The following is a 442200-nucleotide window of genomic DNA, read 5'->3' on the forward strand; positions in this document are numbered from 1 at the left end:
ACCTCGTCTGTGGCGTGGTCTAATACCGCAGCTGGATCGTGGCATAGGTAAATATTTCCACACGGAACGGGATCGTTGCGATCGCACACTTAAAATGGCTACCGGTCTCTTCCCTGTCTGCTATGTCAAATTTAATATCCTATGGCGAAAGCCAAAAGCACCCTGCCCCCTCTGCTGGCATCTAAAAAACCGTACACTTTCATCATCAGCTCATAGATGGCGGAAGTATCTGCGCATGGTTGCAGTGGAATGCGTGCTTGAGGCGCTGTTGCCGTAGTACCTGCTCGCGCGAGCGGTGTTTGCAAGATTAACTGATGGCCCTGCACGTGCGTACTTATATCATTCTTAACAATTCATCTTGGTACACCGATCCTCGGAGCGAAATGGCAATAATAAACGAAGGAAACAGATGAACAGTGGCAGGTCAAGTCATCTTTATGCATTGTATTTATTATTCATACAACTAATCACATTTATTACACCACAATACACAACGGTACACTTAATAATTTAATCGAATCTAAATCGTAATCGTGGTACAACAGTAATCGATTAATAATGTGGAGGTATAAATAGCACACTTACTGTGACATCGTGTTTACACTACGATATACATACAACTGGTCAAGGATTTCGTAAAATCTTACGACCTGGTAATGGTACATATTCTTTCGTCTACAATGCTGTTGTCGCGCGATAAATTTCCAAAGAAAACAGTACAGTTTCGATTTCTCGATACGCACAAAGGAGACTGAAAAATGCACCTAGGATCGCTTCATCTTTATATCGTACCCATTTCATATCCTTTACGTAATATCAAACAATTATAAATTTTCGCCCGTTGATCTCTTGCAATCGCGTAACATATTATTATGCGGGGTGCATTAATTCCACACATGTTACCGCGGACCACTAAATAGCTACGAGACAAACCATGAACTTTCGATGTCGTGCTTTCGCGCGAACAAAATCAGTAAGTTGATATACACAGACCCGTTATCGTAAAACGATACGCGAGCGAGTAATATTGAAACGACGAGTCCAGATTGCAGAAGATCAAGGCGTCGTTTCGCTTTAATTCCTAAAGCTCCTTTACAAAAAGGCTGGAAGATGTGTACTAGCTGAAATCATTCCGAAACGATACAAGGGAGTCGAACGACGCGTCACCGTGACGCTATAAAATTCTGTCGTCGCACGACATTAACGACTTCATCGGAATAACAAGCCGCGCGTATCGATCGACCAATCCTCCTCTATAATCCGTCGTATTCCGTACGTGTTCCGTTTCTAACATTCGAATATATGTACTAATTTTGCGAATAGCTGATATATCCTTTACTTATACTAAAGCTATTTTACGTTGGTACATTTTATACACGTAATTATAGCGTAGGCGACGGAGACAATGAACGATTTCTCTTCTTTTTAGAGGGGGTGGGGGGATGATATTTCGCGAACAATGATAGACAGTGATAATACGAAGCACGATTCTTTTACAAAAATTCCCTCGCCATTGATGTCGAACAGTGAACAGTGTTTTCAGTGGTTTGGTTACCTTAATCGCTGTTTACGTGACCGCTTGGTAAATGTCCACCCGCAGAGAAACTTTAATTGTCCTCGCACGTGCCTGTCTCGGACTCGATTAAAAGAATAATCACGCGGATAAGAACGAGCAGAGGGAGCCAATTGAATTCGTGTGTTTCCGTCATTTTTATTAATGATATCTGTCTGTCGTTTTATCAACGATAGTTTCTGACCACTCTAGAGGGCTTTTAAGAACTGTCCGTGGCAGCGTCGACGGGTCACAAAAGGGCCACGTAAACCGAGACTCAAGGTACACCGGTCTATGCCAGTTTTCTTTTTAACGTACGATTATGAGATTCGCTCACACGAACGCCTTGCCGCGTTCGATACTCGTTAGCATTGTAAGTACATAGATACATCGTTGATTACGGTGCGTGTAATTGTGTTTAATCACTATTCTTCTTACTGCCAAGCAGAATATCAAATGTGAATTTCGTCGATCTTTCGTGAAGTGGAGGGGACATTTATAACGAGCTGAAACTTTTTTCTCTATGTATACGATGCGGCGAACTCTTTGCTTTAAACATATTGTACAATTGCCGACAAAGAAATAGAGCATTCCAGAGATTTATTTGCTTATGCAAGATGAGGAGTTTCGTTTTCTCTTTTCACTCAGAAGATTTTGCTTCTCACAAGACAGACGAATTTGCGCTGCTGCCATGGATGCAACGCAACTCGAAATATTTTACATTTACAACACAATTCGAATACATGAGATACGTCGACATCTCGGAGCATAATCTAACAAACTTTTTATTTTCTGGTTGAACACTTAAGGGGGTATACCCGTTTGAACCCTCGGAAAATGTATACATTTTGTGGATTTTTTTACAAGTCAACGGTTTGATGCAGATTTCCCGTTTTTTAACTATGTTTACATAGTATTATGAACTACTTATAAAAAAAGTTTCAGTTAAAAAACTATTGTTTTTCGGAAGTTACGGATACATGTCCGAAAGTCTCTCGATTTTAGACGGCTAAACGGTGGCCCTAAAAACTCGCGCTACGTTCAACCAATTCACTTCAAATTTTGCATGCAGAATCATAATAAGATTCCGCATCGTCCAACGAAGGCTTTTTTTATTTCGATTCCCCGTTTATTATTTATAAAGGAAAAAGGTGGATTTTTCTCTTAGAAAAATTTAACTTTACCTTTGATCTCTCACCATTTCTTTATTTTTCAAAATTTTCAAAATCGCCTTCGTTGGACGATGTGGAATCTTATTATGATTCTGCATGCAAAATTTGAAGTAAATTGGTTGAACGTAGCGCGAGTTTTTAGGGCCACCGTTTAGCCGTCTAAAATCGAGAGACTTTCGGACATGTATCCGTAACTTCCGAAAAACAATAGTTTTTTAACTGAAACTTTTTTTATAAGTAGTTCATAATACTACGTACAGATAGCTAAAAAACGGGAAATCATCGTGAAGCCGTTGACTTGTAAAAAAATCCACAAAATGTATACATTTTCCGAGGGTTCAAACGGGTATACCCCCTTAACGGGTGTAGTAGCTGAAAATTAGTAGAAGCCGGTGTATACGGGGTATCTCGAAAACAATATGACGTACAGAGTAAAGTTGAAAACACAGTAGAGTAGCATACTGCTTTCACTACATATTTAAAAATTTTGTTAACGGTACTTGCTATCACATAATATACACTGGTTAGCATTACTCAATGCAAATGTACAGTAATGCATGATAAAACCAAAAACCACATCACGAGAAAAATTAATTCACTGAACAATCATTAATCACTCGTATTAAAAATCGTTTAATATTATTACGAAACACCCTGTATATAAATACAAATTTTCCAAGCTTACAATGTACCATGAACATTTGCCCATTATTTATTTCCTAAACATTGAACGATTTGAGAACGTTAGAAAGCTTTCAGGTTCCGTTTATTATTTAGAATAATTTAGCGACAGAATCAGTTGTTGAATTTCCCGTTTCGAGCGCCACCCGACGCAAGTAGCTCGAACAGAACTCAGAGAAAGGGGAGGAGCTACGCGACACTAGTGCCCGTGTCACGATTAGGAACTTACTCCTCAAGTACAAGTATCGTCGATTATTTATGTAATTTGCCATAATGTTATACGCGAGTCTCGGTACGGGTAGGGTTTTGCTTGTAAAATTACCACGATCGGGGCATTTTTATTGTCGAAGCATACACAGATGGTACGTGAGAAAAACAATCCCTAAGTATCGGAAGACCGATTTATTCTACATTAAGTGGCGTGCGATTGCGAAAGAAAGATTCTCGTTCCCGTCACAGATACTTTCTTCTATGGGACATATCCCGACAATGCTCGAGGGATGCGCGCCAAGCGAATGCACGCCGTTTCCCTTTCTCTTGCCTCTCATAGAATAATCGCGACGTCGGTAATGGAAACGATAATTATCGCAGTGACGATATCAAATACGACAATCCCTCTTGCAGTAAGTAAGTAGTAACCGTACGATTTCGATAATGGATATTTCGTCGCATTTCGGGGGCTTAGCCTCTATTTTCCTTTGAATAACCGCTACTGCTATCGCTAATACTACCGCTACCAATAATAATACTACTGCTAATAATACCAACTAGAAAGAAATCTTAATAATTTATATAGAAAATGTACAAGAAAATCTACATTCAATGCGTATATCTTTATAAATGTGATCGATTCGCGATAATCGAATGGGAGGAGAATAAATAAATAGAAGAAGGGTTTGTGTGTGTGTGTGTGTGTTTGTGTGTGCATGCGTTTGAGAAAGACGGGAAGCCCGAGGGCGGAGAAAAGACCGTACCGTTTACAAACATCGCGGGACCTTGTTCTAACCAATGGTACAGTTGCAATAAGAGAGATATGGAATATTAGAAATATTCAGGAATAATTTGCAGAACTAAAACCCTTTGATTCGATCGACGATGTAACGGAATTAGTAGATTCGTAGACAAATCTGTGTTTGTAGTATTATGAATAGTAAAAAATTAATATATAATATCGTATTCCTCCATTCGCTTCGTAACGTATCGTGAATTAAAAACTAGTAAAGATTTTATAATAAAAAGTTCGTTTGGCCGATTCGCTGGCTTACAAATTAGTGAAATACTCTGTGCGAAAATGCATTCATTTATGCCTGAAATAACAGGCAGTTATTTATACAAAATTTACCTCGCAATTACATTCAATCAACAATACTGACATCGTGCATATTAATTTGTGCTATTATTTCGACAAATTTTGTGTGCATTATGTTCGTTATTATTCAACCGTATGCAGCTTGTGATTAAATTAGAAGTGTGGTAATAACTCGTCTCACAATGCAAAAGTTTCTGCGTCATTTTGAGAATCGGGCAAACAAGTTTTTATCGCGTGTTGACAGTCTCTCTCGAGTGTAATAATATTTGTAATTTTATTTGCCATACCATGATTTTGATGTGTGTAAAAACGGGGTTCGCTGCTTCTTTTCTTTTTTTTTTTTAGTTTATATTTACGAATACTTCTTCAGTTAAAGCTTCAGTTTCGATTAAAAAAAAAGCATAAGAAGACTATGATTTTGCCAACGAATCCATTATACATATTGCGATATTACACCCTCGTTTTAAGGCGCAAGTATTGAATCCTCCTCAATTTCGCAACATACAAACTGTAATAAACTATAAAAAAAATCACATATTTGTACGAAACGGTCGTTAAAAGTTACAACTGATATGCAATTACAACTAATTCTAATTCACTATCGAATACTGCACATTCGATGTATACTAGCACATTTAGTGGAATACATTCTTATCAATTTGTTTCTTATATTTTGAGCAAATGGAGACTAAAAATGTTAAATTTTTAGAAGTTAACACGAACTGTTTCTGTTCGGTTTCGGAACATAGCTTGGTCGTGTATAAAAATCAACGTTCGAGTTACATCTTTATAAAACGTACATTATTCTCTCTTTACGCGATTAAACGGGATCGCGATTTCTTTTGATTCGGATTACAGTTTGATTGAGAGAAGTATATATAAATTATAAATTTGTATATCCATGTAAATACTAAGTCTAATTTAGTACAAGATATTGCATTTTTCGTTTTTGGTTTGATGAAATGCACGTGGGAAATCTGTTAGTCGATTAAATACGACTCCTCCGTAACTTTGCGGTACACGTATGTCGTATACAAAATTTAGATAAAAGTATACTTTTGTATACTAACGCGAAGCATAATATGGTAGACACTGTTTAATTGTATAAATATTGTACAGTAAGATTCGTTCACTTATTTTACACATTTAATTACATGAATCGTTAAAAAGTCATTGGAAATACAATGTGGCGTGTTAGACTAATTTTTTATTCAAATAATAAATATACAATGTGTCTCTGGTTAAGTGTATGAAATAATTGCTGAACAGTAAGAGGTGGGGCGGAACGTAAGGTTTATTTTCAAATTTTTTTTATATAGAATCCGATAGTATCTAAAAAATTTTTCTTAGTTTCACAGGGTCAGCTGAAGGTCTCTTTGCAATTTTCCACTGAAATGCTACAAGGAACGCTACACTTTCTGCCGTCACCTACTTAATTAACAAAAGGACTGCGATACTTTTGCGAGCCAGAAACGCACATTTTGAATCTTGGATTGTTTCCACATGAATTTAAATAAGTTATTTTGAACGAGTAAGTTGAAAGAATGCCTCTTTCTAGTATCATACTGCGTAAACAGAAATGTAACAATTCACCTGGAAAGAGACTTCTTCGTTGATAGTTGATACTATGAAATTCCGCGTGAAACATGACGGAGGGATGGCTTCTCACGTTCCTTCGTACCCCCTACTGTTGAGCCAATGTTTCACCAGCATTTATCTACAGATTCGTACGTAAGATATTTTTTTAAATAAATATCACACAGCGTGCCACGAAATTATCTAAAACGTCTACGATATTAATAAACTTAAGATAGTAGAAACTTACAGCGGTAAGATAAGAAAAACGAAGCTGTTGTTCAATATATATAGATGCTTTCGTTTACGCACGTAAAGTAAGTCGCTATGCACACCATTAATTCAGTCCGCGTTGGATTTATATGCCTTCGAGTTCTCACTTGCATTTCACTTCGCATGCGTTTCGATACTTATCGTTAATCTTAGGACGTCGTCGAGTATTTCGTGCGAAAAGTAGGTATGCGAGAGGTACATACATACATACATACATACAGCTATTGGCAGTTTAAAAATGAACGTGCACCTCTTTCTACGAATTACGAGTAAAGGTTTAACTTCTATTTCTCTATCTCTCTCTCTCTCTTTATCTCTCTTCTGTCCAACACCTTCTTCTCCCTCCTTCTCCCTTTCCTCACTCTCTACCTTCCCCTCTTTCTCCGTCTATTATCCTTGGTGTGACGCGAATTAGTTCAATGGCACGATCTCGCCCTCCGCTGGAAGCGTCGCATTCGGCGATGCCACTCGTCGCGCCACTCGATGACGATCGACCTCTGTGTCACTGTCAATCCACCTTGACCTCCGCCATCGCTTTCCTGGCCAAGAATCAAGTACGACCTGCAAGATGCAACAAACTCGTTAGATTTTTCCCACCGTCGTTGGATCGTGATTTTGAATCTTCCCAGCAGTAGATAATGGTATACAAGATAATCAAGAAATCTTGAGTTAAGGGGGGAGCCTGGTGTAGGGGGTCGAAGAAATCGATTTTTTTTTTGCATAAATCAATAGTTAAACATCACGACAATATGCTCCCAAAGCCGCAAAACGAAATTCGAAAAATTAAAGCGGATATAGCCGGTTTTGCTACGGAGCGCCAGGCTACCACAAAACTTTAAATGCGTTTTTCTCGAAACGACAGTTTCACACTTTGCGGGCAATGTAACTCAAAAAATATTCAACCAATCGACTTGGCCTTGTGCACGGATATTTGTGAACATTTTCTTCATAGCACTAAGTTATTAGTATAATGATATTGTTTAAATAAATAACTTTTTTTTAGACATTTAAGGCAAAATTTCGTTGGAAACAGTGAACTTTTTATTCAAGAGGCCGCCATTTGTTCATTTTGCATCTTTTAAGTTTCAAATTACTTCATTCTGTGCGTACACTCATAAACTAAAAGAAAATTGTTCGATTTTTGGTTTCAGATGAAACCAAAAGACGCTACGTTGCCCGCAGTGCAATAATTGCGTCGCCAACGGACTGGGCATAACTTTGTTATTTGCCGCTCTTTTTTAATAATTTTTTTTTGTTATATACCTTAACCTGTTAATACAATGTCCTGAAAGTTTCAGAAAGATCTATCAAATACTTTCTTTAAAAAAAATTCCCGAAAAATGCCTCGATTTTCATTTAGTTACACCAGGCTCCCCCCTTAAACAGCAGAACTGAACATGTCGACCGAAAATGTTTCGCGCAAGCCTCGTGCTTGGTACTCTTGTTAATTGTACAATCTTGCTTCAACCCTTAACTGGTATCCTGGGGTCGCTCGTGACCCCAAGCACCCAAAGTTCGATGTACAACTTTCGGCTGTGTAAGTTGGTAAACTGAATTTCTAATTAATTTTATAATAATAGTTTAACTTTCTAAGCTTCTATTATTTTCTACATCACCTAAGAAGAAAATATTCATAGTGGTTGCTCTAGTGTCGACTTTACAAATTTCTGTGCCCCTTTTTATTTGGGCCCTGCCACGATCCCAGTATACCAGTCACGTTTGCCAAAAACAGTATACCAGTTAAGGGTTAAGAAAGTCTTGGGAGCTTTCAAAAGTTTCGGTAGGCATGGAATTTTTAAGTTTCGGATGCTAGTGTTTTGTTTCTCTTTTGTCTTTATATTGCCTTTTGTCTTCAATATTATAAGGGTACTAACAAACAGGGCTGTTAAGTCTGAATATTCGCAAGGTTTTCGATACTTTCAAGTTTATTTCAGAACCAAAACGTTATTGAGTTCTTTAAAACATTTACAAGAGTCCCATCACTACTTTCAAGTTTTACTGTTCCTTCTAAACCGCCAACCTCCGCTATCGACGTTATCAGAATTTTCAAACTAAGTAGATTATCTCGATGAGTTGTCTACGAGAAAATTTTATTCCTCTGTTTTTACTTATTTTTATACGAAGCATGACTTTTCAGTTTGTATCACGAAATACGTTTCTGCCCCTCAGCCTCTTGTCTACACACGTGTACAGGGTGGCCTAGTTATCATAATACAACCGAGAAGGAGCCGATTCTTCTCGCAAAAAACAAATCGAAAATATGGAACAAATTTTTATTGTATATTTTCAATTTGTTTTTTCATAAAGAATTAGCACATGGGATTACTTCGGCAGCCTGTATTAGGGAAAGAGGAATTTACAAGTTAGCCACTACCCTTCACGCCACGAAAGACAAAGTTTCGATAAAGCTATTTGACACTAAACATGATTTCACGAACGGATTTAGAAATGCATCTGATTATTTGCACCAAAATCTTTCACACGTTTATTTTTCAAGTCAACATAATTTTCGCAATAAATTCATTTAGATTCCCTTTTTTCTATCAGCGAAGGTTGCAAGTTGTTTCTTACATGGGCATAAAAGAATTTGTAGACGTAAACCAGATTTGTCCACGCGCGTTAACACTGTAACAGGATTTTATTTGTCCGAATAAAGGCAGTCTGATAAAATAATTTATGTAACCCCATTTCAAGGATTCAGACTAATAACTTTTAGACGTTAATTACAATTTGCATCACTCGTACAATGTCAAACTTCTATAAACCTGTATTTTCTTTTCTACAGCGCTGCACTTGATGTTTGTGGTATGACCGCTACTGCAACTCGAAGCTAGAACGTACGCTTTTTGATACGAAAACTTCGGCGAAACTGGATCAGCATTGCGACCAAACAGAAACTACACTCTACGCAATAAATAATTCATGTAATATGCGACTTACTTATTCGGTTTGATTTTCGGGCACCTGCAGGCTAAGTCGGCAGAGTGCACGTAAAGGAACACGTCACCTCGTCGAATCCTCGAGTTCGGTGCTTTCTTGTAAATGAAGTCAACGTTTAAGGTGAAACGCGTCCAAACCGTGCTGGATACGCTTGTCCCAGCTGGAGATCCGTCGTTCTTTTTGTGTCTGTCTGTTATTCTACCCAGAATAGCTGAAGAGAAACGAAGAGTCTTTTAATTCCTCTTCCACCACTTGGAATATTGATTCTTATAGGGAGCAAGTAGGATTTATGCCTTAGGAATGAGTTTCCACTGAAGTTAATAACTTCTGACTAAATTGTAAATAAAAAACGCATTTTAACACTTGAATTTTCTAGCTTTTGAATCAAAGACTCAAATTTGGGTTTCATGTGTTATGATACTGTTTTATCAAAACGACGAGCAGGAAACGAAGTTTCAGAAATTTTTGCCTAGTTTGAACGTAGGCATGCGTCAAAAAAAAATTTTCCGGTAAATCCAATCGAAGAGCTCTTATAGAGCAAACATTTCTCTTTAATTTCGCTTTTTTTGGTTTTGTTGTATGATTTTTATTGACCGAGTTATTCCCGGCCAAAGCAAAAAAGGTACTTTTCACTTTGAACACCTATAACTTGCGAACTCATGATCGCAGACAATTTTTCACGAGTGTTTTGGAAAGCTAAGAAAATTTCCTTTCGGAACCTTCAGTTGCCAATTTAAGATTTTTTTTTAAATCGTATTAAATACATTTTAAAATGATCCGCAAAATTGACGAAAATGTTTTGAGTATAATAATTTGGCCACGCAAATCTGTAATGCGTTGCTTATAATGACCAAGTACGATTATAAAAATTTACGATGTGTAACAAAATTTGATATCCCCTTCTTATAATGCTATAGCTACTGGTAGCCTATCGGATTACTGATTAGGCCACGTCTCTTTTTTTACTAATAATGAATTATCCAGGTTCGTGGATATATTGATGAAGGATCATATTTCGTAAATTATAATGCCTATAAAAGCAAGTTTAACGTTTTCCTATCTCTGTTTCAGTAACTCCCATGAAAGTTATGCACAAGCTTTAGTGAAAGTGCCTCGCACAAACCGTATCTCTTCGAGACTTAAAAAAATGTAAGTACATAGTAAGCATTGGATTAAAACTTATGTCGCGATAAGAATACAGTATTCGCAAACTCTAGATTCTAACTTCTAGATTACCTAGAGCTATTCATCTTAATATATATTCAGAAGAGTGTGTAGGTATATGTTGGTGTGTTTGTCTGTCGCCTAAAAACTTTAGAACGGTAAACTCCTGGATCACGAAGTGTGCCTCAGCTCATTATGCCTAGCTAATCCAGATGATTGTGACTATTTCCATAAAAATACTAAAAAAAAAATTTTTTTAGGAAATCAGAATTTAAATTCCGGGCTAAGCCGAGTAGTAAAGCTATATAAAGTAATAATAAAACGAAGGTGAAGAGCGTTTTGTTTTACGCGTGGATATTGCCAGGAAACACTTTGTTCGGGAAATAATTGATTATATGGGAAACAACTTCGAAAGAGGCAATGATTTGAGGAATTATTATTACTTTTGAATTATACATTATTAGTGGATTCTTTTTTTTTTCATTTTTCATTACTTTTAATTACTTCATTGCTTCACTATACGTGTTATTGTGGAATTTGTGCAACAATAAATAAATACCTAAGTGAGAAAAATGAATAGGGGTAGTAAGTAGATACCAATACAACATTCGGAAACAAAACTGGATATTTAAGAGATCTAAAAATTGGGTAATATTTATTTCCTCTACTATATAGTACCTATCATAAAAAAAAGTTTATGAAAATAATAGGGCCAAAGCTAGTATTTCGTACTTACCGTAATCTCTTTTGCAGTATTTGTTCAGGTTTAATCGCTTTGTGCTGGCACGACATTTCCCGCATTGATCTATAACAAACACGGTATGAAATTAAAAACATTATTTTCAGAGTTAATAAGTTAAATTGCAGACACTAATATTGTACACGAGAAATGCCTTGTAGTATTCAACGTGTTCTTTACTTAAGTCTAGGAGAAATATTATAAATCTCATTTATTTTCGTAAATGAATGTATTAGTAGTTAATCGCGAACGTATAAACACATCTAAAATTTATAATACGTCTTATTAATAACATCAGAAAATCGCAGTACAGAAGATTCGATATTATTAACTGCTGAAGGTGCTCTTAAATTCTTATTTAGCAATTTAGAAAAATTGTATACTGAATTAAGCACCTAATGATTTTCTTGTGCCTATTAAAGAAGAAATATAGAAAAGAGGAGATAAGAAAATATAACAGTAACAGATTTTGCCACAAAAAAGAAATTGATTCGCTGACGCTACATTAGACGCATTGTGCTATTTAAAAATAATTTTTAAAACCAAAAAACAATGTTTCGCTTTGTACGAATTTTGTATTAACTAAATAAATTTACCAATTATATTTAATATCTATTTTTTTTATTTACGCAAGTCCTGGTATAAATTAGACAGGAATAATCGTTTAGTTAAAGTTTTCTTGTGTTTTTCATAAATATTATCAACATTACTCCAAAAACATAATTTTTGCAATATTTTTTTCAATTTCTCGAGAATTCTCAAGAAATATGATCTGATTTCTCGAGAAACAAAAAATATGGAGAAATCAGGAACACTAGTGTTAACGGATCTGCGAGAGGTTGTAAAATTCGTTTGTTAGTCTACTTTGTTATAATCTATCGATTTCTCGTATAACTGTTCACACAAATGTATAATCTGCCTTCTAGTTACGGTGTGAAATTAGATCAAGACGATACTTTTATAACTTACCAGGATTTACTGAAAATAAAAGAAGGTAAAAGCCAAAATCTATTGTCGCCTTAGCAGTTACGCTAAATTGAACGGAATTAGTGCAAAATGCAAATGGTAACGGCATCTGTGCATTATTTAAAAAATTATTGAGAGGTGGCATATTACCCTCGGTGGCATATTACCCCGAGTTACCCCAGAAATGATCAGCCGAACTGTTCCACTTCTAAAACTCACTAATACTATTTCCAACATACAATATTTCTCAATCTAAAAATTATGCATAAGTACTCAAAGCCGTAATTACTTCCTGGCTTGACAAAACTCGACTAAAGGGTGTAATTGTGCCACAGATTACACGACTGTTACAAGTCGAATCCACTTTCATTACGCATCTGTTATGCCAGTGTTTAGCAATAGTCTCTTCTTTATGTCTACAAATAGAAGTAAACGTTTTTATTGGCTCGATCTCTTCTCATTTAATAAATTAAAACGCAGGGGAGCATTGTATGGGATCATTCTGATTTTCTACTTGACTGGCACACATTGCACGATGTTTAACCCCTCGATGACGAAGGCTCGCGGCTCACTGCTCTGTTCTCATGGACCAAGGAGGGTCATGTTTTCCAATAAATTTCTATTAGCAAACTAATAACGGACGTGTGTATGTATGTATGTATGTATATCTTTAATGAGTTCCCCTTAGCGTGTAAATAATTCAATAATTCTCTAATAATTGTACGTTCATAATATACTTGAAAAATAGTTAGGGTAAACGCACCAATAAATGAACACTTAAGGCTAATGAATGAACACTTTTATAAAATTATGTTTGCAGCGCGATTGATTCCGCGTGCTGTAAAAATCGTTTGGATACGAAGCAAGGAATTAAAAGAAGTCTCTAATTAATTAGTTGCTTATTTTAATAACTTATTTTACTCGTTTTAATACAAAATGTCCATTCACTGGTACCTGTTCATCTACTGGTACATCCACCCTATCTATCGTGAGCATCGTTTATGTTGAAAAACGAGAGTCTACAAGCCAGATAAGGATTGTGCGACAGAGGTCGTCACCAAAGGGTTAAATGCTGTCAGTTATTAATCATATCATGTATGACACTTTCTGTCTTCCCACGTGGAAGGTTAAATGTTTGAATATTTTCGAACACGTGCATAAGTCTATGTTATTCTTTGCATTAACTCGGCGGGAGGCGCTACTGGGTAAAATTTACCATAGACGCGCTAGTTGCAAAAATATAAAGACTGTTTGAGCTTTTGTTACAATTTTTTAAAGAACTTTAATAAAGATTTTAGGATATTTCATCAATTTTGTTTGATTCTTCAAACACTGTACTTGAACATAAAAATTACAAAGTTAAAAAAAATATTCTGAAACCGTGGTTTTTTACATTTCAATTTTGGGAACTTTTTTTGACCCGGTAGCGACAACCTGTATTACAATATGGGGTGCGCCTCCGGCCGGGTTAATCGAGTAGAATTTTTTTTATCGAAAATGGCAGGAATGCGAGTCAAAAAAACGTATAAATAATGCAGACAACGTTGCTTTTTTTATTTCTAAGGTTGCATCCGTCGAAATGGGTCATTAATGACTATGTTGATTTACTATCAGTAGGCTCAAGTGATTCAACTAACTGCAATAAATTTAAGCGTATGAGGCACTGATGTCAGTGATTACTACATATTTTGAAAATCCATTTTTTTCTTACATTCCCATGCAAAACGTAAGATATACCTAATAAATAAAAAACACCCACTGACATATGACTCACTCAATATTAACTAACCAATTTTGAGTAGGTGATTCTAATGATAACTCTAAATTGGTTTAAAATACGTAACACCAGGCGAAGCAAATAATATTTCAAACAATATAAAAAAAATGACAGATTCAGCTTAATTAATACAAGTACCTACCAGCACGGAAGGTGTTAGAAAACCATTAAAATACCTTAATTGTTTTCACATTGAGTCAACTTTAAAAATTCAATCAGGTAGCCAAATGTACGCCCTATCAACTATACAAACCGGCTTAATGATATTTCGTCCACATAATTTATTAAAAATCAAAAACTGAAAAACTGGCCTACCAGCCCCGGGCTCGCCTGTACAACAAAGTATGAAACAGTTTCGTAGCCTGACAGAGTGTAACAAACCATTGAATTTTCATTCGAAGCAATATTTTTTATACTGCTTAAAATGTTTCAGATATTACATAAAAGGAAACAGAAAAAGGGTGGCCATTCTTAAAGACGCCGTTTTTTTTCTGAGCCGCTAAAACTGGAGCAAGCGGTATGTCTGACAATGAGATATACATAGATATCAGTAGACTTCCCATATTCTATAAATACCGAACAAAGTTGAGAAAACGAAAAGCCAGAATTTTCGAATAACAAAAGTTCCATGGTAAATGGAAGCTGCCTTTGTCCGTCCTTCTTCTCTGCCACTTAATATAGTCCATTATCGGTGACAGCTGTGGGTGCATCTATCCATTTATTATGCAGCCAACGGTATCCATCTATTATCTCAAACGGCGTGGTCAGCGCATAACGCGTCCTCGTCTCGAAGTCGCGCAATTAATTTTCTGTGGGATACGTTTCAGTCCAGTGGTTCTTAACCTGGGCGTAACTAATAACCTTCATGAAGGGTGCGTGCGATATAATATTTCACCGGACGGTGCGCCAGTTGGTGGAACTTGAGACTTAGTAAATTACAAAAAAGTATAAATTATCGTTTAATTTTCCTACATTTTCCCGGCCTGTGGAATAATTCTACAGTCCCCAAGATGCAAGTCTCTAAATTAACTGATTACGTGTTACATCATTTAAAAGTGGTAGTGTAATTTCAATTATATTTTCTCCTTCCATCTCACTACTATCGCCGCACTTTTTTTTAAGGTTTTGAGTCATTGCAAGACACAGTAGGGGGCAGAAGAGAGTTTAAACTGTGAACGGTGACAGAAATAAGATAGTTCCATTATAAAGAATCGTATCTTGAAATTGATATCCCATAGATTGGGGAGTTGCCAGTGTAGGCTAGTGATTTCAACATAATTAAGTTGGCCATGTTTTCCTTTAATTAATTCCTAAAGATCACCTATTTTTATGGGCTCTAGGCTGGAACAACCCCTTAAGTAGGTATCGGTTCATTTCGCTTGCAGTTTTATTCTCACCGGTCCATGCGTAATCGTTCAAGATTATGGGCACATTGTCCCATCTGTTCGCCATTAGGTATAGACAAAATGTACATATTTGCTTTATCGCGGCTCATTCTTAAATTGGCCGAGCGTGAGGTCGTAATGTCGGGCGTAAACTAATCTGCCGTGTCGCGACAGTGTTTTCTTTGGCGTGAGCTGCGTGGCGAAGAACGAATTTCGTAAATTTCCACGAACCTGTGGCAGTTTTTTAGTCGCCAAAGAAAACAGTGACCCTGTAATATGGATGTTACGCGTACATCTGCCCACGTTTTATCATAAATTATACGTTACATCGCGGCTTCGCGTTTGAGCTTCTTATATTTTACGCTACGCCACGCGGACACGTGGTTTCGCTTCCTTCGGCTCGCCAAGTACTAGCAAGCTGGAGACGATGTTCTTGAACTAAATTCAGAATCACGATGGGCGACATATGAAATCGTTCTTTCCAACAGAAAAGCTTGAAGAAAGGGATGGTTAAAGTCAACTGTGACAGAATATTCAGAGGGGTTTTGTTGCTTGTGCACCAGAAATGTTTGAGCTACTTATAACAGTAATAGTAGTAGTAGTAACACTAGTAGTAGCAAAGGTTTTTTTTTTCTTAGGTCTTACAATTAGACGGGGGATGTACATATAAAATTGAAAGCAATACGTAGTATAGTATTTATTTTATCTCGTCTCTTCCTTTCCTCACATCCATGATTTTCTGTAATATACTCCTTGTTCATTATCTTTTATGAATTCTCTGATTTTCATATTTTCTATCTGCGCCCTTACATTTTTTATAGTAACTGCTCTTAGTGCTTCCAATATATTAATACATACCCTGCATTTATCTTTTTCCTGTATTTAATTTCCAGTACCTGTTACTGTTTTCTTGCGTTTATACATCTGAATTTTACTATTATCACCTCCTTCCTTCCACTGAAATCTGTTAATAAATATGCTGGCTTCGTGTTCTCTTTAATCTGTTACTGTACATGAAATCCTCGTTACTAGCCCGTTTCTACACTGCGTTAGGAGCTCGGCGACTATCCCCCACCATTTCTTGAAATCCCTCGACGAGAGTGAGAGAACCCAATGAGTGAGCGAGAGGAAACGAAAGAGTGGACGGCAACTTCGTGTCAACTGTTTCGTCTCCTCTCGCTCGCTCATTGGGTTTTCTCACTCGCGCCATTGGCCGCGCGGTATTCCGCGTCCACAACACGTTAGGCCGGGTACAGACTTCACTCGTGAACTTCACGAACGTTCAACACTTGCATGCTCATTCTGCCTCGGCTTGCCTCGTTCGCGTTCGTGCCTCAAGTCTGTACCGGGCCTTAGGAGCCCAACGCCAGCACCGTTCGTCGAGCTGGTAAAGAGGATTTACTGCATTTTCAATTCTTTATTCGATCGTTTCGTTCTTGTAAAGAGCAAATTAAAAATTGGTCTGCTTCAATCCCCTGGTTATCAGTCCAGGCGTACCTGTATGAAATGTGTATTCGAAAATGATTAAAACCGAATTAGTTCATTTCGATTAGAGCAAATGCTAACCCCGACTTAATAATGTATTTTCTCCTTTCGTAAATGTGTAAATATTGTTTTCGTGAAAGAGAAAATAAATGTGAAAAAAATAACGGATGTTTCCCACAGATCCACTATTACAATTAATATAATTTTGATCTTGGAGTAAATTGCGAAATATGTTACTATACTAAAAAAAAAAATAAATAAACGAAAATTTTTAATTCTAGGAATTTCGGTTCGCTTTCAAAGTATTTCAACATTAATACCTTGATGCAAACCTGTACATAAATATTGGCAAAATTTCCGTGCTTAGTTATTTTCCTACAACTTTTCAAAGTGTGGGTAAATCTATAACAACGCGATAGCTATTTACCTCTTGATTATAAACATCATTCAGTATGACACGCATTATAATATATCTTCGTAAATAAATGCATTTCCAATTTTCTACCCAACATTACATTTTTCCATAAAAGTCCGCAATACTAGAACTTTCGATTTGATTAATTTTTCATTTGCGACGTTAGTTAACAAAACTCAGCACAACAAAATCCGTTTGTGCGATCACTTCAACGAGTAGCAATCAAATTACGTGATGGGATCCGGTTGAATTTGCTTTACAGCGAACACAGCCTCGATGGCCTGTTTGTAACATAACGCAGTCGGAGTACGGCTCGACATAAGAGTACAAGGTACTAAAACAAAGCCAGTTGGTGGAAACAATTTTAACCATTGTGTACGCTCGCACAATTGAGAAGACGAATCGTCCCGTTGCACGTCAAATTAATATTATGGTGGCTATTTCAGGTTGATAAGTATTAAGGATGCCGTGTCACTAGGCCTTGAGGTGTATGCGTACGCTCACACAAGCTAGGAAAAGTGTGTACGTATACGAGATGTAGTAAAAAAAAACCGTATTTTTCAACTTTCGGCCTGGAATCAGCACGAGGGAAGCTTTTGCGGGTATAGTTGCCTCCAGTAGACATTCGCGAAGTAGACATTCGTTAAGAAGCACCGTACGTTGAAATAATAATGAATTTATGACTCGGAAAGTGACAGAATGTGGCTTCAAGGATTCTTAGTTAGCGGTGCTGATGGTATATTCGAGCCACGTAGCACCAGCACCGGTTAAAATCCAAGCTAGCCGATAAATGTATTGATATACGTATGTATTGATAACGTATTCAATGGGCCACTGATCTATTGGCGATTTGGTACTGAACATTAGAAAAAGGGCCCATGCGGCAAATGCAAGCCCAACCGGTCCTGAAATAAAAGTTATGAGGCTCATTTGCCGCCCCATCCTGCCAGAGCAGGAGTGTCGAACTTCCCCACTCCGAGAGCCGCACGAGTCGGGCCCCGGGTCAGCCGGTTCCCCCACTTCTTTTTCTCCAGGCGTTGCACGAGACCCGGCAGGGAGAGAGTGCGGCACCCGGAGGAGAAATTCATCAGAGTGGAGTGGGTGTGGAGGGGGCCGCTCTCCTACGGCTCTACGGAGCAGGCGAAGAGGAGAAGGAGCCACTGCGGCTCGGGAGCCGCTAGTTCGACACCCCTGTGCTAGAGTAGCGCTTACATCTCTCGAGTCTTTCCTCAGGTGCCTACGCGAGGTCCCTCGGGCCGGATGGGATTTTACTACCGGCTTCTTTTCCGAAAACAGCAAAATCTCGAAATTTGGGGGGCATTTTTCGAGATGGTCCCATCTGATTTCGAAGTTAAAAATGCTATCGGTCGATTCGTCTTGGCGAGATCTTTCCAATTTCCTTTGGGGATATGTAGAGGTTAATATAGGTATGTATTGCGCAATTTTTTTGTTTGCTGCCCAAATTCACTCTGAGGGGGTGAAATTGACCCCTGAAAATCCGTTTTTTTTTCGATTTTGTGTTATAACTCGCGAACCGTAAGAACTGTAAGAACTATAACTTAACAAATGATAGTCCTAATTAAAAGAAGTAACTTTTTCCTGAACACTTTTTTTATATCTCCTACAGTTCGCGAGTAATAATACAAAATAAAAAAAAAATCAGGGGTCCATTGTACCCTCTTGGAGTGAATTTGGGCAGCAAACGAAATTGCGTTGTACTCAGGAGGACTTCCCCTACATATTTACAGAGTTTCATAAATTTTTGAATTTCAAGGTTCGGGATCTTCCCTTGTCAAATGTATGGGGGTTGAAATTTGGTAAGCCGACATACATGAAAATGGTTACTCCTACGAAAAAACTCACAGGACCTTTTTTGTAGACAATTTCCCAGGCTATAAATTGTATAATAACTATTTCTGTCGAAAAACTGCTAGATAACGAGGTATTCGCGAAAAACAGTTGTTTTTTTCAACCTTCTGTAAAATTTTTAGCGGCGATCGGATCGATGGGGACTTCTGACATATTATTTAAAACGACGAAATAAAGGCCCGTACCAAAATTTAGCTTGGTGGAAATTATTCCATAGATTGGGCAGATTTCCGTCTAATGTCACTGCACTAGAACGACAATCACACACGAAGTGGGGCCGGAGAAAGTGTATATAAAAGAAACACAAGCAGCATTATTTGCAAGTTTTATACCGTTTAAATGAACCGTGGCTGCAGGTCGATAATAGAAACCGTACAACGCACCGAATCCCCCGAACTACGAATCCAAACTGCACGCAACCAGTGCACACACGCTGCGCTCCACTTCGCTTTTGCTCGTTCGTTGGCTAACCAAATTAAACGTAATTTGAATTTCGTTTGAAATTCAATCGATGCCACGTTGGACCCCCGAGCGCGTGTATCCAATAAAAAATAATAAAAATTCCGCGCCCGTACTGGGGGAAGGAGGGGGAGGGGTGGCGATGGGGTCGTCTATCGGGGAAGCTGCCCCTTGAAATTTAAAAAAAAAACTCAAATACTTCGGAGAGCACGACAGTAGAAGTGGACTGATTTTGTACTTCAATACTTTTCGACCACAGCTATAACATATTTTTTATGGTCATCGACTTTCTACTGGCATTGGATGTATTCGAATAATTCGTGCTCGAATGCTATGAATATTCTCCTAATATTCCAGTAGTCGATCACTACTTTAGAACTAATTTTAAACCTGCATAAGTTTTGTTTGAAACGATCCTCGATAGATTAGGATTAATTAGAGAAAGGCTATTCACAATTCGAAAGGCTGCAAAATTTTATGCTGGCTTGAGTGGAAGAAAATCGCACCCTTATACATATTTGCGCAGTTAAGAGTCAAATGTAATATCGGAACATTTCACGACTCAGGTCACATTTAATGATTCGAGTATTCATATATTTAAATGTAATCCCAATTCGAAGATAGCATTCGAATCAAGAGCGTCCGTAGACTTTTTTCCAGGAGGGGGTTTTCGAGGTGACGGTGAATAAAAATATAGTAATGAAAAAACCAGTACCCCGCTTGCATTTTTTAACTCATTTTGCAATGCCAATTTAATTAAACAAATAAACCCGAAATTTAGAAATATTCACTTTTTTTAGTATAACCTTAATAAAGATGAATTTTTTAAAAATAAGCGATCTTCTCTCAGAAACCTGGGGGGGGGGGCTGCCCCTTTTGCACGCCCCTCTCCGGCGCCCATGATTCGAATACTACAATAGTTGAATGTTATTCAACTTACATTGAAATACTTGTATTGTTCGATTATTCAAATGAAGACAAATCCGACAAATATTCCCGTCCTATTTCTGAGGTCTTTACTGACCTCCCTTACATATTTCAATGTTACCAACATTTTCTTCAATTATATCTACCTCGACAGTTAAACTTGGTATCTTATGTGAACAATGATAAAAACAACAAATGAATTTTACCGCCTTTGGGTAGTCTCGCAGAAATTGCACGCACTTTATCGATGCAACATTGATCAGATAAAGTAACAGGCCACTTTTATTGAGTGGTCATTCGATCGTCATAGTCCTCACTCAGTGTCTCATGTACAATTATGTAAAAGAAACGTCGGTAGATTCTGTAAAGCGCATTTTCCTCGAATTTCATTCGCTGCACATTCGAGTACTCGGGCTGCTGGGGTATCCGAATAGAAAGAAATTCGATGAACAGCCACAGCCCTACTTTCTACCGGCAACCACTCCGTACTTGTACGACTTGCGCTGTAAAATCCCATCAAGGGAATATCACGCTTCCGCCTAACGAACGTTCATTACCGTTCCTCTGTTCTCACGAATCGATACAGAAGCCGATGATTCAATTTGCTGTTTCGTTTTACGTATTGTTATCGCGTGCATGTCCGCTCCGGGAAGGAGGGAACGCGAAAGCAAACAGTTACTTAATCGTGATTCTGCGGCCGGTGGAAAAAAATCCCGTAGGCAGTTCGTCAAGCATGCCATCGGTTGGGGGGGCCAATTAACCGAATTACGAAATAGGAAATACGAGTCGAAAGCGAGCCAGAGAGATGTCGGCTAGCTGGCATGAATCGATCGTGATGGCAGAGACCTCAGACCATAATCCGTTTAATTCCCGGCTAACGAGACGTCCTTTGTGTCGATTAACCCATGCCAGTCCGCATCAACCGAATGGCCAATAGCTTTGCCATCGGACGTATCCAAACCGTAAGGTTCCCTTTCCGATCGAGCGATCTGATCGATCGAATAGATGCGACTCGAAACTGGTTCCCGTCCCTCCCTTCGCCGCAACGCAACGGGTCCACCGGTGTATCGCAATCGCCTTGCGAAACCACCTAAATCCAATGTTAAAAGCCGAAAGCTAGCTGTCCGTGTCGGTGTGCCTGTCAGTTGGAGGACTTTTGCGAATGCCTTCGCAAAATATTCCTCACTGCAACCGTAACGAGATCTGGTGAGAATAGTGAGTTCTATTATTGTTCGAGTAAATTAACAAGTGGCAGACATACTGTTTTTAAAATTTAACCCTTAACTGGTGTACTGTTTTTGGCAAACGTGACTGGTATACTGGGGTCGTGGCAGACCCCAAATAAAAAAGGACACAGAAATTTGTAAAGTCGACACTAGAGCAACCACTATGAATATTTTCTTCTTAGGTGATGTAGAAAATAATAGAAGCGTAGAAAGTTAAACTGTTGTTTTAAAATTAATTAGAAATTCAGTTTACCAACTTAGACAACCGAAAATTGTACGTCGAACTTTGGGTGCTTGGGGTCACGAGCGACCCCAGGATACCAGTTAAGGGTTAAAACCGTTCAACGTGGTGTTTATATGATCTTTTAATATTCCTTGGAATGTTAGCTAAATATGGCAAATTACGAATTGTAAACGATTTCATTGCAGTTTTATAGGGCATAAAAAGCAGCTCAAGTATTAATCTGATAAATTTTGTATATCCAGTGTAGTTTTCGAGGTAAGCAAATAGAAAAATATATTAACCTTTAAAGAGTGTTTCTCACCCCGAAGGACCAGAAAGTAGTACAAAACAAATTGTCCGATACTTCTATTGAAATTTATAAACCTAGGTCTATAAACCTGTAAAGTTGAGAAAAATGGGATTTTTGTAGGGTGCAACTAGGGGTTGCTCTAGTGGAACCGCCCGTTTTTCAACGCCATCTACGGGAATTTATTTAACAAAAACGCAAGTATAAATTTATACTGTCTAGCGTTTTTTTCTAGCATATTTTTCATTGATATAAAGAATAATATGAAAAATTTATCTAATGAACAAAGTTACATTTTCTTTCAAATGTTATAAATGTTTCAATTTTTTTTTCTTTAAATTTGATCGGTCCCAGCATAAACTATCTAACTTTAAGCAACTTTTCTTCTTTTCGCAATCAGATGACTATGATAGGTGCTACAAGTCCCACCAACAGGAGTTACATCGTCGAAGAGGTGGACAGGACTCCACAATAATTACTAAATAATAGGAAGGATCAACATAAAAAAAATATATGCTGCAAGTTTAAAGACGCCTCCTTATACCACAAAAGAGTCTAATCGAATATGACGAACAGTTTTGTCAAAAATAATTCTTAAATATCAGTTACATTTGGAGCTGTCACACGAGACTCCCTCCCTTAAAGCAGAAATGATAGCAAGACAGTCTTCTAAAAAATTCATTATTCTCACGACAATTTGTTACGGAAATCGGAAATTCTATCTAAGAAAGAACAAAAAGTCTGTAATCATACTGTTGGATCTTATATGATTCAACTTGATACACCTCACTGACGACTTTCATTCCCTGTGACGATTGCAGATAAGCTGAACTTCAACAATTTGTCTTTCTTGCGCGTCACAGAGCTCGAAGATAAACTTACAAACCAGACTCAATCTCTACGTATTTACCCATGAGCAGGGCTGTGCCCGTGAGATGTTTTGCAAAATATATTAAACTCGGCGATGAAATTTAAGAGTAGGTATGTATTACGGAAGTTGAGGGAAAGATGAGGAAATGGGACAGGTATCCAAACAAGGGGGCTGGACGACACTAGGTTTTTATTAAACGTACACAGAGATCCCGTGGATGTTATCCCAGCAACGTGACTTTATCCCTTTTAACGTGGACCCGTTCCACGTTTTTCCTAGGTATTTCAGCCTCTTTTAGCGCCTGCATAGAGGATGCACACGAGATGTACTCACCGCCGTAAAGTAACGTCTTAATTATAAAAGGCCCTCGGTGGTGCGGTGCATGCCTTACGAGGCACCCTAAGTATCTTACAGCGGCCGAGTGGGACTTTAATGGACGCGTGGGTGCTTGCCAGCCGTGACAGCGTGGAGAATCTACGGTTTTTCGTGCGACTGCCTTTTCAGACGCGACCCCCACCCTACGAGAATAAACGGTGCTCTTAATGTAAAGCACTTTTCCAAAGAAATTAAAGGATTACGATCATAGTCTATCGTTTAACGGATATTTACGTGGCCATCCACCTGCCACTGTGCACCCTTCACGACCTACCGTGACAAATCGGACGAAACATTGGCGCTTTAAATTTTTTCAAGCACGTGCATACCCAGTATGCTCAATGCGTATCAATGGAGGCATAATTAGGAGGGAAATCTTTGTTGGAAATCAAAATTAGTGAAATCTATCGTCTACATTCGTTTTCTACAGATGAGTACGGTCTCTTAATGGACAGTGGACGTTGTAATTAAAAAAACAGTGAATATGACTGGTATTCATAGTCGCTACTTATTCTTAAGCAAATGCTTAAGCACGCGGCATCCTCTACTAACCTGGTAGTTAGTAAAGGATGTCGCATGCTTAAGGGGTTACGCCACCCTGAGGCGCTCGAAACAGCACTAAACTAGACGAATTTTTTTTTACCGATACTATGAGGTTGAAAATTATTTATTTTCTTCTTATGGGTAGAGCATGCATTAGTGCATATATTGTATAAATACTGTACAAAAATATTAAAAAATGACCGAGTTATTTGTTCTCCCGCGAAGCTCGTTCGCCGTTACACGCGTGACTAACCTGACAAATTATAACGAACATGTTCGTCTGAAATCAAAAGCCCGATGATTTTCGTGTTCCTTAATGAAATACCTACGATGTAGCATAGGGATTTGAGAGAAAAAAATTTATTGCATAAATGAGAGCAAAGTGAAAAAATTATACGTTTTTCACGTGAAAAAACGAATTTAAACCATTAATTATATACGAATGGGGTATAGGATGGAAAAACTGATATGCTACATCGTAGATAATACCATTAAGAATATGCGTGCCAAGTTTGAACTCAATCGGACAAATAGTTTTGGAGCCACATTTGGCCCGCCAGCCGCAGACCCGTGGCCCACCTGAACATCGCCATATCTGTTTTTCATGAACGAGCTTGACAATATTACGCGATTATAATATGTAAGTATATATTAATGTGTATGTATTGCTAGTAAACAGTACATCAAAGTTAAAAAAAACAACGTTTTATTGTAAATCAATGTCAGAAATAACAAATTCAGCCCATAAATTAAAATTGTTTCTAAAAAAAAATATACAGTCGTTTCGCGTGGGAACAAGAGAAGTATAACATAATACGATAAATGCATAAATGATAAAATGATATATACAGATGTGTTACGTTCAACATACTAAAAGAATGCAGAAAAGAGAAAGGAAAAATAGTATTTTATTAACAAACATTTATTTGACACATAAATCGATCAAAAAATAAATCTTTTGATGCGAGTACTTTTTCCCCGATACCAAGTACGTATCGCAGCCGTAGGTATCGGTACAAAAATTACTCGGTATCGAAACAAAAGTATCGAGCATTTACTCGTATTTACTTGGATCGGTTCATCCCTAAGTGCAACATTGGAGCAACATTTTGGCTTCCCAAATAGACAATTTCTCTACCTTCGTTGTTATATTCGTTCATCCTGCGTGATTTATGTAATAAGATTGCTTTCATCGAAGCTCGTATCGCAATTTACGCTGAAATTGGCTGGCTAGGAAAATACTCGGGGTGGTCTGACGTTAATTGTTCTCATTATAATATGCCTACGGATTTGTGACGGCGCGTGGATGTAACGAGACAAGTTTAGGGAAAGTTTCGTGATACCAGAAGCTGAGGCGCGACTTGGAGGAGTAATGGAAGCAGGATCACAGTGGGGTTGGGGGGGGAGGTCAATTAGTCTTGATTTAAATTAGCTTCGGCGGCTGGTAATTAACTTTGGTTTAGGGCCCAACCGGTAAGCCAGTGCCTGTAATAATGAAGATAATAAGGCGGTGACGAGAGCCAGAGGAAACTGGAGGAATGATCACGACACAATTTAATGTTTACCCTAATAGTTTATTTAACAAAAGGTAGGTAAAGGTTTATTAAATTTAACATAGGGTAGAAATAGGCAAGAGAGGGACAGAAGACTGTGGAGGGACGCTGGCAAGGTTTGATAGCGAAAGATGTGGATCGCAAAAGCAAAGCCGGGGAGATTCCCTATTTTTCCCTGCAATGACATCATACACCGGGTATTCTTTAGCTCGTGTATTTTTTTTTTAGAGATTCTAGGCTAGTATTTCGGGAAAGTGTGTATTTTTAAAAGTACAGATTTTCAGAAAATTTGATAAAAAAGAATTGTTTTTGGGTCCGATCGAGTGGGAATACCCCTTAAATTTGAAAACTCAGCACTGCAAATTTATGAAAAAGTACCTTTTATAGTTAAAGGAACGCCGTTGAAAATTCCAGCTTGCAAATCAAAGCTGATTCATTACAATCCAATAATATTCACTTTACCACTAAAGCTAAACAGAAATGTACAAGAAAAGATTTACCTGCTTACAAATTTGCTCAAATAATAAATTTTCCCGTCGATAGAAAATTATTGGTGCTGCATGAAACGTCGACTTCGACTAGAATCAATCAAATCAATCTTCATTGAAACGTCGATTTCAATAAAAATTCAACGAAGGCCACAGAAATGTAATTACTTAATAGTTGATGAAGTTATCAAATTGATGTTCGTGGTTACTGTTCAGAAACCCACTGCTTTGAATTTCGTAACGAATGAGGGGAGTTTTGAATGTTACAACACCAAGAAAGGCATCTTCGAGTTAATGGAGTTTAGATTGCAGCATTAATGAAGACTTTTTGATCCTCAAGCGTGGAGGAATCTTGATACGGATGTGTTCATATTACGAATCAATTTAATGCACGTGAACAGCCGGGCACGCTGGCAAGCGTGAAAGAAGAATCATTTGTAGCGACAGATAAGTTTTCTTTAAAAGCGTAAGCTCTGAAATGCCATTAAATTACAGTGTTTCTAAATTTTTTTTTTACGGCGATGGTGTTTTAATGTACATTAGCCCTGTGAAAAATAACGACGCAGAGCCAGTAGTAGAGCATTACACGAGCCAGATCGTGAAAAAAGGTAATGATGTGTTTTTCATTTCATCAAGCGTCCCCTTTGGCGAAACGTGCCTTCGGCTTTAATAGTCCACGAAAAACAGATCGATTGCTCATCGTGAGTACGTCGCACCGACGAAGCGAAAGGTCATTTCCTTCGAAACTTTCTTCCTTTCACGTGGAAACAGCCTAGTATAAAAATCTTTGCGCAAAATGTTTATGTAACGAACACTGCCTCGTCTTCTTAAGATGTAAACGACGCTCGATGGATTTTTTTTTATTAAAACGTTTTAATTACTCTAATTGCAAGTAAAAGGGAAGAAAATAGATGAAACGTAGATAGATCTAATTAGTTAAGACGGCGAAGTGCAGTAAGAACGCTGTGTTCGAACCTTAAAGATAATGCAATGACTAATAATAAGAATTCCATTAACGTGAGAGTAAAATTGAGACTGAAGTTGAAACTAAAACTTGATAGTAGCGACCGTACTGTGCAATGCATTTAAATATTAAACAGCAAGCATGAAAGTTAATTGGAGAAATTGCCATTGAATAAACGAGACTTCGATCGACAATTTCTGATCCTTCGTTACACATTCATTTCCAATGTGCATGAAATTTGAAAGTGTTGAAATTTTGTTTGTTTAATAATATTGGTATTCTTCAGTTGTCTGCTACAATTTGGAACTTCGAAGTTTCGATGCGTCTAAATTAATATTAATAACACTAGCTTTTCGTCCCTGGCACATTTATTAATAATTTGTTTTTACCACAATAATTTCAAAGTCATGAACCAATTGTATTTATTAATAAATGCCCCGCGTTGCAAAGATACTGGAGCTGCTCGAAATTTCAGTAGCTTAAATTCTCGCATTCCCCGATATTGATTTTCGAATAGGTATCCACGATAAAATGTGCAGGTGTATTGATTTTAAACAAATGGAAAACATAACGCCGTGTATTTTGGAATTAAATATACAATTCCGAAATTACTATCTGTTGGCTACGAACCACATTTTTGAATTACATTCTATCTCTACTTTCTTAATGTTCTGACAAAGTGCTTGATGAAACGCGACTTTTAATCGGCCATTAATTATGTACACGCTATGGGTAGGTACCTACTTCGTTAAGCGGCTTGAACAAAGTTTGACGTGAAAAATTAAACAAGCCTGCTTTACTAGCTTTTATCTATTCGAACAATCTTTCTCAATTACCTTGATCCTTCAACAAAGAGCAAAGAAAGTGGTATTTGTTTGTTGCCACGTTACTCATCGTTTCGCCAGCGGTGTATCATTAGCAAGATTATTTTAACACACACATACATATTTCATATTTTCAGTTTCAGTAATTATCAGCAGACCAGAGATGAAAAACTTACTCGCTCGAGCGCGTCTCTTTTGTCGATAATGCTAAATACAAGTGAATAGTAATTAGTACCTACAAGATATACGAGATGCATTATTTTTCATTAAATTTGTTTAAGCCTGTTCATCGTCGTTGGTTATCCGTGGGTACACGAAACATCTAATCGTAAGATGATACGATTATGTTTATTTGTAGCCCAAGTTCTCGCTAATTAAATAATATAGAGGGTGCTTCAGAAATATGGACAGACAATTTTTCAGACATTTAGCTTTTTAAATGTTCAATTTGTAACACATTAATCTACCAATATATTGTCACGATTTGCACAAGATTGACACTGAGACTAGTGAAAAACCAAGGGAAATCACTGTAAGGGAAAGAATACAAAGAAACAAGTTACGATTGTTCAAAGAATTTGTAACTAATCACAGTATCAATTGCTAGAAAGTGTAATATATTCATTTCGATGCCACCAGTTGATAATAAGTTGATAACGGAAATTTCTCGAAATATCTAATATTCTGCAGTGTAAGTAATTCTACAAATATTGTTGACATAGGTAAGGGAGAGTGGGGTAGTTTCCAACACCTAAGCAAAAAAGCAAACAAATTGAAAGCTATGTGAGAAATGAATTTGTTTATTATTTACAAGCATACTTAAACTATTCGTCCATAAGGTACTGTCACAAATTTTGGAAAAAATATAATAAAAATCAACATTACAGTGAAAAAGCAAAACCCTTGGTGTTAGCGATTACTCGACTGCCGTGGGGTAACCACGAACAGAGTGGTAAATATCGCAGAAGTCGCACAGAAAGCGCGACTTCAATGGTCAACCCTTAAAAAAATGTTGCTACAACCTGTACCTAATGTATTTTTCAAATTCCTCTTCTTGCGCGTTAGAAAAAAATTGCAAATGTTCGGAATAGCGAAAAAAATATTTTTTATAATATTTAATATTATAATATTTAAATTTTTTTCTTAGCCTGTAATGAAAATTCAAAAATCCCTTTTGTAGATTTAAGTAAGTTTTATACATGCAGAGAATTTCATGAAAATCGTTTAACGTGGCTAATCTCGAAGGTTCGAGATTACCCCATCCGATTTGTTCGTCAATACCCCACGACATGAAAAAATAAAAGAGAATTTATTTCAGAGGTTGGAACCATGATTCAAGCAACGCTTTGGTCACAAAATGTTGGTAAAGAAGTGTTTTTTTGCAGCTTAAAAAAAAAAAATAATTGTATCATTAATTCAACAGCAATTACATGCAATTGAAAATGGACAAAATATTACTTGAAAATAATAAATTGTGCGTTATCCTGAATAACATGAGCGTTCTGTATTTATTACTTTCTGCCCGGCGTTGGATACGACCTAAACTATTAGCTAGTGGAGAGGGAGCATCGTTTTTATTTATTAAAACGCCGTAACCATCGCGTTCGCGATTACCCCGCGTTCGTGTTCACCCCACTCTCCCTTACAACATAAGAGACTAAATATCTCAAACGCGATTACTTTGATGACGTTTGATATCTTCATAAGTTTTATTAACCACGGAAATCCATACCTACAATTAATACAAAAAGGCACCCTCCGACTGTAACCAGTATTCGTCTGCGAATTATTACATACATTATCCTGTTTTACAAAATTTCTGGCACAAAAAATCTGAAGATAACTCTTCGAAGGTGAAGGATAAATATGGAACGAAACTTATTCATTGTCAAACTAACTCACAACTGTCGAGACTCTCGATGGTAAACGAAATCGAGAATTCACTTTGCGTTAATTTTCATTTTCTTGGGTTACCACTTTGGTGCGCGGCGAGGGGAAACTGTGCTAGCTGCTTTAAAATGCATCCATGATTGCGGAAAAGGAAGAAAACGGGAAAGAGAACGAATCGATGTGGTGTGCAAACAGTACCAGGGGTATGTTTCCTGAAATGGAAGGACCCTTAGTGGGCGTTTATCCGAGCGCATACGCACAAGCAATAAGTTCACGCATCGGTACAGCAAAACGAACCGCCGATTAACTCGCCTTGTAAGCCAGACAACACGTTTATTTCTGCTTCTTTCATACTAATACACTTCCCCGCCGCGTTTAAACCGATTATCACACCTACAATCTCATCGACTCACTCATGTCTGATTATTCTTGTGTATTACTACTACCCCCTACCACTGATAATAGTAAATAACCACATTATAAGTAACAATAATTTTAACCCTGTTATACGAAATGAAAGGTTGCGTAATTAAGAGGTTGCAGTTGTTTAGAAATGTGTAACATATCCAAAGAAGTTTCCCTTCTTGCCCAGTACAGGATCCTGTTCTTTTTTCTTGCCAAGGAATTACATAATTAGTAGCACAGTGGGTTAAGATCGCACCCTAGTAGCACAAAATATTGAATACACATACATCCAATATTAAAAAGAGGTTCAATAGCTTTCTAATGTTTAAATATACATACAATATTTATTCTAGATTAAGAAGCAAATATTTTTTCCAAATATACTGGAAATATTCATTTTATATTAGAAAACAATATTTTTGTCCAAATATAAATAAAGTATTTATTTAATATTAGAAACAAAATATTTTTTCCGAATGTTCGGGAAATATTCATTTTATATTATGAAAAATACATATATTTCAAATATAAAGTAAATATTTACTTTACATTTTTTAAATATTAATTTAATATTTCATGAATATTTATTTCACATTTTCTGAGTATTTACTTTACATTTTTAAATATATATTTTACATTTCCTGAATATTTATATCGGAACTCTGAATATTATTTTCACATTTCCAGAATATTTGCTTTATGCTTTCTGAATATTTCTTTTATATTCCACGAATATTTAGTTCATGCAAAAATTTCGCGAAAAAATCAGGATTTCAACTTTAAATAGCTGCCATGTTGTTTTAACTTAATATTTCGGAAAATTCTCTCCGTCAACCTGAGGATACATTAATATACTAACGAAATCTTTTTTGTTTTTTGATTTTAGATAATCTGGTTACGAATGGCAATGCTCACCGCAAAACCAAATTTTTAAAAATGCTTCTTGGATGTCGCATGTTATTTTATTATAAACGTAAATATTTTTCTACGAAAAAATTACCAAATGTTCTTCAAATGTTGCTCTTTCAAGCGCAAAAAGTTCTGTAAAAATATACGCTTTCGCTTCTTCAAAAAAAATTCACAAATATTCGCCTCTTTTCGACCGTCTGACTAGGCATAACCCCTTAAGTAGTATTAGCAATTCTCAGCTATGTAGATTTTTGTCGTCCACGGTTCGAATACCACTTTCACGAGATACATTCTCGAACTCTTCCGGTACTTTTTCTGAGGTTCGAAACCGGCTTCTATAACCTAAGTACTTTTCAACTATATAGAATGAAACACCAGCTCTTATGAGTAGTATTCGAATCCCACGAAGTGAGACTTTCGTATTGGAATTGACTCGGATTCATGAGTGCATATTGAACTTGATCCCATCCCTAGTAGCTAGGTATAACCGTTAGGTTCCTCTGTTGCTTGTTTGCCATACTGGCATCTGCTTCGTCAACTGTTTGCGATCGTGATAGCAGCTTTTACTGTTCACAGAAATGAAAACTTTTCGCAAGGTAAGTTTAAAAATGATTTAACTATCTTTATTGCGAAATGTACAGCATTGCTCACGCGTAACTTCGATGCGACCCGAATGAAGTTTTCGAGCCAACTCACAGAGAACTGAAATTAAAATCTCGGAAAAATAGCATGTATTTAATGAAAATCGGATATAAAAATGTCAAATACTTCGTACGACGAAATGGTTGAAATAATAATTTATTCCATAAATGTAGTAAAATAGACAAAATGCATGCAATTATTTATTTATATCTAGGTTTCCATTTTTCAAAAAGCATGTATTCCACTTTTGGTAACTCAAACATATTGTACATACATAATAAAAAGATATTCGCTACTAAATCGCCTTTCACTTTTAATGGATTTTCTGAAGTTACACTAAAACTGGGTGAACGTAACTCACAGCCTACCTTTGCACTCTTTGCACTGATTTTACTCGGATGCTGTAGACGGTCAGGCATACTAGCGATCCTGTGGGGGATATTTGTACAAGAGGTATCAAACTTTTCCCCCAAAGCCCTAACTCGTTAGCGTAACCCAGTGTGACCTTTAAGGATTAAAGACTAATAATATAATCTATACTTATAAAATCGCTGTGTCCGTAGAAACATGAAATTCGGGGGGTATCTAAGGTGAATGCCCCAATTTCTGCTCATTTAAGAGGAATAAAGGTGTAAAAAATTTGTTTGTGATGAAAATTACAAACTATTCATAGAAATAAAAAGAAACAAGCAAAGCTTACATAATATGAAGAATTAAAATTTTCAGTCATTTTTACAAGAATAATTGACTCCACCCATAAATTATTGCATAAAGTAATACATTTCTATGGAAGATAAGGAACAGGTACGACGTTATCTGTACCTATTGTGTTACAAGAGCGACAATCTTCAAACGACATCGTGTACTGAATTGTAATTCAGAGTTGAAGCATTTCGTAGTCCCGGGTTTCACGTTACAGATGTAAAATTTCATGGTGCCCGACGTCATCGCTCATAAGCTTCTTCTGGCTCATAATTACGCTCGTAAAGGGGAATGCGCAGAAGTACGGACCGCACTGCATTTTTTGCGTGTAACCTAAATTAACAGCGCGCGTTAGTATAGTATGTCAGAAGTACTTTACAGTGGACTATAGTTTAAACTGTAATTCCTGTGTCTAAATTATCTAATCTCAAGACAACTGGCGATGAATTCGAAGTATGCAGCAGGAATTAATTTTGCCTGCCAATTATTCTTTAGAGTTGAAGTCTCTGAATGTGTTAATTAATTATAATTGCAGATTAACAATGAATGCAGCTCGAATGTTACAAATTTATTGTGCAATTTAGATTAGTATTGTACAGGGTGGTGCACCATTCTTTTTAGTTGGTGCTCACAAATGTTAAACACAAACTACTTAGTTTCATATTTACTTGTTAGAAATTTGATAATACTATGGCACGTTGCATGTTTATTAAAGTAGGTAAACAAGAAACAGAGAATGCATAATATGTATTACAGAACACATTTTGCAAATATGCTGATTTTGAATTAGTGATTGCTAGAAGTTACTTTATATGGACTGAAAATTAATATCACACTATAAACACAAATATAGTTTATTATATAGTCGGCACACAGTGTATCCAAGTATCAGTGTAATTTGGTAAAATATAAAGGTATACAAGAGAAGAAATTAACTTAGACTGACTACGGTCGTCACTTTACGTTCGAGCCAAGACCCTTTGCCTCCCTTTTTCAGAATAGAGGAAACGCAGCCTTAACCATAAAATTTTTCGGTATTCGAATATTCGAATACTTCAGTTACTCAATTACTTGGCGAATATAATTCGAGTATCTAAGTATTCGAATCCTATTCGAATATATAAGTATTCGAATCCTATTCGAATATTTAAGTATTCGAATAGTATTTGAATATTGAAGTATTCGAATAGTATTCGAATAGTATTTGAATATTTAAGTATTCGAATAGTATTCGAATAGTATTTGAATATTTAAGTATTCGAATAGTATTCGAATAGTATTTGAATATTTAAGTATTCCAATAGTATTCGAATAGTATTTGAATATTTAAGTATTCCAATAGTATTCGAATAGTATTTGAATATTTAAATATTCGAATAGTATTCGAATACTTGGATACTCGAATAGTATTCGAATACTTGGATACTCGAATTATATTCGCCAAGTAATTGAGTAACAGAAGTATTCGAATATTCGAATACCGAAAAAATTTTATTCGAATATTCGAATACCGAAAAAATTTTATTCGAATATTCGAATACCGAAACAAATTTATTCGAATATTTAAGTATTCGAATACTATGGTGTGAATTATAAATCAAGTTCTTTAGCTTCATTTGTCAGGGTGAAGTCTTATAAGCTAATTTTGACCCACTTCACATCATACTATTCGAATACATCAGTATTGTGAATTTTACATCAGTATTCGAATAGTATTCGCAGTTTATTCGTAGCATTCGAATACTTGTAAAATATTCGAATAGTCCCAACCCTAGTAGGTACACCTGCACAATACAAAAAATATAACTTATTTTTTAATTATAATTGAATTATAACCACCTCTGCCACCTGTTCGCTTAATTTCTCATACTATTCACTAATTGTAAGCGTAACCGCAAACTTGTCGAGATTGATTGTCCACCCCACAAAATTCACCTTCGCCAATGTACCAAACGTACGAAAAAGCGTGAAACGTTAGTGCTGTATCCTCTCCCCGTTTCGGCATCGATTTCACAATTTCACCCCGAGTTTTTCGCGAATTCACGGGTCGTAAACGTAACTCACCGGCCAGCTGCCTCGATACGACGTGTACTAACATGTTATTACGCTTAGTACCGCGCGAGGGGGGCAGAAAGCATCGATAGCCGCGGGCATCCCCTTTTTTAGCATCAGCGCGCACATTGTTCATAAGCGTTGCAAACTAGTAGCTGGAGGATACTTCTCGCTGCTTCCCGCCATCCCCATTCTTGCGAGGAATAAGAGCATCCTCGTGTGTGTATCGCGCATGCGGCCCGTCGCGCATACATCGCGGGGAGTATGCATTTCGCGTCACGAATCGCATCTATATGTTAATGCCGCGCGCAACCGCGCGCGTAATTCTCATTGCACGCACCCACGCACCGGACAAATGCTTCGCGGCCGATGCATATGAACGCGATTGCGGAAACTCGGCGATCTGTTGTCCGGCGATGATTGGCTTCGTTTGGCCCACGACAAATTGATACCAACGCTCCCCATTTCGTGGCAATCCTGATACGCGCGCTATTATAGACATCAACCCGCTGGGATTCGTGCAATTTAATCGCGCGTCAGGTTTTAACAAACCTTTTGTTAAACGACTGATATTTTAGTCTTAACAAATTTAAACGACTGATATTTTAGTCTTGGGAAGTCTGGTAACTCGTAAGTTCTGATACTTTTGAAACTTTGCAGGCTTGTAGGAAACCTTAATAAAAAAAAAATTGGGCAATTATTTATTCTACTGCTTTTTAATTCTTCGGGGTGAAAACAGCCCTCGGAGGTTAATGTTTGCCTTCCTATTTTCCTATATACAATTTTCAAAACTGTAGTACCTATATATAAACAAAATTATTGCAATGAAAATCCCATGGTTTTTATGGTCTATAAAACTGTGCAGTGAAATTGTTTAGAATTTGGAGTTTAAATGAAGAAGCATCCCTTACCACAAACAATTAAACAGTTTCATTGCTCAGTTTTGTAAAGCATAAACAGTTAAATTTGCACCCCAACACTTTTTTTTATATTTACTATAGTTTTCAAGATGGACAAGAAAATAGGAAAGCAAAGATTAATCTTTCAAAGGTGTTTGCACCCTGCAGAATCAATAACACTGTCCAACAGAATTGAACTTTTTTACTGTTCCGTAACATTCAATAGTCGTTTCTTATAGATTTTTGTGCTCGGAAAACGAATCTGTAAACCGTTTATCGCCATCACCCTTAGTTTTCGAGAAATTAGATTTTGAAAAAGAAATGCAAATTTTCAACTTTGAACATCTTTTGTGTCCAAACAATAATAGTTATTCGGTTGCATGGTCTATCAAATTATTCGATGAACCCTCGCGAACACAACGATATAAGTTATGATTGAATTATAAGCATTTAAATATGTTTGAACAATGATCAAAAAATATAAAAATACGATTAGTTATTTTGTATTCTCGTGTGAAAAGACGTCGAAATAAATATTTCAAAATTAATATATTTGTGACACTAATAGAATAAAGATCAGTTATTATTTTTGTTGTTATTGTCATTTTAGTGCTTTTCATCGCGATGCGTTTCGAGATAGAATTTATGCTTTACTACGACCACCCACTTTCACAAACAAAAATGAGTTTATAATGAAAAATTTTAATTATTGAATAACTGTGGAAGTCGTTTCTAGAAGTTCTGTTATTTTATTGGATCTAATGTTTCGGCTACAGTATTGGAAATATTTCTTTCACCCTCGAAACAATGCTAGTCCGTGATATTGAATTTATTTTGGCCAAGATATCGACTGCTGAGTAATTACTCAACAATTACGCAATAATATTTTATCGATACTAATATTACGTCAGGTATAAGTGATAAGGTGTTAAATATTCGGGTGGCGCAGTAAACATTTGCAATAGTACCTACCTACGCTTGGAATAGACAGGGGAGAGAGTTAATTGGTATGCAATTTTCTGTGATTTAAATTGTAAAATGATGTGACTCTTTTAGAAATGGATTATTTCATTACATATTTAGGTGTTAATGGTGTTAAAATTTATCAGAAGTTTTCAGAGAAAATCAATTTACCTACTTACTATGAACATCTAAATAATAAACCTAAATCTAAATGTGAAACTAAATAATAATAATAATAAGATCGCTCGAAAATTTTCGATTTAACGATTTGTGTTTTGACAATGAGCAATATTTCAAATGTTGAATATTAGAAGACAATTTCAGTTCGCTATTTAATACCATTACTATAAATCTTATAATACATTATACAATAATTTTGATTATATACTATCATTACTCGAAAGCATAATAATCTGTATAGGTATTCAAAACAGAAGATCAAAGAGTTCAATGAATGAATTTTTAGATTCATTTTTACTTTTTCTATGTACTAATTCGTTATTTTAAAATTCATCAAGCAGATAAAAACATGTGTAAATTAAATCTACCAGAATCAACGAAACAGTAATTCTTACATTCTCAGCTGTGTTAATTTTTCATTTTAAAACTCGTCGGGACGATAGAAACGTTTTTAAATTAAGCTTGCTAGGATGTACGAAACAGAGACAAGTTAAAAGAATCATAAAATGTAAGCGAGAAATATTCCACTTTTAGTTGCCCATTTCATGACCATTCAGCCGCACAATAACCATAGTAACCACATATAAAAAATTCAGCACTCGTTGAAGACAGATAATCGAAGACCTGCTTTGGATTCACTTCTGCATAGTTCGTCCGACAGAGCTACATAGGCCACGCGACGTTCCGTTGGTTTCGTTACATAGGATCGCATTAACTCGATTACAGCCTTTACAATTCCCTGCAAACCGTATCCCCTTGTCTGTCGCTGTCGACGTGTATGCAAGCAGCCTATCCCGTGCTTCTTAACCCTAGGATAATTCCTGGGCTTATTTAAAACAGCCCTCGATGGGCTCAGATTTTATTAGTTGTGGATTAAACGAATTTACGGTATGTATAAGCTAACCGGAGGAAAAAAATCATGCTGTATTATACAAAATATTGATATTTTTTTTGTTCATTATACATGGCATACTAAATGAGAACTGTAATGATCGAATGACCGCGCAAGTAAAATTCTTCGGCTACTTTACGTAAATAATGTTGCATCAATGAAGCGGAAACTACTTCTGTAAGAAAATCCAAAGGTAATTAAATTAATTTGATAACGTGGGTGTATTATGTTGTGATATTACAGAATAGCGTTCATTGCAATGGGCACATCCCCGAATATATTGATTTGCATGTATTTCTATTGTTTATCACATGAGATAGTAATTTTAGTTTTCGAGGCAGTTGGTAATTGTGAAAATTAAGTTATAAGTACCTAATATGTAAATGCACGGGATTAAGAGGCCTCAGAAGTAAGTAGGTCTGGAAATATTTGTCGAAATTTTCTTTATTCAAATGTTGGATCAGTTGAGAATAAAATATGACTATTGTAGGTAGTTACACTCAATATTACATTCAAATTAGGCCTGTACTCGAATATTTCAATACTCAAATTATCAAGTATGATCTGAACCGTTACATGGTTCAGCGTTACATTAGACTAAGTATCTAGTCATAGACCTAGGTGGGTACTAACAGGGGAATTTTCCTAGAGTGAACTTTTGTTTTGCAGAGTATAAAAAAATATTAGAAAAAGATTCTTTGAGTTTCTTCAAAGATTTCTGGCTGAATTAGCCTTCCTCTGATTAATCCCAAACTATTTTATGGATAAAAAATGTTTCACGCAGCAATTTTATTATTCAAAAGCGATGTTTGGCAATTCGAAAAATCAGGAAATTCGAAAAATTAAATTTGCAGAAAGGTAGTCTAAGCGATGCTAATAACGTCACCAGTTTTTGTTTCGCAACGAAACGGTCCTAGGGGTGAGAACAACCCCCCAAAGAAATTGTGAGTTTTCATATTATCACCGGGCCGCCACATGGATATCTGCGAAACCCTAAAAGATTTTGAAAAAATGTTGACTTAAAAGCTTTATGGTTTTAGGTATCCTAAAACGTGATGACAAAGAATTTTCGAAAAATGTTGGTGGGAATAAATTTGGGAAAAATTAATTAATTTATTAACCCTTCGTTGCATAACTTCTTCAATTTAGGGAAAAGATACTTTTTTGAACTCATACAAGCGATAATAATAAGAGAAAAATAATAAAACAAAAATTGTGTATTTTTTATTTTTCCACTTTTTCCGCCATTACGATTATGATTATTTAAAAACCGTGGAATTATAACGTTCAGCGCGATGAGTGTAACTGTTTAAAAACTAGGATATGTATCTTTCATGAAAAATTAGTCACATCACACTACAGGCTAGTTAAAACAAAAAAATTAAAAAGGCAGTATATGTTGCATCTTTGCAACAATATACAACGAAGGGTTAATAATATGAAAAATTACATTTTCTTTGAGGGTGTATATTCAGGATCACTTGGACTACATTTCTGCAAAGTTTCAAATTATTTTTCTTAATTTTCGAGTTGCCGCACATCCCTTATCAGCTTCGCGCGTAGAATTCGATCAGAAGCGAAAAATTTCATTATTCGAATCTCCGAATACATACGGTCGTGATTCGAGTGTAACATTCGTGGGATATTCGCAACACTCGAGTACCTACTTAGGCAACACTCGAGCAGTGGATTATTTGAATAGTCCCAACCCTACTCAGACACCGTCCCATGGTTCAGGGTACTCGGGTGTTATCGATTATCGACGGGACTCTTGAAATCGATTGTAGCAGCCATGAGCCGAAAATCCCGCTCTACGGATGGTGACCGTAGCTCGCCACCTTGTCATTCCGTAGAATGCAATTCCACTTAAGTATGAGAGCTGGCTCGATGACGGTTTCGGGTGCCTCGCAGGGCATTCAGCTGCCCCGTCGAGTTTTCCTTTGCTCGTTCCTCGAGCCAGGAGGGCCAAATAATTTGCGAATGGGCCCCGCGCTCGCGCTGGTGTTGTACATCGGGGCAGTGAAGGCGCGTGGAAGTAAACGTCGGTCCATTAAAGGGAGCCCATACGAATGTATATCTGCGGCTAAATAATAATAACTCGCCAGCGAACCCTCGCCCTCCCTTTCGTCAATGCAGAAAGAGATGGTGGCACGCGGCAGGGCGGGGGAGGACAAGGAGGGAGAAACGGTGGAAAGAGAGTTAGCAAGTAGAAAAGGAAACGGAGAAAAAGGGAAAGTGAAAGGGATGCAGGGAGGGCTGGTGGCGGTGGGGGAGGGTGGAACAAATGGAAGAGGGCGAGGACGGGGAGAACATTAATTTTTAAAAGAGGGGACGGTAAGAAACGGAGAGGTTGTGCTAAAATACAATCAAAAATTGTACTTCAAACGACGCACTTATCGTTGGAGGTACCTATTTCTCGTACAGGTCTTTTTTTTAAGGAGAAATCGTACGTTATGTGCAATTTATAGATTAAATGAGTTATATTTATTTATTTTTATTTATTTTTATTTATTTTTATTTATTTTTATTTATTTTTATTTATTTTTATTTATTTTTATTTATTTTTATTTATTTTTATTTATTTTTATTTATTTTTATTTATTTTTATTTATTTTTATTTATTTTTATTTATTTTTATTTATTTTTATTTATTTTTATTTATTTTTATTTATTTTTATTTATTTTTATTTATTTTTATTTATTTTTATTTATTTTTATTTATTTTTATTTATTTTTATTTATTTTTATTTATTTTTATTTATTTTTATTTATTTTTATTTATTTTTATTTATTTTTATTTATTTTTATTTATTTTTATTTATTTTTATTTATTTTTATTTATTTTTATTTATTTTTATTTATTTTTATTTATTTTTATTTATTTTTATTTATTTTTATTTATTTTTATTTATTTTTATTTATTTTTATTTATTTTTATTTATTTTTATTTATTTATTTATTTTTATTTATTTTTATTTATTTATTTATTTTTTTTATTCATTCATTCATTCATTCATTCATTCATTCATTTATTTATTTATTAATTAATTTAACGGGACGTACCCTTTAGATACAAAGAAGCATATCGTCGATGATAGTGCAAAACCGCGTATGAGCAATCTGTAAATACAGCGGTTCTGCATTTCAGCCATTTTAACCCTTAACTGGTATCTTGGGGTCGCTCATGACCCCAGGCACGCAAAGTTCGCTGCAAAATTTTTGGTTGTCTAAGCTTGTAAACTGTTTTTCTAATTAATTTTATAATAATAGTTTAACTTTCTAGGTTTCTATTATTTTATACAATACCTAAGAACAAAATATTCATAGAGGTTGATTCAGGGTCGACTTTACAAATTTCTGTGTCCTTTTTTATTTGGGTTCTGCCACGACCCCAGTATACCAGCCACGTTTGCCAAAAACAGTATACCAGTTAAGGGTTAAGGGGGTTTTCTTTGACTGAACTTTTTTGGGACAGTTTTAGCACTCCTTGCAATAAATACTAACATCAATTCGTCATAAAAATGCTTAATTTCTGTGTAAAGTCAGTTTCACGCACCAAACGTGCCGTCACTTCACCTGATTTCTCAGTAAATGCGCGAATTGAATTGGTTGATTTATTATTAAAGAATCAATCAATTACTCTGCAAAATTTGATCATAAACAAATCTTGCACACCTTCTTTACGTCGAGTTATCTCTTAAATGAGCAGAAATTGGAACATTCACCTTATCGAATAAATTTCACAATTTTTATAAATTCAAAGGATCAAGGGATAAAAACTAACGAATACGGACGAAGAGCTGATTAATTACTGATACAAAATATATAAAACGAATGACTTATTACGGGTAAAATAATTGGTGTTTTCAACACACGTTTAATACTTTTATGTTTATTTCGATATTTATTTTTGTGAGTCTTGAACAAGTGGAAAGTTTGTGTTAGGAATTTGTGAGCACCCTATAGGTGTAGGGCTACATCTATAAGGATATTTCTCTGTTCCATTGTCTTTAATTAATAGGTAATAACATTATTCATAGATATTGTACTGTATCTTTTTCCAAGGAAGTGCACCATACCATACGTTAGCGACAATGTCTGTATCCGCTTTTATAAAGTCTAACTGGTATCCTATCTGCAAATTATTCCGTCGAGATAGCCATACGTAATAGTAGGGGTAACTGGAACCTCTCGGCAATGATACGATACTTGATCCAACTATTGGACATGTTACGGACAGAATAATGCTTCGTTATTTATAGTTGTTACGCTTTACCACGTTGCTCTTGATAACGATGAGCGTATGTAGTTCACAATAATTCATGTTATGATAGGGTAGATGCACCATTTGTGGCCACTTTAAGGGGTTCTGCCTAGTCAGACGGTCGAAAAGAGGCGAATATTTGTGAATTTTTTTTGAAGAAGCGAAAGCGTATATTTTTACAGAACTTTTTGCGCTTAAAAGAGCAAAGTTTAAAGAACATTTAGTAATTTTTTCGTAGAAAAATATTTAAGTTTATAATAAAATAACAAGCGACATCCAAGAAGCATTTTTAAAAATTTACTTTCGCGGTGAGCACTGCCATTCGGAACCAGATTATTTAAAATCAAAAAACAAAAAAGGTTTCGTTAGTATATTAATGTATCCTCAGGTTGACGGAGAGAATTTTCCGAAATATTAAGTTAAAACAAAATGGCGGCTATTTAAAGTTGAAATCCTGATTTCTTCCTGCAAAAATTACGCGAAAAAATACCTATTTTTTCCCATAATAGGTATATATGGGAAAAATACCCATACCATTACGGTTTACTGTTGCCGTGATACCAATTCCACTTAGTACTCATTTTAGCTCCTACTGGTATCAAATGTCGATACCAAGTACTTACGATTTCGAGACGTATCGAATCTTCTAAACGAGTATTTTGGTTATCGAACTACTTAAAACTCATGAGAAAGACTGGCAGAACTGGCCGCGGGGATTCCGATCGTCCGTTTTCTGAAGGACAGACCCCGTACAGTTTATGCAGCACTACTGTATTCGTACTTTTCATAATGCAAACGGACATAAAACGTGGGATGATCGAGTGGCCGTCAACGCGTTAATAATGTTTACATAACAATTATAATGCAACGGGAATATTTTAGCAAAAACAGGAGCAAAAGGGATAAACAGCTAACGCAAGCAATAATTTGTAAGAGGGATGAGGGCTGGTTGGGTGTCAGGATTTATGGCTGTGTACAAGCGTGTAAATAAAAAAAAAACCGTAAACTTTATGCTCATACGGTTGTACAAGTAGGCCGTTGGAAACTCCAAGCACATGGGCAAGCCGCAAGTGACGGTAGTTTTAATTAAGCCATTAGGGGTGGCTGAGAGGCTGCGACCAAGCGGCTAGACATTCCAACCCTCTATTCCGTCCTTCTTTCTCCCTTCCCCGCCCTGTCTTTCTCACTCTCCGCCTGCCAAATTAATATTGTGCTTACATACCACACTGCCACGTGGCAAGGGAGTTTGTATCCGAATAAACTTCCTACCCTCCCCGCATTTCCCCATCCCATGCGTGTGCTGTAAGCGTCTCTCTGCTTGTGGAAATATTATAAGGGAAATTACGAATAAGCGAGATTCCTTCCCAGTTATGAGAAAAGCTTCCCCCATCTACCGCCTATCATTGCGTACGTTGATTATCGGTTTCGTCTCGTACAGTCCATGTTTGCTAACTGTCAGGAGCTCCTAAATAAAAGATTAATTTAGAATGGAAGTGATAATTATTATGTGAAGCATTTAAGATTACTTGTAACTCACAACTTCGCTATTTAATGTAAGACTATATTTTGTTCATTAAATTTTAATGTTTTATTTACCAATACAGAACAATTTTACTTTTTTCTTAGGTAATATTAGTCATTCTGATGATTTTATTGTTTGAAAAGCTGTGTCAAGCAGAATTTTATTTTGTTATTTATGTTTACTACCTATTCAAACAAAATAAGCATTTTATTTATTTTTAGTTAACCTTCGTATTAACTCTTAACGTATTAATTATATTGTAATACAGTTTGCAGCAATAAAAGCAAAATCATTTTTTGAACTTTACTTTTCATATAAATTACCAATGTTTGCAGTTTTCATTTCCATTACAGTTGTACCTATATAAAATTCCCCTGGCGTTAAGTACAAAATTAAAAAAATGTTGATACTTAAATTATTATTGAATATCATAAAAGAGTTACTCTGATCATGTTTTTTACCCTCTTTTGCTACATAAATGTACCATTTGTATCATTCCAGTGATGTATAGAAATGGCTGCACCCGCTCAGATCAGTAATCACCTAACAGATTAGCATTGTCCTTTGTCTTTGAACCTCCACTAATTTCATTAATCTCCCGCAAAACCAATCTAACAGCCAGTACACGTTGACAGCCCTGAAATCCTTAAAAACCCAGAAATAAATTCAGCACGCTTTTTGGACACTGCTATACCATTAGGCAAGTCCCTAGAGTGTAGGAATGTGGCCAAATAAACGCAAACCTCTAGTAGTTACTGGGGCCTATATAATAGTTTACGAAAAACACATTTAGTGGTTTGTACCCTGAAGGATATCGCTTTACACACCACTTGAGTGGACACCAACCAAGTTACATAGTCGCTATGTTTCTGCGAGGCACAGTATATACAGTGACTCGCATTAATATGCGGACACTTTTTAAAATTGCATAACTTTTTTAGAATTGGTCTAAACGACTTGAGTTTTTTTGAGAAGCTAGAAGGATTAGTTTGCTAAATGACGTATTTGGTTGTTTTGAAAAAAAATGTATTTAGTCGGAATAGCGAAAAAAATAGTAAAGGTCGATTTTTAAACTTTTTTTGTGAGCTTGTAATCGCTATTCCAACCAGATACATTTTTTTTCAAAACGACGAAACGCGTCAGTTAGCAAACTAACCCTTCTAGCTTCTCAAAAAAGCTCAAGTTGTTTGGACCAATTCTAAAAAAGTTATGCGATTTTGAAAAGTGTCCGAATATTAATGCGAGTCACTGTACCTTCTGAATGCACCTCTGCAAGACACGTCGCTACGGTTTTACTTGACATTTACTCACCAGCTCGTCCATCGTAACCACGCTCGTCGTCGTCGTCCTCGCGCTCCCCGCTCTCCTCGCCAGCTGTGCCCTGGGTCTGCACAACCCTCGGTATTTCTACGGAAAGGGAAATAAATGCATGATTACTCGACGAGGAATACGTGGCCGCGTTAAATACGACTCGTATCTCTTCCAAAGGACTACACACCGTTTCCTTTTTCGTGTTTGCAAATTTTGCCTAATTGGACGCGCGATCGGGCGATAACAGGGTCGGCCGGTCGCGTGTTCCCCCCAATTGATCGATCGATCACTTCTAAATGCAGGACGGTTAAGATCCGAAACCTTCGTGCCGGTTTATCCTTTTTTCCTCTCTCCTTAATCCTCCGCCACGCAGGCTGTTAATGGGACGTTCAAAGAGTTGCCGTGCGTTTTATAACGTATCGTGTATTTTGGGGATCGAGGCTTTTAATTGCAGATTGCGCGGTTCTTCGTAGAATTTTATGCCGATGATTGCGCCAGTAATTAGAAAAGTAGCCTGGCTTGAAAATCTGGAGAAATTGCATGTGCCGCTTTCGTCTTTCAGATTTTTTGATACACCTATACAAACGCGGTAAAAAAAAACATTACTTCGACCGCTTTGATAATCTATAATATTTTCCGGAAATCTTTTTATCATTAGCTTTTCATTGTTGAAGGAAAATGAAATATATTTCGAGGAAGCAAACTCATGTTTCCTTCATTGAAACTTAAAGTACATATTTCACTTGTTATTTTCTGTGTCTTAGTACACGTTTTCTCAGGCATGTTTTTCCTGAACTTTCAAGAAAGTTCTATGTAGGTATTCTTTCTCCTTTCTTGCCCTTTACGTACACTTCGCTTACATAAGTACTTCGTAACCGCTAACTTCGCATCACGGTAAAGAATCTCGAAAGGAAGCTTATTGCCGTAATTTGCAATCTATTGCCTATATCGTATCTTCGATCATACAACCGAGCCTAACTTTGTATTTAGACGTATTAAAATACAGTACTATGTATAAAGTTTTTATGCAGAATGATTCTAGGACTGGAACGACCTGTAGCTTTCTCTTAACTGATTGTGAGAAGAACATTCCCAACTCGAAAATTCCGATTTTAATGAAACTTAGTGTGATTGCAGAATATATTGTAGTATGCAAGGGGCAAGTTTTCTCTGAGGAAATTCACTCTGAAGAGGTGAAATCAGCCTTTAAAGTTATTTCGTTTTTTTTTTCGTGTTTTTATTATACATAATTTAATAATGACGCGAGGCAGAACAGAACTTTAAATATAAAAATTGGTCAGTTTTGTATATTCTATCGCACTACGAAAAGAAAAATAAAGTCATACTAAATTAAAGAACGAAAATACGCGATAACTCTAAGGGTTGATTTCACCTTTTCAGAGTGAATTTCCGTAGGAAAAAATCGCCCCCTGCATACCTCAATAGGGTTTAAGGGGGTATACCCGTTTGAACCATCGGAAAGTGTGTACATTTTGTGGATTTTTTACAAGTCAATGGCTTTAATTTCAGCTAAATACGCGTGCCTTTTAGACGCCTGAGGGGCACGCGGAGGTAAGGGAAACGCGTCCAGATATCCATAGAACAGATTGTGAAGGGGGGAGGGTCCCTGTTAGGGCTACTTGTGTGTGTAGTTAAAAAAATAATTTGTAAAAAAAATTACCTATCATATTTTATTAATATTTTGGAAACTGATAAATACTCGAAGCTACAATTTTAGATTTAGAGTCCACACTCCTTCCTCACCCCTCTCCTCAAACCTCGCGTCGATCTGCCACTGGGGCCATTCGGGAGAACATCCAGAAATATAATAAGAAATTCTCTTAATTGTCAAATTAGTAAACCGCGCTTATTTATATAGTGAATATTTAAAATTGGAATGTATAGTTTAAATTTTAAATACAATTAGTGATTCAAATATAGTTTAAAATTTGATTATAATTAACAATTTTAATATAGCTATAGTATTTTTAGTCGGCCGCGATCGTCCGATGGATATTTTAATCGATACGCCACTGGGGACCACGTGAAAAGTTCGGAACACAGACGCATAAAAGCACGCGAAAAGCGTGGCGTCATTCGTGTGCTCACGTTCCTTAGGTCGCCATTTACGTTTACGTTAATTACGTCTCAATTTACCAACGCTCGCCATTAGTACCGTATCTACCTGTATCTACTATTCACCTATATATAACCAATAAACTATTTGTTTCTACTATATAGTTCTGAAATTAAAATATAATTAAAACTAAAGTACACAGTTAAGACGAACGTCTATACTGAATATTTAACAAAATCTTACACGTATTATGTTATCGAAAAATGACAAATTCAGCTTATCAGTTTGGACTTTTTTTTTAACAATTTTTACTTTAAAGTTCCACAATGTTTATATTAATTTCTCTGCTCTGCTATACATTTTAAGAGAGCGACGTTTTCGTGAATTTTTCATAAAATTTGAATATTTTTTCAACACCCATTGTATTGACGAAAGCTTCAGGTTTGACATAGGTATTATCTCAGTGTGTAAGTCAAGTCGGAGTACACAGGAAACGGCGTAGTGTGATATGCTGGAAATAATTAAGTCGGCTATGCACGCTGTCAACTGTGGTCGTCAGCATGGTGGGAACGTGATAATCGGTTCTTCTGCAAGACCTGAACAGGACTTCGAGTATAAATCCACTGTTCATTTACTGAATACGAAGAATTATTATAAATACAAAAGCAGATCAAGGAAATTGTAGTTTAATATTGCGAACGGTGATTTGAAGATACAACTGCAACGTTAAAGTTAAACTATAGTAGAGAAATGCGTTGTCAAAAACAGTTGCGGGAATTAATTTCACAACATGATTTAGCAGCCCCTATTTAGTAGCGTTATTAACATGCAAAATCCAACTCCATTCCAAACATATTAATACTTACCGATGCTTTCGTATTTTAAAAAAGTTTGGCATCATAACTGTTTAATGAATTGCCAATTGATAATTAACCCTTCGTTGGCACACCTCTTTTTTTTATCAACTTTGACATACCTGGGTGGCTCACACCCAGAACAATTTTTGAACGACTGCCATTCTTATCTGAAGAATCCAATCGTCATGAAAAAAATCATGGGTCAATTTCAAGGCCTGTAGAATGTATTCCAATAGTTTTTTTCATTGAAATTTCATCACAGTTTTTGTAAAAAAATCTAGAGTTCCATGTGTCGAGGAAACACGAAGAAAATCTTCGAAACATTTTAACTTTTACAAATTTCAATATTAGAAGCTAAAAATCTACAGAGTTATTGTTCAGATATCATATTTTCAGAGTAAAAATAGTTTGTAAGTCGGCTTTGGAAAAACGGTATTTATTTTGCACATAGAAGCTGCAGAGCGTCAAAATCAGCTTATGGGTGGCTCACACCCAGAGTGTCAACGAAGGGTTAACGTGGCGAGTTATTTTTATCACAGCTTATACTTATGAATATTCAGAATTTATACATAATAAAGTGCAGTGGCGGATAAAATCATATCTCGACTATAAATATGTACATCAAATGTTAACAAACAAAGGGGAACATTGTAGGACGTCACGAAAAGAAATGTAAGAAAAATATACTAAATGGGGCATGTATTGGAAATGTGATTTTCTTGATCAATTCTTGGTATAATTCATTTCCATTTCCAATAAAGTGCGAAATCATCTTTTATCATTAGAATCTTGGAATTCAAATTCATTCGTCTAGAATTTTTAATTACATTCGCAATAATTAATCCTATTCTTTTCATTGCTTTAGCTTGAGAACATAAATGCGCGTCCATAGTAGGATTATGTTCTCTGAAGTTGTTACTTTTACAAACGTTCGTAACCACGATAACTGTAATTTGAATAAGATTCAGGGTACAGTAATCGCCCGCTATGAGTCCGTCGAACGGGGCTGGCGGCGAACTCACTTTGCGAGGTTAAACCTGTTAATATTATTGTTACCTACTGAAATTTTTCATTATTAATTGAATCGTTCATAATAGTTTACAGAGTTTTTATTTGCATAAGTTCAGGGGAATATAAAAAATTGATAGTAGTTTTTCTATCGCTTCTCCAGATTTGAGTTGCAGACATTAATTTCAAATTATATTCAATTTCCTTTTAATTAAACACAGTGTTTTAAAGCTTTACCAAGAAGAAGAAATACGAATTTTGACATATTTTGTGCACAGGGGATTCCCCTTAATGGATTTCAGGAACTTATTCGCCTTTTAATCAGTGTTTACTATACTGTGAAAGGATGGTAATTTTAATCGTATTCAGTTTACAAAGCCAGTAAACAGTAACTCTGGGCCATAACTATTCTCATCCAAGCAACCACATAGGTGCCCTGCATTTAATTTTTGGAGTGATAAAAAAAGGTGTGTATACGTGTACTTACTGATGCACGGTGCAATGTGAGATCTACTCTGCTGGTAACCTCTGGCACATCTGTTACATGTGGTACCGGTTACACCGTCTTTACACGGGCATTGGCCGGTACTTTGGTTACAAGTTTTCCCGGACGCCCCAATCGGGTGACAGTCACACGCTGCAACACACAACATGCGAAATTAGGGGGTGGTTAGTCAAAAGAAAATAAAGTCTATCAGTATAGCATATTACATATTATTTATATCAGTAGCCCTCGCTTGGCGGGTACAGGGTCTAGTGGGACCCATGCTAAATATCAAATATCAAACTGCGTGTGTTACTTATTATTAGTATTATTTTTTTAAAGACACAAGGATTTTGGATCATAACAAGATCAGATTTTAATATGAAACTTTATTCTAAGATATTGGTGAATGAAATAATGAGTGAAAATATGGGTAACAATCTGCATAGTACCTATCTCGATGGATTAATAAAATCCTTATAAGGTGCCTTACGCGTAGCGACAGAATGCTCGTCATCTAAATTTTACTAATCCCTCAGTACCTTAGTTGTAACTTATAAATTGTACTTTTTTTAGTCCTTCAATCAAATAGTATAGGAGAAATAAATATTCTTGCTTGACGATTATATTTGATTCGTAATAATTGGTCTGTACTGTAATAGGTATGTGGTACTTTGATAATTTATAATATTTAATATATTTCTAACGATCTGCAAAAATTACGCGAAAAATCAGGATTTCAACTTTAAATAGCTGCCATGTTGTTTTAACTTAATATTTCGGAAAATTCTCTCCGCCAACCTGAGGATACATTAATATACTAACGAAATCTTTTTTGTTTTTTGATTTTAAATAATCTGGTTCCGAATGGCAATGCTCACCGCAAAAGCAAATTTTTAAAAATGCTTCTTGGATGTCGCTTGTTATTTTATTATAAACGTAAATATTTTTCTACGACAAAATTACCAAATGTTCTTTAAATGTTGCTCTTTTAAACGCAAAAAGTTTTGTAAAATTATACGCTTCCGCTTCTTCAAAAAAAAATCACCAATATTCCCCTCTTTTCGGCCGCCTGACTAGGCATAACGCCTTAATGTGCAGGCAAAACGCCTGATAGTATAAACTTATAGCTTTTGTTAATTAAATTCCCGAAAATGGCGTTGAAAAACGGGCCGTTACACTAGAGTACCGCATTAAATCTCTAAAAATCTCCACCTTACATTCACAACGTTGCAAAATACCGCTAGCAATATAAACAATATCTACTCAGTAATTCATTAGTTTATTCCGTTCGTCCTGCGCCATTTCTGTCGCTCAATTCATTCGTATCCATAAATCGGATATCAGAGTGACTACGCGGAAGTGAATATTTCCAATGTCATCAGCTGCTGGTCTATCGATCAGTGTTTTTCCACCTTTTTATTTCCGCCAGCGCGCCCGGGATTAAGGAGGTGATGTCAGATGGAAAGAGGGTAAAAGCGGAATCGAGGGGGAAACGTTCGCTCGGGAAGCCAGCTTGACACATTCCTTTTGCCCACTTACTTATGCAAGCTCGTATTTTTCATGCGAGAGAGACACTGAAAAGCGGTTAATTACGATTGCACTTCGAGCCGAGTGCATCCCCGCGAAAATCTAGGAGGAGACCCTCGAAAGCTCTGTCGGTCGTTGCTCGTCTGCTTTCCCGCCTCCCCTCACCCCGCTGGCGTTTCTTTTTTCTTCTACATGCTTCCACTTATCTTCGGCATTACTATTTCACGGGTAAAACCGTCCTTGTATTTTTATGCGAAGCTACCACTTCAGCAGCTTGTTGCACATCCGTGAACAGTCCGCGATCACCCTCCCCCCCGCCATTAACGTGTCACGCGAATTTAATGCTAAAAGTGCTGATATTTTATTTCAGCTACCTACATTCGTTCTTGCACGCGGAACGAATTATTCCTCATTCTCATAGTTTTTAAAGTATCCTAACTGAGGAACAACCACTATAGGACTTGGTCGACTTAAATGTATGCACACTAATTTGTTACTTACATCGTAAGAGTCTATTTTATACTATTCGTTTGTGGGAAATACTACTTTTTGTTACGAGAAACTTGCATTCTTTAGAGACGTGTTTAATTGCATATTTATATTACAGTTCGATTTATTGAAATGTGTATTATATGGGCCAATTATATGGGCTACACTTCCGAATGGCCCCCGTGGCCGAGCGACATGAGCTTTGAGGGGAAGGGTGTGGAGGGTGTGTGGACCCTAAATCTAAAATTATTGCTTCGGGAATTTATTAGCTTCCGAGATATTAATAAAAAAAAATTTAGTATGTCTGTTAACTTAATCCGACATAACGCATTCCACTTTTCAATTTGTTCCGAGTATTAGTATTGGTTGGGGCTAGATTAGTGCGGGGGCGGAGGGCGCGTCCGCTTGCGGGTGTGTGACGCAGGGTAGCGAATCGATGTGAGTTTGGGAATTTGAACCAGAAACTTGCGGATGCGATCCCTCCTATTATACAGGGCGGATACCTATTACTCCAATAGATCAATATAGTCGATACTCCACGGGGGTGATTCTACGGGCCAAAATAAGACGAAAATATAAAATACAATCTTTTAACATCGCGCTTCGTTTTCGAGAAAATTGGCTTTGAATTTCAGCTAAATACGCGTGCCTCTTAGGCGCCTGAACGCGGCCAACTGTCTGTAGAATAAATTGGGGGGGGGGCAGGATGGATCCCCATTAGGGGTACGTGTACGCAGTTAAAAAATAATAATTTGTAAAAAAAAATTAACAATAATTTTTTATTAATATTTCAGAAACTAATATATACCCGAAGCTACAATTTTAGATTTAGGGTCCACAACCCCTCCCCACCCTGCCCCTCAAACCTCGTGTCAATCGGCCACTGGGGCTATTCGGAATTATATCCATTACACGTGTGCATGCATTAGATCAGGGTTGACGGTGGCTCGCAAGCCACCGGGGCTTCCCCGCTTTGCTGCCACGCTGAACGGCCCCCCTCCAAAACCTACCAGACTCTGACGATCGCAGTCGATACCTCCTTCTTTCCTTCTCTTTTTGACTGCGATCTTCAGAATCTGGAAGGTATGGATGGGGCCGTTCAACGTGGCAGCAAAGCGGAGGTGCCCCCGGTGGCTCGCGAGCCACCAGTAAAGGTCGGTTTATACAACCACCGAGCCGGGCCGTCCGTGCCGTGCCGAGCCTCTATGCCAGGGGTGTCGAACTAGAGGCTCGCGAGCCGCAGTGGCTCCTTCTCCTCTTCTCCTGCTCCGTAGAGCTGTAGGAGAACGGCCCCCTCCACTTTGATGAATTTCTCCTCCGGGTGTCGCACTATCTCTCTGCTGGGTCTCGTGCAACGCCTGGAGAAAAATAAGTGGGGGAACCGGCTGACCCGGGGCCCGAATCGTGCGGCTCTCGGAGTGGGGAAGTTCGACACTCCTGCTCTATTCTAAGCTTATGGACAGCGAGTAGCCGCCCAACTCGGTGGAAACTCGGCGGCTCCTCGTTGCCAGTCCGGCCCGTGGGTCCTCTCAACGAGCGGCCACCGGGCCCGGACCCAACGGGCAACGAGGAGCCGCCGAGTTTCCACGGAGCTAGAGGCTCGGCACGGCACGGACGGCCCGGCTCGGTGGCTGTATAAAGGTCTAAACACACTTGTTAGTTCACTTGTACAGTCCAAATAATATATGATGAGTAATGTTCGGGTTTGCGCATGCTCTTATGCGATCCTCGTTTCCGTAAAGGCCGGCGCGCGCAGGTCTCGGGGTCTAGCGTGATGGCCGTGCTACGCTACGGACCTTAGACCATATATACTTATAGACACGGCTTCAGATAACTGCCTTGACGCAAAGATTAAATCATCTACGTGACGTGACATGTGGGCAAAGTAATGATGGAAGTTACAGCGACGTATAAATACTTCCGAAAATGCGATTTAATCAATGTCTTTGCAATTCTTTATACAACATGTTTGCACCTTTATTAATAATTATTCAAAACTTATTCACAGAAAAAGATATATCCTCACTTGTATATATGGTACGAGGTACTATCCACCATTTTGAATTATCTTTTGCCCACAAGTGACGTCACTTTTGCCCGTTATCTTTGCTTCACTATGACTCGTCGCTTCGTATAGAGCAGGCCGTGTCTATAGGTATACATGGTCTAAGCTACGGACCGTTTTGTTCTGGCTCCCCACATTTCAAACTTACATTACTTTCCTTGTAACAATATATACATTCTAAGATAACCACGCGTGTCAGTGTATTCTCCCGGAACCTCTCTCCTAACCACTGGGACCCAATAAGTAACATTCATGTCTTTTTTTGCAGCCCTCCCATAAGTCACAGTGAATCTATGTGGCCCTTGATCTTAATAAGCCTGTGCATCCATGGAATGCGTGAATCCGGATACACGTATGGTCGTGTGAAAGAGCTCTTACGGTAGTGTAGATAAGTGTCGATCGCTAAGAGTTCCATTGTTTTGAACGTCGTCTTTCAAAAGAGTCGCATTACTTATGTCCTATGGGATGACCTACTCTAAAGTCGACGAAGAGGAGGGGAAGTTAGAGAGGAATTAGCGTTCACAATGGTTTCACATTTCACTTTTTTTTTGTCCAGTACATTTACGAGCAAGCGCGAAGGGGAACAGATATAGAATAATCCGCAAAAAATAAGTGTGAGGCGACAATGACTTACGATGGTCAGGGGAGATAAGCATACAACCACGACAACAGGAATACGAGGTGACCATTTGCACTTCCGCGAAATGGATTAATCTTGAGGAGAATGCCGAAGGGACGAACAACCGGTTCACGCTCCTCCAACGTTCGTAGCACGAGCACGAAGGAGAATTTTAACCGCGATCAAGCGGAAGAGGATTCGGGAGAACCTGCCAATGAGGTTTTTAAATTAATTTCTTCGAGAAAAGACGGGTACGTTGTTTCTTTCAACGAACTTCTAAAATTGATCCCCTTAAAAAAAAGGAAATGAAACATTTTTTTTCATGCTTCCAAGTTATCGACATCCTTATTCCGAAATAAAATTAGATATTTTCGCTGTATTATTTCGCTAGATCCACTTATTGTTAGATCGAAGAAACCACAAACTCATTGACGTATTATGATCAATTAAGGTAAACGGCCTAATAATTGAGCATCTAAAAGTATAATAGTTTAGGGACAAGTGCTTTTTATCCATAATTAAAAAGATAATGTGGCGTGAGAACTGATCACAACAGTGGCACTCTTAGTTTAGAATTCAAATCGACTACTCAAGTGACCGAGCAACAGAAATTATGCTCCATAAATCCTACCAGTGATAACGATTGAAGCTGAATAGGGGAGAACAGAAAGCAAAATATAATTTTTCAATGACTTTGAATAACTTGAAACTTCCAACGCGATTTTCCAAGAAAACTCTGTCTAATGCACCCTAAGCGTTAGCAGAACCGCACGCATTGTACGCTAACTACATATACCTATGCAAAATTTTAACCAAGTCGGTGACTTTAACCCTTCGTTGACACACCTCTTTTTTCGATCAACTTTGACATAGGTACATGGGTGGTTCACAGGCAGAGCAATTTTTCAACGACTGCCATTCTCATCTAAAGAATTCAATCGTTATGAAAAAATTCAAGGGTCATTTTCAAGGTGCCTAGAATGTATTCCAACAGATGCTTTACACAAATTTTATCACAGTTTTTGTGGAAAAATTCTAGATTACCATAAGCAAAAAAAAAACCAAAGATATTCATCAAAAAATTGTAACTTTCACAAACTTCAATATTAGAAGCTGAAAATCTACAGAGTTGTTGTTCAGACATATTTTAAGAAAAAAAAAATAGTTTACAAGTCGGCTTTGGAGAAGAGATATTTATTTTACATACAGAAGGTACAGAGCGTCAAAATCAGCTTATGCGTGGCTCACACCCGGAGTGTCAGCGAAGGGTTAAGCTTGCGTGCACACCCCCTGTTAATTCTCACGTCGTTCGAAGCTTGCGCTTTTCCACCCCCGCGCGGGTCTCACGCGCCGTTAGAAAACGTGGCGCGCGAAACGTGCCCCTTCCGCGATATCGATGCGCCCAGGGAAGCGGGCCCGCGCGCTCGTGTCGAATATTTTTCACGGTCGACTCTCTCAATTATCGGCTGGCCGTTTAATGTACGTGTTCTACGGATCGGCTAGTAACAAGGCGTAACGCGAGTAAAATGTAAAACGGCCCTGATTTACGGCCCGTGTGTATACTTTCTTTATCCATGTGGGTGTCTCGGAGTCATGTTTATATTAGCTAGCAATAAGTGACACGCCGGCATGCCTGCTCATTTTACAGGCGTAAACGTGAGTTACGGTGCTCCGTTGTGCTTCCTGAGCACGCTATTCGACTGATCGTTTCCCCGTGACCCTTGGCGAAACGCGCCCAGACAGTTTGTATCGTGTGGCATGCATCGAGCATCGGGCAGCCGAGAAATCTGCGCGCGCACGATGTTCTCCACCACCTCCCCTACCCGCCCGCCCCTACCCCTCCCCCTCCCCCTCCCCCTACCCCTCGACCCCCGCATACTCGCGTCAGGAAATTGCTCGAATAATCCGGGATTTGAAAGCCGGCCACTCGAGCAATTTGCGCGTACACGCGCGCTTGTCTGCTCGTTTTTCTGCTGTTTTTTTTTTTTTTTCGTCTTTGCCGCTGCACGAGAAACAAGGAAATTTATTTTATTCGCGGACTGTCCGATGGTGTTGCTCTAGCGTAACGTTCGATTAAAGCCGTTTGTTGGCTCGGACGCGTGTACACCTCTGACTTTAATCGCAACAACCTTTTATCACGCAGGAAATCAAATCGACGTGTATTCGAACTGGACCACCGTGCTCGACGCGCTGCTTGTTTCGAAGAGTTTCTTCTGTGATGTAACGAGAACTTTCGTTGGACAGAGTAAAGGTTACTGCATAAAGGAATAGGGAATGAAATATTGTTTCGCCCGGCTTTTAAATGAGAATTTCTGCTCGATTAAGTCGCCCGATAAGCGCTGAGGGTTTCTTTGGTATATGTTCGAATGTATTCCTTTGTTTTGTGCAATATTTTCATATTTGGGCTTAAAAACTCGGCTGTCCGAGTTTTAAAAAATTTCGTGCTTTGGGTTAAGGGGGAGTCTCGTTTAACAGCCCCAAAAGTAACTGGTATTTAAGAATTTTTTTTGACAAAACTTTTCGTCATATTGGATTAGACTCTTTTGGGATGTAAGGAGGCACCTTTAAACTTGTAGAAAATATTTTTTTTTTATGTCGATCCTTCTTAATATTTATTAATTATTGTGGAATCTTGCCCACCTCTTCGACGATGTAACTTCTGTTGGAAGGACGTGTAGCACCTATCACAGTCATCTGATTGCAAAAAATCAGAAGTTTCTTAAAGTTAAATAGTCTAAGCTGGGATTGGTCTACATTAAAGAAAAAAAAATTAAAAATTGAAAAAGTTATTAAAGCGTTTGAAAAAAAAAGTTTTTTCCTTAGACAAATTTTCCATATTATTCTTTATATCGACGAACAAAGTATTATAAATAAAAACTAAAATTAAAATTCTAGGTCCAGTCCCAGGGCAAATTATTTAACTTTAAGAAAATTTGCTTCTTTTTGCAATCAGATGGCTGTGACAGGTGCTGCACCTGACGCCATCATCGTCGAAGAGGTTCAGACGATTCCACAATAATTAATAAATAATAAGAAGGATCGATGTAAATAAAATATTTCCTGCAAGTTTAAAGATTGATGAATTTTTCAATGGGACTTTTTCCAAATAATTTTTAAAGATCCAAACTATCATTTGATGGAAAAAACATTTTTCGAGTTTTTCACACCGTCAGACCCCCTTGAGGGGTTGGAAGGGGTTACACCACCTTGACCGTTTCAAAAATCGGAAAATAAAATTCCGTGAAATGATAGTTTGGACTTTTCAAAATAATGTGAAAGCCTGTTTATGGAAATAGCCCACGAATCGAAGGCCCGCACGAAGAGCGTAAATGTGTCTCGCGAGCTTTAAGGTCTAAACTCTAAACACTTATCAGTTCCGTGACAGATCAGTGCCAGAGTGCCACCGGTAAGAAGAAAAGGGGCGTCGAGGATCTCTTCTTCTTACCACTGGCACGCCCCGCCGGCACGGGTCTGTCACGGAACTGATAAGTGTATTTAGCCCTTTCGTTTTTCTCAAAACCACAGTTTTTGACTTGGTTGACAGCATAACTCGACAGCAGACTGTCGCAGGAACTTCTAACTTTGCATGGTCATGTAAAAATGTCTTTTTTTTAATTCAAGTAGATTGGTTTCTATACACAAAAAACTGTCAAATTTTTTTTAACTTTTTCATCCAAACTCGAAATCGCAATATCTTTCAAATTTTCTGCGTCACACCATAGCGACAAGAATCTTGTTTGAATATATGCTTCGTGTTTTTAGTTCAGATAAGTAATAATAGAGAAATCCTGTAAACCAGGTACTCGGACGGTTTATTTTCAGCACCACGTCCTCACTGAAATGAAATTTTGCAATGATTATTTTTTTGCAAGTACTTTCAAAAACATATATTATAAAATATCAAATAGAAATGCCATTGCAACGTATATGGTTTCCGTAAAAAAATCGCACAGTTAGGCTCGTTTTATCGGGTCTCTAAAGTGGTGCAACCCCTTAATTATTACACTCTCTATGACATGTGTTGCCTTCATTGTTTTTCCTTGAAATAATTTTGAAGATTTTGCAAGAGGTGAAAATTTCGCGAGGCAGTGTTTCATTATTTTCGCTACAAACGTTTAAAGATCGCAGAATAAGTTCGAGAATCGCTGATTTCGGGAATTTTCGCGATTCTCGACCTTATTCTGCGATCTTTAAACGTTTGTAGCTCGGAGCAACGTTAACCGATTCTGATGAAATTTTAGACACGTATACAACTTACTGCAATCTACAAACGAGTTTTTTTTTTTTTGAATTTTCATTACAAGCTCACAAAAGAAGTTTAAAAATCGACCTTTACTATTCTTTTCGCTATTCCATCCAAATACATTTTTTTTCAAAACGACGAAACGCGTCAGTTAGCAAACTAATCCTTCTAGCTTCTCAAAAAAGCTCAAGTTGTTTGGACCAATTCTAAAAAAGTTATGCGATTTTAAAAAGTGTCCGAATATTAATGCGAGTCACTGTATATACTCTGAGAATGTAACTATTTAAAATCCCACTCCCCTCTATAACATGGGCTGTAAATGCGTAGAGGTGAAAATCTAATTGTGATCGTAGAAGGTGTGGATTCAGCGTTCGGCGCGATTACAGTCGTTTAACGCGTCAGGGAGGCAAAGTAGAAGGCGGTGGTGCTGCTTTGAAGGGACTTTCATAAATTCAACTTACCAGGCCAGTTTTACAAAAGTATGCACATATTTATATCCGTACATCTACATGAAATTGTTAAGGCGCTTTAAGCCGATTACCAGGGAGGGTCAAGTTGACCTTGCTAGGTTTCTTCCTCGTCGTCCCCTCGGTGTCCAACGTTTTTTTAGCCGTTAAAAACGTTATGGTTCATTAACGAGTTGAGTGCGTCAACAAACTTATAAAAGGGCTTTAAAGGATTAAGCAATACCGAGTCAGTTTAAGCGCAGCGAAGTTTTTCAGGGGAAAGTGCAATAAAGAGCGACTTTTCATTCTCGATTATTCTTTCGTGTTCATCTGAGAATCTAAGGGTAAGGGGTTATATCTATCTAGAGACCCGAAGAAGAGAAGCGAATACAGGAATTCATTTGGGAAAACTTATAGGTGAGAATCATACCAAATTTTTTTATGCTAAAAGATATATTTATTAATTAGTTGCTCTCAAAGTTTGGTTGAAAAATAATAACTAATGGATTATCGCCGTCGATAGGAGACGTGCGGTCTTTGCAGCGTTGCCTGCTGGATATTTTCCAGCACAAACGGTATATTCGAAGACAAAAATTTGAATAGCTTTTAAAAGTACCTACTTAGATTAAAAGTGGAGGCCCTCCACGTTCTCACTTTTTTAAATTTCAATCGTAATTTTTTGACAACTTCATTAAAGGACAATTTCTTCGACAGAAATTTCATGTTTATTTTTCATATAATTGCCAGCTTGAAAGAAAATGCAATATTAAAATTCGAATTTTCGTCTTCGATACCTCGCAGAAACACGCGCCTAACACGTGTTTAATTACTATTATTTTTTACTGAAAAATTTCCTGTGATGGGAAATGAATTTGGTATGATTTTCATCTATTGAGTAGATTGGGGTCGAAAGTAACAAGTCAAATATTTTAAAATGTGTCATAGCGATTAATGAAAGTGTTGGTTATATAATGGAAAATTACAATTGAAATGTAGGTGCATTAAAGATAAATACGTTTTAAAAAAAACTGTATACGAAGGAAATTACTACAGCAGTAAAATCAAGTGAAATATCTTCGAAGGCAGTTTAACTATGTACACGTTGTTACCTACAAGACTATATCAAATAAGGAAATTTCAGACAGAAATTTCGGATAATGTTCAGGATAAAATATAAATAATTTTATCGCAAGTAGTAATTTATTGTGCGAGAAAGTAATGAGAAGTGGTACTCGATATGTACTTCGTTGTTCGGGAATAGCGTAAAATCGTCACGTGTTTTCTCGATTCTGCTGGGAGGGAAGACGGGATAAATCTGGCAACGAATTTGCATACTGAGATCGCCCACTTGTTTTTGCTCGCAGCAGGTAGCACGTGGGTCGTTTGATGGTTACTCTCTACCTACGTCCTTCTTCAGCCTCGTAAGATCACAGCATCCTCCGTTTCGACAAACTGCCGTGTATCAACAACATCCGGTCCCAGATTTGGTTTCCCTCGCGCTGCCTTCGGCACATGAAAGGTAACGAAAATACTCTTCAACGAAGGAATCCATCGTAATAATCCTTTCCCCCTGTTTTTTCCCTAACCGCTTTACCTTCGTTGATTATTAGATGCAGCTCATACAGGGTGTTACATATTAATTGGTAGGTATACTTAAAAGAAACGATAGTAATTCCGGAACAAAAAACATAAATAGGATGTGTAGAATAAAATTTGCTGCTACTTGCAAGATGCGGCGAAAATTGAATAATGGATATGTCAGTTGTGGAATATGCCTTGGAATAAGTTTGCAGTTAGTTAATACGCGATGTGCATAATAGAGGAAGTGCAGTATATTTGGAATACCAGTTGGTTTAAGACGAATAAAAAATTACAGCAGAAGATGGGAACAAATAAAACTGCATAATATCATAGGGGAACTAATAAACTTTTATATTTTAAACTCTCAGTAGTAATAATAAACAAAAAGTAATTGAAACTTTTATATAAATGAAAAATGACAGGAAGTATCGATTTTGTTAAGGTGCAGGTAATTTTGAATATCGCTGTTCCAATTTAACTTCACTTTATAAACATAAAAAAAACATGTAGATAATAAAATTATTTTCTTTTTATGATCTAATCAGGCTGAAAAATCACAATATAGGGACAATCTTAGGTAAATAAAATACATAAAAAGTAATATTTAAGTTAAACGATTTTATTTAAAATTCAGTAAAAACTAAAAAATTTAGTGTATTTTAAATAAAATCGTTTAAATTGAATTTTTTTATACATTTTTTTTACTACTTACTTTATAGTGTCTAAGTTTAATTTGTGGTTACAAATTAGATAGCGTTAGCAGTCTATTAGACACTTCGGTATTCCAAATATGCTGCGCTTCCTCCAATGTGTCAAACACACAGGGCGCACTAGGAAGTTTTAAAGAACATGGAGTTCAAAATGTTGCGTTTCCATATACGCGTACACAGTGCCGGGCAAAATTATTGGGACCCATTTAAAGCAGAATAATTTTCTTAAAATTCGTCCGAACGAGTTCAGTTTTTTTTTTGAGAAGCTAAAAGAAAATCGTCAGAATTTATGAGTAAGCATGGCACAACTACGAGTGAAATGAATCTTTGCGCAGGCATAAGTAGAAATTGTGAAATAACATCTTTTCAAATGAAACTTTGCTTTCAAGAAACTCGAGGTTGAAGATCCACCCAGTGCGTGGGCACTTGACTAAAAATCGGATCCACTTTTACAACGATTTCCTTCGAGACAAGTTTTTAATCGAAGAGTTAGTTCTTCCCTGCGCCCAACTGAATAATTCTATTGTCGCTATTAGATCTGTAATAATACTAATTCGTAAAGAAATATTCGGGCTCGGATCCCGCAGGCGACCCTCCGAATTCTAAACTCCGAAAAGCAGAAGCAAAGCGGCTTCGCCCCTTACGGCGCGCGCAGATACGGATCTCCGTAAACTGTAAAGTAAATCGAGGGCTCGTGGAAAAAAAAAAGAAAGAAAAGATCGACGATAGTATCCTGGGAGAATATATTTCGAGATTTTTTCTGAGCGAGCCTTGCTGCGACAGGCTGCGATATTGTGGCAATAAAAAGGCGGCGCTCGTAAATTTCACGCGCCCGCGAGATTAAAGCACTTGAACGAACGGAGCACACGACACTGAGAGTAATAAATGGATCGCGGAGAAAGATAGTCAATTAAATCGAGAACAACGATCGGTACACGCGGCGCGTGGATGCCAGCCAATTTATTAATCGGATTATCAGGCTGATTTCCCTCGAGTAAACCTGGGTGCGGGTTGCTCGATAATGTCGATCCATCGAAGCCCGAACAGTTCCCCCTCTGTCGTTCTCATCCCCACCGAACCACCCTCTCAAGGAAATTCTCGTCGCCTCTTGCTGCGAGGATTCCTCTCTTCCCTCTTCCGGCCCTAGTCGAAGAAGAGGGAATGCGAGAGTCCGTGTATTTTGGCTGCTGCTTGATCGAACAACGGTTTTTCTTTTTACACTGTCAGGCCCAAGCATGGCTCAAGGAGGCTTTTGTTTAGTCTCACAATCGAGATCAAAGCCTGAGACTGCTTCCCCTCTAATTGATGAAAGAATTTTGGCTGCGGGAATTGACAGCAGGGTGGAAAAGCTTCCCGAGCGTCAGGAAGGAGTCTCTTCTGTTTTGCTTAGGTACGAATCCACTTATGAACGATAAATAGTCGGTCGAATGAAATTTCAGTTCAAAGGAGAGTAAGTTCGAGAGGAATTATGCGTAACCGAACACACTTCACTCTCCTCCTGACATGCCACAACGAATTGTCACTGTCGCTAGCGAATTTCCGGGCTCCAACATCGTTGCCCTTCGGTGTGACAGATAAAATTATTATATTACTCTTATTTTTATGAAAGAACCAGGGGAATGCGGTGTGTTGGGCTGTAAGTGGTCTTTACAACCTACGTTTCAACTGTGCGCGTGTAATTTCTTTCAGAGAAAACATTCTAACGCAATAGTCTCTGTTAACAGTTGCTGACGTTTAGAGTTCGGGGACTAACCTTTAGAGAAACCGTGGGGGCCATCTACTCAGTCGATTGCACGTTAAAATCGACATTTGCTAAATGTAAGTTAGATGCACAAATTTCCTAATCAGTTTTCCACTTTGTCATAAGTATAATTCATCCATACAAATGTACTGTAAATCTGCTTGTTATTGTGCGTATAACGTCCTAAGCCAATAAAAGTGTTATCGAAAAAATAGAGTTGGAACTGTTCGCTGTATTTGAATACTTTATACAAGTAATCGCATGTTGCGAGTATTCCTCTAATATTTGAATAGTGAAATTTTTCTTCTTCTGACACAATTTTACGTTTAAAATTGACTAGTTACTTTAAAAAAATTTTAGATTAATTTATTAAAGAAAGGGTATTTCGGACGGTGAACTTTGAAGAAATACTTCTCCCCTTTAAACTGTGCATGTATCAGCAGGACCACAAAGACTATGTTTCTAATTTCTTTAATATCCGACATATTTATGCCAGCTTATTGTTAGTGAGGAGCAATTTCAGTCTGGATATGTTCCCTTGGAAGTACACAATTAATTAGTGAATTGTAATATTGGAATATTGAAAGATCTGTAGCAAATTCGATATTTTCAGTACAAATACTATTTGATGTATCTACAATGGCGTGCAAAAGTATTCGGTCACCCTTTAAAACAGAATAACTTGTTTAAAATCACACGTTTCGGCAGTTTTCGGCCGAAAACTGTGACTTTCACGAACTTTAAGGGGGTAGGTTACCCTCAAATTTTTCGAAAATTGGTTTTTAGGATGTTTCTATATTCCGCTGACTACATCTTTTCTACGTATTTTAAGCGCAACCGGGCCCCGAAATTTAAAAAATCGAAGGAATTACAGTAAAAAAATGTACGAGCCTGCAGATGAGATCGGATAACGATGTCCAACTTTAAACGCGATTTCCCAGAATCTACGTTTTCCAAAACGGTGAACAAAAAATCTCGAAAACTGCTCCAACGATTTGAATTAAAATTTACAGGGAGCTACAGGAAACTATTCCCCTTCATGTATTGGGAACACATTTTCAATATAAATTCTTTAAAAAAAGATAAAAATATTTTTCCTACAAAAAAAGGATAAAATCAGAAACATCAACATAAAAATTGTATGAATTTGTTTATCAAAATTCTGCTTGCTGCACACGATGGAGACTGTCGTACAGATTATAAAAATGCTTTTACTTTGTATTTTAGGTAATTCACCTGTCCGGAATCGTGTTCACCATCAAACAGTGCAACGCGTACACGCTCCCACATTTATATTTGTAACTTTTTTTCCTATAAATATATTTAAAATTTTCTTGTTGCGCATTAAAGCCAACGAAATGACGCTTAAAAATTAAAACGAAATTTATCTCTATATTCATTTATTACTTCAGAATGTGCGTTTGAAGAACGGCCTGATTTTGGGCTATTGAGGGTAACCCACCCCCTTAACTGTTTGTAGCTCATAGCTGCGTTAACTGATTTTGATGAAATTTTCAGCACGTATACAACTTTCTTAAATTTACAAAAGGCATTTTTTAAATTTTCATTACACCACGGCAAAAAAAGTTGAAAAACACGATATTTACTATTTTTCTCGCTATTCCGACCAATTGCATTTTTTTTCAAAACGACGAATCACGTCTGTGGCGAGCGAAACGCGTTATAGCAGTTTCGTGGAAACAGCGCGGACCACAACAAACGGTCGCGGAGCGCGACCTCTCCTCATCCTTAAGGTACGTGTCCACTTGAGAGTAAAACTCACGCGAGAAGCTCTCGAGAGTATTTCTCGCAAGTGAACACTACGTCCGAGAGTGACTGTCGGAGAGCGACGTTCAACTCTCAGACAGCGGACGCGTTGCAACTTGCTCTCGAGTGGATACATAATAATATTATATTACTATCCGAAGTTGCTTCCGAAATACGAAGCAGGTTCGTATTCTGCGAGTGCTGTCGCGAGAGTAGGTCTTCTGGGTTATGCAGTAGGCTCGCGTCGCGGCAGACACGGCGTTGCCAGATAAGTGTTGCGAGGCATGACGTTGCCAGAGAAGTGTCGTTAGGCAGTTAGCCGGGAGAACTACGCGGCCGAGCCAGTCTGCGTCGAGCCGAGTGGCCAGACACGTTTTATGTACGCCACTTATTGTAACCAACTCAAAATATATAACTATTTCATCTCATCCACTCAGCAATTTCTCTTTCTACGTTGCTTCTTTCTCTTCTTTAAAATATAAGCAATAATCAAAGCACTAAGTTTTTGCATATCCATAACCTCACTTCGTTCGTAGCTTAAAAGAAACTGAGAGAAACTGCAGAGAGTAGGCGCGGACCAATTTCCAGTGGACACGGTCCTGAGTGTTCTATCGGCTAGTAAGCTCTCGGCGAGTTTTCTATCGCCTACCTGAGAGTAAAAATTTTCGAAATCGCTCTCAAGTGGACACACAATATGAGAGTAACTATCCAGAGCTTCTTGCGTGAGTTTTACTCTCAAGTGGACACGTACCTTTAGGAGAGCTGTTGGAATTGCGACGTGGTGGGGGCAAGCGTGGCCCAGGCAGTTCGACGGGAGCTAACAACGGCGAGCGACAGCGAGCGACTAACGAAATAAATAAACGTATATACAGTATTTTACCTAAGAGCACAGTGTTACTATTAATTCCGTACAGCACCCCTATAACGTCACTTAGCAAACCAATCCTTCTAACTCCTCAAAAAAGCTCAAGTCATTCGGACCAATTTTAAACAAGTTATTCTATTTTAAAGGGTGGCCAAAAATTTTTGCACGCCACTGTATGTATGACCGAATATCCGAGCTGCTCGAATACCGAAATAGAGAAAAGTTTGGTAAACATTCCCAACCCTAGGAGCGTCGAGGAACAGTGCACAGAAAATCTTTCGACCCTCTTCGTTGGCGGCAAAAATTTTTAAAACGAGAAGTCATCGTGGCTGTATGTACGTCGATTCCTGTTACCGTTGAAAGCCAATTTCGAGGCAGGAATCCCGCTGAGAATGCGCTTTAGTGACGTTCGATCCACCCTCTGTACACGAAGGGATAACAATTTGCTGACTCGTACACGCCGACTGGAGGGGAGAGCGGCGGCACACGGGGGTGGGAGAAAACTATCCTGAATTATGAATCGGAATTTCCACGGCGCGGGGCTTATTAGGAGAGTCGGGGGCGCAAGACGAACCGAATCCAAAGTAGACGGCCGCTTTCGTCGTGACGCGAATACATCAACCGCTCCGCGAGCGTGTTTCGAATTGGATTTAAAGGTTTTCCACGTCCGCGCCATGAGAAAGCTCGACTTAAACCGAACGAGGAGGAACAACTTGGTCCCGTTAGGAACGACGAATGCGAAACATGTTCCCTTTCCAGACGAGCATTCTCCCCCGCTATTTGTACGTCTTCGAGTCCCTGTGTATTCTCGTCGCATTGTCAGACTAGCGAACAAAATTTGTCACAATAGAATCATTTGTATTTTATTCGCACTGGTACAAATATAGCGTCGAATAAGTATTGTATAATTTCAAGCCGAGTCTGATGTTGGCGCTAGAATTGGACGTATATCGTCACTGATAATGGAAACACCTTTAACGTGATGTTTCCATTTTTGATTGAAGCAACGAAGAATATTCGTGGAAAATTTATTACTCTCAACACTTATTTTTCATTTATACATCTTGTAGGGATCGGGGCTGTTTGTGTTCTTTCGGTTCAGCTATCGAAAACAATTAATGGGAGGTTCTAATGAACATACCTAATTACGACGACTGTGATATCAATTACGTTTATCAAATGGTATAGGTAGGTACTGAAGAAGAAGGAAATGTAGCGCACCCCGTGCTCGTGTAGTCCCGTAACTCTCGTACTACACTAGTTTCACCCCCCGTAATTATCGTTCTCCTCGATACGAGGAAAATGCATCAGTCGATAGGAAATTATTATTCCATCATCTTGACGAAACAGCGGGGCTACCAATGGCACCGTTCGATCACTCGTCGATGACGGGCCTGGGGAATAATGAAGCAATTTCGGAGGATGTTATAGTGATTGCTTTATTCAATATTCCATATATTAATGGGCGAATAATGTGGACGGCACTCGGATCGCGTGGAATTCTCGGAAAATTCGGCTGCCAAATGAGCCGTGAGTTCTGGAGGGCTGGCTTCATCGATCGACAAAAGGAATACACGATTGATGATGACATTAGCTCGAGTTCGAAGCGACGATTCGAGTTTTTATCGAACACGTTCAAGTGGGGAAGCGTTCATAATAGAAGCTACAGATTTCATTGTATAATTCTACTGTACTGTAGTCTGCGCAATGGGCGAACTCCACTTACGCCGAAATCGCCCGTGACTTTCATTAAGCTAGGCTCTCCTGCACGCGACTGGACGCAACGCCAAGAACTTCGAAGTCGATTTTCTTGAAAATTAAGCTCGATATGAAAACAAATTACTCTTTTTAATAGATTCATAAATAATATTTATTAAAATTGTCATTACATCTTAAAAAAGGTTAAAAAGGTCTTTGATTCTCAATAAATATGGTGCTCACCTTTGATACTTTACGATCCCTATTAATTTCTATTCAAGGATATAAAGGGTGTTTAAGGGGGAATATTATTTTTCGGGCTAAAAACATAGCAAAATTTCGGAATTGTTTTTAAGAAACTACAATTCGATTCATCTGACATTTGGATCGTGTTTTTATGCATCCTTGAAGAAGTTGCAGTTTTTTTTTTATTCGTTTTTAATAATAAATATATAAGTTATGCATCACGCCGCGCAAAACTCGTCCGCTGGTGCGCATGATATTTACCTTCCAAGTAATCTGAAACAGAAAAATGAAACGGTCTTTTACTTTATACATATGTAGCTTCAATGTGATGAACCAGAATACCGATTAGTTCTATACTTCTTTTGTTACATAAGAAAATTGCTGCAAAATTGTAGTTCAGACCTTCCGGTTCGAAAACTCGCCACACACCTCAATAAATTTATTTATTTTTTGCTGTTTCATCAATTTGAATCTACATATGTATAAATTAAAACGCCGTTTCATTTTTCTGTTTCAGATGGTAGATAAACATCGTGCACACCAGCGGACGACGAATTTTGCCCGGCGTGAAGGTCCATCATGCATAGCTCCTATGTTCATTATTGAAAATTAGTAAAAAGAAACTGCAGCTTCTTTAAAACATGTCCCAAATTTCAGACGAATCGAATTGCTAGTTTCTTAAAAAAAATCTCAAATTTTGCCATGTTTTTAGGCCAAAAATAGGATTCCCCTTAAAAAAAAGTTGTGCTAGACTTTACGGACATAGATCTCATTTAAAAATATAATGTAATATCTTATAAAAAAAAATTAAATGTTTAAATAATAAGCACAGATCCAAAAATCATTTCTTTCCAAGCTGTATGAGGTTTCATTTAGCTGGCTGTTACATTCCCTTATATTTAACAAATGTTCGAAAGGCTGCCATTCATTTCATAGGTACCTCTACATATGTCTACATTGTACAGTTGAGCACATTTCCCCACAGACTGTCGTACGACGTATACGTTCGAAAATCCCAGGCATATCTCTTATTTCTTCACAACAGTTTCCTATTCGTTGTTTTAATTTGTACGTGACATGAACTGGTACACTGCACACCACACTCTTTAAATGGCCCCATAAATAAAAACCCAACGGATTTAAATCTGGTGCCCGGGGTTCCATTCGAAGTTCTTATTCAGGTGTTCTCTAATAACCCTGAGACAATGAGCAGGGAGCATTGTGCATAAAACGCAGTCAATCACTTATTGTTAGATAAGATTGGCAATGGTCACGTGTAAGCATACGAATGAGGGAACTGATACAGCATTTTCAAGAAAATCATCACCGATCGTCGATTTTCGAAATCAACATCGAGATGGCTTTTAAGTAGTTACAGATAGATAAATAAATAATGCTTCATAATTCTGAAGCACATGATTTCTGAAGCCATGTTCATTAAAAATTCATTCAACCTGATGCCTTTTTCCAACACCCTGTATACATCCAAAATCAAACTTTGTGTAACTGAAACACAAAACTGTAGTAGGTATATACTAGGGCGGAGCGGAAAATTTAAATTTGAATTTTCAGCTGGCTTGGGTGCGGGATAGTTGTCTTCTGATTAAACAAACACAACTGTAAAAATTTTTTAGAAAAATATTCATGTCTGCAGGTTCCTTTTTCTTATAAAAATGATTATATGATTATGTGATTATTTAGAAGAAAAAGGAACCTGCAGATATGAATATTTTTCCAATTTTTTTTTACAGTTGTGTTTGGTTAATCAAAAGACAACTATCCCGCACCCAGGCCAACTGAAAATTCAACTCTAAATTTTCTCCCATATAGTATCCCTCCGCCCTTGTATCTACTCTAAACGACAAGTTCAACATTTCCTAATTTTATTAACGATGCTTGAATAGCTTTAATAGCGATAGTGTACACTCTCCGCTGTTTACAAAACTATGTGCCACGCGAGTCCTGAACTGCACCCAAAGCTGCGAAGCACCTAACATTTACTCCCCCAGTGAACGCGTTAATTCCCGAAAACCCTCAAAGCTGCATCTTGTAAACAGGATCCAAATTCTCAAAGGAACAGTTTCATCGGTAACGAGCGCGTAACGACATTAAATTCCTAAGCACTCGCGGCATGATAAATGAAAATCACGCAAGTAAATCACGCATAAGTGAGAGCGGCAGGCAAAGTGGCAAACGGCGTACCGCCGCCATGTCGAATTAACATTCGCCGAAAGAAAACGTTTCGCCCAATAAATATCCTTCCACTTGTGGATTCACCGCTCTAGATTCGATCTAGATCCCCCAAGTGCTTAGCGTACGCTTTGCGCTCGGCTCCCTCGTTAATCGCCCGAGACATGCAGTCCAGTTGAAAATTTGCATGTAAAAGCACACCCTGAAAGGGGGGAGGGGTGCACTTCGTATCCATCGCTACTTAGGTCCCATTTTGTGCGTAATCTATAGGTGTGCAGGACGGTGCAAGCGTACATTCGCCCGCGTCTGTGTGAGGCTACCCACCTGTGGCGGGAGTATGCAATAACGACGGGCCTGGCCCATCTTATGTAAACACGCTCGCGTGAGGAGAGCCTCTTAGCTGCCGTGGAGACCTGCGGAGAACTGTGGAGACCTGCGGAGAACTGTGTAGACCCACGGCACCGACGCATTATGCACTCGATTCCCTGCGCAAACTTACATCTCCGTGCGCTGGTCGTTATATCGTCGGAATGCCCCCGTCTTTCCTTCCCGCGGAGATCGTCCAGCTGCGATTTTTCCGAGAATGTGAAAACAATGCTCGCAACTGGGAACGCGCCGCTACCTTAGTAGCATATTTTCGCCTCAGCAAAATTCCAACGATCTTTGCCTCCACCCCGTCCTCCTTTTTTCTTCGTTCTACGTGCACGGTTTACTTATTGGTGCTAGGCGAAACTATATGCAGGTTTCGAATGAAAAATACTGACTAGTGAAACGTCTAAGTTGGACGAAAGATTTGGATGTATTGTTCGGCTTATAATGGGATGAGACAGTGCCGTCTTAACGCTGAGGCGGAAGACGCAGCCGCCCCGGGGCACTTGAAGAATTGGAAGATTTAAAAAAAATAGGGTTGTAAAAGCTAGAAAAAAATGGAAATAGGCCCTCCAACTGTGAAGGAAAGAAAATAACGTATAGGAATACCAAAATTTTGATTTTAAAATGGGGCCATTTTCTCGTGGAATGCACCCCACGTTTAATCTTATTTATTTAATTGTTTTAATACTTATTCACTTCGCGTGTTAGCGCGGTATTTTTGATTTTGCTTAATTTAGAAAACCCAGAAAACGATAAGATGGCACTGGGACGAGGGTGTGTTATTGGGATTGTAGTCGAAAAATACGGAGATAAAATGGCATATATAAATATTGGTTGTAGAATATGTTTTGAAAGATAGTTTAACAAGGGGAGTGGACGAGGTTCGTGTCAGTAATTTGGTTTAAATGGCGCATATGGTTAATGCGCAATGTGTATAATAGTGTGTTAAACGCTCACAGCATACCTAAGTGTTATTTGAGGGTTTTGGAGAAAATCGAAATCGAAGTGTTGCCCCTTTCAGATACCTACTCTTGAGCTCATTTTAGAAGGAACCCATTTCGCGTATGTAGAATGAGCTCTTCGACTGTCGCGAGGTCTCTGTTCCCCACTTTACCACCCAGGCTTCCCTGTCTCCTTGCGCAAGAAGACAAAGAATTGGTGCACGTGTAAATACTCCAAACGGTGAAGTTCATCCAAAAGTTAGTACTATGTATGTATATTTTTTGCTCCCCGTAGGGTTTACAAGAAATTCCGGTCCGTTTTGCCTTTCCTACCTGTTTCCCCCTTTTACATTTACCATCTCTATTTACATTTTTACATTCTTACATTCTTACATTCTTACATTCTTACATTCTTACAGTCTTACATTCCTATTACATTTCTTACATTCCTATTACATTTCTTACATTTTCAGTTATTACATACATTACATAAATTAGTACAAAAGTTAGTACTAAATACAGAAGTTTCTGTTTCCATCAAAACCCAAATAGCTCACGCAAACGCAACAAAAGTTTGCGTTTTAATCCATCTTCGTTTTCATATTATTACCTATATCATATACGTCAGAAGATACGTTCTTGACATGTTAACACGTGCGTAAACTTCGTCGGTGTTCGTTCACCTTCACACACGGAAGAGCGTTATTAAACGAGATTGATGCGGACTCCTTTAGCGCTCTGTCATTTAACATTATCAGCTCGGAATTATTGTATGACACGCATCAACGATTACTGTCAATGTTTGACAGAGCCGACTACTACTTAAGCCGGCATAATAATGTCTCTCTAGGATATTCTGTACGACATAAAAAGTTCCGTTATCGATCTCAACAGATCGTGCATAACATTTCGAGGCATTCCAACGGATGTTGATGCACGCACCTATAGGCAAACAATTAGTGTTTTAAATACAAGAAGCAGGGATTACGATCAATATTCTTTTATTATACCTTACACAGAAGAGTTTACGACGGGCAAGAAAATTATTATTTTTAAATATTATATTATTGTACTGTTAAAATGTTATATCTTTGTAAAAAAGAGGTGAGATCCTCATAAAAAAAACTTCAAAAATGTAAAAACATTAGGCCAAGTACATGAAATCAAATAAATCACAAAAAATAGAAGATAATAATAAGTACAAAATAAAAAAAAATATGTGAAATCAAAATGAGCTGCAAGTACATAAAGGTGCTTTCAGTCAAATACTTGGCCTGGCGAGGTAATGTCAAGGTGCGGATAAATAAGAATTATTTAAAAACGCAAAATAATGAAAGTGTACCCATTAGGGCGGAGCGGAAAAATTTAAATTTGAATTTTCAGCTGGCCTGGGTGTGGGATAGTTGTCTTTTGATTAACCAAACACAACTGTAAAAAAAAATTTGGAAAAATAATCATGTCTGCAGGTTCCTCTTTCTCCTAAAAATGATCATATAATCATATAATCATATAATCATATAATCATATAATCATATAATCATATAATCATATAATCATATAATCATATAATCATATAATCATATAATCATATAATCATATAATCATATAATCATATAATCATATAATCATATAATCATATAATCATATAATCATATAATCATATAATCATATAATCATATAATCATATAATCATATAATCATATAATCATATAATCATATAATCATATAATCATATACTTTGTACTTATTATTATCTTCTATTTTTCTTAAAATAATTTATTTGATTTCATGTACTTGGCGTAATTTATATTTTTTTTAAGCTTTTTTTGGGGATATCTTACACAGAAGAGTTTAAGACGGATTGTGCCTAGCCTGAAAATTTTCATTTACAGTAGTCAGAACTCTAATCAGTTGCGCCTAATCGAGCAAATTAAATGCACAGCGATATGCTAATATTCCGTAAGGGGTTACGTTATTCAGAGTGAACTCGGAAACCTGTCGCGTAACTCGTCACGGAGCTGTTGGCTTTACGCTGTTTGACTTCAGCACGCCGCAGTTTAGAAAAAGATAAGATACGCAAAATAAGCGAATAACTACATAATTTCCTCCTGGAGAACTTGATTACATCAATCACTGCGCTCAGGGAAAATCAGTTTTATTTTCGTACCACTTAATATTCAATTTTTACTACACGGAAATTTCCGAGCAGAATCGTGAGATATTAGCTCGACGTGTTTCAAGTACTAGTACACAATGTTTCTGTTATAGAAAATTCCTTCGATCAGTTTCGCGATTATTTTTAGACCCTGATACGAGCCTCGGAAGCTAAACTGATCAATTCCATTTACTTAAAAAAAAATTTCAGTTCAATACCCCGCATAGTAGGTACACCATACCATTTAGTAGCGCTTAGCTCACCAACGTCCCCCAATTTTTCTTCCAGGGGGTTGAAGAATTTGGTTTCCGAGAGGCTCGTATATCGTTTGCTCTATAATTACAGGTAGGGTAACTCGGTATAATATGCCACAAACTAATATTTTTATTTTTTTAGTTTTTTTTTCGTATTAGAACCATGCTTAAGAGGTATGCACGAACTTCAAACCGTGTTATTTGGCCAGACGAAAGTTTAAAGGAAGCCATTCGAATGGTGAAGGAGGCTCGTACTACAATATAGAACAAATTTTGAGAATGTAGATATTTTTTATGACAATCCGACTGATGCAGAAAATGTGCAACTACTGTGCAATATGTGAACTATATTATTACGATAAAAAGAGGACCTAAATGTGACTGGGTAAAAACTACTTGTTGCAAAAAGTGGGTCCATTTAGTTTGTTAGAAATAGCTTTTTTCAAATATATTTTACGTTTCATTGAGTTCAAATATTTGTTATTAGTTACTAATAGCTTAAAGTATTGTTGATTCTCAAGAATTTTAGTGATTAGTTCGCACTTCATAGCTTGTGGCATATTACCTCAGACCTTGCGGCAATTTACCCACCATTTGGGTAATATGCCAGTTTCGAGGACTTTTGTATTTGTACGTTTCTCATTGAACCATAAAAGTTACGTATCTTTACTTATTACTCAATATACAGAATTAGTTGCTCTTTCATATGGTTTCATCTATTTCCCTGTATCTACTTACACTTGTGAGATATCGCGTTTCAAAGTGAACTGTGGCATATTACCCCGAGTTACCCTATATATCTCGCGGAAGATATCTGTTTGACGAAACTTGTTCTCCGATCGCTTGCCATTTTTTATTTTCGTCGACCGGCTTCTTTGAACCGGAGACGAACGGCGGAGAGAATGGAACGATACCAGAGAACGATAGAACAGATTGCCTAAGGCTGCGTTTACGTTTGACATTTATCGGAAACGACATTTGCGTTTCAGATTTTTTTCTTTTTCGCATCGAAGAGGTTAAGCTCCCCGTTACTCAAGAAATAAGCCGCGTACAAATTGGAGATCCGAGAGTAATGGAACGTCACGTGGAAAATGATGGGAGACGTCTGCAGCGACGGTGAAAGTGCAACGAACGATACGCTTCGTATTTAAATTCTGATTTATATCAATGTCACTGTATTTCAATCGTACGAGGAAACCATTGGAAAGGGTTTAAACGTCGCTAATAATATTGAACGGTATGTAATATCAAAGAACTATCGTCCACAGTGAATAATTTGTACCTACACTACCGCTCAAAGTCGGTACACTCCGGTCATACATGCGTTTTGCATTCAAATGAAAAAGGAGAGTCTAACATCTGACCGTACTGTAATTCCTACAAACTTGTCGAATGATTTCTGTACAATAAGTACATTTTATGACGTTAGGTATAGTTATTTATGTCCTTTCTTACTATATTAATTTGGAATTTATCTTTTCATTAAGAGCATAAACAAATGTTCCACAAAATAGTAGTAGTACAAATATCAAAACTATATAAAATGGTGTTAAAAAAAAGGTGGACACTTTGATGGAATTTATTTCGTAATAAACACTTGTCTTAAATAAAACTTGTGTAATATGTAATATTATCACATTTTCTGTTATCCAGATTTATTAATCGAAGAATAATATTCAAAGTGAAAGTGTAGAAAATTAGTAAAAATCACAAGATTTGAGAATGCTTTTTTCAGTAATTGGGTTATCCAAACTTTCGAGCGGTAAATATCACAACTTTTCTCGAACATATAACGATTTTCTAGTTGGAATCTTGTAAAATAAAATTTATAATATTTGACGTATTTTATAATTAATAACTTTTATAGTAAAACGTTTCATTGCAAATAAATAACGTTTCATCGATATAAAATATAATCGACAGCGATTGCCAATCGATATCTTCTGGAGAAAGACAAACGGGTTTAAAATAAATCGATCTTTGTCAAGGGCTGTAATTTATATGCACGCGGGGTCAATCAATGCTGCCAATCATATTTTCTGGCAATCTTGAATAATGATACGCGATCAACTCTGCACGGTTGACGCGAAGGAATGAAGAAAGGGCCAACTTGTGCAAACAGTACAAAGCCTGCAGATATTTTACAAATTCGTTTAGAAAAGAAACGACTTCATTTCTAGATGCTTGATACCCACAGATTATCAAACAAGTAAAGATCACAGGTTTCTCAAATTTTATAAACCTACTCGCCTACATCGGTGAAGATTCCTTTTTCAAACATGCGTGTGTCACGAAATTCATATCAGTCATTACAGAAGATTTGAAGTGCAAATGTTGAAAGTTTCAATTCGAAGTAAAATATTTTTTAAAAATTTTATAAAAACCTATCCTTGTTAATCTAAAGGTTTGTTTTTAAAGAGATGTTCCCTGACTGCCTCCATCGTTCGATTTCTGTGTTGTACAAATACTGCACCTTTCTAACCAAGTAATGTAAAAGGGAGAGTGGGGGAGTTGCGAACGCGGGGTAAACACGAACACCGCGATATTCGCTGGTTCCGCTTGTCCTGTTCTCCCACGATATTGTTACATGATGTAATTAGCTACGTTTAGTACTAAGGGGACAGCCATGGCGGGAGGCTGCGCGCAGCCACGAAGATAAGGGTCGTGAAATGTTTTCGTAACTTTTCTTATAAATTTTACGCTCGAGTATTTTGAGTCTACAGTGCATTAAGACTATACTACCCAACCAACTATAATTTTTTCGTAGCTCGGTTAGTTAATTCTAAATAAAATCATCCGATCACTTTGCATTTCCTTTACTTTAGCGATGCGAAGTTCAGTTGAAGACGTTGATGGCCGACCAGAGCGAGGCAAATCTTCCACCACATCTCGACCGCCTTTAAATGCACTGTACCGCTCATACCCACGTGTTTTTGATACAGTCGATTCACCGTAAGCCTTATGTAAAATTTTCAGCGCTTCGGCACACGAAATTCCATTCGCAATGGAACATTTCAGACAGATTCTTCGATATTTTTATCCATTGTAAAAATCGCAAAACACACTTGAGACGAACTGACGCAATGGCGCACTGTAAACAAACTAAATGACAAGTGACGCCCAAACTCCGCGCGAGTATAGAGGACAGTTGTGTCAACTTAGCGACAAAAAGAATTTCAACAATCCCTTTAAGCGAGCTTTTTAAATGATCGATTCCCGGTACTTTTTTGACAGAATGTATACTGTAGTTTATTTAATCGTTATTTCAAGTAAAATAGCTTAAGGTGACAGTAGTTGGTTAGGTATCAGTAATCTGGTCCTTTACCCTGCACACTAATCTTGAAAACCGTGATCAGATTGTTAAACGCGCGGGGCGATAGAAATTGAGTGCAGGATTGCGCAACGCGGGTACCTTGAGTCCAGATGGTCACATACGCGCGCAACCGCGTTCAATCGTCAACAGCACGAGGAATTAATGATGGCCAATGAGTGGACGCGAACAGACTGGTGTTGTCCTATTTTTCGTCGAAAGATCGACTGGTCGTGTCAAAGTCGTTTGTCAGGCCTTCTCGGCTATCGGGTGCTGATCGAAAATCTCTGCGGCAGAAATTAAGGCGCCAGGGCGCGCAAGGGTTACGTCTGGCTATTAGCGTAATAATATTTGCCCGTCCCGCGGACACAAATGGCATACGAGAAAGTGAGTCACCATAAACGGCCGTCGAATTAAGGCCAGTGCACGCACAAGCACGCGCCAGGACAATCGAACAATTGCAAGCACGATACCCCGCCACTGGTCAATGCCCTTAAAAGTCCAGCCCCGTTGTGCACAATGACCTTTGTTCCGTCTTCGTTGCCTAGGTCATCGTTTCCTATAAACGACAATGCCACTGGGTCGATTTAGGGCCACAGAGGAAAATACAAATTGGCACAGCACATGCACCTGTGCAATCTAGCGAGTCACATTAGCGTCGTTGTTTAATTGAAATGTGCTGGGAAAGCCCTTGTGACTGTGGGTCTGCTCGCCGACGTTGCAGCGGCATGTGGGCCCCCGAACAGCCACGCTTTCTCTGCTGTTTAGTGACATACTCGTAGGAAACGTAAAATTGTTACGGAATACCTGTGCATCGTTAAACATGACATTAATTAACAATATTTACCGTAAACCGGAAAAAAATATATAAAATTATTTTCAAGTTAATCGGCTTTAAAATGCACTAAGAACTAAAACAATTATTCTTTTCTTGTACTACAATTAACACAGTGATGTGGCACTTTAAAGAAAACCGTGGGGCAGGATATTTCATCGCTCATTTTGAAGCTTCATTCTGTATTAAGGTCCCACGATTTCCTTTAAAGTGACATATCAATATCGTAATTGTAGTAGGTACCTACGAGAAAAGAATTATATTTTAGTTTTCAGTGCATTTTAAAGTTGTTTAAGTTAAATTTGCCTTTTTATATTTCTTTATTTTCCAGTTCTTAGTGTTTGTGGATTTTTTTTATACATTTTTTCACAATTTTGTATTGTCATCGAAACTACGCACGCCTGCACAGTTTCAAGTCTATTGGATAGTTGGAGGTGAGTTAAAATTGAGATTCCAGGTTTGAACCAAACATGATACAAAGACACAAACAAACAAACGGAGAATCAAAGCTAAGTAAAATCGTTTAAAATTGAAAGTAATGTTATAATAATCAGATATATATATATCTCAAGACGTATAGTGTGTTTCCAAAAACGTGGTACAACTGGAAGCGAAGCGAGTGAACAGAGAACATGGTACAATCGCGCGGCATCAGTGGCGGATTCAGAAGCCCTTCTTGGAGGGGGCGAAATATGTGAAAGTACATAAGTACATTTTTCAATCTTATTTTACAAGATTTAAAATGTGCTTGTAATTTATATTTTAATATCTCTATCTGAAACTGTAACCTAAATAATTACATTCACATTAATTATTTATACAGAATAGTACACAAGTGTGATAACATTTTTCTATTTTATTACTCTTGGGGGGGCGATCGCCCCTATCGCCCCCCTCTGAATCCGCCCTTGCGCGGCATTTGTGTCGACCACCGCCATAGCTAGCAAAGTGTATCGTAACTCATTGTGGGTCTCCCTGTATTAGTAAAGATAAATTCTAAAAAATTTACAACTTCCTACATATGCCATATTAAATTTGTGTACCTTCTACAGTCAAAGATATAATTGCAGGCAATGTCACTCAAAAGTAACGCTAAAATAAGTCAACAGTATTAAATAGGATAAAAATGTCGAGTCAAGAGCAGCGCTCCTGAAAAAATTCAATTCCATCAATATGTTTCGTACGTCCTCGGTTAGATCAGGCCAATTTATTCATGGTCGCACGAAAGGTGCATGTGGAATTCGTGAATTCGATTGGCAGCAGGTAAATCTGTGCATAATTTTCTACCCGTTATAAACGTGGAAAAGTTGGAATTCAAGCGATGGCTGGGGGGGGAATCACGTAGAAAGAAGACAGGACGGTAGGAATCGGGAACGATTGGAAATCCTGCTGCGTGGAGGTAACTGTTGGTCGGAAGTGCTCGTTACACTTTTCCTTCGGGAAAGTTACCTTCGAGGCGCACCGTTCTTGCTCCTTTTTCACGAATCTCGAGGCTTGTCGACTGACTACGTAATCTCGAATTAGGGACAGAGATTAAGCCCTTAATCGGAACGAACGAAGTTACTTTACTAAGTTTCAAGCGTCGACGAAAGAATATTTCGCTTCGATCAACTTTTTCGTCATGTCTTTAACAGGTGCTGCCGTAATGTCGCGATAAGGTGATAACACACTTACCGAATAAATCCGACAAGGGGACCACGTGAACCCTTCTCCACCCATTTTAACGTAACCTTGTACATGCATGGATAGAAAAACGAAAAACATTTAACCTCTGCTAGGTTTGTTGCGCAGGCACTTAATACTTTAAGAGATATTTCTCACGAGAACTATCGGAGTAGCCAAAATGACTGGTTCCTAATTTTTTATTTTATAATAATATTCAATTTTTTAATGATGCATTTCTTGAGATTTTCCGTGATTTTTATAGCTATATGTGAATGGCAGTTCTTCTTACTTGAATCGCGCATTTTTTCAAACACCTGTCACTTTGACAGTTCTGTTGGAAATAGGTGTGCTAATTCTTGGTAGCTCTAGTATTGAGGATGAAGAATTGCCAATCGCTTATGTCTTCCTGTGAACGTAAGACGACAGCTTATTAGATAAAATCGAAGCATTTTATAATCTAGTTGGTTTTAACACACCACTACTTTTTCCTTTTTTCAATATGCAGAAAGGATAGTACATTTTATAATTATTATAAATTAATAAAAATTTCATAGTGGCCGTGGAGTTTTAGTGGGTAGAAATCCCACACTACCCTGGCGCCCACGGGAGATTCCCTTCTGGAGGCGTCGGAGTCCATTTGAAGATGTCTCCACGTTAAAAAAAAAGTTTATAAATTTTTCTTATAAAATTACTTTTCTTATAGCCCCCTTATTGCATCCGAGCCCTCAATTCCATTCACCTGGTCGATCTACCCTATAACTTCTTCCCTCAAGATCCATCATTTATCAAAGAAACAAGGCCAACTTCACAACGAGGTTCGAAATTTTAGGTTTAAAAGAATTATCATAAAAACAGTCGACTGTTTGCAGCTAGCATTCCACGATTTGTTTATAGTCATCAACTCCTACATTTTTATTTCGGTTCCGTCCAAATTATCCGCTTTCCTGGCAAGAAACCTTACCTACTGAGCCGCAAAGGTTAAACCTCAAAGATGAAGATCGAAAATCAAACCTCCACTTTGTACCCGTCTTTCCATAATGGCAACGCATCGAGCAATCACGAAGGATGGTTCGTGAGATGCGCGGTATCCGTGAAATAAAGGGGAAAAAATCATCAGCTAATCCGATGGCGGACTTGCTTTCGCAGGGTTTTTCATAGGTATCCATGACATCGATCATTTACAGCTGTTCTGTCAAGGGGCAAGGAGCCATACTTCGCCTCGAAGCGAAGCAGTCGATTAATATCTGGTTTTAAGGAATGTTTTTGCTGTCACAGGTAACGCGCGAACGTTGAACGGACCACTGGTCACGTGAGTTCTCGCATCGTGATCGCAAGGCATTAAGATACAGCCGGGTTTATTAAACGGCTTAATTCGGCTCGCCCCTCGATCAATGGTCAATACTAAATCTATTAAAAGAATAAAAGAAGAACTGAAAGTATTCCCCTGGAACGTTAATTAACCCATTCCTCAGCATTCGCAACACTTTACCTCGGTTCTCATTACGCGATGATCGATCGACTGCCGGGTCTCTAGACAAATTGAACGACCTGAACATCCTTCGCAGCAGTTCTCCAGTTTTGCAAATCGTCTTGCTCGCGATTAACCTTTTCAAGGTCAAGTTTTTAAGTCCAAGTGAAAATGATTTTTTTATGCGCTTGGTGCGATACACGAAGTAATTAAATCCCTAGCACATCGCATTTCAATTTACTAAGGATTTGTAACGCTGGTCCACGGTGCGTATGCACAAATTTGTAATAATTGGGGTCAGTTGGTTGTTCGATTTAGTTGGGAGGAATGAAATGAAAGACGTTTTGGGTGTTGCGATTTTCAGAATATTCATACGCCACGTTTCAATGCGGTGATATTTCTATAATATTTTTGAGAAATCGTATTGATTTCTACTACAGGCACATGTGACGGGGCCTCATACTTAATCCCACGGTTTAAACTTAAATATATAAATATTTAGTAAGCGCTTATTATCATTGGCAGCGTTATTTTGAATGTCAGTAATTGAAAGCTTTGTTTCCAAAGGGAGTCAAATAATAATGAGTTTCCTTAATTACCTCAAAGATATAGTCATACTCTAACTATGCTGTTGTCATGGAAAATAAGGGGTTATGCCTACCTGCAAGGTCTGAAAACGCAAGTATATACGGGATTTTTTTTCTTCAATTTGAAGACTTTTCTTTAAATAAATCTTAGATCGCTAATATTTTTTTTTATTTATGTACATTTTCCATCGCAAAATTACCACAAGTAGTTTAACATGTACACTTTCGAATACATAAAGGTTTATTTAAAAAAAGTCTTCGATTGTTTTAAAAAAAATCCCGAAAATACTTGTGTTTTTAGACCTCGCAGGTAGGCACAATCCCTTAATCACATAAATTTCAGATACCTACGTAAAAAGGACGCAATGAAATAACTGGATACCTATATATTCTATGAGATGTTTCGTTCATTACAATAAAAGGCTCGCTGAAAATAAATTATGGAATAGGTATTACATTAAAATTACTACAGTCTAATTATTCACTTTTTGTTTCAATTTTTAATGTTCGTTCAATATTAGAAACAAATATTCATACCCAGAAATGCTGTGGAAAGTTCAGTCACCTACAATTTCCGCCCTTCAAAAATTACAAGGTAACAGGGTCTGTAGATAACCCTCTGGATTCACCTTCGTCCGCTTGAGGAGAAGGAGCGCTTAAAGGCGGATTCGCACATGTCAGTTCTGTGGCGGTTCAGTGCCGTCAGTGCCCTCTGTATTAGTGTCAGCAACCGACACGGACAAGTGTGAACTGCTACACTACAAAAACAGGGAAACGGTATTTTCTGCCACTGACACTGACGGCACTGAACCGCCACGGAATTGATATGTGTGAGCCCGCCTTAATACGTTCGAGTATATACCCGGATCAGTTGTAATTTCACGGCGCGCTGGGCAAAACACCCTATCAATAACCGAACTTATTGGGCAATGTCAATTAATCTACGGCATTAGCCTGCCATTTGTTCGCGTTTACGAGTAACTCGGCTCGCGCGTTCCTAGGTTTATGAATGATCGCCCAGCAGGTGGGATATCCCGGATATCCCTCGACGTTGGAAATCGCAGCCGCGTTCGCAGAAAGTAGGTACTATTTGCTATATATGCTAGCAAAATACCCCCGCGCTCCGCTTCGGGCCTAAGAGACGTTAATTAAACGATTGTATTCAGCTTTGATCCTCTGTTTGCTTCTTGTATGTTTGCTTCATATCTGAAAACTCAAATTTAAACCAATTCCACCAATCCAATTGTCTTGTAAGAACGTACTTTAAGCGAGAGTCATTGATAGTATTGAATCTGGAATGCAAAAGAAATAAAAAATAAAAAAACCGAAAAATGTAACAACTAGCCCCGGTCTCCCCTACACAAATGGTCCAATCTAGGAGCCGGTCCAATAAAGGCAACTCTCCCCTACTTCATAATGACATGGATATCTTCGTTTACGTTGAAGAAGACCCTTCGTTCGAGAAATACCAATTTTCGAACTTTCAGGCACTGTATTTCTTCTTAAAAATGAAAATTGAAGTTGAGCCAAAATAAGGAAATACGTGCCTTTCAGATTCCTGTGCTTAACAACGTGTTTCGAGGAGAAAAAGATCGGCGCCGGGCACCTATTTAGCGCAACAGAGACGTTAATAAATTAATAATTATACCGCGTCGAGCGTAATGCCACGAAAACGGGCGCGGACGTAGAACGTTCCACGGCCCCGCCCGCGTCCTTGTGGCGAAGTTACGATCTGGAGCGAGTCTGGACATCGTCACGGGCCCCCTTTGACGAACGGGGCCGTAAACGTCCGCCAGTGAAACATGCCGGACGATTCGGGAATACATACACGCATCACCATAGGAATCCTGTCCGGAGGTAGACAAAGCACAGAATACTTAAAAGACTCGTGTCAGTTAACACTTTACACGCCATCTTTACACCCTTGAGCGGTGAACGCCAGCGCTGCGGGCGTCGAGTTACATACGTCTACGCTTTCAAAAACGTTCCTCGTTTTTTTTTATCTGGAAGAGTCTCCAGCCACCGTGATCGACGTCTTTCGTCGCAAATTCTGAGAGATTGCCGTAGCACACCGTGCAGGCTTGCACAGATTTCTTCCAATATTCGAACCCACGCACAGTGGTTCGAGTATACTACATGCTAGCTGGACAAAATTATTTTTTCGCGGTATTGGGTTTATATGGGGTTCAAATTGTTAGAAACAAACCTGATTCGTACCACAGTTTATTATTTCACTAAAAATATCAATAACATAAAAATATGACTAATTCAATCAAGGAATAAGAACAAACTGACAGTATTGTACTTTAACTATAATTATCAGTTGCAACTTTATGTTTATTCCTGTAATTTCTGAGTTTTCTGTGGAGTTTTAAAAAAATTTCGAGTACAGTTGACTCACCTAACAGAAAATGGCTATTAAAACAGTGTTTTACTGTATGTTCCACGTCGTTCCACGCAGCAAGGGTTAAATGTACGGAAACTAGAGACTTTCTAGTTTTTTTTAATGACTTGATCGATCTGCAAAAATTTGCAAAACTATATTTTGTGAATTTTTTTCGAGTGCGACGCTCGACAGGAGAGATAGCACTGTTGTTATATTTTAGACTCTATAATGTAATGTAATTAACAAGAAATTAATAGTTATGCGGCCCACTTATAGTTATAGTTAATCTATAGTACGTGTAGAGTCTGAAATATAACAACTGTGCTGTTTCTCCTGCCGAGCGTCGCACTCGAAAACAATTCACAAAATATAGTTTTGCAAATTTTTGCAGATCGATCACGTCATTAAAAAAAACTAGAAAGTCTCTAGTTTCCGTACATTCAACCCTTGTTGCGTGGAACTGCGTGGAACATATAGTAAAACACTGTTTTAATAGCCATTTTATGTTAGGTGAGTCAACTGTGGTTCGAAATTTTTTTAAAATTCCATAGAAAACTTAGAAATTACAGGAATAAACATAATGATATAACTGATAATTATAGTTAAAGCACAATATCTACTGTCGTTTTGTTCTTTTTCCTTTATTGAATTAGTCATATATTCATTTTATTGATATTTTTAGTGAAATAGGAAGCTGTGATACGAATCAGGTTTGTTTCTAACAATTTCAACCCCATATAAACCCAATACCGCCAAAAAATAATTTTGTCCAGCTAGCATGTAGTATGCTCGAATCACTGTGCCTTGTAAATAGAATAGTGTCTTCTTCTTTTTTAGTTATTAGGCTCAAGTGTTATAAGACGGGTTACCTTTAAATCACCGGCAATCATTTCACCGACAATGAGACTAATACGAAGACTAATACGAAGACTAATACTAAGACCAAATAATAAGACTTGCACCAGTAGAAGTCGGTATCAATGTCGATGAACTGATTGCCGGTGACTTCAACCTGTCGGTAAATAAACATTGTCAGGGAACTCAGTGTCGGTGAAATCGTGTCGATGAAAAACATTGCCGGTGAAATGATTGCCGACGATTTAAAGGTAACCCTGTATGACTTATAAGAGATTGAAATTGTGAGAACATGTACCTACGCGTAAGAGCGGCAGCTAGTGTTACGGATTATCTGCGTCGCGGCTGTTGTACAGTTTCATAGTGGCATTGGCCAGAAGAACAATTGTTCAAGGAAAAGCCATGAGTACTCATTATAGGAAGGCAGTAGCGAGGAACACATTTAGCAGTTTGCTCTTCAAGAGTATCGTTTACGTACCACTTTAGTGTGTCTCAAGTACCGCGCTAAAGTCCTTCCCACTTACTGCTACACGCGACTTTTCAACCGTTTCTTTTGTCGGTAAGTATTAAAAGTTATGAATATTAATTTACTCTTCAGGATGTTCATATCTGACTTTCAAGACAAAGATGGTACAATTGAATTTCTCTCGACGGGCGCTCCCACAATCCGTACAGCAACACTTTCTTGTCGAATCTTGTGCATTTGTACTATGTACCTGCACACCTACTCCTTCATGTTTTTGGACTATATATATTTCTTCTCCATTTTCCATGTAGGTACATTCTCCACATCTTCATTTTCGAAGCACTATTCCGCGATAGTCTTAGATTTCTTGAGTCACGGCGATTACAAATTAATCATGTTCATTTCGTGTATCAAGAGATATAGAACGTTTCTAATGGCAAAGCCATTACTTCGTAGATACATATATCGCATAGTGAGTTGCAGAGATACATATGTAGGTATAGCGATGTCGTAAGAGCAGCTTGGACAAAATTGGTATGCGCCCTTGAGCGTCCTTTCTCAACTCAAGACGCCAGAGACGTATTCGGAATATGTAGGTACTGTTTGGATATTGGCACTTTAAAGATCTGGGCACACTTACTAGTTCCGTGACGACGCAGTACCGGCGTGCCAATGGTAAGAAGAAGAGGGGCATAGAGGATCTCTTCTTCTTACTTCTGGCATGTACTGTGCAGTTACGGAACTGATAAGTGTGTTTCAGCCTTTAGGCTCTGAGGATACAGTAGGAATCTAAACAAATAAGTGTAACCTTGTAATAGGTGGCGAAGAACATATTTAGTGGCCTGTACCCTCAAGGATATTAATTTACATTACTTTGAATGAGTTCTAGATATCATTATACCTTTACGAGGCAGAGTGTAGTGCATTACAGAGTAGGGCGGAGTGGAAAATTTAAATTTGAGTTTTCAGTTGGCCTGGGTGCGGGATAGTTGTCTTTTGATTAACCAAACACAACTGTAAAGAAAATTTGGAAAAATATTCATGTCCACAGGTTCCTTTTTTCCCTAAAAATGATTATATTAAAATCATATAGGCGAAAATTTAAATTCGAGTTTTCAGTTGGCCTGGGTGCGGGATAGTTGTCTTTTGATTAACCAAACACAACTGTAAAATTTTTTTGGAAAAATATTCATGTCCGCAGGTTCCTTTTTCCCCTAAAAATGATTATATGATCACTTTTAGGAGAAAAGGAACCCGACGACATGAATATTTTTCCAAATTCTTTTTATAGTTTGGTTAATCAAAAGACCACTATCTCGCACCGAGGCCAACTGAAAATTCAAATTTAAATATTCCTTTGTATACGTAAAACTACACGTACGAACTAAATAATACATAGGTATTAGGTACATATTTAAACAAATACATAAATTCAAGATTGAAAGCCTTGGAAATATACATATGTATAGTGATAACATAATGTCTATAATCATAATTTCTTATTCCCACTCTGCTTATTCTTAATAATAAATGCTGTCGTATACATTATTTTTTAATGTGCAGCGAACAAATATCGATACCTTCGTGAAGTATCCAACTGGTTTTATTCACTAAAGCACTATTGTTTCGGTATGGACTGAAGAAGATCCGACCAAATTCATACCAAGTGCCTAAAATTTCGATACATTTCAATATTTCCTATAGAGTACTTTGGTATTGAATTGTTTGAATATTATCAATAGCATCGGTATCGATCCAATCACTAAATGCAGCAGGGTTTAAAACACAGGCATGTATTCAACACACTTTTGGAACATTATTAATTTTACGTCCCAAGAATTTAACCAAATGAGTGCAGGCCCTTAATAGGCAACTAAGAACACATTTAGCGTTCTGCATCCTCAGGGATATTAATTAACACCACTCAAGTGTGCCCTAGAACATTAGCCACTATATTTCTGCAAAGCACAATACAAGCTGGTCCGTCGCTGGAGGCTTCTATAAAAATCTCGCGTTGCAATATCACAACGATTTCGCTGGTAACGGTGCAAGTTTGCCGGAACGCAATTCTCCCTGCCTCTAACGGAGGGGGATACCTGCATAGAAGACAAAAAGTCCGAGAAACCGATAAAACATGCGAGCCGGCGCATGTACCGCGCGTTGTACCGACGTGCAACGAAACACGGGTCGAAACACACCGGCCGTAAATCACCGCTGAATCTAAACACAATGCCGCAACGATCCCCGTGGATCGTTTCAAATCTCCTTAGCGCGCCGCGCGTTGCCAGCTACGGAACGCGGGCGACACGCGTTGGATCGAGTGCAAGCCCGTGTTCTCGCGGAAACGGCCACGTGGAAAAGTGCGCGCGCTCTTGCGTACAAACAAATAACGGTCCAGCAGGCCGTGAGTTGGCGAAAATATTTATAGTAGGCATGCTTGCTTTAGTCCGTCCACTCGGGCCTCGCCCTCCCGCCGCTCGTTGATTTCTGCACAGTATTCCCGCGAATAATTCCCGTCGAATCGGGTGCACACAGTCTGCGCTGTTTCAACGCGACGCTGAAGAGTCTCATCATCGATCATATTTAATTGAAACCCAACACCTGGCCGGATATCCCACCATAAATCTAGTTTCACTCTCGGTCAGGTATTTTCGTGGTCGCCTGTTGTGTGTCCTCTGTTGTTTTTTTTTTTTTTTGATAATATTCATAGTTAAATTATAGACATTGATCCAATTATTTGTTAGAACGTTCTTAAATAATGTCTTTATAAGTTCCTGTATTTGATTTCAATAAGTCTTGTGTAGTTTGTACGTTATAACAGTTCTATGCTGAAAAACATGGCTGGGGACAAAAATAACATGTTTCTATAAGTTTAAAGATGCCTCCCTATATCCCAAAAGAGTTGACTCCAATATTAACAATAGTTTTTGAAAAAAAAATCGTAAATATTAGTTACTTTTGGGGCCGTTACACGAGATTCCATATTAAATCAAGTACACAGTATCAAAGAAATGTTTGAAGCTGGTTATGCTTTTTTATCATTAAGTACCTACTTAAAATATGTTTATTTAAATGTTTGTTTCTATCCTTTCTGATAATAAAAAGTCCTATTTTGCTTTGGAAGAAGTGTTTTTACTTAATTCTCCTGAAAATAATTAGTGTTACTTTCGTCCTACCCCTGCAGGACAAAAGTAACAATGACAGTCACTGCGGAAAATTGTCGTAACTCTTTTGGCTACTTATCATGGAATTTGTGGTCAAATGATAGACCACGAAACACACTTAAGGCATAATTTTCGTTTTTATATCTGTGAGAGGTAATTGGCAGCGAGGCCAAATGTAAAAAGTGTTACGTTTTTTTCCCGCTCTCCCCTGCAATTATCGCTGGAAAATTAAAAGATTGAAAAATACGAAAATGGTAACTCAAAAAAATGACCCTGGGGTACAGGGAACCCAGCGTGACCAATTTGTGATTTTAAGAAGGTGTGGCCACGAAGGGTTAATAATATTTTATTCAATGAACATAGAATACAACATAGAAAAGGAAATTAGTCCACGTCCACCTGAAGCTCGTTTTTACAGTAAATATATGAAATATAAAATTTGCGACCGCGGGCGCGCCCACCGAAGGGTTAAGGGGGTGAAAACTAACCTCGAAGTCAAATTGGCTCTTCCACTTTTTCGCGTACAACTCTCAAAGCACAATAGACAGAAAAAAATGTTTCGAACAAAAGTTTAATGGTACAATAAACGCGAGAAACTTGCGTTAACAAATTTTTCAAAAGAGTTAAAAAAATATATATATATAACTAACGGAAAGAACTCTTTTCAAAATTTTGTTAACGCAAGTTTCTAGCGTTTATTGCACCATTAAACTATTGTTCGAAACATTTTTTTCAAACAAATAAACAAATAATTTCCATTAGATTGTTTCAATAAAAAATTAGAATGCTCGACTGATAAAAGGAATTTATATTTTCTGCGGTTGCACACCAGCTGTTAACCTTAAGAATATCTTATCTCGTGTAATTGAAATACGCAAGACCAATTCTTGTAGGTACACATTTATAAACGTTCGCGAACAGTACCGCATTTGTATTTGCTCGTTGTCTTGATGAATGAAACGTTTGTCCTCCGAGCAACGTTTTCAGTCTTCGACTTCGTACGTTTGTTAACGAAGAGTCTGTTGCAATGTTGACACATCAATTATCCTTATAATTTTCGCCCTGTTCACTCCACCTTACACGTGTTCAAACTCGGAAAGAAATTAGGAAACCGGTGACTCGAACTTCCAAAATAAGCATCAAAGCAATGTATATTTTATCCCGCCTAGAGGTTTGTTTTTAAAAATTTTGATTCCATTTATTATTCCCAACGTTCCAACAATCTTTTGGCTTAAATACTGAAGGCTCTCTTCCGTTTTTAAAGTAGGTACACTCGGGAGATTCTTGCCTTCAATATGGCCGAATAAGTAAGAATCAAATTTATTTTATTTTTTCACCATTTCCACCTTAGCATTGATATTCTTCAGTAAGCCTCCCACTTTTCTCCTAAAATGCTCCAGAACACAGAGCCTTATCGATATCTTGAAAAATGAATATGGGTAACTCGAAAGCCAAGCTTAGAACAAAACACAATTTATTCCAACATTTATTTTATTTATACACAGGGAGTCAATCTTCTCTCACAAGGGGAGGACACCATGTGGTGGACACCGATTTGTATGCCTTGGCACGATGGATCTGTGTCGAAAATAAGTAAATAGATGTCCAAGCGTTTCGGCCTTAATAATAGAGATATTTACATGTAAATTATTAAAAATTTCATAGTGGCGGTGGGGTTTTAGTGGGTAAAAATCCCACACTACCCTGGCGCCCGCGGGAGATTCCCTTCTGGAGGCGTCGGGGTGCCTTTTCAAGATGTCTCCACGTTGAAAAACTATAATTTTTTTTTATAAATTATTCTTTTTATAAATTATTTTTTTTAACTTGGGGAAAACTTCAAAAGGCACCCCGACTCAGTCACAGGGAAATCCCCGGGGGCGCCAGGGTAGTGTGGGACTTTTACCCACTAAAACCTCACGGCCACTATGAAATTTTTAATAACTTCCATGTAAATATATCTATTATTAAGGCCCATAGATCCAGCGTGCCAAGGTTCATCAAAATCGTTGTCTACCACATGGTGTCCTCCCCTTGTCGGTTGTATTACCATCTACCAATTCCCTCCATTGCCTGTAGACGCAAGTGTGACGACAAATTGGGCGAATAAAAAATTGATTAGAGGTAGGGCTGGTGACCGTGATTCGGTAAGTGGGCTAACTTATTCGCCGTTATTTTCAAGTTTTCGGCTCGCAGCCTTTATGACAGTTTGCCACGCGACGTCATAGACACCGTGGCAGGTTCCTCCAGCGTAGCTATCGAGTTTCACCCCATTACACCTCCCCATGCATTTATTACGGGGGCCCCCTCTGTCCTTGTTCGGCATACCGTGCCAGTGACCGTAGTCAGAGGAGACAGGGAGGACCTCGATCCCTTCTCACTCGTCAACGTCTCGTATTCCAGTCATTCTACGCTCGTCCAATCGAAACTATGCGAGCGATGACGTCTTCATTCATAAGAGGCCCGAGAGATCCGAATCCCCCCTCTTTTTACCTTTCTTTTTGCCTCGTGCTAATTGATCCAAAGTGGCTCTCTGAGCCTTCCCTCCCCTTTGATACCGACACTTTTTAAAAGGAAATAAAGATCCAGTGGCACCGACTCAGAGCAGCTGCCGATAACTGCTTGAAAAATAGAATAGCAAATACTGCTCCAATATGCTCTGCTTATTGTTAGTCACGAACAAAAAGGAGCAGAGTGAAAATCTGGTTTGTACGTTAATTAATGAAAAAAGTTTTGCCAATATTTTAGCTGCTTTTAATATATTTTTGGATGCTGAATTAAAGAAACAACACCTCCACATTTATACCACATTTCATGTTTCACTATTAATTTCAGTCAATCACGTGTTAGCACACAAACACGTCGAAGCAAGCTGTGAAAATCTGTACGCGATGGAGTAAATCCGAGGCTATTTTCGCATTTAGCAGTTCAAATTCCTGTAAAACCAGCATGTATTTTTATAAAAAATTTTACGACCCTGAATTTTGCAACTCCGTGTTATTGAGAATCGGCGAGCGTTGAAGTCAAGGCTGCAAGGTAATGAAAGGGAAATAGACTTATTTGGCAGATCATCTGTGTCTAAGTAAAATGAATCTCGTTTCATCAGACTGTGTTAAAAAAATACTTACCTACTAAATTTTCTACTTTTGCGCGGTGGAAGGTTAATTTTGGAATGAAAGGGTAAACGTTCCGCCTAGTTTTTCCTTATTCTCATCAGTGAGTCTAATAAGTTTACAAAAAAAATATAGAAAATTATATTTGTACCTAATTTTTGTGACGAATAATTACAATATAAATTTAAAATTTTTCAGTGGTCGTATTCATTTTTGCGGACGAATAATTATATAATAGTATACGTTGTCAAAATGTTCTGTACAAACATTTAAACAATCCGCCCCAGTATTTGGCTAAGAAACCAAATATCGATTGACTTATCGTAACGCCTGCGAGTTGCTCGAAAGTTTCGTATCCGTGACTTCCACGAGGAGTTAAATTCGTTGTTGCCTCGTTTAAAGGGGGTAACACACTTCAGCGCAGTACATACATACATCAAGTCTTTAGAGGCTAAATGCGCTTAAACTGGGAGTAACGTGGGCTATTAAGAGGTTAACCCCAGCTGGTACATATTTGCATGCAGTATCGTTCCCTTAATTACTCTTGAATTACAGCGACGTGTCACGTGCAATAGTTTTGTAACAGGAACATTTAATCGGCGGCACGTCGCGATTCTCAGATCCCGCGTCGTGGGGAGCTCGAATTGCTTGTCGCAAAGCAGTCCCCGTAGAGAAGCTTTATAACACATACTTAACTACTTGTTCTGAATTTGTTTTCATTGAGAAATTAAATACTGTTTTTTTTTTCTAAATGTACATCAATGTGAAAAGTCTTGGTCTTCGTGCACAAAGTTGTTTTATTTATTATCAGTCCGTTCTTGTGGAATCACAGATATATCTTGTGGAATCTTAGAAACACCATAACGTAGAGAATTATTTTTTGTTTAACTCGGCGGGAGGCGCTACTCGGTAAAATTTACCACAGAGGTGCTAGTTGCGAAAATATGAAGACTGAGTTTTTGTTACAATTTTTTTAAAGAACTTTAATAAAGATTTTAAGATATTTCGTAAATTTTGTTTGCTTCTTAAAACACTGTACTTTAAAATAAAAATTACGAAGTAAAAAAAAAATATTCCGAAACCGTGGTTTTTTGCGTTTCAATTTTGGGTATTTTTAAATCGATGGTCTTGTTAAAGGCAAATGAGTAAATTCAGTATTGTAGATTGGAGTATTCCTTGAAAAAAGCGCCATCTCTAGTGGAGAAAATATTTTTAAGCGTGGATTTCAGGCAGATTAATATGATTTTTATAGCCGTTGCAATGCTAACCAATTTCCTCTTACAATTTCAAGAACATTCAGTTGCTTAACACAGAACTGCTATTAGACTTATAATAAAAATAAAGTTTCTGGAATTTGCTCGTTTTCGTTGGACTTAAATAATTGTGGTACAGTTCAATTTTTACTGAATTACACGCTCGTAATTGGCCATCAAAATTTCTTAATGGATAATACCTTTAGAATATTTAAACAACGAGTGCATTCATTTTCTCCTAATTTATATGTTGACGTACTGTCAAAACATGCTATTACCCAAAAATGATAATCAAATTAAACAATTTAATGCTTATACTCTGCTGTGTTCCATAAAATGGAGTAAAGTTTCAGTCTTAGTTTTCCACAATTCAAATTCACTCGTTTCTTTCAAATCTTGTCATTTATCAAAACTGCCAACAAAACGTGTTTCCGAAATTATGAGGTCTTTTACAAACATGTAACAAATTATATCATGTGCTGACAACGCAACGCTGAGTGGTAGGAAACGGTGAACACATCGTTCAGGGGGGATTCTCGTCTAACAGCCCCAAAAGTAACAGGTATTTAAGAATTTAAAAAAAAAAAACTGTTCGTCATATTGGATTAAACTCTTTTGGGATATAAGGAGGCAACTTTAAACTTGCAGAAAATATTTTTTGCACATCGATCCTTCTCATTATTTATGCGATAGTTTTTAAAAGAAAAAAATCAGAATTTTAGGGGTTGTTACACGAGATTCCCCCCTAAATGTCGCCATGGAAGACAATGCCACTCAGCGCTAATCCCCTCCATCCACCCAGTAACACCATTTTCTCTCAATTGCATGCAAAACGGACGGGCTAGAGTCAGTACGAGCTCGCTTCTTAAACACGGCCAACAAGATCCACCGACGATCATCTGATCGTTCCGTGGAGAAATTCGACGAAGCCAACGGCGGTTGTCGTTAACGTTTCGAAGGAAGAATTTTGTCCATCGTGGGGAGCAAACGGGCATCGAATGGAACCACGGGAACGAGCGGCGTCAGTTGCTCGCGTGGTGGCGAGCTATCAATTTAATCGTTTCCCGATGAATGGACGGATCGGTTTTCTTAAAGTGCCGGTTTCTCCCGGAGAGCCGCATTTCTTGACCCCCAACAGCCTCCCCGCCCCCCGCGGCACCCTTCGCCCCACCTTCAGCTGGACGTACGGTGTATTCTCGGTTTGTACACCGCTCACCGAGGGTCATATATTCGAGTCGCGGCGCGCCCTTAAATTATGCGCGCAATTACGCGTACCTGCATCGCGTAAGTGCATCTTCGTACACTGTTGCGTACACTCGAGCAACCGTCTAGAGAGGCGGAGGAGAGGAGAGAGAGAGGAAGTAACAGGCGAGAGAGAAGAGCGACTAAGGGGGATGGGGCCAGGGGCGGCGGCGGCGGCGAGGGGAGGGAAAACACGTAAACGCACCCGAGATTGCCAGTTTCTCTCTGCACTGTTCCCGACGATCCACCATTTTTTTTTTTCGTTCTTTGTTTTCCTTTTGCGAGGTGTTAATGACTAGTCGAAGTGCCTGTATCAGTCGGCCAAGTGCTCTCGAGTTAGCGAGATACGTATGCCCCTGCCACCAACGGATGGGCGTGTGGATGAAGCGCGCCGCGAGACAAATTTCTGATACGAGAGACGCGTCCTGTTAACCTACCTATGCGTGGAACGCGCTCTGAAACATCGATCCCGATACGTGCGATATGTACATACGTACCTCGGCGTTGCGCTCGGCGCAGCTAAATCGCAGCTCGGAATGAGTTAACTACTTTGCTACGCGTCGTACTAGGCATTAGAAATGTACACCTATACTTGGGAGGACCGTGGAAGGTTCTTACGTAAGCTTATTCGTTTTAATACCTACGAGAGAAGTGCGCGAACTTTAGATCTCTCATTTGGATTAAATTTTACATGTATAGTTAGTGTAGGATGTGTAGAACAGAATAGCAAAATACATCCGCGCTTCGCTTCGGGCCTAAAGGTACGTCTACACGACCACGCTTTTGTGTGTTGATCAAGTGTGATGATTTTCGTGGCAAACCGAAACGGGCTACTTTTCGTAAGAAAATTGAAACGTGCTACTTGTTCGTAACGCGCGTGAACTTGACAGTGAGTGGTGTTCCTGATTTCTCCATATTTTTTGTTTCTCGAGAAATCAGAAATCAGATCATATTTTTCGAGAATTCTCGAGAAATTGAAAGAAATATTGAAAAAATTATATTTTTGGAATAATGTTGATAATATTTATCAGAAACACAAGAAAACTTTAATATAAACGATTATTCTTGTCTAATTTATATAAAACTTGCGTAAATGAAAGAGTAGATATTAAATATAATTGGTAAATTTATTTAGTTAATACAAAATTTGCACTAAGCGAAACATTGTTTTTTGGTTTTAAAAATTATTTTTAAATAGCACAATGCATCTAATGTAGCGTCAGCGGATCTATTTCTTTTTTGTGGGAAAATCTGTTACTGTTATATTTCCACGTTTTATGTGTATCTATCTTGGCTGTTAAATGAAAAATGTTATACGGGATACGATAGTCTTATCTCCTCTTTTCTAAATTTCTTCTTTAATAGGCACAAGAAAATCATTAAGTACTTAATTCAGTATACAATTTTTCTAAATTGCTAAATAAGAATTTAAGAGCACCTTGAGCAGTTGATAATATCGAATCTTCTGCACTGCGATTTTCTAATGTTATTAATAAGATGTATTATAAATTTTAGATGTGCTTATACGTTCGCGATTAACTACTAATACATTCATTTACTAAAATAAATGAGATTTATAATATTTCTCCTAGACTTAAGTTCCCCGAGAAATTATAGTATTTCTCGAGAAATAAGAAATACGCAATTATAGTCTTTCTCGAGAAATAAGAAATACGCAATTATAGTATTTCTCGAGAAATAAGAAATACGCAATTATAAAATTTCTCGAAAAATTCTCGAGAAAGCATTCTTAAGAGAGAACACTAACAGTGAGTGAACGAATTTTTGCACCGACCCAATAGAATATGTCACATCATATTACCCTACCAGCATTCAAAAGAGCCGCTACATACAAACACGAACAGGAACCAGAGAAATGAGTATCCTCGAAAACAAAGTCCGGAATGAAGCAAAGATGATTAATCATTAAGTCATCGAGCGAAAGAAAGGGGCAATCAAAGTGGCCGATCAATGAACGTCGACGTGGCAGCCGCTGCCCGACCGACCAGTGGCTGAATATGTTTGTCCTGGCTGTCTTAGCCTTTAAGATTTTCTTTTCAGAACGAAAATAGCCGGCGATACTTAGCCGGCCGGTCGAGAGGCGCTTTTCAGATAGAGAAGTATGTATCCCTGACACCGGGTGTGCACCGTGCGTATAAATTTCAACATGCACATGCGCGCGCGCGCGCACACATAAATCCCGCGTAACCCTCGGGGTACGCGTGCGCGCGCGGCACCGGCTCGCGGGGAACGTGGAAGCATGCAGCCAGTTAGGGAGAAACGAAGGAACCTCGGGAAGGTGGAGAAAGAGAGAAGGAACTGGGGGCTGAGAAAGGGGGGAGAAGGAGCGAAAGGGAGGTAGAGGGAAGGTGGAAAAGAAAGAAACGAGAGTCCTGCGTGTTCAAACAAAGGTGAGTCTGCAAGTTGCACCTCGGCTGCAGGTACTGTACTCCTTGCTCCTCTTGTATCTCACTGCCTTCCTCTTCTTTTTCTCCACCCCTCGCGCGTCCGCTCCTATGATTTTATCTTCGTTTTGCCGATGTTACACACCGCGAAGGTTACATCCGGCCGAATGTCTTGTTGCCAGGTGTATAAACGAGCCTCCCTCCCCGGTTGCCCCGTCCCCGTCGTTTCGTGCAGCTTCCTCCCCCCACCCCCTGCCACTGCCCCCTTCTGTCCTTCTTGTTGCATTGCGCAATCGGGCGATCATTGCGTTAGGAGAGGAATCAAGGTGAAAGGTGTATACGTACGGTCAGATTTAAAAGGTACGAGCCTGACCTCCTCAGCTTGATAGATAGGGGTTACATTACGGTGATTAAGTAGAATGTTATCGCGCGCCCGTCGCCTTTGTATTAAATCCTCCATACGCGCAACGAGCCGCGGTTCATTTCGGTCAATCTATTCCATAACTTCTCACTGTCGATTTTATCTCCGATCTTCCTGGCCGCTCCGCGGCTAAAATTAATAATCCCCGTCGAAGGAACCTGGATGCGCGGCGGCTGAAAACCGTTGTCGATCGGTATTTATACTCCTTGGCCGGAAATCGGAGACTCTTGCTCCTTTCTCGCGGCAATCTGCTGCTCCAATTCACTGCGCTAACCAATTTAATATTCTATTTTCGTATTACAATTATTTATATTAACATTGAATTTTTTAAAATATATATATACATGATGTTAAAAAATTATTATTATGATTCCTGTAGTATCATACTATTTTGTATTTATCGTTTACTACTCAACTCTAATTTGAAATATAATTTAATTATAAAATATAAAATATAATTTAAATATTATATTTTACATAGAATTGTATCGATTTTGTTTCTCTGCTGTCATCAAGATTTCTTCAACCCTCAGATGTTAGAAATAAACGATGTTTACAAACATGGCAAATTTATTAGTAAACGTAAACAAAGAGGTATATGTAAAGTAGTTAGTGTAATAGTGTGAGTCAATATTTTACTTTATATTACAATAATTTTTAAACTAGTAATTTTCAGATATAAATACTATCTCAGTATTTTCTTTTATAGAAATTAAAGAGCTGTATCAATTTTTGCGTTGAAAAGTATGGACTTCCGATTGAAAAGAAAATAAAATTGCATTTTGCATGTGCGGAGATTCACATAAGCTGTAAATACTCAACAATGCTATAGAAACACAAAAAATCGAAAACCACAATTTTGCCTAGTGATATTTTCTGTTTTTCCTAAATGTTTTAAAGACCTAGTCTAATCTGCTTGCATAGGACACCCTATATATTGGGTTAATTTTATTCAATAATCAATGGACTAATAAAAACAAACAAGCCAATTGGAGAATTTGCTGTATAAAAATGAAGCAATTTGTAATATTCTACTATTGCGAAGTGTGGCATTCTTGCTGAAACGTTATCGAAATTCCATGGGGGGGTACCTAGCAGGAATTTAATGTTCGTCGGTGGCACGTGAAAGCGTTTCTCGAAATTATTCGAAAGGCATCTCGCCTCGAAGCTGGTTCTAAGCTCCTTATTCAAATTCTATTTGGCTCGATAGTTTCTTCTCAGGCCTGTGATTATGCGAGATCTTATATTCCGCGAACGTATTTCGGTTCAGGGTCCCCTGTCGGGGCTAGATAATTGGTTCAATCTGATTAACGAAATCCCTTACAGGCAGGCCCCATCCCAGCTTTGAAAATGTTATTTTGGCATAATTCGTGCAAATATTTACCAGGAACGGATTTACTTAATGACTTCTTTTTATATATATTTTGGAATCGATGCACCATCCTCCCTTAACAGTCGATACAGATTCAACGCCATTAAATAACACAAAATAACGGAAATCCGATTAATTATTGTATATATTACTGCATTGTAATTTTATCCTTTTTTATATCACATATTTTAGTACAGTTCATCATTAAAAACTCATGGATTATAAATAAAAGGTACGTACAGGCACATTTCATTATTGTAAGCACGTCTATGCGAATGTTACAACATTTCAATTTGCATCAGTGAAAAAACTGTGTAAGCAGGAAAAATTTAAAGAACTCGAGTTTGTTTGCAAGAATTTATAATTTTTTTTATCTTTCGCAGGTGTGCTTGATAAACCTAATGAATAGGCGTAATGAGTTTTGTTCTTCCTTCTTTTGGAATGCAAAATGTAATTCATACAACAATCACATAGCTTTTTAATAAAGCTATTTTTGTTTTAGGGCTTCTTGCAAATAGATGATCAGACGATAATGTAAAATATTCATTCAGAAACGTATGTAAATATGTAGAACTAACCCAAAGTTACATTAAAAATTACAAGTAAATTGTGCGCGTAAATCTTGATACATGCGATAATCGAATTGAAAATGCTAATTTCTCGGATTTAAATTAACAGTGACACTTGCTTATATAGGAAAATAGATATTTTTACGTATTTCATTCATATACATGTGCGACGTGCGAGGGATCGATCGCACGCAATACATTTCAAACGGATCTTAACGCAGAATGGAACTTGAAATCACAGAATGACAACAAAAACCATTTCGACACTTACAGAGTGGCTTTCAATTCCACGTTTTGAACGGTTTGGATACATTCACGATTTGAGTGGGATCGAGCATGTATCCAGCTCAATATTTTAAACAGGAAGAAATACAAACAACGAACAAAAAGTTATCAGTATAGTGTTATGAAAAAGTTGCAAGTTTTCAGCTGTCCACAATATAGCATTGAAAATTTAAAGAGAGATGCAGAATACCATTCCCTACGATCTGTCGGAAGTAGATTTTCGAGGGGAAAAAAATAACAATTTTTATGTTGAAAAATACGATTTTATCAATTTCTTGTATGAAAAATATTTATCTTTTTTTTTTAAAGAATTTATCTCGATAATCTGCTCCCGACACATCGTAGGGAATGGTTTTCTGCATCTCTGATTAAATTTTCATCCAAATGGTTGGAGCGGTTTCAGAGTTGGGCATTATTCGACTAAATTGTTCTTCGACTAACCTTCGAATACAAATTTCGAATACAGTGAAGTTATTCGAGAATAACGAATAAATTTTTAGTCGACTAAATTTGTATTCGCTTAAATTTTTTATTTTTATTTTATTTTTTATTCGTTCCTCGTTATTCGTTATTCGAAGGACCGCTGTGGCGCGACTAAGCGTCACGAATAAGCCGCTTCGGCTCGAGCAGGTACACTCGAAAAGTGTTCCCCTTGCCTCATGATACCCGGCCGGAGGCCTAGGGCAGGGGTGTCGAACTAGCGGCTCGCGAGCCGCAGTGGCTCCTTCCCCTCTTCGCCTGCTCCGTAGAGCCGTAGGAGAGCGGCCCCCTCCACACCTACTTACTTCATTCTGATGAATTTCTCCTCCGGGTGCCGCACTCTCTCCCTGCTGGGTCTAGTGCAACGCCTGGAGAAAAATAAGTGGGGGAACCGGCTGACCGGGGGCCCGACTCGTGCGGCTCTCGGAGTGGGGAAGTTCGATACTCCTGGCCTAGCCTATATACCAGCAAAGTTTCACTGCTCATGTCATAATTAGCCCAATATACGTTCTGTTAAGGGGTTATGCCTACCTGTAAGGCCTGCAAACACAAGTATTTTCGGGATTTTTTTTTTAAAAAACTTGAAGGCATTTTTAATTAAACAGTTGTTTATTCGAAAGTGTATATTTTAAAGTTCTTGTAGTTTTTTTTTGCAATGCAATGTCTATATAAATAACGAAATCACAGGCGATCTCTCGGCAGCGTTTTTTTATTTAAGCACTTTACGGCGACCACTGTAGCTTTGACCTGGATCATCAGAAATAAAAAATTCGACCACATTTAGTTAGTAGATTATCTAGTCCTTAATCGTGGATTTTTCATCTCCGTTGCGTAATTTTATTTTACAGATGAAAAATGATGAAAAAAGAGAGCAATTTTGTGGCGAAAATCGATACTTTTGCTACGAGCAACTGCCATTTTGTAGCGAATTAGTTTTTCGGGATAATGAGCGATTAAGAACCAGATAATCTAATATACTAACTAAATTCCCTCGATTTTTTTTATTTCGGATGAACCAGGTGAAAATTAGACCGATCACCGCAAATTAATGAGAAAAAAAAATCGCTGCCGAGGGATAGCTGACGTTTCTTTTATTTATTTATATTTTAAACCGCAAAAATTACTACAAAGTAGTTTAACATGTACACTTTCGAATACATAAATGTTTGATTAAAAAAGCCTTCAAGTTTTTCCCCAAAAAATTCCCGAATATACATGTTAACCCCTTAAACGAGCTTTTGTAAGCCATCTATTTATTGTACCGATTACAAAGTATTTTAGGGAAGGATGAAATTCTTCTGAGATTAATGTGTTGTATAAACAGAATTCGTTTCAATTCCATTCTCCATCGGGAGGAAACGTTGTGATATTCTGCTCCAAAGGAAAGCGAAGCGTTTTAACCGAGCGCGCGTAATTACATGCGTACCGTGTATTTATCTGAACAAAGGGTAACGAGGGCTGGCGAATTCGAGTGCACTTGATTTCTTTGTCTCGTTTCATGCCGTCTAGACGATCGATCATGCCTACTGCACGCTTCGCCCGCCTCTGCAGGAAGAAACAAGTTAGCAGATGCGCGAAAGGAAACTAATCGTCGAATTTCGTGCAAGAAACTTGCCATTAAACCAGTCGTACGACAGATTCCTGATGCACTGATTGGTCTCGAGCAAAAGGCAATATTTCGTACACATTTGTCGTAAATTATCGAACGTTCGCGTATATATTCGGTAAAAAGTTATTCCTTAAAAATAAGGGACGTTATTGGAAATAAGGAATGTTAGCGTAAAAATAAGAAATATGGTATATTTTAAGTAGTTCAATCCTCTTTCTTTTTGTTACAGCGAATGCAGTCATATTCCAGTTGTGTTTCTAAATATGTTCAGAATCTGTTTATTGTAATCATCGAGGTGAAAGAATTTTTATCTATTTACAAAAGGAAATAAAAAATTCGATCGAGCTTTGCACGCAGCAACCTATTTCAATGAAAAGTTTCCACTGAATTTCAATTTGCGAAATATTTAAGCACGTTTAAGGTCCCTCGTTCTAAAACAACCTGGCGTGGAAATTCTGCAAGCTGTATTAATTAAATCGAAGTACACATTTCCCATTTCCGTAAAGCTCGCTTTAAAAGTATTTTATAAAATTTCCGTCTGTTTATGAAAATTTCAAAATCTGCGAGCTTGTAATTTGAAAATGACGTAATACAGTAGGTAAACATAAAGGGGACGGCATAATCGCTCTACAATTCTACACAGCGGTCTGAAATTGTTTCCCGAATTACGCGCAATCACTTCTGAAACACTTTTACTTATTATTATTAGCCGTCATTTCAACTAAATACGACGAATCTGCGTTTCACGAGGGAGGTTTTCTCAGATCAGGCAGGTTGCCAGTTTTTAGTGCTTTTTAATACAAATTCTTCAATTATTAAGCATAACATTTTTCTGAAAAATGATCGTAGCGTAGTGCTTTATCATCAGTGAGGGTTAAGACCAAAGTAAACATCCATAATTAAGACGCGGCCGTAGAGCGCCGCAACATTGATCAGCAAAAAGGCTAGAACAGCTCGATAAAGAGACGGAAGAGACAGAACCGATTCTCTTCAGAGGATCATATCGTATTTTATCGTTTTATCATGACTCGGGCGAAATCCTTCGAGAGCCAATAAGAAGACTGGACACGTCGAAGTATACACACAGGCAACCACGGTAAATTACAGCTCGCGAGAGGGAAAAGAAAGAAGAAAAAAAAACATTAAAGGGACGTCAGGCGACCAGAGTCGAGGGAAACAAGAAGTTAAACGAGTGCGCCCGAAAAAAGGGTGAGCGGGGTCGGGAAGAAAGGGAAGCGCGCCAGCAAGGAGAGGAAATAACCGCGAAGGAACACCAGAGGCGAATAAGAAAACAGATGAAAGAACGCGAAGGTGAGGAAACACAGACCAAGCTCAAACCAAGTGAGCAAAGTATCAGTTGAAAGGACGGGGGCGGCGGGGGAGAGGGGTGGCTTGTAGAAAGAGGTAGATGGTAGGAGGCGGCGGACGGGTTGGGGGTGGAGGAGGAATGGGGTGTCAGGGAAGTAGGGAGGGTATGGGGAAGAGGAAATGATAGCAAAAGGCGGTGAAGGACAGAGGGAAAAAGAAAGATATAAAGGGAGTGAATGTAGAAGAGGAAGAGGGGGCGTGAGAGACTAATAGTGCTGATCCCACCGCAAGCACCGCTGGTTTAAGGCCCGACTAAGTGGCGGATAATGAATATGCTAACGTGTGCCGAGTACGCGAGGAAAGCTTTGCACTTGGTATCGGGTTCAAGCACCTTCCGACTGCTGTACGTGTGCGACTCTATACCTTTTCGTCTGTGTACCCGTTGGTTTTCACAAGCTTCGAGCTATACGAGACTATGAGCCGCGACGAGCCGCCCGTGGCAAGCCGGGGAAGGTACGACACCGGCACCGCGCGGGATTCAATCCCGCACTGACACTCGATTAGTACCGAATAATAGGATCAGTGGCTCGGCATAACAATACGCGCGCTTTTCCTACAATTGACCCGAAAAAAAAACGACGAGAGCCGTCGTCCCCGGGATCTCCCGTTCAGATATACGTAGGTACGATCGACGCGTCAAGCCACGCCTGAAATCACAGTGCCCTGGTGTTCGAGAACAGGTTTAATCGACGAGGGAGTTATTGCTCTTCGCGACGAACGGTCGTCGCGATACCGATGACAATTGAGCGATGAAAACTTAATAAATCCTGCGCGTCCGCTCGGTGTGTTCCTAATTGAAGGGTCAACGGCTAATCACCAAATCACTGGCGACTGGGAGTCCGAATGAGTTTGGTGTACACCGGGCGTTTTATAGCATCCGAGCTACGTAGAAGTAACGAAAAGATTTCGTAGAGCACCTGGAGAAGGTGTTGAATGTTAAACGTGACCAGTTTTAGCTTCGATGTCAGCCAAATTAGTTATATACTAATTAATTGGTGGTTAGGACGAGCGTTTGCACTTCTATTCATCACTTCTGGGTGCCTTAATCACCTCAGAAGTTACACCCGCATACTGTACGAAACAACGTGAATTTTTTGTTCTTTTTATATTTTTAACGTAACATTCAACCCAAAGATAATCATTTGTTATTATACATGCATCAAGGTCTGATGGTTTCGGGAACCTTTTTTTGAATTATGCTAAGCTGGGGCAAACATAGTTGGGAATGGAACAGTGACATTTCTTTGCCCATCTGTTTTAACTCAATGCTGCGACGACCGAATAAATATGACCAAAGGATCAGCCTCGAACCCTTGAAGTGTCTGGCGAAAGAAGAACCTGAGAGATATTTTTCGATGAGCAGGGAACGCTCTAAAAAATCTCGATACCAACCGACTGTCACAGCCTTGACAAAGTGGAAGGACGAGTAAGATTGCTCGAAGGGGGACCACGAATGTCTCGGTGACCGATTCTGTTTGAGTGGCAACCCTTGCCGGAGGGTGTCATTGGGGTTAAAGTAAACACTGGGCGAAGCTTTCGGGAAAGGATACAGTTGAAACGTATCGTTCCGGTATGACCACGCGTGCTATACAAACAGGGGAAGCTTCTAATATTACCAGCCACTGTGTGCACATATGTACAGGCTGCTTCACGGGGAGCATAACAATTTGGCAGCGGACGATATCGAAATTTAAGAACAAATACCGAGAAAGTTAAAAAATGGTGTATCCACTGTTTGAAGCTGGTGGATGGCAGGTAGGTAAATGCACGCGATTCAGCAAAAGTTTGATACCACTTGCTGAGTTTCATTAAAATCATACCGTGTGCCAAATGCATTTAAATAGTTTCAGTGAAGATTGCAATGTTCTTTCCTCCCACAAATTCTGATCCGAAATCCTTTTACTGGACTCAGAGAGTGATTCGAAAGTTTTGGGCAGCAGTGTACCTATGTAGGTACGGCCATACATGTATTCCCATTGGGTTGAATTACTCCACGCTTTTCACGTAGTGCGTTGAAATTTATGGGTTTACGTATCAGTTACTACAATATTTCATCAAATATACTGTAATAATTTAAAGGAAATATTACGATATTTGTAAACTACAAACGAAATATATGTGCTGACTTGAAATTGATGCTTCTTCTGGAAATATTTCAGGGGTTGTTACGAATGAGATAAATCTCTTTATGCTTCCGTGACGATTAGTGTATAAAAAATATTTCACAGGGTACACAATTCTGGAATAGGAAATAATACAGCACAGTAGTTGCGAAAATAGTAATTCATTTAGTTTTACGGAATTACGATTTCTTCTAGTTTTAGAAAGTGGAATAAAATCAGCAACTAATTGCTACTCAAACTTTGATATACGTACTTGGGAGATATACTGCTCAGACTGTAAGGGGCTAATATCAAATCATATCAAATACACTCTCCTTTTCTAATTAAACCTTCTTATTCGCCGGGTAATAGCTATAGATATAACTATAAATAAGATATTCTACGCGTAATGACATACTGTAATACGTTATTTAAGACAATTCTATGGCCACACCAAGAACAAGTATATCAAAATCACAGTTTATAAACAATATACATTCCGATTTTTTTAAGCTGTGCAGATTTGTAGAAGACCTCAATAGAAGTATCAGTGAAGACAACCCGTAAAAGTTAATGTGTGACTTCCTACTTTCTTCTATATCTTGAAAACTACAGATATAAAGAAATTATTAGAACGAAAACTTGGCGACTTTTTATGACCTATAAAACTGTGTAATCAAATTGTTTAAAATTTGTAAATTAAACACTAAAATGTTCTCCATACCGGGTCCTCCATAAACCTGTACAGTTTCAAAAAAATCGAGACGTTCGGGTTTACCGAACTTCCCTTGTAAGCTTTTTACCTAAACCTAATGGTAACTTGCTTCAACTCGCTCGCATCCTACCCGATCATAGCAAAACACGATGTCCAAAATTCTCCGCTATTTCTGAAACCGCGCCAGTCGACCAGCGCGTCATTTGCTAGGATGATGGTACTTCTACGCTCACCACCTTCAAAAATATCTTCTGGGAAATAAACGAAATCAAGAAAATAATAACAACGTTGCTCCATGTTGAACTGCTTCCTCAACCTGTTGCCTAGGTCACTTTTCAAGCAGAATCACCTCCAATGCATTTAGAATTATATATTTCCTCCCGATTACAGACGAATTAACTCGATTTCGGCCGTAGTAAGCGCGACCGTGTGAGACGAGAGGTAGAGGTACCTGCGGAGGAAAATTTTGAAATTTTCGTAACCGAATCAACTCGCCCCATTGAACGCGAAGGGATCCTCCAATGTCCAATTAACCCGCCTCGCCCAGCGAGCAGGCTAAGTCCTTCAAACATCCCGCTGCCAAAGAAATGGCGACAACACGATCCTCCCTGGTGGTACATTTCGAATCGCTTATGATGTCAGAATAAATTATCGCGCGTTCGCGCGACCTGGCCGGGCGTCCACGGGTCAGCTCACAACGACATTAGATACGGCTGTTGGCTCGTTGACGAGGCAACAAATTTCCCGGGCAATTCACCGCGGGGCGGCGGCGGGTAGGGCGGAAAGAGGTGAGGCGAACAACGCGGACGGAAGGGAGCGAGGGTGATAAAGGGAAAGAGAGAAAGCGGGCGCTAGGCTCATCGTTCGTCGCGGTGGAAATCTCGAAACGCGCAGCAGTGGGCTGCTTGACCTGACAGCACGCTAGCAGACGACGTAGGGCCGTATTTTCCGTACCTATGCTGGAACCTCCAGGCACAAAATTGAGAGGGCTCGCCGAGGGAGCCATTCGGAGTTCACTAACCGTGGAAATGGCACGGGCACTCGATGCAACGTTGCGACGCGACGCCACGGAGCGCGCGGGAAAAAAAAGGGGCGAATGCCTTTCGCAGATGCATCCCCTCTTGGCGGCACTCCATTTTTCCCTCTTTTAAAACACGGCCTCTCTTGCTCTCTGTGTCGCCGGCAACCACCGTGCACCCGTTTAGCGTCTCTAATCGTAAGTGTCAGCGATCTTTCGTTGCTCGCTGTTTACTCGCCTCTTCCCGGACGCCCAACTTTTACTAATCCCCGCAGTCTGGCTGAGATCGCGTCTTAAGCTGGGTTTACATTAGTCCAGTCCAGCACTGGATTGGAGCTGGGATAATGTAAACAGTGCGTTCGTGCCAGTACAGTGCTGTCGTTCCAGCAGGTTTCGACTGGATCGAAAGTCTACGTTTACCACCCTCCATCGAGATCACAACACTCCAGCGTTACTGGAATCGTCTAGACGGCTCAGAAGACTGGAGACATCGACGAATTTCCAGTCAAACCATTCACTGGACCCAGCGACTGGACTAATGTAAACCCAGCTTTAGTCCAGTCGCTGGATCCAGTGAATGGTTTGACTGGAAATTGACTCGATGTCTATATTATTCCAGTCTTTTTTGCACCGTTGGAAGTGGGAGACTGTTAGTGGTGTTTTGTAAACACATGTACACCGTGTACTATGCTGCAGCCAGCACTGGATGGAGCCCTATAGACGATTCCAGTGACGCTGGAATGTCGTGGTTTCAACGGTGGGGGTGAATATTGGGTTAGAAAATAGATTTTCGATCCAGGCGAAACTTGCTGGAATGAGAACACTGTGCTGGAATGAAACACTGTTTATATTATTCCAATTCCAATCCAGCGTTGGACTGGATCACTGGACTGGACTAATGTAAACCCAGCTTTAAGGGGTTATACCTAGTCAGGAGGCCGAAAAGAGGCAAATGTTTGTGTTCTTTTTTTAAAAAAATGAACTTTTTGCACTTAAAAAGCAACATTTAAAGAACATTTGGTAATTTTTGTGGAAAAATATTTACGTTTATTATAAAAATGCGACATCCAAGAAGCCATTTTAACAACGGTGAGTAAGATATCTCAAAAACTACTGCAGCAGTCTTTCTGAAATTTTGTGGGCTTATTTTTTATATAAAAATGTACTGAATGACGGAGTGATTTTTTTCATTGTATAGTTTCGATTATATCAACGAAAAATGGCTTATATCATTGAAAAAAATCACTCCGTCATTCAGTACAATTTTATATAAAAAATAAGCTCACAAAATTTCAAAAAGATTGGTGCAGTAGTTTTTGAGATATCTTGCTCACCGTTGTTAAAATGACTTCTTGGATGTCGTATTTTTATTATAAACGTAAATATTTTCTACAAAAAACAACCAAATGTTCTTTAAATGTTGCTCTTTTAAGTGCAAAAACTTCTGTAAAAATATATGCTTCTGCTTTTAAAAAAAATTCACAAACATTCGCCTCTTTTCAAGTATAAGTAAAGCGGATGGAGTAAGTTTTGTAAGAATTATGCCTCATTGTGGTTTATACAAGGCGTTCTATATAAATTCTGATTTTTTTCGAGAAAATACATCGAAAATGTGAAATGAGTTTTTTTTATCTAGGGCTTTGTTTTCGAAATAAATAACAGTGAATGTGCTTTAAGGGGGTGCTCTAGTGAAACTGCCCGTTTTTCCACGCCATCCCCGGGAATTTATTTAACAAAAATTATAAGTTTATACCGTCTGGCGTTTTGCCTGCATATTAAGGTATGTTTGAAGTAATACTCAGAACTATTTGAGCTTTTTTATCGAATGTATTCATAGATATCGTTAGATGTATGATTCACAGATGTCGGTGGCGCAAGCTTCCTCAAAAAAATTCTTCCCCACCAGACGATGCTGTGGGGACCGTTACAGTCATCCAAAATGGGAAAGCTAAGGTTCATTTTCTTTATTATGGTTGCCGTCATGGTTGAAACCACGGACGAGTTCCTATCTGGTAACTAATTAATTTTACAGAACGTAAACAACTAAATGTTTAGCAAAAATCGAACTTTTTCTTTCGAAGTTCTTTTGAATTTTTTATTTCAGATGATCGACTTTCGAGCAGCAGTGGTCACCGCAGAAGCCTTTTTTTTAGAGAACCTTCTAGTGAGATGGACTATAACTTAGTTATTAATAAATATTTTTAAATAAAAAAATTACGATGCACGGTACTAGATGCAATCCTTAAAAGGAAAAAAGATTTTTTGATAAATATGTCATAGCTTTTGAGTAAAAAATTTCCAAAGACCACCCTTTTTTCGGCCTCCTGACTGAGCATGACCGCTTAAACGTGCGTGTACTTGATCAAGAACCGGCAGATCGCGGTGACGAATGTTCTGAACTGCGAATTAAATGAATTCTTGTGCAAAACCGACTCGAAATTGTGAAATAACTTTTTTTCGCACGGGATTTGGTTTATGAGAAAAACGGCGTCGAAAGTGGAACCAGTAAATACCTACTTGTAAATCGTACAACCAATCAAGTCGTTTATTATGTTACAGCTGAATACAAAGTAACGAATTGATCAGTGGCCTGGGAAAAGCCAGTGAATGCTGAGTGCGTCGAGCAGCTACAGCTGGGAAAAATGAAAAGAAAACGTGACTCCTTCCCACGGTTAATACAAATTTGCCACGGCACGACGACGCGGAGACGCGCGCGTTTTGATCGACACCATTAGGGCAGAAATGGAGCCTACGAGCAGAGGAAGGTTTCTGAATTGGCCGCTCGTATTTCACAAAGATTAGAGGGGGGCGAAAAGGCGCGTCGAGGGTAGGCAGAGCGTAATTAAACGCGTTCTGAGCTAACAACTCATGGCCTCAGATATGGTGCAATCGTGGCTTCTTCGTGCTCAGTTGGCAGTGTCTCTGGCTCGCATATAAAACACAAGTGTCGTGGCGAGGGGCTTGCGCGTGCTCTTGCCGCGAAGATAACGAACAGTCTGTATTCTCGTTAGCAGCCATGGCAGCCGTTAAGATAACAACGAGACACGACACTCACCGCGAGCCCCTCGGCACGAAAAGAAGATTTAAAGTCATCTTAGGATAGTAGAACTTTCATAAATTAGTACCTAGAGCGAAGAAGCCACCATCGACGCGGATTGCGTGGGACGCAACGACGGTCGCGGCCGTCGTTCCGTTTCTCTCTCCCCCTATGAAACGTAACCTCGGGCTTTCGCCACGAATTAAATTCACCGACGAGCGGCCAGAACCAACGCCTTTGAGAAGGTAATTAACGTGCCAGTAACTCGTTTAACGTTCGTTCAATTTTATAATGCCGGCGGAATGCGATGTCCAACGCGAGCAACGCGATACGTTGGCTCTTTAGAAATTGTAATTTGTAATCACGATAAGCCGACGCTGTTCCTTGGAAAATTCTCGAGTTAATGCTTGGGCACTTTACTATATTAATTCGAGAAATATCCTGCCTTCGGGATTTTGTAATCCATAAAATAAGAGATTACTTTCATTACTGTACACGAACGCGTACAGGGTCAGCGTTTTATCCTGCAACCCGCGCTCGCGCGAACTTGGAAAATGGCAACAGCGCCTCACAGACGCATTCCACTGCAACCATGCACCGGCCCAGCGGAGAGCTGCCAGCAGCCGGAGCTCCGAAAATTTTAGGATGGTCTCTTTCCAATTAACGTCGCAAAGAGCTATTGGGAATTTCCCGGCCCAGGTTTACCACTCGCACCCCAGATTACTGTAACGAGGTTTGAAAATAATGTCGACTGATCTCGTACCCGTCTGAATTTAAAATTTTTTAGCTACGACAGGGTTGACCGCGGCGCTATAATTGAATACAAATATAATTTCTCAATTTCTCAAAGTAATGATACAGAAACAACTAGCTATTGTTTATCAACACCACGAATTTTAAAAACAGCATTAAATACAGTGTCAAATAAACAGTTTGCAAAAGCTTTTTACAGCAATTATGGTTAAAAAATTGATAGGAAAAAATTAAGTAAATGTAAAATATGTTAAATTATCCATCATTAAGGGGGAAGAATTTTTTCTCATTTTTCGGCGCAAATCGCATTCCAATATCTTTTATAGTTCAAAAGTTATACGAAAAAGGCCCCAAATTTCTCAACCCGGGCCGGGAAATTCTGAATAGCTCTTTGCGACGTTAGTTTGAAAGAGACCATCCCGAAATTCTCGAAGCTCGGGCATCACTGCTGTCCAGCGGTCGCTGGCAGCTCTCCGAACGCCGGGAGGGTGCGTGGTTGTAGTGGAATGCGTCCGTGAGGCGCTGTTGCCATTCTACCTGTTGGCGCGAGCGCGGATTGCAGGATAAAACGCTGACCCTGTATTCTGCCTAACCTGCTCCCAGTGTTATGAGTTCAATATTATCAAATTCGCCGCGGGTGATTTTCAGTGGAACAAGAATTGTGAGAAGCAATGGCAACGAAACGTTTGCTTTCGTTATATTTGGGGCGTTTAAACTCTGTATTTATTTGTAATTATTCTACTGGTGTATGTAAGTATGTGTTAGTTGCTGGAAGTTTATGTTTCTATTTTCTCTAAGGTAATTCCTCGATTTCATACATTTTTATTAATCTGGGGGTTAAAGGGTTGATCAAAGTACACTTTTAAGTTGCTGAACCTCGCCCATTGTACACTCTTATTCTGTGTAAACTGTTTCTTTAACATTTCGTATTTTAATTTTGTATTCTTTTTGTGATGTTGGTGTGTAATAAAGACGATTTATTATTATCAATATTATTATTATTAATATTATGTCTCTGTGAGCAATCCTGTGTTCTCTTAGAATTATTCTGTATGGTCAGTACACTAGTGTTCGACATGGATGTAAGGTGTTCCCGTAATAGGCAAGAATAACTCTAGTAAGTATGTACCTACTTACAAGGAGAGTATGTTAGGTGTCCATGGAAGTAGCAAAAATCGTGCAAAACATATTCGCCAGAATTTAATACTTAATTCAAACGAACGTAATTACAATAAGTTAATATCTCATATTCCTAGGATTTTACTATAAGCTTCAATTTATCATGCATAGATTCAACTAAATTTCTGTAAAATTCAGGCTTGTCTTGTTCCATTCTTCTAGTAAAATCTTTAAGCATTTTTTTGATAGATGGTACGCAATAACTAAGAATATATTAATCATGTAATTCTGGTAATTCTGAATTTAACATTACTTAAATAATTAAAATATGTTATACGTATGATGTGGGCGGATACTTTTGTGAGCACAGTAACTGTATATAATAAGAACTATGTGTTTGAACTAGGAAAAAAAAAACAAAAAATGTAGCAAATCATTCCTTTACCCCGATTGCACACGGGGACACAAGTATGCGATACACGCATGATGGATACCGATTTTCATTGTTTTTCGAGAATCGTCGTGTGAACGGTACCATATTGATCAATGTAACATCGGTATCCTATCCATCATACAGCTATCGCGACGCATGTATCGCCGTGAGAAACTGCGCTAACCCTCGCCTGACGGATGCAGGATCCATTATTCCATGAAAATACTTACGCAAATGTCTCGTCACTTCTTTAAGTAAATAAAAATTTCACACCATACCAGGATCAAAGTCTAAAAAATAGACTCCACATAGCCCACTAACAACCTATTCGCCGTCAAACGGTTAAAAGATAACACATTACACTTTCCACAATTCAGATCTTCACAGAACCCTACCAGCGGAAAATAGTTCACCTTGACTTGAACAACAAAACCAGATTCCGCTAAAAACCGGGACGCCAATGAAAGAAGACATACAGTGGCGGATTTAACAGGGTGGCTGATGAGCAGTTGCCGCCTGGGCCCCTGTACAGAAGGCCCCCGCAGGGCCCCATGACAAAACAAAAATTATAATTAGGTATAAAAATCCAAACTACTACACTTGGCCTGTTTTTAGTAAACTACCTATTCATTTTCCCGAAAAATGGGCCCGTGCCCAGAAGGCCCCACTGGGGCCTTATCTTAAAAAAAAATGATTTTAACTAAACACTATATTTTTTCCTATACTACTACACTTAGCCCGCTTTTAGTAAACTTCCTCTTCACAACCCCCGCCCCTCCGAAAATGGGCCCCTCAGAACGTTTGCCACCTGGGCCTTTTTGCCTAAATCCGCCACTGTAGACAGAAGACTCGTAGGACGGTTTAACGCAACCGAAGGTTTAATAAGAAAATGGCGACTGAGGAGGGCACGACGCGGGAGAATGACTATCTGTTCGCGAATGTCTCTGAGCGTGAACAGACCCCTGTCTAGGTCCACGGATCGAATCGGGCGCACGGTCACTCGTAGTTGACTGCTAATTTAGTAGGTGCGGGGGAGCTTCGCACCCACGGAGGAATAGACAACAAATCCACTGTGTTACAATCACACGAATGGAATGTATGTAGTACGGGAACGTGTACACGTGGATGTAGGATGGTGCGCGGTGTAGCAGCGCGCGCGAGCATGGATACTTGCCAGCGTGCTTTCTCGCGCCGGGAGATCGTTATCCCCGCGGTGGTTCCTGGCCCTAGACAAACCGACATAAATCGAATGTCTCGGGATTGAAGGGGCGAGAAACTCTGCTCGGTTGGTAGCCACTTTGTAACAGTACCGGGAAACGGATGAAATTAATAGTAATAACGGGGTAATAACTGCACCCCATTCGTGGGGTAACCGTGAAGGAATAGAATTGTCTTGCTGACCTGGAATTTTATTATTGACACAGCGATCAGAAAAGAGATGATCAAATGAAAGTGTATGTTAAGAAGCTAAATGGCATACATAATGGAATTTGTATAATACAGACCAATTAAAATATAAGTTAATTTTAAGAAAAAATTTACGATAAATTTAGCTCATCCAAATAGAAATTTTAACGTGATCAACTAAAATTGAACTACATTTCAACTGATTTTCCGAAAAATTTCGCTCCTACAGATAGAAATTTTAACGTAATTAATTAAAATAGAAGTTAATTTCACCAAAATTTACGAAAAATTTAGCTCCTCCAACTAGAAATTTTAACGTAATCAATTTGAGATTCGTGGTAAGATTTCGAAGATTGATAAAAAATTGAATTGCAATACCCCTTTTTACCCCGCTTCATTTCAACATCCAATCCAAGAATATGCATCTTCCATTGATGATTTGTTAGAATAGGTATCCTGAGGTTACCTTATTACAACAGCATTTCAACTGCACCTCGCCTTTCACACCGTTGTATTGTACCAGTTTTGGTCAGTTCGCAAAAAATATAATATTTTTCCGTGCAAGCAATAAATGTAACCTTATATTTCTGGCGGTATACTAAACAAAATATTTATGATGTGAAATTCTACCCTACTGTCACTTTTTTATACACATCTGTACATCACAGCATGTGCCGTGCATAAAATTTCACTTGAAAATTTTATGAATATTAACTCCACCAATTGGAAACCCCCAGAATATGGTAGCGAAAGATGAATGATCCTGCAACGAGCCGGCAAGTGCCTAACTCGAAGGGATAATGTCTGATTAATAGATCACTGGGAACAGCCTATTCCAAATTAGTAGTGATTAACGTCTGTCGGAGAGTACTTACGTTTGCAAGCCTTACGATGCGTGATCGGTCTCGCCGGATCCCTGTAGTAACCTTCTCGACAATAATGACAGTGTCTTCCTGCCGTAAAATGCCGGCACTGCAGACAAACGCCTCCGCTGACACGACCCGACAGCTTGTACAGTTCCATGTTGAATCTGCACTTTCTCGCGTGAAGATTGCAGTTGCACACTGAAACAGATACATGACGGTTTAATCGACCACGTAACCAGCTCCTCCACCAGCTTTCTGTTAAAACGATCTCCAAACAGTTTAAAATAATTCTACACAACCGAGGATGGGATCCAAACGGAACTACTTGCGACTACGGTTACGTTTGGGATTCATAAGATGAACGAAAGGATTCCACAACTACGTTTTCTATTGAAATTTATTCACAACTTCTAGTTACGGTTGTAATTAGAATGATTATAATTTTTATGTTTATGTGGCGCTCAACGTGATTTCTGCAATTGGTCCCGCATCCATGCAGATTCAAATTGTGTAAACTGAAACTTTAATTTAAGTAGCCTAATAAGGCTTTGTTCATTCTGGTTTCGGTAATATTTTAAAACACACTGTAATGCAAATTAAATCTCGAAAATAAATATTAGAGTGTTGGAGAACAGTTACTGTTTCGTGATATCATTTTAAGTACTTTAAGGGGACTAGGCAGTCAGAAACTCGGTTTTCTTTTGTATTTTTTGAAAGTACCACCCTTCCCGAGTAAAATGCCGTTTGGTCTATGTTAAAATTAGCAAAATTAAGGATTTTACCGCTGAAAAGGTCGAGCGCATCATAAACCGTTTCTGCGCGCACGCAGGTAGACTAATTCCTCTTTCGAAAAAACGGAGGTGCAAGTCGATTTGAAAAAAAATCAGCATATGCGAAACATGTCTAGTTACGACCTGAACCTAAGCATAAGTCTGTGAAAACTCCTAATTTGACAAAAAAAAAATAAAATTACTCTTCTCTCTGGCGAAAAATCACATTTCTTTAAAGTTTGCCGTTTTACAACCGCTATACTTATAATTTTGTTCCTTTTTCTTTTTTAATAGGTTCAGGGCAGAATGGGGGCCAGGGCAAAGTATCAATTTCAGAGGATATTTCACAATTCAATTTCTTGCGGCCAGAATCACTGCAAAATTACAGCGACTCTAGAAAAAAACACCTATATATCAGGCAACTATAGCGCTGTCATACATATGTATATATTATTCAAATAATTATTTTTTTACTGTTTATAGTATTATCAAACATTACCCAAAAGTACTGGTCACAATTTGTATGCATCTCCTTGTAATTAATTCGCAAAAAAATACTTGACTTTTGAGTGATCTGACTGCCTAGTCACCTCGAGTCCTTTAAGGCACATTGCTGATTTGAATTTAGGGATAATTCTTGGATTATTCTACAATAGGTTGGTGTATTCGGAGGCGTTAATATCACATTAATAATATGGAAGTTTAATGGAAGAATAGCAACTGAAATTGAGAAAAAGCCTGGTGTTAATAAAACGTTCGTAGGTATTATAGAATTTGCCCGTGTAATGTGTTGCACGTGACAAAAACGTTAGTTTTTCCTCGCAGTCGATTTCATAGAGCGTCATGTGCCAACAATGCATGGTATATTATCTAGGCTAGGTACAAGGTATAGTCACCTTACAAATGAAATCGATACGTTAGACGCATTTTGCATTGCGAAGTGCAAAACGTGTGCTACTCGCGTAGCATAGACATCTGCAATAAAAACGACGAACGCAGTGAACGGAGCTCGCGAATTTGTGGAAAGCATAAACAATTTTAATTCGTTTAGACCATTAGGTTGAGAATAACGTGACTCCAGAGATAAATTTCTACAGAACGTTAACTATAGTGTCGTTCATTTTTTATAACTACCATTCAGACGTCGACAATAAAATTCTGCCTATTGTTCAATTGCAAAGTTTCGTTTTTCACCTGTAACAAGTTATATTGTGAGAGATAGAGAAAGAGAGAGAGAGAGAGAGAGAGAGAGAGAGATAATTAACAAAACTGTTTAATTTAGATTTGATATGCCTTTTAACAAAGCATATGCAATATGCAAAATAATATTTGCATATCAATATATGCATTTCCATAAACATCCGCAGTCTATATATATATATATCAGGTAATAAAGTTAGGTGAAGCACCCTGTAGAATTCTTGTACGTATGCACTTAGTGACGAGAGGTATTCGTGTTTCAAAGGAGTGTATAATGAAGGGTACCAGTGTATTTGCGTTCGTTTTTTTCGTTATTTTCATTTCTCCATAAAAAACTTGAGAAAAGTAAAGAAATTACGCCAAGTACATGAAATCAAATAAATCACAAAAAATAGAAAATAATAATAATTATAAAATAAAAAAAGATGTGAAATCAAAATGAGCTGCACGTACATAAAGGTAATGATAAATACAAATAAATATTTTAATACGAATAAACATTTTATTTAAAATACTTGGCGTATATATATAGTTTTTGAAGTAATTATAAAGGAAAAACGAACACAAACACACCAGTCCCGTGCATTTTAATACACTCCTTAGAATCGCAATCACCTCTTGTCAATCTCGCGAAACACGTTCCGAATGTTCCTTTCGTTAATACCTATCGCCGCTTTTCTTTTGCGGGAATTAACGACGTGTGAGGGATCTCCACTCGCGTTTGTCATAGGTAATGAGTTACGAGTGCATTCATCGGACGAGAGGGTAGAAGACGATGGCGCGTCTTCTCTCACAAAGGAGGACACAGTTTTCCCGGGGCCTTCTTGCTTCCGCTTTGTTCCCCCGGCCGGTCCCGCCGTTTCCTTCTTTCCACGGAAAAGTTATACGCGGAGTCGTATAGAGCCCATCCATTGAATTCTCGAGAACCGAAGGAGAAGTATCTCGAGAAGCGTCGTGCCGTAACTTGCTCTACTCGAGCACGCTGCTCCGACGTTCTTCTTCGTGACTTCTTGAAAATGACGGAATAATTGAAAGGCAGGAGGCGAACAGAAGGGGACGATAACGGAGGAGGAAAATCAGTAGGGTGGTTTGCAATTTTAACGACCCTTTCCGGTCTACTCGTACACACAATCACTCGACCCAATAAACCGTGTGTCAAAACGAGTCGAGCGTGCCTTATTTTCCGTTTTCAGTCGAGACACAACTGTAACTATCCCGCACCCAGGCCAACTGCAAATTGAAATTTAAATTTTCGCCTATATAGTATGATTATATAATCATTTTTAGGAGAAAAAGGAACCTACAGACATAAATAGTTTTCCAAACTTTTTTTTACAGATGTCTTAAGTTAATTAAAAGACAACTATCCCGCACCTAGGCCAACTGCAAATTGAAATTTAAATTTTCGCCTATATAGTATGATTATATAATCATTTTTAGGAGAAAAAGGAACCTACAGACATAAATATTTTTCCAAACTTTTTTTTACAGTTGTCTTAAGTTAATTAAAAGACAACTATCCCGCACCTAGGCCAACTGAAAAATCAAATTTAAATTTTCGCCCATATAATATCGCTCCGCCCTACTACCTAAGTATGTACACGCAGTGCAAGCAGTTCTCGGACGCCAATCGCACTCACACAGTGAAAGAATCAACCGATGTTCACAAAGATACGAAATTTATTAATCATCAATTATAATAAACTGTATTTTTTAAATTGTACTTCTGCATTGTGCTCTAAGAAATGCAATGCACGATTTAATACAATTTACCCACGGTAATCTATTCGTTATCTACCTACGTCTAAAACAATCAATCACTTAAATGAGCACAACGAGTTCTACAAGTGTGGAACTTGTATAAAATACTTATATAGCGTCTTCCACCTACACACAAATACGAACTGCTACAAAATAGTATTTCCAAAATCTGAATGTACAAATACGGTGATGTTCCTGGTCCAGTTTGCACAAGGAAGCATTTCGTTCTCAGTAGATACTATTTCTGGCACAGCCTACGTTATATTGCCCGAAATATAGTCTGCTGAACGTCAGAAGGGTGAGAGTTCTATGAAAAAAATCCTTCAGCCACCCCGTCGTGTGTCTCCATTAGTTCAGATAATGGAGGCTCTACGTTGCAAATGAAAGGTGTGACGGTCGCAGCGTTAATTGCGTCGCGGCGAAAAGGGAGTGGAAGGTCGTGGAAAACGGTACATTCCCGAATAAAGGGTAAAAATTCAAGTCCACCGTTCGATACACAAGATCCCATTACTTACAGGACTCGGGATTTGGCGCAGCGGATAAGGCTGTGGTCGTTAAACACGGGCGGAATATAGCGTGTCAGAACGATCGAATAACCTCTCGATAGTTAATAACCTTGTTCAGCCACCGTCTGAAATTTCTTGATCGATTCCTGTTATTAAGCTGTGGCTGGCCACGCTCAGGCCTCGGGTTGTTTTCGTAGAGGCAATCGCTGTAATTAGTGATTAACCGTCCTATAATCGATGTTCTGCGTCTTCTGGGTTTTCCTTCGCTCCTCGAAACAAGCCTTTACGCTTTCAGTCTCGTTTAGATTTATCGTGCACCCCGATGGAGAAGATTTACGAGCTCGCATGTCGAGTAGGGTTGGGTACTAATTCAAATAATTCAAAATTTCAGGTATTCGTAAGTATACTCCTTGAACTAGGGCTGCATTCAAATGTTTAAACACTGACATATTTTTTATAATTCTGCATTCAAAACTGAGCAAGCTTCTACCTAAGACACTTTTGGAATCGATAAATGATTCGGAATTACGTAACATTCCACGCGAAATCGGACAATTTTTGGAGTAACATTTCGGATGTGGCTGAAATTTGAATATGTTTTAGTCGTTAGGGATATATAAACATATCTAGATGGATTTTTGACAATTTTGAAAAATGTCGATTTTACAGCTGTTTGAAGGTAAGTGCTAACTTTTTTTCAATAAATTATAACTATGGAAGTAGTGAACGGATGGAGATGAGGTTTACGGCGATTTGTAGGAAAGACATTGAAGTTTTAAGAAAAAATTATTTCAGTTTCAGAAACAAATTTTTTTAAACCATTTTTGTGCAATTATTTTAAACAAATGCAGTTTTTTAACAACGGGGGCGATTTTAAAAATTTGAAAAAAGCAGAATATAGTTCTATCCTTCCCCTTCATGGTCTAATTGATAAAATCTCGGCTCGGCTCGGAAACCGGGTTTCAGCTTGGTTCGGATTTCAAGCTACCCGAATATTCAAGTACTTGAACAGCTACTCGTTTATATTCCTTAGTCTTTACTAGCCATCTTTACTTATCGAGGTTATGGTGCAAACTGACAAACATTTAAGATGGAAACATGATATGGCATCTCGTGTCAATGATAGGAATTCAAACATTTTACGAGTACCGATTATTGACCCCCATAATTATTATGAATTTAATAAAAAGAATCAATGCAATTTTTTTAAATAGTAAATTACAATTATTTTTTAACTTATTCGAATATAAATTTCTTACATTAATTTACTTATGTAAGAAATACTTAATACCTAAAATTTGGCGGGTCTTAAGTTCGGTAACAAGAAACTACTTTTTCACGGTTTTGTAGCTGACACACGTGAAAACATTTATTAATTACTTAGTTATATGCTATGACATACATTAGCAAAACATCACCAAGATACTTTGAATATTCACGAATCGAATTCAGTACTTTTGACGCCTGTTTCGAACCGAAAAAAATTCATATTTAAATATAAAGGATAATGTGTCAATAATTGGGACTAGGTCACTAATTGGGACATTTACCTTATTGTGACAGAGTAAATTCCATGTTTTGTTTAAACGTTATTATTTACCGTCAAATAAAATTTGTATTTGGGCAGAGAGGATTGCATCTGAACGTGTATTTTCACAAAACATCGGATTTAATTTGACCGACTGCCTTCTCGATTATTTTTCCTATGCAATAACTGCGGAAAATCGGACGGAATGAATTTGTACACTGCATTTTCGCGCTGTAGTTGGGGAGAATAATTCAAACGTACGTTCCTTTCAAAATAAAAAATATCAATTAATTATGCGTTTATATTTGCCGCGCACGTTCATATTCCATATTCAGCATTTCATCGCAGAATTTGCTGAATGTGTTTCTGCGTAGCTGAAGTTCAAAAACATATCCAGGGGTTTTTTGTTTTCTTTCTCCTTTATCCTCGAGCAGATAATTTCATGACTACCGAAAAGCAGGGGTTATAATAATAAAACTCCATATTACTGCTCTGAATTTTTATAAATTGCAGAAAGGTAGCAATTTAACTTGAAATAAACAAAATACTTAAGCCAGTCTTTTACTCCCCATACCATTTAGCATTTCAATAAACCCTGTTATAATTTGTTTAATACTCCGCAAGCAATAATATCACTGAGGAGCAGACTTATTCCACAATTTGTTCCACAGGTTCTGCTGCGTTAAACAAAATCTTCAAACATTGTACTTTACTTGAAACTTTCTTCTGCCGATTATTCCAAATTCATTCGTTCACTGTTCAATACTAATGATTATTTTTAACTTGGAACTATTTGCATGGGAATCTATTAACACTCATTTTACAATAAACATTTAAACAGCTCATACTAAATGCATTTTTATAACAATTTTCCGTCGCAGGAAGTAAAAACGGAAGGCAAATCGTTCAAAACATACGATCAGGTGATACGTATTTCGAGAGGTTTCGGGGTGCCAGTGGTTCCACGTGATTTAATGGTTAACAACGACGAATTCAGAGGAGCCATCGAGCCTTCTTGATTTACGTTGCAGATATTCGGCGCAACTTCGTAAATACTTGACTACCCAGCTTGTTGCAGTCCACTAACTACCCACAAGTGACCCCCACCCCTCCCCACCCCCACCCTTTGGTTACAATCTTCGTCGTGCCCTGTTTAATCAGGCGGATCGGCTTTACCAGATGCGAGATAATTATCGTATCGAGACGATAATTTCATTACGAAATTACAGCGTGATAATATGTAGGAGGGAGTCAGGCGAGCTGCTCGCCCTCCGCCACAAGACGAAACAGATGCACGCGCTGACTTTAATCACGGCGAAATTATAAAACGTGTTGCCGTTAATTAGCACATCTCACAAGTCAACATTCATTTATAGGGAATAGAGTTTCACGATTTAGAATATATATTTTTAAAGTACTCATAGTAACTAACAAATCCTGAAAATTATATTTCAATATAGCCTGAAGGCGTATTGCGAAAAACGGCAAAATCCTCTTATTTAAGAATAATTGGCTAAAACCTGGCATCTGTATGTTTGCTGTGCTGCTGAATCCGAATATGATGTTATTGTTTGTGAAAATAAATCCTAAGGTAGTTCTCTTAATGAAAAATCGCTTTTTTGGAGATAATTCAAAAAGGAAAGGCCGGAGAATTTTTTAAATATTTTTTTCGGATTACTCGTACCAATTTACTTCAAAATCCATTTTAACCTGTTTTAACTCCCAGGGGCTACATCTGGGCCCATAGGGCAAGGTACCAATTCATAACCAGTTTAGGCTAGGTTTAAGAACAGTCTATGACTGAACCTCGCCTTTGTTTCTCTGTTTTCTTTCTTTCTTTTATTGCTTATATACTTGTGTCATGCAATAAAGACGCTTAATAATAATAATAATTATTTATAAAATTTAACAAAAAAAATATTTAAAAAATTCTCCGGCCTTTTCTTTTGGAAGTATCCCGAAAAGAACGATTTTTTTATTAAGAGAACTACCTTAGGATTTTTTTTCACCCGAACAATAACGTCATATTTGGATTCAGCAGCACAAAAAATATACAGATGCCAGGTTTTAACCAATTATTCTTAAATAAGAGGATTTTGCCGTTCTTCGCATATGCCTTGAGGCTTTATTGAATGTTATTTATAACATGAGTAAAATAGGTACATTGCAGATATAATTTTCAGGATTCCTTAGTTACTATGAGTGCTTTAAAAATATATATTCCAAATCGGGAAACTCTATTCCCTATAACTGAACGTTTACTTGTCAGACTCGTTAAATTGCCTACTCGCGTCTAAATAGTGGCTTTCTTTCTGAATGTATTCGCTGATATTATAATCTACGTTTATAGAGTGACGTGTTAAATTGGAATGTCGTATGTTCCAGATATGTCTAACAGGAGCGCGACCGGCATATTTCCAAAACTACTTGTTACATTACAATGAAACGAATTATACATATTCTACTCACTTGGTACCAGTACGCTTTAGTGTTAAGGGGTCATGCTCAGTCAGGAGGCCGAAAAAAGGGTGGTCTTTGGAAATTTTTTACTCAAAAGCTGTAACACATTTCTCAAAAAATCTTTTTTCCTTTTAAGGATTGCATCTAGTACCGTGCATCGTAATTTTTTTATTTAAAAATATTTATCAATAACTAAGTTATAGTCTATACTTCTGCGGTGACAACTGCCGCTCGAAAGTCGATCGTCTAAAATAAAAAATTCAAAAGAATTTACTTATTATATTATATTATCTAGTATTTGAACGAAGGATGAATCATTTGAAAGATCCGTGCCAATAGTTAGTGCTTTAAATGTTGTATATTGAAATATCATATGTGGCTGCTGGAGGAGCTGAAAATAGATTACGTCGAAATCGTTTTATATATTTAATATTCCTATTCTAATTATCTCTTTAAATTTTGAAACCTAGGTAATTATTGAGAGTCTTCCAATTTGACTATTTATAGAAAACAATTATTTTACTATCTGCCTCAATTAATTTCTTTCGTCATAGTTCTACACTTTACAAGCTCAGAAGGAAGTTGTTTAATTTAAAAACGAAATTGATGATGATCTTCGGATCTCGATAAACAGAAAGTATATTATAAAACGCTCTAGTTCAATTATTAAAATAATGAGATGTGAAGCTCTTGATTTGTAGGTAATGCGTTGAGGTTTGAAGTAAATAAGGGAAACGGCAGTTTCGTCGCGACGCTGAGAAATCGTAGACAAATTGGTCCATTTGGAGGGAGCGCTTAATTTTCCTCGTTTTCTTCGCGATCTAGGAGATTACTCTGAAATGTCGTAAAGGTCTGACCCCGAAGGCACGACCTCTCCCTACGGGGATGGGAACGTCTCCTTTGGTGGTCCGGGTGAAAAAAAAACTTCGCCTGGTTAGATTTCATATAATTCACAGCACTCCACTGTAGTAGAATTTCCAACTTTTGAGGACAGGAGTGATAGGAATTGTAGATGAGATCCTGTTTGAAGAATACACGTTTAAAAGTTTTAACAATAATTCTACCAGAAGCAATTCAGTTTCTTCGTAAAATTCATTTAAGGAGGTTCGATACCGCACTTGCGGGGCAGACGGCGAGAGGGGTAGGCCTGTGCTTATACATGGAAGCTCTGCAGTGATACCAATCTTAAGATGCTTATAGTAGTTCCAAGCAGTAGTTGTCCCAGTCCTGCCGGTTTGAGTCAGTGCCCCGTTACGAAGTTTCAACCCTTAAGCCCGGATATTTTTGTAACGTGAAAAAGTGACTGTGATTTCATTAAATGTTCAATGTTATATAAGTGTATTAAGAAAAATGAATAATTTCCCTTATTTGTAAAGTACAATAAATACTCCATCGAAAGATACGACAGACCGAGCAAACAGGGTTCAGTATAGCACAGTTAAAAAGCAGAAAAATACACAGAGAAATCGAACCACTGCATTCACCCTCTAGGCGAGTGCTTAATTTTACTTAACTGTAATCAAAATATAGATAACGTTAACAAAGTGGCTATCCAAACACTCTGATTTTGAAAGTGGAGTAAGTCCATTTCGAATCAGTAATCTTATTACCGTCAAGGACCCAGTTCCTGGTCACATAAGAGTAACTACCGCGGGTTTTTAAACGTGTAAACGGAAAGCTTAACTAAACCTAAAAGATTTTTTGTTATTTCAGTAAATCTATGTTTTATCTTGAATTTGGTATTTAAAAAAGTGCACACATAATAATTATTTTATAATTTAACTTTGAAAGTGAAAAATGCAAAGGGAGCAGTTTCTGATCACCTTCACACGCTTTATGAGCTATCAAATTTTGCGTATAAGTTTCAAAATACTACATAATTAATTAGTAATTTGTTAGAATAAATTTGTATCATATTAAGCTTATTATTTGGTTTATTTTCCTAAACTGGGTCCTTCTGTCGGTTAATGTTGTGCAAAAGTGTATGCCCGATAAAGTAAACTATTTATTATTAACAAGAAAATGCGAGAGAAAAAAGAAACAGAATCAGCGCTTAACAATAATTTTGAAAACATTGAAATGCAAAGCTTTTAATCTTTCGAAACAAGAGAACGTGGACTGACACTAGTTTCAAAATAAACGGCTCATATACATAGAATATATCGTGTATAGTTTCGACTATACCCATTCAATTTTGACGTTTTTATAAATTTGGTTGTACTGGTTGAAGTGTTTTGCGCAGTATAGAACAATAAGTTTATTAACAAAGTATGTTTTCAATACTAAAGAATAAAAAATATACACGTATTTTGCAGGTAAAAATTGCAAAGATTTACACGAGTTTCTAAGAAGAAACACCTGCAGTGAGGTTGCGAGTTAATTCACGTCTCGCAGGTATGCGTCTTTCGTAATCGTTGCTCGACCAACTTCCGGGGTGAAAGGGTACGAAATCCCTGAAAATTGTTCAACTCTCCACCGCGATTCTGACTCTGCTTTTTGTTTTACGAGCGCAAAACAAAAGCAAGTTCATTGTAAATCTGACTACAGAATATTACAAAATATTAAATAAACATGTTGGCGTTATACAAAATGTTAAATACATTCCGTAAAGTGTTCGGAGAGACACGATACATTTTGTCAGGATTGATTTCTACATATAAAAGTATTCAAATTAATTAAGAATAACCGAGAACCACAGCCCAAGAATTTAACTTAATTTAAAATTCAGCTATTTAGGCGGCAACTCTAAATAATAACTTTTATTCGGTAACGGATAAAAGAAATGGCAGGTATTATGATAATACAGATGGAAGCGCGGAAGCGCAGTCAAAACGCTATTGTTAAATTTCGCCTCAAAACTAATTACTTAACTAATTATGGAAAAAAAAGTATGCAGGAAAATTATGAAAAACGATGAAGAACAAGGGACTTGGTAGCGGGTCTGAATATTGGATGAGAGAGCACGTCTCCTATTAATACTCGTACACTCTAATACGTACCTACTAACATTTTGTCGTCCCTATGCAATATCAAACTGTATTGAAAGAATATATTCATTCTCTCCTGGAATTTATTCATTCCAGCCCATGAAAACATTCAACATATTTTCCAATTGAAATATTTTATTTTAAAATGCTATGTAAGAAACATAGAAAGTAATGTTTATGATTATGTTAGAGAAGTATTACAGAAAAGCATTTGAAAATGGTAGTTAACCAGAAAGACTGTTCTGTAAATGTCGTAGTTTTGAAGAAAGTGATATTCATTAATATTTTTAAAATATTCCAATGTCTGTGTAATCCGAAGATGGTGTTATTGTGTTTGGAAGTGGTTTTCAAGTAAAATAGTACCTACCTACCTACCATTAAAGGAAGATTGTGGACAGTTTTATGAATTATTATGAATAAGCCAACGTATAATACATATAAATGGATTAATGAGTTGCTTCGACACCTTACTAACATACATAAGAAATCATAAATATGCAAGTGCAGTGTGTACATACATATATTTAATAGTTATCTTAGTATCTGTATGTCATATAAAGGACTTATACTATATTGGTTATTGAAAGTATTTATGAACGTCTTGAACGTTATTTCAAATTCAAATTTTGAGTGCTCTGACAGGGAACACTATTCAATTGATGATGGAATGGCGCAGATTTTTTTATATAGATCGAAATTATATGTCACAGAGGTCACAAAAATGTAAACTAAAGGAGTTCCCAAAAGCTGGTCTGACCTTGAAAAATCGACAAAGGTGGAACCGAGGAAAGAAGAGAAATAAGGGAAAGAGAATGGCAAATCCGTGGGTTCAAATTTAATTATCTCTATTATATGAAAATACATTATAGTAAATGACTGGTAATAGATTAATGGTAGATAGTAATTAGAAAAAATAAATGATAATAAATGATAATACTAATGAAATCACAACAGTGGGTAATATTAACCATATTCCATTTATGATAATCTCGTCGATAAGAAGGTTTAAAAAGAGTGATTGAAGCAATAATAAATTTCACAATGACTGCAACGAGCGAACATTGTTTCTTTCATTGTACTGTTCAGTGTACAGAAATGTCTTTTTTTCCACTACAAGTACTTGTGCTTTTGCCAGAAAAAATGTCTCATATATTTTTACATTTAATAAACACTCGGCTGATTTTAAGAAAGTTAAGCATCTTACTAAATAATTTTCATTGACCACGAAATACAGATCGCGATAAGTGCGCGGCAGATCCTCAAAGCGAAAGGTATTATTCCTTGACGGTTGAGGATGCAGCGTTAAATTAGGTCAGACGGCGCATTGTTTCGCACTTATGTACATCAAACGACTACGACCCGATGATTGCTTTTAGACGATGATAGAGCAGTAAATGCAGCCATTCTCAACATGTCTCCCTTAAGGGAGAGCTCCCATTGTCGTAGGAGACGTCGAGGACTGCACGGTTCTGTGAAATTTCAATACGAGCTAGTTGCCTGCACTTAGTGACCTTAACCGAATTACAACCTCTACACACCTAGCTTTTGTCAAAATGAAGAAGAGACGGCGCGCAAATTGCCTAATGCAATCCAGTCTTTCAGATACGCTGCAAGCACTACCCAAGGAACATCCAACGTTTAAAACTTGAATCGTCGAGGGAATGCAGCAAGTACATACATACTGTGTAAATCACTCTGATCACTCGGTCTTCCAAAGCAACGGTGTGAATGTTACCTAATATTTTTCACTAACAGGGGAAGATCTCGAACCCGGAAATTCAAAAAAAATCTGAAACTCTGTGAATATGTAAGAGTTTTTCCTTCTGATTACAACGCAATTTTTATTTGCTGCTCAAATTCACTCGAAGGGGGTGAAATTAAACCCGGAAAATTCGGCTATTTTCCATTTTGTGTTACATCTAACTCCCGAACTGTAAGAGATAGAAAAGAAGTTTCACCACAAAAGTTGCTTCTTTTAATTGGATCTATCATTTGGTAACAAAATTATTTTACAGTTCACGAGTTGATACACAAAATCGGAAAATAACCGGATTTTCAGTGGTCAATTATACCCCCTTAGAGTGAATTTGGGCAGCAAACAAAAATTGCGTTGTAATCAGAAGAAAATTCCCTACATATTCACAAAGTTTCAGAAATTTTTTAATGACCGGAGCAAAGTGAACCTCGGGGTAAAATGAGCTTTCTTAATTTATTCTTTAAGAATAGAATATATTTACAAATTTTGGTGACGTAATAAATGTGTGTAATACCACAATGATAATTATGCACATTCAGCTATCGAAAAATGGAAATTTGATTAAAAAATTAAAATTTAAGTTTTAGAGACTTACAATTGTTTTTTTTTCAATTTAGCTTTTCGGATAAATCAGTTTTAAATGTGTTATTTTAAATCCATTTTTTTTCTGCGTGTTTATAACAAGCTTATAAACATACATGTACACGCGTTGGAGAAAACATTAATCCTAACATTATTAAATAATTAATTTTACACTGAGTACACATTCGGGGCAAAGTGACGGGGCTAAACTGAGCTGCAAAGAAAAGATGCGCGAGTGATGTGCGTGATGGAACAGAATCTAACCCCAAAAACATGAAAAATCTGCCACAGTTTTTGATAACCACGGTTCAAAAAAAAAAACAGAAACTGACGTGCTACACACGTCATCCCAGCGCAAAGGGTTAATAATTACCTATATCCTGAATTAAAACTCGTATTTTATTTCAGCTCACTTTACCTTCGATAGTATCTCACTTTACCCCATATACGGGGTAAAGTGGTCGTTTTGGCATTTTCTTTTCAAGTTTATTTTAAGTATTGCTATTCGTCATTTATCAATAGTAATATTCAAATTATATTATAAATCTATTTCCACACATTTTTATTGAAAGGGGAAATTTTTATTCGACTTCAAACTTTTTTCGCGTCATCTTGCTCCGGTCTCCCCTTCCTACGCATTGTACATATGTATACAGTGGAACCACGGTCAACCGAATTATTCGGGAGACATGAATGCGCGAGTAAGCGAATTTTCGGGTAATAGGTAGAACCCTTACTTTCTAATGCTGATGTATTTATATATTTAAAAAAAAAACGGATAGGAGAGGCGGGGTAAATTGTAACATATGTAAAATCTCTTGAACGACAAATCTGATAACACACAGCATCCGAGAGCTGCTTGACGATATCAACACCGTCGGTTTTAGTGACACAAACGAGCGTGTACGTATTCAATTTGTGGTTATAGCCCAGAATTTTAGTATTTAGAGTGATCTACTCTATTTTCCTTCCAACCGTTTAGTATCTTGCCAATATTAGGTATAAACACTTAAAATAAGATAGTAGTACTTTCAATGTAGTTAAGAAATATAATAATAAAAAATGACTAACTACATATACAAGAAATTTATTACTGGAGACAAACATCTTATCTGTCCATCAAATACCTCGAGGCATCCAAACAATTATCCTCTCCTTCCTATTTCTAATTCTTTTCCCTCTCTTTCTACGTGCACACACTAGCGCACAGAATATGTACTCACACACGTGCCCGTGCAAACGGCCAGAAGAAGCTAATTAATCGAATTACATCGTCTCGTTTGATGAAATAACGATACCCTAATGAACTGGGATAGGAAGTTCGTCCTAATAAGAGGCGGCGCACGATTCGATTTTACTCGTTCGAAGCTTTTTCAAAATGACTTCTCCTCCCCCCTTGCAGAAGAAAGCAAGGGGCTACGTACCTACCGTTCACATTAAACGAATGAAATGCCAGTGCCGCTGATTGAGGACGGTCACAAGTTGGGGTATTTGGAAAGCAACCTTCCTTGATCAATGCAGGATCAAACCGTTTAAGATAACATTATGTTGCCTCTTGAAGAAATTGTACACTGACTGTTTGAGGCTTTCAAAATTATACTTATCAACGACATCGTTTGGTCTATTTTGTTTTTCTTGATAGAAGCATAATTTATTACACATGACATGTAATGTACATTCGTGCGCCGATTACGTGTCAAAATTAAATTTTAATTTAATGTATTTCAATATTCTTAACATTTTTGACAATATGTAAGAAGGTAAATTAGAAAGTGTTATATATATTATAATCCCTAAATATCAATATGTATACGCTCAATTTTCTGTCAGTAAAATATCTGTATTTTTACGTTTTCAATTAAATATACAAGAGTACTTAATGTTTTTTTAAAAAAAAAATATATTAATCCTTCGCTAAACAATACAAATAAATATATATTGCGTTCTTTACACTCAAATATGCTCGTTTTTATTCATTCCCCCGCCAATTTTCGCTACCAACATAAGTGTACACTCAATTCTGTGAGTAACTGTAGGTCACTATTTGGGACGAAGAGAGAAGTGAAGGTCAAAAATAGGTGCACGTGCACCGTATAATATATTGAATATTAATAATTATATTCGAACAATTTCATCATGAAAAGCGCCTTTTCATACTGGAAAAGAACCAGCCATATGATAGGCTATTAATGAGTAACTGCGATAAATACTTTTAATATGTAAATATGTTAGAACGTGCGCGTAGATCTTACATGGTCGCTAATTGGGACATCTACCTTAACTCCATTTTCGAAATTATCGATTGGAATAGAGTGCAAAGTATTTTTTCGTTCCTCTTTTATTTCAAACCTCTTTATCAATCCTCTGCTCGTCCCAATGCTTCCACGACTCACCGCGCGACCCGTTTCGCTATGTATTCTCCTTTCCACTTGGCAAGCTTAATGTTCTCTTGAAAAGGGGGTTATATGGTTAAAATAAAACAACGTAACGGTTCAGCTACGAAAGTTAGCATGGAACGGATCCGCAGAACCTTGACTACCGGCAGTGGATCCCGCAAAGTATCACGGTGCACAGCCGAGGATGGTTCGTGACCTTTCGCAGCCTTTGAAAAGTCGAGTGTCTGTATCAGATCTTATCGATACAGCCAGCAATCAACGTTGAACTTCCCTGAAGCCGATGATACCTGGCTTCGGGTCGGCGGCCCTCCTTTGAAAGCCAGGAGGATAGGGCCACTCTTTCCCTGACGTTTCAGTGTTTAGTAGCCGTTCTGTGAAACACATGATACGTCATGTTGTCCGGCTCCACTAACGAGCTTGAATTTAATGGGAAACCGTTTCAGTCGCCGCTGTAAAAATCCCGACCAAAACCCCCTCCGATCGAATTTCCAGCCTTTCAAATAAACGGCTTGATCCGCCGAATTAGGCTACCTGTGGGAGCTTAGTGAAATTTTCTATTAGGAAGCTAGCGAGGCATTCCCTTCTATCTAGTTCTCCAATTTAACATCTCGACGGCCGCTGTCATGTACACGTGATTTTCGTGTCTGCATTCTTCATATCATCGTATTCTCAAATTATCTCACGTTCGTTCAAGTTCAGATTTCATCAGGAATGTTGGCTATTATATTTGCGTTCATATTTCTTCATTATGTTAGTCTATTTCGTAAAAATCAGCTAGTTTAGAAAAGTCTTTTAAGGAGTTACGCTACCCTGAAAGTTTAAAAAAAACAATTTTTTTCTTTGCATTTTCTTATTGCGCGAAGTTTTAAGAATAATTTAAGCCATGGTACGCGCAAAAACTCCCCCAAATAGCCGAGTTATAGACGTTAAACGAGTAGGTAGTGACCAGTCTACTTTTCTTCTTTTGCGTTTTTCTCGAAACTGCATTTTCGAAGGTGAGATATCAAATATCTCCAAAACTATTTGTCCGATTGAGTTCAAACTTGGTACACATATTCTTAATGGTATTATCTATAATGTAGCATAACATTTTTTTCATGCGACAACCCATTCGGGTATAATAAATGTTTTAAGTTCGTTTTGTCAGGTGAAAAACGAATAATTTTCTTCACCTTGCTCTCATTTGTGCAATAATTTCTTTCTCTCAAATCCGTACGCTATATTGTAGGTATTTTATTAAGGAACACGAAAATCATCATGTTTTTCATTTTTGACGAGCCTGGGCGTCATAATTTGTTATATCAGTCACGCGTGTCGAGCTCCGCGGGACAACAAATAACTCGGTCATTTTTTAATATTTTTGTACAGTATTTATATAATATATGCACCAATACATGTTCTACATATAAGAAGAAAAGAAATGATTTTCAACCACATAGTATCAGTATGAAAAATTCGTCTAGTTTAGGGCTGTTTCGAGCGCCTCAGGGTGGCGTAACCCCTTAAGGTGCTGGTCTTTTAAGAATAATTTCTAGTTAATAGTATGAATATCAATTCATGTAACTTCGGTGGAATTTTTAACTTGTAGCAAGTAATTCGATTGTTTATTTTGGGGACATCAAGTGGTTGTGTTCAAATATTTTGAAATATATCATACTTTCCCAAAATGGAATTGACCTATTTAAAAGTGATTAAGTATAAATTGTTTAATGCTTCTATCCGCGTGAATTTTTTTAATTTTCGCCACGAATCAACTCGTCCTATCCAGCCCCAATGAATATTTCAACGACGAAGTAACTATTTCACCAGTTAGCAGGTTAAATAAATATTACTAGTAAACATACATAATGACGATACATGATTTTACGTTTGCAAAGTGTTAAATTTAAAAACTTGAAGCCATGGAGCAATTTAGAAGTCTTTATAATGAAAAAATTTATTAGAAAGCACAATCAAGGAAAATTATTTTAGTTTAAAGTTTTACTGTAAATTTCCAGTCTTCTTTCACAGGAATACAATATAACGTATTGCCACATATTTAAACGTAGAAGAGCTTTGCTGCATTTATTTAATTTTATAGAGCCTGTAACGAGTGTTTTAAATAAAACTTCAGATCCTCAAAGTATTTTGGTACATTGTCCTCCACAAACGAAAATCGTAAGATAAAAAATAATATCATTATTTACTGTATCATTTATATATAAAAAAATGTAAAACGATGCCTGATAGTAGTCTGCTGTTATATGCTTTGAATAAAGAGAAAATAGGTAGCTGTTTTCGAAACAGCGATAATTAAACGAAACGTAATTATTCTAGTAGAGTTGTTTCAGCGTTTTTTACATTACTGTGACATGTTACAATTAGAAATAATTGTAAATTGTAAAATCAATGAGAATGATTATTAATAATAGCGTTAAATATCATTCATTCTTGCCAACCATAAATCACTAAATTAAGAAAAATTGAATTTCTCAACACCACCTTTCTAGGTCTCTGATAAAACATTCAATCTTTCAGTAAGGTGTCACATCTCAAATTACTATCACTATTATTCTACTTATAATTATTGCTTCTTATCAAGTTTACTGCTCACCCACATACGCCTCCACTAAATAATAATGTGCTGCAGCTGTAAATGCGATAGGATGCTGGTACTTAATTTTTTAGATATCCCTGAACGAGAAGGCCGAGTTAACTCTGCTGTGCGTAACATGTTGAAAATGTATCCTTATCGTAAAATGATGACTGCAGTTTTCTCTGCAAGCTGCAGAGATACGAGGATTAAACATTCGTTAGCCTTAGTAAAGGTGCGATAAGAAGAGTGTTAAGCACTCTCCAGGATAGTACTTTTGTTCGTACGAACAAAACGACTCGGTCCTCGCTGAAGGCGACAGCGGTAGCGGTCTGATTTTAATTCCCGTAATCCCATAAGCCCTATAACGTGATTTCACGCTTTCAGATTTCACGTGATCTTCGTCTCGGGACACGCGTCCTACTATCCAGTTAATAACTTCTTCGACGTCAGTGCATTAAGAAAGAAATAATTCTTTGAATCAGCCACAGATTCGCGTGGCAAAGTACCAAGGCGGACGCTCCTTTCAAAACGTACGAAGAAAGGACATTTTATTAAATAGAAAAATTTTTCCAACGAAGTCTGGCAAGGCATAACATATACAGGGTGTCATTAAACCATTGGCAGAATCTGAAAGAATGCATTGACTGTTATTAGCAGGGCTGTGGAGTCGGAGTCGGAGTCGGAGAAATATATGCCGACTCCAACAACACCGACTCCATATTAGTAAATATTATAAAAATCCGAGTCTGTTGAGCTCTACGTGTTTATACACGCTCGCGATATATTTTTGTTTAACACTCGTACGACGAATACTGGGTCATTTTGGCCCAACTTTGACAAATTCAGACTCCGACTCAATTCTCAGATTACAATCGCGGCGATTGCTTTAGCTTTTTATACTGTAGATATATAATATATACAAACATACTACATATTAAATATTAGTAATTTAGTTATATATACACACACATGTACTGAGTATATTAACAATCTATTATAAATGCAAGAGTCGCAGTCGGAGTCGGTGGTAAAAGAAAAGAGGAGTCGGGGTCGGAGTCGGGAGTTTTGACTGCCGACTCCGCAGCCCTGGTTATTAGCGTAAAAGTGAATCGAAAATGTGGAGTACAGTTTTTTCACACGAGGTTTAATTTTTTAGAAAATCATAGAATTACAGTAGTATCTTCAATGAATAGTCTATACATAGTTCAGTTGTATTATTATACTGTTATTATACTAAAGTTGTTTTATTATATCTACCCCTAGTAATTCAACCGCACAAATTCCACTTATGTAATAATTACATTTCGAAAAGTAGTTTTGATAAGATTTCGACACTTCCTACATGCCGTCGTTTGCCACTGAAATTGTTTTCAACGCCTGAATGGCGTGGAACGGAGCAGGAAACTAGTGGCGTGAAGTGTGATTGAATTTTTTTCGGTATGAAAAAACTTTCTTATTCGATGTGTATAAGAGTACAAATGTCCTTTTCAGAGGTGCCTTTTTTGCGAAACACGTCTTTGAAATCGTGAGCCTGACACATGCGAGTAACGGAGATCAAAGGAAATAAAGTTGAGCAAAAACAACTATGAACTTCCTTTCTCCCCTAATGCGTAGGTACATAATGAGTTAATTTCATTTCTTTACTCGAATCTTTTCGCCGCTGAAACGTCAGCCTCGTAATTTATCATGCTCCAAGTTCTCGCGCAAAAAATTCAATTCTTCTTCATCTTAACAGATTATTCACACTTCTTTTTTTCTTCTACCGAAGCATTTCTATCTTTTGCTGTTTTCGAAAGCCTACGTTTTTGTTATATTCATTACGTAACAATCTGTTATATGAACTATATAAAGGAGTCGGTCAGTCATTGGTGGTACCACAAAGTTTATAACTCAAATGACTGAACTGTTGTTAACTGCTTATATTCCAGAATTTTCGTAACTTGATTCTTTAAAGCAGAGCCCATACACCTTCTTACCCTTTCCCAATATAATTTAGGGGGCTACGTAAACCCAGCAGAGGACAAAAAATTTGCTGGTTCGAAAAATTTGCTGGTTCGAAAAATTTGCTGGTTCACGTAGCGCAGTAAAGTCATATTAAAGTGATATCACTAATCATCTTATTACTGAAAACCTTAACACCGCCATCTCCTAAATAAGATAAACGCTTTTATTGGCAATAAATACGAAATGAGATTGAATTCTTGAAATGAAAAATCGAAATATTAAACTCGCGGGCACGTGGCGACGGCAGATCAAGTGTTATTTATCTGTTGTTACGTCGTACAACACGTTGACTGCCACGATTCTTCCAAACAGAATATATACAATTTCTACTGTTAGTTCCAGGATGGAGTCACAAGATTTCCCATTTCTTTCGCCAACGCAAGGGTGCCCGTGACGCCTCTGTCTAACGCTCAGCAAACAAATTGGCCGCGTATGCTGCGTCGTTGTCTATCATCGGAAAGATTAGCCACGAACGGATATAGTGCGTCAACGTCGGGTGAACACGTGGCCGTATCACGTATATTCGGGAAAGCGTAAATTTACGAGCCAATAAATTATCATGGCACGCCTATCGTGACATCGCTCGCGAAACGCTAACAAGCCGTTAACGGTGTCGCGCGTCTCCCGACGTTAATGAAGAACGGCACGCGTAAAAACGGGGCCCCATGAAATGTCGACGATCTCGTGTGTGGCGGTGGACAAATGGGCTTGATTAAAGTTTCGATGCATCCTAAGCTTCGAAATTCCAATGTACTGATCCCCATTCGCCTATATTTCTGATCACTATTATAATTCCTTTTCTCCAGATATTCGAGGGCTAAATTTCTTTCCATCATGTTTATGCTTTTATTTTGCTTATTTGTCATAAATTGTTTTTCTTTCTTTTCTCCTTTCTTCCCTAGCTTTAGTTTTAGTTTTAATTATTTAGTTACGGTTAGGCTCTTAACAGTATTGCACTGCAGCCTCGCCTTTTACATCAGTATGCCCTATGTATTACTGTTCTTTGTATATTTACCAAGTAATAAAGATGAATAATAATAATAATAATAATAATAATAATGATAATGATAATGATAATGATAATGATAGTGATAGTGATAGTGATAGTGATAGTGATAGTGATAGTGATAGTGATAGTGATAGTGATAGTGATAGTGATAGTGATAGTGATAGTGATAGTGATAGTGATAGTGATAGTGATAGTGATAGTGATAGTGATAGTGATAGTGATAGTGATAGTGATAGTGATAGTGATAGTGATAGTGATAGTGATAGTGATAGTGATAGTGATAATAAAATGATACTTAATAATACACTGTACACTAAAAGCAGCGAGTGTAATTTCAATGATGTTGAACCCTCGGTTGTCACACTGGGTCAAGAAGACCCACAATTTGACATTCAGGTAAAATATCTTTGAAGCATCATTGAAAATGGTGCTAGTGTTTAAACATGATGAAACCTTGAAATGTTAATTTCCAACGCTGAACATACATACCTATATTCTACAATGTTCAAACTTTATATCAGATTTTTTCCGACTTAATTTAAGAAAACAAATTTAAACAACAGCTAATTGAAAATTGGCGTGGGTCGAATCAAACCAGTGTGACAACTGCGTTTAAAAAAATAAGTGTGACAACCCAGGGTTAATACAATACACCACCATTTATAATTTATACGATCGGCTAATAGGAGCTCAATGACGTTCCACCTACGCCAATGACGCCTCGTTCGAATAACAGCAGCTCACGTTCAGATAAATAAATTGGACCATACACATGTATATTCTATACTATTATTTTAAAGCGCGTAAATTGATGAGTGAACGGGCAATATCAGCTTTTGGTCAATTTGGAACAACAGAAAAATATTTGCAGAATAAGTACGTATGTATCTATATATTCTAAGTTAATCGAAATATGATGGGAAAGTTATAATAAATCTTTTCAAATGCAGGTATCTGTTCGTCACTGTTGCACCGATATTCGGATCCAGTAACAGCCACAATAAAATTGAGTACTTTTCAGTGCGAAAGGTGCAGGCTCCAAATGAATTAGGTTTTGAAAAACTGACAAAAACAGTGTTAACAAAATATTTTTAGACACACATTCAAAGTATTTTATACAACAAAGTATTCAAATCTACATATTAACACAGAATTTAGCACTACATATTATTAAGTAAGCAAAAATATATTTTCCCTCCGGATGGGTGAATTTTCCAAATTTGTAATAAAAGCTCATAAACCACTCCCCTAAAACCTCGTGTCGATCGGCCACTGGGGCCATTCGGAAGAATATCCCATTTTTCTTTTCCTCCGTGGCCCTAAATTGGCCAGAAAGTGACATTGAAAGTGACTTTTGCGTGTCTCTATGTCTATTCAAACATATGCAAATTTACCAATTACATAGTATAATCACCATTACGTCTACGTAATAATTATATACTTATCTTCATGTAATTAAATATTTATTAATTACCATACTGCTATACACACCTTGTTGTACAAGCTTTGTGTAAGACAATAGATTATTGTCAAAACAATAAAAAATATCAAAACAGTTTAACCCGAATGCTGAATATTATGTTGTTATGTGTAACACGTTGCCCTCGAAATCATGTAATAAAGTTCAATTTGAGTTCACGTTGCGCATATGCAAGAATTTATGCTAAGAAAATTTTTTACGTAATTTTAAAAAGTGTTGTCGTTTGTACTTCCATCGCTTAGGTATTTCTCTCGTTTGTCGGGATTTCTGTGTAGGAATGTTTTTGTGGAATATGGCGGCTTAACTAGAGAAATACGTTGCCAGATTCCTATAAACATGTCAAAGTAACGACGAAACTTCTGAAAACGCTGGGGCACGGTTCGCGAAAATTAAGTAACTTTTGAAAGTAACTTATAATCAAAGCTGTACTTGATAAATGGTCTTGAAATATTTAGTGTTCCTCCAATGAGTTAGGAAACTTTCCCTTTTAATTCAGGAAAGCTAGGTTATACGCAGCGCTTAATTAAAAAAATTTAATCAAATGTTGCACTGAAAAGAAGTACACATTTAACTTATTCTACATGTTTTACGAAGAAATAAAACAAAATGATTGAGATAAAATTGGTTTTGGAACTCAGAAGTAAAAAGAGAATTTATTCGTAAAATTACTCTTTTTGCACAATGAATCTTTTTTTAATAAAAATGAATTTTTTTGTTCAAAGCTTAATTAAAAATAAACATTTCTTAATGAATCATTTCTAGCTCATTATACAAAGCTCCCACACAAAGTTATAAATAGGTTGGTCCAAAATGATGCACTATCCCAATACCTATGTACCTACGTGCAAATTTTTCATACCAGGAGAAATAAAAAAGTCCTCTTACATTTTGCAATTTACGGCTTCCTTCTTAGTAATTCCATATTTCACGGCCCCGCTTCCGACGCGCGCTACTTAAATGTGGGGCAGTCGAGCATGCAAATATGTACACCTATTTAGGTATGCACGTTTGTCTTTTTAAAGGGTTCGCCAACACTTTGTCCAAAGCAGAAAAAAAAAAATTTTTATACGATTTTCTTTCATGTTTTGCTACAACATTTTCGCCTTATATTACAGTAATAGAAATTGTAAAGATAAACCGTTTTAATGGGCAGCACGTAGGTACACTCTACAAGTCACTTCTCTATTCATAAAGAAAAATTTATTCTGCGATCACGATTTCGTTTAATGAAAGCAGGGTTTTCACAAAAACCGACATCTGAAAAAAAACCGGGTTTCGAATTCCACTAATCCCCCCAAAAAACGATTACACCCGTTTTCGAATTTTCACAAAAAAAAATATAATTAAAATAGAAAATAAATATTTGTACTTATTTTAAAAAATTTAAGCTTTTTTAATATTTAAAGAATTACAAAAATATAACACAATAAAATAGCTACTGCATACAAAAGCAAATAAAAAAAATTAAAATAACTAAACTCCGTACGAAATATAATTTATAAATCTTTATTTCATTTAGTATTCTTCTTTCGAAAATATGAAATCAGGGAGAATAGTTTTACAGTAAACTGTGTCGAAGGCGATTTCAAGTAAAAGAGTTATCGTTTTTAATTATATAATTAATTCATTTCTACATATTAATTCCAGCACATAAACCGTTTTTTTATTTTTAAAAACCGGTATTCGAATTTCACAAATTTATTAAAAAAAAAACGATTTTTAAACCAGGTTTATAAAAACCGACAAACCCTAAATGAAAGGAATTAAGTTTGCCTCTAGTGACACAATCATTTTCAACCTACACTATCGATCTCTCAATAATTGCAACCCCTTCTAACCGAAAAGAAAAAAAATCAGCAGAAAACGATGCGACAATTCAAAGTCACATAATGTTTCAGTAAGGATTGACTTCAGCACTTGCCAAAGCAGCATTGTCATCATTACACCCGTTACGTTTTACACGCGAATTCATCCACCACCCAAGCATCTTTCTCGAAATATCCCCAAGAAATGAGCGTCCGCCTTTTTTAAAAGCAATTCTCTAACCAATCACAAAGACACTAACGCCTTGTTCAATTGCAAGACACTAATTCCCTGCTGAACGACTAGTGGCGCGGCATAAGGTTGTACATACATACATAAGGAATTGCCATTGGTCCGTGAAGGCGAGCAAGAAGTTTGGCTCGATGAGGAACGAAACGAAAGACACGACAAGGACGGAGCGGGAAATATACGATTGCGCGAATAATGGATCGCGGTCTGAAGTACGCGTCTGGAAATGGGGATGAAAGAAACGGGCGGGTTGCAGCGAGCTCTTTCGTAGGTGATTCGATAATGGGGCGCTACGAGCAACGCTATAAACGACGCGGTGCAACGTCGGTGCCGGTTGTTCGCCATTCTCATTACAAATGGTCTCATCTCGGGACACGTGTTTGTTTATGTCGTCGTCAGTCGCGCACCGTCGTTGCTACTATATAGCTCCAAGCACTTACTGTAAATGTATTCCACGCGAGAGGTATGCGAGGTGGAACGACTTTACTATCCTCCCGCCATTATGGCTCCTCTCCGTGGACTTATATTACGTCAAGAAGTTGTTTATTCGACAGGGGCATACACTTCGTACGCGGCGAAATATCGCCCTCGACTCTGCCCGCGTCCTGCTCAATGAAACGCCGGGACACTTTTCACGTTCGACCCGTTACGGACCAAATAATCCTTTTCTTCTATCGCCAGAAGACAAATGGTAGCTCCATTTGCCCCGGACGCGTTCCAACTTGATTTGTTTTAATAATTCAGGGGGTTAAATCCATGGCCGTCTGCAGCACTGGCCGGAACGTAGTGAATTTGGCAACGCTGTCATACATGCGCAGGAAACGATGTTACAGAAATTTTTGCCTAGTTGGAACCTATCCACGGGTCAAAGAAAATTTTCCGGTAAATCTAACGAAGAGTTCTTACAGAGCAAACATTTTTTTTTTAATTTCGTTTTTTTTTTTGGTTTCGTGAATTTGGCAACGCTGTCATCAGTCCTATTTGAATATTTCTGAATGCTTTCGCTCGTTACGTCACGGCCGGCTCTGGTACCGGTCGGAATATAGTCATCGGACTGATGGTTGCTCGAAATGCGGTGTTGCAACATCGTAGTGTCCGGCCTGTACTACAGATGGCCATGGTTAATCTCGTGTATGGAGTCAGAAGAATCAATTTTCTGTATTTTTTCTCAGGGATTAAGGTAACTAGATTATGTTTCCAGAGTGTTATGATGAAATTTAAAGATTTGGCCAAGACGCGCGCATTACTAGTAGAATTCTACATTTCTTAAATTTGTGACCGTGATATCTGAGAAACTAATTAACCGATCGATTTGAAGTGTTTGGGTATATGGAACGTTGAAGTTAGGTGTGACAGCAGCGCACTTTTAGGTCGCTGAACCTCGCATTTTACACGCTGCTATTGCATATAAATATTACATAATGAATTTGTAATTTTGTATTTTATTTCTTCCTTCTGTCTAACAGGATCTATTGTTATTGCGAAGTAAAATGTTACTGTTTTTCTGTACCAGAATTGATGGAATCAGTTAAAATTTTTTGTTACAATAGGTAGGAGAGAGCAGGGACAAACGTAACGGCGTCGTGAAAGTAACACGCCTTCCACAAACATTTTCAAAACGTTTGCTGATAGTGTCTCTTTTATTGTACTAAGTGAGGCTGAGCAATAACACGAATCGTATACCCTGGGCAAGCTAAACTTGTTATTTAGATCATTCAGGTAAGTTTCTCCTATTTTTTTTTTTTTTGCTAATATTCATAGTTAAACTATAGATATTAAACCAATTATTAGCTAGAGCGTTCTTAGATAATGCCTTCATAAGTTCCTGTATTTGATTTTAACAAGTTTTGTATAGTTTGTATGTTATAACAGTTCTATTCTGGAAAACATGGCTGGGGGCAAAAGTAACATGCTACTTGGGCGAGCAAAATAGCATACAGGATAGGAATTCTTCAGATAATAATGATTGTCTATGTCTGGTTTGATTGGACCCTTTCAGTGAAAGCTATTCCAGAGAGAATCATCCCAAATGTCTAGATTTTAAGGGTTAGACCCACGAGCATTGCAGCATGGGTCTTCACTACATATGTCATAATTTTAATTCGGATTAAGTGAAGTTTAATACCTATCATTTAACTAAATACACATTATCAAATAAATATTCGAAGCTGGCTATGCTTTCCACCTTTCCTTATTTAAAATTCATTTGTTTTTATCGTCACTTAAAATATATTTATTTAAATTTTTTTCTTTCTATCCTTTTGTCTTATAATAAAAAATCCTCTTTTGCTTTGAAGATAGTTTTTACTTAATTTACCTCAAAATAATTAGTATTACTTTCGTCCCCATGGTATGTTACTTTCGTCCTACCCCTGCAGGACAAAAGTAACAATGACAGTCACTGCGGAAAACTGCCATAACTTTTTAACTACATATCGCTTAAGGCTGAATTTGGGCTCAAATGATAAACCAAGAAACGTAGTATCTTAAGGCATGATTTTCATTTTTATATCTATAAAACATAATTGTAGGCTAGGCCGAATGTAAAAAGTGTTACTTTCGTCCCCGCTCTCCCCTACGTAAGTAGTAAGTACCTATCCATTTCTTTCTTCCCTTATCACATCGTACTCCATTTTTTTTTCTAATAAACATCGCAACTGCAGAAAGAAGAAAAATTAACCGATCTCTTATCTGAATTTCTCCCAAACTCATACTCTATAAATTAATCCCTGCAAACTTTCGATAAATGTTTCCCTCCTATACCTAATATTAAAAAATCACTGTGATAGCACGTTAATAAAGAGAATTTTGTAAAGTCGCAGTTTCCTAAACTTTCTACATTCTATAACAAACACTTTCAGGGCACTGCTGAATAATAAATATCGTACACTATAAACGAACAATTAAATATGAATTTCATTTGACAAACATTTCCATACTGAAATAAGGCCATGTATAATAATTCCTACGTTACAGCAGTTGCAACGTAACACACAATTACAATACAAAACGCATGACGTTACAAAGGGTTAAGTTGCGACTAGTTTTCATATTGCGTTAACAACAACCACTGTACGCATATTACCCCATGCACTATTTTTATTCCCGGACCAAGTGAATTTCTTGTTTGAGGATATCCTGGATGGCAGCTTAACGTGGAAACGTTTTAATGTATAACGTAGCGTTTAATTTAACCCGGCTGCCGCTGATTCTTAAACATTTTATTCAAGATTGGAAAAGCTCCCCACAATCAAAACGTCAGTGGCTTATCTGACTCGGGATCGTAAATCCGTTACTTTATTTCTTCCCTTATCTCTGAAGACGGTGCAAAACTGGCGGGCCAGTAGTAAACCCCAAGGTACGTAGTAAAAAATAACAAGGTCATTCCACGGTACGTTGGCACAAGGCGAGGGTGAACCGGCGTACACTTTATCCTACCATTCTATGGCTCAGCCTTCGCCGTATGATCCCGAAAAATCAGTCGGTTAAATGGCCTGGAATCTGAAATTGGCCAATGTTCTTCGCCGAATAAACGTAATCTGCCTCGATCGAATCCCCGAAATCTCCAATATTTTTCTCGAGTATATAAAGCAACCATCGCGCGACCACGTGGCCCACGCTCGAACAGAAACTGGCAGCATTAATATCAGGGCACAGGTATATTTACGAAGCATACTTGCTGGTAATTCGCAAAACAGTCCTCCAATTCCGACGGCGCAAGTGGAGCGGCATTTCTACCGCAATAGGTGCATGGGAACTTAAACCGTAAACGGTGAAAAATTACGTATGTAGAAAATTATGTAATTTAATATTGAAGAATTGCAGCTTTCTTGTCACGTCTCTGCGTCCTTTCCTAGTCGGAAGGTAAAATTTCTTCTGTAGATAAAAATTTAAAGTACAAATTTTGGGCTACAGAAGTAGGGGTGACCGGGGCGCAAAGTGAACCTCGGGGTAAAATGAGCTTTCTTAATTTATACTTTAACAATAGAATATATTTACAAATTTCGGTGACGTAATGAATGTGTGTAATGCCACAACGATAATTATGCGCATTCAGATATCGAAAAATGGATATTCAGTTAAAAAATTAAAAATTAAGTTTTAGAGACTTACAATTTTTTTTTAATTTAGCTTTTTGGATAAATCAGTCTTAAATGTGTTATTTTAACTCCAATTTTTTTCTGCGTGTTTATAACAAGCTTATAAACATACATGTACACGCGATTGGGAAAACATTAATCCTAACATTATTAAATAATTAATTTTCCACTGAGTACACATTCGGGGCAAAGTGACCGGGCTAAACTAAGCTGCAAAGAAAATATGTGTGGAATAACCTAACCTGTCAGCTAGCTGGGAAACCACGTGGCGTGATGGAACAGAACGTAACTTCGAGAAAATGAAAAACCTGCCACAGTTTTTGACAACCACGGTTAAAAAAAACAGAAACTGACGTGCTACACACGTCATCCCAGCGCAAAGGGTTAATAATTACCTATATCCTTAATTAAAACTCGTATTTTATTTCAGCTTACTTTACCCCAGATAGTAGCTCACTCTACCCCCATATATGGGGTCGTTTTGGCATTTTCTTTTCAAGTTTAATTGTAATATACTTCAAATTTATTTTAAGTATTGCTATTCGTCATTTATCAATAGTAACGTTCAAATTATATTATAAACCTATTTCCACACATTTCTATTGAAAGGGAACAATTTTATTCGACTTCAAACATTTTTCGCGTCACTTTGCCCAGGTCTCCCCTTTGGTTTCGAATGGACAAAACGAATTTTGTCCAATTGAAGTTTGTGCTTTATTCCGAGTATATTGCAGAAACAGTAGGTATCTAAGTTTAATTTATTCGTAAATTGCATAAAGCTAATAATGATTATTTACTATTACAGGGCAAATGCACAGTCCGAAGTCCGTGGCTTATAAAAGATATTGAAAAATACGAAGGTGTATGTTTTACTAATAGCAAGTGCTTGCTATATGTGTAGATGTCCAAGTGGCATTTTTCACAATTTATTTATAAATTACTTCTTTTCGAAAATTATCGTTGCGTTTTCCGAAAAGAGAAACGGCATGTAACAGAATTAATGGAATACTGTAGGTACATAATAATATTGAAACTATTCGCTTTAATAAAGAAATATAAACGATTAAAGTATACCTACATATAAATCGTTTTTATCCAGTGGGTGGCCTAATTATTATACTCAAACAAACAGCTTTGAGACTTTGCAAGTTTAGCGATAGAATGACTGTATCTCTGCGAAAAATGATCGCAAAAAATATTGAAAAAAAATTCTTTTTAACGTTTGAAGTTTCTAGTTTTTGAATCAAGGACTCAATTTTTTTTCATGCATTATGATACTGTTTTATCACGATGAAGCGCAGGAAACGAAGTTACAGAAATTTTTGCCTAGTTTGAACGTATCCACGGGTTAAAAAAAATTTCTGGTAAATCTAACGAAGAGTTCTTATAGAGCAAACATTTCTCTTCAATTTCGTTTTTTTTTTTGGTTTTGTTTTATGATTTTTATTGACCGAGTTATTCGCGATCAAAGCAAGAAAGGTACTTTTCACTTTGAACACCTCTAACTTGTGAACTCATGATCGTAGACAAGTTTTGGAAAGCAAAGAAAGTCCCCTTTCAGAACCTTTAATTACCAATTTAAGATTTTTTTTTAATCGTATTAAATCCATTTTAAAATAATCCCAAAAATTGAAGAAAATGCTCTGAGTATAATAATTTGGCCACCCTCTGTAACAAAATTCAAACCATACACAAACACCAGTTGTTACCATCAGATACGAATTCGCACACAAACAATTTAAAAAACACTACTATACCTAACACAAAGCATCCATAAATATATATTACTATTAGGTACTTATATGCACCACTGTCTTCCATTAGTCTTCCTGTCTTATAATAGAATAATAATCTACATATTTAATATAAATTCAACACACTTATAAGCCTCTGTAAGCATAAATTTTTTGGACTCTTGGCCGTTATCTGTACATGTAAAAGCGTTTCACTAGAAATAAATAATTCCTCATAAATACAACCTCATCACTCATACGATTATAATGCATCAGGTTAGCTGGAACTGATTTTAATATACAATAAATGCCCGCCAGCATTTTCCGCGGCCATTTCCATAAGTTCAGACGCGTGTAACGCGGAAGCGAGTTTTACGGTAATTTCGATAGAATATTTTGTGACTTTTAACAAACTTAAGTGCCGGCCTGAATTACCCGTTTCGCGGTGTAGGGTGAAAGCACACGGTGATATTACCATGTAAATGGTTAGAATTACAATATTATGTAAAATGTTATTTTACCAGACTTGTAAAACTACACCCAAACAGGAACGTGCGTTGTATTCGTTGTGGTGTACCCCTACAACTTGTACTTTCCACGAACGTTTAGTGTCAAGCATGATGGTGGTCGAAGGAAATTTTAAAATGCATATTTTTATATTATGCGTACAAATAACTGATAATAGACTTTACTTGTCACGTTGGTGTCAATGGCGTATTCGGGGTGAATTTCTTTGCTTTGTGCGACGCGAGGTAAAGCACATGTAACGAGTCATAGAATTAATACGGGAAAAAATGAAGTAGGGGAGGCCGGGGCTAAAAGTTCCGATTTCGATAAAACATAAAAAATAACTGGAAAATAATGTAGTTATTCTCTTCACTATTGACTAATTTCTTGTTAAATTTATTATATCTTCTGATTTTAAGCTTGTGTTTAATATATTGTAATAGGTTTCCCATAGAAAGTAATTTATTTGTGGCTGATCGAAGCGGAACTTCTTACCCCTATATGGGGCAAGTTGTTATCGCATTGGGGTAAGTTGTTACTATGATATAAGAGTTGCCTTTTAATGAAATATTTCATTTTCTAATGAAATAAAGCCAAATTTTATTAATAATGGTTATTTATGAAGGTTCGGACCAACAAAAATGTATTATCTTAAAAAGAAAACCAAAAGCGACAGTTTTTATTTATCTTTACGCATAACTTCGTTCGAAGTCGTGTCCCTTCCCGCCTTTCATTCATATGTTCGCATCTTAAAGCACAGCGGAAACAATTTATACATTTGCGGCAGGTCTGTGAAGATAGCACCCCCAAATTCGAATTTTTGGAAAAACTCAACGGCATTCGTTTGTCCATCGTTTGCCCACGTTTGCCCAAAAAAATTTTTTTTTGCCCACCCTCCAGAAAAAAGTTATGAACAAAATAAAAAATTTGTCTTCATCACCCACCTTGAATGCATTTTAATTTTTTAAAAGAAGGATACGAATGTACCAGACCTGGCCACGTTTGCCCACTCTCAGATTTCATTTGCCCACCCTCCAGAATTTAAATAAAAAATAAAAACCTCGAAAAGAAGGGTACAGGTGAAGCGATCGCGTTGAAGTTCGATTTTTCTAGAAAATATTATCAAAATGTTCTTTCAACGATGCAGTCCGTTAGTTTAGATGTAAAAGAGATTTGCCCATGCATTAATTTCGTATGCCCACCCTCCAGCATCGAATTATTAATAAAGATAGCCAAGAAGTGCGGTATCCGTTGAACCGAATACCTTTCTGTTCGTTTTTTTCCGAATGAATTATCAAAATCGATTGTTCTTACCGTAAAGGTTAAAGGTGTTTGGTGACACGTTATCCAAAAAATGTTGCACACACTTCTTTCTCAGTTTATTCGAACGACACTTCAAAAATTATTCACAGAAAAAGATACAACCTCACTTGTATATAAGGTATGAGGTACTATCCGCCATTTTGAATTATCTTTTGCCCACAAGTGACGTCACTTTTGACCGTTATTTTTGCTTCACTATGACTCGTGGCTTATATATGGTCTAAGTGCAGAATAGCACCAGAGTGGTTTTCTAGTCATTTTTCACTAATTACCGCAATGATATCGCGCAACGGAAAATAATATAATCTCACAGTTACTTCACAAACCGTAAATGAATGCACGATTTTGCAAGAGTTGTGTCCGAACTCTGTAGACCGACTGACTTTCGTGCGTCGTTGGAAGGCATTCGAGACTATCGCAGATATCTGTTTACGTTTCGACAGTGGCACTCGGCGCTGCGTGTCGTGATCGAACACGCCACTGTCGAAACGTAAACAGATGTCTGCGATACTCTCGATTCTTTCCAACGACGCACGAATGTCAGTCGGTCTACAGAGTTCGGACGCAACTCTTGCAAGATCGTGCATTCATTTACGGTTTGTGAAGTAACTGTGAGATTATATTATTTTCCGTTGTGCGATATCATTGCGGTAATTAGTGAAAAATGACTAGAAAACCACTCTGGTGTTATTCTGCACTTAGACCATGTATACCTATAGACACGGCCTGCTCTATGTGAAGCCACGAGTCATAGTGAAGCAAAAATAACGGGCAAAAGATAATTCAAAATGGTGGATAGTACCTCATACCATATATACAAGTGAGGTTATATCTTTTTCTGTGAATAATTTTTGAAGTGTCGTTCGAATAAAGTGAGAAAGAAGTGTGTGCAACATTTTTTGGATAACGTGTCACCAAACACCTTTAACCTTTACGGTAAGTACAATCGATTTTGATAATTCATTCGGAAAAAAACGAACAGAAAGGTATTCGGTTCAACGGGCACCGCACGACTTGGCTATCTTTATTAATAATTCGATTCTGGAGGGTGGGCATACGAAATTAATGCATGGGCAAATCTCTTCTACATCTAAACTAACGGACTGCATCGTTGAAAGAATGATTTTGATAATATTTTCTAGAAAAATCGAACTTTAACGCGATCGCTTCACCTGTACCCTTCTTTTCGAGGTTTTTATTTTTTATTTAAATTCTGGAGGGTGGGCAAATGAAATCTGAGAGTGGGCAAACGTATCCAGGTCGGGTACATTCGTATCCTTCTTTTAAAAAATTGAAATGCATTCATGGTGGGTGATGAAGACAAATTTTTTATTTTGTTCATAACTTTTTTTTGGAGGATGGGCAAAAAAAATGTTTTATGGGCAAACGTGGGCAAACGATGGACAATCATTTCCCACCGACAAATCATTAAAATGTTTTCATGGAAATCAGCAACATTTGTGCGTATAATGATAATTAGTAGAGGAAGTGCAGAGTATTTGGAATACCAGTTTGTTTAAGATGAATAAAAAATTTCCTATTGGTAAAACGGCACATTGTGTTTGGGAAATGAAAAGACGACGCTTCGATATCATGCAAAGTATTATAAAAGAGTGTTCTATATAAGAACCTTCGGAAAGATTTTCGCAATAGGAAAAGTTACTAACCGAACAAGAAGACAATTTTGAAAATCTTACAATTCTTTATTTAAATAGCTAACTGCAGATATAATTAAAAATTACTAACAAATTTACGCGCATTCCTGAAATTACTAATTTAAAAATGTACTTCGCATAATGTACTTACGATTACATATTATAACGAGGCTCAGGAAAAAGCACAACTTTCAACTGGATGTTCTCGAAAAATGTTAAGTAGGCGATGTGCCCTGCATGTTTAGCAGATTATAATTCGCGTTGTGTACTGTATAACCATACGCAAAAATTTAGAACAATTCGGTGACCCAGCCTCACGCAGTCCCCTCGTGACTTGTCAGTAACTACCTACATCTGCTTCTTCCGTATCAAATTATTGTATTTCCATGATCGTTCACACCTGCGGCTTCCTATCTACTAGGCACATTGCATCCGAAAACGTCTCAACTACCGTACGATTACGGTTAACCGATGTGAATGTTGACGATCGAGCGATCTCTCGTGGCTGGAGGTTTTGTTCAGCCATTGAAAATCGAAGTCCTCTCTGTGCGCTCGCCCACGTGCATCTCTTCAGGACCTTTGTTTTCTCTGTCAGCTCTCTAGGAATAGTCAAACACGCTTCTCTACTTCACGAACCCTAAGCACACACAGTGAAGTGACGTTTTACAACGGCAATACGCGGTGCCTCGCGTTCATACGCCCTTCGAGATTGTAGAGTCCCGCGGAGCTATCGCGGTGTAACACAATCCGCGTGTTATAATTCGAGGGTAACGTGCTCGCCTAGGAATCTTGCCATCGTACAAGTGCTTTCCCTGCGTTCCTGCGTTCGCGGAGCTTGTTACGGGTACACACGTGATCGTGAACCAGCGCTTCCTTCGGGGTAATATTCACCTGATTGGAAAATACCCAGTGCTTCCTTTCGAACGTGATTACCGCTACGCGACGCGCGTTGCGAGATATATTATCATTTCTAATATATTCTATTCGTAGTGAATATTAACATTAATCTCGTAATTAAAGCAGCTAAAATCATCAATTTTATTGCGGTTTAATCGCAAATATTGAAACAATTGCGGGAACTTTGTTTAGGTAATGTAGGTATTGACAGTAGGGCTGGGACTATTCGAATAATTTAATATTTGAATATTTTACAAGTATTCGAATAATTTAATATTCGAATATTTTACAAGTATTCGAATAATTTAATATTTGAATATTTTACAAGTACTCGAATAATTTAATATTTGAATATTTTACAAGTACTCGAATAATTTAATATTTGAATATTTTACAAGTATTCGAATAATTTAATATTCGAATATTATTATTCGAATATTATTATTCGAATATTATTATTCGAATATTATTATTCGAATATTATTATTCGAATATTTAAGTATTCGAATACTATTCGAATATTATTATTCGAATATTTAAGTATTCGAATACTATTCGAATATTTCAGTAATCGAATACTAATGTATTCGAATATTTCAGTAATCGAATACTGATGTATTCGAATATTTCAGTAATCGAATACTGATGTATTCTAATATTTCAGTAATCGAATACTGATGTATTCTAATATTTCAGTAATCGAATACTGATGTATTCGAATATTTCAGTAATCGAATACTGATGTATTCGAATAGTATGGTGTGAATTACTGTGTTTCAGGTAATTCACCTGTCTGAAATCGTGTTTACCATCAATTGGTGCATCGCGTACACGCTCGCACATGTATATTTATAACTTTTTTCCCTATAAACATATTAAAAAATTTCTTTTTGCGCATTAAATTCAACGAAATCACGCTTAAAAATTAAAACAAAACTTATCTCTACATTCATTTATTACTTCAGAATATGCGTTTGAAGAGCAGTTTGATCGGCTGCTGAGGGTAACCTACCCCCTTAATTTACGTAACCGTTTCGTATTTTATTATTCAGATTTCGAAAAAATCAGCTGTCAACTGCATGAAACGCTACGAAAATCAAACCATCTTTTCCTATTCTAATATTGAAATTTCTAAAGCAACTTCGCGAATACCAAACGCCGCAAAACATTACAGTAAATCTAATAATCCCTCTGCGTGTATTTTCTTACGGTACTGTACCAGCGAGGATCCATCGAGAACGATAGAAATCATAAGCCGTATCGTTTCGCGAATCGTACGTGGGAGCCTCGAAAATATCGGTGGATACCGTAGGCGAAATCTCGCAGAGCCGTATATGGACTGTATACGGGTAGCTATTCGTTGATGCGGATAAGCGGGGAATCGAAACGATCAATCGAGAATTCTTGGCATCCGTCCATTTATCCTTCGGGATTGAATCAAGCAGTGGAGAAAAAAAAATGGGTAGAGGGGGGGGGAGAAAGGAATCGATAGCAGTGATGCTTGAAGGGGAGCAGAAGAAAGGGTGGTGCGTTGTGTTGTAGGTATGCTTACAAGTTTCTCTGCTGCAAAGTAGACTCAAGGGAGCTTTAATTAAGCAACTAATTTCCGAGGGCACACTTTGCGCCCCGTGGGTTGCCACCTGCTGGCAGACATACGATCCTCGCGCGAACGTGGTGGAAATTTATCGGGGGTAGCAGTGTTAAATCGAGCAGTCAAGGCGTACCCAACGCTTGTCGCGTTTCACCGGAGGCTAAATAATGGTAAATATTACTTCCCGTGTGATTTTAATGAAGTTCGACTCCTATCACTACTTAATTTCGCACGATACATCTGACAAGGGAACACCGCGAACCTGGACTCACCGATTGGAACGCAACTTTGTAGGTTCTTTCGAGTGACCCAATACTAGAACAATGGTGTCTTTCATTTGGGTCCTATCGCCCATTAAAGGGGAAGCCCTATTTAGGACGCTAGGAATAAGGTGAGTCTTGGGAATTTTTTTCTGAGAAACTGTTAAGCGGATCTTTTCCAAACTTTCAGGGTATTTTAGTTCACATTCAAACAATAAAGATTAATTTTGTCGTTACAAAGTGTTCGGTAGAAACGGAGATATAGGAACACGTTTGTTAGGACTCGCACGCCGGAGTTGCAAATTTGCGATTGTAATGGTGGCCCAAATTCTTCCCTGAAATAAAAGAACCAAGGTTTTTCTTATTTCTAGTATAATTACATTGTCGATGGACCTATTACTTTGATAAATAAATTGAATTGAACAAGTCTTTTTTCATAAATAGTACGAAATATCTTGGAGGAGAATCGTAACTTTTTCTTTCAAGTCCCACCAATTTGCCAACTTTTAACTTTTTTCCCGTTTGCTGGGTTCATCCATAATGTAATTGCACTAGAAATAAGAAAATCCTTAGTTTTTTCAGGGAAGAATTGGGGCTACCATTACAATCGCAAATTTGCAACTCCGGCGTGCGAGTCCTAACGAACGTGTTCATATATCTCCATTTCTACCGAACACTTTGTAACGAGAAAATTAATTTTTATTGTTGGAATGTGAACTAAAATACCCTGAAAGTTTGAAACAGATCCGCTCAACAGTTTCTCAGAAAAAAATTCCCAAGAATCACCTTATTCCTAGCGTCCTAAATAGGGCTCCCCCATCAAGGGGGTGAAAACTAACCTCAAAATCAAATTGGCAGTTCCACTTTTTCGCGTACAACTCTCCAAGTACAGCAGATAGAAAAAAAAATTTCAAACAAAAGTTGAATGGTGCATTAAGCGCTATAAACTTGCGATAAAAAATTTCGAAAAGAGTTTTTTTCGTCAGTTATATATATACATTTTTTAACTCTTTTCAAAATTTTGTTGACGCAAGTTTGTAGCGCTTATTGCACCAGTAAACTTTTGTTTGAAACATTTTTTTCTGTCTGTTGTACTTTGAGAGTTACACGCGAAAAAGTGGAAGCGCCAATTTGACTTTGAGGTTAGTTTTCACCCCCTTAAAAGGCGATAGGGCTCAAATGAAAGACACCGTTGTTCTTGTTTTGAGTCACTCTACAAAACCCGCAAAGTTGCGTTCCAATCGGTGAGTCCGGGTTCGCGGTGTTCCCTTGCGAGAGGCGGGAGGTATTAAAAACGTGTCGTTCAAGTCTGCCGACAAATGCCGTGAAAAACACGCGGTCGGATGAATACGTCGCGCCGTCAATTACTCGGACGGCTATGTTTTATAGGACCAATGTTTTGTTTCTTTTTTTTTTTTATTTTATTGATCTGCACAACGGGAATATTGCCTCGATATTGATACCTGCCATTCGATGAAAAATAAATCGCGATAGGGCCTCCTGTCTGCGGGGCGCAATGTTTGCAGCTGCGTTTACGCAAATATGTTTCCGCACTAATTGATTTATGGTCTAAACAGACGCGTTCCGTGGACTGAAACTTTCTTAAAGTTCAGCTCAGCCTCGAAGGATAAAATATGCTGCGCATAAATATAGGCTAAAACTTCGCCGAAGATACTTCTACAAAATGTTATAAGCTGATAAATGGGAAAGATAAGAACGTACGTGGAGTGAAATTTGTTCGTAGGAGGTTTGCTTTTTGAGAAAATCGATTTTCAAAACTCGTTTGATAGGAGGGCGCCTAACAAGGCCTGTAAAACTGAGCAGTAGATATGGTAAAACTGAGAATAATGTGAATCCTTGTGCAAAAATAAGCGGAAATTGGGGGATAACTTTTTTCGAGAAAGTTGATTTTGAAAATCCGTCTAGTAGGCGTGCGGTTGGTAATAATGAGAATTGGTTTTATCTTTAAATCGATTTTAATCGAGGCAAAGTTGTTTTACAATAACAACTTATTTTTCTAAAAGGGTTTCTTTTATGCAACTGTGCCATATTTATTGATAAATTCTCGGCATCGAAGCCTTAAGTGAAGAAATTTTATTCCACACTTGCTACTTATTACGACACACCCTGTATATCAAACGTGTATGGAAAGCAAGAACTAGTGACAGAAGCATCTCATTAATGTAAATGTATTTAATTACGCGAAAGCGATACATTCGAACCAATTTAGATTGGCTTGTGACTTTACCACCTCATACTTCACACTAATTAGTCAGTTACTCACGCGTATGCAGCCTCTCTAATTGCTTCACTTAGGTCATGTAAGCCTTGCTATTTCTTTCCGTGCACGAGTGTATAAAGTTATCAGACGATTCCCTGAAACCCAAGAACTCTGCTTTCTCTTTTGCGATACATATATTAAATTATTTCTTAAGTAATATTGTTGCTTGTGTCACATCACGGATGAACAAAAATTTGTATTTGCATATTTTGCTTTTGCAATGAAAAGGTCCTATTAAAATTACACAGAAACACCTCTCTTAGATCAAAAAACTGTTTCGAACAGTTTAAAGTTCAAAGACATAACCTAACCGCGGGAACGTTATTAAAAAAAGGGCACGGGAATAGGGACAACGCATTTTTCAGGGCACGGTAATTGGGACACAAACATGTATTTTTATTTCAATTAAAAAAAATATGAAAAATCAACATTTTCAATCCAAAACAACGCCTTAATAAAGAGAAAAGTTCAAAACACCGATATAAATTTTCACCAAGCAAAATTAAAGTAAGAGAAGTCAGTAATTAATTCCTTCGCGAGCAAGTCGGCGTCAAGGCACGGTAATTGGGACATCTGCCCTATTCCTCTTTTAATTTAAATACCAAATTTGAAATGTTTGTGATCACCACTTTTTGTTTGAAGATAAAGGAGAAAACACAGCCTAACTCGAGCATTGTATGTATACCTACTTAATAAGTTTCAGAAGGATAATACATTGATGTTTTACATTTCATTTTTTATTTATTACATTTTAATTTCATATTTTTACGTATCAAAGCGCAAACGGGGGGGTTTCTAACATTTCGAATGATAGTTAAAGCACTTCTAGAGTAAGCTTTAATTGTAGAAGAAATAGTGGGATGACTGGACTTCATCAATAACACTGGCGCGGAAACATATTGAAGACTAAAAAGATATCGTAATCGACAATATACTAATTGAGGCATTGAGAACGAAAACGGACTGACGCAATTTTTTTGGAAATTGAGTTAGTAGCAGTAATGTGTTCCAATAGACTGTACTAATCATAGGTATAGAATAGGAAAGATTGCATTTTTTCAATGTAGGCGTTGTCCGTTTTTGTTCTCAGTGCCTAAATTGTAAGTCAATTGCATCTAAAATTCTTTCACCTTTTACTCCGTGTTCAAGATTTCTGCATGTATAGATAATTTCTCCTTGCTCTATATGAAAACATATCATTGGATAAGGAAGATTATTCTCTAAATTTTCTGAGATGCAATAGGTTTAAATTGCTCGAGTCTCTCAGCTGCGAAAACCTGAACCCTCCATTCTTATCGATTACATGCGGCTTTAATGCAAACTGATTATCGCTAATAAATCGCGAAGTAATTTCTTTCGATCATCATGCTCGCATGCATAATTAAAGCATCATTAAAAGTAAATAAAACAACATAATTGAGAGCCGATACCGTGTCCACCGATTATGATGTACTGCAATCATTACAAATTTGTTTACGAATTAAAGTATTCAACGATACCACTGGTTTAAAATTAGCACTCAATGAATTCTTCTATTTGAAGCAATAACGAATTTTTACAGCAAGTATAAAAAAATTATCTGATACGTGGAACATGGTCGTGAAAATTAACAGACATCGCAATAGTTAAAAGTAATCTTTTTATATTCGAAAATAACTTAAAACGTGGCAACTGGTGGGGCGTGCTAATAATTAACCGGTACATTAAAATTTGCAGTATATTGATCAAACAGATGAATGTTACCTGAAGGAATAAAGTAACCCCAAGCTTCGACCGATTTTTCACCCAGAATTTTCACGATCCCCTTGATCAGCAGTCGAGTATCTTACCCTGCTTATCGAAATCCAGGATCTGCTACGCATATTCTTCCAGTCCGTTTCGAACAAGGACCCTTGGCAAGGAGATTGCAGGGGAACAGCGAAAACTCGGGGTGAATTTAAATTCGAATTTAAAGTATCACTGTAACGCCAGACACGAAGCAATATGTTTTTGACACGGATGACAGTATTCGTGGTAACAAGAGTTTTTAACAAATATACGCGTCGACGCTGCAGAAAGCATGTTGTAGAAGTATACGTTTACAATTAGGATAACAAAATAATAAACTGCAGCAGACAGTATGAATAATAGAATAATCCCGATGTAGGTACAACAGTGTCAGTTCTGTCAGCAATGTTTCTTTAAACACAAGATGCAACAATAAAAAAGAAAATTCAACCAATAAATGAACACTTAAGGCTAATGAATGAACACTGTTATAAAATTATCTTTGCACCGCGATTGATTCCACGTGCTGGAGAAATTGTTTGGGCGCGAAGCAAGAACTTAAAAGAAGCCCCTAATTAATTAGTTGCTTATTTTTATTAAAAAGGAGCCCCTAATTAATTAGTTGCATATTTTTATTAAAAAGGAGCCCCTAATTAATTAGTTGCTTATTTTTATTAAAAAGGAGCCCCTAATTAGCTGCTTATTTTTATTAAAAAGGAGCCCCTAATTAATTAGTTGTTTATTTTTATTTAAAAAAGAAGCCCCTAATTAATTAGTTGGTTTTTTTATTAAAATAAGCAACTAATTAATTAGGGGCTTCTTTTAAGTTCTTTCTTCACGCCCAAACAATCTTTCCAGCACGTGGAATCAATCGCGGTGCAAAGATAATTTTATAACAGTGTTCATTCATTAGCCTTATGTGTTCACTTATTGATTGCATTTTCTTTTTTCTCATAATTTATATGAGAAAAAATAAAATTCCAGTAAATGAACACGTACCATTGAATGGGCATTTTTTTATTAAAATGAGTAAAATAAGTTATTACTTATTAAAGTTATTACTTATTTTACTCATTTTAATAAAAAAAAAAATGTCCATTCAATGGTACGTGTTCATTTACTGGTACACCCACTCTGTCACTTATGGAAGCGAAAAAGAAACATGCATTATAAAAATTGAAAATCGCTTCTAATTTCAACGTTAATTGCGCATATTTTACTGCGTTCAGTGAGTATTAACCGGAGGTTGAAAACAGTTACAATATCGGTGCCGGTTCTCGAAATACTTACACCTAAGGCCCGGTGCAGACGAGCGGTTTGCGGCAGTTTGCCGCCGCGTTCATTCGCGGCGAAGCAATACCTGCGTTTGTCAAAACGAACGCAAGCATACCGCTTAGTAGCCGCGAAACTTTGCGTCCCGTGTGAGCTGCCTCATGTAAATTTATGTTCCGCTAAAACACGCGCGGCAAACTGCCGCAAACCGCTCGTCTGCACCGGGCCTAAGAACCGAAATCATCCTGAAGCAGTTACGAGTTTAAAACGTTCTGGCCTATTCGGGTGCAGGTAATATCGGTTCTGCAGAACCGTAACTGAAATCGATACAGTCAGAAATGTCGGTTCCTTATAACAGTTATTCGGAATATCGGTTCTTCATAACTGTTTCATTCAGAACAATTAATTAACGACATATAACATCGTCATCGTCATTATATAATACTATTATATAACAGCTTAAAACAGTTCTTCTTGGAACAGTTCCAACCCCTGGTATCATCTATCCCGTAAGTATCGAACCCTGTTTGGAGTATCCTGTGCCTACAACAGGTAGGCATCCACATACCTACCCCCAAACCTTGAATGCAACTCGCATATCTCGTTCATTACCATCCTCGGTCGCAAATATTCCACCACTCATCGATTCCCAGCCTAGATTTCGATGGCCCGTCGGTCATAACGCGCGCATCGAATCGGCGCATCAGCTGCCGCCAGCAGCGGCTGAGGATCGCTTTCAGCTAAGCGGCGAGCGGGATAAAAAAGCGAAAATCTCTCGTCGGCTCCTGATGGTAGCTCTTCCTATCCCCCGAGGGAGTCCTTCGGGACGGTGAAGGGGGAGGAACGAAGGGCTAAAGGAAACGAGAAGAGGAGGAGAAAGAAAGGAGAGGAAAAAAACGAAGAGGGGAGAGAGAAGTGAACCGGCCGGGCGGTTATTTTAATGAGAGTTAAAGACCTTGAGTAAACGTCGAATAAATCATTTCGCCGGGGCGCTAAGTGCACGGACAGAGGGGAAGTGCATCGTTGGACACCTCTCTTTATCCGCGTGGATCGCGAGGCAGGCGCAGCCGCCACGGCACACGTTACCGTCCAACGCCTACGTGCACTCCCTGCGGCTCATACCGGCCCGCGGCCGATCCCGTGCGTACGTGCACACGTCCGCCTACTACACGCGTCCGTCCTCGCAATAAAATGTCGAACAACGGCCTACGAATATAAACGAAGCAATGCCCACCCGCGATACGGCCTACGAATACGCCGAAACGGCCGTTACACTCGCGTACGTGCACCTATCAGTTTTATCGGCGTCCTAATTAATATGCGTCCTCCGGTACACCATTCATAATGTTCCCGCCGTGTCGCTGCCCGGGAGGGCGGGGGAGAAAAAGACGCGTCGATGAAATTCTCGCTGCATCCTTGTAAAATATATTTCGAACGTTCCGTGGCGATCGTAGTTTACGGCAGGGGCAAGTGTTTCGATGACGGGGGCACGGTGGGTTTGCCCGGGACCACGTGTAAGACGCTTGGCTCGTCTTCGTTCCCCAAGATTTTTCGCCCTTTCGGGAGAAATGAATGGGTATTTTTGCTTTGGTTTTTTTTTCTTTTTTTTTTTAACCCTCGGGTGGACGCGCCAGCGAGAGTTACACGACCAGGCGCGTGGTGAACTCGGTTCACCGGTTGAAAATAATCATTTTAGTCCCCTTATATATAAAGGGTACACTTCAGAAACGGTTTTTCTGTCGATATTAGTTACTTTTGATTAAATGTGATGGGAAAATAATAGCAGTTTACCCGAGAATGTTTATCTTTCTGAGACGTAAACAAAGAAATACGCGGATTGGTGAACTGAGCTCACCGGCGCGCCCGCTCGTGGGTTGAGGATTTGAGTCGCATTAAGGGGTTAGCTACCGTCAGGAGGTAGGAAAAGAATCGATTCTTTGGGAATTTATTTCAGAAATTACATGCATATATTTATGCAGTGGTTTTTGTATTCAGATGAGGGACACTTTAACTGGTTATTATATATTATGTTTTGGTATAAACATATTTACTTATTGCAAAATTACAGCTGATTTACTGGAAGCTGCTTTTACACCGGTGACCACGATTTCCCCAAAATCGCTTCACCAATCTTTCTGAAATTTTTTAGGTTTCTTCTAGACATTCAAATCTAGTCTTTAATCGAAGCGTTTGTTTTTCCAATGCATAGTTTTTATTTTATGGATGAAAACACTTATTTTTAGCTAGAAATAATCATTTTTTATCCATAAAATAAAAACTATGCATTGGAAAAACAAATGCTTTGATTAAAGACTGGATTTGAATGTCTAGAAGAAACCTAAAAATTTTCAGAAAGGTTGGATTCGCAGTTTCCGGGCAAACCTATAGAAGTAAAAATTGAACCAAAATTATGCGATTGGTGGCTGAAAAAATGGCGATTTTTTGCGAGAAAAATTGGTTGTTGTTTGTGCGCTGCTAAAATCCGGTGACTTTGTAATTTTTTAATGAAAATCTCGAATTTTTACGGACCATATCAGAGGTTTGCCCAGAAATGGCACAGGTTTTACACATCCTGTCATTTTTTCCAAGTCGATGTGAACCTCTATTCGTTCGCGATCAGTAAAAAATAAAGAGAAAAAAATATTCGAGAAAAACGCGTTTAAAGTTTCTGGGCAAAGGCGACGCTATAGGTTGCCGCTTTATGTTTTTAGCTGCCAAATCTACAATTTTGCGAATTTTACTATAAACCAAGCGGCATTTTATTCAGAAAAGATAGTACTTTCCAAAATGCAATACAAAAAATCGATTTATCAACTGCCTAGTCCCCTTAAACTGGGAATCCACCAGGAAGGTATGCTAAGACATGCGATGCTACGTTTTAAAAAAATTAGCTTCAACACATCCTTATGGAACCGTTTCCACCAAAAGCTAAGCTAAAACATAGCATAACATAGCTTAACTTAGCTTTCCGGTGGATTCCCGGCTGGAGTGTCGCCCAGAGCGGAGACCATCGACTGTAGCCGGGGGGTTAGCAGACACAAGTGATCATGGTAAATATCCTTGGATATAGAAAACACGCATTAATTACATGGATAAGCAACATCTACTCAAGCGAGAACATAAACACACCTACACCCTCTATTCTTCCCGTACATGTACAACAAACGGATCTGCAACGCCACGTCATTCATAGATGCTCCGCGCGAACGTTCTGCCAGAAACAGATTAGCAGAAGTATAGTAAAAGTCGATGTATGGCAGGAATAGCCACACCTGCGGCTATTACAAAATGCAGATTTCTATTCCTGTAACATCGATTGAAGAAAGCAACGCGTGAATGCCAGCGCGAAGGAGACGATCGAGTCTGAATAGGGAGGACGGATTTCGAGGTGGAACTCGTCTAAACCGCAGCCGGGGTCTAATACGTTCTACCTACACAAGACGGTCCACCCTAGTTCTTATGTGTCTAGATACAGTCCCAGGTAGACGCGTGGCTACATACGCGGTGAAGCGCGCATTCAGGGTAATAAATATCCTTCGTCCGAGTCAGCATCGGCTCGCCTTGATCTTTCATAGCCGCTCGTAAAGACCGCTGGGGTGGGCCGTAAAATTTGTCAGGGTATCTGAAATGTCTCGCGGCCCCACCCGAAAACTGCTCGCCAAATCTTCGCGTTATTTCCCACTAAAAACGTACAGCCCGTGACAGTTCGCGGAGCGCTCGTGCGCGCCGTGTAGGGCAACGCTCGCCACGCGAGAAGAATAGATTTTGGGTAATCGATTGGGAGTGACTTCTCCATTCGGTTGTACCGAGACGTTCAATTGCTCGAGGGGTGAAACCGTCACGATGGACCGGTAAAGCTCGACGAGTCTTTAACAAATGGCGAGTAGAACGCGGGCTCCCGGGGACAAGGAGACACCGGCGGCGCAGCTTATTATAGAATTTAGTTCAAGTTGCCCGATGTCATCTCCGAGAACCCTGAAAAGATTTCCCAGGGCAACGGGGCGAAGAAGTTTTTCCAGTAACGAGGGAGAAGTTCGTCCTGACGGTATCACCTCGAGGATCAGACGACTCTTTCTTCGGGCCCGTCTAACGAAACGTTGCCGCGAGGTTAAGTGGGTGACACTGGCTGCTGCCCAGGGTTCGGTTGCCCAGGAAATTAGCGAAATCGCGTCCCTGCCAGTCGCGAGGGGACGGAGGTCTCTCAATGAGAGTGCAGATTCACCCCAGGGTCTACTTACGCGGCATTCTCCCGCGAGGAAGATCCGTGGAATTTGAACTCTAGCTTCGTGCGAAGAGTTACTCCGCCCCGCTTCCACCCTTCCAGCAACACCCGAATTATTTAAAATTGTGGATATCGTAATAAGTAAGGTTTTCTTTCTAGGTTAATTACAATCCACCGAATTTCAAGATTTATGATAATGTTAAGTATCTATGTTCGACGTTACTCGTTAATTTTGTATTTATTATTGGCATTGGTTTGGGGAAAAACTTTGTTCTTTATGTCAGAAAATTGACTTTGGCTCCATTAAGGGGTTACTCGCACAGTCAGGAGGTGGAAGAAGAACGACTCTTTCGGAATTTAATTTAGAAAGTGTACATGCTTATTTTTATGCAATGGTTTTCGTATTCAGCTGAGGGACACTTGAACAGGTTATTATGTTATGTTTTGGTGTAAAAGTATTCATTTATTGCCAAATTACAACTGATTCCCCGGAAGTCCTGAGTTGAAGTCTTGATTTTTTCCCGTGATTTTTGCAGGAAAAATCAGGATTTCGACTTTAAATAGCCGCAATTTTGTTTTAACCCTTTTGACACACCTCCTTTTTTGATCAACTTTGACATACACGGGTGGCTCACACTATGAACAATTTTTGAACGACTGCCATTCTCATCTATAGAATCCAATTATTATGAAAAAAATATGGGTCAATATCAAGGTCTCTAGAATGTATTCCAGTAGTTTTTTTTATTAAAATTTTATCACAGTTTTTTGTTAAAAAAATCTGGATTACCACATGTCGAGAAGGAACGCAGAAAATCTTCAAAAAATTGTAACTTTTACAAATTTCAATATTACAAGCTAAAAATCTACAGAGTTATTCCTCGGATATAATATGTTGAGAGGAAAAATAGTTTATAAATCGGCTTTGGAAAAAAAGGTAGTTATTTTGTATATAGAAGGTGCAGAGCGTCAGTATCAGCTTAAGGGTGGCTCACACCCAGAGTGTCAGCGAAGGGTTGAATTAATATTTCGGAAATTCCCTCCGTTAATCGGAGGATACATTAATATAATAACGAAATCTTTTTTGTTTTTTTATTTTAGATAATCTGGTTCTGAATGGCCGTGCTCACCACAAAGCCAAATTTTTAAAAAGGCTTCTTGATATCGGTTGTTACTTTATTAAACTTAAATATTTTTCTACGAAACAATTACCAAATGTTCTTTAAATGTTGCTCTTTTAAGTACAAAAAGTTCTATAAAAATATATGCTTCCACTTTTTTTAAAAAAATTCACAAACATTCGTCTCTTTTCGGCCGCCTGACTAGGTATAACCCCTTAAAAGCATGGCAAATCTCAAATAACGTGCAGTGTACGAGCCTGCTATTGCCCTTTTATTATTACAATTTGTCACTGTTTCAAGATCATGTTTAATGAATAAATAGGAATACAGCTCGGAATGGAAAATTTGGCAAGTGTGAGTGGATCGAATTTAACAAGCAGAAAAATAGAAGATACCAAAAGATATAAGAATTTTTCAACAATGATCGCTGTATTCTTCTTCAGATTATGAGGCCCTCTTAAGAGGGCTCAATTCTTCGCGAACGACGCAACGTAAAGAAGGTAGTAGTGGCATTTCGAATTAAAGGAAAATACCCTGAACTTTTCACAACACTATTTTGTTTACATTTTTAGTAACACTGTTTTGTTTACTTTTTTTTGGCATAATAATGTGATAATATTATAAATACTGTAGGCACGTGTGTAAAAGAATTGTGCGAATTTGTATACACCCCGCAAATTTTCGTGATACGATTTGAATATTCGCTTGTAAAATCTCATTATCCTAAGAATGCCAATAATCTGATGCTAAAACATTTTTCAATCATTCCCAGTAAGGTTAGCTGAGTGTTAAACACTTATTTGCAACCTAATAGTATTCACAAGTGCACTTAAATACCACGTTTCATTTAAACATTCAAATTTTAAATACATGCTAAATAAAACGTGTTCACTTGCAGGTTTCATCAGTAAAAAATATAGAAGTATACTTGGACACAATCGTGAAAGGAAAATTTTAATAACGGAACACGGTGGAAGCAAGCAATATTTCTAATTTAAACATTAGTGCTTTACATTCTCTGCACGCGGTGAATACGGGCAAATAAATTTTCGTTTCTGTTGCTCCTCCTCCATTGAGTTTACTTGAAATGCTAATCTGGCAGAACGAACGTAAACCATATCGAAAACATGCTAATTAACGATAAGCACCATTCACACTGTTTCAACAGGATCACGGAGGATCTCGGATCTCAGGCAACGTTGAGCGGCAAGAGAAAATTTTGTTCAACTACTTTTGCATCCCCGTAATGGTCATTAAAACCAGTCAGCAGCATACCAAGATTTCGATCGCTAATGCTTTTTAATGGTGTAAAACGACATAAACGCGTCGAAGCCTGACCACGCGTATCAGCGACATTTTAATTGCAATGTTAATTTAACGTGTTCCGCTTTTTTGCGACTGCAGATCGTCTTGATTAAAATCCCAGTGGACGATTAGAAAGAATGCGAAGCGTATTCCCGTTTCATAATATCTTTCCCCGCAAGATTCATTCCAGCGGTAGACGTCCATTATAATTTTAATAAAAATGTAGGGGAGACCGGGGCTAGTTGATACGTTTTTCAGTTTTCAATGTTTTTCATTTTTGTTTGAATTAATTACTTGATAACAAATATGCCAAAATATACTTTGGTCCTTCCTCTTTAATATATAGTGAGCGAAAATTTGAGAAAATATACACAAAATGAATGAAAAAATGTTATTTGGATGAAGGTAAAATGTATCAATTTACCCCACTGCGGGGCTAGTTAATACGCTATTCTGTTCTCAACTTTTTTTCATTTTTTATTTGAATCAATTACTTAATAAAAATTAACCAATATTAATAATAATAAACCAATTCCACCAATCCAATTGTCTTGAAGGTATGCAGGCGTGCGTAGTTTGGATGACAGTACAATATATTTAAAAAAAAAACCCGAGAGGATGAAAAAATTATCCAGTCATCAATTAATAATATAATAATAATTTATAATATTGAAAATTATCTGAAGTCATTCACTATGCAAATTACCTTTGTAAAAAGAAGTGAGATCTCCATAAAAAAACTTCGGAAAAGTAAATAAATTACGCCAAGTACATGAAATCAAATAAATCACAAAAAATAGAAGATAATAATAATTATAAAATAAAAAAAGATGTGAAATGAAAATGAGCTGCGCGTACATAAAGGTAATGATAAATACAATTAAATATTTTAATACGAATAAACATTTTATTCAAAATACTTGGCGCTGCGAAACAGAAAAACTGTTAATTGTCCTCGTATTAATAATTTACAATAACTCAATATTAGAAATGCAGTCAGATTTATTCTACATATATTTAATTCTAATGTCATACGTAGCATATACGCACGCACACATACACACATTCATGAACGCACACACAAGAAAGAAAGAAAAAGATTAATTAATGCAATTTATACATATTTATTGAGTTTAGCGGCACCAATTCGGGACGCAGCGCCAAGTATTTTGAATAAAATGTTTATTCGTATTTATCATTACCTTTATGTACGTGCAGCTCATTTTGATATCACATCTTTTTTATTTTATAATTATTATTATCTTCTATTTTTTGTGATTTATTTGATTTCATGTACTTGGCGTAATTTTGTTACTTTTCTCAAGTTTCTTATGGAGATCACCTTATACTCTCCTGCCGCCAATTCTCAACTGAAAGGAAAAACTGCGAAATTGACACCTGCTTACAGAAAAATCTTACCGACCACAAGAATATAAAACAGCCGCTGAGATTCCTTCAAAATACCGATCTTCTTAAAAAGTTGTGAATATCGGTTCTATGATCTGTGTCGCTAATAACCAAACTTAGAGGTCGACGCGACTTAAAATAACTAATTATCACAATCGAACTTAATATCTTATTCAAACCAGTATTTCCAAAAGCTATAAATTATTCTGTCAAGCTACGTTTCAAAAATATTCAATCTGTTTTAGAAATTACATAACAAAACTCGCAAGGTGGTTCCCAAGGAATGGAAGCGGTTTGCACAAATATCATAAATTTCCTGCCGCTTTTCCGAGCGTCACCTTGTTAAGCGGGGATGACGAGTTTACTCGTCACGCGAAGAGCTCGCACAGATTACATGCGACGAGTTCACTCGTCATGTGAAAGCTGACACCGGTTGCGTATAACTTTACTCGTGCGAAAGAAACGTACAAGTTTCATCAGACGAGTTGTGTAGGACGAGTTCTCTCGTCACAAGAAATTGAATCCTCAGCGACGAGCAATAAGTCTAATAAACCTCCTTACATACATTCTTTTTTCCTAAAATTGCGACAGTTTTGCTGGGACTCATTCAGTTAGCTATCACGGGGCAACTAAACACACAGGCGTGTCTTTAAACGCGCATTCTGAGCGCGCAGCTCGCAGATAAATTCCTGGCTTAAAGAGAGGGTCCAAAAGTAAAGAAAACGCGTTATCTGCGACGGCGATCGTTTCGGTGGTCGGTAGTCCTAATTGCGACAAATCTGTCGCCTGTTCGAGGGTCTTCGGTAACCAGCGACGGATTATTATCTGATTTCTCTAGATCTGCTACCTCATTATAAGCGGAAATAAATCAGTTCGAAGCGTTCCTCGGTAAAGTTAGGTGTCGTCGAACGTTTACCTGGTTTTTCCAATTTCACAGGTCGCCGGAGATTCCGGCCGTGATTCCGACCCCCTCCCTACCCTAATCTCTCCCAAAGAAACGAACGCTTTCTTCATTTGAAGACAAACTACCGTCCTGGGATTTATGGGCGGCCGTATGTATGCCATCTTTTCACCGGGCCCGAGGTAAACGCGACAAGGAAGGTGGCTACTATTGAACGAACCTCGGGACGCTTCGGAATACGTGTCGTCTTATTTTGCTCTCGCTGCAGGGACCCATTAATCTTCAGCGAATAATAGCACGGCATATTCTTGTAATTAACTCTGGAAACTACTTTTTTCTTCACCTCATAATTGGACGGCCAGAGATGATATCAGGCGGTTTTGATTATGTTGGCAGTATTTCGTGACGTGGTATGTGTTTTTATTTGTTGCGCAACGGAGGTGAATTTTTTTTTATTAATTTTCTACTTGCTATCTTCGTGCTACTATACTGCGATACAGCTTCGGGGAGAAATTCAGATCATCCTCTGCTCCTAGCGCCGAACCATGTGTTTCAGCTGGAATGCCTACAGTTTTTTAGACTGTTTTGATCGTGGAACACGTTTTATCCTGGCAAATATTTACGATTCACGTGTGCTCTTATGAAATAAATATAGGAGCTGTAAAGAACCATGGAACGTGATATTTCGTACCTGTTCGTTAAAATTGCTAAAATTCGGAAGGAATCGTAACTTGGAATATAACGAAGTACTGCTCAGTGCAGAATAGGTGCTTACTTTATTTCGAGAAGTAAATTCTAAACAGTAATAGAAAAATAGATTAAGATTTTATTTGAAAAGGAAACAACATTTTTGTTAGTCTTGAAATTTTGTGATTCCTAAAGTCTCAAAGCAGTGAGCTATTTAAGCTTTTTTTCGTAGCATAAATAACGCTGTCCGACAAGGTTTTTGGAAGTTAATGAAATATATCGTTCCCGATAAATGTTTGCTCGCTGAAACGAATTTGGCTGGTGAAATGGCGCAGCGCGTCAGGATTTTGGGAAAATTGGTTAAAATAAATTATCATGTTATAAATACATTATAATTTATGTTTAAGTTGAATTTTTTTTCTGTTTATTATTAAGAAATGAACGAAAGATAATTAATATTTTATAATGAAACAACGCTTGTGACATTGCGTTAGTTTGTTACAATTGAGATAAGTTGCTAATAACATTTTCTTAACTGATTGTACCTACAGTCAACCTACCCCATACTGCAAGTCTACCAACCCCGATCACGGGGTTGGTTGACCAGCATGGAAGGTGTTAGAGAAATATTAAAATACCTTAATTGTTGTCACATTCAGTCAACTGTAATAATTTAATCATACAGCCAAATGTATGCCCTATCAAATATACTAACCGGTTTAATGATATTTCCTCCACATAATTTATTAAAAATCAAACACTGAAAAACTGGCCTGCCAGCCCCGGTCTCCCTACATATGTACGGTCCTTTAAAATACAAATATATTTGTCTTTTGAAACACGAGACGAGTTTTAATGACCGGATTAGTCGTGTTATAAGCGATGTCATGTGACAGAATTCGCACGCCTGTAGATCCGTTCGAAATATATATATGTACGCGCAAGATTCCACGCGTACATTTTAATTTCTCTTTAAACGGCAATAAATGAGTATCGTAAATCGAATTGACACGCAGCTATTTTTACCATCGACGCGCTATAAATTTTTGCGGGAACCACCCCGTTAGTTCCGAAAATATTTTTTACAGGACTCTTACATGACACGCATTCCTGCAGCAGACACATGGTCCACATTTGATCGGCCGATAGGGTGGTATCGTCTATTTGTAAGCACGGACAAGAAGAGCTCAGGAATCTCGTAAATTCAACGGCACGTTTGCGATGTAAATTTACACGGCAAACGCGTCTTCCCTGTCGCTATCACCCCTTCAATCTCCAAGAAGAACGCACATTCACACCTCTAATCATCACGATTATTGGTCCTCTTTGAGGATTCGCTTACAATAAGCGTCCACCTCAGGGGTGGGATTAGGTATTCGTCGAATTTTTAAAGTTCATTATCTTTTCGAAAATTTAAACAAGCCCGAATAGTCAATTAACTTTCGAATAAAATTCAAATTACAGCTATTCTGCTCGCCTTAGTTAAAACGTCCTATCTAGCTTCTTTCAATTTTTCAAGATATGTTGAAATATTTGAAGTTCCGCATGTCTTTTACCTCTTAGGCAAAGTTAGAAAACCCTACGTGCTTCGTAGAGACCTAGAAACAGTCTAATTTAGTCATCCTAACTGCTTTTCAGATCGTTTTACTAGTTTATAATGTCCTATGTGTTATCTACTAAATTAGATTGTCCTAAGTTTAGGGGGGGCCTGTCCAAAACCGTATACTTAAAGTTCTAGGTACATGACTTTTTACATTATGAAACAAATTGGGTCATGAGAACGGTATTTATTAAATGCTTTCACAGACAATACAAAATAACAAAAATATAATTGCAAAGTCCAAACAGGCTACTTAATTTAACAATAAAATAAAACCTGTTCTTTTTTCGATTTTGCCCCCCATAGGGTGGGCAAAACCGTACGCACTATTGTTAACAAACAGTTTAAGCGCTTGGAAACCTCCTTCGAAGTTTATCGGTCGAAATAGCCTTTCTCTAATTAATCCAGAATTATTTGTCGAATCGAAATTTGTTTTAAAACTACAATTGCTCAGTTTTAAATGCAGAGATATATCAGGAAGGAAAAAATTAAAAATTCCAATTTACAAATAAGTCCCATTTCGAATATAGTATTCAAATACTGTAGAGAATATTGGAGGAATATTCGTAACATTCCAGTACTTTAAAAAAACACCTGGATATCCAATTATTCGAATAGTCTCAATTTTAATCAATATTGAATATCCAAACGATACCAGTGGAAAATTTCGTTCATCATGAATCACTCGCCGTGATGTTCGTTCTGTTCATGTGGCACGATGCTTTTTAATCAGAAACTTTCAACCATCTTTCGAAGGACGAGCAATCGTGAAACTCGTCGATTTCGAGATGGAAAAGCGAAAGACGGATTGAGCGAGAAAATAATTCATTCTCTGGCCTTCACGGGAATTGTGTGCCCCAGAGATTCGCGAAGCTCGACCCTCTGGTAGATTAATTCCAGCTATTTCGAACGCTGAAAATATTAATTGAAATCGCAGCGAATCCGTTCGCACCGAATATTGGCGTGTATCGAACGTCTAAACATAGCGAATGCCGGAAAGAGCCACCCTACCGTGCGTGGCGATTCAATGAAGAAAATAAAGATTTTTGCGTAGCCTATTTTCCCTTTTTTTTTTAATTTTTCTGTAAATACACTTGTGACTTTCGTTATTAACAGGTCATCCAATTTGGGTTTATTTCAGATAATTTGACATAAATATAAATGGACCTATGAGTAATATTCAGTGATGGTCAAATTTTTTATTTAAAAATATCGAAGCTGATGTTGAAATAAAAAAATTAACTTTCTTCGTGGGATAAAAAAAAATAACTTTATTTTTCGAATAATCTGAAATTAAAGTAACTTTTATTTCATCCTTATTTAAATAATTTTTTATTTACTTAATGCCCAACTCTGGTTATATTGTATTTTGTAGAATTTTTTTTCAAATGTTTCGAAAATTCCTTTTTTACATACAATTTTAAAGTGGTTTTTCCTTTAAGACTAATTTAACAAACGTAATAATAAAAAGGTATAACCCCTTAAGGTGGAATCATACGGCGCGTGAATCGGCGAGCTTGCTCGGCTCGCCCAGGTTCGGCAAGTCGGCGATCCATAACCGATCAGACGGCACGTGAATCGGCGATTCGCGCGCAAAAATCGCCGATTCACGCGCCGTCTGATTCCGCCTTTAGGCACCTAAGTACTTTTACCCTACGTGGCAGGTGCTGAGTAACGATGGAATCAAGGACTGTGCAAGCAGCATTGAAACTTGATGGGATATGCTCGAATTCTACACGAATATGTCGAAAAACGGACGTAGTTCTTGTAACTCGTTTTTTTCGAAACAGTGCTCTCAAAATCGGTGGAAGCTGTATCTCCAAAAGTTATTATCCGATTCGACTGAAACTTCTTTTATTTTAAAGAATATACTTATGCCTCATCGTTAGATCAGTAAAATTTAACAAAAATTGAAAATCTATAATTTTTAAAGGCGTTGAAATGGCGAAAAATATAGGGAAAAAGTGATTTCAAGCTTCAAGTGTCGTTATTTTCTCAAAAAATGTAATTTTTGTAATTTTTTCTGGTCTAGTCCACGAGCCAGTTTCATGCCCTTTAATAACCCAGCATAGCTTTTTATCTCAGACCAATCGTTTAGGTGCCACAGGTTCCACCGATTTGGATGAATTTGTTTTGACGCCTCGACTTTAACGACTCCCCAATGCCGTCTGCGATGATTAATCATAAAACAAAAAATATATCTCTGTAGCTTAAAACATTCTTAACACAATGCAAAAAGTCCCGCTAAATTATATGTATTAGTTTTCCTTAAATTAATTCCTAAATATCACCTATTTTTATGGGCTCTAGACCGTAACATCCCCTTAATATACCTTCATCCAAACATCTTAAAGCATACATTTTCCGATCTCATTACCTCAACACCCTTATGCGCAGAGTGTCCAGATAATCGATTGATATAACAAAGGTATGCTACCCCTAAAAAAAAAGTGCAGACGCATATTGCATATGCATTGTTTAACGCAACTATTTCCGATATCACTTCTTTCGAATTGCAACCAAACAAAGGACATGGGCTTGTCCTTGTTGCGTGACTCACTCTGTGTACCCACAGCTCAGCATATAATAAAACAAACTGTTAAACGTCAAACAAATGCTCCAACAAAACCGTTCGTACGCTAAATGTTTAACTGGTTCCACTTCTAACTTTGCCATCGATAATTAAACGAAAAACACTGAGACAATACCTACTTGACGTTCTGTTACTTCCACGAGACATTACACACAGATCGCCGGGGGTTCGAGGGCTCGACAGTCGAAGGCACCTTCGCGCCCCCGAAGTCGTCGCGTCTCTTGATTATCACTTCTGATTGGCAGGAATTACATTACTTGAAACCAGTGCCCGTCTAGCGTTCTCCGGTTCCTGCGAGACGCATTAATCAGGCTCGAGAACGTTTAAGCGGCGCCGCGCAAGGTCCCCGGACGATCCCCGATGCGTTATGTCATCGTCGTTTCGGAGCGGTTAAAAACAATCAGGAAGAGTTAAGAATTATACGGATCAGGGCGGTTACGAGAGGCAAGACAGCTCGTTACGGTACCCGTTGCGCGCTCGCGTTTCACGCGGCAGTGTGTTCGCCGCGCTTGCACAGTAAATATATCAATGAATTTATGATCCTGGCTGATCCCTAATGGCCTCACAAACAGATCTTCGTCGGGGAATGTGCGGCCCGTGCTTTCGCTGCCGTCGGAAGGTGCATTAAAGCTGGGGCGAAGAGAAAATGGAGAGGAGAGCCGCGAATAAACCTCTACAACGGAACACGCTCCTTTTTTCTCTCTCTCCCCCTCCCCTTCCTCCCCCACCCCGCACCTGCGCTCTCTCTCTCACCCTGTGGCCGCGCGTCTTTCACTCCTGGAGCTTCGTTCTACCTGCTAGAAACCCTTAAAATCCTTTTTACTTATAGTACAGAGCGCTGCAATTACGTAACTTGACGAGGTGAAAGATAATCGTGCAAACGGCACGAACGTAATTGCTATTGTTTACGGGGGAGGGGGGGGAGGTGTTTCGTTGAACGGTATCTATTGTGGCGTGCTGAAAATGAAATGTAATTCCTATCGCGGGGGCCAAAGCTTGCTTTGAAAGAATATTGAATTAGAATGGAGTGATTTTGCTTTAGGCACGATTCGCAGTGATACGCAGTTTTTTTATTAACCCTTGCAGGGTCCATTTTGGCTAAAAAATTTCGTTGCTGCAGACTTCGGGAGAAACTTCTAGATTCAATTCTGATCTTACCTATTATCATCTTTGTATTCTTCAAGAAGTACCTAGTACTAATAATAGGAAACATATGTTTGCTATTTAGGTTAGGTTGAAATGGACCCTCCATCCGCCAGGCGAGGGTTGAAAGGGAAATTCTTGGATGGAGATGTTTCTTATGGTTACTTGCACTTTTTAATCGACTTCGAGAAGGGGGAGGTTATAGATTCGACCCGTGTGTATTTTTTTTTTACTCCTCAGCGTATGGACCGATTTTGATGATCTTTTTTTCTATTCGAAAGAGGCCGATGCCCTGGCGGACCGATTCCGTACTGTATCAGTATTAGCTCAATATTTTGCCAGTTCTGGTTTATAATAAAGCCTATTGTCACCTAATTATTAGTGTTTTATGTACGTACGTGCATATCTCCACAACATGTTGTGGTAATGATTAATTTTTTTTTTAAAAAATTAAAAGCGACTACAACACAATAAAAATGCAGTAAAAAGTAAAAAATAAATTTTTCCATTATTTTATCTACGACTCTCATTTTTTTTAAGCCGGCGTCAGATTTACACAGTGCAAATGAAGCGTCGACATAAAAAAAATTGAGAGTCGTAGATTAAATAAGGGAAAAAATATTTTTTTACTTTTTAGTGCATTTTTATTGTGTTGTAGTCGGTTTTAACTATTTTTAAATTTTTTTTAATCATTACAAGCGTACATTTTCGGGTGTTACGGATCGAGTTTGATGAAACTCAGCAGACAGAGTTGGGCATTATTGGAATAACTGCTTCGTAACGAACATACGAAAGATTTATTCGAATTCATTTTTCTTTAAATGCATTTTCTTCGAGCTTACGACTAAGATGAATCTCACTTATGAATAACGTAGGAATTTATTCAGAGTTTGTTCAAATATTATCTAACAAGTAGTAGGATGGTAACAAACCAAGTCTAGCAACCGGTATTATAAGTAGAAATTGACGTTCTTTTTGGTATTACTGACTTATAATAAACACCTGGCTTTGTTCATAACGAACGTGAACATTTAATAGTGTACAAACACGTCGATGAATAAAACATGTGAAAGTGAAACAAATATTAATGCTATAGGGTAGACGCACCATTTGTGGCCACTTTAAGGTATTTTACAAAGTAGTTTCGACCACTTCTTAAGAAACATAATATTTTTCCGTGTAAGCAATAAATGTAACCTTATATTTCTGGCGGTATATTTAACAAAATATTTATCATGTGAATTTCTCCACATAATAATGATCTGCAAGCAATTTAAAAATGAGATAATTATGCACATGGCCAAAAACAGTGCAATAACCACAAAGGGTGCATCTACCATATGTTAAAATAAGTTGTGAAATTGTTTTAATGAAAATTAAAGCTCTCTGTTCAAACAGCTACAATAATGTATAACTGCTTGTCCAAATAATGCTCGATTACTAAATCATTAGACATGTTTCGATTTCCTGGCTGCCAGCAAAGTTTCCTTTAAACCAGTACAAAATACTTCACATATTTCGAATTTCAGAATCTCTTTTTAACTGCAATTATTGTTTAAAGAAACGCAGCATACTGTGGATGACCAATAAATTTCTCCGACATCAGTTAATTAAGTGTTTAGTATCCCTTCAGTAATCTATATATTTCACGGCACTACTGATAGCAATGCCAGCTTCGCGATAACGAGAAACAGAGCCAGCGAGTGAATATCCAAAGTCGCTGCGACAACTTTTCGACAGCCGCTGCGTTTATAAAGAACACAAATTTCTTCATAAACCCGCGTTTTTATCATTAAAACGGTCCGCCGTTTGGTGCGTGCAATCCAAAATTATTCGAAATTGTTTCCGGCCCGTGGACCATGAAGCGCTATTTTATATCGCGAAGTTTGTTCAGATGAGAACTCTGTTTGCGGATGAGCTCCGCGTGGAGGAAGCGAAAATGGGTGAAAAAGGGAAAAGAAGCGGGTGCAAAACCGGTGCTGACGACCATTAGCTTTTAGCACGGCACCACGAGGATGAAAAAGGAGCGAAAAAACGGCAAGAGAAGGCGAAAAATCATTTGAAAATTACCATCTTTGGGCCATTAGGTAGCCTGTGTCCTGAATTCCTTTATCAACGACGCTGCAGCTTGCTACAGCTCGGTCCATTCGCGAAATCTTTTATGTCAGACGCAAAAACGCTTCAGCACACATCCCTTTGAAGTCGTTCCTTTTTTCTTTGCCATCAGCAGCCACTTTATTAAATCATTAATGAATGAAGCTCGTTTCGACAAATCATAAAAGGGGAGGAGGTGGTAATATGGAACATATTGGTATTTTCGAAACTACGCACAGTGGGGAAATTTCGCGATTTTATGGCCAAAACCACAGAAATAAATTTTTGAATTTGACAAAATAAATGCAAGTGTCAATTTAAGAACTCATATGACTAACAAATGCCACCAATTTTACTGTTAAATGTTTTAATACAAAGCTCGTATATAGACTCGCAAATGTTTATGTTCATCTGAGCTTAGACCGATCGCAAAGAATTAATCCAGATTTTTAAGTTGCTTCAAATACTTCTATCGTGTTATCCAAAGATCTGAAAATAATTTCAAGGCATGGGTTCAATTCCTGGTGGTGCGTAAGATATCTTTTTGTCCTCAAAATAATTGTGTTTCGATTTTTAATACGTACTTTATACAATTTTTTAAGTAGTGTTTTTAGAAATAACCATTTCATATAAGAATCAATTTTCAATACATAAAATAGTTATCAATCCCATAATATCGTGCAATGATTTTCATTCCTACTTTACGTTGGGCTATTTTCATTCTATAAATGCAATTATTAATTGCTAATAGTTGCTAATTTTGTAATTATATGCATTTTTTAAAAACGATCCAGGTGTCTTGTCTAACATACGACAGTACTGTGACCGAGACTGGTTCACATGTTATATATTACAAACCTTTTTATTCTTTTTTAAACGATTTTATTCAGCTTCGATCCTCTGTTTGATTGTTTGTATTATGTACGTTTGTTTGTCGTCAGAAGCGATAACCCTTCTGCTATGCCCGGCTGCACTGTAGCAGAGGCAGGCTTGAACAGAGAAAAAAGTGTATAAATGTAAATAATATAAAAATCTTTATCGTTCGTAATTTTTGTAAGTGCTGTTTCTCGGATAAATTATTTTCTCATATATTAGAACGTAAAAGTGCCGAATTTTACATATTAAAATTAAGTTCCGAGGTTTTGACCACGAAAATGGATATAGTTCTTCAATTCACATTTGTATTAAATTTGTGAAATTCAAAAATTTCGTTTCTGCAGTTTTGGCCATAAAATCGCAAAATTTCCCCACTGTGCTGCGATTAATATCTATCCGCAACAGTAGATAGTAGCTATAACCATTATGTTACTCTGTTGCTCATTTATCATTCTGGCATCTGCATCGCAAACTGTTTGAAGTCGTGAAAGCAGATTTTACTTTTCATAAGGTGGGCTTAAAGAAATCATTTAACTATCTTTATTGCTAAATGTAAAACAGTATCTATGGGTGTTGGATGGTAATGAGATTAGAATTCAAAATAGCAGGATTAGTTTTGTGAAAATGTTTATCCTTAGTTGTGGAGTGTTTGATCATTTTGAAAAGGGCGTTTTCGAAAATCGAACTTTGAGCAAACATTTTAAGCAACATACTAAGCACTTTATTTGCGACTTCTGTTCACAAAGAAGATGAAGAGAAGTACAATTCAGTTGTTCCTCTTCACTCATAAAGTGTATCTTGAATTTTTATTTCTAAAGTAATTTTCTTCTTTTACACTTAAAGAACAAGGATTATTTAATTAATAAGAAGCTTATAGTAACGAAGAATACAATTTTGATGTCTGCTTCATATTCCCCCGTTTTCGAAAACCCACATTTTTCACTCTTCCAACGGTTTTTATTTTGTATCCTAAAGACTAATAATAAATGATTAGAGATACGTTGGCTAACATGATTGATAATTGTTGATGCAACAGGTACATCTAAAATGAATTCTTTTCTCTGAAACAAAAAAGTGGTCCATATTACCACCTCGTTCCCTATACTATATATACTTAATCAAATGAAATGAATTTTTGGGTATTAATAATTAATTATAATATGAAGTGCACTTTTAATGGGCATGAAGTACCTACCACATTATTCATAATTGATTAAAAGCCTCTTTCCATTTATTTTAAATGCAGAAAGGAGTTGTTTGTTTTAAAAGCCTGTTCACATTCCCAATACTTGATATGTTAAATAAAAAAAAATTATTGGTACGAGTAATGCGGTAATAAAACATCAAGAATTTGTATGTATAAGTAGTAGGATGTATCAATTTTGTGGGTAAATTTAAAATTTTTGAAAATTTTAAGGTGACTAGTGACAAAGTAATGCTGTGTTTAATCCTGAATCTGAAACTATCTTCAGAAATTGAATTGAGTGAGATTCAGCTACTTCAAATCACAGTTGAAAAAAGTGATAATTAAGTACAAATTACATATTCATATACTGCTTAAAGTGTTGCTTACATAAAAGCATGAAAATGAAAATAAAAATATGTGGAAATTAGTGTTTATTACATTCACATGAAAATGTATGGAAATGTGTATTTATTATAAAATGAAAATTTATGTAACTTTAACAACAGATCTAGCCATATGCCTATGTAGTAAATTTAATGTTATTTAACAAAGTCTACCAAAGAAGATATCTTGTTTGCTTCTGTTGCGGTTCATAAGCTCAATTATTAAAAGAAATTTTAATAATTTTTAGTAAACTTTGTATTTTTCTATAATTTCAAATGAAACTCCAATTAGGTAAATAATGTATTACACAAAATTTAAAGGGAACGGTTAATTTTAAATCTGAAATTGTACCGTCCTTCCATTACTTAGTCGCTTTTGAAATCAAAACACTGAATAAACTCACACACCCAAATAAGTAGCGTCACTTTTCAAGAACAATATAATTACCGACAGTTTATTACAACTGATATTGGTTTGACGATAGTAAAATTGACTATGACGCGAGTGATCAATATGTGCCTGCTTTGCGTCCAACAAATTTCCATCGCGACGAAAAGCTCCCGCTGCAGAGGTGATTAGTTTCAACAGACAAAATTTGGAAATGCAGACGTAGAAGTGCTTTCACACCCGCGGCACGTTGCTCGAAACGCATCAGGTAAAATATTAAAATTTAGGAGAGACACCGTGTAAACAATGGGTCTGCAATCTTGCGCGTGTCAGGGGATGCGTAAACTACAATTATCGCGGCGCTAGCTATTAGCATCAGCCGAAATATGTTGTGAAATTGCTTTCGGTTAATATATTGCGATAACAAGGGCCGCGAATGCAGCATTCGCGTAATCTGTCGTAATTATTGTTTCCATGCGCGCGATACAATAAACGCGTTTCGCCAAACGATATCGGCTTTTCCGTAAATCTACCGCTGGATTATACTGAATCATTCAGACGAGCAAAGGCTAGTTGAAGTGAACGCTGCACAATTCGACAACACTGTGGACGTAGTAGGTACGTCTGAAAATCTCTGCGTTCGAAAACGGCGCCGTGCTTTACAACCCACTTGTAAAAATTTGCACGATTCGTGCAACTTATACCTCACTGCTTAAGAAGAGTAAGTAGGCAGTCGTTTTCCGTAAAAGAGCCACTTCCTTTTTAATGTATTTGCGAAAGAAAAAAAAATGAAAGCAAATCCAGATGTATCCTTTTAACCATGTTTATTATTATCATAGAGATTGGAAGAAAGTTGGCATGATATATACATGGCGGTGCTGACTGGTAAACACTTTAACGTTCCTCTGTAGTTTTGCCGGGGTATTGATGTTAAAAAAATGACGTAATCCAATTTCAAGGTGTTAATCTTGTTTGCCAGCGGTAGTGGCCGCGATGGAAACACCGGTTCCTGTTCTAAGTCAGACGTACAGGTTTATAAACAGAACCTGCATTTTTAGAACGTAGGTTTTTTTATAGTATTTTCCTTAATAGGGATCGAAGTTAATCTTAAGATATCGTACCTGATAGAAAATAAGTGACCGCAAGCTGAATACTCTTAGTAGGATATTATATTATACAATATAATACACCGTAGGGAAAAAGATTAGGCATAATAGTAGGTAAGCTGGGGGAACATTGGCAGTACGGGGTAACATTGGCATCTACTTAACATCTATTAAAAAGGAAAAGGAAACAAATTTTATACATTTTCACACTTGTATTACCATCACAAACGATGCACTGTTGTGATAGGATACCTAAAACAAATTTAAAAATATTAATTAAAACAATTAAAAAATAAGAAAAATAAAAAATAAAGTGCATTGAACATAAAAAGAAACAAATTTAAGTGTTAATGTAAGTTCAGATGTAGTAAAACTTTAACTTTTTAGTGCTATTTATATATGACGTGCCAATGTTACCCGGTTACGGGGTAACATCGGCAGGTATTTAACATGTATTAAAGAAGGATAAGGACACAAGTTTCATGCATTTTGACACTTGTAGTGCATTCACAAAAGATGCAATGTTATGATAGGATACTTAAAGCAAATATAAAAATGTTAATTTTTATATAATGTAGCAAAATGTTCCAAAAACATGCCAATGTTCCCCCAGTTTACGGTACTACTGAAGACTGCAGGCAAAAGTATTAAATATTTTTACGTATTATATGTTTATACATTTTTTGTGTATAATTGTTAAGTAAATGAAAACTTTAAGAAGAAGAAGCTTCTCGTTCGATCACCGAAGTTAAACATCGTGGGGCGCGTACCGGGGAAAGATGGGTGACCGTTTCGCTCCTGGTGCGCGTCGCTTGCTGCTGGCAACCCTACGGGGTAGGTTTCCCCGGTTGCGAACGTATATAATTCGTGACCGTTTACGGCCTGCCCAATAGCAAAAATTCCTTGCGGATGATGATCCCCCGTCGAGTCAAGAAAAAACGTGGTCTTTCAGACTGACTCTGCTTTCCGTCCACCCTGTGGCCTTGCACGGGGTGGTCTCCTAGAAAGAGATTAAATGCTCACTTACTCTCCATCTCGCTTGGTTTCAATGCTGCTATTAGAGCAGGGATGTCGAACTAGCGGCTCGCGAGCCGCAGTGCCTCGCTCCTTCTCCTCTTCGCCTGCTCCGTAGAGCCGTAGGAGAACGGCCCCCTCCACTTTGATGAATTTCTCCTCCGGGTGCCGCACTCTCACCCTGCCGGGTCTCGTGCAACGCCTGAAGAAAAATAAGTGGGGGAACCGGCTGACCCGGGGCCCGACTCGTGCGGCTCTCGGAGTGGGGAAGTTCGACACTCCTGCTATAGAGGAAACTCTGAGGCGCAGCGCGTCAGTTGGACCTTGAATAAACCGACACTATATCTGTTCATCTTGTTTATTAGTTTCTTCGATTCTTCACAGCAAGCTGTCTCTTACGAATCAATGTATGTTCCCTTTCCTAAATTAGCTTCTTCCCTTGCAGATTCGCGATACTTGCCTCACTTTCCATATTTCCACGCTTACACAACACATTCTCTAGGTATGGAACAAAAGTACTTATTGCACGACAGCGCACGGTAGCGCGACCACTCAGCGACTATGCAGCTGCGTGTCGATCAGGCTACGTAACAAAACAGCATCCAGCTAATCTAAACGCGAGAGAAGCAATTTCCTTGGTATATTATATATATGTAACATATACCTGAGTCGATTTAAACGATCCACGGAAAAAGGGCACATAGGCTTATATCAAATGCCGCAATTGTTCTATGATGCTACGTAAATCAATCTCCTTGGTTTATTTATTCAGAAACTGGTCCGTTTCTTTGGATATCAATTGACTTAAGGTGCGAGTTATTTTATATAACTTACTGTCTTTTGGGTAGGCCCGAAAATGTTTTTGGTGCCATTGTTGACAGTTTCTGATTGAAAATTTGTTATTTTCATTTTCGTTGATTTCATATTTTCGCTGTAGGTGCTATAAGATATATTGCAAAACTCAACATTTTACGCAATATAGTTATAAATTTTGAATTAATTTTATACGTTTCAGTTACATTTTCTTTTAATAATAATAATATGTGTTGTAATAAGTTTCTTTTTTTCTTAAAGTGCCTGAAATAATATTTTTAACGAAACAAGTTTTGCTGGGTTATATGTATTTCTTTGTCACTGAAATCCCAATATTTTATTCCACGCATTACATGCCAACCCAAAAATACCCGATATTCACGTATGCGGAGATTTATACTGCCAAAAATGTTACTTACGCGCGGAGTACTGAAAACACAGAAAAACTTAATTTTATCATAGATATAAATACGTAAGTACATTAATTCGTTACAATTCGAAGGCGACAAGTGAGACTAAAAGCCGAAGTTACTTCAAAACTTTTTAGACTTTTAAATACTACTAGAAAAACGAGAGCAATCTTAATACACATATAAAAATACAGAAATAGTAAACTACGTAAGTAAAATACATTGATGACCTCAGTGGAGGTACACTGCACAGTTTACGCTACGGCTTAAATAGTGTAGAATTCTGGGATTAATTGAATGAAAGCGTTTAATTCTATTCGTCCATACATGAAACGTTCGGGGGAAAAATAGTAATGAGAATTAGTGTCACCGCTAATAAGGGTGGTAACGTATTTAATATTGCGGAAATGTCGTTAAACATGATTACAGTTATGGCAGGTCAAAGGTAGCACGTGTCCCCTTTCACGTTCGCACCAGGCAGTTGCGCTAACTGCTCGTAACAAACCCTCTGCCCACTACGTACCCCTCGCTTATTGAACAGTGATTTTTTTTTTACATAACACTGATGGGAGCGCGGTGCCGCATTATCGATCCCTTGCGCGCACTCCATGAAAAATCGAAATTAACAGCACTGCGTTGGAATACGCGGCAAACACGTAAATACATTAAGGGGTCACGCTCAGACAGGAGGCCGAAAAAAGAGTGGTCTTTGGAAATTTTTTACTCAAAAGCTATAACACATTTCTCAGAAAATCTTTTCTCCTTTTAAGGATTGCATCTAGTACCGTGCATCGTATTTTTTTTATTTAAAAATATTTACCAATAACTAAGTTATTATTGTCCATCACTCGAAGGTTCTCTAAAAAAAGGCTTCTGCGGTGACAACCGCTGCTCGAAAGTCGATCATCTAAAATAAAAAATTCAAAAGAATTTACTTATTATATTATATTATCTAGTATCTGAACGAAGAATTTTTTTGTCCGATGCTTAGTTCTCTTTTAATTCACGAAAATCAGGCACGATTTATGATGAAATTTGAAACTTTTACCTTAAACATCAGCCATTTTTCCCAAATCAATATTTCGAAAAATCCTTCGTGCAAATAATAGATAATATAATATAATAAGTAAATTCTTTTGAATTTTTTATTTTAGGTGATCGACTTTCGAGCAGCAGTGGTCATCGCAGAAGCCTTTTTTTAAAGAGAACCATCGAGTGATGGACAATAACTTAGTTATTGATAAATATTTTTAAATAAAAAAATTACGATGCACGGTACTAGCTGCAATCCTTAAAAGGGGAAAAGATTTTCTGAGAAATGTGTTGTAGCTTTTGAGTAAAAAATTTCCAAAGACCACCCTCTTTTCGGCCTCCTGACTGAGCATAAGGGGTTACGCCACCCTGAGGCGTTCGAAACAGCACTAAACTAGACGAATTTTTTTTACTGATACTATGAGGTTGAAAATTATTTATTTTCTTCTTATGGGTAAAGCATGTATTAGTGCATATATTGTATAAATACTGTACAAAAATATTAAAAAATGACCGAGTTATTTGTTCTTCCGCGAAGCTCGTCCGCCGTTACACGCGTGACTAACCTAACAAATTATAACGAACATGTTCGTCTGAAATCAAAAACCCGATGATTTTCGCGTTCCTTAATAAAATACCTACGATGTAGCATAGGGATTTGAGAGAAAAAAATTTATTGCACAAATGAGAGCAAGGTGAAGAAAATTATACGTTTTTCACATGAAAAAACGAATTTAAACCATTAATTATATACGAATGGGGTATAGGATGGAAAAACTGATATGCTACATCGTAGATAACACCATTAAGAATATGCGTGCCAAGTTTGAACTCAATCGGACAAATAGTTTTGGAGATATTTGATAGGTCATCTTTGAAAATGTAGTTTCGAGAAAAACGCAAAAGAAGAAAAATAGAACGGTCGCTACCTGCTGCGGAATATCGACATCGGCGCCTCGTTGAAAGCCTATAACTTGGCTATTTTACGGAATTTTTGCGTCTACAATGACTTAAATTATCCTTAAAACCTCACGTAATAAGAAAATGCAGAGAAAAAAAATCGTGTTTTCAAAACTTTCAGGGTGGCGTAACCCCTTAAGGGAGATAGTCGAGTTTCCGATAGGGCGAAGTGACGAGGGAAAGAGTTCCTACGCAATAATTCAAACAAAGAAGGGAATGAACATCTCCAGATAAAATGGAGTTTACGAGGGACCTGAAACTGTTGCGAGAAGGATCTATAAATTCACTGAAATTTTATGAAAACTTTATAGAGGTGTGAATCGCGATAACCTATCGTTGAATGGCTGGAAGACGAGAATTGATCCCATTTGGAGAGCAACAAAACCAACGGAACGGGTGCAACTTCCTATCTAACGGAGATAGAGAGGGGAAAATAAAGCGGTGCTTACAAGATACGAGAAACAGAATAACGACGGTAAGCTTATGAAATAATGGGAACTTGGAAACACTTGAGCGCTGTAATCGCGATCGTAAATTTGTACATCCGCGCCTTTAAGTGCCCTTCTTCAAACCCCACGATTGAGAAATTTTGCTGGACCGTCAGAAGAGCCCTTATCGATCAGCGAAGTCTTCAACTTTCTTTTTTCCACAACGCCCGTGCGCGCTAGATCTCAGGATTATGAGGCATGATACCCGGGCTCGTGACAAATGACTCTCCCTTCCGAGTCGTTGGTTTTTCATGGGACGTATTCGAGAAAACGGCTCGGGCAGCGATCGGTTCGTTCGTTTTAGCCGCCCGGATTGCACTTTACTTCGACTTATTGATTCACGGGCTGCCCAAAAATGCTCGCCTTAATAGGCGGAACTGATGCATTACGCATCGTTTCATCTCAAAATGTCTGAGCTTTCGAAACGCAGCGATTATTAAGCATCATTAAAAGTATTTGATTGCTCGACACTCCTTTAACCTTGCCAACATTAGAAAAAAGGAATTACAATAGTTGGCGATAAAATAGCTTACTTTTGCAGTTATGCACTTGTACATAAGAATAGTCAAGTGGATGATGGAAAAGATGGGGATTAAAATCTCCATCAAACCTATAACGCACCGAACTAACAGAAACATACTAAATTTTTTAAAAGTAACCTCGATAAAAGTATTCCTCTTTAAGCTTAACGTAATAGTAATACAGAAGAAATTCATCAGAAAAATCAAAGGTCTCTTGAGCAACGCAACTTGGTGTAAAAGCTGGGTACAAATCTTCCATAGCGCCCAGCATTTTTTCGCTGACGAAAGGAGCTCAGCCAAAGGAAACAGACGAGGATCGTACAAGTAACGAGAGCCAAATGTATACGTTGGTAGCCAGGAATCCCAATATTACCTGACATCCATCTGCAGGCTCTGTTTTGCCCTTCTTGGGCCGCGTATCAAGCCATTGTTGCCCGACAATAACAGGCTTAATCTCCCCACAATTTGCCGGATCGTCCCTATGGCCTCTCCATCCCCATCCCCCGCCCTTTCGTCCCCTTTTCCATCTTTCTTTCTCTTTCTCGACATGTGCTCCGCGTCCCTTTCCCCCCTTTTTTTTCTTCGCTGTGCCGTGCGCACGCGGGTGTCTGAAATTACGAGAGCAGACGCGAGTGCGCTCGTCTAGAAAATTGCACCTTATTTTCGGCCGATCGTCGAGGCTGAGCCGTGTGTTCTTTCATTCGTACGTTTCGACACGGCGTCGCAGCCTTGACGAATCACTAAACTCCTCTCTTGACAGAACGTATCCAGAGGAATATTGCGTTCGGTTTCGTCCACATAGAACACAGCGACCCCTGACGGGTTCGTTAATGTCTTTTCATTCATTTTAATCGCAGCAGAACAACCTCGATTATTTACGCGAATTGATCGGGGGACGTGAATCTGCGACTGACCGAATTTTCGGATAACCGAAGTGTCACTTTCTGATATTGATCTTCATATATTTTGAAGAAAATAAGTACAAATATTAACGATGGAAATAGGGGATCAAGATGTATGGAATGCAGATCCTTTCAGAGGCTAAATGCCACAAGTTTCTCAGCAAATTCGATTCAGTTAAATTGCATTCGTTTTGTGTCTAGCCTCATTTCAGCCCTTTCTTCTAAAGCGTTGAACGCTTCGAAGCGAGTACGGTATCGTGTAAATCTTATCGACAATTATTAAATAAGTTTTATCGGGATGAAACTATTCTTTTGCGTTAACCTCGCTGCAATTACTACATCCTGGCATCCTAAACGGTGCAACAACAGTTTCTTCTACAATTGTCGTTTCGGCGACTTTCATGACGTCGCACAGTAGTTCGAGTATACTACATGCTAGCTGGACAAAATTATTTTTTCGCGGTTTATATGAGGGTCAAGTTGTTAGAAAACAAACCTGATGCATATTGTAGTTTATTATGTCACTAAAAATATTAATGGAATAAAAATATAACTAATTCAATAAAGGAGAAGAAACGAAAAGGACAGTGTTATAGTTTAACTATAAATATAAGTGTGCGTTATAACTATAAATTTCTTGTTAATTACAATACACGCTACTCTTATTCACTAAAAATATTAATAGAATACAAATATAACTAATTCAATAAAGGAAAAGAAACGAAAACGACGGTATTATAGTTTAACTATAAATGTAAGTGTGCGTTATAACTATAAATTTCTTGTTAATTACAATACACGCTACTTGAATGATCCGAAGAACATGTTTTTTTGTTTCATATTAGAAGCATGCCTAAGAAGTATGTACGAACTTCAAACCGTGCTACTCGGTCAGACGAAAGTTTAAAGCAAGCCATTCGAATGGTGAAGGAGGCTCGTACTACAATATAGAACAGATTTTGAGAATGTAGATATTTTTTATGACAATTCGACTGATGCAGAAATGTGCAACTACTGTGCAATATGTGAACTATATTATTACGATAAAAAAGGAGCTAAATGTGACTGGGTAAAAACTACTTGTTGCAGAAAGGGGGTCCATGAAGACTGCGCAGAGATTGGGGACTGTTTAGTTTGTCAGAAATAGCTATTTTTTCAAATATATTTTACGCTTCATTGAGTTAAAATATTTGTTATTAGTTACTAATAGCTGAAAATATTGTTGATTCTGAAAAAATTGAGTGATTAGTTCGCACTTCATAGCTTGTGGCATATTACCTCAGACCTTGCGGCATATTTACCCACCATTTGGGTAATATGCCAGTTTCGAGGACTTTTGTATTTGTACGTTTCCCATTGAACTATAAAAGTTACGTATCTTTACTCATTAGTCGATATACAGAATTAGTTACACTTTCATATGGTTTTATCTATTTCCCTGTATCTACTCACACTTGTGAGATATCGCGTTTCAAAGTTAACTGTGGCATATTACCCCGAGTTACCCTATAATAAGCAGTTTAAATGGCAAACGCCTTCAAAGTTCGCCTTTACTGAACAGCGTTTCTTTGATTAATAAAATTCCAAACTATTAGTCGAATGGATAAATGCTTCGGACAAAAGTTACTCAGTTTTAAACATAGAATTTAATCAGCAAAGAAGGAATTAGGTATTCAGAAATAGTTCGAACTTGAATATAACATTCGAATACCGTCGAGGAATACTCGAGGAATATTCATCACATTCGAGTACTTACGAACTATTCGAATAAACCCAACCCTGTTCTAATTTTATCTATTGCCATTTTGAAAACTAAATGATTCGTAATCGCCCATAAATATCGGTAGTTAGTTTATGTTGCGTGCTGGCAGTGGAGCAGCAACAAATTGTTCTGGAAATTATGATATACCCTACATGTGTTATCCGCGATCACCTATCGAAGTTAATGAATCGTGCGTTCCGGTATTTACAATTAGATGCGGCAGCGTGCACAACCACTGTCACGATAGAAGCGGAGGTGCGGCATCGTCCAAGGCGGTACTAATTTGCTTTCTCTTTGGCCCTGTTTCTCGAGCGTTTCCTCTCCACGCTTGACAGGCAGAAAAATTCGCATGCCATATGCGATCATCTGAAATAGTGCTATATTCTTTTCCCGATGGTTTGCAGCCTGCTCGAGATAATTGAAGAAAAATAATGTTTGCCCACGAAGAGGGGACGCGAAATCCCAGGGATTCGCCGCGCGCCCCCTTGCTCAATGTTATGTTTCCATTTATTCGATCAGCCAACTGAAACGACCCGGCGCGGCGCACAGCAACGTTATGTATTATTGGCATAGTATACAGATGCATGAATTTTAAAAACCTTTAGCTTCGATTTGAGGTATAAAGTGTCGAAATTTATTTGCATGCATTTAATAATCGAGTTCTCTATTTTTATCAACAATTCACTTTTATTTGTATTGGTATCTCAATTTTCCAATAAATCTCGAACATAGTCCGCTCGAAATTAATTTCTTTTATTTTTCGTGCTGTTAAGCTTTTGGATTCTTGTTGGGGAAGGATCCGCGAGGTATGCAGATACATGCCATGCTATATAACAGCTGCACATGTTTTTACAAGCATGATAAATAAATAACTGACGACTGGTTAGCTCCAACTCACATTTACACCCACGCTTGAAGGGTAAGGGGAAAAGCAGGGAATAAGTAAAGAAACAAAATTCAATGAATTTAATTTTCTTATACAATTTTCCTCTGAAATAATTTCTTGATTCACCTTGACGACAGAAGCTTATGCTTAAGCCTTAGGCAAAGAGTGGGGACATTCTTTATTTTGTTCCAGTGCAGAGTGGACATTTCCTGTTTTTAACCAGTATACCAAATCTTTAACGTTATTTTACGTTAGTATTTGAACTTTGTAGCCCTTTGTGATTCGACAGTTCCTTAGTCCCAGTTGCCAGCAACAAAATATGCTATAAATCGCAAAAATCACGAAAAATGGACATTCACGGTTTTCCCCCTACCCTTCGCTTACTTTAAAGGGCTACACGGGCATTTCGAGGTGAAAAAATCTAATTTTTGTTCGATTGTTTATGCTAGCCACAAGTCTTAGAAGTATTTTAAGAAATATTGCATTGAAAAATTCGAAAAATTGCGAGAGTTACAGCGTAAAAAGTACGGACGAGCCAATACAGGACAACGCACCGCGGCGGGCTTTGAAGCCGTTTTTCTTAAAACTGTGTTTCTCGTAACTCGAAAACGGATTGATATTTTTGGTTGCAATTTTGAACTGAACCTACAAAATGCTTTTCTCCACGATGTGGAACTCGCTCACTAAGATCGCATAACTTTAACAACATTTAAGGTAACATTTATCACAGAATTACTTCAGTAAAATCCTTCAAAGTTGATGTTTCTTGTACAACTCCGTGAATTTTTATTAAAAATTTTCCACCGAGTTCCACATTGTAGGTTTTGAGTTAAAGAATACTCATATACAGCAATTTTGCTTTCAGACGAGTCGGTCAATCGGAATCGTGTTCACCACGTGGAGGCGCGTATTACGCAAGCACTCAGTTTGACGTCTTGTATATTAAATAATTTTTAACATTTTGTAAACATTTTAACCATGATTGGAACGATCGAATACGCGCTGAAAAAGTTTTACAGATTCACGTTTTCTTCCTCTGCAGATTAAGTCGAGAATGTAAAAATGACGGTTCATCCACAAATGTCATTAGCGAACAGATCATTAGCCCCTATAATCTACGGTGATACAAATTACATAGCGTTAGTAGTTTATTAGATACTTCGGTATTCCAAGTTACCAACAGTATTCCAAATATGCTACACTTCCTCTATGTATTTTCTCAACTTTTCATTTACAATATATTAAAGAGGAAGGACCAAAGTATATTTTAACAAATTTGTTATTAAGTAATTAATTCAAGCAAAAATGAAAAAAAAATTGAAAACTGAAAAACGTATCAACTTGCTCTGGTCTCCCCTAGTGATGGAAACTGCACAGTTTAGCGGACAGAACTTATGCAGCAACCTGTATAATATAAAACAACGTTTATGTTGACATATAGCAACGACGAGACACAGTATAAACACATCGAAATTCTTCGCGACAGATCAAACATCTCACTTCTGTTGCGACCAGCATTTAGTAGAAAATAAAATATGAAATCGTTAACGAGTAACCGCTAAACACTTCTCCCCCAAGAAAAATTTCAGAACGCATATACGCGACGTATGCAGCGGAAAATATAACGATACCGTGAAGTGGCGAATATCTTAAGAATTTTATGTTACGGACATAAATGAAATTTGCGAGCCAGCTGGCTGTGCCATTTTTCCCAGTTATTATTATCATATCTACTTCTGGTTTACGCATGGAAACGCGAGCCGGATGTGCGTAGACGCGCGCCCGAATACCTATGTGTGGCCCATCTCGAGAAGAACGGAGGAAGAGGGATCGTAATTCCTTCCACGACAATTCGACGCCTCTGTTCCTTCTGACGCCCACGCGGTGTCGCACCGCACATGCACTTTCATACAGGCCAGATTATACAGGCTGTTTTATGAAGAGCGCGCGGTGGACGGTCTTGATTAAAGGCAGCGCTGATTCTTCCTGAACAGCAAGCTTCGCGGCCCCCGTGCAAAAGCTGTGGCGATTTGCAGGAAATAATGCCATCTAATATGACCCCCGCGTGGCCAGTGGCCAGCTGATCAGCTGACAGCTCGGCCTACAAGCAACTAGAGCTGTGGATACCCGGGTACCTGTGAGATCCCCGGGAAGAGAAAAATTCCCGGGTAGGCGCTACCCGGGTAAACTGCCCGAGACTCCCGAGATATCCGAGAACTTACAGAGTACAGGGTGATTCTGGAGCGACGCCTGCCAGAGAGATGCCGCCTGGCACACCGTGGCGAGATCAACCCCCCGTGGTGCCTCACAGAATTTTATAACTTTCGACCCTAGAAGGGGCTGGAATACCATTAAGAAGTAAGAAATGTCCAGGATTTCCGTAATTCTCTTCAGATCTTTGCGAAAACGACGCCGATCGATTCCTCGGTTTCTCCGATGAAACTAACACCAAGAACGACGTAATTCGGACCATAACGAAGGAAATTTCTTTTCTTTCATTCACTATTGTAATTTCCTCTACGTGCCTAACAGTAACTTTCTTGGATTATCAGTTGGAGCGCTCCGACTGCACATCTGCATGGCTTCATATATCCCCATCCGTAACCTCCAAGAATTTATAACTCTATAAAATCATAAACCCATATAATCATAAACGACCTTCAGGTCATTCCTGTTCGCGACTTTTCCGGCTTTCGCTCTTTTTTCTAACCACTTCTTTTTACTCGATTCTTTAACCCCTCTAACATGCCCATACAATTTTATGTTTATTTAATCCTTTCCCTGCGCACTAAATTAAGAGAGTGTGGTAAAAAAATGTCTACTCTTCTTATGATTTGTACTGCTGGTGTAAAAGTATTCCGATTTACATGACATTTGGTATGATTTTAATCGGGAGAACGCCAGGAATCCACTGGCGTTACTTTCGTATCGATACGATGAACAATAAAGAACTTCTTAATATACTGTAATGAATATTTCACCCTAGACTGCGGGGCGCCGACCTCGATTCGCTGCGGTCAGCCGGGGATTTATACCTGTTTCAGAAAAACTGCATTCTTTATTCTTTATCCTATCGATTCGGAAGTGACACCGATGGATTCCTTATGTTTTTCCGATGAAAATCATACTAAATTTCATGTAATTCGGACTATTTTTAACGAAGTTAGCTTTAAATTATATAAATCAATTTTTCATGTGATTTCCTTCATTATTGTCCGAATTACGTCGTTCTTGGTGTTAGTTTCATCGGAGAAACATAAGGAATCGTTTAGCGTCGTTTTTGCAAAGATCTGACGAGAAATGCGGAACTGGAGATTTCTCACTTCTTAATGTGTATTCCTGTCTTCCCGGGGGTCGAACCCTTCGATCCGAAGGACATGACGCTCAGTGAGGCATCGACTATGGAAAGGTACTCTGTGACATCTCGGATGTCTCGAGTATCTCGGGTAGTTTACCCGGATAGCGCTTACCCGTTACATTCTTTTCTATCCGGGAAATTTTTCTCCCCCCGGATATCTCACGGGTACTGGAGTACCCGTCTCCCGGGAATCAACAGCTCTGCAAGCAACCGAAACGTAGCTGTAGCACGTGTTCTTCGTGTTGCCTCGGTGTCGCCAGCAATTCTACTCGAGGAACTTTGATTTGCATGAATAGAACTCTCGAATTTGTACACAATACGTATTTGCATAGAGAGAAATGGTAATTCACCGCGTAATTGGGATAAGAATGTCACTGAACCGCCATTTTTACACGCTTCCAACCGAGATCTCGGCAGCTTAGATGGCACGCTACGTTCTAGCCAGAGGTATACTCCAGGCGACATGCAAAGAACCAGCATCGGTGAAAGCTGGACAACCGCGAATTATTGTTAAAACCGATGCATCGGACTTAATTAACTCCGACAGGACCCCTTGGGTCTTGATTGATCGCGCGAATTTCTAGAGTACCTAAGTTGGAAACCACACTGCTTCGCTTAATTCTTAACTGACCTGTCTGCGTGTGAATTGTGTTGCGTTAAAAATTAGGAAAACAGGAGGTATAAATATTAACATTTACTACCTAACGAACGGGTAACAGCATAATTTCTGAACTGATCTTGTTGCGTTTGGGACGACTTTCAGAGAAGCCTTCTATTTCCTTATGCAGAATTAATTAATTAAAATAGTCAATTACATTTATTGCGCTGCTATTCCTGTGTTACATCAACTCACTACTAATCATAACCCTTAAAAGTACCTATTTCTTTCTCCATTCAGAGACTCATTTCTCCCCATACATGCTATCAAATTACCGAATTCAATCCTGACAAAATTTACGCTTGGAAGTGATACCCAATGCCCCCAGGAATGAAACTCGGCTGAAGTCATCGTGGGGCTAACTGATCGCAACTATATCGTGCCCTTTCGCTACAACTCTTGATTTCCCGACGAGAATTCCGTTCCTTACGATCGACCGCCCAACGAAGAGTTCAGATCGCCGAAATAAATCCAGGACGAGATTTCGGGAGCAGCGTCGTTCGCCGAAATACTTGGAAGTGTAAACAGTGCATTACCGGGAACGGAAGCAAGGTTGGCGAAAGATGAGAAGACGCGGAAAGAGGAGGCGAGGTGGGGCAGTAGCCAGGGTGAGCGCAGCGTACAGAGCAGAAAGCGTACACGTGTCGAATACAAAGAGCATTTGGAGGACGAGCAAGAATCACCCCTGCAATGCCAGCAGCGCTAATCTAGTTTCGGCCCCCAGGGGAAAAATGTGCCACTGACGTACACATTGGGTCATCGCCGTTAGACGAGTGTATCCGTACCCTCCGTTTGCCGAGGGTGCTCCTCTAGTGCACGGTTTGCTGCCTGCTACGCGAACAGCCGAGGACCGGGTGAGCCACCCCCCGTGAACGCCACCCCCTTGGCCGACGAACCTCGGGCAACGTCAATCCGGACCAATCTCTCTCTACCTGTTATATCTTCAGAGCGATGCTGCTCGCCGAGCCACTGTGCTCCAAAGGGAACTGAAACCTTGCGAATGACAGGAAATAACGTTTCCCTTCAAAGACTTAATTCGTGACACAGCCGGACTACCAGTTCACCTAGATTAAGCGGATAGGTTACCCTAAAAATTTTCGAGAATTGGTTTTTAGGACGTTTGCAAATTCCGCTAGCTACATCTTTCCTACGTATTTTAAGCGCAACCGGGCCCTGAAATTCGAGAAAAATGAAGGAATTACAGTAAGACATATTCGTACGAGCCTGCACATGAGATCGCATAACGATGTCCAGCTTTAAACGCGATTTCCCAGAAACTGCGTTTTCCAAAAGGGTGAATATAAAATCTCGAAAACCGCTCGAACGATTTGAATGAAAATTTACAGGGAGTTGCAGGAAACTATTCCCCTCCATGTATTGGGAGCAGATTTTCAATATAATTTCTTTAAACAAAGATAAAAAATATTTTTCCTACAAAAGAAGGAAAAATCAGAAACATCAACATAAAAATTGTATTAATTTGTTTAACAAAACTTTGCTGCCTGCACAAGGTGGATACTGTCTTACAGATTATAAAAATGCCTTTATTTTGTGTTTTCGGTAATCAACCTGGCCGGAATCGTGTTCACCATCAAACGGTGCATCGCGTACACGCTCTCACATTTATATTTATAACTTTTTTTCCTATGAATATATTTAAAATTCTCTTTTTGCGCATTAAAGTCAACGAAATAACGCTTAAAAGTTAAAACAAAATTTATCTCTATATTCATTTATTACTTCAGAATGTGCGTTTGAAGAAGGGCCTGATTTCGGGCTGTTGAGGGTAACCTACCCCCTTAAGGTCTACACAGTACTACCTACTATTGTCTTGACTGTTAATCTTCTTACTGTGTGACTTATTCTTGAGCAAGCATTTTATTAGGTGAGGAATGCTGTGAAAAGTGCAAGGAGTATTTTTAAAATGCTACTTTCCACTTTCGTTTACATGCAGTACGGAATGATTGCATGGGAAATGAGCTGCTGCAAATGAAAATTAAATGAATGATAACCGTATAATTGTACCTTAAAATTTAATATTTTAGTATTTAGGATTATGTGTGAGGCTCACCATGTTAAAAGTGAAACACTGTACAGATTCGAATACGCAATTTATCAATTCATATTGTACATATGTTTAGAATTTTAAAGCGAAACGGAGCCATCAAAGTTAACCCAAATGCTAGTTACCCCAAAGGTTTATAAAACGTACAATTCTTTTGCTCTTGGCAAAGCCATAAAATAAAAAGTAGGGGAAGATGGGCCAAGAACATAGAAAAAGGGGCATGTTGTTACAGAGGGAAAGGGACATGTTGTTACGTTGTATTTAGTAATTAATTTATTAATTTAACCCTTTCAACTGTTAAAAGAAAAAACGAAAGGTAAAAAATCAAAACCTAAAAAGATTTTATTAAAAAGTTTTAAAAAGGAAACTGATGACATAAAAATAAAAAAAAACATACAGTAAAGAAAAAGCAGATGAGAAATAAAACCACCACAAATAATAGACACGAGTCCCCGTATGAAACGGACGACGATAATTAGTGCAACTGATTTCAGTAGTTCTTTTCTTATTTTTAAAATAGATTTGTGATTGTACATTTATTGTAATAGATTCTTACTATTAATAAATTTACTTTTGTCCAAGAAAATATAATTATACTACTCACAATAAGCCTCGTTTCGTAAAATTTAATCCTGTAACAATTTGCCCCGTATTGTGTGACAACTAGCCCCTACTCGGGGCACGTTGATACAACATGTCTCGACCTTCAAACTGGCTTGTTTCAAAGTCATGGTGTTCGTTTAATTACACGCGATAGCGGTCATCGGTAGAGGAAAGAACGTACTTTAAGTGAGAGTCATTCATAGTATTGAATATGGAATGCAAAACAAAATAAAAAATAAAAAACTGAAAAATGTAACCACTAGCCCCGGCCTCCCCTACCTACGTACTCCCACACAGATTTCGTTTTGCATGTGAGAAGATGGACAAAAAAACAGTGAATTGAAAGAAGCGTGTATCGTCGAGCGAATCGAAAGGGCGATTGATTTCTGATAAGTCTGGCGTAAGAGAGTCATCAATCATCCTCTTGCCAGAGGGTAAAAAGCAAGATCACGAGGCGATCTACGGTTCCGCGATCGGCGACGTCAACTTTCGCGTCTCTTTAAGCTGAAGATAACTACTGGTGTCTCGCGAAGGAAACGATCGTCGTCATTTCGGTGAAATCCAGCCGGCGAGAAAGCAAATAAAGGCGGCCACGCGGATTTACGGAAACCGCGCCTGCTCAGCTTCAAAAGTCACATTATATCTCCGTTTGTGTTCTTTGCGAACAGCTATAATTCAGGCTTTTCGTACCACTGATTCAAGCCCCTGTGTAATCAGTTCTTTAAACAGATTACTGCTCTTAAGCTTTAAGGTACCGTAGTAACGGTGGCAATGAAATTGCTCCTGGTCTTATAAACCTTAAATTTAATGAAACGGTGAGTCGTAGAATATTTTCTATGACTTTTACGACAGGTATGTCCTGCTACAGTTTCATTGGGAGCGACGCGACGTCTTGAAAATAGAATTTGTTGTTTTGCACATAGGATGACGATTAGGGATTGCAAAATCACCGACATTTTTAATCACCGGTAATTCGGTAAAATTTTAAATCAAAACCGGTTTACCGGTATTTTTTTTAAGGTATTGAAAATATAATTTCTTAAACATTACAAAAAAAAACTTTTATCGAACTCTAATCGAGCATATAAAAAATATATGGAAATAAAAACTATTCTGAACATAAAATATAAAATGATATAACACAAAATAGATGTATTTGTATAACTATTGGCAATACTTATTAATATGGATCGTCACCAGGAAAACAATGAAAAGAATCTTAACTTACATACATAATTAAATATTTCTTTATTTAATAATTCTTTTTAACAAATAAGCACACAAGAAACATAATTCGTCTAAACTTTGGCCTCCTGATCGCGACCTAATTTTTGTACAAAATAATCCAGCCACGGATAAAGCGCTCTCAGATTCTACACTTGTTGGCCGGGTAGGCATTAAGAAATGGCATGCCATTTGTATGGCATATATTTTCTCCTTAATTTTTCTACTTGAAAATACGTTCATTTTTTTTTTTTTTGATGACTTGATTCAGATTTTTAGTTTTCTTTTGGATCAGAGTTGGTTCTTCATGAGATACTTCGGTTTTCGTCTTTATTAGTAATTGAAGTGTTTTTTCACTTCATATATATGGTTGTCGAAACCTTAATAACTTTAATGGACAGATAATTTTTATTTATGCGTATACCTTCTGAAATCAAATCTTCATTTCTGTGCTAAAAAAATAATGCGAAATGTGGCGATCTGTTACTTACGATAATAACAACAGGAAATGAATTTTTGTAGTTCGTCCTTACCTGCAACAAAAACGAACACTTTGTTATTATAAAATAAGACACTAGTGAATAATTATGATGTGATTACTACTACGAAGTTATATTTCTTATATGTTAAAATGTTGCCTTATATTAAGGGGGTCAGTCCACCGTGAAGTCCTGAAAAATTGTCATTTTTTAGGATTTATTTTTTAGTAAACGTCTTTTTAAGTAAATGTCCAACGTAAATAATGTTCTGTCTATTTATTAATACACTTATTGACAGTATACAAAAAAATCAATTTTAAATTTTTAACAGTTTTTTTAAAATATATATCGCACTGATACAAGCGCCTTGAAAAAGCGATGCAGTGCTGGCGCAGGTGATTCCCGGAGAATGACGCATTTGAAACAAAAGATTCAAAGTGTGTTGTAATCATTATGAGTGTGGTTATCGCCGGAACCAGGATTATTTTCACTGATAAAAAATTAACAAAGTGCCGGAGGTTTGAAGTTTCAGCGTCGAAATACGGTGAATTTTTCAATCATTTTTCCTTGTAAAAAGTAAGAAATGGTTAATCCAAAAAGGTTTCCGTGGTCCTAGCCATAGCCACTGATGTTCTGAACAACGTGTAAAAATTTCAGATTGATTGGTGTAATAGTTTTTTTTTGCAATCACCTGCACCACTTGAAAAAATGTTGTTTTGAGATAATTGCGTCTTATGTTTTAAAAAATTAAAAAAAAAATCTTTTAATTTTTTTTGTATAATATAATAGTAGCTTAATAAATACCAAAAAGATTTATTGCATTATATGTTGTATCTACGGAGAAAAAATCTTTAAAAATAGCTTAACTTTTCAAACCGTCACAGTGGACTGACCACCCTTAACTGAATCAATGATGTTTTGGCATATTCTTACATCTCAATTTTTACTCATTACAGTGTTCGCATTCATTCTTCCCCGCGAATAACAACTCTTTCAATGTTCAAACAGCGATATTTATTCCCATTAACATACAAATTGGAATGCGAAAAGCTGCATAATAATTGCAATTTTTAATCGATCTCCCGCGAATATTTCCGCCGCATATGATGGCAATTCAATTTGAAATGCCAATATATATATATCCCCGTACTTCTCCATGCAAAACGGCATTTTAATTAAAACTGCATTAGGACGATATATTTATTCGCAGCACAATTTCATTTCGATTCGAGGCCGCGTCGAATATAGCTGCCGCGAGGCAACATTTCCCCGAGATGAAAGTCACTTTTCAAAATTACCAGCGGACCTTGCTCAGAATCCAATCGCAGCGCCTGGTGTATTTCTTTGGCGCTTCATATGTTCACGCTTCTCCCCCGCTCGCAATTCTCCGTTCAAAAACATACAGCCCGCTGCTGTCCATGAAGATGCATGCTTGTATACGCGGCCGTGTTACAGTAAATTGCACCGTGTAGTGAATTTTTAACTGAAAGTTCGTACGAGCGGAACAATGGTCGATATCCATAACTTTTTTTTTCCCCTACATTTTTTCGCGAGGAATTTAATTTTGCGCGCGGAAAGCGGCGGGGGTAAATGAACAAGAGACAGAGAAACGGCGGGAGAAGCAAGGGGGAGGAGAGAGAGTGAGGCTGAGCATGACAGGTGGATGAAATCGGCTGCGAATAAACATTGGCAGAAGGTGGCCCCGTTATCTCCACGGAAAACAGGACTTCACCGTCGCGCGTCACCGCGTCGCTTCTGTTAACTTTTTCGTGACTAAGCTAAGTAATTTTCGAGACACGACAGAGTTGGTTTTTTATTATTTTCATAACTAGCACGACTTGGCACGTCTTCTTCATAATTCCACGATTTTTTTTCAGACGCGCGTGATTTTGTGTAAAATATAGGGATTCCCCTGTAACAGTCCCCGAAATTTCTGATTTTTTTTAAAACTATTGTTAACATTGCATTAAACTCTTTTGGGATATAGGGAGGCGTCTTTAAACTTGTAGAATTTTTTTCTATGTCGATTCTTCTTATTATTTATTAATTATTGTGGAATCATATTTGTAATTCTCTTTTACGTATGTAGTTGGCATCTCTTTCTGGCACTAAGTTTTTATATACACCGACTTGTATAACCGCAAAATTCTCAATCGCGTTTCCCCCGTACCTTAAGGGGTAACGCCACCCTAAGGCGCTCGAAACAGCACTAAACTAGACCATTTTTTTTACCGATACTATGAGGTTGAAAATTATTTATTTTCTTCTTATGGGTAGAGCATGTATTAGTGCATATATTGTATAAATACTGTACAAAAATATTAAAAAATGACGAAATTATAACGAACATGTTCGTCTGAAATCAAAACCCCGATGATTTTCGTGTTCCTTAATAAAATACCTACGATGTAGTATAGGGATTTGAGAGAAAAAAATTTATTGCACAAATCAGAGCAAAGTGAAAAAAATTATACGTTTTTCACATGAAAAAACGAATTTAAACCATTAATTATATACGAATGGGGTATAGGATGGAAAAACTGATATGCTACATCGTAGATAATACCATTAAGAATATGCGTGCCAAGTTTGAACTCAATCGGACAAATAGTTTTGGAGATATTTGATAGGTCATCTTTGAAAATGTAGTTCCGAGAAAAACGCAAAAGAAGATAAAAAAATTTTTAAAAAACCCGACTGCTTAAAAAAACATTAAAAAAATTATTTTTTAATTTAATTTTATTAATTTAATTTTTTTAATGTTTTTTTAAGCAGTCGGGTTTTTTAATTTTTTAAATTTTTATTTAATTTTTTTTTAATGTTTTTTTATTTTTTTTATATCCTATAACATTCGGAACGTCAAGACAATTCTAAAGACACCTCATTTGTCCAAATCGGTGTATCCGTACAGACTCTAGAGCGTAACATGGACATACATACATAGCCTGATAAACACAATACCCTCCTTTGCGTGCCGCAGTCGGGTAAAAAGTAGAATGGTCGCTACCTGCTGCGGAATATCGACATCCGCGCCTCGTTGAAAGCCTATAACTCGGCTATTTTGGGGAATTTTTGCGTCTACGATGACATAAATTATTCTCAAAACTTCACGTAATAAGAAAATGCAAAGAAAAAAAATCGTGTTTTCAAAACTTTCAGGGTGGCGTAACCCCTTAAATGTCCAGATATTGGGACATTTACCTCAACGCGCTAGTTTTCGCCGCGACAGTGCGAAATGTGCTATCCTTCATGGCGAAGCGGTCAAATGTGTTAGCCTTCGCGGCGGAAGACGAAACATGCTAATATTCGTCAGAAACGATAGAACGTGCTTCTTTTCGTGGCAAACTGAAACGCGCTGTCTTTCGTAAGAAAAATGAAACGTAACAATCAGTGTTATTCGCAGCAGTGTCCAGGTACTGGGATGTTTACCTTATTCGAATTCACTCCTAATTCGAATGTAATACTCCGCGTACTTAGGCTGCTGAAATATTCGAATAGAGAAACTTTCAACAAATAAACCCAGCCCTAGTTTGCACGCATTTCTCGTAAGAGTTTTCAGCCTGTACGAAAAGTAGCCCGTCAGATTCATCACGAGACGGACGTTCCCCCCGAGTTCGTTCGTCTACCTGCATCCTTTCTTGGTCCTTATTTTATTATTTCTCGAGAAGGCCTACCTAGCCCGATACGGTCCGTATTCGTTCGACGAGGCCGTTGACTTTCATCTTTCCGATTCTTGTCCGACATTTTTACGCCCGTAGCGCTTTGAATTACAGAGAGGGCCGGATAATAATTTCAGGTTCAATTACCTCTCGCGGGTCGATACGCGTTATTTAAAATCCTGCACGCCTCCCCCACCCCTCCCCCTGCCCCTTAACGGTGCCCCGTACCTGTGTAAATTCAACCTGTTTGCACGCGTCAAATTAAAAACTTCTACAACTCCATGCCGCGCACCGTGGATGATATTTGCATTTCGCGAACCCATCGATCTCGCAAATTTCCTTTCCGCAGGAACGGCCGCGCCAACAGGCACCCCTCCTCCCCCACCACCGCCACCGCCCTCCTCTGCACTTCCAAAAAAATTCAAAGTCCCTTTGAAATCGTATGGAAAATATTCAGACAGCGCGCCACTATTGGATAAACGTTAACGGACTGCCGTGTAAACGCTGATCAAATATTGACGCTTGGTATTCCAGTAATAGCCGCCGAAACAACGATTCTTGGCGACAGCCATCATTGAGCTCGCGGGTATTTAAATATGGTGGGATTTAAAAAGTTTGCGAAGCAAGTGACTTGCATATGCCATCTCGATTTATATTACATAACAGTATATCTTTGGCTTGTTCGCGAAGAAGAGTGAATCGAAGAGGAAGCGTGGGTTAACCCTTTCGCTACTACGGGCGACTATAGTCGCCCTCCACAAAACGCGATGGACTTACATATACCGGGCGACTATAGTCGCTCTCGAGAAAAGTCTATTATTTTCTCGATCTCTAAAACACTCAATGACGTTCCGCGATCCATAGTAATACAAACAGAGTATTAACAAACATTACCCAAAAGTACTAGTCACAATTTGTATTCATCTCCTCGTAATTAATTCGCAAAAAATACTTGATTTTCGAGCGATCTGACTGCCTAGTCCCCTTAAACGGAGATTTTTTGGATGGAGCATTTCGGAAATTTGATTCTTTGGCAAAGTGATCTTTTTTTTTAAACTTTACTCTTATCAGTGTAAAGCAATGGCATCAAAGATATGTGAGTAGTACTGAATTTCTAATATGGTACGTAACGATGTCGATTAAAGCTGTACGAAAAATGACAATCGACTTTTGAGCATGCGAAATAATTACTGTTCTTTTCCTTGCTACCGTTGGATACATATGCAACAAGTTTAACGGCTCCCGGTTAATTAAATTGTGCAGATAGCTGCATCAGTTGACGAGTAATTACGACTAATGTTTATTGATAAGGGAAGTGCTCCCTAATGAAGTCATACGTAACAGTACAAACAGAATTCTTCCGCAGATATCTGCGTTATTAATTATGCATGAATGAAACCTTAAGGGCACTGGCGTAGAAACTGGGAAAACAGTGGTGAATAATTCGAAATTCGATCTATGTTTGACCTGTTCGAGGTTGGAGCGTTTACCGTAACTTGTTTGCGACTGTTGCACTACTTATAATCGAAAGATTTCATGATTTGTGGCACTAAAACTAAATTAAAATGCACCAAAAACTAAAGAATAATTCTTTTCTTGTACTTCAATTTTGATGGTGTTAATATCACTTTAAATAAAATCGCGGGGCACAATATTTCATAACAGGATATGAATCACTACTTAAACTTCTGATTGCACATGATGCCCCACGATTTTATTTAAAGTGATATTAACACCATCAAAATTGAAGTACAAGAAAATAATTATTTTTTAGTCTTTACTGCATTTTAATTTAACATATATAAATATATATATATATATATTAAAAATGTAGTAGAAACTACAAGAAAATAATTATTTTTTAGTCTTTAGTGCATTTTAATTTAGTTTTTACTACATTTTTAATATATATATATGTATATTTATTATTATATATAAAATTGTTATGTTAAATGATTTTATTAAAAATGTAGTATAATATATATATATATTTTGGTAACATTAATTCGTTCCTGCAATGTAGTGTAATTCTACCACCACCTAATATAATAGCATGTACGTTTCAATGAACAGAATCATATTAAATTTTCTTCACGCTGAGAAGAAACAAATCCGTAGTGGAAAGACGGCCCATGCCACTCGGCACCTTGGGAATACGCGATAGATTTTACATTGTTTTCAAGATGGTGATAACAAATATGTAGAGAAATTAATCATTTATACGAGGCAAACACAGAAATAACTGGTAAAAAAACGTTCTCGTAATGAGAATAAATGAAAAGATAACGAAATAAAAATATTAAGATATAGTAGTAAACAATATATACTGTGAAATAAAAAAAATTAATCAATTTTTCAGCTAAAATTTGATAATCGTTGTCATTTGCTGATAATAGTTCATTCACGTACCGCTAAAATAATTACAATTTCGTACCGCGCGTTGCCTATGAAAATAATTTTTCCCTCAACCTGCTTTCCTCTAAAATCATAAAACGATGGCACGTGCTTGTTTTCCACTGGTTCCAATTTTCGCAGCATGCTTAGCTCAAGAATGCACTTCAAACTAGATTTCTGTCAAATCGAAACGTCAGATTGGCATGTTTCTTAGGCTAATATGTGCGGTGTGGCAATACTTTTAAGGCTGGCAACTGAGAATTCTGAGAAAAAAATTATAGGCGCCCAGCTCCTCGATTAAACAGGTGCCCGCCTTAAGGCAGACGTATGCACTAGAGGGTTAAACAAAAAAAAAATAATTGTTTCATACTTTCTTTCAATATCATAAAAACTAATTTAAACAAAAAAAATCGTACATCATACGATACATATAGACAGATGTCATGGAGGAAAAAGCAAATTCCATTAAAACTGGTTGAACGTTTTTTGAGTTATTACTGACACTAAGGTCGCAAAGTGTATTCTCCAGAAAAACGCGTTTAAAGTTCCTCAGGCACATGTACGCCGCCCGTGCAGGCTTTCGGTCTATGGACCATATCTTGACATTACAGCGAATTTTTTCTACGGTACACTTTGCGCATTATTCTTAAAGACCCAAACTGCCATTTCATGCAATTTTTTTTCCAATTTTTTGAAACCGTCGAGTTGGTGTAAGTCCTTAAGCGTTTAAAGCTGTACTTCGGTGGTTCGCTGCACGCGTCGCGGTCAGCTAAAATTCCAAATGAATTTCCTCGAAAGTGAAGCGCGATATGCGAATACTCTATTCTATACTTTCGACTCGTTCTTTCGCGCAGAATCCCTGTCCTTTCGCCTAGCACCATCGATTACGAGACACCCCGTATAACGCGGTCCCGTGGACAACACCGATCCCTAACCTCCATATCGCGGAGAGGAGCGATCGGGACAGTGTCCGCACTGTCCACGCGGTTTCTCGTCTCGTAACAAGTCAATGTAATGCCTCTTACGTAACACGCTTGCAAACGTCCCGCCCGATAAAATCTCTTTGTAGTTTATGCTAATTCGTTGGGACGCGGCGATCCAGGGGGAGAGACGCGGGCGCTATTAATCGCGAGGTAAGATCGACCGTCTTCGGTCCATTGGAATTAAGCAGGAGAGAGGTCTACCAGTCGTAAACGACGGAAACGAATCTTTAAATCCCGCAGCCTTCTTACACACTATCGCCCCATTAGTATTCACGATCGCATTTATTTCACGCGGACGGCTATCGAGCGGCTCGTTTATTTTCGCTAATTAATTCCAATTTATCGGCGCCGATATAGCAGCGGCAATAGCACCACCAGCAGCATCCCCGCTCGCACTGGAATCCCCGGGGATTTCCTACCGATTACCACCTCGCCCGTCCTAGATTTCTTTCCCACGATACCCCCAAGCTTTTCCCCTCCATTTAGCCCCCTCCCCTCTCCCGCCCCTCGCCCAGCACCCTCTCCAGTTTTCCTCTGCCCGTCGAAATCTCTCACTCTATTTATCCTGTCTCGTTTGTATTCTTAAATACGGACCGAGTCCCATTGATTCGAGTATTTAAATTGAAAACTGTATTTTCATGGAGATCGAGGACCAGGGGATTTTAGAATGTCACGCGGAGGAACGGCGCCCTCGGACCCGGGGCGAAGGGGGCACCGGGCGCTTCTATAAATTTCTGGCGTTCTAGGGACTCGCGTTTTAAGAGACGCTCGTCGTCAGTCGAACGTATCGAGGAATTCAATGGCATTGTCTACCTTCTTCTCTCGCCCGTTTTCTTTTTTATTCAACCGAGTCGGTGTTTTCATTCGGTCCGAGGCTGAGTAATCTATGATTGGTCGAGGCTTACGATAATAGTAGACCCACTGGGCTGCGAGGGGTCTGAAATTTCAATTTTGCGTGTCATGCTGGGGGCGGGAATAATGAACAATGCGGGATAGCGTTGTAATATGACTAATATAAGTGAAAGTTATTGGAAATTGTAATGAAGATTCCCAATGTAAATTAAATGAAATGATTCAGCGGGAATATCGAGAGGTGGACTTTATAAGAAGTTAATTTCCACGGAGGGGATCGGAACTTCTGCAGAGTAAGTAAAATATCGTAAAAGTAGGGATACAAATTGTTATTAAAAATGTTTCTTCTTTAGAGATTAATAAGATAAATAAGTACATTTGCAAACTAGAACTCATTCCCTGCAATAAGCCACAAAGAGTGAATTCTTTTTAATACGCTTACGAAATGTAATAGATACTGTCGAATACAGTAAACAAAACGTTTATTAGAACTTTTACTTTGTATCCTTTCAATTATTTGAGGAACAAAATAGAGTTGCGCATAATTACGATTGAATTACTCCATGAATTATAATTACAAAATAATTCAATTACATTGTATTCAATTACATTGTAATTCAATTGCACGGACAATTACAGTAATTGGGAATTAAATTAATTAAAAAGTTTGAATTATGTAATTGAGTTACAACGTAATTGAATTACTATGTAATTGAAATACAATGTAATTCAATTACAGTGTAATTCAATTAGCACAACTGTGGAACAAATGCTCACATTGAGTTCTTTAGTATTTAATTTACTTGTACCAATTTGTAATCGTGTACATAGGAGAGACCGGGGCAAAGTGAACCCCGGGGTAAAATGAGCTTCCTTAATTTATTCTTTAACAATAGAATATATTTACAAATTTTGGTGACGTAATAAATGTATGTAATACGACAATGATGATTATGCACATTCAGGTATCGAAAAATAGAAATTCATTTAAAAAATTAAAAATGAAGTTTTAGAGACTTCCAATTGGTTTTCTTTTCGATTTAGGTTTTTCGATAAATGTGTTATTTTAACTCCAGTTTTTCTCTGCGTGTTTATAACAAGCTTATAAACATACATGTACACGCGTTTGAGAAAACATTAATCCTAGCATTATTAAATAATTAATTTTTCACTGAGTACATTTTCAGGGCAATGTGACCGGGGTAAACTGAGCTGCAAAGAAAAGATGCGCGAGTGATGTGCGCAAGAACCTAACTTGTCAGCTACCTGGAAAACGACGCGACGTGATGGTGCCAGCGTTCTCGCAAATAATTATTTTCAATATATAAGGTAATATAAATTCATTTCATTGATTACGTTAATAAATGAATTCATTTTTTTCATTACGTCAATAAATGAATTCATTTTTTGCATTACGTCAATAAATGAATTAATATGTCAGACTGTTCATGTAAACAAAGTTCCTTTAAAAACACATTTTCAGAAGAAAATAAGTTTAGGTTAGTAACACAAAGTACAAAGTTACAAAGTACGTATTATTAACATTAAGCTTGTATTGATGAAATATATTTAAAAAAAATAGTTTAAATAGTTTAAAACTTCTAATAAAGTTGATTTTATAATTATATCCTTTATTAAAACACGTATTTTATTTCTGCTCACTTTACCCCATATATGGGGTAAAGTGGTCGATTTTGCATTTTCTTTTCAAATTGAATTTTAATATACTTTAACTTTATTTTAAGTATTGATATTCGTCAGTTATCAATAGTAATGTTCAAATTATATTATAAATCTATTTTCACACATTTTTATTGAAAGGGAAAAATTTTATTCGACTTCAAACATTTTTCGCCCCACTTTGCCCCGGTCTCCCCTACATACATGAAATCGAAAAATCAATGGGTATGCCGATAATTCGTGATATCGTTGCACTTGCGAGAGAGAATTCATTTTACTTCTTGTTCCTCGATATTTTCCAGCGAGCTGTAAATTTAGCTGCATTAGGAGCTCGACGATTCTGATGTTAATACATCGTGTGTCGTTCACGAGAGTACTTGCGATTAAATATTCATGAGATGCTTACATTTAGTGGGTGCGTAGTGCGATTTATTGAACGGCAGGAATAATGTATCGGTTCGTTCTGGAAAGTCTATGGAAAAGCTTATTGGCTAAGTAGTTGGCACATTCTATTTAGAAGTAGCTTGTTGCCCATCGCAACTGACAGAAGTTAATAGTTATTCTATCAGGAAAACCAATTTCTAATCGTTCTTTAAACAAACGTAACTTGTCAGGATTTTTTACAAATGTGTATGTATATGCATTAAGTCGGTGCAAAAGTTCGGTCGCTTTATTCAAACAAAATCTTTACTATGAATAAATATGTATCAGGTGGTTGCTTAAGGGATTATGCCTAGTCAGGCGGTTGAAAAGAGGCGAATATTTGTGATTTTTTTTGAAGAAGCGGAAGCGAATAATTTTACAAAACTTTTTGCGTTTAAAAGAGCAACATTTAAAGAACATTTGGTAATTTTTTCGTAGAAAAATATTTAAGTTTATAATAAAGTAACAAGCGACATCCAAGAAGCATTTTTAAAAATTTGCTTTCGCGGTGAGCACTGTCATTCGGAACTAGATTATCTAAAATCAAAAAACAAAAAAAGATTTCGTTAGTATATTAATGTATCCTCAGGTTGACGGAGAGAATTTTCCGAAATATTAAGTTAAAACAAAATGGCGACTATTTAAAGTTGAAATCCTGATTTTTTCGCGGGATTTTTGCACGGAAAAATCAGTATTTCAACTTTAAATAGTCGCCATTTTATTTTTACTTAATATTTCGGAAAATCCTCTCCAACAAATTCTCATTTGTAATTAGATTACATTTTGCCCAACTCTGCTCGCAACTTGCATCGACTTTTTCAGATATACATTTCACAAAAAAGGAATTCAAGAGTAGAGTCATACCTTTCGTTACAACGTGCTCTACTGCTCTCATTTCCTGTGGCAAAATATGGATTTACGAATCCCCTACTTTTTACAGGAGCGACAAGCTGTATATTATTACAAATATGTAAATATTTATTTATATACATTTACAAGAAAATGCAACTAATCGGAATCGTATAACGAGTTACATTCGATGATACCCTGGAAAATTATTACCGCTTCCAGGCACAGACGCCGTAACGATTGAAGACATAAATATGCATCGACATTCAATTCTCGCCATTCACTATTGATAGGGGATTTAAACACTGCACAAAAAGTGACAAGCAATTAGTCCCATTGATGTCAACGCGAAATGGGATATTATTTTAGAGTCAATCGCGAAGCTCGTAAAGTATGGAATCGTAAATAACACCTTTTGTTAACAAACGTGCGACCTTAGCGGCTATTGCGTGCGAAGAAAATTACCCGAAGACAGGTAGGACACCTTTATACTTAACAGTATGCACAGTTGCGTACAGACAGATTTACGTTTGAAACGGAGAGCACTGACGCTTTTGTTGCCTCGTAACCTACTTAGTCTCGAACGCCACTTGCGCAGATCCAACTATATGACCACGATTACTTTTCGAAACTGTGTTAAAACGCATGAACATCTAACTGCATAAACATATGCTTTCTTCGTATTTTCTCGATCTCCTAAGAATTGATACATAGCAATAGTAAGTATATGAGTAAAATTATTCTTATACACTCTATTTATCAGCTTGTAGCTATCGATATTTTTACAGCCTGGAGAAAGTATTGGGTAATAAAATATTGAATCCTACTATATATAATATAATAAATGCGAAAGTGTGTGTTGGATGTTTGTTGCTGAATCGCGTCGTAACTACGCAGCGGATCTTTCTGAAATTTTGTATACACGTAACTTATTGTTAGAGCATATACTACTGGAGGTCTTATAAAAAAAATGAAAAAATCCAAGTGGGTATTCTTGATCCGATAGTTGACATAATATAAAACTGCTACTTTTTCTTCGACTAAACTATAAAATTCAAATTCAGTCTATTTGTACAGGCATATAGTTAAGAAATAAAGGGGCATATACACACAGTTGTAGAAGGATTATAGTGAAATATACTCCTTCCTTTCAGCAAACCCAGCTAGGGTGCCAGTCCTAGCATCCTTATACCTAAGTAGCTTGGGACTGAATTATCGGATCTGCCTCTTTCTTGGCCCGATGCATTCAAAATTTTCTTTCAATTCCACCTATAACCCAATTTTAGCGAATTATGGAGCTGCCTCCTTTTTGCAGCAAAGTCTTCAATTCTTCTATACAAACGTCGATTCATCATCCCACCTTCCACGTACTACCATCCCCAGCATCGACGAACGTTGCTATAGAAAAACTAATACGCGTTCGATCGTATATCGTCGTACGACGATCTGGCACGGTCCTGGCGCACGTATCCTGATCGTTGGCGATGGGACGGATAGATCCTTGTCCGCACCTGTTTATTTCCAGAAACCCGGCGTCCAGCAGCGGCCGTGACGATTTGTTTAAACAGTGTCAGAGATATATCCTTGAAAAGAAATAGAGTTCACTGTCGTTCAGGACCGTTGGTGCCTCGTCTCCCACGCGTGCACGTGTGTGTGCCGGCACGGATGAAGGCCGATGGTGTTTCTGAGGGTGGACAAGGGGACAATGGATTGGGTAGGGTGCCTTCGCACCTCCAAGCGGGCTCCTAGTCGATTCCACGGTTCGTCCTCTCCCTGGAATTCCCTTAAACGTTTCTTTGCATCCGAGGACGAGTATTTCCACTGTCGACCGCGTCTAGGCGATCCCTGAATCTGAAATACAGCCCCCTACCTCCCCTCGGCACCCGTAACTATACCAGCGAACGGATTTTTCGTCTCAGATGCAAGGACACCCCCAGATCCCGTGAACGCCAAACGGAAACACACCTGCGCTTCCAACCTCCTCGACAAAGTTTCTCTTCTATTATTCTGACCTAAGACCGCCCACCCCATTCATTTATCCTGGCCATCAACTTATCGGACGCAGTTCTGCCGCCTTCGACACGTTCCAGGTGAGACGGAGTAGCTACGCGGGCGTTAATGTAACTTCTAAAATCCTGCGGCTGCTTACGATCCCCTCGATTCTAATTGTAACACGAAAGGAAAAGACGCCAATGCACTGACAAGATTCCCCGCCAGTTTACGAGGCGACTCTGCTGCGCGCTCAGTTTAAGATTCCTATTAACCTTTGTAACGCGATAATAGCACTTTTCGCGCAATAAACTTGTACGAGGAGCGTGAACACGGGGGACACCTGTGTTTTAATTACCTAAAAGTTTGATGAATAAATTGAATTGAACAACTCTTTTTCCATATGTACCTAGTACTTTTGTATCTATCCAGATCAAGGATCACAGACACTATATTCGCCAAAAAAATCTGCAGAATTTCAAATCAACCCTAGATTTTCCACCCTCATTTCAGTTGTACCGCTATTCGAGAAAATGTAATTCCAGCTTCTCAAGTTGCAACCCACGTTGAAGTAGAATAAGACACCGTTCGTTTGCAAGAAAATATTGTAGCGCAAAGGCGGATTCAGGAGCCTTTCTTGGAGGGGGCGAAATATGTAAAAGTACATAAGTAAAATTTCCTTGTAACTTATATTTTAATATCTCTATCTGACGCTATAGCCTAAATAATTAAATTCATATTAATTATTTATACAGAATAATACACAATGTCATAATATTTTTCTATTTTATTACTCTTTGGGGGGAGGGGCGATCATGCCACACACGTCATCCCAGCGCAAGGGGTTTGCTGATTACCTATATCCTTTACCCTTAACTGGTATCTTGGGGTCGCTCAAGACCCCAGGCACGCAAAGTTCGCTGCAAAATTTTTGATTGTCTAAGCTTGTGAACTGTTTTTCTAATTAATTTTATAATAATAGTTTAACTTTCTAGGTTTCTATTATTTTACACATTACCTAAGAACAAAATATTCATAGAGGTTGATTCAGGGTCGACTTTACAAATTTCTGTGTCCTTTTTTATTTGGGGTCTGCCACGACCCCAGTATACCAGCCACGTTTGCCAAAAACAGTATACCAGTTAAGGGTTAATTAAAACTCGTATTTTATTTCAGCTCACTTTACCCCATATATGGTCGTTTTGGCATTTTCTTTTTAAGTTGAAAATTAATATACTTTAAGTTTATTTTAAGTATTGCTATTCGTCATTTATCAATAGTAATGTTCAGATTATATTATAAATCTATCTCCACGCATTTTTATTGAAACGTAAAAATTTTATACGACTTCAAACTTTTTTCGCGTCACTTTGCCCCGTTCATCCCCACATGGGAATACTGTAGGGGAGACCGGGGTAGGTTGTGACACGGGGCAAATTATAACATAAGTAAAATCTTTCGAACGACAAATCTGGTAACCCACAGCATGCGAGAGCTGCTTGACGATATTATCACCGTCAGTTTTAGTGACACAAACGAGCGTTACGTATTCAATCTGTGTTTATAACCCAGAATTTCAGTATGCAGAGCACGTAATTAAATTTTGTCTCAGCACTGTTATTTCAATTAACCGCCACTAGAAACCGTTTGTATTATTAGTTCGTTGTAATGTGTACGAATTTTAGTAGTTCGATGTCTAGCTTCTCGCCTGCTGAGATCAAACGCAAAAGTTCAAGCTCGGGGTGAATTGTAACGTGTTAATAGATCGGTAAATAAACTTATGGGATGAATATTTCCGTTCATTTTTACAGCGGTGCACATAAGCGTTTCAGTTGTACGCTTCGGGTCTTGCCACGATACTTGTTCTGGCGTCGGTGAAACGCAATTACGCACGGCGTCTCCGAGTAAACCTGAAAGCGACGAAGAAAAGAACACGCGTTGTCGAAAATTCAATCGCGAAGACCACCGAGATCGTGCGGTGGACAGTTGCAGGACAAGCATTTGTCACGGAGATCTTACTTTCTAGCGTCGAAGCAAAGAAAAAGGAGGACGAGACGCACTAAGGAACGAGCTGGAAACGGGGCCCTCCGCCATTGATAACAGCCGCGAGCCAGCTCCTCGAGAGACTGCCACTCTCGTGGAGATTGCTAGATTATTCTTGAAACGTGCATCGAGCTCTCGCGTACTTCTCTCTGTCGATAAATCATGTTCGAAAGCCAGTGCAAAATATAACGCACTGCTTCCACTCTGAGGTCGTTTAATTAGAACAGTAGAGTGCTAGGAAGAATGGTTTCGTTCGGCTCCTTGAGCGGGCTGAAAATTCTCTGATTGCACAGTACAACAGCCATCTGGACTTGTAACATTCAATAGTCGGTTTTTATAGGTTTTCGGGCCCTGAAAACGAATCCGCAACCCATTTGTCGCCATCACCCTCAGTTTTTAAGAAAATCGATTTTGAAAACAAAATGCAAATTTTCAACTTTGAGCATCTTTTGTGTCGAAACGGTAATAGTTATTCGATTGTTCGTTGCGTCAAATTATTCTATGAACCCTCCCGAATACAACGATATAAGTTATTATTGCATTATGAACATTTAAATATGTTTAAACCACGGTCAAAGGGAAAAGGACACCCGAAATGCACCAATTTTTGCAGATATCTTTCAATTTATTTCCAAAACTAAGGGTCTGGGACAAAATCTGACCATTCCACGCGATGCAGCAGACATTTTTCCTTCGGAAAGCGTCAACAGAAGTGGTAAGTCTCGTTTTGTTTTCAATACAGAAGCGAAATAGTTTGCCAAAACGTGCGGCGTCGACAGTGGTTGTCACGCGCGTTAAGCGGTTGTGTTTTTTCCATCATTAAGAGGGAATCATTTTTCCTCATTTTTCGGTACAAATTGCACTCCAATGTCTTTTATAATTCAAAAGTTATACGAGAAAGGCCCCAAATTCTTCAACCCGGGCCGGGAAAATTCAAATAGCTCTTTGCGACATTAATTTCAAAGAGACCATCCTAAAATTTCCCTCCGAACGCCGGACCGGTGAATGGTTGCAGTGAAGTGCGTGCGTGAGGCGGTGTTGCCATTTTCGTCTGTTCGCGCGCGCGTAGGTTGCAGTTTTAACGGATCACCCTGTACATGTAGTATCGCTGCAACCTTTGTACACGAGACACTTTTGTGTTTCACGATTGGTGTACCACTCATATTCACCCATTTTTAATCCGTTTCTGTATTTTTTCAGTCGGCACTGTATCTGGAATACCGGCCAAAAGCCACAGAAGAAGTGTCCCGTGTAAACAGGCCCTGACACATAAATGAAGTGGTATTCATGGTGTTAAGTGTTTTGGGCGTTGCTCTTAACAACTTCTGATTTGCGCTCCGTGGCTCAGGGGCGCGTATACAAAATCAACGAGGAGTAAATAAATACAACGGAATTAGGAAGGATTCAGATGCACCGCGTAAAGGCGGGTATGTAAGAGTGTGCGACCATCAGGTTTGTCCTCGCGTAGGCGTCTTCGCTTGGACCACCCGCATCCATATCGAACAATTCAACCGAGAAGCTATTCGATTCCTGAATATTGCCATAATAAAAGTTTAAGTTCTGTTTCGTGATATTCGTTTAATCGTTGTTCATACTTAAATAACCGCAGGGATAAAATCAAGTGGATGCTGGTGTGGTTCCAGGGTGTCTCACTTAAGGAGCGCCTGAGCAGCTCCTTTAATAAACATATTTATTTAAAACTGGCTTCGCTGCTCGGCTTCGCCCGAAATTTAGATTCTGATTTTTAAAAAAAAAATTTCTTTGAAAATAGTCTAATTCATCAGCACTAGCTAGCCATAATGAACTAGGGCACATTTCGACACCCCAGAGTTTACCGTTCGAAAGTTTTTAGGCGACAGACAAACACAAACACTTTCTGCTTTATATATTTTAAAATATCTCATGAAACTATAAATCTTTCGACTACCTTACCTTAATAATTTTTTGCACAGAATGACGAGGGGAGTAGATCTATGTAAAAACAAGTACACGTTACCATTAAAATCCCTTGCACTTACGATAAAGATTTGTCATAGGATGATATAGTCTTCTTTGAACCATTACACATTTTTTTTCTAATTGTAGCCAGAAAAGTGATATGATTTGGTTTTGTTGGGTTGACCTCCCTGTATACCAATTGTGCGCTACTCCCTAACATCCCTGCGTTTAAGGGGGTAGGTTACCCTCGATAGCTCTAAAAAAGGGCCTTTTTTCAAACGCAAATTGTAAAATGACAAATAACAGTAGAGAGAATATTTTTTTCTAGTTTTAATCGTTATTCTATGAGCTTTAACACAAAAAAAGAAAAGTCTAGCTATCTCTATGTACATAAAAGTTGTGAGTAAAAACGTAAAGGCGTGTACGCGGTGCACCGTTTGATGGTGAACATAAAATCTCGAAAACCGCTCCAACGATTTGGATGAAAATTTAATGAGAGAAATACTTTTTTATAACAAATTCGGCCGCGTAAACAGATTCGTAATACGTTAATTTGTTTAAACAATATACTAAAAAAATATCGTTTTTTACTGAATCTGATTGCGTGGCTCAATTTGTTATAAAAAATTCATCATTTTCGTGTAAAGATTTCTCTCTATAGTGCATAATTTCCGAGACATTGGGGCAAACGTGTTTTTCACCCCCAGCTTTGAGAGCTGATTGCACTTCACCCCCTAAATATGGACGTTCGCCGATAAACAAAAATACGTGTTAAATATTTTCTCTGAAACTATAATCGACGTAGACCTCGTCAAAATCGGCGTGTAATAGTTGGGTGATGTCCCTTATTAAAACAATTGCTAAACAAAATAATAAATCATACAATTACATTAAATTCCCACGTGAAATGTAAATAAAACATTGAATTAAAAAAATAACGCCAAACCTTTCTGACTTTTCTTTCCTTGACAATAGTTTTCGGGGAAGCAACAACCGCATGATTTGATAGTAACTTCATCTACGACCACTGGGAGGAGTTCAGAGCATTCTGTCTGGAGAACGTAGAATCTACTTTTGCTTTCCTCTGTTCTTTTGGCGACTCGATCACGAAATGTATACGCCTTTCTGCCAAATCGGTGTGGCTCGCAAATCTCGCAGGATTGGAATGCAGTGAGCCAAAACTGTCTGCCCACAAATGATAAAAATAGTATACGCGCCGATGGTGCGCACTTTAACGTTCGCAGGAAGAGGTGCCCCTCCGTGGGCAAAATTATTCACCTTTCTCGGTCCTATATGGCCCATGAAATTCCGTTCCTCGAACATTCTTCTTCTACGTGGCGTTTCGATCCCTCGGGAAATGGTGCTCGTTTTAAAGAGCGATGTACACTACCAGCCAGAAGCTTCGAATCAAATGGTGATTATCATTCAAATCGCAACGTATAACGAATATTCTGTTCGTTCAAACTTAATAGTATTTATTTATTGCTTTAAATCAGTTGTGGTTTGTACAGTAAATACAGTATTTTGTAAAGCATACAATTTACAAATTACCAGCTACCAGTTTACATAATAACATTTACACTGTTCAGTATTTAATAATTATATGCTACTTGACAGTAGTTAAATTCTTACGTTACATTTCTTAAGAAAATTAAAGATAAGTGTGAGACCTTCGATTTCAGGTTCGCAGAGGAAATAACTAACTCGAAGTGGTGGATAATACTTGCGACTGATGAGCAGTTTTCACAAAATTATACATTCGTCGTCATGCTCTGGGCACTGCCAGATGACATGGATTAAGAGGGGTTGCGCCTCGTTGGGCCGAAAAATAGGTAATTCTTTGTGAATTTTTTCTACAAAAACGGTTCGATAAATTAATTTGAGGTTTGGCAGACTGTTTTATTGTATCTTCAAATATTGTTCTGAATTTTTGTGTGACAGTGAAAAAAAAAACGTGGCAGATACAAAAAGAGCGTTGAAAAGTAATCGGGTGGTCCTCGCGTTGACGAAAAGTACTGTAAGGTTTATACCCCGTAAAAACTTTTTAAAAAGTATAAAATTTACGCCAAGTGCATGAAATCAAATAAATCACAAAAAATAGAGGATAATAATAATGACAAAATAAAAAGAGGATGCGAAATCAAAATGAGCTGCAAGTACATAAAGGTGCTTACAGTCAAATACTTGGCGTGGCCTAGGCCAACTAGTTAACTGTAATGCATTTTGCGACTTTGAAACAAGTCAAGCTCAAAGCAAAAAGATCTGTTTAATAAAGTACATGATCTATTTTATTAATCCTGTGTAAGACTTCACGTAAATGTGTATGCTGGAGTCGTTTCACTCATAATGTTTAGGGTAATGAATTTAATGAACCATTTACCTGCTGAAGTATCTATACATATATTTAGTAGGAGAAAGTAGTCTAATTGCATACCCTTCGCCCTTCAGTTGCTAGTTTAATGTTGTGTTGGTAGCTGCAAGGTATACCTTGACTACAATAGTTCACAGCTCTCATTTGAAAATTGGCAAGCACCTAAGATTAGATTTTCGTAGTGAATATAATAGACATGGAAAGTACAAGTTCCTTTCTTTAAGTAGCTATGTCTGATGTACGAAGTTCATCAGAGAACTAAATAAAGTAATACCACTATGCTGTATCAGTGAAACGTGTTTCTGCCAAACATAAAAATGTTGCTTCGTTATTGAAATCCCAGAAACTCGTTTGGCATATCACACACGATATAAAGGATATCCCAGTATCGGTAATCCCATCTTGTAAAGCAGCTTGTCTACTTCACGCGTCATCCTTTGCTTCATTGAAAACATTAATCACAGCCTAAGTATTCAGGAAAGCAGAATATCCAATTTCACCACGACTATCGACAGATAATGAAAATAAAATAATATTCACTTTCGCTTTAAACATCTTTTTCACTTACAAACAATGAACAAAATTTGTCCAATTTTCCAAAAGACATAAGCAAATCGTAACGATATTTAACTCTGAATTAAGCTATTCACTGGCCTCTTTAAGGGAGTAGATTAGAGAGATAAAATGAAGAAAAAAATGTTTCACAAGCATGGTGTCATAAACCGATACTTACAAGGAGAGGTTCACAGGTGTCCGCCTCCGATTGCTTTGAATTTTGGATATGTTTTAGAGGACCGAAAAATAAGATATACGTGTTCTTTTTTATAGCAGCCCGTTTTCATATTTAGGAGGTGAAACCAACCCCCAAAGTTCGTAAGAATAGTTGCTGCCCGCCTCCGATTGCTTTGGTTATTGGATATGTTTTAGAGGACCGAAAAATAAGATATACCTGTCTTTCTATTTTGGCCTGCTTAAATGTTTAGGGGGTGCAACCACCCCCCAAAGTTCATATGGGGTACAAAATTGTGTCGAGTAAAATTTCACACGAAAAAACATATCCAAAAACCAAAGCAATCGGAGGTGAACACCTGAAAATTTTAGAACTTTGGGGGTTGGTTTCGCCCCCTAAATATGAAAACGGGCCGCTATACAAAAAAACACGTTTATCTTATATTTCGGTCCTCTAAAACATATACAAAATTCAAAGCAATCGGAGGCGGACACCTAGGAACCTCTCCTTGTTAGTGGGATATAAATCTTCAAAGTAACCTAACCAGGGATGTGAACGCGTAGCGCAATCTGAACTGATAGATGCTCCAACAAAATCGCCACCTACATCACCAGATATGTTACCAGTAGATTTCCATTTTTGGGGTGCAATAAAGCAATCGGTTTACTCCCATAAGTTTGAAAATCGTGACGAATTTTATTGTGGAATGCAACATTACCTGCAAGAGAAAGTATCGAAAGATTTTCAACTTCTACTATAATTTTGCGACGTAAGTGTAGGCTCTCACTACGCCTCACCTCGTCTCGGTTCATTTTATTCTTCCCACGCTTTTCTTGTGTATTTTGACAATTTGACTCGCACTGCGCCTCACCTCGCCTCAGCGCGACTCCGAGCCGCGGATTCTTCCACGAGAATATTTTGAGGAAGAGAAGCGAGGCGTAGTGGAAGCCTACCTTAAGTCGCAAATAGATAAGTAATGCTAATAGGGAATTCAATCCCGGGATCCCAGCTGTTTTTGGATTCCACTTTTATATTTTTCAGTTGTTCATAAAGTAATTTACGTTTTTAAAAATTCTCGAAATCCTCGGGTTCTCAAGTTACAACTTGATATATCAAATCCCGGGAGTTGTAGAATCCAAAAAACAGCCGGGATCCCGGTATTGAATTCCCTAAGTGCTAACCATTGAAAACATGGGTATATTTCATTATGCGAACCTCGTTTTTAACACCATGTTTATACAACACTTTTTTCCCTCATTCTACCTCCCTAATTCCCCGTTTAAGGAGGTCAGCGAATAACCGGCCACCCTGCACAACGATAATACGCATTAGCATAGATTTCCTGGAGGATTCAACTTCGCTTTTTCGTCGAGATGCTTTGGTCGGTGATCCCGCAATATGAATTGAATTTGCTGCCGTTGTGTGCCGTACGCTGGCGGTCGTAATGATGTAACACTATCATTTCCAGCGACTGAAAGCGCAGGGAGTAACCCGAGCACAGCAGGTAAATATCCTGTAAGGACGGTAGCGGAGCCAATTTGGCGAGATAGGACGTCCAGGAAATTTGATAGATGACGAGACACGGCTGACAGAACTTACGTTCGCTTTCGCGGGGGTGGTCGGCCTTTATCATTATTATTCTGCCATAAATGCTAGGTCTCGGTTAGACCTACCCTTTCCGCCAGCCACACTCCACGCATCGGCTTGTTTGAGAATCTCAAATATACAGAAACTCGAGTCAACAATGTCTGCCACCGCAACTATTTAAGATCCTCAAGATTATTTACTTTAGTACGGACACGTCGGGATGATCCTGCCACGGCGAGACAGAAACTGCAACAGCGCGTTGCTGCGAAGGCAAGCTTACTTGCTGCGCAAACTTTCCAAGCATAACAAATAAGAGGCTAACCCAGACCTTACCGATTATGGTAAATATAAGATTTAAAGCAACCTCGACGTTCGTTACGTTTATTATACCACGCGAGTCTGAAAGCAAACAAAATACTCGTTCTCTGGCATGAAACGCAATACAGAATGCAGCAAATGGTGGAATAACTAATCTCAAATTGTTATAAAGCAGATTGTGAGATTAAAATTCAGGAGTTTATTTATTCAGGTATCGATCCGAAAATAAGCAAGCCTTCCCAACAAAAAAAAGTATCCAATGAAGTCACTAGGAGCCCAGGTATTTCTTGATTATTTATCTCCGATCGAGACGTGTCGCGCCATTTACTTTTCATCTTAATGGTCCCGTTCGCACTGTCGATACAGATTTATCTTATTAAACCGAAAGACGTTCAATTAAGCACGCCTATCAGTTGGTGCAATCTTGGACGTTTCTCTTCTCCTTCCCCCGCCCCGAAATAACGAGCTCGATATAATTGCAAGTGCTAAAGGAAAGGGAAGGAAGCAGAAACGTGACCACCGTGCTACGTTCACTCTAATCGAGATTACGGCGACGACACTTGAAATTTCAGGCCCAACCGATTAACGCGTTAAACGATCGAGAGGCGATTCGATTATTAATGACCGATAGACCGTGGAATGCTGTGCAGTTCGATAATATCGTGCTTCGTAACCTGCCACCTACGCCGCGCGAGTTTCTCTTATCGTGCTGTGTCACCGTCTGCCTGCAGGTAGGAACGAACGAACCAGACAGTTTTGTACCTGCGCCCTGCCAATCAGACACGCGGGATCGACAGCACCGCGACATATCGAATCAGCCGCGCAAACTGAATATATTTTTCCATTACGTCCATCGCGCTAGTTTCATCTCGCGACAGCGTCTATCGCAACTATCTCCGCTTTCGGACACGGCGCAGGGAGTCTGGCATGAATGTTTCAGCCTTGAAGAACACTGGCTTTCAGGCCTTGGAACGGGTCCGAGGCCAGTCGACGCCGATGCACTGATTCTTGGTAACCTGTAATTGTAATTTAATAAAAGTGTACCGCAAGTAGGGGGAGTCCGGGAGACTTGACCATGCGGGGGAGATGAGCCGCTTCAAGTATCTGTTTTAAATTTCCGTTGTCAAGCCATAGCATGAGAATTCTTTACCGTTAGGGTAGATGCACCGTTTGTGGACACTGGAAGGTTTTTAGTGACTTTCATCGTAATTATCTTTGAAATTGTACTTGGAATAGGGAAACTGTGAGCTTTACTAAATTTTACGCTAGCTTTACTGTTAATGGCTAAGTTACCATTAACTAGAGCAATCGTTAAAGAATTAGTACAGTTAAAAAATATGAGAAATCCATTTTTCACCGTTTCTGGCCGCTTGCACAGTAGTTTTTTTCATAACAATTAGATTATTCAGATGAGAATGGCAGTCGTTGAAAAATTGCTCTGAGTGTACGCCACCCAGGTAGGATGTCAAAGTTGATCGAAAAAAGAGACGTGCGAAAGAAGGGTTAACGTAATAACGCATAATACCTACTCTACACTTAAGGGTGGAAGCCACTATGACGATAAAATATAATGGCTACTTTCAAAGCATTCTTTTACAATGAAATGTAACTTTCTAAGAAAAATTTAACAAATATTCTATCCTCGTAGATTGAACAAATTTTGAATAGCTTTGCAAAAAAGATTTACAAAACGGGCGGTCGAGTAACTTTCCAACGTGTGCTCTGAATTGAAAAATTCGAATGTTTTCTTAAAGTATATTACGATAGCTTCAGTTATTCCTACAGAATTAAACAAATATTAATTTTTGAAGAAGTGGCGGACTTCGAAAGCTAAGGTATAAAAATTCAACATGTTTTTAAATGATTTTATTTCAATGTTACGATTAAATGAATTATTCAATCAAAACACCTGAACGCTTAACTGAAGATAATTTTATTACGAATATTCCCCGAAATTTTTTTTGGGCTCTAGACCAGAACCTCCCCTTAATCCGCACAGTTCGAAAAATGCCCTTTCGAGATAATCGCGTTTAAAATTCTGACAGAAATTATTTTCTACAATTCATAAGCTCTTATTACATAAATTTGGATTCTTGGACACCAACTTTTCGGGCGATTGACACCAAGTTACCTATTTGTATGCGTACAAAACCTTCGGTAGCTCGCAGAATTTTTCGATATCCACTTTGAAACTGTGCAGGTATATTTTTGAGACCCCAGGTATTATGAAAATGCACAAAAAGAAAAATCGGAAAAAAAATCACAGTGGCCTCCTCCCTTAATCTGCCGATACCACTAATTCAATTTTTTTTGTATTTTATATTTACAAACGCATTAACTGTTCACGTAGACATTACGAGCAACGAATCTATCATCTTCAGAGTAACTGTGTTGTATTGTTTACCCGTACAAACTGAAGAAAATTATAGGTGCCATCTGAATCTTTGAAATTTTTTTTAACTCGAGCTTGACCCTGTAACGTGTTCAGCCAATTTTATTTCGTATTTAACGCTGGTAAAGTCGTGCAATTAAAAGATCTATATTCCATTTACAAGATACAGTTGTGAAAATTTTCAAGAATCAAGGAATAGTTGAAGAATTTGAGTAACGTCCACAGACGAGCGCAGGTTTGCTCCAGAATGTGCGCCACTTGAAGTGTTAAAAAACTGTGTTACACAGTAAAGTGCTTCTGACTCATTCCCTGAAGAATTCGAGCGTTCATGGGCAAAATAACAGGAAAATTTCTGGAAATATTTTTCATCGCAATAGAAAAAGTGTTTACCGAGAGAAAAAAAGCGAGATAGCGTTGGTGGTCAGGGCCAACCGCACTCAAGCGCGCCCGAGGTGAGAAAATAAACAGTGAACGCAGCCGTTTCGAGGGCTACGTGACTCTGTTTATTTTTTTCTCCTCTGTATGCTCTCTTGGGAACCCTCCACGTCCTAGAGGAAGTAACGAAAGACGAGGACTGTTTACCCATTCGGCAGCTGGACTACATATATCGGTTTATTCGCCAATCCGAAATATGCTGCCGAATTCTCTACATCTCGTGCATTCCAAATTTATGTCCTCGCTGCTATTCCGTCCTTATCAAAATGTGATTGCAGTCGAGGTACAAATTCCACCCATTAATATCCCCACAGCGCAGAACTTCTACAATCATCACGTCGTACATTTATAAATTATTGAAACAGTAGATTAGTGGACTTGTACATTCACTGTTTATTCTACTTCGTAAAATTATACACAACGTTTGCCCCATTTGGAATATTTTATTAGAGGCAGCATTTAAATAAAGACACACGTCATTTTTTTTATAAGAAATATACAGCATGGGGCATTACCCTTGTCCACCTGGAATATCTCCGTTATTTTTAAACATACGAAAAAAACTTTATTTACCGAAGTTCGAACGGAGCTGAGAGGGCCATAACATGCCAGTCATAATTTCTTTGTGGGTGGATGGTTTTCGGGGATTACAGGGTCAACTCTGTTTTTTCAAATAGCATGCTATACTTTTTTATCCCTAGCAGAATAGCGGATGTTTAGATGATTTGAATGACCTATACTGCAAGGTCATTCGACATTCAATAATAGAGTAAAAGTGCCGTAAAATACCGGTCAGCATTTAATGTTGTTGCTCTTATTGAGCTTTGCTGAGTTCCGTCATAAACGAGGAGCACGTCTACTTGCAGGCTGATAAATGAGAGCATCATTTTCACACGAACTTCTCACCAAAATTACAGGAATACTAAACTCAGTGAACTGATCACCGTCTGATAGACCTGTTGACATTAATGGAAGGAAGTCTCAGATTTCTTAGCAATGCCAATTCCCCGAATTTACTATTTACATTCCTCACCGTTCCCATGGTTTGCTTTGTGTTACAAATACCTACGTACAACATAGCGATTAATACAGGGGTATTGTGTACTAGGAAGAGCCGATAACGTCAGAAGATATGAAGCAAGGAATCATTACAGCATGTGCTACAATCAATCCGGAAGTGATAAGAAGTGTACTGGCTTCAGCAATACGACACGACGATTGCAATGTCGCGTCGATGCGAAACGGACACCATTTCGAGCACCTCCAGCGACGCAAAGGTCGTCCATTTACGTCATTATTTACGTCCTTGGAATCGTCTAAGCGTTCGCTATTCTCCTAGGGATAAAAAAGTATAACATGCCACTAAAAAAAAGTAGAGGTGATCTGGAAATCTCCGGAAACCCTCCACCCACAAAAAAATAATTACCTACAGCATGTTCTCGCTCTCTCGGTGCTGTGTAACTTTTGTAATGAAAAAGTTCTCTCGTATCTCTAAAAATAATGGAGATATTTCAGGTGGACAAAGTTATTCCCCCACCCTGTATATGAACTGATTTTATTAGAATGTATTTTATATTTTTGCTATACTGGAAACGTCTTTCCACTGTACTAATCGCTTCTTTCGAGTGTTCTGTAAAACCTCTGTGGCAGGAAAATTAGGCTCCGCTGTGCTTGAAATGTATTTTAAAATGAAATACTTCAATGGAGTACAAGTTTGTGAGCTGTCTTTTTTTTTAACTAACAAGGGAAGATCCCGAGCCCGAAAATACAAAATATTCTGAAACTAAATATCTCCTGATTACAATGCAATTTTTGTTTGCTGCCGAAAGTCACTCGAAGGGGGTGAAATTACCCCCTGAAAATTTAGCTATTTTCCGATTTTATGTTATAACTCGCGAACTGTAAGAGATAGAAAAAAAGTTTCAAGACAAAAGTTACTTCTTTTAATTGTATCTATCAAATGGTAAAAAAAATATTTTACAGTTCACGAGTTATAACACAAAATCGGAAACCATCCGGATTTTCGGGGGTCAATTACACCCCCGTGAATTACACCCCCTGAGAGTGAATTTGGGCAGCAAATAAAAATTGCGTTATAATCAGGAGGAAGTTCCCTACGTATTTACAAAGTTTCAGAATTTTTGAATCCTTGTAAAATAAATAATTTAATCCTGACTGACTGACTAACTCATCAACGCCCAGTGCAATCCGTTTAACCTAGGAATGTGAAATTTGGAATGTACATTGTTTTCATGGCGTAGGCGCCCACTTAGGAAGGATTTCTGGAAATTCCGTCCCCAAGGGGGTGAAACGGCGTAAAATGTGTTTTCATGGAGTCCTTAAAATCTCTTAGGCCCGAAGCGAAGCGCGGGGTATGTTTCTAGCGTACATATCATATGTAGTTGGTTAGCTTTATAATTCCATTTGCAATGAGATAGGTACTTCAATTTTTCCGAGACGTGGCTCATCATTTACAGCAAATTTGTAAACTCAGAGAAGCTGTTTAATTCCTAAAATTTGAAATGAAACCGAAATAAATAAATATGTAGGTATGTATGTATCATTTAAATTGATAATAACATATCTGAATCAGAAGAAACTCGATTCTGTGCATTTGAGTAATAACTCCCATTAATAATATTAATATACCTTTAGTGACAAGTAAAGTTTTTGCAATTATTTGTAACGTGCACATAAAACGTCTACCTTGATTTCAATAAATATTGCTTGAATATCTATTGTGGCAATAAAATTTGAAATGATCGCGGAGCAATTGAATAGGTGCGAGTGGGATGTGATAGGTGTCAGGGTGAGTGCGGAGAATGAGTGATGAACGAGCAGTGGCAGCGAGCATAAATTATTAGTAAGGTAAAAAATAAAATGTGCATCTGATGCTGTTGAAAGGAAATGGCAGCGAGTCTAACAGATAGACTGAGAACTAGAACTCAGAGAACGGAAAATAATGAAAATATCCACTTCATACGCGTATCTCCAGGGATGAATTTAGCGTACAAAATTAACGAGAAACGTTTAGATTTAGATTTTAGATGAACTGGCCTTGCAATCAGATTACAGGCTGTCTTATAATTTTAATAATTCTTATTACAAACGGAACTAAGTAGTGCAATGGCTTCGTGAAAACTCACCCTTAAAGATTAGATAGAAGAGTTTAGACTTCAATATGTCTCCAAATTTTTAGATGCGAAGTTTTGGTATGCCTTTTAAAGTTCTGGATATTGCTTTCGTTTGCTGACGACATGGTTTAATGTGGTAGTGGAGCATGCTAACGTTATAACCTTGTACACTCTGAAAGTCTAAATCATACATTTTGGGCGTCCCCGTATACAAAAATACAGGCAATTTAAATTTGGGGGTCGAGATGGTCACTTAATTAGGTCTACAACCAATCCACTTTGTAGAGAATTATGCATTTAAAAATTGTCTCGCCAAAACACTGCGAGGCATCGTCGTACATAAACTGCATACGACAGACAAATTTTAAACACTGGGAAATGATGTAATAATCCATTAAATCAAGGGTGCACAGGGAGCCGTTTTTAGCGCCTAGCTGCGAGCAACCGGCCTGTCCCGTTGCTAAGGTTAGAATCGGTGAGGAGAACTGCAGTAGTGTACGTGCATGCTCGTAGGCTCGTAGCGTAAGTGTATATAGCTGGGTTCAAGTCATACCAAATGCACGTACACTACTGCAGTTCGCCTCACCGATTATTCCTTAGCAACGGGACAGGCGGGTTGCTCGCAGCTAGGCGCTACAAACGGCTCCCTGTGCACCCCTGCATTAAATGTATCCTTCAAGAGATTGATATAATACCTACAAACAAGCTGTAAAAAAACAAGTAACACAAATTAAAAATATTCTTTTTATTAATTTTTTAAATAATATAAGAGTAGCTTAATAAATGCCAAAAAGATTTGTTTCATTATATGGTGTATTTACTGAGAAAAAAATCTTTAAAAATAGCATAAATTTTCGACCGTTCAAAGTGGAATTGTATAATGTCACCCAATATTAATTCGGCGGGTGGTAGATCGTCCGGCTACACGCGTACCTCCAGGTGAATCGGGCCTTACAACCTCGAAAGAAAAATTCCGATATTTTTCACGCGTGTGTCGTGCGAACAGTTAACCTAGTGAAAAGTACTTCTCTTGACACCCATTAAAGGATAGAGATCTCTATATATATATATAGGTATATTTACCATAATCCATAAAATACTAGATGACATTAGGTAGTTTGCCAAAGTAGCTGCATTATTCATTTTAATCAGAAGTGAAATAAAATTCCATTTCATCGTCTCCACCGTCTCCACTACATGACTCGTCAACGGTCGTTCATATATTTATACATACGTGCATTCTTCAATAAAGTCACCCCTGGCAAATCGAGTCGTAAATAATACGCGAATTAATCCAGGCGGGAATTTTTTCACGAAACGAGAATTTAATAAAGCCACGAGCTTCGTCGGAACAAGTGCTCGTAAGAAAAGATGATTTAGCTTGTATTGTCCAGTTAAAAGGTTAAAATGATACTTTACACTGCCTGGGTTAGTTAGCTGCCCACATGAGAATTATACATCACCAATGATTTGTATATACACTTGGGAGATCAACGATCAACAAGAATATACATGATGGAACATTGGTTATTCCTGAGGCTATTATTTCTCCTGGTCTCTCAATGGCTCGCCCTAAGAGAATAAATCCTCTTCAAGAATGGATCCTCTCCGACGGTGAAAGACGCACGCGCCTTTGATCGCGACTGCAGAAGAAAGTTCAGACGCTGTTGAACCGCGCGGGGCAATTAATTCTTGATTTTCCCACTCGCTCCTTTTATTTCTTCCTTGCTGTGTGTTCTTTTCTTTATTACGTACGACCAGCCAAATATATCAATGCAATTTGTTACTGAAGTCGTACAAAAGCCCACGAAAAAGGGGATGCGTAAGAAGCACGCCCGTCGTCTTGCTTCTTTGGTTTGTCGTACTGAATAGAAGGGTTGCATGTATTGGGAATAAGGTTTTCAAGTATTCAGTACTCCAAGAAGATTCCAATATGCGACGTCGAAGAAGGGCTGAAACATTGTCTTGTTGTATTTAAACTGTGAAGGGTACTGAATTTTGTACAATCTTGCCTTCATTCTTATGTTACTTTCGATGTGAAACAATACAATACGATTTCTTGCTAATTAAGATAATTTTATTCTCCTTTGTGCCACGTAAGTATAAGTGTCTTTCCACGTGTGGCATTTCGGCATCGCGATTAATATATCAGACAAATTCACTCATTTCGTCTTTATCTCTTTCTAGTTTCTTACTTAAACTACTTACAAGGGGAGGACAGGGTGTGGTAGACATCGATTTCGATGAGCCTTGGCGCGAAGGATCTATGTCGAAAATAAGTAGGGTGAACCATACAATGGTTGGCACCCTAAGCAGAAATCCGTATTGGAATGTTTATTTCTTTTGTCAAGTTTTTATATGGTCTTCATTTTCAGTTATTATCAATGATTGTGGATTTCTCATTAAAATAAAACATCTTGAGTACCCATTAAGTCTTATATTTTAAAAATATTCAATGAAAAATAAAAATAGGCATAAAAGTACAATCATTGACACCCTAAAATTTGAGGATATATATTGGAAAACATATGTAGTTAAAAACGAAGTTTGAAGTGTTTAAACAGACTATTTCATTCGCTATTAAATACCTACGACACTTACAAGGAGAGTATTTTAGGTGTCCGCCTCCGATCATTTTGATTTTTGGATATGTTATAGAGGACCGAAAAATAAGAAATACGTGTTTTTTTCCCCCCGTTTTCATATTTGGGGCGGTGTAAACTGCGTTCAAAGTTAGGGTTAAAAAATCATTTTTGTGGATTTTTGAAGATCTGGTGAGTCAGTCATATTTTGCATTCAAAGACACAAAATTCGTCCATTGACACTATTCCCCTATCTCTAATAGTTCTCGAGATATTCCACAAAAATGATTTTTCAACCCTAACTTTGAACGCAGTTTTCACCCCCCCCCCCCCCCAAATATGAAAACGGGGAACAATAAAAAAACACGTATTTTTTATTTTTCGGTCCTCTATAACATATCCAAAAATCAAAATGATCGGAGGCGGACACCTAAAATACTCTCCTTGTTAGTAAATCTGTATTTCAATCCATTGCTTAGTTATAAAGCGACAAAATATACTTATCTACCCTTTCTCAAAATTTTAAGAAAACATGTAAAACTCAGCACTTTGTCCCACTTTGTGGTGTTGCCAGATGTGAAATATGTAGTTCAACTACTGGACTTGGCAGTGTTGCAGTGAAAGGAAAATAAGAAATTGTAAAAATACCGCGTATATCGCGAGAAATACAGAATTTATCGAATTACCGGTAAAAATTTGGCGAATTACCGGTAAAAAATTGTATGTATAGCAATGTAGCGCATACATGTAGCGCGTAATTCCGTCGATATCTACTTCGTTATCCATGAAAAAAAGCTTCAAACCGATTTACCGATTTACCGGTTTGCAATCCCTAGTGGAATCTCGATACTTGCAGGTGAACGTCGTCTATTGCGGCCCGTCAAGCTATAGAATGCGTATGTAGTAACATATAAATTGAAAGTTATGAAATTTGATTAGCCACAAAACGAACAATACCGGAATGTAAAAAAAAAGAAATAAAAGCAAAAACCACTCCCTCTGCAGGAGTCGAACCCTAGCCCCTAGCCCCGTAATTCAAGATACTCCCACCTGGACTACTGTGCGCATTGAAAACTATTTCTTTACTAACAATTACGGTATCATATTTATCATACTACGATGAAAACTGTTCCCTGCTAAATTATTAATCCTCCAGCAACGACGCATCAAGCTTTTGCATTGCTTTCATAAAGCTCTGCAATCTAGAAGAAGAACGAAGTCAATCGACGACAATCAAAATGTTAATATTTAAAAACACTTTTCACAAAAATTCGCCCCAACTGTGCCTTCCTCTTTGTTAGTAATTAGTGATGAAAATAAACGCAGCACGAAGTAGGTAATAAGTACAAGAGGTAGGGCAGATTTTAATCCAACGTGCCTGATTAGCTACCTCGATAATTGCTCGAGCCTTCAGTCCCGTTTCTCTGCAACGATCCAGTTGCAGAAGACCATTCATCAGCCCCAGGAACGTTTCACACGAGAAACGCCTTAAATTTGCTTAGAAACGAAAACGTATCGCAATGTTTCTAAGTAGCCTGACTTACTATAATTTACCCCATTCGTTCTCACAATTATCACTGATCAAAACGATTCTGACGATTAAAAGCCACGAATGCCCGAGCGTATTTAGGTATTAGCTGTCTCCAGTTCCGACCGTACTTCATGCCCGAAGAGGGCTACGTATAAAGGTGCGCGGGTTTACGCAGCAGCTACCATTGTCGATTCCTCTTCTCCAATCGTGGCCATGTGATTAAGCGCTCAATCTACGCGAGACAATGCCACGTCCCACCCGGTCAATTTATCGAACACCCACGAGGATACTTCCACGTGGACGTGACTCGTGTAAAGATAAGAAATAACCGAAGGTCGCCCAGGTCGCCGAAAGAAACCTCCTACCTCCCTGTGTAGCCCTTCTCAAATTAGCTGCCTTCGTGGATCGCCCCAAATTTGGTTAACTTTAATCATACCCGATGCGATGCAGCCGTTACGCCTCGTTAGAGCTCCCAACATCGCTGCCCCTCCCCACCGACACTGTACCCTTTGCTCGCGATATCCAATTGACAGCACTGCACCCTTTGCGTCCCGTATCATATTGTGCCATTGTATACGCCTGAATATCTTTGTTGCGATTCAACTAAGGGGAAATTTGGCTGCTCAGTTCGAAGGGAAATTGCGACGAGGGGAGATCAGTTTTCTCGAGCTAATGGTATGCGAATCTTTAAGGTCATTAGCGCCTTCTTTAAGGGGTTGTATTTACAAAGGGAGGACACCATGTGGTAGACACCGATTTTGATGAAAATAAGTAAATAGTGCCCGTGGAGTTTTAGTGTGTAAAAATCACATACTACCCTGGCGCCCTCGGGGGATTCCCCTCTGAAGGAGTCGGGGTGCCTTTTGAAGATTTCCCCAAGTTAAAAGAAAATTATAAAAAAAGTGTATATAGTTTTTTTTTAACGTGGAGACATCTTGAAAAGGCACCCCGACGCCTCCAGAAGGGAATTTCCCGCGGGCGCCAGGTTAGTGTGGGATTTTTACCCACTGAAACCCCACGGCCACTATGAAATTTTTAATAATTTAAATATCTCTATTATTAAGGCCCATTGGCAGAAACGCTCGGACACCTATTTACTTATTTTCGACATAGATTCGCAGTGCCAAGGCTCATAAAAATCGACGTCTACCACACGATGGTGTCCTCCCCTTGTTAGTTCCAAAGATTTAGGACTAATTTTACTAGGGTAATATAGAAAATGAGCCATACCCTTAACCATTTCTATTTACTTTCCTAAAGTCGCGTTGCCTATTAATTGATATTTATTATTAATATTTACATAGCGCAACTTTGAACGATCTACTAGACATTGATAATGAAATGATTTTATTTTAGTGATTGAGTGCTATCCGATAGCTGTTTGGTAACTTGACGTTCGACGCTGCCTTAATAACTTCTTACATATTAACGTCACGTCAAAGAAAAACGTACAGACGTACGCAATTCATAAAGTAAAGAAATGCCTGGACTAGCCGTTGAATACTAATGAAAATGTCGCTTTAGGTGTCACATTGAATGGACCAACAATATGAATAACGGAAGTTCATTTGCGCCTGTAGAATGATTTAGAAGCATATAGCAGTTTGCACAACTACTAGATAAGGTAACTGTGTAATACGAATCAACTGATGAACAAATATACCCACTGGTTAAAGGTTCACTTGCGAAATGAAACTTGGGTCCATCTGATAGCGTATTAGATGAAAGGAAACCTTTCTTGATATTTAGTTCAACAATACTGGGCGGAACCACGTTTTCCCTTCATTCTGCTCCACCCTCTATTATTCTTTTCCCTTAAAAATCGACAATCGCCCTGGGGCTCTCGCAGTAACGCATCACAAGTTCCATACCGAGAAAACCAAACCCGTCATTACGATTTCGATTGATATAAAACGGACGTTTAAGAACTTGCAGCGGTAGTATCACAGAATAGGCTCGCAAAGTAGTAAAATAACGCTAACGGATGACTTTCCAGTGGTATAATAATTGGGAATAATTGCACCACCATAAATTCATTTGAAGATGCCAATCAGTAATTTACGTCATAAACAAAATTATTGTATATGCAAAGTTTACTTCGCCACTAGTTTGCATTTTATCTTCAATTAAAGTCAACTTTACAATTTATTTCTGAGCTCGCCAATGCTTTTGTTATTACAATTTATTATTGGATCAATAATACGTTGTTCAAAAAGTAATATGAAATAAAACTAATTACAGAATAATCAGTTCAGGAGAAGTTATTTGTCGTTGAAGTTGATCCGTAATAAAATAAATTGCCTCGTGGACGACAATACGTATTTCACCGAACCTAATGAACGAATTAACTTTCAATATTGACAATATATTTCAAGATATACCACCTGTCGTTAAAGCGTGGCGTTTTGCAAAACAATAGGGTGGATGCACCATTTTTGGCCACTTTAAGATATTGTACCAGTTTTGGCCACTTCTTAAAAAATATAATATTTTTCCGCGTAAGATATAAATGTAACTTTATATTTCTGGCGGTATACTAAACAAAATATTTATCATGTGCAATTCTCCACATAATAATGATCCGCAAGCACATGGTCAAAAACAGTGCAATAGTCACAAACGGCACATCTACCCTAATCTCTGTTAAGAAAGCATAAAATTTAAATTACATACTAATGTAATACATTAGTATAAAAAAATGCCTGCAGTTTAAATTTTTTGCTGTCTTAACAGAGACTGAGAAAAAATTAGAAAATGGAAAATATGCACGAGCACGGTATAAATCTTAGGCTGTACACAGTGTACACAGTAAAAATTTCAAGTGAATTCATTCATTGGATTCGAGATATCTCGTCAACCACAGAACAACTTATTGTCGTGCACCTCAACACCTCGAAAAATATCTTGGCATGAAATTTTATTATTTTAAATATTTCATAATGCTTCTTGTTTCGTTTTACTCTTCGATGAATACATTTTTACCACGCCAACAAATTGCAAGAGATGATACCTATCACTGAACATAGGCATAGAAAATAAAACTTAAAAGAACTTTACTTTTCGAACTGGCAGGGTAGTTGTCCCCTTGAAACTCGGCGAGAAATTTCGAGGGTATCCAGATCAGTCGTTAAAAGTCAACGTTCACATCTCCCCGTTAACTTAGACAGTAGTTTCCAAGCGGGGAACTCCCGTGGGAAGGGTTCTAAAAAAGAGGGAAACTGGTGGCCAGTGGAATCGTGAAGAATTCGCTCACAGCAGTTTTATTTCTTTTCGGAGTGCATCCTTTTTCTCGGAACGTTATTACATACGTGTTGGGACTTATTTTTCGGTGGTCAGAGAGCGTAGGGTCCCCAGCCATAGGTAAAAATCCCCTGAACCGTGCAGTTTACAAAGTTTTCTAGTTACCAGCTTCGCCTTCTTACCCTCTGTATTTTATTTTATTCGGCCAACCCCCTGCCATTGCTCCCTTTCCCAGCATCGTTCTCCTCGACAAAATAAAAGAGCTTTCTCGACGCGACCTATATTTTCACTCGATTTATATTATTCGATAAAGGCGAGATAAAGGTTTTACGCTGGGAAACGTCCTTTTATTATTGATCTCGGCGGCGCACCGTTATAAAAATTACTGGCAGATCACTTTTAGGGATACGCGAAGGTGAAGACGTACAGAAACGTCGTTTTCGCAAAGTGAAAGTTGACTACGTTGACTTAAGGGGAAGTTCCGCTCTAAAAATCGATTTTTTTTATTTTCGAATCTTCAACCTTTTAGGAATACGTGTTCGAAAGGATTTTTTGAAATATGTGAAATTCCCGAAGTTATAGACATTTGAGTAGCGGCAAATGCATGAGTAACACCTGGCCACTCAGCACTCACGTAAAACTTTAAATGCGTTTTTCTCGAAACAGTGTTCTTAAAATCGGTGGAACCTATATGTCGAGAAGTTATTGTCCGATTCGACTGAAATTTTTTTTATTTTCAAGAATATACTTCTGGCTCGTGGTTAGACCAGTAAAATTAAAAAAAATTGAAAATTTATAATTTTCAAAGGCGTTGAAATGGCGAAAAATATAGGGAAAAAGTGATTGCAAACTTCAAGTGTCGTTATTTTTTCAAAAAATATCATTTTTGTCATTTTTCCTGGTCAGTCTACGAGCGAGTTTTATGTCCTTTAATAGTCTTGCATTGTTTTTTACTTCAGACCAATGGGTTAGGTGCTATACGTTCCACCAATTTGGATGAATTCTTTGACGCCTCGACTTTAACGACTCCCCAGTGCAGTCCGCAATGATTAATTATAAAACAAAAAATATATCTCTATAGTTTATGACATCCTTAATACAATGCAGTAAGTTCCACTAAATTATATGTAGTAGTTTTCCTTAAATTAATTCCTAAAGATCACCTATTTTTTGTGGGCTCTAGACCGGAACAGCTGCTTAATTTATGTAATTTCTGTGAAAAAATCGTTAAAAACGTTGGAACGTTGAGTTAAAACTCTTTGCATCTGTCTATCAGTCTAACCCTTGAAAGTGTACCTGCTCCCGGAGGAATTACATAAACTGAAAGCAAATCGCGAAGGATGAAAGTATAACGTACTATTTTTCTTTGAATAAAAATATAAGAAATATATAAATAGTGGCATATCAAATAAAACATACGTAGTTAATATCCAGACACCCTGGCCACAGGATTCCGAGTAAAAAAAATTATATCAATGTATGCTGAATAAAATAATTACTGACAATGAGATAGGTACACCTTTCAAGATTTCAACGAAATTACGTGCAAGTATTGTAGAAATTACCAATTCTTTAATATAAAACACAATGATTAACAAATGCAATGTAGCTTAGGCCTTAGGATATCCTTGGAGTGATCAAATTTTGCTTTGATGCGTGTTGCAATACGACGCACATTGCATACGTATATAGTAGGTACTGCGCATATGTATGTCTAAATAGCTGCTCTCTCGAATCGGGTCTATGCATCTGGTAAACGTAGCTCTTTAAGTAACTCCAGATGAAGAAATCTAATGGACGTAAGTCATGGCAACGATGTGCCCACACTACAGAAACGCTTCTCCCAATTCGCCATCCTTGGCACGTTCGCTACACCACCGTGCATTTGGAAAGCCGCCTACCACAGACCACTTTGCATGTACAATAGTCCCACTGAATACAGTCCACAGTTTTAATTGGGCACACGAAAAATCTAATAGAGAAGTGAAGTTGCACCCTATAAATACCCTGGGCCATTCACCCATTTGGTTACATTTCAAAATTAAAAACTACCAAAAATTATTAAGTACGTCGCGATATAAATTCTAAACAAAACTGCTTAAGGGGTTATGCCTAGTCAGGCGGTCGAAAAGAGGCGAATATTTGTGAATTTTTTTTGAAGAAGCGGAAGCGTATAATCTTACAAAACTTTTTGCGTTTAAAAGAGCAACATTTAAAGAACATTTGGTAATTTTTTCGTAGAAAAATATTTACGTTTATAATAAAATAGCAAGCGACATCCAAGAAGCATTTTTAAAAATTTGCTTTCGCGGTGAGCACTGCCATTCGGAACCAGATTATCTAAAATCAAAAAACAAGAAAGATTTCGTTAGTATATTAATGTATCCTCAGGTTGACGGAGAGAAGTTTCCGAAATATTAAGTTAAAACAAAATGGCGACTATTTAAAGTTGAAATCCTGATTTTTTCGCGGGATTTTTGCACGGAAAAATCAGGATTTCAACTTTAAATAGCCGCCATTTTGTTCTAAATTAATATTTCGGAAAATTCTCTCCGTCAATCGGAAGATATATTAATATACTAACGAAATCTTTTTTGTTTTTTGTTTTTACATTTAAAATGAGATTGTTAAAAAAAAAAGTTAGTGTTCGAAACGTCGTCTAGTTCACCTGATTTCAACATTTCAAAAGAAGTAGACCTCATCTGTTCCATCGACGTCGAATTCAAAACTGTCGATGTCTCGAATTTATCCACGATAGCTTGTCACGTTCGTTTCGCCGCTTATGCGTATAACTTGAGACATATACCTATGTCCCGTTTTAAAATCACCTACGCATCAGAAAGCGAAAACAAGGTAACAGCTTTCGTAATTATTCATCCTTCTGAATTTATACAGGATGTTAAAAGAAAAGGGGGTCCAAGATTTTAGGGACTTATAGCACTCACTGAGAGGAGTAAAAAATGCTTAATCCCGTCGTTGATTAAACATTTCTTACTCCTCTCGGTGAGTACATAGGCGCTATAAGCTCCTGAGGTCTTGCGTCCTCTTTTGTTTTAACACCCTGTGTAAACAACCCTTTAAGTCACTGTGTGAGACTCAAATAGCGAAGCTGCTAATAGTTTTCATGATAAATCGAGATTACTGTACCCCGTTTGAATCTTCCTCGCGAAGCTACGAACGATAAAACGTTTCGCGAGTAAGCCCGTTCACCGCGCCCCTAGCCCCGCTAGACACATCGCGTGGAACGGACAAAGGAGGCAGTTCCGTTCAATCGGTTCGCGCGATCGAATAATGTAGTTAGCCAGCGTGGCTCGAAGGTTTTGCGCCTCTTTAGTTTGTGCCGCCAGCCACTTGATTAAAAATTGCTGCCCGCGAAGGGAGCCCCTCGACGTAGAGTTACTGAAACGGCAACTCGACCTATTCAGCCCACTAATAGCCCGAAACTGAATGGAGCAGGAGCGCAGCGGCGTGCTCGCCGACCGAACGAACGAAAGTCGAACCGCGTCACGTATATACGCGATCGCGAATCGGCCTCACGTACCATCGCGCCACGGAGCTCTCGCCGAAGAAGCGCGAGCAACGAAGTTCTATTGGCGGTGGGGTAGGTGCGGGAAGATCCCCTTTGCGACGGCGACCGGGGACTAAACTTGATCCGCCGCAAGAAGCGAACGAACGCTTCGCACCGAAAATTCCACTTCCTCTTTTACCACGTCCATCCCTCCGCGCAACTTGTACCTTCCTTCTCCCATTCTCGTGCCAAGTGATTGGCGATGTGGTTCAGGCTTTAATTATTCGAATAGACCACCTCGAGTCCTGAGGATTTCCTTTGTAGGAGGTGTTTTAGATGGGGAAGGTTTTGGGTAGTTGCGTGGTGGGATTCCATTGCTTTTATGATGTTTTATATCTGGGTAACATATGAGGGTGTGATGTTGTAGGGATTGCGTTAAACATAAATTCTTTGGAGTTACAAAGGCAATTTAGGTTTGTCTTCGTTGGTGAGAGAAGTGTTTTCTTGTGCCGGTAAGTAATTCCTTGCACCGGTCATATGCGATCGGCACTAATGATATTATATTCAGTCAACGTCTGTAATGCCTAGTTCTGTTACACAATTGAGCGCATAGTGTGTGTTTGTACACCATTGTAATTCGTAGCCAAAACGTCTTTTGAAGAATTAAATGAAATTAATTTTCCAAAGTAATTAAGTGTTTTTAGATAAAGAACAGCTAGGGTGTTGCAAATATGGTCGCCCTATACATAGTAGAGGACTAAAGAGGTGAGTATACGCATCCGCCATATTGGGTCCTCTAGAGAGAGAAGACTATTGAGTACCCGCCTTTTTGGGTATTGTCAGATTCACTTTATAAACAAAATATGCGTTGCTGATATTGGTGCATAGTACCACGACACATTATTAGAGTATTTTAGTACATTTAAGTTTATATTTGGGTTATAAAGCGAATTTGACAATACTCAAAAAGGCGGGTACTCAATAATCTTTTTTCTCCAGAGGACCCAAACCAGCGGCCATGGCCGTGATGAAAACACCGGTTCCCGTAAGATCACCGAAGTTAAACATCACGGGGCGGCGTACTGGGGAAAGATGGGTGACCATCACCTGTCTCCCGGTGCGTCGCTGCTGCTGGGACCCGAAGGAGAGAGGAGGGAAAAAGGAAAAATGACTATCTATCGTTCGTTGGGCATTATAAGCAAAATGCTTGAAACGCCATCCTGTGTGTTAGAAACACAGAGGAAAAAAAAATACAAATACAAATACTCCAGAGGACCCAGTATGGCGGATGCGCATACGCACCTCTTTAGTGCTCTATATATAGGTATACCGGGAACGGGCAAGGTGCGACGTTGTCGATGCCGAGCGTTGCGCTCGCCTTTGTTGCAGGATTTCGATGGCAACGTTCCTCGGCGACAGTCGTAGCGACACGCAGTCTGTAGCTGCCTTCCAGAGGTCACGGCTCACGAGTGTTCGATGTATCCACTTATCGTTAGTATTGGCAAAGGAATCTACCACCGCGGGAACGGTGGCGCTAGTGTATAATAACAAATATGGACGGCGCAAGTATACCTTTTACTAGATATATGTTTATATGGATCCAGTCGTATAAAAGTGTATTTCAAAGTTATTTCTTACAGTAAAAATGTCGACAATACATTTAGGCCCAATTGAAGGGTCGGTGCAATAAGGGGACTAACACCCGAAAATGGGAAAAATTATTGTCCAAATGCTAAGAAAGATTGGAAAATTAGAAGTTGTTAAACTGAATTTTAAAAAATATAGCGTTGTAAAACTCGTCACGACACACATTTTTTCTATTTGCAGTTTGTGGATCCAATCATTACTATTCGAGCTAAAAATTATAAACAAAAAAAATTTCATCGTCCAAAATCATTATTTATTTTCTTTAAACATAAATTGCGATAACTCGAGTAAATATTAACGGGTCGTTATGAGACTTAAAACATAACTTCAGAAAACTCTAGCGAAGTCAGAAAATGTATGCACAAAACACTTATGTTAATAAATGTAATAATAATTAATTAAAAAGTAATACTGGATATAACCCATGTTTTTCAACGTTCGCCGTTAAAAAGTATCGAGGCAATTTTGAGATACATATAACTTGCAGCGACAAAGTTTTTCCTTAATATACAAGGAAGATTTTCACCAATTTTCACACTGATAAATAAATAATTGTGGAAGATATGACGATATATATAAATCTCGCGCGCCACCAACAGTCAACGTGAGTGCTAAGTCTGCCGAGCAGCGCATTATGCGTGGCCGCTGACTGTTGGTGACGCGCGAAATTTATATATATCGTCATATCTTCTACAATTATTTATTAATCAGTGTGAAAATTGGTGAAAATCTTCCTTGTATATTAAGGAAAAACTTTGTCGCTGCGAGTTATATGTACCTCAAAATTGCCTCGATACTTTTTAACGGCAATGATTACTCCGTGATCAGCAGGTTATCCTGCATGTAAGTATTTATATAGTCGCTTAGTGCGCCTGGCAATATGCATATATCAGAAATGAAGATAGGTTGGAAGAACGACGAGCACACGAGTAGCGTAATTACCATGTAAAATGATTATGATATAAGACGTAACATCATATCCTATCTAATAATTAGACGTACGTTTGGTAACTCTAGATAGATCTCGTTATATTACGTTTTTCTACGTAAATGCGAAATTACGAAATGCATCCGCACAAAGTAGTTCAGTAATTATGCACGCTGCATGGAATATTAGACAGTAAGGAGTAAGACGATACTCATCTCACCTTCTAACTGCCTAACCAGACCAAATTTAGATTCCTTCAACATATCGTACTTCCACAAAGTTGCTCTACATACTCGACAACGCCGGTTGTTCTAAGAAGTATCATTAACACTCCAGTTGCCTCTACTCGGGGAAAAGAAACTGACGCGATACTTACACTTTCATTTCACCACACGATGGATAATCACAACGAATAATACCGTTACAGTGCATAGGATCGACAGAGAAATAAAATTGTTCTGGCCATTTAGATCATCATCGATCGATAAATATTCCGGTGAGTACGGAAGTGACTTAACCAGGCAGCTCAGCGAGTTTAAGAAGATTCAACTTTTGCTACTTTGCTGAAATGTAATTCAGGCGACCTACGTAACATACTATTTTTTATTCCACCGGTGAAACGAGTCTAGGGCAGGAGAGGCGAACCCTTTTTATCTGCGCGGGCCAAAAATTTATAAATAATATTTATCAAATTGCTGACGTGCAACGGGCAGTTTTTAATAGGGGAAACATAGATGTTCGTAAGAATGAACCAGAGTTGGGCATTCATTAAATAAGAAATTATTTAACTGACGGATCAAATTGAAGTTACTTAACCTTTAGATTAGTTGACGAATAATTTTTTTTATTCGACGAATAAAGTTAACCCTGGGCAATTTTATTTGACACATGACGAATAATTGTTTGCCCGTCTCTGGAATTAACCCATAACTTCACGTACACATTGTCGTATAGTAAAAGCTGATCAAAAATATTTTCCTAGGTGTATCTAACCATGTAATAATTATTTTAGATTAATATACAGATGTTAATGATAGCACCTGTAAACCATTGACGCGCCAACAACATTTTCGTACGTGCAACCTCTGAGACGCGTGCCATAGGCTCGCCACACCTGGACTGGGGGTAGAAACAGGCTCCCAAAGAAATTGTAAGTATTTATATTATAGTGTATTCCAGGAAAACCATGTAAAATATAAACAAAAAAGTTAAACGTAACATTTTATCATTCATAATGATTTACATGGCAAAGAATCTCCAAAAAAACATTATTTCTCAAGTTCCCTCCCCCCACTCAAAATATTTCTCACCCTTTTTTTAACCACCGTGTTGTAGGTCATTGAAAACTACAAAGTTTTCTATTTAATTTTTTTTCTATATCTTTCATGGTTTTGCAGCTATGCGCGATACTATCGAAATATAGAAACGCCATTTTCATGAGGGATAGCTTTCACCCCCAGACCTATTCCACTGACGGAACAAAAAATTGTATCAGATTTTTCAATTTTCGAGTTGCCGACCTTCCTTTGTAAATGACTTTAAGGGGGCGAAATTCGCCCCTTAAAGTCCAGCTGTTATTCGATCTTCTGCTGTAACTCGCGAACTGTAAGATCTGGAAGTTACCAAATGATAGTCCTAATTAAAAGAAGTAACTTTTGCCTTGAAACTTTTTTCTATTTCTTACAGATTACGAGTTGCAAAATAAGATCGGAAAATAGCCGAATTTTCAGGGGTTAACTTCACCCCCTTAGAGTGAATTTGGGCAGCAAGCAAAAATTGCATTGTAACCAGGAGCGTTGAGTCGGATTATTTTTTGTAACCTTCAGATTCAGGATCTTCCCTTGTCAGTGAATAATACTACAAGCCCCAAAAGTCGCAGACCCTTCTTTTTTTAACACCCTGTGTACAAACTAACTCGTACAGTCTTCTCACAAGGGGAAGCGTGGTAGTAGCCCTCAAAATATTAGGAACCTTTATGGGCGTCAGTAGAAAAAGAACTAGGGTAGGTGTACCGTTTGTGGCCATTGCACTGTCTTTGGCCATCTGCTGAATTATCTTATTTTTAAACTGCTCGCAGATCATTATTATGTGGAGAATTTCACATGATAAATATCTTGTTTAGTATACCGCCAGATATATAAGGTTATATTTATTGCTTACGCGAAAAAATATTATATTTTTTAAGAAGTGGCCAAAACTGGTACGATACCTCAAAGTGGCCACAAATGGTGCATCCACCCTGCGCGAACATTTGCAGATATCCTCCAGTTCGTTTTACTACAGCAACCTCTCTATTCCTTCGCCTAGAATTTACTATGAGACCCGTCAAATCCAATTCTCGGGCGTATAGATAGCGAATAAAAAGCCGCACGCGTAGGTGGTTGTCGACAGTCAGGAATGGCATGCAAGTTGGAATCATAGATCGTAAATAGCGATTTATTCATACGAGAGGAGCAAACAAATTCGATGACACTCCTACGGCCGTGAGATCGTGCAGCTTTCTAAGCTGCGGAGCTTTATCTAAATCGGCAGGGCGATATCGGGTGGCCCGTTGTCTTTCGATCGATTCACCTCGAACGCAGCTAGCGATTTCGATACTTTCTACCACTCAGATGTACCTACCTACTATGTGCTATCTTCCCCAAGCGTAATCTCGACTCGCCACGCTATAACGATCCTCTACTACACGGATGATAAGTGCACGATAAGGCCAGTTTCTTTTTTTTTTTTCTTGAATAATAAAATGCCAAAGGACTTTTTGAGATTTCAGAGCGATACCAGCGCGAATACTGTTCGTGCATTGTGCAAAGAGATTAAGAAAGGCCTTAGTCTCGCGTGCAAGCGACCGGCAGGCACCATGGCGCGTTTCTACTTGTTAGTTACATACATCTGCTTCTTCGAATTGGATTTTTTTAATTGAAATTTGACAAAGAAATATCTATAACGACGATGATTTAAACGATAAAAAGAAACGTTTGCGTAAAAGACCAGAAGTAAAAGAATGAAGAAATATTAAAGAAATATGGAAGAAATGTAAAAGAGAAAGAAATATTGTACGTTCATCTCTGAATATTAACAAATATTTTTATACTTTTCATTGCAACTTTTGGGGGTTCGATATACTTAAGTATATCTATAGATTATCTATATAATACACACACAAATATATATATATATATATATATATATAGGTATATAAATAATTTATATATTTATATATTTATATATTTATTATAAATAATTTAAATATTTATATAAATATATAAATTATATATAATATTTATATAAATATATAAATTATTTATATACCTATATATATATATATATATATATTTATTCCAGGAGGGGGCAACTTTGGGGTGACGGTGAAGAGAAATATAGTAATGAAAAAACGAGTAGCCCGCTTGCTTTTTTTAACCTGATTTCGTAATGCCAATTTAATTAAGAATTTAAAACCGAAATTTAGAAATATTCACTTTTTTAGTATAAACTTAATAAAGATCAGTTTTTAGAAATTAGCGATTTTTTTCTCAAAAGCCAGAGGTGGCTACTGCCCCTTTTGCACCCCCTCCGGACCAGTTAAGTTTGAAAACAAAGTGTGCCAGTTAAGTATGAAAAAAAAACAGTACAGCAGTTATGGGTTAAATATCTAATGCCCCTTTTTTGAAATCTACACGAGTCTCAAATTATCCTGTCAGAGAAAGCAAACGTTACCAAGATACCTTATTTAATGTATTCGATTTCTGCACATACGATAGTTACGTAGGATGTTACAAATTTATAACTGTAAACTTGCAAGTACTTTGTGCCAAAACGAAAGAAAATGAAAAGAGAGCTCTTTAATTTGAATCTTCGTTTCAAGACAAATAATTCAGACTTGATGGTGTACAACTTCCTTGCACGTACAATGTTCAAACAGAACAGAAATCGAAACTTGAATTTTTAATTAATTATATTTCGAAAATAAAACCTGAAATTTCAAAATCCCTGAGGATCGATCAATGTTATTTAACAAGAATCATTTGTGTCCATCGACATGTCCTACAACTTTGAGACACCCTATATTTTCACCGAAGCAAAGAACTGTTCGAAGAGTCATCGAACACCTTTTCTTGCCTGGCGCAACAGTACTTGCAGTGAAACCCTCCTAATTCTCGATTTAATTGGCACTCAGAAAAATGGTATCTCTATCGATTCGAGAAATTACAGGCGTAACAAGCGTTAAGAGGAATTGATTAAAAGCTAATGGGACTGTATCTAAAGGAAGCATTAGTATCTGAGCTTTAATGAATTACTTGGAGAGATTCAGATATCAAGAATTCCAGACGTGTTTCGTGGCAATGTTTAGAGCGCCATTCATCGAATCAATCTACTTCAATGGAAACGATGGCCATAAAACGGCCATTGAGTCAATTTCATTCAGTGGCCACATGAGACGAGGAAGTTATCTATCTTGAAAAGAATCCCAGACTGGAATGCGATCTTTATAAAACTTGAGCTTGGAAACAATTTTGCGCCTTTTACCATTTAATTCTAAACAAATTTTTCGAAATACGTGACGATTTAATGAATATACAAGAACAACGCGATTCTTATAAAATGGAAAATTACCATAACTTGGAAAGGTATAAACAATAAAAGCATTTTCGAATAAATGAGTTTGCAGAGTAGTTGGAATTTCTATGCAATCACTGGAGCCTTGTGACTCTAATAAATAAAATAAAAATTCCCATTGTTTCGGGGATTGTTTACCTCAAGAAAGCATTTACGCGACAAGTTTATTTTTTACACAAAATTTCTAACAATCTTACTGCATTGTAATATGAAGCTTTAACATCAAAATTATTACAATGCTGTATTAATGAATGGGAAGAAAGATTACTTTGTCCAAGACATTCTGTCGACCAAGATAAATTCTGAATTTCTTCAGAGATTTGTAACAGGCAAAATTCTAGTTGAAAGTACCATTGAACGGAGCTCCATTAAATGAAAAAGAAATATAGCCAGATACGTTTAACGATAAGCTGAGTACCTACTAACGACTGCTGTTTGGTGGAGAATTAATGATACGTTAAAGCTAGCACAAGATAACCATCGTATACATTCTTCGGCTGCTAAAAATTTCACCTAATCACAGGTGCGTCGAACTTCATATTCGCGCGGTGCTATTACGGCCACGAGTGTGAGAAAATAATTGCAACGCGGAAAAAAAAGGGGAAAGACGGAAAATTGTACGTACGGTACCACTCACAAATATTTTCCCGCTCGTACAATCATAATTTTTCATTTCCCAGCTAATCAAAATTACAACGTAACGAGTTGCAAATTTATTTGCAAATAGCTTTAAATAATCAAAATCTCTGTTCTATTTGAAATTTATTATCGTCTACATTAATATCTCTGTTTTTAATCACGGAGAAGTATTGCGGTTTCGATTTGAATTTTTTCTTGGCGCTGCCTTTAATCAATCTTCTGGAAAAGGAATTCCCAAGTCAGTGTAAGAATTCGAGGTAATAACTAAACACTTTTCAAAACAGACACAGTAAATAAAAGTCTCGCACTTGCTTCGGCAGTACCTATAACTAAAATTGTTTCTCTAAGTAAGTCTCAGAGAATGTTTCCCTTAAATGGAACGCACACTGACACTACCTACCATAGTTCTAAGCAATCAACTAGTAGTCGTCCAACTCCAAAACAGTTTGCCACATTAATCACTCCAACTTTTTCTTCTCTTTAGGATTTCCTGAAGCAGGAAACTTGTATTTTACTTATCTGCTAGTCCTTACTGTAGCATATTAGGTTAGGCTAGTATCAGGTTAATAGATGACTTGATTTTTTTATATAATTTTGACACATCAGCGTGTTTCGTGCCGCGGTGGAAATTCAGATTTTTTATACACCTGTAAAAAGTGATGAGAAGAGTAAATTGCAATCCCCATAAAAAACTTAAAAAAAGTAAAAAAAATTACGCCAAGTACATGGAATCAAATAAATCGCAAAAAATAGAAGATAATAATAAGTACAAAATAAGAAATAGATGTGAAATCAAAATGAGCTGCAAGTACATAAAGCTGCTTTCCTTTAAAAAACACCGGTTCTCGTTAGAGCACCGAAGTTAAGCATCGCGGGGCGGTGTACTAGGAAAACTTTTTCACGTATCTACTTGGCGTATTTTTTTTACTTTTTTGAAGTTTTTATGAGGATCTTATTTCTTTTTACAAAGATAATTTGCACAGGGAATGACTTCAGATAATTTTTAATATTATAACTTACTAATTATCACGGGGCAGAATTAAAGATAAATTCAGTTACAGCATCATTTTACGCTTCGATTATTTTTATCAGTTTTATGATATTCAAACATGTCGCAATTCAAATTTTGGCAACTTACTTCGTGTTTGAGGCTGCATTTTGGTTGCAACTCAAAGGTACAACTACATATTTGTAAAAGCACGTTTATAACTTGGTTATAACTTGACGGTAAGCTGTGAAAATTTGGAGTGCATTGCATAGTGAAGATAGCGATTGACGAACGAAACATGTGTTAGTTTCGTTTTGGCTGAAGGTGTGCGTGTAATACTTAAAAAAAAATTTTTTTGAAGAAGGACAAGAAGAAGAAAATCAGAAAATCTTACCGTTTCTAACAAATCCATGAGACGATATTACGATATCTCCGTGATGCGTGGACCGATTTTATTGAAATTGGTCTTACAAGGGAGGATCCCGAACCCGAAAATTCAAAAAATCTGAAACTCAGTAAATACGTAGGGCATTTCCTCCTGATTACAACGCATTTTTTTGCTGCTCAAATTCACACTAATGGGGTGAAACTAACCCTTAAAAACTCGGTTATTTTTCAATTTTATTTTGTAACTCACAATCTGTAAGAGATAGAAAAAATCTTTCAAGACAAAAGTTGCTTCTTTTAATTAGGACTATCATTTGGTAACTTACAGTCCTTAAGTTTCGCGAGTTATAACCCAAAATCGGAAAATAGCCGGAATTTAAGTGGTCAGCTTTCACCCCCTTAGAGTGAATTTGAGCAGCAAACAAAAATTGCGTTGTAATCAGGAGGAGATCCCCTACCTATTCACAGAGTTTCAGAATTTTTTGAATTCCCGAGCTCGAGATCATCCCTTGTTAGTACCGTTTGTGTCACTAAAGAATACGAACCTTTTCGAACTGTGTAGTGCAACCGAAACTATTAAATATTAAGACCCAACAAAAAATTCTCATACCTTTGGGAACAGAGAAAACATACTGGTGGGCACCTAGACACTTATGAGCGCCAGTGTATATCCGTAATAACCGTGTCGAGAATTCTAGAGCAATCCCGTTGAACAGGGCGGGGGTTAGCGTTTCCTTGAACGTGCTATCTTCGTCGCTGAACGATGAACATCGCCGATAATAATGTGCCAACATTCGGTTTTCTCTGTAATTTCACCGGCCCACTGCGGACCACCTGGCTCGACAGTTAACTCTGACATTTCGGTTCTCACCGAACGCAGACATCCGAGACCGGAAACAACTGTACGTAGGTACCTTTTCGTTCTAACCGATAAGAAACACTATCGCTAGAAAAGTCTGCGGCATCTGCGAGTTTCTAACGGACGAGTATCGTAGCTTCGAGGGAACGAAATTGAATTTGGACGTGAATGGAGAAATTTCTATTCGATTTAAAACTTGCGGTCGGAAAATCATCGATCAACCAGCACACCTGTGCACGGTGTAAGAATGATCAGAAAATGTAAGGCAGTGTTTCCCAACCTTTTTTTTTGAGTCGCGACCTCGTTTTATAATATTCAAATAACCTGCAACCCCACCCATACAAGGTAAGGTAAAGTTGTTAACCCTCGTACAACGAATGCAGGGTTATTTTGATTCAATTCTGACAAAGTCGATCACGATGATTACTTTTATGACCGCAGTGGCAAAATATAGTACAAGATGCCTAAATTGCAGTAACATTATTTGTAAAAATCATACAGGAGATACAGCTATTTATGTACCCAGCAAATGTACGAGAATATTTTGTTTGTTACCTATTTATGTGGAATTAATTCATTTTATATTCAATTTTTTTGTGAAACCCGTTTACCATAGAAATGTTGCGCCGTTCATCTTCCGGGGGTTAAAGGAGGAGGCCTAGGGTAGATGTACCGTTTGTGGCTATTGCACTGTCTTTGGTCATGTGCATAATTATCTTATTTTTAAATTGCTTGCAGATCATTATTATGTGGAGAATTTCACATGATAAATATCTTGTTTAGTATACCGTCAGATATATAAGGTTACATTTATTGCTTACGCGGGAAAATATTATATTTTTTAAGAAGTGGCCAAAACTGGTACAATACCTTAAAGTGGCCAGAAACGGTGCATCTACCCTACTCAGAAATTTTCGATTTTTATATTTTCTTCAAGTAGGTACAACATCTTGAAAATATTCCGTGAAAGTAGGTAGGTGTTCCTCGGTGTAGCGCTCAGACCCAAAACTTTAAACGCGTTTTCCTCAAAATCATGTTTCCAAAGTCGGTGACACACATAACTAAAAAATTAATGAACCGATTTACTTGGGGCTTTGCGGGCTTACTTTAGGGTTAAAAACCTAAGCGCTATCGGGAGTTTTTCCAGTTTTTTTTTGCCTAGATTTTTTTACACTCGAAAAACGAGCGGTTTTTACCCAAATATTAATGCTTCAATTTTGCACAGCCGTCATTTTGTCAATGAAAATTAAAAAAAAACCGTTTGTAGATTGCGGTAAGTTGTATGCGTGCCTAAAATTTCATCAAAATCGGTTAACGTTGCTCCGAGCTACAAACGTTTAAAGATCGCAGAATAAGGTCGAAAATCGCTGATTTCGGGAATTTTATTTACTGTGTTTTACGCAAAAATGAGTAAGATTACCTATTTGTCTTTATTATCGTTTACATTTCCATTTACACTAGAGGTGCTCGTTATGGATTCGCTCCATTTCAATGGATCATGCTAAATCATTATTTATTGCCTTTATTGGAGACGAATACATTGGAACATCTACTTTATTATTACAATATATGTGCACCTGATTCCTTTATTTGCATTAGGTATGCCATACCCAGCAGCGAATCACTTACGTACCCTTATAAGAACTAAAAATCACATTTTTCTTGCGAAAGAAAAGTGGATTTTTAGATCCCCATGCTGAACAAGAATTATTCACTTTTCTGAGTGCTCATTGTACCACCTTACCCAGTCTCCTGAACCTTTTCTTTCGCACGGTTACATTATTATCAAAAAGAATAGTACCCCTTCTACGGCTTATTCCCATAAATGGATCTTAAATCTTCCATTGTCACTATATCTCGGCAATGTTCTCCTACATCTCAAGCATAAATATCAACGATTCTCCAAGCGAGAAATTCCATCGAGGAATACCCGTGGAAATCAATGCCGCGTCAGCATTTAATGAAACGTCCATAATGTAACGTAAACAGAGAGCGGCATTAAACCACAGACGGTAACGTAAGATGGCAGCAGGGGGGGGGAGTACAAACGCGACACGCAATTTCGCGATTGCGAAACACCTCACGCCTTCGGTAAGTGTTAAGCGGCGGATAATGAAATTCCCGTGGAAACAAAGGTCGTTAGATGGGAAAGAGGAGACAGCGCGGATGAAGAGATGGGAGAAAGGCCAGCAACGGGGTAGGAAGAAAAATGCGCGCACAGGGAGCGGGGCGCGGAGGCGGGAGTGGAAGCGACAGGAAAGTCGAGGCGCGGTGACGAGACAAGTTCCATCGAACGGTTTCTAAAAGGCGATGCCAACCGGAGGCCATTTAAGGGAATCCTGGCCAAAGGTACCGGTGACCTCGTTGATCCTCCGACTGGTTCCAAACGTATCCGCGGAGGGATCTTTTGTCGTTTTTCGCTTTGCAAATCGCTGCGACGACAAAGGGGTAACGAAGGAAGGAAGGAACACTGAACGCGAGCCCGGCCCGGCTCGGCTCGTCTTCCCCGATAAGAGGGACGGCGGGAGACAGTTTAAGGTGCGCAAAAATAAAGAACAGAAACGGAACGCGAAGCCGAGCGGCGAGAGACAAGGAGAGAAGAGAAAGGGTAAATCGGTGGATGGCGAATGCGCGCATGCGTGCGCGCGGGTATGCGGTCGCCGTTTATTTCGGGATCAGCGCGAACGCTCGTTCCTCCCCAAACCACCGCAACACCGTCTCGTTATTGTTGTTATTGTCGTTGACTCGGCGCCGTCCTGCCTCGCTGTTGCGCCCGACTCCGCCAGGCTAGCCTTCGCTCTCTTATCAACTTTCCGTCCTTCTCCCCCTTTTCCACCTTGCCGAAGAGGTCGTTCTCGTTAAGGAACTGTCTCGCAAGCGATAACTGCCGCACGATCACAGCTCCTTCGAGCTGCCAGTCGAGTATCCTCTTTATCGAGGCTTGGCTACTAGAACTTTGGTATCTTCGATAGAATTTTTGCGAAATAAATAATCCTTCCCTTGATCAATCGGAACGATCGTTTGTAGGAATGTTTTTTGTTGTTGTTGTAAAATTATATTTACAATTGTTTGCGGGAAGAATTGGTGTTCTTTAGAGGAACCCTTTGGGAGGATGAATTATGCAAGTATGAAGGAACCTTTAGGTTAGAAACGAATGTTTACAAATGATCTTCATTCGCGTATTCCATAGTCCCTGCTTTTTATAATTTTGCTGGTCGATAAACAATTCTTTTCTAACTATAATTATTATCTTAAACCTATTGCTATATGTAGTTTACTTTCAATAAAAACTTTTAACCTTACTTTACGTAGGTACAACAGAAAACAGAACTCGATATCGAAAACAGTTTAATATTGGAAACTCTAGTTTTAATAATTTGTTTCCCTAAAAATATCACGTTATTATTATACGAGATGCGTCTGAGTTCCAAAGATTGACGAAAAGGTAGTAGCTTTTACAGTAATTTAGAAAGCAGTGTATCTTTTTCAGAAAGATAAATTGAAAACGATATGCAAAGAAATGAAATGGTAGTAAAACAACGAAGGAATCTGTAAACTTGATCATTAAGGGGTTATACCTAGTCAGGCGATCGAAAAGAGGCGAATGTTTAAGATTTTTTATGTTAAAAAACGCGGAAGCGTATGTTTCTACAGAACTCGTGCAAAAATCACGCGAAAAAATCAGGATTTCAACTTAAAATAGCCGCCATTTTGTTTTAAATTAATATTTCGATAATTCCCTCCGTTAATCAGAGGATTAGATAACCCGGTTTCGAGTGGCAGTGCTCACCGCAAAGCCAAATTTTTAAAACGGCTTAAATGTCGTTTGTTACTAAACATAAATATTTTGCAACGAAAAAATTCCCAAACGTTCGTTAAATGTTGCTCTGTAAGTGCGAAAACATCTGTAAAAATATATGCCTCCTAAAAAATAAACTCACAAACATCGCCTCGTTTCGGCCACGTGACTATATAACATAACCTCTTAACCGAAACTCGTTGATTCGCACCAAGCATGCACCAAAAAAGCCGAATTCCCTATGAGATCGCTCAATACACTAGTATTATTGAAACAACTGGTTTGGAGATCTTATGGAACATGTTTCTCCCACCGAACGCGACATTGGTCGTAGACTCGTTTTATCTATTTATCGCGGATTTTCACACGCCTGTTCAGTGCCCGTTCCACAGATCTATAAAACAGGCCAAGGAGCACCGCCATCCAAAATACAGTGCTTGTTGAATGAACGTAAATAATTCGCGAACGTAGATCACGCGATGCATAAATCATCCGTTACGCGATCTTGCCATTTGCGAGTAACATTTTGATGCACGATTACGTGTTTGTTACAAGCTGTACGCACTGCTCCGTCGCAGTGCGCGTAATGGACGACGGATAACGTCGCTTCTCCATTATGCAACGTCGCGCACGACTGTGAAACCAGAACAGAAAAGAAAGGAGGAGCAAAAAAGAAAACGCTGGAAAGCGAGAGTAGAGGAGATTCGGCGCAGCCATAAAACCCCAGCGCCCTTTCGTAGCCAACGGAGAGGCAGGCCGGCCCCCGAGCACGAGCAATAAATACCCGTAAATCGAGCTTAATTCGCCGAGGAAGTTCCGCGGCGCAGAGAAACCGCGATTAAGAGCGACGGAGAATCCACGAACGAGAATACCCGCAAATCGCGGAAGCACCTGTGCACCAAAGAAAACGTGTCCACCGAGACGCGGAACGAGATCGTGAAACGCGTACGCGCATGCGTGTGAGTGCGTGCGTGCGTCTGCGAGCGTGTGTAGGCGCGCCGGTGCCCTCGTGCGTGCGCGCAGACGGGAGGGAGAGTGCGTGGTGCACTCTCGAGACACCGTGTTTCACGGCAGACCGCGTGGCAGCTCCTGGATTTATTTATACGTCTCGCGTACCTAGCTACATACGAACGAGCCAGTGTACGGCTGGTTCGCGCTCGGATAAACACCCCGCGCGCCGCGCCGACTATCGCGCGCCTGTATTTATGGACGTCCGAGCAACCTTTCGATTCGGACAAAACTAATGCGAATTGAAATTTATGCCCCCGCACGAGCGACGCTAAGTCCGCGAGATTGCCCGAAAGGTTCACGGGTCGTCCGCCCTGCCATTTTCAGTTCCGCCACGGCTTTCGGCGGTACGCGGAACGGCTTGTTAACGGAGTTGAAACGTTAGCTCTTTGCGGTCCATGTTCGTACATACGAATTTACAGGGAACTTGACACTTGCGCGGCGGCTACATTCGTGGCTGAGTGTAATCACGATTTCGATCTACGGCTCTTCGCAAAAAAGACGGTACGTATACTTTCGCTTGTAAGCAGGCCTGTGCTCGTCGAATTTCGTCTGTATTTCAAGCAGCCCGAGTATTCGAATATGCATCGAATAAAATTCGAGCTAGGGCTCCCCTTGAATATTTGAGTACTGTAGCCTGTTAGGATAGGAATCAGGATCAATTCTGGACAGACAAGGTTTATTCGAATTAGGTAGGAAATACATGGTCTGGTTGACAGGACGGGGCTACGAATTTCGGAAGACAGACGTTGCGTCTCGCTGTGTTTATACAATTTTACAAGATTCCACTCTTGCCGACGGCACTTGACTTTATTATAACGAGGCGGCCAGGAGTTACTCTGTACTCTCCGGTTCGGCTGGCGTCCAGGTATTAGCGCCGAACTCTCCATACCGAACGGGCGTCCAGGAATATTCTCCCGCACTCTCCTCTCTCAACGATCGGGTATTTAACACTATTCCTACCACGACCGGTCACCAATCACTGTTTTTAAAATTTCGATTTGAACTTCTTATATACAACGTAATTGAATCGTCTCTAAACTTCGCGACTTTTCCTCAAATATACGTATGTACGTGATATACTTCTGAATAATAGAAACTATATTTTTACCCGACTGCGGCACGCAAAGGAGGGTATTGTGTTTATCAGGCTATGTATGTATGTCCATGTTACGCTCTAGAGTCTGTACGGATACACCGATTTGGACAAATGAGGTGTCTTTAGAATTGTCTTGACGTTCCGAATGTTATAGGATATACAAAAATAAAAAAACATTAAAAAAAAATTAAATAAAAATTTAAAAAATTAAAAAAACCCGACTGCTTAAAAGACATTAAAAAAATTAAATTAATAAGAAAAGAAAATTAAAAATTAATTTTTTTAATGTTTTTTTAAGCAGTCGGGTTTTTTAATTTTTGTAATTTTTCTTGTTATACTGTCAAATTGGCTATTATCTTGATTCTATATTAAAAAATATAAGTTGTGCTAAAGATCGGTGATGCAACTCCTGGAGAAAGATAAGTGGGGCAATCAGCTGACCGGGGGCCCGACTGGTGCGGCTCTCGGAGTGGCGAAGTTCGACACCCCTGCTCTAAGCTATCCGAGAGCGGCCGTTGGTCTTACCGCGTCCTCTCTCTCTCGGAACAGCAAAGAAGGAAATGCCTTTGCGGAAATCAACAGACGCGTCTCGTCAATTGCGGGCCTCGCGAGCTTAGAGGTCTCATTGGCTTATGTCTCCTGTTCTTGAAATTGTCGCCAACATCACGCGAGAGAGAAAGACATGTGCGAGCTGGTGTGAGCGAGAGGTGTACACCGGCGCATGCGCATTGCGAGCGATTGGGAGTCCCTCGCTCTACCTCTCTCGCTCGCACCATCGAGAAAGTATCTCCTTCTCTCTCGCACGATGTTGGCGACAGTTTCGGACTGAGACCAAGAGCAAATATACTAACCAGTTTAATGATATTTCGTCCACATAATTTATTAAAAATCAAACACTGAAAAATTGGCCAGCCCCGGTCTCCCCTACTTATCTAAAAAAAAAAAAACTGTTTTAGAGTGATCAGTAAGATCACCTCATTCAGAGTTCGGCATTAAGTAAATAAAAAATTATTTAAATAACGGCTCAAATAAATGTTACTTTAATTTTTGATTATTTGACGAATGAAGTTAATGTTTTTATTGACGTAAAGATGCCATATGACGAATAATTTTTTTCAACTTTTATTCGTTCCTCGAAATTTTATTTAAATAAAAAATTTTGCATGATATAGAATTTCTAGCGGGATTTACAAGCTTAATATACAGGAGTGGAAGGCAATTTCAAAACCTAGGAAACTTGAAAATTGTATTCTACGAGAAGGCCTTTATATGAATCTTTATGAAAAAGAGTGATAGTATAGGCATTAACATCTTGCTTTATTTCTAATTACCGTTCTGCTTTTTTAATTAAAAAAAGGGCAAATTCCTCTACTCACTTATGAAAGCGTGGTTTCCAAATCACTGCCTCTGTACAGCCGGAAATAACGATATCGAGACAGTAATCTCATAGATCCATCTCGCCCCATAATTTTTTTACGACGTGTTCTCAGAATCCACGAAAGCCCTAGCATAATCGCAGTCTCTTATATGTATAACTGTTGTGCAACGACGTACTTACATGTAAGACACGAAGAATTTGGAATGCTCAAGAGGTTCATGTTGCTGTGATCTCGCGACTGTCTGCTCCAGAACAGGCCGCGTACCTTCACCTGAATTTCCTTCCGACATGAGGGAGAAATTCTTTCCCCATCTGTTAATTTCAAAGTACCTACCTAGCAACTAAATTCTACGTACAAGAAATTATGCGAGCTACCGAAATCGCCTTGCACTTGTCAATAGTTTCGGTCAAACAAATCATGTTACAGACACAGTGAAAAAAACCCACGCAGATATTATCGAACAATAAAATAAAATTGACTAAAATAAAACTAAGAAGGCAAACTTCGATCGAAATACAATTCTAACAAGGAAAGATCCCGAAGCCGGAAATTCAATAAAATTCTGAAACTTTGCGAATATGTAAGCGATTTCCTCCTGATTATAGCGAAATTTTTGTTTGCTACCCAAATTCACTCGAAGGGGGTGAAATTAACCCCTGGAAATTCGGCTATTCTCCGATTTTGCGTTATAATTCGCGAACTGTAAGAGATAGAAAAAAAGTTTCAAGACAAAAGTTACTTCTTTTAATTGTATCTATCAAATGGTAAAAAAAAATATTTTACAGTTCACGAGTTATAACACAAAATCGGAAAATAGCCGATTTTTCAGTGGTTAATTCCACCCCGTTCGAGTGAATTTGGGCAGCAAACAAAAATTTCGCTGTAATCAGGAGGAAATCGTCTACATATTCACAAAGTTTCAGAATTTTTTGAATTTTCGGCTTCGGGATCTTCCCTTTTAAGTGGACATTAATTCTCCCGACGACGTTCATAATTAAATACGCTTCCCCTCGATATCGAAGCGTCACGTTTTTATTCCTAAGCTGTTCGCGCGTCGTTTGGCGGCACGTTGGTAGAGGGTCACTCTCTTTGTCAGCGGTGGTCTTGAAATCGGAGCCACTCGAGTGTCGGAGGAGGCAGCAGGGCTTGCGGAGTGTAGGAAATCGGAATCGGGATGACGCGTGTTGGCCCCGTTGAAGAGGCGAGAACTCGAGTCCTGCGAGTACGAAATTCACCGGAGGTCCACCACGCATTCCCAGCGAGGCGGCTTCCCCGGCCTCGGCTGGAGTAAATCTTATGCGGTGCACATGCATGCGTAGGTATGCGCGGCTCGGTTGCACCGTTCGCGAACCCGAACGTGAAAATCGAGCTGGTGGAAAGGTCTCCGGCGCGGTTGATATATATATTTCCTTTTCTCTTGGCCGCGGCTACGTACAGCCACAGGCACGCGCGGGCACATCGCGCGTTGCGAGACCCTCTGGCGGATGGGACCAAACTAAAATCGCTAAAAGTGTTTTGCGGTTCTATATCGACGAGCAACGATCCTACTGCGCCTCATAGCGTTGAGTTGCTGGTAAAACTGACCAAGACCTTCCTTTTTAAAAATGAGACAATGGTCTTTAGCAATTGCCGAGTGCGCTACCTTTCGGCGAAGATCGAAATCTCATTTTTTAAAAAAGGTGGACTTAGTTTTACCAACGAGCCGAAGATGGCGATGTAAAAGCAGCAGGTGTGAAAGTCAGTGGCACCCTTGAATGTTGTGCCTCGAGTCGAGAACATTAGTACCAAAGTCTGGAGACTTTTTTCCAGGGGGAAGCAACTTTGGGGTGGTGGTAAAGAAAAATTATACCCCTCTTGTTTTTTAACCGGTTTTATAGTCCCGATTTAATTAAAAATTTAAAACCGAAATTTAAAAACATTTCATTCTTTAGCGTAAGCTTAGTAAAGATCAGCTTTGAAAGATGAGCGATTTTTTTCTCAAAAGCCAGGGGGCAACTGCCCCTATTGCACCCCCACCCCCCCTCCGGATGCCTATGATTAGTACTTTTGAGACAAAATAATTCTAAATGAGACTAAAATATTCGAAACATTCGTATTGCCCGAAACGTGCAAGCTTCAAGCTACTCGACACAGTCGGTTTGCTCGAAAATTTCGATCTGCTCCAAGTATATTCGAGCAGCTGGAAAAAAATCGAGCTACTCGGTTTTATCGAGCCGATCGGTTCTTCCGAGCTACTCGGGTTTTACGGGTACTCGGCTCGGCTCGGGAACCCGGAACGGTCCGAACTTCAAGCAACTCGAATACTCGAGTACTCGAACAGCCCTAATGGGTAACACCCAGCCACTCGGCGCTCACGTAAAATTTTAAACGCGTTTTTCTGGAAACAGTGTTCTGAAAATCGGTGGAACCTGTATCTCGAAAAGTTATTATCCGATCCGACTGAAACTTCTTTTATTTTGAAGAATACACTTCTGGCTCGCGGAGAAACCAGTGAAATTAAACGAAAAATGAAAATTTGTCATTTTTAAAGGCGTCGAAACGACGAAAGATATAGGAGAAAGGCGATTTCGAACTTCAACTGTCGTTATTTTCCAAAAAAGTGTCATTCTTTGTCGTTTTTATTGCTAAGTCTACCAGCGAGTTTCATGCGCTTTAATAATCTAGCATCGTTCTTTTTATTACAGAGTAATGGTTTAGGTGCTACAGGCTCCGCCGTTTTGAATGAATTTGTTGATGCCTCGACTTTAACGACTGCCCAGTGCCGTCTGCAATGATTAATTATAAAACAAAAAATATATATCTATAGTTTAAGACATCCTTAATACAATGCAAAAATTCCCACTAAATTATACGCAGTAACTTTCCTTTAATTAATTCCCAAAGACCACCTATTTTTATGGACTCTAAACCGGAGCATCCCCTTAACACTGTTTCTATTAGTTTTCCCAAAGAATATTCTATTAGTTTCCAGTCGGAGCTGCCTCCTTTCTGCTGCAAAGTCTTCAATTGCCATTAACATTGGCCACGAAACACTTCCGTTTCAGCGAGAAAAATACAGTAGATACTTTCCAAACGAACTCGTGCCTACCCAGCATAGCAGAGGAGGTAGAAAAGAAGGGGGGGCGGAGGACAAGGGGAGGGGGGAGGGACCATTCATCTCATTGTCAGAGGTCGCGACGAGTCCCATTCATGCAAAGCGCGTCGGCTTCGCATCACCAGGAAGAATAATCGCTGTACGAGCGTCGGCGGAAGACTACGGGGAGAGAATAACATTCGTGGCGGCCCCGAAACGTGTCAGGGCAAGGAAAAAAAAAATGAAAAAGAGGCATCGAGGAATGAAAGCGATCCGTCATGCGGATCCCGTTTCGATTTCGTCGAACGAGACTTTTTATCCCGGCATATTTACGAGTGAACGGGGCGAGCCTCGTCGAGCTAAATGAACGCCTTACGGTGGGAGAGGTAAAGGGAGGAACGGAAATAGTAAACCTGCCCAAGAACACGGCTCGGAACTTTATTCCCGGTGTTAGGTCGCGAACTGTGCTCGCGACGGTGCAGCGAACAACAATATCGGTCGTGCAAATATCGCGCGTGGCTCTCTGTTTAAAGACAGATAGGTACAAAGGTACTCGTAGAGCTGAATTAAAAGTAAACACTCGGGCAAAAACGAAGGACGCTCGAATGGTTTCAATGTTTCTTTAAATAGAACTAACGCAATGTTTGGACGCGAATGGCTCCGTGCGAATCGTTGTTAACGCTTTATCTGCTCGCACTAAATCCGTGATTTCAAGAATTCAATTTATCATATTATTGAATGGTCTCAGTTTTATTTACAAGATACAGTTGGCGACAGTTTTCGAGGATCGATTGATAATTGCGAAAGAGTGACCCAAAAAACAGCCTCTTTTTGGTCGCAAGATTTTGGAAATGAATTTTATGCGAAACGACACCTTGCGATGAGGCATCAATCGCACGAAATTTTCAAGTTCAGGTGACAATTAGTTTCTGAGATGTGGCAGGTCAAAGTTGAAACGTATGCACAGGGAAAAAAAATTTTTCTGGGAAATTAAACGAAGAGCTCTTATAGAGCAAACATTTATCTTTAATTTCGTTTTTTTTTTGTTTTGTTTTGTGATTTTTATTGACCGAGTTATTCGCTATCGAAGCAAAAAAGGTACTTTTCACTTTGAGCACCTATAACTTGCGAACTCATGATCGTAAACAATTTTTCACGAGTGCTTTAGAAAGCTAAGAAAGTTTCTTTTCAGAACCTTTAGTTGGCAATTTAAGATTTTTTTTAATCGTATTAAATCCATTTGAAAATGATCCCCAAGATTGACGAAAATGTTTTGAGTATAATAATTTAGCCACCCTCTGTACACACACCCCTATTCAACATGGATTAGAGAACACCAGTTTTATGATCCTTTCAATCAGATCTGTGGCAACACGAGCATATTCAGTACTTTCAAGGTGAAAATACTCGCAACCCCCATATTGATAATTAATTACAAATCATCATAAATGAAGTGTGCAACTTAAATAAAAACTCCGATCAAAATAAGAAAGTAAGAAGAATTCTTAATACACCTGTCATCGGAGAGATCGAAGAAATTAGGGAAAGTGCCACAAGCAAAATGGCAAAATAAAGGCAGTTCACATGAAACGCAGCAAATTCCACGGAATTCGAGGGATGCTAACAGCTCGCTGCTTCCTGTTATATGTAGCAGAGGGAAGATCGGTGAAATTGTTCGCGGGGAAATTAAAATGCGAATTTAAAAGGAGGCTCCTGGAAAAAGCTCGCCACTCGAGAGGAATAATTGCAGGGTAGCGAGGGTGTGCTCGACTTGTTTTTAGGCCGAATGAGCGCGCGCGCGCGCGTCCCGGCGCGTGTGTTTAAGTTTTTGAAAATTCCCGGCGAAGCAGGGTGGATACGCGAGGCTTTTTGCCGAAACGACAACAGCCTCGCCAGGCGATGCCAGTCACCGACGAGACCCTCGGAATCGCGGCAAGAAGTGTCCAATTTAAAATGTAAATTGGCGCCGGATATTTGGCATATCGCAGTGCGCGCTGCGAAATGGCCGCGAAATTAAAATGTAATTTAATTCGAGCTCTCCTCCTTCGCCCAGCCGCCCCCTCCATCCACTCCTCATCCCGTTCTCCGCCTTCCTTTTTCTCCCCCGCCCCGTCTGTCCCGTGTTGCCCGCGTTAAAATTGAGCGAAAGGCGTTTACCCACCGTACGACCTCCTTCATCGATTCTTTCTCGCCTTTCGAAAGGCATTTCGTCTCCTCTTCATAAGTGAATTTCCAAACGCGAATGGTCCCGGGCCGCGGCACGAAACTACCTTACCGACGGGAACGCCATAATCCCTGGCAACCTCTCCGTGACATAGAAAGGAAGTGGCTTTCAGAGAAGAAACCTCGCCGTTTCCGCCCCCATTATCGTTAACGTTTCACGATCCTTGGATAGCAGCGCAAAGTCACGCGATTCTTCTACCTCAACCCTTAGAACCACGATTTTTTTTTGTTGTTTTACCCAGAAAAATTCTTATCGGGTCCATTCTTGCCCACACTTCGTCGTAAAAAGTAAGCGAAAAATTCCTAATGTAAAATTTTTTTGTATAAGTGAAAAAATATGGATATAACACCAGGGTTGAATCATGCATAAAGATACTTATGTATTATAATTTTTAGCCAATACTCAGTTTTGCAGAATGTTAGACTAGCGTTGCATGCATTATTATGTTCGACATGAAATTTATTCGCAAAGGAAATCCGAAATAGTCGAGAGAAAAATTAGCATTTACGTGGTATTTTGAGTAGGCCTGGCGAAGTTAAGGGTTGTAATCAATAATATTAGACAGTGTGTCACAGTAGAATTTCTACGGGTGTATTTCTGGCCTAAGAACACTTGTTACATATGGTAATAGTAAAGTAACGCTTTAAAGTTAGTGAAAAAGTACCCAAATGGCGTGTATAATTTTTTCCATTCGTGCAACACGGGTGTTACACTATGGTACTAAGGGTTAAGGGGTTGTACACACCTGTAGGGTTGAGCAAGAGGGCCTTTTAACCCTTTCGCTGCGTATTCAAATTTTCCGACGGTTTTTGAAAAGTGTCGGTTTTACATCAACAAAAAGCTTTTAATTTTCAACTTTTTTTAAAATACAAAAAAAAGTTTCTTTTTCATGAGAATACATTTTTTTTAATGCGTGGGTTACAGACGAAATCCGCAGCGAACGGGAATGTAGCGGTGTTCGACTTTGGAAAGGGTTGAGAAATTCTTTTTTTTTGTAAATTATTGATTCTTGTTGATCCAATTTGCGATCATTCAAAAACACGTGTACTGAAGTAGCTATAGGTTACAGTCTACACTGCGTTCCACATTAGAGCATACTCGTTTCGCGCAGGGATACACTGTCGATTGGTAGCAATCCGGCAGGGAAGGTGCTGCGACCAATCGCGCGAGTCAGATCCGTGGGAGCTGCGCAGATCGGTCGCAAATCGGTGGGGGCGTTGGTACGCTCTTATATGGAACGCAGTGTAGCAGGGAAATTTAAAAAAAAAAACAGCAATCAGTGTTTCGTGGCCAACAAGATATTTATTGACCAAATGAAGCAAGAAACCCGAAAGAACTTTTCCAGTATGACGAAGAGAACTGCAGTTTTTTAATTAAAATAAAACGACTACTTTCAATAATAATAACTCTGCGGCTAATAGTAGATAATAAAGCTAATAGTAGCTAATAACGAAGACTGTAGGAGCTAACTCTGGATAGTGTCCGAATATTTCTTAAAAATTTAAGTATATTAATCAAATATTTCTGCAAGTGTCACAACTAGAGAAATAAAAAGCACGGTTTCGAAAGAACCGCGATTATAAATTCAGTTGAACATATTTCTGAAGCAAAAGATTTATTCCTGTTTCATCTAAATTACCGCCTGCCACCCTACGCCTTTCAAGGAAGAGTACAAACCGCATACAGCAAGCGACTATCCACAGAACAATAAAATTCGAAACCCTGCCGGGACTATTGACCATTAAGGGCCGTGTTGCGCGCTCATGCGCCTCGGGTGTTGATCCGCTTAAAATTCAATAATTTCGTTAATTGTGCAGATAACGCCGTAATATTTTAGCAATAACACCTCAACGCTTCGTGCTTCAAATAAGTGTAATAAAGAAACAAAATCGATCCTTTCCAAACCGTTTAGGGGTGCGTAACTCCTTGAAGCAAATTTCCAGGCAATGCTTTAATAATCCCTTACCAACTTTAGACATCCCGTCATATCTCGCTGATCAAATTTAATCTGGACTATTCCGCGCGTCGATGTATAAAAATTGACTTTCGGAATAAGAAGACGTGTGCAGGAAATTTATGGGTAGTAAAAGACAGTTTTATTACCAAACTGTTTGAAATTTACATCAAGTTTAAATATTATCACCTTTGGTTATGGTAATCCTGCTCGGCATGACACCTCGGTAGGGACACATTATAGTTTTAGAAAATTTGCATGACCATCGGTGTGGGGACTCGTGATACGAAAGGGTTGAAACGCTCCGAGCAGCGGATATACAGGGTGTTTCAAAATTACGGTTACGAATTTCACTGAATAACAGAACCTGTAAAACCACCCACAGAAGCTTTAATAAAGATACGTGATAAACATAACAAGCTAATCTGTCGCTAAGTATTCGCGTTTTCCATGAGATATTTTTTAAAGTCCACGCGTACAGTGAATATTTCGTTATATTCGTATTTAAAAAACAAAAGGCAATGATTCCAAGTGCGATAAAAAGTGGGTTTGAATATAATTAGCACACCCTCGATTATTCGAGGTAGCTACTAAAAACATAAAAAATAAAATCTAAATGGTAATGTAACACGCTAAGCTTCTCAAAATATCACTCATTCTATGGGATACGTAATCGCACAAAGAATTTATTAATTTACAACGCTGTAAACCGAGCATCTTAGAAAGAACTTAGAATAATTTATGTTCTGCTAAAACTTTCCTCTTCTTTCCGATGAATTTTATTAATCGATCAAAGATGCGTTTATGACTCTAAAACACTGTGCATATCATAACAACAACATTATCGAAACCGTTGTCCAGAGTCCGGCCAAATTCAAATGTTCCAGATAGAACTCTAAGATAATTCCCAGCATTTTTCGAACAGCAAACGCGTTTCTGTATTCAATTACGGAATTAATACATTCGCATAATGGGTACATACAGTGGCAAATTTAAAATAAAAAAAGCTACAGCCAAAAATGCTGACTCAAAGGAATGAAGAAAAGTGGGAACGTGGGGGCTGGATAAGTAAACAGTGGTTGGAAAGAAATATTTTATAAAATAATGTAACAGAATTACGCTGACATTAAATCGAGAGCAATGCAAAAATTCGTTAAGTTCGCAATTTATCCAGGCACGTTGCCCCGATTGTTAAATGCTTTCCGGGGAAAGCTGTGGCCAAGGAGAGAAGGGATATAAGCGAATCCATGTCCCTAAGGACACCATAAGCACTCGTAAGCATCGCCATAGCAACCGTTTAATTGGAAAAGGATCCCCGTAATAAAATCGTCGAGTGTTTCTGTTCTACGATGCGGAGCGAAACCAACCGCCGCGCTGTTCGCGTAATTGTTCGGAGAAGGGTGCGACGAATTCCGAGCTAAGCCTCTTCGTCGTTTTCTTCTTTGACTTTAATTTTTGTTAGAAGAGCGACGAATTTCAAGCCGATCCTTCTCTCGCAACCCCCACCCCCGCTATCATCTGTAATTCAATTTTTGTTCGACGGAAAGAGCAAATGTACTTGGCAGCTGTGCAACTCTCGCAGAAACGCCAAGTACGGGTCAAAAATTATATTCGCTTAACCCGGGAGTAGGCGCATGTCGGTCTTTTCGACCGACGATTTCATATGTTTCGAATCATGATCCATAGCGTTCGACTGTTTCTAGAGACGCGGTAGCGTCTCGACGCCACGTACAGGAAAGACACCCTTTACTCGTCGCGGAGCCATTCCAACCTAACCTGAAACTTATTTCCTTAATATCTCATCACGCCTGCAATATTTTCGAAATTTAAGGGCATTTTTCTTATGTAAACCGCATATAAGCTTTCGAATAAGACCAATTTCGATAAAATCGGTCCGCGCATAACCGAGATATAAAAAAAAAAAAATAGATTCGCTGACGCTACATTAGACGCATTGTGCTATTTAAAACTAAATTTTACAACCAAAAAATAATGTTTCGCTTTGTACAAATTTTGTATTAAATAAACAAACTTACCAATTATATTTAATATCTATTTTTTCATTTACACAAGTTTCGTATAAATTAGACAGGAATAATCATTTAGTTAAAGTTTTCTTGTGCTTTTGATAAATATTATCAACATTATTCCAAAAATATAATTTTTCCAATATTTCTTTCAATTTCTCGAGAATTCTCGAGAATTCTCAAGAAATATGATCTCATTTCTGATTTCTCGGGAAACAACCTGATATCGAGAAATCAGGAACACTAAGTGACACACTACTTAACACACAGATCGGATTCTATCAGCACAATTCTCGTGGCATCACTCTTCCCAGATAATCTTCCGAAAGTGGACGAATTAATTTTTCGCCAGAGTAAATACAACGCCATCTTCTTAAGGCCATTAATTTATTTATTTTCTTCGCCATTTCTATAAATTTAATTTTTATCACAGATTCCTTTATTTTTCTTTTTGGACACCATGATCCCTGATTGCTCCTTTTTATATACGTACTAACCATCTGTATATAAACAACTATCACATTTATTATCGTAAAAATACTCAAATGAAAATAAAGAGTGATCCGATTCACCCCAAACAACTAACGTGATCCGATTAGCCCCATACATAAGTATTTCAAAGGGTGTAGATTACATAAACATATTACGATATAATAGTCTAAAATACATGAAATACTAAACTAGGACACCGTGCAAACTAATAACAATAAACGCATTCGAATTTTCAAGCTTACTTCTTATTTTAAATACGAAATTGCAGATTACGCAGGTTAGATTTCGACCAAAATTTTAACGTTCGCGCGTGTCCATGTCACTGAAAACGTACGCCAGCTGTAAACAATGACTTAAAACAATTAACGAGCTTTGCGGTAAGTGCGAGCGATAGAGACGAGGTACTACGAACGATCGGAATGTTCATTTCTATCGCATAAGAAATATGTACTGAATTCTTCTGTTCATCCGATTCGACCCGGTCCACCCTACGACATAAATGACCTCGGTGTCGAATTAACATCACGCTTCAAGTAGCGTAAAGTCCTAAACTAAAGAAACCTATTAAATCGACACATTGTTCGTTGTCCGCGCAAGTTCTGAAGGTTCCTACGAAAACTACGGAAGAAGCTGTTCGAAAGGTATTGAAAAATGGCACACGGACGCTACAGTTAGATTGAATAAGAGAACGTAAGGGAAATTCCAAGGTGAACTGGAAAATCAAGAAGCGCGAAGGAAGCGGCAATGAAAAGGAAAGGATCCAAGGGGTGGAAAGGTAGACAGCGAGGGTGGGGCGAGGGAAAGAGGAACAGGAGGAAAGCACAGAGCAAGAATCACGGTTTACGCTCGCGTCTAACTACGTGTCGTATAAACGGACCTTTGAGAACATAATTCATCGCAGTAAACAGCCGGTACGCGTGCCGTGTCACATTAACGGCGAGCCGCAACAACGGGACCCGCCCCGGTTGGCCTCACCAAGTCTGTTCGCCGGCACCTAAACCCTTCGAGTTCCACTTTCCCAGCTTTTTTCCTTCCCCCCCCCTGAGAGCTTGGACACTAAATTTATAGCAGTCTATAAGAAGCTCGCCTCGACACTGTACGGATCCGAAGACGCATCGAGCGGGATGATTTCTCGAGTTGATGACCCGCGACGGGTAAATCCGTGCTCGCGGGGTGCAACGATTCGCCGAGGAGGCAAGAAGGAATAGCAGAGTACACTGGCTACGCGTAGTTCGATAAGTCAATAAACATTTGGAGCTGATTGGGCGATCAAGCTGCTTCGACTTCAGCTACGCAGTTGCCGAGTGAATAAAAATGCGACAGAAGTAAACGGGGCGTGTGCGCAGCGGGAATTCCTGTCTTAAAGCGATCATAAAGTTGCCGTAATATTTGGGGCCCAGCAGGATTTATGAGGCAACCATCCCGACCAGGAAGCCTCTCAGCTTGGAAATCCCTCATTTCCGCGATGCACGTCGTAAATTGCATGTGTCGCCAGTATCACTCCATACGCAGAGCCTTGGCGTGTGTTGCTAGACCGCTTAAACAGTGCTGGCTTACGTTGAAAGAACAAAACGGGACATAGTTGAGGAATATTGAAAGGGACTGGAAACGTGTATGCACTTTGTGTTGCAGACTCACCCGAAAGGGCGCAGACGGCATACATCATTCTGGAATTGATACAGGCCTCGCTCAAGTGGCAAGTGACACTGCTCCTTTTTTTTTTTTTTGTTCCTGGGATTCGTGTATACAGTGACTCGCATTAATATTCGGACACTTTTTAAAATCGCGTAACTTTTTTAGAATTGGTCCAAACGACTTGAGTTTTTTTGAGAAGCTAGATGGATTAGTTTGCTAAATGACGTATTTGGGCGTTTTGAAAAAAATGTATTTGGTTGGAATAGCGAAAAGAATAGTAAAGGTCGATTTTTAAACTTTTTTTTTGTGAGCTTGTAATGAAAATTAACAAAAAAAAAAACGTTTGTAGATTGCAGTAAGTTGTATACGTGCCTAAAATTTCATCGGTTAACGTTGCTCCGAGCTACAAACGTTTAAAGATCGCAGAATAAGGTCGAGAATCGCGAAAATTCCCGAACTCAGCGATTTTCTCAGTTGTTATTCAGATATAATATTTTCAGAAGAAAAATAGTTTATATGTCGGTTGGAGAGAAACGGTATTAATTTGGCATGTAGAAGGTACAGAACGTCAAAATCAGCTTATGGGTGGCTCCCACCCACAGTGTCAACGAGGGGTTAATTCAGGTTAAACAACACACTTGATGAAATTCTGAAAAATGTTTGATTTATCAAATATCCTATATTACCCAATACATACTTCCGGACTATAGATCAATAGACGCGGTAAATTATTCTAGTTTTAGCAATGAAGATTATTAAAGTGATTGCTATTCACTTGGGAGAGATAGTATTATCTTAAAAGATATAGCAGAAAATAAATATCTACGTAATATATATATATATATATGTCCCGATTTTCAACCCTTGTTCCGGTCGTCCCGATCGATTTACAAATACCTACGTCCCGGTTTTCTTATTTCTTCATTTTTCGCGGAATCTACGAAGAAATTAGGAACGATGAAACAGAAAATTATGACTTGGCTGCCAAATGGATTGTTTCCGTACTTGTAATTACTATTGTGTTCTTCATTGTACCTTTTCTTTTACCTGTCCCGGTTTGCTGGTGATGAAATATGGTAGCCCTAAATATACGTACAGTAATGTCTCGTTAGCTGGCGGGATTTCTGCCCTGTTACCTGACCGAGGGCTATCCCCAGTAGATCTTGGAACCAGCTCCAAGGAGCTAGCTTGTCCCAACAACCAAGCAGATTTGTTTCAACAACCTACCGACTTCAAACCTTGGTGCTGGGTATCGATATCTCACTCGCACTGAATGTTTCTTAATCGTTCGCTCGAATTCTTGGAACTTCCAGGATAGATGGCCAGATATGATCCCGAATCCCAGCCAGCTAACGGGGCGCTACTGTATATTAAACTAGCAAAATACTCCCGCGCTTCCCTTCGGGCCTAAAGCCGCGTATTCACCTGTGCATTCGCCCCGAATGTGCATTCGGCGCGCACCGATTTTGTTGCTCGTTCGGAGCTCAGCGCGCGTTCGGCGCGCGTCCGGGGTTGAGTGAAATTTGCGGCGTCCATTTCATGGTATTGTTCGTGTGGGGACGGGAATAGTAATCGCACAACACTTTAACATTAAGAATTAGGATTTAATATACTTTTAAGATACAAAGTACTGAACTCCCCAGCACGTGTTGCCTCTTCTATATCCTGAACATAGACTACGTATAACACTCCATGCATACTCTCTCCAACTACTCTTACTTCCCACTTTCACCCATAGGTGTCTCGCGCATACGTGACTCTGCAGGCCCATTCACAATAAAACAATCATGCATACATTCACAGTTCGGACCCGAATGCGCGCTTTGATGAACCGCCAGCAAGCGGCTCGGCCGAAACGCGCGCCGAACACCGAACGAGCAAAAAATCGGTGCGCGCCGAATGCACATTCGGGCGAATGCACAGGTGAGTACGCGGCTTAAGAGATATTAAGGACTCCATGGAAACATATTTCACCCCGTTTCACTCCCTTAGGGGTTGATTAGGGCAAAATCCTGGGATCTACTTCCGAATGGCCCTAGTGACCGATCGACGCGAGGTTTGATGGGAGGGGTGGCGAGGGGGTGTGAACCCTAAATTTAAAGTTGTAGCTCCGGGTGTTTATTAGTTTCCGAAATATTAATAATAATTTATTGTTAATTTTTTTTACAAACTATTTTTTATTTGGAGGGTAAGCGGATTCCTAGACTTTCTAAAATTTAGTTTATTCCCTAAAGTGGGGGTGGTCGAATTTAGTAATTTAATTGATGTGGTTTAATTTCTTTGATCCGAAGCGTTGGCTAGAACTGAAAATTTGAAAATCTGGAATCCGATTTCTGGAGGGTAAGTGGATTCCTAGACTTTCTAAAATTTAGTTTATTCCCTAAAGTGGGGGTAGTCAAATATTTTTTCCTAACGGGGATCCATCCTGCCCCCACCCCAATTTATCCTACGGACAGTTGTCCGCGTGCCCCTCAGGCGCCTAAAAGGCACGCGTATTTAGCTGAAATTCAAAGCCAATTTTCTCGAAAACGAAGGGCGATATTAAAAAATTGTATTCTATATTTTCGTCTTATTTTGGCCCATAGAACCACCCCCGTCGAGTATTAGCTATCAATAGAGCAATAGGTATCCACCCTGTATAATAAGATGGATCGCATCCGCAAGTTTCTGCTTGAAATTTCCAAACTCACATCGATTCGCTATCATGCGTCCCACGCCCGCGAGCGGACGCGCGCCCTCGCGCGCTAATCTAGCCCCAACCAATACCAACACCCGGAACAAGTTGAAAAGTGGAATGCGTTATGTCGGATTAAGTTAACAGACATACTAATTTTTTTTTATTAATATCTCGGAAACTAATAAATTGCCGAAGCAACAATTTTAGATTTACACAGTTTTCAAAAATGTATTTCTCCTATATTTCCGCACTAATTAATAAAAACTTTAATATTACTCCTCTGCTATGTTTAACCTCCCTCAGATGCCTGAGCACAGCAAATTTATCAAAAAGAACCGCGATATTCTATGGAACTGATATTAATTTTCACATTTTTAACACGAGAACAGCAAGTTTGCCAACTTTCTTTCATAAATATTCCGTCAACTGTCTCCATCGAAAGAATATCCAAGGACGGTTCCGCGATTAATTAGGATTACGCCTTTTTTTTACCGCGATACATCCCTCTTGCCGATGAGGATCAGGGTTGTCACGCGAAAAGGGTGTCCTTTATCGATTCGAAACGATTTTAGAGGGTGGTTTGTTCCCCCCGCTCCACCCCCCCCTCCCGCCCCCGACGTTTTTGATTTGAGCATACATCCTCGATATACGAGTCTCGAGGCAACGCTTCGCCGCTTCGAATTAAGGGGTGAGCCGAAAGGAGTGCCTCTGTCCTACCCCTGGGGTCGTTCCACGGGCAAAACAGAGAGCAGGGATAAGAGATGGGAGCCGCGAAGAGCAAAACGGTGCACGGAGAATCGAGAACGGCGGATGAAGGATCGAGGAATCAGCAGGCACAGAAACGCAACGCGGAACGAGCCCAACGCGGTGTTTATTTTCCATCGCTTCCAGCGTATGGTGCACGACAAGCTGACAACCATTTCTGTCCGCTAGAAGGAGGCTAGTATAATCCTAATGTGTAACCTCCGTAATTGACTTTCTGTAGAGTCAGGCTCCCTCTTGCGTTTCGTGGATACCGACTGCAAACGGCAGCGCGTTACTTCTCTTCGAACATGTGGTTAACTCAATCAAATTGATCGAAACGTTTTCACTCCACTCTTAATTAAATACGTAATTAAATACTTTTGGCGAAGGCGACTGGAATGGGCGAAAACTAATAACAATTGGCTTTTGGGAACTATTGTACCTACATAGTGGTGTGTCGCATTACTAGATATTATATAAAAAAAAAATAAATTAGAAAATGGCAGAAGAGAGAATTAAATGATATTAGATGCTGCATATATGCCCAGGTTACTTTTCTACGCTCTTGTGCATCGGTGCAGATAACCAGTGCAATTGCTTTTTCTTTTAAATGGGACCCTAGTCCTTTGGGCACACTAACCCATTCACGTGAAATCATTTTATACAAAGTAGATAGCCATTACTCACGTGTCAGGGTTGTTCTGTTCAGAGATGTATTGATAGTGAGTTTGTGGAATTGTTTTAGGCGGACTGTCTCAGGTGTACTATTCTATCTTGGTCAGGTTGGTGAGTATGAATATCAGTTTTGGCATTGAATGCGATAGACACATTGCTGCGCTAGAATTCGTAGAGTACATTCTGCGGGAATTAATCGAACTAGGGGAGACTTAATTGAAGGTAAAGAGAAGACTTGTACAAACATGGCACAAGGATGTGTTCAGATTGAAAAAGTAATTGAAATCTTCAGATATGAGAAATCTAAGGAGTAGTGAATGGGAACTGGATGATAGCTGGGGAGGGAAAGGTATCATTGACAGATGAATAATTTCCCAATTATTATATTGATATATATATATATATATATATATATATTTATTTATATATATATATTTATTTATTTATATATATATATTTATTTATTTATTTATATATATATATTTATTTATTTATATATATATATATTTATTTATGTATTTAAACGCAAAGCATGATTTCCCAAATCTAGAGACGCGGTAGCGTCTCGACACCAAGTACATGCTCCGACACCCTGTATATGTCGACTGCACGGCTATTCCACCCTAACCTGAAACTTATTTCATTAATATCTCATCACGCCTGCAATATTTTCGAAATTTAAAGGCATTTTTCTTATGCAACACGCACATAAGCTTTCGAATAAGACCAAATTCAATAAAATCGGCCCACCCATGACAGAGTTATCGTAATATCGTAATATCGTCTCATGGATCAGTCGGAAACGGTAGGATTTTTCTTCTGAACTTCCTCAACCAAATTTTTCGGCAGTACAATACGTATGCGCGTTACACGCACACCTTCAGTCAAAAGAAACTAACACATGTTTCGTTCATCAATCGCTATCTTCACTATACAATCTAATTTTGACAGCTTACCGTCATGTTATAACGTGGCAAGTGTCAAATAAGATAAGTTGTCAAAATTTCAGATGCCACGTGCTTTTTCCACCTGATTCTTCAATTCTTTTATGGTATATATATATAGTAAAATATATATATATATATATTTTTTTTACTTTTTTGAAGTTTTACCATATATATCACACCTACGCTAAATATATATATGGTATATATATATATTTTATACTTTTTTTGAAGTTTTACCATATATATCACATATATATATATATGGTAAAATACGCAATTTTTTTTTACTTTTTTGAAGTTTTACCATATATATCACACCTACGCTATATAATACAATAAAGTCTTTTCATAACGATCTGAGATTCTTTTGGCGAAAATGTAATTGGTGATTTAAGGGAAATTGTAGGAATTCTTCGAAAAGGAGAGCATTTCAATGTTTTGCAACATCATGGTATCCCACAGCCAAATCTTTATGCGCTTATGACTTAATTTCGAGTTCATGTAAAACAATAATCCCAACTATAGTTTGAATATCCATCAAAACTCTTAAGACCGATTATGAGATACTAGTGAGATCAACATCACGCGATGGTCTCCACAGTTACCAAATCAAAGTTCGATCGAAAAGTTTGCAGGATGAATTAAACAGAACATTAAGAAGTAAATCTCGAAAGTCGCGGAAAGGATTCTCGAAGTCTACGTTGCAAATGGCGCGGAAATAAATTTAGGAAGTCATCTTAAGGGGGAATTGCGCCTTGTTGGGCCGAAAAATAGGTAATTCTTTGTTTATTTTACAGATGAAAAATGATTAAACATGAGCGCGATTCTGTAGTGAAAATCGATACTTTTGCTGAGAAGCCGCTATTTTGTAGCAAATTAATATTTTGGGATAACGAACGATCCAGGACAAGATAATCCAATATACTAACTAAATTCCTGCGAATTTTTTATTTCAGATGAACCAGATCGTAATTAGAATGTTCACCGCAAACTACTGAAAAAAAAATCGCTGCCGGGAGATCGCTAATATTTTTTTTATTCATTTATATTTTCCATCGAAAAAATTACCACAAGTAGTTTCACATGTACACTTTCGAATACATACAAGTTTATTTAAAAAAAACTCTTCAAGTTTGTTAAAAAAAATCCCGAAGATACTTGTGTTTTCAGACCTTGCAGGTAGACCCTTAAGGGGGTATACCCGTTTGAACCCTCGGAAAATGTATACATTTTGTGGATTTTTTTACAAGTCAACGGTTTGATGCAGATTTCCCGTTTTTTAACTATGTTTACATAGTATTATGAACTACTTATAAAAAAAGTTTCAGTTAAAAAACTATTGTTTTTCGGAAGTTACGGATACATGTCCGAAAGTCTCTCGATTTTAGACGGCTAAACGGTGGCCCTAAAAACTCGCGCTACGTTCAACCAATTTACTTCAAATTTTGCATGCAGAATCATAATAAGATTCCACATCGTCCAACGAAGGCGATTTTGAAAATTTTGAAAAATAAAGAAATGCTGAGAGATCAAAGGTAAAGTTAAATTTTTCTAAGAGAAAAATCCACCTTTTTCCTTTATAAATAATAAACGGGGAATCGAAATAAAAAAAGCCTTCGTTGGACGATGCGGAATCTTATTAAGATTCTGCATGCAAAATTGGAAGTGAATTGGTTGAACGTAGCGCGAGTTTTTAGGGCCACCGTTTAGCCGTCTAAAATCGAGAGACTTTCGGACATGTATCCGTAACTTCCGAAAAACAATAGTTTTTTAACTGAAACTTTTTTTATAAGTAGTTCATAATACTATGTAAACATAGTTAAAAAACGGGAAATCTGCATCAAACCGTTGACTTGTAAAAAAATCCACAAAATGTATACATTTTCCGAGGGTTCAAACGGGTATACCCCCTTAAGCTAGTACATGATAAACGCGAGTCGCGGGCCACCAAAAGTGTCTGCTGTGAAAACAACCCCAAAGGTTCGCGCATCTGTCGAATGCGCCGGCCGCGTTCCACGAAAATAGGGGCTCGTTGCAAGTAATCGAGTAAGTTCGAAATTCGCTTGCGGCGCGACTGGCCGTATCGAGAGCCGGAGGGAGCGCGGAAAGAAGGAAGCCGAGGGACTAACCTTTGCATTCGTTGGCATCTCTGGCAGTGGCTCGTGCCCAGGGTCGATCGAAGTGGAACGGCCGGCACCTCTCGCAGTCCCTGCCGGCGGTGTTGTGCCTGCACTCGCAGGCCAGCTCGCCGTCCTTGCCCGGGATGCACCTTGCCGCGTGGCCGTTGCACTTACACCTGCCGCCGACGGCGAAGTCCGAGACCGCGTAGTGATGGGCGAGGGTGCCCGTGCCGAGGTTGCTGGCGAGGGTGCTGGTGGTCGGGGTGGACACGGTCACCGCGGCGAAGCTGATCTCGCCGATGTCCACCGCGTCGTTGGACTGCATCTCTTGGGGGGCGATCACCTGGTGCACCGAGGGCAACACGGTCGCCAGCGGATCGGCCGCGCCGCGTAGCAAGCCCTTCTGGCTCTTGATCCTCTCCTCCCGCTCCCTCTCGCGCTTGGCCAGCTCCTCGAGGCCGAGGCCGTGGTCGCGGTCGTCGCCTGGGCCCAGCGGCGAGACCTGTTGTTGCTCCTGGGAGGGCTGCTGGGGCATGTGGAGGCGATTGAACACGACGCGGACGTCGGTGGCGGTAACCCAGTCCTGGAGTACCGGCGAGTTGTCGAAGTCCGAGGCCGATGGACGGCCCTCGAGGGTGCTGAAGGCGATCCTGCCGACGGGCCCGAGGCCGTCGCCGCCTGTGTACCGGTGGCTGTCTGTGCACCGCGCCTCTTGCTCGTTCGCCTTGGTGATGGTCGCTCGGTTCGGCCGGCCGTAGACGCGCCGGCACTGCGAGGAGTAGAACTGGAACGGCTGCCACGTTTTCCCGTAGTCCATCGACTTGTAGATCGCGATCGAGTCCGGCTTGGCCGCCTTCGGGCAGAACTGCAGGCTGACGTAGGTCAGCTCGTACTTCTTTCCCAGGGAGAGGGTCAAGGTCACGTTGTCCGGCGGCGCGGAGAAGCTCTGCGACGTGAAGAGCGGCTCGCTCCGCCAGCAGGTCACGTTGTTCGAGTTGTTCAGGTCCGTGAGGTAGCTGGCTGGGAACCGACGCCTGGGCGTGCTGTCGTCGCAGATATGGCACTGGCCTATGCCGGTGCTACCACCGGGCTGCTCCGTCACGTCACAGTACCTCGTCGGCCCGCCGCTGCCGCAGGTCGACGAGGCCTCCACAGCCGCGCCGAACGCGGCGTTCACGAAGTCCGGTATGCAACGCCGAGGCCTGTCCTCGTCGTAGCACGGGTCCGACGGATGCTGCTGGCTGGAGAACATCTTCGCGTACATCTCGCTGCCCGCCAACGTGTCCCCGCAACGAAACAGGATCGCCCCGCAGAGTAGGCCCAGCAGCCACGTCGCCGTGCTCTTCATCCTTGCCGGTCTCTTCGTGATCCGACGCGACGCTCTATTCCTCCCTCGCCTCTTCTTTCCACCTCCCTTCAGCCCCTCGCCCTTTCACCCCTTCGCCGCCAACCCTTGTCGTGTCACCTACGCGCAAACTGTCCTTCCTTCCTTCCTACGCCACGAATTCCCCTTTCTCTATTCCTCTACCGCGCGGGATGGCGCGGCGAACAAGAGGGTGGTAGCGATCTTACCACGCGATCCGCTCCAATTCTATCGAGCTTCCACCTCGACTTTACGCTCCGTTCCTACTCTTCGCGTCGATCGACCGGCTAGTCCCTCCCGACATTGCCTCCGATTCGCATTATCGTTGGCCACAGCAAGAGGAAACAGAACGGTGGCGCGCAGCCTGTGCTCCGTTCGGCAACCGATCGGGATCCACGGGATATTTCTCTCCCCGGCCGGAATCAATCTGCGAACGTTCAACGGGCTTTCGGAGCGGCCAGCTTCGGTGCGTCTCATCGAGTCCTTCGAACCTGCTCGATCTTCGAACGGGGTGTCCGTGCGAATCTCATCCCCGAACGAGCCTGGCGATTCAAACCAGTCGATTTCGCGCGCGCGCGAGGCAAAACCTTCCGACGCGGAATTCGAAAAGACGGAAACGCCAGTGGCGGCCCGGCGGCACGCGCTGTCCTCCAACCGACACGGAAAACCGACACAAACGACGACGCTCTCCCGACGGCGGCTCGCCGCTAACTGAATCACCGTCCTTGCACGGTGTGCATCCGAACTGTTCCGAGTCCCTCTCTGGTTAGCCGTCCACCCCACCCCGACCCGTCTCTCGGCACCCCTAGTCTACCTCTCTCTTCCCTTTGACCGTCGGCTCTAACCCTCTCATCCAAGACCAATTCCTCTTCGGCCAATCCGACAGCGCCACTACTCGCCTCGACCCCACTACTCGCGTTCCGCCACACTGGATCGAGGATCCAGCAGCCACGCTGCGCCGCGCCACCGGAAACCCACCGACCGCTGGACCAGCGCACCATGTACTCGTCTATTCTACGCGAGCAGCGTCTCCCCAGAAGAATCCTTGCGATGCTGCGAGAAATCTCGTCGGGAATTCACCTTAACCCGGATTAAGTATCCAGTTTACCACCGTTCCCATCTCAATGCACCAGTGCAATGAGCAGAACTTTCGGGTCTAGTGCTTCGAGGCGCGCGTCAATCGATGCGTGGATGATTGATAATTTCGCTCTGGCTGTATAAATTTCACTAATTGTCACTGTGCTCGCGCAGTGTGGCCGTTTATTTAGACACTCGCTAAGGTCAGGTTGAATTTATCTTCGTGAAAGAGGATGGATATTTAGCCCCGGGTTAACGAGGGAAGATCCACAACGCGGAGATTCGAAGAATTATGAAACTCTGGGGATGTGTAGAGGATGTAGGTATCTATAAGTATGGATTGCGCGAATTTTTTTGCTGGACAAATTCAATCTAATGGGGTGATACCCACCCCTGAAAATCTGACTATTTTCAGATTTTCTGTTATTACTAGCGAACCGTGAGGAATAGAGAAACAGTTTTTAGACAAAAGTTACTTAATTGGGACATTTGATAACTTACGGTTCTTACAGTTCGCGGAAATCGGAAAGTATCCGCATTTTCAGGAAACAATTTCACCCCCTTACCCAGTGAATTTGGGTAGCAAAAAATTGTGTAATACACGAGGACTATATCATACTAAGGTTTCATCAAAATCGGCGACTGACACTTCGGAACTGTTGCTTGTAAGTTTGAATTATTCTAGTGAAAGGCAAAACATGGAGCAACTCTTAGGTATTGTAAGATAACGGCTTCCAAGTATTGACAGCATAAATCGAAAATTCTGTAAATTAATTGTTCTATCAATGGTCGCATCATACGTTGCAAAGCTCAACAACAATTTTGTAACTTTATAAGATTTCGGTTGAACTAATGTGCCAGGAACAGTACATAAACTTCGCCTGCTGTTCTTATACTTCAACATCTTTCTTAGTTTGAGTGCAGTATTTTTAAAAATACTGTCTCGAAACATCATTTCAAATTGGAAAGTAGGATATAGATCCAAATTGAGTATCTATTGATTAGATACCTGTGAGATAATTGTTTCGCGGTGAACAAACTTTCTGGGATACCTAAATGAGAGAGAATGAAATGGTTTTAAAAAATGTTGCCTTTGAAATATTTCGAAATCATCGATCCAACAAGGAGAGTATTTTAGGTGGCCGCCTCCGATCATTTTGATTTTTGGATATGTTATAGAGGACCGAAAAATAAGAAATACGTGTTTTTTTATTTTTCTCTGTTTTCATATTTGCGGGATGAAAGCTGCGTTCAAAGTTAGGGTTGAAAAATCATTTTTGTGGAATATCTCGAGAACTATTAGAGATAGGGGAATAGTGTCAATGGACGAATTTTGTGTCTTTGGATGCGAAATATGACTGACTCGCCAGATTTTCAAAAATCCACAAAAATGATTTTTCAACCCTAACTTTGAATGCAGTTTTCACCCCCCAAATATGAAAACGGGGAAAATAAAAAAACACGTATTTCTTATTTTTCGGTCCTCTATAACATATCCAAAAATCAAAATGATCGGAGGCGGACACCTAAAATACCCTAGTAGCATTTATGGTTGGCATTTTGATGGCCAACTAATTCCCAACTTGGGGATACTGTGGGCCAACCAGAAATGCTGCTAGGGTACTCTCCTTGCAAGTATTAAATGAATAACAAGATTTCAGCACAGTAACGTTCCATATCAAATTTATAAATATTTCTATATGAGAAGAACAATTAGACTCTCATTTTAACCATCATCAGTTGAATAGTGTTCCCTTTAAAGGGCTAGCAATTGATACTAACAAGGGGAGGACAGCATGTGGTAGACAGCGATTTCGATGAGCCTTGGCACCATAGATCTACGTCGAAAACAAGTAAATAGGTGTCCGAGCGTTTCTGCGAATGGGCCTTAATAATAGAGATATTTACAGAAATATTAAAAATTATTATAATTTCACAGTGGCCCTGGGGTTTCAATGGGTAAAAATCCCACACTACCCTGGCGCCCTCGGGGGATTCCCCTCCGAAGGAGTCGGTGTGCCTTTTGAAAATTTCCCCAAGTTAAAAAACAATTTATAAAAAAAAAATTATAAAAAAACGTATAAAGTTTTTTTCAACGTGGGGACATCTTCAAGAGGCACCCCGACGCCTCCAGAAGGTAATCTCCCGCGGGCGCCAGGGAAGTGTGGAATGTTTACCCACTAAAACCCTAAATTTTTAATAATTTCCATGTAAATATCTCTATTATTAAGGCCCATCGGCTGAAACGCTCGGACACCTATTTGCTTATTTTCGACATAGATCCATCGTGCCAAGGCTCGTCAAAATCGACGCCTACCACACGATGGTGTCCTCCCCTTGTTAGTTCCAAAGATTTAGGACTAATATTACTAGGGTAATATAGAAAATGAGCCATACCCTTAACCATTTCTATTTACTTTCCTAAAGTCGCGTTACCTATTAATTGATATTTATTATTAATATTTACATAGAGGACACGATGTCCTCCCCTACTAAGACTTAATTCGTTGAATCATCGCAGGGGGTGAAAGCAGTCGTTACTGCGTACAATAAAATTATTCAATACAATAATATAATAACACAAAGCACTCAGCTGCCGTCTGATTATTCTGAACAAACGCGCGCATAGTAAAGACAAAAATTACTTAATTCTAATCGAAGATAACGCAGGACATTGGCTCACCCCGAACAACAGCTATGATGCAGGTATACGGGACGAGCGAAGTGTAAAATATCCGAAGCCTATACTTTTCACATTATCAATCCGTCTTCTTGTAAAGGAGACATGCCCGTCGCAAAGCACGCGCTGTAATGGGAAGAATGAAATTATAGTTTAGATAGCCTGGAATTAAGGAAAGAATTCGAGGAATTTAGCGCGCAGGAGGTTTCGCAATGGTCGTGCCAGAAAGCGGACTAGGGCCCCTTTTCCGGCGATTCGACGAGAAGACAAGTCCTGATGCATGCATGGATTATGGAGCGGGTTCTCTGAGGGTCTATCGGTCGAATTGGCGAGCGGGGGAAAAAAAGCAGAACGGGAATGCAGGAGATACGACGTTGAAAACCAACAGCGACGAGCTAGAAGGAGAGGAGAGGCGGAGGCTTCTGTGGACACCGTCACGCGATCCTTGCCCGTAGCTGAAGAAAGCCTCTCGTTAGTTTGTCGAACCGCTGTAAATTAAACAGCCTCTAATTTTTTAATACGAGTTCGTGCCATTTCAACGTCACGGAACATGCGAATTCGACGAAAGCAACGGGCTTTTTTTTTTCCTTTCGATTTTCTCCCCTGTTTCTTCTTCTGAAATCTTGCGTCCGCTACAGCCACTTCGTTCCTTTCGACTCCATCACTGGTGCGATATTACATATTTACGTACGATTGCTCAGTAAATTAACAAATTTGTTACTATTTGAGATTTCGTGCCCACTGTTGCCAAACGTTGCTTCGCTTTTTTTAAAAGGCACGCCATGGGAAATAGCCAGTAGGAAGCCGCCTTTTTACCAACGGAACCGGCAGGTTCAAGGATACCGTGAATCTGTCTCTCTCAGCAAGTTGGCGACAAAACCGCGCATTTGCAGGGAAATCAGGTGAAGTGACTGTGAAGGGGTGAGTGAAAGTGACTTTACACAGAAATCAAGCATTTTTATGATGAATTGATGTTAGTGTTTATTACAAGGAGTGCTGAAACTGGCCCAAAACAGTTCAGTCAAAGAACACCCCCTTAAAATGGCTGAAACAAGGAAACATATCGAACCCGAAAATTCTGATTGTAATGAAACTCCGAAAGATTGTAGAGCATGTCGGAGTATGTAAGAAACGATTTTTTTTTCTGCGGAAAAACACTCTGAGGGGGTGAAATCAGCCCCCAAATTTTCAGCGATTTTTCGTTTCTCGAGTATAACTTTGTAACGGTGCGAGGTAGAAGAAAACCGTAAATGGACAAAATGTTCAGTGTTTGATGCCGTATAAGGCGCTGCGAAAGAAATGTTTGTACGTCCGGATCTACAACTGTTGTTTGACATATTTTTTTATTTAATCAATAATTTGGAGGATATTATGTAAAATCGACTTCGCGAGCTGTTACGTAATGATTTAAATGTTTAAGGCCCAGGGGCACCCTTTCCCGTTATCCGATCGAGCTCAAACTTTACACGGATTTTTTTTTAATTATTTTGAACTATTCTGGAGGGTATCGCGAAGAAAATTCAAAAGTCGAAAATAAGAGCCACCCTTAGTGTGCGTCGACTGGATACGAGTGTCTCAGGCGATACTGTTGCGTCAGGGCAAGCTAAACACAGATGTAGTTCGCTAACTTTAAGGGAAACCCATAAATAAATTTTGTAAAAGATCGCTAATTTTCTGAATAGCAGGTATAGTAAACTCAGTTCATCGATTTCAATATAAGTATTATAATAGATGCTTTTTTTCTAATTGTGAGTAAAAATGCAAATTACTAATGGCAAATGCTACATCGTTTAGTAAATTCTATTTATTTATGTACATATTTGAAATCATTATTTTCTTCGCGGGATTTTTGCACGAAAAAAAACGGATTTCAACTTTAAATAGTCGCCATTTTGTTTTAAATTAATATTTCGGAAATTCCCTCGGTTAATCAGAAGATACATTAATATGCTAGCGAAATCTTTTTTATTTTTTTATTTTAGATAATCTGATTCTGAATGGCAGTGTTCGCCGCAAAACCAAATTTTTAAAAATGCTTCTTGTATGTCGCTTGTTATTTTATTATAAACGTAAATATTTTTGTACGAAAAAATTACCAAATTTTCTTTAAACGTTGCTCTTTTAAGCGCAAAAAGTTTTGTAAAAATATACGCTTCCGCTTTTTCAAAAAAAATTCACAAATATTCGCCCCGTTTCGAGCCGCCTGACTATTTAGGTATAACCCCTTAAATCTGTCGAACGTTCGTCGGATTTGTCGATTTTAATAAATTATTGTGGAAAAAAAAACTGGGAAGACCGAACGAATCATTTTGGAGGTCATTTGAAATACCGTTTAAAGGTATCCCACCGGGCGATTTAACACTTCCCTGTGAAGCTTTGCCGAATACTCCAAAGAACTATTCTTCAAAGCGTAAAATTCCTGCCGAAAGCTGTCGGAAACATAATTATTATTATGGTATTGGGCCCCGTCCCTCAAGAATGCCATTCAGTAGCAACCTTCCACCTTCCTCCCAGTTTCTATTCTAACGACATCCTCTATCCGCTTTTAGAAAACGCATTCGAACGATTTATTACTCTCGAAGCGTTTTTGCGCGAGACACGTCTCTGCGGATTCGGAAAAACTTTCAGCCAAACGAATGCGAACAAAAGCAACAGCTTGCTGCTTCGAAAAACGCTAGATAAAAATTGTATTGCGTTTAAGGGGAGGTTCCGGTCTAAAAGTCGATTTTTTTTTATTTCATTTTTCGAATGTTCAACCTTTTACGAATGCGCGTTTAAAAGGATTTGCTGAAGTTTGTAAAATTCCCGAAGTTAGGCCACTCGGCACTCACGTAAAACTTTAAACGCGTTTTTCTCGAAACAGCGTTCTCAAAATCGGTGGGACCTGTATCTCCAAAAGTTACTATCCGATTCGACTGAAACTTTTTTTACTTTGAAGAATATACTTCTGGCTAGGAGGGAAACCAGAAAAAAATACAACAATTGAAAATTTATAATTTTCAAAGCCGTTGAAAGGGAGAAACATATAGGGGGAATGTGATTTTAAACTTCAAGTGTCATTGTTTTCTAAAAAAATGTTATTTTTGTAATTTGTCTGGTTTTCCCCCTAGCTAGAAGTATATTCTTCAAAGTAAAAAAAGTTTCAGTCGAATCGGATAATAACTTTTGGGGATACAGGTCCCACCGATTTGGATCACTTTTTTGACGCCTTGACTTTAACGACTTCTCAGTGCCGTCTGCAATAATTAATTATAAAACAAAAAATATATTTCCATAATCTAAGACATCCTTAATACAATGCAAAAAGTCCCATTAAATTATATATAGTAGTTTTCCTTTAATTAATTCCTAAAGATCACCTATTTTTATGGGCTCTAGACCGGAACCTCCCCTTAAAAAAGATATTACAAGTAACATTCTAGCGTCATTAAAAATATGTATATAGGTACAATTAGCTTTGGAGTTTATTTCCAAATTTGAGAGTTGTTGCATGATTTGGAAAAAGATTTCATAGCACAGATAAGACAGGACAGTTTTGACGCAGAACTACGTCTTTCCCCGCACTATATAAGTATGCAACGGCTATTCAGTTTCTCTATAGGCATCTACTCTATAGTCTATATCTATAGGCTGGTCAGTTCATATTAAATAGAGATAATCGCGCTGCGCGTATGCATAAATTTTAGTATCTTCACGGGAGGGTGGAAACAAGAATCATTAGGTTAAGTCATGCAACAGCTTATTACCTGTTCGCATCAGAATATTATGTTAACGCGCCTTGCGATACACTTTACGATACGCGTTAAATGTTATACGTTAACACGCCTCATAACAGTCACGGCGCCGTTTCGCTAGAGATTCTCAGCAGCATCAACTATGTAAGACTACGGCAGGACTTCCAACCTGTAATAGCAATAATAATTGGAGAGTCCTTGTCGAAAGCACTGTAAGCGCCAAAATTAAATTGTCTTTCTCAATATGGGCCAGTTGAAGCACTAGGTCATAGCGGGTGCTTCGCTCCATCGGCGAAGGTGTAAAAGTACGACTGAGGAAGAAAAGGAGCTGTGGGAAACAGATAATGGCTTGCATTTGTTTGGTTAACATGCTGTGTTGCAGAACGTCTTAAGGGGACAAGGCAGTCGAAAAATCGATGTTTTATTGCATTTTCCGAAAGTACTATCTTTTCTCAATAAAATGCCGCTTGGTTTATAGTAAAATTCGCAAAATTGCAGATTTGGCAGCTAAAAATGTCAAGCGGCAACCTATAGCGTCGCCTTCGCCCAGAAACTATAAATGCGTTTTTCTCGAATATTTTTTTCTCTTCATTTTTTCCTGATTGCCAGCGAATTGAGGTTCGAATCGACTTGGAAAAAGTTACAGGATGTGTAGAACGTGTGTCATTTCGGCGCAAGCCTCTGATATGGTTTGTACAAATTAAGAAGTCACTGGATTTTGGTAGCACACAAACAATGATGGTGTGCTACCAAAATCCGGTGACTTCCTAATTTTTTTATGAAAGTCTCGAATTTTTACGGACCGTATATTAAAGAGAAAGGACCAAAGTACATTTTGGCATATTTGTTATTAACTAATTAATGCAAACAAAAATTAAAAAAATTGAAAACTGAAGAACGTATCAACTAGCCCCGGTCTCCCCTACTGGTATTTTAAATATAGAATTTGAAACAAACGTTACTTTTTTCCCCTTATTTCACCTGAGTATAATAAAGTAAGCATATTGAACAAACAGATTCAAGTGCGGGATCATAAAAATCTTCATCAGCTGTGGCAAAAATCCTGAAATGAATGTGGTAGCCCATATTTAGGCCTCCTCCTCTACATCAGCAAATGTTTGTCAGTGGTACTTTCAAGTTTGGTTCGTTTCCTAATCCTGTTAGCTAAATTGTGATGAGAAGATAATGGAAAACGAAAAGCGAACGTTTAACGCTGCAACGAAAGCTTTCAGAAGCATAGTAAAATTCCATTCAATCAGAGATTTTTGCCGCTCGGCAAAACTTCAGGGTAAATGTCGAGATGACAATCGGCGGGAACATTCTTCTGGTAACGCCGTGGCGTGAACGATAAACGGCATTCGTTAATCGAATTAATGTAATCTGAAGGAACAGCTAGACGAGCACGAGCGAGCGTGATGACGTCCTGGGCTTTAGGCTTTTCGGCTTAGGCCTCTTGCTCCGGATTAAAACTTTAGAACGGCCAGCAAATGACCAATCCGAGCCTTCGGAATGCCTTTTGTTTAGCCTTCTTTTTTTCCTCTTCCCGGACGCCTTTCAGTGAACTTCCGGCGGGCTAAATCTGACACCGTCATGATACCGTGTCCTTTTTCGGCCTATCCTGCGTTACAACCCGCATAGGTAAGGTTCTCTGGAATCAAATGTGCTATATTTGCAGTCTGGCTCTTGGGAAAGAGAAATGTAATCGATGTCAGGCTTAGATTTAATATTTTCTTGCTTTATATATTTCTTCTTCTCTATTGGCGTAATATTTTGTCATCCCGTACCTAAGTAGTGCGGCTTTTCCGAGAGCTGAATTTGAAAAAATGGATCGCGATTGACACGTATCTATATGAAGTAGGAACCTTCGGACAATGCTGCGGGAAAAGTGCACGATTGTACATCGAATATTTCAGGTATGGGCTTGGTAAGTATCTTCAGCGCGGAGCGCTCGCGCCATCTCTCGGATTTTTTTTTTTTTTTTTTAAATATTGGGAGTATATGGGCGACAACTAGGGATGTACCGACTAGGGTTTTAGCCGACTAGCCGATTAATCGGCCCCCAAGAAGCCGACTAGCCTATTAATCGGCCCCCAAGAAGCCGACTAGTCGCCGATTACAAAAGTGGCCGGAGCATAGTTGGCTTAAGGGGACCCCCCGGTCTAGGGCCCCCAAAAATAGGTGATCTTTAGGAATTAATTAAAGGAAAACTACTATATATAATTTAATGGGACTTTTTGCATTGTATTAAGAATGTCTTAAGTTATAGAAATATATTTTTTGTTTTATAATTAATCATTGCAGACGGCACTGTGGAGTCGTTAAAGTCAAGGCGACAAAAAATTGATCCCAATCGGTGGGACATAGGTATATCTATAAAAATTATTATCCGATTCGACTGAAACTTTTTTTATTTTCAAGAATATACTTCTAGCTAGGGGGGGGGGGCAGAAAAATTACAAAAATAGCATTTTCTTTCCAGCATATTCTTTCTCGCCACAAAACCCCACCTATTTATAATATATTGATCTTCATTAAATTATTTAACTATGTTCCACCATCTCGACTATCTTCAGGTTTTTATATATAATAACTCGATAATAGAGCATTATTCTTAATTTTTTTGGAGGTGGTCACTCAAAGGGTTGCTTCCATAAACCACCCCCAAAAAACTAATTATTTTTTTCTACCCTTAATAATTGATTTATAATTTTTAGAAAAATATATGAAGTGCGGTTAGTATGTAGCTATTTTTTGTTTTTTTTTTCATTTAAATATCTTAAGTAGTAACCGAGAAAAAGAATATGAAATTGACCCATGACTTTCTTCACAACGATTGGATTCTTTAGATGAGAATGGCAGTCGTTCAAAAACTGTTCTGGGTGTGAATCACCCAGGTATGTGAAAGTTGATCGAGAGGGTGCCAACGAAGGGTTAACAGTAATCACGGCAGCGTGTAACTTTGAATAATAATATGCAATCGATTGCCATTTTAAAAATACTCGAAACAATATTATTCGTGACTCGGTACAATCTGGTTTACCTGGTAGCACACAGATTATGAGACGCAAACGTGTACTTACCTTCCACTGCAATTTACGTAAATTATCAGCACCCGTACTTCTAACATAATCAAATACATTGAAGCTCACGCAGGCACACCTTTAGTGTTTTCTCAGTTTATATTTATCTCTTCGATCCTTACTAAGCCAAGTATAATAATTATTGAAAAATATTTGGAAAATTAAATTAAGGGGGTAGACACGGGTAATGCAGCGCCCTGTATACCGACACAATCTGGCCCGAAACATGGGTTCGGGATTTTTCGTTTTTCGTCCTTATATGAGCAGATTTGGGGCTGGGCGAGGTCTCATTCGAAAGAGGAAGGTTCAATGCGGAGCGTTCTGCTCATGGTTCAACGAGATTGTGTTGATATGTAATAATATCAGTGTCCAAAGTAAAGCAAAAGTCGACAAAATATACCCGCAGAATCCAAGCATTTTTAGGTCACTAAAAGAGTTTTGTGACTCAAACGGTGAGCAGAGCGCTCCGCATTGAATCTTCTTCTTTCGAATGAGACCTCTCCCAGGCCAAAATCTGCTCATATAAGAACGAAAAACGAAAAATCGTGACTACATTCCCAAATCAGAGTTCCGCCATATTGGCGATAATACATAGCAAGTCACGTGACAAATTTAGTTGAGTTAGTAGATACGAGATGGCGCCTACTCGGGAGGACTGCCAACGTGGATTCATAGCAAAACTGAAGCGATAGCTGGATATACGAGCCACAATAAAAGCATGATGGAGTCAATGTATGCATTTTCGGACGATTGTAGGTTAGGTTATATTCATTTGAGGCATACATTGACATAGGAACTGCTGGGAATTGTATACATTTACTAAATTAACGCTTTTATCGTTACATATACATCACTTGAAATCGCTGTCGTATTTACGTCGTAGTAATTCAGGCAGTTAGAACAACAACGGACTAACCTACATTAAAAAAAAATTTCCTACTGTACATCGATGGCTTACAATTAGTGCTTACAATTACAATGCACAAAACTGGGCTTTGTGACAGGAGAACATGCCGTCGAAAGAGGTGGCACTAAGTAACGTCTTCGGAGAGAGAATCGAGGATGCCTTCGAAGCTGAAATTTAGTATACCTCTTTCCACTCCATGTTCTCCTGATATATTGGCCAAAATCTGGCGAAAATTTTCAGAACGCCCAAAAATTCGGCTATGTACTAGGAGAACATGATGTCGAAAGAGGTGGCACTAAGTAACGTCTTCGGAGAGAGAATCGAGGATGCCTTCGAAGCTGAAATTTAGTATACCTCTTTCCACTTCATGTTCTCCTGATATATTGGCCAAAATCTGGCGAAAATTTTCAGAACGCCCAAAATTGGGCTTTGTAACAGGAGAACATGTCGTCGAAAGAGATGGCACAAAGTAACGTCTCCGGAGAGCAAATCAAAGAGCGAGAAGTGGCGCAGATGTTTCGAGACAGTGACTGTTTAACGAAGAGACGCAGAATTTTCGAACGCCTCTTGAAAGGCCTGCGTCTCTTATTTGCAACTTTAAGGCGATGCCTTTGAAGCTGAAATAGCCACTAAACATTTGTTGTCATATAGCATATATTTAGGTTATCTTTTCTGTCACTTCGAGGAGCCGACCACATAATAATCACGCGTATCCAGTCTGCGCATTTTCACTAGCCCAATTCAACATTCAATACAATTTTGTATATATAATGTTTGTTGATAACTGCTTTCTGCAGAGGACGTGTAATAAGTGTATTTCGTGTTCTGTTTCGGTGCTTTGCTAGTAAAAAAATGTCTAACCTAACAAATTTCATTTTCTGGGGACATTCTCTCATCTATATTCCCTTTTCACTTAGAATTCCTTACTACTAACGTAGAATATCGTAGCATAAGCACATTTCAAGTAATTAAAATGTACAATGAATTTTCTACGTTTACAGTACCAGCCGACTTACCGTTTAAATTTTTATAAGTATAACGGAACAGCTGAGAATTTCTTTCCTTATTCAGAATAGAATACAGAAGTAGCAAACAGCTCCCTCTCGCGTTCACCGGGTAATCGTCGATCTATCGGTATTACCATTTCTGTGCAGAAAAAAATGCTGTAATACCGACCTGCCGAATCGGCCAGGTCACGTCACGTGTCTACCCCATTAAAACATTATCCCAAGTCTGGCAATCCTTTTCGTATGTTTTGGTTGCGTGCGGTACGTTGGGTTATCTCCGCGTTTTGTAGCTCAGTAGTAGTGGTCTTAAATGGACCCAGGAATCACCTAGATCAGTGATGACAGTGTATCAGATGTCGCAACACACGCTGAAGGAGTTGGCCAACGCTTCTCCTTCCGAAACATTGTTGACATCCCGCCAATGCCAGACAGCGCATAGTGTTGCCTCGGCATGAAAGGACACCGCTAGCAGTAAAAGAAGTAAAGAACATATTCGTCGTATGCTTCAAAATACACTACGAATTCCTTGGATTTTTTATTTTTAGGATTTTAGTAGTTTATTTTAGGATTTTCTGAAGGTATTTAAAGTCTACTACCTATGCTGCGCAAGCCAATGATGTTACTGAACTCCGAGAAAGGGCATGAAATTAATTCGAAACAGAGATGGGTAAAAAATTATTTTAAATAAAAATTTCGTACACAAAGTTTTATTTAAAATAATTTTTTGCCCTTCTCTGATTCGAAATACCTAAGTCGAGTAATACTCGACATTTTCCAACAAAAGGGAGAATCAATGTGAAGTTACGCCATAATAGTACATGTTGAAGCAAGAGATGAAGCCTCAAAGCATTCCGTTCTGTATTCCATAAAAGCTATGGTACGTGTGACCTACGTTTATGCATTTTTTATTTATAGTAATCTGTAGATTCGCTTTCCGGGGTATTCACGTGCATTTATGAATCATCCTATATACAGACTGTTAATAAAAATGTACATTTTTCCAGATCGATTTTACATATGCAAATAATGAAATATATATTTATATCTCTTGCGTAGAATTGTAATTTTATATAGTTATAAATTTAATAGATTTTTTTCACGAAGTTAACAACGATCCAACCGCGAAACACCCGATGATTAAATACTATTTAGAAGGAGATAAAGCTGGTATATATAACGTAAAAATGGGAATCGTATATGACCTGATTTGGATTGGGGGAAGTGGCCATGAGCGGCCAGTTAATTTTATTCTACCTATAAGCTCGAAGTTTCGTAATCAGAAACTCTCCAACTTTGCGTTCCGACACGTTAAATGTTTTTCCACCTAAACTAATCCATCATTTGGAAGAAAGACGGAAAAATATTTAAACATTTTTTACACTTTCGACAATCCTGTAGAGCGTGGATTTAGACTCCCAGAAGGATTGTTTCAAACGATAAAAGATCGACTTAAATAAGAGATACTGGCGTCTGCACAGATTCAAGCGCAATATAGCAGGAAAAAAATGTACTGCACAGCCACTTTCGTTTTAGCAGGAAAAAATTCTGAATCAACGACACTTAACCCTGCTGTTCTGCTCGAGTCTACATGAGCCGAAATGATTTCTATTTACATACAGACACAAAACTGCTCAGCTCTTCTATTTTCTAACTTCGTCCATTTCGTTCGGCAAACAGCTTTCAGATTTTATACTTTTGTATCTACAAGTAAATGAGAATCATTTCGAGTCAAATAAACCCAAAGAGAACAAGAAGGTCAACGCACCACTGTGCGAAACACGATATTTATTGTTAAATATCTCGTAAACTATTAGGTATCTATGCAAACGATCGAACATAGGTTAAGTATCCACCGTTTCTGTCTCTACCTACGAAGTTTCGTTTAAAATTGGCGCGCAAAGTTTCACGCGAGTCCCCTGCGAGAGCTTCGCGCCGCACGACTCGTACGCCTACAGCGTTGATCCTTTTAAATTTCTGGACACGCTCGATGAGAGTTCGTCGGCTATGTAGAATGAACAGAGGATATGCAATGTTTCCTTTTGTGCAATGTTCCCATGTTAACCATCGTTAAAGTATATTTCTGTATTTGTTTCCTTTGCGCTACGAAGAAAAGCCGTCGCTTCGCTTCCCTTCCTGTCGAAGACGTGTCGCGGAGAGTTACCGCGCTTAGAGTTACACACCAAATGCGTATTACACGATGTATCCACACGTCGCGCGACATTCCTCTCGAACAATTTCGATTCCGTAATAAAATGCATCGGTACATTGTAGTCACAACACGCGACGCACTTATACGATAAAAACGAATACAAAATCAATTGTAAAAGATCGCAAGAACGGTATAATGCATCTACATGCGCCGCAAGTCTCGTCCTTTCCGTGATCGTTCTATTTAGGCTCGATCGTCATCGATGTGATATAGATTACGAAAACGAATGGACGCGCGTTGTCCGCCCCTCTCTTTGTTCGATGTACGGCACACGACGATACTCATCACACACCTTCGATTTCGTTTACGAATGCACGTAGGTGAAATACTAATACGATTTCTTACGGGATGTATCGTTCGTATATAATTGTTCGTTACAGATAAATTAATAAATATAAAATATATTAAATCGCCAAGAAAGCATTTTGAAAAAAAAAATCAGAAAACAAAAAGGTTTTGGTATTACAAGTTTTCCTTCAAACATGTTCCTCGCCGTTTTGTATTTTCAATTGTTGGTTTCCTCAACGCCTTGCCCCCGCTATTATTTTCGCATCGCACACACGCATACACAGACAGGAACAATCACGGGCGCTCTCTCCTTCTCCTATCTATACTATATATAATATTTCGTCTATCGGAAATAACTTAGCATCTATATCCAATATATTAGATATTAAATAATAATCGTATCATCAATATATTAATTTTAAATAATATAATTTCTAACAAAACACCCGCCACTCAACAAATAATCAAAAATATACGTCGACGTTATCTTATTTGGAATTTCAGTAAAAATAATTACGTCCTAAGATTTCTACTCATTATTATAAACTCTCGTGTAATATAATTATATTATTGGCTAACGCAAGGTTACTCGTTATTCACGAATATGTTTTTTTTTTTGGCATACTACGATGCGATACATTCACTATGCGCTAATGAATAATATATGACTCGAAATAATGAAGATACAAGGGATTATTATACAACCACATTTTTTTCCTAATAGAATAGAGATCACGATTTTCCAAAATGTGAAATAAAGCGGTAAATGTTCGTTACAAGAGACACACGAAGCGTGACGGGTTAGAAAATAAATATTTCTAAAAAAAATCCATTTTTTTGCAGTTTCTACGTCACAATAAAAAAAAAAAATAGAATTTCATTTGAAACAAATGAACTGGAAAAAAGTTCCTTCCACGGGGCAAATGAATGTAAATTATCGTTATAAATAGTTCGAATCATATTTTTACAATGATTCAACGTACTCTCGTGATTTGGCTTCGTTTCGAAGCGTAAAAAGATTTTAAATAATCGTTTATAAATTTCCAACGAAAAATATAATTAAACATTTTCCGTGATATGGCAGTTCGGATAAATTCGAATTAGGACTTGCTTAATTTCCAATAAAGTCGTATGAGACTCTAACGCGAGTAGGCGAAGCTTACTGTTCCAGTAAAATTTCAATCGAATCAATTCCATTTTGCGACGCTCCGCCATCGACGATGGTTATTAAAAAGAAAATGAAACTTACATCACTTACGCGTATTAAAATAACGCATGTGCATGGGTCACATGAACCATCGCAATACAATGGAAATGTTCTTTTATACCAGAACTGAATTCAGCTCGCTTTCGTTTCTCGTCTCGCCCGAAGAACACAGCGCATACATTACTATTTCCGCTAAATGGTCAGGCGTTTAATTCCTACCTTGAAACTGTTCGAAGGTCCCCTCCAAAAAGGGTGCCATGATACATAGCATATAGGTATTTGTATCTCCAATGTGAAAAATATTCATTTAAGTGTTATAAATACTATCTCACAAAAAATATGATTCTCTCTATAAAATTGTCAAATTCTATTATCTCCCTAAAAACGTGTTGCGTTCGCGATAAAACAACCCGTATTAATGAAACAGTGACCGCATCGTTTGCTCTTTAACAAATGTACGTATATCGGGCTCTTGTTGCAATTCATTTTCGTCATCAAGATATCCGTCAGAATGACAAATTCTGGATTATTTATTTGCACAGGCCATTCTCGGCGTTATGCAACGAGCCCCTACATATATCCCCGTCCTACATTCGTCGCATCGATTTGGAGACATGACTTTTCGAAATATTCATTGTCAAAATTCATCAAATGATTCGTTAAAATTGTTCGTTATATCGCGTGTTAGAAACGTAGAAAATCCGTGAACAAGCAATCTCTATCTTATATGATTATCTAATTAAAACAGTATTCCTATTATCTTTCTTCATAGTTTAGCAAAATTTAAAAATTCGATTTCCAGTATCACTATAGCCTACGAACCTAGTGCTTCCTTGCTCTCTTCAAATAAATACTTTATACGCGACGAGATATATTTTCTAAGAAACTGTTGCATAAAGCACAAATAATATGCGAATAGGAAAATGTATATCACTGCTGTAACTTTCTATCGTAATAAAAATCAACATAAATCTATAAAAAGTTCGTATACAAATGATCCTTTAAAATCCATCAAAAAGAGATTAAAGTAAATCCATTGTGTTTGAAATGATAATAAATCGATTAGGATGCAGTTACGCTTGAAGGGAGACCTACGTCCAGTTTCAATTTATATTGCAAACTTTGTGCATTCCATTGGTTCCTGTTCAAAGCGTTTTATAAAAAGTCGAGTCATCCAGGATTCTTAACAAGCTTTTTACCACGATAATCGTACACGCGTCGACAAAACAGGACCATATCAGAGGACACTGGTATCGGAGGCTGACGATTTTCTCGTGGATATAGTTGATCTCCCGGTGGAACTATTAAACCGGGACTCTCTAATCCCTCTTCAATTCTTCGCAAGTTTTTACGATACCTGCAAATTACATTAACAGTCATATTTAATTCTAATTGCGTTTCTATTAAGCCAGTGTAACAGTTCTGTCCAGTTTTGCACCATTCAGTTTCTTAAAGCGGTATGTACCTGAACGATAAAAGATCTATACCACACAAATGCATGTAAATGTTATCACTATCAAATTACAAAATAATCGACACCAACGTACAACCAAGATTTGCATCTTGAAAAAATGTATTACGCGTTTGGTGGAATTTTAAAGATACTTTGTTGCATGAATTATTAAAATCCGGTTAAAACAATTGATGGAACAGTTTACATTGAATAATTGCAAAGAGTGAATGTGGCTTTGAAAAATAAACATCCAGATTTGGTTAATCACAAATGTATTATCTTTCATCACGATTATTGGCTACGATACACATGTTGCAAAAATTTCTTGCAACGCAAGAAAAAACTAATTAACTTGATTCGGGCATTTTAGCACATTCATCGTACTTTCTGGATATTGCACCAATGAATTGTCATTTTCTTTTTTGTTCATTACAAATCTTTCTTAATAGTAAAACAATCAAGAATGCCGAACGAGCGGAAAGTGACGCAAGCTAATTTTTCAATGAAAAAAAGTACGAATTTTTCAACAGAAAAATCGTAAAGTTACATGAAAGATGTATTATACCTATGTATTAAATAACAAATGGCGCTGATATATACAATGTTTGAAAATAATATTCCAGTTTTTATTCTTATACAAATCTAATTAAATTGCGAAAGAATGCTTTTAATATATTGCCTAAAGTTACTTTTACATTAATCGTTGATTACTAAAAGCATGAAACTTTACTGACATAGTTACTATCACACTTTGTTATCTGATATATTCGATGATTTTTGTTTCGTCGAAATTTATATTCATTTCACGTATAAAAAACATTAACTCACCGACAATATTCATTGAATGTCAAAATATAACATTTATCTTCTATACAAGCGACACTGTTAGCATCGCGATGCCGTGAAGCGAACACTTCGTCTTCGGTATCGTATTGTGTTCTACCTTGCTCGGTGTGTTCTGGTCTGTAGTACCACAACAAGGAAAACATCATCTCGCCTATAAAACAAGCTTATCTTTATTCCATTCGGATGGCTTTTTATATAGAATTCGGAGTCATGTACGAAAACATACCATCATCTGGATTTTCCCACAACGCAGCAATTTTCGCTACGAATGGCAAATCAGCTTTTCGCGGGCCACTCTTTAGTAAAACGCAGTCACGAGGTCGTAAAACATCGCCACTTTCGTGTCTCATACTCGCGTAACATCGACGTATAGCCGATTCTTCGTTCTGCAAAAGATAACGGAATGAATTTAACGACAGAAACTATTTAATATACAGTAGAATCTCTCTTAACTGAACTCCCGTTACCCGAATACTTCATTATTTCAACACTCTTACTCAAACGTTCTATAAAATGCCGTGTATGTCTACCAGTAGAATATGATCGCATGTTAAATGGATAACACTAGAAGAACACAAAGAAAATTATCGAATAATGTCGTAGAAATAAACGACGACATGAAAGATGCTGAAACAACAATTGTATAAGAAACTGATTGTGCATTGCGTGGAATACCAGGATGTGGTAATTGTACCGACGCTGACGTAAAAGAATAATTTCAATCCGATAAAAGTTATTTAACCGACGATAAGATTCGAAGCACTTAACGCTTTAGCGGGCAAGGCTGAAATGGGTCGACACACAAAACGAATGTAACTTTACTCAATTGAATTTGATGAAAAACTTGGAGGATTTGGAACCCATAAATCTTTGTTCCTTATTTCTATTGTTAGTATTTGTATTTCTTTTTCCAAAATATATGAAGATCTATATCAGAAGGTAACTGATCAATTACCCGAAAATTCGCTTATCCACACATTCACGTCCCCCGATTAATTCCGATAATCGAGGTTCTACTGTAGCTAGCTCTATACTAAGAGAAAATGAAATAGTCAGACTATTACCGTTAAATAAACTTTGGCTTCGACTGCATTGCCCTCCCAGCTCCACCCATTACTCCATTTGGGTTTTAAAAATGTTTTCCTAGTTAGGACCAAATTCTCACTTCCTATTATATAATTTTCAATTTTTGAGGCAGATTTCTTTACAGGCGCTTTTTTCGTACTTTTTCGCTTCTTTTTAATCAAAGCTGGTTTCTTTGTAGTCTCATTAACATCCTTCCCTTTAGATTTTGTTGTACTGTCGTGCTTTTTACCACTATCTTTCGACTTGGCTTCGTGCACCCTGGATTTACCTTTCCCTTTAGATTTACTTTTATCCTCTGCCCTCGACTTTGTACGTATGTCCACTTTACTTCTAGACTGGCTACTTTTCGTAATTACTTTTGATAATTTCTCCGATGCCAGTTCTTTTACCAGATCAACCTTTTTAACTACCTTCCTCATCACCGACAACAAATTTGCTTCTTTCTTTGCTTTCTCTGACTTCACAACATTCTTTCCCTTACGATCTTTTTTCTGCGTCATTTGTAAACTTTGTTGTATTACATTATTAATCGTTTCCATTATTGAGGTATCACTGGCAGCATTCTTAAAACAGCTTGAGACATTGTTGCTTGCACCCTGCTTGGAAGTCTTTAACTTTTTAATTACATTTTCGCAGGAATTCGAATTTTCTATTTTACGCTTTTGATTCTGACTATCTTTCCTCGGCTGTTTTTTCTTTGCAACACACGGATCGTTGCTGCTGTCTATCTTTCTTATGAGCGACAGTATAGGCGCAGAAATTTTTGATGCAAAATCACTGCTACTCAACTCTTGCGACGAACCAACAGAAAGGGTCCTTTTGCTCACTTTCCTTTTCTTTCTACTATCGGACAAGCTATCTAAAGATAACTTCCTTTTCGAAACCTTTTGACATTTAGGATGCTCCTCTTCTGTTTCTGGTGTTTCCGCACCGTCTCTTTCTACTGTGTCTTCAATAGTTTCTTGTACTGTTGACTCATAATCTGGCTTCTTCCAATTTTCATTGTCGATCACGACGACGTCGTTCAATTCTTCTTTAACGTCAGGATCTGCATCCAATTTATCATCGAGCAGTATACCGGAATCCTTGTCAATTTCTAGAATGGCCATTTGACCTTCCTTCATACACTGCTCGCATTTCATTATGTCGCACTTGTAATCTGATTCGCACTTAACATTACAATTTGCAACGCAGGCTAAGTTGTCACCCATTTCTACGCTACACGACTCACACTTCACGTTATTATTCTCCAACTTAAAGCTGTCAAACTTTTCGCTCGGGCAGGTGGCGGCTGCTAACTTTTCCGTAGGCGAGAGTGTTTCCATTTTAACTTCACAGGTCGAGGTACAGGCATGTTTCTGGCACCCACATTTCTGTAGCTTATCTTCTGTACAATCTTTCTCATCCTAGAAAAATCACCAGGCCATAAAATCACTTGTGTTTGTAACAAAAATCTAGATTTATCTGATTCGTAATTCCTAAATACGATAACATACTTCGAAATTCGATATATATATATATATATGTTTACAAAAAGCGTACAGTTAACTAATCGCAGACAACTATAGTCTGATTTTCGAGAGTTGGGAGTCTCGAAAATTAGACTATAATTGTAATATCCTATTTTGAAATGTTTACTGTCTTCCTAAGAACGCGAAGAGCACGCCAGTATCAAAGAGAATAAAGAAGTTAGTTATGAAGGTAAGGCAGAGTAAGATAAAATTGTTGAGTACCCGTGATTTGACATTTAGTAAGTGAAAAATATAATAAATATGATGCAGACCTTATCCTGGCAATCCGAATTTTGGGTGCGATTATGTCCACCGACTAGATTATGAGACGGAGGGGCCGAGGGTTGGTTCTGATTCAGGTTGCGATGAGTGTTAAGTTGGACGCGATCCGTATCCCAGGCATTGGCACCGTGAGGAGGCGCTAGCCCGGCTAGCCCCCTCGCCGGCGAGGGCGGACCTACCAAAGCACTGGGCGGCAATGACAGACCGGGCCCCGATACCACTGGCGCTCCCTTACCATTACCAATAAGGGGCCCAGTATCCACGTTTTTTGGACAAGATTGCATCGGGCATGGGCAACCTTGGAAGGTTGCATCTAACATAAATTATGAAACATTTACACATCACTTATTTTACCCCCCTTAATTCATATGACCTAATTGCAAGTAAACCAACTGTAATCCAGAGGATTACATCATGTCTTATATTTTCTTGTTCTAACCGTGATACTAATGCTTGTTTAACTCCTTTAAATCTGCATCGTAATCTGATGTTAACAGTTGGCACACTGGCAATAAGTAAACCTTGAAAGTTTAACAATTAATTAGAATACTTACGATCTACAAAAGGTCTTCCTTGAGCATGCAAATATGCCGGATTAGGTGGAGGTGGTGGTGGTGGAGGAGGTGGAGGATATCCCCCGTAATAAGCAGGTAGAGGATATTCGCCAGGTGGCGGTGGAGGCGGTTGATAATCAACAACTGCTGGACCCCCTGCTGTAGCACCACTACCAGGGCCTCCTCCTCCACTAGATTCCTGGTATCCATAATATTGTCTGAAAGTATACCTTTTTTTACAGCACATTAGAAGAAAATGCAGATCTTTGATTGTGTCTGTTTTGAAGATTCTTCATAGAATCTTCATAGAAGAAGGATAGATTTATCTTACCTTCTATAAGTTGGTGCATATTTATAGTAAGGTGGTGGATGAGCATGTGGATGAGAATATGCTGGTGGATAACATAAATCTGGATACTGCGGTGGAGTACCATAATATTGAGGGCAATATGCCCTATAAAATCCACCTCCTGAAATAAGTCATTGAGCATTTATTTTTAACTGCTTCAATTAAAAATTATTAAGAATTTTATAGAAAATTTATACAAATTCCAGCATATGGATATGAACGATAATAAGCTGTTTAATTTGCTTCTTCATACAAATTTTATGTGACAAATAGTTGTGACCAAAGGAAATTTAAACGCGAGGCCCCGGGGAATCAAGTCAACGCGTGTCGCACGCTTTCGGCGATTAGTAACGTAGTCAAGCAGAGTTTAACTGGCCGAAAGCGTCTGACGTGCGTCGATCTGACGCCCCGAGACCTCACGATATTACGACCTTCCATAGAATGGAATGACTTAGTTGCGCATCGTTAAATTCGTTTCATCAAACATTACCGTATCAACTAATAAAACTTAGTTTAAGGAGGAATGCTGAATGGTAGAGACGATCTTTTGGGACATAAAAATGTTAGGGAAACTTTTATGCGAATGCTATAAAAGACAGGTTTACTGCAAAGTTAATTGGTTAATAGAACAAATGAAAAACACAAGAAAGTTCTAAGAGAGTTACTCTGAAGTACCTAAAGAAATAATTGTTCCTTGGGTACTCAGCTTTCCAGGTGAATAGTTCCTTGTATGCTTACACATACTGTACAATAAGAGACACCTCAAACATTCAAGTAATACTTCATGAATAATGGATATCCTTATGGACTAGGTTCATTTACATGTTCAGTAATGCAGCGGATCATTACGAGCAACCGCATTTTTTTTACGCGGTCGTGGATCCATGTCCTATCGCTCGTTCTACTTGCTGCATTTTCCCTATTTATTCTTAGTCTCTATGTTAATTTAAATTGCATCCACGATGAATATACATTTTCCCTCATACATGGCTGTGCACGTGATAACGCGAGATTGACAGTTTGTTCGTGTCATAATACTTGAAACAACTTTTTTATTAAAGAACTGAACGCCTCGAGAGTGATAAGATTACGTCCTATGTATGTTCACGCAGACTTTTTTTACAAAGCTTTTTTTAAAAAGAATTCAACGATTTATGTTACAAAATCATCCGAAACGATTTAAAACGAATATAGTGGAATTATTTGATTAATATCAATTATTCGAGTCACTTAATCAGAGTTCCCGATAATTCCAACCAGTTTAGGTTCTGCTTATTTCGAATTATCGAAGCTCTAATGTAATGCTTCCCTACTAGACCACGAATTGAGGCTGGCCATGATTTTCGAATGAGTTTTGACCCGATTTTTGTCACCTAATTATCTCACACGTGGTTTCGATCAAGTTCAAATCTTTCAACGAGGTAAAATGAACAGAAAGCATACACCAAGTTTGAACGAGATATAATAGCAGGGAAGGACCCTCAATCTATCTGCGCCCAACAGACGAGAGCTGGAAGGCTGGCGCGAGGAATGAGTCACCCATTACTGGAAATTTTTATTTTCATATTTTTGACTCGATTTTCAGAATTTAGAAGTGATTTGAATTACATACAATTAGAAATAGTCTGAATAAGGCCGTATTTGGATTCAGTTTCGTCGGAAAAACCACATTATCCGTGGTAAGCCAGAAGCGGAAAGCAAAAACCGTGTGTCTACAACTGTACTTCGGTATCAATTTTGTCGAGAACGAAGCGAATTACCAAGAACGTTGTTTATATATTTTTTACGCAAATCATCACCCTCTCACCTGTACCATCAGTTACAAGACACTCTGTATAAACATACCTGTACTGCTTGTTCCTCCAGAAGTTGTAGAAGTCGCAACTAAATCATCAGAGCCTTCTGAATTTTGGGGGGGTGTAGGAGTTGGTTCTGGAGGAGGTCCTTTTATGGGTGGTAAGGTTGGTGGGTGCTGTATCAGTGGACCAGCCGGCTGATAATACCCTAAGAAAGAAAAAAAATGTATAATTATCTTTCTCCGTGCTTTTTTTTTTAATAATTTAGAAACTTGATTCTTATTATATTTTACCTGTTGGTTGTATATTACAATTATCTTACCATGTTGATGTGGGGCCGAGAATGCAGAATGTCTCCTAGGGGACATATTTGGATGATTACCTTGGCTACCTGGTGGTTGCATAGAGGATAATGCACCTAATGGTGTATATGATTTGCAGGGCTGCTCCAACTTTTGCTATTATACAGAAGTATGAACATACGTTTAATAATTCGACATTGATAAATATTTCTAACACGAATTGTATAAACCAGAAATTCTGCCAAAGGAATAAGAAAATCTCACCTGATCATGAAGCTCGGTAGCAACTGCTGTAGCTGCTGTTTGAGTATGACTGGTTGAACTTATTCTGTACTGCATTCCAGCAATGCTACAAAACCCTTCATGATGCGTGGATCGAGTTTGATTAACATAAACGCCTTAAAACAAAATATTTATCTTAATAGATTGTAAAGATGTGTTAAGACAAGTATGTAACTAATAAAACATAGTATAGTACCAGTAATAGTAACATCTGTATCTTGGTTCACAATAAGAAGTTTGTTTGATGGTTTTAAAACTTCTTCCTGCTCTGAGCTTTGCCTTGATTTTCTCTTTTCTATGTCAGAACCATTCTGTTTTCGTTTCTTAATTATCTCCACCTCCGATTCGCTAGAGGAATCAGAGCTGCTGCCGCAACGATTCTTTTCATCTGAATAAGATGCAGCTAAAATTGCAGTAGCATTAAGACTTGCCATTCTTTTACAAACAACCATATCTTTTAAGTCCATTACTTCTTCATTTTTCTTCCTCCGTTTAATTATCTTTTTCTTATTATTTTCTATATTTTTCTCGCGTTCACAATCGTCGTCAGAAGAAGATGAAGACGAAGAACTTTCTAACATATCCCAATGCTTTCCACGCAATCCTGGTACATTTCTGAGTTTCCTTTTTGAGAGATTTTCTTCTCCTTTCCCTTCAACTTTCTTTTCCTTCTCCTTCTCCTTCTCCTTCTCCTTCTCTTTCTCTTTCTCCTTCTCCTTTTCCTTCTCCTTACGAACAGGTTCTTCTTTCTCTTCTTTAGCTTTTTTCTGTTTCTCTTTTTCAGGTTTCGGTTTACAGAAGCCACCAAGGTATACACCACCAGTTTCATTTTCGTACAAGCAATGAACTTTGGCCAATGCATTTAAGGAAGCCACTCTGTGTCGTTTTGGTCCGCTCCAAAAGCCGAACAGTCTCATTCGCCTAACACGTTCGTCGGATGGTGAATTAGCACGCTCCTTCTTCTTACTTTCCTTCTGTTTGTTCTTCTTTGCCCCATCGTCATCTTCCGAGTCTGAATCTGACGATGCAGCATTGCCACCTGTGCTGTCCCCGTTAACTATTTCATCTTTCGGATTTGTCTCAGCTCCATTCTCGCTGTCAGCTGGCTCCTGTTTAGAAGAAACACAGTCGCTTGGACAGTCATCGCAGACTTTGATCAGTTTACCAGATTCCTCCGACGACGTTTCTTCGGAGGAAGAAAATATTTGATTACTGCTCTCTATTTGTACTTTCACAACCTTCTTCTTTATTATCTTTTTACCGGTTCTCGTATTTTTCACAGATTTCTTAATATCCTGCGATTTTACTTGTAACGATTCTTCTCTACTGTTTTTCTCGACATCTTTGTCCTCCTCTACCTCGTCCTTGATATCATTCGTTTCCGTTCCCTCCACTAATTCGTCTTTACCTATAACTTTCTTCGGTTCGTGTAATACTTTCTCCGTCTCCTTTGGATCTATTCTCTTTTTAGACGCAACCTTCTCTACCAGTGTTTTAAGCTTATCATCTTTCTTGAACGCAGCGCTTATTTTATTATTTTTCGAAGGCAACTTAGCTTTCATATGTTTTCTTAACTTTGATTTTTTCTCTTGCATGATTTTGCTTTTGGGGATGGTAACATTTTTCTTCTTCGTTTTCTTCGTCGCTTCACCTTCTTCGCTTATCGATATCTCTTCGTCTTTTATCGATTGGTTTAGCTTACTTTTCTTGTCCACCAGTTTCTGAACCACCGACAGATGTGACTTCTTCGCTAAGACAGTTTTCCTAGATATACCTTTCTTCTGTATGGATTTTGTCTTAGTGTTCTTTTTGGTTCGTGTTAGAGAAGCTTTACTATTTATCGTAGCTTTTTCGAGAAGCTTTTTACGTTCCGACCTTTTATCTTTTATCACAGTAATCTTTATATTTTCCTTAACGTCTGGCTTGATTAATTTCGTTTCCTTCTTCTTCTCGTCTTTGCATTTCTTCTTAGTAACAGAACAAAGGACGTCCAGCTTCTCCTCGCGCATATCATTCTCCTCTACGACGTACGAGGCTTTCGTCTGACCTTCCGCAGCCTCGTCGTCAGGTTTCCCACCTTTCTTCTTGTCGTCCACCTTCTCGAGCTTTTTCTTGCCCTCTATACATTGCTTTTCCGCTTTCGCCTTTTCCTCTAGTTTTTGTACTTTTTTCTTCTCCGTAGTGTCGCAGCTACAATCATCGGTAATTTTCTCATCTATTTTCTCGAATTTCCTTTCTTCCAGCTTCTCCCACTTCTTCTCATGATCTTTTATATACTTCTTCTTCTCATCCGCTTTCTCAGACTTCTCTTTGCGTTTCTCTTCAATCTTTTTCTTATCTTCTATCTTCTTCTTCTCCTCGACCTTCTCCGATTTCTTTTTATCACTCTCTAACTTCCTTCTGGCATCCTCTACCATTTCAAGCTTCTTAGATTTCTTCTCTTTCTTCACATCGGATATAGCTTTCTCCAAGAACGAGCGACGTTTTTTAGCGATTGTTGGCATTTTGGTTGCCTTCCGGACAACCGTTGCCTTTTTCTGCGACTTCATTATTATTAGTTCCTTTACATTTTCAGCTCGACAGAAATGTGCTCAAAGTTGGTGAATGCCCTGAGCAAACCATCGAAGCTACCTAACTGCCATTGTGAAGTTTAATAAATATTGTAACTTCCGTCGAAGCTGTCTCTTTCTGCAAATAATACAAAGAAGTACGATGTAATTAAGTAATTATTATCAACAACAAGTAACATACAGCGCATAAATATTAAATAATGGGCTTTTAAGGCCCACTTTCTCCAGCGTTATAATTCTATCATGTTAATGGCAAAATTGTGTATATCGAACATTAAAAGCCTCTCTAATACCAAGAAAATTCAATTCGTTCCACTTTTTATTATGGAAATGTTAAGTTGCTGAAGGAACTAATACTAACACCTTTTGGTGCTGTTCGGAATAAAATACATTTATGAACACTCGAGGCATTAAGTAAAAGAAAAAAATTGCTCGCATTATATCGCAGTAAATTAAACGTCGAAATCCTGTGAGGACGAGAAAGCGAAAAAGAATTTCGATCGAGAGTGTCGGATGCGCGCACTTTCATCGACTTGTTGACAAATCGATCCCTTTAAATCTCCCTGCTTCCATCGTTTAACATACATAACCGATGCTCATTTCTCCAGATTTCTTACTAGATCCCCGTGATATTTCATAGAAAATGGACACTGATTTCACGGAGAATCGCACGGTTCGCGTTCCAAGCAGAAGAAATTAAAAGGACAAGGACACCAGGATGCTTTTTAAATGTATCCGTAGATGGCCACAAGTGGCTAACATAAACTTACTCCACTGATCGATGAATTTGTCACGTACGAGATTCTGCCAGGCTCGTGCTCTATTACGGAAACCTCTGACAAGATATTCTCAATAAGCAAGTAACGTATACGTCGGGGGTACGAGTGCGACGGAGCGATAAGAAGGAAATGTAGAGCAGTGCATAATTTATGTTTACCTCTAACGAGCCCTTTTGTTTCTACACACAGCCCGCGAACGCTTTTTTAAACGATAAATTAATCCACCAAAGCAGTCGACTGGTCTGATGGTTTCGTTCTTTTTTTTTCGCTCAAACACAGCACCAAGCAGAGCAACGACGCGACTGTTTTGCAAATACTTCTCGCCGGGTTCCGCGAAGTCTAACAGGGATTTCGCATTTCTTTCTCCCGAACCACGTATCTTACTCGACGTCCCTGCCCTTTTACCGTTGCCTTGTCGGCCATTTTCTTCCTCGCGCCGCTCCCCCACTCCTCGTCTCGTGCATTGCCAAATAGCAGATTCTCTCTTCCGTTTTCCCTAAGATATCCGCTAGATGGAATTACGTCCCCGCTGCCACACGAGTAAAGATTTTCGTCCTCTTGTCCAGACATTCGGATCAAACCGGAAAGGGAGCAAGGATTGAGACTTACAAAATCGAGCAAAGGGAAAGCATAAATCGATGTACACAAATAGAGCCATAATAATGTAACAAGTAATTTAATTCACTAAACAAATCAACATCCGCAATCGCAATATATTACCTTCTAATAATTTATTTTTCAAATTAATGTGATTACTATTTGAAGAAAATTTCGCTGTAAAAATAGCATTACATAATATAATATACAGGAAAGCCCATGTTATAAAAGATGTCGCAATACCCTTACGACTTATACACATTAATTATGAACACATTCCAACACCAGTAATAGAAAATGTATGAAATCATGGAACGTCCGTACAATCGCGGTTTCATTTTGTTCGATACCCTTTTCGTTTAATTACGCGTACTGTGTCAGTCCCAATAGCATTGCTTTTACCACATCCCCTTCACGTAATTCTGTTTTTTCCGCTGTACGTCCTGGTAACATTAGTAATGCATTTGCATTCTTGCAGCTGAGTAACTTGCTACTAATTTGGTTTCCAGTAGTATAAGCCAGCGGCAGAGTATCGGTGTTATCCCATTTTAAAATTGCTCTTGCATATTCAGCACGTGGGTCCAAATTATAAGAGGACGTCAACTACCATTAAAAAATATATATATATATATACGTTAAATATTACGCAACTGAACGATTATTCGATTGAAGGAAAACTGTTCACCCAAAAATATTACATACTTTGGTTTTCACGATAATAGGCATGGAAGAATCTTTACACAACAGTCTTAGCAAGGGCAATGCAAATAAGTGCATGGTGACTGTCGCGGAAACTGGATTGCCTGGTAAACACAATAAATATTTGTTTCTGCCTTCAAACGCGCATGTCGCAAAAGTAGTTGGTTTCCCAGGTTTCATGTTCAAGCGTCCTAAACATATTTCCATTATTAACTTTCGTTTATGAATATACTGATGGTCATGATCCTACATAGGGTAAAGGTACCAGTAGTTGACCATGTATCAGTAGTTGACAACTTTTCAGAAAAACGTGAAAAATAAGGTTTTTAAAGTGCAATTTCATGGTGACATTCGACGCTCGTTTTGAGCGTCAAAGCCAGTTACGTGATCGGTCCACGTGAGTTTCGGCATCAAGTGGAAAAGCTAAACTCGGTTTAGCTCAATGACATATATAGACGGAGCGTAAGATGGGGGAGGGGGGTGTAAGTTTCGCGGTAAGGGGAGCGATACAGGCAAATCGAGTAACGCAATGCCCTCCGAACGCCGGCCCGGTGGCTGGTTGTAGTGGAATGCATCCGTGAGGCGGTGTTACCATTTTCGTCTGTTCGCGCGCGCGTAGGTTGCAGTTTTAACGGATGATCCTGTATGTCTATGGTTTAGCTTTTCCGCTAGACGCTCGTTCACTCTGATACGCTCGTTCATTGGTTGAGCGTCGGTCACGTGATTGGTTTTGACGCTCAAAACGAGCGTCGACGCTGCAAGTCCCGTGAACCGATCACGTGACCGATTTTAACGCTCAAAACGAGCTTCCAATGTCAGCATGAAATCGCACCTTTAGAAGTGCAACTATCTCTTTTCAACAGCGCGCCACGGCTCCTAATACCCACAGTTCGCCACTTCTAAAAACCTTATTTTTCACGTTTTTCTCAAAAGTTGTCAACTACCGATACATGGTCAACTACTGGTACCTTCACCCTATGTGATTTTTATAACAGTGTTACCGAAATGTATTGTAGCATTAAAATGGTGTTGCAGAATAGGCTTCAACATATCTCTGTCACCCATTGATACAGAACCAGATGTTATAAGCACGTCCGCTTGTTTCAAAGCGGCTTTAATCTTCTGCACCATGGTGATCTCGCTATGTAATATATTAATAAATTAAATTCATATAATTAACAGCTAAGTGTTTTCTGTATTTCTAAAATGACATATGATTATAAATGGACTTACTCGTCCGATGCAATGCCCATATCCAGAGCGTCAAAGCCATTTTCTTTTAATATTGATAATAATGTAACTTTATTACTATCATATACACGTCCTGGCCTTAAAGCTGTTCCAGAACACTGTAATTCATCCCCAGTAGATAACACACCGACTTTTGGAAGGCCAGTAACATGTACTTCCTTGTACCCACATGCCGAAATCAGACCTAATTCTACTGCTCCAAGCCTTGTCCCCGACTTTAAAATGAGCTCTCCTTCCTTAATATCACAGCCAATAGGCCTTGAAATTAATTAAAAAGTAAAACAGTATTATGTCGCTTTTTCTATCTACTGTAATATCGTGAAAAACCAAGTACCTAATATCCTGTCCACATTTTATTTCTGTCATAATTTCTATTTCTTTTTCCTCTGTATTATCCGCAGTTCCTTGTAGGAGTCTGGTATTTTCGACTTGAACAACCGCTGTTGCATCTTTAACATAAAAATAATAAAGATAAAGATTATTGTAATCATTGGCGTAACTAGGATTTTTGTCTAAGGGGGGCCAGGTTCCCATCTTCTCCCCCTCCCCCCCTCTCTCTCTCTCGCTATCTCGTTTTTTATAGGTAGAAGAAATCTTGATATATATCAAATTTACCATCTGGTACTGGAGCACCCGTATTTACCCTAACACACGTGCCAGGTTGAAGTCTAATTGCAGTAGCCTATAAATTCGTAAAAGCAGAACTTTTTAAGAACGCTACAATTGCATGATAATATTTGTAATATAGTAAATGTAACATTGCTCACAGTTTCTCCCGCTTTTATTCCGCTCAATACTTTCCTCTTGCCCTTTCCATCGTTCGATAAGACCGCATAGCCATCTTTGATAGACGCTCTGAACGGTGGCAAGGCATATTTAGAATATAAATCGCTATCTAATATTCTATCATGAGCCTTTTCCACATCGACTGTGCTTTTGGAATTTAATGGGGTCACGTGTGTACGTATCGCGTGTAAAGCTTCTTCCACAGAAATCATTGGATACGGTGATTCTCTGCAGCGGTCAACTATATTTCCTAAGCATAACTACAAACATTTATTTATTAACACAAAGAATTATTTAAGCAATTTGGATAAAGAATCTTACCGAACTTTTACTCTCAGACTTTTGCACAGAAACGTCCGTAGCAGAATTGTTTTGTACTTTTTCATGCGTATCGATTATCTGTTTTTTGTTATCTCTGATCAAGTCAACTGCATGCGGTATGGCGGACCCAATTACAGTTAGGCATTCCTTTGCAGCTTTTGGTGACCCAGGTAAGTTGATAATTAATGTTTTATCTCTTATTCCACATACAGCTCTTAATAAAATGCATTAATAGTATTAGTAATAAACTGCAACGTGTAAATTAACCCTTCGTAGCCACACTTTCTTATAATCACAAGTTGGTCACATGGGGTTCACTGTACCCAGCATCATTTTTGAGTTACCATTTTCGTATTTTTGAATCTTTCAACTTTTCAGTGATAATTGTACGTTCGTAATACTTATACAATCATGGTCTAATAGTCTATTTCTACAAACGTAAATTTTGATATGATAAAATTTGTAGTTGAAAATGAGCGATTTTCCATGGTTGTGGGAAAAAGCGATTTTTTAATTTTTTTTTAACCCGAAAATTATTCTTGAGGTACAATACACCCTGTGTGACCACGGAGAGATAATTGTGGCAATAAATAGTGATCAAAACACCTGGACAACATAGCCATGCGGGTGATTTTTAAACTTGCTGTTAACATTGCTATAGTTATACCAGGAGCTTCTTTTTGAATAATTTGTTTCGTTGCTTCAGGAGTGACATCTCTTTTAGCAAAGCCTGTACCACCGATTGTGAGAATAACATCTACCTGCCTGCTGTCACTCCACGAACTTAAAGTTTCCTACGGGTGATAAACATATATGGAATATTAATATTTTAATACTTTCCCTCGAAAGTTATACTATAAAAATATTATATAGATATATACTTTCACATGAACAGTTTTAACAGAAATAATTACCTTTATTGCATACTCTTCATCCGGCACAATTTTTTTACAATATACTTGACCTTTAAGCATCTTTCCAATTTCAGTTTGTTCATTATTAATACACAGCTCTATTTCTGGTCCACTTTTGTCTTCACTTTTATGCTTGTAGCAGCTGTCGCTAACTAACAACAAAGATGAAAAGTTTTAATTAAAAATCGTCGAATTGAAGATTGAAACTGTTAATAAATGGGTCGGAAAAAATGAAATTATAACATTTGCAATTACATTTTCGTGTAATATGCGATTACAAAATAAGAATTACGTACCGGTCAATATTCCAAATCTTATCGAATCCATATTTTTATATAAGTAGTTCCACACAGCTCTCGAAAGTACTTATTCGGATAATGCTGAGATCGAGATAACAGAGAATTGCTGAAACTGATCTATATAGAGACGCGGTAGTGTCTCGACACCAAGTACATGTTCGACACCCTGTATATGGCGACTGTCGCTACCGCTATCATTTACACGTCTTCGGGCTATTCCAACCTAATCTGAAACTTATTTCATTAATATGTCTCGACGCCAAGTACATGTTCGACACCCTGTATATGGCGACTGTCGCTACCGCTATCATTTACTCGTCTCCGGGCTATTCCAACCTAACCTGAAACTTATTTCATTAATATCTCATCACGCCTGCAATATTTCCTAAATTTAATGGTATTTTTCTTATGTAAACCACATATAAGCTTTCGAATAAGACCAAATTCAATAAAATCGGTCCACGCATGACAGAGATATCGTAATATCATGTCATGGATCTGTCAGAAATAACATTTTTCTTCTGATTCTTCTTCTCCAGTCAAAATTTTCGTCGACATAATACGTATACGCGTTACACGCACACCTTCAGCCAAAACGAAACTAACACATGTTTCGTTCGTCAATTCGTCGACTCTCGGGATCATTCGGCAGGGATCGTCGTCCGTCATTGTATACCTATGTACATATGTACCAAGTGTCAATACATCATAACCTACCAAGTGTCAAATAAAGTACGTTGTCCAAATTTGAAATGTCACGAAGTTTTACACTAAATAGGAGTCTGAATTATTGTCTCAATTAATAAGGTAAGTCGCCAAAATATTTTTAATAGATTTCTTATGCAGAGTCGCAGACTTGGAAGTTGTCCATAGAAGGTTCGACAGAGAAGCATCTCCTTTCGCATAAATTTCTGGAAATTTGTACCATGCATGTACAAAATAATATATTGTAATAACAAATTGCATTGTATTTAAATTGCCAGATATTTGTAAACCAGCAATTTAGAGTTTTTATGTAAAGCTTATATTACAGAAATGAAGGAAGCGCATAGGCTTGGAGAGAATTCAACGGATCGCACAGGCTTGGATGGTGAAGAAAGTACGCTGAAAACACATCTCCCTTGATGCTTATCAATTTTTTGTGAAATACATTTGTAATACTTTAATTAAAATCCACAGTAGTTGCCACGCTATTCATTAATTCATTAATTTTTTAGGTTCCCATTAATAATATTTCAATTCATCAATAAGCATACTAAACTAATTTTATTCACATATTATTGACATATTTAATCAATGCCAAAGGTATATTTAATTAGAAAATATTTAATAAACTTAGAATCTAAGATACACCATATTTACTGTTAAATATTTGTATTTCTCTACATTAGAGTATGGATTATCACCAATTTATTTAGGTTATATTCGTTCTTTGGAGAATACTAAAAAATAGTTTAAAAAAAGAAGGTTGTAAACTGTTCAACTCCGAATTGGTGTTGCTAAACTGAATAAATATGTTTTAATTGCATTAATCTTTCTCTCTTTTTCTTGTGCGCGCGTTCGTGAATGTGTGTATGTGTGCGTGTGCATATGCTACGTATGATATTAGAAATAAATATATGTAGAATAATTCTGACTGCGTTTCTAGCATGTACATGTACATTATGTATTTTAGATTGTAAGGGAGTCATTGTAAATTATTAATAATAAGACAATTAGCATTTCTTTGGTTTCGCAGCGCCAAGTATTTTGAATAATATATTTATTCGTATTAAAATATATATTTGTATAAAAACATATCTGCTTAATGTTATTTAATACCTTTTTTTCTTTGTAGAAATAGCCATTGTTATAATTGGCGCAATTTTTGTATATCATTAATTTTGATTCTTTTAGATGGGTTCATTAAAATGTCCGCGATATGAGTAATGGAAGCTATGAACACAGCATTTTAGCTGTGTATATGTAGTTGTGCCATCTTAAGTGCAGTTGGAAAGCACCTTTATGTACTTGCAGCTCATTTTGATTTCACATATTTTTTTTTATTTTGTAATTATTATTGTCTTCTGTTTTTTGTAATTTATTTGATTTCATGTACTTGGCGTAATTTTTTTACTTTTTTAAAAGTTTTTTATGGGGATATACATTAAAGTTCTTAGTTATAATTTAGGTTTATTCATTGTTATAGTTTAAATATATATGTAGTGCAAATATCTCGAGATGTAAATATAATAATATAACGTAATTGTATGTATACGCACTTGTATTTGATATATTGAAAATAATTTCTTTTCAAAGTGAAGTGAGAAGATTATAATTTTTCAATGTTGCCAACCCTACATACATATGCATTCGTATTTACGTGCTAGCGTAGACGCATGCTCTGTTGCATAATGGACATTCGCAACAATCAAATCATGTAGAGCTTGATAATTACACGCAACGGCAATGTAACAAAAGTTGCGATATAATTAAATGAAAAAATTCGACAGAAATTAAATTGATTATTTATGCTCTTTAAATCATAGGAAATATAAATTGTTAATCTATAGAATATATACATACATAAGAAACACGTGCGGAAAAATATTGTAACATATCAATATTCGTTAATAAACTAAAATTCTTTATTTTTTCAAATATCTTGATTATTAAATTTTGATATCATCAATCAAAATAATATATGTGCAATCAGTATATAACTGCATGCTACATATTTTCCTGCTGGAGTGTCAACATAACATACACGCGTTACTTTACAACAAATTTCTTACTGTCTGAATAGCGGCAGCGCATGCGCACGGGCAATTTTTTTTCTGCTTTTATAGTATGTAGCCTGGAACAAAGTATATGCGTATAATGGATGTGTTGGTCACGCATATGTACGTACATAAATATTCAGGCCTGTGCCTCACACGTTGGAGTGTAGTTCAGCCAACAAGTTGGTAACTCGGCTGTTCAGTGCAATTCTGGCCATAGGAGAGGCAGTTAAAAGCAGAGTGAGTCAAGTGTTACGCTGTTACGTACGAAGTCACAACGGCGGCAGTGCAACAGCGTGCAACAGGAGGTGTGTTGGGATAGAAGCATTCGAAGATTTGGCCACTGTGCGTCAGTCGATGAAATTTCTTCCACGGTAGCGTTTAATTGCACGTACACCGCAGGGATCTCTACTAATTTGGGTAATGTTTTTCACAGTTATTTTAAGATTACTCGCGTCGGTATTGTGAGCGCATAAGAAAATAGCGTTGTATTAATAGAGACTAAATAGATTATTTTGCCCTACTTACACGTTAAAATCCAAGATGGGAGGCACGACCACACACACCCTTCGTTACGACCAATCAGCGTGCAAGCTCAGTTCTTAAGGCTAATAACCTTTGACTTCCATTTTATTTATACGAAGCAACCAGTGTAGCGTGAATGTATATACATACTACCTTCCTCTTACCAAAATGAATATTACTGCAGCTATGTATCAGACAAGGTTATCGAGCTCGAAAGGCCGTATATAGTGCGAATATTACGCTTGATATTTTAATTTATAAAGTTTAGTGTGTTTACGCATTAATACATACATATATATCAGTAAGGTATGTTAAGTGATTATTCAGCAGAATTTGACGTCGTTACCCGAACCGCGGTTTACATACGTAAAAGCCACTTGGAATCGCAATTTTCTGTTTACTTTCCTATATAATACACCATATGGAACGTTATGGTAACGACAATATTACCCGTTCGTAACAATATTTGTAGTCTTCCATTCTTATAGCGAATTAACGATTTGCTGTATCACCAAATTTTTAGACAGTGAGCCAATTGTTCATAGGTATGATATTGTTTTATACGTATTATGTGTTCAGAATTTACTTTTTTAGGAAGAGGTAAAATATGTATCTAAAAATGGTCAAATGTTTATATATTTATAAACTGGAAATGGGAAAATATGCCATTAAGAATTATATTATACTAGCGTTCCCCGTGTCAGCTTCACCTGAGATATTAACGTGATTGCTTCATGTTTATTAGAATTAATATCATTTAAGGAAATTAAGTATTTTGAAAAAAGGGTAATTTCTTCATAATATTTTGGAAAGGATAACATTCTCTCCTTTCGGAGATTTACTTTTCCTCCAACGCAACATATACCAGACGCTTTTCCATTCCATGTTAATAACGCATTCTTTGGACATGCTACATAGCCTATGTTCGACCTAGAGTATCCAGGAATAACGGGTTAAAATTTGAGGAAGATTGGTTCAATAGGTCTTGAGTTTTGTGCGAACATGAAAATTAGCTCTCTATATAATAGTATAGATGCTGTTGCGATATGTATCAAATTTGCAGTAATGAAAAAGTCAGCCCTTGCCTTAGTGCATACTTGAAAACTTATTTATTTCACTTTTTCTTCTTGCACATTAATTAAACTCATATACTTGTTTCAGACAGTATTGGATAATATCATTATCAAATATTATTTATTGTGGTTAAGATATCATTAGGTTTCTTATTAAGAATTATTTAAGGATATTATGATGAAAAATTTCAATGCATTTTATTAAAATGTTTCGTATGATACCGTAAATCCACTGCACTTTATAACTTAAGCAGTGTAAAAAAATTGTGTTATCCTGCAATTATTCAGATGTTCCTATTTCAATCAATAATAAAATAATCCACGTACTCGACCATTTCAGCTGGTACCCTTCAACTCTAAATTATTTGTCATATAAACTCAGAGTTTCTGAATATAGAATAGAGTATTCATAATAATTTTGTAAAATCTTACCAACACTATGGGTTTTTCAAGATAGAGATTTATAGTTAATTCTATTGGAACATTTGTTTTATATAGTTTGTTGAAAATTATTTGAAAATATGATAGTTCGTGATACGTTCAGTCATATCCTTAACTCTCGGTTGTCACACTGGGTCAAATTTGACCCTGCAATTTTTTAAGCAAGAAACTTTTCGTCGGAACTCTTATTGCTTCAAAATTTTTTTTAAGCATGATTACACTTTAAGCGTCAACTTTCAAAGATGGGTATATATTAGGGTGGTCCTTAGCTATAGAGATCTACATTTTTTGAGTTTTTTTTATCGCACCCCCCTAAATTGTCACACTTGATGAGAAAATGATATGTGCAAAATTTCAAAGTGATTGGACAATGGCAACCCACCCGTGTCACGTTTGAGTTAAAGTTTTGAAATTTTAGTGATTTCTCGTCAGTTTCGAACATAATTGTTTTCGGTTATTTTCGAAGTATCAGTATTTTTGTGGTCGTGAGAATCTACGACACAAGTTTTTGAGTAAATTATTTAAAGTTTTATTATTATACATATCAGAAAAAACAATAGTTTTTAAGGAACTATTAAGTATTCCTTTATAATAGGGCAGTATCAAATTATTTAAAAAATTGACATGATATCGCTAAAAACAATTTCCAAAACTATAAAGATTTTTGGTGTAAAAAGTGATTAAAGAATTGAAACTGCAAGTTACATGATACTTTTCAAATGATATTAATATCGTAATCGTTTACGGAACACTGCGAGTATCTTAAGGGGGTGTAGAACTATTGAACGACTGAAATCGACGGTTTCTTGCCGCTTGGATTGCTTAGATACCAAATAATCACTATACCGGCATTTTTCTCAGTTTTTTATGTACGCTTTTACAAGTATTGTAAAATAAAAAAAATTGTCAGAATGTTGAAAATTATTCAAGTTAATTGAAGCTAAAGATGGTGCCGCGAAGCGCGCAAAAGAATTGACCGAAACTTATAAGAAGATAATAGCCCGAAATCTGAGTCAGAGCCACTGCATCAGCTGGAACCGGTTTTCGTCGGCGCTCGATGGATTAATTTACGACTTCGCTACATCTTTTCCAGCTACTATACATATAATTAAAAATATTGGGAATACTGTTGTGTTTCATCCATTTGGTTGTACTCTCATACAAGTCTACCGGAATATATAGAAATGTGAATTTTTATTAGCGTCGGCATGGATTGAAAGAGAGAGGCGGGCTGGTCAAAACATTCCCGCCAGAAACGACCACCTCGGAAAGACCTGACAAACGTGAAACTGTTTTTGACCAAACCTTGCGCTACTCGAAGCATTAGTCACCTTGACACAGAAAGAATTCCGTGATTCACTCTTATGCGATATTCAATGTTGTTATTTACATTTCTCAAGAACTTCCGTGACAGATAATGTTATCGACCCGTCGTAAGCAATTGCGATAAGTGATAATGGTAACTTTACCATTATCATTTACATAATAACACATTCACAAATATGTTGCATGTTTCGCACAAATACATACTTATGTAATACATACTTGAATATGTTATTCAATATATAAGGATAATTAAATGAATTTCCTACATCCGTACGTAATAAAACAGATATTAGTTTCAGCATCATTCCATTCGTTATTTATGAACGAACATATACATATGCGTAAGGATCCGTCATTCTGCAGTTGCGTGAATGTGATAATATCGTTACAAAAAATTTACTCGCTAGCAAACAGTTCACGAACACTGTACGCAAACAATGCTTACAAGCAGGGCCGGCTTTAAAGGGGGGGAGGGGGGGTAAGGCAGGATGACCGTCCGGGGCGCTAAATCTGTAGGGGCGCCACTGTATGCGTTTATTCATTTATATCCGTTCTGCTAATTGATTTTCGTGCCCTTGGAGGGGCGCTATGATAATCTTGCCCGGGGTGCCAAGTATGCTAAAGCCGCCCCTGCTTACAAGCAGTTCGCAAACTTTTTGTGACCACTACTCGATATTTTCGCGAACATTGCTCGTGTAAGAAATTTGCAAACATTTACCGAACAGCTGTAAGTATTTTGTTACACCAGTTTATCGGTTCCTTGAGGAATTAGTTTGTCTTTTGGTATTATTTTAATCAGAAGAATCTTGAATTTCACTACAGGCGCGAATTTGTTAAGTGTTTGTGAAGAGATTGCGTAGTGGTTATAAAATGTTTGCGAATAGTGTCTATGAAATGTTCGCTGGTGAATTGGTCCCATTTAACTTTACATTACGAGCAGTTCAGGAACAGTATGCGAACAGAGGATTTCTAAGGAAATTCAATTTCTCATGCTGTTCGCGAACAGTTGTATTTGTATTTTGTTTTGCCTGTGTTTTTTACACAGAATGACGCGTTTCAAGCATTTTGCTTATATTGCCCAACGAACATTAGTCATTCCTTTTTTTCCACCTCTCTCCTTATAGTCCCAGCAGCAGCAGCGCACTGGGAGAAAGGTGGTCACCCATCCTTCCCCAGTACACCGCCCCGTGACGCTTGACTTCGGTGATCTAACAAGAACCTTTTTTTTTATAAATAATAAACTTTATTAAGAAAATAACAGTATTATTAATTAAGCTGATTAACCTAATAAACTTTACCTAGCGTATTTAATCAGTCTCGTGCACTTACAGTGTTTACGCTTGTTCGGTGGGATTGTCTTAATCTATTTCTATCGTTGATAGTGATTCTAGAATAGGAAAACTATGTAAGATAAAAACGAGACTATGTAACTAACGAGAACCGGTGTATTCATTACGGCTATCGCGAACAGTTTGCGAATGCTGGTGGAGACGCACCTTTACGTGCCAATCTCTCCATATATGTACATACAGGGTGTTTCACTACACGTGGTAAACCTTTTAGGGGGTGATTTTACAGACCAAGATAAAACGAAAATCTTAAAACATAAAGCAGAAAGTGTTTGTGCGTTTGTCTGTCGCCTTAAAACTTTCGAACGGTAAATTCTGGGGTCACGAAATGTGTTACAGCTCGTTATGCCTAACTAATCCAGATGAATGCGACTATTTTCACAAAAAAAAAAAAAAAAAAAATTTATAAAATCAGAATGTAAATTTTGGGCGAAGCCGAGTAGTAAAGCTACTATAGTATAAAACTCTTTCTTCCAATAGTAGGCCAACGCTTTCCCTTACTTTCCGCGCACCCCTTGGGCACCAAAAACTATACATACTTCGGTGCACGCGTGTTTGACTAAAATTCAAAGTCAATTTTCTCGAAAACCAAACGCGATGTTAAAAAATTTTATTCTATATTTTCGTCTTATTTTGGCATGTGGAATCGCCCCAAAAAGGTTTACCACCTGCATTGAAACACTCTGTATATGTACTCTTAGAACACAGTGTGTTGTATTGACGTGGCTGCAAAATGACGCGTGCCGCTCGCTCATGTGCATTTCATTGAATACGCGTATACTGAAGTCAGCAAAAACATGATAGTCCTGAAATGAATGAAAATGATTAGCGTAATTGCGTTTGATACTTTTAAACTGTTGGTTGCAACTACCGATAAAGCAGGCAGTAATTCCTTCAAGATAGTAATTACGCAATGAGTTACTGATAAACAGCCATCAAGCATCGTTATCTTTGTTTACAAACTGGCATGAGTAAGCGAATGTAAATAGGTTAAGGCAGTTCAACTTAATCGGGGAAGAGAGGTGGACAAACTAACACGTGGCTTTATATTATGATATGAAGCAGCTACTACAAACTTAAAAGGACATTGCGAACAATTTTTTCGCGGCCTTGTTTCAGAGTAATCTTACGCAGAACACATATCCTTAATATTAATAAAATTATACTTCTGGTATTTTCACGAAATTATACACTGCTGCTCAGAAGTTTGGAACACACCCTTCGTTGTTCGAACAAAGCAAACTTTTTCATGCACACGCAGTTGCTTTATTAGAAATATTGCACTTATGTATTAAAATAACATCACGTAAAACTTTAAACGCGTTTTTCTCGAAACAGTGTTCTCAAAATGGTGGGACCTGTATTTCCAAACGTTATTATCCGATTCGACTGAAACTTTTTTCATTTTGAAGAATATACTTCTGGCTAGGGGGGTACCAGAGAAAAATACAAAATTTGAAAATTTATAATTTTCAAAGCTGTTGAAAGGGTAAAAAATATAGGGGAAAAGTGATTTCAAACTTCAAGTGTCGTTATTTTCTAAGAAAATGCTATTTTGTAATTTTTTTTCTGGTTTACACTATGGGCAGGAGTATATATTTTTAAATAAAAAAAGTTTCAGTCGAATCAGATAATATCTTTTGGAGATACAGGTCCCACCGATTTGGATGAATTTTTTGACGCCTTGACTTTAAGGACTCCCCACTGTCGTCTGCAATGATTAATTATAAAACAAAAAATATAGTTCTATATTTTAAAACATCCTTAATACAATGCAAAAAGTTCCATTAAATTATATATAGTAGTTTTCCTTTAATTAATTCCTAAAGATCACCTAGTTCTTGTGGCTCTAGACCAGAAGATCCCCTTAAAACACTTTTTAATTCGTAAACTGTTAGAAATCAAGGACACTTGCTTGAAAAGTATGAAATATACTTGTAAATAGGTAATAAAATTCACAAGATTTAAATAAATGTGCAGACAAAAAATATGCATTAAGACCAAATTCATATCTGCATAAATTACCTTCATGGTCATTCGTATCGATTTAATGACGGTAACTCGGTGATTGTTGGGTATTATTGAGTGGTTGTGTCGCGTCTTCCTTGTCTTCCATTTCGTTTATTTCGCAAGAGAAACGTAGAGTATATACTTAGCCGACGAAGAATCCGAGGGGGCTACGGTACGATTAGATATACTCTTTTACACATTCTTGTGAACCGATCAATTCTTCTGTGAGATAATATTTCATTAGTGGCTCCCCACATTTCTTCGATCGATTGAAGAATTCATAACAAAACATTTACTGTGTTATTGACGAATGACATTACATGCTTGAATGTAAACATTAACTGACGTAGTGCTGCTGAGTTGTCAATGCTGTTTGGTAATTAAGATAAAATACCGCTTACTCAGCGAAAGTGAGTATTTTGAAACGTTTGTATAATAAACAGTTATCGTATTTACGCAACTTCCAAAGTAATTTTGCTTTTCTTCTTTCGCGTGCAAAATAAGTAAACGTTTATATTTCAACCTGGTTTTACCTTTATTGAACAGCATGAACGTTTCTCTTTAGACTGGTCTTTAAAACAACTTACATATATTTCTTAATATAGAATGAAGATAATAGCCAATTCGACAGTGAAAAAATATAGTGTCTTTTATTTAGAAGTAAATAATGTACATTTTATTCGCTGTCGCCGCATTTTTTACAAATAGGCGTCTGGATTGCACATTTGTCGCGTACGTCAGACTAAAAAATTTATTACATTAAATCTGCATTCAAATGAATATTTTAATAAAAAATTTATTCAGAGAATACTCATTCCAGCTTGGAAAAACAGGAAACCGTTCTGTTTGGCTTGAATATTTAAATTCGACAGCTTACTCGAACCTTTTGTATTCGAATTTCCTCCTCGACCTACTCGAGCATTATTCGAAGAGATACGGCAAGTAATAATCCCTAAATTGTAATAGAAGTATAAAAGAAGACGAGCTCAGTAAAATCTTAAAAGAAAAAGCGAAATAATGAATTACAAAGTATGAAGTCGTTCATCTTTTATTATTGCAAGGTCAATGTGTGTGTATCAAAACAAGTGACTATATGCGCATGCGTTGGCCGTTTCACGTGTGGTTACATGTGGTTAAAGATCAAAGTACGAATTTCGAATGTTTTGTTTTTCAAACTGACTATAAACGCATTTACTGATTTTCTCTTGCTTGCAAAGATATAGGTACCATTACGTTAAAAACATACTAACATAGAAAATAAGTTTGAGGTACTGAAAGAATTTTGGGAGCATTCGCAAGAAACGTGTAATATTGCGGAGGTGGAGGTTAGGTCCGTTACGCACTTGCGACCAGTCGCTGGCAACTTGGTCGCTAAGAGACCAGAAACCATTGTTGTTCGCTGCGACCAAGTGCGTACGAACTCGTACGTCTCCGTCTACCTCGTGATCGTCGACGAGACCCGGTCGCCGGCAATTTGTCGCAAGTGCGTAACGGGGCTTAAAGGGATTAAGGTTAAACATTGTTCCAGCACATTCCCCCTTCATTTGCCTGCACAACAGTGTGTGTTATTGCACATTACCTATTCATACGTAATTTGCTATATACTTATTTACTATCGATGCATGTGAATCATTAAACATGTTACAACAAAACTGTCCTTAACATGTTTTCTTAAATCGCAGTCTTATAATAGTTTTATCCAAGGTCGAGGATGATGGTATTTATTAAGAAGAGAAATCGAATAACTGGTTCAAGTTTGAAGATGATTTTACTGTTGCACGAGCAATAAAGGAATACAGTAATGCTCCGCTAGCTGGCCGGGGCCCGGGCCTTATCTGAGCAGATAAAGTTCCAAGAATTCAAAGGAGGAATGAGAAAACATTCGCATTGTTAAAACAAACATGCTTGGGTGTCGGGACAAAAACTAACTTCGCGAAGCTGATTCAAAGAACCGGTAGGGATAGCGACGGTCGTTAGTCACTACTACTGTATATTCTCTCTTTCCCAAAAGTTAATGCAGTCATTTTAAAACTAATAGAAACAATGAGATTTTTCAAGACTTCTGAACTCGTTAGATATTTTAATCATGCTAAAAAAGATTTTCACTGTTTTCAAGATTTTTGCAAACTTTCAAGTGTTTTTCGTTTCGAATGATATTCGATTTAAATTTTATATTAGTCGATTGTGACAAAAAAATTTAAATGCTGCTTTTTATAAACAGTAGGTATCTAAATGAAGTGGCTAGAATCTTATTTTCATTACGTAGTAGAGTAACAGGAGGTGACCAACTGCAAGTCATCTTCGCAACCTTCAATCGCGTCCAGGAAAGTAGAGATAAAACTACCAAGCAAGTTTCAGTAATACACCGAACGAAACGCAACGATTTTGGAAATTTGTTTTGGAGTATGGATATACATTTCAGTTAGTTGTATTGATTACATAATTAGAACATAATTTGTTTTAATTCTGTTACTCTAAATGAATCTGCATTTACCTACAGTAACGTGATAACCCAATCGATAGAAAAAAAATAGGTATTGCCGTTCTTCGCAGCTGGGGCACACTGCATTACTGCAAATGGTGAGAACGAAATTGTAGAGCAGGAGGAAATAGGCCAGTTGACCTTACTTAAGAAGCCGCAATTGCGGTGCGCACGCATGGATACGTGAATGCTCTTTACGTCGTTGCGATATGTTGCAAGTATAAGTTTCGCTTAGCGAAGGGAAAGTGCAAAAATTTTGATGTTCAAATCTGGAAAATATCAAGTTACGTTAGGTAGAGTTAGGAAATACATGTACCTACCTATAAATTGATTGTGGTAGGAAAGGTGCTAACGTCTTGCAGGAACACACAAACTTTACTGTCTCAAATTCGTTTCAATGTATTTTCGATAAAATCATCGCTTAAATTTCAGAAATAAAGACAAACAAAAAAATAGCGAAAAGGAACATTTATCCCTATGATCGAGGATTGTGTAATCAGAGTCTGGGGAGATTGATCATATACAGTGCATAAACGTTTCCGTAGATATTTGTATGTACTACGACAAATTGCAATGGGCAGAGGTCAATCGATAAAATGTTATACACTTATTCAGTTTCGATAACGTACAAGTTAAACAAATAAATCCTCCCTCCGTGTTGTTCACTAACACCATTTGCATATGCTTCCTACTGATAAACGTATGGGTACTATATCGTATTTTTCAAAAGCCCACTACTGGAATTAGTTTATGCTCCATACCTGTACGGGGTCGTCCTTAAATTACGTAAGGCTTTTTTTTGGGGGGGTGGTCGCGAATTTCTTATGTTTTCTTACAGAGGGGGGAGGGGAGTCATACCTGCGTCTTACGTAATATTTTTCAACCTAATTTTCAATAACTACAAACTCTATCATCAACCCCCTTGGCCTACTGTTTAAATTCCGACCGCCGGCACCAAATCAGCACCAGCGGTGAGGAGCCCCGCGTTGAGCCTTTCACGGTTTGGTTTTAGCGTTCGAAGTTGTCAATCGCACACGTCTTAGCCCCGTTAGCCAAGTTGCAACAAAGTAAATACATGTGTACGCGGCCCAGAATATAACTGAAATGAAAAGAACATTGGCGATAAGTTCAGTCGTAGTACATATCTACTAACCTCGAGCCTCCTGACCCTTCGTGTTTACGTTTCGCCCGATCGACGTACCACGAGTCTCGCTCGTGTTATCTTTGGCCCGATCGAGAGACCACGAGTCTCAATCGATTGTTGTAGGCTAAGGGGTTAATGTTCCAGAAAAGTAGATTTAGTTTAAATTTCACGAAAGCGAGTTAAATGAATTATATGAACCTTTAACAGAATTTTAGTAACTGAAAAAATTAAAGGTAAAAAATATTACGTGACGAGGGAGTTGCAGTATCCAATCTTACGAATTCTTATACTGGGGGAGGCAGGGAGTATGAAATCGCCAAAATTACCCTTACGTATTTAAGGACGGCCCCTACACAGAACAGTTGCTTTAGCATCTGGTACGACGAAAAAGGAGAAGTGCAAAGTTCAAAACCAAAGGAATTATCACTGCATATAATTACAATTACAAATTCGATTAATTTAATAATCCCTTTTCTAACGAGGTGTACCTATAGTATCGCAAAAAGTTTGCGTGCACACCCGGTTATACCATAAATAAAGGAACAGCCATGTTAGCAGGGCCGTTCCAGGCGAGGGTGCAGAAGGTGCCCCGCACCTGGGCGGCCAAACCTAGGGGCGGCCGCAGGCCATTTATTATATGTAAAATTTTGATTAATAAGAATAATAATCGAAACTCTTTTGCATGGTAACTGTGTAAAATTATGTATATATAGATATAAAAGTAAACACTACATATTATTAATTCTTAATTAAAGAATTTTTATTTAATAACGGGCGGCAATGTTGTTTTTGCACCAGAGCGGCCAAAACCGAGGAACAGCCCTGCATGTTAGGTACCCTCATTCCTCGAGACTTGGAAAGAAGGCGTCATTATTGGAAAACGACTAATTATAAGCGATTAACGTAGCTTTAAAATTCGTAATAGATATTGTGTCAGAGAACCTATGCGTGATAGGCGACCGGGCTTAGAATGTACAGAAAGATCAAGTAATTGTTTGCTGAAATTATTGTCGCTCTTCCAGCCAGGCGAACGGCGTCCAAAGTCCAAGGTTATATAAGAGAAACGCACAAGCGGTAATTCAGACCTGTCCGCGAGTGAAGTCCCTTACGGTTTACACGGTTTTGTTCCCCTTTACGCGTCTATTGTGCTTGTTAGTTGCATTACAAACGAATGCACATATGCATAACGCTTCATGCACGACCAGCGTTTGTGTAAACAATTTGCAGAAGTGATACTATATAGGACCATTGGTACTCTCACTATCTAAAAGTCCATATATTACACCTTACTTTTATCTTCGCCTGTAATTCCTCTAATCTAATGAAATAAGTTCGAGATTACGGATAATTGAAACTACATATAGGGTGGATGTACCAGTAAATTAACACGTACAAGTGAATGGACATTTTATATTAAAATGAGTAAAATAAGTTATCAAAATAAGCAACTCAATTTTAAAGATAGGACAATGAAATTTAGAGGGCATGTGTAGAAAAGAATGAGGAATCCAATTATGCATTTTATACAAAAAGGGCCTGAGTCTCCCGAAGCCGTTCTTGCATCCAACGGTACAATTATGAAATTGCATGTATGATGTGTATGTAGTACGTATATGTATCGCGTATTGTTAACCGACTTCAAAAAGAAAGAGTTTCTCAGTTCGAGGTGTTTGTATGTATGTATGTTATACGTATTATGTTTGTCCGCGAATTTCTTCGCACTACTAAACCGATTTTTGTGAAACTTATCGCATTTAGTTTGGCTTCAATCGACTTAGGTTGTGGAGAAAGAATTAGCAAAATCGGTCAAGCAGTTTTGAAGTTACGCCAAAAAATAAGACCATCTGTTTCATTATTATTGGAATCTTCCGTTTCTAGCAAACGATTCTTTTTTTACGCGCAGATCCTTTACCTAAATGTAGTTATACAACTTCAATAACTAAAAAAAGGAAAAAATAAAAAATTTTAAAAAATTGAAACCGACTTCAAATAAATAAAAATGCCCCCAAAGGGAAAAATATTTTTTTTCCTTATTTAATCTATAATTCAATTTTTTTAAGTCGACGCCAGATTTACACAGTGCAAATGATGAGGCGTGGACATAAAAAAATTGAGAATAATAGATTAAGTGAGGAGAAAAATTATTTTCCACTCTTCAGGGCATTTTTATTTCTTCGAAGTTGGGTTTAATTTTTAAAAATTTTTTTTCTGTAGTACGATGCAACTGAATTTAAAGCAAAGTCATTTTACAATTTTTGTGAAGTATACCCTATGATAGAATTTATTAGATATGAATAAAGATAATTGTATAAGAAAAAAAATACGCGTCAACGTCACGTAAACATTGCTCTCGTTTCATTTTAATATATTGGATGCATTTTTATATTAAAAATTCAGTGCTTACTTTTTAAAAAATAGTAAAAAAAATTTATGTCATAAAATTGCACACTGCAAATAAATTTTGTATAAATCATGCATAATTCTAATTACGAATAACTATAACATTTTGTAATAGTTGATTATGTTAAAGGAATTGAAAATTATCTTAATACTTTTGAACTATCTACTAAGGAACTTTAGTTGAATATATAAATAATTTATTTGTGAACCAAAATGTTCGTTTAAAAGAAGGTAATGTCTTTTTAATCACTTTTTATTTATTAAATAATAAAAAAAAACTCATTGATCATAAGGAAGATGTATATATTTTCATGAAGTATCAGAAGAAATTAAAACAAAATAATCATAGAAATATGCTTGCCTAAAGAAATATATATTAGTTTACATTTAACATGAAACTTCGTTTAATTCATAGCTCCTTCCATATCTTTAAAATTACCTATTGTATTGTTAATTGGATTTTATGAATTTCAGATTTGTAGGTGATAACAGATGATATGGCGGAAGCACATGCAGCTGTAGCGTTTAGTTTCTCTATCACTCACGAAGGCTGGGATGTTAATTTTGATAGAGAAGTTTTACATCTAGTATGGCAGTCAGGTGTTCGCTCTTGGAAAAAGAGATTTTTCAGATTCCATGTAAGTGAATGCAGCATTAAAGCAATATAATTTCTAAGCAAAAGTCAAATATAACGGGGTGTCACATTAATTTCAGAACAACTTGAGAAGTGGCGTGTATCCTGCCTCCTTGGAAAGCTTATGGCTCACCATAGCTGTAGTAACTGCGGTACATTTTGCAGGTTACAAGGTCCCATATGACCTTGTTGGGAAAACGGCACCATACCTTTCAGGGTAAATTTAACTATTTTTAATTATGCCTTTGTATCGCAGTTGCGATATTAGGGTGGCCCTTATTTTCAACCTGCGATTACTTTTGCTCGCATCCCCTAATATGGTTTCATGTCATAAAAAAATTGTCCCTGACAAAGATTATTGCAATCGGACAACCCTTTCCTGCTGTCCGATTGGAATAAGCTTTTTCAAGGACTATATTTCATCAAATGGCACCGTTCTAGGGGGTGGGAGCAAAGAAATACCAAAAAAAAATCAAGCGTATAAATAAGGGTCACCCTATTGCGATATACACGATTTATATAACTACAAATCATAGTCATATAAATAATTATGCGTTCTATGTTTTTTTTATATTAATAGATCTTCAATAATAGCGCACTTAGCTGGATCGTTTGTGGTTGGACTCCTCTTATGGTTGACAGTGATATATGTGATTCGATACACTTTAAAGTTACTGCTGATGTACAAGGGATGGATGTACGAGTCAAGGGAAAAGGGATCCAATATTTCAAAAATTACAAGAATCTGGACCTCTACAGTAAAGTTATTTTTCGGTTGGCACAAGCCAATGCTGTATAGTTTTCAAGGATCTTTACCGCGGCTGCCGTTACCGACAGTAAAAGATACAATGAAACGGGTAAGATTATAACATTTTTTACGTATTTTATAATATTACTAGCTGTAAATAGTCACGCTGCGACCTCTATAAGCCACTCCCATGCACTGTGTTGCTTTCCTTTTTTTATTTTACCTTTGTACGTCTCTTTTCCTCCTCTACTAAATACTAATTAAAAATATATACTTAATACATAGTACCTTCGAAGCGTTCGGCCATTGCTTGACGATGAAAACTACGCTCGTATGGAGAAATTGGCTAATGAATTCGAAAAAGGCATTGGCGTGAAGCTTCAGCGTTACCTAATTCTGAAGTCTTGGTGGGCTACTAATTACGTTTCCGATTGGTGGGAAGAATACGTTTATCTGCGTGGACGATCTCCAATCATGGTCAATTCAAACTTCTATGGCATTGATGCTATTCTTATGCATCCTACCACTGTGCAATCTGCTCGGGCTGCAAGTGTTATTTATTCGTGTCTTCAATACAGACGTCTCATCGAACGACAAGAATTAGAACCGGTTAGTGAATAAATTATTATTTAAATGCGTATGACGAAAATTCTATTTGGTAATGCAACAACTAGAATATAATTTTTTTTTTATTTTTGCGCTCGAAATTATCAACTTTCAGACTATTTTTTCACGTTTTCTCACATAGTTTTCAAATTAAAAATGCCTATCATTGCATTCGTTTTGAAATAATTTTATGAGTTATCACAAGCAGGTTAATTTTACAGTAACTACTTTTGAAAATTGGAGCCAAATTTTCACCTAAAGAATAGTAGTCTTATATCTAAATCAGATATCTAAATAATTATCTGTACTAATATTTAAATCTCTTATTATAAATTTGTTAATTTCTGTTAGTATTTAATATGCTTTACAGTAATGATTAAAGCCGGAATCCATCGGGAGGCTAAGCTATGCGATGCTATGCTATGCTATACTATGCTACGTTATAAAAAAATTAGCTTCAATACATTCTTATGGAACCGTTTCCACCAAAAGCTAAGTTAAAACATAGCATCGCATAGCATAGCTTAGCTTAGCTTCCCAGTGGAACCTCAGCTTTAAGGGGGAAGCTATGAAAACTTGCAAAGTAATGTGGTTTATTGTTTATTGTATAGGGTAGTATTATGCTAAAGAATATTATGAAGTTTGAGAGACATATTGATTTTGATTTTAGATATTGATTCAAGGACTGGTGCCCTTGTGTTCATGGCAATATGAAAGATTATTTAATACTACAAGAATACCAGGACGTGAAACAGACAAAATTATACATTATCAGGATTCTAAACACATTGTTGTATATCATAAAGGCAGATACTTTAAAGTTCCTATTTACCACAAAAACAGAATTCTTCTGCCTTGTGAAATCGAAATGTAAGTTCAATAAATTCTTATAACGTTCTTAATAATTCAATATGTTCTTATAAAGTAATTCTAACACTAAATGGAAACAGATTTTATAAATATGCTTATGAAAACACTTTCCACTTTGTGCTGCAGTGATTTTTATTTCGATTTTGATCTCTATCATTTATAAGATCCTCTATGCAGGGTGAGTTACTAAAAGTAAAACTTCAAATATTTCTCATGTTTCTACTTATTATTACATGTAAAAATGTTTCAGGGGGGAAATGTTTATTTGTAAGCAATGAAGAATATGATAAAGATGATTTTTCTCTTAACTTTACAATTCTTTGAACTCTACATTTTACTTGAAAATCAACCGTATACAGTCGCATCGGAAAGTAAGCTGACACTCTTTAAAATCGCATAACTTTTTTAAAATTGGTCCAAACGAGTTTTTTTTTAGAAGCTAGCGGAATTAGTTTTCTAGGTGATGTCTTTAGTCGTTTTGAAACAAATTGCAACTGGTTGGAATAGCGATGAAAATAGTGAAGGTCGTTTTTTTTTCAAATTTATTTCTGAGCCTGTAATGAAAATTCAAAAAACCCGTTTGTAGATTGAAATTTAAAATCTGTCCATATTCGAATGAATTTAAGTTTAAATTCGAAACTTTAAAAACTAATCTACGGAAAAAAGGCCTTTATCATATTAATTTTATGTTTCAAATAAACACATCTTCTACTGCATAATTTTCTCATATTAAGTGATTTCTTCTTTATCCGTGGTTACTTGTCGAACAAGTATACAGTTTGCTAGAAATGTATGCTTATGTATTTTTATTATCATTTAATTGAATTGTAATTAAAGAATGCATGGAAATAATAAGAATAATATCTAGGGGAATAAATCTATCTAAGAAATAATTTAATAAACTGTATACACATATTGCAGTCAAATGCAGCAAATTTTAGACGATAAATCAGAACCATCAGAAGGAGAAGAAAAGTTGGCTGCGTTAACAGCTGGCGAAAGACCAGCATGGGCGAAAGCTAGAGAAGAAGTTTTTGCAAAAGGAGTAAATAAGGCGTCCTTGGATCTTATTGAAAAAGCAGCATTTGTAGTCGCATTAGATGATATACCATACGTGTATGATCCAGTAAGTTATACTATTGAAATTAAAATAAATTCTATTTACCGCAGATCATTACTACATTTCTGATGTCTTCAACGTTATTAGGCAAATCCAGATAAATTAGATGAATATGGTCGAATTCTATTGCATGGTAAAGGATATAACAGATGGTTTGACAAATCTTTTACTTTGTGCATTGGGAGCAATGGCAGAGTAAGTGGACTTATTGGAAACATTAACTAAGTGTAATGTGTAATACAATTTTTAAATGTGTCTCGATTTTACAGACTGGTTTCAATGCTGAACACTCTTGGTGAGTCTTCTTATAAAAGTGTGAAATATAAACAATTATATCACATGTTTTTACTTCGCTATATGCATAAGACAAGCAGATGGTTGAAAGAAGAGTTGTTTCGCAGTAAATTCGTTGTATAATTAAATACCACATTTCACATTTGTATCATTTACATATTATTTGCAATTTGCTTGCTCAGACAAATAAAATATATTCTCTGTAATAACTCATAAGTATGCGAAACAGCTCTACGATTTCCTATACTGTCTCGCGCAGAGATAAAATATAAAAATTCATATTTAGCGTTGAAAACGAACAAATACATTATTTTATTCATTTAAGTACGTGTGTGCATTGAAATATGTATTCATGTTCTTAAAAATTGCTATAAAGCCATAATCGATTATATTGAAATGAATACATAATAAGAAGTAATGAGCAGGGCAGATGCTGCAGTAATGTCACATTTGTGGGAGTACGTGATGTCTCAGGAAACCAGCAATAGAGAGTAAGAATTTAAGTTCACAGTCTTTGACGTGTCAAACTTCATACTTCACTATTACTTCTGCTTCCATTGCCTTCTCTGCCATCTCGTAGAAGGCCCGATGCAACACATTAACCATTAGTAAATATTGCTCAAGAGCTTCAAAGACACAATGATCATTTTGTTTGAGAAGATTCTTTTTAATGAATATGAAACATTTCGTATAAACAAATTTTTAAATATGTAAACAGGAATTATTTTATCTGGGATATCAATAATTCTACCATAACATGCGTACGTTATTCCTAAAAACTTATTTTACATAATATTCTGTTTAGATTTCATAAATATACCTAGATACAAGAAAAATCGTCGACTATTCAATAAACTTATCTGTATAATCATTATTGCGAATACACTCCGTTTATTGATATAAAAAGACGCATTAAGTCATACAATAACATTTTTTTTTTAAGCATATATCTTTGAAGGTCTACATAAATTCTGCCATCTCTTTGTTTTATCTATGTCTCTATTATTGGTGATTTTATTAATTGGTGGAGTTCCCGTAATTTCTTTTATATGTAATAATTAAATAATTTTATTTACAATGCTTGTTAGGGCTGATGCTCCTATTATGGCATCTCTCTGGGAATATGTTATCGCTAATGAGGTGAAAATAGGGTAATTTTTTTTGTATATATCTCTTTGTTTAACACAAACTTTATTATACTTTCTCAGTTAAAACTAACCCATAAGTTAATGTTACTGATTTTCTTATATTTTTAATTTAACCCACATTTAATTTCGCTAAACTCTTTTATGTAATACCTGTTTGAGGATGTGCAAGAGACTGCTGGCAAATTTTGAGGATACGTTAAATGTAGTTGCATAGGTGGAAGTAGTTTATATAAACCCCTATGCACAGATGTTTCATTGAATAGTTATAAGATATGAGTGATTCACTGGAAATGCTGCTTTTATCAGTTTCATAACTTCTTTCAATTTATTGATTCAGAAATAAATTACGATCTGTTATTGTCAGGGTTGCCAGATCAGGCCTGATGTTTTGCCGGAGATTTCAATTTCGTTGTGGATTGCAGTCGGGGGGGGGGGGGGGGGTAGAAGTGAGAGAAAAAAGGGCCAATAAGGAAACAGACATCTAAAATTCATTATAATAATGACTTCTTATAAAGGAGTAATAATAATAATAATAATAATAATAATAATAAAAGTATTATGAATATTTATTAGAATTTGTTAAAGCGCGGGGCCGGGTTCCGGGGAACGCGCGGAACTCGTCTCGCGCTGGCCTTGTTCCAAAGTTCTTTCTTTTCTACAAATATAGACTTCAAATGCTGCTGACGAGTTGCCAGTACATGTAAATGCATTCCTAATACACTTTTAGACCTCGTACTCACAGTCAGATCGTATTAACTCTTTGTAAAACAAAAAGTTTTATTAGTGAATCATCAATGTCTCATAATTGTTTAATGAACTACTTTTCGGCGCGGATTCATATAAATTTCCTTCACTTACTCAACCACCTTACTTCGCTATAAATTTGGCTGTTTGTTTCATGGAAAGAAAATGAACACAAATTGTAGAACCATACTTGTAAAAAATAAATTGAAAATTTTTCAAAAGTAATATAAACCTAAACAATTTTAGTTAACGATAAAAATTGTGTAATAAAAATATTAAAATCTTATCTGATTGCAATTTTTACTAATTTTATGTTACAATTTGTTATATAATTGTTTTTAAAAATATATTTAAGTTTCATCATGTGATTTTTATTGTATATGTAGTTTGTGTTCATTTATAATCATTATGTTCTCTGCTTTTCTACATAAGCTTTTTTATACTCTCGCCCGTGTGCATATATATATATATTTACTAAAGTATTATTTTCTACTCCATATTTTTCCATATTCTAAAGTTTGCTCAAATATTTTGTAGATACAAAGATGGATATACTGATGGAACACCAGAATTCACGCCCCCATCTCCTACTCGGCTTCAGTGGGATTTGAATCCGAAAGTTATAGCTGTTATCGAAGAATCAAACGAAGTAATATTCAATAAGTTAAAAATATTTTTCTAATACGTTTGGGAATATTTTTAATCATTTAATAACTCCCTGTACTCAGAAATCGTTGAAGGATAAACGAATTCACTATTACTTTGAATTTTAACAAAACATAACGATGACAATATTTCCAAACTAAAAAGTTCGGAATCAAAAATATTTTTCATTTGTTTCATGCAATCGGTAGAAATTTATATCGCTGTTGTCTTCATTACTAGGTTGCACAGAAATTATTAAACGACGTTGAATTACGCATTTATGTACACGATGCGTATGGTAAAGGTTTTATGAAAATCAATTCTATGTCACCTGATGCATATTTACAAATGGCTCTTCAGTTAGCGTACTACCGCGATGCTGGTAAAGTTAATTTAACTTACGAAGCATCTATGACTAGATTGTTCCGAGAAGGAAGAACAGAAACAGTAAGGCCATGTACAATTGAATCAACAGAGTGGGTGAAATCAATGGAGAATAACGAAGCAACTGTAAGTATTTCACACTGTATACGTACGAAAATGTGTATGCATTAGTGTCTTTTTCAGTATGGATGTAGAGTATATTATGCTCTAAAACAGTGATGAGCAATGTTTAGCCAGTAGTAGGCCAAAAGTGGAAACCTAATACTCTACGCGGACCGCAATATTAAATACTTAAGTATACTATAGTCTGATTTTTGAGAGTTGAGACCTGAGACGGGTCCCTCGGACGGATTGCGTGCGGCGTTGCCACCATTGGTTCCTCCTTGAACCACGCTCCGTCTGAGGGACCCGCCTCAGGTCTCAACTCTCGAAAATCAAACTATAATCAAAGAATTTTAATTCCTGGGGTGAATTTGTTATTTCTGAGATAGATTTACAATTGAAACAATCGCTGGCCGCAGGTCCCGGCAGGCCACTGGTCAGTGGCAGGAGGGCCAAATGCGGGCTGCGGGTTGCTCATCGCTGCTTTAAAACATGTGACATAGTAACTTATTAATATTGGTGGGTTCTATAAGGTGATTCATACAGGGTGCTTCAAAATTCAAGGACTTCTCGGAACATGCAATATTCTGATATAATAAGGCATCGAAAAGTTCTTTACCGTTTTGAGATCCGAGGCTTCGTTCTCGAGATATTAACTGTTGAATAGTAGCAGTCAAACTTTCGGGCCGCACAGTTTCCAGCTGAAACAGCTGACGCCGAGCAGTGACCCCTAAAGGTGCACTTTCATGTTGATCGTCGACGCTCGTTTTAAGCGTCAAAACCAATCACGTGACCGACGCTCAACCAACGAACGAGCGAGTCAGAGCAAGTCAGAGTGAACAAGGGTCTAGCTTTTTAAACTCGGTTTAACTTTTCTGCTTGATGCTGGATGCTGTCTACTCACGCGGACCAATCACGTGTCTGGTTTTGACGCTCAAAACGAACGTCGAGCCTATGAAATTGCACCTTAACACGCACACACACAGGAGAACTGACCGCGCTGGTTCAAACTGTGGAGATGAAGCGCGGTCGGCTCAACTGTGTGTGTGTGTGTGAAACTGTACCTACACGCGCTTCCTGCGGGCGCGTGTAAGCGTCCGCTACTGCGCGATCAGCTGACATGGCTTTAAACTGCGCGGCCCGGAAGTTCAGCCGCTAATATTCAACTGTTAATATCTCGAGAACGAACCCTCGGATCCCAAAACGGTAACAGACCAGGAAGTTCCTGAATTTTAGGGCATCCTGTATATTATGGTCTCTTAAAATAGTATCGTAAATATTCTTTTTTTTTTTAAATGAAGTTCCTGGACTTGTTTAGCTTCAAAGGACTATAATTTATCATTATAAATACTTATTCATTTTAATATATTTTAAGTGATTATGATATATGATCAGCCTGTATATAAATAATTCGGATTATATTTTTAAACACATTCTTTTTATTACAGATAGATCTTAAGTACAAATTACTGATGGCTGCAGCGAAGCAGCATCAAAGAGGTTATCAAGATGCGATGTCCGGTAAAGGAATAGATAGACATCTGTTTTGTTTATACGTAGTATCCAAATATTTAGAAGTGGATTCTCCTTTCTTGAAGGTGATGTTACTTAAAAATATACTTGTTTGATTTGTTTTTGTGGTATGTTTTTAAGAATGCTTCTCTCTAGGAGGTCCTAAGCGAGCCATGGAAGTTATCCACTTCGCAGACTCCGCATGGTCAGACGTCATTAATAGATATGAAAAAATATCCAAATTGTATTTCTGCGGGAGGTGGTTTTGGCCCCGTTGCCGATGATGGTTACGGTGTTTCTTACATCATTGCTGGAGAAAATCTCATATTCTTCCATATTTCCTGCAAACGCAGTTCTCCAATGACAGTAAGGGCATAAGTTGGCCTTAGATATTGTAATAAGATCCTTGCTATCTACATAATAGCTAGTTTATTTAATTTGAATTATATTTACCTTTAGAACGCTGATAGATTTGCAAGACAAATAGAAAAAGCACTGGCTGATATGAAGAACTTGTTTCTCGAAAGGAAGAAGTTACAAGCCCAAAGGAATGGATCTATGTAATTACCTTACAAGAAGAAATGATGAAGCCTTTATGTCTTACCAGGAGCTTAAGACATTGAATACTTGCCTTTAGGTATTTGGAGAGGACAGCTTATACGTATAATTGAAGAAGTTAATATTTTCAATGATTGCCAAATCTAAGTACTGTGGCCCGGTGGAAACAAGACGGTTCAAAAGTCACAGGGGCAAGAAGGGTTCTTCGCTCGCATTGGTTCCCGCCGCCCGTGTCCTGTTTGCGGACTTTGTATTCGTCGACGTTGTCGCGCCGGCCAATAGGGATATACTATTCGGACCCTAGAGTTTCTCGACCGACTTTTTTCCATCGGGGCACAGTAGTTCTAAACAGGGCACTTTTTAAAAGTATTAAATAAGAACAAGCAAGTACAAATCAGGAAACGTAAAGTATCCGATTCACAGTAATTCACAACAACATTTAAACGACTTCATGAGTACAAATCAATGGTTTGGGCACAGTTTGGAACTGTGGAGAAACTGAAAGAACTATAAAGAAATATTGAAGAACATACAAAGACCCAAGTATTGTCTTCATAATTAACAGGTTTTCTCCAATCAATTTTTACAAACCTATTAACAATCAAACATTTCATGAGTACCGTCAGTAAATAAAAATATGAAGAAACAAGATACTGTGCTGAGAAAAGAGTACTGTATAAGAAATCTATAAAGTAAAGTTTCAGGTAAATTTTTTAAGTATTAAAACCATTCCCTATATGGTTAGAAACTATGACTTGATAAATGTGTTATTGAGTACACAGTTGTAGGTACTAGAAATACAGGGAACACCTAAAAGTGGAGGAGGATCTAAATGTTGAAAGTTAAGAGCTCGGGGGAAAAAAATCCATTTTGTTTTCGGATAATATAAAGGGTCCAAATTCAACTGACCGCTCAAGAACATTAAGAGATTATCTGTACCAGTGATGAGATCTCGGGCGGGTTTCCTCGCGCATACGCGACTTTTGCAATACCGTATCTATGTTGGGGTGGCAAGTGACGCGTGATCAAGGTACCCCATCGAAACTTGTACTATACTCATGCTAAAATCGCCGCGCATGCGCGAGAAAACCCGCCCGGGATCTCATCACTGATCTCTACTATGCTTTTCAGCTACTCTGTCGCCCTATTTTCTTTCTCGTTTCGCAAATCTGCAGTACTACTCTTTCTCTGAAATGAGGAAGTGTGGCTATAATCATATTTAGTGCGATTTACACTCAGAGTGGTGTTCCTGACTTCTTGTTAGAGGCCACTTGAATTTGGACCGATTAATTTGGGCAGCTTGCATCCACAAAGATATTACTCTACATATTGGTGAATTGTGCATCAAGGAGTTCATTATCTCTCTTCTATCTGCAATGCTTTCAACTTTTTCCCATCCTTCAAGTATTCAACGCCTTAAGTACGGCCTACTAAGCATAAATGATTTATTATAATTGATCTTTGAAAGCAATATCATTTTTAAAAAAAATTCAATATTTGTTGTTTTATATTAATATTTAAGGTAATACTATCACTTCATGTTTTGTACATCAAGTACTATACTTACAGAAGGTTTTATAACCATACATCATGAATGCAATTATGAATTCTTACATTGTCATTATGATCGAAACGATAGGCATATCATTGATAAGGTCGTAATGCGTAATGTTGTATAAATATAAAATTGACGTTGTGCGAATCTCGTTAAAATCAACTAGCAACTAGCGATTGGAGTTTCTGTTTCAATTCAAAAACTTCCGGTTTAATTGAATAATCTTACAAATTTTATATGTTAATGTTGCGTCATTTTTAATATCATATGATCATGTTAGTAATTAGCATACAAATATATGAAATAATATGCCATAAATCGATATCTGCAACCTATCAATGCAAAGTTTTAATGTTATAGATAGTTTTATATTGTGTAATGTATAACTCTTTTTACTACGTCTTTGTTAAAATTGTATTCTTAGGTACTGGTGCTTTTACAGTTTCATTATAATGGTATTTTACAACTTTAAGATTGACGTATTTATCTATTTGATGCACAGAAAGAAAGAGGCAATGGAATACACAATAATAGAATATAGTTATACAATGTAAATTTATAAAAACTATGAATACTTGGACGTTGCAATAATTATCTATTTTTTTTTAAAAACAAGATACTGCAGTGGGGAGTAAAAATGTTGTGCTTGACAATCTTCAGAAGTTCTAGGTGTAGGGATTAGTGGTTATTGAAATTTTATATAAAATATAGCTACACAAAAATGACAAGGAATTGATACGCATAAAAAGAAAATGTACTTGTTAAGTATTAAATAACTACTTTTATTTTTAATGTTTAAACTTTTGTACACAAATAGTAAAAGCTATGACTTGAAATACTTAAAATGTGGGCTTTAATAAAAATGCATATTATATTTATTCCTGTACTTTTTTGTAAACCTACTTTCGTCATACGAAATATTACATTAAATTATTCACTCAATTGCATACTTAAATGTATCCTAAGAATGTTATATCATACCAGTTTAACTCTTTGTCAAAACACCGGAAATAAGTATCGAATTAAACATTCGGCAAACAGTGCAAGCTAGTTGCTAATATACTTATATACTATATATTTTTACAAAGCATAGTACGCACCAGTTTCTTCGATAAATGCAACTGTAGTTTTACCAACGACCACACTATATCTGCAAAACACCAGTTCTCGTCCAGAATTTCCTAATATAAGGGTAAGCGGGAACGGAACAACAATATCAAAAGAAGGAAAGCCAACAGCATCACTAGATCCGCTGAGTTATACCTAGTGACATGCAACGATGCCAAATTTCCGAAGGGAAGCCGTTTTGACGCCTAGTGTACGGCCGATTTCTTCATCTTCAGTAATCTTCGAGTTAGAGTTATGTTCCACATAACTGCCACATGATAGCACCCAACTGGGCGACGAGTGCCACATGATAGCATCCAATTGGTCGTTCACTGACCGGGACTTTAGTCGGAGGTGAAGAAATCGGGCAGTAATTACTAAGCGTACGTAATCGTTGCATGCAAGTAACCGTTTATAATGTAACGCATTCGATTTTCAACAATGACTTTGAATGTGAAAAAAAAATTCGTTAAATTTCATTATCAAATTATTTTTCAATCACTAATCCTTATTTCTATACACATTATTTCTTAAAATACAGCTTTTTTAGCTCGAAAATATAAACGTCGTAAAAATCCTCTTACTCTTTTCTACTTTAATCTCTCAGTATATATCTTTCAAATGTATTCTAAAAGTACGATATGCAAAAATTTGAATCATACCTGTCGGAAACAGAAATGTGTTCGCAAATGCATTTAATTCCAGCGAAATATTTGCGTGTTCATATTACATTGGCAATAGGAAAGTGGAGGGTGTTTCGCATCGTTTCGCATAATCGGTGTAGTGGCCCGTCTAGATAAGCTATCAAACTCGTGGCTGCAGTTTAGCTTGCTTACGCGCCGCAAATTCGTGACACGAGCGTGACGAACGCGGTGTGAGTGCGTACTGAAAATAAACAGTAGTGGAGTGGTGACAAGAGCGCGGGTCGAACGATGGCTTCGCCAAATAAAAAGGCCAAGGAATTGGAGGATCCAGGTTCGGGCGAGGGTGTTGAATCGCGAGATTACGACATTGAAATACAGAAGACACTCGAGGAGATTGACGGGTGTCAAAATCAAATCGATGGCCTCAATGAGAAGGCCAGCGACGAAATCCTAGAAGTCGAGAAGAAGTATAATAAGTTGCGTAAGCCATATTTCCAGAAACGGAATGACATTATTAAGAGGATACCCAATTTTTGGGTCACTGCTGTATCCTTTCACGCGATGACATTACGTTCTCGCTAATAATAGTTACTAATGTATCTTTGACGTTTCTCGGCAATGCCGGCGTCCACCGGCGCTGGGCGCCATCTTGCCTACTTGTATACGTACATAAGCATGTATAACTACATGCGGTCACGCGGGATATGATAGAAATTTATTATTATACAAATTGCATGTCAAGAACGCTACTGCAATCATATGATTTATTATTCTCTTATTATCTACGATCCATCCTTACTTTGTATTATCCTTTCATTATACAGTGTAATTTCTTCACTTGTTCTCAACACAGTACGATTGTTTTTCTTTATTGTAACGTTCCTTTCCGTATTTATAATTCTCATTTACCAGCGCATTGATATGTTTCGCTTTTTTTTTGTCGTGTTTCAAGGTTTCTTCGTAAAGTATACGTTAGTGTTTAATTTGCATAGAATTTTGTTTTGAAAAATTAGGTTGCCCTGTAAGCAAAGTGGCTTCTTTCAGTACACATTCAAGATATTAATCCACGCAACTTACTTTAAATAATGAAACACCTACAATTTCAGTATTTCCCATTCTGTAACTCTCATTTTTCTTCTAGTTTCTCATGGAACCCTTAATTTTAGGTGCATTGATAACTCTCATCTCATATTTTTTTCTATACAAATAATTTGGAATTTTCAGAAAAATGTACATTTAACATTGGGCTATCCATTGAAAATTGTAGATGATCTATAGTTTCTTTCGTGACTTACAATTTAAAATTAGTATAAGATACCAAGAAAATAGTTTTTTTTCCAAATTAAGTTTTTGCAACAAACTTATATTAAAAAACTGGATCAAGTCTTTTGTCCCTTTTGTCGATTTATGTGTTTCCCCCGCATTCTTTGTTATTAGTCTTAATGAATTAATTCATAGCTTGATATATTTATGATACTAAATTTAATAAGATAATTAATATACAGAGTGTTTCAGAACTGCGGGTATAGTTGGCAGAACAAATATAGTGATATATAATATGGGACGCACTTAAATAATATGTAAAACAACATCTTTGGTGGCATGAATGACAGGGGCTAGTTGATACGTTTTTCAGTTTTCATGTTTTTCATTTTAGTTTGAATTAATTACTTGATAACAAATATGCTACAATATACTTTGGTCCTTTCTCTTTAATATGTTACAAATGAAAAGTTGAGAAAATACATACAAAATGAATGGAAAAATGTTATTTGGACGAAGGTGAAATGTATCAATTTGGATGTATCAAAACTATTTACTTTTTCTCTATATAAACGAAAACAGTTAAAAAACGATTGTTAACGTCAATGTACACACACGTACGCTGGATCGTAGGAAAGAGTTGGATAACAATCTTCACATATCTCCCTCAAATGGAGCTACATATATACGGCGTCGAGATAATTTGTCTGTATCAATTTGCCCCTGTAGCAACTAGCCCCGATCTCCTGTATGGTAGAAAATTGAGAAGAAATGAATAAATATCGTATAGTAAGCTGTGATCTTTAATTGTCTTGTTCGATGCAATTTATTTGCTACTTTGAATAGTAGAATAAAAATAACTGGGTGGTACCATTTATGTAGTGGCTACTGTGGAGACTTGTTTCATGGTTTGACCAAAGCTCAATGTTTCCTCTTAAGGATGTACCGGACCTATCTTCAAAATTGCACCTACTTGATGAACATTTATGAGATTGTTCCTTTTAATCTTCCTGATATGCTCCAAAAATTTTAAACGAATTTACTACACGGTTGCTGAGTTATAACGATTTGAATCTTCACTGATTTTACACGCACTCTTATGGAAACAGACGATCTTGACAGATAAAACCGCTGAAAAAGTGTCAAATAAATAGTACCTATGCTTTCAATTTTTTTGTACGTGTAGTATATGGGTAGATGAAAATATCTGCAGAGTTTCAATTGTTTTCACTACACCGTTCTAAAGAAATAAATTATAACTTGAGAAAATTGTGAATTCAGAGCATTTTCACTGACACGAGTCCAACAAATAATGCTTGACAAAGGATTTGTAAAGTAAAAAATACCTATCTAGGAGTAAAAATAAGACTCCAACTGCCTTTTGAGTTCCTTACATCTAGATTTACTATGCGTAAGACGTAGATATTCAAGTATTTCAAATTTCATATACTCTTGTCTAATATTGTACGTTCGATACATCCTTAACTCTAAGTTGTGGACGTGCGTATACACGTGTATACAATAGCACCAGGCAGCAGCATTCACAAATATCGTATTTATCTAGTGTAAGAATACAGGTTTCCATTTGTAAACGCTATATAATGTGGTCCTGGATATCTACAATTTTTTATTTTCTTCTTGCTAGTCTTTACTATAGAAGCCAATGTAAAGCTACAAAGGAACATATGGCCGATTTATGTGTATAGTACAATGCAGTTAAAGTGTTAAACCTGATTTCAAAATTGTTTAATTGCTCAAAATAATAGTTTCTAGTTATTACGATTAGCTCATTCTTTTTGGCGTTTAATACTATTAAGTAACATCCATTTTCCGTTCTATGCAACAAGTCCATTTGCAAGCAGTTTATTTTTCACCCTAAAAAGTATAGTTGAACACTCATTTATTCTTTTTTTAACAAATATATAATATATTAAAATATGATACTTGTATACTGATAATGCGCGGAAACTCGATATTAAGTTAGTAATAATATAATAATATTTCAAAATTTCAGTTTCTTGACCTGAAATTAATTTTTATATGCATTAAGTATTACAATTTCACGACATACATCGACGACAACGTAAATTTCCTTATTGTGTATATAGTTTGTAAACAACAAAGAAATAGCAGAAATATTGGAAGAAGATGAAGAAGATGCGCTTCGATTTTTAAACAAATTAGAAGTTGAAGAGTTTGAGGACATTAAATCTGGTTATAGAATCAATTTTCATTTCGATGAAAATCCCTATTTTGAGAATAATGTCCTCACTAAGGAATTTCACCTAGGTTCTTCTGGTGAGCACATTTCTAAATCTAAATATCTGTTTCAATTATATTTCTATTAGATGTGTTAAGTAAGATTTGGAATACTTTGTGTCTTTTTATTGTATTTTCAACAATTTGCTGTAATTCTCAAAAGTTACTGATTAGGGTGGAACGAAATATAGGGGCAAAATATTTTTTTATTATTCATGACTTCTAATAGTGGGCAAAAGTTGCCTTTTATAATGTTATTTAAGCTGCGAAAGTTGTAATCTCGATCAATAAATTTTTTGAGGTGCTGCAAGCCATTCAAAAGTCACAACAATCAGTAAATATGAATATTTGAATGGTTTGAGGCACCTCAAAAAATTTGTTGATTATTAGAAGTCATGAATAATAAAAAAATATTTTGCCCCTATATTTCGTTCCACCCTATTACTGATTTATTCGTAAAGTAATATTCGTTTTAAAATTAATATGTGTACAAGCAATATATTATTAGTAAAGTAAAGTCTTATTTATTAACGAAAATAAGTATATAAAATTTGCAGAATCACAGTATTTGCATAACAGAGAAGAAACGAATGATGTTAGTTACAATATTAGTTATATTCTGTTTGCAATACTTATATTTATTTAGAACAGGAAAGATTATATTAAGTAAATATTCCATTTCATTGATTTAGACACTAATCATTTGTATTCTTAGTTATTCTTAGAATATTCTTAGTTTTGATGTATCTCCTGCTTTTTTGCAGGAGATCCAGCATCTCAAAGTACACCTATACGTTGGAAAGAGGGCGCAGATTTAACAAAAAGAGCAAAAACCAAAGCCCCGCTAAAAGGTCGGAAAAGGCCACTGAAACACAGATCATTCTTCGAATGGTTTACGGATCATGGAGACCCAAGTTCGGATGAAATAGCAGAGTTAATTAAAGATGACATGTGGCCTAATCCATTGCAGGTAAGGTTCTTTATTATTTATATTCACCTGTACGATTATTTCTATTTCAGTGTGCTTATGGTAATTTTTTTAACAATATGTCCCCAATATTTTAAGGGGTCATTCTGGTAATCAATGGTGAATACAATGAATATCAATGTCAAATTGTTCCGTATACATTACAAGTAGCTTAATAAACGAAAAAAAGTTTGACATTGTTATTCATTGTATTCACTGAGAAAATAAAACCTGAATGTTGCCGAATTTTGCGGCCTGATTACCAGAATGATCCCTTAAATGAATTTTGACAATGAATAATAACGTTTATATAATCATATTTGTGTAAAAATGTTGAGAATTCAATAGAATTCTGTGCAGTACACATGATCGAGTATATGTTCGCCTTTAAAATTTAACCCCTTTAATTTTATCCCTCGCTGTATTCTCACGTTTATTTATAATATTTTGTTTTAATATACTATGGAAGTTTAAAGAATATAATAAATATTTGACATAATGTAATTACGTCTGTTTTCAGTATTATTTGGCACCAGACATGGATGTTGAAAACGGTATTGAAGGAGATGGTGAAGATTGTGACACAGAGGAAGAAGAGGAAGAGGAAGATGGCGGTGCGGACGATGGTGATGAAGCAGGTGAAGGCGAGGAAGGGGATGATAGTATAGTTGTTGTCGAAGATGACGTGGATGAAGATGATGAGGAAGAAGAGGCTGTGAATGATGAAGATGATGGTGTAAATGAGGATGATGAGTTATTAGTAGACGATGAAGTGGATCGTGAAGGTAAAAATATTTATTACATTCCGCAAGGTGTATCGTATAATTGCAACATATTTAATGTATCGTCACCCCAATTGTTACGTTACAGATGGCGATGGAGAGGAACCAGAATAGAATTCGAAGTTCATTTTTCACAACATCGGCTACAGTCATAGACATTGAGAAAGAATCACTGAAAATACACATCAAATTGGTTGAAAATAGATGATGTTTGCAGGACTGAAAATCTTGAGCCATATGAATAAACTTTAAGACATCTTTGGGAAAACAAAGTAGGAAACAGAATTTAGCAGATCCAATCTGTTTCGGCGCAAAAGGATGCCGTGTGTATAAAACTACAATATTTGTTCGATTGTGCCGAAAATAACTAAAGAAAGGACGGTCTGAATTGAATTAGATAGGTTTCACTTTGCACATTGTTCTAAAGCAGTGCCGGAATACCGTACGAATTCCTTAGTTATATTCATATGGCCTAGTCATTCTCTATCATAGTAGACATACGATGAAGAACACCTGCTCAGCTTTCTCGTGTTATAATTACATTAAAAGGAACATAAATTATAAAGTATGACGGGACAGCGGACGGGTGTTCTCTTCATCTTGTTTTGTCAAGAAAATCTGTTTCATCGCATTACTTCCAGAACGAGGTGTTTTAGATATTTTTGAGGGTGACAATATCATGGTTATGTGTCGAGATATACAGCATTCAATTTTTCTCCATCCGTTCATTCATGTTTCATTATTTTTTAACCCGTCAAGCTAGGCACTTGTAAAAAAAAAGAACTAACTTATTACTAGATTACATTTATAAGCATACAGTCATAATTTCTTTAATGTTGTAGCCATGTAAAAGAAGCGAGAACAGTTTTATATATTCTCAGTAATTTAATGTATTTTGAACGTCAATTGAGAACATATCGCGAAGGATTACAATTTTATTAATACGGTAATTTATTTATACAGGCATAGGTGATACGCGTAAGAATGTATAAAACGTAAACATGACCGATGCTTTTTATAACTATTTTATTATGCTTTTGTTGTTTACATGATGGTAACATCAGAATCTTATATTTGTTAAAAGTGCAACAAGTTCGCCGAAATCATTCTTCGTTACATGTTTATTTGTATTCTGTATTTTTATTCTGCGATACGAATAATATTACATTACAGTAGCTTTTCGCGTATACACGTTTACCATTACGGATTCAGTTCATACAACGTATCGAATTTCGCTAACAATAAGATTCCACAAATTTTCCGGGCAGACAAAACCATACATCGTATGAATTTCTCTTCAACGTTCTGTTCACGCATTGTATTTCAGTCTAATGATGTTGCGTGGTATAATAATGCGCATTCAATTGTATCAAGTGCACAGGTCAAGTATAGTAAAGTTTGATCTTAACACCGGCGACTTGTTAATTTATGGATAAAGAAGAAGAAACTGATTATTATTTTCAATCGATGTCTGTGATTTATCACAATTTATTTACAGAGATCTGCAGTATGTTTTCCGAGCAGAAATCTCGTCGACATTTCATTCTCGAATAAGGATTGAAATTTGTCACGCTCAAAATGTAAAATCAACTGATGAAACTCACCTCGTTCTCATTCTTCCAGATTTTACATCGTAAACTATCCACTCTCGCGAGAAGAAAATATATCGCAAGCGTTTTTTCACGTGTAGTTCAACACGCGCTTCTAATTCTAAAGGCACCTTTTTAAATTACTGTTACGATCCAAAGGTGAAATTAGAATCAGGAGCCATCGTGATCCTGTTATATCTCCCGCGGTGTGCCAACGAATAACACATTGCGATTGGTTTTAGACTTCGGTGCAGATATAAAGGTTCTATTGAAAGGGTTTTTGATCAGCGTTTCCTCTGGAGTCTAGGAAAAATCAAATAATTACGCCGCTCAAAATAGATAACTTATATCTGATTTGATTACTCAAAACTATCCAAGGGGTCATGTTTTTGAAATGGAACCTGTTTATTAGGTCTTGGATAAAGCAGTTTCGTATTATAAGAGGCGACCTTTCGATTGACATGAAATTACTATGATGATATTAAAAATCTCTTAGAATAAGATTCCTATTTTTCTACTGAACGTTTAACGTTAGCAAAGTAAGCAATTATTTGATTCCTCCTAGAAAGCGACAAGGTGCGCTCTTCTACGACGTGTAATTCTGTCATTAAATTATAACCAGCTACTGTCCTAAAATATTCAGCGTAAAAGTGAAACAACAACAACAACAACAACAAAAAATACGCGTTAAAGTGACGTATTAAGTCCTGCGTCGAGTTGGCATATGTGGTCGCACAAAGGATACCTGTGTCTGAGATGAGTGAGCGAGAAGTAGGCAGAGGATATAAAACAACTGGGTGTAAGCATTCTTTCGAAACAATCGACGTACTCGTGTTACGCAATCATACAACAAATGAACGAAATAAAGTTGTGAGTTTGAGATAGGAATGAGTTTTTATATTTGAAACTACTTATAAAATATAAACACGCGAATATAAGACATTTTAATACAAGAATGGATCAAACGTTTTGTCCTAAACTTTTTATTTTACACACTATCGTTCGAAATCAATCGAAAATTGTTGCATCAACTTTCACGTATTGTCTTCGCACGAATTATTCTCCTAAGATTTGTTGTATAATTTTCCCATTTGTCGATAAAGATTGCTTTCTGGAGACACCGCGTTTTTTATTATATTTTTTTTTTTGTATCAACCTCATCGTTATCCTTCATTCTTCCCCCATCGAAAGGAACCTCGCCAACTTTTGTATCTTGCGCATAATCTAATTATTATATTTTTGACAACACTACGAGATTTGGAAACATTACTTTGACGAAAGAGTAAAAAACCGATCGAAGATGTAATCGTAAAATTAGAATAAATACAAGCAAGTGTAAGATTTAAATTTTGAAGACTATATTGTTCGCGATAGTCGTAAGATATGGGAAACTGGTTGTAAAAATTTTACTCTAAAATTCTATCGGTATACAGGGAATCGGGGATGTGAGGCTAACATTTTTCATCACCATTTTTCACGGTAATGATCTTTGGATATTGAAAATGAAACTGTGAACAGGGTGTTTCGTAAATTATGGGCTATATACGGAAAGTGAATACTTTTCGAAAGTAGTGTTGTCATATGGCATGTTTTTAGTTATATTAGTAGTATAGTAATTATTTTGTGTAGTAAGGTATAGTTGAAGAGATTTTATCGGTTAATCTATCATTATTCCATAGGTATCTATACACAAGTTACACAAATATTTATATGAAAAAAGAAAAATAAAATTGATGTAGTAAATAAAAGAAAAATTTGAACACCTTTAGTAGCCATAATGTCTCATACCTTTATTACTCTTCTCAGATGACACATGTCTGTGGACTTTTTTTATATTTTTTTTTTTTTTACAAATTCTAATACTTTTGTTCATCGTATTTAATTCCAATGGTACGCGTCCATGTCTCCACATTTGAATTTTCTTCAATTTAAAATCTCGATTTGTTTCATAGGAATAATTTTATTTCTTCATTTTGTACCTAGCAATCCCTGTTGGTATTGTATCTTCTTATATTTGAAATATTTAAGAAACTTTATTACCTTAGATTATTAGGTAGAAAATGTAATCCACACACGAGGCAGGCCAAATTGTTTTTTAAGCTGTAAACAAGTCTGATCGCATTCTTACATCCGGTTTTAGAATCAGTTGTTTGAATAATCGATGTTACTCTATTGGTACTTCATATGGGGATACGATTTTTTACTTACATTTACCGATTATTTTGGTTAGTATTTATTCTTAGAATTTAATTGTACCGATATTAATAACTGCGTAATTTTGTGGTGAGAACTGTGACACTTGTTTTCTTAGTAATTATGTATATCGCAAGAAACTTCTTAAACATTATATTTTATGATAGATAATAATTTAATATAGCCAGCGATTACACGAGTTTCTGATCATAGATTCTGTTTTTTAATATTATTTAATTAGATTGTACATATATAGAATAATATTTTATTACGTATTAAATCACCGATTCAAGAAATAAAACTTGTAAAGAGGATTAAATTGATCGTTATTTCGATATATCTATAATAGTAAGAAATTTGTTCTTTTATACAGTTTTATCTAAATTCTATAATTATACAAGATGATGTACATATATAAATACAGAATATGGCTTTAAATATATCGAAAGCTATTCCCCGAAAATCTTAAATTATTAGCAATGCAGATTTAATCATAGAAATCTGCACTGGAATCATTTTTGTTCAAGTGATGTTTTTCTTCTTTAAGGTTTGCCCTTTCTTGGGATTTTGTACATGAAATTTTCCGTACAAACTTAAATCGTATCTGACTTCTGCCTTCTCCCCTCCAAGCCTAATGTTCCCCTCGCCGATAGTCCCAGCTTCTGCTCCGTCTATATATGTCTATGGCCCCAACATCGTCCGCCATTGCCATGGAGCACAGACGCGGCCGATTCAAAATAACAGTGAACGTCGGCGTCGCGCGTGTCGTCCGAGATTTCTTGTCCACGGAAATGTCGCGGTCTCCTTTTCAGCGTCGCACGGTTTCCTTGACGACAAGTCACGCTGCTCAAAAGGAAGGTTGGAAGGGGAAGTAGACGCGTGAGGGGCCCCTACGCTGGACAGCGCTGAATTACATACTTAAAATGTGTAATGATAATGCATCTATATAATACGGTGGAAAAGGAATTTATTTGTGATGGTTGGCTTAAAATTCGTGAAAAATAGTTAATAATAATTCAGGTATCCATACTTTACACTGTGTATGTTGGGAATTTTGCTGAAAGTGGATTTTGCATGTCAATCAAGAAGTAAATGGTACCGGCAACACCTAAAATAATCATAAATAATACATGCACAACTCATTAATGTAATAGAAAGTATTAATAGAAAATCTATAGACTGTAATAGCCTGTGGTGTATTAGTTACCTTCGAATAATGAAAATGGTCTGTCAGGAATTCTGTTTTGATGCGTTCCAAAATCCATGCACCAGTCTGCGAACTTACAAGCTCTATATAAGTGTTTCACATCCTGAAAAAGATGTCAGTATTTGTTTAGAATGTATGGCAATCTTATTACGCACTTATTACGAATCCAATCTAACTTTTGTCTGTTGAAAAAGGGACAAGAAGGTGTAAGCATTCCCAGCTACTCCGTGACAGATTCCGTATCCTTTTTTAAGCAGTCCTCTTGACCACACCACTTCTCCACATTGTAGAGCAGTCTTCAGATACCGATCATCTTGATATATCTGTTTAAGTATATAATTACTTACTGGCATTTTCTTATTTCCGCTACGCAATCTGATGGCGAAAATTAAAGCAGTCTAATCGGGTTAGCTGTCACATATAATTGGCAGTACAGTATTTCCTCGTTACGGGCTCGATTTGGTGTACACGATACGGACTTTTCGCTATCCCCACCACTTCTGTCTCACTCTTGTCCGGCGATGGCGAGAGCGAGCGAGAGGCACTGAAAGCGAGCGAGGACGATACGAGACCGACGACGCGTTGATGTTTTGTCTCGCTCCGTCTATCGGACGCCTGACACTCTGTCCTTTGCGTGCGCGATGGTCGCAAGCGCTTACCGTGAGCCGGGCCTGCGTCAAGATTTTGCGAAGCGGTTTTCGTGCTCACGGTAAGCGCTTGCGACCATCGCGCACGCTCGCCGTGTTCCATCTCGCTCTCCCCTTCGGCCAGAAAGAAGCGAGAAACGAACACTCGGAATTAGGGCTCTGTTCACGATACGGGCTCAACGCCGGTCCCGACCAGCGAGCCGCTAACGAGAAAATACTGTATTGGGAATCTCGACTGTTTGATGATCGATTTTGTAAAATTTAACAGACTATTTAATGACAAAAACATTATTGCACTGTTTCAATACTTGTGTGACACCGGTCCTGTAACGCGATTGACTCGATTACAGAGCTTACTTTAGTAGATGGCGCTCTAACACTATTTCCCAATGCATAGACACTAAATGCTGTTCATGACTGTATAATTACAGGAGCAACAACCTCATAAGCTAAACAGAACAGCATGGGCATCGCAGGTGCTCCATGGCACCAGTGTACTAATTTATCAGTATGACTTCCAATCGACGATGGAAAGTTCCCAGAAGGATATCGTAAGTCCTGAAGAAAATCCAGTGCTGGTTTTATATCCTTCTCTAATTGAGACAGTGTTAAGTATTTCCGTGCCTACAACACGAGCAGATTTACGCATCAACATATTTTATACCGTTATTTCCGGGCATGGAATTTTTTTAAGTAAAGCTTAAATCAATTCGGCTTGATCATACTTGCAATAATAAATAAAGTATTCCAGCCAATCCATGCGCGCCGCCGATGTATTCTGCATCATGCCAAGCATACATTAAAGGTGTTTTGTAGTTTCTTGACGCAGAGTATACATGTCCGGATTTAATTATAAGTGCAATGACCTGATGTAATATTTTTTTAATTACCACACGGTTAATTCTATAATGAAGTGGCATCGCCAAAAATTGAAATTCTATAATACCTGTTTTATAAGCTCGTCCTCGATAGGTGGTGGAGATATATTGGAATTTAAGAACAAAAGGGAGAACAGGTAGCCAGCCCTTCCGTAAAGCAATTCATCGGGCAACTCACTGTTTTCCTTCAAAACGTAAGACGATAATGACTTCAGTCTATGACAGAACGTATAAATCAGTGCTCGTAGATGACCGTTACCAAGTACTGACAAAATGTATGTACTTAGATATCATATTGCTCGCTTCATCCTGACTGCCTTGTGAATGAAGCACAACTGAGCCAAGAGCTAGCGGACCCGCGATGCCAGTTAAGAATGTAATTTCTCTTTTACCTCTGAATTTATTTACACACATTCTTAACAGTTCTGTTGCTTTCTGCGCAGGAAATTATACATAAATGTTGGATAAATAATTACTTCTGTCTTGGTATCAAGGAATTTCAGAAACTTACGTCGATATAAGCTGGTTCGTTAAAACACTTTCCATACTGATAGAATGTGTATGCAATCCCAGCTGGTCCTGTATACACAGAGTAGTCATCATGGTACGCCCAACGGCTTTTCATTTCTTCCAATCGATCTAATAATTTCTTTGTACTCGTGTGTAGGGTAGCTTTATAATTTTCATTGATCTGATGGGCACAAGCATTTTCAGTTTTACATATCAAAAGTTGTGACAAATACATATAATATAATTACCTCTTTTGTGTTGACATTGATAATTAAATTAGAAGTAGGATTAGGGTAATCTTCGAAGGGATTCTTATAATAACGAGAACTGTCCATTTCTGTATAAAATAAACGTTGAATTTGTGTAACAATGTTTATATATTGTACAGCGTGTCCTTTTTTTAATTTATGTCCAATGCCTGCCTAGAATGATAATAAAATATAAAAACATACTTGACAATGATAAACGATAATAACTTTTATAACATTCTCACTTATGTTGTGAATAATAATTTTCTAACTGTAGTTGCACGTGACAGTAACTAATAAAAATCAAATCACGTAAAATTACCGGCTTTACCGGGAGAAAGGTTAATTAATACTTCTATTAGATATAATAGTATTTTTTGTATTACGCGCGCGTCATTTCGCTAGAAAATGATAAAAACCTCAAGTAAAACTCTGTAAATGAGCTTATGTTTTCGTAATCACAATGTAAGAGCAAATTAACTTATTACTAAGTAGGTAGGTACGTTAAGAAAGTAATATTATTACATTTCATTGGAAACATTTACGGAAGATATTAACAAACCTGTCCATCAAATAGTATCGAAGAAAAGTGTTTTAACTTTAACATAAAAACAACTGTTCGTCGCAGTGATGAGATCCCGGGCGGGTTTTCTCGCGCATGCGCGGCTTTCGCAGTACCGTATCTATGTTGGGTGGGGCAAGTAACGCATGTTCAAGGTACCCCATGGGTGATCAACTAACAGCGAATTCGTTACCTGGCACTGACTCTGCACTGGTGCCAGAAAATGATTGGGATTGGTTGTTTCTGATAGAAACTAAGAGAGCTCTATAAGAATCAACCAATCAAAGTCATTTTCTGGCACCAGTGCAGAGTCAGTGCCAGGTAACGAATTCGCTATAAGTCTTAAATACGCATAAAACAAATGCTAGATACAATCTTTAGCCCTCTGTCACAGTTTAGTGCAGTTCAGTGGTGAACTGTCATTGCATATGTGTGTGTGTATATATATATACAGGGTGTACCACACGCAATTGGGTCAGGCTTAGCTTTAAAACAGTAGAAGATAGAACAAATTTAAATAGGTTTGAATGATGCACCAGGTGGTTCACGTGTCTAATTTGGAAATGGAAGCGTTTCAGAGATTTTAATGTCACTTCTGTTTTTGTAAATGCAACTAGGTATTTATTTTTTTAAACAGCAACTGTCGAAAAATGGTGTACAGGTATTTTTGAGAGAAGATTTGTGATTTGGATAATTCGTTTATTTAATAAATTACTTAAATTACAAAAAATGTTCAAATAGCCCGCCACCACATTTGTGAATTCTGTAAATGAATGTCATTGGGCTCCTTATGCGACTTTGCCCCTCTCTGTACATTATATTCTGTTTGTATGAAATTGCGGAATACGGTGAAATACGCCAATACAACGCGGGCTTAATAATTTTGCGTTCATGTCACAGCAACGAAGCCTGGCGGGGGAAGCATAAGCTCCAGAGCGTAAATGACCAACAGTGGCGTAGGACATGGCTTCGACGTGACGGCCATATTTAACGCATTACACGGGTAGGGACAGAAGGAAAATGGCCGGTAGCGTGTGCCGCGGTGTTGTTGAATTCGGTGTAGCTTTTGATTGATTCTTATACGGATAAATGGCCAAAAGGGATTATCCTTCCAAGACAGAGTGAATTTTAAAACGGTATGTATCAGTGCGTCGTCCCTGAGTATGAATCGAAGCTTCCATGATGTCATGGTACCTTCGTATCCTATTACAAACCAAGCGTGAGTTGTCAGATTTCCCGTTGGAATCGGCTATTTTTTAATAAACGCCGAGTAGTGTATGTTGTCTAAAACATATACTAACGACGCTTCGTAACATATGCGTTGCGTGAATTCTTACTTGCACGTAGACAAAGTTTGTATACTTTGCGAAACGCGATAATTCTTGTCTATGCAAGTATTGTTTACTATATATATTTTTGATACTGCTTATGACTCGATCTGTGTTATTAGTAATTGAGGTTAGTTAACGAAGCAAATGCTAAATCAGATACCTCAGCCTTTAAGGATTGTAGTCCTCGAATGTGGTAGAATATTACGAAACAGCTTGCAGCAGTAGCAAATCATGAATATAAAAATGTACATACAGTGGCTCACAGCCATAATCGTACACTCTTTAAAATCGCATAACATTTTTAAAATTGGTCCAAACGACTTAAGTTTTTTTGAGAAGCTGGAAGGATTAATTTGCTAAGTGACATGTTTCATCGTTTTGGAAAAAATGCAATTGGCCGGAGTAGCGAAAAAAATAGTAACGGTCGTTTTTTCAACTTTTTTTTGTGAGCCTGTAATGAAAATTCAAAAAACCCGTTTGTAGATTGAAGTAAGTTGTATACGTGTCTAAAATTTCATGAAAATCGGTTAACGTTGCTCTGAGCTATAAACGCTTAAAGATCGCAGAATAAGGTTGAGAATCGCTGATTTTGGGAATTTCCGCGATTCTCGACCTTATTCTGCGATCTTTAAGCGTTTAATAGCGCAGAGCAACGTTAACCGATTTTCATGAAATTTCAGGCTGGTATATAACGTACCTAAATCTACAAACAGGTTTTTTGAATTTTCGTTACAGGCGCATAAAAAAAAGTTTTAAAAAAAACGACCTTTTATATTTTTTTTGCTATTCCGACCAAGTTCATTGTTTTTTCTCAAAACGATGAATCACATCACTTAGCAAATTAATCCTTCTAGCTTCTAAAAAAAACTCTAGTCGTTTGGATTAATTTTAAAAAAGTTATGCGATTTTAAAGAGTGTTCGATTATGGCTGTGAGCCACTGTTGACAAAGAAACATCAAGTTTTTGATTCATTTTTAAATCAAAATAAATGAGAAATAAATTATTCTGGACTAAACACAACAGGTTTTCAATTGTTTATTCATTTCAGGAGGCAGTTCACTTTTTACATAGGAGGTGAAGCATAGGAAGATGGCAAGTCCTTCGCCACAGTCGTCTCCCATGCCTCCGCCACAAGCTCCAAGCCCTATGGGGCCGCCTCAGCAGGCACCATCACCGTCTAATCCACAAGGCAGCCCGATGGGGCCACCGCAGCACCACCCTCATAGTCCAACGCAAGCATATCAAGGTGGTCCTCCAATTCCATCTGGTGGTCCACCTATGTCTCAGCCACCTCAGCAACCTCCACCGCAACAGCAGAACTATCCATCTCATCCACAGCAAATGCAACCGAACATGGGTCCACAGGTTAGTAAAATATATTAAATATTCCTTCTGCTCGCATCCAAACTATTTGAAAATTCGCATTAAGTCGGTACTCGATTAAAAAAGTGAAGACCGAGTAAGAGCAATTTGTTAAAACGGTTTTTAACAATGGGAGAATTATAGACTAACTACAAAATTGAGTTTGCTTTGCAAATTTTTACCCGTGATATTTTCATGCTTAATGACATTGTTGTTAAATGCTGTAGTTGATTCTCCCAACACATAAATATGGACAATAAGCTGATATTTACAGAATTAGAATATAGTTTCTATTAAATATGAACTTGCATGGTCACTTAAGGGGACATTCTACTCTCTCGGCTGAAAAATCGGCCACTTTTTGGTGATGGTTTTTATAATGAAATACACACTTAACGTTTTTGAATTTCGGGGGGTATATTGTACCACTCTTGAAATATAAGAAGAAGTGTTTATTGTTTGTTTATTTCATTTGTTTACATATATATTTCGCAGTGAAGTGGGTGGCTTCAGAATTGCTGGCGGTTGAAATTTCGGACGACTGGATCGTGGGAAATAAAAAAACCAAACATATTTCTAATTCGCAGGAGTATGGTTATCTCGCTTTCCGCGAAAGAACAATTTCGGACCGAAATTATTAAAATGGGAGTCGATCAAAGTTGAAAGTACCGAAAAGGGCATTTCTTTTCTGTTAATAGATATAAAATGTGGGAAAATATTAAGAAACCTTAAGATACTTGTGGTTAGGGAGATAGTTATACTCCTGCAGATTTAAAATATGTTCGGTTTCTTTATTTCCGATGATCCAGTCGTCCGAAATTTCAACCGCCAGCAATTCTGCAAACGCCAACTTGACTGCGAAATATTTAAATAACCAAGTAAAATAAACAACAAAGATTTTTTCTTGTATTTCAAGAGTGGGACAATATACCCCCCGCAATTCGAACACGTTAAGTGTGTAATTTCATTATAAAAACCAACACCGAAAAGTGGCGGATTTTTCGACCGAGAGAGTAGAATGTTCCCTTAGGGGGACGTTCCGGTCTCGAGCCTCAAAGACTAGGTGATCTTTAGGAATTAATTAAAGGAAAACTACTATATATAATTTAATGGAACTTTTTGCATTGTATTAAGGATGTCTTAAGTTATAGAAATATATTTTTTGTTTTATAATTAATCATTGCAGACGGCAGTGGGGAGTCGTTAAAGTCAAGGCGTCAAAAAAATCATATAAATCGGTGGGACCTGTATCTCCGAAAGTTATTATCCGATTCGACTGAAACTTTTTTTATTTTGAAGAATATACTTCTGGCTAGGGAGGGGACCAGAACAAATTACAAAATGACATTTTTCTTAGAAAATAACGACACTTGAAGTTTGAAATCACTTTTTCCCTATATTCACCCCTTCAACGCCTTTGAGAATTATAAATTTTCAATTTTTTGTATTTTCTTCTGGCATCCCCCTAGCCAGAAGTATATTCTTCGAAATAAAAAAAGTTTCAGTCGAATCGGATAATAACTTTTGGAAATGCAGGTCCTACCATTTTGAGAACACTGTTTCGAGAAAAACGCATTTAAAGTTTTACGTGAGTGCCGAGTGGCTGGTTGTTACCCATGCATTCGCCGCTACTCAAATGCCTATAACTTCGGGAATTTTACGAATTTTAACAAATCCTTTTAAACACGTATTCCTAAAAGGTTGAACATTCGAAAAACAACGACTTTTAGACGGGAAGGTCCCCTTAATAGAGGCATTGTTCCATTAAAGTTTAAAACTATTTTTATTACAGCACACAATATATCAAATGTTTTTTACATTGTATATAAAAAAAAAAAACGCTTCTGTATAGGCTTTTTAATCTTACACTGTAACTCTGTGTATTTTTACCATGATGCGCAACTTGGTAGGATTCATCTCAAATTTCTATCGATAGCTTTCGAGTCAGCACTTTTAAAAAGGTCAACTAGCTGAGCAGCAATCTGATGATTGCAGGCTGCTATAACCCTTGGCGTTATCAAATCTAATTCCCCACCTGAAATTACATAGTTTTAAGGTTCTGAATTATAGTCGATTTAGAAGAAACATGGTCTCTGGCATATTAGAGTATTAAAGTTGAATTTGTAAGCAATACGTACCAGATGTATCTAGTACTATTCCTCCCGCTTCTTCTATTATCAATTTCCCAGCAGCAACATCCCAGGCGTCTATACTTTCAATATGGTATCCTTCTATTGCACCCATTGCGACATAACACAGTGTAAGAGCAGCAGTGCCCAGTGATCTTATCCTAAAAATGGAAAATTATTTCAAACAATTATCTTCTAATTATTCCAACATTGTTCTTCACATGGTAAAAGTGATTCAAAGTAAAGATACACTACCCATGGGTTCCTTGAATTAACGCATGCATTCTACTATATACAGTGACTAAATAATTTGAGTCTTTGGCAATCCATGGTTCCATTGCGACCAGGGTTTGAGATAGATCTGAAAACAGTTCCATACTTTTATGCACGCGATATGAAATAATTACAAGGATTTGTTGTTCTGATAATAATTTGAATTTTATATCTTTGGCAGTGGCGGATTTAACAGGGTGGCCGATGAGCAGTTGCCACCTGGGCCCCAGCTCAGAAGGCCCGCCAGGGCCCCATCCTTAAAGGAAATTATGATTCTATCCAAAGTACATTATTTTCTGCATTATTACACCGAGCCCGTTTTTAGTAAGCTACCGCTTTATTTCCCCGAAAAATGGGCCCCTCAGAACGTTTACCACCTGGGCCTTTTTTTCTTAAATCCGCCACTGATCTGCGGAAATACATGTTTAAGCCTACTTCAATGAAATTTCATTCGATATGAGCACCAGTCGTTTTTACAGATAAATTTACATACCTGTTACGTCTGATGTCTTTATTGGGCGACCGTTTAAAAAGGCTCCCTTCTGTCTCTTGGCAGAGAAGAATTGCCTCATCAGGGGATTGTACACCATTCCAATTTCTATTTTCTTATTTATGAGCAACGCTAAAGAGATGCATGTGTGTGGGAATCTGTGAACGAAATTTGTTGTCCCATCTATGGGGTCAATGACCCACGTGGGATCATCAGTCAGCTTTGGTAAACATCTTTTCTCAGCAGTCGCTTCCTCGCCAATGAATCTGGAAATTTATTTCCTTAGCGATCCCCTAACTTTCGCAACTACTATCCTCTTTCGAATACATACTTGTGCTGCGGATACATCCTCGACAATTTCTCCTGTAAATCATCCTCTATTTTGCGATCATACTCTGTGACAAGGTCCCAGTCGATCCCTTTGCTTTTTACGCTTTTGTTCAGATTAATAGCACTTTCTATTATCTGAAAGTCCAAGAAAGAACATTTATTTCGCTTAAAAGGATATGACGGGCATTCTCATTCTTTCATTACTAATGCTCTATCCCACAAACAGTTTCTCTGGAATTTAACTTCAAGATGTTCGGAAGCTGAATCACACAGTGTGAGATTTAATTAATTTCCCAAGAGATCACTTCGGTAAAGAACAAAGGAAGCAGTGACCGATCGCTAGTCTTTGGTAAGGCAAACAGTTTTTGTATTCAGAATTCCTTTGATGGCTCTGTGCGACATTTCATTGGATGTTGCAAGCTTTCCTTTATGTATCAGATGTGCACTCGTACTTTTCCCGCGTTTAAAACCAGTCCTTCGGCTACGTTGTAGTACTCCTCGATGTCGTGTGACTCGATCATCCTCTCCGCCAGGTTTACACTTGTACGCTTGAATAACTCGAACAAAAGTTGCCGTCTCGCGCACGTCTACTCGAGATTTCTTGCCTGCACTGACTGACACTGCAACGATGCACTGGCTGGCCTATATAGCGACCAGAATGGAAGAAAGAAAAGAGCGGGGCAGAAAAGCGATAGGTGGGGCGAAAATCTGTTATGTCTGATTTAACGAACGCGCGTAGCATCGCTTCTAATATTGTAGTCGTCTGGCGCAACTGGTTTTATTTTTTCAAACGCGCAGTCAGAGTCTCGAGTGGGACTTACCTCTCTTATTTTTTCGCCCCACTTTGATATTGATTTCCATAGATCATAGTTTGGTTATGAACAGTTACGGGGCACCCCTCCTTTACATCACTCAGCCTTATCAGGACGCTGACACACGATCTGATAAGAGAATGAATCAGATTTTTTTTTTAATACTTGGACAGCAGATTTCGTGCCAATTTTGACCCATTACAGTGCAACTTCGTTCGTACGATTCTCAGAAGAAGAGGTTACCGTAAACTGGGGTGACTTTGCCCGCCGGGGTGGCATTGCCCACTTTTCGGGAGAAACTTTATTTTATTTTATTGCGAAGTGATTAGAGCATATGGTGTTTTTTAATGGACAGCAATAATTTCTCCAAGGTCAAACGAAAATAGAACAATGGCGAATTCAATCATATGGTGATTTTTCAGTCAGAGTAAAAAATTACAGAAATAAATTTTTTTTCCAGGTGCATTTTGTGATCTCCGAACTTTGTGCTGTTGGGAGAAAATGAACCTTAAAATGTCGTATAAAATTGTTACACAATGCTGAGACAGGGCCGGGGAAAATATTGTTTAATTCGTTAACAGTACACTCGGCCAGGATTGGTGCATGGGCTTCGTCAGAAGACACAGAACGGAACTGGCCGAAAGAAGGTGTCAAAATATTTCTCGCGCGAGAGCGGTGTCGAGACGGTTGTAAAATATTTTGACCGCTTAGAGCAGGCCTTCCCAAGTAGGGGAAAACCACTCGTGAAACACATGTTTCGGTTCTCCCTCCAACGCTACGCCTTCAGCTAAGGTGGGACGATTCCTACTACCCTTTCTCCGAGGAGACAGTAACGCCGCTAGGAAGCATGTTGGGGCGCTTTAGGGCGAAAGTACCAAATGTGTAAAGTTTTTATAGATTTCATAGTGACTTAAAAATAGTAGGAAAAATTAAAATTTAAACTAGCATTTCAAAATGACGTAAAAGGAATTTAAAAAAATGTATTACATTCAACGATACAGTAATACAATAATCGTAGCGGTGTCTTTTCATTAGAAAAATATATTCATTTTTATAAAAATTTGACACATTTGGTACTTTCACCCTAAAGCGCCCCAACATGCTTCCTAGCGGCGTTACTGTCTCCTCGGAGAAAGGGTAGCAGGAATAATCCCACCTTAGCTGAAGGCGTAGCGTTGGAGGGAGAACCGAAACGTGTGTTTCAGGAGTGGTTTTCCCCTATTTGGGAAGGCCTGACTTAGAGAAAACGTTGGAAGCCGTCCCGAAAACGAACATAGGGGGACCGGGGTAAAATGAGCTTCCTTAATTTGTTCTTTAACAATAGTATATATTTACAAATTTTGGTGGCGTAATACTTATATGTAATATAAGAATGATAATTATGCACATTCCGATATCGAGGAATGTAAATTCATTTAAAAAATTAGAAATTAATTTTTAGAGACTTGTGTTTTTAGATTTCCGATTTTTAGAGACTAGCGCCTCTGTGGTAAATTTCACCCAGTAGCGCCTCCCGGCGAGTTAACACCGGGCTGTGCGGCCCTACGATATAATATTTTTTCAATGATGAAAAATTGCGAATTGGTATTTATTAAAAACTTTTCATTCATTCGCTCTTATAAAATGAAAGAAAATTCAAATAATTAAAAAAAAAATTGGAGCAGTGGAGCAGCAAAATTTTCCGTGCTCCGGCTCCGCTGCTGCTCCGGGCAAAACCCCATGGCTCCGCGCTCCAGCTCCGAGCTCCGCCTCAATGCTCTGTTTAAAAGCTTCTACGTATATCTTATTACCCAAAAAATTCAAGGTCTAAGCTTGATAATTTTTAAAATATTTCTATTAGGCATATCTGTTCGACTGCATCTGATCGCAACTTTATCCGAGTCAAAATACGAATAGTAGTGAAATAAAACCTCGATATTGCGAGTATTATCACGATTCATTTAATGAAGGTTAAATGAAAACTTCTCTGCTAGGAACTAATTACTTTATTTAATCTCATCGTCGTCAGCGCATTAAGAATAAATTATTTAATTCTCTGGTCCACTCTCTGATCAGCCTCGTAGATAATTCTGACGATCTCCCATGCGACTTTTTCATTGCACGCTCCAACCGCGCGTGGCTTCATGATGTCGATCTTATCTCCTATAATTTAAACAGGATTGACGTAAAGATTTTGTGTTACGCGATATTTACGTTGTTCAGAAATGTGGGGGAAAAATAAAGACACGGGGGAGATTATTTACTGTAGTGATTCACCTGTTTCGCGGTCGACAACGACACCGCCAGCTTCTGTGATTATTAATGACGCCGCGGCAATGTCCCACGTTGAAATACCTGGCCCCTCGATGTAATAGGCTTCCACGATTCCCAATGCAACGTAGCACAAAGTTAACGCTGCCACGCCAAGGGTGCGGATACTTTGCGGGGAAGAAATGAATCGGAATGGATAATATGCTTTAGAAATCTCGCGCAAAATTCATATTTTAGTCCAGACGAGCAGGTGAATAATATCGTCCGAGAGAATAGGGTTGCAGAGTAGAGTTTCAGTAATCGAAAGTAGGTGGGAACGAGAAATTGTTTTTGGTAGATGTGAACATTCGTTTTATCACGAAACAGGGAAATGATAATCCAACAATGCAATTTGAAGGAAAAGCAGTAATTAAGGGGTTGCATCTAGTGTTCCTTCTCGAGAAATTTTATAATTGCTTATTTCTTATTTCTCGAGAAATACTATAATTTCTCGAGAAACTTAAGGCTAGGAAAAATATTATAAATCTCATTTATTTTCGTAAATGAATGTATTAGTAGTTAATCGCGAACGTATAACCACATCTACAATTTATAATACATCTTATTAATAACTCTAGAACCTATATGAATTCCAATAGAAAATCACAGTACAGAAGATTCGATATTATTAACTGCTGAAGGTGCTCTTAAATTCTTATTTAAAAATTTAGAAAAATTGTGTACTAAATTGAGTACCTAATGAGTTTCTTGTGGCTATTAAAGAAGAAATATAGAAAAGAGGAAACAAGATTATTGTATCCCGTATAAAATTTTTGCATGATCCACAATTTCTTTCAAAAGGCTCAAAAGACGCATTTTTTCATTTAACAGCCAAGATGGATAAATAAATTTACCAATTATATTTAATATCGATTTTTTCATTTACACAAGTTTCGTATAAATTAGACAGGAATAATCATTTAGTTAAAGTTCTCCTGTGTTTCTGATAAATATTATCAACATTATTCCAAAAATATAAATTTTGTAATATTTTTTTCAATTTCTCGAGTATTCTCGAGAAATATAATCTCATTTCTGATTTCTCGAGAAACAAAAAATACGGAGAAATCAGGAACACTAGTTATACCTAGTCAGGCGGCCGAAAAGAGGCGAATGCTTGTGAATTTTTTTTGAAAAACCCGAAGCATATATTCTCACAGAACATTTCGCACTTAAAAGCGCAGTTACTTTATTATAAACGTAAATATTTTTCTACGAAAAAATTACCAAATGTCCTTTACATACTGCTCTTTTAAGTGCGAAATGTTCTGTAAGAATATATGCTTCCAGTTTGTCAAAAAAAAATTCACAAACATTCGCCTCTTTTCGGCCGCCTGACTAGGTATAACCCCTTAAAGAAAGAATTAGGTTTGCAGGGAGCCTTACCCCTGTGCTTCTTGAACAACTGCTCTCAGTCTCTCGACCGTCTTCTCCCTCAAATGTTCCACTTTCATGAAACCAGCTTCCATGCAGACTAGAGCTTTCGACAGGTCTGCAAGGACGTAGGGAAACCTTTCTCAGTCATTTGCCTTTCAATTTTCTGTTATTTTTTTCCCCCCTCCCAAGTCGTCAAACTACATCACCAAATGGTCAGTAACCTCCTCCATCCTCTCTTACCTTGAACTTCGGACACCTTAATGGGCTTCCCGTTCAGAAACGCGCCACGTCCCTTCCTTGCGGTGAACAGTTGCTCGAGAACAGGATTATAAACTATACCGATCACCATTTCCTTCTTAATCGCCAGACCGATCACGACGCAAGTGTGTGGGAAACCGTGAATGAAATTCGTGGTACCATCAATAGGATCTATGATCCACGTGGGATCGTCCGTTAACTCTGGAAGTTCCTTCCCAGTCGATTCCTCAGCTATAAATCTGCCGCAGATGTACATTATTCCCCATTTTTTTCCTGAGAAATCTCTTGGCAGTCGAGACTTTGAATTGTTCTTCACTAGGCGGTTCCTTCCACTTGAAACGAAAATGATTTCAGCGGCTGAAATATTTACCTGTGATTTGGGAACTTGGCCTTTAGCGCGCCGATGATAACGTCCTCTATTTTACGATCATACTCCGTCACCAGGTCCCAGTTGCCTAGTTTCTCGTCGACTTTCTTGAGACCGTTGATCGCCGTCTTGAGAATCTTTAGGAGAGAATCGTGTGTAAAGGGGTTACATGTGAGTCAAATATTTGATCAGGGAAGAATGTATTTAAATCTGTCGACAGTGTTCTGCGCTGCGAGGCACAGTGGTTCGAATAGAGGAGAAAAGTAGTTTCTTAAAAGTTAAGTGCACAGAATTATTTCAATACAATTCCATGGTAGGATAGTTGAAGCACCGGAGCAAACAAGAGTTTTCTGTAAATACCATTAATTTGTAAGGAAATTATAATATGGAAGTTCGGGGACAGAACACCTGCAATTTTGAGTTTCAAACGCACTATCTTTCAAGTAAAACTTAAAGTATCTGCAAATTAAAAAGAGAAGCGCAATTTTCTAATTTTATTATGTTCATACTGAACAAATGTATTACAAGAATTAAATCACTGACACCCTCGTTGATTTTAGTAGGGCACAAGTTGAAGAAGGGGGTATTTTTAACAATAGAATCGAAGTTTAATTAGAGATAACTTTTTCGCGACAGCTCGCATCAAGGTAAGACTTAATGCTAAGTAGTGGAGCGTTATACCTTTCAGTACATAACCAACCAGGTTTCTATTCTATTTTTTTCTATAACTCTATCAGTATTTCGAGTATCTTGCTTTCGTTTTTCGTAATATCGAAAAATGTTTTAGATAAAAGATTAATGGTTCATAGGAGGCCATGATTTAATGTAATTAATGTTAAACGGAATCATATATTTTTTAATACATCACTGGATTCAGTTCATCATTTTCTACGGCAAAGTATTAGCCTACTTACGTCGAAAAACTATTAGTTTAGAGGATATTTTAATTTAATCATTAACATTCACATACAAATATCTCCTAAACTAATAGTTTTTCGACATCAGTAGGTTAATGTTTTTTAATAGAGAATGAAAATATGTGACTCCATTAAAGGAAACTTTGTTGACTTTCATATGTCTTCTACACGTACAAATTATTCCAGAACTATAATTACAAATGCATAATTACATTCCTTTTTCGTATTTCATTTAAATTTGAAATATATTTTTTTGCAAATCGCAAAACTATCAGTTTTATTTCTATTATGGAACGTCCCCAACTTTAAGTTCCTTACCTTTCCGTGCACCTCTCAAAACACCCTTAACGCGGATTATTGTTTCACTTTGGATCAGCCATTGTGTTTTTAGTAATTTTTTCATATTTATAATCAGCGACCTCAAAAACCCTGGGGTACCAAATTTTGTAGAAATTGAAGGTTTCACATTGGTGCTATCACATTTTTCTTTGCTATGAGAATTTCCGACCACTGTGCGAGGTTTCTATGCGATTATCTCTGACGCTAGTAGCCGTTGAAATGAATGCCTTTTGGGGGATAATATCGATGAGTAAATCGCAGCAAGTTCGTTTTGCATGGAGGAGTTCACTTTCTGATATTCCTTGGAGGTAAATGTGTTTGTACTTGTATATATTTTTAAAACGTTCGTCACAGTGAATCCGGGGAAGTCTGGGAGAGTCCAGGAAAATTTCACGCGTTTACAGCGTGAAAAGTATTAATTAGAGTTCCGAGCGTAAAGCTGGGGAAACCGGGGAAACCTGTGCGACTGGTAACGTGAGCGATGACTGCGTCACTCCGATTCATAGTATTTTCCTATGCTGTCAATGAGTCCCGCTTTTCTTCTTGCTCACATTCCGTGTACGCGGTAACTAGAACATACTATTTCCTACCATTCACACAATTCTCACCAGTCAACTATGTTTCCGAAATAATTCTGCCTCGGTTTTTTACAATGCTGGAAATTATTTGCACGTATTAGGAGCAGCTTTCAGAATAGCGGTAATTATTTACAAAAGGGTCGTCTTCACTGATTTCGATGCCCTTGAAATTAGGGCTGGGACTAGTGTTCCTGATTTGTCGATACTTTTTTGTTTCTCGAGAAATCAAAAATCAGATCAATCGGAAAGAGCTTTTTTCGTCAGTTATATATATTTTTTTAACTCTTTTAAAAATTTTGTTAATGGAAGTTTGTAGCGCTTATTGCGCCATTAAACTTTTGTTCGAAACATTTTTTTCTGTCTGTTGTACTTTGAGAGTTATACGCGAAAAAGTGGAAGTGCCAATTTGACTTTGAAGTTAGTTTTCACCCCCTTAAAAGGCGATAGGGCCCGAATGAAAGACACCGTTGTTTTTGTTTTGAATCACTCTAAAAACCGACAAAGTTGCGTTCCAATCGGTGAGTCCGGGTTCGCGGTGTTCCCTTGTGAGAAACGCAATCACTGGAGTAGATAATTCTCTATAATTGTTCTGTCCGATGTAACGAACGTCCACTTATCATGTTACCATAATCGCGATCGAGGAGCTGCTAATTTCTACGTAAATACTTGATTCGTTGTAAAAATCTGGCGAGATATTATTAGACTCGACTGTTTGAATTATTTATTTATTTATTTATTCGCCTAGAATATTGTTCGAAAGTAGGGAATGAACACATGCTGCAGCAAAATACGCGCACGTAAACGGTTGTATAAATCATCGTTAATTAGGTTTTCATAGCATTTCTCTAGCAAGAAAGTGATACACACATAGCTTCTATCGAAAAATTTCATAAACTTTCCATCAGTACTTGGTCATTCATTTACATACTACCAGTGCACGTCAGTAAGTCAGATTACCTGCTGTACAATTTTTTAATATAACAAAACTCGATCGAAAACATATCTACTCCATGTTTCAACATAAAAAATACACCCAGCTAAAAACCATCCATCCATTAGAATAAACTAGAGCAGTGATGAGCAACCCGCGGCTCGCGGGCCGTATTTGGCCCGCCAACCGCTGACCTGCGGCCCGCCTGAATATTTGCATATATCTTTTGAACTGTAAAAGATATCGGAATTAATTTTGTGCCAAAAAATAGGATAAAATTATCCCTTTCCAATGTTGTATAATTTTATATTTTTTTATGTTTATTTAATTTTTTTCTTCATTTCTGTTAATTTAATTATGATAAAAGAATTGTTTATGGGGTACTTTATTTAATGCCCTTTTAAGTGGCTTCTGATACAATTGTGTAATCGTTCGTCATCGAGTCGATTACGACGATCATTTTTTAAATTTTCATTTTCGAAAATGGTTGCTCACACGCCTACGTACTGCCAAATAAGCTCGTTATTTGCCTGGAGTGGGTAGCTAGCAATGGAAATTTATTAGCCGGAGAGCAACGCTTATAAAATTCAAGAAGACTAGCATTCTGAAATTTATTCCTTAATTCTGTGTCGTTTTGTAAATCGATTATTTCCATTTGAAATTCTTCGGGAATTCTTTTAGCTTTAGCATTTATATTAAAGGGCGATGGAAAAATATTAAAATTTGTGTGTTTTTTTCCATTGCTAGCTGCCCACTCCAGGCAAATAATGAGCTTATTTGGCAGTACGTGTGCGTGTGAGCAACCATTCTCGAAAATGAAAATTTTAAAATGTGATCACAGTAATCGACTCGGTGACGAACGATTAAATAATTGTATTTGGAGTAGCAGTTTCGAATATCGCAGCCAATATTGTCAATCTCGTTAATGAGAAACAGAATCAAGTACCGCGTTAAGTAAGTTTCAGTGGTTCTTTAAATTCATTTAATTAGAAAAATATACATACGTTTATATTATAATATGTAACTATATATATTACTGTGCATATATTGCTAATAAACAGTACATCAAATTTAAAAAAAAAAGTTTTATTGTAAATCAATGTCAGGAATAACAAATTCAGCCCATAAATTAAAATTCTTGGATTAGTTATATTTATGTATTTAATATTGCGGCCCGCGTAGAGTAGTAGGTTTCCACTTGTGGCCCACTTCGGACAAAAGGTTGCTCACCACTGAACTAGAGTACCTTTCATATGACTTCCATAGTATACACTTCACTTGTCCATCAGTAAATAGAGGGATGGATCAAAAAAGCGTTCACATGAATGTTTCCATTCTTTCCAGTGCTGGATCCACTTTTAACTTTACATCAGTATATTACAAAATCACCAACAGATAGATCCAGGGCCGGCGGAGCATTATGCAAGTTATGCGCCGCATAAGGGCGCCAGCCGAAGGGGGCGCTAAAAAACTATATCGTACGCTTAATAATAAAAGAATCCAACTCTCACATAAGCAAAATGTAAATGTAATTCTATTTTTTATTGTACCCCGTAAAGACAAATATTAAATAGAAAACAGTTGCAAAAAGAGTGACCCAAAAGTGAGGCCTTTTTAGCCTCTTTTGGTCCCACGATTTTGGAACTGCATTTTCTGCCAAATAATACCTTATGATGAGACGTCAATCACGCGAAATTTCCAAGTTGAGGTGACAATTAGTTTCTGAGATATGGGAGGTGAAAAATTAAAAAAAAATATCAATCAAAAAATATAAATGTCTGTGTAGTGAGTGTTTTTTTTTTTAAATATATCGTCCACCCTATTGAATCGGTCATCGTGAGTTTTGCTGACTGCTAATAACGAATTAGAACTTAGATTATCAAAATTCACAAAAAAAAATAAATAACATAAATTTCTGTGTAGGTGGGTGCTTTTTAAATATAACGTCAACCATGTTGAATCGGCTATTGCGAATTTTGGAAATCTAAGTTCAAATTCTTTGTTAGCAGTCAGTAAAACCCCTGCAAATAATTGTTTAAATTATCGGACTGACATAAAAGTCCGTATGTCGAAGCGTAACGAATTTTTCCCTCTTTAACCTCCCATATCTCAGAAGCTAATTGTCACCTGAACTTGAAAATGTCGTGTGATTGATGTCACATCGCAAGGTATCGTTTCGCATAAAATTCAATTCCAAATTCATGGGACCAAAAGGGGGCTATTTCCTAGGTCACTTTGGGAGCGCGAAAACATTTCTTTAATAAGGGCGCGAACCACCCTCGCGCCGGCCCTGCATAGATCCCATTAAATCAACGGAACATCTCTATCTACCTAAATCTTCCCAATACGAGTACCTACTGCTGTGCAAAATATTCGGTCAGTGCAAAGTCTTAAAAGTGGAAATATATTACAAATTGTTTAATCAAAGTATTTTCCTTGGCTATCCATGACCTTTCGCCAGATCTGGCAAGAGTACAGGTAGGTGCGGTGAGAAAAGTCATTTCCGTAGAATTAGCATCAGCGGACAGTGAGCGAACGAACTTTTGCACCCACCTGATAAATACTCTGTGACCGTCTGGGATCATCCTACGTGGAACGGGATAAATAGTTGCTTACTTGAGCGGCGTCGTGGGTGAGCTTGATGGCGAAGTCATAGTAGACGTCCTCGGCGTAGCGTGCCATGTCCTCGCAGCCTCCTGGTGAACAACGAACGCGAGATCCTCGACGCGGAAACGCATCGGCGGTTACTGCGTCTGACGAGCTGGCACCGCGTACTTTTTATTCGAATTGACTCGGAACGCGTTGCAGGAACGACTCCTCAAGGCTGCCTGGATTCATCGATATATTCGCGTTCTCCAATGTTGCGCGGTTTTCGGCCCACCTTCAGGGTTTTCCGCCTCGCCGAGGCGGACGGGTACTCTTTCGGATCCTTGCGCCGAGATAACGAGGCTGACGCTCGGTTACGTGATTCGATGCTGCGATTAATTTGGTAAATATACGAACCCCGACGGCGACGAAGGACGGGTATGATTTATTCGAGATAAAACAATCGCCGGGCTGATACTATGCTTCTTTCCCTTGCTTCTTGAGTAGTGTACATCGCGTTGCGCTTCGGGGCCAATGGAATGCGGATTTGATAACGCCGCTTCGGTGCCAGACGCATAGATACCAATTCGCAGGATTTTGTGCAGGAAAATGCCAGCTCGTGTGACTTTATTACTTTGTTTTGAGCTTCGCTTCCGAAGTTTACGATCGGGATTGCTGAGAAACGAGAGTTGCAGGTGTAATTTATGAATTGAACAGTAGAATTGATGATTGGAAGAGCACTGGAATGGTAAAGGAGGATGAATTTGGGTGCTGCTTTATTTTATTGGTCGCTTAAAGGCGGGGTCACAGGTATCAGGTCGGTCAGTGTCAATGGGGTTTTTGTTTCAGTGCCAGTAACTGGCACGGACAAGTGTGAACTGCTCCATTCCAAAACAGGGAAACGATGTGTTTCACGACTGGCACTGGCGACACTGAATCGCCACGGAACCGACGTGTGAATCCACCTTAAAGTCACTTTACCCCACTCCGAATTATGGTGGACTGGGTGGGGATAGTCGAATGATGGGGAGATAATGCTACGAAGTGGCCTTGAGCAACCATTAATTTTATCTTGAGTATAATTTTTCAGGTGGGGTAAGGAGACCGTTAATTTTTTTTTATAATTAATTGTCAATGCAGCTTACAGTCGCATCGGAAAGTACGTCGACACTCTTTAAGATCGCATAACTTCTTTAAAATTAGTCCTAACGACTTGAGTTTTTTTTTAGAAGCTGGCGGAATTAGGTTTCTAGGTGACGTGTTTCGTCGTTTTGAAAAAAATTGCAATTGGTCGGAATAGCGATGAAAATAGTGAAGGTTGTTTTTCTCAAATTTTTTTCTAAGCCTGTAATATAAATTAAAAAAAAAAAACGTTTGTAGATTGAAGTAAGTTGTATACATGCTGAAAATTTCATCTAAATTGGTTAACGTTGCTCTGAGGTATAAACGCTTAAAGATCGCAGAATGAGGTCGAAAACCGCTGATATCGAGAATTTCTTGATTTTTGACACTCTTTAAGATCGCATAACTTTTTTAAAATTAGTCCTAACGACTTGATTTTTTTTAGAAGCTAGCGGAATTAGTTTTCTGGGTGACGTGTTTCGTCGTTTTGAAAAAATTGCAACTGGGCGGAATAGCGATGAAAATAGTGAAGGTCGTTTTTTTTTCAAATTTTTTTTCTGAGCCTTTAATGAAAATTAAAAAAAAAACCGTTTGTAGATTGAAGTACGTTGTATACATGCTGAAAATTTCATCTAAATCGGTTAACGTTGCTCTGAGCCATAAACGTTTAAAGATCGCAGAATAAGGTCGAAAACCGCGAAATTCCCGAAATCAGCGATTTTTTCTCGGAAAAAAAATTGAAAAAAAAAACGACCTCACTATTTTCATCGCTTTCCGACCAGTTGCAATTTTTTGAAAACGACGAAACACGGCACCTAGAAAACTAATTCCGCTAGCATTAAAAAAAAACTGAACTCGTTTGGACCAATTTTAAAAAAGTTATGCGATTTTAAAGAGTGTCAACTTACTTTCCGATGCGACTGTATATCATTATTCCGTACGAAATTGACAGATTTAGAATTTTAGAAAAATAGAAATTTTTAAGAATACATTTTATGTAAACTAAGCAGTCGACAATTAAAAATATGAAAACTCGTTAATTGCTGAAACCAAATAGCACTCGTTCAAAACTATCTCGATTGAAAAAAAACTACGTCAACTATTTAAAGTGCAAGGGAAAGCGAGTCGCCTCTATATAGGCACGTTTTCGAACCAATAGGACCGGAATGATAATTTCATCTAAAAAATCGTTTTGACTAGAAGTTTTAGGTTTATCGATTTTGCCATAGTTGCGAAAACTCATTCTATCTTTGGAATGATATAAAGTCCCTTAAATTGCTGCGCTGGCTTTGATTAATATCAAGCCTGTAGCTTGGATTCTACTTTGACTCACAAAAATACGGGCCAATCGACCACATTATAAATTTTTTTTCTTTTACGTTTCATTAGAATCTCTATCGTGGAATATCGCGTGTGAATCCTTCGCTCCTTCGCACGTAGAGTTTTTCAGATATCATTTCCTTACAACACGTTTATTATGAAAGCATCAAGATGATTATCAGCGTGGTCATTAAATTTCCAAGGAGGTTTTTATTCTGCAACCAATGTCTAAGGGTACGCGGTTAAAAGACTGTGCCAAGGTGAATTACTAAGGCTCGATTGCACTTTCACACCAACTGATCAACTTTGCCATGCGTCTAGCTCAATCAGTGTATTATTGGTTATTTCTGTTTTACTCTAGGGAGACGTGCAAAACGATCAAATAATACGGAGCTACCGATAATATCTGAATGGAAAATCTACGATTGGATTTATGATATTTGCATGCGTCAAACGAGATTGCGTGTTGGGAAATCTCAGGTATTGCCACCTGCTGTATCCTTGAGATTTTCCGAACGACACACGCCCGATCCATTTTGAATTTCTAATATTATATTGTTAGAAGGCGTATAGCCTTTTTGAGTCACCTAATTATCAGACATCGTTCATTTAATTTTGGATTTTTTTTTCAATCCAGTTGCCCTGATATACAGGGTGAGCTAAAAGTCCCGAAGGTTTTTAAAAACAATTCTCATCCCATAATTATTTTACTAAAGTTCCTTAATAAATCCTTATCCAATTAAATTAGAAAGACAATAATTTGATTACCTTTCTGAACACTTCTGTGACGCATGACCCATCCTATATTACTACATTTAATTCAATATCTAAAATACTTAACGGGCTACGTACACCTAGGACTAGAAAAGTCAGTGTAAATTTAGACAATTTTTTTTTTCATTGACGATACTTTTTAATTTAAAAATCTTTATATGCATCTTAAAATACATAGTTTAATATAACAATTGTGTAAATAAAATGGTATTTTAGAAAACGGTAACCAATAAATCTCGAGAACTAGTGCACCGATTGATATTTTTAAAATCGGCTACGACAAAAACTAGATTTTTTATGTATTTTAAGAGAAAGTTTTCTGTTTCGGATAAAAACTATCGGGAATATTTTCGCGGAAGCTGTTCAGGAAGAATTCCCTGAAGGAAACAGCCATTCCACATTCAATCTTCTTAGTTTTCGAATTAAATTCACACAATTTTCGCATTAAAACTTATATTTTAAGGTGCAGATAAAGATTTTTGAATTAAAAAATATTTTCACTGAAAAAAAATTGTCAATGTCCACCCTGGTTTTTCTAGTCCTAGGTGTTCGCAGCTTCTTAACCCTCCGTGGTCACACCTCATAATCACAAATTGATCAGATGGAGTTCACTGCACCCGAGCGTCATTTTTGAGTTACCATTTCGGTATTTTTACATGTCTTAACTTTTGAGTGATAATTGTTCGTTCGTAACACTCGTACAGTTATGCTCTAAATAGTATTATTCTAGGAATGTACATTTTTATACGATGAAATTTATAGTTCAAGAAGAGCGATTTTTCACAGCTGTGAAAAAAGCGATATTTTTTTTGCGATAAATCCCTTTTGGAAGTCGTGAAGGCGCGACATTTGAACTGGAAAATTGCTCTTGGGGTGGGATAAATCCCGCGTGACCTCGAAGTGTTAAGTATATTTTACATTAAACGTAATCCGTGTCGTATTAATTTATTCCAAAATTCCTCAGAGATTTGGTTCCCCTGATTGCCTGGAACAGTGCATTAATAGAAACGTATGCCTTCATTCACTCGTTGCGCAAGGTCTACGTGTCTTTATTGAACTTTTTGCTGAACATTTTTGCGTCGCCGGTGATGCTCGTTCAGCCGTAAAATTTCGCAATTGATTCTAGGTACACCTCGTGAATTATTGCACTTCCTTGGCCAGCCTTCGATCGCGCCTTCACTGCTCCACTGTGTCTAATCGCCGTACTACATGCAAACGGTTCACCGTAGCGTGTTTCTTTCGAACTTAGGCTCGTCGAACCAGGTGACTCACCCGGTACATACATCACGCGCGCGGAGGCTCGACTCGACTCATAATTGTGCGACTTTTTGCGAATTTAATCAGCTACATCGCACTGTTTATTATTCAATTCCGTTCCCGAGACGTTGGCTTTGGCTTCTTGGAATCTGTGCTCCTCGTTGCGAAGTTACGCAACGGATTCGTTGCCTATTCATTTCTCAAGGTGTAAACGTATCGACAACGGGAAATCCACCTAACCACGATGCTTGGAAAGCAAACTCTTCTATACCCAAGCAGGTGTAACGCGACTGGAATGAAGATACGTTCGATTTTTATGAACCCTTCTGTTGTATTCCGTATTTTTCGTATTACTTTTATTTTATTAAATAACTTTATACAAATAACGGAAACTAAGACGATTACAGATAAATACTAGATTATAGATTCAGAACTAGATTCTCGTGTCCAGACTATTCGGACTGAAGTGCTCAAGTGCTTCTGACTGGAAGAATTGCGTGTAATATATATATATGTACGGTTTTCGGTAAGCTGAAAAGTGGGGGTTGTCCTGAGTTTAACGGTCGTTAAGGGATGAGGCATAGAGATCGAGGTTCAAGGATGAGTAATAGGGTACGGATAAGGTCATAGAAGAAGGACTTCAGGATGCTTACTATTGCTATCTGGAAAACTAACGCGCTGACTAATACTTTATATAGATTTAAATGACGTTGGTATACAACACTTCTTTGTTCTATAGAAAACCTTAGTCTTCTAGGATGCCTTTGTCTTCTGGGCTCGATTTCATCCAAATAACAATCGTCCAGGACGGAATATGGGATATTTCTTTGCTAATTGGTTATTTGAATTGCCTGCTAATTATTTGGACCATCCATGATAATTAGCTAGGTTCCTTGTGTCTGTTAGAAGGGGAGACTGGGGCAGATTTTAACAAAAAAGTTTTCACAGTTTTTCCTCGAAAGTGTCTTCCTCAATCAGGCAATAATTTACGCGATTTACTACTTACATATGTGGTGAATTAATTGCGTGAAGGTACGTGACAAAATCTTGGACACTTACAAGGAATGATACCGAGTCCGAAAATTCAAAAAATTCTGAAACTTTGTGGAGAATTATATGTAGAGAATTTCCTCCTGATTACAACGCAATTTTTTTTGCTGCCCAAAATCACACTAACGGGGTGAAATTAACCCCTGAAGATTCGGCTATTTTCCGATTCTATTTTCTAACTCGCAATGTGTAAGATAACGAAAAGAAATTTCAAGACAAAAGTTACTTCTTTTAATTAGATCTATCAAATGGTAAAAGTTTTATCAATTGTTTAAACAATTAGAAAAAAAGTTATAAACGAAAATATTAATGTTTTCTAAAATTCGTTGTTTCACGTGAAATCTGAACTGGACTTTTAAATAATTATGAAACAGCATAATCCATATTTTTTTCCATGCAATTTCAACTTTCGTTGTATGCAGTTCTCGGATGCTGTGGGTTACCAGATTTGTCGTTCAAAAGATTTTCCTTATTTTACAATTTACCCCGTGTTACGATCTGCCCCGGTCTCCTCTAATGTAGGTTTTTGATAAATCAGCTAAGCTACAGTCGAAACAATGTCTGTTGACTGAGGTGGGTCTTTTGATACGCCCTCTTCCCAGGCTATTTCTAGTATCTTCGCGAAAAAGATCTCGTAAACTACTGAGAGTTAAAATTCAGCTGAAATGCCAATTGTTATCTCGCGTGATTTTTCATTGCATAATAACTCGCGTCGATCTGTGAGACCGTGTTTCACGCGTTGAAGATACGATATTTATTCTGTATATTTCCATAAAATTAATTTTTAATATTTATTCAGGATTATAATACAATAAAAAAAAAATACTGAAACTAATTTGGAAAATATATATTTCTTTCATTGCTAATCTTCCGAAACATTCTTCAATAATTTGAACTTAAAACTACATTCCGGGGGTGTACTTACCGTATAATCTCCCTCGGTTTTGCGGACCGAAAAATATCTGTATAAAAGTGTGTAACGCACAAAAGTGTGCGGAAAGCTACTGTTGTTGTCCTAAGAACTATTTAGGAAAGTACAAGGCGCGGGAGACCGGGGCTATTAATGCTTTCTGAAAAATTAGCGAATTTTTTATTCGCCGGTCTGTGAGACCAGCACGCGAGTTCAGGAAGGTCAAGGATGGATTAATTTATCGCTATCAATCTCTGAGGTACACCTGTCACTCGACTCATCGCGATTCTCCACGGGAAAGTATGGTATTCAATGTTCATTTTTTATTTTTTCAAAACGATCGAAGTTGTCAAAAATGCAACGCTATTTCTATGTCATCTATGACTACCCAATAATTGATCAACGAACGTTGTCTGTGTGACGTGTAATTTAAAAAGATGTATCTTCGAATTTTACACTTCTTCGGAGAACATAAATTCCGGTGTCGTCAGCTTCTTGTCAGCCTCTTTCTTAATACCTTCAGGTCTGTGTCGATTATCAGTTGCTGTAATTTCGACGCGAGCTCGGCGTTGCCTGCTGCGATCGTATCCGGCTTCATGACATCGTATTTGTCTCCTAGAGAAAATTTATTTCAAGATAAACAGGGATAGCTCTTGCATTTTATCAGTAGTTTAGAAAATCAATGTTTCATAGTAGCAGGGTGAGAAGTTCTTGAAAAATCTTCTACTTTCCTCTTCCTCTGTACTTTCTCGTTGTACCTTTTGCGTTCAACACTGTTCCTCCTGCTTCGCGAACGATTAAAATTCCTGCAGCAACGTCCCAAGGCTTGAGGGGGTCCATTTGAAAGCCATCCAATGCGCCTCTCGCCACGTGCGCCAATCCCATCGCTGCTGATCCCAGATATCTCACCCTAAAAACGCAAAAAAAAAACGAACCAATTCGCTGTATTCTCCAGCACCCGTACTAAATTTTTTTCATACAGTTTCTCTCCTGATTTTTCCAAAGTTTACCCTAAATCGTGCATCCCGCTTCTATCAGAAACATTCAAGAGTATTTCATGGAAGAAGAAGAAACGAATTCTCACCCTCTGGTGGCTTGAATACAAGCCTCGAATCTGCCCATCCTAACGTCCCGATTCTTCCCCGGAAATCGTAGCGAGGCCAGTTCGATCTCTATCAAAGCCTCCTTCAGTTCTGCAACAGGCATAACTCGCGTGAAAAAGTTAGATCGGTCTCGGCGATCTCTAACAGGATTATCGCGCCTGTTCTTTTTTTTTTGCGCGGTACGAATAATGAAAATTACGAAAGGAAGCTCGTGATCGCTCTTGGCTGTTTTAAAACGATTAGAAACTACTATTTAGAAATTGCCAGTTCAGAGTTCTGCGACCGTTGTTGCGTTGTAAATGTTCACGATACCTAAGAGCATGGCGAATGGATCAAGTAGTTCCTATTGAATGATCGCTGTCTCGAATTGGAAGTATGTATTAAAGAATCCCGCGGCAGAATGTCAATTAAAAAATATAGAAGCGGATAATTACCAGCGACGCAGGAGCTCCTGATGGGCTTCTCGTTCAGAAAGGCGCCCTGTCCCTTGACCGCGGTGTACAAGTCCGAGACTATCGGATTGTAAATGATTCCCACCACCACTTCCTTGCAAACGGTCAGACCAAGAGAGATACAGGTTTGTGGGAATGAATTTATGTAATTTACAGTCCCGTCTATGGGATCCAGGATCCAGGTCGGCTTATCCGTCAACACGGGCTTTTCTTTCGCGTCGGCCATGCTCTCCTCGCCGATAAATCTGCAATATTTTGTGCCCAGCTGCGTTCTTAAAGACTGTCGAGATTGTTCAGGTAAATTAAAGATTGCTGAGAGGGATATGAGATAACGGACACCGACAGGTTTCAAAACAAATTCGCGTGTTCGATTGCCATCGATTTGCCAGCTTTTTTCTATAAGGATTTTGTAAAGAATATGCACATATACAGTAATCTGCAGCTACAATAATTAATGATATCAATTAGGTCGATACGAGAATTGATTCTAGAACCGCTTCGGGACCGATATAGAACCGAAGAAATAACGATTATAGAACCGATACGAGGAAGGAAATAGGAACCGTAACTGAAACAGATTATAGTTGGAAAGTTCAGTTCTTCATAACCGTTTGGAGAACCGAAATTGATATTATAACAGTTTTCAAGCCCTGCCTGGAAAGAAAATTTTCTAACTCACTCGTGATCGGGGAACTTCGCTTTCAGACCACTGATCAGCAGCTCTTCAATTTTCTTGTCATAGTCCGTCACCAAATCCCACTCGTGGGCCTTGGTCTCCACGACCTTCTCCCCTTCGAAGCCACATTTGAACGTCTGGCGGGAAAAAGCAGCGAAGTTAGAGGCGAGCTAACGAAAGCCGCGATCTTTCAAATCTCTGTCACTTATCTCACTCGGATTTGTCTGATAAGAACTTCGTGATAGGCACAGGGGCAAATAACTGACGCGTGACTAACTCCGTTTTGCGGTACATTCGGCCTGTCTTTGCCTTCGTTCAATCTGATATTAAACACTTGTTTCCGATATCATAAGAAAGGATCAAATGCTCGTGCGTCAATGAACTAAGCGAATAATTCCTAGGTATTGATCTTACGAAGAAGCAAGGTTTCATTTGGCAGGTGGCAAGTGTCGCAGTTTCAATGCGCAAAGGTTCAACCCAGCAGACTCCTTGTGTCATCCTAAAATCAAATTCATATTTACCCTTGAATTAGACAAACCCGAGTACAGATAGAAAAAGAATCTGAAACCATAGCTGGGCTGTCTCCGGGGGAAGATAAGGATCCCTGTTTCTTGACAAGGCTTCACTTCGGAAGCCATCTGTTTACCCTAATAGATAACACTTAACATCCACGGAACATTCGATCGCCTTACCAAGAAACTGAGCTGAAACGTGAAAGGAACAAAGGCACCGGGTGCTTAAGGCAAATGTCCAGTTTGCCCGCTTCTTTTTGGCCCTGAGGTATTCCCCGAAGATCTTCCGTCTCCCCCTGCTCTGTTCGCTACGTGGTAGCGGCAAGAAATAGTTCGCTGAAAGGAGGAAACGCCGTGACTCACCTCGCCAGTCTTCAGGACCAGCTCCTTGGCGAACTCGAAGTAGTTCTTGATGTCTGGCTCGCTGGACATGTTCACCGATGTCGAGGCTCTCAACCACACGACTGGTCGATCGAACGCGCAGTCCGCATGACGAGATCCGCTTATCTTTGTAGTCAGCGATATAGAATCGCGCAAGCGGCATAGGTAGCTGAACCTAAACATTCGGGAGCAGAGAGGCTGAACTTTTTATCCGCGGCACCGCCTCGGGCGAGTAAAGTTTGAAGTTAGCGGCTGAGTGGGATTGACACTTCCATCTGAAGCCAGGTACTCCTTACTTCGATGCGGTTTGAGAAGTTGAAGGTGGGTTCAGGATGAGTCCAACTCGATTTCTTCGTCTATACGTGGCGATCCATTTTAATCTATAAATGCTCGTGTTTAGGAAGCTACGTTAAATTGGAAAACCTGCTTTTGAGGAATTAAAGAGGGCAGGGAGGGGGGACAGAATGGAAATTGAAATTTCAAAATTAGTTCGTTTTTTTAAACGGCACGTTGTGCATATATTTTTTTTTTACAGGCAAAGTTCAACGACCCCGTATGTTGTATGATTTTTATTAAAAGATTTGGAAATACAACGCTCAAATACAGTACTGGAAATATTAGTATTTATTGCATCACTCTCTTTACGTAGTACCTACTTATGCATAATTTTCATAGAAATATGATCCATTTTACTTTGGCCAAGTGAGCCACAGTGGCGGACGAAAGAAAGTTTACATCTTTTAGAATCGCATAACTTTTTTAGAATTGGTCCAAACGACTTGAGTTTTTTTTTTGGAGAAGCTAGAAAGATTAGTTTACTAAATGACGTGTTTCATCGTTTTGAAAGAAAAAAAATGTTATTGCTTGAAATAGCGAAAAAATTGTAACGGTTGTTTTTTTTTAACCTTTTTTCCGAGCCTGTAATGAAAATTGAAAAATTCCGTTTATAGAGTTAAGAAAGTTTTATACATGCTGAAAATTGTTATTAAAATCGATCAACGTTGCTCTGAGCTACACACGCTTAAAGATGGCAGAATAAGGTTGATAATCGCGAAATTCCCGAAATCAGCGAAACTGCATTTTTACCGACTTCAAAAAGGAGGAGGTTATAAATTCGACTCGTATGTATTTTTTTTATGTTTTTCTCCGCATAACTCCGCAGCATATGGATCGATTTTGATGATCTTTTTTTTTTATTCGAAAGATGGCGATGCGCAGTGGTCCTATCCTAGACTGCATTAATATTCACCGAATATTTTGCCAGTTCTGGTTAATAATTAATGACTACTGTCACCTAATTATTATTTCTTTATGTACATACGCGCATATCTCATCAGCATGTTGTGTAAATATATATAAAATTAATAAATTAAAGATAAAAAAATTTAAAAAAAAATTAAAACCGACTTCGAAAAAATAAAAATGCACTAAAATTAAAAAAATAATTTTTTCCCCTTATTTAATCTACGACAAAAAAAAAACTGCAACTTTAAACGCGTTTTTCCCGAATATTTTTTTCTCTTCATTTCTTCCTGATTGCGAATGCATGGAGGTTCAGATCGACTTGGAAAAATTACAGGATGTGCAGAAGATGTGCCATTTCCCGGCAAACCTCTGATATGGTCAATAAAAATTCGAGATTTTCATAAAAAAAATTAAAACGTCACCGGACTATAGTAGCGCACAAACAAGAACGAATTTTTCTTGAAGAAATCGTCGGTTTTCAGCCACCAGTCGCATAATTTTGATTCAATTTTTGTTTTTATAGCTTTGCCCGGAAACTATGAATCCAACAAACAAGAACCACACCTTTGAAATCGGATTACGTCACATTTTAAGACCGATATTAAGGCAAAACGACGGAAAAACTTTTAAATGTTTACCCGTCTGCAGCGCCATTTTTAAAGCACATATATATTTCTTACCAATTTTTTTTTCAATCTGTATGGTAGTAATAAACGTTGGGTAAAAGGATACATCAGGATTTGCTTTCATTTCTTTACAAATAAATAAAAAAGGACAGAGTCTCTTTCTCATTAAAAACGACTGCTTAGTTTAAAACACTGCTCCTAAAGTTTTCTCTCATGGTTCCGGTAATTTGAATGGATAATGGGAAATGTCTTTCCTCCATTTTGTATGGAAAGTATGTTGTAATTTTTTTGTTTTATATAATTCAAGTAGCACTTGAGTGCCTTTTAAGACAGACCTTCTTTCATCGACCTTGAGTCGACATGGGGTTAGGTTTTGTTAATAAGTTTGCGCAATACTCGCGCGGCATTGTGTATCGCGTTCCTCGGAATCTAACAATTAACGGAATTAACGTTAATAAGACGCCGACTGACACTTGTTTAGCGCCGCAGTCGCATTTCTCGCGAGTAGTTAATTTCATGGGGTAGGTACAGTTCTCCAATCGTTTCGCTTCAGCTGAATGCAAAATACTACTGCACAATTATTTTTTACAATTATTAACACTTTTGGAGGAGTTCTGGGTGATTTTTACGTAACATTGATAATCCAAGCAGTGTTTATATTAATTCATCCGTATTTATTCGATACTATTTCCACTCTTTTACCGCAGGCAACATATAGTTTGTATTTCATAAATATGGGGATCCAAGATTCGCTTTTACTACTATTCAGCATATAAGTCTCACAAGGAGAGTATTTTAGGTGATCATTTTTGTGGATTCTTGAAAATCTGGTGAGTCAGTCATATTTCGCATTCAAACACACAAAATTCGTTCATTGACACTATTCTTCTATCTCTAATAGTTCTCGAGATATTCCACAAAAATGATTTTTCAACCCTAACTTTGAACGCAGTTTTCACCCCCCAAATATAAAAACGGGGAAAAATAAAAAAAAAACACGTATTTCTTATTTTTCAGTCCTCTACAACATATCCAAAAATCAAAACGATCGGAGGCGGACACCTAAAATACTCTCCTTGTCAGTTAAAGTTATTTATTATCGAAACGGTTAACACATGGCGAAGAACGTGGTGGTGCAGTGTGAACAAAATCAAGTGGCTGCTTATGACACAACACACACTCACACCCCTCCTTGATCCACGCCAGATACGATCTTTGCTTTTGTAGTTGCGCGAAGAGACGAGAGGTACGTTGGGGATGTCTTCACCCCGTCCCAAAGAGTTAATCAATTTTGCTTTGACTGTAAACAACTGAAGCTCCGTTCGATAAATATTAACAACGTTCTTTCTGAAATCTAGTACTTCTTCTGTAGCAGTTTGGAATCAGCTATCTTTATTAGCTTCACCAGTTCGTCAGCCAGCCTGCGATTACCAGCTGCCACTAGTTTCGGTGCCATGACGTCGAATTCGCCGCCTAAAAGAGGGTGTTTCTTTATATCTGCACTGTAAATCGTTGAAACAGCGATGATATTCTGCATAACTGATTCTTAGAAGCTAATAGTAATACGTTGAGGATAAAACAAAAAATTGGCGGGAAATATTCACTGTCCGAATGCTTGGAAGTCTGCGCGGTTTAAATCTCGGCTTTACAATAGCTATGCAGCATCTGAGCTTTGAATCAATATTTTGAAGGGGAAAAAGGTAGAAGCTACTCCTGAAACAGGTCAGAATGTTCTAATAACTTCAAATTCGGCTGTTACACACCGTTCGTAGCTATCACTGCTCCACCAGCTTCTCTGATGATAAGTACACCAGCAGCCACGTCCCAAGGCATGAGATTGTCAGTGTGATAAGCTTCCGCTGCGCCCATTGCCACGTAGGAAAGGGTTAGTGCTGCTGATCCCATTGTTCGTATTCCATGAGCCACCGAGACGCAAGCCTCCAATCTTCCAAGAATAGTGTCTCTGATATCCGCGATCGTTGCGTAAGATACCTCTAAACACAACAGCGATTGTTCCACCCCTGAAAACGCAGTCATTACGTGATGCAAAGTGGTACCTTGATCGATCCTTCTGAGGAAACTTAAGGAGGAGCACCGTTGCGAGGAAAGCGGTTATAGAGTCTGTATTAGCGAAAGCTGCGGGAGATTAAATCTGTAAGTGCGTAGGCAGAAGACTTCGATGGAATTCAGAGATTTGGAAGTCAGTTAGCGTTGAATTAAGGGGAACCGTCATCGACGAGCGCAAATTCATATGCAAAGCGGAGGATCCATTTCAAACTGTGAGGCTATTCTTTTTTTATACTCATGAACAAAAGAAGAAATCATTAGTCAGCAAAAAAATTAATTTAAATAATTATTTATACAATTGAAAAGCGCTCCGTTTCGCAAATTGTTGCGCGGCGTGAAACAAAAAACCAAAAGGATTTTGTCTTTCTAGGAAATTGCGCAGGCAATGAAGGTCGAATCGGTGGAAAAGCCGCAAAATGGGCAGTCGTTCGAGCTTCATTAGCTGCATAATTTTTTAAAAACAAAAAAATGTTCTTGGACTTTTGTGTCTCAAATAAATAGAGCAGGCACTATGCTGCATGTTGCACAGCAACGTTTGAAACAGAGCTCCTGACAACTGTACAAATAATTATTTGAATTAATATCTTTTTGCAGACTAATGGCTTTTCCTTATTTTTTATAAGTATAAAAAATACCCCCGCAATTTCAAATGGATTCTCTGCTTAGTTTCCGAGAAAAAAAACTCAAATTTTCATATGAATTTGCGCTCGTCGATTGGAATTCCCCCTGAAGATTGGAATATTTTCAACTCTTTGACTGGCATGGACATGTTTAAATTATTCCATTTATTCATGTCCTGCCCTCTGCATTTAATACTTTGAGTGGCACCCGGCGTGTTTTCACGCCGAGAGAGGTTTCTAGGTGTGTTTTCAATTCAACATTTTCTGGGAAGCATCGAAAGTATTAAGGACGTCGCCCATTACGCCGAAGCGAAGCGCAGCAACCACAGCGCAATGCGGAAAAGAAAACGAACTCGAAAATATAAGTTTCGATATTTTCTATTATATCTGCGTTAGAGTATTACAGTGATAAGTTAAATTTGAATCAGTCAGGTTTACGCGTTCAAATTCTCGCGAGCAGAGTAGCGTTTTGACCCCACCTACTTCCTTGAACAACCGCGGCCAAGGTCCGGCATGTCAAACGAGTGCCACGCGCGTTGTGTTGCATGATAGCGCAATGACAAAAAATTGATTTTCTATGATTTTCATCCTATTCTTACGAAACTAGTACGAATGGATTCGCGAGGTCCTCCCGATTAAAATGGGCCCAAACATGACACAATTCTGACTATTTTTAGAATTATATATCGCGATATAGTACATTCCTACTTACTTATTAATGTTTTTAAAAATAGTCCGATTTATTTCGTGTTTGGACTTATTTTCATCGGGAGAACCTCGCCAATGAATTCGCATTATTTTCATAAAGGTAGGATTCAAATCATGGAAAGTGAGATTTTTATACCACTTTTCACTTTCCTTGTCAATCTGTTCTTTTTCGTTGAGCTGGAGGTGACGAAGGATGAGTGTGAAGACGATCACACAAAACATAGCGGGGTGGGTATGGTTCATTCAAAACCGAGCGGATTTTATTCACATTTAACCGAGCACCACTGTACCAATGAATTGGCGAAGTTTTCCCGATGAAAATCAGTCCGCACTCTATGTACAGCTAATTAAAATTATTCCGAATAAGATTCTCCTCCGACTCATTGCCATCGATAAAATCTTGCTCCTCCATTGACAGTACCTACTGTGACCAACGTGTATAGCACAAAATATACAAATTTAAATTTTCATTAGCGTCAATATACAAATTCAAAACATGGGACATGGACAAAATTTCCTCGCCAAAAGTGCGCTCGAAAAAGCCTGGTCGACTTGAAACGGTATTTCGTCAAACGTTTCGCCACTCAAAGTGTTAACGTGTATTGCAGAAGATGGTCTGGACAAAGCTTTGCATGCCAATTCCCTAATCCTAGTTAAAGAGTTCGTAGAAACTTTCAAACTTCAAAGAGGAATAGCGATATACCCCAGCCTCTGATTACTTGATAAAAAAAATGTACGAAACATTCCCCAGTGAAAATCACCCCCATAAAATACATTATCGTAGTAGCAAGTCCTTAATAGCTAAATCATCAGGTTGTTGCAATTTATTGCACGTAATCGCACCAAACATTTGTTAAAATTTCGTTTTCAGTTTACCCAGAAAAAAAGAAACGACTGGATAACATTTCCAAGAGTGACTTACTCTCCACTTTGGAGCTTTTGATAGGTTTTCCATTGAGAAAAGCTCCAGAACCTCTCCTAGCCGTGAACAACTGTTCCAGCACCGGATTGTAAACGATCCCAATCTCCAGTTCCTTCTTTACCGTTAGCGCGATCGATATGCAGGTGAATGGGAAGGAGTGCACGAAGTTCGTGGTCCCATCGATCGGATCGATGATCCACGTGGGATCGTCCGTCAGCTCAGGTAAATGGTTCGTGGACGAGACCGTCTCCTCGCCGATAAATCTAAGTGTTTGTACGAGTACAGGTAACTCACGTTTCGAAAGGTTTCATCCTCCCCCCGTCTCTAATCTTCCATAATCGAAAGGACTTACTTGTGCTTTGGGAATTCCTCCGATATACCATTTATCAGAATCTCCTCCATCTTTTTGTCGTACTGCGTCACTAGGTCCCAGTCCCCAGCTTTGGTCTCGACCCTCTTGCACCCTTGAATAGCGTCACGAATCACCTGAAACGCGTACGAATGCTTTAGCAAGCTCACTCTCATTTACTTCTAGTTCCCCGTTAGTAGATTCCAGCCAAGAGTGGCGTTCGCTTGAAATTACGAAGCAATGACCAGAGTCACTCTCGAGATCAAACGTTTAATCACTAATGCAAATATTCTATTTTGTAGCGGGATTTGCAAGTTCACGAAACTGGATCTTATCTAACAAGTCGTATAACATAGCTTGACATTGACAATGCAATGAATCCCAGGTGAAATCAAGAATTCTTCGCGCTGCTCGATGGCATTCATGGTCTACACGATTTGCATGAGAGCGCAGTGAATTCCGCGATGATGATGATTATGTAATGTTCTGTGTGAAATTGTCAGAAGTCTTTCCTGATAATTTCAAACTCAGGTTTCGCCCCTCGAAATACGATGAGTTACCACGCCGTTGGTGGGACAATTTTTCTTCTTACGAGACCCCATTGCTTCTTCATGTATGCGGCATTCAGCGATCATTTATCCCTTTGTAGTTGTAATAGAGGCAAAATAGACGAATCAAACACGCGTTAAGAAGCGAACGGAGAAGAAATTACCTGTCCTGATTTTATTGTCAGCTTCAGAACGAAATCGTAGCAGTGATCGAGCTCCTCTTTGCTGATCATGGTTGAATGATATTTGTCACTCCGTTCTGTTGTGTCACCTCGCCTCACTCGAAATAACAGCATCACTCGCGAAAGCTCTGTTCTTATCCCACAATTGTCAATCCCCACTATCAGAGCCCGCACAGGCTCAAACTACGCGCTACAGGGTGCTCGAAAAATTGCTGCGTACCCTGATGGCATTGAGACTGAATCTTATCTTATATTTCATGTTATTTGGTTCTAGGGCTAATAGCTTTTCTATTCGCATAGATCAAAAGAATCCCTCGAGTTTCTAAATATGTATAAAGCATACGCCGGATTCGTCGATGTCGCGGAGGAAAGAGCGCAGCTATTTAGTGGCAAGCACTTATTGGTCGCTAACACGCTGTTGGAACGTGACTTTTTGCTGGCTTCTCCTATCTACGCGAAACTCAGTGAAATGAGAAAAAGATTCGCTGAATACGTTGCTTCCACACCTGGACCACGTGCACGACATACGATCGCCTTCGTTTCTATCTCTATGGGTCGAAATAATCTTCCACAATGCGTCACCGCTTCAATCGTGGCTGAAAGTGTGTACTATTATCGGTATACGTCACGATGTGTACGATCATGCGTCACAAACGATTTTCTTGGTCCAAGCTATACAATCGCCATTGTAATTGGATAACTATTCGGTTCTGGAACGCTGCTTTTGTTCCACTTGACTGTAGAATTAATTTAGATTGGACGAAAAACGTTCAGAAAGTAAGCTGAATCCTAATAGCGAATGTAATTCGTCTCGTCCGTCTGTCATTGATGTTTGCGCGTTTTATTGTTATATTGCTGCGGTATTTCCTTGGGGAATCTATAAGGGATTAATAAGAAGTAGTAAATTGAACATTTTTTCTCTTAGCGTCATCCTGGATTAGATAAGCGGCATTTTTCATCTCGTAAATTTTTCTTCAGATAAGGGCTCGTAAAATAAAGGATTTTTGCTTCGAGTCACCCTTTCGCGATATAATAAACATTAGCGCGACGTAATCGTAGTTTTCAACGTAATGATGTTATGAACTGATCGAGCTTACTGTTTACTCGGGTGAGTTAGGAACCAAGTTACATCACACTTTAACTATCATTATATGGAATGCACATTTTTAATCAAAGCTCGGGATTCCTTTAGTTAACCCTTGTGTCAATAATCGGGTACCGGAATGCCCACCTGGGCGTGTTTTATTCAGACTTCTTTTTTTTGGTCTTGGATTCGGAGAATTATCCCGTCAAAGTTTGCATAGCGAGTCTCAATAACCAGGATACCCCCGGGTACCCACCTATGGAAACATATGATTTATGAACGAATTCCGAATGAACGAAACAATTTACTATACGATGTCGTTACAGGGATAATTCGGTAAATAAAAACAAATATTTATGTGTAAAAAAACCGTAATTATTTATTTATATGCGTTCTTTACATTTGGCGATAGTGAGTGCATGCTCATCGCAGACTCGTTTGTCGCCCACAATGCAAGATCTTCTAGTTTTCCTGCGTTTTCTTATCGTTGCTGTATAGCATAGATGACATGAGCCTGTTATAACCTTTCTTCCCGAGTGTGCGGAAGACTAGTCGGCCGGCCAAGAACGCTCTCGACATCAAGTTCAGTTGTATCATGCCTCATAATTTGATTAGTCTCAAATTTTGCGCGGTATAGAGGATACGGTGATACTTTCCACATATCAGTTGTGTGCTCAGTTTTTGGATTGTTAGTACCTGCACATATCAGAACTCCGAAGAATGTGTAGAATCACGGGGAAAAGGGAAGCCTGGGCACGGGACTCGAACCCGCGGTCTCCAGATTCGTTGCGCGCTGCAGAGTTCGGCAAAATGTAATCTAATTACAAATTTTACAAATTACGATTAAACTGTAATTGTGTAATTAATTACACATTATTTTCTGTAATCGTTCATTTTGGATAGCTAACAACACCAAATGGTCAACTACCTAAATTAACAATCACAGAAAATAATGTGTAATAAATTACACAATTACAGTTTAATCATAATTTGTAATTTGTAATTAGATTACATTTTGCCCAACTCTGGCGCGCTGGCCAGTCGCCGACTCTCCCGGTCTTGGTTAATCCGTGCCCCCTCTTACAGTATGGGGGTTCCTGATCATCCCCACAAATACTTACATTTCACTTGACGTCGCGGCTGTCCATGTTAGCGTCTTTCCTGAATTTTGTGCGTTGTATTCTTGATATATTGCCGATGCCTTTTTGTTGATGCGAAGAACTTTGATATCAATTATTTCAATAGTGAATATCATCTTGAATGTATCACAAATTGATAATGTTTCTGGGCTTCTGTGTGGGCCAGCTCTTTGTCGCACAATATTATGAACTGTTGTCTAATATCGACAAGGCGGGCTTTTCTACCGCATTGTTTTATATAGCGTACACAGTTTGTCCAACAGCACAATTCACAATCTGTATATATATAAAAGAAGAAGTCTTGACTGACTGACTGACTGACTGATTGACTCGCCCAGCTCAAACCGTTTAATCTAGGAACGTGAAATTTGGAAGGTACATTGTTTTCATGATGTAGGCGCCCACTAATTTGAAATTCCGTCCCCAAGGGAGTGAGAAGGGGTAAAATTTATTTTCTCGGATTTCTTAATATCTCTCAGGCCCCATTAGATATCAACTTGGTTTTTACATATAAAGGTTTTCCACACAAATCTCTAAAAAGCAATTTCAGGATTTTGCACTAATCAACCCCTAAGGGGGTGGTGAAAGGGGGTGAAATGTGTTTTCATGGAGTCCTTAATATCTCTTAGGCCCGAAGCGAAGCGCGGTTATATTTTTCTAGTAACAAATAGATGTTTTGGTGAAGCACAAACTTTTACATTTATTCGTGGCAATACACGAAGTCTTCTTTCCTATGAACACGTCTGGGCTTGTACACGCATCGAAAGATACTGAGTAAAGGCCCTTTATATTACCTGTAAGGGTCTTTTTGGCTAGCAGAGGCCTTGAAAACTTGGATCTACGTAGCAGCTGTCGACTACAAACGTAGAAAGCCCAGAAAGACGTGATGGAAAGTGTTTATCTAAAAGAAAAAAACGGAGGTGGGTACCCGGACTCCCTGGTTATTGAACAACGTAGGGACTTTTGGTTATTGACATAAGGCGTAAACAGAACCGTTAATATATTAAGCGAATAGGAGATAAAAAGTTCAACACTCAAATATTTGAATTCCTCTTGCTTATCGTTCAGACCACCCCAAATCAACGCATAGAGACGAAACATCATCATACATCCTTTTCCTGGATGAACAAACTCGTTTCTGTCAAGAAATCTTCATGCATCCACATATAAAACGTCAGTGTTACAGTACCTCCCAAGACAACTGTGTTTCACGACAAATAAAGCAATTGTGGACCCTTCTCGGTGTTGCAGAGTCAAGGTGGATCCGGTGGTTCAGTAGGTCAAAACTCAAGCTCCCAACAAGGCCCAGGAGGGCCCATGGTGCCAGGTCAAATGGGTCCAAACGGGCCTCAGGGAACGTCTCACATGATGCCGTCTGGTCCAAACCAGATGGGTTCGAATGGGCCAGGACAGATGGGCGCAGGTGGGCCTGGCCAAATGGGTCCTGGAGGTCCAGGCCAAATGGTACCAGCGGGCCCAGGATCAATGGGGCCGGGTCACATAGGGCAGGGAAGTGGAGGGCCACCTGGAGGTCCCCACATTGGCCAAGGTCCAGCACAAATGGGCCCAGGTAATGTACCTGTATCAGGTCCTCAAATGGGTCCTGGTGGGCCTCCGAACTCACAGATGGTCTCTGGAGTTCCGGGCCACATGGGTGGTCCTCCTGGGCCAGGCCATATGAACGCAACTGGACCATCTGGACCAGGCCATATGAGCTCAAGTGGTCCTCCTGGACCAGGTCACATGAACACGACTGGTCCACCGGGCTCGGGTCACGTGAACACGAGCGGTCCTCCAGGGTCAGCACACATGAGTAGCAGTGGACCCCCAGGGTCCGCACACATGAACGCCAGTGGTCCTCCTGGGCCAGGAAGTCACCTAAACAGCGGTCCGCCCATCCCGAGTCACATGAATGCAAGTGGACCGCCAGGATCCGGCCACATGAGTGCTAGTGGCCCAGGAAGTCATATGGGACCCGGAGGTCCTGGTCAGATGCCGTCTGGCGGTCCTGGAGCACATAATATGCCACCTGGAGGCCCGAATCAGATGGTTCCTAGCAGTCAGGGTACGATGGGCCCGAGCCCCATGGGGCCTGTTGGTCCAGGAGGACAAATGGGGCACAATGGACCTTCGCAAATGGGCCCTAATGGTCCTGGACAAATGAACATGGGAGGGCCGTCGTCACAAATGGGAATGGGACCTGGAGGACAATTGGGCCCGAACGGTCTTGGGCAAATGGGCCCTGGAGGTGGTCCTGGAGGACAAATGCCACCTGGAAATGGGCCTGGAGGACCCATGGGACCTGGAAGTGGACCTGGTGGACAGATGGGATCTAGCGGTGGACCTGGAGGACAAATGGGGCCAGGAAATACTCCTGGAAATCCTGGAATGCCGCCTGGAGGTGGACCTGGAGGCCAGATGGGCCCAGGAAGCGGTCCGAGCGGTCAAATGGGCCCGGGAAGTGGGCCTAGTGGACAAATGGGACCTGGAAATGTACCTGGAGGACAAATGGGTCCTGGAAACGGGCCCAGTGGACAAATGGGACCGGGAAGTGGTGGTCCAGGCTCGCAGATGGGACCTGGTGGACAAATGGGACCCAGTGGTCCTGGGGGACAAATGGTTCCTGGTGGCCCAGGTGGACAAATGGGGCCCAGTGGTCCTGGAAGTCAAATGGGACCTGGCGGACCTGGAAGTCAAATGGGTCCAGGTGGACCTGGAAGCCAAATGGGACCTGGTGGACCTGGAAATCAAATGGTGCCTGGTGGACCTGGAAGTCAAATGGGACCCGGTGGACCTGGCAATCAAATGGGACCTGGTGGACCCGGAAATCAAATGGGACCTGGTGGCCCTGGAAGTCAAATGGGACCAAGCGGGCCGAACAGTCAACTGGGTCATGGTGGTTCAAGTAATCAGATGGGACCTAATGGTCCCAGTGGACAACCATCGCCTGGTCAAATGGGGCCTGGTTCTCAAAATCAGCAAATTGTTCCTGGTGGTTCAGCACCAATGGGTCCTGGCACTCCTGTGAATCAGATGAGTCAAACTGGGCCTGGACAAGTTGGACCTGCCGGTCCTGGAGGTCCGCCTGGAGCTGGGCAAGAGAACTTAAATGCTCTGCAGAAAGCGATTGATTCGATGGAAGAGAAAGGGCTTCAGGAAGATCCTCGTTACTCTCAATTGCTTGCTTTGAGGGCACGACAAGGTACTATTGGGGAGAAACAAGCTTTCAGTTCTCAACAATTGCAGCAATTACGGTATGTTTTACATAGTATTGAATAAGGTAATTTGTAGTTGTCGTAGGAGATTAATACTTCAATGTGTAATCCATTACAGTGTACAAATAATGGCATACCGATTACTAGCAAGAAATCAGCCATTGACACAGCAACTAGCACTGGCTCTTCAAAGTAAGTCATACAATAAAATTTGTCATAAGCTTTGTTTTGTAGGTGACTACTCATCTTTTGTATCGTTTTATGTACTTTCAATGTTTATTGCTTGCTGATTTATTTTATTTGCTATTGTACCTGTTTGAACTGTTGTAAATTTGAGCTTTAATAATAATAATTCAGTGTTGCGATACGTCGATGGCTGGTATGAGTACAGTTTTTATTCTTAACTGGATGCAATTTGAATTTAATTTCCAGAAAGGCGTAATTAAATTTCGTTAAAATTATACTGTAAAAATACAAAAGTAGAGTAGAATGATCCGCGCTCTGGGGGTTTGATGTAAGATTGATGTAAATAGGTGGAGCACCTCCTCCCCCAGGTATGGCACAACGTCCGCCTATAGATCCATCTCAAGGAACTCCTGCTACTGCAGTACCACAGATTCCTGGGCCAAATGTAATTGGCCCTGCAGTGCCTCCAAGACCAGGCTGTCAAACGCCGCAGCAGCAGCAACAGCAGCAGCCTCCTCAACCAGGTGCAAAGACCAACAGAGTCACAAGCGTAGCGAAACCAGCTGGCTTAGATCCACTGCTGATATTACAAGAACGTGAGAACAGGTACTTTCCAGATTTACCAGAATAATGTTCTAGTAGCATTCTACTTAAATTATTACCGTTTTTACTGTCACCTTTAAACAATAATAACAAGTTTAATTGTCACGTGATCTCAATGGATTAATTGCCAGACGGTTTTTAATACTACACAATTAAATGTGAATATTTAAATGATAGAGTGGCAGCACGTATAGCATTACGCATGGAGCAGTTGAGCAATTTGCCCACCAACATGCCAGAAGATCTTCGCATTCAAGCACAGATTGAACTGAGAATGCTCAGAGTACTGAATTTTCAGAGACAGTTAAGGTCGGAGGTAGATATCAAATGGATGTGAACGTTAGCATCGTCATAAGTATTTGGTGCAATTATGTTCTATGATTATTTTCAGATCTTAGCGTGCACCCGAAAGGACACCACATTGGAGACTGCAGTGAACGTGAAGGCCTACAAACGTACAAAGAAACAAAGTCTTCGAGAAGCCAGGGCTACTGAGAAGCTCGAGAAGCAACAGAAGTTGGAGGCAGAGCGTAAACGCAGACAGAAACACCAAGTAATTATACTTTAATTTTATTAGGATTATACATAAGTGGAACAATGATACAAAATTTTATTCTCTTTTGCCCCAAAGGAATTCCTTAGTTCTGTACTTCAACATGGCAAAGATTTCAAGGAATTCCATCGAAACAACGTTGCGAAGTTGGCTAGGCTCAACAAGGCGGTTCTCAATCACCACGCGAATGCGGAGCGTGAGCAGAAAAAGGAGCAAGAACGTATCGAAAAGGAACGTATGAGACGTCTGATGGCGGAGGACGAAGAAGGATACAGAAAACTGATCGATCAGAAGAAAGACAAACGGTTGGCCTTCCTCTTGTCCCAGACTGATGAATACATTAGCAATCTCACTGAGATGGTGAAGCAGCATAAGATCGAGCAGAAGAGGAAGCAAGTGGAGGAGCAGAAACGTAAAAAGAAGAAGAAGAAGAAGTTGCAAGATGGTGAGGGAGGTGAAGACGGCGGCATGAACGAAGATACTCGCGTTGGAGTGATCGAAACGTCCACGGGTCGCACATTAACTGGCGACGAAGCTCCAATGATGAGCCAACTTTCAGCGTTCTTGGAAGCTCATCCAGGTTGGGAACCCATCGAGTCGGAGAGCGAGGATGACGATGACGATGATGATGATGACAATGATGGCGAAGATAAAAGTGATCACAAACAGTCTGCTGGCGACTTTGAAGAGGAAAAAACGAAGAAAACGATACATAAGGCTAAGGTGGAGGACGATGAATATAAAACCGAAGAGCAGACATATTATAGCATTGCTCATACTGTTCACGAAGTAGTGACAGAGCAAGCGTCGATCATGGTCAATGGAAAACTGAAGGAATATCAAATAAAGGGCCTGGAGTGGTTAGTGTCGTTATTTAATAACAATTTGAATGGTATACTCGCCGATGAGATGGGTCTTGGCAAGACTATCCAAACAATAGCTTTAGTCACCTATCTTATGGAGAAGAAGAAAGTCAACGGACCATTCCTTATAATCGTCCCTTTATCCACGTTGTCGAATTGGGTTCTGGAGTTTGAGAAATGGGCCCCCAGTGTTGTGGTAGTCTCTTACAAAGGCTCGCCAGCTGGTAGAAGAGCGATCCAGTCGCAAATGAGAGCCACCAAGTTCAACGTCCTGCTGACTACGTACGAGTATGTGATCAAGGATAAGGGCGTATTAGCCAAGCTACAATGGAAGTACATGATCATCGACGAAGGTCACAGGATGAAGAACCATCACTGCAAACTGACTCAAGTACTGAACACGCATTACTTGGCTCCCCATCGGCTTCTTCTAACAGGAACCCCGTTGCAAAATAAGTTACCCGAATTGTGGGCGCTCTTAAACTTTCTTCTTCCGTCAATCTTCAAGTCCTGCAGCACTTTCGAACAGTGGTTCAACGCTCCTTTCGCGACTACCGGCGAGAAGGTCGAGTTGAACGAGGAAGAAACCATTCTTATCATTCGTCGATTGCACAAAGTGTTGCGACCTTTCCTATTAAGACGTTTGAAGAAAGAAGTCGAGTCACAGTTGCCTGACAAAGTCGAGTACATCATCAAGTGCGACATGTCAGGTTTGCAGAAGGTTCTCTACAAGCACATGCAGAGCAAGGGTGTCCTGTTAACTGACGGGTCTGAAAAGGGTAAGCAGGGCAAAGGAGGCGCCAAAGCTTTGATGAACACTATCGTGCAACTGAGGAAGCTCTGCAACCATCCCTTCATGTTCCAAGCCATCGAAGAAAAGTATTGCGAGCACGTTGGCACTCAGGGCTCGGGAGTCATCACAGGACCGGACTTGTTCCGTGCTTCTGGCAAGTTTGAGCTATTGGACCGTATTCTTCCAAAGCTAAAGGCTACCAATCACAGAGTTCTATTGTTCTGTCAGATGACACAGCTGATGACCATTATGGAGGATTATTTGAGCTGGAGAGGGTTCATGTACCTCCGGTTGGACGGCACAACGAAAGCCGAGGACAGAGGGGATTTGTTGAAGAAGTTCAACGATCCTGGCTCTGAATATTTTCTGTTCCTACTGTCGACGCGCGCTGGAGGTCTAGGATTGAATCTTCAGGCAGCGGATACTGTAATCATCTTCGATTCCGATTGGAATCCTCATCAGGATTTGCAGGCGCAGGACAGGGCACACAGAATCGGTCAGAAAAACGAGGTACGCGTGCTCAGATTGATGACGGTCAATTCTGTGGAAGAGAGAATATTAGCTGCGGCGAGGTATAAGCTGAACATGGACGAGAAAGTCATACAAGCAGGAATGTTCGATCAAAAGTCCACTGGCTCTGAACGACAGCAGTTCTTGCAGAGTATCCTGCACCAGGACGATGCCGAAGACGAAGAGGAGAACGAGGTGCCCGACGACGAGACTGTTAACCAGATGATTGCTCGAACCGAGGGCGAGTTCGAGACATTCCAGAAACTGGACCTGGAACGAAGAAGGGAGGAGGCGAAGCTGGGCCCAAACAGGAAGTCCCGATTATTGGAGGAAGCTGAGCTGCCAGATTGGTTAGTAAAAGACGACGACGAGGTCGAGCGGTGGACTTACGAGGAGGATGAGGACAGATTCCTCGGACGAGGCTCGAGGCAACGAAAGGAAGTCGATTATACTGACAGTCTGACTGAGAAAGAGTGGCTGAAGGCGATTGACGATGACGGTGCAGAGTATGAGGAGGAGGAAGAGGACGACAAAAAGAAGAAGAAGACCAGGAAACGGAAGAAGAAGGGCGAAGAGGACGACGAGCCTATGCCAAAGAAACGAAGAGGTGCTGGGTCTTCAATTGACCCGAAAATGAAGCGGGCTATGAAAAAGTTGCTCATGGTGGTTGTTAATTACACCGACAGCTCGGATGGCAGGCTACTTAGTGAGCCTTTCATGAAGTTACCATCTAGAAGAGAATTGCCAGATTACTATGAAATCATTAAGAAGCCGTTGACCATCAATAAGTTGCTTCAGAAGATCGAGGAAGGAAAAGTGAGTATAGATTACGTGGGGTTGTCAACTCAAATAGTTTCTTTGATTTTAAGCATAACAAAGTGTGTGTGTGTGTGTGTGTGTTTTTAAAGGGATAAAAGTTACCATGCATTTGTTATTGTAGTACGCTGACTTCGATGAGCTCGAGAAGGATTTCATGCAGCTGTGCAAGAATGCGCAGATTTACAACGAAGAAGCCTCTCTTATACACGAAGATTCAATCGTCTTGCAATCAGTTTTCACGAACGCGCGTCAGCGTATCGAGGAGGAGGGAAATAATTCCGACATGGACGATAAAGGTACTTTTTCTCGTTAACTGTGATTATAAAAGGGTGGATCAATAATAAATTTAGGAATATAACTTTATTTATTGGTGATTGTTTGAAGGCGATGCCGAAGACGGGTCGGATGCCGATTCCAGCGTGAGGATGAAAATTAAATTGAAGGGTAGGAAAGGCGAGGGTAGAGGCGGTCGAAGAAAAAGGGTTACGAAGAAATATATATCCGATGATGATGACGATGCCGACGATAATTGATAATTGCACGTGACTTGTTAGAATAAACGGGACTATAAGTACGTTACGTTTATGAACAGCTATCTCAGAGAGTCACTACTATTCAATGTGCACAGTTGTCATCATTATGAGTAAAGCATGTGTACGAGTTTGCAAAGCGACTGAACGTTATAACTTGGATGTAGTATAAAAGTACTATCGACCCATCAAGTTTTAAGTCTAAGGAATGCTGCTGATAATTGAAACTCTGGAATTAGGTCTACATGTTAAATCGAGTCCTGTAGATTTGATATATACGACTTATAAATAGGGGGCAGATCATCTTGTTTCTTTTTCTATTTTAAGTATGGGTTCGTGTAATTTCTACGATGTATAGTGAAAAATCAAGCGTTAAATACGGATACGAATTTTATGTTAATTTCGAAATCGGTCTACCCTAGATGTGCGACTGTGTACAAATCCGAACGCAGTATTTTTTCCTGGTTGACCCTGTGTTACTTTTTCGGAATCCGAGAATTAAACTGATCTGAGCAGGAAATTCTGAATAAATATTGAAGATCTTTTGTATTCTCGATGACGTTAGTCTCATTATTCAAATATTTTTGACTAATATTTTAATGAATACATGTATGAGCATACGTCGCTGTGTTTGTAATTCAACATTTAGTTCTTGGCGTTTAATTACTTGTTGGATTATATCATCGAAATTTTCTAGATTATAGACGCATATTAATCATTTTTTTTCTCTCGATATTTAAATACTATTTGGTACTTTCTGTTTGCATCAATAAAAGACTCGTGAAGGACAACTTGTTTTTCTGAGCTCTAATATTTCGCCGAGCACATTGCTCTATAAAGAGTGGAATAATGTTCGCGTAGTGTTCCATATTGAAAAGAGAAATGAACATTTCATTTACATTGTATTGTAACTCGATCTTGTGTATAAGTAAATAAATCTTAAAAAATGCCCGAAAAAATATGGAATCTTTTTATTCGAATAAGTAAAAAACAGACTATGTGTTAAATATTTTATGATACATTGATATTGAAGTTAAGCTCTAAAGGAGATCGATATACATAAATACAACCATTTGATAGGGTCTACATTCGTCTCTATATTATGCGGAGTAAAACTACTGACCGAAAAGACCAGTGTTACCAACGTGACAAATACAGTACTAAGGCTATTTATGAATATATACAAATATAACAATGTTCACTTTGTGCTTCGCTGCAGTATTCTATAATAAAAGGTATTAGCTTAACTGCCACAAGTGAAATATAGATAATAATTAACACGTTTTATATTCTAGAACGAATGGAATTTAAAATGATTTTTTAAGTCATTAAAATATTTTTTTAGGGCGGTGGCCTAATCAGAACTTAAATATTCCCTTAGACTGTTACACTTATTGTTATCAATCTAACTGTTTTATTCTGTTAAATTCCTCACACGAAACATATGCTTTTCTGCGCTTATACGTATATGTTTTCATTATTTACAGTGTTTCATACGATATGATATATGCATAATAATATATGACATATCATCACAGAACTATAGGCCCTTGGTATCAAATTGAATTATTTTACTATCATTCACCTTTCATACTCTCTTTTGACCACCACTTTATACTAAGTAGATCATGTAATTTCACTCTAAAAATTGAATTCCTGCACCGCATTCATTGGTTCAGACACAAAGCTTGGAGTAACGAAGGAAATCACCACTTCGTGAATGGAATTTGGTTAACCAAATATTAGAAAGCGCACACGCTCAGGCAGGAAACGCTTCTCTCCAAGTATATACATGACCGCCGACAGATTGGAGGGGATGCGCGAAAACAGTTTGCACCCCCAATAGCAGGCTCTGCCGGGGGTTCTGCAGCCAGAGACATAAGTGCAACTTGATTTGCATATTTAACTCGACGAGCGTGCTGAACCGCCAAACCTTCTCTCCTTTAACACACCCCACCGCCCGCATTGCGTCCTCAGCCACCCCAACGCGCCAGCTAGATTCGATTTACTTGCAATCATGCTGAGGATTAATTAGCTCGTCCCGACGTAAGTGCATACGAAGCAGATCGAGAAGACGAATGTACGAGTAGGTAGACTCGTTATTTGCAGACGTATTGACGGAAAAGAAATAAGCGGGGGAAGTCTATCAAAATACAGTAGTTTCCGGTTTTTGAACGAATCATCCCCAACACAATTTTTTATGCGACCGTCTTAACCGTTATCCCTTATCACTTCAAGCTCGACGAATTATAACAGATCGACAAGAAAAGTATAAAAATATATAAGCATTTCACTTTCGATAATTTTCATCCTATCTTTATGAAAATAATACGACATCGTTGGTAAGGTTCTCCCGATGAAAATGAGTCCAAACACGACATAAGTTGGGATATATTTAGGATTAGTGATTGTTAAGTTGGAATGAACACTAGCGCCGTATAAAATCTAAAAATAGTCTGTTTTATGTCGTGTTTGGACTCATTTTCATCAGGAAGACCTCACCCATCAATTCCTACTATTTTCGTACAGATAGGATGAAAATTATGGAATATGAAATTTTTGTGATTCCACGATACTTTATAACGCGCGTAACAGTTTGAAATACTAGTTCCTCGACGTAGTACGTCTATCTCACTTACGTTCACTATATTTGTTCTTCTTCAAAGGATGATAGAATCGTGTATGTAAGGCACTAACGTAAATAAAAAAGTCACTTTAGGGATACGTTAAATGCGTCCTGTCAGGAGAACACGCGTGACAGTTAAAAATTTCTTTGACTATGCACTGTACGTTCGTTGTCATATCGCTAATGAAACGGAGCGTCAGCTAATGAGCTTAATGAGGGAGCCAACGTTGAAAGGCGTACTTATTGCCTTACTTAGGACTTCATGGTTACGAGCGTAACAGTCATCCACAGAGGCCAATGAAAGGACTGTGTTTTGCCGAACTTGCAAGCACCATTTGTGCTTTAGGACTTACCTAACTACACCGTACCATTTCTGTTCAGAAAATTATCGTAACTTTTGGGAAACTTCCCTTGAAGAAGTTACAGCATGTCTTGTCAATATAGTTTGCAACGCTAAGTTTCGATACTTCTTGACTAACGAGGGGAGGACACCATGTGGTAGACACCGATTTTGATGAGCCTTGGCACGCTGGATCTATGTTGAAAATAAGTAAATAGGTGTCCGAGCGTTTCAACCAATGGGCCTTAATAATAGAGATATTTACATGGAAGTTATTAAAAATTTCATAGTGGCCATGGGGTTTTAATGGGTAAAAATTCCACGCTACCCTGGCACCCACCCCTGGGGGATTCCCCTCTGAAAGAGTCGGGGTGCCTTTTAAAGATTTCCTCAAGCTAAAAAATAAAATTTATAAAGTTTTTTTTTAACGTGGAGGGAATCTTTGCCCACTAAAACCCCACAGCCACTATGAAATTTTTAATAATTTACATGTAATATCTCTATTATTAAGGCCTATTGGCTGAAACACTCAAACCTATTTACTTATTTTCAACATAGATCCATCGTGCCAAGGCTCATAAAAATCAGTGTCTAAGGTGAATGTCTCAATTTCTGCTCATGTGTCCCCATTTATGCTCATTTCGTATTTTTCTTATTAAAAGCGTCACGTTTGTACTGTAGTTACAACAAAATAATTATAAATTATTTGAACATTTACGCGAGTGTTGCAAGAGCTCGGGGCTAATCAAAGTGCGGCATAAGCAACGAAAAACTTTTAAAATGAGAGACACATGATTTCTCGACCGTATTTTAGCTGGTTGTGGTAAGGAACAGGGTCTATTGCTATTCGATAATTGGGTAGAAAATAGTTTTTGTAGTAAAAGTTCTTATTTATTAACAGAAACAGATACCGTATTGTGCTCTGGATGTAGATTTTGTACTGTTTTTTATTATTTTAAGTAGAAAACAGGTGATTAGGTTTAGGGTCAAGTGAATCACCGTCGCGTCCGAATTTCTACTCACCAAAATTTTAGCAACATAACCTCACAATTCAATATATGCTGTAACCTCTACTTCTATTTGAAAGGCATTTTATTTTTTGTTTATCATTATTTTATGCTTTACTGTTGTATTACAAAACATCTCCATAAAAGATGTAACTTATTTTAACCTGAAAAGGCAACGCATTATGTGAGCAGAAATTGGTACAAATGGTGAGTAGAAACACGTACATCGTTATTTTTCGTGAGCAGGAATACGGACATTTAGAGCGTTGTATTTAATTACAAATTACTAATAGTTAAACAACTTGAAATATCTTCCTTAAATTGTTTTTGAATTTCTTGATTTATTATTAAAGAATTAATCGATTACTCTGCAAAATTTGTTCACAAACAAATTTTTTACACCTTCTTTCTGACGAGTAACCTCTTAAATGAGCAGAAATTGGGACATTCACCTTACCACATGGTGTCCCCCCTTGTAAGTTTCGAACAGTGACAGAATAAGATAGCTTTGGAGAAGTGACTGCGAAGCTTACATTTCGGAAATAAGCGAAGGCCCTGAAATATATATTTCGATACAAGTCTTAGGTATTTTGAACAGTTTGATTTTGTCGCAGTGGAATTTACTAATGATTTGTTTCAACTATATTACTATACCGATCATTATCTAGATTTGCTAAAATGGGTTTTGAATTCACTTAGCCTAGCTACTGGCAATTGCTGCTTTAATTCAAGCGGATTGCAAGAGAAACCGTTTTATATGTCACGTGAAGTATTGGCAGGAGAATATGCATGCTTAAAGCACTGTAAAAGAATTCAGTAACACTCGCTATTTTCGTAAGCTGTGGTGAATAAACAATGGGAACTTCATAGGGAATTAAATAGCTTTCGGTTGGAATTGCAAGCGATTCTCAATAGAACGGAGGAGAAATCGAGATAATTTTCAAGTGGGATAAAATCGAATGAAATTGCTAGAAAATACCGCGAGTAGAGAAAATGTAGTTGCACGTTCAGTTCTCTGGTAATTTAACCCTTCGTTGACGCTCTGGGTGTGAGCCACCCATAAGCTGATTTCGACGCTCTGTACCTTCTATGCACAAAATAAATACCTTTTCTCCAAAGCCGACTTATAAACTATTTTTTCCTCAAAATATTATATCTAAACAACAACTCTGTAGATTATTAGCTTCTAATATTGAAATTTGTAAAAGTTACAATTTCCTGAAGATTTTCTTCGTTCTTTCTCGACATACGGTAATCTAGATTTTTTCCACAAAAAACTGTGATGAAATTTCAATTAAACAACTATTGGAATGCATTGTAGAGACTTTGAAGATGACCTATGATTTTTTTTCATAACGATTGGATTTTTTAGATGGGAATGGCAGTCGTTCAAAAATTGTTCTGAGTGCGAGCCACCAGGTATGTCAAAGTTGTTCGAAAAAGGAGGTGCGTCAGCGAAGGGTTAACGCATAAAAATAATATGTCGGCACAAGATATATATATTTTAGTGCTTTACGTTGATTTAGAAGTTTTAATAATGTGTGATGCAGACATTATGCAAAAGAATACAGGTTTTATCGTGGAAGAATTATTTGCACCAGGTGTTTTGCTAAAATAACATACACTCGCGCCCTAAACGTGGCTAAATTTGCTTCGGGACGTGCCTAACCAGATGACACGCAAGCGTAACCGGAAGTTTCTAATATGCGTTCCGTGGTTGACCAACTGGTTACCCCCAAATTGCGTTTTACGGTGTAAGCTTGACCTGAAACCGAGAATTCTGGAATTCTCGGCGACAGTGCATTTATTTTGATAAACTGATGGTAATTACACAATTGATAAATTCTACTTCGAGAAATTGTACATGGAAATAAGTACCTACAATTTTCTAAGTACATACGTTGATATTAGACTTCACTTATTGTGTTTATATCACTCACTTGATAGAGCTCTGTCTTAAATCATGGCGGTTTTATTATCATTTAATTTAAACTCTTTTACATCGATTGTACAATTCGGAAACGAAGCCTCAAATTACAAATCAGTGGAGAGATTTTATATTTCTTTTTTGCTATCGAGGATTTACTTACTTGGACTTGTCTTGAAGCCACCCTGCATAGTATCGAAAAATAAAATGAGGGTCCATATTTTTAAACGCAACAATTATGTACTACTTATTAAATGGCTAAATAATTTTAACAGACTTCTTTGAATAAATTTGAACTTCTTAATCTCTCTTCTTTTTGCAAAATAATCATCCTCGTCAATTTCGATGCTAAAATCAATAAATCAGCAGTCTTTTTACTTTCAAACTGACAAACAAATGATCCTGGCGGCAGTTTAAGGAGTCATTCTACTTTGACCGGCCGAAAAATTAAGGAGGTTCGATGCCGGAGCAAAAATAATGAGAAATCTTTGAAAATTGTTTTGATCTAATGTCCAGAGTGTAGTCCGCATTGTGTTAAAATTTCAAGTCGATTGACAGCATAATTTATGAAAAAATTGCAGACGGAGACGGAGACGGACGGATTCGACTGCGATCGTCAGAGTTTAGCAGGTATGGAGGGGGTCGTTCAGCGGGGCAGCAAGGCGGAGGGGCCCCGGCGGCTCGTGAGTCGTCAGTTAGTCAACCCCGGTATACAGGGTGTCCGCGAGAAGATTGAACAGCTGGATATCTCCTAATGTATTGGAGATAAAAAAATAAAAAAAATTGGCATTGCATGGTTCGAGGAGGCCATTTTATTAGCGCAGACGAATTTTTCTTTCGATTATTATTTTAGAAGATACGATGGTCAAATTCGGTTTTTCAAATGGAACTATTTTTTTTGAAGAGGTGAGTTGATAGTGCGTTCCAAGACAAATTGAATAAGCTATAATGTATACATTATATTATATATTTACATTATGGCATACATTATATTATATATTTACATTATACCTAGACTTTCTGAAATTTAGTTTATTCTCTAAAGTGGGGGTGGTCAAATTTAGTAATTTAATTGATTTAGTTTAGTTTTTTGTACTTGAAGCTTTGGTTTAACTGAAATTTGAAAATCTGGAATCCGATTTCTGGAGGGTATTGAATTCCTAGACTTTCTGAAATTTAGTTTATTCTCTAAAGTGGGGATGGTCAAATTTAGTAATTTAATTGATTTAGTTTAGTTTTTTGTATTTGAAGCTTTGGTTTAACTGAAATTTGAAAATCTGGATTCCGATTTCTGGAAGGTATTGAATTCCTAGACTTTCTGAAATTTAGTTTATTCTCTAAAGTGGGGGTGGTCAAATTTAGTAATTTAATTGATTTAGTTTAGTTTTTTGTATTTGAAGCTTTGGTTTAACTGAAATTTGAAAATCTGGAATCCGATTTCTGGAGGGTATTGCATTCCTAGACTTTCTGAAATTTAGTTTATTCTCTAAAGTGGGGGTGGTCAAATTTAGTAATTTAATTGATTTAGTTTAGTTTTTTGTATTTGAAGCTTTGGTTTAACTGAAATTTGAAAATCTGGATTCCGATTTCTGGAAGGTATTGAATTCCTAGACTTTCTGAAATTTAGTTTATTCTCTAAAGTGGGGGTGGTCAAATTTAGTAATTTAATTGATTTAGTTTAGTTTTTTGTACTTGAAGCTTTGGTTTAACTGAAATTTGAAAATCTGGAATCCGATTTCTGGAGGGTATTGAATTCCTAGACTTTCTGAAATTTAGTTTATTCTCTAAAGTGGGGGTGGTCAAATTTAGTAATTTAATTTCAGTTAATTGTATATTTCAGTTAATACATTATATATTTTCACTGGAAGAAAACCCGCTGAAATAGCAAAAAATAGTTAGAAAGAAAAAAATTCGTCTGCGCTAATAAATTGGCTCCCTCGAACCATGCAACGCCACATTTTTTTTATTTTTTTATCTCCAACACAGTAGGAGATATCCAGCTGTTCATTCTTCCCGCGCACACCGTGTATAAGGATATTATTAAAATTTTACAGCTGCTTTTCTCGAAACCACATTTTTGGAGTTTGTCGAAGTGATGTCCGCAGAATTTTTTTACAATTGTAATTTTAGAGTGACGTCATTTTCTGAATTTTCAACGTTTAATATTTAGTTCAACCCACAACCACACTCATAATAAAATTTTGTTTCCCGTTTGTGTTTCAGTTCCCAGTGAGAAGCCACAATTATTTGCGCAAGCGGGACAGGTTTCTTTGCAAGCATCTTTTTTAATATGACATTTTCGAAAAACTATTGTTTGTCCGGGCATGAAAGAATTTGCGTATTATCCCAGAGCCAGCGAACATGGATGTGAAATTTGAGAACAATTCAGCCAGTAATTTATTCTGTAGAAATTCCTGAAAATACCCAAGTTTTCCGGGCCTCCAAGGGGTAAATTCCTTTCAAACGTTCCATTCACCTTTGTTTATGACAAATACTGCTCTCTCATATTTGTCGAATTGTTCGCAGGAGAAAGGGAATAGGAAACGCTGGCAAAGAGGGTAGTTTGAGGTGGTCGGGGTGGGGGGTGGCTCATAAAACGTCGCTGCCAGTCGATTCCAAGCCAGTGAGCGTTGCGACGGCCTTCGACGACCTGGCGTACAGTGTTTTCGCCTCGGGATCTTCGACACGTGGTCACCTGAAAAACTTTGATACGTTTTTACTTGGAAAGGAAGGACCGTGTGAGCTTCGGTTGATTCGTGCTATGGCAATTGCGGTTAGAGCTTTAAGATAAAGAAACTTTAATGTTGCGCTGTGACAGCACGGTGAAAAGTGATTTATGTTTCCTAAGACTGAACTTCCTTCAAGGATGTTCACGGTGATACATCGCAAGTAAGTTTTTCCTAGCAATTTTAATAGTCATTTTATTTTTATATCCCTCGCCTAGTCTGATTCTTAGACACTTCTGTTATTCCTACGGGCAATTCCTACGTTTTCATTTTGAACAGATACTATAAAGATTACACATTCTGCATCGTGATGTATGCGTGACCTTGGCGAAACAAAAATTAAAAGATGTATGTAAAGTAACGGTTTTAGACGCATCTCTTTAAGAGTACATAAGAAAACATAGCGCAACTTACAAGGGGAGGACACCATGAGGTAGACATCGATTATGATGAGCCTTGGCACGATGGATCTATGTCGAAAATGAGTAAATAGGTGTCCGAGCGTTTCTGCCAATGGGCCCTAAGATATTTACATGTAAATTATTAAAAATTTCATAGTGGCCGTGGGGTTTTAGTGGGTAAAAATCCTGCACTACCCTGGCGTCCGCGGGAGATTCCCTTCTGGAGGCGTCGGGGTGTCTTTTGAAGATGTCTCCATGTTAAAAAAAAATTTATAATTTTTTTTATAAATTATATTTTTATAAATTTTTTTCTTAACTTGGGGAAATTTTCAAAAGGCACCCCGCCTCCTTCAGAGGGGAATCCCCCGAGGGCGCCAGGGCAGTGTGGGATTTTTACCCAGTAAAACCCTACGGCCACTTTGAATTTTTTAATAATATATTTTATAAATTTTTAATAAAATTTTTAATAATATTTTAATAAGTTAGCTTAGCTTTTGGTGGAAACGGTTCCATAAGGATGTATTGAAGCTAATTTTTTAAAGCTTAGCATAGCATGCGATAGCTTAGCTCAGCTTTCAGGTAGATTCCCGCCTTAAGCGTTTGCGTGAAATCACCCTGTGCATTAAGGGGTGCGGGACTTTTCTCGTTAACGTTAACTTTTGCACGTGGTGTGATGTTAAAATTTATTTGCATGAGGAACGCTGCAATTATCACTAACAGACGTTAGTAAGTAAACGATTTTATTTAAAATCCGACAAAACAGAGTAATTTGTACAATAGTCTGTAGCTAAGAAGTAGTATAACGAATCGCCTTAATATAATTACGAGGGGTGCGGTAACTCAGAACAGGTGGAGTGCGCGTAAAAGGGGTTCCGTGTAAGCGCGAGGCGTAATCATCCGAAGAATAAGTTAGGTAAGTCGAGGTAAATCCGCACCATAAGACTTGCGAGTAAAAAGCGCGATGAATTGCTAGATCTTTGAGCCCTCACTCCCCTCGCGACCTCCCCCCCCTGAATTATAGTCGTCGCTAGCGGAAAGTACAATCGTGTTCGAGAACTTACATTTTCTTCAATCCTGTGAAAAATTTCATTTTTTAAAGAATTCTTTAAATTGAAATATTCGCATAGATGCTATGTGTATATAGGTAGTTCTATGAGAATTGGGTAACTTGTCGGAGGGCATTGCATACATCCCTTACTATGTTTAAAAAATGTGCCTTTACATAGATTTGGTGGAAAATGTAATAATTATACTGTTCCCGACAGGAAAAGTCGCTTGATTTAGGATTTAAAATCTGCAACAATCCACAAACTGCTAAAGTTCCAATAAGTAACAGTTAACTAAGAGCTCCGTTCCCGACTACCGACTAACAAAATCTTTGCACTCTGAACAAAACAGCCATGAAACTATAAAATTATAGTATTTCATCACTTAATTAGACGTGCCTTGATAAATACACAAACGCGTCAGTCCACTAGTAGAGTCGTCAGCCCCTAACGCCATTTCAGGCATGGGACTGACGAAAGGGGGCTGATATTTTAAGTGGAAAGTGGAGATGTCAAGGGTATTATCCTACAAAAAAAATATTATTCAAGTTAGATGACAAAAAGAAGAGATAATTTTCTTTTGTTTTAAGATAAAAAATATATCCTAATATAGTTTATTATATTATTATTATTATTGTTATTATTATTATTATTATTATTATTATTATTATTATTATTATTATTATTATTATTATTATTATTATTATTATTATTATTATTATTATTATTATTATTATTTCGACTTCATTACTCGTAAAACAAAGGTATAGTACATAAGGAGAAAGTAAAGGCGAGTAAAGGCGAGGCCGCAGTATAATCTGTTAATAGGCCTAACCATAACATAAAACTAAACATTAATTAGTACTACGTATACTAATACTAAATATACTTAAAACTAATTCAACAATGATATATGAGATATGAAATAAGAAATAGTTATAGATATATTATAGAAATAGTTATGGATATATTATAGAAATAGTTATGGATATATGATAGAAATAGTTATGGATATATTATAGAAATAGTTATGGATATATTATAGATATTAGTTATGGATATATTATAGAAATAGTTATGGATATATTATAGATATTAGTTATGGGGACACCAACCAAGTTACCCAATTTTCGTGGAACTATCTATGTACAGGCTGTTCCGTAATACGGGGGACCCCTCTTACAAATAGCAAGAATAGAAAAAAAATGAAAAAAAGTTCACATAAACATATGCCGTATCTGACTTTGTTCCCGAGTTATAGTAATTCTTGTATCTCAATAATTTTAACTGGGGAAATTTTTTTTGAAAAAACATTATTTTCTGCGCGTTCCTTTTTCTCTTAAAAATGTAAAAAAAAATAAGATTCACATTGCGAATTTTTACATTTTTGCAAAAATGAATATTTTTCCAAAAATTTGTTTACAGTTGTGTGTTAGTTAAACAAAAGACAACTATCCCGCGCCCAGGCCAACTGAAAATTCAAATTAAAATCTTCGCCTATATAGTATCGCTCCGCCCTACTGTATAATATTCATCTTCCAGTGCCGTAGGTACCATTCCGCTAAATGCGCGTAAACGCAGAGAAAAAGATTCCCATTAGGTCGGGAAGTAGGAAGCCCGACGAAAGTCCAAAACGAGCAGAGACCTTTTTCTCAACTATACTTTAAAGCATATTGTATTTCGTAACTGGGAAAAATAACCGTGTCATTCCTTTTCTCCCTGTTTCCCTCGTAGATGCGCATTATGCTGCTCGTATTATGCAATTTCCAGCGACACCCGTTGTTGGCATTAAGAATCAAATTGAACAGCCTAGCCGTGCTTAAATTCTCGTCTTCCACCCTGTGGAAGAAGTTTGTATCTATGGCGAACGAAACTTAACCCCAAAATTTCATAAGACGCAGCTATATTTTGTAACAGCAGTATTTGTTTGTGGTGACGAGTACCTATCACACGAAAAATAATAAAAAAAGGATGGATGAAAAATAGCCCAGCAAAAATAAGTTCAGATACAATTCCATTTTCTATCATTCTTAATAGGGCACTCTTGTCGAAAAGCTACTTCAAAGCGATTTCAATGACCTTGACATATGTTGCGAGGAAAATAATAAAAAAAAGGCGAGGTCAAAATAGATTTTGTATATTTTATACTCAATATGACCTAGGTATATACAATGTACAACACAATATACAACTATATTTTTATAGGTTATACTACGGTATGATCCAACCATCATAATGAAATGAAATTTTGAGGGATTGGGAGGGAGGGGAGGGGGGCCCCTAATATAAAATTTTAGCTTCGGGTATGTGTTAGTTTCTGAGATATTAATAAAAAAAAAATCGGCGTAACAAATTGAAATGTGCTTATATAGGTACAGACGTTACTAAATAATCATCTTCTAAAAATATATTTCTATAGTTTAAAACACTCTTAATACAATACCAAAAGTCCCTTTAAATTATCTGTGGTAGTTTTCCTTTAATTAATCCCTAAATGTCACCTATTTTTATGGGCTGTAGACCGGAATCTTCTTTTAAATTTCTATATTTTTGTTTCACCCTTTTTTTGGGGGGGGGGAGGTTTTCGGTTAATGCAGTACCTACTGTTCTGATTCTGCTTTTGCTTAATTTTCGCGTAAATTTTAATAACGTTAAATCGTGTTAGACTCTGCAGGTGGACGCTAATTGAGGGGCAAACTAATTTGATCCACGTGAACAAATAAAACCGTACGCGATGATTAAATTAATAAGGGGAGCAGTGATTGTTAGCAGGGAAGCAAATTTCGTAAAAACTTTAGCTGATTCGTAAGTAATTCTTGTTTTAAATTAATGAGTTTTCACCTACTCCGTGCACGAAGCATGCGTTTGACCGCGTAGCAAGCATAAGGGATGCGATTTGAATTGCACGGTCCGAATAATCAAACTGCGCGGTTCCTACGAGCAATTATTGATTGATGCTTTTTCTCGATGCAATTAAATCACTTCAATCACCGTCACACGTTTATACTGTGTATATCTATAGACTACTGCAAAAGCTGTAATTAAGATCAGACTTGATGTAACCATTATCAGAGGCTACACAAATCTGCATCACAAAAGAAACGTTTGAGATATGACGTCGTCCTCGGTGCTAAAAAGAAATACAACTACAAATCGATGGGGCGTGAAATCCCCTTAGTCTCTTTAATTTCCCTTTCCGCATTCCCCTTCAAATGCGTTTAGATCGGAGACCTCTTTTCAAAGAGTGCAGACGATCGAGGGTATCGTAAAAAACCCGCTGTAATTAACTTACGTAATTAACTAGTCAATGGGAAGGGCTCGGCTTAGAAACGACGACTAGCAAGGGATGCTCGTCAACCAGAAAATTAAAGAAACTTTGAAACTGCAGATATGTAGTTGAAGTGCCTACGAAGATAATGTTTTATGGTTTTTGATATTTTAAAATATGGTGATCAGGAATTTTAGAAAAAAAAATTTTTTCCCCCAATTTATCTCTACCACCCTTTTTTCGAAAACTCTTTACCGCCATATTGTAGGGTGTCAAAAACAACAAAAAAAACTTTCATCATTCGACATTCAAAGGAATTAAAATTCTTTTTTTATATCTTTCACGGTTTCGTGGGTATTCACGATGATATGACAACCCACAGAGTCCTTTGAGGGGGTGTTTTCACCCCTAGGACCGTTCCATTGCCGAAGCAGGAAATGGTAACGTTATTAGCTTCGCTTGAACTAAATTTCTGCGAATAATTGTTGACTGATTTCCATTCCACGTGACACGATGACGCAGTGTTGCATTGGGCCCGGTTGCTGGTTTCACAGTGGCTTCGTTCAAACCGCGCTTTTCTTATTTTGTTCGCAGGATTTCGAAGAGGATTGGCGTGGTTGGCAACGATATAAATGGAAATCCATTGGATCGGGGACTTGCAAGGTCGAGTGATTCGCAAGCTTAAGAGATTACTAGATTTAGGGGTGACTAGTTAGTGGGTCACGCAAGATTATGAAATTTAGTAGCTCTCGAAAGGTTTCAAGATCCTCAGGACTCAGCGTGTCTAGTGAAAGATGAAGACCTCCTAAGTAGGATCTCGTCTACGTCTATAAAGCGCCCCTAAAACTATACTCAGCAGTCATCCTCAAGCGATTTACTTAAATTTCCTTGATCCAAAATTAAAGGCACCTAAATATTCCACCTACACAATGATATTTGAGAATTCCTCGTATCACCGTTGGGAGAAGCTTCGGCGGGTCTTTACAAGCCTACCACAATTCAATTGAAAACCATTCGCCACGACGTAGATAAAAGAAGTCCATCAAGAATTCACCGCGTGGCGGAGATTTAATTGAGCCGACCGGGCGCTTGAAGTACGATGACCAACATTAGGAAACTATACACAGTTTGAAGAGTTGAGAAGAGTGTATCTGGGGTGGTTGTCGAGGATGACCTGTGAGAAGGCGTCACGACGTCTCAAGTTCTTGCTCGGCAAGGCCAAGAGGCTGGGTCTAAATGCTGAGGAGGTTGTCGAGCTGCCAGCTACCAAGAGGCTGCTTTCAACTCGAGTGACTTCAGGATACACCGCGTGGACAACCCTCGCCATGGTCGCTTTAATCCTCACCGGTGGTACAGTGCTCGCCTTCCTTTGTGCTCCCTGCGTTGCTAAAAGCAGAGTGTGAGGCTGCTTGCTGATGACTAATCGTACGTATCCGTCAGGTGAACACCTCGTTCTCTGTGTGATAAGACACTTTATCGATTCCAAACTTTGGGGTCCGAAGTGCAGTTGGTGGTCGAAAGAAAGCTTAAACTGAGGAAAGGTAACAAGCATAATATAGTCCCACTAGAAGGAACTAACAGGGGAAGATCCCGAAAATTCAAAAAATTCTGAAACTTTGTGAATTTGTAGGGGATTTCCTCCTGATTGCAACGCAATTTTTGTTTGCTCCCCAAATTCACTCGAAGCGGGTGGAATTAACCCCCGGAAATTCGGCTATTTTCCGATTTGGTGTTATAACTTGCGAACTGCAGGAGATAGAAAAAAAGTTTCAAGGCAAAAGATACTTGTTTTAATTAGATCTATCGTTTGGTAAAAAATTATTTTACAGTTCACGAGTTATACAACAAAATCGGGAAATAACCGGATTTTCAGCGCTTACCTGGGACATTCTTCTCTACCCGGGAAATTTTTCTCGCCCCGGGTATCTCACGGGTACTCGGGTACCCGCCTCCCGGGAATCAACAGCTCTAGTCGCAACTAAATCGGCTAAATCGACTCTTCGATCATAGCGGTACTAGTCCTATGATTTTTTGATTTGTGATTAATTCTGTTTTAGGTGAAGATTCGCGGTCCTCTGGTTCCCGACGTCAGAGTGGAAAGTATCCTAAGATTTTTATTCGTGGTTAGTTAAAGTAAGTGGAGGGAAAATAAGAGTATCTAAGGTAACGAAAGAGCCTGTAAGTAAAACGTAAGATCAAACGTGTGATTGCTCGCAACTTCGCACGGATGTTTGGCGAAATCTTTACCGCCACTGAATACTTATTTGAAAGCAATCTAATTATATATTTTATCAGTAGTTTCTGTGAGGCTATTCCTTCCGAAGCGTCCGCGATAAAACCGTCGATTCTACTGACAACTCTGTAACAATGCTAGCTTTCTCGAGGGCAAAGCTGCGCGTAAACGAATTAATTTGCTCGTCAGAGTAACGAATGTAATTGCCACTCGATCAGGATGTTGCTTGAGCGGATCAATGATATTTTAAGGGTTGCAGCGAGGTCGTGCGAAGGTTTACTTTTGTACATCGACGAAATAAATGTTTAGCAAAGTGGAGTAACCGCGAATATTATCTCCCTGCGATTCTCTAGCTTAGATTATCGAACTGAGAATAAGAAACGAGAAGAATTCCTTTGTCCAGTGAATTACGAATTGAGTCTTCTGCATCTGCGTTGACGTTGCATCCGATCCATTCGATTTCGAGGGTCCCCGATTTTCAGAGTCCATTTACAGCTTGCTTTACGCTGCTGTTACTACGAATATCACCGCCTAATGTAGATATCATCGATTACCCCCCATTTGATTAGCCTCCGGGATACTGGGCTCCTTTACGACCAAGGTAATACCATGGCCGTGTACGTCCATTCGAGGAACACGAATCTATTAATCCGACATCGATTAGGGAACTCCCCCGATATCGTGTTTCGTGTTACGGATACATCCTGTTTGATACCAAGTTAAACACCGACGTAATAGCCGAGCACCGCTGTGGAACTTGTCGAGACAGCTAGTAGAGACCCCAAAGAATCTTTCAGAGGGAAACAGAGAATGATTTTTTATTATTTCTGCAGTGGAAGAAAATACAGGGATAGTGCCTATCCGAGATACAGGCTCAGCGCTGTATCCTGCAACCCGCGCTCGCGCGAACAGGTAGAATGGCAACAGCGCCTCACGGACCCATTCCACCGCAACCATGCACCGTCCCGGCGTTCGGAGAGCTGCCAGCGACCGCTGGACAGCAGTGATGCCCGAGCTTCGAGAATTTTGGGATGGTCGCAAAGAGCTATTCAGAATTTCCCGGTTGAAAAATTTGGGGCCTTTTTCCTATAACTTTTGAACTATAAAAGATATTGGAATGCAATTTGCGCCGAAAATGAGAAACAATTGTTTCCTCTTAATGATGGATAATTTAACATATTTTACATTTACTTAATTTTTTTACATCAATTTTTTAACCACAATTGTTGTGAGAAGCTTTTGCAAACTATTTATTTGATACTGTATTTAATGCTGTTTTTAAAACTCGTGGTGTTGATAAACAATAGGCTAGTTGTTTCGACACTCCTGTTTTAGCTACTCAACGCCACTTTAATTATTACACCGAGGCAGTGTTAAACGTTCCATCAATTGTCGTCTCTTAGTTCCATTTGACGTAACAAAATGGGTGCGAGTATATATGTCCTGTTCTATTTTTTTTTCTATTTCTTATGACTACAAAAATAAGACACGAACAATGCACATTTATAGGTATAACATGTTTTTTGTACCGTTCTACTCTGGCTTTGCCTCTTGAAGCATTATCCATGCAATTAAGAATTCCCCGCTGAAAAAAAAAGGAAAAACGATCGCGGGATCGCGCGCCAGAAAGCAAGAGCCAATGTTTATAAAAATTTGGCTTCTCGCACGATCATAAAACTCGCGTGCACGCCGGCAAGTGCCACGCGTAACCCGCAGAGTCCCTCGAGATTAATTGGAAAACCGAAGCAAAGGGAGGCGTACGTGCTCTTTCGCCAGTAATTGACAATTTCACACTCGAGCGTGGACGGTAATTAAGCTGTCACGCATGTATCCGACTGCGTCAATTTTTTTTTTTTCTTTTCTCCTTTTACTGCCCAGCCACAGATCTTTCGGACTTCCTCGACCAATCCCTGCCAGCATGGACGCCGTCCATTCGAGCTTCGTTTTTTCGCGCGTGTTCAAGGGAGCGCGACAATTAGTTTTTGCAAGAACCCCCGGCTGCAGGATTTTAAAGGGATGGCAGATAAATCGCATTAAGGCGAAACTCGAAACGTAAAAACCGATGATTTCGTTGGGTCTGTGCGGGGGGTCTCAGTTCGTCTGCGTCCATATGTGCTTTGTTGGTCGGTTTTTCACGAAACACTTTGGGTAATAACGAAATATCACGTTTTTATTAGAAAAGTGACAATTCTAATCACTTGTTGTCGGAGTAGCGTTTAAACAATTGCACAGTTCGACAGCCATCTGGACTTGTAAGATTCAATAGCCGTCTCTTATAGGCTTTCATGCCCTGAAAACGAATCTGCAAACCGTTTGTCGCCATCACCCTCTGTTTTTGAGAAATTCGATTTTGAAAAAAAAATGCAAATTTTCAACTTTGAACATCTTTTGTGTCGAAACCGTAATAGTTAATCGGTTGCTAGTAGCGTTAAATTATTCTATGAACCCTCCCGAGTACAACGATGTAAGTTATTATTGCAGTGTGAACATTTAAATATGTTTAAACATCCATCAAATGGAGAACGACACCCGAAATGCACCCATTTTTGAAGATATATTTCTATATATTTTCAAAACTAAGGGTTTAGGATAAAATCTGATTACTCCATGCGATGCAGCAGACATTTTTCCATAGGAAACCATCAACAGAACTGGTAAGTCATGTTTTGTTTTCAATACAGGAACAAAAAAGTTTGGCAAAACGTGCGGCGCTGACAGTGGTAGTCAACGGCGGTGGATCCACTGCCGCTCAGCGTCGCAGAATCGCGTAACGCGCGTGACCACCACTGTCCGCGCCGCACGTTTTTCCAAACTCTTTCGTTCCTGTATTGAAAACAAAACGTGACTTACCACTTCTGTTGACGCTTTCCTATGGAAAAATGTCTGCTAAATCGCGTGGAATAGTCAGATTTTCTCCTCGACCCTTAGTTTTGGAAATAAATTGAAAAATATCTTCAAAAATGGGTGCATTTCGAGCGTCCTGTTCTCTTTGATCGGTGCTTAAACATATTTAAATGTTCATAATGCAATAATAACTTATATCGTTGTATTCGGGAGGGTTCATAGAATATTTTAACGCAAAGAGCAACACAATAAGTATTACCGTTTCGACGCAAAAGATGTTCAAAGTTGAAAATTTGCATTTTTTTTCAAAATCGAATTTCTCAAAAACACAGGGTGATGGCAACAAACGGTTTGCGGATTCGTTTTCAGGGCACGAAAACCTATAAGAAACGGCTATTGAATGTTACAAGTCCGAGAGAAGTTAAATTTTGTCGCACTGCGTTGTTTGTCGAAAAGGGGAGCATGTAATATGTGTGTAATTTGTTCTACGAATGATTTCGCGTCACAGTTGCAGAAACTTTGTTTGAAGTCAAAATAGGAAATGGCAATTGCAAATGGTAATTCAGTGCTTGACGTGCTGCAATATTACCTGCATGGAATTCAACTGAATATCGATTTTTTTTAAATAATAGGAATATTATAGCTAAAATCATTTGATTATATTTATAGAAATTTTATCGTTTCTCCCATAACAGCCTGTGTATAAGAGCGCAACTTTGATTTCAATTTTGTCATAAACCGTGCTGTCAATCGACTTGAAATTTTAACACAACGCGGACCACACTTTGGACATTAGATCAAAACAATTTTCAAAGATTTCTCATTATTTTTGCTCCGGTATCGAACCTCCTTAAGTATCCACTGTAATCTCAGCTATCTCAAACTACTAGATACGTTTTCCCATCAAATACTTTTAACAATGAACGGCGGATGCTGAAAACATCGCCGTAGCAAGTGATCGAAACGTGTAGGAACAATAATAAATTATTTACAAAGAATTTGCGCATTATTTCAAGATTTTGCTATTATCGTGCCCTGAGACAGCTTAGACCCTGACAAATATCCTCGACTGCTACTGTAACACGTTGCACGCGATGCCAGGAGAAAGATTACGCCAGAAGCGCGACGATGATACACATGACATTCCGATATGCCTCTGATAAGATTTCATTTGCATATTCGGTATCCGTATGACGCTCTCGTAATATATGTATGCGCCTTCGCTATCTGCTGATGAACGGGACGAAGATTCGAGAGTGTTTCGTTAAGGGGAGGTTCCGGTCTAGAGCCCAAAAGAATAGGTGATCTTTAGGAATTAATTAAAAATAATTTTCCATATTTAGCACCGAAATTCGCAAAAATATCGAAGATACAGACATCATAGATTTCGAGAAAAATGCATTTGGATACCTCGCTTCTGATGTCCATATCTTCGATATTTTCGCGAATTTCGGTGCCAAATCTTCAGGAAACATTCGTGACACATCGAACATTGAAAATGTCGAAAAGAAAGTTGTATCTTTTTGGCATATCTCTGTACACGCCCACCCCTTAAATCTTAAAAAAAAAATAGTCAATACAATTTTTTTTCGCCTTCACAAATAAAAAGTGTTCTAGAAGGATTTAAACTTTCAAAATTTGAAATACAATTTGTTTTTAAGTTTTTCGGTCTTTTTCGAAAACCGTTTGTCGCACCAGAAAAAGAGTGTAATTATTTGTTAGTTTTCAGAGCATTTTAATTTAGTTTTTAGTGCATTTCTAATAAAATCACTTAACATAATTTTTTTATATATTTTATGTAATCAATAAGTTTGTATAAAGAGAAGTAAAAGATGTTGAGAAAAATGCGGGTTATTTGAGACTGATATTTGATGCGAGAGAGAGAGGGAGAGGGGGAGGGAGGGAGAGAGAGAGAGAGAGAGAGAGAAACTTGGAGGATATATATAAAATCGATTTTGTGAGCTGTGAAATAATTATTGAAATGTCCAAGTGCGCAGGGGCGCCTTTTTCCGTTGTTCGATCGGGGTCAAACTTTACACAGAGATTCTTCTCTTATTATTCGGAACTATTCTGGGGGGTGCCGCGAAGAAAATTCAAAAGTCGATAATAAGAGCCACCCTAGTGGTGGGGTACCCGTGACGATACCCCAGACGGTGGGACCGTTACAAGTTACAAATTTGTACTAACAAACACACAAACACTCCGCTCTCACTATTCCACTTGCCCCCTTGAACGCGCTCGCGGACATTCGCGGGAGTTCACGGGCGCTCGTGCTTGCCAAGAGGACCGCTCAGAGGCTTCTTTGCAGGATTCGAACATACTTACACGGCTACCACTAGGGGAAAGTGGGGTAAAACGGAACGGGGGGTAAAACGGAACAACAATGTTTCTGTTTGATAAGAGCTGCGGATGAGTTGGTATCGCGAGACATGGAACCAAAGGGTCCTCATAGCATTTTGTGATAGACCATAGACCCCTGCACGCGTTATTTTTCCATTAAGAGAGTTGGAAAAATTTCCGGTATCGACGTTTCAATATTGCGTTGGACTTTCGACCACTTTTCGGTACTTGAATTTGGAAAATTAATAACGGCAAGTACATCGTTGGATTCTATAGTCCTTGCGCTACATTTTGACGTATATAAAAAGTTGTTTACCTCGCGCTGAAGTGTAAATATTAAATGTTTACTAAATGACTGCACGTGAAGGGTGGGCCCATGAGACCTGCACCAGCGCTGAAAAGGAGGATGATACATTTGTACGTGATTTTTGTTCATAAAATAATAAACAAACCGTATCAATCTATCCTTCTTTTACGATATTATATTCATATTTGATTATTTTCCGTAATTTTCATGCTATCTAATAAAATATTTTCTCTCATATGTATAATATATATTTTTGTTATATTTTATTTGCAACAGTTACACTTAAAACATATATTTATAGATTTTAACATAAATCAATACATTTTAAATCATAAAAATAAAGATTTTGTACGTTTACACGGTCTTCGAGTGGGTGTTCCGTCTTACCCCACCATTTCAGCGAGGCGAAGATTTCAATACCTCCGGAAAATTTCATTTTCCGTCGTTCCCAAAGATTTTTCTTAACAATGACTTTGTTTTTCTTATAGTCCAAGGTCCACTGAAGACTCCTGTTGAAGTCTCGTGTCTTTTCCTTCTCCCGATTTTAAGTTATCACCCTCCAAAGTTAAGCCTTCCGTTCTACCCCACCTTCCCCTACAATACGATGAAGAACATTCAATGATACGATGCGTTGACCTCTTCGACAAAGCAAATAGCGTGGCTAGGTTCAAGACATTCAGCTTTGACAACCTGTCGGTACCTTCAGGATCCACAATGCAATCTATCTCGCGGTAGGTTCCGATTTAGCCCACTAAATTACCTGATTGTATTGCCCCGCGTGGGCCGATCGTAGGTACGTTGAAATTACTGTTCGCAAGATTGGGCCGCACGATTAAAGCATATCTGAATCCGACATCGCCACACACGTGCTCGTAACACGCGTAATGGACTTGATTAACGAACGTCGAGGATTGAAGGGCTAGGCGCTTGAAATAAATCCTTCATTCCGCGAGGGGTTAATTATACGAGGGCAGAATTATCTACAGAGTATCCGCGGGAAGACTGAACAGCTGGATATATCCTAATGTATTGGAGATAAAAAATTTTTTAAAAATATTGCGTCGCATAGTTCGAGGGGGCCAATTATTAGCGCAGACGATTTTTTTTCGATTATTATTTTAAAAGATACGATGGTGAAGTTCGGTTTTTTAAATGGAACTATTTGTTTTTTAAGAGATGAGTTGATAGTGCGTTCCAAGACAAATTCGGTAAGCATCAAAGTACAAGGACAATTCCTTTTCCGTCAGAAATGCTACTTACTAATGTTAATACTTCAAAACGTCATAACATTTACTCAATTTCCTTATTCAGACTCAATTTTCATCCTCAATTAGTGTTGTTAAAATGAGCTTCGAGCCGTGAGCTTCAAGAACTCGAGTCGCGGTTCAAACTCTAAACTATACCTATCGCCTGGTTTCCCTACCACCTCACGGCTACGAGCAGCCTTCTATCCACAGCTCTATCCACTTCTAAAGGGCGCGACGTTAGGGAGCCCGTGAACCGTTCGCGAGGGTTAGGGAAGTTCCGAGCTCACCGACAGAGTGACTTTTGACACGTAATTTCCTCGAAATGGCACGCGCCCATACAGCTCCTCGGCTCGGAACAGCTGAATCGGAAAGTTTTGTCGCTTCGATACCGAGGAATGCAGCCTTCGCGCCTGTAGATTATCCTTTTCATTCGTGAGTTCCAGAAAGCGGCAGGTCTCGGCAAAGAGCCGCCGGGAACCACCGATTGCCACCAGAATCTCAGCGAACGATTTCCTCCAATCTAGAAGCCCAACGGTCCCTTTGCTCCATCGTGAAAATAATCGAAGCGATGGTCTGGTGTTTGGGCCTCGCGACGCCTAAGTAGTGCCTAAAAGGCAACTAGCTGTGTGAATCACGTTGACTGCCATTTGGTAACTAATGAGCCGAGAAACGAGGCTGAATCTAGAGTCACCCCCCGAGAGGAGATCCCCATTTTCTTCACTTTTCGTTCCTCTATTCTGCTCGTCTTCTACGCACCCACCCCGCACGCTTCGGTGCCACTACCCTCCTGTACTTTTGTCTTTTTCCTTCGTTTCGTAGAAGTAGCCTCTTACTGTTTGACTGATGCAGTCTTCGTGGAACAATGATCTATTTCCGCCGTTACTAGTACGGGCAATTACTCAGTCGTCAGCAGGTAGCTGGGACGCACTGGAGGCCAACGCATTCTCGCCATTTCCTTGCATTATCTCCGTCACACAGCGCTGTCTGAGCCGACTGTGCTTGATTAGCACGGCTTACGACAAACGTAATTGATACACGCACCGTTCAGGCAATCTGATTACAGTTTCGAACCTATACACTCTCCCCCTTCCCTCGTTGCCGTCGAGTTTTGGATAGTTGTAGATTATCAATTGCAACGTCGCTATAGTCTGGCGCGAGGACGTGTGGCTGCGGAAGACCATCGAGGGTACACTCCCAGATATCTGACTGGGTCCTAGTCGTGTATCGAAACTCAATCGATTCTACGCGACAAAGAATTCGAATCGTTTATAGGAACTTAATGTTTTTGAAACGCAAGCATTTGTAGGATTTGTAAGATTCCTTCTTTTGGTGTTGGATGCGAACGAACCTGATGCGAAATCAGGGAGCCGCGGGAAATATTAGTGTTGCCTCGTAACTCTTAATTAAAGTTTGATACAATTCGAGCGGTAAAGTTGAAGATTTCCCCAAGTCAAAAAAAAAAATTTATAAAAAAATAATTTACAAATAAAAATTTATAACGTTTTTTTTAACGTGGAGACATCTTCAAAAGGCACCCCGACGCCTCCAGAAGGGAAACTCCCGCGGGCGCCAGGGTAGTGTGGAATTTTTACCCACTAAAACCCCACGGCCACTATGAAATTTTTAATAATTTATTTAATAAGTTCTGTTTTGTGACGTCAGGATACCGCTTTCTATATTCCATCACATTTTCCAGTATACATTTTTTCTCCTCTTCATTTCTTGATAATATTTTGTTATATTCTTCTATAAGATTTAACGCCACGCTCAGCGGTGTTATTTAACACTTTCAATCCGTTCATGATGTTTCGCCCAATTTGGAAAGCCTGGTCATCCCATGTAGAAGGGTCTTTTTCAAAAAAATGAGAACAGACATTTTATTTGAGAGACATTTTATTTCATGAGAAATAAAATGTTCCAATTTTTTGTTGACCAATTGTTCCACATCCTTTGGAAGGATTTTATAATTTTTAAGGCATTCGTTGTCGTCACTGCCTACACTGGCATTTATTGCCTCTATCATTTTTCGATAGTACCAGTGAGAATGACACTAAAATAAATGATAATCCGATAATAAATAAATGATAGTCCGCTCTACGCAAAGAACCCACGAAAAATACAAGTGTTACTTACGACTGGATGACTATCCGGGGAACGTATTCTTTTTAAATCGACTTCTTCATGTGGACACGAATGGGAATTATGCTAAAAAAAAAATACAAGTTACTCGTGCAAAAAAGAAATACAAACCTTGATGTCGATGACCCGCTCGATGCGTTATCTAACTCAGCAATAATGATTGTCATCGCAAACTTCTCCCCTCCGTTTCTCCTTGTTTCTTTAATAAATAGTCTAGGCCAATTTACTCGTTAGATGGTTTTACTAAATTAAAAGTTACATGCGCAGCAGGGTCTGTAAAATTCTGCTTTACCGTGATCACACCTTCTTGAGCATGGGCAAATGAAGTGCCACCGGTACATCGATATCTTCCAACCGAATGTTCGACGGATTGAATGGGAGTGTCATCGGATACGAATACGTTAGATCCATAAGCAGCTGGAAAGGAAAATCCCAATTCAGTCGCTTTCCCATCGTTACAAACTACAAAACAATAAACCTCCTCCAAAACTTCAGCCTCCACTTACTTGTCCGTGATTCTCGCCACGTCCGTCCAACTTGGACGGTACCTTCTTGATAAACGTATCTGGCACGCGCGTCTCAAAGTCATCAGCGGGCTTATGCAAACTTAGAATTTTTACTATTTGCTTAGCGGTTAGTTTGTTGCAGATCTCGCGCACAGAGGTCACATCCTCGCCCGATTCGCGGGCTTGCAGGAGCTGTGCCGCTTGTATGATCGGCTGGAGCACTTCCGATGCTTGCTCTAATTGCCGATCCCTTGCCCACCGATCCAAACGGCTTATATTGTGCCTGGAGAAGGTAGCATTGGATAAACGCCCGGGAAATTAAATGAAACGAAGCCAGCAAGAAATTGCCACAAACCTTATCTGCATGCCCTTTGTCCAATGGCAGGGCTGCTCGTTCCTCAGGAGCAAGTTATTCAGGGCACTGGCGCACACGAAGTGGAAAAGCTGCTTGAACAGTTGCACCACGACTTCGGCATCGACACTGTGATGCTGAAGAGTTTTGTACACCGAGGTCAGCTCATCTAGAAGTTTATCGAGCTTCAGCCGCGTGGACTCTGGCTCTTCCCCCATAGTGAAGGACCTGGGTCGACCGGACGTGTCATCCAAGCCTGGTACGACCTCGTGTTCGAAGAGAGCTGGCACCGTCAGCGCCAAAATCCTCTCATTCAAGCTCGTCATGATGTTCTTGAAGATCCAGAGCGCCGCGTCACTCAGCGCTACGTGATAAGCGCTCAAATCGAAATTCCTCAAACACTGTTCGTTTTGTCTCGGCGTGTTCTCGACCTGGAAGCGCTTGTCCCCGGAGTACTGTTTTATACCGTGCAGCAACCTCAGGGTGTTGCTGAGCCACAGCACGTTGGACTCGAACTGCTTCCGGATCTTCACCACGCGCTTCACAGCGAACAGGTAGCTCTTCAGCAGCGACTTCACTTTCTCGTCGTCGTTTGAACGATCCGTGTGCCTTATGCACATCAAGAGGACGTAGGCTGGCAAACCGAGTAACAAGGTCGTCGCGACTCTAGGTCTCAGGTCTGGAAAAGATCGTTGCAGCTCGGAGAATACTGGAAATATTTCCGATTCAGTAGGGTAGTGTCGATAGATTTTACCGATAATTAGGTGACGTATTATATCGTTGATGTCCTCTGCTCTGAACTCGAGCATGCCCTCGTGGCCTCTCTCTTCGTTCCGAATGGCTGACATGTTACGTTCGTTGTCTCCGGAATGAGCAGTGGAGGACATGGTTATAGAATCGTTCGCAGGCTCTACAGTAGCTGGTACTACAAACAATTTTATTGAACGTTTGCGTTAGCTTTCGTCGTCAGAGCAACTTCGAGATTTGTCACGAACGAAATGATGGCTGATTCGTGAGCTGGGGTGAGTTATGGTCTCTGTAAGGTGCGGTGGAAATTAACGCTGGACCACGCACCGACCGGGGCCCCTTGACATGTAAGGATGATCCTTATGTTTCTTACAAGGAGAGGTTCACAGGTCTCCGCCTCCGATTGCTTTGAATTTTGGACATGTTTTAGAGGACCGAAAAATAAGATATACGTGTTTTTTTATAGCGGCCCGTTTGCATATTTAGGGGGTGAAATCAACCCCCAAAGTTATAAGATTTTCAGGTGTTCATCGCTGATTGCTTTGGTTCGTGGATATGTTTTAGAGAACCGAAAAATAAGAAATACGTGTCTTTTTATAGCGGCCCGTTTTCATATTTAGGGGGTGAAATCAACCCCCAAAGTTATAAGATTTTCAGGTGATCATCGCCGATTGCTTTGGTTCGTAGATATATTTTAGAGAACCGAAAAATAAGAAATACGTGTCTTTTTATTTTGGCCCAGTTGCATGTTTAGGGGGTAAAATCACCCCCCAAAGTTCATAAGAATAGTTGGTGCCCGCCTCCGATTGCTTTGAATTTTGGACATGTTTCAGAGGACCGAAAAATAAGATATACGTGTTTTTTTATAGCGGCCCGTTTTCATATTTAGGGGGTGAAATTAACCCCCAAAGTTATAAGATTTCCAGGTGTTCATCGCCGATTGCTTTGGTTCGTGGATATGTTTTAGAGAACCGAAAAATAAGAAATACGTGTCTTTTTATTTTGGCCCAGTTGCATGTTTAGGGGGTAAAATCACCCCCCAAAGGTCATAAGAATAGTTGGTGCCCGCCTCCGATTGCTTTGAATTTTGGATATGTTTTAGAGGACAGAAAAAAAAGATATACGTGTTTTTTTATAGCGGCCCGTTTTCATATTTAGGGGGTGAAATCAACCCCCAAAGTTATAAGATTTCCAGGTGTTCATCGCCGATTGCTTTGGTTCGTGGATATGTTTTAGAGAACCGAAAAATAAGAAATACGTGTCTTTTTATTTTGGCCCAGTTGCATGTTTAGGGGGTAAAATCACCCCCCAAAGTTCATAAGAATAGTTGGTGCCCGCCTCCGATTGCTTTGAATTTTGGACATGTTTTAGAGGACCGAAATATAAGATATACGTGTTTTTTTATAGCGGCCCGTTTTCATATTTAGCGGGTGAAATCAACCCCCAAAGTTATAAGATTTTCAGGTGTTCATCGCCGATTGCTTTGGTTCGTGGATATGTTTTAGAGAACCGAAAAATAAGAAATACGTGTCTTCTTATTTTGGCCCAGTTGCATGTTTAGGGGGTAAAATCACCCCCCAAAGTTCATAAGAATAGTTGGTGCCCGCCTCCGATTGCTTTGAATTTTGGCAGGATGGCGTTTCAAGCTTATATTTGCTTATATTGCCCAACGAACTATAGTCCCGTTCTGTTTTCCCCTCCTCTCTCCTTCGGGGCCCAGCAGCAGCAGCGCACCGGGAGAAAAAGGTGGTCTCCCATCTTTCCCCAGTACACCGCCCCGTGATGCTTAACTTCGGTGATCTAACGAGAACCGGTGTTTTCCATCACGGCTACGGCCGCTGATTAAAAATCGTTTTTAAGCGCGGCTTCAGAAAGACACCTTCACAGCAGTTTCCATGAGACGACGCTACAAACTCGTCCAATGCCTCTTTCTATTAAAAAACTACGTTGCTTCGTAATAGAACGCACCCTTCGCTCGGTGCTCTGCGAAACGGCAATTAGAAATGTCAACGGGCGGACTCGTCACGACGTTGCTAAACCAGTTGCCACCGTAGAAGAGGAATCCGTCGTGTCCGCGAGATACCTTCGCGAATAACTCCCACGTAGCTATCGTTGTTGGTCCAGATGCAGCACCCACGATTTCACGCACGCACCTCAGGCACAGATAAGAGTCTAATCGTGAGATTCGTACGCGCTACGAGCACCGCGACGTTCCTTCGACTGTACAATAAATCTTGGTGTCACCTGAGCCTCGGTTGCGGCATGTTTCTGTTTGTATTTCTTTTTTTGCTTCCTTAGGCACTTAGGCCAGCCTTAGTTCGTCGTTGAGAGTCGAACCGCGGATCGATGGGCCACCGAAATTTAAAGGCGTGAATTCAAGTCACCGTTCAAAAACTACTCTAACACACTCCGCGCATTTATTGCACATTTTGTTTCTTGAATAAGGAAACTAGTAGAGCTTGTAGAGGAGGTGGGGTCGTAAGGGGTTACCTAGCGTCAAGGAGTAGAAAAACAATCAATTCTTTGGGAATTTATTTCAGAAAGTACATGCATATTTTTGTGTAATGGTGTTTGTATTCAGACGAGGGACACTTTAACAGGTTATTACATTATGTGTTGGTACAAAAATATTTAGTTATTGCGCAATTACAACTGATTTCCCGGAAGCTGTTTTTAGAAGCACGTTTTGCGGTGACCAACATTCTTCGGAACTGGGTTATCTGAAATAAAGAAACGAAGATGATTTAGTTAGTCCAATAGTTTATCTAGTCTTTGATCGTTCCGTTTTATAAAATATTAATCTGGGACAAAATGGCAGATGTTTAAAGTGAAATGCACATAATGTGCGCATGCGTAGTTGTTCGAATTCGAATACTCCAATCAGGTTATGCAGTTTATACGTTCACCGTATGAACCACCAATCACCATTGCGTGCAGCTATGCGCAGTGGGAGAATTCTAGGGAATTCTAGGCGCCACCAACGCCATCGATACATGCGGATTTTTTACTTTATCTACGGATCTACGGATTGTAAACTGTAATCTACGGATTTTTTACCTTTCTCATGAGTTAGTAACCTATAATCAGCAAAAGAATCACTTTTTTTTGTAACGACTAATAGCGACATCTGTTGCCATTGATTTTACGATCCAAACCGCCGATTTACTGCAGGTCGCTAAATTCCACTTCACTACAAGAGCTTTTCTACCACCCTGCAATTTGAACGAGTACAATAGGAATTAGCAAAGTTGATTTCAGAATCTTTGCATGTGAACTTTTTTAATTCCTTTCCGCGAATTTACGTCAGGACGAAAGTCTTTGGCGAAAAACGACTTTCGGGGAAACATTATTGTTGGGAAAATCTCTTGTACTCAAGTGGAATTAGTAAAAGTCGATTTCACAACTTTTGCGCGTGAACTTTTTTCGTAATTTATGAATATTTGTTGTGACAATAATTTTTTTGAGAATGGAAGGGGAGGGTCGAAATATAAGATTTCTAGAAAGGACTTGGGAAAGGACGGTTTCCATGAAAGCAAGGGAATTAGCTTCTTTCCTACATGTAATAAGTAACACTTATGAAGAAAATCCGTAGATCAACGGATTTTTCAAAGGGGGATGTACGGAATTCTACGGAATGTTGAACATTTCTCTACGGATTTTCACAAATCTGAGTTGGCGACACTGATTGGAGATGTTCAGTATTCAGGCAACTTCTGGCGTATGGAATAGACACATTCAATATGACTGTGTACAAAACTGGTGTTCTCCTATTTTTTATTATTGTCAGCGTGTCAGATAAATATGTTATTGCTGAAAATGACGAGGACGTATCAACAGATTTGTACGTTATCGAGGGGAAAGTTTTCCCATGGGAAAACGGAGCTTCGAACGGATGGCAGCTTATAACCCACGTCATGGCTAATGGTGGGGAACACTACGGTTTCTTAAGGTAAATTTATCCTCACAATGTCTACATATTAGAGATTGAGCAGTTGCTTCTATGTAAATAGTAAGTAACCAAAATGATTATCATACATCAAACTAGTCTTCACTATACTTTACTCTTCAGTAACGTCTTTTTTTCATAAATTCTGTCGAGGTTAGAGTTCCGTTAATATATTTCACATTACTCACTTGCAGACGTGGTGTCGATTCAATTGTTTAGATAAAGCTTACAAGGGGAGGACACCATGTAGTAGACACCGCTTTTTATGAGGCTTGGCACGATCGATCTATGTCGAAAATAAGTAAATAGGTGTCCGAGCGTTTCTGCCAGTGGGCCTTAATAATAGAGATATTTACATGTAAATTATTAAAAATTTAGGGTTTTAGTGGGTAAAAATCCCACACTACCGTGGCGCCCATGGGAGATTCCCCTCTGGAGGCGTCGGGGGGCCTTTTGACAATGTCTCCACGTTAAAAAAAAAATTATAAATTTTTTTTATAAATTATTTTTTTAACTTAGAGAAATCTTTGAAAGGCACCCCAACTTCCTTCAGAGGGGAATCCCCCTGGGGCACCAGAGTAGTGTTGGATTTTTACCCATTAAAACCCTACGGCCACTATGAAATTTTTAATAATTTCCATGAAAATATCTGTTATTAAGGCCCATTGGCACAAACGCTCGGACACCTGTTTACTTATTTTCGACATAGATTCAGCATGATCTTATCAAAATTGGTGTCTACCACCTGGTGTACTCGCCTTGTTAGTAGCACTGAGTGTGTTAAGCTTATTATAAGCTATTAATGTTACCGCAAGTTATAGAATCTATGGAAAATGCAAAGTGTTCTTTGCTATGTTTGTTACTTACAAGTATGTTGTTCAAGGTTTAATTCCTTATTCTTGTATACCTGAAATATACTCCTTTTGCTAGAGAGGATGGAACATTTATTATCTCAAATGTACCATCTGGATCATACGTAATCGAGATTGTAAATCCAAACTGTGTTTACGAACCAGTACGAGTAGAAATTAACTCAAAAGGGAAATTCAGAGCCCGGAAAGTGAATTTAATTCAAACCTCACAAGTAATTCAGGTTCCATATCCACTGAAGATGAGGCCACTTACACCGTTCCGTTATTTCCAAGTTAGAGAACAATGGAAAATAACAGACTTCTTATTTAACTCAATGGTACGATAGCTGTTTTATTAGTTTGTAAATATTCAGGAAGAATAGTAATAAAAAATTTGATTTATTGCTTTGTAATTTTTTACAGGTCTTGATGATGATTCTGCCATTATTGTTACTCATGATCATACCAAAAATCATGAACGATCCTGAAACTCGAAAGGTTGGTGAACAATTTAAGCATAATAATTATTATTTTAAATTATTTTAATATTCAGTTTCAACATTCGTTTGCATTTCCGTATATTTTGTGCAGGAAATGGAGCAATTGAATAATCTGACCAATTACGATATGCCAGAAATGTCAGAAGTCATAACATCATTCTTATCTGGAGGAGAGAAGCAGAAATCGAAAGCAATAAAAGCTGCAAAAAAGAAGCAGTGATTTAAATGCCTCTAGGAAATGCGTTCGCACTTTTACTCTAGTCTTTTAGTTCTTAAATATACTTCATAAACACAGTATCAGATTTCTCCCGATTCTTTTTCTATTTTTATGTAGCTTTGTTATACGTGAAAGATTGATAAAAGTAGTAGCAAATTACTGAAACTGTTATTTAAATACCTAATTAAGTGTAATGCACACTAAAGCTGTGTAAATATAACTGACCATGAATTATCGAAAAAGCTGTTTTATAAATTACCATTGTCGTATAGTAAATTTTATGGAATGCAAAATGATAATATAAAATACACTTTGAATAATGCGAATAAGCTTTTTATATTTTATCTAAAATTCTACTTATCCTATGCATTCACATTTAAAATGCATCTGTATGTACAAGTTGCATCATTTATAGCGGAATTCGGTAACTCACTGACTCTGCACTGGTTCCAGAAAATGACTTGAATTGGTTGATTCTTATAGAGCTATCTTCGTTTCTATCAGAAACAACCAATTCAAGTCATTTGTTGGCACCAGTGCCGAGTCAGTGCGAGTTACCGAATTCGCTATTAATTATATTACCTACATTTGAAAAAAAAATAATATTAATTCCAGCGTGGCGTGGAAAACAGCTACCAGCGTAGCTATTTTAGAGTGGGGACGGCTACCCACGCCCACGCATGCGCGCGATGACGTCGCGACCGTCGAACCAATCAACGCCAAGATGAAAATCGCTGGAAAATTTGCCAGCGCCAAGTCAAGCCAAGTGGCGTGAACGCGAACCAATCAACACCTAGATGAAAAACAAAACGGCGCCAAGCCAAGTGAAGCCGTAGCCAACCAGCGTCGACAACAGATTCCCCAGCGACGCTGGTTGGTCACGGCCTCACTTGGCTTACTCCACTTGGCTTGGTTTGGCGCTGACTTCGGTGAATTTTCCTACGATTTTCACCTTGGCGTTGATTGGTTCGACGGTCGCGACGTCATCGCGCGCATGCGTGGACGTGGGTAGCCGTCCCCACTCTAAAATAGCTACGCTGGTAGCTGTTTCCACGCCACGCTGATTAATTCCCTAGAATGGTGTATTAGTAACTTCTTAATGTACAATTTTCAATACGGAAAGGTTTTGTTACTTACAAATATAAATGTCCCTCCCTTTCAGTTTACTTGTATTTTATAAATACAATGCGCGTTGCACCTAATTGTTATGTAATCGTAATCACGGTTACTAGTTACCACGAAATAAGTTGATTCCGCATTATCACGAAACCACAGTTAGTGATAAAATCCTAAGCTTCAGGAAACATGTATAGATATCTGCCAAGTGCTTGTAATGTATTTATACATAATTTAATTACACGAATGAGTATATTAAAAACCTATTACATACAAGTATTAGCAAAATATCACAGGTCATCTTTTTGCACTGAATAAAACCTATTATTATTCATATATCACAGGTCATCATTTATATTTAAATAAAGTCAGCTTGCACTACTAAATCTAATTGATCATTCAATTACGAACGATTAGACATTTAGATTTCTAACTTGTATCATACGCTCCCTAGCCGCTTTGAACTGTTCAAAAATGTTCTCTATGTTTGTCATAAATTTATCCGTACTTAATCTTTCAAAGTAATTCAACCGATCGTCATGTTTAACAGATGTGTGCGTTTGGTGAATGACATTCATGCCTAGCTTTATATAACCACTCGGTGTAACTTTTAATTGCGACTTATCTAATACCTTACCTATGTGTCCTGAAGGGACACCGCAGTAAGTTATATCGTCCAGTTCATAGGTACCACCTGTGAAAAATCTTCTAAGGGAATTAATAATGCTTCCCGTCGCTCGCCAAGTTGGAACAGTCAGTTCGTACGAACCAGGCAATGCAGGCAATGGTACAGCTGCGTAACCTTCTGTACGGTATCTAAGATAATTTAAAATGTTCTATACATCATCTGTTATTGTTAGTTAGAAGTTAATGGTATGTTATGCTCAGTAATAAACTATATATGATAACTTAGATATTTAACTGAAAGAGATTACCTCGACCAATTATCAAGAGATATAACTGCGAATAACAATCGAGGCCAAGATGGTAAAATTTCTTTTGGATCAGACACATCTGGCAACTCAAAATCCAACGATATCTCTGCGGCGTAACCAAAGTGTGCCGAATGATTCTTTAAATTACATCTTTGAGTTCTACCGAATAATCTGTTGTTCTGATCTGTGCTCCAGTGTTCTGGCAAATCAATGTAGTACGAAACGCAAAGTCCGTCAAAAAGAAAATCATGAACGGACAGAATATCGAATTTCAGAAAGATCTTGCATACATCTGGAGCCGTTAGCCGCAAACCATGAGATATTTCTGCACCTTTCCGCATCAATCGCTCCTCGATTTCCTGTATCGAAAGTTAAATAGTGACAAAATACTGTAATTTACAGCTCAATATATATATTAACACTGCAAAAAATTATTCTATTACAGAAATAGAGTTTATTACGAATAACAAATAATTAATAGATCTATGGATATATTAATGCAAATAAATAAAAGACTCGGTTCATCATCTTAATTATTTAGTGGATAAATGTTTACTCCTAGTAATTTAAATATTGCCCAACTCAAATGAAGCAGCTCTATATATAGTAACATAATATAATAAGTAGCGTATCTAGGGTGGGGCAAGTTGGGCTCGTGCCCTGGGCCCCAATACCGGGGAGCGCAGAAAACCGAAAGAAATAGTGTGTCTTGAAAAAATTTATTTGGATGGTTAATATTAGTAATTTACGTTTGTTATTCGTGTGCTTCGCATGCCTCTTTAGAGAACCATCGAAAAAAACTTGCTGCACTTTTCGGCTTCATTTACCTCCAACTTTCTTCTTTTCCGCCCTTCAGCTCCACTTTCTTTAAAAGAATTATCTAAATTCTATATAAAATGTTTTGTGTGATGAACACTTTTAACAACGAAGTAGAACGGAAAAAATGGAGTTGGAATGATATGCATGGGGGGAGGGGGGTGGTGGGGTAGGCGCAAATTCTACGCTTGCCCTAGGCACTGTTTACACTAAATACGCCACTGAACTACACTTTAAATAATAGTTGGCAGTGTTACATTTAATAGTTAATGAATGTGGCTTTTTCACCAAGTAACTCAATATTATTAAGAAAATTCATTTGAAGTATCAGATATACTGTATGACGATGCTACCCGGAAATTGTATAAAAGCTGGTTTTGCGTGTTTAGATGACAGCAGTGCTCCACCACCACGGTGCATGTACAAACCATACGTAGGCATATATACGGCGTTTACGTGTGTGAATATGACTGGGCACGTGTGGGAGACAGTCTTGAAGCAGCCATTCACCACTACAATATTCAGTTGGTCTTTGGTACTACACTGGTTAAGTTGGTTAAATCATCTTTAACGATACTTTTAAATAATTTACATATTAAAAAATTATTTTTCTGTGTAATAAAATGATCACCAATAAACGCCTAAACGTGGAAACGTGTATGTTCTCCGGGTGTGTTTCAACGAAGTGCAAAATAAAACAACTGAAAATCAATTTAGTGTAGTCATTGGTGGTGAAAGAAAGATTATGAATGTTGTTGACAACTTTCTGTCAAAAGTCGGGAAACATGTTTTATCCGCAGAGAATGATGAGGCAGATCTCCGACATCTCCTACGTAGGGTAAGTATACGTGTAACATTTACTGCAATATTTTCGCTAAGAAGAGAATGATGCAAAAAAGTTCTAGATTTTAACGCTTGGCATATTCCGTTCGAGGGAATCATTTCACACATATACTTATACTACACATATGAATATGTATGCGCATTGAACACCGAGAGGCGTTCGTCGCACGCGGTCTACTGCATGACGATCGCTATTCGCTCATAAGCATCTTCAAAAGGATTGATTTTAATTTCGACTAACATGATTAAATTTTAACGGCGACTTTGGGTAACTAATTTGAATAATCAACGATTGAAAGCTATGCATATCTTTTAATATGAAGCGAACTTTAAATTAATTCGCTATCGAATTTAATCCAAATTGAAGACACACACACACACACACACACGCATCGACCGAAGGATCAGTCCACGAACACGTATTAATACATTTATGTACATATGTATACTTACACGTTGCGATTCGCGGTGTTGCTGTTGTAATTCCAACGGCGACTGCTTCTCGGAAGCATGCACAATCCAATAATTGAATTCAACACCGCTGGAATTCGCGACGGTGTAACAGCAGTCGTTCGTGAAATCAGGATTAACGGATAAAATTCTGCGCGACTCGTCGTGCGTAATAACGCACAGCATTGTCTCAGAATCCCCATCGGGATCGATGGACATTTTATCTCGGCGAGACAAATCAACCATGACATACATCCTGGATCTTTCCATGTAAAGGTAATGATTGGTTCGAATCCTTGTTTCGGTAGGTCTATCATCCACGACCATTTTATTATACCGTTCTGGGAAAGGCTTGCGATTCTGCAAGGCTGGTAATGCCGTTTCATTCTTGGCTGACAATTTGGTCTTACAGGGCCTCGTTAACAATTCGTTGTCCATGTAATAGGAATCGTTCCGCGTGTACGTATACAATTGCGAACCTTCTATGTTTGCCTCCTTGATGCTTCGGTAATACGACTTCTGACATTCTGTCAGGCAATTGTTCTCGTCGCCGTAAAAATTCACCTCGAACGGGCTGAAAATTTTTTCCTGCCAGCTAAAAATACGATCCTCCTCCTCAAGGAAATTCGAGTCCCTGGTATCGCCTTCGTTCCCCAGTAACTCCGCGAGCAGAGGTTTTTGCTGTACGATTTTGACTCTGAAACAATAAACAAGCGGAAAGGTAAACGCAATTTAGATGGTGGAAACAATTTCTGCCAGATGGCCGGGATCTAATTCCGATCGACACCGTTTCCCGCCACTAGGCAGAGAAAACAGTGGCGAATGATGTAGGGATACTGATTTTTATGAACTTCCCGGTAGCCATTATATTTTTACAGCGGCAAGCGTGCAATGAACTATTACCTCAACTTGAAGTTGCTAACAGGATCTTTGATTCTGTAATTGGCAGCAATTTTTTTGTTACGTATTTTGGCCGACATTGTTCGACGTGCTCGAGGCAAAGTACTTTTGGGTACTGATACGAATGTTCATACCGTTCAAAGTGAACCGTTGACGGTCCCAAGCGCGTTGTTTATCGATTCTCATGTAGCTTGGCAACCGGTGATACACACGCTAGGGGGACCTGCACGTGTATAATGTATATGTGCATATGTATATATTTGCATCGCTTCAGGTAATCTGTGGACTCGTGAAGCCAGTTGTTTTTCAGCATTTTTCAGTTAGAAATGAAACGTAGCCGTGAAGTATCTCTGCATCCTATTGATGAGTCAGCTTTCGCAGACGGAACACTTATGCATAATAAAGATGGCTATGTTTTACGTGAATCTTTCACGAGCGTTCCGGAGTTAGTACACGTGTAGGGGAAACCGGGGCTGGTAAGCCAGTTTTTCAGTTTGTGATTTTTAATAAATTATGTGAACGAAACATCATTAAACCGGTTAGTGTATTTGATAGGGCATACATTTGGCTATCTGATTAAATTATTAAAATTGACTCAATATGACAACAATTATGGTATTTTAGTGTTTTTTTAATAATAAATGATCGGGGTTAGTTGACTTACAGTATGGGGTGTTTAGGTTGATTAATCACAAAAAAAGTTCAATTTTGTTGGACAGTGGTATTCCTTTTCTTATAGCTGTTAAAAGAATTATTTCCTTTAAATTCCTGCCCTATATTTTTCTTCATTTTTCTTTTTCTCTTGCTTTTCTTTATGTTCTGTTCTAATCTTTTGTCTTTCAGAAATATCGGTGCAGAGATATAATAGACTTCCTTTTCTTTTTACGGCTATTCGAAACCTTTCGAGGAGGAGCTTTACGAAATGTTCGCACGGAATGTTCTGGCCTGAATTTTTCAGGTGGATTTATTTGTTCACTTTCTGTTGATACAGTTTCATTGCTTAAATCAGAACGAGACGTTGATGGTAAAAATTCGTTCGACCCATTATTCAGTTCTGTTGCGGTACAACCGACACCGACTGCCGATGTTACAATCGTCCCCGACCATGCTTTTCAACTTACATTATAAATTTTAAAAAGAAGAAAAAGCATATATTTGCAAAGGGAGTATTTATATTACCATTTTAATTCAGTAAGAAAAAAGTTACTTTAAAAAGTAACTTTCGATACCGAAAAGTTATTTCGTTGACTATATATGTCTATTGCGTATCTATACCTACTTTTAGGACATGGATGTGTACATTCCAAATGCCATTTTTTATCATATAGGTATCTAAAAGTGTGAATATCTATTATATGTTTTGAGATATTTAACGCGTTACATTCGACCCCAGGTCTACCCTATCTTTTGAGATTTCACGATTACTAATTATTTTATAACAATTCTGCATATTTTCCTGTATAGGTTGTTTTAGTTGATGCGAATTTAATGCTATATAACAAAAGAGACCTTGAAATAACCTTCGCGGCTATCTCCTTAATTTTGCATATCATGTTCCTGGGTTTTCTCAGACATACATTGAATTACTGTGTGTTAAAAGTGCACAATTAAGCATGCAAAACTAATCGACAGAATAGGCAAATAGAAATTGCAAGTAGGTATGACTGGTTATTTGTGCGTAATAATCAGATAATGTCAGATTGTTGCATTATTCAGTAACATTCTTTCGTAAGATAAATGACTAATATGTAGCTATTAGCTATACAACTGTTGTTTTGCATTGCCCGTCTTGATTTACGTAAGTTTAGAATGTTTAGATTACATGATGTAAACGTATGTAATCTGTATTTTCCCCCTCTTTCATACAACTTTGTATTATTAATTTGAAGAAAAAAATTCACCATTTGTTCCTTATCTCGAGTTCGAACTTTATTATAACCACATACACAATGTCACCGAACTGGTAGTACAATACGAAAGAGGGTGATTCTACGTGAAGAAATAAGTCTGTAGAAAATAATTCCTTACGAGACTTTGTTTTCGAGAAAATCCAGTTTAAAATCTGACTAGAAATTGGTACACCGCAACAGTAAATATGATGTACTGTGCCCGGATGGAAAGAAGTCGGTCGAGAAACTCCAGGGTCCGAATAGTATATCCCTATTGGCCGGCGCGACAACGTCGACGAATCCGCAGTAAGCAAACGGGACACGGGCGGCGGGAGCCAATGCGAGCGAAGGACCTCTCTTGCCCCTGTGACATTGCAACCGACTTCTTTCCATCCGGGCACAGTAGGTACGTATAGATGAAATAAGTCTTTGAACGAAAATAAATCGAAACTGTACAATAAACTTTCGTTTCCAGAATGTGAAATTTGAAAATCCGCCAGGAATGGGTGCCCTTGACTAATGAAATAATTAGAATCACTTTTCAGGAAAACAATGCCCCGATTTAAAACAGCTAGGTATTCTAGGTATTATACAATTTCGACTTATTTTTCCACGATGATTCATTTCATTCGTCGTTGTACTATAAGAGCTTAGTGTAACATTCAAGGTCATTTTTTTTTAAAAAGAGTTCCAAATCAAAATATGTTTTTCACGCTCTTGAGGGTTGCGACCAGTTCGGGGACATCCTATAGATACAAATGAAAATATACTATATATAAATATACATCCATTCGATAAATAACTAACTATACATATATATTATTATATAACAGTGTGATTGAAATATCGTAATAGAGTGGAAAAATTCTGCAACCGTAAGTACGCGAAGAGAAGTCCGATCTCGCATAGAATATATTAATATATTATTATGTATTAATCGTATTAATAAGCTTCCGCAGTTTTACTTCGAAAGGTTCGGACTTTTTAAGAAAATTCTAGATTAAGACACACGATGTTACAATGAAAAACTTAAAAATAAATTACTATTTTTCAGTTTTCCACGTGAAACCCCGCTTCCAAAAATCTGAAATAAATATAACATTCATTGAAGTTTTTCTCTGTAATATACTAAGTAGCTTTACCACTCGGCTTCGCCCGAAATTTAGATTCTGATTTTATAAAAGAGAAACATTTTTTTTTATTTATTTTTTTGTGAAAATAGTGGATTAGCTAGGCATAACAAGCTGAGGTACATTTCTTGACCCCCAAGTTTACCGTTCGAAAGTTTTTAGGCGACAGACAAACACACACACGCATACGAAACACTTTCTGCTTTACACATAGTATAAGATGTAGGCATTTACGTTCAAGCTTAAGATTCATTTGCAAGTTACCGTCACAGTAAGCCGCCAGACGTCGCGCAGCGTGCCGATATAAATCAGATAAAATCTATTCTATTTATATCTATTTTAATTTATAATCAGAAAATCTGCAAACGAAACCGATATCGGAAGAAAAATCTGCAATTTACTGCTAGGTACATTTTCGAACGATAGTTCGAAGACACCCTGTATTATGCGATACCCATTTTATTGTACTGAAAATGCTGCTGTATATATGATCTAAGTCTTACTGTGATCAAAGAAATGAAGACACGTGACAAAAAGGAATATCATTTTACTTAAGAACGGTGTACATGCAACGGTGTACTGTTACCTACTTAGAACACAACGCGGTATATTGACGCGGCTGCAAAATCACGCATGCCGTTCGTGTGCACCGGGGCTAACACCGTTAACAAGTTTCACTTTCAAAAATAAACAAAACAAGCTCAATAAAAGCCTACCAAACTCGACTGAAAATGACTTTCCTTTCTCACTGATTTTTCATTCGTGATTTAAAATTGTATTGCACTTCGTTTGTGGTATGGGATGGACGTAATATGTTACGCGAAACGTGAATAAACTGATAAAGATACGATCGCATTGTTTTCCTTAATGCCAACGTAATATCATGTTTTAATTATTACTGCTACTACAGCTGCAGTTTTATTACATTCTGAATTGATAATAGTCGATGCTATGCGAAAATGGTAACACAGGCTCGCGAACTGCCGAATGGTGTGACAAAAACTAACACCAGATGTTAAGTCCACCTTATACCTCATCCTACGATGTTAAACACGGTTAAGCACTTATGAATTTGTGACTTTTGCAAATAACTAGCCGCAAATACAATTCCACATACAGAAAGATAAGCGTTTAATACTTACCGCGAAATATCAACGTGTGTATTTCGTGATTCATTGGGCTAGTTAAATGAGTCATCAAAGCAGAATTCCCGATACCGTTAGCGATGCGCGTTATTCAGTGATCAGATACTGCCCGTAGCATCTCTGTCGATAACGATAAATTTCAATTCATGAATGATATTCTCTTCCTGTCAAACTATGTGCAATCGTACTCAGTAAAAGGTACAAGATATATATTTCTATTTATAGAATGATCGGGTAGCTATAATTTTATTACACACCAAAACGATTAATCCAGATATAACTGAAGGATTGGGGGACCGTGTCGACAATCGGTAAGAGAAACGATTGTAACATTCTACCGTACATCTTGCGGTACTTTCTCTATTTGTGCGACGCTTGGCCGCTCGAGTTCACCTGTTGCGACGCTGGCGACTTTACAGGCGTGTAGTTCTCTCAAACCTATTGTATCCCGTTATACCCGATGACACGAGCGACACACAAGACCACACAAGACTTTCGGATCGTAATGCGATGATAGGCTGAGGGGGGAAATCGATTCGAACATAATTCCGCTTCATTAAAACGACCAGGATTTTCGCCGATTCTGCAGGTACTAAGGAAAATAATAATTCTCACAAGCGCGCGAAGTGAACCCAGAATTTCCATGTATTTCTCATCGATTCTGCCTTAGTTTCCTTTATCGTTTTACCTAGACGATGTGTACATCGGTCCGATAAGATAAAACAGAAGGTGTGTAATGTCAAATAAATATTGCTAAATAAAATCTGCTCTACCAGAGATTCGATCAGTGATTGGTGTACGACTTTTGCTCACCACAGGGACCTTTGTTCCGTGTTGTACACTAGTGTTCTCGGTCGGTGCTCGATTCACCGATCTATCGCGTAAAGGTACATCATACTTTTGTCATTAACATCCACTCGCAATCGATGCTGTTTTGTTTGCTTTATCAATTTTTTAGTCGATACTAGGACGAATAAGGAAAGCAGAATAATTTACGACGGACAATGAAATTTGTTTACTTCACCATAAATATTAGCAGTTCTGTTAATTTTCTTCCTTCACACATTTTACAGAGGTTTCAAGCTGACAAGGATGTCGAACAATCAGGAGGGTGAACCGGGTATAACGATACCCCTACAATATAATAACGCTGTAAGAAGTGATTACTTTTATCTTATTATTTTCGTTATCAGTTTTTAATAATCCTTGTAAATGCTACATTGCGTAAGGATTAAAATTCGCCACTTAAAATTCCCAGCGCAACCTGTGCGTTGAAAGTATAACGATAGGTCGATCCTTGATTTAACTGACTTTTTCAGCATTGGAAAGCCATATTCGAGAAGTACGATCTCGATGGCGACGGAAGGATCACGTATCAAGAACTGAAAGCTATGATCCACACTTCCGGTTACTCCAATGATATTCCAACTAGAGTTGTCCACACAATTATGCACAAAGCGGATTTAGACGACTCGGGATACCTAGACTATCCAGAATTTATAGCCATGGTACATTCATTTCGCTTGCTTCATTAGTTTTCCGTCGAGCAGGCAATACACGCGACTGATTTTCCTTCAGATTCACAGGAAAGATATGCAAGGAGTTTTCGGTCACCTCGTGCAGCGATACGTACATTCTATGGTACCGCAGAGGCCAACGCTTCTGCAACTAAGATCCAGTGACTTTCCTGACGGACAGTACGAAGAGGAATACACTTGCAAACCTCCGGCGCTGGCAATGATAATCATATCGGTATTGGAAATCACGTTATTTCTATGCGATGTCATTGTGTACAAGTCGCCATCAGTGGAGGGACCAGCAGCTACATTGTTTATTTATAATCCCCACAAGAGGTACCAAGCGTGGAGGTATTTGACGTACATGTTCGTACATGTTGGGTAAGTATCATATCTTTTATCCTACGAAGCGTAATCGTTAGACTGCGGATGTTCATGCTAATGCATATTTTTATAGGCAAAAGATTAAAGTAATGGAACCTAGACAGAAATTTGTTTTGTCGTTAGAGAAATCCAAAATTATACTTTTTTATTTTGCATATTACTGCATATGTTTTGCATAATGCATATTGCATATTCTTTGTATATTATTTGCACATTTCTTGCATATTTCTCATATGTTTTGTCTTAGAGCATATAAACATGGAGAAAGCATGCACTTTGAATTTTGCATATCTGTTGCATGTGTGTTGCATATTACGACATATTATACGTGCATAAACATCCGCAGTCTAGTAATCGTATGATTGGTTAATTATGAATTTTATTTTAAACAGCGTACTGCACCTGATGGTAAATCTACTTGTGCAAATAATGTTAGGCATTCCGCTGGAAATGGTGCACAAATGGTGGCGAGTCTTGATTATATACGTAGCAGGTGTGCTAGCGGGATCGCTCGGCACGTCTGTATCGGATCCTCATGTATATCTCGCAGGCGCGTCGGGCGGAGTGTACGCGTTAATTACTGCTCATGTAGCAACCATAGTAATGAACTGGTCGCAAATGGAATTTGCTGTTTTGCAATTGTTAGTATTCCTCGTGGTCACTTCTGTCGACATCGGACAAGCGATCTACAATCGCTATGTATTAGAGACTAACGACCAAGTTGGATACGTTGCTCACTTTGCTGGTGCCATCGCTGGTTTACTCGTAGGGATAAATGTCCTTCGTAATCTAGAAGTGAAAACGTGGGAGAAAGCTGTATGGTGGACCAGCATTATTACGTACACCGGACTCATGGCAGCTGCCATTCTGTGGAATATTTTATACACTTCCTACTACGAATAGTTATTGTCGAGTTTTCATACGTATTTATTTTTTTCGACTCTACTTTTTCTATTCATAGGTCCAGTTTACAATCTTGCCGTTGTACAAACGAGAATACAAATCGGGATTTTTTTTTATAGGAACCAGACTAGTTACTTCAAATACACTTTACAATTCTACTCTATTTTGAAATCGCTATTAAATGTATATTTTCTATATTTTAAGCTTATTATCTACTGTGATATACAATGCCTCTACGTAACATGAAAGAATTGTCTGTTGAGGACGACCCAAATTTTATTACAGTGGTAATATTCAATGCTTAATGCAGGATATTATATAGCACGCATACTTTTTCTATTACTGCATCCTGTAAAAGAATTTTCGAGACGTTAAGTATTATAGAATAATCGGTTTTATACATTTGGTCAGAAATAACGTGCAAACAATTAAGACTAAATAAAATTTACATGAATATCAATATGTCAAGTGCTGAAGTTGTGATCGCGACCAATTTCAAGGATATTCTAAATAAGCAGAGGCCTTCCTTTCGTATATCGTATAAGTAATGGTGCTGTTATTATCTAGCTATTATATTACAATAAGTATAAACTGAAAGTACTAGTGTGGAAAGTGTTATTTTGTTACTTATGTAGAGATATGAAAATCTGTATGCGTACCGCAAGGTTTTGATTTTCTTGGCGTACAAGTTAAGTAATATTTCATTACTCATAGCATTTAAGTTCGTAGCAAACAATTTTGATTGTTAAGATCTACGTAAACTGTTGTTTATATAAGGAACCTTACTACAGATTTCAAATTTATTTGTATGTAATAAGTTACTGCAATTCATTGTCTCACATATTTATGATTCACCATGTCATGTACCTGATTTGCAAGTTACTAATACATTATGAAATCATTTGGAGTGTATGTTCTATAAGGCATAAGGCAGTGGCGGATTTAACAGGGCGGCTGATGAACAGTTGCCGCCTAGGTCCTTGCACAGAAGGCTCCGGTAGGGCCCCACGACCAAAAAAAATTATGATTAGATATAGGTATCCAAACACTATATTCTTCTCTGTACTACTACACTTGACCCGTTTTTAGTAAATTACCTCTTCATTTTTCCGAAAAATGGGCCCCTGCCCAGAAGGCCCCCCTAGGGCTCTATCTTCAAAAAAAGTAATAATTTTAACCAACACTATTTTGTTTCTGTACTATTACACTTTGCCCGTTTTTTTAGTAAACTACCTCTTCATTTTCCTCCAAAAATGGGCCCCTCAGAACGCTTGCCACCTGGGCCTTTTTTCTTAAATCCGCCACTGGCATAAAGTATGTAAAAACCTCGCTATGTTCAAAGTGACAAATTTATAAAGGGATTATACAATCTTTTTAGTCAATTGTAAATTATCCAAACTTGTGGGTTACGAGAAATTGGAAATATACCTTTGTATAGAATTTTTTAAAATCTAAGGCCCAGAGTAAAATAAGTAAATGAAAATGACAGGAATCTTTCTCAGGTATTTAAGAATATGTATACCTATTTCGCAAATGCAATTCATTATGGATTCATTAAAAAATAAAATTGTAATGCATTCATCATAAATTATTAAGAAAGTTTATCATAAGACTAATGTTAAGTTTTTATTTTGCTATAAGAGATAAGTATTGGTAATGGCATGTGATTCTAAGTACGGTGTGTGGAGGATATTTCTAACAAGTTTAGGTAGAAATTTAATTCACTAATAGAGTTTCTTAAGATAAAACAAAAAAGTTTTAATAAACGTATGTTTGAAATCTAATTGTAAGTGGTTTATACCGTTTGGACTCTCGTGATTGCATATAACGCACAAATATATACATATACAATATACGTAAGTACATGTAACTTAGGTATATATGTACAATAGTGTAAACTTATTGTATATAAAAAAAAAATGATTATCTTTGAAGTGATTAGTTTACAAATATACTTTTATTAATACATTTTTGTTTCTTTACGCAAGTTCTATTAGCGAATTAAATTTGTACTTATGTATAATTCTGACAACAGATTACTGGCTCATATAATAAAGTATTGCCACTATACAAGACCTACATAACGTATATGCGAAATCCTGTTGCTTATTCATAAAATTTAATTTAAGTTGCATATGTTAGATTCGCGAAGTGCATTTTGTTTTAAACAATTTTAAAATTATCATCTTAAGAGCGCTAGATTTAATAAGTATTTAACTTAATCTAGAATAACTTTGCCGTGCACAATAATACTAATTTTTCTACTATTTAAATATATTGTTAAAAACATACGTAAAGAATGTTGCAAATATTCTTAAAATATATCAATTTTTAGTTTTACAAATTGAATCTACAATTTATTCTTCATATCCTTTTCCTTTCACAATTTATTTTATTCCAATTACTAGTACATATTCACAGTGTCGGTTTTTGGAGCGAGAGCAGTAGGAATGTCGATCTAATAAAATAAGTATTACAATAAGCTTTCCTATTACTAGTCTTGAATTTTGTAAAACACTACAATTTACAGAATTACCTAACATGTGGATTACTATCAAAATTTTATTAGCCATACTCGCCATGGGCGCAGCTAGAATTTCATTCAGGGGGTTGGAGGGAGGGGGGGGGGGAATAAATAGTGAAACAATTTTTATTGCAATTTATATACGTAGGTAGGAACGAATATAACCGGGGTCGTGTAATGCGGAAATACTTCACAATTTAATTTATTTTTACTTTGTAATATACTAATTTAATTTTGGAGAAACGATTAATTTTTTTTCCTGTGTCAGGGGGGGGGGGGCAAGCGCCCACCCCTGCCCCCCTTCGCTACGCCAATAATACTTGCGTTTTTTACGAATGAAGAACAAAGTTTTCCAAAATTAAAGCTCATAAAAACATATTCAAGATTTAGGATATAACAAAAATTAAATGATTTGACGACAAAGAACAAAAATACGTAAATTTACTTGAGGACGTAAATTAATTAACAAATTTCCATGAAACTATTCTAGCGCTTTATCACAGCCAATATTTTTCTTTCCTCCCAAGCAAATCGGAAAATTTGAGCAATATGTCCCAGACAGCACACGACATCTTAAAGACGTACATTTTACGTCTGTTTTACGTCTGAATATCTGAACCTTCTGATTCGTGACAAAGATATCTTTTAGATGTCTTATGGACGTGTTAAAGATATCTTAAAGACATCTTAAGGGGATAGACACGGGTAATGCAGCGCGCTGTATACCGACACAATGTGGCCCGAAACATGGGTTCGGGATTTTTCGTTTTTCGTCCTTATATGAGCAGATTTGGGGCTGGGCGAGGTCTCATTCGAAAGAGGAAGGTTCAATGCGGAGCGCTCTGCTCATGGTTCAACGAGATTGTGTTGATATGTAATAATGTCAGTGTCTAAAGTAAAGCAAAAGTCGACAAAATATACCCGCAGAATCCAAGCATTTTTAGGTCACTAAAAGAGTTTTGTGACTCAAACGGTGAGCAGAGCGCTCCGCATTGAATCTTCTTCTTTCGAATGAAACCTCTCCAAGGCCAAAATCTGCTCATATAAGAACGAAAAACGAAAAATCGTGACTACATTTCCAAATCAGAGTTCCGCCATATTGGCGATAATACATAGCAAGTCACTTGACAAATTTAGTTGAAGTAGTAGATACGAGATGGCGCCTACTCGGGAGGACTGCCAACGTGGATTCATAGCAAAACCACAGACGAGGTATAGAATAGACCCATCACCTTATGGGACTTCGTGTCGCCACCCAATCTGTGTTACCGAACCATAATTTGAGGACTGAATTTAGCGACCTCTGTTCATGAACAGCGTCCAACTCAGCAACTACTCTGAAATGTGTTGAAATGCTGAAAGGTGTTGCGTACTTGCATACGTGTGACTTGTTTAGAGAGAGAGTTTGACATAAGAGGGTAGGCTTTTGTTACGGTATGCTTTGGCTCGGTCGGTCAACGACTCACGCGGATTTCTCTCCGAAAATCCATTTCGTGGATCAAGACACTATGGCGTTCAGAAATGGCATTTCTTCAAAGCCCGTGCAAGCTATAAATTGCAAGATGACATTGTTTATTAGCACTTTGCGTACCCTTGCGAACCCTTTCACGTATCGTGCGCCGAAAAAAGTATTAAAAATTCACGCTGTTACTGATATTCCCACAAGTTTCTAATGCACTGTTTAATCATTCCAGTGAAGTAATAATAATTGGATTCCGTTTGCCCCTAATATTAGTTTACCGCCAACACTGAAATTTACAGTAAAATCTAATTTTAAAAGTCTCGCAGAAAGTTGCATGATGCATGAGTGTCTTAAAAGTTTGTCTAGCCCTGAGAAATTCATCGGTTCAGTGAAGTGTGTGCATGGCATAGTGCATATTATCTCGTGATTTCTCAATTTCATCGATTACTGGACCATGTGGGAGGCCTTTTAATTTAACAGGATTCCATTCAGATATACCCGTTACTTAGAAGACTTTTTCAGAAACTGAAGGATGTTTAAAAACAGAAAATGATTTTGTAATCGTGTGCAACGCGATTGTAGAGTCAGTGCCTGTGCCTGCCAAAAAGTGTTTCATAGAGTACCGTGCCTCTACGTGTTAGTGATGCGAACGCGAATTCCCATAAGGTGATAGGTCTATCGTTTTAGCCTATACTTCGCCGATGTTAGTAACTAAGGGGGAGAAACAAGTATCTCACTCATATTTCTCCAAATATTCCTGCAACTATTCACTTACACTAAGTTCAACTAAAACGTATTTATACATTATAAATAATACTACGTGATATGTATAAGCATTAACATTAATGTATCGAACGATTAAAAATTGAGAATAAAAGAGAATTCAGTCGGCGCAGAAAATCATTTGCAAATCCAAGGCCAAATGTTACAAATTGCTTGATATCTCGAGTTCTATCGATTATAGTTAATAATAATTTATACTGGGCGGTTAGTGTAAATGTTGTTAACATTATTTGTCACAGCAATAGCCACTGGAATGGATATTTTAGCCGAAAATCCATTTTTGCCGAAGAATTCGCTGGATTTCGCAATTGTAACTAACCGTCGACCTTGTTTTGATCGGGGGACATCATTCCTCGAAGTCTACATAAGGAGCTCACAGATCTTCATGTACTCAGTCGTCGTCGGTCCTCCGGACTTGAAGGACCTCCGGGAACCCTGGAGCTGCCGAGCCACGTGGATCCACTGGACTTCCTGGGGACCTGGTTCTTCCTCCCCCTCCCCCCGGAGCTGCTGAACTTGCTGGGGACCTGGTCAGGATTTCAACCCTGGTTCTTCCGCCAGCCTCTCGCCCCTCTGGCCTGGGTTCGTTTATTCGCTTGGTGCTGATGAAATTTTGGGGTTCGGTAAGTCATTTAAAATTTTATTGTTTCGCGAATGTCAAATCTGATTTCTTCGGTCGTTTTCCATCATCTGTCCTATTTCCATGCATACTTTCGAGAATTTTGCGCGAGTCGTTCTATTTTGTGTATTTCTTCGATGGGTTTGCATGATTTATTTTATTTCATGCATTTCTTCGATGGGTTTAAATGATTTATTTCATTTTCGTGAATTTCTTCGATGGTTTTCTCTGATTCATTTCATCTCGTCTATGTCTTCGATGGTTTTTTGTGACTTCTGTCACTCTGTCATGCATCTCATCGATGGGTCTACATTCTCTGCCCTTTCCTTCAAGTACTTATCTCTGCGGTGGTTTTGCATGCTCGTGCGTGCTCTGCTGTTGGTCGAAATTATCTCGATCGTCTTCAACTCAATAAGCTTTTCCTTAATTTCTTTCCAGGCCGACCACACCGTTACTAACATATAGTAGTTGATTGTTTCAGCTTTTCAGGTTCACCGTTACTCGGGGAATGGAGTTAATAACACGATATATTTAAAAAGAAACTAGTGAAAAGTGATAGTGAAAAGTGATCGTGCAAAGTGACAGTGAAAGAAGACATCTAAGGAAGCCTAGGCTAATTTATTATAGTATGAAGTATTTAAGGTCCCATGTAAAATTGCCAAGCAGTCACTAAATCATTAACTTTGTTGTTCGTTTATTGGCTCCTCATCTGTGATGAGCAGGTTACCGCTGCTTCCGTTTGCGGAAGCAAGTGACTGAGCATGGAATCGGTATGGGTGGATCAGTTTCATCCCTTGGTGTTCTTGTCCAAAGGGAAAAGTTTCGGGCGTAGGGGGTGCACCTTTTGGTACACTGCCTGCGTAAGTCACCCGGTTCGATTACCCAATCTCCGTGTTAGACGGCTTGAGTCAGGTCAGAGCAACAGGAATCGTCTGGGAGGCGCCGAGCGCTTTTCCCTTTCGACTTGGACAGCAGGGTGGTAGGAACTGCGCCGTCCAATACTTGTTTCACGCTTACCCTTCGCCTTTCCTTCTTTCCTGAATTTCTTTTAATCGAGTGATTGCTTGGCAGTTCCCTAGATTCTATATCTAAACCGAAGGGATCGATGGAACTTTGTTTCCATTCATCTCTTTGGTTTAGTAGGCTTCATGTACAGGGAGATCGATGGAACTTTGATTCCATCTATCTCTCTACGGGTCTCCAAGCGCAGCAACCTCCTCGCGGTGAGACCTGGTAAACGGTGAGAACCGAGCCGATGGCTGCGATTGTCAAATATTCTAGTCGTATATAAGAATTTCTTTAACTTGCAATACTATGGTAGAATGTAAGAATAAAATATGTAACTTAAAATGTTGTTCGATTGTTCCTACCGAACCCCAGAACACGAATATAGTGTTAAGATGGAAGAATAAGTGCAAGTTGGAATATTTCAGCGAGATACTGGAACTGTTGAGTTTTTCACAATTTTTAAAGTCCTCTCTGCTTCAGCATTTTATTGAAATATACAAAGTTACAATTCCTTTGCGAGGTATTCCAAAAATTTTCAGAATGCACAAAATTGGGCTTTGTAACAGGAGAACATGATGTGGAAAGAGGTGGCACTAAGTAACGTCTTCGGAGAGAGAATCCATGATGCCTTCGAAGCTGAAATTCAGAATACCTCTTTTCGCTTCATGTTCTCCTGATACCTGGGCCAAAATCTGGCAAAAATTTTCAGAATGCACAAAATTGGGCTTTGTAACAGGAGAACATGATGTGGAAAGAGGTGGCACTAAGTAACGTCTTCGGAGAGAGAATCGAGGATGCCTTCGAAGCTGAAATTCAGGGTACCTCCTTTCGCTTCGTGTTCTCCTTATACCTGGGCCAAAATCTGGCAAAAATTTTGAGAACGCCCAAAAATTTGGCTATGTACTAGGAGAACAGGATGTCGAAAGAGGTGGCACTAAGTAACGTCTTCGGAGAGAGAATCGAGGATGCCTTCGAAGCTGAAATTCAGAATACCTCTTTTCGCTTCATGTTCTCCTGATATATTGGCCAAAATCTGGCGAAAATTTTCAGAATGCACAAAATTGGGCTTTGTAACAGGAGAACATGCCGTCGAAAGAGATGGCACAAAGTAATGTCTCCGGAGAGCAAATCAAAGAGCGAGAAGTGGCGCAGATGTTTCGAGACAGTGACTGTTCTGAAATTTAGTATACCTCTTTCCACTTCATGTTCTCCTGATATATTGGCCAAAATCTGGCGAAAATTTTCAGAATGCACAAAATTGGACTTTGTAACAGGAGAACATGCCGTCGAAAGGGATGGCAAAAATAGGAAATCAGGTTTTTGCCGAATTTCTCCTATACTAGGGGATGAAAAATTTTGAAAAAAATCAGAGACATTTCTGTTATCGGGGCACATATTAGAGAATTGTTTCAAATTTTTAAATTGAAAAACCAAGTCGTGAAAACTAAAAAACGCCAAAAAATGCTGAAAAATGCCGATTGTGCATCGAAGCAGTCTTGGCACTATAATAATATTTTTACTTTAAGTACGTATCATTGTTACTATTGTCCTGAATTTTTTTCAGATTTTTCAATTCGGTGCGCCGCAGTTAAAAAAATTAAAAACCGATTTTTTCGTCGTTTCTTCCGTGTCAGAGTAACTTATACGTCGAATTGCTTCATGAAATAAGTGTTTTATGCGATCTTCAATGTTTATGCGTACAGCAAAACATCATAGGAATTAAAGAAACTGAAAAAACCGAATCATTTGAAACTGTTATGCCCCTGACATTACTCTGACACGGAAAAAACGACGGATCATTTCTTGACGTAGACTCCGCTTTGAAATTCTTATGCAAGGTGGTCCCCTAAACTCAAAAATCGACATGATACGAAATCCTATGGATACGTTTTCGAGATATCGTCCGATGAATATTTTGGTAATTTTTTAAGAAGACGACTCGACGTTTTTGGCCATATCTCGCGTTAGAATTGACCGATTTGATCGCGACGACTCTTAAATAAAAGGTAATTAAATTGCATACAACTCTTTCCTACAGTGTTTTTCGATCGGGCCAATAGTTCAGGCGAAATCGAGCGAAACTTTCGAACAATGTAATGTTTTGGGGCCGAAATTGAAATCGAAAATTCACTGCATAGCCTGGAAGACATAAAAATTATTATGTGACGTCCAGTTTCTTATTTGTCACGCAGAGTGCGCACCTCTACGAAGAAAGCAAGCCCAATCCGAGCAAAATCCATGCACAAATAAGGAAGTTATGGGCGATAAAGCGGCAGTGCCTATTTTCAACATTTTTCCCTATTTTTGCATTTCACCCTGTTCCTTGGCGAATTACGTATTTGTCTTCAATGAAAACAAATTTGAAAGTCTTTATTTGATTTTATTTTTGAAAAGCAATTCTGCCACTTTCCGTTTCGTTTGCCCGCATTCAGATCAGTTTCTCTTACATGGAACCAGTTGCAGTCACCCATCATTGACTCATCCCAGAATCCTTGGCAGCTTCTATCAATACTTTTCATCTGCTGTTGAAATCTCTGGCCATGTTCATCGCTTACAACACCAAGATTTGGTGGGAAGAAGTCCAAACGCGAGTGGAGGAAATGGATCTTCAAAGACATCTTAACGCCTGTATTGGGAGAATGCAGGAGTAAAAAGCATGTTACAGCAGAAGGATCGATACAGATTCTGTTACACTTCTGCTGGCAGTCTGCTAACGTCGCCGAATATGACAGATCCTACCAGGAGTCTGTAACCTTTCTGTTGACAAAAATTTGTAGCATGCATTGGGGAAAATCTGCTTGAACAAATTTTCAAATGTTACAACATTTCAGGTGAAATTTTAGCCTCGTACATATACACTGTGACGATCTTACATATCTGGTTTGCTAAGTAATTCGTTTCAACAGCTGCATGAAAATGGGTGTATTTTTTTTAGAACATAGTAGATAAGGCTGCGTATCTTCTTCAAAGATAAGAGGCAAGTTTTAAAGGCAATAGGGGGAAGGGGTGTTCGCCATTATAACGGAGGTGATTTTATTTCAACAAAAATAACAATTTACATTGAACTGTTTTGATAATAATATTATCGTGTATGCTACACCTGTAGTTTACTTGTAGGCGTGGTATGCTCTCGCTCGCTATTAATTGTTGTTAATTTATCTGAATTAGTCGCATTAATAGCGGGTTTTCGGTAGGTAATATCGCTTCTTAGCTTCTTTCATTAGTTTCACCGACATTTTCTTTTCATTTTGTGTCCGTTTCCTTTGTCTCTCCATAACTTCTCGCGTTCTGCATATCTCGTACGAATTATCGTTATTGTTATTATTATTATCAATATTAATATTATTATTATTATGGTACAATATTTTTTTAGGAGGGAGCTCAGTACCTCAGCGTTATCATTTTTCTTTTCCTTGTTTTTTTTTTGTTCTCTATATACAGACTTCTTTCGTTAGACAGGGATCGAACGATAGGCATCGATCTTCCTTCAGGTTTACAAGCGAGTAGGTACAACACGACGTCTTACGTTATGTTACGCATCGTCTATAGTCTATACTCTAGATCAGTGCTGTCCAATGCAAGCTTCGAGGCTCAGGGACCACCCCTCACTCCTCGCACCTTCCGCACATTGTTGCCATGGGCACATGGCCGCTAGCGATGCTACGTTACGCGCATGCGCGCCACACCGACCACAATATGGCGAATAAATGAGACAAAGTCGCGCGAGGGATGTTCTTATGGACAGCACTGTGTCTAAATAGTTCAACTGCCGTATCAACGATATATCCGTTTGTTTCTTCTCTCTTTCTCTTAACCCTTACGATGCTACCAAGTACCTTGAAAGGGCTGCCATCGACGCACTCCGCTTTCCATTCACCGTACTATATGGTAACAGTCCTCCTCTGCAACCCAATCTGAGCAAATTTCGCCTTGTAAAATATTTATACGTATATACAAAGATCGATGTGGTTTCTCGGTACATACGATCGTGCGATATAGTCTTGGAATCTGAATGTTCTTCAAGTATTATCAACCCCTTCGCCGTGTGCGGAAATCCTCGAGCCGTACACGTTAACCGCTCGTGAGCGTTCGCCGCACCGTGGACGTTAACCTAGAGCAATAAAAGTTGCTACAGGAAGAAAGCAGAGAGACGCCAAGGGCAGTCTTCGAGTAGTACAGTCGAGTAACGTTGATCGAGTTCAAATTGTTACCGGCTATGCCTTTGCCTTTCTTCGTCCACCTCCACATTTCCCCTTTTTTTTTTACTCTGGAAGCATTTTAACGCGGTATTCTTCAGGACTCCGATTTTGTACAATTCAAAACGTTCCGTTCTTTCCTCGTTTTCGCTTTCTTTACGAGTTACTGTCATAAAGCTTCGTAACAATACGACGTGTGATTGTGAATCGCCCTTACAATCGGCTAAAATAAATGCTCTGTATATCTTCTGTATGCGAGGCTATAAAATTCCCATTGTATCTTTACGCGCGGAAAACCGATCTAGTATATACATACTTTATGTATATATATATTTATGCCTACGTGTATATTCAGGTCGTGTCTCGACATGTTCCTCGGCTGCCTTCAAGGACCAAGTCAGGGCGAATGTCTCGAATCAATACTGGGAAGACGCCCTCTTGATAAAACGTTTATATACGTTCTTTTTCAATGTTTGCCGCACAGA

General features: G+C 38.2%; 15 protein-coding genes and 1 long non-coding RNA gene across 37 annotated transcripts; 6 read left to right on the forward strand and 10 right to left on the reverse strand.

Annotated features, from left to right (window-relative positions):
• Positions 1-434: 434 nt before the first annotated feature.
• Positions 435-270602, reverse strand: LOC143375348 (netrin-1). Of its 2 annotated transcripts, XM_076824350.1 has the most exons (7): positions 268533-270602; positions 113341-113529; positions 49123-49272; positions 44694-44789; positions 11403-11471; positions 9503-9713; positions 435-7123 (listed from the first exon to the last, which is right to left on the reverse strand). In XM_076824350.1, exons 1-7 carry the CDS (start codon positions 269869-269871, stop codon positions 6979-6981), a joined length of 2199 nt encoding a protein of 732 aa, XP_076680465.1. In that variant the 5' UTR covers positions 269872-270602; the 3' UTR covers positions 435-6978. The 2 variants fall into 2 exon arrangements, with proteins under 2 accessions (XP_076680465.1, XP_076680475.1); XM_076824360.1 differs by lacking the exon at positions 49123-49272.
• Positions 270603-283302: 12700 nt separating this feature from the next.
• Positions 283303-298340, reverse strand: LOC143375265 (uncharacterized). Of its 4 annotated transcripts, none has more exons than XM_076824227.1 (12): positions 298044-298340; positions 294733-297224; positions 294519-294652; positions 294275-294410; positions 294002-294160; positions 292139-292277; positions 291808-292025; positions 291244-291566; positions 289439-290866; positions 288601-288760; positions 288357-288525; positions 283303-287432 (listed from the first exon to the last, which is right to left on the reverse strand). In XM_076824227.1, the coding sequence occupies exons 2-12, from the start codon at positions 297083-297085 to the stop codon at positions 287246-287248; spliced, it is 5406 nt and encodes a 1801-aa protein (XP_076680342.1). In that variant the 5' UTR covers positions 297086-297224; positions 298044-298340; the 3' UTR covers positions 283303-287245. The 4 variants fall into 4 exon arrangements, with proteins under 4 accessions (XP_076680342.1, XP_076680316.1, XP_076680324.1 ...); XM_076824201.1 differs by having other exon boundaries at positions 291808-292037; XM_076824209.1 differs by having other exon boundaries at positions 291808-292037; positions 297877-298340.
• Positions 298341-298544: 204 nt separating this feature from the next.
• On the reverse strand, positions 298545-305153 carry Cin (Molybdenum cofactor synthesis protein cinnamon). Its single transcript, XM_076824403.1, has 12 exons — positions 305014-305153; positions 302750-302864; positions 302454-302605; positions 302146-302333; positions 301540-301753; positions 301200-301478; positions 301048-301114; positions 300767-300881; positions 300415-300690; positions 300183-300322; positions 299185-299372; positions 298545-299085 (listed from the first exon to the last, which is right to left on the reverse strand). Exons 2-12 carry the CDS (start codon positions 302778-302780, stop codon positions 298846-298848), a joined length of 1890 nt encoding a protein of 629 aa, XP_076680518.1. The 5' UTR covers positions 302781-302864; positions 305014-305153; the 3' UTR covers positions 298545-298845.
• A 514-nt stretch (positions 305154-305667) lies between these two features.
• Positions 305668-329785, forward strand: Whd (carnitine O-palmitoyltransferase whd). 2 transcript variants are annotated; one of them, XM_076824302.1, is made up of 16 exons: positions 305668-305931; positions 318736-318899; positions 318976-319112; positions 319476-319752; positions 319929-320252; positions 320920-321119; positions 322041-322245; positions 322327-322434; positions 322509-322534; positions 322959-323024; positions 324963-325074; positions 325311-325580; positions 327005-327154; positions 327225-327434; positions 327528-327773; positions 327969-329785. In XM_076824302.1, exons 2-15 carry the CDS (start codon positions 318759-318761, stop codon positions 327630-327632), a joined length of 2331 nt encoding a protein of 776 aa, XP_076680417.1. In that variant the 5' UTR covers positions 305668-305931; positions 318736-318758; the 3' UTR covers positions 327633-327773; positions 327969-329785. The 2 variants fall into 2 exon arrangements, with proteins under 2 accessions (XP_076680417.1, XP_076680426.1); XM_076824311.1 differs by lacking the exon at positions 322959-323024 and adding an exon at positions 323622-323684.
• A 1297-nt stretch (positions 329786-331082) lies between these two features.
• On the forward strand, positions 331083-338910 carry Set (NAP domain-containing protein SET). 2 transcript variants are annotated; one of them, XM_076830128.1, is made up of 5 exons: positions 331083-331478; positions 334304-334493; positions 335219-335424; positions 335942-336206; positions 336292-338910. In XM_076830128.1, exons 1-5 carry the CDS (start codon positions 331221-331223, stop codon positions 336315-336317), a joined length of 945 nt encoding a protein of 314 aa, XP_076686243.1. In that variant the 5' UTR covers positions 331083-331220; the 3' UTR covers positions 336318-338910. The 2 variants fall into 2 exon arrangements, with proteins under 2 accessions (XP_076686243.1, XP_076686244.1); XM_076830129.1 differs by having other exon boundaries at positions 331089-331478; positions 335228-335424.
• A 2025-nt stretch (positions 338911-340935) lies between these two features.
• LOC143378395 (lanC-like protein 2) lies at positions 340936-344157 on the reverse strand. 3 transcript variants are annotated; one of them, XM_076830125.1, is made up of 10 exons: positions 344038-344157; positions 343476-343649; positions 343229-343408; positions 343001-343152; positions 342786-342933; positions 342565-342705; positions 342281-342463; positions 341369-341515; positions 341193-341295; positions 340936-341093 (listed from the first exon to the last, which is right to left on the reverse strand). In XM_076830125.1, the coding sequence occupies exons 1-10, from the start codon at positions 344080-344082 to the stop codon at positions 341017-341019; spliced, it is 1350 nt and encodes a 449-aa protein (XP_076686240.1). In that variant the 5' UTR covers positions 344083-344157; the 3' UTR covers positions 340936-341016. The 3 variants fall into 3 exon arrangements, with proteins under 3 accessions (XP_076686240.1, XP_076686242.1, XP_076686241.1); XM_076830127.1 differs by having other exon boundaries at positions 343476-343645; positions 344038-344062; XM_076830126.1 differs by lacking the exon at positions 344038-344157 and adding an exon at positions 343798-343935.
• A 797-nt stretch (positions 344158-344954) lies between these two features.
• Positions 344955-388484, forward strand: Brm (ATP-dependent helicase brm). 7 transcript variants are annotated; one of them, XM_076820314.1, is made up of 10 exons: positions 344955-345173; positions 346440-346733; positions 380705-382707; positions 382787-382860; positions 383202-383460; positions 383635-383773; positions 383849-384010; positions 384089-386992; positions 387117-387291; positions 387380-388484. In XM_076820314.1, exons 2-10 carry the CDS (start codon positions 346458-346460, stop codon positions 387526-387528), a joined length of 6141 nt encoding a protein of 2046 aa, XP_076676429.1. In that variant the 5' UTR covers positions 344955-345173; positions 346440-346457; the 3' UTR covers positions 387529-388484. The 7 variants fall into 7 exon arrangements, with proteins under 7 accessions (XP_076676429.1, XP_076676483.1, XP_076676473.1 ...); XM_076820368.1 differs by lacking the exon at positions 344955-345173 and having other exon boundaries at positions 346458-346733; positions 380705-382031; positions 382221-382707; XM_076820358.1 differs by lacking the exon at positions 344955-345173 and having other exon boundaries at positions 346458-346733; positions 380705-381797; positions 381951-382707.
• LOC143373286 (uncharacterized) lies at positions 348495-350585 on the reverse strand. The gene is made up of 6 exons (XM_076820419.1): positions 350405-350585; positions 349954-350087; positions 349626-349888; positions 349115-349220; positions 348869-349020; positions 348495-348765 (listed from the first exon to the last, which is right to left on the reverse strand). The coding sequence occupies exons 1-6, from the start codon at positions 350471-350473 to the stop codon at positions 348644-348646; spliced, it is 846 nt and encodes a 281-aa protein (XP_076676534.1). The 5' UTR covers positions 350474-350585; the 3' UTR covers positions 348495-348643.
• Positions 352735-360804, reverse strand: LOC143366281 (uncharacterized). Its single transcript, XM_076807219.1, has 6 exons — positions 360437-360804; positions 355059-355192; positions 354671-354927; positions 354440-354545; positions 353021-353181; positions 352735-352906 (listed from the first exon to the last, which is right to left on the reverse strand). Exons 1-6 carry the CDS (start codon positions 360500-360502, stop codon positions 352788-352790), a joined length of 843 nt encoding a protein of 280 aa, XP_076663334.1. The 5' UTR covers positions 360503-360804; the 3' UTR covers positions 352735-352787.
• On the reverse strand, positions 367141-370161 carry LOC143373274 (uncharacterized). Its single transcript, XM_076820393.1, has 6 exons — positions 369946-370161; positions 369074-369207; positions 368377-368639; positions 367924-368032; positions 367598-367749; positions 367141-367454 (listed from the first exon to the last, which is right to left on the reverse strand). The coding sequence occupies exons 1-6, from the start codon at positions 370144-370146 to the stop codon at positions 367327-367329; spliced, it is 987 nt and encodes a 328-aa protein (XP_076676508.1). The 5' UTR covers positions 370147-370161; the 3' UTR covers positions 367141-367326.
• Positions 372488-377380, reverse strand: LOC143373279 (uncharacterized). Its single transcript, XM_076820406.1, has 5 exons — positions 377213-377380; positions 376504-376637; positions 376152-376414; positions 373598-373855; positions 372488-373307 (listed from the first exon to the last, which is right to left on the reverse strand). The coding sequence occupies exons 1-5, from the start codon at positions 377342-377344 to the stop codon at positions 373189-373191; spliced, it is 906 nt and encodes a 301-aa protein (XP_076676521.1). The 5' UTR covers positions 377345-377380; the 3' UTR covers positions 372488-373188.
• A 7195-nt stretch (positions 388485-395679) lies between the features above and the next one.
• Positions 395680-403410, forward strand: LOC143375293 (uncharacterized). Its single transcript, XR_013086872.1, has 4 exons — positions 395680-395873; positions 395952-396314; positions 401461-402291; positions 402924-403410. It is a non-coding gene; the product is annotated as an uncharacterized LOC143375293 (long non-coding RNA).
• Positions 403411-412100: 8690 nt separating this feature from the next.
• On the reverse strand, positions 412101-416019 carry LOC143378258 (unconventional myosin-Va-like). 2 transcript variants are annotated; one of them, XM_076830009.1, is made up of 5 exons: positions 415735-416019; positions 413589-413759; positions 412838-413513; positions 412483-412765; positions 412101-412393 (listed from the first exon to the last, which is right to left on the reverse strand). In XM_076830009.1, the coding sequence occupies exons 2-5, from the start codon at positions 413719-413721 to the stop codon at positions 412274-412276; spliced, it is 1212 nt and encodes a 403-aa protein (XP_076686124.1). In that variant the 5' UTR covers positions 413722-413759; positions 415735-416019; the 3' UTR covers positions 412101-412273. The 2 variants fall into 2 exon arrangements, with proteins under 2 accessions (XP_076686124.1, XP_076686133.1); XM_076830018.1 differs by having other exon boundaries at positions 413589-413870.
• Positions 416020-416197: 178 nt separating this feature from the next.
• Positions 416198-424447, reverse strand: Mks1 (Meckel syndrome, type 1). 2 transcript variants are annotated; one of them, XM_076811670.1, is made up of 5 exons: positions 424159-424447; positions 423259-423952; positions 421147-421505; positions 420849-421027; positions 416198-416301 (listed from the first exon to the last, which is right to left on the reverse strand). In XM_076811670.1, the coding sequence occupies exons 1-5, from the start codon at positions 424233-424235 to the stop codon at positions 416255-416257; spliced, it is 1356 nt and encodes a 451-aa protein (XP_076667785.1). In that variant the 5' UTR covers positions 424236-424447; the 3' UTR covers positions 416198-416254. The 2 variants fall into 2 exon arrangements, with proteins under 2 accessions (XP_076667785.1, XP_076667776.1); XM_076811661.1 differs by lacking the exon at positions 416198-416301 and having other exon boundaries at positions 420409-421027; positions 424159-424440.
• Emc7 (ER membrane protein complex subunit 7) lies at positions 417271-419424 on the forward strand. The gene is made up of 4 exons (XM_076807982.1): positions 417271-417530; positions 418458-418716; positions 418802-418876; positions 418970-419424. Exons 1-4 carry the CDS (start codon positions 417322-417324, stop codon positions 419096-419098), a joined length of 672 nt encoding a protein of 223 aa, XP_076664097.1. The 5' UTR covers positions 417271-417321; the 3' UTR covers positions 419099-419424.
• Positions 422395-433472, forward strand: Rho-4 (rhomboid-4). 6 transcript variants are annotated; one of them, XM_076811683.1, is made up of 5 exons: positions 422395-422800; positions 429393-429471; positions 429639-429827; positions 429898-430217; positions 430613-433472. In XM_076811683.1, the coding sequence occupies exons 1-5, from the start codon at positions 422712-422714 to the stop codon at positions 431121-431123; spliced, it is 1188 nt and encodes a 395-aa protein (XP_076667798.1). In that variant the 5' UTR covers positions 422395-422711; the 3' UTR covers positions 431124-433472. The 6 variants fall into 6 exon arrangements, with proteins under 6 accessions (XP_076667798.1, XP_076667842.1, XP_076667807.1 ...); XM_076811727.1 differs by lacking the exon at positions 422395-422800 and adding an exon at positions 423509-423531; XM_076811692.1 differs by lacking the exon at positions 422395-422800 and adding an exon at positions 427800-428553.
• The last annotated feature ends 8728 nt before the right edge of the window (positions 433473-442200 follow it).

The sequence above is a fragment of the Andrena cerasifolii genome, chromosome 1 (genome assembly GCF_050908995.1).
Source record: "Andrena cerasifolii isolate SP2316 chromosome 1, iyAndCera1_principal, whole genome shotgun sequence".
NCBI lineage: Eukaryota > Metazoa > Arthropoda > Insecta > Hymenoptera > Andrenidae > Andrena > Andrena cerasifolii.

Coding starts and splice junctions, on each gene's coding strand:
- LOC143375348 (XM_076824350.1), bottom strand. CDS start 269,871: ATGAAGAGCACGGCGACGTGGCTGCTGGGCCTACTCTGCGGGGCGATC. Junction 11,472..44,693: donor TGGTTACGATGGACGAGCTG/GTGAGTAAATGT, acceptor TGTTTGTTATAG/ATCAATGCGGGAAATGTCGT. Junction 9,714..11,402: donor ATACTGCAAAAGAGATTACG/GTAAGTACGAAA, acceptor GTTTCTCTTCAG/CTATTCTGGGTAGAATAACA.
- LOC143375265 (XM_076824201.1), bottom strand. CDS start 297,085: ATGAAGTCGCAGAAAAAGGCAACGGTTGTCCGGAAGGCAACCAAAATG. Junction 292,038..292,138: donor TATGCACCAACTTATAGAAG/GTAAGATAAATC, acceptor CTGTAAAAAAAG/GTATACTTTCAGACAATATT. Junction 291,567..291,807: donor AGGAAGACCTTTTGTAGATC/GTAAGTATTCTA, acceptor AATTTATGTTAG/ATGCAACCTTCCAAGGTTGC.
- Cin (XM_076824403.1), bottom strand. CDS start 302,780: ATGGATTCGATAAGATTTGGAATATTGACCG. Junction 302,606..302,749: donor AAGATTTGGAATATTGACCG/GTACGTAATTCT, acceptor CTTTGTTGTTAG/TTAGCGACAGCTGCTACAAG. Junction 301,754..302,145: donor CGCATGGCTATGTTGTCCAG/GTGTTTTGATCA, acceptor CATTTTATTAAG/AGCTGTATGTGGAATAAGAG.
- Whd (XM_076824302.1), top strand. CDS start 318,759: ATGGCGGAAGCACATGCAGCTGTAGCGTTTAGTTTCTCTATCACTCAC. Junction 319,113..319,475: donor ACGGCACCATACCTTTCAGG/GTAAATTTAACT, acceptor TTATATTAATAG/ATCTTCAATAATAGCGCACT. Junction 327,435..327,527: donor AACGCAGTTCTCCAATGACA/GTAAGGGCATAA, acceptor ATTTACCTTTAG/AACGCTGATAGATTTGCAAG.
- Set (XM_076830128.1), top strand. CDS start 331,221: ATGGCTTCGCCAAATAAAAAGGCCAAGGAATTGGAGGATCCAGGTTCG. Junction 331,479..334,303: donor CCAATTTTTGGGTCACTGCT/GTATCCTTTCAC, acceptor TTGTGTATATAG/TTTGTAAACAACAAAGAAAT. Junction 335,425..335,941: donor TGTGGCCTAATCCATTGCAG/GTAAGGTTCTTT, acceptor GTCTGTTTTCAG/TATTATTTGGCACCAGACAT.
- LOC143378395 (XM_076830125.1), bottom strand. CDS start 344,082: ATGTTAAAGTTAAAACACTTTTCTTCGATACTATTTGATGGACAG. Junction 343,650..344,037: donor CGATACTATTTGATGGACAG/GTTTGTTAATAT, acceptor TTATCATTCTAG/GCAGGCATTGGACATAAATT. Junction 341,094..341,192: donor ACCATTTTCATTATTCGAAG/GTAACTAATACA, acceptor TGATTATTTTAG/GTGTTGCCGGTACCATTTAC.
- Brm (XM_076820314.1), top strand. CDS start 346,458: ATGGCAAGTCCTTCGCCACAGTCGTCTCCCATGCCTCCGCCACAAGCT. Junction 382,861..383,201: donor ACTAGCACTGGCTCTTCAAA/GTAAGTCATACA, acceptor TGATGTAAATAG/GTGGAGCACCTCCTCCCCCA. Junction 383,461..383,634: donor TTACAAGAACGTGAGAACAG/GTACTTTCCAGA, acceptor TTTAAATGATAG/AGTGGCAGCACGTATAGCAT.
- LOC143373286 (XM_076820419.1), bottom strand. CDS start 350,473: ATGATCGAGTCACACGACATCGAGGAGTACTACAACGTAGCCGAAGGA. Junction 349,889..349,953: donor AGGATGTATCCGCAGCACAA/GTATGTATTCGA, acceptor ATAAATTTCCAG/ATTCATTGGCGAGGAAGCGA. Junction 348,766..348,868: donor AATAGTACTAGATACATCTG/GTACGTATTGCT, acceptor ATGTAATTTCAG/GTGGGGAATTAGATTTGATA.
- LOC143366281 (XM_076807219.1), bottom strand. CDS start 360,502: ATGGCACGCTACGCCGAGGACGTCTACTATGACTTCGCCATCAAGCTC. Junction 354,928..355,058: donor GCCAAGTTCCCAAATCACAG/GTAAATATTTCA, acceptor CATCTGCGGCAG/ATTTATAGCTGAGGAATCGA. Junction 354,546..354,670: donor TAAGGTGTCCGAAGTTCAAG/GTAAGAGAGGAT, acceptor ACGTCCTTGCAG/ACCTGTCGAAAGCTCTAGTC.
- LOC143373274 (XM_076820393.1), bottom strand. CDS start 370,146: ATGTTTAGGTTCAGCTACCTATGCCGCTTGCGCGATTCTATATCGCTG. Junction 368,640..369,073: donor GCGAAGTTCCCCGATCACGA/GTGAGTTAGAAA, acceptor AAAATATTGCAG/ATTTATCGGCGAGGAGAGCA. Junction 367,455..367,597: donor AACAGTGTTGAACGCAAAAG/GTACAACGAGAA, acceptor AATTTTCTCTAG/GAGACAAATACGATGTCATG.
- LOC143373279 (XM_076820406.1), bottom strand. CDS start 377,344: ATGCTGTTATTTCGAGTGAGGCGAGGTGACACAACAGAACGGAGTGAC. Junction 376,415..376,503: donor GAGGAATTCCCAAAGCACAA/GTAAGTCCTTTC, acceptor ACAAACACTTAG/ATTTATCGGCGAGGAGACGG. Junction 373,856..376,151: donor CAAAAGCTCCAAAGTGGAGA/GTAAGTCACTCT, acceptor CTGCGTTTTCAG/GGGTGGAACAATCGCTGTTG.
- LOC143378258 (XM_076830009.1), bottom strand. CDS start 413,721: ATGTCCTCCACTGCTCATTCCGGAGACAACGAACGTAACATGTCAGCC. Junction 413,514..413,588: donor AATACGTCACCTAATTATCG/GTAAAATCTATC, acceptor GATCTTTTCCAG/ACCTGAGACCTAGAGTCGCG. Junction 412,766..412,837: donor ACAAAGGGCATGCAGATAAG/GTTTGTGGCAAT, acceptor TACCTTCTCCAG/GCACAATATAAGCCGTTTGG.
- Emc7 (XM_076807982.1), top strand. CDS start 417,322: ATGACTGTGTACAAAACTGGTGTTCTCCTATTTTTTATTATTGTCAGC. Junction 417,531..418,457: donor GAACACTACGGTTTCTTAAG/GTAAATTTATCC, acceptor TCCTTTTGCTAG/AGAGGATGGAACATTTATTA. Junction 418,717..418,801: donor ACTTCTTATTTAACTCAATG/GTACGATAGCTG, acceptor AATTTTTTACAG/GTCTTGATGATGATTCTGCC.
- Rho-4 (XM_076811683.1), top strand. CDS start 422,712: ATGTTGTTGACAACTTTCTGTCAAAAGTCGGGAAACATGTTTTATCCG. Junction 422,801..429,392: donor TCCGACATCTCCTACGTAGG/GTAAGTATACGT, acceptor CACATTTTACAG/AGGTTTCAAGCTGACAAGGA. Junction 429,472..429,638: donor CCCTACAATATAATAACGCT/GTAAGAAGTGAT, acceptor TGACTTTTTCAG/CATTGGAAAGCCATATTCGA.
- Mks1 (XM_076811661.1), bottom strand. CDS start 424,235: ATGTCGGCCAAAATACGTAACAAAAAAATTGCTGCCAATTACAGAATC. Junction 423,953..424,158: donor GTTAGCAACTTCAAGTTGAG/GTAATAGTTCAT, acceptor TTATTGTTTCAG/AGTCAAAATCGTACAGCAAA. Junction 421,028..421,146: donor TCTCTTGATAATTGGTCGAG/GTAATCTCTTTC, acceptor AAATTATCTTAG/ATACCGTACAGAAGGTTACG.